The sequence below is a fragment of the Lycorma delicatula genome, chromosome 1 (genome assembly GCF_047948215.1).
Source record: "Lycorma delicatula isolate Av1 chromosome 1, ASM4794821v1, whole genome shotgun sequence".
Classification (NCBI taxonomy): Eukaryota; Metazoa; Arthropoda; class Insecta; order Hemiptera; family Fulgoridae; genus Lycorma; species Lycorma delicatula.
The window spans coordinates 151,493,278-151,980,864 of NC_134455.1; the positions used below are offsets into that span (position 1 = coordinate 151,493,278).

The 487,587-nt window shown below is 30.3% G+C and overlaps 9 protein-coding genes, 1 long non-coding RNA gene and 1 pseudogene across 23 annotated transcripts; 8 read left to right on the forward strand and 3 right to left on the reverse strand.

Annotated features, from left to right (window-relative positions):
- The first annotated feature begins 4,475 nt into the window (after positions 1-4,475).
- On the forward strand, positions 4,476-8,294 carry LOC142324178 (uncharacterized). The gene is made up of 2 exons (XM_075364924.1): positions 4,476-4,670; positions 7,174-8,294. The coding sequence occupies exons 1-2, from the start codon at positions 4,481-4,483 to the stop codon at positions 8,148-8,150; spliced, it is 1,167 nt and encodes a 388-aa protein (XP_075221039.1). The 5' UTR covers positions 4,476-4,480; the 3' UTR covers positions 8,151-8,294.
- A 10,613-nt stretch (positions 8,295-18,907) lies between these two features.
- Positions 18,908-23,080, forward strand: LOC142324185 (uncharacterized). The gene is made up of 2 exons (XM_075364935.1): positions 18,908-19,452; positions 21,865-23,080. Exons 1-2 carry the CDS (start codon positions 18,921-18,923, stop codon positions 22,995-22,997), a joined length of 1,665 nt encoding a protein of 554 aa, XP_075221050.1. The 5' UTR covers positions 18,908-18,920; the 3' UTR covers positions 22,998-23,080.
- An 8,419-nt stretch (positions 23,081-31,499) lies between these two features.
- Positions 31,500-35,898, forward strand: LOC142324191 (uncharacterized). Its single transcript, XM_075364950.1, has 2 exons — positions 31,500-31,688; positions 34,817-35,898. Exons 1-2 carry the CDS (start codon positions 31,520-31,522, stop codon positions 35,758-35,760), a joined length of 1,113 nt encoding a protein of 370 aa, XP_075221065.1. The 5' UTR covers positions 31,500-31,519; the 3' UTR covers positions 35,761-35,898.
- Positions 35,899-70,881: 34,983 nt separating this feature from the next.
- Positions 70,882-75,333, forward strand: LOC142324197 (uncharacterized). Of its 2 annotated transcripts, XM_075364972.1 has the most exons (3): positions 70,882-71,474; positions 71,508-71,712; positions 74,149-75,333. In XM_075364972.1, the coding sequence occupies exons 1-3, from the start codon at positions 70,905-70,907 to the stop codon at positions 75,249-75,251; spliced, it is 1,878 nt and encodes a 625-aa protein (XP_075221087.1). In that variant the 5' UTR covers positions 70,882-70,904; the 3' UTR covers positions 75,252-75,333. The 2 variants fall into 2 exon arrangements, with proteins under 2 accessions (XP_075221087.1, XP_075221076.1); XM_075364961.1 differs by having other exon boundaries at positions 70,882-71,712.
- A 13,149-nt stretch (positions 75,334-88,482) lies between these two features.
- Positions 88,483-88,599, reverse strand: LOC142318565 (U2 spliceosomal RNA; annotated as a pseudogene).
- Positions 88,600-103,401: 14,802 nt separating this feature from the next.
- LOC142324203 (uncharacterized) lies at positions 103,402-110,235 on the forward strand. Of its 3 annotated transcripts, none has more exons than XM_075364994.1 (3): positions 103,402-103,891; positions 103,925-104,705; positions 108,265-110,235. In XM_075364994.1, exons 1-3 carry the CDS (start codon positions 103,403-103,405, stop codon positions 110,157-110,159), a joined length of 3,165 nt encoding a protein of 1,054 aa, XP_075221109.1. In that variant the 5' UTR covers position 103,402; the 3' UTR covers positions 110,160-110,235. The 3 variants fall into 3 exon arrangements, with proteins under 3 accessions (XP_075221109.1, XP_075221118.1, XP_075221099.1); XM_075365003.1 differs by having other exon boundaries at positions 103,402-103,867; XM_075364984.1 differs by having other exon boundaries at positions 103,402-104,705.
- Positions 110,236-110,374: 139 nt separating this feature from the next.
- LOC142324214 (sodium-independent sulfate anion transporter-like) lies at positions 110,375-236,534 on the reverse strand. Of its 10 annotated transcripts, XM_075365034.1 has the most exons (14): positions 236,292-236,534; positions 210,929-211,002; positions 183,146-183,263; positions 160,706-160,921; positions 152,386-152,596; positions 150,227-150,447; positions 143,718-143,886; positions 141,868-142,032; positions 138,859-139,020; positions 133,923-134,066; positions 132,325-132,470; positions 123,316-123,519; positions 120,906-121,071; positions 110,375-116,024 (listed from the first exon to the last, which is right to left on the reverse strand). In XM_075365034.1, the coding sequence occupies exons 4-14, from the start codon at positions 160,880-160,882 to the stop codon at positions 115,900-115,902; spliced, it is 1,890 nt and encodes a 629-aa protein (XP_075221149.1). In that variant the 5' UTR covers positions 160,883-160,921; positions 183,146-183,263; positions 210,929-211,002; positions 236,292-236,534; the 3' UTR covers positions 110,375-115,899. The 10 variants fall into 10 exon arrangements, with proteins under 10 accessions (XP_075221149.1, XP_075221141.1, XP_075221157.1 ...); XM_075365026.1 differs by lacking the exon at positions 210,929-211,002; XM_075365042.1 differs by lacking the exon at positions 183,146-183,263.
- Positions 124,588-170,128, forward strand: LOC142324246 (uncharacterized). The gene is made up of 4 exons (XR_012756253.1): positions 124,588-124,643; positions 142,195-142,295; positions 148,721-148,877; positions 169,869-170,128. It is a non-coding gene; the product is annotated as an uncharacterized LOC142324246 (long non-coding RNA).
- Positions 227,462-228,022, forward strand: LOC142317690 (uncharacterized). The gene has a single exon (XM_075354240.1). It carries the CDS (start codon positions 227,462-227,464, stop codon positions 228,020-228,022), a length of 561 nt encoding a protein of 186 aa, XP_075210355.1.
- Positions 236,535-251,272: 14,738 nt separating the features above from the next.
- Positions 251,273-352,397, reverse strand: LOC142324252 (solute carrier family 35 member F3). Its single transcript, XM_075365116.1, has 12 exons — positions 352,151-352,397; positions 344,044-344,349; positions 334,664-334,773; positions 333,088-333,219; positions 330,596-330,764; positions 320,839-321,017; positions 315,832-315,960; positions 314,592-314,781; positions 310,136-310,225; positions 307,429-307,558; positions 305,674-305,703; positions 251,273-251,902 (listed from the first exon to the last, which is right to left on the reverse strand). Exons 2-12 carry the CDS (start codon positions 344,261-344,263, stop codon positions 251,788-251,790), a joined length of 1,494 nt encoding a protein of 497 aa, XP_075221231.1. The 5' UTR covers positions 344,264-344,349; positions 352,151-352,397; the 3' UTR covers positions 251,273-251,787.
- Positions 352,398-356,343: 3,946 nt separating this feature from the next.
- On the forward strand, positions 356,344-478,648 carry Prp5 (pre-mRNA processing factor 5). 2 transcript variants are annotated; one of them, XM_075365141.1, is made up of 20 exons: positions 356,344-356,469; positions 357,869-357,985; positions 369,519-369,692; positions 389,102-389,342; positions 391,441-391,564; positions 398,606-398,733; positions 408,576-408,833; positions 412,587-412,772; positions 429,074-429,233; positions 431,099-431,215; positions 434,354-434,554; positions 438,420-438,502; positions 444,779-444,898; positions 453,506-453,778; positions 462,155-462,270; positions 465,124-465,274; positions 468,929-469,172; positions 470,036-470,199; positions 471,987-472,160; positions 478,314-478,648. In XM_075365141.1, exons 2-20 carry the CDS (start codon positions 357,978-357,980, stop codon positions 478,554-478,556), a joined length of 3,165 nt encoding a protein of 1,054 aa, XP_075221256.1. In that variant the 5' UTR covers positions 356,344-356,469; positions 357,869-357,977; the 3' UTR covers positions 478,557-478,648. The 2 variants fall into 2 exon arrangements, with proteins under 2 accessions (XP_075221256.1, XP_075221247.1); XM_075365132.1 differs by lacking the exon at positions 357,869-357,985.
- Positions 478,649-487,587: the final 8,939 nt, after the last annotated feature.

Below are 487,587 nucleotides of genomic sequence, written 5' to 3' on the forward strand. Positions count from 1 at the left end.
TCGTTTCATTTTTAGCTGTTTGTGGTTGTGTTTAAAAATTAATTTAAGATGAGAGCTCCTTTGTCCGATTATACTAAGCAAAATTAATGAAATGTTTTCTCATTTCAGAAGAAATGAAACCAGAAGGGATTGGTAAATTAGTTTTAACGATATGAAGAGTTGTTTGAGTGGAAAATATTAGAATTTATTTGCCTACGATGAACAACTGAAAGTTAGGTCATCAGCTTGAAAGTTAATTATGACAATATTCTGCGGTATTTCAGATCTTTCTTTTTCCTGTTTAGCCTCCGGGAATTACCGTTCAGGTATTACTTCAGAGGATGAATGAGAATGATATGTATGAGTGTATATGAAGTGTAGTATTGTAGTCTCAGTTCGACCATTCCTGAGATGTGTTGAAACCCAACCACCAAAGAATACCGGTATCCACGATCTAGTATTCAAATAAAAAATGTATGTAAGATCACTTTTTATTTACTTCACGCCTAAAGGTAAAACCATGAAAACGACTGTCACTGCTATCACCGAAGACAAAAACAAGTCTGAAAGGTGGGTAAATTTTCAAAAGGTTTGATTTTTTCATGGTAACGATTGTCCTCATACACCCAAAATCACAAATTTTTACCTTCAAGATTTCAGTTTTTAACTGCTGATTTGGCTCCAAGAAGGAGCCAAATCGATCGTACAATCCTGATTTGGCTTCAAGAAGGAAATTAAATGCTTGTTGAAAAATAGCCTGAAGTGCATAGAAGAAGAGAGGATTATATTGAAAAGTAAGCATAATTTTTTTAAAAAGAAATAAAAATAAGCGGTTTTTTTAGATTTCTCTTGCTTTTTTACCTACTCTCTTGCGTATGTATTACTTTCCTGGCGAATATAGCTGGAATAGCTATATTGAAAGGAAAAGTATGATGATCGTATCAAAAAAAAGGTATCAATATCTGGTATTTCAAATCTTACGTTTTAGGGTCCATCTAGGTCATCTACACAAAAAAGAAATATATTTATGTAAGGGTGTATATACGTACGTATGTAGGAATTTGTGTCGCACGCTTTAAGCCTTATATCTCAGATTGACTGAACCGATTTTCTCCAACTTTTGGCTCAAGAAATTCTAAATGTGGGGTATTGATCATGTTAATTTCTTCTCAAAATTCTTTTGGGGGATTGGGAATATTGCAAAAAAACCAATTTCGATTTTCTTCAGAGACACTTTAGAAAAACGTTTTCTTTGACAGATGCTTTACATAAATTGTATAAATAGATCAAAAAACCTTTTTTCAAAATAATCAACCTCCATCTCATAATATTGAATTATAAATGTATGTATTTTTTGCTCTATCTCCCTTCGTTTTTAATATATCTTTTTTAATTTTTTTGGTATTTTGTACATCATATTGTATAGGCTTATCAAAAAATATTTACAATTTTCCAAAATTATAAATCCCGAACCTTAAACAAAGAAAAACTTTTTGAAAATTTTTTACGTTCTTGCTTACCTTTTATTAGACGGGGTGTTAGATTTAGAAAAAAATCGAATAAACCTTAACATATGGATGAATATTTTTATAATTTTTTTTAAGTTTATTCCCCATCTTAGCAAATGTAATATTCTGTTTTTTTTTTTTTGTTTTTTTTTGCTCTAACTCATTTAATTTTTACTTCCTTGTACGAAGTAAAGGAAGTATTGTGATCGCGAAAAATTTCGGTTTTCAGATTTCAACTGAAATATTCATTTTGACCATCCCTGAATCCATTTTGACTAGTTTCAGCGTGACTTACTTACGTATGTATCCCGCATAATTCAAAAATGATTTGAAACGATGTTGAAATATTGGATTTAGGACTGTTCTAGTTGTGCACCTTCCGTTAAAGCCCATCAGGACTAGGAAGGGGGGGGGCGTGGACGACCGGAAGTGTCACAAGGCGGGTGTCTTCCCCCACGGGGTTGGGATGTGCACCTTCCCTTTTGATTGCAACCAACTATCGAAAAATAGTGTCCATAAAAGTCTTTTTCTTAACTGCAGTAATAAGCAATCATTGAGAGAATTTCAAAGATATATCATAAGTGTTACTTATTTTCATTGGTTCCAGAGTTATAGTCAAATAAAATTCTAATTAATGAAATATTTGGATCTTACGAGGGGAATGCACAACGGTTCAAATCCGAATTTATCTCCTTTTCTTTTTTTTTAATTAATTTAAATATGTCGATTTATTAATACGTAATTATTAACCTCTGATTGTAAAAAACCTTTTAAAATAAATAGAAATTTAATAATAACAATAAAAATATTTAAAAAAAGAAAAATATCAGAAGTTATTAATGAAATAAAATTTTATGTACTTTAAATTTGAAAGAAATGTGTATATGTAATTTAATAGGCATATAAGGAAGTTATGTGGTTTCCACTTGAGATTTTTTTTTGGCCCTGTTGTTACAATTAAACATACATGTAGGGAAAACATGTGGATCAAATCAAAGGTAAACAATAAAGGTCGAAATTAGAGGAAACAATAAAGGTCAAAATTAAAAGAATTTTGAATCCTATATATTCTCCTTAGCGATTTAATGATTTTGAAGCAAAATTCTCATTTGTTTTTGTGTCAAGGAAGTTTAGTTTCGTATTACGATAATTTTTTTCGTAATTTGAATGTAATATATAAATAATAAATTAATTAATCTAATTTATAATTAAGCTTCCAGCACTCGTATTGAGTGAATTTGAATATGGATCTTGATGAAAATGTTGAGAATGTGCAATCTTTAAAGATGCTTAAACCAATCTAAACAAATTTAATTGAGAGGATTTGCTGATATTTTTCACTTTTCCTTGAACACTTTTCATCATTAAAAAAAAAACATATTTAGACAAGAGGTGATCGATTTTGGACGCTAATAATAGCATTCCCAGACGCCGCCCGCCAGGGCAACCCGCCCGGAGGGCCTAACTGCGGAGGCGTGGGCGTAGGCATGCCTTGCAGCTAGTTACTGTACTAAAGAAAACAGGGACAGGTAAATATGCATAAAAAATACTCACTAATATAAATTAAAAAATGAGTAGAATATATGGTAGAAAGTTTACTAGATGATGAACTATTGGAAAAAGAACAGAGGTACGAAGGAGGCCATTATGATCCAAAAATGATATTTGCAGAAATGCTTAAAAAGAATAAAACAATATGTAGGATTTTTTTAAGAAATCATTTGATAATGTAGAATTGGGTAAAATATTTAGAATTGTTTTTACTTCATATAAGGAAAGATTATAAATAAGTCATCCTTATTTATAATCTGTACAAGAATCATCTAACAAATATCAGTAAATGATGGAGAAAAATAAGAACTAGTTCGGAAAGGAGTAAAACAAGGATATATCTGTCCACGTTAATTTTCAACTTGAATATAGAAACAGCAATACAAGAATTAAAAAAGAAGGCATGGATTCTTGCTAGGAGAAAACTACAGACCGAAAACCAAGTAGAGTTGAAGAAAATTAAAAAATGTAACAAAAAAAGGATAATGTGAAATTAAATTTAAAATACGGGAACACAGTAAAAAGAATTTGGATAATTTAGTTATTTAAGTAGTAAAAATTTAGAGGGGAGAGAGTAATGAAAGAAGACACAAAAAAGGAGAGATTTCATGAAAAAAAAACTGCTAGTATCAAATATAGATGAAAGCAGTAAAAATGATTTTCTTATAATTGTGTGGAGTAGGCAACAAGAAAAAAAGTATTTTGAAACATGATGTAAGAGGACAGTGTTAAAAAAACTTGACGTTTCGAAAAAATTCGCAAAGAAAAGGTCATAAGGCGAATAGGAAAGGAAAGTTTTTGTAAAGAAACGAGCTAGTTTGGCGGGCAAAGTAAAACATACAGGTTTTGGATAATTTTGCAACAGAGGAACGTGTAGAAGACAAAAAATGTAGTAGAAGGCAAACATCGAAATATATGAAACGGACAAGAAAATGTACTAACTGTGATGCGGTTAAAAAAATTAGTATAAAAAAGGAATATAAAATACCAATGATATATAGTCGACTGAAGAATCAAGAAAATGTTTTTAATTATCGAATGTACTAATTGAGCTTACAATTAGATTAGAATAAAATATATTTAAATTACTTTAATTATTTTTTAATTATTGTAATAAAAATATGTAGTCGATTTCTATGACATATCTGTACGTTTGGATTGTTTTAAGTTGAAAAATTCAGATTTCACCCAAATATTTTTAGTAAATAAAAAATATTTAAAAATAAATTTTAAATTTCGTTCAGTAAATAATAGAATTTTTTAATAACAAAGGGTGAAAAATGGAAACGTTCCAAAATTTGTTTTTGAAATGTTATTTTAATCGTACTGATAATTTTTTCCTTATTTTTGTAAATTTATTGAAAACAACCAATAAACGGTGACCTTAAACTTTATATCAAGCGAGATATGATATCGAATTAGTATATAAGACAGCAATACATATGCTACGGTCGCCTTCTATCATGATGAAGTCCTCATTGGTACTATTGGTGATCGTTAGCTTCGCTGCTGCCGCCGTCCAACCTTACGGACAGAGCAAATGGCAATGGTTTACCAAATCATTCTATGATGAGAACCCAGTAAGCTCAGCTAATCAACAACAAAACCAGAACAACAATCAAAATCAAAATGGTAAGTGCATCGCATAATTACAAATTTAATTGATTTATTTTTATTGAATAAAAAATACTTGTATCTAAAATATTCAAGTCACTTATTTAAACATAATACCTTAATAATTTACATAATAATTGATTTTACGCAGGTTTATTTTTTTTTTTTTTAGAATCTAAAAATTACTTATTTTTTCAATCAATTTGTAACACCCTGTTTCGCTAAAATTGGAAGATAGACATTCTACTCTAAAAAATTATATTTGGCAATTCTTTTTTTATATTTATCATACTTAATAGTATAAAAATAACCTTTTTTATGATTTCTTCTTGATGTGTTTTAATGTTATTTCCTTAAAAATGTGTTTGTTATTAAATTAAAAAGAAAAATTAAACCCTAACATTTTATAACAGAGAGTAACACTACAACTGGATAGGGAGTAATCGTAAAGTTCTTCCTCGCTTAGTTCTACAGTTTTACCAATCAAGACCAAAATAGCTGTAGTTAACAGCATTGCTTTTATATATCTCACTGATTACGAAATATATTACTCACTTCAAAAATTTATTAATAAATTAAAAATAGAAATTAGAAAATATATATGTAAGATAATCTTAATATATTGATACAACATACATTAAAATTATAGTAATCGCAACAAATTATGATCTATATTTTTTTAATTCATCCCAATTTAATTAGTCTAATTTATCAGGCGTAGTAATATTAATTTAAACAATAATTTTTGAATTTATTTTTATTTCTAAACTATAAAAAATATCCTGACTAGAAAATAATTACAAGAATAACTATTTAATTAAAAGAATTTATTAATAAAATGAAATTACTATTGATAATAATACTTAAAAACGTCTAATTTTAACTAATTTTTTTAGAAAATTATACAAATAAAAATTAAATAAAGCTTATATTAATTTTAAGAAATTAGATGAAATAAAAAGGAATTAGACGATTTTACTTCAAATATCTACGTCTAAACTAAAATAACGAACAAGATGTTCATGCAAGACCAGAAATATATATTAAAAAAAACTCAAGCACAGTAAATAGTGATTTGTATAAAAATATAATATTAGCAGTAATATATTACTTATTTAAGTGCAAGTACGTTAAAAGTACTAAATTTTGTTAAATAAAATTTCTGTTTATGCTAGCCTTGAATGAAAAGCATAAAAATACGCACTACACCACGAATATATGATCCTGATATCCCGATATATGGACTAATAGTAAAACGATATATATATAACACGGCTTTGTTTAAGTAAGTACATTACAGCCATTTTATTGATTATCTTCTCTCCACAACAATCTTACACATTCAGTCGTCCGTCAAATTAGAGAGAATGATAGTAAGTGGTCCGAGGTCATCGTATTAATGTTACAGTTTTAAGTAAATAATTAATTAATCCCTTGTTAACACCTTACTGTCATATACTGTGTTTATACTTTCTTTCCGCGACTTTCTATGTGACCGCGTTTGTGTAGACTAAATTAGATAATGAGTCATCCTTGTATATAGTTTATCAAAACTGTAAATTTAAAGATATGAGAAAAAGAATTTAGATATTTCTTTTAAGTCAAGAATAATACATATTTTAGGTCACTCAATTTTTATGAAGTCTGTTTTAAAATGTATTCGTAAAACCTCTCTCTTTTTCTGTTGATTTCTGAAACCAGCGTAAGGCATTGCTTCAGAGAATGAATGAGAATGATATGTATGAATGTTAATGAAGTGTAGTCTTGTACAGTCTCAGGTCGACCATTCCTGAGGTATGTGGTTAATTGAAACTCAACCACCAAAGAACACCGGTATCCACAATTTAATATTCCAATCCGTATAAAAGTAACTGCCTTTACTAGGATTTGAACCTACTATTCGTAGAACCTACATTAACATATTTTAACATTTTTATAAAATAATAAAAAATCACAGTCTCAAGAATATCAAGTCCCTGAAATCCATAGTTCCAATTTCAGATATTCTTAGATCAGCATGACGAAATCAAATCTACACTTTTATAGTACAACAAAAACCACGACTCACTTTCTGAATTTCTTGAAATTTATTAATTGAAGCTCTTGTATATGATACATTGAAGAACATTCCTCAACATAGTTCGACTTATTTAGCAACTGAATGTTGTTTTCTATTATAATATAAATCGGTAAACTTCTTTTTTTTACTTGCCGATTTATAAATGTTAATTAGTAAATATGTGTAAATACTAGGATAGTAGAAGAAAAGAACCTTGTACATGTCATTCAACCACAAAGGTAAACTATTGCAATTCATAAAAAGGGTCTATATTTAGACCCTTTTTATGCTTTACCCTTTTTACAGCGACATTAAATGATACGGTAAATGGCAATTCGACTTGGAAAAAATTTCCAGTAAAGAAAAAACCGTAATGTCGACAAATGAATATTAGACGATAAAATCTATCTTATTGACTGAAATCTCAAAGAAATTCTAAATTTGTTCTTACCTCTTTTTCAGGAAACAACCAGGCTGGATTTTCAAGTAATGTGAACGAATACCAGAACTACAACAACAATAATCAAAACCAGTATAATAACAACCAGAATAGCTACAACAACAACAACAACAACAACAACCAGAACAATTACAATAATAACAACAATCAAAATCAAAACTATGACAATAACTACAATAACCAAAATCAAAATAACAACAACCAAAACCAGTTTGGCCAAAATGTAAATAACAATCAGAATAACAACTTCAATAACAATAACAACCAGAACCAGAACCAATACAACAACAACCAGAACCAGAACCAGTACAACAATAACAACAACAACCAGAACCAGTACAACAATAACAACAACAACCAGAACCAGTACAACAATAATAACAACCAGAACAACTGCAACAACAATAACAACTACAACAATCAGAACAATTGCAACAACAACCAGAATTGTTGTAATAATTACAATAATAACGAAAACTGTAACTGTAACAATTACTATAACCAGGGCGCTTGCAACAATAACAACCAAAACCAATGCAATAACTGTAACTGCTTCAACAGCAACAACCAATGCAATAATAATAATAATTTTAACCAGAATAATAACCAGTACAACAATAACAACCAGAATCAATGCAACAGCAATTACAATAATAACAACCAAAATAATAACCAATGCAATGACAATAATTATAACAATAACAATTACAACAACCAAAATCAGAACAATAATCAATACAATAACAATTACAACAACCAAAACCAGTTTGGACAGAATGTAAACAACAATAACCAAAACAACTACAATAACAACAACCAAAACCAAAATAACTTCAACAACAACCAGAACCAAAATAATAACAACCAAAATCAAAACAATAACCAATACAATAATAATAATAATAATAATAATAATAGCCAGAATAATAATAATAATAATAATAATAATAACCAAAACAACCAGGATAACAATAACTAAAACAACAAAAGCAATAGCAATACTGCAGTCAGTAGGAACTGTTTTATGTCATTTCGATTGGCCATTTAAGCATAATTAGACATTTTGCATGCGCATTGATATTGTATCTAATTCTATCAGAAATAAATGAATATTTTCATTAAATTTCTACTGTTTCTTTTTTATATTACAATTATTTTTAATCCTTAAAACCTATTGCCTTTCATAACGTTTAATTCATATTTTATTATCTTTAAATAAGTAATCTTATAGTAACCCAGTTTTATGTTGTGTCCTAATTGTATTATATTGTTTGTGTGTGAAGAGATTTAATTATTACTGAGTTCACAGCTGAAATAAAACTGATTAACTTTTTTAATTAATTTATCATTTCACTTATAAATTAGTGATATACAATACAATATTGAATAATATTTTTAATATTATCACTGATATAAGGCAGAATTTTTAGACAATTGCATTAAACTTACTGAACATACGTACAAACTCATACTAAGATGTAAGTAATAAATAGAAATGTCATTCAAGCTACATACAGAGCTACATAAAGAAGTCAGTTAAACAACCTAATACAAAATATTAAAAAATATCAATAATGTAAAGATAAATAACAGGAAGAACAGTACTAAATCTTATGGCTTTCTATGGAATATTGTATTTCATAATTGATCACTATGAAACAAATTTTTATAAAATTGATAAATATTATTTTTCATGTAACTAAAAGGAATTTGAGAATATTCAAAAGAGATATATTCAAGAACATTAAGGTGAAAAAATCTCCTTATTCTCTTCTGTAGCTTATGCAGATCCTATTGTTATTATATAGACAAATAAATTAATAAACTATGACATCGAATAAGAAAATGCTTTGTAGTAAATGCTTACATTGAAATATCAATTTAATTTTTTTTAAGGATGTAAAGTAGTATCGTAAAATCAGTATTTGTACATTCTTTTTAACGGTAGAGTATAAAAAAGACAATAATATATCGATTTTGAGTTACTTAAAAATAATATCCTATATTAATTACAGTCACTTATAGCTTCTCTGTTTTTGTGTCCTGTACTTTGATTTTGGATGTACATAAGCCAAAGAAGCCATGAGTCACATGAGCCATTCTATTAACAGGAAATTAGAGGATCAAGGTATCAAGGCTCCAAAGGTATACAACATTACTTGCTTTCCTAATATCTTTCTCCTACCCCCCACCCAAAACATTCCCAGTTGTTTGTAATTTTTCCATCCAAACATTCCTTATATTAACCATCAAATAGATATGATAATGGTAAAAAATGCTTTCCAGTTTGTTGCTGTGACAGATAAATCATAAAAAAGCAGTGTAAACTGAAAGGTTGCCTTTGAATTAAAATTGAAATTCCATTTTGCATTAAATTAAGAAGTGAGCTCAATTAAGGTTTATTTTTATTTATTGATGCAGGGGAAATGAAGAAATGCTAATTTTCCATAGCATGATGGTGAAACAGAAATTTCCTTTGATATGTAGCTTTAATATCTAAACATTGTAATAACAAACTATATTAGTAATTTTAAATTATCTCTGATTTATAGATATCTTCCTTCAAAAGCTGAATTGGGAAAGAGGAAGAGGAAAAGAAATAAGCTATTCTAAAAATCAATCCTTTTACACGTTCTCCAGCTGAAGGTTCAAATTACTTACCATTTGGGGTCTAACTATGGATGAGTGAACAAATCCCATACCACATCTTTCCTGATCTCAAATTGTTATTTTTAACTACAATATTTATTTTTCCGCATGATATATAGCTAGATACATAGATATAGCTAGACACACAAATATAGCTAGACTACCTAGATGAAATTATGCCTCGTCACTAAAGCAGTTGTTATCCAAGATCCAAGTATTGCAGTGAACAAAACACATAATCGACTCATTATTAACACTTATAGTATACTGAATAATATGTAGTGCGTTAGATATTAAAGGTGTAGATCATCCTGTGAATTTAAAAACAGTTTGATAAACAGTTTTGTAAAAATAGTTTTGAATGCCAGGACCGATCATATTTTATTGGAGAATAAGAAAGAAAACCAAGAGGAAAAATTGCAAGAAGGGAAGAAAATAAAAAATAAAAAGGTAGAAAAGGATATTTATTTTTTGTGGTATTGGCACCTACTTATCAAATTATCAACATACTAATATATAAATCGTAAATTTTAATTTTATTTTGGTATTGAATTTCAATATTCAGATTCGGTATGAAATTTTTCCTATTGTCTATCCAACGTCTATATCCATTCAGTCTAAATGTTATATATACTTTTTATATTAAATGGCATTTTAATATTCTAATTTTATGCTAATATTTACATAGAAATTTCAGCTCGAAATTTCTGTACTATCCTTCTTTATGGAAATTTGTTTCATACTATTTCATTCATAAAGTTTATATTTAATCAGTGAATTTACTTCATTAAAAACGTTACTGTATTAAAATGAAAAAAAAAAAAACATAATGCTATAAATTTTTGAAGTTTAAATTTTAATAAATATATTTGAATTTTTATTGAACAATGACCGTTTCACTTAAAAAAATTAATGAATAAATACGCGCGCGCGCACACACAAACACACACTACCCAAAGATATACATAAATTTTAATTTATATTTAAATTGGGTCGACGCCAAATTAATTTCTTATAAAGAGTAATAAATACAGAATTTAAAATGAATAAAATTCAATTGTGATAAGAATTTTAAATTAGTTTTCAAATAGAACAAAGTAGTTATTTATAAAGATGATTTATGCTGTAATTATGTACATTCTAACTGATTAACTGAATTTTTGGATTCGATTCCTATATATGTTTTTTTATATATGTTCATGTCAAGGACAATCACATATTTTTTTTAATTAATTAATTTACTTTTTAATATTTCTTGTCTTGCTTATATTTTATTTTTATTTTGTTAATATCGAAATTTTGAATAAATTAGATAATTTGACTAATTACATTATAAGTAAATTATTGATTAGAAATGTATTGAACGGAATAATTTCCTTTCAAATAAAATTTGAAAGAAAAATATAACCGGTAGCAACTAACGATGTTAAAACTGATAAATAATATGACAAGATCAGTCATCGAGTAATTCATCAACATAAGGATATGGTAAATTAGAGGGCTTGGATCATCCAAAAATCTGTGGATAGAGGGCTTGGATCATACGTGTTTTGCACTGAATTAAGACTTAACATCCGGCAAATCAAGACAAGAAAAATATTCTTGAAATTTATTTTTAAATTGGCACAAAAAACTTCCACTGGTGACAATAAAAAAATACAAAATCAAAATTTTATTTCACATTACAACAACCTTTGTTAAAAATCACGTCACTTGCATGCGATCGAGATACTGTGAACGACATTCGTACACACACGTGAAGAAAATAACAAGTACAGTATACTATATAGTACAAGGTTGATAAGTGCACGTAACGTTTCCGAGGTTTCATTTCTGAAAACGTGCAGAAAAAACAGAAACGGAGACTGAAACGTTCAACTGCATCAGAATCTGAATCCGATCAGAATCAAAATTTAAAACGTAATCCGAATGATTAATTCAATTGATCAATCTTACAATCAATCAATCAGTCAATAAACCGGTTAATCAATCAGGCAATTAATAAGTCAATCAAATAATCAACCAATCAATCATCATTACCGCCAATGCAGCTACATGAAATTTATGAAAGGTACCTAACTACGAAAATTCCGACTATTGTACTATTTAGGCGATACGCACTCTCATATTTATTTGAGGTTTATGGGAAAAAATTATACACAAAATGTTTTTATATTTTTTTTAAAATTTTATAATTGCGTTATCGCGATTTTGGTCAACGACTGAAAAACCTCATTTTATAAACCCAAATAGAAGCTTCCTTTCATTAATTTACTAATCTATCTACTGCAGGCGGAATAGTTTTGTTACACTGAGCGCATGGCGTTTGGCGTTATACTACTAGGTTTTAAGATCCATTTTCCAGGATATGGAAAATAAATATACATAAGTTTAATTTATTTAACTTTTGTCGCACGCCTCAGAATCCGTCTCTGATCAGTCGCTCGTTTCAGATTACGACTCTGAACCATTCGCACGTTTCTTACAGCGTCTGTGATCCCTCGCACGTTTTAGACATTTTAGACGTTTCAGATTCAGGCGTTTCATCTTTTCAAAACTGATACCCTGTTACTCGAATACGTTGTATGCACTGGTCCTCTTTGAACTGTATAGTATACTATCTTGTTCCTTTCCTGACGTATAAGAAAAACTTCAAGATAATTTTTTGTAACATGAATAAATTTTAGATGTGTGTACATAATTTACTCTCACTGTGAAGGTCCCTCTTGCACTCATAAAAAATTATTTGAACAAAATTTGTTCTGCTGGATATTAATGCACCTGTCATGGGTACATTTTTTTAATTTCGAAACATCTACTGTCCTGCATAGGACTATCCCCATAAGGTTCTTTTTAGGACAAGGTGATGAGTATTGGCTATGTGAGGGGGCTTCGGGTATACACCGGCTTAAAATGAAAAACGTAGTGAGTCATGGGATCATCTACCGATCAAGAAGACACTGTATATCCAGTGAATCATCACCTGTTACAGTAAACTCAATATGATCCTATGTAAATTTTGTGAAGTTTACACACGATTGATTTTTATGGTTGCATTTTCCACACCGCCCAAAAGGTATGTAGGACGGTGCGCTGAGATTTTGTTTTAACTAATTAATCTCTCCCCGGGAGGTATACTATAAAACACTTATGCCCTTGTAAATTTTATGAAAATAATTCCTTATCCATAGGAACAAATTAATGAGAATGAAAAATTAACTCTTTCTCCATCAATCATATTGATTTTCTTAATTATTAAATATTTTAAGTTAATATAAAATTATTTTATCTAATAAACTGTTTTTCGCTGATTTTGAAAGTGAAGAATTTAAATATTAAATAATACCTCATGTTGGTATTTCTCATTTTTTTTTTTTTTTTTTTTTTTTTTTTTTTGGTTAGTTCAATCAAGTTTTATGTTTGTAAAAAAAAATTATACTTTTGTTTTCTTTCCGTCATTTCACTTATGGTTACCTATTATTTTCTACTTTTAGCCAATATAATTACCTTATTCTTTATAATGATAAACTCATTTATAGATCATGTTGGTTTCTTTAAAGTAAATTCGAAACGCAAAAGTAATAAAATAGTTACTCCAAAAAATGTTTTTTAAAGAATTAGAATCCATTTTTTTTCTTAATACCAGACTAATATTAGAACTTATTTTTGCAGTAACTGTAGATATGTTTTTTTTTCTATAAATTACAGTTCAATAGAGGTTAACAAGTAATTATCGATTACTTTAATTATAAAAATACACATAGATTGTTATAAAAACATGTTATTCAATCAGCAAGCAGTCAAATGTACTGACCTTAGCCTCATGGAAAGAAGTTTGAATCTTTTTATTTAGACTCAAGTGTTAAATGTTCTTTGTAAAGTTTGTGTATACGCAAAAAATTAGTTCATTATTGAAATATGTAATATACTTTTAAATTTAATTTATTAAATATTTTTACACAATTTAAATAAAAGCTAAATATATGCCAATATTATATTTCCTCAAAATCTAATTATAACAAAATTTAACTTAAACAGAAGAAAATTTAGTTTTTTCTTATTTAAGATTTCTTTTAATAAAAACACAAATTTTTACTCAAAAATATAAGCATTTATTAATTATATTATTGCCATGAAAATGATGTCAAAAAGTAAACAACTCTATTTAAAGATAAATATGTGTGAAAAAAAGGAATTACTGAAATGTGAATTTATATTTCTTTTTTTTTTAATAAACAAAAAAAAAGAAATATAATCAGATGTATATTATACAGAAAATAATTTACAAAATGATACGTGAACATAATTCTTCCACGTTGCTTTACAATAATAGTAACAATTAAAACAATAATATTTTCTATTGCGTACGTTGCAATTTGTTCAACTAGTGTAAAATAAGACTTCAAAAGAAGTCTTAAGACTTCGACTTCAAAAATCAGCTGTTAAACAACTACTTTATTGTTTAATGAAGTTAAAGAATGTTGTCAACGATGGGTTTACCGCTAGACCATCCCGGTGGGCTAAAACAGTATTAAGAGGATTCTAAAACAGTTATTTTACATTCACTCTTAATTTCAAGACTAATCAGTAAATTAATTAATTAAACTACAAACATCGTAAAATTGGATGACTTTTACTAATAATTTTTTTCTTTATAACTGAGATTAATAAATTTTTTAATTTTTTAAACTGTACTTATACAATGCATCTTTAATGATACTTTTTATCAGAACTTCATATTTTGTAAGTCTCAAAAATTTGCAAGAAACTTTCCCGAAATATGTTTTGCGCATGATAGCATGAAAACTAAAACTTTAGTTTTCAGTGATAACACAAAATTTGGAAAGAACTAATGAAATTTTTCACCAGAAAATCCGCTAATACTAAACAATAGACAAAATCTATCTTTCGATATAAGCATAATTTACAAAAGAAGTGAAAATATGATAGGAAATTGTTTGTTTACTAAAAGGAGGTGCCACCTCCAAGTACTTTCCAGAAATACTTACAGCATAACACTCCTGATAATAACACTGGTGTACAAATTGGGAAAACGTTTTCAGTACAGAAACACCAACAAGCGAATTTTATTAATTTTTATTCGCTGTATCTGAGAATGAGGTCAGTTTTTCTCCATCTTCCATACACTTTTCAGAAATTACTAAATAACACGAAATTTTGAAAGTAATCAAGTTGTTTAGGTATAATTAATTTGTAATGTGTTATTCATATTTTCAATACTAGTATTTAATTTTGCTTGTACAATATAAATAACAAATAAAACGTACCTGAACGTTTTAATGACTGGAATCAGTGAACTAGAGAATACTTCGTGCTTTTGGGTATGGTAGGGTCCTTTCTTTGTAGAAACTAGCAGTAATCACTAATCATCGATTCGTCCCATTTTCCTTGGCAATGTTGCTCCATTTGAAATATATCCTGGTGAAAGCGTTCTTCCTCCTTTATCACTCACAGTACCAAAATTTGGTGGGAAAAAGTCAAGATGGGAATGCAAAAAGATAGAATTTTATTGATATCCAGCAGCCTAAATTAAATATCCTTCTTAATATTCTTTGGTCTAAGAGTGAAAATGCCTCTTTTTGACCATTCTTTAACCACATAATGTTCGCTTGTTGCAGGACTGTCCCACAAACCTAAGAAAACGGTGTACTTTGTAAAGCAATGTTACAGACTGGTAGAAGACCAATAACTTTGAGGTTGCCACAGTTTTCTAACAGCATGTGCTAATGGTATCTAATGATTGTTGTTTGAATTATGCAGTAGCATTGCTTTTTTGATAGATCAATGAATAACCCCTAATCAATAGCATTATAAGCAATACCCAGATCAGACATCAAATCTTCTATACACAACAGGAACACACCAGATCTCTCATAGTGAAATATTTCATCAAGTATTTATTCTTGTTTCTAGAATATGAAATTTTGGTCAATAAATTCCACCACTTTAATCGTGAACCTAGAAGTTCTGCTAGCTGTTTTGAACAAACCAAATCTTGCAGTTCCACGAACGAAATGAAGTTCAGATGTGGCTCACTATTTGATTTTTCTGGTTTGAAATCATCATCTTTTGAAGCTACGGACAAATTATTTTCAGAAAAATCTTATTCAGACTCTAAAATCTCCTACCAGGAGAAAATCTCCTACCATTAATTTGTCTTCGTGAGCAATCGATCTCATAGCCAATTGAACAATTGGGTACACAATTTCACTTTTATTTATTGAAGAAGAACCAGTGACATTGGTTAAACATAAGTAGTAGTCGTCAAACGATTTGCTGGTTTACGACCCACCATACTTAGAGTGAAAGGCAAATGGTGCTTTTTAACTTATACCATTGCGTGAGTTAAACATAAAATGTAATTCAAATTATATTTTAGGAAGTCTCGTTAGTTAGGATGATATCATTTATTTGATGCAGGTTTTATTTATTCTGCAATTAGTCACTCTTAATTGTATCAGCCACTGATATCAGCCACCAAGATCGATTTAAATAAAAAAATCATTTTATAAAAACAAACAAGTATACAGATTAGATTAAAAAAAAAAATAATTAAAATCGTCTTTACGCAATAAAAAAAGTGTTTAAATCTTCAAAATTTCAATCTACAAATATTATATTTATAATCTATAATTTAATTATATTGACAAAATTAATATGGTTACATAAATTGCATCACTTGTAGAGAAAGATTAATCTTGAATAAATACAACTATGAGTTTTTGTACATCTTAGATGCCCCATCGAACTCTCACCCAAATTAAAGATGTGTATACGTACAATGCTGATACACCTTCTGAAAATAAAGCATTTTAAAAGGTGTTTTTTATTTTGCAATTTATTACTATCAAACGCTATGAATATTAAAATTGGATGGATTTTTTTGGGGTTTTTTTTTACGAAAGAATCAAAATTACTAGTAACATTTCAAGAATCTTACAGACTCATGTTTATAAAGATCGTTTTTATACAATCACAATTATCAACTAACCTAAATTTTCTCATATCTGTGCCGTACATTTTGATGAAATTGATATAACTAAAACTTTTAAGCCGTTATTTATAGATTAAAAATATTGAACACTTAATTTGATCAATTAATTGAGCTTTAACGTGGGATTGAGCATATTAACTTTACCTTCAGGTGTTGCTCACGACATCTTTCAAAAAACCTTTCTTTTTCCTGTTTAGTCTCCGGTAATTACCATTCAGATAATACTTCAAAGGATGAAATAGGATGATATGTATGAGTGTAAATGAAGTGTAGTCTTGTACAGTCTCAGTTCGACCATTTCTGAGATGTATGGTTAATTGAAACCCAACCACCAAAGAACACCGTTATCCACGATCTAGTATTCAAATCCGTGTAAAGATAACTGACTTTACTAGGACTTGAACGCTGAAACTCTCGACTTCCAAATCAGCTGGTTTGGGAAGACGCGTTCACCAATAGACCAACCCGGTGGGTTTGCTCACGACATCTAGCATTAATAAAGTGTACTAATTAGTTTGCCTTATTTTCATGAATAGATTATTCGGACAAAAATACTAATGAAAATTGAAAAAAACAATGAAAGCAGTAAATTTTAACTTTTGCAGTTACAGTAAACTTTAATTCTTGCATCCATTATTATACATAGATAGTAAAGGAAAAATTCAAAAGATGCAGAGCTTAAAAAGTTTTAAAATTAGATAATGGATCAAGTTAGAATGAAAAAGTAATAACTGAGCAATTATTGAAAAGAATAGTCTTTTTTCGAGAATAATAAAAAAAAAAAAAAGTTAACTGTTTTAGGTGACAAACTAAAGTACAATTGGTTTAAAACGATTAAAAAAGTAAGGAAAAGCCAAGAAAAAGGAAAGTCAAATATACTAGAAGACTTATAAAAGTAAAAGGTATAACTTGAAAATAAAGCAAGAGATACAGTAAATTAACTTGAGATAAAAGATTTTACGGGTAAAATAACTAGAGACATAACTAGAACATGAAACAAGAGAACAGGGGACAAGGCGAATACAGAATTCTTTGATTCATATCGGTAGACGGATGCACTGAAAAGGACATTATAACACTGTTATCCTAAGCTAAAATAACATCTGTAAATATTTTTTATTAATCAACTATCATAAATATTAAGTTTATCATTCTAATTTCTGATAGTAACAAAATAATATTCCGTTCGCTAGCGCATTATAAAAAACTGACATTTATGAATACATAGAATATGGGAGTAAACAGTGGAAATCTAAAGAGGAGCAACAGAAATTTACATAAATTTTAGCAGACAGTAAAGTGTGTAACGCATCGGGTGGTCTAGTGGTGAACTCGTCATCGCAAATCAGCTGATTTCAAGGTCTAGAGTTCTAAGGTTGAAATCCTAATAAAGGTAGTTACTTTTTTACGGATTTGAACTCTAGATCGTAGATACCGTTGTTCTTTGGTGATTGGTTTCAATTAACCACACACCTCAGGAATGGTCGAACTGAAGCTGTACAAGACTACACTTCATTTACGTTCATAATACCATCCTCATTCATCCTCTGAAGTAATACCTTACGATGGTTCCGGAGGCTAAACAGAAAGAGAGCGATAGTAAAGAGTGGCGTATGTCAGGTTTGTAAAATATTGTAAAATGTATGTATTTTATATATATATATATATGAATATAGAGAACAATATTTTTAAATATTAACTTCCGTAAATCTGACTAAAAGTTAGAAGTTTCGACCGATATATAAATGCATTTATTTTCAAGATGTTACATTGATAAAAGTAAAAAAATATATAGGTCTTTTTTTAGCCGAATTTCTTAATGAAATAAAGATAATTGCAAGGGTATTTTAGGCATAATTTTTAAAATATATACTTCAATAAAAAAAAAGATTGTAAACAAAAAAAGGTTAAAAATCGCAATAAATTTTACTATATTTTTACTAAAACAAATCAATTTATACGATAATTTTTTTAAAATTTATTTCCAACAGCGAGATAACTTTGACCCAACCGCTGACATTCAGTAGTTAATGATAATAAATAAGTATATAAGGTTGCTGTTAGTAGGCTAACACCGCTTTCAACATGAAGTCTTCATTGGTACTATTGGTGCTCGTTGGTTTCGCTGCTGCTGCTGTCCAACCTTACGGACAAAGCAAACGACAGTGGTTTGCTAATTCATACAATAACCAAAACGCCGTAACTCCAGTTCATCAGCAACACAACCAGAACAACAACGTTCCTGCATACTTCAACGACAACAACAATAACAACAACCAGAACAGTAATAATTTTAATAACAATAACAACCAAAATGGACAGAATGTAAATAACAACAACAATCAAAACAACAACAACCAGTTCCAGAACAACAATTTCAATAACAATCAATTCCAGAGCAACAACCAAAATAACAACAACCAGTTCCAGAACAACAACAATCAAAATAATAACCAGTTCAATAACAACAACCAAAATGGAAACAATCAGAACGCACAAAATCAAAACAACAACCAGTTCCAGAACCAGAACAACAATAACAATCAGTATGTACAAAACGTGAATAATCAGAATAACAGTAACCAAAACAACAACCAGAACAACCAAAACGAAAATGGTGAGTACGATACCTGGTTAAATATATTTATTATGTAATTATCATTTGATTTATAATATTTTCTTTTTCCTTTTTTTAGAGCTATTTCTTTTAGTAACTATAATTTTGAAGTAAAAGTTTTTAATTTACCAATAAAATATTCAACGGAGTCTCACAATAGTCGAATAATTTACTGCATAAATTTACTTTTCCCATTAAGATCGAATTTTATTTAAAGATCACGTCATACTTAGATGAATAGATACGCATTTTAATTCTTCAGATCATTTTCTTTGAAAGAATACAAAATTAGTCTTTAAAAATTTGCATTAAATATTAGTCTAGTGTAAAAAAAAAATTGTTATTTTTACACTTTTATTCAATCTTACGAGTATTATCAATATTCTTTTAAAGAGTTTCATATTGAAAAATGTTACGGAAAAGTATTTCATTTCACACTACATCAAGTAAACTTCGCTTGAGATGCTTATTATTTTGATAAACTATGCCATTTTTGACAGTAATCTGTTTTGTATCACATTTCCTGCAATCGTTTGTTTACATAATATTGAAAGTGTCTCTTTCACGTTCACTAATTAAGTTTCACTTTCCTTAATAAGTCTGGTATGGATGCTTATTAACCTTATTAAGGCCATTCCATTTTCTTGAACGACTTTTGGGATATGACAGATCACCTAGAAAAATTAGATCATTATGATTATAACTTTATTTCTCTTATTATCAACAAAAATGCCAAAATTATCAGTCAAAACTGAGTTTTTTTAACTATTTTTCTTAAATTTATAATTTAGTGTTTAAAATATTAATTTAAAAAATTGTACTAAATTATAACTGATAAAATAGCTGATTGCTGGTACATTTTTTAGTACCCTTACTCCAAAAGAAATCTTAGGTAACTTTTCCACTTATAATTATTTTTCCTCCACACAAGAAAAATAACCAATGGCACGAAAGCAATAGAACTTTGTCGTCAGATTTTTTAGTTATAATTAAAATTTTATGGTTCCTCAGATTAATCAGCATAAAATCTTTAGTTTTGAATTAAATATAAACATATTTTAGAAATATGTATTTAATTTCGGTATATTTTTATTTAACAATTTAAAAAAAAATATTTTTTAATACTTATTTTTAAATTATGTGAAAAAAGTTAACAGATAAAAAGAAACTCAACTAGTATTATTCATAATTTCTTTCTTCCAAAACCATGCAAAAAATAATTTAAAAAAAATAATTAAACCAATTTGCACTAAATTTAAATTTAACTATCAAGCTCAGGTTTTATTCGTTACTGTTGAATATATTAGATATTTTGTTTCAAAGAATATTGCGAATAGTTCTTTTCCAGATTGACATAAAACAAAAATTTGATATATTTTAAAAACAAATACTAATAACTCATAAAATATAGAAATTATTTTCCTTAAAAAAAAAATCTGATGCGGACAATACAAGACTTCCTTGTACGCCTATTAAATTACATTTACACTTTTTTTTTTTTTAATGAAAAGTACATATAATTTTATTTCATTAAAAACTTCTGATATTTTTTCTTTTTTTTGTATTGTTGAACTATTATTCATCGTAAATTTTTTTACAATGAGAGGTTAATAATTATTAATAAATCAATATATTTAAATTAAAAAAGAAAAAATTAAAAAAAGGAGATGAACTCTGATTTGAACAGATGTGCCGTCCCCTAAGATCCATATATTTCATTAAATAAAACTTTTATTTGGCTATAACTCTGGAACCAATGAAAATAAGTACCACTTATGATAAATCATTGAAAAGCTCTCAATGAGGGCTTATTACTGTAGTTAAGATAAATGTATGGACACTTTTGGTTCAGTAGACTCCAATCAAAAGTGGAGATGCACATCTAGATGTTACAACAGTCCTAAATCCAAAATTTCAACATACTACGGCTAATCGTTTTTGAGTTATGCGAGTTACATAAGTACGTACAGACGATACGCCGAAACTAGTCAAAATGGATTCAAAAGAATTCACAATAATCAAAAGAATGGATATTTCGTTGAAATCTGGAAACCGAATTTTTCGCGATCTACGAAGTACTTCCTTTACTTCGTAGAAGGAAGTAATAAGAACAAATAAAACACTGAAATATCAATCCATTATAACAATCTACTGATACTATATATATTTCTTAATATATGTATTGATTTTATTTCTGTTACTGATTTTAGATTTTCTAGAATTTATTTTTTAAATTCTACAGTTGCTTACAATTTACAACTAATGCATGCATAATATTTTTTTGAAATATACATTTATTTGTTGGATAAAAATGTAGTATCAACAAATTCTACACTCCAGAGTTATAAAAATATTTATGAAAAAATAAAAATGAAACAATTTCTAAACCAAAATTGTTTTTTTTTTTTTTAGAAAACATCAGTGAAAACAACCAAAACTCAGTCTCAAATAACGTGAACGAGTATCAGAACAACAACAATCAGAACCAGTACCAGAACAACAACTACCAGAATAACAACAACAACCAGAACCAGAACAACAACCAAAATAGCTATAACAACAATAACCAGAACAGCAATCAAGATAGCTACAACAACAATCAGAATCAGTATGGCCAGAATGTAAACAATAATAACAACTACAACAACCACAACCAGAACCAATATAACAATAACAATTACCAAAACAATAATCAAAATAGCTACAACAACAATAACCAGAATCAGAACAACTATAATAACAACAACCAGAACCAATATAACAATAACAACCAGAACAACTTCAATAACAACAACAACAACCAAAATAACTACAATAACAACAACCAGAACCAGAACAACAACCAAAATAGCTACAACAATAACCAGAACAACAATCAGAATCAGTATGGCCAGAATGTAAACAATAATAACTACAACAACCAGAACCAGAACCAATACAACAATAACAACCAGAACTATAATAACAACAATCAGAACCAATACAACAACAACAATAACCAGAACCAGAATCAATACAACAACTACAATAACAACAACCAATATAACAACAATAATAACAACCAGAACAACTGCAATAATAACAATCAGTACAATAACCAGAACAACTGCAACAACTACCAGAACAACTGTGGTAATAATTTCAACCAATGCAACAATAACAACAATTTTAACAACCAGAATAATTGCAATTACAACAACCAGAACAACAATTACAATAACCAAAACCAAAACGAAAACAGCAACTACAATAACCAAAACCAAAACAACGACTACAATAACCAAAACCAAAACAGCAACTACAATAGCCAAAACCAAAACAGCAACTACAATAACCAAAACCAAAACAACGACTACAATAACCAAAACCAAAACAACAACTACAATAACCAAAACCAAAATAATAACAACAACCAAGATAATAATCAAAAGAATCAGAATGCCAAGAACAATCAATCCAACAACAATAACCAAAATGCCATCAGTAAAATTAATCGAAACGTTGTCAGCAAAAACTGGATCCAGTCATTGAAATTGGCAATCTAAATGTAGACTGAATACCAAAACCAAAATACAACATTTGAAATGTATTAGAATTTATTATTTAAATAAATAATCTAAATGATAAATCTTGTTTTTGTTTTCATTATTAATCATATATGTCATATTCTCCTCCACCGCTCTCTAATTATCTGCTCAAAGTACTTTTCTTGGTAAAAAGGTCAGAACTATTATTATATAAAGCTGGATTTAACCAGTAGTGTTTGTTTTTATATCAGAGTAAATTCCTTTATCTACATGCCCTACTTTCAACTTCAGAAACTGCATTACTATACGAACAAATATTATGTAATTTATATATGCATTAATTTGTATTAATGAACTGAATAATATTTGTGATGTTTTCGAGTGAATTAAGTGAAAGATGTGAAATTTTCTTGCAATTTCAAAAAGTTTATTGAGTGTAAGTGCATTCTTACATTAGAATGCTTATATCTATACAATCTTGATAATTGTTACAATTACTTGATGTACTTATTACTTGATGAATGTGTCAAAATGTTTTGAAAATGTTACATCGTTCTATTCTCTAAGTAATTCAATTCACATATCATAAAGTAATATGAGCATTGACAATGCGTATAAACACTAATGCAATGTATATACGTATATAAGTTTAAATTGTTAATTAAAATCATATTGATTGATAAAGCAATGTAAATAAGTTTGATTGCATACTTAGGAACTGCTTACACAGGCTTTAAAGTTATAATAATAATGATATACAAATCCTACCAAGTTGCAAAAAAAAAGATTTCTTTTATAAAAACACTTCCTAATAACATTTTTTATCACTGGTGAAACCAATGATCGTGTCAGTAAGTTTAGTTTTGATATTTCAAAACTATATTCTTATAGTTATTATTACACATTATGAGTTATATTTTATAAAGAAAATATATGTAAAGTAGCATATGATAGGCATAAAAACGATGCCACTCAAATACAGCATTGAAAATTACTCCCCAAAAAATGAAACACTTTTCCATAAAACTCCCTAGAAATTATTTATGGTTTCATTTTCATCTATATCTAACAATTAAATTTTTAAACTTGATGTGATACCTAGATAGTTAATAAAAAGGATTCTTTGATCCATAAAAATCAATAATTATTATTAATGTACAGTATTATAAATAATAATTTTTATTAATTAGTTATGAAAAAGAAAGAAGTATCCTTTAAACTCTATTTTTTTATGAAAAACATGAACAAGCTTTGTTAACCGTGATTTATCTATTTTACATTCGATTTGTAAGAATAAATAAATCTCTCATGTAGAGTTACAAATAATCTCATTTTCACTAAATACATTTTTTTTAAACTAATAAGCGTTCCTATTCTTCTAGATTTTATAATTATAAATCAAATTTTTGTTGATAACAGTATTTTTCTTTACCATACCTTCAAAACTGACAAAATTACAGAAAAAATGAATATTTAAAAGAAAAGAGACAATTTTAACTTTCCTAATAATGAATTTCAAGTTAATAGAGCATATTGTTTTATTTTGATATATTATACAGTTTTATTCTAATAGTGGATAAGCCAATCTTCAGAAATTTTAAACTACATTAATTAGAAGAACCTACATGAAATTAAATTTGGACACTTTTTGAAATAAATTTTAAGAATTATATAAAAAAAAAGAAAAGACTAAAGGATTACTGTAATAACAAAATCTATAAAAGACGTAATTCACTCTTCATCATAATTTTTTTTCTTTAAACTGCACCATAAGACCATTAGATTAAGTCAAAAGTTTTATGGAAAAGTGTTTCATTTTTTGGGGCGTAATGTTCAATGCTGTATTTGAGTAGCATCGTTTTATGCCTATCATATGCTACTTTACTTATATTTCCTTTATAAAATCATTGGAGGATATAAAGTGATATTGGGACATAAGATCATTTATTATATAAGATCATTTTACATTATTAGAGTTATTGGTAACAAATAAATTCAAGTAGGTGTATTCTAACCATCATATAACACAATTTACAAGAAAACTAAATAAATAAAAGAATATCCAATTTTATGGTTTCAGAATGGAAATACTGACAAAGCAGTATACAAGTATGAGGTATCATTACCAGGTTTTTTAGCAACTATTTGAAAAAATGAATCTTTGAAAAATATTTATGATAGAAATCTCTGCTTGCTATTTAAGAATGAAACCAATTTTCTTTTTAGTTTCAAAGTAGTATGAAATTTTTTTTAAAAAACCAATCTGTTCTAACGTATTATTACTATTAAATTCACACCTGAATTTTATCTCAACTTTTTTATTTATTTTTTTTGAATACATTTTATTCTGGATAAGTTTCTGCAAAACAAACAAATTCCATAAAACTTAATATTTAGATAAGAATAAATATAGTGTAATGTATAAACATAATTCTAATGATTTTATCATAGGCGATTTCTAATTTCCTATTACAGTGCATATTAAATGGATATTACAGTGCATATTAGAATGAAAGTCCTTTCCCAAAATATTGAGATCTGAAAAAATTCTGCAACCTTTTGCTGGATTTTCATCAATTTCTAATGATTTTCAACAATTTATAACTTTATCGCTTGTGAAAATGTGTGTTACAGAATCTTTTTTTTTACATATCAGTTAATTTTGTTTTTAAACATTTACATAATAAAACTGCAAAATAAAGAATCTTTGGATCCGTCTAATGTGGATATTTTGACTTCAGTACTTTGCTACGTGAAGAGTTTACTTGATGACAGTTGACGAAGTAAACTGTCTTCCATTCACGTTTTTTTAATATTTCCTCCTTAAATAAGAGTGAGTATTTTCTTAGAATAGTAGTTAAGAGAGTTCAGTGACTGTTCATTTATTGTTCAATGACATTTCAATAAATAAGTGTGATTCGTTTATCTCAAATTGCATATCATCCATGAATAACCTAACTGATCCCAAAAAAATTTGGAAGATGGATTTGTCATAATCTGATTGAAATTGTATCAATACCTTAATTTTCAAATATTGTCCTAGAAACCTATCCTTCTCTTATTGAAAGATATAGAAAGATATATATTAAATATTTTCATAAGGGATCACTTAAGAAAAAAGTAATAGTATACAAAATGCATTTCTTCTGTATACCAGATGAAGGAATATGTGATAGTTATTCAATAATTAAAGATACAAATGACTCTGGAGTTCAAACAGTATATTTAAACAATGTGACAGTTTTTCACTTTTCATCATGATCTCCAGCAATATTAATACACTTGTATCATCTTTGAATCAGCTTATTTAGCAACTTTCTTTGCAAGCAATCCTTTATCTTTATGTCAGAGCCAGTTTGGCACATTTTCTTTGACATCATCATTGTCTTTAAACTTCTTACCATGTAGCGGACATAATACATAATAATGGTATACAATTATGCTATATGGGTACAGAATTTGAAAGTTCCTGGTTGGAATGTGTTGTTTTCATCTAATAACCTTTTTTTTACTAGAAGTTCAATAATCCTCGTTTGATTAAAGTTTGTAAGTGGTGAAATGTCTTCTTACAAATTTTATTTGAAAAATACGCCTCTCCCAGTTTTATCATATAAAAAAATAAATCAAATATTTGCATTGCAAACTTAAGAAATTGTAATTTATGTTTAAAAACATTGTAGATATATTTTGTATAAAATTTAAAAATAAAAAAGAAATCAACCGTATTAGAGAACAGACAATATTTCATGATGTGGGTGTTAGAATTTTATTAAGTTGTGAAAGTTTTGGATAAAGGGTTTGGATATTGTTAGCTGTAAATCAACATTCTTTGACAGGATAAGTTTATTCCATTTTTGTTCACGTTCACGTTCCTTTTTTGACAGTATGTCGTTTAAAAAACTTATTTAAAAAAGATATTAAAAAAATCTACAAAAAATGTATCGAAGAGAAACTGAGTTGTTTCTATGTGTTGCAAAAAATATAATTTCTTAAAAATTACAAAATTGAAAAAATTACAATACGTTTATTGGAATAAAATTTAGTGGCAATAATTAATCAAAACGCACCCTTTAAAGCACTACTTCTTTCTTAAAAGATCTGTAGAATTGGATCCTTTTCATCACTTTAATGAATATTATTAGTACTACAGTCTAATTATTTAGCTATACAGAACTCTTAAAATCACTGATTTCCTACGGTCATAATGGGCTTTACCAGAGATCGTCTTGTTGACCCTTTATACCGATTACATATTACAGTCATCAGTTAATTCTCAGTAAGAATGCAGTGAATATAGAGGTTTAATTGATCGCTTAAAATATCACAGTGAGTAAAACTGTGATTTCATCATGATATCATTATAATTACACAGCCTCCTCTGCATGAAGTAATGAAACTTGCAAAAGCCAAAGAATATAATAATAATTTTTTTGATCTATTGTACATACTCAGCAGAATAAAAACAAATATCATTGCATTATTGTTCATGCTTGATCAATTTGTAATTTGTCAATCTTGAATGAATCAGTGAAGTTTCCATCAATCTGCAATCTTTCCAGCATTTAATTTTATAATCAGTTTAATTTAGCACACACTTAAATTTATGTTTGCTTTGTGCTATATAAATTGCTAAAAGGTCAATTATAAAACTCAGAGGACTAACAAAGACAAAGCTAGGAGCTATAGGAAATCTTTATTCACGAAAGATTTCCTGTAGCTTGTTACTAGGAGTTATGTTTAGACTGTTGTGGTGGGTGAATGTAGAATTCATATGCAAATATTCTCTGTAACAATGGATCACAGATACATTTCACATGTGTACTCGCATTGTCGTGCAACATGTACCATTTGTCAACCGTTTTTAGCACAAAATTGGGATAATGCTGCGAAATTTCCAACAGCGGCCCTTAGCTAATTACACCATGCACTGACGGTGCTCAATTTTTATTTACAACTTCATACAATATGGAAATGAACTATGATTAAATAAATAATTCAAAAATGGTTCTTAAAAAAATAACACTAAGCCACAACCATTAGTTTAACGATTAACAAGCGGCAAGAAGAAATATTATACTTTGACATGTTCTCAGAATTAACTTTCAGCCGTTGAAGACTACCTTTCGATATTTCAAATAAATGAATGGTAAGAAATTTCATCAGTCTACTAAGGTAATAAATAAGAATGACATTTATATTATCATTTTTAGATAATCCTTTCTATTAATACAATATAAATATTAGAAGGTTGGTTTGAATTAACCTGTTATTGGAAAGTACAAAAAGTATTTCAACCACAATGCGATATTTAATATGAATTAGATATATTTGTATTTTCAAATACATTGTAGATTGACAAATACATAGTAGCACTAAGCAAAGCCAATATACCCAAAAAGCTTGACAGTTTTCCAACAATAAATACACGTACCACATATTCATTAAGTCAGAAAAAACTCCTGATACAATCATCCCAACTTAGAAACGACTGAAAAAAATTGGCTTAACTTAAATAAACTGAAGAAATTAATGTAAATAAATGAAATCTTATTTTTAATTCCGTGTTCTCATCACTAGAATTTTTCAGTAGATTTCTAATAACTACATTAAATTACTTCTTTTTTTTTTAACTCAGAACACTCCTTGATTATTATCCTATCAATTTTTATGGAACAGTCGGGTAAATTTATCGAAATTATATTAAAAGTGGTTTAATTTGAAAAAAATTGCAAATTGTAGTTTTTAAATAAACAAGATAACAGTAGTCAATAGAGGTCAGTTACAGAAGATACCAAATGTATTAGCTAAATATAAGTAAATTGTGTAACACATAAGACCATACACCCTGCTATTTATAGAAACCTATTATATTATCTTTTCCTGTCTAAAAACTACCGTACCTATCTTCATATATTTTCATATTTCCAAAATCAAAGTTTAATCATCTTGGAATCCTAAATAAGTTAAGAATTTTTGGGCGTGAAGCAAAAGTAATCGAAATACAAAAGATAAAATGAAAATAGGAAAGTATAAACGGGTTTTTAATCCATAAAAATGAAATTACTACACAAATTTAAACGTGAATTTTTTGTCTTATCAATACTTTGATGAAATCCGATGATGAGACCACACAAATTGTTCGTTCTTCGACGATTTTTTTACAAATCTCTTAAAACACCTTCATCAGTGTTTTTTTAAAAAATAAATATTTAGCACTTCCATCCACCAACCAACCGACATACAGTTACACACACACGTTACGTAATTTTATAAGAAATAACGACGTAAAACGAGATAATATGCAATTGTAATTAAGTCTCGCGGCTTTAAGCTTATAGGTACATCGATGATTAGGATGATTGTAGTTTTTGGAAAACAATTCTACAACAGACAGGCCCCTTCCAGATCATAACAAGAATTTTCAGAATCATCAATCCCAGACAGCCTCACCTGGACCATTTCACTATCTCCCAACAAATTTATACTCTCAGAAGGTAAAATGGAAAATAAAGAATCAAGAAATAAGTGACACAGTACGATCTAACACAGGACGAATTACATCAACCCATTAAGCTCGAATCCTTTCGAGGCAACGATGAACCTCTCATCGATAGATAATTTATCATCACGAATGCATCCAGAAGGGAGCAGCATGTTACTAATATTTTGCGTTGATTACTTTAATTGCATTCTGCAATAAAAATTGCTTTACGTATAGAAATTGTAACCACGCAAAAACGGTTAGTGGATCTAAATGAGGTTTCGTGAGGAAGTATCCAAATGGATCATTAACAGGACTTTAAATTATTTCAGTAAAATTAAGAATGAAATAAATAAGCGATGAAATTTGAAATTAATTTCACTTTTAATTTAACTTCCAGAATAAATGCCTTCACAACACAATCGATTGATATGGCATTTTTAGGTAAGCGGAATCCGATAACTTTCTCATCTTTTTATTTCAGATTTATAAAAAATAACGGTTTTCTCCACACAAAAAAAATAGAAAAGAGTTATACTTTTTTTAAGCTTATAAAATTTTAATTAATTTTATTTGTGTGGTCGCTGTAAAAACCAGTGAGATTCAAAATTTTGATATAAATTTTTTTTACCCCGTTTTGAAAACGTAATTGTACTGCTGATACTATCTATTAATATTATCTATATTTAAATAATATTTAAAGTTTTAAAAATAGATTTAAAAAAGAAAGAAGATTTATTTGCAACCTGTTTAAGAATATCGCAATATGCAAAAGTGTAGAAAATTAATAAAGACGACCCCTAATTCAGAAAGAAGTGAGACAAGAATATAATCCGTCCCCGCTATTTTTCAACTTGAATGTAGAAGAAGTAGAGCAGGATTTGAAAAAAAAATTGATAGGAAACCCAAGGAGAAGAAATAAAGATTTAAAAATTTGCTGACGATATGGTTTCTTTTGGCAGAAACTAAAGATGAGTTGCAATAAATAATGAATAGTATGGATACATTGCTAGGAAAGAAGTACTCTGAAAATCAATAAAAAAAGATAAAGGTTATTACATGTAGCAGAAAGGAAGAAAATGAAGAATTAAATATTAAGATAAGTGAACACAATATATAAGATGTAGGAAAATTTTATTGTTAAGATACTATAACTACAAAGGACTGATGAAGTAATGCACACAAAAAAGTAAACTAACATAAGCATAGGAAAATTTTTCGTCCAGAAAATAGATCTGCTAATATCAAATGCACGTATGATTTTAAAGAATAATCTTTTAAAAAATAATTCTTAAAATTATTTGTTGGAGTGTACTTTATGGTAGTAAAATGTGGACAACAGGACAGATAGGAAAATAAAAAAAAAATATTGAAAAGTGGTGTTAGAGGAGAATGTTAAAAATAGGTGCGCTGATAAATTCGATGAAGCTGGATAGGAGAGAAAAGGACTTAAGCAAGAATAAACTAAAGAAAAGAACTAAGTTGGTCGATTACGTATCAAGACATGGTTAGTTTGGTAATGTAATCGAATGTAAAAAGTAAAAACTGTAGAGGAAGGTAAAACCTGAAATATATGAAACAAACAAGAAGAATATACTAAATGTAATGAGGTTAAAAGATTAGAACAGAACAAAATGGAATATAGAACGCTGTTAAAACACTCGACTGAAGACCCAAAAATTATTTTAATTAACAAATTTACTAATATCTTAAAACGCTATAAGAAAAATATTTAATTGGGTGATTACAATTTATAATCTCGTTTGAGTTTTGAAAAACTCAGATTTCACCAATTGCTTTAGTAAGCAAAAAAATAAATTAGTTTTTAAATGTCATTCTATTATAATATAAATTTAAACAACAAATATTGAAAAAAAGAAAATTTTTCAAAATTTAATTTATAAAATGTTTTTCTAATCATATTGATAATTTTTTCTTTTGTTTTCTAAATTTATTGAAAACAACCAATAAACGGTGACCTTAAACTTTATATCAGGCGAGAGATGATATTGAATTAGTATATAAGACAGCAATACACATACTATGGTCACCTTCAAACATGATGAAGTCCTCATTGGTACTATTGGTGATCGTTAGCTTCGCTGCTGCCGCCGTCCAACCTTACGGACAGAGCAAATGGCAATGGTTTACCAGATCATTCTATGATCAGAACCCAGTAAGTCCAGCTAATCAACAACAAAACCAGAACAACAACCAAAATCAAAATGGTGAGTGCATCGGATAATTACAAATTTAATTGATTTACATTTATTTAACGAAAATATTTATATTTCTTAAATATTCAAGTCGCTTAGCGAAATATAGAAACTCCATAATTTACTTAATAATTGGTTACGTAGACTGTTTTTTTTTTTCAATTATTATAATTTTCTTTATTTCTTTTCATTCAATTCATAACCCTGTGAAATGGCAAAAATTGTGTACACATAAGCGTATACATGCATTCTACTCAAAAAACATATTTACTTAGTAATCACTCTTTTATATCTATCATACTTAATAGATGAAAAAGTAACAGTAGTTGATATAATAAAAAATAAAAATACTATCACAAATGAGGTAAATATTGCTTTGTTTTTTTTTAATACTAAATCGCTGATTTTAACCTCAAAATGTTAAAAAATTGTAATTTAAAAATCAACAATTACTTTAAAAAACATAGTATTGTACTTTATATAGAAAAATAATATTTCAAAGGAAGCTTTATGATTGATAATTTTAAAATGTTAATAACATTATAGAAAATAAGAATTCTTGGGATTGTAAATCCGTATTATAATCATCGCGAACACATGTATTATTATTATTTGTAACCCTTGATTATCGTATGGCTGATACTGCCATGGATTTGAGGTAAACGTTAACGTCTTCCACTCTTAATTCTAAATGTTATAAAAACACTTTCAACATAGCTGTAACCAACATATATATCCCGTTAAAGCCCAACAGAGCAATGAACGGGGGGGGGGCGACCGGAACGTCACTAGGCGGGTGTCTTCCCCTACGGGGTTGGGATGTAACCAACATATAACTTAGTCATATTGCATTATATGTACCTAATCATTTCAAAGAATTGATAAAAAAATATATAAATGAATAATTAATTGTTATTCTTAGTACAAATTTGTATTTGTACGTCATATTGATAAATCATACATGAAATATTAATGACATCCAATCAAATAATTATGATGTATATTTTTCTCAATTCTTTTTTATTTAATTAACATTGGCAACAGTAATAATGTGAACAACAGTCATACAGTAATTCGTTTTAGACGCATTCGGTATTTAATAGTAACGGATACGTTTGGATGTGCTGTTATTTTATTACTGTACATAATACAATTATTCAGCTTACATAATCTGGCCCACTCATATTCAAACACAGAATCCTATAAAAGAATGAAATATATGCAATTATTTTACTATTGAAATACTCATACTTTTCCATACATTTGTTCATAGAAATGATACCCAAAAAATTATTTAACTATAATTAAAATTGAGCAAAATAAGTCTAACTGTAATTCAGATTTCAAGAAAATAAATCAATAAGGCATTTAAAAAATTAAAGAAGGCTTACGTTTAAGCCTTATTTAATTTTTTAAAGCTTGGTTTAAGGAGTTGTAGGAAATAAAAAAAATCAGACGACTGTACTTCAAATATCTACGTCTAAATTAAGATAAGACAAGGTGTTTGCAAAAGCAGAAATATTTCAAACAGTGTTGAAATACGTAAGAATAAATAATTTCATAAAAATGTCTTATCAGCAAAGTTAATTAAGTACGAGTTTGTCAACAATATTAAATTTTGTTACATAAATTTCAGTTTATGCGAGCCTTGAATTAAAAATCATAAAAATACGCATTAATTAAAACCCCGAATGATCTCTATACCCCAATATTCAGACAAATAATTAAGCAATATATATAAAACTATCTGAGAAGAAAAGAATAGAAGCTTTTGAAATGTGGTGCTATAGGAGAATGTTAAAAATCAGATGGGTGGATAAAGTGACAAATGAAGAGGTATTGCGGCAAATAGATGAAGAAAGAAGCATTTGGAAAAATATAGTTAAAAGAAGAGACAGACTTATAGGCCACATACTAAGGAATAGTCGCTTTAATATTGGAAGGACAGGTAGAAGGGAAAAATTGTGTAGGCAGGCCACGTTTGGAGTATGTAAAACAAATTGTTGGGGATGTAGGATGTAGAGGGTATACTGAAATGAAACGACTAGCACTAGATAGGGAATCTTGGAGAGCTGCATCAAACCAGTCAAATGACTGAAGACAAAAAAAAAAAAAATATATATAAAACATGGCTGTGTTTAAAGTAATTATCTTGCAGCTATTTCAATGTTTAATCCCAATAATCTTACCCACCTACACTTCCGTCACATTAGAGAACGCTTAAACTTCTCAGCTACTAAGTGGTCCGAGGTCAACATGTTCATGTTAAAGCTTTAAGTAAATAATTAATTACTAACATGTATTTATATTTCTTCTGTTATGTATTGTGTTAGTATTTTGCCTTCCAGCATAATTCTATGTGACAATAGTCAGGTAAACTAAATTAGATGAGAGAAGCAATTTTTACATAAAGTTTATTAGATGTGTAAGTTTAGCAATGTGACAATAAATACTTAATTTTTCTTTTATGCCAAATGTAGATTATATACATTTTAGGTAGCTAAATTTTCTTTAAGTTTGTTTTAAAATGTAAAGACATATACACATATAAACTACACAGATATATCTTATAATTTTTGAAGATAATAAAAATCACAATCCCAAGAATATTACTAAATTCCTAGAATTCATAATTCCAGAGTCTCAGTACCTTTAGATCAACATGACAAAATCAGATCTACATTTTTATGATGAAACAAAAATCACTACCTCTTTCGGAGCTCTGGAAATGTATTAACAGAAGCTCATTTAAAGACTACAATCAAGAACATTCCTCAACACATTTCCATTTATTTAGAAAGTACATACTAACAATCTGGTAAATCTTGTTTTTTGTTTCTTTGCAATTTATAGATGTCCATTAGTAAATGTCTTTAGATTTTGGAATAGTAGAAGAAAAGAATCTTCTAAGTATAATTAGTTCACAAAGATAAACTATTACAGTACATAAAGCAGAATTAGATAGCATACGAGTATATAAATTGTACTGTATTGATTGTGGTAAACTGTAGTTCTGTTCAGAAAAAATTTCAAGCAAAGAAAAAACTGTAATTTCGACAAATTAATATTCAATGATAAAAAAAATTTAATGAATGAAATCTCAAATAAAATCTGACTATACTTATTTTTTTTTTTTTCAGGAATCGCTGTTGGAAACAACCAGGTTTCAAGCAATGTGAACGAATACCAGAACTACAACAACCAGAACCAAAACCAGTACAACAACAACAATCAGAATAGCTACCATAACAACAACCAGTTCAGTAACAACAACAATAATCAGTATCAGTACAACAATAACAATCAAAACAACTACAATAATAACAACAATCAAAATCAGAATTATGACAATAACTACAATAACCAAAATCAAAATAACAACAACCAAAACCAGTATGGTCAAAATGTGAACAACAACCAGAACAACAATTATAATAACAACAACCAAAATCAGAACCAATACAACAATAACAACTACAACAACCAGAACCAATACAACAATAACAACTACAACAACCAGAACCAATACAACAATAACAACAACTACAACAATAACAACCAGAACAACAATAACCAGAATTACTGTAACAACAACAACAATCAGAACAACTGCAACAACCAGAACTGTTGTAATAACTATAATAATAACCAAAACTGTAATTGCAACAACAACTGTAACAATTACAACAACCAGTACAACTGCAATAATAACAACAACCAGAACCAATGCAACAATTGTAACTACTTCAACAACCAAAATAACGACCAATGCAGTAATAATAATTTTAACGAAAACAATAACCAGTACAATAATAATAATAATCAGAATTACAACAATAATAACTATAACAACCAGAACCAGTATGGCCAAAATATAAACAACAACCAGAACCAGAACAACTACAACAATAACCAGAACCAGAATAACAATCAGTATAGTAATAACAACAACCAAAATCAAAACAACCAATACAATAATAATAATAATAATCAAAACCAAAACAACCAGAATAACAATAACCAAAACAATCAGAATAACAATAACCAAAATAATAACCAAAACAATCAGAATAACAATAATTAAAAACACAAAAGCAATAGCCTTACTGTAGTCAGTAGCAACGGTTTGAAAAACATTCCAATGAGACATTTAAGCATAATTTTGCAAGCATAATAATATTGTACATAATTCTATCAGAAATAAATGGATATTTTCATTAGATTTCTACGGATTTTTTCTTGCATTACAATTATTTTTAATTCCTTAAAACCTGCTTTTTGTGATAACATTTAATTCATATTGGCATAAATATATTAAATGAGTAATTGCATAATATCCTTATTAAATTATATTGTTTGTGTGTAAAGAAAGGTTTAGCTACTAGCAAGTTCACAGCTGAAATAAAACTGGTTTACTTCTTATAATTAATTTATTTTTTCACGTATAAATTAGTGATTTTATTCGATTAAACATTGAATAATATTTTTAGAATTATCATTAACATAAGAGAGCAGGTTTTTCACATAATTGCGTTTAAGTGACTGAATTTGAAGATATTAAGGTATAAGTAAGAAATAAATTACTAAATTTCAGCCATTTAAAACACAAAATTAAGCAATGATATACAAAATTAAAATCTAACTTATAGTATATTCAAAATACTGAAAAATATTGTAGTGTTTTTACTAAGTTACATAAGAAAGAACAATTTGAAAACATTTACCAGAATTGTAACTGTTTTTAAAATGTACCTAAGTACTTTATAATAATCACAGCAAAAATGGTTACTCAGCTACCCCACAGTTCCATTCACTTAATGTCTATTTACGCATACGGTAAGTGATATAACCATAATGTTGTTTTGGGTGACCAAACGATAGTCACTCACAATAACTATTTAACTATTCTCTAGAATAACAAACATTCCATACCTTATTTAGGAAAGTGACCCGTTAAATGTAATCTGACGACTTCTTCACCGACCCAAATATATTACGACATACCAGTATGGTAATCTCACCAAACCCAACTCTGATTCACACTATTTGTGCTTGATTGCCTTTATATGGATCACAGCAAAAAGAATGAATGTGGCAGATAGTGTTGAGCAACTAATCAATCAACAGTTAATGTAAATGCAAGACAAACCCCATAGACTTTCAAAAACATAAGGCTCCAAAAACTGTTACTAAGTCTTTGAAGAGTAAAAATATTTTTAGGTAGGTGTAAGCGTAGAAACCCACCGGGTTGGTCTAGTGGTGAACGCGTCTTCCCAAATCAGCTGATTTGGAAGACTAGAGTTCCAGCCCTCAAGACCTAGTAAAGCCAGCTATTTTTGCACGGATTTGAATACTAGATCGTGGATACCGGTGTTCTTTGGTGGTTGGGTTTTAATTAACCACACATCTCAGGAATGGTCGAACTGAGAATGTACAAGACTACACTTCATTTACACTCATACATATCATTCTCATTCATCCTCTGAAGTATTATCTAAACGGTAGTTACCAGAGGCTAAACAGGAAAAAGAAAGAAAGAAAAAAGGTGTAAACGTAGAGTTTTGGTAACATGTAAACCATATCTTAATATATTGTCTAATGTTGAATCTGAAACCACATCTGAATAACCATATTTGATTATAAACATTATGAAGTACCAATTATGTTAAAATTAATCTTTTTTACTTCCTTGTACGAAATAAAGGAAATATTGTGATCGCGAAAAATTTCGGTTTTTAGATTTCAGCGGAAATATCCATTTTCACTATCTCTGAATTCATTTTGACTAGTTTCGGCGTGATGTCTATACGTAAGTACGTGTGTGCATTCGTATGTGCCTCGCATAACTCAAAAACGATTGCCGTAGGATGTTGAAATTTTGGATTTAGGACTGTTGTGCACCTTCCCTTTTGAATGCATTCGACTTGACCAAAAATGTTCAAAAAAGCCCAAATCCCGAAAATTTGGATTTTGGACTTTTTCTTAACTGCAGTAATAAGCCCTCATTAGGACCTTTTCAACGATATATCTTAAGTATTACTTATTTTTATTGGTTTCAGAGGTAAAGCCAAATACAATTTAATTAATGAAATATTTGGACCTTACAAGGGAAGGCACATTGGTTCGAATCAGACTTCAATTCCTTTTTTTTTTAACTTTTTTTTATTTAAATATATTAGTTCATTAATAATTTTTAACCGTGATTGTAAAAAGATTTTTACAATAAATATAATTCAATAATAGCAATAAAAATAAAAATATTACAAAATATCAAAGTTATTACGAAAAAATTTTATTTTATTTTCATTTTAAAAAGAACGTGTATACGTAATTTAATAGGCGTACAAGGAAGTAATGTGGTATCCACATCAGATTTTTTATAGAGCATACATGTGTATGTTGTAAAATAACATAATTCATATGTTGTTTTATTATTAAAATATTGAAAGCACTGATCAATATCTTAAAAACTTCATATAAAATCGATGACGCATACGTATATCACTATCTATTTGCAGAACAGATTGGAGCATTACATTTTACTAACTACATCTGAAAAAAATCTGAAATCTTCATTTATCAATAAATGAATCGGGGAATAAAATAATTAGTGGTTACCAATAGTATTCACTAAAAGTTAAACAGATATTTAAATTCTATTTCACGTACCTCTACTTCTTATTTTTATAAAATAAATAAATCTTCTATTCTAATAGGAACGCAATGCATAATATAGATACATCTTTATAAGAGAAATTATTAGTAAGTATAAAAACAAATTATAAGATAAAAAATAAGTTTATTAAAGTCGACATAATTATTTATACACGACTCATGAAATAACATTAAGGTAAATGTATTAAACATAAAAATTATGACGAAATATTCACTATTCAGATAGCGCTATTGAAAATTATTTTGAGCACATGCTGAACAGGATGCACAAAAATCAAGGTTTTTACTTCCGTGTACGAAGTAAAGGAAGTATTGTGATCCCGAAAAATTTCCGTTTTCAAATTTCAATGGAAATATCCAATTTGACTAGTTTCGACGTGACGTCTGAACGTATGTATCTCGCATAACTCAAAAATGATTAGCCGTAGAATGTTGAAATTATGGATTTAGGACTGTTGTAACATCTAGTTGTGCACCTCCCCTTCTGATAGCAACGACTGAACCAAAAGTATTCAAAAACGTCCAAAATCAATTTTTTTTTGGATTTTGGACTTTTTCTTAACTGCAGTAATAAGCCCTCATTGAGAGATTTTCAACGATATGTGATACTTATTTTCATTGATTCCAGAGTTAAAGCCAAATAAAAGTTTAATTAATGAAATGTTTAGACCCTCTACATGGGAAGGCACATCGGTTTGAATCAGACTTCAATTCCTTTTTTTTAATTTAAATATATTAATTTATTAATAATTATTAACCGTGATTGTAAAAATACTTTTACAATAAATAATTATTCAATAATAACAATAAAGAAAAAAATATGAAAAAAATTCAGAAGTTATTAGTGAAATAAAATTTTAAGTACTTTTAAAAATCTGAATATGTAATTTAATTGGCATTATTACATATGTGTATATGTAATAAATTTGGTGAATCATCTGATTATTTAATATTAATTGAAAATTATAATTAGAATCGTATTATTTTTGGACTTTCTACTTTAATTTCTGTTTAATTTTATTTAATTATTCTGGAATTTCTGTTTAATTTTATTTAATTATTCTGGAATTTCTGTTTAATTTTATTTACATTAAAGTTAACTACAGTGACTGAAAAGTAGACCTCACAAGAACAATGTATACATTGAGACATACATGCCTGATCTTTAATAAATTACAAAAAATTCTTATTTTCAGTTCATTACTCCTCAATTGTCGGACAATAATCTCCCTAAGGCGGAGTTCACCATCATTCGTTTATTTGTTTTTTGTTGCCAATCATTTAACCGCGCTTTGGTTTGATATAATTCTGATCTTAATTTGTGTACACATTCTCGAGTTTTCAAATTTTCTCTCTCTTTAAATGTATCATCCTCTCTTAATCTTTTTATTTTTCTTTGGTTTTAACATTTTCCTTTTCTTTATATTTATCATCTTCTCTTAAGTTTTTTATTCTTCCCTCGCTCTTAACATTTTCTTCATCTTCATATTCATTATCTTGTCGTTTTTTTTGAGATATATTTCTTCACGTTATCTTTCTTTTTCTTGTATGATTGTTTCTTTTCCATTTTTTGTTATTTACCAAATAATCCAATAATATAAACTGAATATTTTACACCGTAAGGTCGAAATTAACATTTGTAACCAATACACAGGAGTTCAATAAACGGAATAGTTTAATTATTATTAACTTTTATTTATACGACACACCAGAAATATCCAACTTTTGTTAATCAGAAACATAAGATGATACGAATAATACTGATCTAATAAAACGAGTAATAAAGGGAGATTTACTCTATCCTAATATTTCATGTAAGATTGTTGAATTAATAATTGTATAAATATTTGATAATAAAAACTAATATTTCAGCAATTGTGTAAATGTCCACTTTATTAAAGAACTGAAGGAAAGTATCTCACTTTCAACAAATGAAATAAGTTTAAATGAAGTGCAGCAAAAGTGTGTATATGTAATTTAATAGGCCTACAAGGAAGTCATGAGATGTCCACATCAGATTTTTTGTAATTATTCTTTTATCAAAACTATCTAAAAATTTATTGTAAGGACAATATTATTTCCATAAAAGAGACTTTTTTAATTGTATTTTAAATAAATTGGAAGGAAGATTTTCAAATGCTTTGGTAATTTATCAAAAACGGCAATGTAAGATCAATTTTTTCGTAAGTGAATATTTTGTTCAGTTATATCAAAACAATTCCATTGTCTGGTTTGATAGAGGTAGATATTGTTATTTTTAAGAACAACTGATCATTCCTTTTTAGAAAATTCTTTTAATTATATATTTCAGACCACAATCAAATTAATGTTTTTATACAATCTCCTCTCAACCCATCAGTTTCCTTCCTCACAACGAGTTTTTCTGCAAGAGGAGCCCCATGGCAACATTGAATCTTTAATCTGTCGGAGTTTATTATCGACGGTAGTAGCCCAGCCACTTTGCCACCTCGCTCTTAGTGATTGCTTTACACGATTAATAAAATCAAAGGTAGTAACCCGGGTAGTGAAAGGAGGTTGAATACACGCTTCTTTGGCAGCATAATCTGCTTTTTCGTTACCTGGAATCCCTACGTGGCTAGGGACCCAGCAAAAACTTACCTCTCTCTTGCGTTTATCTAACTCAGCGATTTTATCATAAATGTCAATGACGACAGGATGTTTGGAATAAAAGTTTTCTAACGCCTGGAGAGCACTGTACGAGTCACTGCAAAATTAGAATGCTCCTATATTTAGGGCTAATGATACTTAGAGCCCTATTCATAGCGAGTAGTTCTGCGGTGAACACACTCGTAATACCGGGTAGGCCAAACATATAAGTCTTTTCATTGATAACAAAAGCACAACCAACGATACTGTCATGTTTCGACCCATCAGTGTATATCACCGCGTCTGGGTTCGACTTGGTGAAAATAAACTTAAACATCTGCCGGAAAACAGTAGGTGGTGTTTTCTAGTACAAGTAAGCTTGCGATAGAGCTTGATCTAAACGCACCTGTGGCAAGCTGAAGAAAAGGATGATGTACACCGCCCAGAATTGTAAGCACGGTTTGTCGAGCTGAAGAGTAGGCAACACAACCATAATCTAAACGGAAACGAACAAGGGAATAGTAAAAACGTAACATACATGACCGATCGGCTCCCCAATTGGTATTACTAAGAACCCGCAACATATCCAAAAGTTTGGAACATTTTGTCCTCAATTCCTTTATATGTTTGACCCAAGTAAGACGACTATCAAAAAGCAAACCTAGAAACTTTACGTAAGGAGAGATAACAATAAGCTCTATGTTCAGAAAAACCCGCGGAATAAAACGGTTCCGAAGCCGAGAAAAAACTACACATTTAGTTTTGTGGGAAGAAAATGTGAAACCAGTAGTTCTGGACCAAGCCTCAAGGCGAAATATAGTGTTCTGTAGCAGTCACTCTGCAGTAGGCGTTGAACGGCTCGAAATGTAAATAACAAAATCGTCAACGAATAGAGAACATGAGACAGGAGCCTTGGTAATGCTGTTTATGGCTACAAAAAACAAGGTGGCACTTAATACACTACCCTGAGGTACTCCATTTTCCGAGATGACACTGTCTGAAAGTGAATCGTCCACACGAACACGAAATGTTCGGTGATTTAAGAATCCCCGGATAAAAGCAAGCATATTGGCCTTGATTCCCCATCTCTTGAGGGTGTTAAGAATACCACATTGCCAAGCTGTGTTGTACGCCTTTTTTATATCGAAGAAGATAGTAACGAGGTGTTGGCAGTTCAGAAAGGCGTTTTGTATGGCTGTTTCCATTGACACTAAATGGTCAATAGAAGATCGTCCTTGTTGGAAACCACATTGTTCCAAAGAAAGAAAGCCATGTTTCTCCAAGTACCATGTAAGCCTGCGGTTTACCATTCTCTAAATTATTTTACACAACACGCTTGTTAAAGAAATAGGGCGGTAGCTTGAGGGATCGGTTTTGTCTTTACCAGGCTTTAGTACCGGAATAATAAATGCCTCTGACCAGCTGGGCGGAAAGACTTGTTCGGAGAATAAACCATTGTAAATATTCAAAAGAGGTTGTAGTGCTGAGTTAGGAAGATGTGAAACCATACAATGGTGAACGTTGTCTGGTCCAGGGGAAGTCTTACTTGAGTTCTGAAGTGCGTGCAACAATTCTTTAAATAAGAATGGAGTGTTCAATTCACCAACCGAATCACCAATGTTTAACGCCAATATTTCTATCTGTACTTTGAACCTCTGAAAGTTGTTACTATATGATGAAGTGAGAGATACCGAGCGGAAAGATTTTGCTAAAGTATTTGCTACAGCCGAAGATGATGTAAGGAGTTCTCCTTCATCGATGAGACCGAGAATAGATTGCCTTGGCGATCTGAAAATTGCATGGATTTTTTTCCACACAGGAGACGTGGGAGTAATACGTAAGATGGTGTTCACATATTTCGTCCATGAATTCCTCTTAGCGTCAAGAAGACCCGACGGCATACCGCTCTAGCCCTGCGGTACAAATTTAGATGTTCAGTTGTAGGTCTATTATTGAATTTGCGTAGTGCCCGCCGTCGATTCTTAATAGCACATTTGCAATCATCATTCCACCATGGAACGGAAGGACTTTAGGATTACCCGACGTTTGTGGGATATATCTGCTGGCAGTTCCAAGTATCATGGACGTAAAAGAGGAACATTGCTCAAGGATGTTCGCACCGTCGTCATACATCATTATTCAGCAAACAAAGGTCTAAGTCTTGTCTCACACTGTGTACTATATTTCCTCGAGTAGAGCAGAAGGTCGAGCTCCAGAAAACATAGTGGGCATTGAAGTCTCCTACTATTAACGATGGAGATGGTATTTGTGTGAGGAGGTTTGAGATATCCAGAGCACTGAACTCAGTGTTCGGTGAGAGATACAGATTGCAGTTATGTAACTTGAAGGGGACAGAGATCTTCACTGCAACAGCAGGAACGAGAGCGGTCAGTTGAATCCTTGTAGCCGATACCTCATCCTTCATGAAAATAGCCACTCCACCACTCTCTCTACCGTCTACTATACAGTCGTATCTCTCACAGAAGTATCCTCGGAGTGCTATTGGGTCATGTTGTAGAAGATGAGTTTCCTGGAAACACGTGATTATCGGATCATGTACATGCCCCAGTACTCCAATATCTTCAATGCGGGACCGTAGACCTCTAACATTCCACTGAATAATGTTCATTAAAAAAAAAAAATAAATAAATAAAATAATAATAAATATACTTAGGAAACCATATAAAATTTAGTTGTATGTGATTCTGTTTTTCTTTTTCGTGTTCTTTAATTTAGATAACTCTGACACCTTTGGGTCGGGAGGTTCTTCAACCATATCCTTCAGTATATGGGGTGATGGCGGAGGAGACTTATGAGAACGGGATGTCGCTATTGACATCGCAGAGGGGGTGGTTATGTGGGTTCCCTTCGTGGGGACCTTGTTAGTTGGCTTACTGCCAGCTGTGGTAGCCTCTGACCGTACCGGTAGTACTTTGGGAGCAGGAACTTTCGTATGGACCACACTGTTGGATTCAGTTATTGCGACGTAGAACTTTTTACTCACCTTTGTCAGCCCTGAAATAGTGGCTGTATGCGAAATAACTTGATCAGAAAGCATCTGAACGAGTTTCTTAAGTTCAGTCCAGGATCCGCAATGCGAATTATGAACAGTTGAAGGAGTTTGCTTTGACGCAATCGGCATGACCCATTGGCATGATAGTTCCTACCTTGGGTTACGGTTGCGCTTCGTAAGATGTCGCAACACCACCGAGTGTAAATGAAATAGAAAATAGTGTTGGATGTTGTTGTGTAGTCGAGTAAATGTATATATTGTAATTCGTGTAGTGTTCTTGGTGTAGTATACGTGTATAGTGAGAAGAATTCTGCAGCTAAGTGTGTAGTGGGAAGAAAAGCTGCAGAGGCTAGGCCCGTGGGGACGCCAACCCCCAAAGTCTTAAAGAATAAGACTCCCCGGCGGGGGAGTTTTTTTTTTTCAGAGGACCTGGCGGTTACGGATAGGACATACGAGGATCACACACGAATACCTAATGTCAGGAGGAGTCCCACCTCTATGCACACATGCAACTGCCGCATGACTGTGCACCACATTCTCGTGGACTGCATATGTTATGCGGCGTTGCGTCGTAAGTTTAATCTACCTAGAAAAATCCTTGATATCTTGTACAATAATAACGAAATTTTGAACCAGATGTTTCTGTTATTGCATAGTACCAGGATACTGCAAAGTATTTAATATTATATATATTTTAATGCTGGAAGAGTTTTTGATAACTTTTAACCTTTACTTAATATTTTGATTTTTTTGGTTCTGTCTTTAATTTTATTATCCGGGAAGGGAGCCTTTTGCACAACCCATCGGAATTAGGTAAGTTTTATATAGTTTCTTCATTCTATTATTTTGACTTTTATATTTTAAAAGCTTCGTCTGCGATATTAGTTTTGAGTTTTATTTTACTTTCTTGACTTTTGTTTTAATAAATTTTTATTATATGTTTAATATTACTTTTACACCTTATAAGTTTTATTATTTTGGAGTTACTTTACCCTTTTATTAATAAAATTCCAGGTGATGATATCGCCCAGGCGTTTTTCGCCCATAAACAAAAAAAAAAATCAGTTTCCTTCTAATCCATCTATTTCCTTTTAATACACTGTCAGTTTATGTCAATCCTTCAGCTCTATCAGTCCAAAGTTTTATACCAAAGTCAAATCACAATTTTCTTTTAAGTAATTTGTTTGTATAGAATCTGTAATACAAAATAACATTTATGGGTAAGTGGGATTTCATTTTTCAAAGTCGGTAAAAAAATTAGTCACTATTATATTCCTTCGATTCATTTTTTAAGAATATCTGTGACATTATTCTCATCAAAATAAAATAAATATTTGATTCTTTTAGCCTTCCCGTCAAAGTAATACAAGATTAATATTTGCATTTGCACAGAACAGCAAATATGAACTAGGTCATATTTTAATATTATAACTAACTTTAATATACTTCCTTTTGGGTTTTAATAAACAACTCTTCCTGATCAGGTTATCCGTGTATAGCAAACTACAGATTCCATACTCCAGGAACGTGAATATTGTAATTGTTGAAGTTTGTCTTCAAAACACTTGAAGAGTGTTCAAAATACACTAAGTTTCTTTAACACTAATATTAGTGTTAATATATTAACACTATTTATAGTGTTATTATTTATTATAACTAATATTATAACTATTATTTATAATATATTATAAATATTAGTGTTAATACGTTCTGATAAGCAATAGGTTGTATGCATTATGCAATTAAGTACGATTATTTTCATTCGAATAAACTGGCAATTTTTTTAAGTACAGTTAATTATTTTTACAATTTATCAATAATGTTGAACAATTTTTTTTAAATTTATAATTTTTATCAATAAAACTTATTTATTTATATAAATTGTTTTATCAAACAGAAATGTATAGGCAAGAGTGATAATTTTTTATTACCTCTTCAACTACATTTCTAAACTCAATTTTACGGAATAAATAAATTAATCTTTTTAAAAGGGAAAGTTTTTCACAAAGAATCCAAAAATATAAAAAGCCAAACGAGAGATTCATCAATAAAAAAAATTATTAAAATTTTTCAGAAAAAAAAATAATAAACTTTTTAACTTCTACATCAATTTGATTGTGAAATTATGTTATAAATCAATTTTTTGTATTATTGATGAAAAAACAAAGCATTCACTAGTGATTCAATTATCAATCCCTTTTCTGGAGATATAAAATTCTTGGCACATTTCTGTGAAACTTATTATGCCATTGAAGATAATCATTATGACATTATGAAAATAACCACTACAAGAAATAATTATTGCCACATTGAATATAGTAATTACATAATTAATTATCTTCATACTACAGACAAATTTAACAAACAAGAAAAAATTGAAAAAACAGTATTTTTACATTTAATTTTTTTAATATAATTTTTGTTTTGTTCTTTTAGATTCTTTTAAGAAAAAACAATTCCAAAAGATAATTATATATAATACATTTCTTTTATTGTAATATTAATACTTATTTCAAAAAAAAATTGTAAAACAATAAATGTGAACTAAAAAGAATGAAAAGCACTATTTTATATTCTTTTGCGGTTATTTTTTAAGTTAATGAGTTCTTTAAGATATATTAATTTTTTTTTTTTTAATATGTTTAATTTTCTATAATTTTCCAGTGAAAATTCTACAAATATCAGTGCGATGGAAGACTAGATATCATTAACCAAAAGCAAATCAATATTAAGTAACATAACAGTAAAAAGAAATTTAATATTTTAGGAAACATGATTATTGTTTGAAAATTTTCTAGGTTGTAGAGGTTGCTTGGGAAAAAATCTCTTACAGAAGATACATCTCTTACAGAATACAACATGGATCATCGAAATCAGATTATTAGTTGGGAGTAAGTAAAGTAAATTATTAAGAGTAAGAAAAACACATACGGGTCGAATTAGAACTCACTTAAGAGAACCTCATACTTCGAAAAAATCGAAGAAAGGTAACCGACTAAATTAACAAACACTTAATATTGAAGTACAGTAAAAACAGATAAATTAATGCCGTAAGATAAATAGTTATATCGTTTTGGTCTTCAAGTAAAGTTGTTGGTCTTTTATCAAAGCATGTTACGGTCTTTTGAAAACTTAAAAATTAATTTTAATTCAGTGTTAATCTTCATGTAGGTTTTTATTCTATGATGAAAATTTGTTCAAGTTTTGACATTATTTTGGCTTTTTTCAGGGCTTTTTCTGGCAATCGTATATTAAAAATTTGGGTAATGCTCAGTTAACAGAGGCCACTCGAGTTTCGCTGTTTTCTGTTGGTATTTTGTGTATTAACTAAATATTTATTTAAATTTTAATTTTGTTATTAATAAGTTGTATATTTAATGTTAATTAGACAAGGCTAAGGTAGGAGGCTAAGTAAAGTTTTTCAGCGAGCGTTAGGTTACTTTGGTTGGGTTACCGGTTTGATCCGTTGAGGACTCCTTGGGGTGTGCTGTAGGGACAAGAGAGTATTATGAAAGATCCGGGGGTCACATCACGAATTGTAGGTATGATGTGGTTCCATAGAGGACATAATAGAGAATAAAAAATCTAAAAAGAGCCACTGGTAGGCCTGACCTGCCATGCCGGTATATAGCCGGTAGGCGGGGAAGGCCTATTAGAGTAACGGACACTCCCCTGGGTGGCGTAATACCATCAAGTCGGTCCGGCCCAGGGGAGTAGAGAAAAAAAAATGGGTTACCGGTTTGCCTCAGTGAACCAGGAGGGTCCCGCAGGGACGTCCAGAGGTTGGACAAACCGGGTGGCTGGTTAGTCACCGCCGCTCACTTGGGGGTCAGTCGAGGTAACGTCTTTAGGCGGTTACCGGCTGCCCTCGAGTGGTTTAAAAATGATAGTAAACAAAAAAAATTTACCGGTTGATAACCCACCGGGTTGGTCTAGTGGTTTGTTTCATGTAGTAGTGATCTTGTTTGTTATATGTCTAGATTGACAGGCCGGGATTTGTAAATTAAAACATTACACAATGGTCTTTTGTTTTTTTAATATAAGGACTCAGATGTCAATATGTTTCAAATCATCATTGCTCCATTAGATATCTGGAGATTTCCAGAATACCATATAAGTGAATCAACTAGAAAAGTTACTCATTTATTTTTTTGGAATGAAAGGAAATGATTTAAACAAAACCAGGTTATAAATAGTTTATTAATATTTATAATATTTTAAACATTTATTAATCGTATTGTATGAATTTTTAAACAATATAATTTATAGATGCAAAATGCAGCTCAAGAAAGAAGAAACAAAATCGCTATGAAATTATCCAATGACGAAGCAGATAGAAATGCTAAAGAAGATGCAATATTACAAAAAGCAATTGAAGAAAAGGAAGCTTTGTGAGTTAAGTTATTGGCTTTTAGTACTCATTATATTAACCCATCGGGTTGGTCTAGTGGTTAACGCGTCTTCCTAAATCAGCTGATTTGGAAGCCGAGAGTTTCAGCGTTCAAGTCCTTGTAAAGGCAGTTACTTTTATAGGGATTTGAATACTAGATCGTGGATACCGGTGTTCTTTAGACGTTGGGTTTCAATTAACCACACATCTCAGGATTGGCCGAACTGAGACTGTACAAGACTACACTTCATTTACACTCATATATATCATCCTCATTCATCTTCTGAAGTAATACCTAACGGTGATTCCCTGATGCTAAACAAGGGAAAAAAAGATTGCCGGTTCACAAACAGGAAAAAACGTTACCGGTTCACATCTCAGGTACGGTCGATCTGAGACTGTACAAGATTACACTTCATTTACATTCATACATATCATCCTCATGCATCCTCTGAAGTAATATCTTATGGTGGTTCCGGGGGCTAAACAGAAAAGAAAGAAAGAAACGTTACAGTTTGGTTAGGTTGCCGGCCTCTATGGCACGAGTAGTGGTAGCGTTTAGGCCTTTCATCCGCAGGTCCCAGGTTCTAATCCCAGTCAGGTATGGCATTTTCACACGCTACAAGAATTGCCATTCATCTCATCTTCAAAAGTAATACCTAATGGTGGTCTCGGAGGTAAAAAATAAAAATAAAAAAGTTACCGGTTATGCTTTGTTCAGGGCCAAATTATACAGGGTCCGGCCTTGGGAGGGGGGGTTGACTGGAAGAAAAAATCAAAAAGGTTCTTTAGTAGTTCGGTTTCAATTAACCACACATCTCAGGAATGCTCGACCTCGAAACTGTAAAAGACTACACTTCATTTACATTCATACATATCCTCCACTGAAGTAATACCTTAAGGCGGTTCCAGAGGCTAAGAGAAAAAGAAAAGTTATGTTGATAAAGTACGAAGTTCAGTACACTAAATCGTTTTAATGCGTTCAGCGTAAAGTTACCCTAGCTGTTGTTTGTAGTGTGAGATTTTAGTGCAGCATGAGCGATTGTGTTTGCGCAGTAATGTACCGGGTGACTCAATTTGTTAGTCCTCATAAGTATTTGTAATATTTTATCATGTTTTTGTTAACAGTAATATAACTTAAATATAGCTGCCAAGTAATTAATTCGTAAATTATTAGATTAAGTATGCGCCAAATGAATATTATTAGGCTATTAATATTCAGTAACCACCCCCCGTTTTTTTACGGCCTTTTTTCGGGGGCGATCAATAATCGTACCTAGCATTAGTTGAATCGGTATCAGATATAGTATCAAAATGATGGTATACTCTAGTCGTGTAGACATTACACATCTTCTAATACACTACACTCACATGCCAGTAAACTTAAAAAAAGAACATTACATTAACTTTAAATAACATCAGAGTAAATAAATAAGTTACAGAAACACAAAAATTGAACACGAGAACAAAAGAATGATCATATGAAGAGATCAAGGGTTTTAATAGAACTGAGAAGACATTATATAAATTTTGATTACATGACTTCTGCATGACTATAGTGTTGATTATAGTACAGTAATGATTATAATGTTAATTATGACTATAATAATGATTATAGTGTAGTATATAGATATGGTCGCGTTGTGAATTTGTGAATCGGCACTGATACACAGGACTCAGCAGAATCATGATGAACTCACTAACACAAACGCAACGTTTGTTTATTCTTTACTCTATAAGCTAACAATATAGTTACTAACGAAAAAGTTTTATAATTTGTACGCAAAACTTTTGTGACAATTTATTATGCTAGGCTCAGTCACTGTACGAGCTTGTGACGCCACGAGCAGACTGCGTATTACTACTCGAGCTGAAAACATCAATTCCGCTCGCGTATCAAATCGAAGTATTAGTTATTATCATTTTTATTCGGTAATAACTATCATATTTACATTTACTAATTATAAATAATACGTAATTAATTCTTTTATAACCTTTATTTGAACTAAATTATTAATGTTTAATAATAAACAAAAGCTTACTTGAATTTTCTTCATGCATCTAATTCAAACTTCTACCAAGTTCACCATCCTCGCTAAACGAATCACTATCACTGTCACATTTATTTTCTCTTTCACTATCAGAGTTTATACGTATAATATAACGTTTTCTCATTTCATTTATCACTGGTTCCAGTTTTTCATACTCTTTTTCAATATGTTTTTACTTTTTCACAATAGAATTTCCAGTCATCTTCATTTGTGGAATTAATTTTCTCCGTAGTAAATTTTTCAGCATTTGTGAAAGAAAATGTTGTGTTACCACTCGCCACATGTCTTTTTACGGCTGACCATACCATCTTGATCGGATTCAAATCAGGACGGTACGGTGGGTGTCTAAGAACACGATGCCCATGTCCTTTCAAAAGTTCATCCAAGTGATATTTCTGTACTTTAGTGTTATATAACTTTATTAGTTTATGGAATGGAATGCAAAGTTGGCAGGAGTCTATTACTCCCTACTTTATCGCAGAACCTGGACAGAGTCCCTTGCTGCTGGATCTTTCTAATCGGGCTTGTTTTTAAAAGGGTTATTTTTTTAATCTCGGATCTAATTTTTCAAGTTTTGTCTATTATTATTTTAGTGAATTTAAGACGGATTTAATTGCATTCCAATCCGTTGTTAAACCAGCGTTATCGAACCCATTTCATGGGCCGACCGCGGAAGGCTAGGCTTATAGAGCCTGTCCTCCCGACGTAATTCCCCTTCAGACCGTCCACTGAAGTCCTTTCGGTGCTAACTCTTTAATAGGCTAGCAGGAATACGCCACAACGGGGCACTAGCTATAAGGAGGGAGCAATGCGTCCCCTTTTCCGGAGGAGTCGCAATTGCTGGGTTATTTTATCTTACTGTAAGTTTAACTTACAGATGGTGATACCTATTCGCGATCGCGGTTTTGGGGCGGCGATTTTCTGGAAAGAAGTAAACAGTAATTATTCTCTCCACGTAATTATTAACCTTCAGACACGCGTGTGTCTGAGAAGGGGTTGGGGGGACCGCGTGGCCGCAGTGAAGAAACCATTTGTTTTTGTGGTGGCTGTTGGCATCTGCAACAAAAGAAGCAGAACACACACACGAGAAAAAAAAAAAAAAAAAAAAAAAAAAAAAAAAAAAAAAAAAAATTTAATTTTTACTTTCCTTTCGACTGGCAGGATGAGACGGCACGACGCGTCGTTCCACATCCACGTTTCTCCCGTTTCTGAAACAAGAGAAACAGAACAAAACACACGCGAGAAAAAAAAAAAAAAAAAAAAATTTTTCTTTTTCCTTTTTAGACCGCGTTTTTGTTTTGTGCGCGACTTACCGTATTTGAAGTCTTCAAACTATATAACTCGCGAAAAAACTATTCACTCGCGACCCCGGAAACGCGTCTGACGCACTATTCCGTTTATGGCTCATGCGATATGGAGGCCCCTAAGCCTGGTTTGTCGATTTTCGGCTACCGCACCGCACCATCACGGTGGTTCGTCCAGTACGGCGTGAGGCCGCTTCCTTACAACTGTCGGAGTTGGGTCCTCTCTGCAGATGTCCCGAAGATGACTGTGTTCGGACACAGCCGCTCTCCCGAACAGTCTGCGCGCCTGCGCCACCCCCACCTCGGACACGGATTGAAATCTCGCATCAGATCGGAGAGTGGCGTTCCTGACGAACCACGGAGCTCCAAAGATCGTCCGCAACGCGATGTTTTGGACGGCCTCGATCTTCTTTTGGAGCGAGGAGCTCAACATTGCCCCCCATGCCGGGTAAGCATATGTTAGAATCGGCAGTACGTACAGCCGAAAAATGAGAAGCTTAGTTGCCAGTGGGTATGGGCTGGCACTGTTCAGCACTGGGTATAGTGAAGCTCTGGCGGCCTTAGCCCTCCGGGTCGCATAATTTACATGTTCGCCGAAGGTAAGCCGCCTGTCCAACACCACCCCCAGGTACTTAACTGTTTTCTCAAAAGGGATTTTCTCCCCTGAGATTTCCAGCTCTCTGGTCGGTTTTCGTGTCTTGCATGTGAACATCACGGCCACCGATTTTTCACCGTTGACCCTGATTCTCCACATGTCGAGCCACGGTTCCACTAAGTCCAGCTGCCTTTGGAGCCTCCGGACCGCGTAATCCACATTTGCGGATTCGTAGAAATATGCCGTGTCGTCTGCGTAAAGGGCCGTTTTGACCCCTTCCGACAGCGGCATATCGTTCACGTACAAAGTGTACAAGAACGGGGAAAGTACTGCTCCTTGGGGAACCCCAGCGGCTATTTCTCTGGTGGAGGAAATCGTTTCCCCTACGCGCACGACAAAATGTCGGTCTAGCAGGTATGACCGCATCAGTCTGACATAGCGGTAGGGGATCGCCGATCGCGCTAGCTTATAAAGCAGCCCGCTATGCCAAACTTTGTCAAAGGCCTTGGCCACATCCAGAAAAACGGCTGCAGTCACCCGTTTCCTGTTCAGGCCTCCGACAAGGTCGTCTATTATTTTTACCAGTTGGAGGGTGGTTGAGTGACCCTCCCTGAACCCAAATTGCTCGGGCCGCACTTCTCCCTCCATGTATCGCCTCAGTTTTTCGAGAAAAATCCTCTCGAACAACTTAGACAATACCGGTAACAGGGAGATTGGCCTATAATTCCGTGGGAAAAGTAAACTTTTCCCCGGTTTGGGTAAACATACGACTTTGGCCGTTTTCCAACAATTCGGGAAATATCCAACGTACAAAATGGACGTGAATATCACCGAAATTGCTGTAATCACGGAGGCCGGTATGTTCCGGAATGCACGGGCGCTGATCCCGTCGACACCCGGGGCCTTGTCGGGGCTTGTGGCCTTAATGGCTGCGGAAACTTCCGCTTCAGTGACTTGGTCAATCTCTAGAGGGGCGTCCTCCACCTGTGAGAAATAATCTACAAGAAAGGATTCCACCTCGGTTGTGTGCTCGTCGTTCGGGGAGGGAGGGGGGTTTGGAGTGAACTGCTCCTCCAAGGTATCGGCGAATACCTCGGCCCTCTCCGCCTCCGAGTATGCAAGAAAACCTCGCTGCCCCACAACCGGATGGCGAGGCTTCTTCCCTTCTCGCAGTCTCCTGTTCAACCTGAACACCGAGGAGATGTCGTCAGAGACCGAGGCGAGGTATTCGTTCCACGAATCCTCTCGATGGCTTGTCAGCAGTTGTTTTACCCTGTCCGTTTGATTATAAAAGGCCCGCTTATCAGCGGGGGACAGGGTGATTCGATATCTCCTCCTCAGTCGTCGTTTCTCCGTTATGGCTTCGGAGATATGAGGAGGGAGGTCGTTTCGAACAACTGCTCGAGTTTTGGCCGATGAACTGCCTGCCAGGGCCTCGGTCATGACGACGTGACGCGCCCGACAGTGTCGTCGATTTCCTCCGGGGTGTTCAGGAGCTCAGGATTTACCGGCCTGTACTCCCGCTGGAGGGTCTCGTAGAACCTTTTCCAGTTGACTGACCTTCGGGGTATAGGCGGGGGATCTCGGCCACCCCCTGCCTGACCTAGTTCCAACAGGACAGGGGAATGGTCCGAGCTGAGGTCTTCTATCGTTTCAATCATGAATGGGAGGGTACCCCCCTTCATGACTGCGATATCCAGCACGTCAGGCCTAGATCTGCCTGAGCGATGCATGAACGTGGGCACCTCAGGGCCTACGACGACCAAGCGGCGGGCTCTCGCCCTTTCGTACAGCAATCTGCCATTCGGATTTGTCAGAATGCTGTTCCATGACACGTGTTTGGCATTGAGGTCGCCCATGAGTATCATGGGCCCCTCCCAATTTTCCAGCACGGCATCCAGATCTGCGCCGGTTACCGCGTCGTTCGGCTTGCTATAAGCCGAAACCAGCCGATACACCGTGCCCAGATGCTCCACATGCACACACGTTTGCTCCATCACGTTTGTATGAAGAACAACGCGCGTATGCATGTGGCGTCTGTGGACTAAAACCGCAGTTCCACCAGAGGTGCGAGATCCGGGTCGAACTGGCCTATCCGTCCTATATGTAAAATAGTTCCGAAGGGTCAGTTGCTTGTTTGGGTCTCAGACAACAGTATCATGTCTATCAGTAGATCCTCGGCCAGACGGCATAGTTCCTCCGTCCGGCCTACTACTGAGTTGGCGTTCCACTGCAAGAGTCTGAGGGTGGGCCTAACCATACCTGGACAGTACAGCCATGAGGCACTCTATTAAGGACTGAATACAGTCCTTGAGAGATTTTGCCTGGAGCAGGCGTGGCAAAACCATCATGATATGTGGCAGGATATCCTTCACTGTCATCTGCGACAGGAACTCCATGCCAGTGGTCTCCAACGGGGTAGCCGGTTTCGGATTGCCGCTGGAGGTGCCTTTCGGCGCGGCCGCCCTTTTGGTGGGGCGCGGGGCCACAGGGACCGCGGTGTTTTTAACCACCTGCTTGGCCTTCCCAGTCGGAGCAGGCTTTGCCTTTCCCGTCGAGGAAGGCTTGGCCTTCTTCGCCGGGGCCGGCTTTGTCGCCGCCTTTTGTTTCACCACCTTCTTGGTGGTCGCCGCCGGTTTTGGCTTGGCGGGTGTTGGGGAGGGTACCTCCCCTTTTTTCACTACCGCCTTGGCCACAGGTGCCGGCACCTCCGGTTTGGGGGCTGATTTTCCCCCACCGGCAACACGGGCCCAGCTGCGGCCGTCAACAGTCGCGGGCTTTTTAATGCCCTTGACCTTATTGACTTGCTCCTTATAATAGGGGCAACCCCGGTAATTAGCCGGATGAGACCCCTTGCAGTTAACGCATGAGGCTGGTTCCTCACGCGGCTTAACGCATGTGGCAGTGTCGTGGTCCCCACCACACTTGACACATTGCTGGGCCCTCTGGCAGTAATTGGACGAGTGTCCAAATTTCTGGCATCTGTGGCACTGGGGTGGCCCCCCTCGTGACACAAACGCAGTCACTGCGACCTTGCAGTAAAAAATACTGCCAAGGTCATAAATGGTCCGGGCCGAAGGGGTCCTCTTAAGGGCCACTAGGCAGGTCGGGGTTTCCCGACCGTCCCTTGTGAGGAGCTTCTTAACCGAAACCACCTCATAGCCAAGGGAGGTCAGTTCCTCCCTTACTTCCTCCGGGGCAGCCCCATAGGGGATTCCCCGTATAACCACCTTCAGCTCCCTGTCCTTCGGGAGCTGAAAGGAGTGAAAGGCGATTCCCTTCGAGTGCAGAAAACTCTGCACCGCCCGGTAATCCGCCTCGCTGCCCAGCTGCAGCCTTATCGAGAGCCCGGTGCTTTTAGCCACCAGGCGCCCCCCGATCCGCGACTTAATGTCGCGCGCTAATGCTGGCCACTCCTTCGGGCAGTCCAGCATTATTGGCGGGATTTTCTCCCGCCTGACGGTAGCAGGCTGTGATGGGGCCCCATCATCAGCCTGCGGGTTGGCGGCTGCTGCAGCCTTGCTGCAGCCCGCTACGGGCTCCGTCTCCATAGGAGGCGCGGAGTCCCGGCGTTTCTGGCGCTTCCTAGCGCCAGACCCGCTTTCCTCTCCACCGACGGACAGTTCCGGGGTGGGAGAACGGGGTGGGGCAGGCCTTACTTTTCCTTCCATTGAGGAAAAATAAAGAATAAAATTTAAAAATTAAAATTAAACTTAATTAAACACTTCTTAATGTACACTTGCTGCAAAATAAAATCACTGACAAGAAAAATCAAAACAAGATATAACCTGTAGACCTAAATAGGTACAGATTATATCAAACAATTTAAAATAAAATTATTTTTAAATCAGCACAATAGTCCTATAATAATAGGCTATTAACTTAATGTGTTCGTAATGACTACAAGAGTTCACTTTACATTATTATAGAAATTTGAATAGAATAGAAATAAAATTAAGAAAAGGATTATCCTTTTCTTAATGTAACTGGCCTGTAATCCAGGTAGCTGGCCGCCCGGCTGATGTCCTAGCAGACCCTTCTCACATTGTCTGGCGACGCAGGTAGAAGAACTGTTGAACACCTGGCAGGACTGGTTACAACTCACAATCACAGAGCACAACAAGACACAACCTTTCACTACAAGAGCCAAGGATGGAATCCATTAGTTTATATAACTGTGGTTTTAGCATTTTTGAACTATATGGATTATGGGTTTTCTCCAGCTAATCGGTCATATCTTTTCTTCTGGAGTTAGAACTTGGTGCTTTATCAACACCTGTATTGTGATAAGGGGCGTTATCAACAACTATTACTGACATTAGTGGAAGATTTGGAATCAATTTTTCACGCGCCCATTTCATGAAATTATCTGTATTCATGCTGCACCACTTTTCGAATTGGCTTTCCAAGTTAGTAATGCGTTTGGAATAAAATCGATTCTCCTCCAGCATGAATTGCTATTAAACGGTCACCTTTATTAATCGGCACATGAAATCCCTCAACCAAATGTTTGCCGAATTGCATGAAATAGTTAATATTCAACTCCGACAAGTAACATTTTCATTTTGTTCTCCACAGGAACTGGTTGTGTAGAATATCATTATTCTCAGATAAAACAATTCTTATTAAGGCAGTAGCAAGCAGTTCATATACTTTACATGCAACATAATCATAAAATAAATTGTGGGATATAGTGTAAAAACACAAACTGATGTAGCATTTCCTGTAAGAAAGAATGCATTATCACACTGTTTCGTATAATAATTACCAGAAAAATATTATTATTCTGTAATTGTATTAATTACATTCAGGGAAAGAAATCGATAAATCGAAATAAATAATAAGAAAAGATTACTCTGTTTTAGGTGTTACATTTTACAAAGACATTTTAATATATGAATGGTTGTCAGAATAAAAGTAGTGTCTTATTTAGAACCAATCACATCGAATTTAATTTTATCGTCATTCTTACAATATTAAGATTATCTAAACTTTCTTACTCGGGTGCAAGTTTTGCTGTGTTTGAATCAACGCATTCTTCTGCTTTTCTTAAAAATCATACCACAATTTAATAACCAGATATTAAGTACTATTGAGAGTTGTCAATAATTTTCCACTTAAATTGTTAAGAAATTTCGTGATTTTTCAGTCAATTTTCTATTTGAAGGTACACTAAATAATTAGGCATAAAAAAATTTTATTTAAATAAACAATCTGCTTTTATTAAAACCTAAGAGATGACCTTGAACGAGTAATAAGACCAAGTGAATCCGTAACATTTCACGCGTTTGAGAGGTCCATTTTATTTTCATTCATTTTTTGTCAACTACGGAGGCAAAACAATTCCAATTGTTGATTAGATCAACTGGACATATATTTAGCAAATAAGTAAATTTTATCAGAAAATCTGGAAAAAACATGAAGAAGATTCTTCTTTAATGACAGAAAAAAATTATTTGATTTTTCATTAATTTTTAAATATTTTTTGTTATTTTTTAAAATTTCGCCATTTTTATTCAACGTTTGTAATATTTAGATGCAATTTTATGTCACTGTTTAATAATTTTGTTATATCATTTTGTTTTTGTCCTCTGTAGTTCAGGTGAAAATAAAGGTAAATATTTTCTTAAATAAAGAAATTTTCTCAAGTTAAAAACTGAAATTAAAATGTTAAAAATGAAAAATTATATTAACTAGCCGGTCACGGCTCGCTTCGCTCACCCGACCATCTAGCCAGGTGGCTGTGCCCCTTGGATCCTCAACGCGTTCGTACCTCATTTTTGGGAACATATTAACTATTTTACAGAAATATTTTAAGAGAAGAAAAAATAATGTGTAGAGAAATTTTTCCTGAACATTTTGATGTTTTTATATTTAAAATAGGCTTAAGGATTGAGTAGATATAGAATTTAATAGTTTTTAATAAAGTATAATGTTTAAAGCTAGCCATATTGATAACAGGAAATTGGCATGGGGACGTCGTCTTCGTTTAGTTTTGAATGTGTTCGTGAGAGATTGCTTAGTTGCCAGTCCAGCTGCTGCTATTGGCGCAGAGCGGACCATGAAATGGCCGGCCGGATGCATGCCAACGACTCTCTCCCCCTAAATAAAGAATTCTTTTTTTAGTGCAAAAAATGAACTAATAATCCTTTTTTTTATTAATAAAGTTAAATAATTAAAATTAATAATGATAAAATACCACCCGGCGCGCGGGTCAGTTGTTGACGAAGAGCAAAAGGAGGAAGACGAGTGAGAAGGTGACTCAAAGGCAGCAAAGGGCTGTCGGTCTGATTGCGTCGACGAGCAAGGAAGTCAAGGAGGACTTTCCGGCTCTTCCGGTCCGGTCGGACGACGTCATGGATGGCGGAAAGCGTCCTTTGAAACCTTCGAGGAAGCGAAGGCTCCGTAGTTTCCTACCAGCAGGCGAGAAGAAGAAAAAGTAAAAAGCAAGTTCCTGGAGTTCCTTATATTTTCCGGAGGCGATCTAGACAGGGCTGCATCTCTTATGGATGCCTCATGTGTAGGAGAAGAAGTGCCAGAAGGAGGGAAGCGTACTGGCCGCATAAAAAGAGCCTTCAAACACGGAAGAAATGTTTTTTGTACATAATATGACACTTTTGCTGCATAAAGTTAGGAAGTTGAGCTCACTGGTCTATATACGACCACTAAAGTTGAGATCAAAGAGTGCTCCGAGCGTATGAACAGTCATGTTCGTCTGTTGGAGGAGTTCACAGATGTTTTCGATGAAATACCTATGGAACCTCAGGAGAGGTCCATCTACTCGGCTGAGCATTGCGGATGAGGCTACACAAACATATTTTATCATCACTGATATGGCGTCGCAGACTCCGGATGGGTGTCTACAACGGGCTTCAACTTGGTCGTCGATTGACGAGCACCGGCGAGCGATTGACTGATCGAACACCCGCAACTTGCACCGTTGTTCGGGACCTGGCCCGAGCGGGCAGATTCAAGGCGGGCCACGTTCTTGTGGAACAGTTCATACACGTGATCTGTCTGGAAAGGACAATGGATGTAAAATTGATGTGGGCCGGACCGACTATGCTTTAGTTTAGTTGTTGATTCGGCACTTGTGGACTGCGAGGTGACCTCGGTCATTTGCAGATCCGTACCGCAAGTGATGCAGAATAGACAGGATCGACTAGTCTGCTTCTGTGGGCTCTCGAGTCGGCTTGGGCAGATTTTACGGCGTTCCGTAGAGTACATGTGTAGGCGGGTGGAGAAGAAACATTATGTATGTCTTTCACGAGTACCATCGGCATCGTCGTTAAAGAGCAGCAGATCACCCATGGGTCCACCGACAACAACGGTGGTGGTTAGGGCAGAAGGTAAGACCTATGCTGACCTCCTTCGATCCGTCAACGGGGTAGTGTCGCCGGGGAAGGTCGGGGTCCTCTCCGCACGAAAGGCGCAGGGGAAGGAACTACAACTCCGGGTGCGAGCTGATAGTGGTGAAGCTGAACAATTGAGCAAGCGTGTCGCCGAAAAGGTAGTGGGTGCCCCTACGGCTCTGACGGGAAGAAGCGGCCGGAGGGTTCACGTTATTGTTAAGGACGTGGACGTACTCACTAAGAAGGACGAGTTCCTAAAGGAACTTCATCAGGTTACAGGGGAGTCGGTCTCACTAGATATGCTATCCATGCGGCCGGCATTTGGGGCGACGCAAGTGGTTACCTTGGCAGTGCTGCCCATCTTGGCGGACGAGCTTCTGTCCTATGGATGAATTCGAATCGGGTGGATAGCCTGCCGGGTGATGAGGTGCATCTTTGATGACTTATGTTTTCGGTGCTGTAAGCCAGGCCACAGGGCCAAATTGTGTCTTGGACCAGATCTCAGCGGCTACTACTTTACCTGTGAAGAGCCTAGCTACTTGCGAAAGGACTGTGTGCAGGAGCCTCGGTGTCTTACATGTAAATTGTATGGACATGCGCCTGGAGGCCGTGGATGTAAGGTGAATTCGCCCACGTCATGAATCCGCTGGAGTTTGCATAACTAAGCTGTGGGGACAACCCCATCCGGGAGTGGTGGGAAGCTCCAGCGTTCCACTACCAGTAATCGGATGGGACTCCCTTCAGACACCATTGAGGGGGAATGTAAGACCGTAGTCTCGGGTGGAGGATCTCTCCGGGGGTTCTCCATTAGAGGCAGGGCGTTAAGACCGGAGTCCCGGCGGGGCAATCCCTTCGGGTTCCCCACTAGAGGCATGGCATGCATCACAAGACCGAGTCCTGGCTATCTGGGTGGGGCCTAGCGCCCTACCGAGGTAGTTTGAGCTGAAGGCACCTCTCGGAGCTCAGTTTATGCGTAGTTGCGGATCCGGCTCCGAGGGACGGGGAGATTACAGATGAAAAAATAACAAGTAAATAAAAACACAAATGTAAAATATAAAGATAAATAATCTACGTTTAGAAATTAAATTAAATAATCTGTAAATTAATTGACAACGGACTGCTTCTTGCGGGGAAGAATCGCTGTGCGCAGCCGCCCGGAGCACCACCATTGGTCCGCTCTGTGCCAATAGCAGTTAAAATAAAAATGTGAGCACATACATCAAACAAAAAATCTCACACAACATCATTTTTTATTGAGTGATAATATTAATTAAATTTTCAGTCAATCTGATTTCTATATAATACATATTAACGAGTCTGAAATAAATCTGAAGAGAATGAAGTTTTTTTAATTCTGTGATTTTTAATGATTTTTGACTACACGTGCATGATTTTTGTGTTGAAACTACTTTCAGTACGACAAAAACACTTGTTAAATATTTGAAAAATAATAAATAATGCGAAACTAAATACTTCTGTCTCAGATAATCATTATCTATTAGAAATGAAAAAGCTTAACAAAAGGTAATTTTCCTGGCTTAAAATAGATTTGTTGGCTATTTTTTATAACAATATAAAATAAATGTATAAATACATATATATATGTATATATAGTCCCCGCTTGTTTAGCGGGGACTAAGAGGTTGATTTTTCCATGCTCCTTTAAGAATAATTTACTCTTCCTTTTTTTCATTCTACCACCTACTTTTATTGCTCAAGGAATTTTTTCTTCTGGTGAATCAAGTTTGCTGACAAATTATTTCAATTTATTATAACTCAATTTAAAAAAAATTGAACAGCTTATAAGTATTCAAATTGACCGCTAAAAATTAATATATTAACCGTAATAGAATTGATTTGAAATAAATTTACTAAACCATGGAACAAAACGTTAAGAATTATTTTCATACTTTTATCTTTTAAAATAGGAGTAATTAAATTAAGTCAATGGAAAATAATTTATCTAAAATACTTTTTTGCGCTGACTTCAAAAATACATAACCAGCTATTGAATAATGTATCTTTTTTTTTTTTTTTTGTTAATTTTAATCTAGTTCTAGGTTTTTTTAGTGCTGTAAAAAAAAAATTAATTTTTATAATTTTTTTTGTTTGGTAATTTATTCAGTTATATGCATTCCTATCTGTGCATAGTTTATCCCATTACCTTATTCTCTAAAATGAAAAAAAACTCACTTGTTGATCATAAAATATTGTTTTACTGAATTTCGAAAGTCGAAGGTAATAAACAATTACTTCAGAATACTGTTTTTTCTTTTTTCTTTTTTTTTTAAGAATCAATATAATTTTTTTTTATTAACAGGTCAATATTAAGACTTGTTTTTACAATAATTGTAGATACTTTTTTTCTATAAATTATATTAATAAGGTCAACAGGGGTTTAAAAATAAATAATTATCATTTACTTTAAATATAAAAATACACAATCACACTGTTAAACAAACATGTAATCAGAACAAGCAGTTAAATATACTGACCTTAGCCTCGTGGGAAATAGTACTGAAGTTTTTTATTTATTTTTAAATAAGAATTTTTTGACAAAGTTTGTGTAAATGCGAAAAAAATTAAGAAAGTACATGTTATATATTATTAAATATTTCTGTGTCATTTAAATAATAGCGAAATATATGTCAACGTTTATTTCCTCAAAATTTAATTATAAAAACTACTGAACTACAATGCAAAAGCAAATTTAATAAGTCTTTTTTTCTTTTTTTTTAGGATTTGTTTTAGTAAAAACATAAATTTTTACTCAAAAAAATAACGATTTATTAATTTTACATTGCCAAGAAAATGATATAGAAAAACAAGACTATTAAAGGTAAATGTTGTCTGTGACAGAAAGGGGTTACTGAAACGTAAATTTTAACTACATAAAACATAATTAAAAATTTACTACACAGATAATAATTTACAAAATTATGCATGAATGTAATTCAGCCACGTTAACTTAATGAAATAGGAATAAGACAATTAGATGATTGTAAAACAACTTTCTTTATACTTTCTCTTAAGTTCTAAACGAATTTGATTTGTTATTGTTATTATTCTTTTTTTTTTCAAACTGCAAACAGCTAGAAATACCGTAAAGGAATGAATTTTACACCAGAAATCTTCTTCTTTATAACTGATAACAAATATTCGAATATTTCAAAAACAGTTTTTAGACAATCGCTAATGATGCGTTTTATTAAAACCTGTACTTGGAAAGGTTGAAAATTTTTCAAAAACTTTTCATGAAATAATTTGTGGATGAAAGCACCATGGGTTTCAGTTTTTAGATTTATAAGACTCTGAGAACATAAAATGTGGATAACCTAATAACATTTTTCACCGCAAAAACCGTTATAAATAATTAATAGACAAAATTCGTTAAAAAATGAACTGTGTTTAATAGGTAAAAATTTTTAAATGGTTTGGTAAATTTACTAAAAATAGCCCAGTGGAAGCATAGTAATAACCCTTCTTTGGACATTAGATTATTATTTTTTCTAATCCTTTTCTTCTTTTTTTTTGATAAAAATTTAAATACACAAAAGGAATTTTAGATAATTTTGGTCTTCACCTATCTGCTCTCCACCTAAAATTATCGTTTACATAATCTTTTTTTAACTTAAAGTTTGTTCTACGGTTTATTTTAACTCATTAGTTAAAATAAACATCATTTCTTTAAGGGGTATATTACGAGACATTGCTGTGAAATTACAAAATCAGACCGCACGAAAATTATCCTTGCTTTTGGATATCCGTAGACAAACAACGACAAAATAAGACGCTAGGAATTTAATTCACGAAAAATATTTAAACATTTGACATTAAAAAGAGAAGTTTTTGTTCTTATCAATATAAAATCGAAATGAATGTCGTCCATTTTTTATAACTTTGTCATATTTTATGACATTGTTACAGCCATCTTTGGCTGTGGATCGTATTCTTGTGGTCTGCTGTGATACAAAATCAAACGTTCCGCTTCTGGAAAATTTACGAGTGCACCTCTGCTAATTGCTCCTTCCGTTTTTGATTAAATTTCTCCTTTAGGTCTATTACCGCTTTCCAAGTTTCTAATATTTAATTTCATTAAGACTTATAATCTAAGTATTTTCTTTATCTTTTATAATTTCCGCCTTCGTGAGACTGACATAGAAGCCATGAAACAAAGCTCCATCTACGGGAAATGGTAGAGAAACTATCGAAAGACAGGAAATTATGAAATCATATACGAGTTGTACAGAAAACCCTTTAGTTAGTAACTAAATAGGATTATATGCGAAAAAAGATTATTTTGGGTAGTTTTAATTAAATGTTTCTCTCATTTTGCAAAATCTGAAGGAGAATAATTTTACAGTAACAAATTACAGCTACGATTTTATAAAATGGTTGATAATTTATTAAAAATGGTGCAACGAAAGCGTAATAAAACCCTACTTCTAGCCGAAGCACCGGTTGAGTTATTGTGTTGCACAGATTGAGTTATAAATAATCAATAATTTTTCACGTTTTGACTTGTCATTACTAAACTATAGAAAACACCGTTTTTACTAAAATGATGTTATGTACGGTAATTTTTAAAACTAAATTTAATATTTATTTTAAAATTAAATAAATTTAATAATAAATAAAAAACTCTATACGCTATAAACTCTATCATTTAAAAAACTTCCTTCAACATAAGTTAATTAAAGTATGGAAACGGCTTCATATGTCTAAACGGAGGTATACTAGGAGGAAAAAACAAGTACGTATCTACATAGCGCTACAAAATTATAACTTTATGGTGTGCTTAAACATTTATTTCGCCATCTTAGATTTGCAATACCGAGTCAAACTTTTCTGAATAGGAAGCTTCCTATTCAGAAAAGTGATTCTGAATAGCTTCCTATTCATGACTCAATCATGTGATACATGATTTTAATGTAAAATTTCACATAAAAACAATGGCAAAACCGTTTCTCAATAAATGCGTTCGTTTTCTAGTTATAAGCAAAGTTGCAAAAACAGAAAAATCGCGGTAGTTATAAAGCGAGGTTAAACACCCCATAGTAACTTTTTTATTTGGTACTACTTTCAGAACTACAAACTTTAAACAGTTAATGTTGAAATTAAAGACCCAAAAACTAATAATAACAACTTCCACAATAATAAATAACAATAATATTTCACAACAATGCAAATTAATTAATTCTCATTTTAGCTTCTTATTCAGCATAAAATTACAGTACTTAATTGTCTCTGAACTAATTACATTCTGGAGAATTAAGTTGTAGTCATTCAAATCTTTGCTTTCTAGTGAAACATTTATTATTATCCACGTTCATTTGTTTAGTTTTATCAAATAATAATTCATCCTTTAAGTGAAACCAAAAGAATAACTCTGTTGATTATGTTCCGGTAGAGGTCCTTTACAAGAGGTATGTAATTTATTTAATAATATATTTCAGAACGTAGAACCAATAAGTAAATCGACTGTGACCAAGATAGTATAACGATTTTAAAAAACCGGTACTGTGAGAAATCTTCTTCGCACCGGAAGACCGAAAACTGTCACTAATGATGCAAAATTATTAGATGTTTTGCAGACGTTTGTTGAGTAACCTTTATTAAAAGATTTATAAAACTGTTAACCGACATTACATAGTTATTTTTCAATTGACAAAATTTTTAAAAAACAATATTTTTCACCCTTATAAGCTACATCTTGTGCATGAACTTTCAGAAAAAGATTTTGATCGTCGAGTCGAGTTTTGTGATACGTAAAAAAGAGACTTGGACGCAGATTTTCTCCAGTTCAATAATATTTACAGATGATGTCCATGTTAAATCTCCATGTAAACAGGAGTAACTGTCGACACTGGAGCAATGATAGATGTTAGATAATCCTAGATAGACGTTAGAGGATCATACACAGTACCCTGAGAAAGTAAACGTTTAGGCAGTAATCGTACTGTAGGGTCTTTTAGTTTACATGGAAATCTTACAGTAGGAGGTTTTTGCAACTTGTTAGCCGTTAGGATTTTTCCAAATATCTAGGAAAACTTTGGACAACAGTTAGATAACTTATGGTTTCAGCAAATGGGGAGGCCCACCTAACTATTATCTAAGAGCACGACAAATTTTTAATGAAATATTTGCAGATCAATAGATAGAGTATAGAGTGCCGCAGAATTGCTTGTTAGGTGTCTCCAGACCTGTCTCGTCTAGATTATAATTTTTGAGGTTATATAAAACATAATGTACACAAAACAAAACCTGAAAATATTGACTTGAAAAAGCGTATAATTGACGAGTTTGTATATATACCGCCAAACCATGATACAAGTTATAAACAAACAGTAATTAATGTTAGCGCATTGCCAATCTGTAGATGTAGTTTGAACATTTTTTATAGAATAGTATGCTTTCAAAATGTATTGTATTAATTAATTTAAGACCGGAAACATTTAATTAAAAATGTCGATTTTTTTCCTGGGCCCACAACGAGGTATCGTTATCAGCACGCGAACACAAAATGACCATATGAAAAGATAAAAAATTGATAATTAAAATTTACCTTAAAAATTACAACGATGTAAGACGCCTATGTAGAATGCTAGGTTTGAAATAAAACCAAAGTAAAAATAATATCAAAAATCTAGCACAAAACAATAAAATTGCCGAACATTAAAAGTTAGAAACACGAATCTTTTAATCAAATATTTCAATCCAGATACACGGCCTTGCCGGCCTCCGTGACGCCAGTGGTTGCATCACGGTCTTTCATCCGGGGATCCTGATCGAGTTCGAATCCCGGTCAGACATAGCATTTTCATACACGCTACAAATCATTCATGTCATCCTCCGAAGCAATTCCTAACAGTGGTCCCGGAAAATAAACGTAAAAATGTATAAAAATTAAATATGTCAGCCTCAGCCTGGCAAAAGCCAGCCGGAAATTACGCATATAGTTAGAAAGGGGAGGTTGCGGGTCACGCACAGGTAACCCAATGTCCGGTGTTGAGCGAGCGAAACTGTTTCGGGAACGTCGCAAATCTGGCACGGCGAGATCAGTAAACAATGCCGACGGCGCAAGCACCTCTACCGCTGCTGTACTCGAACTAATGGACATAACGAGTGAAGATGTAGACCGGCCAATTTATCTGTAGAGTTGGCCAAATGAAGGAATTAAAATTTTCCATCGGAGATTTTCAGTTTCGTTCAGAAAATACGATGATGGCTCTCCCAATTAACTCTACTGATAAGTTGGTCGGTCTCTGCAGCTCGGAGGAACTTCATCCAAGGTCTGTAACGTTTCACGTTAAACCAACGGCCGTGCGCCCTGACATAGCCCCATCCGATTTTTTTTGTCAGTTATTGCTTTCGTTGACATCTTTAGAATGCATCAATCGATTTTTTTTTAAATCGTGTTGATGCCATTTAATTTTGGTTCAATTGGTCAAGAGGGTGGGAAGATACAGCCACCTTGATTACAGTATTTCAAAATTATACTCAGAGTAGAATCATTTCCTTACATAATTATAAGAAGAAATAATATTTTACTAGCACACTTGCATAATTCAATTTTGTACTTAATTTTCTTCCTACGTAGTAGTCCATTGTCGCATAACTTTTGGAAGCAACACTTTGTCATCTTTTTTCGTCTTATGACACATAAAAGAAATGAGAGATAGGATTTAAGGTATTAATACTGCTTTTAATATAAATATTACAAGACTTACATTTTCATATGAATGTACAATTTTATATCTATCTCCAAACCCGTTTGCAATTCCGTTTTCCTATCAATTTTTTCCACCTCATCATCCATAAAATATTCCATAACAGTTATTTCTATTCTTAAAAAATTTTAAATAAAAATTAATGATAAAAATAGAGATGTAATTGGTACAATTAATTATTTTCTTCAAAACACGAAGAACTATGCTATTTCAACAATTAGTTGTCAACGTTAACTCGATATAAAAAAAATATTAAACAAGCACAAAATTAAACACATAGTAGATAAATAAGAATAACAAAAACCATATCTACCAAAAAGTAGATCATGGATAGCTTTGTTTAGCTGTTTTATTTTACTTTTTCATAAAAGTAACAGTTTTATTATTAAATGTCAACAACTACATTATTCATTGTTACACTACAGAAATTTACTTATTAAATGCAGTTGTAACATTGGCATTTCATCCTTTCTAGGGAATGCTTTTGTTTTAAAAACTTTTAACGTTTATAAAAACCCCCACACAATTTCTGAAAGAAAATATCGATTAAAAAATCTAATAATCTTATAAATATTATCAAACTAATGTTTCGTAGCTGTGTTCCTTACTTAACCTGAACCTCTCTTACAAGTTCCTTACATTCGTTAGTTTCCTGAAATATTTGCCGATAACCTTTCTCCATTTAAAAAAAATCTCCCCATCGCAGTTACATCATTTAAACTCTACGGTCGGCAATATTACAGTAATAGCATTAAAGTTAGCTATTAAATAAAAATACTAGAGCGGAAAAAATGTCTTTGGAATTATTTGAAAGTTCCTGCAAGTTTTGTGTTACAACGCGTTTGAATATCAAAATTATCTCGGTAAGATTAGTTTTTCATGCTGCTAGAAGAATATCGGTAGGACAAAGGACAAAAACTACAGTTTGGTTAAAAATTAAATAAAGTGATAGCTAATGAAGAAAGGCCATATGAATATAAAGTTTAGGCCTTCGATTTCCAAAAAAATTATTTAGTAGGAAAACCTCCACTGATTACGTTGTTATTAAAATCGATAGATGCGTATTTTTTAGTAGTAATAATGGGTTTTTATACTTTCAAAAAAATTCCTCTTAAAAACAACACAAGTGCACTCGAACCACTGTACATGTTATTAAATAATTTTAATAATGTTTTGAATTATACCGAATGAACAGATAAAATATTGGGGTTTTAATTTGTTACGCCTCTTGGATGACGAGTACAGTACTGATTTAAGGTTAGAATCAACGAAAAAGAGGACAGTGTTAGTTTTGCGTATGGCCGTAAATCGATTCCCGCTTGACAGCACCTCTTACAAAGATGGCGACTACCGAACAAAAACCCTTTCGTGTTTTACAGTATGCTAAATGTGATTCTATAGTTACACTTGCATGTTTACAACATGCGTTCCATAAAATGGTTGATTTTGATCCTCTTAACGGAAATAACATTCGTCGATGGCATAATCAGTTTGAAACGATCGAATGTCTGTGTAAAAGAAAACGTAAGGAACGATCAAAAGTGACTGAAGAAACTCTTGGAAGTTTCAGGAAATCTTTCTTTCGTAGTTCTAAAAACATTTGCGATGAAGGCCGGCCGCGAACTAGTAATGGCGGTAATGAGAGTGTGGAATATTTTAAGAAAACAACTGTTTAGGCTTTGAAGCCTACCGATTACTTTGTACTTGCCAAATTCGCGATCGAAATGTTGCAGCATGGTGATGACGACTATCTTGATCGTATTGTGTTTAATGAATAAGTCAACATTTCATCTTAGTAAAAAGTTAAAATGCTTAATATCCGTATATGGAGGTCAGAGAATTCACATGAACTCTTGCAGTGTGAAAGGGACTCCTCAAAACTAAATTGTTTTGTACGAAATCCGGAGTGCAAGTTTACGAACTATTCTTTTTCACCGAAGCAAATGTAACAGGAGTTACTTATTTTTCCTGATTAAAGTAAGGAACAAACTCTTCTATTGGTTATATACGTGCCACGTGACGAAAGATGTTCACATTGAACAGTTTTAAGGAAAAACTGTAACAGTTATTCTTTGATTTTATTTGCCATTCCATTACCGAAAGTCAAAATTAAAAGAAATTAAATACCTTTAAAACTCTGTTTTTCTTTTTTTGTAGACCCTGCATTAAAGACCGAATCCTGTAACTTAAACTTAGCTGTTATACATATAAGTCGGTGTCTTTTATTCTCCATATTTTTTATCCCTCTTTTGCTTTCTGTTTCGTGTTGAATTTACCATTCCGTATATATTTTCCTAATCTTTTCGAAGTGTTGTGCATGGAGTGTATTACTGTATGTTGACTCCATTATTATAATGGATAGTAAAGGATTGATAAGATATAGAACGTAAAAAGTTTTAAAATTAATTAACTGAGAAAAATACTAAAAATTAGAATGAAAAAGTAACAAATGAGAGATTATTCAAACGAATACTTAATTTTCAAGTATAATAAAGACGCTAAAGAAAAAAAAAATTTTATTGGTTTTGGTCACACACTGAGGTAAAATTGGTTTAAAACAATTATAAACGAAAAGAAAACCAAAGGAAGGAGAAAGATAGGTATTTAGACGATTTAAAAAAAGATAAATGATGTAAGAAATTTGAAAACAGAACTAAAGACCGACGAACACGGCAAATACAGTGTTTTTTTATACATATCAGTAGACAGGTACAAGGAAAAGGAAGTTATAGCACCGTTACCCTAAGCTAAAATAATATCTGTAATTATCTTTTACTGATCAATTGTATAAAATTTAAGTCTATTATTCTAATTTCTGACAGTACTGAAATATTATTTAACGGGCTTGCATCTTTTAGAAAGCTTTGATTTATGAATACATAAGATAAGGAAATAAAACTTTCTAGTTTTATTTCCTTATCTATCTAGAGTTTTTTTCCTTAGATTTCTAAATCTAAAGACGAAGTACAGTAAAACGGTATTTTTTAGTTAAGCAGTAGCAGACAGTAACGTCTATCCTAAGCCTACGTAGTTTTTTAATATATTATAGTATATATGTTATGTTATATATATATATATATAAATATATACCTAAATAATAACTTCTGTGAGTCTGATATTAAAGAAGTTTAAATACATTAACAGCTTTGATTGAGATTTGAATGTATTTACTCATACTTTCAAGACATAGTCACAGCAGTGTAAGATTTTAGAAAGCAGGTCTTTTTAGCCGGCCTTTTTTATTACATAAAGATAATAGCAAATATATTTAGACCTGATTTCTAAAATATATACTTCATTAAAAAAACGAGTGTAGATAACAAAGGTTAAAATTCGCAATAAATTTTACTATATTTTTACTAGAACAATCTACTTATCCGATAAAGTTTTTTTTTTAATTAACTTTATTTTCAATAGCGAGATAACTATGACCTTATCACTGATATTCAGTAGTGAATAACAGCAAATAAGTATATAAGGCTACTGTTAGTAGGCTAACACCGCTTTCAACATGAAGTCTTCATTGGTACTGTTAGTGCTCGTCGGTTTCGCTGCTGCCGCTGTCCAACCTTATGGACAAAGCAAGTGGCAATGGTTTACTAATTCATACAATAACCAAAATGCCGTAACTCCAATTTATCAGCAACAAAATCAGAACAACAACAACCAGTTCCAGAACCAGAACAGTAACCAGTTTAATAACAATAACAACCAGAACGGACAGGATGTAAATAACAACAACAACAATAATCAGAATAACAACAACCAGTTCCAAAACTACAACCAGAACCAGAACAGTAACCAGTTTAATAACAATAACAACCAGAACGGACAAGATGTAAATAACAACAACAATAATCAGAATAACAACAACCAGTTCCAGAACAACAACAATAACAACAACGAGTTCCAAAACTACAACCAGAACAGTAACCAGTTTAATAACAATAACAACCAGAATGGACAAAATGTAAACAACAACAACAACCAATTCCAGTACAACAATCAAAATAACAACCAGTTCCAGAACAACTACAATCAGAACAACAACAATCAAAATAACAACCAGTTCCAGAACAACAACAATCAAAATAACAACCAGTTCAGCAACAATAACAACGATTTCAATAACAACAACAACAACAACAGCGAAAATAATAACAATCAGAACTCTCAGAATCAAAACAACAACCAGTTCCAGAATCAGAAAAACAATAACCAGTATGTACAGAGCGTGAATAACAATCAGAATAACAATAATCAAAACCAACAAAACAACAACAACAACAATAACTACCAGGACAACCAAAACGAAAATGGTAAGTACAGTACTTGGTTTAATATATGTATTGTGTAATTTTCATTTGATTGTGTAATACCATTTTTTTCGTTTAGAGTTATAATTATTATTAATAACAATAATACAACAATAATCCTGTAGTAGGACTTTCTTCAAATTATTAACTGCTTAAGTTTAACTTTCCCTAAATTTTTTAATATGTCCATATTTTTTAATATGTAGTGAAATTTATTACAATTAGGCAATGCAAATGTTACAATGCTTACCCATCAAAACGATAACGGCAAATACGTCGCTCTATTTTAGATATCAACGTAGGTAAAAAATGGTTCTAACCGATAAAAGCGTATTTATTTGAATCACATACAACACTTCTCAGGCAATGGTACAAAAAATAGAGGAATGTTATCACAATTAAGTTCCTTCCTCTTCGCTAAACTCGAGTAACTGACACAGCTACGAAGGTGTGATTCATTAAGATCTTAATCCAGTGGATATCCTAATACAAAATATGTTAAAATAGGCTATTTAATACTGTAAAAATCAGAATTCAATATGACAGTCGTTAGTTTAAAACAAACCGTATTTAACTGTTGAGACTGACTATTTTTTATAGTTTTAATTAAAACTTTTCAGTCTGTCAGATTAATCATCTAAAATTATTAATTAATTAATTATTAAATTTACTTGTATAAAAAATCTTTTTAATTTATTTATATTTTTGTAGAACATACTTACATTCTATAATATTAAAAAAATATTATTTTATTTTTAAATAATATCGTTTTAGCTTATGTAGAAATAATTAATAGATATTAAGTAATTAAACTAGTAAAATTGATACAAGTAACTGTTCCAAAATTTTTCAAAAATTAATTTAAAAAAAGTAAAAATCTAATTAAAACAATTAACAGCGAAAACATTAACTACCCTGCACAGATTCTATTTTTACAGGTCAAATTATGCATTTACATCGGAGTCCTATTTGAACCCGCTTTATTTGATAACCACTCACTGGTATAAAATACTTTAAATTTACTATTTTTACCAATTTATGAACGTGGTCTGTCATTTCAAATCTCATTTCCGAGATATTTGCAAGACGGAAACAAAGGGATTGTTATGCACGAAAAATCAGTAGAAGATAAGTTAATTTATATATATAATAGAAATGTTCCTCTCAAAGAATAGTGTAATCAGTTTATCTTCTGCAGATTTAATAAAAGGAACATCTACAACAATATTAAGTAATTTTAATAAAACGACTTAATATGCTATAAATTTTAATTCAGACATACCAATAAATAATAAAATATATATATAAATACGTTTGCTTAAAAAAAATGAACAAATAAAACATTAAAAAATTGATCCATTACAACAATTTCTTCTGATCTAGGGCCAGACCTTTACATAATAATTCTTCATATTTTAACGTACTGTTAAATTTATATAAACTTGAAAGAAAAATCAGTCTGTAATTTGTTATTCTTTAGTAGAACCTAACCCAACTGAATTTGTGTGTAGAACTTATTACCTAATAAACTTCCTTTAAATTAAGTTTGTGCAAACTATTTATTTCTTTTAACCAAAATTATAGAGTAGTGTAACATTTTAAAAACAAGCTAGATAATATAAAACAAATTGAGGTTACAATTATTTTTATTATTAAAATAATAATAATAATTATATGCTTTTGCATACGTTCAGGATTTTTGATTATGTATTATAAAAATTCTACTAGTGGCCCCTTGCTGCTTCACAACGTTATTGTTACAAAGTAATGTTATATATTTTAAAAATTCAACTAAAAACTTATTCCATTTACAACACTTCTCACCCCCAACCACCTTGTTTTCTCTTTTTTTTCCTGCCACAGATAAGATGGGTGCTCAAACCCTATTCCAGTCTATTCAGACGTTCCACTGGACGGATCGAGCTGATTATTTTTTTTATTCTACTCGAAATGGCTCGCAGATATGTCATGAAGTATCGACAGACCTTCGCACTGATTTTCCTGTAAATAATTATCTCGGAAAGTTCCTAAATTAAGTAATAAATGAGGACTTTTTGAGGAATTTTCAGAGGAGACTCACGTTTGAGGTCCGATGACGCTTGATGACATATATGTGTGTCATTTCGAGCAGAATAAAAAAAAAATCAGCTCGATCCGTCAAGTAGAATGCCCTCACGGACTGTAAATATTAGACTCATTTTTTAATATATAATATACTTATAAATGACAACAATAGTTTTTTGAGATATGCACAATAGTTTTTTGAGATATGCATTTATTGGTACGATGAAAATACTTCTTAAAAAACGTTACACTCTGGGATTATAAAAATATCATGAGAAAATAAAACAGAATTAATTCGTCGTACTACAAAATATATAGTTTTATTATTGTGTATTACGTAAATTTAAAATATATATGTCTATACTTTTTTTTTAGGAAACGTCAATGAAAACAACCAAAATTCAGTGTCAAATAACGTAAACGAATATCAGAATAACAACAACCAGAACCAAAACAACTACTACAACAACAACCAGAACCAGAATAGCAATCAGAATCAATACCAGAATAATAACAACAACCAGAACCAAAATAACTACTACAACAATAATAACCAGAACCAAAATAACAATCAATACAACAACAATCAGAATCAGTATGGCCAGAATGTAAACAATAATAATAACTTCAATAACCAGAACCAAAACCAACACAACAACAACAACCAGAACCAATACAACAACAACAACCAGAACCAGAACAACAATCAAATCAGCTACAACAACAACCAGAACCAGAATAACAATCAGAATCAGTACCAAAATAATAACAACAACCAGAACCAGAACAACAACAATAACAACAACCAGAACAATTACAATAACTACAACAATAACCAGAACAACAATCAAAACAGCTACAATAACAACAACCAGAATCAGTATGGCCAGAATGTAAACAATAATAACAACTTCAACAACCAGAACCAGAACCAATACAACAACAACCAGAACCAGAATCAATACAACAATAACCAGAACAACTGCAACAATAACAATCAGTACAATAACCAGAACAACTGCAACAACTACCAGAACAGCTGTGGCAATAATTACAACCAATGCAACAATAACAACAATTTTAACAACCAGAATAACTGCAATTACAACTACCAGAACAACAATAATAACCAAAATCAGAATAACAACCAAAACCAGAATAACAATAATTACAATAACAACAACCAAAACCAGAATAACAACTATAACCAGAATAACAACTATAATAACCAAAACCAGAAGAACAATAACAACAACCAAAATCAGAACAACAATTTCGATTACAATAACAACAACCAAAATCAAAACAACAATTTCAGTTACAATAACAACAACCAAAATAATAATCAAAACAATCAGAATGGCCAGAACAATCAATCTAACAACAACCAGAACAACAATAACCAAAATTCCATCAGTAAAATTAATCAAAACGCTGTCAGCAAAAACTGGTTCCAGTCACTGAAGTGGGCAATCTAAATATAAACAGATTGAATACAAAAATCACCATACAACATTGAAAATGTATTATTAGAACTAAATAAATAATTTAAGAAATAAATCTTGTTTTTATTTCCATTATTAATCATGTATTTCTTATTCATTTCAAATACTCCTAATTACCTAGTCAATTGTGAATATAGAATTATTATGCAAAGGTAGATTTAACCAGTAGGTGTTTAGTTTCATGTCTGATTAAATTCTACCACACAATACCCGACTTTCAACTTCAATAATCACAGCAATGTACGTGAAAATTATTATGTAATTTATACATGCGTTAATCTGCATTAATGAACTGAACGATACTTGAGACATTTCAGAATAAAGTGACAAATGTGGTAGTTTCATAAAATGTCGATTACCTTATAGAATATTGCATTCTTAGTCTGCATCACCAACACTTTTACAATTTTGACAATTGCTACAAAGAAAATGTCCAAATGTTAATTTTATCAATTGTTTAAATTAAACTTTTCATTGAAAATGTTATATTTTACCTTGTATTCCCAAATGAATTTGATTCACATTTATAAAGTAATATGAGCACGATAATAAAATGTAATCAGTTTTATTACTTATTTAAAATATTGTTATATTGTTTTATTAATAGATGCATTTTTATGAATTGCACACTTTACACTTTTTGTTATGATGAATTGTGGTACTTACCTGAATATAGACAAAGAAGTATTAAGAACCAAACAACAATATTATTATTATTTAAATAGTACTTTTATAATTCTTTTTAGATTAAACTACCCCATATCAAATTAGTATCGATTCCGAAGTATTAAAGCAAATTAAACCAATATTTTTTTACGCCTAGAAACTAGTTACACAAGCCTACAAGTTATAATAACGATAGACTTAATTAACCCTAAGTTACAAAAAAATTGTTTTTTTTTTAATGAAAATACTTCTTAACCACTTTTTTTTTAAATTGGCTGAACCAGTGATCCAGTCAGAATCATTTACTTGACATATCAAAATTACAGTTATTTTATATTATGAATTGAAGTATATTCTATAAAGACAATATATTATGTAAAATAGCAAGCCATAAGCAGTAAAGCTAGCTATTTAAATACAATATTGAACATCACTCCAAAAAATATAAATAATTTTTATGCAAAAATTCCTTGGAGATACTTAAATATTTCATTTCCACTAATACTCAACTAATAAATTCCTTTAAACTTGATCTGATATTTTGAAAGTTAATAAAAAAAACTGTTTGATCCATAAAAATCAATAAAAAACGAGTGATTATTGAAATTTAATGCACAGTCGTTTATAATTTGCAAATGAAATGAGATGTGGTATAACGAATATAAATGTAGTATAAAAATCCAATTTATTTACTACAAAAATCTACATTTATTTATCCTCGTAGTCACCATTTGCAGCTACGCATTTGTCCAACAGTAAAACACTTTTCTCATTTCGTTAGTAAATAATCCTGGCTCTCTTTCCTTGATCTATGACTTCATTGTGCCTCTTCAGCTGATCATCCGTGGTGAAATGAATAACCTTAATTACCCTTTTTAATTGCGGAAAGAAGTGAAAATCGCAGGATCCCAATTGCAGGAGAGCCTCGGTAGTTGCGAGGCTCTTTTGAAGTTGAATTTGTTAGAATATTATCGTTAATGATAATATTGTTGCAGAATTATCGGCTCCGTGGGTTGTTGAATAGGGCACACACATTTCCGAAGGTATTTTAATATCACTATATATTGCACTATGGAACCCGGTTTTCAGGCGGAGAACTCGCTTTTCTTTTATAAATAACAATCGATTAAGAGAAGAAATTATCGTAACCAAACTTTTTTTAGCATGAGCTATCTAAATTGCATTCGTAATAATAAATAAATTTCCTATGTTCATTACAAATAATCTCATTTTCATTAAATACATTTTAAAAAGCTACTAATAGTTTCTGTTCTATTCGATATTTTAATATTGCAAATAACACTTCTGTTATTTTTCTTTACCACGCCATAAAAAGTGATAAAATCTCGTAAAAAACTGAAAGAAATTAATCGTTTCTTAAAAACATATTTTCGAGAAAAATGTATTTGAATTTTGTATTTTTACGGGGGTGCAAGTTTTAATTTTGTTTTATATTTCATAGTAAATTTTAAAGAAGTATTATTTAAACGTTAGCATACACTGCAATCAAGCAACCTTTTTCGAAAAATTAATTTTAAAATGAAAACAGAAAATGTTAACCCCAAAACAAAGGATTTCAAGTTAATAGATAATATTATCATATTTTTATAGATATCTTTTTACCCTAATTGTTCATAAGGCAATCTTCTGAATTTTAAGCTATATTAATTAGAAGTACGCACATCAAAGTAAACTTGGATGCTTTTTCAATTCAATTTTAAGATTTAAATTAAAAAAAGACTGACCACCAAGTTGTTGCACTTTCCTGGCATTATTTATTTATTTTTATATAATGGAAAAATAATCGTACATTGAAAAAATTTTAAAATTCAAAAAATCTATAACTTTTTACTTTTTTCTGCTCCTCTACTCCCAAAATCACTTCCTAAGAAAGTCTTTGATTTGTCTCCATTTGCTATGTTAAATGAAAGAAGGAGAAAAACTAAAAAAAAATTCACTAAAGAATGTACAACCAAAAAAAAGTTACTAAGATATCTTTTTGTGGGAGGTGGGTGAATTTATGACAAAATCTTATTATAATATCATTATTAAAAGTTTAAATAAACCAAAAGATATTTTTACAAATCCAGAAATCGATATTTTAAAAATTTTATTGGGTACCCTACCCCCCAATATTGGCCTCAAAGCATTTTCTGTGGGTTGATTGTACAACTACTGTGCATAAGACATAACATTTTTTTTTCGATTTTTGACGAAGGGGAGAATTGGGAGGAATTTCTTTTTTAAATAGTAAGGTAAGCATGTACCCAATTACTAAGCTATAATAGCTAGATATTATAAAGCTGGGCTGTAATATAAAGTAAGGTTATGTTCGCAAAATTTTGAGAAAATTGATTCCAAAAAAAATATCTACCCCACCCACTGGAGATATTGACCGTTCACTTTTACCAACAAATTACCTCATGTTTTTTGTGTCAAATTTGATCAAAATCGGTTTTTCCAGTAAAAGTTTATTAGGTTTTGGCTTACACGCCAACACACATACAAACATTATCCCCATTTGTTTTGTTTCACGATAATTTAAAAGATAACATCGTTTGGAATTAGGTAACTATGAAACGTCGAAATTTGTAAAAAGAAAAACAATCCAAAAATAATGTCAGTGTTAGTGGTGTTCTGTTACACATCTGGCTGTTAAGGGGAAAATAATTTTCCAGAATAGTGAGATCTGAAAAAAAATCTGCAACAGAGGGTTTTGCTGGACTTCACAATTTTTAGCATTTTTAATGATTTTTCAACAATTTAAAACTTTATCACGTGTCAAAATGTATGTCGCAGTTTCGTTTTAGACACCAGCTAGTTTTGTTTCTAAAAATTCACTCGATAGATTTACAAAATAAAGCGGCTTTGGATCTATCTAATAAAGGTCTTGGACTTCAATAATACAATACACTGCTATTTGCATAGTTTAGTTGACAACGATGCAGATTGTCTTTCAATACCCTTAAACGAGAGTTCGTATTTTCGTAGAATAACAGTTAAGAGAGTTCAATGAATATCCTTTTATGTTCAATGACCTTTCGATAATATTCGTTTATCTCAAATTTTGCATCACCCATGAATGACCAAACCGTTCCAAGAAATCTTGCAAAATGGACTTATCATAACCTGATTGAAACTGTACTTTATCTTAATTTGTAAATTTCTCCAAACAATCCGCCCTTCTAATGAAAAGATATAATGATAGCTTTTTTGTTAGGATTCACTTAAGAAAAAGATAACAGTATAAGAATTAAAGTTCATAATTTTTTTATAACACATTCATTTTTTTTATAAAACTCGTTAAACTAATAATAACAAATTTTTTTAAGTTTTGAATGGAAATCCATTATTTTCTATCTTTTCTAGTACAAAACTCTTTTCAGATAAAAAAGTGCAGAAGTAATTATTACAAAAAAATTATTTTTAGCCATTTAAAACTGAGAAACTGTCCCTTTTATTGTTGTGAAAAATATGTTTTATGTTCAGCGGTCGATACTTTTGTAAAAGATTTAAGGAAACACAAATTAAACGAATAAAATTTGAATTTTTTTCTGGATTTTGTATATAGAAATATTTTAAAAGTTGATTTGGTGGAGTCAAAATCGGCTTTAACTCTTTTTAATTCCACCTGTATTTTATCTATAAACATCAGAAGATATTTGATGTTCGATAGGTATAATAAATTACCCTAAAATTTTTTACTTTAATTATGAAGCGAGGTAACCTTTAAACTTATCAGCAGTCAATTAATGCGATTAACATAAAGCGACTGATTTATTAATATATATAAAAAGGGAACCGTTAAAATATTTTAGATTCTAAATTAACTTCTATTGTCTTTTGTTATTAAATAATAACGCAGACAACATAGTAACAAGAAGCTGTTAAGTTTTAAAACGATATACAATCAAATCTCATTAATCCAAAAACGTAGTAGTGCGATTTTTCTCTTTTTTTAATATTTTATTTCATTACTAGTTGCAGGGCGTGCCTACGGCACGCCTCCGCAGCTAGGCCCTCCGGGTGGGTTGCCCTGGCGGGCGGCGTCTCGGAATGTTATTATTAGGTAGAAAATGGCAGAAAAGAAGAGAACGAAGGAGAAATTGCCATTTATCCTAGGGATATTTTTTGTTTGTTGAATCCAAAAAAATTATAGCCAGCGCACCATTTTATAAACATTCTGTATATGAGAATATAACGACAAGTATACACCTTACGACCACGAGAAACGTACTAACGAATCGGAATTTTCCTCTAGTGATAAGTAAATTCCGCTGCTAAGCTAATGGAGACGCACACACAGACAGAGAGAGACACATACACAAATGCCGTTTAGTAGGGTAGGATTTTGGACGTAGTCAATCAATTTTCAATACTTATTTTTCTTATTTCATTAGTCGTTGATTTGTGAACAAAAAATGGGCTTTATATTGAAACTAATATTACATTATTCTGATAGCAAGGGTGACAGGAAGTGTATAGCAATATATATATATATATATATGTATAGCAATGCATTTATCCTATGTCTTCTAATTATCAAAATACATGTATGTAAATATATGCACAGAGTGACCCATGTAGAAACGTAGAAACCTTCAGGACATGTTCTGCTGGTTAAAATAATGAAAAATTTATATAAACATAGGTCTGGAAACGCTTTGTTTTCAAGTTACGACTAGCGAAAGATTTCGCCCAAATTTCAGCTCTTCTAATAAAAAGAAGCCCTACTGTAATTTTTAGGACCCAAATTAAGGATTAAGTAGTTTCTTATGTAATTTGAGTTGGAAAATAGGATAAAGCAGGTCCCAGAACTGTAACTTCAGTAGTGTTTAAGATATCCGTCGTAAAACACAAAATTCGGTGTCGAAAACAATATTTTTTTTTTTTAGATTTGTAGTACAAAAAGCATTGTTAAATGACTAATAAATGTGGAAGATTTAGTAACAAAACTTGTAAAAAATTTAATTTTGAGAAAATTAATGTAAATACGCCAATAAAAAATTAATTTAAGATTTTTAAAAATCTATTTTTTATTGAAATAAAACAGGCGAAAAATAGACAGAAAATCGTAGTATTCTGTACCTAATAAACATTATTTTTAATACAGCAAATCAGAGAAATAAAATACATGAAAAAATATATGGTAACAGAATAACTAACAAACCTCAGTTACAGTTTTATATATATATATATAAAACATTTATGAAAATTGGAATAATACTCTATTAGAGGCTTTTACGCTATTGAATATTTCAGAAAATTAGACCAGCAGTTTAAGAGAAACAGACCCAGTGGGGCTCAATATCGAACATAACTCGATTCAACTAAAATTGTACTCGTATATATTTTTTTAACGTAATTACATTCTTTCTTCTCTGTGAAACATGAACAGAATGTAAATAGTTTAGATAAGCAAAAAATTACCGTGTCAGGTTTTGTTAAATAATTACAAATACAGTTTTTATAATAACCTAGTACCTGAGCATATGATTAAATATTTGCTAATTTTTATTTAATAAACAGATTTTTTTTGAGTCTAAATGAAATAAATGATTTTCAATTATATCAGTGAAAAGAGTAGAATTTTTAAGACAATACAAATATCAATATGTTAAATACATAATTTTTTACCATAATTTTATTAACAATGAAGTACTTGAAAAAAACTTGTCAAAGTTCTTATAAATTTTCAATTTATGTTTATTTGCTTGCAAACTGATATGATCGTAAATTTACGTAATCCAGGTTACTCAACCCAACTTTGAGGGTATTGAACCAGACATTTTTTAATTAAATAAATTAAAATGAATTTCGATAATGGAGAAAACTTCGTTATCAAATAAATGAATTAAAAAATTAATTAATTATGATAAAATTAAATAGAAGAAGAAAAAACTAGTAATCAATAAATTTTATAATTGAGAGCTGCCTAAATAAATGATAATCGTAATAAAAAATTTAAAAAATCTGTTAATCTTCTTAATTATTGAATCTATTATTTTATAATTTGTCCATGAAAATGTATCGAATAGTAAATAAAAGTAGAACAAATAATTTATCTCTATAACTTCAATAAAACAAAATGTATATTATAAAATGATCATTAAATATTATTAATAATTATAATTAAATCAATGAATACTTAATGACATAATTAAAAGTATATGAAATATTATCATACTGTTTTTACATATTTGGTAATTTTGTAATTCGGTTGCGAAAACTGACTACACAAGTTAATTAGCTTGCTAAAATATATTATAACCCATAAGCTAAGATAAATCTGAAAAGTTGGGGGTCATGAGACCGAAAATTCTATTTTGCTGTCGCCTTACACTAGGCGATTATTTACCACTTCGCTCAATTAATATTAGATATTAATATATCTACACGTTTTTTTAACCAATAAGTTATCATAAATGTACTCAATAGTATGTGTAACAGTGTAATAGTAACAGTGTCCCTGAAAAAATACGTAGGTCTTTTACAGATTACACTGTAATTCACGGCTAATAACGTAGATATTAATTATTATACCATGTAGTAGAGTAAATAGGCCTTCCTTTTAAATGTTCTAATCGTAGTTTACCTCTGTGGCTGAGTGTTACCATTTTCGTCGATCGTCCTGAAGGTCCGTGGATTGTAATCAAAGTTGAGCAAGAAAAATATTTTTTAAGCAATATAAAATTCATTACTTATAAGCGGCTAAAACTGGATGTTATACTCGTTAAGAAAATTAATAAAATAAAAAATTATAATTTATACTTTCTAACTTTAATAGGAAAAATTTTATTTTTTTAGCTGATTTTAACAAAAGAAAAATGTTCTCAGGTTTAATCCGTATATAACGATTTTTTTTTTATATATTCAATCACCCGAGATAGATCGATTACAGTGCCTTAACTGTTTTTTTTACTAAGAAAGTTTCTTCGGTGTTCCAGTAAAGTTTTTTCCCAATGCATTTAGTGGGAAAAGTTTTTTAACGAATATTTTGCCTATACAGATAGTATGAAGAGCGTTTTAAATTTGCTTCTATCTCTACATTCTTTTTTTCTCCTTCTTCGTCTTATTATTATTATTGTTTTATTTTTTTTTTTAGTTTTAGGGGCATTGACTGCTATGATCATTAGCCCCTTCCACATCAACAGAGAAAAAAAGAAGAATAATCATACTTTTCCCCTCCCGATAAAAAAACACGAGCGACACAGCTATTACACTAGTCTTGTCAGTAGAGATCATCTAAAAAAAAAAGACTTGTCATGGGATTAAAAACTCAATAGAAACACAATATGGCAAGGATGTAAATGAAACAAAACCATTTCTTACGAAACTTTGTCAACAATCAAGTTTCAATAGTATGTTACACACCTAATGACAAGGGTGTAAAGGGGCCTTACAACTTACAAACACATAGACAACTTCAATCTAACATTAAAGAATTCTCCATGTCATTCAAAAATTAAAATATTTATCCATTCGTTAAAATTTATCAAGGCATATAAAACGAGCTTCATCTTAATACCAATCATCTAGGTTTTCGCTTAGGCCATCCTTTTTTGTTCCTCTTCTCCATTTTTCTGAAGGCCTTGATGTCAAATTCTGCAGTATCTGATGCATCATCCTTCAGTCAGCCGAGGATCTCCTATTGCCGGCATCAGACGACACCGGTTCCTGTGGTCCAGTTAGTAGTACATCGCAGTCCAAACTGGATGCACTCACTGATAAAACGTGTGGGACGTCCAAAGTCCTCACCCTCTCTACTAAAGGCCTCCGTAGGGGCTCCATTTTTGTTTTTTTGTAGATCTTCTTTTTGTAGAATTTTCACCTCTATCTAATCACTTCGATGATTTCTACTTTTGGTTCAGGCTTCTTCTCTTGCCTGCATTCACTATCCTTCTTCTTCAAAGCGTCATTCCTCAAAGGAAATGAACTCTTTTTCTTAACAGCTGGTGTTCTCTCGTTTTAAACTATCTTCTCTAGCTGGACGATTTCTAAGTTTGTTTTCGATGATACGTTCAACCATACTTGCTAATGCTGGAATCCGCAATCGCATCCTTTGCATTGTAAGAAGATGCAAGAGATGACACAACTTGCGCATATGATATAGTCTTCGACGATTTATCTTTAATAATTTTCTTCGCTTCAACGTAGCTGACATTTTGAGTGGTCTTAATCTCTTAGATTGCTACCTCTTCTATATATACTGGGCAATTTCTAGACCTCGCTGAATGATTCCCCTGAAAATTGATGCCCACAGGTGGATCCTGCATGGGTCATCAGGATGGAGTGGTTCACCACAAACACAGATCTGTTTCCTAGTGCAACGTACCTGTGTGTCATACCGCTGACATCCAAAGCATTGCAATGGCGTCGGGACAAATGGACGGACGTCTAGTCTGTGAAAGCCGGCCTGTATCTTATCTGGGCACTTTGGCCTGTTGAAAGTCAAAACGTGCAACGCGAAGGGTTTTACTTCTCCACCGCTCCGGGTATTCAATCGACGACAAGTTATAACTCCCTGTGCACTGATTTCCTCGACGATCTCCACTTCGGTGCAGTTCAACAAGCCCCTGCACACATCGACGTATTTAAGGTTCCGTGTGGTAATGCTTCAACGTCTAATAGTCCAATCTCCTTCGCCTTTAACAACCGCGAAGATTGTAGATCGTTGACCGTTTCAACGAACAGTCCTACTGCAATCTTCCTTACATCCTTTACTGGTCCGCCAGCAGCTTCCGTGATGCCTCGGGCTATCACCAAAGGACGCCTTCTTTTCTCTTTATTACCAAATATTTCGGTATTACCACGTTACACTTCAGTTGAAATTTGGTTCGATCCGTCTTCTCAATCTCCAGAAACTCTTGTTTATCGTTAAACTCCTCGACACTCTTCCTCTTCGCCTACGAAGAGAGAGAGGTTCTCCAGAACGAGTGTTTTTACGTGGACCCTCTGTCACCGATGATGTGGAAGTTAAAAAATCCATAGCCTGTATTTTCGACATATCACAAGGTGCGAGCGGAGAGACAAATGCCCCGGATCATAGATCCTGCCCGGGTTCCCCCAATCCACCGCCTTTCACAAATTTAACCCAGGCCGGGGAGTCAGTTACTACCTGAATCACGATACCGACATCGTAGGGCTCGCAAGTAGCAGTAAGGGCTCGATACCCTTACCCATGGGACAATCCCCGTCAAGGGCCGAAGCGATTAACTCACACTGTACGGCGCAAGACTTCGGCAGAGCAAGCTCACAGCAGCCCACCCTCAACCTGGCTCCACAACCGAGAATAGGGATAGGAACTCCCCTTCTCCATTCCGCCCACCGTCGGAAAACAGATCACAGTCATGCCTCCCATCTCCGCTGCATAGCGCGAAACCTAGAAACACAACCGCAACCAGCTCAGACAGCTCGGGACCGCCATTCCCGTACTTCACAGGGAGCTTCTGAGCAAGACCATTTCCCTGTTAGCCGACTTAAGTGAGGGTACGGAAGTACCATGTCCGGCCCGGACGTCTGCGTAGATGTTGTTGCACGGACGTGGAGTTGGATTTATACGGGGCATGTTTTTTTAATTTTTTTTGGGGGGGAGGAATATATGAGTATCGACTTCTACGGTCATTAGCTCTCGTCACATTCTTTTTTTAATAAAAATTCGAATCATCTGGTTCATCATGTATAAGGGTGTAAAGGGCCATTACATTTTATTTAAAAACACCAAAATTATCAACACACAACATTTAAGCACAAACACTGAGAACGCTTACAGGGTGTAAAGGTCCCTGATATTAACAATAAATAAAACACAAAACAAAAATAAAAAAGAATGTTTTGACAATACCCACATTATTTATTTCCATAGAATCCATATCCAAAGAGTTCATATCCATAGAACTCTTTTCCTTCTCTTCTTTTTTAAGCAACCCGGGGCAACTGAAACCGCCGTTAAGCAGTACATCAGCCGCCCTAGGATACCGTGACAGTTGACTGCCACTCCAAAAAATTTTCACGCAGGAATTAACCCACCGGGGTCCCCCCAGCGTCATACGACCTGTTGCCTGTTGACGGACAAAGAACTCCTCGGAGGGGAGACTGGCCTTCCCGAATTGGAACATATAAGCATTCTTTCTTCTCAGAAATGTTCAGAGTAGCATTGCTGTATGGCAATAAGTTCTACCGTATAAACACTTGCCATATTTGGCAGTTTCCAAAAATGGCTTCTCGATTTACATATATGGAACATTCAACACCGTGTGCGGTTTTAGAACCGTCAGTATAAATTTTTATATATTTTTCATAGCTACTGATGGATGATAGAAATTCCTATTGGATGATTATTACTGGTTTCTCTTTTATTTTTCCACGGGGGAGATCCAATATTGTGTTTACAGTGGTAAGAGCCATGGCGGTATTTCTCTTGTATTAATTGCTAATGTCTATGATAAAGCAATTTCATATTTTCTTGTTAATTTGTGATACCGTATTCCGGCTGGTCTAGAATAGGAAGCACGATGTTTGTATAATGCAGGCAAAGGATGTTCTTTAAAATTTTTATTATTTATATGGGTAGGTAGGAAAGGTCCGTATATTAGCCGCGTATCTTAGCAATAGAACCTCTCTTCTATAATGTCACTACATTATAATGTAATAATGCCACTGCATTATTACAGCATCCGACATTAAACTAGTCGCCGGACTTGAACGGAAAGCGCCTGTGGCATATCTTATTCCGCTGTTATGTATTACATCTAACTTTCGTAAATGCGACTTTTCAGCGGATGAATACACAATACATCCGTAGTCGAGTTTCGATTGAACCAATGCTTTATACAGTGTCAGTAGTATTTCTTTATCTGAGCCCCAATTGATGTTGGATAAATATTTAATAATGTTTAGAGCCTTTTTTCATCTATCATTCAAGTCCTGTATATGTAATCCCCATGTAAGGTATTTATCTAACAATAGATCTAAAAATCGCACATTATCCTTGTATTCTACTAGATGGTCGTCGATGGTCAAAACAGGACTTCGGTGAGGAATTCTCTTCCTACAGAAGTGTAAACAGCACGTTTTCTCGGATGAAAATTTGAAACCATTATTGCAAGTTGCATTTTGCAACGTTTATCGCGCGTTGCAATTTGTACTTCACCGTAGCTGTCGTGTTGCTGGCATACACATTTGCCAGATCATCGACATAGACACTTTTGCTGATTTCTGCCGGAATAGCTAATATCAGTTTATTAATGGCGATCGTGAACCAGATACCGCTCAACGGCGAGCCTTGTGGTATGCCATTTTCCAATCTTTTTGTGTTGAATATTCGTTGTTGACACATACTTGAAAAGTACGTTTACTCATATAGTTGCTGAGTAATACTGGCAGATTGCCGCGAATGCCCCATTCATGTAATTGAAGCATTATTCCATGACGCCAGGTCATATCGAATGCCTTCTGCAGGGCAAAGAAGGCACCGACACAATATTTTCTTGTGATGAAGCTATTATATATTATGTTCAGTTAATCATAAATGTTCAGTTATATAAATGTTTAGTTAATCATTTGATTAGTAGTTGAGTGATATTGCCTGAAACCTGCTTGATATGAGGATAAGAGATTTTCTTTTTCTAAAATCCAAACGAGTTTATTATTTATCATTTTTTCAAATACTTTTCACATAGAGCACGTCAAAGAAATATGACGGTAGGTATTGCGAGCTGTTAGATTTTTATCTTTCTTTGGAACTAGAACAATATGTGCTTTTCTCCACTGCTGCAGGTATATTCCATCCCGCCATATCTGATTATATATTTCTAACAATCTACATTTTGCAGTAGTATTCAGCTGCCTGATCATGTCATAATGAATTTCATCCGGACCAGCAGCTGCGTTGTTGCCTACTTTCTCCGATACTTTCATAAGTTCTTCTATTTGAAAGGTACATTATATGAAAAATTTATTTTAGTTTTGAAATTTAGTAGACCCTCAAGTTCTGTTTTTTCTGTTCGAAAAAACAACATCGTAGTTAGCCGTTTTTCTGGCTTTTCCGAAATGATTGGCTAGTAACTCTGCAATTTCGTTTGGGGTATCTCTTTAATTTCATCTTCATATTGAAAGATAGTAGTTATGGGAGTAAAGTTTGTACTTCCACAAATCATCCTCACTTTCTTCCAAAGGTCTGATGCAGTCGTAATTCTGTTAATGGATGCAGGATCGTTTTTTGGCATCTATCATAAGTCTTTTTGCTTAAGCTCTGTATTTTTTAAAGGAAATTAGATTTTCTAATGTTGGACGTTTCTTAAAAACATTATATGCTGTTTTCTTTCTCCTAATAGCTTCACTTATTTCATCTTTCCACCACGAAACGGGTTGCTTCTTGAGTTTCCCGGATGTTTTGGGAATATAGCTTGATTCCGAGTCAAATATGGCGTTAGTTATAGCATCGACATCGGCTTCGATAACTCCAGTCGTTTCAGGGAGTTTCGCACTAGCTGTGAAGCTCGTCCAATCTGCCTAATCGAACATCCATCTTTTAGAGATGGGATTTATTTTCCTTGTAACGTTAGTCTGGCCCAGTGATGCTGAGCATATCAGATATTAAGATGATAAGAACAGACACTACACTTTGATCTTAGCCAAGAGGCCGAGAATCAATAATAATAATAATAATATTATTATTATTTTTTTTTTTTTTTATGGAATTTTACGGGCATCGACTGCTAAGGTCATTAGCCCTCGTCACAATCTTTAAAAGAAATTACTATCACCATCTGGATCGTCATATGTAAGGGTGTAAAGGGCCCTTACATTTTATTTAAAAGCACAAACTACACAAAACATTTAAGACATAAAAGACAAGGACAATCACAAACACTTACGGGGTGTAAAGGCCCCGATATTAAAATTTGAGATACATAATGTATAATGCATTAGTTGTTCAGTTTCCATGAACAATTAATCCCTTCTGTAGTAAGGCTAGCTGCCGGGGTACACCGCCACTCCAGGGCTACCAACCCTGGAGATCCGTTCCAGTACTCCGGTGGAACCGGCATATGACCTGGTAGAGAGCGGATGCGCAGTTTCTGCACTGACTCCAGGCCCCTACACACCGAAGCTTTCAGGGCTCCCATGCTCCGAACATGGGCACCTTAACTACATGCTTGCCATCGCGGGGGGCATGTGGACGACGAAAGGTCTCCGTTACACCTGCAAATAACTTTGACCGTGGCCGCTACATCGCCAGCTCTAAAGGCGGTATTAATCCATTTCCATAATCGTTAAGAATTTCGTATCTGCAGGTGGCCGCAAAGTCCAGTCCTGTAATTCGGCCTATAGATGAAAATCGGCCGAAAAAAGCATATCCGAGAAACAACACTCGGAACCCCGTTAGCCAGCTATATGTAATGTACTTGAGTACAGCTGTTGCCGCCCTGGACATGGAACGTAGATGTTGTGTTCCGGACGTGGGGAATATCTACCTCAGGGCATTATTTTTTATTTTTTTTTTTTTATGGAATTTTACGGGCATCGACTGCTAAGGTCATTAGCCCTCGTCACAATCTTTAAAAGAAATTACTATCACCATCTGGATCGTCATATGTAAGGGTGTAAAGGGCCCTTACATTTTATTTAAAAGCACAAACTACACAAAACATTTAAGACATAAAAGACAAGGACAATCACAAACACTTACGGGGTGTAAAGGGCCCCGATATTAAAATTTGAGATAAGGTTCTCAAAAGACCATAAAATTAAAATTAAAATTAAACTTATCAATACCATTTCTTTCTTTCTTTATATATATATATATATATATATATATATATATATATAAACTACCGCTTAGAGTATCTTTTACCACAGCTTTAAACTTTCATTTTATAGTATTTTAAGAAGTCCCCTGGCGTATAGAAATGAAACTATATTTTCTTCATTTCCATTATCCAGATCAGCACTAATATTATTTGTAAATCGGAACCTCTTTCTGAGGTCCTCATATATGGTAAACTCTTCTATTAGATGCTTGATTGTCAGTGTTTTATTACAAACACCGCACATTGGTCTCACTTCGCCGGTTAACAAATATAAATTTGTTAATCGCGTGTGACCGATTCTAAGTCTGGTCACCGCTACTTGCTCACGGCGAGTCAACTTAAAGTCGCTTTTCCATTTATAAGGAGAAGTTTTTACTGAGTTTAATTTTGTATTTAAACTCCTCCATTCAGCGTTCCACTTGTTTCTTACTATGTTTGTTAGACGGTTTTTAACATCTGCCACTGTTACAGGAAATGCATCCAAATCATCGCAGACTGTTGCTTTTCTGGCAGCTTCGTCTGCGATTTCATTACCTGTAATACCAGCATGCCCCGGAGTCCATACAAATACGCATCGCTGTTCTCGTTGTTTTAGTACGTATAAAATGGACAAGATGTTTGCAATTAGGACATCCTTAATGTTCTTGTTCCGAATTGCGGCAAGTGCAGTTAATGAATCGGAACATATTAGCACTCTCTCTTCGCAATAGTGTTCAGTGTAGCGAAGAGCCTGCTGAATTGCAGTGAGTTCTGCCGTGTAGACACTGGCCACATCTGGCAGTTTCAAAAAGTGGGCTTCTTCACTTACATATATTGAGCATCCAACACCATGTTCGGTTTTAGAACCGTCAGTATAAATTCTAATATGTTCTTCGTAGCTACTGACGATTGCCAAAAATTCCTGCTGGATGATCACTGCTGGTTTCTTTTTTATTTCTCCTTGAGAGAGATCCAAGCTTGTATTTACCGCTGGCAAGAGCCATGGCGGTATTTCTCTAGTAGAAATACCGCCAGAGCATTATTATTATTATTATTATTATTATTGAGAATCACGTGTTTTGCAATTGCGTTTATTAAAGACCGAGTTTTCTTCATACTGGTGACTTTTTTTGTAGGATTTTTCAAACTTAGATGAAATTAAAACCTATCATGTCAAACAAACCCATTCTTTCATAATACTTTACCTTAAATAGATAATAAACTTTAATGTCAAACCTTTAAATCATATCTTTTTGTTTTTTTTTTTTTTAATAAACTGCCAAAAACTGAAGTAAATGGTAATAAAGTTTGAAAATTCTCGGATGGTTCAAAGTAAGTTTAACGTTACTGTTTTCTATGGATTATTATTAGCGACAAAACTTATTGCACCTTTCAGTTTTGATTAACACCTTACAAGAAACGTGTAAAAAAATGTTTTTCAATGTAATAGGACATCTACAGATTTTTTAAAATAAATTAGGTATTACGTAAATTTAAAATTTAATCATTTAGTTTGCCGGATCAATTAATTAGTCTTCAAGATTGCCTGATTTAAAGTCACCGGAGTAAACCTGTGGATCATATTAAAATTTTAGTATATGACATTAATAAAGAAGAGTCATTGATGAAAATTTATAACGCCGCTGAAGTTATATGAACAATCTTATATAGCACAAAGAGCCAACTGAAGATCGAACAGAGCGTTGTGTCAAAAGTGACAAAAGACATTTTGTAATAATTTGACGGAAGATTATGTATTTAATGTTATTTATTTTAATCTGTTCTATTTTAAATAAAAGTTGAATTTTTAAATCTTAATTTATTTTCAGTTCTTAATTAATTTAATTCTTAAATATTTTTATATTAGTTTATCAAATTTACGTCAAACCTACAAGTGTATTTTATAAATTCCAATTCTTTAGGCTTTATAACAATTTTCTCAAAAGCAATTAAAGATACAGTTTGGGTTCCACTTTTTTTAGGATCAAAAAATATATAAAAATTTATCCCACCATTTGTATCCTAAAGAATTTTAATACAGTCTCATTTTGCCGTTACAGCAAAGAAATCAAATGTGTGCAAATTTTTTGCATAATTAAAAAACAAAGAGTTTCTGTATTTACATTTATATAAAATTGAATCTTTATTTTCATCAGTATAATACAGTACATTCAGGATCCTACTCTGAAATTATTTTCATTTCTTTGTCATTCTATATAAAACATTAATTCTTAACATATATAAATTAACATTTATTTACTTAACATATATAAATGTTAAGTAAATAAATTAGTTTTATGGTGGGACCTTAACTGAGCGGGACTAATACAGCGTCTTATTCAGATAATTTCAAAAATATTCGATAATTTACAGTTTTGAATTTCCGAAAAATATTGAATAAATGAATTTTTTAGATCCTTACCATCAGGCATTGACAGGATAAATATATAGCAGTTTCATTGTAAATGAAATACTCAGATCGGGTAACAATTTCAACTAGTTTTCATTACCTTAAATTTATCTCAAGACAAAAAAAACACAAAAAACTCTCTCTCTCTCTCTCTCTCTCTCTCTCTCTCTCTCTCTCTCTCTCTCTCTCTCTCTCTCTCTCTCTCTCTCTCTCTCTCTCTCTCTCTCTCTGTATATATATATATATGTTTGTGTGTGTGTGTGTGTGTGTGTGTGTGTGTGTGTGTGTGTGTGTGTGTGTGTGTGTGTGTGTGTGTGTGTGTGTGTGTGTGTGTGTGTGTGATAACCAAGATGATTGCAAACTTGTTTGTTCGTATTTGGCATTAAATTTAGTGACCATAAATGAGGGGTTCAGTTTATCATAAGCCGGGCTCAGACATCAATTTCCATGACCGTGATCTTTGCCTAATTATTCTTACTATTAATATTTTACTGATTACAGTAATCTACATTTCAAAATGAGTCCAAAACCTGTTTGACTGACCCTGAAAAATTATAGACGTTTAGAGATCATAGTAGTTAATTTGTACAAACATGTTTGCACTCTATTTTTTTATAATCTTTTATTCTTTTCAATGAACAGATTCAGTTTTATTTTTTAAATAGCTAAAGTACACATCAGAATGACATTAGAGATAACTGTATCGACAGTAATTAAAATTATATTCATATAAAGAAAAAACATTCAAAAAACAAGATAACGATAAAAGTTAAAAGGTGGATATTCTTTAATTTTTTAAATTATTTAACCGTTTTTTATTTTTATTAGGCAAATAAAATAAATTACGAGTTAAAGAAGAGCGACACTATATCTGGTTTTAATCTATTTAAAAAGTTATTGTCTGCTTGGTCACATTTACTATAAAATAAATTCTGAAAATAAATCATTTTCATCCCAATATTTTATTCTCAACTATTTTTCAATGTAATGTATTGGAAATCTTGTTATTAATCTACTTATTGCAGTAAGTTTTGTTGTAAAACGACTAAAAACTAAATTAAATATCACAAAATGTAACCATTCTAAACTCAGGATAGGAAATTAAAAAGAAACTGAGAAAAACAATTATTTGCGATAGAAATATAAAAAACAGACATAATTATGAAATCTTCCGCAAAACCTAAAACACATTTACTCACACGGTTTTTGCGAATATTTTCATTCAGATGATCTGAATTATATTATTTTAAATATAAATTATTTCTGTAATTTTACCTTAAATTTCTCTTATACTTAATATTTCACCTTTTTTTTTTTTTTAAGATTGGATGGTACATCTTCGCGTCTCATAGCTTATATTAACAGGAATAATTTATTTGTTGCTGTCCCGCAGAGAATTCATTCCTATGCTCATAAATGAAAGAAATCAAATGGTGGAAAAAACGGGATTTAATTAATGTAAAATAGTACATTATGCAAATAGCTTATATGATAGTCATTAATGCATGAACGCACAACACGAACCTTGGCGAGTAAAGAGAGTTTTATACCGTATTTTCTCTACGGCTGAGAAAATATTGGGATTATTGATTTAAATCAATGATAGAATGCATTGTTTACGGAATATTTTTTTTTTTTTTAATTTTTTGAACTACACATAAACAATACAGTTCTGTGGCGATAGGTTATTAATCATAATTTCTGCCTTTTCTTTAATATCGATCGGTGTTAAAAGACATTCCTGCTCAGAATCGGTTATAATTAAGAATGTAACCTAGAAACTTAGTTGGTGTACTTTCAAATCAATCCCTCTTTACTAACAACTAAATCGGATTAAAATCAAAGTAAAAAAACAGCTGATACATTAATCAATACCTGCGTTTGATTGATCGGTGAAAATAACAGGCTTTTAATTGGTTGAACACCTGTATCATAATGAAAATTTGTTTCATAATGACCATCATTACGATACAGATTCCATTCGCGTAATTCAAAAGTTATAAAACAGCCGTAGAAAAATATTATAACAAAACATAACATCTATAATTTAAAATATCACACCTGAATTACGGCGACTTCTTTTATAAAATAACAACAAAATGTTTTAGCATCGTCGAAAAAAAAATATTTTTAATTTTTCCAAACTTTTAAGCGGAAATAGTGTAGTAGTGTAAAATAATTAGAAAAATAATTATTGCATACTACAGAAATTAATAGAAGATTATATTCAAAGTTCATTATTAGACTTCATTATTTTATATCACGAAAAATATCAATTTGTGAAAAAGTGGTCTCTAACAAAAGCAGTCTCAGGAATGGTCAACCTGAGACTGTACAGGACTCACCTCATTTACATTCATACATATCATGCTCATTCATCCTCTGAAGCACGGTGTTCCAGAGGCTAAATAGAAAAAAAATAAAAGAAGGAAAGATCAATAATCAGCTGATTTCCAAGTCGGGAGTTCTAAGGTTCAAATCCTAGTAAAGGCAGTTACTTTTACACAGATTTGAATACTAAATCGTGGATCGCGCCAGCCTCCGTGGCACGAGTAGTAGCGTCTCCACCTTTCATCCGGAAGGGCTGGGTTCGAATCCCGGTCAGGCATGGCATTTTCACTCAGGCTACAAATCATTCATCTCTTCCTCTGAAGCAATACCTAACGGTGGTCCCGGAGTTTAAACAAAAAAAAAAGATCGTGGATACCGGTTTTCTTTGGAGGTTGGGTTTCAATTAACCACAAATCTCAGGAACGGTTGACATGAAACTGTTCAAGATTACACTACATTTGCACTCATACATATCATCCTCATTCATCCTCTGAAGTAATACCTTACGATGGTTCCGGAATTTAAACAGAAAAAGATAGAGAGAGGTTACACCTAAACAATTTTCATAAAAATTACCGAAGCAGGAATTTAAATATAGCATTTCAAAAAATGATCTTCAGAAGCAAAAGAAACACAACTTTAAAGAGGAAGGGTTTTGTAATCAATTCGCATACCATATCTATTTTTATTCTTTTATGTGATGAAAAAAGGTTTAATTTGTGTTTAACCCATCATTTCTTGTAAACACAAGAAAGGATTTCAATGAAAAATCCTTCAGCCATAATGATCTCGAGATCATTTTCTAACACAGGAAATAATTCATAAATTTCAGATTTTTATAAAATCGCACTTAAAAATTTAAATTTTTCTCTCATTTTCCGTTTATAATGTTTAATCTTAAAGTACAACAACAACTTTAATAATTATTTAAGAGAATTTAAAAAAATGATTTATATGTAAACTTAATATTTTGTGAAATGCCAAGGTTATAATTACGGAAAAAACTCACTTTTTCGGATAAAAATAGAAGAATAAAAAACATTTCCTAAGTGTATTTTTTAAACAGATTGCATTTATCATATATATTTGGACTAAAAGGTGAATTCTCACAACACCAAATTCTTTATAACCAGAATACTTAAGAAGTTCTACCAGAATACTTAAGAATTTAAAAATCAGGTAGTTTGAACGACAAAACAAAATTCTAAAGAATCCAACCATTTTTATCCTGTTCACCAACACTGGTTTAGTCCAAGCTCTGAGTTGTTGAAACGAATGTAAAGTTATTACTTTATCGCCAGAGAGCGTATCGATAATGTTTCGGCAGAAGTCTTTAGATGGTAACTACTGCCATCTAGATTAAAAACAATATTTGCAAATGTCATTGGCAAATTTATGTAATAACATTACAAAACTTTTATGTACCGCACGTAAATGCCGCCTCGCGCTTCACGTTTTTCCTTTGATACCGTAACTAAAAAAATCAGATTTAAGTAGTAGCATGCCTCCTCATACTTATATGTATGCTTAAGTGTACATCTCTCGCAATCTTTATCCGAATGAAGTTTTATATTCAAACAATGTTAATTTAAACAAAATTAATTCTTTATTATAAAAATAATGTCACAATTTAGATAATAAACCGGTTTAAAAATATGTTTGATTGTATTTGATGGTTATTGTAAGTCAGTCACATCTAACGTAATCTATTTCAGGAGTAATGATAAATAGAAATTATTTACGTTCCAGAACTTTCACTTGAGAGTTTAGTGAAATGCAAGAATTTTATAAAATACTTAATTTTAACCAAAAAATATAAACATACATTTTTTAATTTCTTGTTTTTCAAGTTATCTAAAACATTACACAGTAAATATTATTTGTGAGTTTACGTTTCAAACTCACCATAAAAATGTTACTTGTCACTTACACATAACTACAACGAATTTGAATTTCTATTTTCCCTTCCATAACTCTATAGCTGCTGCAACAGCATACATACAAAAAGAAAGTAAGCGTTCACCGTTGTTTGTTGGAGATTCTGGAAATGTAGTCGTTTCAAGACCCTCTTAGTCCAAGAAAACACAAAAATGTTGTAGAAATTTCCAGCAGATGCATTTATGTACGTACATGATTGTGTTAGTCGGTATTTTATCAATATCTCCAAATTAGCTCGCAATAAAGTCTTCGAAATGGCTCAAATGATTTCTGCATATGGGGTATTTATGGCATTAAATTTTGAACAAAATGTAAAAAGGGGATAGACTAGTTTTCTCCATTTTGAATTGTTTACTTTTTGAGTGTGGCCGTAGAAAATTAAAATTAAATTAAGTACGATGTTAGTACATAAAGTTTTAAGCCAATCGGATTAAGGGTGACGTTATTAAACATTATTTCTAAACACCTTTTGCCTTAATCCTGTTGCCGAATCCTGTTGACCAAAAAAGTTGAAATATATATATATATCCAACGTTTATTTTAGCCTTGTTGAATAACATTAAACTAAACTGGGCCAAATTATTTAAATAAATAGTTACTATAATAAATAAACTTTTAACACAAAAAAAAGGTTAATGAGACCCATACTTAAAATTTAGATTTTTTTTAAAGTTTAATTTTCATTATTGAAGATTTAACTGTATCAAATCAAGTATTAATATAAAAAACATGGGAACTTTAAAAAAAAAATGTACGGAGCCCGAATTAAGAATTAACATTTTTTTAATAATTTTTGGTACTTTATCTGTTTTTCAAGTTGCTCTTCTTTAAAATGTTACATGAGGTAGCTGTATACCAAGGGGGTCAAATGGGTTCCGAAATATTTTAAAAGAATTTATTTTATTTTTCAGTTATACTTTTAGTATTGTATATAGTGCAATTTTAAAAGATAAAAATATAATTTGTTCAAGAGGTGTCAAAAGGATCCAAATTTTTTTACTTAAAATTTTGTTTTTTTCGCAATTGTGCTCTAAATATTGCTAATTAAGTCTAGTTTTTAAAAATCCTACAGCATAATTGAAATAAAAATGTATAAAGGATAAGTTATTCAACTTTTACCGCCTTTTTTTTTAATATCGCATTTATATTTTTCTTCACGTTTTGCAAAACTACTTTTATGTTAAGAAAGTATTTGAAAAAAGGATTACTGAAATATGCATTATTACATTAGACTGATTAAATTAATTTTTTATATAGAATATGAAAAAGGTAGACAGTTAAGAATAGATGTTTGTTGTTAAAAGTAAGGTAGATTTTACATACTTACTGCATTTTTGTTTAGCATACTAAGGCTTTTATTTAATTCTACATAATTTTTTATTTTCGGTGAGTTTTTCACAATGTTATAAAAAAAAATCTGATGTATTTTTCACATGACTTTATTGTACGCCTATTAAATTACACATACTTTTTATATCTTTATATTTTTTATTACTTTTTTCATATCTTTTTTGTAAAAAATTAATTATTGTAAAATATAAAATAAATTATTTAATTTATTGTAAAAGTTCTTTTTTACAATCGGAGGTTAATTATTAATAAATCAATATATTTAAATTAAAAAAAAAGTTAAAAAAATATATGCCTATGAAATCGGATTCAAACCGATGTTGCCTTCCCCTTGTAAGAACCAAATATTTCATTAATTAAATTTTATTGGGCTATAACTCTGGAACCAATGGAAATAATTACTACTTATGATATATTGTTGAAAATCTCACAACGAGCGCTTATTACTACAGTTAAGTAAAAGTCCAAAATCCAAATTTTTGGGATTTTAGGCTTTTTGGACACTTTTGGTGCAATCGATTGCAATCAAAAGGGGAGGTGCACAACTAGATGTTACAGCAATCTAAATTCAAAATTTCAACATTCTAAGGCTAATCGTTTTTGAGTTATGCGAGTACATACGAACGTACGTACTGACCTCACGCCCAAACTACTCAAAATAGATTCAGGGATGGTCAAAATGGATATTTCCGTTGAAATCTGAAAACCGAAATTTTTCGCGATTACAATACTTCCTTATACTTCTACAAGGAATTAACAAAATATAATGTAAATAAAATTGAAATGAGCGGCAAACAAACTCTGTTCATCCCGCTTTTAATTTTTGTGGAATTTTGTATATTTGTACATCATTGTACTATAGAAATTTTATAAAGTCTATCTCTTCGTGGTCTGTTCTGTCCGAATCTGTTTTAATATCTATTGTTTCCTCAAATTTGTTTGAATTACACCGAAAAAGAAAACAGTCCCTTTGTCTTTCTATCCGGTTTTTCCACATTTTTAAAAACGTTATTTTATTTAATAATTTGTCCTTTCATGTACGATTGGCTTCGTTTTCCGTTACATGAAGCAATTTTTTTGCATATTTTCTTTTTTTTCGGGTTTGCCAACACTGGCCTTGAAAGTAGTCCTAAACTAATCGTTAATTTTGTATAGCAGGCTTCTAAGTCGTTATAATTGGTATGGAATTACAAGGGTTCAATTAAACGATATAAAATTATTTTTTGAGTTTAGTGCCAAGATTCTTAAGCTGTAAATTGATTTGATTTTGTGTTAATCGATTTTTTCCCTGCCTCCCAGGGCCGGACCCGCATTTACGCATAAACACAGTCCTGAGAGGTTCTATCGCCTCTAACTACTGGGAAGGAGCAGCGCCAGGCCCGGCTATGCCGTTCCCAGACGCTCCAACCCAGTAGCCGGGACCCGGTCCTTTGATGCCTGGCCTCTAACGGGGGCACCCCCACCCGGGACTCGATCTTTTCAGCTTGGGGGGGGGGGGGTCAGGAATCCCCTCAAGCTGACTCGTCGATGACATGTCAGTCGATTATGCAGCATTTATATTAACGTTTTTTCTTGGCAAATAACTTCAGTTACTCTTATTTTTTCTATTTTTATGAATCCCTCTTAAATGTAAATTTACCAGTTGAATTAAAAAACAGATAAAAATTTCATCTAAATCTTTGCAACGCTTTTAATTAGTCCTGTTCATTTTTTTAGATGAGATCTTTATTTTACACATTTGGCTGATTAAAAATCTTTACTTCCATGTTTTCATACAACTTCAATGTTAGAAAGACTGGACCAATTTATACGCTAAGTTCACTTTTCCCCAAAATATTTTCTTCAGGGCCTGGTTCTTACTAAAAATGTTTAAAGTTTTTATTTCATTATTCAGACTTCCATATTGAGAAATTTTTTACCCGATACAGTAACGCAATACATAAAAACAGAGCATATAGTGGTTTTATCACCACTCCGTTTCATACAAGGCTACCGTATTTGCTATTGATTAACATAGTACAAAGTTATTTTATTTATTATCACATTGCAGTAAAATAAACAAAAAATGCTTGATAAGATCAGCTGCGCCTGAAGAATCTAATTCAGTCTTTATTAAAACCCACATTTTTTCTCATTTACAGCTAAATTTGAAAAAAAATGAATATAAACAAAACACAATTTTTTCTAGTTTCTGGGAATACCTTCCCAGTTCAATTATCCTACTAAGAGAGGTGCGAGTAGAAAAAATTCCCGAATGGCTTACGATATTATTTTGAAGCATTTTTTATTAGATAAAAGTTAAAGTACCGGAAGTTAAACCGAATTTATCGCCTGATTTTTGTTTTCAATATGAATTTAAATCGGTTTGAATGAAGAATATCCTTTAAACAGATAATATTTTTTAAACTATGTGCTATTTTGAGAAATTACAGTGCTTTCCTAGTTTTATTCAGATTCAAATCTGAGTTGTAGATGATACATTAATTGATCGGTTAAAATAAAAATAATAAAACTACAAACATGTCTTAAATATTTTTATAAAATGCGTTTGTCTTCGTAATAATCATTAAATTCGGTTGAAAGCAAGGTAAATGGGTTACAAACAGATAAGACTGGTAAAGTCAAAGCGTATTATTTCGTATTCATAAATTAATTACTAATTGTTTAATTAATTGTTAGACAAAAAATAAAAAGTGGGTCACTTTTGATTAATAAATATTTTGTGCACAATTATATAAAAAATATTAGAAAATCTATTTTTAAAACTCTAATGTTAACCATCGACGTGCGAATGGAATAATCCTAGCAACTCCGGATGCACGTTAGTTACAGATATATTGCGATGAGCCTTTTAGCCTTTTAAGATCTCAGATTTTCATGGTTTGATTTTATTAATTAAAATATTAAATATAAAAATAAAAGACTGATGATAGTTGTAATTGTAAAAACATTTAAAGTTATTTTAACATACTTCACACTTTTTAACCGTCTATAAGAAAAGGAATTGATTCTCAGTGACCCGATTTTTTTTTCTTTCTTTTGTTCAAGCTTATTTACAACAAAATGGACTGATTTTGATGATTCGTTTTTCTACTGCATTTCTAGTCAAATAAGTTTTCCAGATAACTTAAGAGATTTTTTTTTTTAATTTGCATCGTCTATATGAAATATTTGAAAACAGTTTTTTTTAATCGTTGTTTAGTACTGGACTGTAGTAGTGTAATGATACGCAGCCTGATGTCATTCTGATAATCCAAGTTCTTACGTTAAAAAGAAATAATAGTAATTAATAGATTGAGGGTAAAATATACACATTACAGCAAAAGGATATACATTTCTGGGTAGTCGACATAGTCCAGCAATTCGAAAACCCCGTAGCCGAATAGTTAGCAGCAATCTGCTTATTGTTTCACTAAGCTCTTTTATTATTTTTCATCGAGATTCCAATCACTCTCTTTTTCATTCTTTGCTAAAGAAATTTTTATACGGATAGCGTTTTCTAGAAGTGACGTTATCCACATTTTAAACGTAAATAAAAAATTAAAATAAAATGAAATTTCATTTTTAAAAAAAAAGCCCTTAAAGTAAAAAGTTATTTTTTCGCAAAATTTATTTTTTTAACGCCGCACTAAATTTAGTGTTAGGATTTTTGTAGATATTTTTAACTTGAACCCAATTTTAAATATCAAAGTTTAAAGAAAAATTTTAAAAACCCGTTTTTAAGGTTTCCAAAATTACGGAAGTAATTCAGACAATATTTTCAATAATAAATTTTAATTTATTATAAAATCATCCTGGAATCGGTTATTCCTTTACATTAGTATAACAAGAGATAGCTTCTATGTTTTCCACGCTTAAAGAAATGAATATCTCATTCAGATCGTTGCATAATTACACATTAAAGGACAGTCAGGAAAGGTAGGTATGCTGCTCTACGGATTACAAAAGTCAACTGCTCTTCTGAATTTGAGTGGAGGAATTAAGGCGCAATCAGTGCAAGACCACAAAATATAAAATAGTTATAAATAAAAGCGAGAAGTACTTTTAGTCCGTATTAACTCATTAATATAATAACTGTATGATATAATAGCTTTTTTTTATAGTTAGTTACTATTGCTAAATACTTTAATTTCGTTTTAAATAAATTGATCGAATGATTGGGAATATTTTTTGAATTTTATTAGTTTATTAAATACTAATATCAATTTAATTTAGGTAAATATATGATTTACGCGTATTCAAAAAGGCAACGGAACCACAATAAAATCCATTTTCTTAGCACTAACCCTATATCAAATTTTTTTTTGTCTGGTTTGATATAAGTGAAAACTGTCCCTTTTTTTAAGAAAAGAAAAAACCCAATTTCATAAAAGAGAGGTTCTAGATTCTATTCTTATGTAATTTACATATATTTATTTTTCTATATTAAATTTTCCGAACATAACTTTTTATCAAGGGCGCCAATTTTTATGAACTTTTTCTTTAAAAATACAGTACAATACATTAACAATACAGTCCCATTTGAAAGGCGCTTCCAGATCAAATCATGGTGTTCCCTTTCAGACTGCGTTTCTTTTCAAAAATGTACATTTCCAGCACTCCTGCATATTAGGCAGGCTCTCCTCTTGCACGATATCAGCCCCGACTCCAAGTCCAACGCATCTTTTTCGTCAAATCTTTAAGCAATTTTGTTTCAAGAGAACGTTCCTTTTTACGAGTAGTCTCTTCTGTAACCCTGCCCATAGTTCTGCTTCAAAGAAATCACAATGCTAAAAAGAATAAAATAAACAATGTTTGAAAAAAAATTGAACCGACTCCAAAAAGAAAAAGAAATATCGCAAAGAAAAGGAAAAAATAATTTTTCCTGTTCGCCCTAATATAATTTTTAATACTTGTTTTTTTGCGTTTCTTTTTTTTAAATCGGAGTTAAATTTTCAATGAATTACGAGTGCACGAGATACTGATTTCGAAATATATTTTAAATTTGGCACCGATTTCGAAAAATAGGTTTCAAAGATTGTATTGAGAGCTTAGAAGAAAATTATTTATTAATTTTTGATGGTATTTTTTTTCTTTTTGGAGTCTGTTCAATTTTTTTTCAAACATTTTTTATTCGTTTAGTAAAGGTAGCAAAATCGTCAATAATAATGAATAAGAATTTTTCGTCAGTTAAATCAGTTAACATGACTCTCTTATAACTCTCTTTCACGAAGCGCAGTTGTAAAAGTCGCGCTTACTTTTTACCAAAAAAAAATTCTACAAATGTAGATAATTTATTATTTTTGCAAGGAGGATTTTTATAAACACAAATTTCTACCCAGAAAACCATTTCAACGCTTTAAATAATTTCACTATAGCAAATAATACACATCTCATTTTTTTATAATATATAGTTAAGTTCTAATCAATGGTAAGTATAATTATTATAAACTTTTTTTCAGTAATTAATTAATGATAAATAATTATCATTAAAAAAACAAGATTATTTTAAAAAATTATCAATTTAATATAATGTAAAGGTTTAGTAAAGATTATTTTTAAAAGCGGGAACTATGACCTAGCTACTGATATCAAATGAGGGATGATATCAAAATAGTATATAAGGCGAGTGAAGTAACTGAACTGTTGCCTTCAACATGAAGTCCTCATTGGTATTGTTAGTGCTCGTTGGCTTCGCTGCTGCCGCTGTTCAGCCTCACGGACAGAATAAATGGCAATGGTTCACTAGTTTCTACAGTAACCAGAACTCAGATGCTTCAGTAAATCAACAACAACAAAACCAGAACAACAACCTGAATGGACAAAATGTAAATAACAATAACCAATACAACAACCAGTTCCAGAACCAGAACAACAACAACCAGTTCCAGAACAACAACAAAAACAACCAGTTCCAGAATAACAACAACCAGTTCCAGAACAACAACAACCAGTTCCAGAACAACAACAGCAAGAACAATTATAATGGACAAAATGTAAACAATAACAACCAGTTCCAGAACCAGAATAACAACAACAACCAGTTCCAGAACCAGAATAACAACAACAACCAGTTCCAGAACCAGAACAACAACAACCAGTTCCATAACAACAACAACAACCAGTTCCATAACAACAACAACAACCAGTTCCATAACAACAATTACAAAAATAATAATCAGTTCCAGAACCAAAATAACAATCAAAACAACAACCAGTATCAGAACCAAAATAACAATCAAAACAACAACCAGTTCCAGAACCAGAACAGCAATCAGAACAACAATCAGTTTCAGAATAACAACCAGTTCCAGAACCAATATAATAACAACAACAATTATAATGGACAAAATATGAACAACAACAACCAGTTCCAGAATCAAAACAATAACAACCAGCATGGTAATTTTCTCAGCAGCCTGAACCAATACAATTCCAATAGCAATGATAATCAAAACAACAACAGTAATCAGAACCAACAGCAGAATCAGCACAGCAACAGCCAGAACCAGTCCAATAAAGATGTGAATGACAATAATGATGATGTCCAAAACAACCAGAATAATAATGACAACCAGGATCAACAACAGAACCAACAAAACAACAACAATGATAACAATCAAAACAACAGTGATAGCCAAAACAATAACAACAACCAAAACAACAGTGATAACCAAAACAATAATAACAACCAAAACAACAGTGATAACCAAAACAATAATAACAACCAAAACAACAGTGACAACCAAAACGATGATAATAACAATCAAAACAACAATGACAATCAAAACAATGATGATAACCAAAACAATGATGATGACCCAAACAATGATGAAAACCAAAACAATGATGACAATCAAGAAAATGATAACAGCCAAAACAATAATAATGAAATCCAACAAAATCAGCACAAAAACCAGAATGAGAATAACAATAACCAGGACATCCAGAATGAAGATGGTGAGTACAAACATAATATTTCCTCCTATTTCTAACAAAAATCACATATCTATTATGTTACTGCTGAGTATTTATGCTGAATTAACATTTTTCTAGTGATTTTAGTATATTTTATAACTTTAAAGCTATTTGTTTTATAAAAATATCAAAATTTGTTAGTTCTTCACATGTTTTGTTAGTTCTCCACACACACACAAGTAGTACGGTTAATGTATGCGTGTTTTAAAATTTTGAATGAAATGAATTGTTGCACACATAATTTTTGTATTAATGAACTCATCTATTAAAATCTATTTATTTATTATTGCTGAATCAGTAAAAGTTTACAGGTGCATTTTCTACTACACCCTTAAATGAAACTATTACAGTGATTTACAGTAACATTATCATGGTTTACAATAATTCAAAAACTTTTTTTTACTTGATTAATTCTGTACATAAAATCAATGCTTGAGCACGGGAATATGATATGAAATATCTGTAGTGTTGAAAATCCCCTTCATGAACTGGATTCAAACCAAGAATTAGATGGAAAAAAAGACAATGAATATTAAAAAACCCTTTGTTTTTTTCTTTATAAAAATTTGACACGGTTGAATGTATTAAAGAAAAACAATTATAAAAATAATTCACTACTTTTTTATTTAGTCTTCTAAGTTAAAATTTATCACTTGAATATAATTTTGTTTTCCATCAAATTTTCAATTAAAATTGCAAATTTCATTTGACGAAAATCTTCATGTGTAAATCTAATATTTTCAGTATAAAAAATGTTTTAGTTTACTTTAACAGTGTAACATCATATTTGATGGCCCTGAACTAATCAGTTGGTTAGGTAGCTTTGTTTTGTTTTTTTTTATAACAGTATTAATTTTAATCTCTTCCATATATATTGAAATTTGACAATTTTTTTTTTATATAATAAGAATAAAGATGTATAGGTTGATATTCTTTTGAAAAATTATTTATATAAACTTAGTTCATTCATTTGGTTGTTTTATGTATATTAATTATATAGTAAATTCCATAACTGAATGTTCCTATGAAACTATAAGTTGAAGGCTCCCAAAAAACTGGACCGTTTTAACAGTTTTAACTATTAACTTCTAACTTCAATAATAGAAAGAAAAACATAATATTTGCTAAAATAAAAGAAAAATATTCTCTAATCTTTATATCCACACTGGAACTGTAAATATAAATAATTAATACAATAAATATTACTTAGGTGATGATTCTTCTTAAGAGAACATAGTGCTAAAACACTTTACGTTTCATCAGTTTACTTTTTTAAAGCAAAATAATTTATAGTCTTCATTTTTTTAAATTATTATACCTATTCAACTAATTTAACCTGTAAATCATATTGTTCAAGATACTTTCTTTTAGATCAGAATGACTGATATAAAATAATCAACAAATAATATGCCCTTACAGAAATATTCATAATAACTACGATATACAAAATCTTTAAATATTTAAAAAAAATTTAATATATATTTTTAGTAAATTTACGTACAAATATTTAAATATTGTGATAATGTTTAATATATACTTTTAGTAAATCTATTTAAATCTCACTGAAAGATTAAATGCTGAAAGTTTAAATTTTTAAATTAAATTAATATAACACAAGAGCATTTCAATCACCGTAACTTTTAACTATTTTGAAATTAAATTCTTACCGTAATAGAAAATATAAAATGTAGCTCATATTCCACAAGTTCATACTTTAATAGACGATATTTATTTATAGAGGAATGGATAATATTTATTCATCAGATCTCACAGCTATAACCTAAGTCTAATTTGTCTTGTTGCTAAAATAAAAAAAATTAACAACAGTTCTAAAACTTGTTTTGATTAGTAGTATAGAATTCTAATTGATTGTTTATGATGATATTTCTACCTCTGCTTTAATAATTTCATTATTGAAAAGCTCATTTCTTGACTTAACCATTTTCTTAATAGGCATACACAGTGCAAAGCACATATGTGATAGTATTAAAATATTAAAACTTCATTTTTTCAAGATAATCTGTTGACTCATTCTCAACTAAACTAAAATAAACAGAATGCACTTAAGCCTAACTGTTTTCATTAAAACAGCAGTAATGACATGTAATATTGAAATACTGATTCAGAAAAAATGGAATTAGTATTGAAATTTACATTAGTATAGCATTATTACTTATCAGTATTGTAGTTACATTCGCATGTATACTCTTTAATTATCTGTAAATTATAAACAAAAAAGTGCACCAAAAACTATTTTTAAAAAAAAATAATTTAAAACCTAAAACAAGGAGACCGTTTAAACTGTTACATAATCATCATGAGTAATTTTTTTTATAGTTTATTTTACATAAAAATAATTCTTCATAAAATATGAAATGAAAGCTGGTGAGATGTAGATTTAACTTACACACTCCTCAGTAAGGAAAATGTAATAAATGTAATTTATAAACTGAATAGAAGAAGCATGTTTATTATGCACCGTCTCTGGGAAAAGTTACATAAATGTTGACTTACATTATCTGTTCACTTATGGCCTTATAGCTTTTTCATATTTAAGACATTTTTTACACAAGAATCATCAGTAAGAGATGCTTTTCGAAGATTAATGTCTAAAAATAGTAACATTCTCTACACATATAGTCCCTATATTTCCATAGTGAACAGCTACATAGCTTCACTTTTTCAGAGTGATCAAAACAGAAAGAAAGGATCACTTGTGGGCTGAATATCACCTACACTTCTGTAGGCTGGCCTGTTGATTTGAAATAATTTATTAAGACTAGTAAAAACAAAACCAATTTACTCCTCTTTCCCAACTAAACTTGACTCAAGCATTCTTAAAAATTGGTGTACATTTTGGTAACTGACTTGTGACTAATCTCAGATTCCCATTAACAATTTGGTTAAAAAAAATACATAACGGTTAAAGAAAACTTTAATGTACGTATAGTAGGTGTTTTTGGCTTCGAGACCAATTTTGACTCTTGTCATGTCCAATACTTATAATCACAATTATAAAATTTTATTGACATGTTACTCATCTGAAATAGTCATTTATGAGTATTATGGATTAAATTCAAAAGCTTCACATTCTTCCTCAGTTAAATAATTAAAATATCAGAATCAGCATTAATTAGAGATACATTTCAATTAAAATTAAAAAAATATTTTTTAAGATCATGCGTAAAGTTAGTTATAACCAGTACACTCAGGATATCAAGGGGTATGAGATAATGATAAAAATTTGTCTTAATGACAAATTTAATAATCAAGTACCCACAGATAACCATAAATAAATAACACTGGATAGTTTCACTCTTCATGCTGTTGGCATTTATATTTGGCTTATCACCATAGCAGCTGATGCCACTTATAATGTCAGCTGGTCAAAAATAAACAATAAAATTTATTTATTTGTTTATTTATTTTATTCTATAAAACAAACAAACTTATTTTAATAAACATGTAATCATATTTTAAAATAACTCACCGTGTCAAACCTGAATATAAACAATAAAATTAAAACTGCTATTTCTTTCAGGAAATGTTGAAAGCAATCAGAAATCTGTGTTAAACCAAAATATCAACAACCAAAACCAGAACAACAACCAGCAGAATCACAATGTACAGAATGTGAACAAGAATAATCAGAACTGTGACAACCAGTACTACTTCAACAACAATCAAGACTCTAATAGTAATAACCAGAATAATCAATACAATAACAACCAATACAACAATAATAACCAGAATCAGAACCAGTACAATAACAATCAGAATAACAACTGCAATTGCTACAACAATCAAAACCAGTACAACAATCACAACCAGAATTGTAACAATAACAATAACCAATACCAGAATGTAAACAACAACAACCAGAACAACCAGTACTACAATAATAACCAGAATCAAAACAACAACAACAACAACAATCAGAACAACCAATGCTCTAATAATAACAACCAAAACAATAATCAGAATCAGAACAACAACCAGAACCAATACTACAATAACAACAACCAAAACAATCAGAATCAGAACAACAATAACCAGAACAACAATAATCAAAACAATGTAAACAATAATCAGTACTATAACAACAACCAGAACAACAGTAATCAGAATCAGAATAACAACAACCAGAACAATCAGAACCAAAACCAGAATAACAATAATCAGAACAGTGTAAACCAGAACCAATACTACAATAACAACAACCAAAACAGTAATCAGAATAACAACCAAAACAGTAATCAGAATCAGAACAACAACAACCAAAACAATAATCAGAATCAGAACAACAACAACCAAAACAATAATCAGAATCAGAACAACAACAACCAAAACAATAATCAGAATCAGAACAACAATAATCAAAACAATGTAAACAATAATCAGTACTATAACAACCAGAACAATAGTAATCAGAATCAAAACAACAACAACCAGAACAATCAGAACCAAAACCAGAATAACAATAATCAGAACAGTGTAAACCAGAACCAATACTACAATAACAACAACCAAAACAGTAATCAGAATAACAACCAAAACAATAATCAGAATCAGAACAACAACAACCAGAACAATCAGAATCAGAACAACAACCAGAGCAATCAGAATCAGAACAACAATAATCAAAACAATGTAAACAAGAATCAGTACTATAACAACAATCAGAACAATAATAATCAGAATCAGAACAACAACAACCAGAACAATAATCAAAATCAGAACAATCAGAACCAGAACCAGAATAACAATCAGAACAGTGTGAACCAGAACCAATACTACAATAACAACAACCAAAACAGTAATCAGAATAACAACCAAAACAATAATCAGAATCAGAACAACAACAACCAGAACAATCAAAATCAGAACAACAACCACCAGAACAACAGTAATCAGAATCAGAACAACAACCAGAACAATCAGAACCAAAACCAGAATAACAATAATCAGAACAGTGTAAACCAGAACCAATACTACAATAACAATAACAACAACCAAAACAATCAGAATCAGAACAACAACCAGAACCAATACTACAATAACAATCAAAACAATAATCAGAATCAGAACAACAACCACAACAATCAGAATCAGAACAACAACAACCAGAACAACAGCCATCAGAACCAGAATAACAAATATCAGAACAATTTAAACCAAAACCAATACTACAATAACAACAACCAAAACAATCAGAATCAGAACAACAACAACAACAATCAAAACCAGAATCAGAATAACAACCAGAACAATCAGAATCAAAACAACATGAGCCCTAACCAATACAATAATAACAACAACCAAAACAATGGCAATCAACAGAACAACAACCAGAATCAAAATAATAATAATAATCAGAACAAAAACCAAAACACTGCCAGCAGTAGCTGGTTCCAGTCATTGAGATGGGCTCTCTAAACACAATATAAAGGTTTTTATATAAATAATGATGTATCTCAATATTCTAAATGAATAAACTGTTTTATTGAATTTATTTTCTTGAATTTGTTTTTTAAAATTATTTATACATCCACAATTAGTTACATTTACCCCCAATTGTTATATTTTGCTTTTAAAAATATAACTTTTTAATTTTTTTAAATTAAAAAAAAAAATATTTTGGGTGAAGGTAGTTTAATTTTAAAGTAGGGTATGTTAAATAATTTTCTGTCTTCTAACTTTCAACTTGTTGTTTCTAAATCTTATTTTAAAACGGAAGTCACAATTTTAATTGTATGATAAAGAATAAAATGTATACATGATTTAGAAAATAAAACAAAGTTGTATTGAAAATATTACTTTGGTTTTGTTGGTTATATTATTTTCTACTATAATAATTATATAAGCAATTAAGAAAAATTAAGCAATTAAGACAATATGATTATTGTTTTATGCTATATGGTGCAAAATTAAATCGGCTGAAACCAAAAGTCTAGGGATCAATTAAATGAAGTAATTTTCAAAGTGCAAACAGATTTATCAATAATAATCTTTCAAAATATTTACGAATACAAATTTCTTTATTTCAATAAATTATGGAAAATTTTACATGTTAATAAAGTAGGCTTCGCTTGTTTTAAATTGGACTACTATTAAAATAACAGCACACAACCAAATACAAGTGGTACCAACTCCAGTCTTTTAACTACAAAAGCCAATGTCTACGATTATAAACAACTCATTGTAGGTTATGTGACATCTTTGACTTGATAATAACAGTAATCGTTCAATTACTTATTTCAATATCTAAAGTTTTAAAAAATGAAAAATTCAAAATATTCATCTTACAAGTTACTAAAGAATAACACTTGCGGCTATGACAGAAAAAAGTGTGTGTACTATAGTAAACAACTGCTAAACTCTCCTATAAGTTTACATTATATATTGCAATACCTTTAGGGTTAATAATTTATTCATTCAACCAGACTTACAAAAACAAAAAAGCCATAGACAAAATAGCTAGTACAATACTTTATACATTATTATATTATAACATATTTACAATATATATTATATTAATATATTTACAAGTTAAAATATTAAGGTTGATGTATGCATATGAATGACGACATTACAGACAATATTGTAGCCATAAATAGCAAAAATCTACACAGCAATTTATTGTAATTAAATTATTTTCTTCATGCTATTTACCAATTTTTTTTTACTGATTTGATAAAAAATTATTTTTTAAAAATAAATAGTAAATATTCAGTTATAAAGTCCTGTAAAAAGAGTATTTCTATTGTGTAATAAATATAATATTTGTATTTATGTATTTAAATTCAATAACTGTTTAGCATTGCTCTTTTTCCCAGCAATTTAAAATATTTAAGTAAATATGAACTCTATTAAGTAATGCTTTTGCTTTTTAAATATACAAAACTACTGTAACATCAAAATTTTTGTGAAATTATTTTGATATATTTACTATTAATAGCAACTGAGAACAATGCTAAACAGTTATTTAATTTAAAAATATTAACACAAATATAACAATAATTTTTTTATGCAAACACAGAGAGCATTCTTTTTTGCAATGCTTTAATTACTGGTTATTTATTATCTATTTTTTGTTAGCCTTTTAAAAATTGTGTTGTAATTATAAGTTATTTTTGTTATCTGGAAATTCTATCAGAAAGATAACTCATATCTTGAGCATCGAAGGAGATTAGAGAGTAATTAAAGCTGAAGAAAATCAATTGATAAAAAAAATGATATGTTTGCAAAGAAATTTTATATAACTGTTTTCGTTACAAAGAAGATCATGAAGGTCATGAAGATTTTCAAGTAAAATCACAATGAGAACAAGTGATAGAAATATTCATGTCCTCCTTCGTACCTTTATATCTCTCATTCTCGTTGTGATTTCACTGGAAAATCTTCATGACCTTCATGATCTTTTCTTTTTATGCCCTTTTACTAATACCCAAAAGTATTCTGTGAAAAAACTGACAAATCCATCAGTGTTGGCAGTAATACCTAAAATAAAAGTATTTAATTACACTTTCTAAATTATACTCACAAAATTTAAGTATATAAGTATTGATAGCACAAAAAAAATATTGAGCGAAATGCTAATAACATTAAAAAATGGACTAATGTGTAATTCTTACATGTATGTTAATTTTTTACTGAATTTTAGGTGTTTGTAAAATAACTACAAAATAAAAAACAATAACATAAAAATGAATTATCTGGAGAAAACTGTGTATACAAATACAATAAAAAAATTTTCATTACTGATTCTACTGCTACCAAAAACATTTTACAGATTTTACTGTTCACAGTTTAAATAAAGAAGCCACTCTTATTGCACTATGATGAGGCTATGAAATAATAGTGCAAAGCACATGTACATTTTTTTGGTTAGCTGACCAAATCTCCTAGATATAAATGTGATTTGAGAACTCCAGTATGTTACGAGGCAAGGAATATATTGATATATATTTTGCTCAGGAAAAGAGCAGAAATTATTCCAAACAATGACAATTTACTGATGCCAAAAATAAATAATATTTAAAAGGATATTTTTTTCATTTAGTTAAAAATTTACATTTTTCTTTATAATGAATGACAATATACTAATTATATTTGAATGAATAGACTAAAGTCTATTCATTTCTTTATCAACGAAATGTACTCTAATATAGTAAAACAATACACTATAGTCTTTGGTGTATATAAAGTGTCTTTAGTGTATAAAGGGACTGCAAGAGAAAAACACAAAATTTTGTCACAGGCTGTGTGTATTGCAGGTGATCCTCACTCACAATGCTATTAAAATATCAATAATTTTTGAAATTTTTAAATTAAATTAAATGCCATTTTGACTTACTTCTGGTCATGCTGATAACCAAGAGCAGTTGACACTTCTTAAAAGCATAATATACGTATTGTTATTTGTTGGTTACAACACATGTTCTAGAATTCTATAATCTTTTTTGATAGTAAAATTTTTTAATAAAGTAAAATTTATTGTAGATATCTACAATGGTATATCATGGGTGGTATGATAGCAGCATTTGAACTTTTAATGTTGTGTAAAAATTCAAATACCACTATCATGCTACTTTCATACCACCTTATTGTTTGACTCAATGATGACAAGTAGCTTACCGTTTGGTCTGAAAAATTAATGCCTTGTTTCCAAGAAAGGAAACCTCACATTTATCTTTCCATTTACTACAAATTTTGAGCATTTCCTATTGAGTATTTGTGAGTTGTTTGGAAGAGTTGTCTGAAAAACAAATCATATCTTTGTTGCAACTTATTCAGAAAAAAGTAATTTCTGACCATTACAGATGGTACAAGAGCATTTTTATACATTACAGTAGTGTACCCCAATAATTGATATTTTAGGATATTGTATTTACAACTGCCGCATTACAGATTATTACAGGCCTATAATAATTACATGCATTCTCAGAATGCCTACAAAAGTAATGAATGAATTTCAGTAGTGTTTGAGGAATCAGCATTAAAGCTGCTCTTTGTCCTAATTATAGCAAGTTCCCTATGTATGAAAGCTGCTGGTCAGACATTGGGTAAATAACCTACATGTACCCTGCAAGTGACAAAATATTCGAAGAAGTGAACACATCTATTCCTGGAGTGTAATTAAACTGTAAATCTTTGTAAACTTTTGTAAAAAAGTGTTGATAAAGATGAAAATTCAGAAGAGCCCCATGTTGAATGAATGATGATTCTGACTTGCTTGCAAACATGAATGATAGTAACTTTTCAAGGACTTTAATATTTAGGAAAGGATAGCAATACAGAACACACTTGCAGAAAACACTATCATGAAGAAGTGGATTGTGGGGCTTTATTTTACAGATATTAATAACACCAACATCAAAATTTGTTTCATTTGCAACATTTCAGCAATGTGGTAAATAAGTTTTGATTTTACTGCCATTTTAGATTATGGAGATGCAGAATTTGAACTTATTTAAGATTTAATACATGTAATTATTTTTATAACAGTGGATGAAACAGATTCCTTTTAAACAAATATGCAATTTCAATCTTTATATGCCAATGAACCTCAAAATTTTGCATAAACATTTGGAACTGTCTAGGTATCAAAATATTTATGAAAGTCTTTATTATGAAACAAAATTAAGTAGAATACTCCTAAATAATGTACTTGAAACAATTATTTTAAATGTATAACATTGTTATACATTTCCTAATTATGGTTCTTAATTTGGTTCAAATTCTTACATTTCCTAATTCATGCAAGATGACAAAATTGATTTAGGACAATTTAACTCAATAAAAGATTTCATTTCACTATCAAATAATTGGCAAGTTACACTTTCTAAAGGAAATCTTCTACGTTAAGATTTCTTTGTGTCACTGGATTAAACATTTTAGGAGATTTTCTTCAGCGAGATTTCACTGAAGAAATTTAATTAACTTAATTTCATTAAATGAAATTAAACATTTATTTTATTTGTTAACTATTTTATTTATTTAAAATAGGCCTTTAACGAATCTTCTATTCTGTTTAAGATAATTTTTTAATCAACATTGTTCTAAGTTTTTATATCTGATTCTTGAGAACTAATCTTGTAAAATAGTAATAAATTTAGTAAAGAATGTAATGAATTTTCTACAACAAATTAACCACAGCTATTTTTATTTTTTTTAATTTTTCTTCAACTAATCAATCTGCCAAAGATAACTGCCAATATAACATATGTCTAGTTAATGTGAAAAAATGCCTTTGTATTCAGGCTTGGACTTTTTCAAAGGTTGGCTATCATAATTAAAAACTTCATTAACTTTATAACCAATTTATAAATCCTTAAACACTGAATTGTTTATTTATATTATTTTGAAATTTTCAAGAGTATTGTAGCTGAATGTATTTTTGCACACTTCTCATTATCATACATTTTGGGGGATGCTCTTTATTACATGGGTTTATGATATACAAATGGTTAATGGGGGACACATCACAAAACTATTCTGTAAACAATATTTAATCAACTTGAGGATTTTAACATTCCTGTTCCCAGATATTTATAAAGCAATATTACATATCAAACTAAAAAAATATATCTTTTAATGAGTCACTTGATAAATACAAAACACCAAACATGAACAGATCAATTTCAACAGAAAAGATTAGAATACTGAAGGTACATAATGACTAAGTTAAAAATTCTAACAATCTTCCAGATTAACCTAGAGATGCTATTTCACAATAAAAGATTTTTTTTTTATAAATTTGTTTTGATTATTTGATTATTTAGATTTTAATATAAATATGAATATTAAATTTTTAATCCATTTTAATTAATGCATGTAGTAAATACTAATGCATGTAGTAATTATTTACTACATGTATAATTAACATACTACTATATGTATTTATTAGTAATTTTTATTATATAATATTGTACAGTTTTTTATTAAATTTCACAGTATAACTGTTGCTACAGAAGTTTGTTTAGCTTTATCAATTAGTTCATGATTTGCACATTACCTTAACTATTAAATTATAATAATCCTATTATCATAAATATTAATAATTAAAATTATCACTTTACTGTTTTCTTATAAATTATAAATTATCACATGTAGTTTTATTTAACACATCAAGGGATCCAGTCTACACAAATTACAATTAAATAAAAGTTATTCATCAGCATTTTGTATCTTCAGTTATCATATTTACAGATACCTGGTTTTTGTCAAATAACTTTTTATGGTTTGATTTTGTTTTGCTATTTCCAATACCTTCTGAAGATTTACTTATATTGTTCAACTCTGAAAAAGAAAAATGTAATAAAATAATTTTTCATGTTTGAATTAAAAAATAATACTTGTTTTCTCTTTAAAACAAGTATACTTGTTTTACTGTTTTCCATTTAAAACATTTACAACTGTAATAAACATGTTGATGTTAGCAATATGTGGAGAGGTCAGGTCACAACACACAGAGGCTTCCTCCTTTAGGTCAGCTACAATTATATAAAATATATCTTTTGGTTATTTTTTCTTCAATACTTGACTCTTTAGGTAGCCATATTTGAGGATAAGATGGGATGATCTGTAGTGAAGTTTTTCTCAAGGAAAATACATAATCCTGTGATAATTTGATAACATTGAAGTATGTACTTCAATGTACTACTAGCAAAGAAAGTCTTTTCATCATCAATTCAGAAATCCGCAGCTGTTTTTGTCAGCCACTTATGATAGTTACTATTTTACTTTTTAGCTTAGAAAATGTTATCAAATAAGACAAAATATATTGTCTTATTTGCTCAAATTTGTCTTAAGTGCTCAAATTTTTCAGAGAACTTCTGTGAAATAAATTAATACTGATTGCGATAGGTCATTTTACTGGTTTTATATTACATGTTAAATGTAGATACATTTAAGCATCTTAACAATAAAATCTGTAAATATATATTGTTAATCTACTTGATGTGAAATTAATAAATAGAGACCTATTCCAGTCCCAAAAATATCACTCACCATCATGAACTACTACAAAAGAAAAATTTCAACAATAAGCATACATCATATGATTTCCCATCAAAGAGATTGTTCATATTACATTATTGCATAAATTAAATTATAACATCTGACAATAAATTCATGAACTTATGAATATACAGTTATGAATGTACATGCTTATCATGGAGGGCTGTATATCTATCATATCATTATGATGATATCACAATGACTCCCAGCTGGATTAATCTTCTTAAGTATTCTAAGTGGCATCTGCGCTATTTCCTCTATATTTGGAATTTTAGTAGGCTCCTGCCAAAAAGTCAAAGCTCCATAACAAAAACTTATCTTATTGATCTCAGAAAAAGTGAAGTTTAAATCTGAGAAATATTAATTAAAAGATTTCTTTTAATCTTAGAAAACTTCTTAGAAAAGAAGTTCTCAAAGTAGGTAAACATATTTCACAAGGGTCAATGATGATCAGGGACTAGCGTAGCTATTAATGAGTAAAACCAATAAGAACATTACAAAATAGTCAAAAATGTTTGAATGGCTTTGAAAATGATGGAAAGCAGATATGTATATATCTGAGGATCACGACTTAATTCATGATCAATTGAATAGATTCAAATTTGTTCTAGTCTTTTCAAAATGAAAATACAATATTTTTATGAGATATGAAACTCTGAAGCAAAATAGAAAATTGCCACTTCATGCTTCAAGGAAATTTCATTATCCAAATCTATGGTCAGAAAAAATATTGCGATATTTTTGATAATAAATGAAAGTTTTTCAATATTAATTCATTATCAGTTAGGCAAACATTCAAGCAAGCTAAAAAATTAAAAATGTTATTAAAAAAGTGATAAAGTTACATGAAAGTGAACCAAACAGTTTTATCAAGAAAAACACTACATTTACCTTCTTCATTCATGAGATAAAACAATGTACATGGTGTAACTAACATGTATGACATAAATGTTAGTGAGGTACGTAACTTAACAAGAGCTGATAAGTCAAACCATGAAGTTAACACAATGTACATTGTTCTGTACTACATATACAAGATGTGAATTTATAAGAATAACTGTCATACAAGGAGTTCTACACAAACTGGAGTCAGTTGCAGTTACCCAAATGCATTAAAATATGTAGTGAACAAGAATGTAATTGCTCAAATTGTTTAAAATACAGTGTGCAAAAAATGAATTGCAGTTTTAAAGCTATTATGCAGCATTTCTCAACATTTCAGTATTTGCAACGCAATTTTCAATCATAATTTCCATCACCCCTCCCTCATACAATAACAATGTACACAATAATGTATTTTGAATATTTTGATGCTAAAGGTATACTACAACCTTAATTACAAAGCATAAGTAAATTTATTGATATTTGGCAACACAGATCCATTACATTAATAAACTCTATTAAATTGATGCCTCTATTGCTCTGTCTTATGTCCATCATATCAGACATTCTCATGGCTTTGCAAGAAGTTCCAATTTGTCTAACATTCTGGAACATCTGCACAAATTTGTACAAATGCTGCACCTCGTTTAATCTCAGCTACTCTCAGTTGAGTTGATCCTTCTACCACTATTGGAATCTATTGTGAATGTGTATGTTATAATTTGTGTGTTAAATGCAATTCAAAGTATTAAATATTCATCAGTAGATTTATACAGAATCATGAATAATTTTTAAGTGAGCGAGCATTAAGACAATAGTGAAGCATCAACTAGTGCACAGACTAGCGTGGTTCTGAAAATAAAACCAAGAAAATATTCTCAAAAATACTATTTTGGGTTTACAAATACTGAAGTAAATGAAGAAGAGAAGAAAGGCCCATGTGTGTCATTTGCTCAAAAATTTTGGAACGACATTTGGAAACACTTTAGAGAGTGTTATACTCTCGTCAAATTAAATTAAAATTCAAATTTTAACTGAAATTCAAATTCAACTTTTTAAAAGAACTGCATGAAAAAGCTTTACTTGCCTCTTACAAAGATTCATATAAAATAGCCAGATGTAAAAAGTCTCACACCATTAGTGAAGAGACCAGCTGCAATAAAGAGTTATAGTTTGGAGATGATTTTATCAAACAACAACTGTCCATACTGTAATAAGTTGACTTACAGCATCAGCTTTTCAGGAAGCAATAAAGACACTCGTTTCATTGCCTATGCTTGATATTGTGATTGTATGTCAGCAGTAGAAGAACTACTTTTCTGCAAACCAATATAACTCAAAGCAACAGCACTCACATTATTTGCTTTCTTAAATGATTTTATAAATGAGGCAAAGAGTAAATATTGTGTCTGAATATGCACAAATGGTGCTCATTCAATGTGTAGATTCCGAAGTATATGAAGCACTTGTGAAACAAAACTCTCCACAGTGTGTAGACACATTGCATGATCCACAGAGACGCCTCTGGCTTCCAGAGAAATGAGTCCTGGGTCTGAATATTGTGCTCACAACAGTTGTAACCATAGAAAATTATATAAAAATGAGACCCCTAAAATCACAAATCTTTTCTGCACTTTGGTAAGACATAGGTGTAGTACCATTCAGCATTACTATCACGTGGAAAATTTTTGCAATGTGTTTATAAATTAAGAGATGAAATTTCCATTTTTCTATTAGAGGTAAACGCTAACCAGAAGCAGAGAACTTTGAGATGGTTTATATGTGATTATATGTGATTATTCACTTTGGTCTAAATATTTGAGAAATTAAATAAAGGCTTAAATTAAATTAAAGGCTGAAGAACAACATGTGAAAGTTATTTTTGTAACCGTCAAAAATAATTTAGCCATGATGGCAAAGAATTTAAAGTATTTTCTTGCTGATAACTTTGTAGCAAGTAATGAGTAGGTTAGGAATCCATTTCAAGGTATCACGAAGGGCTCTCAACTGCTTGAAAAAAAAAAAACAAGAGCATTTCATATATTGTTACTACCATTTTCAACGTCCTACACCTTTGTGAAACTGGATTTTCTGCAGTGGCTGCTTTGAAAATATACAGATCTCAGCTAAATAATGAAAAAGAACTCAAAGAGTATCTATTTCTAATATTAAATACTTCCTTCAAAAAACTTGCAAGACAGGCTCAAGGGAGTCACTAACATTTATAAGCATATTTTATCAGTGTAAATGAGTATTTTATTTTTTATTATGTCAGAATGTATTATGTCAGTTTCTTTTCGATATGCTCACCCCCCCTCCCCATTTGGTGTTATCACACCCCCCCTGGGGGGTGCATCCCACAAGTTGAAATTAATGTTTCTTAATTCTGATCTACAGTAATGAATCGCAAATAAAACGAAAGAATGGCTTACAATTTTTCCCTGCAAGTGTTCATCTTATGGCACACATCCAACCCATAAGAGAGTTCCACCCATGTCTGGAATGAAGAGTGACAGCAGCTTCAATCCTGCGTGCCTCAAATTGGATAGATAGTAGGTAGTAATGGAGGCACATTCACTATATCTTTTTATTACTCACCAAAGGAAAAAACCATATTGGGTCCAGATTATGCAACCTCCTGTTACGCTTGATTCAGTGAAAAAGAACAGCCTGTAAACTTGCTGTGGAATATAGCACAGAAAACATTTAATTTTGGAGATTCCCTCTCATATTTTAAGAGATTAATGGGCGTTTTTTGACAACCAGATATGGAGATTTTTATGTCAACTTTTCCATTTTGATGAAATGTTTACTTCACAATATGCACAGTTTAGTCTGCATGCAAGCTTCAAAACCTGTAACAGCTTCAACACATTTAAGTGTTTGCTAAACAAATTCCACAGTGTCATCATCACTGTCCTTAGTAGTTCGCAGCTGGCCTTCCTAACAAAATTTTTAAGACTATACAGTAAGAACCCTGACACCAACATTTTCTTCAGACATCTGTACTCCTCCCTTTACATAGGGTCATTTCAGACTGATTAACAAATGCAGGACATACTACTGTACATAAAGAAGCTAACCACAGCTTAATTAAAAAGCTAAACCATAGAAACATAAGCATATCTGTAACATATGAAAAAAAGCATTAATGTTAAAAAAATATTTAAAAGTCTAATAAACCAGTAAACATTATCCATGCAAATCTTAAATTAAAAAGCTTTTACTCCAAGGACACTGAAAAATTAGATGCAGTAAATAGACAATTACTCCACAAACCTTTTGATTTTTTAATAAAGATTTCCAGCTCTTCAATGGTTGACACACTTTTCAAATCTGGACATAATCGTGATAATGATAACACCAAATCCTGACAATGACTGCTTATTAGCATAACTAATTGTAGGTTATACATTTGAAAATCAACTAATAATGAATTCATTCCCTGAAATAAATATAAAAATACTGTAATTCAGATCATAAAATATATTGTATTTTTAGGTTACCATTAAGAAAACCTAATACTGAACATCGTACAATAATAAACAATATTATGGGAACACAAAGAAAGCAACGTTAAAGAACATTTAATCCTACAGAAAATTTTAAAATAAAACATGCCAATGAACAAACTTCAGCAAAATGTAACTGGAATAATCTATTTTATATTAAAATCCGAATAAGCTTTTTTATCATCCATCAATAAATTTAAATATAATTTTTCTCTCTTTACACCCTTTTTCCCCCCATTTCTTTTCTAGTGTTAGGCAATAGTGATTTGATAATTTTTTACTTGCTTTAAGGTAGGTTGCCTTTCTTCCACACAAAATTCAGTTTAATCAGCCTTTTATAAAATGTTATAAAAAATTCTATAAATAAGTAGGGCAGAGTTTGAATGACTGCCCTATTCATTTACATTTTACTAGAATGGACTTGTCCAATATCTTGATTATCTTATATGTAGCAGTCTAGGTAGCCGGACAAAAAACAAGGTAAAGGTCTAGTCTGGGTAACAACATTCATAAAGTGGGAACAAAGTGCACAACTGGATAACAAATTGAGAACATTTAGTTCATTAACGAGATGTTTTCACAATTGGTATTGAGGTAAATTGACTAAATTATAATTATTGGTATTGACTAAATTCAGAGACATTTCTTAATAAAAAAAAACAAAAGATTGAGGACTATTGAATGTAGATGATAGTTAAAATCAATATTGTAGACAATAGTTAACTGCAATTAAACTGCAGATTAATTGACACTTGTTAGCTGAATTTGCCAAAATCAGCCATTCATCAGGCAATAAAACAGTTAAACCATAATCATATCAAATTCAAAAAGTTCATCAGCTTTATGATACAGACTAAGAAAAACAGCTAAAATATTGTCATTGGTTTTATCAGTTTGGGGGCAAGAGGATTGATGACAAATTGATAATTTTTCTCAGTCAAGGCATGATTCCATTTGTACAGTGAAGTTAGCAGTGTAAACAGCAACTGCAGAGGTAGGCATCCGGTTGTCCTATTTTCTTTGAGTATACCAGTATACAATATCTAAGTTATATGATATCAGAATATTCTACTGCAATTTGATGCTCTCTTGGAAGAGGACAGTCTATTAAGGATTGTTTCAACATGATTGCACATCATACTATGCAAATCTAATAACTGCTTTCATTAATGAAGTCTTTGATGATCACATCATTGGTAATTTTTGCTTATGGCCATCAAACTATCCTCATCATTTGATACCTACAGATTTTTTACTTTGTGGTTACCGCAAAACAAAAAATTCATTAATTTTTTAAAAACTAAACTTTTTCATATTCTAAACTAAACTTTCATTCTAATCTAAATTTTCAGTCATTTCTCATAATTGCACTACTTACATCGCTGACAATAACAGTCGCTCAAGTATCTACATCAGCCAAAATAACTTCAAATTATACTTTACTGTCTGAATGAGATTCATTTAATATAAAATCCTTGCCTATTTCCTCATCATTTTCTTCAAGATTTAAGTACATCATCTACTCACTACGGATAAAATACTCCAAAATTCACCCACTCTTGAAACAGATTTCTTCTCAGCTGAGCAGGATCAATACATTCATTAAGAAATGTAAGTTGTTAAGTGGACAATGTTTTCATAAATTGTTTTCATAAATTGTTTTCATGTCAAGCATCTACTTCAAAAAGATGGCAAAATTTATTTAAATTACAGATTTTTTTACTTTCAACAGTTTTTGAACATTAGTATCATTGTCAGACAATTTTTCAAGATAAGTTAAATCAAAAACATTTCTACCTTCATTTCTATCCCATAAAATTGATAATTGAAAAAGACGTACTAAAAGAAAATAATATAACTACAGGAACTACTCTTCATATATGTAGAGCAACATAAATCTGTTTTATGTTCACAAACATGTTCAAAAGCATATTCCAATTATGTAAATCAATAGATCTAAGTCAATAGATCTAAATTTTAAGTCACAGCTTTGTTTTCTATTTGATTGCAATTGAAATTGGTCTAAATTGAAGACGATTACTCTTATTTTAATAAAAAGTTTTCTTTGCCATTTCAAAGGAAAAATTATTTTTTAAACTATTGCAAGAATACTAGTATTAAAGATAAAACCGAAGTTTATCACTAAACTAAAACTTAGGAACCTGTGAACAAATTACCTGAGCAGTAGTAACATCAATTTTCTTGATATGTAAAGCATCAAGAACAACAAATTTTGTATTGCCTTCATTCTCACTACCTTCTTTATTTTTTCTAATTACTTCATCAAATATAATATTTCTTATGTGATCAACAGAAGGGAAAATAAGTCTATCGTGCTTTATCAATATAGACCAATATGATATAATAACAGAAGAAGGATACTGTAAAATAAATATAAATAAATGCATCTGCAATTGTGTAAGACAAATTAGCAAGTATAATTAATAAAACAAAATTTTAAAATTAGCACAGCAGATATTAATGATATCAGTAATATTTAAAAATATGATAAAAATGATGAAATATGGAATAGTTAATGAATTGACAGACTTTTACAGTAATAGATATGTCATAATAATAGTGAACGACTATTAAAATACAAAGACTACTGAAATGTATTATCTAACTGTAAATGTGCATTGTACAATTTGCTATTATGATCAAAGAAAGAATTTTTCTAACATATTTGTCTAACCACTGTGCTAATAAAATGTAATACATGAAATATAAACCACCAAAACACAGTAGTAATTAGATTAAGTTAAATTTACCTTATTAATCTCTAATAACTGCTTTTCGCAGTATCCTGCATCTTTACTTGTTATTAAATTCTATATTTATTACTTAAAACCAATTCCTTTTAATGAATTGTCATTTTTTCCTGAAATTATAATATTTTCTATTGTCAAATTTTAAATGATATAAATGATTATAAATACTTATGCTCTCCAGTATGGTAATAATTTAATTATTAGAATATAGTATTTTCCTTAGTTCTATTGTTGTTATTGCCAACTGTTGGATTATATTTTTATTATGTACTATCTGGTGCTTATAATTATATATTTTTGTTTATAACAATTTTCGAATTTATTCATTTTTTAACATTATCACAAATCTCCAAAATCTCTTATAAAAAAAAAGCTTGAAAATGTTTTTTTTTTTCAAAAAACCTTTTGAGCTTGTTTTGAAGATTAAAACCTCAATCTCCCGAATAAAAGGATGTATTTATTTTAATTCTACGTTACTTAAAAATAAAGTTATGGGTATTTTCGAAAGTACATGTCCTTACAGTATAACTTGTATTCTTGTAGACTACATAATCTGTAAATTCCTGCAGAAACAAGATAAAATTATGTGTTTTTGTTCGTTTTATAAGTTGAATTTTGTAATTCCTGATTTTTAGTTTTGTATTTAGACGTACAAGCAGCACTCGACTGTTTACTTTTGTAAATGTGTTCGCTCGTTTGTGTTGTGACTTGAATTTTGTTATAAAATAAATTGGGTAATTTTGGTTTTAGCATGTTAATTTAGTATATAATAAACTACAATTAGTAAAACTGTTAGGAATATTATATTATACGTGAAGTATAATTTTAAGAATATGCTATAGTGATTGTGTTTGTAAATGTATATTTTGCAAATTGGGGTAGGTTATGTTGACATTCATATTTTTATAGCGAATTGAAATTTTTTTTTGTAAAATAAAGCATTATTTTTTTAAATGTCCCCCAGAAAGGCAGCTGTTAAAAAAGTGCCACCAGTGCTAGCGAAAAAAATTAAAGTAAGGTTAGCTGCACCCAAACATTGGCATACACCATCAGTATTTGTAACCCAGTTAGTTCTGAAAATGTTCAGCCAGGTCCGTCTTGTTCTAATGAATGTAGTAAGTACCTGGAGAATACTGAGAAGGGTAATTTTAGAAAACACTATTATTAAGACCGATATACAACCTATCGGTGATGATTTTTGTTCCCGGTATTTGTTGATATGAACCCACCAGGTTGGTCTAGTGGTTAACGGGTCTTCCCAAATCAGCTGATTTGGAAGTCAAGAGTTACAGCATTCAAGTCCTAGTAAAGCCAGTTATTTTTATACGGAATACTAGATCGTGGATACCGGTGTTCTTTGGTGGTTGGGTTTCAATTAACCACACATCTCAGGAATGGTTGAACTGAGAATGTACAAGACTACACTTCATTTACACTCATACATATCATCCTCATTCATCCTCTGAAGAATTATCTAAACAGTAGTTACCGGAGGCTAAACAGGAAATAGAAAAGAAAGGTATTTGTTGATATATAATTTAAAAATTACACTGGAGCTCTAGTTTGTCCTAAATTTGGTAATCGTGATTTACATATGGAAGTGCATGTTAATGTAGGTTTGTATGGAATCAGCATTGTTGGTTATTTCATCACAAAAAAATTTGGAAACAAAAGGTTTTGACATAAACAGGAAGGTAACAAAAGCTTTTTTGAATATTGGTAAGGAGTATGCTAGTGTAGAGCAATTTAGCCTTATCATGAATATACAATGTTTGAGCAAAAATCTCTTTAGTGGACTGTCAAAGATTAGTATAAAACATTACAGATTACTGGCCAAAATTACATGGAAAAAGACTGTCGGAAAGTATGTGAGTCTCATAAAGAGCTGACTCCCTCAATTACTGATGATAGCTTATATTATTATTTATGATTATTGATTTATTATTAATAAATAAGTGTTAGCTTTATGTGTTATTGAGTTTAGTGTTAGCTTTGAAGGGACTTGGCATAAGAGAGGATATTCCTCCAATTTTGGTGCTGGTAAATACAGGTTTTTATAATTTACTACTGTCAAAATATTTTGGAGATTGCTTGATAACCAAGATGCAGTTTGGGAAAGATAGTCCAGAGGTTTTCTTTTGGTTTGAAGACCACAAGAGAAATTGTGAAAAAAATTGTGCCAGCTCTTTACCTGGTATGAATGTTTTTGCTGCTGAGATGCCATGGAAGCATTCTGAAAATTATCAATTTTGTTACACTTCATTTGTAAGTGACAGTTAAGCAAAATTTTTTCAGTCATTTAGAGAGTTTAAATATTTATGATGACATGCAGATAGCAAAATAAGAGCGCATGAACAATGTCTCAAAATGATTATTAGGGGAGAGAGCTGATGGAAATTTAAAAGGGAGCACAATTTTGAAGCTAACCAAGTACAATGCTAATGCTGTGGTAGCTAATTCAAGTAAAGATACCAAATGTATGAAGCAATATTAGCTGTGCTGTATCATTGTATTTCAACTGCCAATGAGCCAAAACACACAAAATACCCAACAGGACAATACAAGATAGTTGGTATTTTTCAGTCGAGCATTGGCTAAAAATGAAAAACCAGTTAGAACCCCAAAACATAAAATGTTAGAACCCCATCAGTGTATTTGTATTAAGATCCGTAGCACCAATTTATTGGAGGCTGACAGATGAAAATGTATTAAACCTGTGTCTGAAAGAAAGAACTCAAAATGCCAATGAGAGTTTCTACAGTCTTTTATGGAAAAAATGCGAGAAAACTAAGTTTTTTGTAATTGATAGTTGAAGAAACACACTGGCAGAGGCAACGAGTGAGTTTAATTTTGGTAACACAGCAGTAACAGATAGTATTGAAAGAGCTTCTGTATCCCCAGGGAAAATCAGTAGAATCTTAGCAAGAAGATGCGATCACTGAAGAAAAAAGAAAATTATCATGATCAGAGTTAACGGAAAGAAGGAGTGGACAGCGAATGGAACAGAAAAAGAAAGAAGCAGAAGGGATCACATATGCAGCTGGGGAATTCTAAATTAGATAATGTACCAAATGAGAAAATTATCTGTATGTGGTTTTGTAACTTTGAAAATCATTTCCTGTAAGTTTGTGTTTTTTTTTCATCTTTTTGGAAATGAAAAAACTCAAAAATGAAAAAGTTTGAAAAAAAATTTCAAATTTTCCATTCATGAGAAATTTTTAAAATGCATAAAAAATAAACAGCGAGTATTTAAAAAATAAAAGTAAAAATAGCATTAAAATTAAATATACATAAATTAAATAGCATTAAATTAGTTATGATTTTTTTCATAAATTCCTGATTTTCACCCCCACCTGAATATTAGGGGGTGGGAGAATTATTTTTGACTAAATATTTAATAAAAATGATGGAAAAGCAATAGTGAAATTAATTAGGACCTGGAACTTGTAACATATAGAGCTTAAAATTTTTTTTTTTGTAGGACTTCCCCCTTAAGTTGTTTTTACAACCTGTAATAGTTGTTTGCATGCTAACAGGTAGTCAGCTACATTAGATATACCTGTTTTTCTATTTTTGTATAATGTATAAATCTTACATGACTGCCCAAAAAGGAGTATAATGTATTTAGAATGTATATATTTATTTCACTGTAGCAGCTCAATGGCTGAACTGATTTATTTCATTATTTATGTTTATTTTGATTTCAATATCCAAAAAAATGTATTTTTCTGTTATTTTACATGTAAATTTTAGGTTCTTATTGTAATTAAATGGCATATGTAAACCAATTATAAATAAAGAAAATTTGATCATTTTAAATAAACTTAATTACAGTAAGAGCCTAAAATGTATATATGAATAGAGAATAACAGAGAAATACATTTTTAGATATTGAAATTTATAATAACCAGAAAAAAATACCAAGATAAGTTAATTACACCAAAATATTACAAAAAAATTAAAATGGTTTATACTAAAATACAATTACATAAAAATAAAATCATAAAAAAATTATTAAAGTATATGATAAAAATAAATATAAAAAAGCATATAAACCAAATAATCACATTATAAAATATTTCAAAAATAACAATTAGAATAATAAACTGAAATTAAGAGGATGTATAAACTAAAATTAAGAGGATGATTAAAAGAGATGTATAAAATCAAATACAATTAATGAAGTAATATTTTTGTAGGTAAAACCAAAAGATTATTTAAAAGAAGATTTACAGAGCATTCAAAAATAAAAAAACAGTATATCTTATGTAGCTGACCATCTGTTAACGTGCAAACTTAGTATTAAAGGTTGCAAAAACAGCTTAGAGATTTTGGATATTTATGATAATAATAAAAAATTAATATACTTGATAAATATTGTATTTATAAATATAAAAAAAAATATATGAATCACCAGATTAAAGTAGTATATTTTAAAGATTAAATTATTCCAGCACTTTTTAGCATAAGTACATATACATTTACAATATCATTTAAAATTTGACAATAGAAAATATTATAATTTCAGGAAAAAATGACAAATCATTTAATATAGAAATTGATAAAAAATATAAAATTTAATACTAACTGAAGATGCAGGATACCACGAAAACTGCGTTTTGGTGTTTTATATTTCGTATAAATATACCTATAATTTGTTTATTTATTAAAGTCAGTACAATATGTTTATAATTAAATTAGTGTGGATATTGTGTAATTAATAAACAGAGTTAAGTTAATCATAGTATCAATAAAGCAAGTTTCCAGTAATCTTAGCACAATTAGAATTTAAACAAATTGTTGCACATAAAATAAACATCCATATTATAGTATGATTTTAATCACACTTACTCATCTATGATAACAAAAACATTATTGCTCAGTATTTATATTAAAAACATAATACATAATTAACAGAATAAGAAAAAAATAAATAAATATGGACATGAATGGCTCGTATACTTTAGACTGACACTTCCCTTGCAATATGCAATTAGTAGTAGATATGGTAACAAATATTTGGCCCATAAAGTGTAAACCTCTACATTCATAAAAATATTTTTTCTTATAGCAGCTGAATTGTGTTCAGCTGCTAGTCTTCAGTGTCGCTGTGTTTTCTTTTGTTATTTGACATGAAAACCTGCTTTCATGAAGTCAACATAGTCTCATAAGCCATTTATTTATTCTTAACTAATTGAGTCAGTAATTTGCAATCAGAAGTCTACATAGCAGTGAATTAATTTATTATATTATTTTTTATTCTGTGCTGTGTTTATCTTAAAATATTTTATATCAAGATATCATGGATAGAGTATTTTTTCTATTGAAGGAAGATTCTTTGTAAAATAGTATATTTATCATAAAATCCTACTCAAGAGCTGGCAAAGCTTTAGTGTAAATTGTCAAAATATAAAAATCCCATTAATCTTTGATGTTTACTTATTAAATATCACAGTCTTGATGTTTAGTAAGTAAACATCATAATTTTTAATATATTTCTAATAATAAATTAACGAAGTGATTCATTTTTTTTGGTTTTGATTCCTTGAGTAAAGATGTTTCATTTTTAACAGACTTCAAAAAGGAGAAGGTTTACAATTGATGCATAAGTTTTTCAAAAGCTTTTTGTCTGTTTATTGATTACTCAAAAGTGACTGAAATAATTTTTATGATTTTGGTTTTAATAGAAAGAGCGTGATCCCATAACTTTTTGGGAAGATACCAGGCCAGTATGAGACAGTATTTACAAAAAAAATTAAAAAGAAATCTTTACATTTCACGCTTAATGACTGTAATAATATGCCGGACTTGAGTCAGTATTGGGTCAATACTACCCATACTTTTCCAAAAAATTTCTAATTAAAAAAATTGACATAGTTGTTTGCTAATTCTGAAAAATATGTATGTAAATACATTTTCTGTGTAAATACATATGAAAAATACATTGTAAATGCACTGTATATTGGCACCAATAATATTCTATTTAATAATTTATCTGAGTTAAATAAGATATGCCTAAGCCATATTAAGTTTTAACAAAACTAAGAGCTATATAAAACTGGCCTTTTGTGAAATTGTTTTTGGAAAAATTAATAACAGCTTTATTTATTGTGATATTTTGCAGTTTGCACACTGACTCAAAAGTTAAGACAATATTTTTTTGTTCAACATCCTTATCCTTAGGTCCTTTTATCACTAGAAATATTGCATCACCAAAGCTACTAGCCATCACTGTCTTTTAATCCATTGCTGATAGTATCATTTTCGAATTTCATACAAACGCTTGGTAATTTTCCCATCTGGTACTGATCTTTTTGAAAACTAGGTCATTTGAATTTCTGAACAATCCCCATGACACCACTTACCAAATCATCAGAAATCAATACCAAGGTTATGTTAAAATTTTTTTCCATACTGGCCGTTTCTCAAGATTCATCAATGAAATTGATTCTGTAAACTTGATTCAATTTTGGAATGTTATTAATCATTATGTTGTATTCTTCAACCAATTTTAGTGTCGAGTATATTCTAGCAGTAACACCCTCTGCAAATGCTCCAATTAATGATAGCCTTCTTCTTTCACTTAAAAGTTCTAATTGAGCAGTTGTCAATTCTCAAAAACAAAAGCGATTGAATAGATAAAAAAATTCAGTATAATTTTGCTGCATCATACTGACTGTTTATTTCTTGTTCATTTCTGCAACACATCAAGGTGTGGTTGCTTAAAACACCATTGATCCTTCACTGTAAATAATTATATAATATCAACAAATAATTTAGATTTTTTAATTATGAACCTCTACCTAAATTAACACTTTCAGTGCAAATAATGATAAGTACTGTCAAAAAATGTTTACAGTATCAGCCAGTACTGATATTGTCTGTCACACCCTACCAAGTAGGGTATGACAGTACTATCAAGTTAATTGGGGCATTATTTCTCTAATACAATCTTTTATTTGGTAGGGGAAGCTGCCTAATGGACCAGAACTTAAGGACTCTGTTCTGTCTCTGGTGATTGCACAACATTAATGGCTGAAATGCCTGTCGGGTAATGCCAAGCTTCCTAAGGCTTGGCATTACCTTTCTTCTGCTGTAGGTTCTAAAACTACGATAATTTTTTTGTTCCAGGTTAATTCTTAATACAAACATTTCTGTTTGAAGCACAGCCTAAATTTTATTGAAGGAAGATTGTAGTACCAACATGTATTATTATGTAAGGTGATCAATATTTACATTGCCAAGTCTAAAGGGGATTTGAGCCCAGAATCATTAAGATGAAACATGAATATCTAAGATATATTTAGAAGTAAACAATGCCAAATTTCACCACTAGTGTGTTTCAGCTCCCTCACATATTTATTATGTTGATACCAATGTCATTACAGAAAAAGTAGTTTTTATTCATGGTATGTTTTGTACATTTAGTGGTTTATATTACATTTTAAATCCTTTAGAATAGAAGGACCTGAAACAACTAAAAAATTTGTGAGGACAGACAGTTCTTGTGATTTTGTCACCTTCTCTTAACTTCCTATAAATTGGAAGATTTCTTTCATATTAAACTGTAACAGATTATTAAAAATATCAGAAGTTATGCTCATGCAAGATACCAAAACTACATCTAAGGAACGCAAAAATAAGTGTCTTAGCAGAGCTTTGAATTTTCTCATGCAATAAAGAGAATGTGACTTTTTTTAAATCACATTATCATTGGTGATGACACTAGTATTTCAGATTATACTGAGATCAAAACAGCACTCCACCGAATGAGGGTAGATCACATCTCCAAAAAAAAGCTGAAATTCAAGCAAGTAATTTACCCAGAAGATCATGCATATAGTGTTCTGGGAAACAAAGTTTTACTTGTTTTTCTTGCCAAACAGTATAACAATAAATATTTCACAGTGCTGCAAACTCTTAAAGAAATTGTGAATTGCAATCCAACAAAAGATGAAGCATATTCATTATGTTGTTTTACTTCACAGTAATGGCTGATTGCAGCCATTACTGTTTACAAACAGTCTGAAGCAGTGTTAAATATATATAAACATTATTGTACAGCACTTTGATGCCATAAAAAATGTCTTAATAATGGGGGAAATTATATTGAAGGGCAGTTAAAGGTATACTTTTTCTTTTAATAATAAAATTGTTTAAAAGTAAATAGTAGTTTTTTTTTAAAGTTTAACAGTACATATAGTCTGAACATGCCTTATATCAGTAGAAAACATTTATACTACAAGATGTAATTACTAAATAGAATTTGTATCAATCTTATAGCTATGATTATTTGTTAAATAATCAATTTATGAAAATCTTGATTTTTCATAATATTTAAACTTGATTTGCATTGTATTAGTTACAGAATAGCACCTTAGAAATTAATCATTCTTCTCAGGAAGGCAAACTTACAGTAATTTTTTCAACTGATACAGTAGGTGTAGCTGTATGATACAGTATAAATACTAAATCAATAGTTACACCAATAAGTAATCCAAATTCAACACCAATTAAAAGGCAAAAAACAAATGTAATTAAACCAGGCAGTACATCAAACTCTGAAAAAAAAAAATAGTTCAAATTATTAAATGCTAAAGTAACCAAATCAGAAATAAATTTAACTTTGTACTTTTCATACAGCCATCCAAGATAAGTAAAAATGTTATCATTTACAGAATAATCTTTGCTAAAAGAATGGTCACTTATACTTAAACTAACAAACCATTTGAAGAATCTTTCCACCAATCGAAAAAATATAATTAAAAGATTCTTCTTTTAATTCTACTTAAAAAAATATTCTGTTGATAATTTTTAAATAATACTAATTAGAAAAAAAAATTAAACACAATTTATCTCATCCTATTCAGTGTGTACATTATGTTCATAAGATAATTTTCAACACCAGCATCTGAATTGTAAATTTTTTTATTTTTATTTAATGTGTTCACATAAAAGTTCTAATCGAGCGGTTGTCAATTCTCTGTTTATTCGCAAAATGAGGATGAAGTCATTAGTTCATTTCTGCAACACACCAAGGTGATTGCTTAAAACATCAGTGACCCTTCACTGGAAATAATTATATATCACCAAATAATTTATCATTATTTTTATATAAGAATGAAAAAAATTGTGTTTAATATACTAATTTCCACAGATTGCCAAAGTTAAACAAAGCGGGTGCTGTTCCACAGCAGTGGTTAGCATTGTTATTGGATTTTGGCCAAACAGATGATAACCAATTTTTTTTAAATAAATACAAAAACTAACCAAACAATGAAAAAGTAATTCCAGAGAGAGTAAAACCATATAAGTTAGGTTTTTGTATAAGAAACACATCTTTTTTTTCAAAGTCCTAATCAGTTGAAATATTCTTAAAATAGCATCTTAAATAGTGTCCAAAATAATTAGACATGATATTACAAGTATGTATTGTTTAATTTATATTCCAAGATATAAATGTGTGCAGGCTAAGACATAGTAGATGTGCACTAGGTGAAGGACATAAATCAACAATAGGAGAATCACTCTGTAACATAATACTCTTTGGGGTTGTTGGTAGTTTTGTAGTGAGGATATAGCCCATCATATTTATTATTTTCCAACATGCAATATTATATGTATCATATGTATAAATTTATAGGCAAGTTCTGGCCAATCTTATTAATTAAAATGAACTTAATGTATAATACCTGATGCTATCTGACATATATTACATGTTTGAAGATTTTAATGTAATAAAATGTTTCTACAAACTGGAAAAAAATAATGTAACATTATTATTAATCATTAGTAGTGAATCTTATCAGCCTAATTTGCACAATGTTCATATATAGAAAACTCACTACCAAATCCTAAATAAGGTAAAACTTATTGCAAATACAAAATAACAACAATCATCAGTAACAGGTTGAAAAAATAATATTTAATGATATAATGCTCTAAAACTAATTAAAAAACTTCAAAAAATTCTCAAAAACAATATCTATATCTAAATTGACACTATTACTTACTATGTAATGACCATATTGGTTTGGTGATTATATTAAAATCAATCATCAATAATACAGCTGTTATAATTACTGCAGCTAAGCTAGCTCGAGGTATATAATAAAAATATGGAGTGAGAAAACCCAAAGCTAATAACACTAGAATGCCTGCAAATAAACAGAAAAAATAAGTTTGTATTTATCAACTAACAAAGAATAACAAAATTAATCAACACTGATAAAAGAAGATATGTACACCTTAGCTATCATACAACTTATTTCAATGAAACTTTATTTTAAGTTAAGCTGTCATGGTAGATGTTTACAGTAAGTTTTCTTATCTTCCCTGCCATAGAGAATAATATACCCTACTATAAAATCTTAATTTCTACAATAAACTATTTTACAAAAATAAAATATGTATTGTATTTTTAATATATTATTTATTCCTTAGTGGAAACATATATTTTGATTTACTTGTAAAAAATTTAAGAATTTTCATTGCATGTAGAATGCTACAAACATATGAAAAAATAAGAGTCAATATAACAACAAATAATACTAATTTTCTGTTATAAAAAATCAGCAAATTATGAATTTAAAAATCATTTACATCATACAATAAGCTCATTTAATTAGATACTGCTTCATTTTCTCTTTAAATACCAGCTAAGTAATGCTTTGATCCTACCTAATAATGCATGGTAGAATTTAACAGCATAACAACTTGAGCCAAAACTTACATCTAGTTGACCGATTATTTAAAATTTTATGTTGTTTTGTGAAGTTATGATCACTATCTCAACTCAAGTATTTCAAATATCTTAATACAGATTAAACAGTTAAAATGTTAACATCAGTAAAAGAATATTTAGACATTTCCATAATTCAGACAAAATGGTATTAGAAAACATTCTAAGTCAAACAATTTTTTACATTAGCAAAATGACTACAAATAATATCATAAGTGAAGAAAGTAATATACTAACTGAAATAACTTATTTTTAAAATATTATAGTTACAGAATCTTGCAAATTTTTATGAAAAAAATTTCACTACGGTCTTTTAAAAACAAAATCAACATTCAGAAGCTATCAACATAAAAACCCCAAAATGTAAATTTTTGTGGTAAACTAATGTTTTATTAGGATCAGGATTCTGTTAAATAAAAAACCATTCTCTTCTAAAGGAAGATGGTATTAATTCTAATCTGTTCTTATTGAACCAACTTTCCAACATACTGTATTTATTCGAGTACCCCCCGCCCCGAATAAGCCCCGCACCTCGATTTAAAAAAAAATAATATAACTATCCATTACTAGCATACCGGTATTTTTTGTATAAAAACACTTTTTTTACCTTTTTTGTTTTACGGTTTTGTCAAATGGCATTTCAAAATATACGGGGGTTTGATCAGCGTTTCTTATTTGAGAAGGCAATTAGCCTTTATCTTTTCTAAGATTTATTATGTATTTGTGATAATGTAATATTTTTTGTTCATAACCGTCTGGAAGTCGTTGAGAAATAGTGGTTTTTCGTCTATTGACAAAACATTCGTGCAAAAAATCGTGTTATCCATCCACTGCTTGCTTTAAAATCAACCTTATTCGATGATTTAGCGATCTCATGAGCATATGATTGACATATTTCTGTCGTGACAGCATAACCGCATTTCCTTTTTTCCATAACAAAGTCATATAATTTTGTTTCTATGTCTGTGTATTTTGGTTTCAAGCCACGAAAAGCCCTTTTATTACCAGTGCCTTTCACCAAAATGGCGCTGGTGAAAGGCGACATTTCTTACGCCAGTCTCGAATGCAGCTTTCATAAATTTTCTTCCTGCCGCCCGATTTCTAATTTTTCAGCCTCTTCTATAACGCGCAGTTTTTCATTTACTGTAAAAGATCGTAGACGCTGTCCTTTTATACTCACTTTAATGCCGTAATTAAAATAAATCACCGTATAGATAAACTAAACAGATAATACACATAACCGTCCACATATACAAACAGTTCATATGGCGAATAGACAAGACGACGATGGGTAACTATAACTGTAATGTCATTAGAACCGGATGCAGCCTATACAGATGAATCAGTTTTATAAAAATATAACTTCGTTCCTATCGATAATATGAACAGGATGTTAATAATTAAGGATGTATTCTGTATAAGCTGCATACAGTATTGATAAATGAAAGCCTAATGCAACTATATGTATGTGAGTGAATTTTCTAAGAAAACGTTTACTTTGCATAAATAATCCTGGCTAAAGGCTATGTTTCAAGTAAGCCCCGCACCCTTATTTTTTATCTCCAATTACAAGAAATAATGTGTGGGGGGTACTCGAATAAATACTGTAATCTTTAGATCTACTCTGCACAAATTTTAAACTTTCTTTACTTGTAGCAATACAAAAATATTTCTCACTACATAACAAACAATAAATTTTTCTAAATGCCTTGGAAGGTCATTTACACAAATCAGTAAAGTAACAGTTTATTTTTCATTTATTATGTTTGTAATGTTAAAGTGGATGTGAATAATAATATATACAGCCTTTTATTCCCTACATAATTTATCAAAATATTGAGCCATTATTTAGATACTGAATTACATTTTAAAAAGCTAAAATAATTAAATTATCATTAGAAGAAATTATGTTAAATAAAAAAAAATAAATCAAACAGAAACACAGAATTCTATTAAAAACTAAACATTTTAAATTACATATTGAATCAAATTGAATAAATATAACATTTCCATAATTTGCCATAATGTTCCCATTTTCTTTTGTAGCGTTCTATAACAGCTAATTTTACCCTAACACCAACTGATGGTGGTTTATTTGAGTTAGGCAGAATTATATTTAAAATAAGCCAAAAAAATGTTGTTTGAATCTTTCTTCTCATTTAGTATTTTTGTTTTTTTTTAAGTTAGATTATTAAAATATCAAAGCTGTTGTTATTTTAAGTCTGTGATTTGCAACTATATGATGACTGGTTAATGGTGATTCTATTTTGTATGGAGGGCTGATCCATAATATCACTGTTTCAATCTGTATAGTTTGAGCAACCAAGTTTGTATATAGTTTATTACATAGGCAACTGCTCATGGAATGCATCTTAATATATCCTACATCTCTATACCTCTGGAATATACCTCTGACTGCACACTGATCCACATTGGTCGGGACAAATTCAAATAAAAATACAACATAACACTTACAAGCTCTTTGTAACAGCATAAAATTAGCCAACAATCACTTTCAAATCATAAAAATCCATCAACATTGAAAAGAACTTTGATATTCTACATAAAAAAAAAAGAATACACCATAACCCACTGTAATGTTATAAAATATTTTAAATCACCCACCAAAAATATGCAAAACAAGTAGAACTAGTTTAAACCTAGCATAATTTTCAATAACCTTTTAAATATGTATATAACTCAAAAAGATCACCAGTAATAACATTGGCTGATGTTGATTTGAAAACAGCAACATCAGTTATTGAATGAATACCTCTACAAGTGACTGAAAGAGTTGTAAGTTTTAATTTTTGAAAGCATTTTATTTATTCAATTTGCTTTAGTTTGTCATTTAAAGAGTTTATCAATTTAAATAAATTTCAGCATCAACTCTGACAGACAAAAACAGAGCAAAAATTATTATTTTTTTTTTATTCTAATAAGTACTCAAAAAACCATGAAAGTTTTAAAATTAAACTAATTATTTTTTTTATATCTACTATGGAAAACAAAAAAGGTAATTCTCAAACTTCTATAGACAAATTTCATGACTCTGATGATGATATCAGAACTTTGATTTTGATATTATACACAAACATAACTGGAACATAGTGGGTCAGAAGGGAGCTATTTAAAAGTTTGAAATATTAAAACCAACTGTATCGTAAAATCATATCTAAAATATGTCTATCGTAAAATCATATCTAAAATATGTCTATGATCCAAGAGCTATGATGTAATAGTCTTTATTAAATGAAAAAAATTAAGTCGCTGCACAGATTTACAGAATCTGTACAAATATCACAATTTATTTTTTAAGATAATGCTCACTCACGAGAAATCCTATCGTCAAAGTTCCCCCATGATTTTTATGAAGAAAACATGAACTAAATATTAATTTCATAATAGACTTATATCACTAGGCCTGTTTTTTATCAAAAAATAAATATAAACACTTTAGGAATAATATGGGGCTTACTTTTTTAATTTATTTTTTGATTGATGAATTAATTCACCACAGGAGCTTGATGTGGGAATTTGAAAATATTTTCATATACTTTCTTTTCACCTACAATATATTTACAATTTGAATAAAAACAGTTTAAACAAACATTTGAGTTTAATGATTTTTTGTCATTCATTTCAGCAACACATATCTGTTTGAATATATAAATAAATAAACAAATGTTCTAAAAGAAAATCAAAAGTGATAAAACAAAACCAATAATCTAGTAAATGGAACAATGTAGTATAATTAAGAGTCCTGTGATTGCTCAAAATGTGGTTTGGTTTTTATCAGCCAACAGTGGTGTATTTCTTTAATTTATATTCTTTCAATACAAGTATTATCTCATTTTGGTTTTAATTTGTCAGTTGCAACTGTGTAGATTAAGGTTGTCTATAAGAAGAAATTCATTTGATAGTACTTTATTTATTTTTGATATTTATTTTATTTTATTCTTAATTTACATTTTTGTTTTTTTAAGATATTATTCCTCGCTTAAGTATCACAAGGTAAAAAAGATTATTTATTGTATCACAACAAACACATAAATACACGATTCAAATTTTCCTTACACATTTACCATACAGTGAAGGGTGAAAAATATATCTCTTTTATAATCTTAAAAAATTCTTGATATGATGTTTCGTTAACATCATAAAACAATACCTATAGAATAAAAAGTAAAATAAAACAAATAACATACTTGTATAAACACAACCTAACGTTGTCCGTACACCACTGGAATTATTGACAGCTGAACGTGAGAATGCACCAGCAACTGGCATAGACTGAACAAATGAACCCACAATATTGCACATACCCAATGCAATCATTTCTTGTGTTGCATCTACCTGACCACCATTAGCTACATATGTATTAAAAAAAAAACACCAAACAAATTAGATGAATAAACTATTTTGATATTTAAACAAGAAACAAATGAAAGAAGAAAAACTAAAATCCAGCAGAAAAAACTTCAGCACTAACTATAGATAGATAATAAATAAATCAATTAAAATATTATGACAGAATTGTTGGGATTACAATCTATTCTACATTTTGACCAATAGATATCTTAAATATGATTTTTTTTTTGTCTTCTTTTTTTAAGATCAATAAAATTATATCATAATCTTCAAGATTTGAGGACTAACATCGTTTATATACTGCAAAACACATCAAACAGTTTATTTTACATCAGATTTTTTTGCAATGTAATCTGTAACAGCAAATGCCTTTTCTGATTTGTTAAATATTTCAGCTCCTTCACGCATGGTTAATGTCAAAACTACCTTATCTTTAACTCTACCTTGTTATAAAATGCACACATCCATGAGCTGGTTTTACAATTTTTTTCCCCATTATCTTGACTGATATTTTTTTTCATTTTTTCAGCATTCTCAAAGTTATTAAACTAAATGGAAGTTGTAGACATTCATTAGTTAGCAGGAACAAGTTAAATCAAGTCACACTCTTATAATCATAAATGGGAAAAGGAAAAGGATTTTTACAGATTAGTTCAACAGTGTTCAACTTTTGACTTTATCTTCTTTCAAGCGTACGAAATTCTGTGAATTTCATTCTGCGTATGAAATTCTGTGATTGCTTAACTTATGACCTATGTTCGTATAAATTACAGAAATTCTTCATAAGATTACCCCATTTTTCTATTAGACGGGTAAATTTATCTACACATTTTCTTTCAGATAATTTTTTTGTCATTAATTCCCAATACTTAAATAAAGAAATCCAATCTGCCAGAGTTCATTGTTGCTCTATAACTAACACCACTCAATTCTTGATGAAGTTTTAGTTTCTTGCAACTAGATAATTAATTTTCATTACGCCTGCAAAACAAATCAAAGACCAATTAAATTGAAATTTCTAGAGTTGTGAATTCTTTTGTCAGTAACTAATAACATTTTTGATATTTCCACAGTGGTGAGCTTATAAATCTTATTTTAACATAAATTCATCAAAATATAAAATATAATATTGCAACAGGTATGTTACATATTTTGCTGCATCTGATCGGCCTTGATAGAATTGCATTATACTTTAAATTGACATTCTTTGACACAATGATGTAAGAACAATTCATCTCCTATCAGTTTCTCGTATAACAGTACTTTGTATGATTCCTGAGGAGAATAATTATATTATTTGATGTGGAGAAATAGATTGTTGACAATTTTTATTTTTATCGTACCATTCTGCGTTTTCCCTACTAAAGAGACATAACATTGGATAACATATATTTTTTTTTACAAGGAAGTTCAACATACAAATCTTTTACTAAGCAAGGAGAGTTTAGCCATCATCAGAACAATTATTAGAGACATTGTTTTGAGTTTTGTCTAGATCAAACTCCTATCTTTTTAAATGCTGATGAATTTTTGAATCAAAGTGAGAATTCAAAACCCATGTTTGTCAGAATTCTAAAAGCACAACTTGAAATAACTGGACTTATAAAAAAAACACTACCAGCATATACAATGTAAATAATGAAAAACTTATTTTTTTTATTAAAGTTATTGCAAAAAGTATAAGTATTACAGTGATGTAAAAAATATTAGAATAAAATAAGAAAATTTTAAGTACAATAATACCAATAGGACATTTAATTTAGTTGTTAGAAACATACAAAGCTACTACATCTTATTACTAACCTTTTGTAAAAATGATGACCTCAGAAAAAGGAAATAAAACAGGAAAAAATTACAGCACATACACAGTCGAACACTTTTCACAATAACATAAATCTAAATGAAATCACTGTGACAAGTGTTGTTTGTTAATGCAGGAAATAGAATGGCCAAATTAGATGTCATAAAACTAATAATAGGTTAGTAAACCAGTTTTAATTTAACTGTGATGTGACCATTGACATAACGTGAGATTGATTAACTATCTGATTATTTTACACAACTTTTGGCTTCTCTTAAGTTTTTCTTCTCTCATTTTATTTGATTATTATGAAATTAACTAACACTAAGTATCTTAAGATCAGCTCATTAAACTAATTCTACTAAAAACATTTCTTTCTTATTAGGCTTTAATTTTTTAAAAAGTACATTAACTTTTCAACATCCTTTTGAAAAACATGTTTAAAGATTATATTCTTTTCCTTGCTGATAAATTATTACTGTTATTATACTTACATATAACATTAATATTAAAGAGATTATGTTTACAAGAGCCTGTCTAAAAATAGATCAGTTTGAGTAACTCACAAAGTCACTAGATATTCTACTCTTATGTTGGAAATATATTCTTAATACTATTACAATTTCAAATTCAATGCATTTTTGAAGAAAAAATTATTAAAAATGTAGCAATAATTTCAAGTAAACTTCAAAAGTGTAAATATTATTTTTAAATGATTTATTAAATTCATTAAGCACATAATGAAAGAGATTTTACACACAATAAAAGAATAATTAATATAGCTTACTTATTTTTGATATTCCAAAAAAAAAAATAGTGAAAGCGGTGAAAGAAAAATTCTGGATTTATTGCACCACATATTAGTTATGCACCGTATTACAACTGGTTTGTATCTTGGTTATAAACATTTAAAGTCTGAGCCTCATAGGTCTAAATATTTTTTAAATAAAAATGTGCATAATCATGCTTGTAGTTTACAAAAGTTTTTCATTGTCCACAATGAAAAAAAAAATAGGTAAATACCAATAATAAATAAAATACTCACAAAAGGCTTTGGCAAGTGCTAAGTTGCTTATAAGAGCTATGAGTGGGACAACTATCAGTCCAGATCCAAGGTACGATACCATATCAACAAAATCCATTTTCTCTCCAGTAACAACAGTTGTCGTTGGTGGTAACTTTACTTTTGGTAACCCGGAGACAATATTACCTAAAAAGGATGAAAAACAAATTATTTATTGAAATCATGAATATTCAGATACACATGAAAAAATTTTATTTTTGTAACAATTTTCCTACATTAATGAATTAAAAATATGAAATATCATTATCTTTCGACTTATATTTCTTTGTTTCTGGCTTTACTTAACAGAAATTGACGAATGGAACCTGAGTTTTATATTTTCTGCACTTTTATTTATAACTATTCACAAAAAATAAGATAAAGAATGCATCATCATCAAATACTCTGAGGTATGTGCAAATTAAGTGAAGAAACAATAATTAAAATTGAAATAAAAATTGTAACCAAGACCAAAATTATAGTTGTAATACCAATTTATCATAAGTCCATTAATCATTTAAAATAATTAGTATTAATAAACTGTGAAAGAGATCATAAAATTTTACAACATTAAAATGAAAAAAACTTTTCATGTTCTTTTTTACATACTTCACAGATATTCATTCAATATCTATCTTTGCAGATAAGGGAAATAATTATACAGTACTTTTTGCCCTGTACAAATATGATAATGTCAACTTCAATGAGTGTTACAGCATTAGTGATTTAGTTTTGAAGTTCCATAAGATCAGGAGGAAGTAGGGGCACAAAAACAGTATTCTTCATTAATCCCCTGTAAGTAAAATCATGATATGAGATCCAGTGATCGGGGCAGCACTATATTAATAATTCTTAGTCATTAGTTGTACATCATATCCAGCATTATCGTAAGGTTTCATTGAGATACCATCATACTTGGTTTTGGTGATGGAGCAGATCTTGATAGATCTAATTGCCCATGTATTCATTAAGTTGAAACATCAGACAGTTTTCCCAGATGTCCAAGTATATATTTCCTGGGACATTAGCCTCTACAACAGTATGCAGCACATACATGTTGACCTTTGAAACAATACTAAACACATTCGTGCATATGTTAATTAGCCAAATGGGAATCTTTTGTCTTCCTTAATACACTCCAGTGGTTCAGTCCCAAACAAATATAAAGCTGCTTCAGTATTATAGTTTAGCAATTTTATGAAACCAATAACTTCACATTTCTCCAGCATTTTTTTTACATAAATGAAGACAAGTGAAAGCCTCCAGTTGCTCTCTTACATAGAGTTCACCAAATTGTTAGTTGTAAGACACCAAACTTTAGGCTGGCATACGTAGTGCACATGCAGGGAAGTTAGGTATGTAGACTTGTCTAATATGATTCATTTGAATTCACATGGAGTATTTTACTTAAATCTGGATGTTTCAACCAAGGAGTCTTCGTTGCAAAAGTTTTCATATCACATCATGATACTGTTGTACATCAGTGTGTCATTCTAAAATTCTTCTCAAAATCATTGCTCCACTGAAAAAATGTCATTGTTTTGAATATTCTAACACATATAATGCTACCTCATGTGGTTATTTTTATTGCTATATCCACCTATATAGCTAAAAGCAGAGCAATTATGTGTATACAATTTTCTTACAAGTAAATTGAAGATCTAATCTTTATTTTATTATAATAAAGTTTTGTTTAAAATATTTGTTTTATAATTTGTGATTGGTAACAACGTAATTGTTACACAGACATATATATCCTGGTTATGTCATTTTATTTGCAGTTTCATAACAAAAGCATAAATTATAATAAACAAGTAAATTAAATTTCATACCTGTCAGTGTAAATGGAGTAATGTTTAAATTATGTTTAAAATAATATGATAGTGATGAGCAAATCACCACAACGAGAGCATTACGTCCAGTAGAGATGAACCAACACAATCGTTTCAGCTGCTGTGACCTGGTCGAATTTTTTAAATTAAAATTTATACTGTTCAATTTCTGTTAACAAATTATTAATAAGACATATAAAAATAATGTTAAAACTAATTTTTTACATTTATAAAAATAGTGAAACTCATGATATAATACAAACAGAAATCAAAAATTGATAGAATTTTCAGAATCACTTTTTTCTAGCTCTAATAAATTTTATGATAAGGGTTATCACATTTGAATAAGAATAAAAGAATGCCTCTCATATTCAAACTCTAAATTATTTATTAAAAATAAAGAGAAGAAAAAAGTAATTTTCTTCAACCTTTAACACCGAGTTCATAACTATTGAACTTGACAGTACAACGATGACGTACCTCAGAAACAATCAAGACAAATAGAGCTGAATCAAATGTAATGATTAGGTACCATGCAACATTTCATACCTACCTCCTCCAAGACCATTTCATCTTTAGGATTCACAATTTATATCAAATAAAAGAAATCCTTTACCAAGCATTCAAGGAACAGCCTAATTCTTATCAATTTTTTAAATTTAATAGTATTGTATTGATACTTGCTTAATTAAATATAATTATTTATAGTAGTAACGCATAGATTTATTTTTATTTACCGTATTGTAAAGTGTCAATTTTTATCATGCAAGAGAATATTTTTCATGGAAAATATGAAGGTCATACAGAAAGTAAAGAATTAGCTATATAATTAATCAGTAATTTTAAAATATTAAATTGGTTCTTTTAACAAAATCTCCCTTTTTTCTACATGGACACCAATTATTTTTACATACTGTGACCCCCATCATCAGTTCCAGAATGGTACCCCAAAAATTCTTTTAATTTTTGAAGTAAATGAAAATCAGGGATGGTCGGATCAGAACTGTATGACAGTTGTTCAAATATTACTCAGTCAAGTTTTTGCAACCGTATTTGAGATGTAGCCAAATGTTGGTACATATTACTGTACCTCTCTTTCTTTCCTGTTTAGCCTCCGGTAACTACCGTTTAGATAATTCTTCAGAGGATGATATGTATGAGTGTAAATGAAGTGTAATCTTGTACATTCTCAGTTCGACCATTCCTGAGATGTGTGGTTAATTGAAACCCAACCACCAAAGAACACCGGTATCCACGATCTTGTATTCAAATCCGTGTAAAAATAACTGGCTTTACTAGGACTTGAACGCTGGAACTCTTTGCGATCTTTTCCGTTCTCACTATCAATGTTCAAAAGTTTTTCTTTATGTTTTAAATAAGTTAATATCATGTTAGGAAGGATTCTGAAGTCCTTAGTGATCTTCGATTTCTTCCTTAGTCCCTTTTCCACTTCCTTAATCACGGCTACTTTTTCAGCCAATTCATTCATTCATTGTGTTCTGCCAGTGGCGCAGGTCTTGCCATGGCTGCTCTCCACTTGTTCCTGTTCTGTGCAAGTGATTTTGTTTCCATATATTTTCCTCTTTCCACAACCCTATCAATTAACTGAAATCTTCTTCCCCTTCCTTTCTTTCCATTTACCAATCATTCAACTGCATCTATTAGTAAGCATTTTCTTTGCATACAGTGTCCTAGCAGTTCCTTTTCCTGCTCAAAATGGCATTTAACATATTCCTTTCCTCTTCTACTCTTTTCAACACTTCCTCATTTGTTACTCTATCTTGCCAACAGATGTTTACCATTTTACACCACACCCACATCTCACTCCCAACGCCTCAATTCGTCGTTGGTCTTCCTTTCTTAAAGTCCACGATTCTACACCATAAAGCATAACATTCCAAATAAAACATCTTGCCAATCTCTTCCTCAAATCTATTCCTCTTGGCTTGGAAGACGACATTGTACCACAATTCAATCTCAAAAAAAGAACCTTCAAAGAATAAACAAAATACAGTACATACTGTATTGTAGATTGCCACGTAACAAGGAAATCACTACATGCACTACAATACAGGAGGTTTCTCTAATGTGACTAGACAGGAATTGCAAAACAAATGCGGGGTATAGATGGGTTGTAAAGAAGTGTAGGTGGAGAGGATACTGACCTCAGAAGTGGCCTGGCAGGGTAAGTTGACAGGGCCGTAACAGCATTCCAATGGTGTTATAGACAGAAAAAGTTCAAAGTAACCAAATCTGTATTTGAATTACCCACAATATTTTAACATAGTTTAGATACAAAATGCTAGGGAGCAAGCAAAAAATTTGAACTAAAGACAATTTTGAATTATATAAGTTTGAATTAGGTTCCACTGAAACAGCTTTCTGATAATTATTTTGATCAAGCAATTGAAGTACTTTAAAATAGTTATCCTTCAGAGTTATTCAGTTGAAAACTGAAGTAAAATTTTGTTGGAGGAAAATGTTCATTTAGATTAATAAATTTTAATCCCTTCCCAAAACAGTACTCAATGTAGCAAAATACAGGAACCAAGGTTATATTTATCATAATTTATACTTTCAAAATCTGTTTTAAATGAAATCATAACTATTCTGGTTTTCAAGAAATCACTATTTAAATTTTATTGTTAGGTCTGGCAAAGAGCATGCCCATAACTTAGTATAATGGTTACTTCTCTATCAAAACTTGAATATAAAGATGCACTATAAATAATATTCATGTATATAATGTTGATCTCTGTGGTGGAGTGGTAACATCTTGACCTTTCATCCAGAGGTCCCATGTTCAAATCCTGATCAGACATGGCATTTTTTCATACACTGAAAAATTCTATTTCCATATCCCACACACAAGCATCAAGCATATATGGCAATATCATCATTCATGCATAGTGATCTACCATTAGGGCAAGTCCTGCACGGCTGTTGCTCTCCACCATGTTCTACTTTTTGCTAACCTCTTTGTTTCAGCATATTTTCCATAATCCCACCATCATTTGAAATTTCTTCCCTCTTCTTCCTTTCATTTCATTTATCAAGCCTTCTATTGCATCCACTAATAAATACCTTCTTCTCATATAATGTCCTAACCAGTTCCTTTTCCTGCATTCAATCACATTTACCATCTTCCTGTTCTCTCCAATTTTCCTTAATACTTCTTCATTTGTTACATAGTCTTACTATCTGACATTTATCATTCTGCACCACATCCACATCTCAGAAGCCTCAATTTGTTTTCTATCTGCCTTTCTCATCGTCCACATTTCAGCTACATAGAGCATCACACTCCAAATAAAGCATTCCATTAATCTCTTCCGTAACCTAAGTTTAACTCTATATAGCAGTCTTCCCTTCTTTAAATGCCTGTTTTATTCTTGTTTTAATTTCTACTCCACAAGTAAGGACATCATTTATGAAGCTCCCTAAGTACTGAAAGTTCTTCACCTGCTCTAAAACTTCATTTCCTATCTTAATCTCAATCCTTTCCTCTTTTCCAGCTAATACCATACATTTTGTTTTCATTTTGTTAATCCTCATATCCTGACTTTTGCAAGCTTCATTTAAGTCATTAAGATTTCATTTAATTTACTTGGGCTCTCCACTAGTACTGCCGTATGATCAGCAAAATGTATACATTCTATTCTTCTTCCCCTGACCTTTATTCCTCTTTCCCATTCAGACAGCATTTAAGACACCATTCAGACAGCATATATACTAAATAGCGTTGATGACATGCAGCATTCCTGCCTTACCCCCCTTCCAATCACTATTCTTCCTGTCATTTTATCAACTACCTTCACTTTTATTCTCAGGTTATAGTACAGCTCTTTTATCAGATGTCTCTCTTTCCAGTCAATTTCTTCTTTTCCAAAATTAGCAGTAATTTATTCCATCTAACTCATCAAATTCCTTTTCTATGTATCCCTCTTAGCAGCTCTATAGCGTCCCTTAATCCAACACCTCTTCCAAACCCATACTGTTCTTCCTCAATAATGCCATTCAATTTATTGTATATCCTCTTATTTAGAATCCTTAAGTATACTCTTAGTTACATATGATATTAGTCTAATAGTTACATGTTCTTCAAAGTTTGTATTTTTTTTTCTTTTCTATTGGTACCATTATGTTGTATCCTAAAAGTCTTCCGACCGCTATTCTTCCAAGTATTGTATTCCATTGCCCAGATCTAGCAATAACAATTCCCGTCTCTTCTACTATTTTGAATAGTTCAATTGCTATTTCATCACATCCCTCAGCTTTTCCTTTTCTCATCATTTTAATTGCCTCATTTATTTCAGTTTTTAATATACAATACCCTTTTTGATCTTCATGAACATTGTACTCTTTTTCCACTCATGTACCTATTTCTCTTGGCTTTTCTCCCAACACATATAAATCCGCCCTATATTCTTTACATCTTCTTTTAACCCCTCCTTCTCATTAAGTGTTCCCCCATCCTTTGCCTCTATCTGATATATTTTTTTCACCCATTTCTCTTTACAAACTATTTCTGAATTTTTTTTATACATTAGCTCATATTTCCCTTCTTTTTCCAAATTTTCTATCATTGTACATTTTTCCTCAAGCCACTTTTCCTTAGCTTTCTCAGTTTCCCTTCTTAGTTCATTATTCAACCTTCTATATTCCCTTCTACCTTCTTCTGTTTGTAAATTTTTCCACTTCCTCCTTTCATTCATCTTGTCTAACATTTTACTTGTAACCCACTCTCTTTGTATTCTGTTTCTGTTTTTAAACCCTGTCGTCTCTTTTGCTACTTCCTTTAAACTTGTTAATTTTCATCCATTTATCATCTGCATTACTTGGTTTATCTCCTATCTCATTTTTTTCAGCATCACTTTTCCATTTCCTGTTTACTTACTGTTTATTTACTGTTTACTGTTCTCTTAGCTTCTCCACATTATAGTAATCTCTTCTCCTGCCACTCCCAATACAATTAGTAATAATTTTATAATTTGTATATGCAGGGAGCTGTGGGGAGACTAATCAGCAGGAACAAGTTATTACTTCTACTTTGAAACAAAAAATCAGTGCTAATTCAGATGTATAAGAAGACAAAGCCACTACTCGTCCACAAAATCTGATTTGCTAGTAAGTACTGAAGGGTCACAGATGAGAATTGCGGTGAGTCCAAAGACACTAAAAGTTGAAACCACATTTTCTTTTGAAAGCTTAGCTAGTTTTCAAGCTAACACAGGATCATATAATACAATGAAAAAAATTATTAATTTCTTGAGGTGTAACATTGGTAGAATGTCCATACCTGCACATTACAAAAATCATATGACTAAAAGTTGAACACAAAGAGTATATATGAATTTGAAATTGAAAAAGCAGCTAATGTTGCTGAGACCATTAGATAATTTTGAAAGAGGTTTTAAGATGTACAGATAGGAGAGTTATATACATATTTTCATCAGACCTCTTCTCTTTTTTATAACTTTTTGTAGGACTTTTGTAACATCTAGTTGTGCACCTCTCCCTTTGATTGCAATCAACTGGACCAAAAGTATCCAGGAAAAGCCCAAAATCCAAACAATTTGGATTTTGGACTTTTTCATAAATACCGTAATAAGCTCTCATTGAGAGCTTTTCAACAATATATCATAAGTGGTTCTTATTTTCATTGATTCCAGAGTTATAGCCAAATAAAATTCTAATTAATGAAATATCTGGTCTTATGAGGGGAAGGCACATTCGTTCAAATCTAACTTCACTTCCTTTTCTTATTTTAACTTTTTTTTTAATTTAAATATATTGATTATGATTATATTGATTATTGAATATATTGAGGTTAATAATTATTAACCTCCGATTGTAAAAAAAATTACAATAAATAATAACAATATAATTAAATAATAACAATAACAATTCAATAATAACAATAAAAAAATTTGAAAAAATATCATTAGTTATTAATGAAATAAAATTTTATGTACTTCTCATTTTAAAAAAAATGTGTATATGTAATTTAATAGGTGTACAAGGAAATCATTTGGTGTCCACATCAGATTTTTTTGTATTAATTCTGTTACATTAGAAAGCTGAACTGAAAAAAAATTGCCAATAGAAGAATTACTCAATCTTCTTCTTAGAAATAACATATGAATTTAAAATAATACCATATTTATTGAAGTTTTATATTCTGATTATATCTCAGTAATCTGTTACATGATTTAACAAAGTTGAGTGAACTTGTTCCTGTATAATAAAAAACAACTTCATCATGATTCAAAAAATTGCAAGGAACCTAAATTCATAATACACAGTCAAAATAAAAATATCTCTCTTATAAATCATAATATTTTTTTGTAATTGTTAGTTCTACAAACATTCCATATTCTCTGATGGAAAATTATGTTGATAACAACATAACTATGAAATTAAGTTAATAATGCAATTTATTAATCACTAAAATGTTAAGCAAAGACATTAAATAAAAATAATAATAAAGCAAATAAACTGCATTTCACCTTCAATGAAGCAAGTGTTACTATACACATAAAGCCAAGCAAGACATCATATAGTTTAGTTTCAGAATGGTGATTGAAAAAATTAATCCAAATGTCAATAAATGAATCAGCATTAAAATGCAGTCCACATAAATTTTTTAGTTGAGCAGAAGCTATTATAAGGGCTGCAGCAGATGTGAATCCAGAAATAACTGGTGTAGAAACAAAATTTACGACAAAACCTAAAACATATTAAATTTATTTTGTTAAAAGATATTGCACAATTACATTAACATATAACTAGCAACATTCATCCATCAATCTTTTCTAGCAATTCATCAGTAAACAGTAGGACAATTCTTCAAGAATTTATTTCAGAATACAGTAATAGAATTAACCCTTTGATGATGAATATTAATACCAGTATGTGATTTAGTACTACAACAAGGAAAGCATTAGAACATTAGATCATTTTTAATCTTTTGTTCAAGATGACATGATCGTACATTTATTATCTTTTTTATTATATCTAAATTGTAACATTTAGTATTCTTATTTAAAAACTACAAAACTAAGTAGCAACATGGGAAAATATTTTTTTTCTTTTGCACATTCATACAGATTTATGATGAATGGTGAATTTATGATGAACCTGTGACATGATGGTATATCCATATTGTATTAATATTGTGTACAAAATAAATGCGTGATTTTAAGTATATTACAAAATTCTTTAATAAATTAGAATAATGAATTTCTACATGATAAAAGAAATTAATGAAAAATTAACTGAAGCTGATTAAAAATCTGAGGTTTATTTAAATAGCAAAGAAATTAAAACTGACAAAATTTATGAACATTTACAAAATAATGTTAGGTGATATAAGCATGGCCTTGTACAGCTGATAATTTTAATCTTGTTTATGTTTTATGATATTTGTAATAATTATTGATATTTATGATATTGTAATAATTTGGATACTTTTGAAAATATTAACTCAACACAAGAACCTAAAAAATTATTATTTTTTTAAAAAATTAAACACAGATTTAGTAAAAAAAATCTTGTTCAAAAACTATCACTTGATAAATGTTTCTTCAAGGGATCAATTTTTACTGATGCATTTATTTATTTAGTCTACTATAACTAGAGCTGCAAAATGGAATAGTAAGAGTAATGCTGAATATATGTTACCTTGTTCTGACCTCCAGCATGGATGCTGAACTCTTGGCTCTCAATGTTGCACTTCCACATTGAGCTAAAATTTCTTCACAAAACATATGTGTTTCAAGTGATCCAAAATCTGCTTCAATAATGATACTTAAGAATTATCAGCTAAACAAGTCACAGACATCAGACTTATCAGCTAAACAAGAAATTTACAGACTCTTGGAGAGGAATGGTGTAAATAATTCAAGTTCCAACAGACATCAGGTCAGTATGATGTAGTGACTAACAAGAATGAAGTAGAACAATGGAATTGGCTATGGTATATTCCATTATAAAAATTAACTATCTTAATGAGTCTCAATGAATCAACTCATTGGTTTCAAAGTCTAATCATCCACTGTATGATATTATGATTGACATCAATTCAGTTGTAGAATTGTTAAATGCAGTGACCATACAATACTATACTTTAATATAATTTTGAAATGAAAACATCATTATCTGCTAAGTTACATATCATGTATGCCACAGTTGTGTGTATATATATATATATATATATATATATGCATGTATATGTATATACATATACAGGTCATGTATGATCTGTACAATTTTTTAACAATCTGGTTCTGTAGCTGAAATTGGATTGTTTATTTAAAATTATATTATCAGTAGCAAACAATGAACTAAATTGTTATTTCAGATTTACTATTACTTAAAACCTATTTTTAGATTCTATCAAAAACAGGCCACTCTATAAAGCATACAATATTGATTACTTATCTTTTAAGAAATTCTGACCAAAAACCAAACCTTCCAGACAACCGTTTCATTTGTTAGAATCAATTGATCTTTAGATCTAGTGAGTGATTTATGATAGTCATCCAACTAGATATTTTGGAAAGGAATAGATTTGCAAACATTGGTGAAATCAATAATTTTTTAAATCATTTTTCTGTCAAAAAGGTGATTAAAAAATTCAGTAAAAAAAAAAAGTTAATTTACTTACCTAGATGAAATATTCCACACAAAAGTTCAACAACTCCGACAAGAAATGTAAATAAAACAACTAAATCTACATTATTTCCACCATCACTTATTCCATGGGTATAGTTATAAGTAAGAAGAGATAAAAGTGCAGTTGGTCCTATAGTAATCTGTCTGGTACTGCCAAAAATAATGTACATCAATATTCCAGCACATCCAGAATACAAGCCATACTGTAATATGTAAATACATAACTAATATTAAAACAATACTAAATAAAGTGTACAATAATTAATGCATAAACAATATAAAATATACAGTAAATATTGTAATAATAAATAATTGTAACAGCTTAATATATAATGCAACTGATTGTACAAAATGAGTATTATTAAGCCAAGTTATACTCAAGACAAATAACAAAAATATATAACTCAGCATTTCACCATAGGTTTTAATGTTTTTGGTACCACAAGGAGGTAATGTATCTAATCCCTCATACTTGTATCTTTATCCCTTGTACTTGTTTTGGATCTGAAACTAAGACTTTTTTTAGAATTAATTTAGTAAGTGTTTACTAAATTTTTAATTTTTTTTTTGGCTAAGCCTAAATATTAAAGAGCTACTCATAATTTTGTTACTGAAATTTTTTTTAATTTTTCTTATTATAAATATTAAAAAAATAATTAAAAACTATAAATTACTCATTTCAGATTACTTGGAAACTGTTCTTCCACAGACACTTTAGAAACTAATTATTTATTTATTGGAGTTTTCACTGACATTGTTGTTAAATGCCTTTTTTTTATTTTCTCTACAGTGTTTAATCAAAAGAAAATTTATCTTAGAGACTGCAGTTTTGTTATATATTCATATAGAATAAAACATTAAAACAAAAAATCTATAAGTGCAGGTACCAAAACACCAGCTTAAATTTGCCTTCAGTCACTTTAGTTTTTGTATGCTGAGAGTATTTTAGAAGATAAATAAAATATGTGCATCAAAAAATAATTGTAACATAAAAAAATATTAACTTTATGTGAAGACTTGACAATTTAATTATCTTCTGATTAATAATATTTTTAAATTAAACAAACAGATTTTTTATGGAAATAATAATATACTAATGAGTTTTTAAATAATACATTATTACATAAATCCAAATTTTCTGCATACTCTTTCAGGGTGAACAAATGTATTTGTGTATTCATATATTTATTATATATTGATATGTACCAATATGTATTCCTATATTTAGCAGATAACAGTTGTACTGATTTATTCTGCATGAATTTTATTCATTTATTATTGTCAAAAAATTCAACACTATTATTCCCCAAAATAATTATTTCTATGTATTAATTTTGACTAAAATCACTTATCATTATCAACAACTAACTTTATACTCTATATTGCCACACTGATAAAACATTTTTCACTGTTTCTTTTGACTCTTCCAAACATGTTTGTTATCCATAAAATATCTTACGTATAATGTTATATGTGTTCTACATAATGTTTAAGTAAAATATTTTTTTATTATTTTTTTTTCACTACATATTACTACAGTTTGCTGTACAATAGGCCTATACACATGAGTTCCTGATTGTGTGGCTGAAGAATTTTATTAAACAATAATAAAACTAAGAAAAAAAATTCTTTTTCAATTTTTTTTAAACAATGATTATTTTCTTTTGGAAGTTAGTGGCAAATCCAAAACAACTCCCAACAACTTAAAAACCCCTAATTTCATGTCATCTTCAAAAATGTGATATTTAAAGAAGAATTGAAATTAATTTTTCTATTACAGTATTTTAAATTTTTTAGTTTTACTATTATTTAAAATATAGAGACCTAAAAAACGGCACTCTTATGGCAAATATGAATGCCACTCATAAAAATGCAGCATGAAATGAGAAAAGCTCTGCTACCTATGCAAAGAGCTAAAAGTAAAGATAGTAATAATTTCTATTGAACTTCTTTATACACAAAACTTAATTACCTGGTGGTTTATTTATACACTTAACTTTCTAAAATATATGTGCCTACGAAAAGGTTTATACAAATTTCTGCATGACTAAGTATGGATTATGGTAATTGCAGAACGACTTTGTTTTGGGTTATGAAAGCTTTATTTAAGTTACACCAAGGGTATTAAATCTATGCTTAGATTTAATATGTAGACAGCATAAAACACAGTACACTCCTGGTACTTCTCTGTACAGCTGTTTCTCTATAAGAACTGTGAAATGACTACGAAATTCAGTTTTAACAGACAGATAAAACTGTCAACAGTTTTAATAGAAATCTCTCTTTTCTTCATACCCTATTGTGTACTGAAATGATGAAACTATATGCACACTGATTGCAGCATCAAATAACCTAATTAAAGTATTAAATCTATTCTGATTAGATCATTATTAGGTAATGTTACCATTCATACTTAGGGGAAATATACTCAGGACCAAAACAGAACTTTTATGACCATCATGTAACTTTAAAAAAATAATAAAAATAAATAATTTTTTTTTTAAATTAACAAAAATTTAAATAATGAGAAATCACTGTTTGTATAAAACACAAAAGTGAGGATACTACATTTTAATTTTAAAAAAAAGAATGAAGAAAAGCAATGTAAAGAGATTATTACTGAGGTAAGGTTCTCTGAAATGCGGTAATATTTAACATTTATTTTACATAGGATTTCCAAACAATCATTTTGCGAAATATTATGAATATGAAGAAGAGACCTAAAATAAAATGTCATTAGATTATAAATTCCAGTACAAATGATGGACTAATCCAAAAAAAAACTTCAAATCGTCTATGTAATTTTTCATTAAAAAAAACTTATCTACATAAAAAATCTGAAAAATGTCAATGAAATCAATACAAAAGTTTTCTTCAAAATCTTAAATAATAATCAAAATTGATCCATTTGGTGCAGATTTGGTCTTAAACAACTACCTAAATCAATGCATAATATGAACATATATATCTACGAGGGATATCTCTTAAGTAAAGACCGATGGGAAATTTCTCTCCTTAAGGTTGGCGAACCTGTGTCGTTCGGGCTACGCTAGTAATGAACTGTTGCTAGTAATGCATTGTTGTCTGTAAGTTGTCGCGTTGTAGTATCTTTGATTACGCGTGAGTTATTACGTTATGAAATGAATAGGAAAATCGATGTTGCCGCCGACTGGGAAATATGTGGAGTCCTACGTTTTTTAAACCATCAAAACCTTTTGCCGGCTAATATTCATAGGCACTTGGTTGCTGGGTACGGTGATAATATAATGAAAGAAAGAAACGTCCGAAAATGGTGTGAAAGGTTTAGAAATAACAGAATTAATGTACATGATGAAGAACGTTCGGAGAGGCCCTCGATAATCACCGAGGACTTGATGAAACGCGTCGATTATGAAATCAGAAAAGATCGTCGCTCAATTTCCGACCTGTCCCTTCTTTTTCCTGATGTTTCAAGAGCTGATATCGGTCGCATTGTTCATGATCATTTAGGCTTCAGAAACGTTTGTGCACTTTGGGTGCGGAACGTCACAAATAAGTCCGAATAGGATCTGCTTTGGAATTTTTGATACGCTACACAGAAAAGGTTGATGAGTTCCTTAATTCAATTGTTACTGGAGATAAAAATATGAATTTCGTATTTCACGCCAGAGAGAAAACGCCAGACAAGTGAATGTTGTCATCCTCAATCACCAACCAGAACAACAAAGGTCAAGCCGCAGCCATTTGGACGCAAACTGATGGCCACAGTCTTTTCTGATTGGTTTGGCATACTGCTGATCGATTTTATGCCACATGGAACAACTATAAATCCAGAAGCCTACTGTGAAACTCTACGTAAGTTACGGTGCGCCATTCAAAATCGGCGACGTGGGCGCCTGACCGACAGCGTCGGCCTGCTGCACAATAATGCACGTCCACATGTTGCGGGTCTGATATATGATTTACTGAGAACATTTGGATGGGAAATTTACGATCACTCACCATATAGACCGAACTTAGCTCCTTCTGATTATCATTTATTTGGGAAATTGGGAAAAATTTTGAGTGGTAAGCAATTCGCGGGTGACGATGAACTTAAAAACGCTATTAATCAGTGGCTAAATGGACTGGCGGCAGAAAACGACGAGGGTATATTGAAGCTGGTGTGTCGCAACGATAAATGATTTAATTCGTGTTGCGATCATAAAGAGAAGCAGTATGAGATAAGTAGTTTAAGAGAAATAAAAATATTTATAGTCTTCAGAATATTTTTTTTTTACAATGAAACGGTCTTTACTTTACCTCTCGTAATAAGTTTGTTAAGTCTCGTAAACATGTGTGGTTTTACATATTAAGTGTATTTATGTTGCGGCTTTAAATACTTTACTATTTTATTATACTTTTAAATAATTGGTTCAATTTCGTAAATTCACAAACTAAAAGAAGTTCATCAATTTTTTGTCAGTTAGTCGCTGTAGTTAGTTGTTAGATGCCGCCACTGAAAGGAGAAAATGAAATTACTATCTAACTTTATAAAATAAATAAATCTAAAAGTGTAAATATAAACTAACCTAACTTAACCTACGCTAACCTTGACTAACGAGCGAAGCGGCGTAGGTTAACTTTGGTTGGATTATATTTTTACTTATAGATTTATTTATTATATATATTTATTTAGTTACTTATATAAATTTATTTATTATATAAAGTTAGATTATAATTTTAATTTATTTTATCCTTTTTCTTGAAAAGTTACTTTCTTTGTTACTTAAGAGGACAGATTATTTTCATAATTGATAAAGTATCAATTATGAAACACATTCAAGAAAAGATTGTAATTTAAATTTTACAAAAAAAGCTGGCAACATATTGCCTAACTTTCCCAGCTATTAATAATAAAAATTAAAAGCAAAAAAAAAAATACATATTTTTTTAGAGGTGGGAAATAGATTTTAAGAAAAACTTTCCTAAAAATATTCATATATAGGTTAAACTTAACAAAATATATTATAATAGGCTAGTTGACTGTTTTTGAGAAACAGGTTTATATTATGCCTCACGGTCTATTTGATTAAAATATAAACATTATTACACATAAACGATCATTTACACGACGTGTTTTGCATTTTTATAAATCAATTAAATTTTTCCCGCTAACATGCTCCAAACTGTCATGGCCTCTCGTTTGACATACCGCCTTACAAAACAATCAGATACTGAGTGGAGTTTTTCAGGTATTTCAAAATTTACTAAGTCTAAAATTAATTCGAAGTTTTACAAGTACTGTGTAGTCCCTCAGTCTGAAACTACTACCATTAAAACTCCAAACAAATTGATTATTTAACTGTATACATGTTTATTTAACAAACTGTATACAATTTCGTACGAACATGTTCCGGGCATATTTTGCAATTACGCTTTAGCTGCACATAGCTTACAGCATATTGCACATATCTCCATACGATGCTCTTGAGTACCTAAAATCAAATTTAACCATTATTATAAGTATTTAATTACGTTTTACTTCTGACAACTAACCTTAAAAACAATACGGCCAGAATCCGTTATACGCAACGTTAATAGCCAGTCGACCAATAATTAGTTAGTTAGTTCTTAGATGGCGCCACTAAAACGCTATATTGAAATAAGAAAATAAACAATCTTTTTCCTTTTTCTGTTTAGCCTCCGGAAGCACCGTCAGGTATTATAAATAAATATAATATAACCAAACTTAACCTAGATTTTATTTATTTCACTACAGTGTTTCAGTGACGCCGTCTACGAACTAACTACATGATCGATGGGCAGTTAAGCGTTGTGGACATATAACGGATTTTCACCTATTTGTTGTTGTGTACTTACGTTGAAGTTTTGATATTTCGGAATTCCGCTGAGCAGAAATCACTATTTAATGCGAAAAACATTCTCAGTATAGCTACATCAATTTTGGGCAAGTTACCGCTGTTGGCTTTTGCGAACCTTGCTTCCATTGCAAAGACTTGTTGTAGTAGTCATTACAGAAACTCTTATAACACGCAAAAAAAAAGTGTTTTAGAGCACAATATCAACAAACCAACATAGACCGCCGTAAACAACAATCTGGCGTTTTCAAGACACACGTCATGCGCTCTGATTGGTGTTTTATGTCACGTGACCAACGGGCTTTATTTTTACATATTTATTTCTTAAAAATATTAATAATCTTAAATAAATTAACAAATTAGATTCATTTTCAATATTTTTAGATTAAGATCAATTGTAGAAAACAAAATTCTATCAGGTTTTCCCTTATTGTCATCTAGTCTATTGGATTTTATATAATAAAACAAGTAATTACTTTTATTTCAATCATCAGTATAATAAAATAGTAAAGGTATTAAGAAATAAAGTGAAAAGTGTAAAAATAATTAAATCTTTAAATAATCGCCTAATAGTCCTGTACATATATCTGAGACTGCTTTTTCTTGGCATAGTAAGTTCACTCTAGACATAAAAGTTCAGATCTACAAAATTTCCTCAAGTAGTAATCGAGAACTCTATAATTAAAAAAATAAAAACAAATGCATAATATGCAATAAATTATTATTAATGGTTTAGTGTGAATTATATTCCACAATACATGAATATAAAATAGCTTGCAAAATATTGTATGACTAAAGCAGTTACGGGGTTAAGTTATCCGTGATTACCATAATAAGAATTAAGCAGCAACATTACAAGATTTCGGCTAAAAAAATATTGGATTTTAGGGGCTTCCGTACTCTCTGGAGGAAATTATTGAAAACTTTATCTATAACGAAGAGATCCCTAAAAAAAAATTAAATTATCAGAGAATTGTTTAAAAAAAATTGATGTGGACACCACATGAATTCCTTGCACGCCTATTAAATTACATTTACACATTTTTTTTTTAAATTAAAAGTACAAAAAATTTTATTTCATTAATAACTGCTGCTATTTTTTCATTTTTTTTATTGTTATTATTGAATTATTATTTATTATAAAGATTTTTTTTACAATCAGAGGTTAATAATTATTAATAAACCAATGTATTTAAATTTAAAAAAAAGTTAAAAAAAGGGAGGTGAAGTTGGATTCAAACCGATGTGCCTTCCCCTTGTAAGATCCAAATATTTCATTAATTAATATTTTATTTGGCTCTAACTCTGGAACCGGTATAGTTGAAAAGCTCTTAATGAGGGCTTATTACTGCTGTTAAGAAAACGTCCAAAATCCATTTTTTTTGGTCCAGTCGATTGCATTTAAAAGGAGAGGTGCACAACTAGATGTTACATATGACAATCCTAAATCCAAAATTTCAACATCCTACGGCTAATCGTTTTTGAGTTATGCGAGATACATACGTAAGTTCGTACGTACAGACATCACGCCGAAACTAGTTAAAATAGATTCAATGATGGTCAAAATGGATATTTCCGTTAAAACGGAAAATCTGAAAACCGAAATGGAAATCTGAAAAAGGAAATTCTGAAAGGGAAATGGAAATCCGAAAACCGAAATTTTCCGCGATCACAATACTTCGTACAAGGAAGTAAAAGCTTTGCATTATTATATGCGTTGTAGGTATTGGTTATAAAAAATGTTTCTCTAAAATGCCTCTGAAGAAAATCGAAATTGTTTTTTACGTGACATCACCTACCCCATTAACAAATTTTACAGTATAGAAATATTTGAGCCAAATTTGAGGAAAATCGGTTTGGTCAATCCTGGATAGGTTCCTCCAGTCAGTACTGAGACACCAGTGAGACACACTTACATATACATACAAATATATATATATTTTTGGTCTAGATGAACTAGTTGGACCCTAGAACGTAAAAATTTGCAAAAGAAACCCGATACTCCACTTCTGACATCTTTCTTTAATATAGTTATTGTAGCTAAAGAATACTCGGGAAAGTAAAGCAGACACACAATGTTCTCTTAATATTTCCATCATAACTTGGTGAATTGAATTCGTTATCATTTTGTATATAATATTTAAAAATGTATACGAAAATCATTTAGAAACTTTAAAATGAAGTCAGAATAAATATTTTTTTATGTATTCTGAAAAGAATGAAAATCAGTTTTTTTAACTTAAAACTGATAAAGGAAGTCTCTAAATAGATTTATAAAAAAACAAGTATGGTAACAAAACATACACAATAAAAAATCTCTAGCTATTTCTTTATTTATAAAAATTTTCTCGAAATACAAAAAATAGTTTTTTTTAGGGCTATATTATAATTTAAAATATGGGGAATTTCTTACAAAATACATAAATCAATTGTTAAATTAATATTTCTTAAATATGAATATAATGAGTTTACCTGAGGCTCTAATCCAGCCAGCGCTGCGTAAGCTATAGCTTGCGGCATTAGCGTAAGCCCAACGGTGATACCAGCGATTAAATCCGAAAAAGCATCCTGCTTTGTATATTTTGGCAACCACGCAATGATAGGCACACGTTTTAATAATAAAAATCCTATTTTATTTTTTGTTAACATATTTTATTTCCATATAAATCTGCAAGGTGAAAAGTATTGCTGAAAAAAAACATCAAAAGAATTTATTTGAAAAGAATGTAAGTCGAAAATATATTTAGATTTAATTTTTTCAGGGCTTTTGAAAAAAATAAAGGAACCGGTTATAAAATGCAATTGAAAAGATACTTCGTTCACATCGAGTATTCGTTTCTAAAATATTAATAGCCGGTAATAAGTAAATGATAGCAATAAGAATTGTCTTATTGTTTTATCCGGCGATATTTCTTTACCCGTGAGATTGAAGCTTAATACAGTTCAATAATAACGGAATAACTTGATGCTGATTTTAATCTTGAATAATCAATTACTTTTCATACATAGTAAATTAAAGTTAATCTACACAATTTAATCATTGCTGAAAAATTTCTTCAATAATAATAAACTTTTTTTCATGTATTACTTCGCCACCGCCATAATAATGGTTACTACTATGATTACTTTATGCATTTTATTATTCACCTTATCAATACGAACAGGAATATTTAAAAATATTTTTAAACAATCTTCTCTTATTCCATTATTTAGCTGTTGTTAAAAAATAAGATTAATGGATGGTTATTAATTCAAATATGCCAAACTTGGACAACTATTATTTTTTTAAATTATTTATTAAGCTAGTAATGGGTCATATTTTTATAATCTCTTGCTTAATATTCGCGAAAAAAAAAATTTAAGGAATGACAGCATTAGTACGTGCTGGGCCAAAACCAATACTGATTTAACTCTTCTATACCTAATCTACTAGATTAAATAATTAAATATTTTTAATTTGATTATTTGGTTTTTTTTCAAATAAATTTGTATTTGAATTAGATTTCCGGTCAATAGTCTGGAATGTTTATTTAATATTGTTTGTTGTTTTTGTTCTTTCATCTAATTTTCCTTGTGCAGCATGCCCGAGATTGTAATACCTAAGTAATAAATATTGTTTTTAATTATATTTTAGATACTGGGGTCGCTGAAAAGTAACAATTATTTTATAAATGTTTACAAAAATTTTACTTAATGTTTAATGTTGAAATTCCTACTGACTTCAGCAAAGTTATAGCATCTTTTTTTTCATTGTATTTGGAAGTTCTGGTTTCGAACCCAAGCCAGGCTCGGCCTTTTTCACATCCTGGAAAAATTAGTATCTAATAAAAAAATGTGCGTAATTATAATTGGGAAGCAGTCCGTATTTTCCGGAATAAAGAAAAATTACTTAATGAGATTTTCAATTAAAATAACCTAAAACGGTTTGAAATGAACAACCGTCATTGTAAAACAATTAGAAGTGGAGAAAAATTGCTTTCAAAACTTAATAAAAAATTCGGAAAATAATAATTTGAAAATTTGAAACAACAAATTAAATAGATTAGCATTAAATATTGTTGTTCATAAAACATTCGGATGAATTTTTTTTATTATAAGTGATGAAATTAGCGGTGCGCGCCAAAATAACCAAAACAGGGAACTTTTTCGTTCTTACCCCAAAAAATATTCTGGAAATGTAAAAAAAATTTAAAATTACAAAAGAAAACGGAAAAATAAACGACTGAAAATTTTGAGGCATATTAAAACCCGTCAATTAGTTTGTTTTAACATAAACTTTTAAATTCAAATACTATACGAGTATAGTATTTTCTTTCTGAATGGACAACATACACAGACCGATGCAGTTCTGCAATAACTTTCCTTCCCAGAAAAGGTTTTCATGTGTTTTTTTTAATTTTTTTATTTATTTAAACAATTACTTTTAAACTGGTTTTTCCAGATTTACATAACGTTTTTTTTAATCTGCGTCTTCAAGATAAATCGGCCAAGAATATAGGGGACAAAGGCGTGTCGAAAGGAAATAAAAATTGAAATAAAATTAACAGATAGTAGCTTTATTTAAATAAATGTAATGGATAAGATAATCGACGCCGCATATACATTTTCATGCGTTGGGATTAATAAACAGATAATTGAAAATTTCGTTGTACATTTCATTTTTTCTTTCTTTTAGCTTACTACTTGCTCCGACCATTAAAATTAATTAATTTCTTCGTGTGGTATCCAGCTCGAAGGTATACTTTATTATAGTTATAGGCAAAGGGAAGGGAAGAAGACTGTATTATTATACTTTAGAATTGAGGACGAAGTAAGAAACCCATTATTTTAAATCATCGGAGAGAGCGACGCAAACGGATTCCCAATAAAAAAAAAAAAATGGTGCCGTTACAGAGTAACCAATGTAATGAGCGGCTATAATAATAAACATTGTGTTCGAACAAACACAATTAATACAATAAAATAATCACTGTATTAACATCAATTGAAGCAATTATTTTTCATTAAATGCATTATTTACTCACTCATTAAAAGTACAGAGAAAGAGAAGTTCTTTTAGTTTTGGGTGGTGTTATCTACAACGAAGCATTTAGAAACATCTTTGCTCAGGATAAGAAATTGTAACTGTAGAGCTTAAATGTAACATTAACATTAATAAAATTAATATTAAAAAACAAAAAATTCTACTACTAACTGTACACATCTACCTAGAATAATTATGAAAAACGAACAAAAAATAGTTAAACAAGTTTTTCTCTCTTTTCATATAGGTATTTTTTCAGGATACAGTTAGTTAGTCAGCGATGTGAAATTTAATATTACTTCTACATTTTATGTTGTATTCGGGTGCTTGCTTGTAGTTTAACAAAATGGACGCCATTAAAGTCACCATCTCATATAGCCTACATAGCCATCCGAGTACTTAATCGTTGTATGTATTGTTAAATCTAAAGCATAATAAATTACATTTAAAACTCCTGAATTTATGTTTGGCAATCGCAATTAGGGCCCCATTTGGACCTTCTGCATCGGGGCCTTCGAGAACCTAGCTACGCTTCTGGTTGGATCTGTAAAGCTACAAAGGGAACAAACAAACATACATTACAGTCAGTGATGTATGTACCCCTACAAGAAGTAGGGATATCACATAAGTTCCATCCTGTCGTTTAATGATAATAGGTACTGATATCGCGCGTAGGTTCTGATCTATCATACTCCATCATTAACAGAAATGCAATGCAACGCATACCGAAAACATACACGCGTAGGCGGGCGCTAACCGCTATGTATTCCTGTTTTCTTTTGCTGACTATAATTTTCGCTTTTATCTCGAGAAAGATGAATTTTTTGAAAGAATTACCAAGAGGCAAAAGGTATTTCTTTTTTGTCGTTTTATAAAACACCACCACTGAAATTTGAAAATTTTAATTTGTTAGTTTTATCCCCCAGTGTAGACCAAAAACGTGTTATTATCCAAACATTGGTTGTAATCGGTTGGATCTGTGAACCTACAGAGAGGAACAAAAATACATAACAGTTAAATACATTATCATTCCTCCTATGAACGTAGTCGGGTAAAATGAAATATAATCAAAAAAGAAAAGCATGTGTTTTGGGTACTGATCAAAACATAGGACATCGAGCCATGCGCATGAATACATGAATGACATAAGAAGATGGTTAATGTATAAATTTATATTAAATTTTATCAATTTATTCTCTTACCTTTAATAATGGTTTGTTTCTAATTTTGATTGTTTACTTTTTCACCATATTTTTTTTATTTATTTACATTTTCATGTATGACATACATGCATTTCATACGATGAAAACATACAGATATAAAGTCGAAACTTGCTTTCTTAACACAATCAATTACCGATATTTTTACAATAAATAAATATTTTTATAAAAATTAAATCTTATACATAAAAGAGAAAGTTTGTGGCTCTGCCTGTTTGTTTGTCAAGAACAACCAACGGATTGTTTTAAAATTTTCAAGATATATTCTTGTTATCTCAGGGAAGGTTTTAAGTCATAGATCGAGGCCCTAGCCCCCTTGGAAGTTAAGATGTTAAAGATATTTTACTTCATTTTATTTCTGTCACCATGGCAACAGAAATATAATGAAGTAAAACGATTCTTTTTTTTTGTAAAATCTGTAAATTATTTAATATTCTTCTCACAACTATGAGGATAACGAACGGGGTCGGAGGTCAAAGGGACTCCACCCCTCCTGACTTGTAACAAAATAAAACAAAGAGAAAGAGAAAAGTTAATAATAATAAATGACCATTAATGATTCAATTAAACATATAACAAATAATTGAAAAAAGAATAAAAATAAGAAAAAACTAAAAATAATTAATGAAAGAATAGAACTGAAACGACTTGCAATAAAAATTTTAAAATAGCAACTTAAATAACAAAAATCGGATGTGGACACCACATGACTTCCTTGTACGCATATTAAATTACATATGCACATTTTTTTACAATCAGAGGTTAATAATTATTAATAAACCAATGTATTTAAATTATAAAAAAAAAGTTAAAAGAAAGGGAGGTGAAGTCGGATTCAAACCGATGTGCCTTCCCCTTGTACGATACAATTATTTCATTAATTAAATCTTTATTTGGCTATAACTCTGGAACCAATGAAAATAAGTACCACTCATGATATCGTTGAAAAGCTCTCAATGACGGCTTATCCTGCAGTTAAGAAAATGTTTTTGGATTTTGGGCTTTTTTGGACACTTTTGGTGCAGTCGATTGCATTCAAAAGGAGAGGTGCACAACTAGATGTTACAACAGTCCTAAATCCAAAATTTCAACATCCGTTTCTGAGTTATGCGAGATACATACGTACGCATATACTTACGTACATACTTACAAACTTCACGCCAAAACTATTCAAAATGGATTCAGGAATGGTCAAAGTGGATATTTCCGGTGAAATTTGAAAACCGAAATTTTTCGCGGTCACAATACTGCCTTTACTTCGTACAAGGAAGTAAAAATTGAGAATTACAAATCAAGTAAACACAATAACCACAAATCAACTTTTTAATAGACAGATGCACTTATTTTTAAATTTTGCAAATTGATTATTAAAATTGTTAACAATCTTATAACATTTTTTAATGGTGGCTAAATATTACTTCGTAGTGCTGGATCGCGGTAAATAGAATAAAGGCTGCCATCTTACTGCTACCCTAGGAATACAAAAACAGAATGCCCAAGTGAGTTAAATCGAATCTTGCGAATTGTTAATCATACAGTATAAATACGATAAATAAATTTCATCGATGAATAAATAAACATTTAAAAAAAATGGATCCATTATTATTCTGATTGTTATTAAAAATATAATAAAAAAATAAATAAATTAGTGTTTAAAAAAAAGAAAAAATAATAATTATGAACATTACGGAAAATAAATAATATTGTGGTTGTGATTATGTGGTCTGCGTGAACACTTAATATAAAACAATCCCAGGTGACACTAAGTTTGCGCACACTATTCTTTGTATATGGCTTGGTTTATCTAATTTGCAAATTGCTATGAGAAATGTGTTTGTAATGTAAATAAATGTGAAAATTTGTTCAACTTTTTTTGTTGGTTGCTGCTATAAATGGTAGCTGTAATTTGTTCTTTTTATAAGATATTATGTACGCAATTTAACTAAGGGAATACATAACAATTTCCAAATTTTAAACAAAATAATATAATAAGGACAATATATTAAACACCTAACAAGAGCATATGTAAACACAAGTTTAATGAAGTGTAAAATTTAACATAAAGAAAAATAAAAAAATGCTGTCAGACAAAGTCAAGGTCATTAGTCACGGTCGTGTAAAATTATTCATTTAATCTTCGTATTTAAACTGAACGAATAATTTAAAAGGTACTGCAAATTACAGAAACAATAGAATTTTTTTCTTAAAGAATGTATATAATGAACGGTTTTTATGATATCGGATGACTTTAATTGCAACTAATTATTCAAAATATAATCAAGTACATATTAAAGAATAACTACTACTAACTTATTACACATCTTGCTACAGGATTAAAATGATTTTGTCCTTTATACTGTAAAATATTAAACCTTCATATCAGTTTTAAAAAAAATCACTACTCAAGGTTAAAAAAGAATATTTTTTTTTTCTTAGTTATGAAATATTAATAAATACTAAAAGAAAAACCTTCTCCTACTTACCGTTGGATTATGATAATCTAGTAACTTCCATTCGTAAATGCTGCTAGAAAAGTTTGATCATTTTTCCGATTTTGAGTGGATATCTTCCCGACAATTTTTTTTTAAATCCAAAAAATTATTTTAACGTTAAAAATTTATTGTCATCAACGTCTCATACAAAGAAATCACGTTAACAAACTCAAGTATTTATGTTAACAAAATTTAGAGATATGAGCAATAATTGAAACTAATTACCCTCTCCACTACGTCCTAAACATTTATGAAATTAAAGTTTAGCATTCATAAATCATATTTTACACCGACAATTAATTTTATTAAAATATAATAGAATAAGCGAAAACCAGTTCTGATTGACGTTCGAGTATCTGAAATATTTAGAGGAACGGGTGGCTTGATTAAAACATTTTTCACAAATTTTATTTATATTGAAGAGGCAATAAATAACTAAGGGAAAATTTTTCTTCTCTGACATTTTTATTCAGATAAGATACTCTACACCTTTGTATCTCCGCATTACTAAGTGAACTTAAACAAAAAATTAATAACATCAATATTCCATGTACAAACACACACACACACTATATATTTCGCTGTAAAAATGTGAAGATCCTTTTAAAATGTTTCCATTTCGAGCTTTTTCCAACAGTTGGAGGTAAATGTCAAGATTTACCGCTGCATTGTGGCAAAACCTGCACTCGGAGATTTCGTTGGCTTACCAACCTCTTCAGACATGTTCCAACATGTTGGTTAGTCACATTCATACTCAATGTATTTTACATCATAAAGGTTCAGCTTCTATCTGTCCTTCTGCGGGTACATATGTCTTTGTATCTTTCATTTATTAATATTAATTTTGTGTTTGGTCGATTTTTAGTCTAAAGAAATGAGTGACGTAATGAGTAAAAGATTTTATGAACTTTTAAGGAGATTGGTGCGTAATAAAAAGTACAACTTTTATTTATTCGAAGAAAAAAATAATACTTTGTTAGTTAAAATAAAAACCTCAGAAAATGTGACTTATAAACAATCTGTGTACTACAGAAGTTTGAAACATTATGATTCTTTCGGTGGGAGGATAAACTCAATAGCATCTGTTTCTGCAGGGAGAGAGATCCTTACTACATTTGTTTTGATGAACTATTTAATATAACACTCGATCATGGTCAGGAAGAACGCAAATACACTGCAACTACATTGTAAATATTAAATGTTACTCTAGAGTCAATTTCTGCTTACTTATCGTTGTATGAACCGCGTCAAAGAAACAAAAGTGTTCAGTTTTTGGTCAAGGCTTTATTCGATCTATCGGTGGACCCGTTGAATCCATGCCACTCGGTATTTATTGTAACTCATCTTTACCTTCTGTCAAAAAAAACTATGCATCAGTCAAGATTACAATTTTAACTGTTCTCTTTGAATTATTTTACTATAAAATCTTTCCTTGAATCCCTATAATGCTTTTCTAAACAACGAGGAACAGCTTACACACTTATCTTACTCCTTTCTGAATCTATGCTCGTCTTTTTTCATCATCTACTCTATTACCTATTAGATGATTGTTGTAGAGATTGCAAATTATTTTTCATTCTCTTTTTCTTCATTCTGTACTTTTTTAAATGTTAAAAAGCATTATTCCATTCTACATTATCAAAGATGCTATGTATAATTTTATTTTTCTTAAACCTTCCTTCTAAAATAATCTGAAGATCATACTGGCCTCCTTTTTACCATGTGTTTTTTTTAAACCATCATCCAGCACACTTTCTACCATACATTCTATTCATTTTTTAAATGATCCTGCTGAGTTTTTTTATACACATTTATCTGTTCTGTTTTCTTTGGAATAGTAATAATTTTAATTTTTTTTTTTAAATTTGAGGATATGTCTAGTCTCATAAATTTTTCATATCCTAAAGCTTATTCCATCCTACATACCTCAAACAGCATAGTAAATCAAATATATCATTGATTATTACTCTTCTGTATTTGTTAAATCTATCAGTCATTTATCGAATTCCGATTGTAGTATCAATCTAAAGGGTCTCTTCTGTATCTTCATCAATTTCTTTCTCCTTCATTACTACCTAGTAGATAATTTTCTCAAGAAAATATAACAATAATAAATAATATATAAGATACAAGAAATATAACTTAAAGAATAGTCACCGTTTGGTGACTATTCCGGTTTGGTTTGGTTTTTGAATTTCTAATTCGAAAGAAAAAAATTCCTCTGAATAAAATAGAATCAATCGTCTTAGAATTTAAAAAAAATCATACTCTCAAGTAATAAGCAGTTTAATAATTTATATATGTTGTATATTAAAAATTATCCATACTTATGAAGCTTATTGCATTTAATAAACCTTAATAATTTTTCATCTGGTAATCGTTTAATTTCATGTTTTTCAATTTAATTTGGTAGGAGTAAAATCAAAAAAGAATGATTCATAACCTAAACTTAATTACTTTTACAATTTTTATACATAAATCACACTTAATTAGCTTTCATAATAAGATTTAATAGCCATATATATTTATCGATAAATATTTTTATGAATTTTATAAGAAAATGGTTCATTATTACTTTACAGACGCCACTAAAAAATTCAAATTATTTATTTATGTTTTTAAAATGATATTTATTAATTAATTATTAAATTAAATCTTTTAAATAACTGATTTGGTTAATAAAGAATTAATATTTTCATTAATTAATATAATTAAATATTTTAAATAATTGATATTAAAAAAATTTTCATAAAGATATCTTTAAAAAAATATATAAATGTAAAATAAATTTAAATTATTCGATTACTGTTTAGTAAATAAAAAACATTTTTATTATTTTATAAATCAACACTTATTTTTGAATTTTGAAATCTGATTGAATTTTATTTTATTTCTTTCAGAAAAGCTTGTTGGATTTTACTTGACCGAAATTTAAAATTTGACGTTACAGACATATTTAGTTGCAGTATACCTATCTACCTTCCAATGGACTACATAATAAATATATGTAAAAAATAATGCTCCTGCCTAAAAACAATCCAATTTTTATGTAGATCTATTTTATTTAATGTAAACAGATCGTCTGCATTTCAAAAACTGTATGTTATTTGTACCTATGTGAGATGCTAATTTAATTTGTTAGAACCTTGTGAAGTGTTGAAAGTAATGGTTTGAATAAACTTGTTAAGATTAACAAATGTTGAATTATTTATACAGCGAAATAAAATTTAAAAAGTTCTAGTATAGTAGTTAACTTTTATTAAAGTTAACTACTATTAGTATTAAAGTAACTTTTAACGTGAAAATACTGAAAAATATTACTTCGGTAGGAAAGCAATTGACGAGTTAAACCTCATTTTATTGAACCTTTTATTTAAGACTTAGGTTTAGAAGCGTGATAATAAGGGTTGGAAACAGAGACACTACTCAAGAAACAACTAAAAGGTTAGCGGGAAATAAAATTAATTTTAAAGAAGGTCCATGAACAAAGCTCAAGTAGAAAGGAGAAGGAGCTTAAAACTAAGAAGGCTTATGGAAGAAGAAGAAACTACTATAGAAACTTTGGAATGTAATCGATTGTTCATTTAATTAGAATGTGCGATAAAGGTTTTTCCATAGTTTTTCATGGAATGGCACGTAGAGTTGTAGAAAGCGACGGCCGGACCGTTAACATCTCTGTACACTCAGTAGTAGATTTTAGTGAGCAATTAGTGGACAATAAGTGCTATATTTATGTTCCGATTTGCTATGTTATTCTTTCCAACGGTTGGTTATGGTAATTTGAAATTTAAACTTTTTCACTACCTATCGAAACCCAATTTATAATAAAATGTTTTGAATAAGGGTTTTAAAAGTATTTTACTAAACAATTTGGTATAATAATGTTCAAAGAAAATTAAGCTTATAATTTATTTTCTCCGTTTTTTTAATAAATTTTGTTATTAAAGCAAAACACCAACTAGCAGTTGGCTAGTAAACTTGTTTATATCAATCTGACGAAAATACATCGCGTACCAGTAAACTATGCAACAGATGTAAACAGACGTAGTACTAGCGAGTAAGTAGTATTCGCTATTTTTTTTTTTATTTTAATATAAAAAACGTAATTTTTTATTTTAATATAAAATGTTTAATTTTTTTTTATAAAAAACGTTCTCAGACGTAGTACTAGCAGTTATGGATAAATTAACAGATGCCGAATCACATTTCGCAATATTCCCTCACTGCCTTATTAAATTTAAAAAAAAGAATAATATGACCAATGTCCCGTTATGTATTTCTGTATTTACAGAAATATTTGAGCCAAATTTGAAGAAAATCGGATTGGTCAATCGTGAGACGTTAAGACCAAAAGCAACGCAACATATGATTTTTTGCTTTAAATTAGTTGGACCCTAAAGCGTAAAGATTTGCAAAAATAAGATACCCCATTTTTGAACATCGCACTACGCAGATTCAACTTCTGATTTCGTAGAGGAATTCTTTGGTAATCGTGTTATCGGTCGAGGCTTGTGGCCACCAAGATCTCCAGATTTGAGTGCGGCAGATTTTTTTCTACGGGTTACCGCAAAGAAAAAGCCTACAGTAACAAACCACGAACACTTGAACAATTGAAAGTCATTATTGAACAAGCTGTATTAAATATCCAGCCACAAACTTTGAAAAAAGTTGCAAGAAACGTTGTAAAAAGAATTGAAGCTTGTATTCAAGAAGATACACTTCCAACATTTACTGTAAATGTAAGGTAATGGATGGTAATAATAAAAATTACATTTGCATTTACACATGCCTTTTTATTATTTCATTACCTACCAATATAAGGTTGGGTTTCATTTTATATGGGACACTCTGTATATGTGTGTGTGTGTGTGTGTGTGTGTGTGTGTGTGTGTGTGTGTGTGTGTGTGTCCACTAAATTCTATGGAAGAATGGAAACGTCTGTCTTTCATGAAAGATCTATGTTCGAATACCCCTGTCAGAACTTTCATTTTCCGTATGTTACCAAATTTTATTTATCATTAAGAAACTGTAATTGTACATCACACTAACTGTAGAGCAATGAAGAAATGTTGAAACTGGTTTAGAGAATCTTGTCGTTGGAGATTATTATGTGGTTTTCTATTTTATTTTATTTTGTAATACTATTTTATTTACTTTTACGATGTATGTGTCATAATTCTGACACATTGGTTTGATGAGATGTATACTTTATTTTATGTATTTTCTTTTTATTTTATTTTTAAGTTAAATAACTTAATTGTTGAAGAGGGACGATAAAAAACAGCGTTGTAGATGTTGATGCACCTTTTCAGTAAATAGGATATCTACAGAAAGGCATAATGTATCGACACAATCTTTTAGACAAATTTATTCAGAATTATAACATCACATGTAATTACGTATTTAGCAGTTAATCTATGCTTCAGCTTTTATTAAAATACAAGTAATGTACAAAAGAGAAAATATCAAAAAAAAAAAAAAAAAAACGGTTTTTGACGAAGACGAATGCAGCGGTCTACATATTTTTGAAATGCTGAAAAGCCTAAGTAGAAAAACTTGACCGGTTTAATCAGATAATTGGTTTAATTCATTTCTTCTACCTGTTTCATTTGAAATAGCTAGTCACAGAAGTGGTGCCTGAACAAGGAACAGACTGAAGTTTATCTGTTTTTAAGTATGTAGATTCGAGAAGACACAGACATCTCTGATGTAGAAGATCCTTATTTTATTATTTTTTTTTATTATCACATTAATTTTGCGCACTCTATGACGAAAGTTCCGGAATCAGAGTTCATATGATTTCCTATTTCCTATGATTTTAAAAAGAATATTATTTTAACTTTATTTTTTTTTATATGAAAGAGCGGGCATCAAGAGATATGGTCATTAGCTCGGTAGAAATTTGTAGTGTATGAAAAGATACCATGCTTGACCGGGATTCGAACCCGGGACCTCTGCACGAAATTCCACGTCGCTTTAACCTTTTTGTAGTTCGATTGAAGTACAAAGTAAAAAATCGACTGTAACGTGGGATAGTTTCCTATTAGAATTTGTTACTTTTAATATATTATTTTTTAGAATGTTTATTTATAAAAAAAAAAATAATAATTACCAAATCCGGACAATCTCGTTCTTTAAATACGCCACATTTATACGCACGATTACGTGTCAAAATTCACGTGGGCCAAGCGCATAGTGTACATAACGTATGTTTCGTAGCTGCAGAGCGCAATATTTATACTTTCATGTTATAAAAAAATTCAGCTTTCCTAGCAATATTATATATTAAACAGTTATAAACTACTTTGAGAAACTTCTATTAGATTTTCGATTCTTGTTTCTTTAGGTAATAATTTTTAGCTGACCTTCATCAGTTTGCTTGCTCAAGCAATTAAAGCTAATTTACTTCTTTTAGCGGTTCTAATTCAAAACTATGATGATCCAACACACCCGCATTTCAATGTAACAATCGATGTGAAATACGATAATAAATCATTTTATATATATGAAAAACTCCTTAATGGAATACCCAATTTAATCCAAAGTCATTAAGATTTACATTCCTACATGAATACCTTATCGTAATATTTAATAAAACTATAATTAAAGTCAAACAGAAATAAAAAAGATGTAAAAAATTCACTAATATAAAAATATTTTTACGTTTAAAAAATAAACACATTTTCCAAACAGTGGCCCTATTACTATCTACGATCAACTACTGCCGGCGCAGAAATTATTTACATTCGAGTTTGAAGCTTTATAAAATGAAATTATTTATTTTTTTTTTTAAATGGAGTTATTTAATTTTTTTTAAATTATTTAAATAAAATTACTATTATTATTTAGCGAATTTACATACTTAAAAACAGATAAACTTCAGTCTGTTCCTTGTTCAGGCACCACTTCTGTGACTAGCTATTTCAAATGAAACAGGTAGAAGAAATGAATTAAACCAATTATCTGATTAAACCGGTCAAGTTTTTCTACTTAGGCTTTTCAGCATTTCAAAAATATGTAGACCGCTGCATTCGTCTTCGTCAAAAACCGTTTTTTTTTTTTTTTTTTTATTTTTTCTTTTGTATATTACTTGTATTTTAATAAAAGCTGAAGCATAGATTAACTGCTAAAAAAAAAGAAAAAAATTACATCAACTTTTAGATAATTTGGTTCTGTGTTTAATAATATTAGTCGATAATTTTTACTACTTTTTAAAAGTATATTATTCTGGTGAGAACAAAAAAGGCATAATTTTTTTAGCCTTCTGTCACCTAGCTTGACTTTGATCGCCTGCAGTTAAAAATTGACCGTAACAATCGCAATGAAATTCCTAGACAAGAATTTTAGAGATTCCATTCTATTAAATTATAACCATTTAACAGTTTTTAAATTATACCTTTAAACTTTAGTATTTTTCCATTTGTAAAACTATTTTATTTCGTTGATATTCGATACAGAAATACGGGTCTAAAGCTCTTTAACTTCGTCGTAATTTTAAATTGAATATGACATTTTATTAACGTTATCGCTAATATGAATTTCTTTTAAAGATTTTATTAATAGAGAAATAGATTGTTTTAAGTGAACTTCTAAAAAAGGGAAAAATTGGGTTGACAAAGTCAGTTCTTTCCCTCAGCTGTCTACCTATGGATACAACGTTGTAGTACTTTTTCTATTATAAGTTTCAGATAGTAAATATTGGCTTGGATTTTTCACTCTAATTCCCTTCTTTTAGTGATTCATTATTTGCATATTCTACTTTTCTCGGATGGTAATTAATTAAAGGGCTAATTTTTTTTTCAAAACTTTTTCCATCAGCTTTTCTTGTGAGGGCTGAATTTAAAAAATGTTGTAGATTTTTTAGGGTTTCTTTTATATATTTTTTTATTCTTATTTATTAATTGTCGATTTTTTTTATTTTATTAAAGCTGCTATTGAAGGCCCAAACTAATTGTACATCCAAGCAGGGTTCTCCACGTGGACCTCCATTATGACACGATACACAAACGCAGTTTAAATCTGGACGCAAACACACAATCCTAAGTTAATTTATATATATATAAAATGATGCAGGGGCAAAGCCATCCTTCGTCGCGGCTTTGCCCCTGCTATATGCTTTTAGAACTTCAAAAACTTAAAGTAGTTTTTTAGTAATTATGTGCTGGTGTTGCTCTCAGAGTTATCGCTACTCACAACTTATCGGATAAAATAAAATGTTTAAATAAAAGATGTTTTCCCAAAATCAAATTTTTAATGAAATCAGGACGATATTGAAATTTTTCATGTTCTATTTTATCCCAGCACAGCAAAGTCTAGGAATTTCGTCATTCCATTTTCTGCATTGCAATGGTAACATATTTTAATTACGATACCAATTTTAATATCTTTCAAACTTAGATAGTCAGTTTGAGGGTGATAATTAAAAGCTGATTTGAGACCTAACATATTTCTCGATTGTGAGCCGATTATATACGCTGCTCTGTAGATCTTCAAGAACGCTCTGACGTAGCTTTACATTGCGATCATAAATTTTTTTAGCCCTAGAAGTTCTTTTCCCTGTCTGTATCTTCTCTAACTGGGCGTTACGAACACATCAAATTAAAAGGTAAATTGAAAAAGCAAACTGAAAATTGAATCTGTGCCAATTATGAGTATGATTTACCCTGATGGAACGTCTTAGTTCAATATACAAAAATCTACAGTGCTAATTTGTTCACGTGAGTATGAGTTCTCGCTGGTCACCGTATATTGATAACAAAATTAATTATTCCTGAAACCACCAAAACTTTGTTAAATATGTCATCATTTCTTTAATTTTATTATCAAATTATTTGATTTTAAGTATATTACTTTAATACAAATTGATTATTTATAGACAAAAGAACACAATCTAATATTCAAATCTGTACAAAAGAAACTAACTTTTACTAGGGTTTGAACCTCAGAATCTTCGACTTCGAAAATTAACTGTTAAACAATTGATTTGCGACGAGTTAACCACTAGACCAGCCGAGGGTCGTTTTTTTTCAGACAATGACATAAAATATATTAAATACCATAATAACTTTCTGAAGAAGTTAACATTGACCTAAACAAATATCAATATAGACAACGAAATTAAATTTAGTAAAAGTTCTAAATTATTTATTTATACGTTTTTTTATTTATGATTCATACAGTGGCGAGATTGAAAAGATTTCAACTGTGGTAAATATGTCCAGTCTTAAGAAAGCTACATTTAAGATTTCGTAAAGATTTGTTCAGTAGTTTTCGCGGTTATCAAGAACAAACAAAAAAGACGTCTCTTTATATAGTGGTGGGAAGCTAACAAGAAGCAATTATTTACACAAAACACAAATGTTTACTTTTCTATCTATCTTCAGTAATTAATTGTTTAAAATGCCTAATTTCTTTTCATTAATAAATAATTTTTATAGCACTTCTCTAAAGAGTAGGCCTTTCTCAAACAAATATTTTAGGAAAAAACTATTAAAAAAAATGTTACCAATGATTGATCTATTTTTTACTTTATTTATACTTTTTGGATGTATTTGTAAAAATACATTTAAATAATAAAGTAAAAATTATAAAATAAAGCACTTAGCGAAAATAATAATTTATTCGATAAAAGCCCGTACATAGAAAAATAACGACTTCCTACTTTTAGTTGTAAAATGTTACCTGCCATAGTAGTAGCAATTTAATGGTATTCTAGTACTGCAGTTGATTGGTTTTTTGAACATTTTTAGATCAGACACCTGTAAATTAGTAAGATCTGTAAGGTAGTTCCTGAAAGTAATAGCCTTTGCAAGCTAAAACCTTTTCAAAACAAAAATTAAAAAGATTATACTAAAATGTACTATCTTAAAATAATTAAGGAAGAATAGAAAACTGGAAATCTGAATAAAAAGCTCCCAGATAAATAAAATGTTAAAAAAAAAAAAACATTCATATAAGCCAAAATTCCAGTAGAAAAGCTGTAATTAATATAATGCAATAAGACTTTACGTTATTTAGCAGATTATATGATTATATAATCATATAATTGCGTTGAAATCGCAAGGTCATTTTAGAACACACATTTGTTATATCTTTAGGTTACACATATATTAATAATTTCTCAGAAAATACTTGTAAATTTATAATTTAGCAAAGTTTTTTCCGTTCTAATGAACAACTTTTTATATAAAAACAAACGAATGTGTTGATCGGTAGATGTTTCATCGATAAAATACCCGTTAGTACCTTTATTATTACGTAGCAATAAATGTATTATAATACAGAGTGATCATAAATTATTCAGCGTATTTTAGATGTTAATAAAAAAGACAAAAAATGTATTTACAAGCATGTTATTTTGCTTCCAGAGTATTTCACAGGGTACGCCACACATTACGAAAAATATCTGGAATTATTCCATTAATTACACCTTTGATTCTTCTTTTTAGTTCAGTGATGTTGACAACTTTCGTTGCGTACACCCTGGCTTTGACAAAGCCCCAAAGCAAGAAATCGAGTGGCGTAACGTCAGGAGACAGGTGCCCAGGGAAATGGTCAATCATGGCCAATCCAACGTTGAGGAAATTGTTCATGAAAGTAGTCCCTAACATATAAACCACAGTATGGTGTGCGGCATCTTGTTGGAAGTAAGTTTTGGTTTGCCGATGTCCAGTTTGTGATACTGCATACTCCTGTAACAAGTCTGAATAACTAGTGCTAATAACTGTTGGCTCGGCGAGTAAAAATTGTCGTATCACTTCATAAGCAATCAACGCACACATTAATTTTCGTTTTATCACATTGTGTTTGTCAAACGGCATGATCTTGCTATCCCAAATCCATCAATTATGTGGTTGACGTGACCAGAAACGTGAAAGGTAGCTTCGTCAAAGATAATGCGTTTTTTTCTAAAAACCTATTATTTTCATTCACTTTATCAAGAATGTCAACGGCAAAATTGTAGCGGCGTGGTCTACCGTAATCTCCAATTTCATGCACCAACTGAATTTTGTATGCATGAAGTTTTAGACGCTTGTTAGAACTGTCGGTTGCGGTATTCCTAGTTCTAAACTCGCACGACGAGTCGAATTACCCGGGCTTCTCTGAAAATGAAAAGTCTCTCTTACTTGACCCACAACTTCTTTGGAAATGGGAAATCTGCCAGCACCTTTTTTGTGTACTACTTTTCCTGTATCCTTAAACTGCCAATGTTTAAAAGAGTCTTTATTAGTAGAATCATGGCCGTATTCTGAACGAAAACGTCTACGAACAGTAATAACAAATCCGGCTTTCATGAAGTCACAGTACGCACATTGCTTCCTCCTGCACAGTATCCATTGCTCAACTGACAATCTCCTGTCGTTAAATCGTGCAGGCGTGTACATTCAAGGTTATCAGTAATATTCAAGGTCATTAGTATATACAGTAATATTTAAAAAAATCAACATTGCTTTCTTCATTTTTTTATTAACCCCTAAAATGCGCTGAATAATCTATGTTCACTCTGTATATTAGTTACTAAAGCCAAGTAGCAACCTGACAATTCGGTGAACTACGAATTGACTAGTTTATTTGGATTTGATTACTCAAGTATAAAAAATTTTGTGATTTTTTTTTCGTGACCTCTTTCAGTACTATTCTGTTATTTTTAATTAAATAATTTGTAGATTAATTTTTAATGTTTTATTCATAAATATGTTTTATAGAAAGATTTAAACAATAGAATAATAGTAACAATTAATATTAATAACACCGATTCACAACTAATACTAACTGCATTGCTATCATTTGATTTATTCTTTTTATATTAACATCTTGTTACTGTTTTTGTATTATATTACAATAATTTATTACATAAAATGTGTATTACTGTAATTAATATAATAATGTTGTTATTATGACATAATAAAAGCAAGTTAAAGTTTATTAACCGTAAATCAACTAAATATAAAATAGCACATCATTAATATGTAAAGTAACATTGCAATTTACTTTAGCTGACTGTGGTATACTTATAGATATTGTCATAATCTAAACATTTGCGTGTGGTAAAAGCAAAAACACCATTCTTTATAATATTATTATCTCGCTATAGTTGAGTAAACAAGAAAACTACTCTAAATAAATGCTACTGTTTAATACATTATGACTGTTAAAATGAGTCAGTGGAGTTACACCGTTTCACTCTCCAAGATGCTTCTCTGTTATCAGTTAAATTCAGTACTTAAAGATTTTCATAGTAAACTTTTAAATATATGATATGCTCTGTCATTTCTGCATGTAGTACGGTAGTGTTCAGATCTGTGTTTAATCCGATATAAGTTAGTACCACAAAAGGTTATGAGTTACGAGTGATGATTCAAAGTACCTTTGGTTAAAGTCATATATTCTATGTTTTGTTGTATTTTCTATGTATAGATGAGTTTTTTATATTAAGGACTGTTTTGTATATTAGTAATTCGCTATTTAATGATAATCTTAATTTTTTGTTGAATTTGTGTTTTAACTTTTTTGATGTTTGTGGATTTAACTTTTTCTTTTTCCCATATTTACATTTTAAAGCATAAATCATCGGTCTAATACGAGGTCAATATATTTAGCAGCAGACAATAATAAAATAATAAAAAGAATCAGTTAAGAAAAGTTGTTATATTATGATCAATACCTACTTGTTTTTGTTAGTTCTATTGAAAGAGTACATAATTTTTTTTTTATTGTGAAAGAAGGATACAAAGAAATAGTTATGCTACACGGTTAATAAAATAAACTTTTAAACAAAAAAAAAACTAATATAAACTGTATAAATAACAAAAATAAAATGCGGAACGCACATTTCAACCGATAAACAACCATCATTAGTATAATAAATTAGGGTAGGGGAAGAGGAATTAGTGTAGGTGAGTGTAAAACAAGCCTTAAAATATATAAAAAAATATAAATTAAAAATTAATAACCAAAAAGTAAATAAATATTACCAGTTTTCTTCTTTTTTTTTATACCCTAGGCTCATTTCCCTCTGTATTTACTGATGAAGATTGTTTAACTGTCAAAATGAGCGTTGAGTTTGCGAAAGGGTTTTTGAACGAGTTCTATTTATAAATGAAAATGAAAACAAAACCCATACGATTTTTGACAGCAGGATTGTTCAGTTCAGAAATAGTAAAACGGATAACAAAAAAATGTTATATCTAAAGTTAAAAAATCCTTTTTATAATTGTACACAGCTTTACTTCACCTGCAGGGACCAAATAATGTATTTCATATATTATTAGTGAAGATGTAGAACTTTTAAAAGTATTTTAAAATCTGGGATTCAAATGATATTTATTTTATTTAATTTAAGAGATATGGTTTTGGTTTTTCTTTAGCTTCATAACTCGGTAACTTAATTTCTTTACTATATTTTTAAAGTTATAATCATTAATTTTTTGTTCCTTTTCAGCTTTGTTTGGGCAATATTAAACATCCTTCTTAACATTAAACATATACTTAACTTTATATGATTGTAAAACAAATTCATTTAATTGCTGTGTTAATGGCTTAGTTGTAATATTTTTCTTCTCAGGATATAGCGCCAGACCTATGATGCAGGTTTTTAGCTCCAGCCCAACTGTATGTTTATGGTTCTCTCTGCCGAACCATGTGTATCAATTTCATACATTCCTAAAGTTCCATATAGACCATGTGTATCAATTAGATACACAGGTTTTGTTAAAGTTGGAATTGATTTGTATCAATATTATACACTGTAGCATTGATTTAAATGGTGTTATTTGTTGTTCTGGCAAGCAGTAAAAGTTATACACCATTGGGTTAATCTTGTAGTTCTAGCAATCAGCTGGTTTTTAGAGGCAAACATTTTAATGGAACAAGGTTATGTGAATTGCTGTTTATTAGTGAGTTTACATTTAGTGAATTTGTTTATTTTTTAAATTTGTTTTAAAATGAATTGTCAAGAGATTAGAGACTATTTTCATGATCACCCTGACACTGTAAGTGACTTAAATAAATTATGTGATATGACTGATTTGTATGATCCTACGTTTAATGTTAATAATTCTGAAACTGAATCAAGTGATTCTGACAATGATTTTGAAATTTTTGAATATTTTGATTTACCTTAAGAATAATTTAAATAAATTTCAATAAGAAAAAATATTAATCAGTTACTAGAAGAAAATAATAATATTAATTTATTACCTGATAATTATAATAGAACTAATTTTAAACTTGATAATGACTATATATATAACCTTAACTCAATAATATTGAGGTGGATGTACAAGATAATAACACTGATGATGAAGTACCCGAAGAAAATATCATTCATCAAATACCATAAGAAGAAAATAAAATGCTCAAATTGCATGTCAGATACCTGATAAATTGCACTAGGGTCCAGTAACTGGTGATATGCTTTCATTTTATTTCAATCTGACAAATCCACCAGGTATTAATACAGTTGTTATTGAAAAACTGCAGCTAGGTAGGTCCACTGTTTTTGATTATTTTTCTATTTTTGTTGATGATGAAATATTAACTCTTCTTGAAAGAGAAATGAATCGCAGTCTATCATAAAAGCTGTGTTGAATAAAACTAATCTTCCACATTCCCAGTTTGTTCAATGGAAAGATACCAATAAAAATAAATTCTTCAGTTTTTGGGGCTTAATGATATGGATTGGGTTAGATAGTAAACCCAAATTACATGATTACTGATCAGACTTACCTCTCTATGCTAATACTGTGAGTAAAATAATGCGTCATAAGAGGTTTTAAAATTTATTGAGCATGATCCATGTGTCTGATAATGAAAAAATCCCCTATAAATGATAGATCTTTTAAAATATCTCCTATAATTGCCAAATTTGAATCAGCAGTCAGTCTGAATGCTTGTGAATTGATGAAAGCATGGAGCCTTTCCACGGTAAAATTTATTTCTGACAACATGTTCCAGATAAAATACACAAGTATGGTGTAAAGATTTTTGAATTATGTTTAAAGGGGGGTGTATATAGATACTAAAGTTACATTGTAGTAAAGAAAGAAGCCCTTCCAGACTGCCAGTTTCCCAAAAAATTGTGACTGATTTGATGGCACTGTTACTCTGGGAAGGTTAAATTGTCTATACCGACAATTATTACACAAGTGTTTCCCTGAGACCCATGCCTTGAATGAAAAATAGACTGATCTCATAGGCACTCTCCGACGTAAAAGGAAATTAAATCCTTCTACTGTTGTAGCAGCTGGGTTGAAGAGAAGTGAGATGATCTGTAAGAAGAGCACAAGTAATGTTATCATTGAAAAGCGGCAAAACAAGTGTGAAGTAGTCTTACTCACCACAAAAAGCCCCCCATTAATGAAAGAAGTCCAAGTAAATAAGGTATGATGAACAAGCCACCAGTAGTACTTGAATATAATGAAGCCAAATCATTTATTTATGTTTCTGATCATTTAACTTCATATGCTAATCCGATTAGACACAGAATAAAGTGGCATCATAAAGAACTATTTGTGTTACTGTTTAATATACCAATGCTCTGGCACTTTGTAAAATAAAAAAAGATAAATCCATGGACTTTCTGCAGTTTTGAGAGAGTTTAGTTGTTTATCTTATTTTCGATTTGGATAATAAAAACCAAGATATGCAGCTATGCGTAGCTGCATCAGTTGACTATAAATTGATCTAACTAGAAAAAAGAGGAAGATGTGTGACATATTATGCTGTATTAACCAAAAGGTTTGAAAAAAGCTTGCTGTCCAAAAGACAACTCAAGTTCGACTTAAATGTTCAGTACGTGAAGAAAAGTTTATTTGCATGAAGTGTTTTTAAATCCTATAAATCAACCAAAAAGTAACTATACCAGTTAGCAACCAATGAACGGTTTGTTAGATAATTCATATTACTGTAAGAATATACTACTCATTTCAAAAACATTGCTATCAAAAATACTTCATATTATTATAAAGAATATTTCAGTGGTTTTAGATGAATTCATTAGTGTATATAAAATAAAAATGAATTTATTATTTTGCTTGTTGCAAATGTAACAGCTAGTTTTACAATGCTATTTCAACTAGATGTTTTCCAAACCTTTTCCCATGGCCCATGTGTATATAACTGATACACACAATACGACTTGACTGAAATGAGTTTTATGTGAATTAAAAGTACTAACCTTAAATAAAAATGTTGATTTTTTCCAGAAAAATCATCTGAGCCAAGGTGAAAATTATGTCAAATTACAGCTGGTCCAGAAGGGTCATTCATGTATTTATCAATTTTATACACATGATCTGTACAGAAATACCACTATATGTCAAAATCATACACACGGCACTGAAAGTGTTACTATAGATAAGCTTAGATAATATCATTTTAACATCTCTTTATAGTATAGTACACTAATGTTGGTTCGCGGTTGGTACCTTCCTATTCCATTGGGAATGGACAGGCAAATTTCCTACCTAAATTTCCAGTATTTCATAATGGTATCTAATACATTACATCCGGTGTTATATGACATTTGTAAAAATGGAATCTAATCTAATTGCGTAATTATTATAAAATAATGCATTATATTGTATTTAATATATTAGCTTATGTTTATCTTTTATTTTATTATTATTATTAAAAATTTGTTCGGAGTTTTATTTGCGTTTTAAAACTTGTCAGGTTTTGGCAGTGGACACAACAGTATAGGCAAATCAATATTATCAGGATGAGTAATATACTGCTCCTTGCAAGGAAGGCAGCAATCATCAGGTTTTACCAAATAGTAGTAGTACTAATCCGCCCTACCATCTTTAAAGAAAAACTTCTCATGTACCTACCCTGTCTTTAAATATAAATCAACCGTAATGCCATTCATGCCATAAACTAATGACTGTATTTTATTTGTTAGATTAATTAAATTCTATTTCAATTTGTATCTAATTCTGCCTAAATCTATGTTTAATGTTACTGCTGTTAAAATTATTCAAATGGAACCTATTATTAATTAATACAAATAGCAACCTACAATGAAACATACTTTTTCATTATCCTAAATTTTTCGAAATATCTTTTGTCATACAAGAATGATATTAATTATATAATTAAAATGGCCTAATGGTAAAATGTGTTATTACTTTTTTTCAAGCTTCTTTTTAAACAATCAACATTATTTATATTTGCTTTCATCCTTTTTAAAATTTAAATTCTTACCGAATATAAAACTAGTTTCAGATCAACTCCTTTTTCTTCATCCTTTTTATTCAAACAAATTTAGTTGAGAAAAATGTATTACATTACCTTAGATTTTTTCAAACTTTATTGAAAATCAGCGATACTTTAATATGCTTTTTAGATTCTTATTCACGTTTCATAATTGCCAGAAACTACTATTAAAAATATTAATAATATTTAAAATAAATTATTATTTCTCTTCAGTGACTAAATTGGCAATTTTTTTATTACAAGCATTTATACAATTTATTAAAATTTATTCTTGCAATAAAACAGTAAATAAAGCTTGATTGTTAAAAAAAATTATAGAAAAAATTAGGGCCCTCAATGACAATAAGCACTGTTACCTTTAAAGGAAGCACAATAATGGGAAAAAATAAATATATTGGTCAAATTATTGTAAATTTATTATAGAAGATCCCAAACAGAATATCGCTAAAAATGTTTAGTATATCTCTAAAATTGATAGTGTTTTGAAATATATTTTACTATCTGTTGGCTGTTTTTAGAAATAAATCGATTAAATCCTTGGTTTTAATAGACGCATTATATTTTTACCGATAAATTTGATGCTCAGTAACTCGTTTCATAATAATGATAAAAAATCAAAGGAGAAAATTATATTTACAGCGCGACTAATTCAGTTTTACTTCAGTGCAGAAATTTATCTTCAACAAAATTAATAAAAAAAAACAAGATTATCTTTTTTTACTGCTGTTTAACGCAACATGTCTTTAGCGCGTTGGAGTGCGTTTACTAGGTAATCGGAGTCGGTTCCACGGGCTAAGGATATCGAGGAGCGAAGAGGCGCGAAGAGGGCTTTTAGCTGTAGAGGCTCTAGTGAGAGTTTATTATATGGTGAGGATCAAGACATAGGCTGAAAAGATGAGAACTGGCGAAGACAGAGAAGATAAGGACGTGTGACGGAGGGGGTGAAGGATAGCCTCCTGCAGAGTCGTCGCGCGTCAACGTTTGCGAGGATGGACGCGGTGATGATGCACGGGGACTCTGGATTCCCCGAGCTCGGGACACCTCCCGGGACTGATAATGCTTAGTTGCGGGTCCGGCCCAGGGAGGGGAGTCCGGTGAGATAGGAGGTTTAGTCGGTAGCGTGCAGGCATAGAAATACACTCTTAGCAACATCTTACGCAATCTGTTAGCGAAGACACTCTGCCCGTAAATGGGATTCCTCCGACTCACCAAGAAAAAAACCATCAGTGTTTCAGATGTAAGTTTTTTTTCAAGTTATAGTTATTTTAGCCAAAAACTATTACGTTTAAAATTGAAAAAGATTACTTTTTCTTTTGACATATGAATAATAAAAAGTGAGAAGAGATTAGAAGTTCAGCATGATTACGAAAATGGTGAATTGTTAGTAAAAAAAAAGGTGCTTTTAAAATAACTGCTAAATTAACTACGTCAGATAGGAAAGCGCTACAAAGGTCACATAATTAAAAAACTACGCTATTGTATATGCTGCTTACAAGGCAAGGCGCCGGCTTTTTTTCTTACAAAAGTATTAAAAAGAAATATTTAATCGACGCATTAATGATTGTTTTACGTATTTATTAGGATTCTCACATTAAATTTATCAAAATTAGTAAACCGGTTTTTTTTAGACTTGGAAGTTTTAAAAGCAACCGTTTTTGTGTAATTGAACTGCTTGCTTCTTTTTACAAAATATCTGAATCGGGAAAACATTGGATCAAAAACACGAAATAGATGTGGTACTGGAACAATATTAGTTGTTAGACAATAAAGAATATATTAGAAGCTAAAATATAAATAAAGTTATAATATAAAGCTTTAAAAAGGTACTTTTTAAACACATTTTTGATAAGTTTTTTCTTAATATAAAATTTGAGTAAAAAAATTAAATTGCATAATTAAAAAACTAACCAACCGATTAGGATAAAATAAGTCATCCTTGATTTTTTTTAAGGTTATTATGAAGTTATTTATGTTTCAAGCCCATCGGTACAGACATAACGCGACAAATGTATATTTCACGGCTTAAGAGTTCTCAGGGAAGGCTGATGAGAAAATCAACCCGCAGTTCAGCCTTGTCTTAGAGTTGAACTTCGTTGGATACAAAATGACATATTTACGTTTGAATTGTCTAATTCTTAAAATTACCTTTTAAACCTGCTCGTCTGTTTCTTATTTTATTCACACCAGCATTAATAAGAACAAATAAATTTAATTTTTTTATCTAGAACAGATAAACGTAATAAATTAAAAGTCGTATTTTTTTAAATATTTACTCTATTACATGAATACAACAAAGCAGAAGTAATTATAATGTATGGTAATTACAAAAATGAAAAGCTCCCCAAAGTTCATATGTGAGAACATCAGAATACTCACTACAAGAAGAGTTATTTGATAACCCTTTGTTTCCCCTTGGAATTTTTTATCCTTTTTTTAAAGGCATTTAATTCACGGTATTTAAATTTCTATGAATTATTTTTTTATCTTATCATCGAATATTGTTAGAATAGCTAAATGTTTATCTATATATATATATATATATATATATATATATATATATAGATAAAGCTATTAGAAAATGTCTTCAATTTTTTATTATAGACCCTGGACCTAAAATGTTTTTTGAAATTTTCGTTTTCTTATTTTAGCTTTTATTGAGGAGGATGTTAGATTTAGAGAAAACGTTATTTAGGCAAATTTGTTAGTTTAATCTATATATGAATATTTTTAGAAAAGTTTTTTTTTATTTATTCAGCACCACTAAAATATATACGAATATTCCGTGGTTTTTGTTCTCTTAATTTTTATTATAATAGCCGGGAAGTTCATATAATACTTTGCCGGCTTTTGTAATTAAATATGGATTTTAGGCTGTTTTCCCTTTACTACCAAAATACTCACTGATGTAACAAAAAGGAAGATTTTATTGAATTATTACTCAAAAAATTAGTAAATAAAACAACAATTAATTTTAAAAGTAATAATTTTTAGTAAATTAAATTGCAATGTTAAAGTACTTGTTAAGTACTTGTAAAGCCAACCAATGGGAAATTAACAATGGTATATTACAAATAATTAAAAGTATAGTATTTAAAAAATGTTAGCTGTAGTTTAGATTGTTTATCAACCTAGTAAACATAATTTAAAATAATGACCGCAATTCTCTTATTCTAATAAAATTATTTCATATGACGGATAAAGGTTTAATTATTTTATAAATCCCTCATTCCATAATGTTTCGCAATTCTGTATTAGGTATCAATACACTACTTGTTAAATGACTAAAATAACGACAAATATGATTACTGCATAGTAATACTTCACGTATAATGTTTTATATACATATACATATATATATATATATATATATATACATTTGCGAGAGTAATCTTAATACAATTAACACCTTACATCCATGCCAAATCATTCAAATATCTTTAAGTTCTGTTACTGAACATAACTTTCCAATTTAAACAAATAACTTTATTCAGGCGCAACTACATTGAGGTATAACAGGGAGGGAAAAAATTCTGACAACACGCACGATTTGGGAACCGACTGGACAGTAAGTTCCGCTCCCACAGCTCACAGACCCTAAATTGTATACTAGTATGTACAATTACAACTTTATTTCAGGAATTTTTATTCTACCCTACAAAAGAGGTGTTTTGTATGTGGGTCTGTGTGTTGTGTCCGTCCCCCTACCTTAGCATCGGACTGCACCGATCACTAGCGGAAAATCCCGATTCGTTGGTATACATGTCTCGTAGCGATCAGTTGTGTACTTGTTATATTATTATAACATTGTTATATTATACATCGATATATCGATCGATGTATATACGATATTTATATTAATAATATGTTGTTTTTTTTATTTATGTAATTGTTTTTCTTCATAAAATACTGAACTATAACCAAAAAGTAGGACCGGAATGTACCGATCACTAGTTGAAAATTCCGATTCATTAATACCGCTTTCTAGAGTTAAATTTCTAATTTAACTTTCGTTATATCAATTTTCATCTTTCAAAAAAAAATTATTTTTACACAAGAGGTAATCAATTTTGGACACCTAATAATCCCATTCCGAGACGCCGCCCGCCAGAGCAACCCGCCCGGAGGGCGTGCCTAAGTCACGCCTCTGTTGCTAGTTACTGCACTAATATAAATATTTAATTTTAAAAAAGTTTTATTATTTTTTTTTTTAAATAATTGCAATTCTTTTTTCTTTTGTAAACAGGAGATAACGATATATCTATAAATAATAAATACGGTTTTATCAAAAAAATAAATATCAGAAAAGAAAAACGCGCAAAATAAACAAACTTATAATTAAATAAGGGTAATAATTAATAAAGCGACAGTAAATAAATTTATCGCTGTAAATAATGGTCCATAATTAAATATTAATTTTATTACTCATTTCTGTTTTGTATCATTTTATAAAAAAATTATTATTATCTTAATCAACAGAAAATATTATCATTAGCCCAATAAAGAGTTCACCGAGTGATTTATTACTCGGTCCACATTTGCATTAACATTAGTAATTTACATCAAAAATTTTTTACTTTCTACATTTTTAGTAAATTTCGATTCTTTTTTGTAAATACAAACAGAAAATTAATTATCAAAATGCAGTACGGAAACAGAGAAAATGATGTATTACTAAAGGATTAATATTTTATCATGACTTAAAAAAGAGGTAGTTTAATACGCGGTTTACAGCTTACATAAAATAATATATTACATCTTTTCTAAAACTTCAGAAATTAAATTCTTCTAGAATTTCTAGCATAAAACGACCATCGATCATCATATTGATGTTCAGATTTTTCTTAGTTAAATCATTTTTTATTTTTTTTAAATTCGATCAGTTTTCTAGAAAATCGAGAAAATTTCTATCCATGTCATTTCGGAATATGAAATTAAAACCAAATTTCTACTCTTACCATTTACAATAAGAAAATATATATATAATTTTTTTTTTTAAACAGGAAACTGTCAAATCTTGCATCTAAAATTATAAAACAAACATTAAACATTTTTTTGATATTTATATTTTTCTCAAAACGTTCCGTTCTTCTTGTAATTCTGAGCACTATCTGTGGGTTGGTATCCGCAACCTTCAAGCGGTCATTCCACTGCACCAGATGCTGACATTGTTTTTGTACACATGCAGTACATTATTAACGTACTTCTCAAAACAAAAGTTACAAAAATTAAACAAAATTGTACTATACTGTGATTGATATATTTGCAGTAGAGTATATGAAACATACATATACCTAAAATATTTTGATTTTATTCTTTAAACTCTGTAGATATGTCTATACTATGTATCTGTATTACGTATGTTTCATATCGTCTTACAAGCGGTTATATAGATTGATATACAGATTGTAAAATCCTTTCTTATAATTACTGTTTTATGAATATAAATGAAAGAAATTAATAAAAAGTCCAGTGTTCGTTTTACATTTCACGTTAAAACGAAAATGTGGCATGAATCACAGCTTTGGGAAGTAGGTAAATATGAGTTATATAGATATAAAAGATAGTTAATAAAACCGATTTTCTTGTTCCTTTATAAATAATCTAGATGCAAAAGTATAATATTGCTCCAGTTTAAAAAAAAAAAAAAACGCTTTCTTTTACTAAAAGAAAAATTCTGGTAAGCTTCAATAATATTCCTAGTAAACAGCACAACTCATTACGTTGCCAGAACGCCGTAATCAGACAAACTATATTGGCAAAGCTTAAAATGATAAGTAAACTTGATCCATTTAATATATTTCAATGCATCTGATATAGAATCGTATTGAAGTATTCCGGCGGTTACAATAGAATGACCGCTTCAAGGTGTTACCCTTGAACGTGCTGTTCAAGGTCCCAACGCTACAATCTTTGCAAAAGATAAAATATACGTATAATTTCTAAAATTTAAATGTCTTCATGGATTGATTACATGAGGAATATATGCCGACATGATTAAATGTATTTTTAACTTATACACATAAAGATTAAAAAAAAATTATACATTTACTCAAGTTTCAACAAATGGATTATTAATTTCAGAGTTTATTTTTGGATGGACAACGGATTCAGTTCGTCAATACAAGGTAAGGCTCGTCTTGATAAAGTTATGAAATCCGTTTAGTATGTTGTTAAATACAGCATTGAATTTGTGTCGTATCAATCGGTTTAGTAGAGTATTTTGTTTTTGTCAAATTTAGTGTGTTAATATTTTTCAAGAGTGTTAAGTGAGTAACTTTACGAGTTAATATCTTGTGTGCGCATGCAGTGTGAATGAGGTAATCTTCAAAGGTTGAACTATTCTATTTAGTATGTATGTTTTCTTCGTAGATGTGGATGAACGTGCATCCGGTTTGAACAATAAAATATTTAGTACAGTCACTGTTATTTAATCTGTGGACTTCTGGGTTTTGTTTACCAAAATATGTTTCGTTAGTATGTCGACTACTAAATTTGTATTTTGAAGTCGCCACAAAGAACACATGAATCCACGATTATTACCAAAGCATAGTGAAACCTAAATAAACAATTACAATTCTAGCATACATCGTATTAACGAAGCTGGATACAAATATAAAGATAATACGGCAACATTTAAATTTTACACGCGGCTCGTAAAAACCACGGACTCAGCGTACTTCAACAATATGAAATTTAAAAATGCAATGGACTTAAAAAAGAAAGTATATCACGTGTACTATATGACCAGAACTACAAACATTTCCTGATCGCTTCAAGTAAAGCTATTTTAAACTAAAAATAGCGTCATCTGCAATAGCAGTGATAAAGGAGCTGCATCATTCCTAAAACACTTTCTGAAAGTCTATTTTCATGTATTTAAAAACTGAATTGCATTCGACAAGCCCGGGAAAGTGATAAAACTCTACAACTTTGACTAAGAAGAAAATTAAAAATAACAAAACTAACAGTTTTGTTACTTAATGTAAGAATGCAAACGAAGAATTACGTAAAAAATTTATTCTAGTCTGAATAAAATTTTGAAATATTAGACCCATGTTGACCGTATCTCCCCACTCCCTTGATCAATTGTAATTACATTTAAATGGCACCCGTAATCAGTAACCACCCAAGTCGATATAATTTCATAAAAATCGGCTAAACAAGTTTGAAGATATTAGGCGTAACGACAACTATTTTGTTGTCAACAACGAATAACACAAAAAATATTAGGCTTATGTCCAAATCCTAAATGAAATTGTCCAAACACAAAGTCAAAGCGATATATTAATCTAATACAATCATCTAATTGGTACAAGAATGTGACTTTTGAGTACACAAACGAAAAAAAAGAAAGTGTTTTGCCCATTATTCGGTATCTCCCTGAAGCCTTGACCAGAATAAATACTTGCCAGTCAGGGCTCGCTTCGTTCGCCCGGCCGTCTAGCCAGGGGATAAATATTTCTTTCGTTTTTTTGCTTTGTGTGTGTGTGTGTGTGTGTGTGTGTGTGTGTGTGTGTGTATGTATGTATGTATGTATGTATGTATGTATGTGTGTGTATATATATATATATATATATATATATATGTATGTGTGTGCGTGTGCGTGTGCGTGTGTGTGAGTGGTGTGTTGTAAATTATTTATTTTCTTTTATACGTACATTCTTTGTTTCATTGATTACTGACATAATTGGAGAGAAGAAAGAAGAACTTGCAGATAAAACTATTAAAAACATATTCCTGGAACCGGTTTCTACTTCAACGGAAAAATATAATAATAATAAGTATGAGGAAAAAATATGTATATATTGCACGGGATCATATGTCCTTGAAATATATTTAATTATGCATTCGTTGGTCAGAAACAAATGTGAGATGGATTGTTTCCATTCTATAAGCATTCAAAATATGTTTTATATAACAAATGAAATTTCACAAAAGCTCTAAAACCGAGATAGAAATTTCATACCTGGATTGAAATAACGTGGTCCATGGGATTCGAAAAAAATTGATATATACACACACACAATATATATATATATATATATATATAATTTTTCAATAATTAAAATAAATCAAAAATATTACCGAAATAAATGTTGTAAATAATGCTATATTCAACGTAGTGAATATAACTGCAACTAAAAAGTTTCTATCTCAAATCAAGAGCTTTTCCAAGTTAGATTTATGCTCAACAAAAATTTACTTTCTATAAGTACATTTTTCAATACTTTTTGCTTAATGTAGTACACATATGTTACCCATAAGCAAAACAAATCAGTTCACCTTTATTATTTAACAGTGACGTAATTTAAAAACCGCTTTTTGCAAAATGAATTTTATTTTTTAACTTTTTTATTTCTTTGTACTTGTTTGGTGTCATCCAATTAAGCTAGCGGCCATCCTAAAACAACTGGTCCGTTTGTTTCTATAAGTTTCTGCTAGATGTGCCTTCACTTAAAATTATATATTAAAATAACGTATTTTTTTAACTCAAAGCTCGTGTGTGAGAAAGTTCAAAGACATGTTCACATCCTGACACCGTAGGGGAAGAAACCCCCTCCGTTTCGAGCCTTATGGACTTTACCGGAGCTCATCGAAAGTTTTTACGGAATTTTTTTTTGCATAGATGACAAATATGACCGGGATTCAAAAGTCAGATTTTTAATTTTAAAAGTTTACAGGCCATCAAGTAGGTGAAGACTTTTTCAATTTTATGACTTACTCGATTCGTAAAATTAAACTTAATTATTATCAGTTTCTAAGGTGTTTTCTTAAGTTGTTAACAATCAGGAATTATAAAAAGAAAATATCCGCTTGAGATAAATAGCTTGCTTTTGGCTTTCACATACGGATTTTTTTTTTTAGATTTTCGAAAAATATTTTTAAAAAACAGGTAGTTAGTTGTAAAGCATTTTAGAAAAATATAAAAGTTCGTATTTACATAGGAAGCCTAAAGTGACTTTTGGCAAAAAAAAAAGTTAACGTAGTACTTAAATTTTAACAAAAAAAATTTGATGTGGACACCATAGTGACTTTCTTGTACGCCTATTAAATTACATATACACTTTTTTTTTTTTTTTGAAGTGAAAAGTATATAAAATTTTATTTCATTATTAACTTCTGATATTTTTTCATATATATATTTTTTATTGTTATTATTGAATTATTATTCATCGTAAAACTTTTTTTACAATCAGAGGTTAATAACTACTATTAAATCCATATATTAAAATTTAAAAAAAGGAGGCGATGAAGTGTGATTCGAACCTATGTTTCTCCCCTTGAAAGATCCAAATATTTCATTAATTAAATTTTATTTGGCTGTAACTCTGAAACCAATTAAAATAAGTACCGCTTATGATATACCGTTGAAAAGCTCTCAATAAGGGCTTATTACTGCATTTTAGAAAAAGTATAAAATCAAAATTTTTTATTTATTTTGGGTTTTCTTGGACACTTTTGGTTCAGTCGATTGCAATCAAAAGGGGAGGTGCACAACTAGATGTTACAACAGTCCTAAATCCAAAATATCAACATCCTACGGCTAATCGTTTTTGAGTTATGCGAGATACATATGCTCATATGTACGACACGCCGAAACTAGTCAAAGTGTATTCAGGGATGGTCACATCAAATCTAATATTTCCGTTGAAATCTACAAAACCGAAATTTTTCACGAACACAATACTTTTTACTTCGTACAAGAAAGTAATTAGTGAAATAAAAAGTGCATTTATACATTTATATAAAATAGGAAACATCTACTGATAGGTAACCATTTTTTTTTTTTACTAATCTTGAATAAATACACCCTCATTGTTTAGTTTTTCTTTTGCTGTTAATGGGTATAAGGATTGTGTAGTATAATAATTGTTTCACAACAAAAAAGTACATCGGTTTATTAATGGGGTATAATAATTTGTTTCGTTATTTATTAATGATATAACTACTGGCTGTCATTCAATTACAATTATCATGCTTTATTTAGGATGAAAGATTAATTTTTAACAATATTTGCCAAAAAAAACTTTTGAAAAATCGCACCCCCCCAACCCAAAAAATTGTCTAAACTACTGCTATGTTGTGACGTCACAGGTGAGCGGTAGAATTAAATCAATTAAGAGTATTTAAAGTGTAAAAAATAATTCGCTCCGGCTGGATCCCGAACTCGATCGCTCGGTTGACTCGACATCTGGTGCTTTAAGCCTCGCGACTACAGCAGTTTTCCGACCGTAAAAGCAAAACTTTTTCATTAAGTTATGAAATTACATTAGTTTAGTTAGTGCCGACCGTTGCCATTAGTACCGCCACACCCGCGCGAATTAAATACGGTATCCAAGTCCACTTTAGTTAGAATCATTGAATTAAATTAATGAAAAAAATTATATTTAAATAAAATTATAAATTTAGTTGTGTGGGTATATGTGTGTAAGTCTAGCATCAGATAAACCCACAGTTGTTATTGATCAGAAAAACCACAGGACTTTTGTTATTTGTCGATATCCATCAACTTTCGTACCATAATAATGATTTTAAACGGATTTCTCCCAGAATTAAAAAAAGGAAAACAAACTGGAAATCAGAATGTTTTAACTCTCAATTCCGAATGCCTGAAGTCTGGGTAGCGTAATCACATGTTACGTAAAAATTATGAACCATAGCACCATAAAATTCTACTGTTCCTTTGAATGTTATTCCAGCTAATCACTTTCTTTTTATATTGTTATAATTTTTTATTTTCTAAAATCGATCTAAAAACAACCTACACATAGCAGAAGATTGGTGACATAATTTTCAGCCGGACCATTTTCATCTTCACCACTATTAAATTAATTCCTTCGAATAAACTTAAAATTTTGTTGATTCTTTCGACGCAAAAAAATGACTAATTAAACTTACTGCAAATAGACTAACTTTCTAAACATTTTTTAAATTAAAAATTGGCGGCCTTTTCATTTATTAAAAAATAATTAAATAAATGAAAATATAATTTAGTGAAAATATAAAGTCTTCCATCATTTTGCACAATCCACTCTTAACAATGACCGAGTGAAAATTATTTATAATTATAGGAAAAATAATAAGACTTGATGAATAATATGTAATTACTCGTACATTATTCAGAAGATTAATTTATATTTGAATAAATTTAAATAACATAAACTTTAAACAGACAATAAATAATAGCATACCGGTTTTACTTTCAATTTCCTTAGAGCAAACGTTCAAACTGATCCCTAATGATGACAATACAGTGTAGTATTGACAATTTAACAACGGTCTCAATATTTCGGAGTTACTGGTGTAATTCTGTTTTGTCAAAAACCTTCTTCAATTCACCACTGTTTAATTTGATTCACCGTTTCAATTCATCTTCAACATTGAGCATTTGTGTACTGTAAAACATACATTTTAGGTATAAATCTATTGGATATAAATCAGATGATTTTGCAGGCAAGCTATTGATTCTGCATGACTAATTCACGTTCAGGGAAGTAATCGCCCAAATGCTGGCAAACATTGATACTCTTTCTTTTTCCTGTTTAGCCTCCGGTAACTACCTTTTAGATTTGTATTAGATGCTGTATATTATAAAGTACAACTCCAGAATGAAAAACTAGTAATCATTAATATTTAAAAACACTATGGCGTCCTTGAAATAAAAATTTGTCATGGACAACACCACGTAAGTTTATGTACCCCTTGGCCGGGTTTTAATATGGATATGGAACAATACTTAATTAAGATACTAAGTGATGAATCAAACAATTTTTGTGACATCTCAAGGATATTTTATAACCTGGGTTCATCGTAATTCATTCTTCAAAACGTAATAAAGAAAAAATTTTTTTTTTTTAATTAGTCCAAAATTTATTTTATGTTGGTTGCACAAATGTATTTCCTTTTTATACTGCAGATTACTGATATCAATTAAAACATTGTTAAATAAATAATGTAAACGGGATATTTAAGACTATTAGACTATTACTGTTACATAAAAATTTATAATCACATTTTTCCAGTCTAATGTTCACCGCGATTGGTTATTCTTACTTCAAATTGATCTACCCACAACAGTAACATAAAATTACTACATTTATACGGTTACAGCAATTAAAATTTCATTCCAGAATATAGTGAAATATTATTAGTAGATCCAAATAATTTTTTACAGTGTATAAAAAGTTTTAAACAATGATTTATTTTTATTTATTTATTCATTTTATTAATAAAATAAATTTACATAAAATAATCTCATATTGCTGTGGATGAAATTTCCTGACATTTGCTTAGAGCTTAGAAATTGAACTAATCCCCAGTGATTGTTGCTTCCCTTTCAGTATTACTTGCAAAGGTGATGATTAATTAAAATAGCTGTTATAAAATCTTTATGTAATCTGCTATAAAGTCAATAAAAATTGCTTTATTTTAAGATGTTATTTACTACTGTTATTAATATTCTACAAGACATTGTAAAATTATAATTAATTTCATACTACAGTAGATTACAATTTAAGTGAATATATTACTAATACCTCATTAGCTTCTTAAATACTATTTCGCAACATTACACGAGACATGTGTACTTTATTAAAATTATAAATTAACCAGTATTTGTAGCAAATACATATAATTATAATAGTTCATTTAAAAAAGAATAAATAAATAAATAATATATGTATATACACATAAACTATGAACAAGAAGAAATGTAATTTAAAAAAATGTATTATTTTATAATTAAATTTTAATAAATCCGCATATATTAGGTGATTAATACTGTAGATATCGAAATTTGTAAGCGACATGTGTCTCACACGAGACACATGTCGCTTACAAATAAATTTCGAACCACTCAAAAATAACGAAGAAAAAATAATATTCATCCAATGTCAAACGTACAAGGAAAATGGTGATGAAGTGGTTGTTCATTTCTTTCCCTGACCTCATTATATTATCACATATCAGTATACCGAACACACAGAATACAGGTGAAATTCAGTTCTACAATTGACGTTTAAATTTTGAGATGAACATCATTACACTCAAAGAAACCAATCCTTACGATTTCAACTTGTACGTCGTTTTAATGCGTTACAATCATAATAAAATATTATAAATAAGTATCCATTTTTATTTGGGAAACTAGTCATTACATACAGGGTCGGTAATCAGTAGAGGAAATTAAATCAATATAGACACAAGAACCAAAGTCCCTCTGTCTGCTCAAGCAGTACTTCTTAACATCTTTCCGTTTTCAGTTAAACTCACAGGTAGATCTAGCCTGGATTTTGATTCAACTTCGGCCGTGTAGCGTTTAAAAAGTATATCCCCCTCACTCTCCCTTTCACTCTCTCACTGTCTCTATTTCACTCCACTCTGTATCTCTTGATCAGAGACGTGTTTTTGCGATTTATAGGTCTGATTTTATTTTGATAAAAAATATTCTTTTTAAATATAATTATAATTATTTATCTTTAAAAAATTATAAATAAAATATTATCTGCAAACATTTGGCATTTTTTTATAATTATTCGTATTCTTTTACTACTACGAATACACATAGGCAAAAGCCTCACTGGTTGTCATCATAATTATTTCATTATTTTTATCAAAAATTTAAATAAGAGATAAATATTAAAAATTAAAAAACACGACTGCCAAAAACTCAAAAAAATTCCAACGCGAGGTCATGATGTAAATCGGTTCAGCCGTTGATCTGCTACGGTGAAACAAACACATAACACCCTAAATACATGAACTCCTTTTTGTGAAGTCGTATAATAAAATAATTATTATGAAATGGAAAAATAAGAAAGACGACTATTCTTAATAGTTGGAAGATTTTTACGAATAATGAATATTGTTTTGGGAGTTTTATTTATATCTCGTTGTACACAAAGGCGCTGGATTCTGAAAAGATGATATTTCTATGATTAATTCAACTATATGTTGCACTTTTATTTTTATTTTAGAAGTATTATGCATACATACTATCTTTATTCATTCCTTAAATGCTGCTTTACTTTGCGAGATTCAAACAAATATGATTTAAGGTTCTTTATGTACACTATTTTCTTATTTTATGTTTACTAAATTATATTTAACGAGAGAATTGTTTTTAAAGGTGACAGTAATCACACTAGTTGTAGTAACGCTAACCTACTATGAACCAATTTTTTTCTGTGTTGTAAATTTTTACAACTCATAATTAGATTACTGTTTTTTTACCTGTCAATAAGAAATAAATGTGTTCCTATATATAGGATCACTATGACCAATAAACATTATAAAGAATCCGAGGAATCTTTACATTCCAACGGTATCCCACATGCTGCGTGCTGTGTTTGACGGTAGCCAATTCACTGACTGAGGAAGAGTTAAAATGAGAAATTCACTTTGTTAAAAATTAAGTAAACAGATAATTTGCTAGATAATATTAGACATATCACAAGACCGTCATAGTTTTAAAATCGTAAAGAAGAAATTAAAGAGACAACAGCATATTTAAAAAAGTGTTCTGAGTGACGTGCCCAAACCATTAATCTTAACTAAATGTATTATTTGATACAGAAAGGATATAGATTAAAAAAATAAGTATTATTGATACAAATTCGTTTTTATACAATAGTAAGCTATGGAATGCTCCATAACCGTAAAATGGAATGCTCTTAATCGTAAAATCCATTAGTCAAAATTAGAAAATTCATACATTTATTGAAAGTTCATTTAACATCAGAATTATTCATAAATATTTGAGGTTAGTAATCTAACTCACAAGTGGTGGAAGTATTCATTTAGTTTAAATAACTTTCAGGCATACGAACTACAGAATTTAAAAAATCAGAATTGAATGACTAGAGATGTTGTTGATCTTTCATTTAATAAAACAGAAGTATTTTATCGTTAATTGTTTCCTACCTAGAATCCAGAGTGAAGAATATTAATAAAACAAACGAAGATTCCTGGATTATTTGTTGAAAATAATCATGATGAGACTCAGATATTTAGACTTCACTAACCTCCGTACACTAAAAATTTGGAAATATGTGTTTAATCTTTTTTTTTGTCTTCAGTAATTTGATTGGTTTGATGCAGCTCTCCAAGATTCCCTATCTAATGCTAGTCGTTTCATTTCGGTATACCTCCTACTTACTGCATCCCTAACAATTTGTTTACATATTCCAAACGTTTCCTGCCTGCACAATTTTTTCCTTTTACCTGTCCCTCCATTATTAAAGCGACGATTCCCGGATGCCTTAATATGTGGTCTATAAGTCGGTCTCTTCTTTTAACTATATTTTTCCAAATTCTTCCTTCTTCATCGATTTGCCGCAACACCTCTTCATTTGTCACTTTATCACCCAATTGATTTTTAACATTCTCCTATAGCACCACATTTCAAAAGCTTCTTCTCAGGTACTCCAATCGTCCAAGTTTCATTTCCATGTAAAGCTACGCTTCAAACATATACTTTCAAAAATCTTTTCCTGACGTTTAAATTAATTTTTGATGTAAACAAATTATATTTCTGAATGAAGGCTCGTTTCGCCTGTTCTATTCGGCATTTTATATGGCTCCTGCTTCGTCCATCTTTAGTAATTCTACTTCCCAAATAACAAAATTCTTCTACCTCCGTAATCTTTTCTCTTCCTATTTTTACATTCAGTGGTCCATCTTCGTTACTTCTACTACATTTCATTACTTTCGTTTTGTTCTTGTTTATTTTCATGCGGTAGTTCTTGCGTAGCACTTCACCCATGACGTTCATTGTTTCTTCAAAATCTTCTTTACTCTCATCTAGAATTACTATATCATCAGCAAATCGTAGCATCTTTACGTTTTTACCTTGTACTGTTACTCCGGATCTAAATTGTTCTTGAACATCATTAACTGTTAGTTATATGTAAAGATTAAAAAGTAACAGGGATAGGGAACATCCTTGTCAGACTCCCTTTCTTATTACGGCTTCTTTCTTATGTTCTTCAATTATTACTGTTCCTGTAAATGTTAGCAGTCATTCTTCTATCTCTGTATTTGAACCCTAATTTTTTTAAAATGCTGAACATTTTATTCCAGTCTACGTTATTGAATGCCTTTTCTAGGTCTATAAACGCCAAGTATGTTGGTTTGTTTTTCTTTAATTTTCCTTCTACTATTAATCTGATCACTAAAATTGCTTCCCTTGTTCCTATTCTTTGCCCGAAACCAAATTGGTCTTCTAACAGTTCTTCCACTCTCCTCTCAATTATTCTGTACAGAATTCTAGTTAAGATTTTTGATGCATGGCTAGTTAAGCTAATTGTTCTGTATTCTTCACATTTATCTGCTCCTGATTTCTTTGGTATCATGACTATAACACTGTTTTTGAAGTCTGACACAACTTCCCCTTTTTCGTAAATATTGCACACCAGTTTGTAAAATCTATCAATAGGTTCCTCATCTGCACTGCGCAGTAATTCTACAGGTATTCCGTCTATTTCAGGAGCCTTTCTGCCATTCAAATCTTTTAATGCTCTCTTGAATTCAGATCTCAGTATTGTTTCTCTCCTTTCATCATCTTCGACTTTTTCTTCTTCCTCTATAACACCATTTTCTAATTCATTTCCTCTGTAAAACTCTTCAATATATTCCACCCACCTACCCATTTTTCCTTTCGTATTATAAATCGGTGTACATTAGATAAATTTAACACATTAGATTTTAATTTATGTACGCCAAAATTTTCCTTAACTTTCCTATATGCTCCGTCTATTTTACCGATGTTCATTTCTCTTTCCACTTCTAAACAATTTTCTTTAATCCACTCTTCTTTCGCTAGTTTGCACTTCCTGTTTAGAGTATTTCTTAATTGTCGATAGTTCCTTTTACTTTCTTCATCACTAGCATTCTTATATTTTCTGCGTTCATCCATCAGCTGCAATAAATCGTCTGAAATCCAAGGTTTTCTACCATTTCTCTTTGTTCCGCCTAAGTTTGCTTCTGCTGATTTAAGAATCTCCTTTTTAACATTCTCCCATTTTTCTTTTATATTTTCTACCATATCTTTTTTACTCAGACCTCTTGCGATGGCCTCCTTAAAAATCTTCTTTACCTCCTCTTCCTCAAGCTTCTCTAAATTCCGCCGATTCATCTGACACCTTTTCTTCAGGTTTTTAAACCCCAATCTACATTTCATTATCACTAAACTACGATCGCTATCAATGTCTGCTCCAGAGTAAGCTTGCAGTCAACGAGTTGATTTCTAAATCTTTGCTTAACCATGATGTAATCTATCTGATACCTTGCAGTATCACCTGGCTTTTTCCACGTGTATATTCTTCTAGTATGATTTTTATAGTGGGTGTTGCCAATTACTAAATTATATTTCGTGTAAAACACTATAAAGCGGTTCCCCTCTTTCATTCCTTTTACCCAGCCCGTATTCGCCCGCTACATTTCCTTCCTTGCCTTTTCCAATGCTTGCATTCCAATCTCCAACAATTATTAAATTTTCATCCCCTTTTATGTGTTAAATTGCTTCATCAATTTCGTCGTATACACATTCTACCTCATCATCATCATGGACGCTTGTAGGCATATAGACGTTAACAATCGTTGTTGGTTTAGGTTTTGATTTTATCCTCATTACAATGATTCTATCGCTATGCATTTTGTAATACTCTACTCTTTCCCTATCTTCTTGTTCATTACGAAACCTGCTCCTGCCTGCCCATTATTTGAAGTTGAGTTAATTATTTTAAAATCACCTGACCAAAAATCGTTTTCCTCTTCCCACCGAACCTCGCTAATTCCTTTTTTAACCAACCTTTTTAGACTTCTAATATTCCATTCTACGACTTGTAGAATGTTATTTTTTAATTTCTGGTGACCCCTTCCTTAGTAGTCCTCACCCGGAGATCCGAACGGGAGAGTAGTTTACCTCCGGAATATTTTGCCAAGTAAGGAGTCTCCATCTTTGTTATATGAAAATGCAGAGAGCTACATTTTCTTGAAAAACAAGCAGCTGTAGTTTTCCATTGCTTTCAGCTGCGCAGTACTCAGAGGACTGAGTGATGTTGATATGGCGGTTTAAGTCGTCCTCAACTACGCCCTTAACAACTACTGAAAGAGCTGCTGCCCTCTATCAGGAATCATTCCTTAGTCTGGTTCTCAACAGATATCTGTCCGATATGGTTGCACCTTCGGTCCAGCTACTCTGTATCAATGAGCACTGAAGCCCCCTCACCATCGGCAAGGTCTCATGATTCATAGAGGGATTTTAATCTTATTTTACTTTAAATTTTAACTAACTCCTTTGATATTTTTATTCACTTTAGACCGATTTAATTTTTTCCCCATTATCTTTAAGTATTTGTTTTACTATTACTTTTTGTGCTTATTTATTTATGTATCAATATGAATTATAGCAACCTCTCTTTCCTTTTTATTGTTAAGCTGTTGTGATTAAGGTTTCCCTTGTTTTGCATTAATGTTTGTGGCAGAAGTTTTCATAATTACGGTTAGGTGAACTATCTAATTAGAAAGAAGTACTTTTTCTCGTCGGAGGGGAAACTTTTTATAGGCACCATGTGGTCTTGAACCCCACGGTAGTGTGGGATTTTTCCTTCTGGGCCTAAACACTAAAACCACTCCACCTCTACAACATGGTACGCCAGGCCGACCTTACGGTATTATCACAACACCATCTGTCTTATTTCCATACCCACCTCCATCTTAATCATCATCGTGAACACCGCGTGCCACGATCGTTCAATCTGCAGCATAATCGCAACGATGTTCTTTTGGGTAAGCACGCCGAATTCTCTCCAGGATGCTTCCTTATGCTGCAGGAACCGATCGCACATGACCACGGTGTGTTCTGCGGTATCCTCCTCCCGCAATAATCGCATTTCGCCGAGGGTCTCAGCGTCCGCGTGCACAAGTACGCCTTAAAACACCCGTGACATTTAAATAACCGGGTCAACTCGTACCCCAGTTCTCCATTTTTTAGGCTCAGCCACCTCTGAAGGTCCGAGGTCATCCGTAGTTCCATCTACCTTTCGTCGACTGATCCTATCTCTCCTACAACCTGCGAACCACCGATGCCTCAGCATCCGCCTTACCCACTCCCCTTACATCTCTTCTCTCCTCCGAACAAGGAGATCCTGGGATACGCAAGTCCGGCCACTACTCCGACCACATTACCTGAGATGGTCCAATACCCGTAGCATACCGGAAGTGAAACAGCCCTGAGCACCCGAGTAAGAACTACACGGGTTCTCCTCCTCTCCAGCGTGATGAACCAACTGGAGCTCCGTATTCGGTATTCGAGAGCACCACCTGCAAAAAGATTCTCCCCTTCGATGTGATTGAAGGAGTACTGGACGAATATTAACTGTCAGACTAGTAGATTAATTGTTTTTCTTTTATTACAAACAGGTATCAATTAATAATCTCGTCGATGCTCTTACTGGATTCCTATTTTTCTTGCGTTACAGCAATGAATTTCAGTGGCGTATCTGATTACAGGAGTGATCTCTCTCCAACCATCATATATGAAAAATTGCAAGGAAAAAAGATTTTCCATGGAAGAAAGACGGTTATTGTTAAGACTACATGTTATAACAACCAGGGTGATTAAGGTGCGGCTGGAGTTATACGCCTGAAGCTCCCTTTGATGGACTCTTTGAATTCAGTCCTTACAAAAAATTGCTCTACTCGTATTTGATACTATCTGGGATTTTAGACACAAACTTAAATTATTCTGCAAATTAGTTATTTTTTTAAAACAATAATGAAACGAGTTATAAATAAAAATAAAAATCTGGGCAATCGTTATAGCGGTCAATTTACTGCCGTCTAATTAAACTAGTCTAAGTTTTATTCCCACCAGTTTTATCACGTATTTAATCATTTTCTCATGTTCGAACATAAAAATACCGGTCAATATATCTGATGTGTCGATAATTTAAATACATAAGTTAATAATGGAAATATTTGGAACAATATCAGAATAGCGAGTGATTTTTATTTTCCTGTATACGTTTCTGTATAAATGAAAAACATTTTATCTTAATTGGGTCGACGTTTTCTGAATTGTTGAATAAAATGACTGCATACATTACAGAAAACAAAATCAAAAATCATAAAAAAATAAATATATTAGAAAAATTAATTTAAATGAATATTTAATTTACACGTGTTTTTTTTATTAAAGGGAAAAAAGTATGGTGACCACATGGAAAATGGGGTATAGGGATTTTTTTTGCAAATTTTTACGTTGTACAGTCCAACTAGTTTATCTACACCAAAAAATTTTATTTGGACACCACATGACTTCCTTGTACGCCTATTAAATTACATATACTTTTTATATGTTTTCAATGAATTCATTGAAAATTTTTTTTACACTCACAGGTTAATAACTATTAATAAATCAATATAATTAAATGAAAAAAGGGCATGAAATCGGATTTTAGCCGATGTGTTTTCCCCTTGCAAGATCAAAATATTTCATTAATTAAAATTTTATTGGGCTATACCTGTAAAACCAATGAAAATAAGTACCACTTATGATACATCGTTGAAAAGCTTTCAATGAGGACTTATTACTAAAGTCCAAAATCCAAAGTTTTTGGATTTTTGATACTTTTGGTCCAGTCGATTGCAATCAAAAGGGAAGGTGTACAATTAGATATTACAACAGTCCTAAATACAAAATGTCAACATTCTACGGCTAATCGTTTTTTAGTTATGCGAGATACATACGTACGTACGGACATACATACGTACAGACTCCACGCGAAACTAGTCAAAATGGATTCAGGGATGGTCAAAATGGATAGTTCCGTTGAAATCTCTGAAAACTGGAATTTTTCGCGATTACAATACTTCCTTGTACGAAGTAAAAATTATACATATGTACAATGATAAAAGATATGTGTCGGATTGCTTTTGGCAACATCTTATGACTGACTAAACCGATTTTCTTAAATTTGACTCAAATATTTCTATGTATGGGGCATTAATCATATTACTGTTTCAAAATTCCCTAACCTGGTGGGGGATTTCGTGAAAAAATCAATTTCGATTTTCTTCAGGACTATTTAGAAAAAAAATAAGGCAAATTTTTTACCTACAATGCATACATAAAAAAAAGGAATTTCAAAAAATCAAACCCACTACTTAAAGTTAAATATATTTTTTGTTATTTTGCTCTATCCGATTTAAATGTTTTTCAAACATTATTGGAAAAGTTTATACTAATTTCATAAATAGAGCTATCAAAAAATATCTACAAATTTTTAAATTTATAGACCCCGGTCCTAAAAGTAGAAACGTTTTTTGTGAATATTATTTTTCCCCTATCTTAGCCTTTATTGAAGAGGTATTAGATTTAGAGATAACTTTACCAACAAATTTGTTAAGTTTAATCTACAGAGGAATATTTTTGGAAACATTTTCTTAAAATCTGCTCCCCATCTCTAAACAATATATACTCTGTTTTTGTTTTTTGGTTCTAACTCTTTTAATTTTTATTATAAATAGCTGGGAAAGTCATGCAGTACTTATACCAGCTTTTTTTATTTCATAAATTTTGAATTAAAGTTGAAAATTTATAAACCGTTTGACTCTTTAGCGAATGTGATTATCTAGATATGTTCTTAAAGCATATTAATAATAGATAATGTTTGAATCAAAGAATTTACGAATATAGGCTTACACGTGCTAATAAAAGTTACATATTCGCAGTACTTGAATATTAAATAATTTGCACAAACGGAAGATATTTTAATGAGCTAAATTTAAATTAGTAATTTGCAACATTGAATCGTTATCAAACATATATATATATATATATATATATATATATATATATATATATATATATATATATATATATATATTATACATATACATATTGAATATATATATATATATTCAAAATCACATTGAGAGGTATTTATGGTTTAATAAATTCTCAGTGTATTGTGGCTCCTACGTATTTGTTACCGATTGTAACTGCATAAAACGATGACAAATTTAACGAATTTTACGTTATTATATATTATTACACCAGACACATAATTTTTTAACTCATTCAAATTCTAACCAGTTGATTTACATAGATTTTTATGACCACTGATAAGTAAAAGAAAAAAATCAAAAGATTTTTTATTGAGGTCACTGCATTAAATTAGTAAACTTTTATCAAATTTTTGTTTTTTTATGTTAAAGTATTCTCTAGAATTTCCTTTTCAAAATTACATTTTTATTCTTGTACGTATTCTTATACGTATTTATTATTACAATTCACTAGTTATACAGAATTCTAACTTGCATTATAATTTACAAATTATATATATATTTTTCTTCATGTGAAGAAAGGGTTGTGAAGGGAAGAAGAAATTACATTAAAACTTTTAAGAATCTCTGTCGTGCGATACTCGCTTCATGTTATCGTATGTGTACATACGATAATGTTCATATTACTGCACATATATCGTATGTGTACAAAATTATTTTGTTGTGCAGCACTGAAAAGTGACTGTACACTTTTTATACGTTCAAATCTCATTAAAGGGAACATGTGAAAAACAGGGTAAATTTATACATAATTTTCTGTTATCGCTGCTGTTTTCAGTAAATAAATCCAATTCACTGTAATAATGCAGTAAAGAACAAATTTTAAATCGATAAAAAATATTCAGTATTTTCCCTCAATTGTTTGTAAGACATATTCTTCAACGGATAGCTTTTTCTTCTGTGACGCATAGTTTCAGTAATTATTTCTTTGATTAGTCAAAGAAAAATATTTTTATGATTTCCAGCGCAGATAATTTAAAACAATAAGTCATTTAACCAGCGTCGATAACAATTTTATATTTAATTTCAAATCAGTTTGTATTTTGTGTTCTTTTATTCATAAATTAATTAATTTACAAAAAAAAAATTGAAATATGAGATTAATTAACTTTTACGTATTTATTATTATAATTCACTAGTTATACAGAATTCTAACTTGCAGTATAATTTACAAATTATATAAAATTTCAATTTTTTTTTTATTTTAATCTATTTAATATACACAATTTTTTTGTGCCGTTCAATAGAAATTAACTGAAACTTTAAAAGGACTTCAGGCTGAATTGTTATTTTTACTTTTTACAAACGTCGAAATTAATGTTGTAAAAAAAACTTGTCCAATGGCCTTATAAACTATCTAATAAAATTTCATTTTATCTTTTAAAATTTCATTTCATTTCACGGAAAAAAAATCGCACCCACAAACCGAGCCAAAACTGTAAAAACTCATAAGTTATTTAATAAAAACATCATTAGGAAAATAACCGTCAATAACTTTCTGCCATTATTTGTCACATTCTTGGACAGATTTTTAATCGTATTTAGAAATAACATAAATTGTACCTTTTTTTATATCAGTGACCTCTTCCATTGTTTATAAAATCGAAGTACTTAATAAAAATTATTCTAATATAGATAAAGGAAATTAGTATCTATTCTAGCTACAAAAATTAAAATATATATTAAAACAAATTCCAATATGTTAAAGTTATCTTACTACAATAAATGGATGCGCAGTAGTCCACTTGGAATGTGTTGATCAAACATCGAAAAAGACTACCCTGACAGTAGCAGGTTGGGCGGGATATTATAGTAGTAGGAGAAGAGCGAATTAAACTTTTGCATGGATCCCCAACATCTCCAATTCTAAGCTAACACCACCCTTCCCCACTACCTGTAACCAACTGGAACTAGTCGCATTTACTTCCTCTCTGCAATAATTGTTGTATATGTAATCTGTTGTACATTAGAATGGAAATAGAAGAAAATAAAACAAGATAACAAATAAATCATTATTGTACGGTGCATCTTAAACGTTTACTCTACCATATGTACATCTAAAATTAGTTTACTCATTGTGAAGGTGTTAAAATGAAACAAACATTTTTTTTAAACCTGGTTGTGGTAAATTAAGTGAAATTTCGTATTAAATGCATATTTGGAGCATAATACGGCACATACATATTCATATATAGTAATCCTATATTGCATAATGAAACGTAAAGAGATCATAATTTGTTTGTATGCTGATGAAACATTAAATAAGTAGGAAGAAAATAATTAGAAAAATTCTTTTCTGTTCTGTCCTCAGAAAATCGCAATGTACAAAACCGCGAATGATAAAACATTAGGCATATTCCGAATACATAATATTTTCTAAAATTAGAAGTAAGCATCAAATTTAATAGAGTAAAATACGAAAAAATAAAATTATACAAAAAAAAATCACCTTCGTTTGATAAATATGTGTTGTACAGAAATTAAAAAATAAAATAAAATAAGAGTAAAATAATTAAAGCAAGAATAAGAAAACCCATTAGTGTAAAGAATACTGATGAAGCCAATTATGTTTTTATTTTAATTTATTTAAATAAACAGAATAATTTTTAATAATGCCATGATGAAGTTAGAATAAATTATCTAACTACGCTACAATTTTTACAAATTATTATTAAAGGAATATTTTAAATGTAAATAAAGTAAATAGATATAGATAAACACCAAATAATACTGCGTTTTTTTATTTTAGTTTCTTGTTTTTTCTTATGTTAGCGTTTTAACTAGTTTTCGTTTTTGGGAGTGTCTGAAAAATCAAAAATTAAAATTTAATTTTTTTATATTAAAATTTGTTTTTTATTTGTTACTATTGTGGATTCGAGTTAACATTTAATTTTCAAAAAATTACAAATTGTAAGGTACAACTTTATAGCTAAATATACTCGTTTAGATAACTGCAATTTATATGGTTTGTTGGAGCTTACAATGCAGACAAAAAAAATGTTAGTAATGTTAGTAAATTATAGTAAAAAACGATTAGTAATTACAAAGTATTGAAATTTTATATCAGAAAACGAATGTCTAGTTATTCTAGAACCTTGCATGTAGGCAACTGATATTTTTCCCCTCGCAATAATTTTTGTGTTACTACGTATAAAAATTAGAATGATTTTGCCAACTCTAATAAAATCAGAATAATGTTGCCTACAGCATAGTCTTTGAGCACGTATCTTCAAACTACATGTATTTAATATTTAAAAACTTAATGAATTATTCATTAATCTCCTCTATTACTTTGCGTTCGAAAAGAAACAGCTTACTCTTGTAAAGTGTAGAGTGTGTAAAGTGTGAAGTGTGTCTGTGTAAAGTGTATTATACATCAGTCATGCATTAGTATAAAAATACTAGCGTCGACTTGTCGTAGCTGTTGGAAATGGTCCAAACCTATCAGAACGTGTTTCGTTTTGTTCTCGAAGACTCGCACAAGTTCATGCAGAATGCTGTTAGTGAAATCACAAATAGCAGTTTGAAGTTCCTGAAGGCTATGGGGGTAGCTTTATTCTGCATAACCCCAGAATTAAAATCCGGTAGGCTTAAGTCCGGAAAACGAGGTGACTACAAGCTCTTAGAAATGATTCGAAATCTCTGAATCTATTGGTGTAAATTTATTGACTGTCTGGCTGTATGCGCGGTTGCGCCATCTATTTGAATCCAAACATTGTAAATTCCGTCCTCGGTTATCTCTACCGTGAATTGGTGAAAGGTTTCACAATAACGAGCTGAATCTATTGTTTCTGCGAAGAGTATCGGGCTGACTATTATTATTTTAAATACTGCAATCCACACTCCACCAATCTTCTGGTCGTGCACAGGAATTTCATGTACGGCGTGTACAAGTGGCAGACCGTAAACGTGAGTTCTGCTGCGCGAACATACTATGATAAATGGAACCGTACCTCATCGGTATCGAAAATATAGTCCAAAATATCGTCAGAATTGTCCACTAAGAGGAACTGTTGAAACAATTCATAATATTGAATTCGGTTACTAAAATCAATAACGTTTGAACCGCTTTCACTTTGTACGGCATGAAACCGAGTTTCTTACGAACTGCTTTGTGTGTAGTTGCAACACTGGTGTTTTTTGTCGGATGTTTTTTTGTATTGACTTGCTACATTACATAGCAGCAGATATATTTAGCAGTTTTTCTTCAATAGTACTGATGATGTCCATCACTTATTTACCGATCCAGCCTCCCTAAATCTCTCGATTAGCTCTTACACTATGTCGATTAGGAACCGCTGTAAAACTGGCCTTTCACGTCTGTGTGTGCTTGCTATGCTCATCGAAGACGAATTCAACGTGAACTATTTTTGCTGTTTTAAAGTTAACACCATTCTGAGGGCGCACTGGAAGATACGGTCTCAATCCTTCAAAGGCGACGAACACGCAATGAACAACAAAGAACCAGACAAACCTTCTCGTCTCAAGGTCACCCAGCTTAATTGGCTAGAAGAAGCGCAAACTACATACAACGCGGTTTTACCAACCTTTGAGGGAAACATTACTCGAAGCGCACAAAATAAAATCCCTCAACGTATAATTGTGTTTATGCAAGTGTATAATTAGTTTTCATACACACTGTAATATCAGTAATTTTTTTTTTTAATTCTAAGGAATCTGCAGCGGAAAGAAACTACTTGTATTCTTCGAGAAGAAAAAACTTAACGAAAATAAATAAAAAGTTAGTAACATCAACCGAACCTGAATAAAAATTAACAAAATTTAATGATAATAACCGAAACAAAATAATGATGTTGTAACCGACATTACGAAAAGATACACAGATAGATTTGTGTGATATCATAAAGATAATTAATTAATTTTGCACATTTACCTTTCTTCGCAAATCACTTCTTTAACAGCTGATTTTCGAAGTTGAAGATATTGAAAACGTAGTCCAAAGGTGGCCTATGGACCAATAAAAAAAAAAAGAGGGTTAGGCTTCAATAAAATAAAAGGGTGATAGGAGGAGGTTCAAATACTAGTACGTATAAGTTAGTTGCTTTTATACGGATTTGAATGCTGGACGTGGATACCGGTGTACTTTGGTGGTTGGTGTTCAATCAACCATAAGTCTTAGGATTGGTCGGCCTGAGTCTGTACAAGGCTACACCTCATTTACATGCCATACATATCATCCTCATCTCATTGGACTGCGAGTGGGTTCTTATTGTTCACTATTTGAACAGATTTCAACGTACGCATTAGAAAAAACTTTTAAAATGTAACTTACGTATTAACATACACATTACATTATTTGATCCGTTTTTTTAAATTTATTTTATGATTGTTTTCAATCGATGTTTGCGTTTTATCACAGCTCTAGAGCTATACTGCAAGAAGGAAAATATGGAAATTATTAAAATCCGTATAAAAGCAGCTGACTATTACTAGAATTTGAAATTCAGAACCTTTGACTTCGAAAATCAGCTGTTAATCAACCGATTTTCGGTGACGAGTCAACCACTAGACCAGACCGGTGGACTCATACGTTTCATTTAAATTTAAATTATATTTAACGTACCTGTTTTTAAGTTCTGTTGTTTTTATTAATGTCTTTAATTATTACTGAATATTTCTTTCAAGCTTATGCTGATGATGATGACTTCACAATTAAAGGTCTAAGCAATTAAATATGATATTATTTGACCAGTATAAATAATTCATTAATATCTTAATAATTTCATTTACTTATACGTAAAATAGTCCATAAATAAATGCACTAAAGTCATGTACAAAATAGTGTCAAATAAAATGTACTCCTCTTACAAACAAAATTACTAACAATGATCGTACTACCTTTAACCTTTACTCTACACACGCGCACATGCACGTAAACACACATAATGGATATTGTCTTAATTTTATCAACAAACCTTTTTTAAGAAGCTTAAAAAACAAAGTACCGATGAATCTTTCCTAAGAAATGCCTCACTATATCACAAGTTAAAAACATAAGATTATACAAACTTCTACTTTAAATATAGTATTTGGACTATTTTATTTTTTTATTACATAATTCAAGCTATATTAATAAAAAAATATTCAGGAAATATAATATTAATATTTTTAATACTTTTAAAGTTTGTTAAACCTTAAAAGGTTTGTTACTTTTAAGGTTTGTATCTACTTTAGTTATAAAATAGAAATAGTAAAGCAAAGAAATTTTAATCTGACTATCTCTGCAATAAACCATAAACTATTTAATTAAATACTTAATTATATTCGGAATTTAATTAACTTCTTATGAGGAACAGTAAAGTATCAACGGTTAAATATGAATTCTACTTATCTGTTACAACTTACTGGACATCTTCAAACCTTCAAGTTTAATTCTTATAGTCAAATATACTTTTACTAGCACCGATATTAATTTTTTTTTGTTCTTAAAAATGAATAATATCCTTAATGTCGAAATGGTTTATTGGTACATTCAAGCGCTTTATTCAAGGAAGTTTAATAGTGATATATTTTCCTGCTTCTTTGTAGAAAGTTGGTTAAATTCCTGGTATTTTTATCAGCCATTTAATTCAACTTTTTATGTTGTAGAATATTAGAATAAATTCTTCGAAACGAGTAAGGGAAGCTCCGAGTAATAAAATAATATTACAACTTATCTACGTAAAACATTTTATTCGAATCTAAACAATTAAAACGTGTTGTACTTGATTGAGATAAATTTTAATAGATTTCTCTTTTATAAAGAGAGATTATTATTATTACGGTTCTTTTATACATAAGTAACATATATTTATTTACAACATACAGCCTATAATTTGCGTACATATCTCAATCAAAAAATATTCTTTGCGAACTCTTTAGTTAAGCATCCTATTAAACTATGAAATTAACATTGAAGGTGCCAATCAAATCATATTTAAACCACTGAAATTATAAATAACTTCTGCCATAGGTGTTAACAATTGCCAATTACCGTTAGAATGTAGTTAATAGTGTTACCTTAGAAAGTGGTTGGTCTAACAAGCAACAAGTGTAGTAAATTCATTTATAATAAACTATACTTTATCTATATTTTACTTATACATTGTTAATAACCTTGACTAACCTTGTTCAGAAGTAAGTAAAATCGGTATGGGAAAACCCACGAATTTAAAAAAAGAAAAAAAACAATAGCGAAACTTTCATTCCGTATGAAGGCACTTTTTACTTAAAAATAATTTTTAAAAAATATAACATTTATCTTTGCAAGATTTAAAAAATATTTTTGATTATTTATCTTTTTCTATACATCAACTTAATACAAGTTGGGCAACCACATCATGACAAATCATCATCCCGTCACTGATTAATCAAAATTATTTTGAGTTTTATCGAGAATTTAATTGTTCAAAGAAATTATTTGCTTAACCCTCCGCACCACCAGCTTGTTTTATTATAACTAAAGTTAGATTTATTAATGATATACCCTGAGGAAATAACTTTATCTTAAGTAAGAGGCTTGGTAAAGCCTTGCACTTGGACATAGGACTGAAATTATCAACAGAATTAGCTTTACCTTAGAACGATTTATATTCAATAAATAGGAATACTTATTTCGTACTAAAATTTACACGGTGAATAAAATGAGGCTATTTAATAAATGTATCGTATCGGTGATGATCTGTGGTTATGAAATATGTACGCTAAGGAGGAAAGCAATAAGGAAATTAGGACTAATTTAAGAGAGATTTAAAGGATCGTGTTAATAGTGACGAGGAAGAATAGAAGTCTAAACTATCGATCGCGGATGAAATTAAAATAGAAGAAATAAGAAAATCACTATTGAAAAAGAAATGGAACCTAATGGTTCTGGCTAACCCCGATTAGCCAGAACCTACGATGAGAGATGTATCAAAAACGCAGAAGATCGGTATCCGTGGACTCTGAAGACAATCAAAGGGAGATAAGAGAACGACTGGGACCAAGGATTTAGGAGGATATACAGAGCGACAACGTTGAAAAGTGCAGCGAGAGAAATAATGGAGGGGAAAGAATTAAAAAGTTGCACGGGAATGTACGATTGTACAGGAACTAATTGTATTGACTTCTGATTCACGACTTATGATTTACCCTTTAGGACTGACATTAATTTGTCTATATGATTTGGTTCTTCGGTTCCACTACTGCACATAGTCATTTTACAGTTTGCTACTTTTATAGAACACCAATGTCACCACTTCCTTCCTTCAAATCAGTGACTTTATCGTACGAATTTCTTTATTCATTGCTAATTTACGAGCTACTGCATTATTTCAACTTAAAGATCATGGAACATTTACTAACTGACTGCTACATGACAACTTCCGGTATTGTCTTATCGCATCGAATATTTTCGTCTCCTAACATGCGACACAACATGAATTCGGCGATGTAGAATTCCACGTGGTGCCTGGTAATTTCTTTATGCTTCTTATTCCGCCTTTCAGCGATCTCCACAAACGTTCAACGGTTTGAGTATGATCACCGCTGTATCAACGGTGATTCTCAGGATAATAGTGAAACCCTTCCATTTCCAGTTCATCGGTTTGGTGCGCGCGCCAGGAATCTGAGAACAATATGTTCCAGACATTAAGTTGTCTTTGATTGTAGGGTTTGAATCGATCTGTCAGCAATATTCACAACGAAACACTCGCCGTTTTTACGACAAATGCCGCCAAAAACCGATTGTTGTGGGTAGGCGCGATCAGCATAATTTTGATACCTCGAGAACAGCTTATCGCTTTCGATGACTCATTTACCCCGATTTTACCTTGCCTGTGTTGTTCAATATAGTCGATACACATTTCTTTAATGAAATTATTCCAGTCGACTACTGTATTCGGACCCAACCCCAATTCACGGTGACACCGAACGGCGCTTGATAGTTCAAACGCCCAACTTTATAGAAATCGTTTGACGGCCATAAAACTAGGATTCGAATTTTTCATCCGCGTACCTACAGTCAAAATTGAATTTTGACTGCGAAATACATTTGTTGCAACGTCATACAACACCGTCAGTTCAATAAAGACGCATAGCGTATCTGTTCGGACGTCTCCTGATTCCCGGTAGAATGACTCGCCGCAGTTACAGAAGCCTAACGTCATTGTATTCGTTAGTCGGAAAATTCCAAACATTCATGTTAAACTTCGGTAGAAAAATTAAACTGCTTGCAAGACAAACACACAGAATCAACTTTAGGTAATCGGCTCCAATACTTTAGATACAAATACATGACGAACTTTCGTCATGCGATAATGAAACTTACTCTTATGTTATCCGTTCAAGGCATTTAAATAGATAGCATTCCTATATTGTTAAAAATAAATAAATCGCGTATTTAAACAAAATTTACAATCAGTTGCGCCGATTTCGATAAAAGCGTTTTTCCTTTATTCTTACTTAATTTAAAATTATACTAAGTATCGATATTCGTAATAATTCCAAAGATGCCACAACAGAAGCTGATAGTCTAAACAGATTTTATTTTTTCAAAACTATAATAATTCAAAGATATTTATAAGAAAAAAGAAGTAATAAATGGTTTATTTGTATCCATAAATAAAAACATTAAAAATATTGGACTTTTGTCTGAACAATTTTATAAATTAAGTCTTTTATTCAGGAAAGAATATTAAATTGAATAATTTAATTTAATAATATGAATAGATTATTATCTTATTGTTCTTATTATTACATGATTTTTAATTATGAAATTAGAGATGAATTTTGTAACGTGTGAAAAATATCTAGCAAATGATTTTGTGTAATAATAGGAACACAACGACGTACCACTTGGCACCATCAAACTTATTGTTTTACTTTATAAACCAAAAAAAGTAGTACGCGAACATAAAACACTATTTATATTTTATTATCACTCTGAAAACATGTTTATACTTATATTTTAACGAGGAAGGAGAGATGGTTGAAACGATACGTTAAAAATTATTTGTTTTTCGTCGTTTGCTTTTCCCAGTCATTACAAAATAAAAATGCATTTAAAAAATATGCAATACTCTACGCGCATTGCACCAAGTCTAAGTGCGAATTTTCGTGAATTTATTTTGATATTGACAAGACATAAAGATTCTTCTTTAAAAGCGGTGATTGTAAATAGTTATATTCTTCATATATCACAAATAATCATCGCTTCTCAGCCTCTGGCCCCGTACTGTAAAGCTTGTGTTTTGCAACCGGTGCAGCTAGATTTTGCAAGCGACAGTGTCCTACGTTCACGTCGTCGGGGTTGACAACGAATAGCGGCGGTTAGTCAACCTGCGTTGCTGTAAAGTTATGACCGAGCGGCAGCCTCGGTCAGCCTCGGTGTTGCAGTAGTGCTGCTGTCGGCTAAATAAGGACGTTTCCTTTGAAACAACGTGTCCCCTTATTCGTAGTTGGTGAGGCCAGTAAATTTTTAGATCCTCTGGCAGGTTCGAGAAGCGGTTTTCCGCTCCAACCTAGCCGGTGGTAGGAGTGTTTTATATTTCGACTCCTCGATTGGGCTGCCGAACAGACGGTCCGTCGGGGTATAAGAGGTATAGACGCTCACCTTAGTTTTGTGGTAGGTGATAGGTTCGAACAAGCTGTGGTTGTAGTGCCTGGCAACACAGCTGGTGTAGTGTTAAGTAATCTAGCGATGGAGCAACCCGGAGGAGGTTGTCTGGAGGACTTGGTCGGTCTGGCCAAGGACCTGGTAGCCGGTGACCCTTTCATGCCGAGGAGGTCAATCGGTAGGTCACCGACGCGGCCCCGGTCTTCCGATAAGGAGGTCTCGGAAGCCCCTCGGGTAGTGGAGCGCCCGAGCGTAGCGGTTTGCACAAAAACCCTACGGGATACCTCTGCTTCGAGCTGTGCGGAGAAGGCTAAGGCTGGAACCATGCAGCGAGAGCACGGCGTAGAGGGGGGCGCCAAATCTGAAGGACGCCGACTTGCGAAGCAAGGGAAGGCGGAAAGCAGCAGGGCGGATTCTGTCCCTGAGCGGGAAGTCACCGGGAGAAAGCCTGTGTTAAAGCAGGTGACCTCCGGGGCGGAAGGCTTAGGGAGGATTGAGGAAATGAGGGCCGAATGGGCCAAGATTTCCTCCAAGAAATTTCACTCACAGACCCCACAGGCGCTGGTCTCGAACAGTTCGCAGAAGCCAGGAACCTCTACCTCATTAATGATGCGGAGCAGCCACCAACTTTCTCCAGCGAACTGGGAGAGAGTTATATAGACGTCACTTTGGTGACGGGTGACTTGCTTCGGAGGGTAGGTAGTTGGACTGTCTGGCCAGTGTGAGCGATCATAGGCTTATAACCTATGATATTGCTTACGGAGGCGGTCTAAGGGCACCAAATCCAGGTCGCTACAACCTAAGGGGCCTGGATCAGCGCAGGCTGAGGCGGGTATGCGATGTTGCATTGCAGGGATTGCAGTGGAGCATGGAGTCTAGGGAGGAGGTGGAATTGATGGCGGAGCTAATCGGCCGGGCCATCAAGACTGGCTGCGACGAGGTCCTACGGCGGCCTAGGCCAATGGACGGACCCGTCACAAGCAGCCAGTCCGCTGATCTGAGCGTGCCTGGAGCCGTCATGACCTCATTTTCCGGGGGGTCGTCTGTGGAAGGCAGACGGAGGCCCGGCAAGAAATGGTGGTCCTCTGACCTTATTGTGCTGCGCGCAAGAGTGAGGTCCGCTCGGGCAAGATACCAGCGCTGCCCCCTAACGGGGACTATCGTCAACGACGTGCGCGCTGAGCGTCTGCGGATCTTCCGGCGTGCCCGTAATAAATATGTTCACGCCATCAAGGAAGCCAAACTCAAGTTTTGGAAAGACTCCATGCGGGAATTGCAACGCGATCCCTGGCAGCTCGCAAAGTCTTGTTACAAGCCAAAGCTATTGCACGTGTTGTCCAGTGTTCGATGCGGGTTAGGTGGTCGTGACCACACTTTAACATACGTGGCGACCTACCGGGCGTTCCTGGATACTCTGTTTCCAGATGCTCCGGAGGGTGAAGCGGAAATCGGCGTTAGGGCGGGTGAAACACCATTCCCTGGCGTTCGGACCGTGGAACCCGATGATATAGACCGAGTGGTTTCTCGAATGGCATTAAAGAAGGCACCGGGGATTGACCAACTTGACCCGGATATTTTCCATCATTTATTGCCTGTCATAAGGGAGCCTCTCGGCAGGCTGTTCACGGGATGCCTAAGCTGGGGCTGCTTTCCGGGTTGCTGGAAGGTGGCTTTGGTAAGGGTACTCCTGAAACCTGGAAAGGATCCTGGTGAGGTCGGCAGTTATCGACCCATCAGCCTCTTGCCGGTCTTCGGCAAGTTGCTGGAAAGGCTGGTTGTGGAACGGCTCGAGGAAAGCATCGATATGAGCCGTATTCTAAATCGAGGCCAGTATGGCTTCATGAAAGGGGTTGGCACCGAGGATTGCATCTTAAATGCTCTTGCCGAGGTGGAAAGCGCCGACTGCAAATATGTTTTGGCTATTTTTATTGATATAGAGGCAGCATTTCCTTCCTTGTGCTGGAGTTCTGTCCTCTATGCTTTGGAACGCCGCAATGTTCCCGAAGCCACACAGGCCGTGGTAAGAGACTATTTGTCTATCCGAACGGCTCTGTTTAAAGATGCGCATCTAGTTGTGGAAAAATCCGTCACCAGGGGAAGCCCGCAGGGTTCCGTTCTCGGTCCCCTGCCGTGGAACCTGGTGTTTGACGGATTTCTGGGATTGACTTTCCCAGAAGGAGTCACGGCCCAGGCTTTCGCCGATGACTGTCTCCTTTTAGTTCGTGGAGATTCACGACCACAGCTAGAAAGCAGAGCGCAGGCGGCCTTGTCAACCGCCGAAGGCTGGATGGACATTCAAAATTTAAAAATTTCTGTGCCCAAAACGAAGTTTATGCTTCTAAAGGGCGCAGACAAATTATCATGCAGTCGAAACCCCCACATTAAATATAAAGGCTGTGTAATCAGCCGAGTAAGGGTTCATAAGTACCTAGGTGTTTTGTTTGATGATAAGTTGCTGTTTAGTAACCATATTAAGCAAGTTGCGGCGGACGCTGTCTCTGTGATGCACAAGCTTAGAAGGATTGCTCGGAAAGACTACGGGCTGTCGGGCCGCCAAATGTACTTGGTGTACCGAGGCGTCTTCGAAAGTATGATCGCATACGCGGCGCCGGTTTGGGCGCATAGGTTGGAAAGGAATAGAGCACTACTTCTAAATTTAAGGAGTGCCCAGCGCAGAGCCATGATAGTATGCACTGGTGTATTTAAAACAACCTCCTACGAGGCTACTACTGTATTGGGAAAGGCTCTCCCAATCGATTTAGTGGTGAAAATTCGGGCAGTCATGTGGAAGTTGCGAAGAGGTCGGGAGGCCGAGGCATTTGGGGTGCGGTTTCGAGCCGGGCCAGAACCGGATCGGAACGGTGATCACAATGCACCGGAGCTAAATTTCGTCCAGTTGCCCATCTCCCGTCTGCGGAAAAGGCTACAAAGCCTCGCGATGGAGGCATGGCAGCTTGAATGGCACACCACGACTAAGGGTAGATCCTTGTATAATTTTATACAGGATTTGGGGGGATGGTATGCCTCGAGTTCCTTTTTAAGGGCGTCGGGTGCCCAGGTGCTCACCAACCATGTCAATCTAAACCAGTATCGAAACAGATACAGGTTTCGCCTGGTGGCTGATGAGTTGTGTGTCTGCGAGGAGGTCCAGTCTAATGTACATATGATGTACGACTGCCCGGCCCTTGGGGGGGCCAGAGACCGTGCCACCCTGGAACTTAGAGGTCAGGGGGAAACCTGGCCGCTCACAAGCGGCGAGGCAGTGTGGCGAGAGCCGCACTGTCGGACCGTGTGGGAGTTCCTCGATGAGGTTGCTATGTTCAACCGTCATCGGTAAATTTAAGGGATTCTTAAATGTAATTGCATTTGGACTCCTAAAGCTTTGCTGCTGGAAACCAACCTTGGTAATAGGGCTGGCCATCAGCCAAATCAGCTCCAAGCGCTGTTAAATGGTGGACAGGTACTAGCTGGCATACAGCGACCGAGGCGTGGCAGCCAAAATTGCTGTCTTTAAATTTTTGACGTATAGTTTTAATTTGTACAAGGGGTGCGCCTCCCCGATTTAGTTTTATGTTTGACAAGTGAGCGATTGGGACACTTCAGCGGGTGCTGTATGGCGCCCTGCTTGATTCGCTCACGCACGTTAGGTAGCTCACTGGGAGCTTTTAGGATTTGGGTCGCTAAACCGTTTTGAGGCTCAGTAGCCGTTCTTGGCACGGAACATTTGGTCTATGCTCTAGGGCGACCGAATGGGGTGGTGGTGGGAGAAATGCCAGTTAACTAAATATCACAAATAAAATAAAGATAAGAGATACATTATGTAATGCCAGCGATACCTCCTTCGCAAATAGTTCATCAATTGTGCAGTATAATTAATTGAACAATATTTTTTGGGATAAAAGTGTTGTTAGAGTTTGAAGTAAGCATTTTTTGAAATACTATTTATAAATACCACGGGCATAGATATTTCTTATACTCTAATTTGATTAACAAAACGTTCGGTTTCAAAGATTCAGATTTATATTTAAAAAATCTAAAAGAATTGATGAAATTTTAAAAGAGGTTTTCAATTCTGTTTTTTGAATCTTAATATGGCGGAATGTTAGGCCTACTTTTTTCATATACACTAGTTTTAGCCGGCTGCAACGGGGTGAAGATGAACTTTCATGACAGCATACGTACGCGTGGAGCGCTTACACACACGCCACGCCGTGTTCAACTACCAGAGAAAAGTCGGCTAATTTTAATTTCCTTCAGTCACCACAACAGAAGCTGACATTCTAATCTATATTTGTAAAATTAAAATTCAAAAGAAATATAAGAGAAAAAAGTAATAAGTGGTTTATTATAATCATAAATAAACGTATTAAAAAGGTTATTTTTTTTTTCTAAACAGTGTTAGGAATCAAGTCTTATTCAGAAAAGAGTATTAAATTGGATAATAATTGTAAAAAAGAAAATTTGTTTAGTATAAAATTATATTTTTCATATTAATCATGGCAGAAAACTTGAAATGTATTCATAAAAAAAATAATTATAAGTGCCAATTCAAGAAAGATAAATATTAAATAATTATATATAAATAAATTAAATTAAAGTGTTTTGCAGCCTCTTGAAGAATTTCACTTTTTTAGATACTCTAATTTGGTGGAAATTTATCGTTAAATTGTTGTACTAATTTCATATTTTTCTCCATGTAACAGCTATTATCTCCACTGGTTGCATGCAGTGACTCATCTTCACGTTCTGGCATTGTAAGTAGTATTTCATTTGAGCATCTAACTTTTCAAACTGCGATACAGACAAAGAAAAAGAGGCTGAAGAATTTAGGTGAACCTAAATTCTTCGGCTGCACAAATATGAAGAGTTTACACAATATGAATGAATATTCGAGAAGTACGCAAAAATAAATATTCCTTTTGTTTTATGTGATAATAGATAAACCCAAAGAGTTCTGCTACGTCTCCGTTTACGTCTACTATGTACGGTAACAATCAAGTAATCATTTTCTGCCGCTCCATATCTCCAACAATCGACTGTAGCGCACTTCACCGACACTAGAATTACGATTTTTATTTCTCCTTTGCTACGATTAACTGACCCCTGCTGCAGGCTGTCTGGTGTATAGTTTTAATCCGTCAGTTTCCACACCGATATTAATCGGCGGTTTGGGACTGGTGTATGTGAAAGCAGCTTTACAAAAGTGACTAAAAACCTGCGTTGCATTATGTCCCTAATCATCACTTTGAATAACGAGTTCACAACCCTTCTGCGAAAATAACAAATGCTGCACAAGTGTAAAGATATGTTTCGTCAAATAATTCAATATAATAAAACAAAATTTATTAAAAAAAAGTATATAAGTTTAGGAAACTTTACACTACAGTAAAACATAATATTTTTTTCAATTGATCTTTCTACTTTTTGATGCCTGCGTCAAATTAAAATTAAATTGCTATGAGTAATTGGGTTGCCAACACCCAATTTAAAAATCATAATAGAAGAATATACACTTGGAAAAAGCCAGGCGATACTGCAAGGTATCAGATAGATTATATCATGGTTAAGCAAAGATTTAGAAATCAACTCGTTGACTGCAAAACTTACCCTGGAGCAGACATTGATAGCGACCATAATTTGGTGATAATGAAATGTAGATTGGGGTTTAAAAACCTGAAGAAAAGTTGTCAGATGAATCGGTGGAATTTAGAGAAGCTTGAGGAAGAGGAGGTAAAGAAGATTTTTGAGGAGGACATCGCAAGAGGTCTGAGTAAAAAAGATAAGGTAGAAAATGTAGAAGAAGAATGGGAGAATGTTAAAAAGGAAATTCTTAAATCAGCAGAAGCAAACTTAGGCGGAATAAAGAGAACTGGTAGAAAACCTTGGGTTTCAGACGATATATTGCAGCTGATGGATGAACGTAGAAAATATAAGAATGCTAATGATGAAGAAAGTAAAAGGAACTATCGGCAATTAAGAAATGCTATAAATAGGAAGTGCAAACTGGCGAAAGAAGAGTGGATTAAAGAAAAGTGTTCAGAAGTGGAAAGAGAAATAAACATTGGTAAAATAGACGGAGCATACAGGAAAGTTAAGGAAAATTTTGGGGTACATAAATTAAAATCTAATAATGTTTTAAACAAAGATGGTACACCAATATATAATACGAAAGGTAAAGTCAATAGATGGGTGGAATATATTGAAGAGTTATACGGAGGAAATGAATTAGAAAATGGTGTTATAGAGGAAGAAGAGGAAGTTGAGGAGGATGAAATGGGAGAAACAATACTGACATCTGAATTTAAGAGAGCATTAAAAGATTTAAATGGCAGAAAGGCTCCTGGAATAGACGGAATACCTGTAGAATTACTGCGCAGTGCAGGTAAGGAAGCGATTGATAGATTATACAAACTGGTGTGTAATATTTATGAAAAAGGGGAATTTCCGTCAGACTTCAAAAAAAGTGTTATAGTTATGATACCAAAGAAAGCAGGAGCAGATAAATGTGAAGAATATAGAACAATTAGTTTAACTAGTCATGCATCAAAAATCTTAACTAGAATTTTATACAGAAGAATTGAGAGGAGAGTGGAAGAAGTGTTAGGAGAAGACCAATTTGGTTTCAGGAAAAGTATAGGGACAAGGGAAGCAATTTTAGGCCTCAGATTAATAGTAGAAGGAAGATTAAAGAAAAACAAACCAACATACTTGGCGTTTATAGACCTAGAAAAGGCTTTCGATAACGTAGATTGGAATAAAATGTTCAGCATTAATATAATTAATGAACCAACTGAACTTGGTCACTAAACCTATAAACTTATATAATTTTTTTTTTATTGTTATTATTGAATTGAACGCAAAAAGTTTGTTTACAATCAGGTTAATAATTATTATTAAATCAATATATTTAAATTAAAAATAAAAAAGTTAAAAAAATAGATGAGGTCTGATTCGAACCGATGTGCTTTCCCCTTGTAACATACAGATGTTTCATTAATTAAAATTTTATTGGGCTACAACTCTGGAACCAATGAAAATAAGTACCACTTATGATATATCGTTGAAAATCTCTCAATGAGGGCGTATTACTACAGTTAAAAAAAAAGTCCAAAATCCAGATTTTTTTGGATTTTGGGCTTTTTTGGATACTTTTAGTCCAGTCGATTGCAATCAAAAGGGTAGGTGCGCAACTAGATGTTACAACAGTCTTAAATCCAAAATTTTATCATCCTACGGCTAATCGTTTTTGAGTTATGCGAGATATATACGTACGTACGTACAGACGTCACGCTGAAACTAGTCAAAATGGATTCAGGGATGGTCAAAATTGACATTTCCGTTGAAATCTGAAAACCGAAATTTTTCGCGATCACAATACTTCCTTTTACTTCGTACAATGAAGTAAAAAGGATCAAATAGAGTAAAAAATAAATATTAACGTAAAAATAACTATCACAAAGACAAACAATTGCCGGAGATGTTTGTGCTTTTTGCCGGAAAAGATTACATAACTTTATTTGGTGAAGCTGGAAAAATACATACTTAAATTAAAGAATGTAAGTATACAAATAAAGAATTATGTAAAAAAAAAAACAACATTCATTAAAAATATTATAAAATAAGGGGATCTTGGTGACTGTATTTCTCGACCCCCAAGACCGATTGTAACCAACATTAATTAGCATTAACGACCCATATTCAGAGATCATTGTACAAAATCGGTTAATCCAGTCTGAACATATCAAGAAAATCGTTAACCAAAGAAAAAAAACAAAAAATTAGATTCATTATCTTCCACCTCTGGAGGAAGTTGCCTGAATACATAACCAAAATGGCATACAAATGAAATGGAATTATTTATTTAGTACAAGTATGTGATTTTGAATATAAACGACAAAAAAAGGGTTTTTGTTGCCTCATCCCTTTCTGGAGGTTTGAATAAGACCAAACAGCAAGCATAGAGTATCTTAGCTATCAAAAGAACATTAAATTATGTGTGAAAAAATGTACCTATCCTTTAAGATGCGAGACCCGTAAGAAAAACGAAGTAGAAACCGTTCCTGAATGTAAGATAAGGCTTTTTAGTAAGACATTTCTAATGAATTTTGAAATAGTTATTGGTTTTTAAGTTTAAATTTCCAACTAATTTTATTGAATGTTTGTATGAAAATTCTAAATGTTAAAATTAAATCAAGTTAGTAATTTATAAGCGATGATGAAGACAAACAGGGTTAGAATGGAGTTCCATGGCGATTAGGCGTGTTTCTTTTAACTCCGTGCTAGTGTTCGTTTTTACGTTCTTTCGGTATACTGTGCTTGTTTTTGTTTGTTATTGTTTTTTGCTGGATTGATTTGAGTTCAGTTTTCTGCTTTTGTTCCCGTTTTTTATTGTTTTAATAATTTAATTAAACTTTGTTTACATCTGAGTTGTTTACCATAGCAACGTAGGTTAACAGTGACTATTTCTGCTTCTGATCTTTATATTTTGTTGTGTTGGGTGTTATTTATTATTTACTTATATTTATAATAGATTATATTATACGTATATATGCATTTTCTGGCGTTTTACGCCAACTTTAGTTGGTAAAACTATATATTTGCATAGTTTGTCTACAACAACTGTTTGTTATTTCTTTATTGTTGGCGTTGGAGGATTATCCTGTTCGTTTCTTCTGATGTCCGATTTTGAGGATCCGAAAAGTGAAGAGGACTGCCGTCCGGTTTCGAGGGGGAGCGGGAAGGCCGTTGCGGGGTTGTAGACCTCGCAAATGTTCGTCTGGTGACTCTGAGTCTGGTCTCTCAGTGAGAGGCACTGGTTTACCTTATAGGAAGGGTCACCGCTCGAGCCTGTTGAAGGTGGTATCGGGGGAAACCAGTCGGAAGACGCGTTGTAAGCGGAAGGAAAATAGGGTTCCTCAGTTGGAAACCCGCCGGATTGCTGTAGCAGAGTACGCTGGTTCAGACTCTCCTTCGGGGGATGACAGTCCCGATCTCACGAACCGTTGTGTAGTTGAAATGGAGGAGTGTTTTGTGGAGGGAGGCAAATCTAGCCTTAAGCAACAGAAATCGCTGTCTCCGCCGGCACCGTCCTCGCCTGCCATCAAGCGGAGATCGTGTCCAGATGATGGTAGTTCTATGACTTTGACTGCTGAGTCCGGTGGTGATTCTGGTCCTGATCTCCAGAACTGTGGGGCCCAGGAGGTGTGTCCGGAGCTGCTAACCACGGGATTTGCTACTGTCCTGGAAGATCTGTGTTCCCGAGCTGACCTGTTGGATTCTCTGGTCAATCCGTGTTCTGAAGTTAAGCAGGATGTTAAGTCGACGTCTGCGGCACTGGTTGTCTGGTGCAGCGGGTTAGGCTGATTATTTCAACTGGTTGGCTGAATGAACTACCTCGAAAGACCGAAGCGACCGCGCAGGCAGAGGGGTCTGAGAATCAGAGGTTATGTAGCGGTTGTAAAGCGAGAATAAGGTCAGGGTCTGATAAGGCCACCCAGACACTCAAAAGAATAGGATCTGACGATATCATCAGGAAACTGGAGGAGGGCATTGATGACGACGAGGTTCCTCTACTTGTTGCCCAACACTGGGGTGAGGAAGTTTTCCAGATGGTAAAAATGGCTGATACATCATTCACAAGGAAGGACGAGACGTTGTATTAATACATGATTTGCGACCAATTTCAGCTAAGCGGACGAGTAGCGTTGTATTAATACATGATTTGCGACCAATTTCAGCTAAGCGGACGAGTAGGGCTTATCGGATGGCGCCAAGTGTCAAAAGATTGGAGGACAAGTCGAAAATTAAGAATAGACTATTATTGGTTGACAGTCGAGGGGCCAAGGATGTATTCGGTGGTGAGGAAATAGATGTGGGAGGTACTATCTATAAGATAGTAGTGAGCTCAGAGGATGTAGATGGAATGATAGCCGACTGCTTCAGGAGCATCAGGGAACTAAGAGATATGGGAGTGGAAGCTCCTTTTGTGTCCCCGACTGGTAGAGCTGGAGCCGTCTTGAAACGATTGCTGGAGTGCGATGGTAGACAGGCTGGTAAGGAGCGGATGTTATACATCGATGAGTCTACTGGAGAGCGGAAGGCTACTCGACAGGGTGAGCCGTCACGTACAATGTCGATCAGAGCTGAGGGGCGGAGCTTCGCTGAACTGTTCAAATGTGTAAAGGAAGGAGTGGACAATAGCGTAACTTTAGTGCTGTCGGTTAGGAAAGGGAACGCCGATGAAGTACACATACGTGTCAAGGCGAAACAGGCGGGTCTGTTAGAGCAGTCCATCAGGCAACATGTTGATGGGGTTGCGGTCAGAGAGGTCGGTCGACGAGCTCGCCCTGCATACTATTATATAAAAGATTTAGAGCATGACGCGACAGCTGCTGAGGTGGTCAAGTCGGTGGCGGCTTATGCTGGCTGCATGGAGGCGGATTTCAGAGTTACATCCTTGCGGCCGGCTTACGGAGGATCGCAGAATGCCACGATAATGTTGCCTGGGTTTGTGGCGCGTAGGTTATTCGATGTTCACAGGATACAGATAGGCTGGATTAATTGCAGAGTGTGCCAGAAGGAGGAAACATTGAGGTGTTTCAGGTGTGGAGAGAGTGGCCATATGGCTGCGATGTGCGGAGGGCCAGACCGGTCTAGACTATGTTTTAGATGTAATGGAGAGGGCCATAAGAGTGGTGGATGTCGGCAGCGGCCAGTTAATACAGAGGTCAAAGGGAAACCACGTGTCGGAGGGGGAGTTGAGGGCTGCAGTGGTGGGAAATCCGCATGTTAATGCGAGTTTTTCAATTTAATGCGAACAGGAGTAGCAGGGCTATGAATGCCTGCTGGGAAATAGCTGTCCGCCGGGGTTGTGAGATTATATTACTGAGTGAGCCAGATCGAAGAACAATCGTCGATGACAGATGGGTGGTGTCGGCTGATTCCGGTGCAGCTATACTGGTCTCCTGTGCAGCAGTACATAATAAGGGCGCAGGACCCGGCAATGTACGGGTGGAACTGGCAAGGGTGGTGTTGTTTAGTGTATATTTGTCGCCTAACTCTGACTTTTTAGTTTATGCGAGAATGATTGTTGATTTGGTGGAGGAAATTGCCAGATGGATGTCGAAAATCGTCGTGGTGGGCGGAGATTTTAATGTTAAGGTTCGGAGTTGGGAATCTGCCATCGATGATCGAAGAGGTAGACTTCTTGAGGATGCTATGGCTTCAGTGGACCTTCAGCGCGTCAATCGAAGAGGCGAAATGACGTTCGAGAGAGAAGGAGTGGGGATTTCTATCCCAGATCTGACATTTGTGAACATGAGAGGCTTGCAGAGGTTGTTGGGATGGGAAGTCTTGGGAGAGGAGACCCTCAGTGACCACAGTAATAACTTTTGAAATTGGCGATATTATCCAGGAAGAACGGGCAGGCACCAGGAGCGTGAGGTTTCATTCAGGCAGTGTCGCGCAGTTCTAAAGCCAGATATTTTTAGATTTGAATACTAGATCGTGGATACCGGTGTTCTTTGGTGGTTGGGTTTCAATTAACCACACATCTCAGGTATGGTCGAACTGAGAATGTACAAGACTACACTTCATTCACACTCATACATATCATCCTCTGAAGTATTATCTAAAACGGTAGTTACCGGAGGCTAAACAGGAAAAAAAAAGAAAGAAAGTGTCGCGCAGTTCACCCACCGGGTTGGTCTAGTGGTGAACGCGTCTTCACAAATCAGCTGAGTTGGAAGTCGAGAGTTCCAGCGTTCAAGTCCTAGTAAAGTCATTTATTTTTACACGGATTTGAATACTTGATCGTGGATACTAGTGTTCTTTGGTGGTTGGGTTTCAATTAACCACACATCTCAGGAATGGTCGAACTGAGAATGTACAAGACTACACTTCGTTTACACTCATACATATCATCCTGATTCATCCTCTGAAGAATTATCTAAACGGTAGTTACCGGAGGCTAAACAGGAAAGAAAGAATGTGTCGCGCAGTTCAGGGCTGCTATTGATTTTGAACTTGGCTGTAGCGAAGACGGATTTGAATGAGCTGACAGACACAGTTTTCAGGGTGGGAGTGGAAACTCCCACCCTAATTAAGGAACTAACTGTAGGGTGTGCCGGGGTATATTGGTGGACTCCCGAACTCGCCGAATTGAGAAGAAGATGTCTGGTGAGTAGGCGCTGCCTCAAGCGAACGCAGAAGCGGGGTGAGAACATCGAAGAGGTGCTCGGAAGGTTACGGCTTGCTAAACGGAACTTTCGTGGAGCAATTGCTGCGTCCAAAAAATGCAAGTGGCAGCAACTGTGTGATGCTGTGGAAATTGATCCGTGGGTGATACCTATCGTATCGTCACAAAAAAGTTCCTTCGCCGGTATAAGTAGGTAAACACAGATGAACTGGGGTTTTTGTCGAGAATACCGCAAAGGCTTTAACAAGATTGTTGGCTGGACATGAAGCTCCACGTGCATCTAGGCGGGGGGTCATTGTCTCAACCTTAACCTCTGTATTATTGTATGCTGCACCTATATGGGAAAAAGCACTTTGTGTTGCAAGAAATGTCGCAAGACTTAGAACTCTGCATAGGCAAGCTCTTATAAACATTACTTCTGCATACCGCACCATCTCTTACGATGCGGCTTGTGTATTATCATCGGTTCCCCCTATCGACCTCTTAGTTAAAGAGCGATCACTTAGGTATCGTGGCATGCCAAAACAAGAAGCCCAAGCCAACATCTCATCATGCTGACAATATCCGGGGGTCCCGGTTTCGAATCCCGGTCAGACATGACATTTTCACGCGATGCAAAATTGCCATTTCATCTCATCCTCTGAAGCAATACCTGACGGTTAAACCGAAGGCTTAAAAAGGAGGTTTAAAGATTTTGTGCGCGTGCGTGAGTGTAATAATAATAGAAAACAGATAAATAAATAAACTTAGCGAACACTTTTAAAACAAATTAATTTTTCCTGAAATTGTAACAAATTAAATTTTTACGATTAAAATTAAATAAATAAAATTAAAATTAAAAAAAACAGTTACGATAAATATTTAAATAACCAGTAAATAATCTGATCGGAAAGTTTACGTAGTGCAAATAATATTATAAGATAACACTTACGGCTTGGGTCTAAAGAGATTAATAATTATTTTTTTAATTGATCTTTTTTTTTATTATTATTTATTTATTATGGTTTTACAAATACAGATAACATTTTCTTAGTGCTTCGTAAATATTGATTTTTTTTTTATTTATTTATATTTTTTTTAATATTGTTTTTGTGTTTATATTTATAAATTCCTACCCATTATTCGCAACGATTGTCAAAATCGAAAAGCGCATCTAGTTTAAAATTGTTATTTATTTCATTTGGTTATTTTTCTTTTTTTTAATTCTATTTCAATAATATTTTTAAATAACTCATTATTTGCATTTATTATATTAATAAAAGTTAGTTAATAACATCTAACGGTTTTTTATCTTCTATCTGAACGTCAAACAAAACATTCCGACCAAGGTAAATGATATAGATAGATTACCTTCGACGTATTTAAAAGTAGCAACTAAAAAACTCTGAAATTATTTATCGGGGATCCAAGAAAGAACCAATAGTATTAAAACCAATTGAATAAAATACTCAAAATAAAAAAATCCTTTAAAATTCTACATATTTCAAAATGTTAAATTTTGTTTATAAATATATTTTCTACTCGTTAAAATTTGTAGGTCTATCTACTAACTCATAAAAGTCAAAATCAATGAAACTGGACCTAAATTTTATTTTAAAATTTTATTTTTAAAGGATATTTTATTTTAAATCCTCTAAAGAGATTTTTCATTTTGCCTGAACGACCAAATTTCTGAAATTACAATGTTGCTAATGAAAGAAGGTATTTTATTTGCTATATTTTTTTAAGGAACAGTTACGAAAAAAACATTAAGTAAAACGTATTAAGTCGGCTCTATTGTTCAATTTTACATAGTTTTATTAAGAACTGTTTAAAGAGAAGAAACCGCGTTATTTAAATTTGCAGAAAACTGGAAGAAACTAAACTTTTTCGCCTTTTTTTGAATGTGTATTTCCCGAGCTTAATAATTTGACAAATATGAAGTTAACATATATTATTTTAACTTTACCCTCGTCAAATTTCCGGTCGTTTTGACAATTATTTCGATCTTTTTTTTAAGTACTGAAGTTTTTTAACTGAATTGCAAAATTTTCACCACTTATTCCCTAGGACTGATAATTTAAAAGAAATAGTGAAATTAAATAAAGATTCATTCAATAACTTGTGTTAAAGCTGTACCGGTTCAGCAGACACTTAACTAGTGAAAAAAATTATCACTTCACAATATATAAATATTAATAACTGCTTTAATAAATAACCACAATCTATTTTTAATTATTTCATTTATTTATTTATTTTTTTTCGTTAATATAATTTAACTTCCATTATGATTAACAATTTATAATTCATTTAGTTTTAGTATAAAACTACACTTAATATGACTAGACAATTTACATCGACATTAAACATGTATAATACACATTAAACATTCGTATAATTATTTTGATTTATTTTATTATTTCATTACGTAAGCTTAATATTCAATTGAATTTTAAATGAAAATTTAAATACTATCGGTAATCAAATTTGTTGTTAAATTTGGTTCAAAACGGAGAAAAAATTCCTTTTTAATGTAAGCCATCCCTTCCACAAATGTGTTTTACTGTCCCTGTGAATGTAGCTAGAATAACTATAATTCGGCAAAGTACGGTGGTCATGTCAGAAATAGGGAATTGGTTTTTTGCAAATTTTTACGTTTTAGGATCCAACTAGACAAAAAAAAACATATGTATGTACGTACGCGTACGTATGTACGTACATGTCGCACTGTTTTTAACCTTATATCCATAAGGTAAAAAAAACACATTTTCTTTAAATTCGGCTCACATATTTTTATATTTATGGGAGCGTTATTATATTTTTTTCAAAATTCGTTAAAGGGGTGGGAACATTGATTTCACATAAATTCTTCGAAAATGACTCAACAATTTTTTTTGTATATTTGGGACATTAAAATCCTCATAATACGTATATAATCCCCTTTTTTAATTTTTATAAAATTAAAAAAGGGGAGGATAGTTCACGAAATTTTTAATTTTAAAGTCAATCGGATTTAGGGGTAAGGGGATACTTAAGATTATAACATAAATTGGGCCGTTTTACTGAGGTAAATTATCACAACAATAAGTAAACTTTTAAGCCCTCCCAAAAAGGGAGGGCTAAAATATTAATTTTTTAAGACTGAAAATACAACTGTATCTAGTATTAATTTAGGTGACATGAGACTTTTTTAAAAAAGGGTTCCATGGTAAGTTTACCCAATTTAAGAATTTAAAAAACTCTTCAATAATTTTTGTTATTACTGATGCTTTATTATATATTTTTTTTTAAGTTGTGACTGTTATTAAAAATTTTATATGAGGTAGCTCTTGAGCAAGAGAATCAAATAGTCCCAGATTTGTTTATTTATTTTAATTTTATCAATTATACTATAAACACAGTAAAATCTTGACGATAAAAACTCTTTTGTTCAAGGAGGTTAACTAAGATCTAACAATATTGATTTTTTTTCTGAATTATACTTTTAATATGGTATAATTTTAAAATAAAAATGTCATTTGATCAAGAGGGTGAGTCAAATTTGACCCAAATTTATTCACTGAGCATTTTGATCTTTTCGGCAATTTTGGGTCTTATCTTTTTCCTGAAACCGCTCAACCAAACACATAAAAATACTATTTTCACTATCATTAATAATAATAATCCCCATATCCGGAACATACCATCTACGTTCCACATCCAAGGTGGTAACAGCTGTTCCTAAGTAGAATACATGTAGTTGGCTAACGGGGCTCCGAATATTTTCCTCGGAAATGTGATTTTTTTCGACCTGACTTCCATCTTTAGTTTATTTTCTGAGTCTGGTGGGATGCAATTCCAACTTAAAATAGAGAAAGTCCTAGAAAGAAACTTATAAAACCTCCAAAAACATATAAGACTTCAAAAGAAAGGACGAGCATTTCAGCCGCTCGAAAAGTCTCAGCGGAGAGTGAATCCAGTCTAGAATTGGATGCAATTTTCTCTGCACACTTGAGCTGCGGTCTTCTGGTACCGGCATCAAAGCGTTCTCTCTACCACCCTCTGCGGTATCAGAAGAAGATTCCATCTCCGAGATCTTAGATACACTGTTCTCGGAATTGGAAGCCGTAAGAAGAATGGAAAAAAGAGTAAAAAAAGGATGATCTAAGGGCAAACCTAGGCGACAAATAAGCGAGAAGTTAGAAATCAAGACGACTGTTTTTTTATTTGCAATTTTTAAGTTTTCTTACGTATTTATTTTTTAGAAGATATTTTAAATAATCACTGGTGGGAAAGTTTTTGTCCTCCTTTTTTTCTTTTTTTTTGGGGAAATGGGCTAATTACAAAGTAATCGATGCCCGAAGAATAAAATAACAATAATTATGTTCGTAATCGTTAATCACTTATATTTAATAACAATATTCACAATTTTTATTTAATTTATTTTATTGAATAAAATTATTAAATTCATTACACTAAAATTGTTTGATTTTTCCATTGACAAGAGCCGAATAATAATAATAATATTTACAATTTTTATTTAAAACTAAAAAAATTCTACTTGAGAATTTAACTTTATTGTATTATTTCTATTTTTAAATTTTGTTGAACGTAAAGGAATTTTTTCCGATAGTTACTTTACCAAGTTACTCAAACTCGGATGCCTTTTTTCCTTAGCTAGACTACAAAAGAAAGTCCTCAAAAATCTGCTTATTTTAATTTTAAGCTAAATATTATGTTGTAAAGATTAAATTGTACAATGTAATTTAATTAATAAATTTACTTATATATTTACCTTCGACAGTATTATTTTTTTTTAAATACATAAGAAGTTTTAGGCCTTTTTTAATTCAAAAACAACCTCGTTTATTAATCCAAAGTATAATTTTCGAAACAAGAAAATATTTGTCCAGCTGTCTGACTATACCGAAAGTATATCGTCTGCTGTAGATTTACACTTTCGACTGAATTTTAGGGAAAATCTTCAGATTAAAATCTGGATTAAATAGAATTAGGCTGGTTTACGTCACATACTGAGATCGAATGCAAAAATGCCTCAAATTAAGAATTCGAAAGTGAATATTATGAAGTAAACAAGAAATGCCAAAAGACTACTCTGACCCCATTTTTCCTTTTTTAATTCATATAAACGACCAAGCATTAGTTAAGGAAACTGTATGTAAGCTGTATGCTGACGTACTTATCTTGACTATTTCTCAGAAATGTTAAGAAAACCTGTCAATAATTTTACAATCATGTTAAAAGTAGTACAAACGATTTCTTTTGCGCAACGACTAAAATTAAACAAAAGCAAGTCCTAGTTGGTTAATTTCACATCGATAACAAAACTCTCTAATCACAAAAGTAATTTTCCTGGTTGGAATAAGTCTTACTAGGCAAAATTATATTTAATAACATCTACATCAATTAAATAAAGCTCGTAATTAGTGATTTTTAATTCTCTCAGGTTGAACTCATTTGGCGTACGTACAGTTACATCTATCAACTAGTGCACTGTACAAAATAATTTCTCTAAGTGGAAATTCAAGCAAAAGTACGATAATCAAGTGACTTTATAAGAAATTCATGACGAATAATGAGGTTACTTCTTGACTAATTTTCAAAGAAGTATAATACATTAAAAATTAACTGGTATTAAATTTTTCTTTTATTTTCCTTTTTATTTGTTGTTACCATAATTTTTTTAATAAATTTCCAAAATCGGTAATAAATGAAGTTCTAAATTTTTATTTATTTATTATTTTTTTATTTTTTAATGAAAAAACAGTATTAAATTACCGATTGATAAACATTTTTGTATTATGACAGTACATATTTTATGATTTCTCTAAAATTCCCCTTAATCTTGAGGTACAGAATACTTACTAACATTATATGATACATAATATTTGGATATTTGCACAATATTTCTGAAATATTTCACAATATCTCTACACCTGTGGTTTTCATGTATTATAGATTTTTTATAACAACTAAATGAAAATTCAACGTTCTAATTGTAGATAGATTTATAATTTGTTGTAAAATTATAAAAAATAAAATTGATTTATATTATTTTGTCTTCGTTCCGTAATACTCAAATTTTAACTAGGAAGATGAGTGGGATAAAGGTGAACAGAAGTGAAGTCCTGGCCAGGAATCAAAGCCGATACCAGCTGATATAGAAACCAATATGCCAGCCAACCACTTCACTCACTAACCGGCCATTAGTAGTAATGTAAAGAGGTACAAAGAGCCGTTGATTAAATGTATTATGAAACTTAATAAATTAAACATTAAAATTTATTGTATTGTAAATGTTTGTAATAAATTATTGTGATAAATTGAAGTAAAACCCTAGAAACTTAAAGACAGTGAATAAAATGTAAAACAATTAGTAATATTGACATTTTCTGACGCGTTTTTTTTTTTATCAAGTAATTATGGTAATTACACCTCATATAGATTAATTACACCTTATGTTGATTGAAAATAAGTTCGACATTTTGTAAAAAAAAGGAAAAGATTTTATTTTACTGCAAATAAATATTCATACTTTTTGTATAAAGGCCGTTTTTCTGTATGCCATAAATTCTACCGATACTCCTATTTTCTAATTTTATATATATATATATATATATATATATATATATATATATATATATATATATAAAATTTATATATATATATATATATATATAAAATTAGAATTATTATACTTAAATAATATATTTATTCAAAGTAATTTAATTTCTATAATTTAGTTTTAACTATTTTGTTGAAAATATTTTAACAAAATAATCAAAAAGATACGTCAAACCGCTTACCTCTTTGAAGAGATTTCGCAATTTCCAACTGCAATTTTAAAATTGACCTTTGTGTGTATATTTTAATTATTTATTTACCTGATATTACGATTGAAGACAAAGAATCCGGTAATCCTAAATAATAATAATCCTAAATAAGAGTTTTTACATTCCTTTCCTAACTGTATTTTTGATTATTTCAAAAATAAATTATCATAATTATTCTGAAAAGTATATAGATAAAATATATTAAAATTTTGAAAAATTAAAAAAGATATAAACAACGCAAATAAATTTCAATGATCTTGTTGTTTCAAGGAATATTCAACCGATAAAAATCCAGACTGCTCATAAAGGATCTTAATTAGAAAACATAATTTACAAAATCAGGGAAAATTGATTTTTGTTTTTTTTTTGTTAGTATTAATTCAGCAAAGGAAGTCCGCATAAGATTTTACGCAAGTATGAAACGTAAAATGTCTAGTGTGTGAAAACTACCGAGCCGCACGAGAAATCGAACCCAGAACCTTACGGGTGAAAGACGACGAGACGCTACCAATCCCCACAGAAGTCGGTAGCCAAAAAATAATTTTAAAATACAAAAAAATTACACGAAATCTTAAAGAAAGATTACGATTTAAAAATAAAAGATTATTGTAAAAAAAAGTTAAAAAAGTAATTAAAAATAAAATATTTTACTTACTGCGAGTTCCAGAAAAGATATAGTTTTTTTTAAATATTAATACGCTAGACGATTAACTTCAAGATTAAACTAACCGCTGATGTTTAAATTTAAACACAACAGTTACGAGCATGACGAGTTCTTTTATCAAACACCGCATAAGATAAACAGTATCTTGATGATGAAAACAAATAGTTATACAACACATAACACATCGACGGACAGCCACTTCATCGTTGCCCCACTACATGCATCGTATCATCCATCACCTGCACTACCCACACCTTCGTTGCCGCCAATCCACCATCAGATAGCGTTCGCTATTTTACTATGAAAAAGACAATTAAACAGTATCTAAAAAAAATTCGTTAATAACAAAACTATTTAATTGTATTTTTCTGTCGCATCACAATAAGATTAATTTTATTATAAAATAATAGGAATAATTTTTATGCTGTATTACAATAAAATGTATAAAACAAATAAATCAGTCTATGAACTCTTCAAAATCCAAATTATAACTTACATAAAAAAAAGCCGAAGACAAAGTCCTAATTCTTTCCTAGCAATAGTTATTTATTTTTATACAGTGGAAAAATGATGTTCATGAAAAAAGTTACCTAAAATCTCTTTTTTGGGGTGGAGTAAGTGATGATGAAGTTTTATTACAAAATTATCATTATAGGATTAAATAAAATAAAAGTCTAACAAATTCAAAAAATCGGTATTTTTATTTGTTCTGCTTCCCCGCCTTTAAAATCACCTTTCAAGAATTTTTTTTTAATTTTTCAGAATTTTTAAATTTAAAAAATTTTTTTTTGGTAAAAAAGTTTCTTTGAAAAATGTACAACCAATAAAAAGTTACTAATTTTTTTGCGGGTGGGGGTGATTATGATGAAATTTTATTTTTTTATTATTATTATTGTTATTATTATTATTATATGTTCAAACATTTTAATAACATTTTAAGTTCCAAAAAATTCAAAAAATCAGTATTTTTAATATTCGATCGGTTCCCCGACCCCCAATATTGCTTAAGTTTTTTTTGGGTCATTTGTACTATTTTTATGCCTAGAAAGACATAAATTCTGCTGAAAAATATGAAATATGTTAAAACATAGTTTTTTTTTATTTTTGTGGAAGGGGGATTTCGGGGCAAACTTATTTTTAAAAGGTAAGATAAGCATGCGCGAATGTACTGAATTTAAAGTAAAGTTCGCAAAATTTTTAAAAAATTGACTCCGAAAAACTTTCTACCACACCCCCTTGAAATATTGGCCGTCAAAATTTTGCTAACAAATTGTCCTACACACACGAGTCTGTACAAAATTTCATCAAAATCGGTTTATTCAGTCAAAAATTTTATTAAGCTTCAAACACGCCGACACACGTACGTGTGTTACCCTGATATTTAAATTTAGGGGTGTTTAATTAAAGATAAAGTTTCGCAAAAATTCCCATTAGAAGAAACTGGAAATTTTGTTCATCTGTTTATGGGAACTTCCCTTTTCTACGTTTGTACTGAATTTCCTAATACTAAAAAAGAAGTAATTTATACACATTAATCTCTAAATCTTATTATTGTTTTTTTTTTTTTTTTTTAGTTTCAAAAATTGTACCTCGACAGATTTAAATATTTATTAATCGATTGTTGATCAAATTCATTTTTCTTATAAAAGATTGATTTACAGAAAAATTTTTTTATAATGAACACTAATGTAAAAATTATAACATTACAATATGTTTCACTACAAATAATCAAAATTTCAAAATGCCGGTTATGTATAAGTCAAAACTTGTTTTATCAGCAGGAGGAAAAGATCTTATATTAAATAATATAAGAATTACTAAGAATTTTAATTTTTATTAAAGATTTTACGTGATTTTAAAAAAACCGGCAGAGTTGTTGAATAACTTTACCAATTTCGATCTTTACAGCAGATTATTATTTCAAATATGCCAATTTTAAACATTTACTTTTTTGTTAATACATAAAAATCAATCAACTAAAAATAGTAAATGGTAAACGAGTTTAGATAATAATTTTAAATAACAAATTTAGTAAAAGATTTTAGAAACCGATTTCTATACCGTTTCTAAAGATTGACGATAATTCAATATGTGATAAGAGATCTCGATTGTAGCAACCTTTACTTCATGTAATTCTTGTTTGGCGTTTAATCCTAAATACATGCAAAATATTTTTTTATTAAACACTATGATACTAGAGGAACGAAGAAATGAATTTGAAAAAATGAATTGAATTTTTTGCCGTTATAGTATAAAACAATGTAACTGCTCTTTAATTGTAATAGTCATTTGTAAAAAAAAAAATGTCCAAGTCATAACTTGGACATTTTTTTAAAAAAATGATTGTGGAACCTCAGCCAAAATTATTAGATAAAATGGCATAATCATTTAAAATCTATTTAAGCCCGATAAGTAATTTTTAATTATGAAAACAAGTTCAAAATTTTGCAATTTTTTCAACAAAAAAAAGCGAATTTTATACGTAAACTTTAATACGTCAAGTATCTCAAATTTAGTAAATTTTTCATTTTTGACCTTCAGAGATTTTCGCGTATGTAAACTTTTTATTAAAAAATCTAAAGTAGTATTGAGATAGAAAAAAAACTAATGTGAGAATATTTTCAAACAATTGTGTTTTCAAAATTTCTAATAAAAAAAATTTATTCTGCTGATTTTAATCTTTTTTTTTGCAAACAAACTTTTTTTTATTTTCCAAAAATAAATTTAAATATATGAAGTAAACCAAATATATATATATATATATATATATACCAAATTTCAATTTTTCAACATTAACTAAAATTTGATAGTATTTAATTAAGCACTTAATTTCCATTTATATCTAAAATTAAATCAGTGCTTAAATTAAAAGTAAAAGTAATTGAAGATTTAACAATTAATACAAAGAAATAAGGTTTATATTCCCATATTTATTTAAGAAAATTACTATTACCTGTCAGTTACAAAGATTAATAAACAATAATTATTAAAATTAAGTTATTTACTACAATGAACAAGTGGGAATCAATAAATATTTTATTTATCTCAGATTTCTGGTTTTAATCTTACTTATAAATTAACTTATAACTAAACTGGGCACCTATAATTCATAAAAAATGAATTCCTAACTTTAAGTATATGAAATTAGAAAAAAAATTAATGTCTGGTTTCCCTTTTAGACCCTTTGCTTGATGGGAATCCAGAATCCTTAAAATTAAAATCCCATTGTATGATTCCCTTACAAGGAAACATTTTAATTAAATGTCATGCTTTAATATGAAATCTGCTTAATGATATTAAAAGGAACCTTGTAAAATGTAAAACTGGATTCCTACCACTTTACCCACCTATAGGAACCTTAAAGTTTAATGCAATAGATCTCATCCATAGAATTGTTTTTTTGTAATTTGGTTCTGAATAGTTTAGTTGGTTTAGAAATATTCAGCAAAATCTAAGAAACAATTATTTTAAATAGATGCTAGATCAAAAGTATATCTGTGATATCCCTTTGTCAGACTACCAAAATTTAACAGAATTTAGAATGTATGTAGATGAATATTTGTTCCAAGTTTCATGAGTTTTTAGTAACTTATTTTGTTAAAATATATATAATTCTAAAACAATTAAGCTAATTATATTCCCACCTCTAAGTCCGATTAACTTAAAATTTGAGTACTATAAACAACTCATTAGCAGTGAATCTAATTTTAAGTTCCTACGATGCCCCACAAAAAATTTTAATTTTTAAATGGTTCTAAATACCCAACTCTATAATCTGATTAGTTCAAAATTTAATGGCATATATATAAAAATTTCCGAGTCAAATTTCAATTTTAATGTTCAGACACTTCAAAGATATTTATCAAAATATAGGCCAACATACACACATCCTTCTGGAATTTTCCATGTGTTTTTTGTTTTTCAGTTAAGTGGTTTCATGGAACATAGTGAGGTCACGGAACATGTTTTGCAAAACCCTTACATACAAATCTTTTAACAATCATTATACTTTCCCTTACAGTTATTGCTGAAAAATGAAAGCTCTTTATATTCATCAAATTTCAAAAAATAATATTATATTTAACTAAGAGTTTGGTTCTAGTAATAAATAGACAGTATTTTCTAAAACTGTTGTTGGTGTGATTCTCAGAATGGTAAAATCATTTGAGTTCTTCTGGTTGTATAATATAGCCAGCAATTTTATTTAATTATTAATTTTGAACGTAATTTATTACTATTTTTTTTTCTAAATTGTAGGGGAAAAATCCTCTGGTAGGTCAGTTGTAAGTTTTCCTATGTAACTTAAGTAAATATTGTTTTTAACGCAAAATATATTGTCTTCACAAATGAATTGAAGTTTCTTTCAATTATTATCATCAGTGTTTATTATATCAGTTTATTATGGCATAAAGATTTCGTGCTTGATCTCATTTTTATATTCAAAACATTTTCTTGCATATAAAATAACAATTATTCCTGTATTCAAAATAAATGTTCTTACACTCGGTGGCAGCCTATGTCAATTTTTTGCATACTTTCACGTATTTTTATTGAGGCATAGGGTTTTAACCTTTCCATTTCTTGCCAGTCCCTTTTTTCATAATTACAGGCAATTTTTTTTTTTATAAACCTAAAAGAAATTTTAAATAAACTTAAAAACTAAAAAATGAAAACAAATTTAGAAAAAAATGAAACTGAATTTAAAGAACTACTAAACATTAACAAATAGAGATTACAAATTAACCCACCGGGTTGGTCTAGTGGTAAACTTGTCATTGTAAATCAGATGGTTCAAAGTCGAAGTTCTCAGGTTCAAATCCTAATAAAGATAATTACTTTTAATCGAATTTGAATACTAGATTGTAGATGCCAGTGTTCTTCGGTGGTTGGGTTTCAATTAACCACATGTCTCAGGAGTAGTCGACCTGAGTTTGTTCAAGACTACAAATTTACCAGTACAGTTACATTACACTGATAAGTAGCTAATGACTTTAATTGTTGATGCAACTATAAATAAAAGTTTAAAAAAAAGATTACAAATTGAAAACTTGTTAGTTACTTTTTCAATTATTTAAAAAATTATTTTTTTTGAAGTCAACCTAAACTTATTAATTATAAGTTTTATTGTTACTATTTGGTGCCGACTTGTAAAAATTTAAATTAAGATTAAACCTGAAAAAGTACTAGTTGGTATGTGAAGTTTTTTAAAATCGATTTCATTTTTTACACTTATTTATTTACATTATTTTAATATCCAAGTAGACTATATATTTTGGATAGTTAATGAGAGCCTTCCAGGAGTTGATGATCATTCCAAAAGTTGATAATTTGAGGCCCAACAAATCTAACTTAAAACTAAAATCTCCTTGATACTAATTCTGGTCACCATTCTATGGTTGGGTTCTGATTAACCCTTACCTTACTAATCATGAGTGTAACAAACTTCACACATGCATTCATTGAACGGCTGCCAATAGCTGAGTAAAGAAAATTTCATTAGATATTAATAGGTTTCAGGAATACCATACAAATCAATTTATTAAAACATAGATAAACAAAGCCGATGAAGGAAGTCGATTTTATCTTCTTCATGCAAAGTTATGAATAATAAACTACTTTTCTGATTTGACTTTTAATATTTTTTCTGAATATATTTCTTCATCTAATTCAAAAATCATCTTTTAAAAAATTCATAATTTTACCAAAAATCGGTACTACTTTATTTTATAATAAAGTTTATACTTTATTATATAATAAAATATTTAAAATAGCATATAGAAAATATCTCTTATTGGCAGATGTTTTAATTTCTTTTTGTTAAAAAAAAAGTAAAAAAAAAACAAGTCACCTCCAAAAATGGTTTTTTACAATATGTTATTACATTATATTATTATTTTAGAATATATTCTTTTAGATTATTAATTTCTATTCTATTTCTGTAATATTTATATTATTTGTATTATCTGATTCTTTTAAAAATGAAACAATTGGTTTGTGATATCTAAAATATGAAATTAATACTCTTGAATGAAATCTATCTAAATATCTTGTAAACACTGCATCTATTGTTGTTCCATACCTTGTTGTACTTATATTTTTATCATTAGAGATTATTAAGTTTAATTTTTCTTTTAAAAAGTCTACGAGTGGCTTTGATGATTCTTCAGTAAAATTTATGTTGAAATCTCCACTCAAAATTATGGGTATTTCATGAAAATTTTCGTTCAGTAATTTTGATCCTTCTTCAGTATATATAAGCAAATTTGTATATAAAAATTGTATAATTTGTTGAACAGTATTTCTTGGTGAAATATATATGGCTATTATCAAAATTATTTTCATTGCAATCTTTGCAATGCGCTGAGCATATTTCTCCAGTTTCAGATACATTGAAGCCAAAATTTGATGTTTATCTTAGATGAATGTCCATATGAGAACTCATTATATGTGTAGTGTCTTGTACATTATGATAAATAGCCACTCTGGGAGCTGAAACTTGTGGTCTTTTGAACTTGACAATGCAATTAAAATTAGGAATATCTATAGGTTATCGTTAATATCTATAGGTGTGCTCGTAAACTTTGACAGTTAATTAATTGACACCGTAAGTAAACCTCTTCTTTGCGTAATGAAATCACTCAATGTTTTACTGATTGTTATTAGTGGATTCAATGCAAGCCTTTTGAATTCCTCTTGCAATGATTTTACTGATGTTGAATTTCTTCTTCCATGATAAAATATTGAGTTATTATCTTTCATTACAATATATAACATGTGAAAATATGTTTATGAGTTTGCAGTTTAATATAACCAGATGATTCTGATTCTGAAATGGATATTAGAGAATCTATAAGTTCTATAGCCTTTTTGTAGTTTTCATTAATTGCATCTTTAGGAGTGTTATGAAGTCATGCTAAAATGTGAGCACGAGGGCTTCCTCTATGTTGGAATTCAATTCTTTTAAAATAGTGAATTACTCTGTATTTTTTGAAAGGACTTGACCGTTTTTGATTGCAATATTTTGAGAATTACATTAACTAATTTATTAAAATAAATTGCACATGTAACTGCATCATTAATTAATGTACTTTTTACCATATAGTATAAATTTGCAACAGCTTCAAGAGATATTTCTTCTTTATTTTTGTTTATACAAAAATTGAAGTAAATTATTTCATTAGCACTTATTGTGAAAAAAACTGTGGCCTTTCCCAGTTATCTGATCATAGCAAAAAAGGCATTTACCTTTCAGACCAATACCAAGTTGAATTTGGAATAGAACGCAAAAAAGCCAAATTACTTTCAATGCATCCTTGAATGTAATTTTCATTTTCAATCTGTTCTTTTGTAATGTTTGCATCTTTACCAACATGCTTAAATGCAATTGTCAGTGAATCACATACTCTGATTATTATTTTCCTAGCCATATATAAAAGGTGATGAGGGCTAACTCCCCTTCTATCTGAGCATCTTAATTCGCTAGTTGCAATCATAAATGGCATAACATTAACGCCATCTCTAAAAGTGCGGAATTGTCCGTAGTATGTTTGTGGAAATGATAATTCCTCTGCATGTTTGTCAAATAAAATACTAATTGGAACGTTATTTTCTCCAGGAGCTATTCATAAATACATCTCATCATTCCACATTAATGTCTGTTGTTGTGACAACTTTTTTCAATTGGAATATCTTCAATAATCTCATGATCATTAACTGCTGGATAATTTTCTTCAAAAAATTTGTCATTAATACTAAAATTGTAGACTTCATAAAGTGGAGTTGTTATCAAATATTTTAACCATTCTTTAATTTCTCTTTTGTTAACCAATCCATATACATAACTTGACTTATGAATTTTTTTCTTTTTATATGAACAGTAATAGAATGGTCATCATCAACATTTCTTGGTAATTGATTAACCATTGTATTAACTTCTATAGGAACATTAATAACTTGTCCATACATCCAAAATTGTCCCTAAACGTGCCTTAATCTTCTAATCTGCATGAATGGTATTCTTGGTGAAATAAGTCTTTCTGATACTAAATTTAATGGTAATTTTTCAAAATTTTCTGAAATAGGAGGGTATTTGAATCCATTGTAAACAGATAAAGGTGGTATTTTGTTGTTTATTACTTGTAGATAGACAAGTTGAGCATATCTTAATTTGTGGTATCTTATCATTAGTGAGTAGCGTTCTTATAAAGTGAATATTGTTATTTGATGTAACTTCATTTTTGAATATGTTAAAATCATTTTTAAACCATAATCTATCACAAATATCACAAACATGACCAAAATCGTTTTGAAGAAATTGCTTATGGAACTCAAGATGTGCACTGATATGATTAGAATAGAAATTTTTATTATTTTTTGTAACAAAATTGTTAATATTTTGCGTCAATTAGTCGGAATCACTATCTGAATAGAATGTTGAAGATTCTGGAATGCGTGAATGCTTAATTTTTTTTGTATTTTCAGAAATAAATCGAACATTAACATATGATGGACCTGCTATCTGTGATGTATGAATTGTTTCAATTTTATAATTTATGAAATAACTGGAACATCAACATTTGATAGACCAGCAATCTGTGAAGTATGAATTGTTTGTAATTTTTTATTTCTGGTTTTATGTCAAAATCGTTGAGAATTTTTTTTTTTAATCATTCTTCTCTGTCAATATTTTCTTTTTAATCAAGAGATTTTTTTTTTTTGACTGTTTGTTTCAAACAAACATGTCTTTTTCTGAAAATTTTCTCTTTTGACTTTTCCTATATCACTGATTGCATAATCTTCGTAATTATTTTGAACGTTCATCTTTTTTATTCATTTTATAAGTATCATCATTACTTTCTTCATCTGTATTTCGTTTCTAACTGTTAATTGAATTCTGACTACTAATTTCATTATCCTCCATAACTGAATTATCCTAATAAAAATAGACAATAGAATTTAATGAATTAACTATTAGTAAATTATTAGGAATTGTAAATGTAAAAAAATAAATTTTGTTCTTTTCAATATCCCGAATGGCATATAAACTATATGCTTTATCTACCGCGTTGTGTGTACTATGCCTATATATATATATATATATATATATATATATATATATATATATATATATTTATAGATGTATAATTTATTGCATTCTTTTTAGAATGTACTAATGTACTGTATTGCATGTACTTAGAATTTTAAAATGTACAATATACATAGTGCTAGTCTTGGTTAGTTCTCTTAAAATGCAAGAGATGGTGTTGATTGATGTGAGATTATTTGAATAGAGTTAAAAATTATTAAGTAGGTATTTATTTAATTAAAATAAATTATTACTGCTAAAAATAAATATTTTATCAATTCAAACTAATTTTTAATTGTTAAAAATTATTTCATCTCTAAATTAGCTAAAATCAACAATTTTTAAAAAACCTATATTAAACTATTTTAAAATACGCAGTCGCACATCAGTGCCATCTGTTGTATTTTGTGAGAACTAACCCATTTATAATATATATAGCTCTAGCATCTCATGATGATTTTTGATTACGAGTCAGCTCTTTTTATTTTTCTCATGCAAAAGTCTATCGCAAAATCACCGCACAACGCGCCTGAAGAAGTTTTCACTTCAAAAAGGTTAAAAAAGAGTTTTTCAAATAGTAAAACATCATGCTTACCAAGAAGGATTTACCTGGGCCAAATGGATCATTTTTGCAAATGATTCATATTAACAATTAATAGACTGGATTTGAGATATGAGTTATAAATATTAAGGTTACATGGATAGTTGCTTTGTTTTAATAGTGAAAGATCTCCTCTATTAACTTCTGAAAAATTGTTTTCATCATGAGAATAACAAGATGTACTGCAAAAGAATTTTTATATCATTACATGGTGTTTTTGGAAAATCTGTGTATCAGAAGAGGAGCTTCTGATGAAGAATTCTCTCAAGGAAGAAAAAAGTCTAGTTAAGAAAAATAGAAAAAAAAAATTTAAAAAAACTTACTTTTCTTTAAATGTCACATTATTTAAAAGGTGAAAGTCATGTTAATACTAAAGGAAATATTATACCAGATAGAAAGATTAGGACTGTTACTCCTGTTCTGTCCTAAGTACAAAAGTTCTACAAAAATACCTAAACTGAAAAATGTAATGTAACACTTTTAACATTTTTATTTTGTAAAGTTGCAAAAGAGTTTTTGTAGCATCATATAGCGTTTCTAGATTAGTGTTCAGTGACTTAGTATTTTATTAAGTTTTATTTTATTAAGGACATTCTCTATTAGATATGGATACTAGTAAAAAAAGGAAGAAAATTTTTTATTTCTCCCAAAAAGCATAACTGGAATGGCATTCCGGTACCAATGAATCCCTGAATACATGATGTGTTAATACACTACAACAGGATTCCAAATGCTTAAAAAATGGTGAGTCATTTTCAATTGAGATCATAGGAGAATACATTATGCAGTTACGAGAAAACTTTATCTACACTCTCAAAGATTTCAAGTGACATCTGAGAGAAGAGTTCAATTTCTTAAGAAATTTATAACTGTCAGACATTTATCACAACAGAAGGTAAGACTATATATGTGCATTTATGTGCGCATGTGTGTATATAATATTGTAATATAATAAAATATTTTAATAACTGTCAGACATCCTCCACAGCAGAAGGTAAGGCTATATACGTGTATGTATGTATATAATATTATAATATAATAAAATATTTTTTATTTCTGCATATGTTATTTGATTACACTAATATCTGTTTATTCTTAATTTTGGGCATACCTACAAAGTATAATCATGGATAAGAGCAGAAGTTTGATTAGTAAAAAAATTTTATGGTTGAAAATATATTTTACAATTCTTATATTCCACATACTAAAAATTATTGGCTAGCTTATAATTTAATTAAACACTGTTTATAATTTAGAAATAAATTTAGTTTATTTTCTTTCATTTCATCACATAACAGGTGTACTATCTTTATAAATACAATAATCATAATAATAACAAGTATAATAATACACACAAAATTAATGAAATAATTTATCACTAACATTTCTTTTTTTTAATTTTTTTCCACTTAACTAATATTATATCATATTTTTTAACACTTAAAAAAAATCAAACACATAGTTACATTCATATAACACAATTAAAATTTTAATAACATATAAATAATCAAAATGGTCACTGCTATGGACTTATGATAGCTCATTTTCACTATACTGTACTTCAAATCATACACAGACTGTTTTATTACAATTTTTTTATGTTATCGTTAAGTTTCTTACTAGGGTGCAGTTTTTAGGAATTATAAGTATTTTAAATATTATTCAATACATATTATTTATGCCTTAATATATAGTGGTTCCACAAAGAAGTAAATGCTTTTGATTTAGTATCACTCGTCCATTCCCCCACCAATTTCTACTGAAATTTTACAGACCTTTTAAAAATGTTCTGTGAAAATTTCAACCTTCTAGAATTTATATAAACAAAATGGGGGATTTCAAATAAAAATATCAATTTCAAATAAACCACATTTTATTTATTACAAAGTAGCTGGTAAAAATGATTAAAAACAGATGATGTATTCTATCATTAAACAGCTGTTAAAATTGAATAAAACAAGTTAATAATTAATTAGTCATAATCATGAATAATTAATGATCTAATTGTTTTTAATTATTTTAGTTCTAATTACCAACTATTTTAATCATTTTTGGCAGTTATTTTGTAATGAATAAAAAATGTGGTTTATCTAAAATTGATGTTTTTATTTGAAAGTCGCCATTTTTTTTATATAAATCCTAGAAGGTTGAAATTTTCACAGAACATTTTTAGAGAACCTTCACTAAAAGGTTTGTAAAGTTTCAATAGAACTGGTGCAGAATGAGCGAGTAATACTAAATCAAAGCCAATACCTCTTCACGGGATGCACTGTATTTTTTTAATTAACTTCTTAAGATGACTGTACACAAATGGTTTACTATCTATGATGGTAGTTAGTAAATTAAATTCATTTGTTATTCAGGGCTAATAAAATAAATCAACAGATTTTTTTTCAGAGATAAATGATAGAAAATTATTACAAACAAAAACCACATTTCATTCTAAAGAAAAAAAAAAATTAATTGCAGTTGATTAATCAGATTGCCAGTATGTTTAAAATAAGTAATTTTTATGTAATTCTGGTGAACATTTAAAACTATAATTTAATATTTATAGAATGAATACGTAAATCGTAAATCACTACAAAGCATATTTAGTTAGAGGGGCTTTTTTGCCATTATGCAAAAACATTTCTCCCAAGTATTTTAGGGTTTAGTTTAGAAGGTACTAGAAAGGTTTATATAGTTAAATGGTCTTTCTAAATAACTATTACCTTTGCCATCTGACCTGATAAATCATACCACTTGAATGAAAGATCATGAAATAATTATAAAGTCTAAAATTAATTTATAAAAAAACATAATTTGCACACACATTTTATGTTTCCTTATTCAATATATCTAAACATGCTAATTCATAAAACAAAAGTTCTGTTACTTAAAAGTCTAGAAATTTCTAAATTTAAAAATTCTTTTCCATGCAATTTTAATTGTTCATTATTAATAAAACACATTACAAAAGGCTGCTGACAAGGTAACAACATGAGAGGATAATTTTATATTTACTGAACATAGTACAAAAAAGGTTATTTAAATATAAAACGATGCTGTAAATGAGGTTTTAACAAAAAAAAAATTAAACATGCAAATAACAAATTGTTTGAGAATTCACATTTCTAACAATAGTTCATTTCATTAATGACTAGAATAGAGATAATTTCAATTAAATGAGTAACTCAGGTGGAATCAATTGAATAACAGCCAGAGAAAATGTTGCATACTGCTGTCAACTAGAACATCTACATAACAACATTACAGCAACAACCCTCTTAACAAAATGGCAGTAATAGTAGGTTAGTAGAGGTTGATGAAGCATGTTTTTACAAAAGGGAAAAATATAACCAGACATGTGCTTTCACTGTAGTAAACTGATGGAATTTACAAACACAAAAAAATAGTTGTTGCTGCAAATTAGAATGGCACACACATATCAAATGATCGTGGGGTTAGTGTAGAATAGCAGAGCAAACTACATTGAGATTAAGACACAACATTGATACTGTTAGAACTCACATTTAGTGGAGTTCAACTGGTGACAGCAGGCCGTAGATAATTCTTTGATAGACACCCCCTATGCCACTAAGAACTTCTGGCCACCATCAATCAACCAGTAACTTTTATATCAGAATAAAAATCAATTACACACATAACTTTAAAAGCAAATAAATAAACAAATAAAAAACAAATTTAATTGATTGTTGAGTATGAAAAATGCACAACTTTAGCTGTTAAATATACAATTAGAATACACAAGTTGAGTACACTGTTGAGTAGATGTCCTAACTCTTCATGGCTCAGTAGAAAAATCATCGTTCATGTATAAAAATGAATAAACAATTTCTACCTCTTACCCATTATTTCACACATGATTGTAGAAAGACTGAATTTTTTGCCTATAAATAGCTCTTGGAAACAGAAATAACTCCTTTTTTTAAATCAGCTACAATGACTATGTAACTTCTTTCCCTACTTTTACTAGAATGCTGACATCAGAACATTTGTGGATATATTTTCCATAAATGATAACTTTTTAAGTTGATGTTAGTCCATCTCAAAGATGACCTATTTGAAAAATGTATTAAAAATCGGATTCTTTTGCTTTAAAAAAAAAAATCAAGTTATTAATTTAATTTTTATTACAAACACAACAAACTCAGAAAATATTGAACTAAGAAAAAAAGAATAAAATTTTTAAGAATTTACCCTGGGTTATTAGATTCTGAGGTTTTAAACCTAGGTTCCATCTTTCATCGTTTGATGTCAGTAGATATGATGTATGGAGAACAATTTTTATAAATTAATAATTCTAATATTTCCACGCAGCAACATTTCCTACAAAACATAATAATCTGTTCCCCCAAAAAACAATATATTTCACTTGTATCAAATTAGACAACATGACTATTACTGCATTACAGACCATATTACTTTGGCCTATGAGAAATTATGTTATTAAACTTAATTTCTATTTTTTTTTAAGTAGAATTTTTATTTATCTAGTAGATTTCCAACCAATTTTATAAAAATATTATCTTTTTAAAGAAACAACTTAATTTAGTGTTGAATCTTTTAATAATAGCGATTAGAAAAACATGAATTTTTAAATATTCATTTAACTTGTACATAAATATAAACTCAAATATTTAACAGTTAATGAATCAATTTTTTTTTTTACTGTGTACTGATTTTATTAATTTTTTATCTCATAAAGTTATTATATATCAACATGGATTATAAACAATCCCTTTTTTTATAATTTGGTACTTTGTTATGCTGCTATGAACAAATTTTACATGTTGTTTACTATAAAATTAAATTATATTAATTATTTACATATTGTAATCATAAAATGTGTAATTACCATGATTTGAATAAAAAATTTACTTACTGTACATAGTACAATTAAACATACACCGAAGAGCCAGTTTATAACATTTGACCACTAAAGCATAGTAACTAAATGGTACCTCCAAGAAATTGAACATTTATTTTATAATGATTGTCCATTCTTTTCAATGAAAAGCAACTTCACCAGTCAGAAAAATAGTTTTAAGTATAAAATTTTACCACAGTAGGTGACTTTCTAACATATTTATATAGAATGACTGAGATTACTTTGTTTAATTTTATTGTCCAATAACTTCAGTGTTCTTTTTCCTTCCTTAAAATTTTTATAGGTTTCATTATCTTTTCTTTTTTTTAAATATCATGTTCTGGGATAATCTTAACAGTCTACATGTTAGAGGCAAGCACGTTTAAAAGTAAATAATAACAAAAATAACTATATGGTAGACAAATTTTAATAAATAGTTCATATGAATTTTTACAATAAATAGATTAAGATCATACATGTTTGATAAGATTAAAGCCTTCTGGAGTAACTTCATAACTGCATAACATAAGACAAGGAAAAAGAAACTGCTAACTTTACGTAAAGCAAGATAGGAGTTAAGATAATGCAAATAAAAAATAGCATGAGAAATCAGCAGTGACCATGTTTAAGAAACTACAACTTTATAAAATTACAAATACAAAATAAAAATAAGCTAAAGTCCATTCGTAACACTCAATCTATAATAAAATCTTGTATAATGCTGGTTTATTATTAATAATGGTAATTTGGTTGAACAGCTTAGAACCAATTAATTAATATTGGTTCTAAATGAATATTATAATAAAAATATTAAATACCAGCATCAATAGAGTAAAGAAGGGGCAGAGCATCCTTTAAATACAATATAAGATGCGATAGATCGCTAAAATTTTCACAGAACTAGACCAGAATCAGGTCCTGGATCGGGTCATCTTACTCGCCCTGATGGTGATCTTAGGTGCGATCTAATATATCCAGTTCTATAATCTATTACAGTTCTCTGCTGGTTTGCTTGTGCTGCTCGACGATGCCTTCTACTCCACCTAAGTCAAATTAAGTAATTAATTCAAAAATATTATGATAGTTAATTTAAGTGTTATTGTACTATCACAAACATACTCAAGAATTTTACATATTTACACAATTCTAATTGTCTCATATAAATTAAATATGTACATACATATGATTAATTTAAAAATAAATAAATAATAAGTAACTTAAACCTAAGAACAAATAATTGGAAGAAAAATGAACCGTATATTTTCAAGAAATTGATTATTAAATATGAACAAAACAGATTATATCTTCAAATCTACATACAATTGGACTAGTGACAAGGATAGTATTACAGAAGGATGTTACAACAATGTGTATGGTAACCTTACTTTTTACAACTTCGTAAAACACCAGGATAAATAAGCATCAAATCAAATATGTTATTGGATAATTTTAAGGGCAACTGATCCAGTTAATCACTTCTGCTGATATCAGGAATTAATAACATTTAAAAGTAACTACTGAAGCCAGTAAATAAATAATTGCAGTACAGTGCCAGGCCATTATCTGTAAAACAACTGTCAGAATTTTGTTCTTATATATTTTGAACAAAGTTAAATTAGTGAATTCGCTTTCATAAAAAAGGAAATGGTCTTCTAAGGAATAAAACTGAATTAATAAAATATTGAAATCAGACAAAAAGTAAATAATAAAAAAGCACCAACTTTTAAAGTTACATTTATAAAGATCATTTTCACTGCCAAGTTGATATTAAGAGGGAATTATGTATTGATTAGAAGAGCAATTTTTTGTTTACATTAAACATTCTAATGTCAAAAATTACATTAAAATTAATTGTGAATTAAAACGCTATAATATTAATATGTTACAGAAAATAAAGTATCAAATATTACTAAAAAACTATTTACAAAAATTAAAATTTATAATTAGACTCACATTTCGACTGTTAAACAATTATCGAAAATGGATATATTTCAAAATAAATACAAATTTTAAAAATAATGACAAATCAAATTAAAAAAAAATAATAATAAAAAAGCTAACATTAATATAACAAAGTAATTTGAAATATTTTCTACTTATATTTATAAAACACAACAAATAAATAAAAACCAAGAAAATAATATAGCTTAGTTACGGACAATCAAAGATGAAAGAAAATGGTCAGTTGATAATATAGTGTACCACTTAAGCTCTCCATATGGGTTGGCCACTTTTTATATTTAATGGGAAAAAGATTATTGTTTTTTGCAACATACTTGTATATTATGCATTTTCATTAAAAGTTAGATAAAGATAACACAGTAAAACCACTTCCTGATTAATAAATGGTTACTGGTAAGCATATTTTACATCTGCAATTTGTCAAATACATAAAAATTAAATGTGACTGAACAACACAAATTATTTTGCTACTATATAGTTTCTTTAATTTTATCAAGCACTTTACAGATATTACCATTAATTTATTTTTCCATTAACTAATGTAAAAAAAAATATAAAAAAGCATGCTGTGTCTGAATAAACAGTAATTTTCTTAGCATACATGACTACATATTGAATACTGATAAATATTTTTTCAAAATTTTGTATTGTTTCCAAGTAAGAGATGACATAAGTATTAAAAAAAATTATTTAAATTAAAAAAAATTCAGAAAAAACAAAGGTTATATGACTAGGCTTATCATACGCCCAGGATTAGCCCGGACAGTCCTGGTTTTGAGTGCTGTCCAGGATTTCAGAATTTTATGACTGGCAAGGATTTTTTTAATTTTAGACCTATATATTCAACATCATGTTTTTAAACAGTCTCTTATGGCCGGGCATCTCTCAGCCGACCTTGGAGCAAGCAGTGATGTCGAATTTGATGAACCAGTCTCACAACTACCAGTCTCACCACAACCTTTTACTTAGTCACTTGGCAACACAACACAGGCAATGTGTTTATGTTGTTTTTGTGTATGAAGTAACTAGTCTACATGTTTCTGATCATTTTATCTCTATTTGTTTTTAGTCTCATCGATTAGGAACGGACAAAAGAAAATGTGTTTAATATTAACCTGCAACAGTAATACAAATTTTTGAAATTCTATAATGACAGTAACAATGAACATGTTCATTGTTTATGTCATAAACAATATGTTTATGTCATAAACATTATTTATGTCATTGTTTATGTATGTGTTTATTACACATTGTTACGTGTAATAAACACACTATGTACTGAGAATTTTCTGTTGCACATAAAGGAAAGGGTGATATTGAAGACCACATGAAAACAGCTAAACATAGGAGTACTATTAATACTACTGCTTTAGCAAACATAAGAGATTTTTTTAAGTCAAAGACAGGAATAACAATAACACTGATCTGGAGTGTGCTGCTAAAGAAGTTACATTTTCATACCAAACTGCTAGACACAAATCAGTTTCAAAACATCAGACTGCAAATCTAAACTGGTTAAAAAGTTATATGACCCAAAATTTTCATCTGCTAGAACCAAAATCGAGGCAATCATTGTTAACGGTATTTTGCCATTTATATTTGATAATATATTGCGTTCTTTGGAAAACATTAATCATGTAATAGTAACGATGGATAGCTCAAACAGAAGTGAAGTAAAACTAGTTCCGATTGTTTTAAAATATTTCAGTCTGGAGGAGGGAATTCAAGTTAAACTTTTAAATTTCAATGAAGTGTCAGGTGAAACTTCTCAAATTTTGCCTCAGTATCTTTTGCAGTGTGTGAAAAAATACAAACTTGAAGAAAGGTTGGTTTGTTATACTGCTGTTAACACTAACAGTAATTTTGGTGGTGTGAAGAGAAAGAAGAGGAATGAAAATGTGTTCAGAAAAGTTCAAAATGATTCAGATAGACCTATTTAGTAATTGATTGTTCGGCCCACATTGTAAACAATTCAGTACAAACAGTACGTGATTCTCTAACCCTGGACATATATGTTATTGTTATAAAAATTTACAAATATTTTCACATATATACAGTAACAGTAACAAAACTTAAAGAATTCTACAGTAACACAGATTACAGTATACAGTAGAAACAGATTACAAAAAAAGTATTATCTCATAGCAGCACTAGATTCCTTAGTTTGTTACCTATAATAGAAATAATTCTTTCCACTTTTGATGGCCTAAAATCATACTTCTTATCTTGTGACAAATGCCCAAAATTATTATTTGATTTTTTTGAAAATCTAGAAGTGAACTGTGTTTGAAATTTTTATGTGGTACTCTACATTTATTTAATTACGTAGTTCTGAAATTGGAAGCTAATTCTATCACATATAGAAGCATTTCAGACATATTCTGAATTAATTTGTCAACTTCAGGAAAGAAAAACTCACAAATTTATACCATCTTCTGCCAAAGAATTGCTAAGCACTCTAAAAGAAAATAATGATGTTCAGGATCAAAAATTCTTCTCAAGCATAGACAATTTTTATAATTCTAGTATCCAATACTTGAAGAAAGGTTGGTTTGTTATGCTGCTGTTAACACTAACAGTAATTTTGGTGGTGTGAAGAGAAAGAAGAGGAATGAAAATGTGTTCAGAAAAGTTGTGGAGAACCTCTTTTGATAAATTTAGTAAGTTACAGTGGATAAATTTACGAACTGAAATTGCCCAGTATGATTTAGAAGAGAGTGCACAAGTTATTAATGAAATTATAAAAGATTCCATAAATACTGATGAAGAAACATTGTTGAACCAGGTAATTCAAAACCAAAGGGTACATTGTGGTTCAAGTTCTGATAAAGTACCAGATACTACTGAAGAGAAGTGAAAAGCAATTTTTAAGGTGTTTCAAAAGATTGATATTTCATGTAGCAATATTTCTAAAATGGTTAAATCTGCAGTGTCTTTGCTTGGGATATCTGCTCCAGTTGAGAGTTTTTTCAATTACGGGGAACATTTGGTCTGCAGAAAGGGGTAGACTTTCAGTATCTACTGTTAAACATCTGCTAAATGTTAAAATTAATTTAGAACTTTCTTGTTGTAAATTTTATGATGTAATTAAAACAAACCATTTCTGAAAAAAGTCATGTCTAGTGAAAAATACAACTGAATAAATAAAGTTTAATGTTCCAGTAAACTGTTAAAACATTTAAGTAATTTCAAAAATATGTCCTGGATTGGATCCAAAAACATATGGTAAGCCTAGTTATGACTGAAGACCCGTAATGGTAAAATATGTGTTTATATATTATCTTAATTAGTAATAAATTACTTGTATTTACATTCTAATATCTAATAGTTTAATATCCACCCCATGATTATATTTTTATCCCTTTAGATACTATCATAGAAGTACTGCTGCACAAGCATTATAACTTTTTTTCTTTTCTTTTCCTGTTTAGCCTCCGGTAACTACCGTTTAGATAATTCTTCAGAGGATGAATGAGGATGATATGTATGAGTGTAAATGAAGTGTAGTCTTGTACATTCTCAGTTCAACCATTCCTGAGATGTGTGGTTAATTGAAACCCAACCACCAAAGAACACCGGTATCCACGATCTAGTATTCAAATCCATGTAAAAATAACTGACTTTACTAGGACTTGAACGCTGTAACTCTCAACTTTCAAATCAGCTGATTTGGGAAGACGCGTTAACCACTAGACCAACCCGGTGGGTTACAAGCATTATAACTGCATGATACAAACTTCACTATCTACTGTCATATTCAGGAATTTGAATCAAATTCAGTCTGTAATTTAAATAAAATTTCTATTCATCACATTTAATTAGGTTCAGAGAGAAAAAATATAAATTATCAAGTTATTGAAAATATAAATTGTCAAACTATAAAAACTATAAACTAAAAATTGATAATTTTCATTAAATTGTTGAGTTATGAAAATGGATAAATCAATAAACATAACAAAATAGTTAGATTAGTTAATTCTATTAATATCTAATATCTTTATAGCATTAAAAAGAGAAAAATCAACCTTATAGGTTGATTTTTTCAACCTTTATAGGTTGAATTTGTGAGGTCATAAAAATAATGTTAAGGTCTTCAAAAATATTGACTAAATAGTCTAGCAAACTGTATCCTAGCAGTAGAATATAATTATTTTCAAAAATTAATTTTTCCACTTAATGCTTTATTTTTTCTTCCTACACATTTAATATTTTTACAGAGAATTCTCTTCATCATACTTTTTTCTGGAAATTAGATTAAAAACATAATAAAATTTGTAGAAGTATTCTTATTCAGTCACTGATATAAAATGAAATAATATGCTCCTATTATTGTCTATGAAAGATAATGTTTTTGATATCTTCCATCCAAAAGGTTCTGGGTTTGAACATCGGTTGGACTTGACATTTTTCATATGCTACAAAACTCATCGATCATAAATTAATTATAATTGAATATTAGACTGTTACTATTTATGAGTAAATAAACAATACGATTATATGTTTTAAATATAAGTTAAATAATTTAAATTAAATCTATTATTTGCTGAATCAGATAATCATGTTCAAATTTTTCTTTTTCATTAACTATACTTTTATGGTTTTTTTTATGATCCATGTATTTACGAGGGTAAAGAATTTAAATCTGTTTTAATTCATTTTAAATATTTGTATGTTTCATATACTTGAAAATTAATGTTTATTATCTCGAACATGACCAACATAATTATGTAGATTTCTGTGTATTATATTTATACGCATGTGAATATTCCTGAAAGTGATTTTTTTTATTTGTTTATCACTTCTTGGTAAAAATATTTTACAATTCTCCTCAATATACCTGTTTCTTAAACTTCTACTTGAACATCTATTATACTGTATTTATAGAAACCTAATGGTTTCTAAGAGTCTATTAGTCTTTCATGCAAAAATTGCTCAACTGATTGAGCTGAAATTTTTTATGAACACAGGTTTTATATGTTGAAGGAACACAGGACTACTTCCGTTACAAAATGTGTCACCATTTCAAGATGGTGACCTTTCTAGTGGCTTGCAATAATAACCAGATTATATTCCTTGCCAATATTCAACTTTCAATGACCAAAGCAATGGTCAAATAGAATTTAGAAACAACTTGCAGTATTTGAAATAAAACTTTTTTTAGGGAAGGTTTCTTTAAAGAAACATTAAAAGGAAAAGTAGTTTTAAAGATGCAATGATGTACAGAGTATATTCCTTTAGATTTGCCATTCACTTTCAAGCACCTCCAGTTTCCACTTAAAGTTGCTTTTTCGATGACAGTAAATAAGTCAAAAGGCAGATGCTTCAAGTGGCTGGTCTCCACCTGGAAAGTCAATACTTCTCGATGAACTGTAATGGCTTGCTTCAGAGTTTCCTGTGGGAACAATCTGTATATAAACACTCCAGAGGGAAAAGTTGTAAATATTGTATACAATACCATTCTTTAAATTGCATTGTTCACAAACAATATAATCAACAGGATAAAAAAAATAAAGAAACAAAAATGAGAAATAAAGTACAGTCACCTCCTTATGGTGTTTGTCAGGTAATATTACGAACTATGGAAAATGTTTTTTTACCTGTATGAAAGACAGGTAACTGGCTATAACTCCTATTTTTAAGATGGGGACCAACTATTCTGAAACTTGCATACTTCCGATCAATCAAAGTTTCAATTCCTGTGCTGACCAAACTATTTTTTTTATATTTTTAACAGGCTATAATTCTTATTTATCAGTATTATTTTCAGAAGCATGAGGATAATGAACAAAGGGGTCCAGACAGGACCCCCACTGACTAGACATGAATGGCGAGCAAAGCAAGCCCTGACTTTCTAGTAAATGTTATATTATTAGATTTTTTTAATACTTACTGCATCTATATTTTTATTGTAAGTTTTAAAGAGAGTTTTAAAATCACTTAAACATTTTTTTTGAAAATATTTGTTTAAGTTATTCTAATAACTTTAAGATAAATAGAATATATGGAAAATAATACTTGCAATTTCAGTTATTCAATTTATATTTCAAATATAAATTGTTATAAATTTATATTATATATATCTAAATATGTAAATTATAGTACCAAAAATCCTAGTCTCTGTGGGAAATTAGTATTAGTAGAATCTCAGTCATTCATCCAGAAGACTGAGAGTTCAAATCCTTGTCAGTTATTGGATTTTTCATTTTACAAAACTTTCTATGCATAAACTGGAACTTATGGAGTGAGTTAATCGTAAAAAAAGAATGACAATTGTTTAATTTTCTACTACAGAATGTAATAGTAGCCGAACAGTTCATTTCATATAAATAACTGAGATCCTAAACATAACGCTCAACTCAATAAAATGTATTACAATGAAATTATATTTTGCACAGCAAAGATAGTTGCTAAACTATTTATAAACATACCTCTCTGTACTTTTAATATGTTAATTACATTTCTAACTTAATTTCCACAAAATGTTCTGATGAAGCAGACAGCTCTGTGAAAGTATTAAAAATTTAGGAAAAATAAAGCAGTAAGTGGAAAAATTAATTTTTGTAAATAAAATTCCTGTATTTATTTCCAAATGTTACATTATATTTCATTTATCATAAGGGGGTTGTCCAAGAGAAAGAGAGAGTGAAGATACAGATGTTAAAGTGGATATAGGTTTAAAGAGTACTAATAAAAAATCACTTTATTCAGAAAAGTTTCCTGGTTGTTAGGATGATCATATTTTGAAGTTATATACTACTACTTTACAGCTTTAAAACAATCATTATTTTTTAGTGCAGTTCTTTTCAGTAAAGCAATTTATAAAAAGATTGTTTGTTTATTTTACATAAGCATTCACTACTATTACATTTTTAAAGACTCTTATGATCTCTTTGTGTTTAAGTGAAGAAAACTGCACAAGAAATTGTAAATGTTATAAAATTATTAAAAAAAAAAAAAAATAATAATTAAGTAAAATTAGTTTGTTTTTCACTAAAAATTAATAGATTTCTGTACATTTCACTGTTGAGCTTCACATTTAACAACATATGCATAGTAAATAAATAATACACTACCAGGCTATTGGCTAAACTCAGGTTAATAATATTTTTTTTGCAAAATTTAAATTTAGTATCATGTGACTCAATGATATTGTTTTAAACTCACAAAATTTTTTATTACAAACTAATATTAGAACCATGGAGATTTTTAATATTGGATTACATGAGGGACTATTCAGTCATCAACTTCTAATGTATTAAAAATTTATTTTAAATATCCAAATGACTAAAAACTTCTTATATTTTACTAATAAAATTACTCTTAAAAATCTATACCATTAAATATGCAAACAGCATTTATTTTTAAATTAGCATCATGATAAAGTTATGTAAGCCAAAAAGTGATTGCTGTAGATGAAGTATGTTTATTCATAGTATTTCCTAACTAAGGAGGAGCTATGAATCAAACTTAAATTTTTAAATTTAAGAAAATAATCAAAAGAAATTTACGCACCAAAAAAAATAAAACTATAAATTTATCGTGAGACAATATTACATTAATCTGTCTATAACTGTGTAATGTAATTCTACTTAAAGTCAAACACAACAACATAGTATTAATATCTTTCACAAAACTTCATTTTAATGTATTTCTTCATAAAATATTGAAGATATGCTTAATGTTACAGTAATTACAATGGAGAAGCTTTGATTCATTTGATAAATCTAAATACACTACTCCCAGAATAATTTTCAAGAATTCTGTTGTCAATTTAACTGAGCACCTCATAAAAATGGAATATCAATTTATTCTTGATTCCAATGAAATAGTTGCATATCATATGACACAACATAAAACATAAAAACAAAAAACATTCTTGTATGATGTCATTATCAAAGGTTGTAATTACACAACATACATGACATGGTGGTGCCATTATGATAAACTTGTTACACTGGATAGTTTCAGGTTTCTAACTTCCTCAACACCAGATTGAGCTTGCTACATTACTTTCTTTAGGAATCAAAAATAAAGGATTTTGTAACTGACAGAGAAGACTTAAATTAATGAATCTGACAACTGCATTTACATAAAGCTTTCCATGAATTCAACTGATTGAAGTGTTTTGAAAAAATTAAACAATGTCTAATAGTAAACATTCATTTGAGATTACTTCCATTATCTTATAAATTTTTGATTTATAATAAATATAATTAAACTATAAACATTTATTGATCTATAAAATCAAGTATACATGAGTCTCCAAGCATATGTATGTCTTGATTACTAGAATTCTAAAGCAATGAATGTTTCTTTGACCTTTTATTGATTACTTACTTTTTTGCTGATATCACATCAGAATTTTTTTTTTCCATGTAGGATGGACTTTCTGAACTAAAATTTGTTTTTACTGTACGTTTTCTACTTGTTTTATATTAGATGATATGTATGAATAAATTGTCATTTTCCAGAATTACGATGATTTTCATTATTGTATTATTTTTCCATAAAATAAGAAAAATTAAACTTCATTTACATTAAAAAAATGCACTAAGATGTTCTCTTTACTGATACATAAATTTATTTTATTTTTTTTTTTAAATGTACATCTCAAAATTAAGTTATTTTATTTCTAAAGCTCTAATAATATTTTTGAACTTTTTTCTAAAAATTCATTGTTGGACAAAATAGTTAATTAATCATCTGAGTTTTTGCATAAATCATTACCAAATGTACTTTACTTGCAATAAAATTAAGATACAACAAAAAATGACTTATCCAGTTATTTGGGTTTTTATCTGTCACTGAATATGCTAACCAGTTTTAAGAAATAAATAATGGAGCACCATTAAAGTAGTAAGTACTAAATTAAGGTAGTATCTAGGATACTACTGCTTCTAATTTTCTGAAATAACAGAAATTTTTGAAGGATTATAAAGATTTTATAGCTATTATTCAATTTTAAATTAAATTATTTACTATGTCAGTTTTGAGTGTGCTAGCATTGCAGTCTATTTTGTGATACTCATCCGTTACTAAAATTGTACAATTAATCATTCAACACTATTGTTACTATTCTACATAACAAAAAATCTAAACAAAAACGAGTGGTGTTTAACCAGCAAGTATAACTCATGAATTAATAAGTTATACACCTTTTTACATTCTGAAACAGATAATTTAAGATTTTAGTTTCATGGGAATTTTAAAGTGTTGCATAAAGGTGTGCTATAGATTTTTTCTTTAGTGAATGGTTTAAGTGAGTTAGTATGAATAAATTACTTTTGGAGTAAATTTTTTGTATTCTTATAATTATTATTCAAATTTTTATAATTATATTTTTTATTGAAAGTTAAAATGAGTATTAAATATAAACAAGGTAAAATAAAGTTATTTTGCACAAAGTTAAAATGACCTGTCCAAACAATGACAGTAGTCCTCCTTAACTAATAAATTAACCAGCTTCTATATGGTATACCAAAGTGATAAAAATGGCAAAAACATTGTTTAAAGTGCCTATGGTACATGACACTTGAAAAAACCTTTTTAAACTTAGATAATTTCCTTCATTTATCTGCGTTAATAATCCTTATTTTCCGAACATCCCTTACAGCCTTTTACCTAAATGATATTCTACCACAATAAAGCAAAATTTCATGTAAGTACCCATGATAGTTTTCATCATGACCTATTAATCGTGTAATATTTTATACTTCAATTCTGATTTATGTTAAAATAGGTTGATATCACTCACACAATATAATAATTCAAAAATTTCAGTTACTTTAATTTACTCTGTTATTTCAATATATTTACTCTAATATATTTTTCTAATATTTAAAATTTCTAAAGTAAAATAAAACAAAAATTAATGAGGAAAACGGTACGCTTAACGTCAAATTGCTTCCTCAAAATACACACAAAATAAACAAGAACAAAATTTTTTAGAGAACTTAATTGTGAACTACGTAATTTTACATACTAGTAAATAACTTAAAAACTCAAGGTAAGAAATAAACATATAAATTCACATATTTTCTTTTAAATAGTGGGAAATGAATTAAGGATACTTATTTACTAATGTAGTTAAATAAAAAACAAATGTTGACTTTTAATTATTATAGTTAAAAATATTTAAGCAGAAAAACTTGAAACAAAAAACATACTTTACAAAACAATAAGATTAAAGTAATTATTTTATAGTTTTTAAAAACAAATTTTAAAAAACTCACTTTCTAAATGCATGAATTTCTGTTTACAAATAAGCTGATTTTTAATCTGCTTTAAAATTTTTGATAACATTTTGTCATGCTGATCAATGAATTTAGTCGATATTATTTCCAAATTTAAATACAAAAGATTAAACTGATATAATCTATTTATGATATTTATATTATAACAGAATTTTAGAAAGAAGATTAATTAGTTACATAAACAATCCAGTCAGTCATAAATATATATATAATTAATACATAAAATGGAAAAACTATTGTTACTAACTATATTTATTATTTTAAAAGAATAAATACCAACAAGCAATAAAACTATCACTATACTATGTTAAATTTCAAAACAAAGTAATCTCATTCATATTGGAATTTATAGGAATATATTATTACATTAATGAATGCTCAAACACAAGACAGAACAAATTAACAAATACAAGTATGAAAGGTGTTTTAATACAGATATTAAAAGAAATTAAATTCTGAACAAAAAATAAAATGATTACCTCATCTGTAAATTAATGGCTTAGAAAGCCGGGGATGCATTCCAGACATTAAACTAAATATTTTAATCAAAATTGTACATAGTTTTTCTTTATATTAAAGAGGAGCACTTTAACTAATTAGGAAAATATTTAGGACACTACTTAAAATATTTAAGAAAAAAAATATTTAGGAAACTATTTAGGAAAATATCACAATGAATTTCAGCCATCATTTAGTTCTCTTGTTCTAAAGTAGCTAACTTGTGGTTTCACAGATATAAATCCCCCCCCAAGTAAATATCGAAAGATCATCTACATATAACAGGTACATCTTAATAGGTAATATTTTATATTTCAACACAAATTTGAACTCCTAAAATCAGAAGATAGTAGAAAATTAGTAAGAAATTATAAATACTATTTAGAATATGAAAAACTACATGATTAATTTTTTGTGGAAGAAGTGAAATATGGTGAGGTAGAACAGATGAATACACATTAGCTTTATACTGTGTTTCTGTATGTGTATCATTATATTGGCTTGATTTTTGTTTGTTATATTTTTTACTGATTATTAACAAATCAGATTTTGAGACTTTGTTTATTTAATAACTTTGATAACATAGTGTTTGTTAATTTAATAAGTCATTTTAGTCAAATTTAGTGTTTTATAAAGATATTACATTTTATTAATTTAATGTTGTTTAAGTTGAGATCATAGCTATTACTTGATATGGCAAAATTTTCTTATTTGTGTGCATTTGCATCTCTCTCTCAATTTGATTCTGGTGTATATAATACATGTATGTACCTTTATATCAGTGGTTATATGACCTTTCAGTCTCCATTGTAGCAATTAATGCAATCATTGCATATTTATATACACTTGGACTATTGTACTTATCAGTGCGCATTTGTTACTTCATGGTATAATCTTGAATGCTACGGTTGATTACGATTGCTACGAGTTGATTGCATTGATTATGCGATCCTTTAGCTCAGCGATATCGTGCGGCATTGGTGGGATAAACACCTTATCTTTCACGTAACCCCAGAGAAAGAAATCACATGGCGTGAGGTCTGATGATCTTGGTGGCCACAGCATAATGTGTTGGTCTTCTTCAGACGCACGTCCTAATCCAGCGCCAAGGTAATGTTGTGTTAAGGTACTGTCGAACCTCATTATGAAAATGGGCAGGACAATCATCTTGCTGGAAAATGAAGTCGTAGAGTAGCTGAGGCATAAGCCATAATCCAGGTATATCATGCCGGTTACTGTCGTTTCCATAAAAAAAGAACGGCCCATACACTGCTTCACGAGAGATTGTACAAAAAACATTTACTTTCGGAGAATCCCGAATGTGTTCCACATAAGCGTGTGGATTTTCAGTTCCCCAAACTCGCACGTTATGATGGTTTACTTTGCCGCTAATATGGAAAGTAGCTTCATCGCTGAAAATTATCTTGTTTAGAAAACCTTCATTTAACAACATATTTTCCTGTAACTGTAAACAAAAATCGAGCCTATGTGTTTTATCTCCATCAAAAAGACACTGGATTAACTGAAGATGGTACGGTTTGCATAATAAATGTTTACAGAGAACTCTCCACACTGTAGTTTTCAGAATTCCTAATTCTCTGCCTGCAGCCGCAGTCGATTTTGACGGGCTGCGAATGAAACTTGCACGCAGACGTTCGACATTGACTTCTGAGGTTAATGGATGACCAGTTGATTTTCGCTTGCACAAGCAACCGGTTTCACTGAATTGATTATACCATTCATGAATTGAATTGTCACTTGGTGGCTCCTTATGAAATTTCAATCGAAACGCAGTTGCACAGAAATTACTGACTTTGACAAGTGAAATTCTAACACACAAAACGACTTCTCGCTTCCCGTGGCAGCCATTTTCTCAACTGTCGATGCCTAGCAAGCAAATGGTTTACTAACTGCCTAGTATATGTGGAAAAAACTATTTGAAGTACTCTTTCATACAGTACTTGTTTTATTCTTATGAGTGAAATAGTTTTTGTTAATGAATTTTCGAAACTCCGAAGAACATTATGAAACGCTCTGTATAATATAATACTTTTTCAGCCTTCGCAAAGTGCAGAATTAGAGAATACTCTTACCTTTGATTTTTTATGTTCATCAAAATGTTTTCAGCCCTAAGCCCATCGTCAGTGATTTTTTTTTTTTAAATTCTTGATTTGTTTACATTTACACATTAATTTATTAGCTCTTTACATTTTAATTTGTGAAAATTGCTTGTTAATAAAATTTAAAAACATTTAAAAAATTCAGAACAAATATTTGTTCAGCCAAGAGAATGAAAAAGTATTGCAATGCAATACCTTGATGCAATGCAAGTATTGATTTGCAGTGAAGATATGCAATGCAAGTATTGATTTGCAGTGAAGATATGCAATGCAAATATTGATAATAAATGTGCCACATAAGTAAAAATAACAGCACTGGCAAAACGAGCTTTCCAGGATAAAAAGAATATACTAACTGATAATCATATGAGTATGCAAATAAGGAAACAGTTTCCTAAAAATTATTTCTGGAGTGTTCTAACTTATGGTTGTGAAACATGGATGCTTGGGAAAGCAGAAAGAAGAAGACTGGAAGCAATGGAATTGTGGATTTGGAGGAGAATAACAAGAACAAGCTGGATGGATAGGAAAAGAAATGATCAAGTGTTAGCAGAAGTGAGTGAGAGAAGGTCCTTGCTAAATGTTATACAAAGAAGAAGAACGAAATTGATAGGACATGTAATACAACATGACAAGGTTTTATGTAAAAAAAAACCTAGAGCAACCATCATCAATAATGTTAAAGAAGAGCCTTGGTTCATATAATGACTTGAAGAGAGAAGCAAAGATGAAGAGAGAAGCAAAGATGAAAGTGACGTGGCTAAATCGACAAGGCGTAGCTTTTAGTGAATGATGGTAATTGAACAAATATTTGTTCTGAATTTTTAAAATTTTATTAACAAACAATTTTTACAAAATAAAATGTAAAAAGGTAATAAAATTAATGTGTATATGTAAACAAATCAAGAATTTATACAAAAAAAAAGTCACTAAAGATGGGCTTAGGGCCGAAAATGTTTTGATGAACATAAAAAAGTAAAGGAAGAGTGTTTTCTAATTCTGTACTTTATGGAGGATCAAAAAAATATTTTATTATGTATTTTATGAGGTCTGTAAATAAAGTAATGAGACTAGTTTTTTTGGCAGCCAAAGTGGCAACACTGTAAAGTTACTAGTAAACATATGGTTATATGAACAACTGATTTCTATTGGATATTAATATTTTTGGTCTATTGTTGAACATGAGATGTAAACAAACTTTTCATGAAACGAATTTTTGTTGTGTTACAAAAATGAGTGTTACTAATTATGAGCAATGTTGTGAATCAAGTTTTGTGTTAAACACAGTGAGAATGCTACTGAAACTTTTTCAAAATTGAAAAGGGCATATGGAGATGACACTCTGTCACAAGCTCAGGTTTTTAGATGGTTTAAAGCATTTTCAAATGGCTGGGATCAGTTGCAAACGATCCGCACTCTGGAAGACCATTATCATCAAAACGTGACGACAATGTTGAGTGAATCAGAGACTTGATACCGTATGACCAGTGATTAACTGTCAGAATGATTGCAGAACAATTGAATTTGAACCATGCCACAGTCCATCAAATTTTGACAAATGAATTGGACATGAAAAAAGTTGGTGCAAAATTGGTCCCAAAAAACCTCACTGTTGAATAGAAAAACAACAGGGTAGAAGTATGCCGCAATCTTCTAGGGCAAATTGAAATCCGTCCTCATTTTCTAAAAAATGTTATTACTGGTGATGAATCTTGGATATTTGAGTACAACCCAGAAACAAAACACCAGAGCAAGGAGTGGCACCCTTCAAACTCACCACATCCCAAAAAAGTAAAAATCAGCAAATCAAAACCATGCTAATTTGTTTCTTCAATAGTAATGGCATTGTCCATAAGGAGTTTTTGCCTTCAGGACAGACTATAAATCAATATGTTTACTGAGAAATTCTTGAAAGACTGCAGAAAAAAGTTGCCCAAGTGAAACCAGCCATCAAAGACAACTGGATGCTGCATCATGACAATGCACCTTGTCATACTGTACTCTCAATTAATGAATTTTTGGCAAAGAAAAGCATTCCTAGTTCTTCAACCACCTTACTCACTGGACTAGAGTCCCTTCTTTTTCCTGTTTAGCCTCCGGAAACTACCGTTTAGATAATTCTTCAGAGGAGGAATGAGGATGATATGTATGAGTGTAAATGAAGTGTAGTCTTGTACATTCTCAGAGTCCCTGCAACGTTTTCCTGTTCCCAACTTTAAAAAACACCTCACCTATTTTGGAGCAGTAGAAAACATAAAAAAAATTAACTGATCATCTAAAGGATATTCTGGTTTCTGAGTTCCAACAATGCTACGAAGAGTGGGAAGACTGTAAGAAGCATTGTGTGGCTTTCCAAGGGAACTATTTCAAAGGTGATAGAGTCCATATATAAGTGGATTGTAAGTAAAAAATTTTTCTGAACCGGTCTCATTACTTTATTTACAGACATCGTATATAGTTAAGTTATTTAACGTACAGAGGAAAAAGAAAAAATTTAATCTAAATAAATTAATAAAATATATATATTTATACGTATAAGTTATCTGTGTTTCAGCTTTGCAGTTCTTACTTGTGTGCTGTTCAATAAAGATCTTTTTTTTTATTAATATATATTGTTTTTTTAATTTCAAGTTTTACTTTTGACTTTCCATTGATCCAGTCTAAATGCAGTTTAAATAATTACATCTTTATTAGATTAATAAACAAACTTTAAAAAATTGTTAATAATTTTTTTATTAATTAAAAAAAAAGATTTTATAATTTTGGTAAACTAGTGGTTATGAATGCACTATTAGCTTTGTGTTTTGTTTCTATTCATCTTACCCTCATCATATGGAAATAGTATAATAATGAATTATTTCCATGAAAAGAGAGTAGCAAATTTGTTCTTTGCATAAACTTGTCGTTCTCAAGGCTACAATACATCCAAGTCAGCTGAGATATAATGTCATTACAGGATAAATCGCAAAAGCTTATCTTTTAGTTATATCATAAATACCTCGATGGGAAAGAATTAGTTTTATACCATTTTAAACCTTGTTGTTTTCTGTCATATTCTTGAAAGTTAACAACTATTTGGAGAAAGCCTGTTATAGTTTTGGGCAAAGTACATAATAAAGAACCCAGTTCTCAATTGTTAGTGCACTAACAATAAAAAATTGTTAATTTTTAACTGTTTTCCCTTTCAGTGTTTCATAATTTTATTAATAGGTAATAAAAATTAAAAAATCAGTTTTTAAGTATGTTTAACAACACTTTTATTTGTCATTTATTTACTATTTTTTTTCCCATGTCAATTTTAGCATGGAAGCCATTTAAGAATATGTTTTTGTTATGAATCATGTGTTTTAATATTATATAATATGAACAACGTTTCATAATTTTAATAACAAATGGGATGAAAAACCACTTGTGTATGAAAGAAGAACTTCCATTAAAACTGCAGGCAATAACGATATAGAAGAATACGGTTGTTTCACAACAAACCAAGCAAAACAGCTCTAGAAAAATGTAATTCCTGCACCGTATTCCATTTTGATTTGAAGCAACTAAACAATTCCCTGACAGACGGCAGAGGTCCCTGCCTCCTTCTTAAAATTATTTTATGAATTCTTAAAGTGAAAATTTTTATACACTTAGTTCTTTATTCAAGGGACTAAAATAAAATAATAGTGTATTAATAGAAACAGTAATGAAAATAAGAGAGCACAATTTAAACATCAATAAGCAGCAACATTTACAGGTTGATACATAAAGAACTAAATGACTGCTGATAATTAATAAATTTTTTGATTAAATACAATTTTAATGCGTCAAAATGGCTCAGAATGAAAATAACAATTACTGAAGCACATATACTGTTTTTTCAAACCCTCACATATAATCCCTTTATACTCATACAAATGACCCCTTAAAATTATTTTAGACACATTTTTTTTATTACAGTTCCAAGGTAGTTATCTATTTCTGTAAAGTCTTTTATTTAAAAACAGTTTCTATGCACGGCAATCTTAGTTATTAATTCATTGGGTAAATCCATCTGAGCACTGAGGAAAATAGAGATTACATCTGCTGGAGGCATCAACATAGAAGGACTAAAAAATGACTGAAGATAAAATTAAAAAAAAAACACAATAAAGTTTTTTTACAAAAGCATTATCCACCAACTGCATCAATTTTATGTACGTTTGTATCTGTTAATTTATGTTGCTGTTGGTCCAGAGCACAAAATTATGTTTCATTTATGAATAAACAGGATTGAATAACTAGATACCTTGGAGCTGTAATGACACATCCGTAAAATGATTTTAATGGATGCAATTATGTGCGTATTATTAAGGAATATTAAAATATTGAAGAAGGTTTCATGTGTCCTTCAACAGTTTTTGTTTTCATTTTGGGTGAAATCACCCCCACCTAAATATAATGTTTAATCAATTTTTCTAAGTTTTAAAATTTCTCATTTCACTCAATAATATACCTCTAATGAATTTTTAAATCAGCAATAATTATAAAATAAAACAACTGATTAAACAACAATAATGATGAGGTAAAAGTTTTATTTTTCAATATTTGTACATATGTTTGTGTGTATATATATATATATATATATATATATACACACACACATCTGTAAACACAAATAGATTATGAATTCCATACAAACAGATAAAGAAAATGCAAGGAATATTAAAGTGTTTTAATTAACTAATTAGAAAAAATGAATTGATTATTATTAGTTTTCTTACCTTATGATACTCTAATGAAATAGATGTAAATAATGGTACCGTGAATGCAATTAATATACATGTTGTATCATCGTAAGTTGTATGAGATGAGTCATAAGTCACATATCATCACATTTGAATCAATCATCAGAGATCAAAGTGATTCAGCTAATGCATCATTTTCATCATAATAATCTTGCCTGTAGATAGTAGTCGTACTTTTCCGGTACCCGTACGCATAATACAAAACACGGACAAATACAAAATACAAACAACACATTCAATACAATACAAACAAACTACATTTCACTACAGTACATAGAACAGCATTTCTAACAAACATAAAAAGTCAGCTATATGCAATGCAAATCATATACGTACATATTACCATGAAACAAATCTACAAAAAAAAAAAAAAATACAAAATGAAACACAATAATACAAGAATATTAATTATTGCATTATATGTACAACAAATTTAAAAAAAATGTTAATAACAAAGTATATGATTTATATGTATGTGTGAGTTTTAAATGTATGGACACAATTTTTGCCAGTGTAAATCTATCAGTATTTATCCACATAAATATGAAAAATGTTTTCATAAGATTGTAAGCATACATCATATTATTTGTAAAATAACAATTTGTAATATAATAAAAATAATTTCTATGGCATACATTCATAAATTTATTTTTTTAATACCATCTTCCTATCACTTAAAAACAGTCAATAGCCACCTCATACTTTTGATTCAGTTAATTATAAGTAACCATGTATTTATGATATATAAAAAGAGATTAACATTCAAAACCAAAATATTTATTTCCCATAATAAAAAAAATGTCTGACTTAATAGATGTAAGTAATCCTGCAAATGATTCTTTAGCAGTAAATTAGAAGTATAAAGCAGTAATTAATGGCTGAAAAATGAAGAAATAAGTAGTGGCGGCTCACATATAGGCACTGTGGAACTGCAGCACCTCCTGTTTCCACTTGATACTATTGATAACATTTAATATAATGAATCCTTTTTCTTTAATTCTTTCTTTATACTTGTATGATATATAATCCTTAAGCTTAATGTCTTTAGCCATCCCCCAGTTTATGAAAAAGGTACAATAATCTTTGTTTGAAACTGTGCCCTTCACAGTTCCAGCAGCGTGGTGTTTGGCTGTTGTGCGCATGCGCACATAGGAGGCTGTGAGGAAGAGGGAGCATTGTCATTCCTGCAGTGCCAACCTTGGTGTGCTGGTGGAAGGTAGATTTTTTTTTTACTCTGCGTGTGTATGGAACGTTCCTTATTCATTCCCTTTTCTAATTTACTCGGTAGAAGGAATATGAAAGTGGTTTAGTTCTTTTTTTCAGTAGTGATTAGAAGATGGTGAAAAGCAAGGGCTCTTTGATTGCCAAATCTGTCCAAAAACACACTGGAAGGGCAAAAGAGAAGGTAATTAGTAAAAACGAATTATGTATTTGTTTCTGTGTATATAGAAATTTAAATTAAGCACCACTGAACTATAGTGTTGTTAAGCAGACATTTTATTAAGTTATTATCTAATAATACTAAAAAATATTATCTTTATTGACATTTTATTATTTATTCGGTTAATTGAATACAGTTTTTAAGCACAATGTGCTTAAAAACCATGATTATTATCCTGCTTCCAGCTATTCTATTTGATTCATTTTTTCGTTACTTTTATTTTACAGAAAGCTGAAACCATGACCTTGAAAAGGCCCAGAGAAAAATTCTCTGGAGCAGCACCCCCTGCAATTTTAGCTATGAGCTGCCACTGAATATAAGGCTAAGATGAATTAGAAATGAATTGGCTGAAAAATGAAATATACTTTCCCAGACTTTTAATATAATTATAGTTTTCTTTTCTCTTTTTATAAGAGTAGTTTGTTACTACCCTTCAAAAAGTAAATAGTAGATTGATTAATACAAATCAAATGTAATATTTAAGCTGCAGACTAATCACCTGAATTGATTAAACATTTAAAAAGAAAAAAATAATCAATTTGGTAGAAACATGAATGTAGTAAATGTATAAAGATAAAAAATGAAAATATATTATTTATATATATATATTTTTTTTATTTTTATTTTTTTCATTTTTTATATAAATATAAAGCCTATACGATATGACTTGCTGAGTGGCCTATAAGAATTTATAATATTACACTTCTTTGAGAAACTTATTACTAACTTACTATTTTAAAAATTTCAATGAAATTCAATAATAAAAAAATATGCATGTGTTGTCAATGAGAAAATGAACATACTTCAAGAATATATTCTTCAGATTTAAAAAGAAAAAGTTCATTAAAACCTAAGTCCACAAATATTTTGTTTTCCATTAATGACCATAGGAGTTTTTCCCAACTTTATGTTCTAATTGAAAAGGAAGATCACATTCATTTTTCTGGACATAAATATCATAAAATATGAATCTGGATACATAGCTATTGAGGGGAGAGCAGTTACAATTGGAAAGACCTTTAAACAAGATGGTCCATCTATACATTTCTACAAGTAGTTAGTGTTTAGACCTTTTCTTTTCTTTTTTTGTTTAACTTCCGGGACCACCGTTAGGTATTGCTTCAGAGGATGAGATGAATGATGTGTAGCGTGTGTGAAAATGCCATGCCTAACCAGGATTTGAAGCCAGAACCTCCAGATGAAAGGCTGAGACACTACCACTCACACCACGGAGGCCGGATAGTGTTTAGACTTAACTTATCTGAACAGAACTACATGGTGAGGGTCAGATAGTTGGCATCCGAAGTCTCCTAATTACTACTTCTGCTGATATGTAAACAAATATTTTTTTGTAAAAAGAATTAAATTGAAGAGAAAGACTAATTAACTGAATTTTGAAAGCATTGATGGGCTTTTTATATTTTTTAATTCATATAAACTGTCATGGTTATCTACCAATTGCCTACAGCACTCGATGAAACTCCAACCAACATTATTTAACTTTAGTAATCAATGGAAACTGGTTTATTAAGCATACCTTCAGCTGTTGGCATTTTACTTAATGTTCACTTTCAATCTCCAGGATATTACCCTTAAGATGTCATGACTTGGCATATCAGGTTGTAGGAATCCAATTTACGTTTACCCAGGACTCTTTGAGCATACCAAAAATAGCTGATAGTATCAGTAGCATTATCTTCGTACCTGTATGTTTCACCAGGGGTTAAGTAAACAATTAGGGATGTCCTTACAAGAAAAATCAAATAATTTTCAGCAATTGAAAAGTGTTAGTAAGGATACAATTTTCTTAAGTTAAAAATAATGATTTTTGACTTTATTATTTTGTTTATTTTTCAAATTTTTATTCGTTATGTACACTAATTTATTCAGTTAAAATTTGTACAGATTTTATTACTTAACTTGCTTTGTTGTCAATTAAAAGTATATTTACACCAAAACTAAAAAAAAAAACATTTTCTGAGTGTGATTTGTTGAATTTTATAAGAAAAAATTATTGAACTGTTATAAAAATCTATAGTTGTGCAACCTTTTTTTTAAATGTTGAAGTGAAAATTAGACTTAAAGTTACTTTTTTCTAAATTTTTTTAAATCATTATAAATAAACTATCACCTTACTTTACATCTCTTTTTTTCTGTTTAGCCTCTGGAACCACCATACGGTATTACTTCAGAGGGTGAATGGGGATGATATGTATGAATGTGAATGAAGTGTAGTAATCTTGTACAGTCTCAGGTCGACCACTCCTGAGAAGTGTGGTTAATTGAAACCCAACCACCAAAGAACACTAGTATACACGATCTAGTACTCAAATCTGTATAAAAGTAACTGCCTTTACTAGGATTTGAACTTTACATCTGCAACATAGTTTTAGGAAAACATTTTCTAAAACTGCAACTAAAAAAACACCTTTTCTACCTAAATCAGTTAGCTTACAGAGTTAACAGACTGCACATATGAGTGTTCAGGTAGCCAATTCACAACCATCTCCTGTAAAGCCTGATGAGTATAAAAGAAACTATGCAACGTTAATACTCAATAATCATCAGCTATTATATTTTACAAAAATTATAATATATTTTAAATTTAAATAAATTAAGACATGTTAAATGATCAATAAATATTTCTTACCTTGTTCGGCACATCTGATACTGCATGAGTATTTTATTCATTAAAATTGTTTATTGTTATGTAGTTTCCTTGAGTTTTTAACAATTATGAAATTGTCAATTGTTCACTAACAGTAAAATTTCACTAATATTTTAGATTAAATTTTTATGATAATAAACAAATAATAAATTCAATTCAGTTTCGTCATCTGATTGCGAGAAATGCATAGTGCTGTTAGCATTAAGAGCTACAATGAAAAACTCAATTTTGTTTTCTATTATATTATCCAATTCCCAATAATTTGGTTTAACAGTACCAAACTGTACTTTTGAACCAAATGGTCCATTTTACCAATGGCTTTTAAACATAAATTTTTAATATCAGATATTTTAAAAGTAGTATTTTCTGACCCACCAGGTTGGTCTAGTGGTGAACTCGTCATCCCAAATCAGCTGATTTCAAAGTTGAGAGTTCTAAGGTTCAAATCCTAATAAAGGCAGTTACGTTTATATGGATTTGAATACTAGATCATGTTCTTTGGTGGTTGGGTTTCAATTAACCACACATCTCGAAACGGTCAACCTGGGACTGTACAAGACTACACTTACATTCATACATATCATCTTCATTCATCCTCTGAAGTAATACCTTACAGTGGTTCCAGAAGCTAGACAGAAAAGAAAGAAAATTAACACAATTAGTTTGAGTTCACAATAATAGGGAGGTAACCAAAGCACAGTTTTACCACTGGATCTTGTTAACTCATTAATTTTATATACATTAAAATTACTTTTAATATCCGAAACTCTTTGTTAAGTTCATCCTCTTCAATAATCACTCCTTTTGAACTAAGCCACATTTTGATATTCTTTTTCCAAGACATCTGGAATTTTTTTCCTTTTTATACGAATAAGGGGCGTTGTCTAAGACAATAACCAAACCAGAAGAGGTAACACATCACTAAACCATTTCTCAAAAGACGTCCATCTCATTATGATAGTCTGTAGATTTAGATTCAAAAATCCAGAGACCACCAATGACAAACCCAGTATCGCTGCCAATATGTGTAATTATGAGATGTCTACCTTTACCCAATGAACCCTTATTACCAGCTGATAAGCCACACAGAAAGACTTCTTTTGACAAATCTATCATTTTATCTTTCCAAATGAAACTTTTCATGTACCCTTCGCTGACCCACATTTAATCCACATAATATATTCTACAGCCTTCTTGCCTATTCTCTTTATTTCAGTGAGGTAATGTCTTTGCCATATAATGATTAATCCCTGTCAATTAAAGCTTTCTCAGCCCCATTCTTTAGAAATCTGGTATCGTTATTGTATTTACAACGTGTAACACTTTGTCTATTGAATGCAGTCCATTTCAAAAATAAAATCATGTACTTTTTTACGAATGGCGTTTTTATCAAAATTGTCAACTATTTCTTAAATTTACCTGCAAGGTTTTGTTTTTCTTAGGAGACTGTAATTCATGAGTAGATTTATACTTGTGAATCACATTGTACAATGAAGCGGCACAACTTCCACTTATGTTAGCAGTTTTATCAACAACATCTGAAATCAACTCTCTTGGATTACTCTGTTATTTGCTTTTGTAAGCATTAAAATGATGAGTTTTTCCGCACAACTTAACCCAATGATGTCATATTTAAATGTCTACATAGCTGACTTAGAAATCCTATTTAAATCCCCTGGTAGTATGTTGGGGAACAGAGTAATACATAAAAAATCATATAAAACAACCAATAAAGATTTTTCACTGAAAATTTGCATGCATATTACTGAAACAATAAACTCACCACCAATGACCCCTTAGTATGTTTGTTGAGTGCGGTACACCTCAAAACATTCTTCTACATGAAGAGCAACACCACACTTTTTGCACTGCCATACAGTTTCACTTCTTTTTCCCCTAGCATAGCATATAAAACACCATTTTGTCACTTTTTTCTTTTCTGTAATGGGAATATGAACTGGAAAGTGAGCCCATATTTTTGTCTGCAGTCTCATGAGGGTGGTACTGGTTGAAGGTCACTCTCATATGCATTAATTTCATCACATATTTTATCAAACTAGGTTCCATATATTCCGAAAAAATTTGATGTTCTGAAGGTGGATCTGACTCAAACTTATTCAATATATCTTCACAAATGCCATTATTTTCGGTAAAAGAATATATAATGGAGTTACTTTGAGTTTTTGTCCAGTTCCAATCACTTTGTTTTTTCTGCATCACAGTATGTACGCGCTTAGAAGGGCATGTTGTGTCATTATTATCATCGCTTTCCTCACTAATTTCATCACCAGATTCACTAGAACTACCACTACAACTTTCTACAGACTTTGATTCGTGATTAGAAAATTCACTGTTTAGAACATTTTCTAAACACTTTGTCAATTGTTCCTCATCATCACCACAAAACCTTTTCTCTGCCATGATGGCTACTGAAGTCATCAACACAATATGAACAAAGAGATAATTTTGATAAGAAGCAGTGAGTGAGGCTAGAAAGGGAGACTTACAAAAATCACATGTCAGTACTTCACTTCACAATATATATAATGCCATCTGGGAGGTACAAACTGAAATAAATGCATATATATGGAGCACTGCAGCATTACGACCTGAAGTCATTATATGACTTATGTGCTAAAAAATCACATGATTCGAAAGGATTAAGGGCTTTTATGTGGCCTTTTTTTCAGAGGCCACATCAATAACCATACACTCTTATCAGCTGAATTGGTATCAGACACGGTGTTAAAATAATAGAATAACTCAAGTCATATAGACACATATCTTAGGAATACACTATACTCACTTCTAGTAAAATTAAAAAATTGCATTGTATTAACTTTAACAACATTAGAGTAAATATATAACAGAAACACAAAAATTGAACACAAGAACAAATGAGTAACCATAAGAAAAAATCAAGGTTTTTAACAGATCTGAGAACACATAACATCACATAAACTTTTGATTACATGACTACTATATGACTAATTATATAGCTTCTAATATACGAGTTATGATTATAATGTTGTATATACATATGGCCGTGTTATGAATCGGCACTGACACATGGATGTGAATCAGCAGAATCATGACTAACTCACACAAATGCAACATTTGTTTATTCTTCACTATGTAAACTAACTGAATACAGTATAGACCCATGTCATAAGAACTTTTTATTATTATTTTTTATCTGCAGAATATATTCTAGACTATGTCTATTAATTTATATTATACAAAATAATAAAATGTTATTTGATATTTGGTTTTTCAGCATCACATCTGATCAGCTTCTCTGTTTTTAATAAAATAGAAATGATGGTTCCATCTTGGCCTTAATTTAAACATATAGAATACAACACAAAAATATCCTTTGGCAGTCAACCGCTACTAGTTCAGAAACAGCTTTTTTTAAATTTGTTTATTTTAATGTTGTTTATCAAAAAATTAATCTAATTTCAGTAAATATTTTCAACAGATTTTGTAAAAAATATTTTTTGACATTTTTCTGTTTCTAACAGTTTATTTCTGGCAAAGGGATAAATAGTAATGTTCATTCCACCAAGATTCTCAGTATCTGTTGGCATGTCATTTATCTTCAATTCTGTTTCAGTTCTTCTAATATCTATAGGGTAATAAATTTGGCAACATAAACATTTTTTTTTTTTTACTTTAGTAAGTTTATTATTTCATTTATTCACTAGTAAGTTTATTTTATTATTCATATTTATAATCATGATTTCATACATAAATGTTTTTTTTTACTGCTACTTTGATATAAATCAATATAACACCCAAGGCAGTACATGATGTTCACATGTACTGCCTTAATTGGCTATTTACACCAGAGATAGTATTTTGTACTATCTGTCTGTCATATACTATCAATCAACGTTTATTTTACACTTCCTTGAATTCATATCACATATGAACAGACTATACAACTTAATGAAATTTGATAATGGGATTAATAAATCATGATTTAAACTTCGTATTTTACAATAAAGTACTGTGCCTTTTAAAAGATTATGATCTGTGTGAAGCCATGTTCATGTGTATTAGTAACTAAAAACAAGTGAAATGTTAGATATTAACATAAACAAGTAGTTAAATTAGAAGTACGTGAAATCAAATGTTTATTTGTGAACATTAATGACTTATTCTAAAAGTAAGAAATGTTTTGGTTGACAAAAAAATAAATATGTAGCTTTCAGTCAGGTAAGTAATCTGAAAGGTAATGAATGATTCATTGCTAAGTAAATAAAAATTGATAAAGAATGAAGTGGGATTACTGATCCATTAATAATAATTTTTTTTCATTACAAATTTTCAATTTGAATTAGGATTGATGGTTAAAGAGTCAAACCATACAAAACAGATTTCGATCTTGTTTCAGTAAAGATTTGACTAACTAAATCCCAAGCTATGATTAGAATTACTATTTACATACAATATACTATACTATCACTAAGTTGTATATAATTTATTAAATAGCAGAGCTTAAAAACTACAGATATTAAATTGTGAAATGCAGGAACTGCCATTAAATTAGTTAAACAATGTTCACTACACACTACATCCAAACATTTGAAAATGAGAACTGTTCCCAAAATTCACTAAATTATATTTAAAGATCAGTTAATTGACATGAGTATTTACACAGACAGCCATAAACTGTTACATATAAATAAAAGTAATATGATTCTAATTGACTTTATAATGAATTCTTTAAAGAAGTTTTGTAAAATGACTGAATGTTTTCCAAAATAGCTGCAGAAGAAATCTACAAGAGACTGAACATCTATAGTTTGACTTAAAATACTGTCAAATTACTGGCTTTCCATAGTAAAGTTCTTGATACATATTTATAAGCAAAAAAATAATTATAATAAAAAATAAATAAGTTAAGCTGTCAAAAATATCAAAGTAAGCATCTAAAAGTTTTATAAAATATCTGAAAAAAGTATTAGAATATTGTTTTAAACAATGAATATTTTAATAGTTTATAGAAGGAAAAACTCATAACAGAAAAAGGAAATTTTAAGATATATTCACACCTGTAGTAACATTTACTAACAGAGCATAATAGTGAAAGGTAATAACAGTATGCATGATTCCAGAGAGAATAATAATACATATGCACCTATTTAATAAATTACTTTGAACCTATTAAACTCAGTGAAATGTTTATCTTGTAAAGAAACATACATTTGATAAAGTTATTATTAAAGACTGCAATCCTAATGTCAGATATATTTCCTGAGATCCAGGTGTAACATAAAGAAACATTTCAGAATAAATTATACATGCAACTCTATTCAAAATGTATCATAGCCCATCAATTATTTAAACGTTTAATTTTTTTATGTCATATCATAATTTCATAAAATTTGCAGGTTTTTATGGAATAATCTGTAATTTTACAGAGAAAAGTATTACAACATTTAAATAACCTCACGAGAAAAAATAGTTTAGATTTATTTAAATAATGGTTTGAAGAACGCTATAAGAAAAACATTTTAGATCAGGTTATGAAGATAATTTTCATTATTTTTCCTTTTGTTAAAAAAAAGCAAAATTTATAATACAGGAAAGTATCTTAAAAAATGTGAAAAAATCCTGGTCTGCAACTGTTTTATATTGTTTCTACCTTAATACACTTCTAAAAAAAAAAAAAATAAATTAACTTTCCTATTTTTAGCTAAATTAGAAAAACAGATCAAGAGAATTTTACAAAAGATCTCTTGACTTTTGCTGTCGATTAAACCAATTTTTTTTTTTTTACATATTTGTAAAAAAGCCGTATTTTTATCTCTACATTGTTTATTTTCAAGAAGATGAGATCATAGTCGGCAAACTCTTTAAAAGTGCTTTGAACATGTGTTTAAAAAAAAAATCACCTACCACAATTTTTTATATTCTCAACAACTTTTCATCTACTTTTCCTATATTATGATCTTATAACCTAAAATTAAGATCATAAAATATAACATTTTTATACATACAGTATTTATTTCAATAAGCTGCAGAGTATGGTAAGTTTGTATGTATACAAATATGCATGTAATTTTTAATCTATTTCCCTATTTAATTTTATTGTCTATTTGTGGTGTTTTTATTGTATTCATTAACTGGCATTACAAAAAATATTTACTATACTAAATGCTAATCAATACTATTGATAATTAAATAAAATGAATAATTAATATGATTAATTAATCATTGGTTGGCTAATCATCATAACCAAAATGTTATATGATGGACAGTGCGCAATTTATAAAGTAATCATATATTTGAATATATATAAATTATAACTTAACATAATAGAGACATGAAAGTAATACGATGAGTTACTGTGAACCAGATAAAACAATTAGCTTGTTTAACTGCATTTATATGACGCTGTATAATTCAATATGGGAGGAACTGGAAAATCCAAAACAAATTTTTAAATTTTCATTACACATGTACAGTAAAACTCCTCTTATGCAACAACCTGATTGTGCGGAATAAACCATTGGAGTAAGTAAACAATATCCAATAGTAAATTTAAGAAAAAAATAAACATGAAAAAAATTAAAAGCCAATTATGTTCAAGATATCTTTAAAAAAATGTTTTGTAAATTACACTAACATAAAAATTCATCCATTACACTACATTTAAAAAGAGAAACTAATCTTAACTGAATATCAGTGTGTAGTTACAAATGTAAATAAATATAAAATAACCACACTATTGTTATATGAAGGTAAATTCAAAGTAGCTTATTACATTAAACAGAAGAATAAATAAGCTAATAAATATAAATGCAATAAGAAGTGATAATATTTATTTCTTTTGCTAAGTAACAAAAAGTTCTTTCTTTCTGTTTAGCCTCCAGAACCACCATAAGGTATTACTTCAGAGGATGAATGAGGATGACATATATGAATCTAAATGAAGTGTAGTCTTGTACAGTCTCAGGTCGACCATTCCTGAGATGTGTGGTTAAATGAAACCCAACCATCAAAGAACACCGGCATCCATGATCTAGTATTCAAATCCATAAAGTAACAAAAAGTTGTCATCCTGTTATAGTTACGAGAAATGAAACTTGTGACATATGAAAAATACCAAACCTGACTGCAATTCAAACCCAGAACACTTACATGAAAGGCTAAGATTCAATCACTTCACCAAAGAGATTATCAGAATAATAATAAAAAAATCCTAGAAACGAAGTATTTAATCTTACTGGCAGTAATAATATAATAAAATATATGCATAACTCAAACAACATTAAAAATTAAACACAGCATATTAATTTTAGTAATAAAAATAAAGACAATAGCAATACTGGGGTAAATAGTGAAACAAAATAGTAAAACTCTAAGGTCCTAGATACAAATCCTAGTTCCACATTTTTCATATGCTACAAATTTCCATTTTCATATTCCCATGTACTAGCTTCTGTATAAGTTTCTGTGATGAATTATTAATTCATCAGTTAAAAAAAAATTTTGTTCAGATAAAAACCAATCAAAAACATAACATCCTAACACTTGATTGATTAAATAATAAAAGAGGACAGAAGATAAAATTTAAATTAAAAAAAATTACTCTTCTGAACACAAACCCTACTACACTGTTCAGAATAAGCACCAGCATTTCTTTTTCAAAGAAGCTGAATTTTTAGGCAAGGATTTTTAGATTTTGTCTTTCTATAGTTTTAGCAATGTAGTTTTATAAATAACAATTTTCACAAAATTATTCAAATAAATGTAAATACATTTTTTAAGTACAATGTTTGTTTAAACAAAAAAAAAACAAACATTTGCTTACTGTTTTGCAATAAAAAAGATACACTATGTTTATTGAAAAACAATGCAAGGGCAGTTTCTTATTACAAACCATTAAAAGAAAGGAATTATCAAAAAGGAACATAAATTAAAAAATTTGTTGTCGAGGTAAACCAGTTGTTCTTGTTGAACAGAAGCATTTCACTATGGAGTTGATCATTTTCATTGTTCTACTTTGTGATTAGAATTTGGTTAATCAATTAAGACGTAAGGTAATGGGAAAGGGTTAGCATAGGTGACAGGGATTACGAAGGTCATTCTGAAAGAAGTTCTTGAGCTAACAAAGAAAATAGAAGGTTTTGCAGAAAATGTTTTTTTTTAATTTTTCAACATAGTCACCATGGAATTTAATACCAACAACTTTCCAACTTTTTAATATTCAACTTCTAAACTTGTTAATATCCTAACCTCGTTTAGGTAAGTATCTACTGCTTAATACCACCAGTATTTTTAACCAACATATCAGGGACTATGCTTAAAGCAGTAATTAAACCTTAAAACATTTAAAGCTTATTATCATCTGATATGTAAAGCCTTTTACATCAAGGTTGTTTTAAAATAGGTAGTATACTCATTACCATTTATATTGGCAGTTTCCCCCCCCCCCGCCTATCCCCTATGATCCAACTCTCCTAGTCCACACGATCGTGTACAAGTTGCCACGAAAACAGTGCCATGCTTTCATTGTCCTCCATACTATTGTCAATTTAATCCAATTGAACTTCTGTCGGTCCAGATTAAAATTTATATATTGCTGACAGAAACAATACTTTTAAAATAAAAGATGTTGTGTTGCTGAATGATGTCATTGAACCAATGAAGACTGGGTTAGGTGTGTTAGTCATGCTGAAAAACTTCAGGAAGACAATTTTGTCAAAGAAGGGCTGTGAGAAGAAACAATGAACCATTTTATTATAAATCTCTGGCAATGAAAACAGTGAACATGACAATTTGTCAGAGTAACTTAATTTTTTTATTTTAAGGTTGTAAATTAAACCAAATTTATATATATTTCAGAAATTTTGTGGTCAAGTTAGAAAGTATGTTTAATTTTTTTCTCTTTTTAATACATAGTACTGTTTGTATATCAGTAACATTCAGATTATTCAAGCAATAATTTATTTAACCCCCTTTCAGTGAATAAGTGGGAGGGAGTGATCTTTGAAGTTTCAAAGATTTACATTGAAATTTCCTGATATAAGAGAAAACTGTTTTGGCAAGGTCAGTAATTTACTAAATTTATAACAGTTATTTAGACTCTTTATTTTATTTGAATTATTTTTAGAGTAAGACTATAAGAAATAATGGTTGATTAATGTTCTCTTATCGCACTGCTTTCCAAGATGTTAATTGATTGTTAATACTATAAAAAAATTATTTATGTACATATTTTGTAATCCTACAGTAGTATTTATCGATAACTTACTTACATAGAATAATATTATAGTATATCCAAAATTATATAAAAAAAGTTCTTAATTCTACAATTATTTTAGTCAGTATTATTGCAAAGATGATATTATGTTATTTAGATTGATTATTTTATTTTAAGATATGCTTCAATTATTTCACTATGAACTGCACAGAAATTATGTAGTGAGCAAAACATTGTTTAGTGTTTTAAACAGCCTGTGTGTGAGACAACATATGTCTGTATGAACTGAGATCATATGATGGGGTCTGTATGCTGCGCGCACAACCCACCGATATTAATGGTAATGAGTATAGTTGTTTTAGATTAGGAATGACATCAGTAATAGATAAAATCACTTTATAAAAGTAAACTCTTATCTTAACAACTACAAAGACTAGGTGATAAATAATAATAATCGTTTGATAAATTAATTATTTAAGCGTACAGTGAGTTGATTATTTAAAAAATAATAATATTACTAATACTGTACTGTATTTTATTATTAAAATTTATTATTTTGTTCTACCTTATAAAATTTTTAATACAATATTGAAGAAATGCATTTCTTGTAAAGCAAGGTATACTGTAATATTTGACTCTATATTAAAAAGGGTTACTTAATTTTTTTACGATAGGTGTCATTAAAAACTATGCCTCCAGACACTTCACTCAAGAAGGAAATGGGTAATTAGCTCAAAATGTCCTCCAGAATAACAATTTCCTTGTGAATTTGAAATTCAGTTCATAACTTTTAATAATTTTACTAGATCTGTTTCTATATAGTCATTACATACAACCTTTAATATAAAAACATTATTTTTTAAATAGTTGTTTTAAAAATATTACAGAAATAGTTTTTCTTTAAAATACTATTGTTTTTAATTTTGAAAAGTATTATAACATGTATAGTTATAATGTATAGTTAAAATTTATATATTGCTGACAGAAACAATACTTTTAAAATAAAAGATGTTGAATGATGCCATTGAACCAATGACATATATACTTGAATGACATATATACAATGAATCATATATACTTCATTTGTCACTGTTTATATGCAATAAAATCAATTTAACACATTTCAGACAGAGAAAGTTTCCTACATTTATGCAGAAAATAAGTAAAATCACATTTACTATACATATTATGCAAAAGATATACACATACTTTATTTTTTATATCAGTTAGGATAATATAGTTAACATAATTAAAAGATTCTTTAAAAATTTTGTTTTTTAAATAAGTAACAGTTTGGCAATAAAAATAACAATGTATGTTTTAAATAAACATATTTTTTTCTTTTTAACTATATCATGTTGACATGATATAGTTTTTCTTTTTAACATATATCATGTTCATGTTGACAAAATTTCAAGAATTTTAACAAAAGGACTAAACATTTAAAAATATACCAAATATTACATTACACTTAATTTAGCTAGAAACCATAAATTCTGCTTACACATTGAACTTGCGATCATACAGTATAGTTTAGGAGGAAGTTAACGCACATACAAACTGAAGTGCAGAATGGGTAGATATCATCTTAAGATAGCCTCTATTAAAACATTCATTCTAAGGGAATATTAATTTCTTTTCGCGTGTTGTTAAAAGGAGTTTTACTGCATCTTAAAAAACTAATTTGAAGTTAAATACAACATAAAGATAACATTGATTTTAGAGAAAAAATTACATTTACAGCATACTTAAAATAATTATTATAATAGTTAATTTTTACATTATGCAAGCAATTTTTGATTTTAGTAATCAGCCAATCAAGCATGAAGTACGACAAAAATGCATTTATCAACAAAAAAGTACTGCAACAGAACATCAATTTTTCTTATCTCAAATAAGAAGTCCTTGGAGAATGTTTTCATTTCCAAAGAACTTCAGCCTCAGTTTATTATTGCCATACTTTATAACTTCTGCTTTCTTATAAGAAATTAGCTTAAGTTTACAAAAAAAGTTTTTTAATGAAATGAAAACACTCTTAAATTACATGCACTCTATTACAAATTTGCATTTCAAAGCCTTCACAAAAAAATCAAGAGAACCATGATGACTGAAAAACAAAAATAATGACAGACATGAGTTTTATGTTATTAATGTGATTTGTTTAATGCTTTCACAAAATATTCACTATATTTAAATAATAAATTATTTTAATCACCTCAAGAATAATGCCTCATTTGATAACTAAATTTTTTCATTACAGCATCATCTAGAAAGTAAAGAACATTTGTCCATAACAAATGAATCCTCCTACTAATGATACTAAATCAGTTCATTCCTTGTTGCAATAAATCAATCTAAGCCACGTCCTGTGGCAATAAATACATTACTACTGTTTTTCTGAAGATTAAAAGTGTTTTAAAAAAAATGATGCAATCTTACCAAATGTGTAGCGTAAATATGTGATTCAATTTTAAATGAAAAAACTAAAATAGAAATTTATAAGAAAATAATGGAGGTGAAAAGGTTTTGAATAAACCAAGTGGGAGAAAATGTATATCTTTATCACTAAGCAGGATTGAATATTCACCACAAAAATTGTTCTGGACAACCTTCTCTAAAGCAAAAATTGACAATGGAATTCATAAGAATGGACAATTCATTCATTACTGATGGGATACAGCTCATATCCTCAGATTTTGAGATACCTCCTGTGCAAAACTGTTGGTAAATATTTTGAGAACAAAATAATTAATGCTTTGACGACTGTTTGAAAAAGACAATAAAAAGCAAACAGGAGTACCATTAAATTTCTTAAACCACTCAATATTAACACTGATTTCTAGCAACTTATTCAAACCTCAAGAAATTACCAGACTCTGAGAACACTGAAAAAGATGTTAAGTATCTTCTGGGATTGGAAGGATCTAAGAAATAATTATCAGTTAGAATAAAATTAAATTCATAGGCTTTCCAGAGTATAAAAAGACAAATTATAGCCTTTATTGTCCAAGACAGTAAGTGTTTAAATATAAATTGTGAATACATAGCAAAATAAAAAAAAATTTGTCATAAGTACCAAATAAATATATTCTAATTTTTACTTACATTAAATTTGTTATAACCAAATGTCCTTCACTTTCTGGATGACTTTATATTAAGTTAGGTTCGTGTTTACAAATGTATAGATGATTATGATGACAATAATAAACATAACAACATCAACAATCACAATCATGTCTTATTTCAGTAGCCAAATTTATAGCAACAACAAACTTACGTGTACTGAAAGATAAATTGAATTCAATGAATAAAAAAACATATTTTTAAGACAAAAAAAGTATATGTGTTTTTCTGCAATGATTGTTATATATAAATATTTTAATTTAACAAAGTAAATATACAATTAACTTCAAAATAACAAAGCTCTTAATAACAAGACATCTACATAATAAATTCTCTCCATGACATGCATGTGAAAAGGTGGTACAGATGTTTGGTGCCTGTTTTCCCATAGACAGTTTGAGGCCTGGCCAAGTCAGTTATTTTAACATTACATGCTCCTTGATACTGTCCCCCAGCCATCATCCTAATTAATGTAATATAATGAATGTTGTTATCTGGGTTCTAATTATATTTCTGAATGGGTGATCTGGAGATTGTAAAAAATTACAGGTACACTGATGACACAAACATAGGACTCATCTGCTTGTAACCTAAGTGGCAAGAGTTAATTGCAGATTTTTACATATGATAAATTTTTCAGTCCGTGACCCACAAAATTCCAAATAGGCTTTATTAAATTAAAATAATATAAATTACCGATTCATTCTTTTTTTTAACCGTTTAATATTTATCAAAAAAAACATTATAACTACTACAGCCTCTACCCTTGTAAAATTTATATGTGGGTTGTACAGAGTGTTCAAAAAGTGACGGGATCTTATGGGAAAATGAGTAAATTACAATAGTTATTGAAAGTCTATCGGCTATTTACGAAGCCACTGCAATTGTTGTTTTGATTCAGAATTCGTTTGCCTGCCGATGATTGCTAATCCTAATGTTTGCGACAATCGTTTCTCCTGCCAGTTGTGAAGTGCGCACTGTTATTCGAAAAAGGTGTGATTTGTACAAAAGGAACTTCAGCTGCTGAAATTCATCAGGAGTTGTGCCTAGTGTATGGACCTATAGTAATGAGTGAAGGAAAGGTTAGACAATGGTGTCGAGACTAAAAATGGCTGCACAAATGTGCATGACGAAGTGCAGAGTGGCAGGGCCAATATTCAGACCGACAAAATCATTGAACAAGTGAACTGAAAACTGTGATGTGATCGGCGATTGATGATTAATGCTCTGGCTGATGAATTTTCGCATGTTGGACGCACCTCTATCTACACAATTGTCACAGAAAAGCTCAGATAACACAAATTGTGTACAAGGTGGACCGAAAATGCTCACCGACCAACACAAAGAGCAAAGAATGCAGTGAACAAGTGTTTTTGTACCACTGTCGATAAGATGGAGATGATTTGTTTTCCCACATTGTTACGAGCGACGAGATGTGGATACCGTACAACAACACAGAATCAAAGCAATAGTCAATGCAGTAGCGCCATTCAAGTTACCCAAAACAAAAAAGTTTAAGTAATCTCCATACTTGAGTCAAAAAATGTTGGCTACCATTTTTTGGGATGAAAAGCGCATCATTATGATTGATTTTATGGAATGTGGATCAACAATTACGGCTGATGTGTACTGCACAATACTCACCAAACTGAAATGTGCAATCCAAAATCGATGATATGAGAAACTGTCGTCCGGCGTAATCCTACTTCACGACAGTGCGCATCCTCACACTACTCCCTTAACCAAAAAGAAGATACAAGATTTTCTTTTGGAACTTATTGACCACCCTCCATATAGTCCCAATCTTACACCTAGAAATTACTTCCTCTTCTTGCATTTGAAAAAGTGGCTTACTGGACAATGGTTTGAAAACAACGAGGAACTCAAGACTACCACTGTCAATTGGTTCAATTCCCAGGAGGCAAACTTCTATGCAGAGGGGTTAAAGAAACTGGTGCAGTGTTATGAAAAGTGCTTAGAACTGAATGGCGATTATGTAGAAAAGTGAAGTAGATTTGTAGTAACCTAAAACTGTATGTAAAAACCTTTTCTCACAATTTAATTTTTTTTAATGACCAAAAGGTCCCAATGAGTTTACTGGCAATGAGTTTTGCAGCTGCCTAAAAGAAAACATACTTCCATTATGAGTTAATTGTATTTTGTATTTAAAAGGATATTGATAGTTCCAAAGACTATTATTCTTTCTTGAGTCCTCAAACTTTACATCTGGGACATAATCTGTTCCATGCTAGGTGTCTGAATGTGTATTATTAGGTTTTTAGGGTCAGTTCACATTAAAGATATGTTCCTGTCATTAAAATTTTTCTCCATACTACTTTGTTATCACTCACATTCATCCAGCTAACACAGATTTTAAAAGTACTTCAAAAGTTTAATTTCAGTACTGCAGAGAAATTTAAGTTTTCAATAAAATATTGAGCAACATATTATTTCTATTTTTTTTCTATGAAATTCATTATGATTAATAAAATAAATTAGTTCAAAACATTTTTGTTGTTATTCATAAGTTAAAAATGTTTGATCTCAACATAAGCAAATACAGAATAACGTATCAAGCAGCTGGAAAAAATACTAAATATTTAGAATGCTGATATCAAGTAAAGAATCAATTTGAAATGTTAAGAATTCAAGTAACGAAACATTTAAGTCTAAAATAACTATAATAAATTTACCAAAACTTTTATTTATTCTATATCATACTATTTAATAATCTGTAAATATGAGCTTGTATGTATAATTTTATATAAATACACATAGCATAACAACACTATTTAAAATAATATTTTTAATTTAATTATCAAAAGCAATTAACAAGCCAGTTGTAATATAGAATATAATGTAATGAAAAACTCACCAATGTAATGAAGAATATTAATACAATTTTTTGTTACTAAATAAATAATTTTTTTTTCTTTTTTTTTTGATAATGGCATCAACTGCTTTGATCATTTTCCTCTATGAGAATGGAAATTTGTAACATGAAAATGCCATGTCTGACCAGGATTCGAACCCAGGACCTCCAGATTAAAGGCTAAGACACTATCTCTCCGTCACGGAGATTGGCAAAATAAAATATTTAAAAAAAATATTTTATGTATTTAACATACATAATTTTACACTGTAAAATCAGAATATTTATTTGTTCAACCATCCATCTGGCTGTTTACACAATACAAAAAGGTGTGGGAATTGAGCTCTAGACCTTGACATGCAGCAACAGTTGTAGCCTTATCGGAAGTTGGTAGGGATATACTTAACGTATCGCTCATACACATTTTCATAAGACTCTTCAATTCAAAAATAACTCATTTATAGCAATAATTTTTGCAAATCCACTCACTTTTCTCACTAGTCAAAATCATACCTCTTTCAAAAATTGAACAAGATATCAATCTCAATTTTCTAACTTAACTTAAACAATTGCCAATAGAATGAAATGTTGAAAAAGGTTTATGAAATCACTGTCTTTTAAAGTAGTTGTTTGTGAGGGCACAAAAAATTTTGCAAGAACTGAGAAGAGGTTGTCAAAAACAAATGAAGACATCCAAAAAAATCAATAAAACTATTCAAAGCAGCAATGCTAGACTACTAGACTGATAGCAGGCATAGTAAAGATAGGCAAGAAGATAATGAAGGAATATGTTATCTGACAATTTGAAAGCAATAAAAGTTTGCACAAAGGTGGTGCAACAAATTCTCACAGCAGAATAGAAGAAAATGCAAAAGAACATTCACCTGACATCCTGAAACAAATAGTTCTGCAACTACGCTTAACCAGAAACATAACAGCAATCAATGAATAGGACCTTAGGTAAAAAAAGGTATGAATAAATAACCCAAAATTCAAATCCATGCTCATAGGTTTCTTTGATGCCAAAAACATCATCATGACTAATCAGCCACCTCAAGATCAAACCGTTAATCAGCAATATTACATCAAGGTCCAGGTCAAGCTTCATGAAAGTGAAACAAGAAAATGACTGAATTTGTTCAATAAAAAATTCATAAATTGATTTTCAATGAATTATTTTTCATACATACCATGTAGATCAATGAATTACATGTTTGTAAAATAGTAATTACTACAACAGTTATTAAATTTTATGAATCCAAAATTAATAGAAATATGTAACCAAAAAAAGTAACTGCACTGAACAATATTTGATTGAAATTAAATAAATAGTGATTAAAATTACAATAAATAAAGAAATGTTATTCAATACCTAAACTGCAATAACTAGCAATAATCATATGAGTATAGTTAAAAAAACTCATTTTTGGATGCATTTACTATCAATTAAACATGCCTTCAATGTTTTTTTTTTTTTTTTTAATTTACTTCCTACTGATATTATAAATTGGGGCAGTCTTATTTAAATAAGAACCTCCTATAAGGTTCATTTCTGGAATATACAGTTTAATTAAATCAGTATGATAAAGCTCTTCTTTCATGTTTGATAATGATGAACTTCAGAATCATTTTAATATTACTGGCCTTGTTTCTAAAGTGGTATGTTTGTTTAAAAATGTGTCATGCATTCAAGATAAATAATTTACAATTAAAAAAAATAAATTTACATGACAGTTCATCTTTCATATGGAAAATAATTCTAAGTACTTTGTTTAAATGATGGAAATTCATTCAGTTTGGAACTTTGAGTTGATCTCTGGAATTCTACTTTAAGGAAAAAATGGGAAAGATTGGAGAATGATAATATTCAGTAAGTGAATTAGAGATAAATAAATAGATAACAATATAAGAATATACAAATTTGAGCTCATTTTATTTCAAAGATATGAATGTGATTGGACTAGTTTAAATGAAAATTAAGGTACATATTGAGAAATTTTACCAATAAATATCATCAGTAATAAGATTATTGCTTATAATTTGAAATGACTGGCTGTATCTGAACTACATATATAAGAAACAGCATTAAATCAAATGTAGGAAGATTTAAGTTATGACTATTCAGGTGAAAATATTTTTACAACTGGGATAAAGAAAATGAGTCTGACAAGTAAGAATAATTATTTGTAATTACTTCATGATAGTTACAAATAATTACTGTAGTCAGATCAAAATGAATCATCTTTCCAGAGTAATTTACAGAAAATCAGGAAAGATTTTGATCTTAATTTTATAAATTTTTAATAATACTGAGTAGTTGAGTTTCAGTACTAGGTTTTATTTACTTTTATTATAGTTTTAAATAAAAGTATAAATTATTTCATTTAAGTTTTATGATTGCTAATAATATGATTATATATTTAAAAATAAAATACACATGCTGCAGGACATTATAACTCAAGTATGCTGTCAATGCTCAATGCAACAACTATACAATGTGTATTATCTTAGTAATTTCTTAAGGTAAACTGAAAGCTTTACAAAATATCTTAATACAGAAGTCCCTGCAGGGTTGAAATCTCTGACCTATACTCTCACAAACTCTAATGTGATAGAAAAATCTTGTTATGAACATGATTTTTTTTTTTAGTGATTACCTCGTACAGTACAGCACAATTGAATCAGTTAATTGTGTCTACAACTTAAAATTATTGTTATATTTTAAATATATTTAATGTTTGTGCTACCTAATTTAAATGTGGATTTATTAAAATTAAGTTCTCAAAATTAAATATTTTTCTCTACTTCTTAATTTCATATTAAGTTATATCAATTTAAATTTATTAAAATGTCCTAAATAATTTTATAAGTACATACTTACATTAATTACCTACAAATCTACCTTTGACTATGTCAATTATCTTTTAATTACCATTTGGGTATTAATCAAGTAATAGTAAACTGTGTTTTCAGTTAACTTTTTGTGTGGAGTTCGGTGGAGTGGAGTAATAAAGAGAAAGGGCTATACAAAACAGTTATATAAATAAATATGGAAACAAGAAACTCTCAAAGATCTTTTACAAATTTTAATTACAATTTATCATTAGCAGACCTTAAGAAAATAAAATACATAGAGAAATAAATTATAATAGCAACAAACACTAATTAAAAAACAGCTTTATATAATAAATGATTTAGTATTTTTAAATATTTATTGACAAAACATTATGTTTTGTTAATTATATTATACATTTTTTTACGAATCTACTAAAAGTATTTTCAATGGCAATAATTACACTCATAATTTGTAGCTAGCTGGTGTTGTAATTTCAGCATTTGAACCAATTAAAATTAACTCTTAACTAATCCTTTGTATTAACAGTTAAATCTCTTATCAGGTGCCAACTTCAAAAAGTCAAGACAAAGAATTTTTAAAAAAATATATTTTTTTTTTCTTCACGAGGGCTGTGCAGAAAGTAACTTACATTTTGAAATGAAAAAACAACCAAATAAAAAAAAAGAAATTTTATTATATACATTTGAAAGGGAAAATTTTAAAACAATTTTTCTACTTATTCGCCATTTAAATTGAGGCACTTATCATAACGATGCACAAGCTTTTCAATTCCTTCTCTGTAGAAATCTGCTGCCTTAGATTTTTGGCACCCATCTTGCACAAAACTTGATAACCAAGCTTCCCCGATATGAAATAAATATGGAAAATTTCATGCAGTAAACTTCATGAAATTTGGGAGAAATGAAGCAGGAGTTCCATAATCGTAATGCAATGATTTTTAAAAATGTTATCATTGATTTTCATTGTCAGTTCATCAGTCACTAGGCCAACCACTGAGGTCCTCATCATGAATATTGATGCAGCCATTTTTCATGGTGGAGTGAGGCAGTGGTGAATGCACCACTGCCTCACTCCACCTTCACTCGTTATTCCATCTCCATACACCTTACAAAGTTACCGATGAATTTCAATTGGTTTGAGGTTTGTTTCCAGTAAAAACCTAATCACTGAACGCACCTCACAACTTGTGAGATTTTCTATTGAAGAACACATTTCAATAATTCACAATGAACAAAGTAAAAAAATCACAGTTCATACGCTATGACAGCTTGATGCGTACTGAGTGTAAAAACATTTTGACCCCAAGATGGCGGCTCTATCCCCACCCATCTCCATGTTAGGCACAAACATAAGTTACTTTCTAGACCGCCCTCATATATATATATATATATATTTTTTTTTTCTTTAGAATCATTTTGAAGTCAGTTTTATGTTAAAAAAAATCATTTTATATTACATTATTAGTTTTCATTTTTGTTAAAAAAACATTCAAACATAAAAAATACTGCCCATGTGAAAAAAAGACATTCATATAAAACACAAAGGAGAGAAACAACCTACATCTTGATAAAACTGAGAAAAGATAGGAGAGAAATGACGTAAATGCTAGTTACTAACCAAGAGTTAAGACTATCTGAAATGCAAGAAAATGTATTTTTGTTATAATTTTCTGTGTAATATTTAACCTAAGTTTCCTTCCTAATTGTCTTGAATTTTTTCATTAAGATACTTTGAATATTATAATCAGATGGTGCTACATGTATATTATACTATAAAATCAATATTATGGCATGATGAGGGCAAAAATATCTGAAAAAAAAAATTGTTTTCCAGACAATTTAATATTTTCTTAAAGTAAGATTTTACACAAGTTATGTGGAAATTCTTTTAAAATAACCACCACAGGAACTTCCTCTACATATTGGAAATGAATTATCCTAATTTCTCCTTGCCATTTTTTTCAAGTGACCTGAACATATGTAAAAGGTAAAAAAAAATGTATGATTGAAAAAAAATTTTCTTTTATTGAAATTGTTTAATGAAAAATATATTCTAGTATAAATGATGTATTAACTTTTTATGAATATATTAATATAACTTGATTAAAAAATGTGAAATAAATTGGAATAATTTATACTCAAGACACAATTATATAAAAAATAATTACAATAGTTTCAGAACCAAAAATTATCTGCTCATGCAAGTGTTTTAATTAGAGGAGGCTACAAGCAACGAACTGACAGCATCACACCAGTTTATGATCAGCCAGATAGTTTGAAGGAAAGTGATTGTTTCTACTATAATTTTGCATATATAAGATTTTTGTTTACTTGGATTTCATACCACTACCATCTCTTTGGATAGTTTATCGCTCTGGTTTGGATGGAGTTCTCATTCAGAACAGAGTAGAGTGCTGTAGAACTCTATAATGTATACTAATAATGAAGCTGCAACTTTAAATGAAACTTAGAAAGAGATCCAAGGATATTCACAAAAATAGATTATATAACAACATATTTTGTAATTATAATAAATTAATTTGTATCTAATCAAGCTTAACTTAAGGCAAAAATCCTTTGATATTTATGTAAACTACATTACTTAATCTAATATGTTAAAATAGTTTGTTTTTTTTGTTCTACATGCACAAAATATTCAGCCTTTGATAGGTAAGTGACTGAACAAAATATAATTAATTTGAATACTTTCATTAGCTATAAAATGGTAAGTGATGAATAACAGTTTTGCTTCACGGAAGTTTGAGCCTATTTTCAATGGCCCTTTAGAATTTTGAGGAAAGGGAAATTACTATAGTATATACATTTGGGTTGGACAATAAAGATTCCCTGATCAGTGACCAAGCTGTTCCCATTCTGGGTAAGATGATGATGGTATTGGTTAATTGAAACTAGAGCTATTTTATTAGCCGTTATGTAGTATAATCCTTGAGATTAAAAAAAATAATTAAATGGAATAACCTACAGAAAAACTTATTTAATTTATTTTTTTAATATTTTTATTCTTTAATGAAAGATTGTATGTTTTTAAAATAATAAAACAATTACAAAATTAACTCTATTATAAGGAAGCAAAACTGCTGCATTGCATTTGTACTGTGCTCATTTTGCAACGTAAGATATCAAGCAATCTGTTGAACTATTTCTTTTACAACCTTTTAATATAAAAATACAGACTTCTATTCATTTTTTCATGTAGAGCACAAATTGAGCACTCCAAGTGTATTCCTCCAAGTGTTCTTCATCAAATTAAGAACAAATTAAAAAACTAAATTAAAACAAATTAAATAGATTATATATTTTGCAATCAGAAACATTTTATTTTTAACACATATTTTTGTAGTCAATATTGTTATATGCTGAATAAAATGTTTCAAGATCCATTTTTTGTTATTATAACTTCTGAGAAGCAAACCTTAAGCTGAATGTAATCCATGTACAAGTGCTTATGCTTTTCTATACATCTTTTTAGATGTGAAAAATGTTTCTCCTGCCTAAAATGGTGCTTTTCAACAATATTTTTTCAAAAGGTCAAATAATCAACAAAGAATTTTATTTGTTGGTATGCGACAGCTTTAGAAAAATAATGAGAATAAAGCAGCTGAGATGTAAGCAAGAAATTCATGGATATCTTACAATGACAGTGAAAACCTACCCCCTTAACAATTTTTTGATAAAACAGTAAAATATTGTCTCTCATCACCCTATTCTTCCAACTTGTATAATATAAATTTTTTGTTTAAAAAAAAGAAAATTGGCCTTGAAAGGCCACCATTTTCAAGTAATATAAAAGTTTAAGGAAAGTTTACTAAGAAATCTACACAAACAGAATTCCAAGAATCATTTTAATAGTGAAAAAAACATTGAAGTACTGTTATCAAACAATTTTTTTAATCTTTCTTGTTTCTTTATGTATAGCCCTAAAATATAAAATACTAGAAAGACTTTAGAAGACAGTAAATAAAATTTTCAAGTTAGAATAACACATGATTTCAAATTATTTTATGAAGAGATTTAATATAATAGCATAGCAGTGTAAATACTCTTTGTCAATAATAACAATAGTTGTAACAGTTATATAATACTACCCAAATATTTAAAATATATCATACTGAGTGTTAAAAATACATTATTTGTGAATAAATAAATAAACTCTGATCTAAGCAAATAATTTATTTACATTTAAAAATAAAAAAAAATTTTAAAGTGATTTTAAATTAGCAAAAGCTATGTGAATTAACGCAAAGCGTGTAATGTTGTTCACAACACATTAATGTATAATTTTACAAAAGCAAATAAAAGAAAACTAGATAAGTTGATTTATAAAATCTAATCTCTATAATGCAATATTACATAAATTAATAAAATTTTAACACGTTATCCCACTGGCACACATTAGAAAGAAAACCCTTCCTTATCTCCAAAAATCCTTTAATTACATAAAAACAATAATTTAATTAGTATTAAACAGAAATTTTTTGTAATGATTAAAAAATAACCTATATTTTTTAATCATTACAAAAAATTTGTAAAATTTCAACCACTAAAGTACACAATTTGCAATTTTAAGGTTCAGTGTTTTGTTGTTTTCCCCACAGAATTATCCAAATATTTTTATTTTTGGATGTTCTCTTCATTCAGATATTTACAGATGCAAAATCATTTTATCATATCGATAGGAAAGAAAATGAAACAGCTAGTTAGAAATTACATATTCATTTTATTTTTTTTAATTTTTTGTGTGAATTACACAGAAGTTTTGAAGCTTGTATGTGGAATATGGAAATGGAATTTTGTAGCATATGAAAAACACCGTGGCTGACTGGGATTCAAAACCAGGATCTCTGGATGAAAGGCCAAGATGCTAAAGATGCTACCCCTCTACCATGGAAATCAGTGGAGTAGCAATGCAACTTTTAGTTTTTAGATAAAAATCACTTAGCCAAATAATTTCTGAAATTAAGTGAAAACAGATATTTCATAGGCAGACATAATTTCTTATACAGTTGGTGTTTCTATGCACCTGGTTCAAACACAGAATAAATGTATTGCTATATTTATTTTTATCCAAGTTGTATAAATTAAATTGAATAAACATTCAATTCTTTTCCATTGAAATCTGAAAATCTTTACCAATAAATGCCTTTTTCAATTCCCCTCTTTGATTTTTCCATGAATACGTATTTTAAATTAATAAAACAACTACATCATATATTTTCTTAAAGTTTATAATCCCAACTTATTAGAAACAGATTTCTGAACACTAAAATTATATTGAGTTAGAAAGCCAATGAAAGTTAAAATGGAGCAAAAATGAAATTTAGTACTTCTTTAATTACTCGGTAATAAATGAAAGTATCAACCTGACTTTTGTTATGTGTAATCTTCATTTGAATATCTAACGACCAATTTCTAGATTTTTGAAATTCCAAGTTTAATAGGTTAAATGGATTTTGATTTTTTTTTAAACCTGGCTATTTTTTTTTTTTTTTTTTTTTTTTTGATAACAAAATGAGGATATCAACTTGATTTTTGGAGTGTGTAATTTTCATGTAAATATCTAAAGACCAATTTCTAGATTTCTCAAAATTTAAGGGATGAAGAAAGGTAAAAAATATTTAAACAATGCTTGCAAATTTTACCCATTACTGACTATGCTACACGAGATATTCACTAAAATGGGGCTGCAAATACTCTTCAGTTAAATACCTAAAAACCATTTTCAGGATTTTTTTCCATTTTGATTTTTTTAAGTGGTGCGACAGTGTACAGCACGACAGCTCAACCAAGCCACTGTTACTGTATGTACGGTACAACTGGCTGCATCTGTCTTCCGTTACAATGACTACAAAACATAAAATAAAGGTAATTAAAAAAAAAGAAGAGAAATGAAATACAGTCACTTCCTAGGAGTGTTTGATGAGTATGATAAGAACCGAGAAAAAAATATTTTTACCCATAGAAGTATGGGTAACCAATTATAACTAATATTTTTAAGTTGGTGGCAACTGTTTTGAGACCCACATTCTTAGATCACTCAAAGTTAAGGTCTGTGCGAACCAAACTGTTTTTATTTATTATTGTTATTCTCACAAGCATGAGTTTAATGAATCCTCTGACTAAGGCTAAGCATCACTAATGAAGAACATGCTAAGACATTAGCATGACTAATGAATCAATCCCCAGAGCTCTCTGGCTAGGCAGGAAGAGCGAGTGATGCAACCCCAAATTTACTGTTTTGATTTATAAACTTAAATTTTGTAAAAACTGTACATTTATGATCTTTTTAAGTGCCATAGTTAAATAATCTTTCATAATGACAGTTTTTAATAACCTTTTAATTTATAGTGGTCTATATTCATTCCTCTCTGAAGTATTATATCATCTCTTGGTGCTCCCTTAAAAAGTCAGGATGAGTTTCAAGACACAAATGCGCTGTCAGATCACAGATTGGGATCACAGATCCCATAAATATGAAAAATCTAGACCATATTTAGAAAATTAAGAATATTAACTTACACTTGTGTTAATTTCTATGAATGTTCAATCTTTGCTAAAAACAATAGTCAACTATTCTTTAAAAAAATACAATATCCATTTTTATCAAACATAAAAAAGAATTGTTTTTATACACTCAATACAATACTTTGGCTTACAAGAAAAGTCCTTATTTTAGTTCTATTGTGACTTTTAATAAACTACTGAACCTTGTGGAAGCGTTCCGACCATTTTTTTTTCAAATACAATTAAAAGATTTTCTTTTACAAAAACAATAGTATTTTATTAATGAATAATTAAATAATTTTTAAATAAGCCCTGAATTTTATGCATGCATGTATACAAATACGTGATCAAATAATTTTCATTGTCTTCTGAATTGTGATTTATTTTGTAGTTATTTTTATACTAATAATCTTCATATATTTACTTTAATACTATTTCTTTTTTTTTTATTTGCTTAAATTTTAAATAATTAACATGGACTTTAATCAGATCTAGTTTTAATTTTATAATTAATTTGTATTATCTCAACATATACAATGCTCTGAAAAAGGTTTTACTGCAGTTTCCCTTGACCATCCAGGTGAATATTGGGCCAGTTGTTTTTTTTATTCAGGAGTAGCATATCTATCTATTCCTAAATAAGTTAAAATAATAATATATTACTGAACATGTTATGTAGACCAAAATATATACAAGGCATGATGTATATAATTGATTTCTTGGATTGGGAATATTTAACTACAAAAACTTGATAAAGACCAAACCTTATATTTGGAAAAGGAGGGGAAAACCTAATGACTGTTTCTTATATAAACAAACATTTCTCTTCTCCTTTTGACTTGCATATATACAAGCATGCATGTACATATATACTCACTCTCTCTCTCTCTTTCTCACACACATGCGTGCACAAAATACCCTTAAAATCTGACTCACACTCTTTTAATTAATCTGTTTCTCAAGACATAAAATCAAAAAATCATGGAATGAATTCACAGTTCATGAAAGATATTCTTTTTTATGTATTTTAAAATGGAAAAAAAATACTCAATTTAGTAACATTACTTACAAATCCTCAACTCTTTTGAAAATATTCCATCTTCTTTACCGACATATATAAGGCAGATGATATCAATATAGGTGAAGTAGTTATAGTTGTGACATTTTCAAACAACACAAAAGCATCTGAACAACTATCAATTGCTGCAATGATATCTAAAATCTAAAACCATTTTTTAATCCATCTCCATCTGATTAAAAAATCTGAAGAATTTTAATAAATAAAGTTTCATCATAAAAATAAACTAACAAGTGACATGAATACAATCCAGTCAAATATCTAATAAAAATATGCAAATAGAAAAACAAACAAAACATTTTTTTTTTACTTTTCAGTTATCATGAAGCCTCTTCCTCATTAATATTAACTTGTTATGTTAGAGGATAAATGCATTTCAGATTATAATAATAGAAAAAATGATTTCTTCTACATTCTTGTCATAATAATTTATGAACAAAAACGTCAAGAAGTGAATAAATGATTATATATAAATATCACTGTCAGGTGAAAAGGTAATAAATGAGTTAATGAATCATCATGGTAGTATTTTCTTTTATTATCTTAACATTATAGCACTTCTTCAGCTTCACTGAGTGACAAGTAGCAAGTTGGTGATAAAATTAAATTACAAAGAAATATTATAAGAAAAAAAAATTATTTCTCTAAACTCTGAAAAGCAAATATTTAGAACAAAGTACACACTTAAATATTTTTCCCCAAATTTAGTTCTAGTCATTCAAACAAATTAAAAAATATCCCTCCCAAAATGTATAATGTACTTTGAACCACAAAAGATGCATCTGGAATCTTCTGTACTAAAAAGCAGTATGTATACCAAAAGGGAAATAAGAAATCTTTTTCTTATCTAAAAAAAACATTTGTTTAGATATTATTTTCAGATATTAAACATCATAATATTACGTAAAGAAAAGTGAATATAAGTATGTTTAAATAATAGTATTGTTCAATTTTTGAACAATCATAATTTAGATAAAATATTATTTAAATAAATGTATGTTTTCAGTGTGAATAAATTTAATGCGAGTTAAATGTGTGAATAAGAAAAATGATTAAAAAAAATTAATAAATTAACAGAAAAATTAACAAATACATGCTCTATATTTCACATGCAAGTAAGCCGTAAAATTACAAAACAATAAAACTAAAATTTATAAAATGTTTACAAATAAAACGTGCAGTGTTCATCATTCATAAAATCTAAGTAAGATATTATCTTTTTTTTTTATATAAACCAAAAAGAGTTGTTTTCAATTAAGTACAGTATTACTAGTTGAATTCTTATATTACTAGGTACTGGTAATTTAAACATTATATCCCACTGGAACATTGTTAATCTAACAACAGGTAGGTATTTCATATTTTCAATTGTTGCAAAACAAGGCTGTACTTAATTAACAGTTGTATGGAAAGACTTTTAGGGTAGCAATTAAACCACCATAGTTGATTCCATCATCCCAGTAACAGCATAAAGCACAAAATTAATCTTTCTGCGAAACAATTTGAATGAAACATCAGCATTATATTTTAACTACACAATACTAGTTAGTTTTAATTTGCTGCTACTGGTAATCCATTAATATAAAAGAACTTGGAACACATTTCATGGCACTGCTTTTACAAAAGAATAAATAAATTTTCTCTTTTCAAAAAATTCTATCAATACTAATTTTTAATAAATATACAGCACATTAAAATATAAATATGTATTTTAATGAGTAAATATAAATATTTTAATAAAATAATATATTTTACTGGCAAGAACATCAATTTTATTTGATTGTGGGAGCCAATATTTCACCTCTCTTTCTAACTCATGTTTTTATTTATGTCTTAATACATATTGATTTATATTACCAATATATACACAATTTTCAAATACTTACATTTATATGCTTTAGTTTAGTTTGTTACACAAATGATATATATACATTATGTTTGCAAAATCAGGTAGCAAATGTGCCACATTATTTGAATGGTTGTTTGCAGTTTACATAAATACTTCTCATGATTTTCATCCAGTCACAGTACACACATATATATATATATATATGTGTGTGTGTGTGTGTGTGTGTATAGGAAAGACAGATTGAGTACTGAGTTTGTGAACCAGGACATTTTAGAGTATGGGAGTGACTTTTATTCAATAAATTGTGTACATAAATTTCAACACAAATCAAAGAACGTTCAACGTTACTAACTTTAAATCAAATGAAGATTAATTAAAATTGGCCTAGCAACAACTGGAAACTATTTTTCATCTATTGAAGTGATCTTCATTTGGTTTTATGAGAAACTAAAAAGAGACAGATGGGCTACTAAATTAATTCATTTTTATTGGATAGATTTTTTGTAGTTATACAATTTTCTTTCAGTGGTTGATTGGTCTGTGCTGTACTTGCATGATGATGTAAATGAAGCCAATATGTTATTATGAGATTTTTTATACAGTTACAGAAACCTTATAAGTCATATACACTCATAGTTAAAACAACTCTTATGAAATTTTTAAAAAAGATGTAGTTGTGTAGTGAATATTATTTCATCGCAACTGAATATTATGGTGACTATGTTAAAAATTTATTATTACATAACTTTAATTGTTGTTAATGCTGAAAATTTAACTGAAACATAGAATCAGTTCTAGACTATTTGTAAATTATGATATAAGTTACGGATGGGGCCTGGTAAGTATGCCTCGGCAGGGGGTGATGTGAGAGAAGAAAAAACGTGGTTGTGTCATATTGTTAGCTATAGCTAGTGCTTATCCTGTCATAGTAAAGCTTACTAGTACTACCCTAGCCGAAAAATTCTGCACTAGTCATCTGTGTAATATAGGAAGTACGATTGTTCATAAACCGGCTTCTTGAAGTTTTCCTTTCTGCAATCAAAACTGTTTTTATTTCTTTGTCACAAATTATTAATAATCCTACTGTTTTTCATTTTTAGTTTCTTCATTTTTGGTTGTGTCTGTGAATTAATCATGAAATAATACATGTTATTTTTGCAGATTAAATTACGTTTTGTTATATGTAGTTAAGCACATTTTAGTACTGTTAGATCAAGTCAAAAATGGCTTAAAACAAAGTAAATAATTTACAGTGAAGGATGGTAATTAATTAAGACACGTTATTGAAAAGTATGACTTTAAGGCAAAATCAAACGCTTATGCATATCCTGTGTCACGAGCGACTAAACACGCTGCTTACTACACTGGAAAATCAGAGATGTTTATTGTGAAAATTGAACAAGAAGTGGAGAATAAGAAACAGCTAGAAAAAATTTGGAGACTTCACAATACAGATTATCTACATCAGGGAAAAACTTAAAGCGAAAAGTGGAGATAAAAATATAATAAGGATTGATGATTTTGATAAAAACATAATATTACAGATAATCTAAGATTTTATGTTGATAAACAAATTGTTCCGACTATTCCAAAGTTACTGCTGGTAATGAAACAAAGAATACACTTTCCTTAGGCTCGAAAATTGCTGTTGAGACTAATAAAAGGAATGGGACTTAAAGAGAGGAAATGCCAAAATAAAAGAAAGATATTAATGGAAAGGCCAGATAATATTTTCTTGCATTACATGTATTTGGTAAATATGAAAGCCTTGAGAAAAATTGGGAAAAAGATATTTTACTTGGACATGATGCGAACTAATAGCAATTTAACATTTCAAAAATGTTGACAGTCTGACAATTTTTTTGGAGTTGCAGACAACTGGAGCGCGGCTAATTGTTTAATATATTACATACAGGAAGTGGGATTTGTTGTTAGTGCCAAATTGGTATATAAATTTGGAAAAACTAGTGGAGATAATCATAGGATATGAATTATAATAACTTTGAGAAATGGTTGAGAGAAAAATTGTTATCAAATTTTTCTGATTAATCGATCATTGTAATGGGTAATGTCTATGATGGAATTGTATCATTCCGTCTTGGCAGAAAAAGTACCATCAAAAAACTCAGTTAAATTAGAAATAGTAAACTAGTTGCTGGGAAAAGAAGTAGAGTGTGATTTATCAGTGAGAAAGGAACAGCTTATTCAGTTACTACAGTAACCAAAGGAAAAAGTTTACAAAATCGATGTCTATCTATCTAGTTCAGGTTATGAAGTTGTAAGACTACCTCCATATTTACGTGAACTTAATCCAATCGAACTAGCTTAAGCTAATGTAAAACGCTTTCTGAGAGAAAATAATTGTGGTAACTTAAATCCAGATAATTTAAAGAAAAACAACATAGGCATCAAAACAGTAATTCCAAGTAACTGGAAAAGTTGCTGTTTAAAAGTAACAAAACTGGAGGAAGAATACTGGGCTAAAGTCAGAATTGTTTCGGATGTCATTGATAAGTTTATTATATCCACCGGTGTGGTAGATGATTCTTCAACAGACTCTGAATCTGATACTGACAATAGACACTTGTGAAGAACTGGTCATACAACTCTTATAAGAGTAAGTACTATTAAAAATATTTGTTCTCTTTTTAGTAAATGTAAAGTAGGATAATTTAAATCTAACATGTTAATCTATAATCATTCAAAAAATATTATTATTAGAGAAAATTTATTATTGTCATTACATTCAGTAAGTAGTGCAATAAAATACAAATAATTAATTTTGTTAGAAGAACAAATTTTGCACTTAAGATAGTAGTGGGCAGTTTGCATTTTAGTAGTAAGAATATCTTATTGAACAACATTTTAGAACCACCCATTTCTCTCTCCCTCTCGCACAACAGATTTCTTGCAGAGGCACATGAACAATTCCAGTACAGATATTCAAGAATACAAAAATTTTATGGCTCCATCATTTTATGTGGTTTTTTCCTATGTTGTTTATGTAGACAACAAAAACATCAATTTTTCCTGTTAAAATGCCATGTAAAGTCTTCAAAACCCTTAACCATGTGCATTCACATAAAATTAAATCCATCAACAAAACCATGAACAGTAAGGTACAACTGTATTTATATATTACAATCAAAAATTATTTTTATGTTTTTTTGCTAGAGTACCTACATTTTAGACAATTTATTATAGAAATTTCAATTTTTGTAGATAAAACATAAGGTACAAATCTATAATAACTCTGAATATCATAAAAATTATTATTATTAATTAATATTATTAGAGAAACGTAACAAATGAAACCATTTTAAAATGAAATTAATATAAAGATAATAATATTAGTGTTACTAAAAAGAATTCATTTAATCCTTCTTGTATAAACAAGAAACTTTTAAATTAACTATTAATGTACAAGTTACTGAAATAAATCGGTGAACGCATTAATTCATTCATTCAATAAAAAAATCATGCTTTGAAGTTATACTTGCACAAGCAGTGATAATTCATTAAATTAGAATAAATAACTTTCGTTCATGCAAAAAAATCTTACTTATAGTCATATTAAACTTACCTAGCACTATGGCTCAATAAGATTATGTTTCTGCAATAACAATAATGATTATTATTATAACATGAACAATGATTAATTGTATGTATTATATTTATCCATGTATATTCATAGAAAATTTATAAAAATACAACACAAAATTCTTTATAATAATTATTAATTTGGCTGACCAAAAGGAATTCTTTGTGATATAACTCCTACCTTGGTAATTCTCACTGATATGTTTTTCTAAGAATAAAATACAAACAGAACAAATTAAAAATTGTAAAAAACTCTTAAGAATTTATTGAAGGGAAGATTGGCATTGATCTGTCATGTTAGAAAATAATAAAACAATTCTTTACTGGTATAATCTTTTTTATTTTTACCTTACTTTCATGATCACTTGCTGTAAAAAATTTCATGTTAACGTCTATAGAAAAAGTTTTAAACGATGAATTATTTAGAACTGATAACAATTGGGAACTATTATTTTTGTTTTGTATTAATATCCAGCAAAACAGATGTGGAGAAAGCACATAATAGGATACTAAAAACCAGCATTGCCACTTTGTTTGCTAGTTATCCCAAAGTATTCACGAGTGACTTGTAGAACAAATTACTAGACCTGTAAGTCAACTGCAACTAGCTTTTCATCACTACAACCATTTCATCCCAAGAACAGGAAAATATTTTACTGATATCTGATGCCATGATGATAAATAATGCCAGTTATCCCTAACAGTCTTTGTAATCGTCAGACTTGTAATTCTGATTAGTCTAAAACTGAATCTGAAGGTAAAGACCAAATATAAATAACATAAAAATAGCACTATTGAATCCAGAAAAACTTTATCATTTTACATAACATTCATAACGGTAAAGAGCTTAAATAAAATTTAAATCAGGTGTGTAATGTTTATTTTCTTCACACTCTGTACAAATAAAATTAAATCAACATAATACTAAAATAAAACATGATAAATATAATTAAATATTTTATAATAGCAAGTTAATAAATCATAAAACTTAACAATAAATAGAATCTCACTTACAGCAACTCATTCTTATAAAGAAGCCCCAAACTCAACATTATAAATTATAAATATTAGATAATTAAATAATATAACAATTATTCATTAACAATAATTAAATACGTTTAAATACCAGTTATTGGATTAAATTAATTCAATAACAATTTATTTGTAATGCATGTAGAAAACACTAATTCAAACTCAAAATTACTTCCTGTAATCTCTTTATGTACACTATAACTATTTATTTATCTACTATTTATTTTACAATTTGTTTGTAACTATTTACTTTTTTTAATTTAATTATTTTTAAATTAGGTTGGTTATTTAACATGTATCAATGTTAAGTTTTCTTCGGGATAGTGATTTAAGTTTAGTAATAATACCCCAGCGATATTTACAATCTAGGCTTCAGTGCTTAGATATACTGTTATAGGTACAGTTACAGGAAGGTTTTCCCCCTTAAAAGAAAGCAACACAATATAAAAACTAGTCCTAACAGAAGTCAATACAAAACTTGATTATAACTATAAAACTTTGATCGTAAATTATTAATAAATGAACATGGAACATGGCCCAACAAAAATGATTAACATATATGTACAATAAATTTACTAAAAAGTAAACCAGATAGGCAAAACTAATTTTATTCTACAAAAATATAATTTTTAAAACATAGAATCAAACTTAACAAAGGAACTAATATTATAAAAAAAAATCAACATCTCCTACAACACATACATACCTGAGCAATCGTGTTATATAGTCTGGCCAATTATTAGGAAACATAACTAAAAAGAATCCAACAGATATTAATATAATTCCAGCCAATTTCATTCCAGCAAAATGAGCACCATATAAAACAACATCTAATGCTGGAAAAAAGAGATATGTTATGTTACCTATTACATCTTAAGAGTTTAATAACTTGAGTTAACAGGCACTTTTTTTTGAGTGAGCATTAAAAATTATGACAATAAAATAGTCGTTTTCTAAGATGAAATAGGTTTTAATTAAAATTACATATAGATTTATTTTCTTCACAGCATATAAAGTAGTATAAATTTCCATAATGGTATTAGTAAACTTACAGAGACTCGAAGTAAAGCTCCGACATTTGAGTTTCTAGATCTTTTCCAAGTTTTATTGAGAGATCAACTCCTAACCTCTTCCTTCCTTGTCACTATTGGACAGTCATCCCCATCCACCTATTAGATCATTAACCACTTGCTCTTTACAGAGCTTACTTATTAATAGCATTTGCTATGATAAATAAAATGAAATCTAATTAAAAATTTAACTGAATTATAAATAAGTGGTTGGACTATCCTAGAAATATCAGGATCATTTACGACAAATATTATTTTCATAGAAAAAAAACCTGCACTCGTTAATGATGAGAAATAGATTAAGATTTTAGGAGAAATAACTAACCTGAATTTACTGATAAACACATTAGCTATTTATGTAGATTTTTAAGTAAATGTTAGATAGGAAACAGAGAGTCGCTGGACAATCCTGCACTACTTCACTAGGGACAAACAAAAATGCAATATCTGTCAACAACCAAAAAATGCCATCATGGAAACACAGATATAAGAACAAGGATTACAGCTAATACTGTTCCTATGTTATCTAAGAACAGAAAGGATGAAGGATACAAAATGTTATAAAGTACAGAAAGAGGTCAAGCGATCCACAGATGGACTTCTGATTAGGGAATTGTCAGGATAATTTACTGTCTTGCTCAGAACCAATTTTTTTTAATACTGCTAGTTAACCCTTACTGATTTCAGGAATGTTGCAGGTGTCTGTGAAATGAAGAATAAAAACAAAACAAATTATCTAAATAAAAATATTATATTAACATAATTACAATAATGTAGCTCACAATAGTTTATATGGCTAATGTGAAATAACATAAATTCCAATTAATTTTGGAAAATCATTCTGCTTATGACTTATCTAAATTAAGAAGGTGATGGACATTTATAACCAAATATAGTGAAGGAGGAAATAATAGGAGTCTGTTGGTTGATCAGTAAATAGTTGCCATGATGCTATACTATGGTTGCTGCTATCAAATACACACTTTAAAACTAGAAGGATAACGTTTAATGTCCTTCAAGTATACAACAAAGAACTAATGTAATTATTAACATTGTTTTTCCAGTAAAGTACCTTTTCTTTATTTTGTTACTATTCATTCCCTGTCATTATTGAGGAAGTGGTTTGTCAAATGCTTTGGGTGGAGCGTACCATCATATGGGCATGATGCAATTGGTATGAACAAAGGAAGAAAAGTACTTAGATAGTTTTGAAATACGAGCATAGAGAAATTAAAGAACATGAGATGGATGAACAAAATGAGAAATGAGGAAGAACTAAGAATAGGAGAGGATCAGAATTTGATGAAGATGCAGCTTAGAGATATTCTATATAGAAATTATATTTAGCAAAGGATCACAGAGAGAAATGTAGAAAGAAGTAAAGGAACAGGAAGGATTTGTAAGACATTTGGAAAGAAAGAGGCTATAAAGAAAAGAGGTAAGATGTTCAGAAGCAAAAAGTAGTAGAATATTTAGCTACGTGCTTAATTAGAAACTGAAAAAAAAAGAAGAAATTGGAAGTCTTCAGTTGCAAGGCTTACAAGGAATCAAAAGTTGCAAGGTTGGTCATTTTAGCTTCTGCATCCATTTTGGATTATAAATAGATTCCCAAAGGTTGCAGGGTGAAAATCTAATGACACATTTTCTAGTCAAAAACTGTTTGAGAGAAAAGTAAAGTGTGGAGGTGCATTGTCTTCATAGAGTATCCACTTCCCATTTTTGAACAAATTCAACCGTATTATTCTACTAACAAATTCTTGCAGTCTACTTGTCAATCTTTATCGTGTCTGCTACCATTTTAATGCTAAGGCATTATTTATTTCATATGATTTCATTAATTTTCTAAATTTTTCATCTGTTTCTCAAGTATCAAGTAATCAAACGTTCAGTGCATGAGCATTGGACTTCTATGCTTGTCTGCATCTTCTTCTTGATCTCAACTAAATGGTATTAAATATTTAAACACAGTCGGCAATCATTTTCACAAATGTTTTCAAGATTTTAAAACATTCCATTGGAAATCTTTTAAGTTTTTGAGGAAATTGAGATTGACATGCGTTTAATTTTTAAACAAGACATGATTTCATTCACAGCATGAAAAGAGCTATGAAACCGCTGCTGTGGATGAACAACTTAAGCTACTACCTTTTAAAACAAATCTTATGCAAACCTATGATAGTTACACAATAAGAATACCCCTCTAATGTCTGATAAGATGAATAAAACTTGCACCACACACCTAGTCATGGAACTTAAATGTCAAACCTCATGCTAACAGAAATACATAACAAATTCATTCACACACAAACATAATATAAAGTATTCAAAAACTCCTTTACTTACCTGCAGACACAGGAACAGCAGTAATTAGTCCAAGTGTAATAAATAGATCATAAGTGAGAGCAACACTAAAGTTACCCAACAGGTTTGCCACTATAATAAGATTGCAAATAATTAACTAAAAATATAATAGCTTCTAACTCAAAAGTGCAGTAAAAATTTACAGAATAGAAAGTAATTGCGGTTTTTAATACTAAGACAGAATTAGAATTAGTAATTTATACAATCATCATTCTATCAGTTTATAACGACAACCACCATAATCACGTGGATTATTATACTCTCTGGATTTCTGGGAGTTTTTCAATGATAATCATAAGTGGTACTTATTTTCACTAGTTCCAGAGTTATAGAGAAATAAAATTTTAATTAATGAAATATTTGTATCTTAGGGGAAGGCACATTGGTTCAAATCAGTCTTCAACTCATTTTCTTTTTAATTTTTTTTAAAATTCAAATATATTCATTTATTAATAATTATTAATGTCTCATTGTAAAAAAAATTTGTGATGAACAATAATTCAATAACAAAAAAAAATATCAGAAGTTTTAATGAAATAAAATTTTATGTACTTTTCATTTTAAAAAAATGTGTAAATGTAATTTAATAGGCGTACAAGGAAGTCATGTGTTGTCCACATCAGATTTTTAATATTACATATGATGATAATGATTTTCAAAACATTCACTAGACTTCTTTTTAGATTTATCAAAAGGTCTTGACGTGGTTGAGCACTCAAAACTACATATGGAATTAAAGGATATTTTTGAAACTTATCACATATCATATTTAAGAATAGGCAGCATTATACCAAAATAACTTTCAACCTTAATTTTTAAGAAAAATTATTATGGTTTAATTTTTAGAATTAGAGTTAATATAAAGGGACAAGGAATAACTATGTTAAGACACTAATTTTTTGTAAAAATTAAAGGATAGCTTTGAAAGTTAGGAAAATTAAAAGAATAACTTTGAAACTTCCACCATCATATATAAGAAAAGGCAGCATTACACTGAAATTACTTTCACCCATAATAATTTTATTTAAATAATTAGTTCAAAGTTAATATGAAAAAATATAGGATGCAGTAGTTAATTCTGGATCCACTGTTCTTTTTATTCTATGTTAATGACATTCTGGGGATCAATAGATGGCACTTAATTTAATTTCTTATGCTGTTGGTAGATCAATTTTGACGTAGATGAAATTATTGACAATCTACATTACATAAGGTATTTTTAATTATTTACTAAAATATTGTTGAAATAAATTTATTAACATCATCAATCCTTTAAGAATTAAATGCGTTGAATCTAAAAATAATAAAGTTGTAATAAAAGATTCATCTTGCCCAAATGACAACAAAAATACTGGGAACTTATGCACTTAAGTGTGTTCCTGTGATAATCACATAGAATACATATTAAAATAATTAACCTATACTATTAAATTGTTTTTTCAAATGGTCATTTAATGACATACATTTCAAACACTGCACTTGTGGTATGGAATTAAACTTTTGTGATGATTTTAATTTCTTATAGCCCAATACACAAAGTAAAGAAAAAAAGTACTAAAATTATTTTTTGACTATAGATATCAGAATTGGAAAAAATATTATTTGAACATTCCATCATGATTATATAGAAGTATTTATGTTAACAAAAAATTTTCATTTTAAAATATATGGGTCATATTGGAAAAAATCCATGAAAAAGAAAATAAAAATACTTTTTCTTCTGAATTAGAGTCAATAAAAACGGGCAAAGAATAATTTGTAAGTTAAGAGAGTAATTTTTTATAAAAATTGTCAAATATAGGAAAAGAAAGATTATAAGGTGCGAGGATAGATGTGCAACCCAAAAGTTGTAAAACATTAGTCAGTAGAACATAAGATGTAAAATAACAGCTATAAGCACAATAATTGATGATCTAAAGAAGACTACATATAACTGTATACACATATTTGATAAAAGGAGAAATATAGTAGTTCATGTAGATAGGCCCCTGAATGGATTTAAGAGAAAAAAAGATGTAGATAATCTCCCAAAGTGGTAATAGAGAGAAGGATGAAAATTATGATTCTTGTAGTTACAGAACAGAAGAGTGTGGTGTTTGGGACATGAAAGGTGGTGATCTATACAAAGGTAAAAACCCACCAAGGAAAAAATATTCAGTTTCATTTTTTTAATGGTGACTTAAAGAGAAATCCCAGAATATGTTGTCATATAATACAATATACACAGTTGCCTAATTATTACTTTGTTGATGCCCGTATGCATCTCCTCCTTTTTTTCTATACAGCTGTCTTCTACCACACATCTAGTCTTTGTAGAACACATTATACCTGTTCTTTGCATCTGTTCAAAGTTAACTTCATCCATGTTACTAATTAATTTTAAATCCATTGAATAAAATATTCTTTGTTCTTCCTCCTTTATTAATATTGCAATAGTAGCCCTATGTTTAATACATATTAATATATTAATTGTATACACATTTTTATTCATCTTTCTTTCTATTTTTGAAAGATCACAATAAAGAATTCATCTATAATGGCTAAAATTTCTGGATCTCTTCCTACTGCATAATTCTACTTCAAGTGATCAGAAGAAACTCAAACATGTTTAACATGCTACACTGGAAGACATATATCCTAGATTTCACAGTAAAATTGTGAACAAACTTATAGAAATTTCACGATCTACTTTAATCTGGAATCTACTAAAGCCTGATTGATTTTTACTATTTTGAGGGGTTTAGTACCTTAATAATTTTTTAAGGAGTATTACAGTAACCTTATGATTACTGTAATAAGCATTTGGTGTTCTTGTGTATAGATTGATAAACAATCCTCAAATGATTAAAAGGAAACTCATCCTTTTTTTCAGATATTGCTGCAATTACTTTCAGAGCTGAATTCCAGCTGCGATTGCGGCTGTATCATAATACATAAAGAAAATATGAAATTCACCCTTAATCTAACTTCAACTTTAGGGATAAAATTCTTAATAGGAAACCCACAATACATTTTTTAAGATATTTGGATTAAATTTCAATCTGTTGGTGTCATCTGGGTTATATTTCAATCTTCTATTACATTTGTAGAGAAGATACATTGATATTAAGGAATTCAACTCTAAACACATTAAACATTTATAGGTATAAAAGAAAATTCCTAAACTGATATTAGAGAGAATTATTATAATAAATATTCCTAATAAATTTCAATGTTTCTTTTCAACTGAAGCATAATGTAGTATTTTAGAGAAGTTAATTTTACACAAATCACTTTTTAAGTGACTTGACTGGAAGTTCATTGGTGCGATAATAAATACAGTGTCCAAAAAGTAACTATGTAACTACCCGGATTGCTAATTGATATACTGTAAAAGCGCTAACCGAGATATTTAAGAAATGGGATCAGTAAAGGACTGTGGGCCAAGTGGTAGACCATCAGTACTCAATGAAGAAAAACTGCAAGCCATGTCAGCTGCTGAGCAGCATGGTTCCAACACGTCCATACAAAAGTAAACCCAACAGAAAATGTTCTTCATACAAAATAACAAATTCAGCTTGTTATTATGAGATCATTCACCAGTTCGTGGAAGAGGTAAACAAGGACAAAATTAATAATGTTTGAATTCAAGAAGACAGCATGACTTTATATACAGCCAGGCACTCATGAATTTACTGCAGTAAGTTTTCAGAGATTAAATCATTTCTAAGGGTTTGTGGCCACCTCGTTCTCTGGACTTAAGCTTACCAGATTTTTACTTCTGGGATTATACAAAAAGTAATTGTCTAGGAAACCTCCCACCCTCCAGCCACTTCATGATTTCACCAAGAACATTCCACATGAACAACTTGTGAGAGTCTTTGAGAACAAGAAGAAGCACGCACAGATATGTTTGGTTGTTTATAATGACCATTTCCAACAATTACTGTACAGTAAGTTGATGTTGTTATTAGTGCATGACCGGTGTATAGCTACCTTTTGAACACACTATAGAATACTATAGAACACACTATAGAATGTTTGATGTTCATGATATGTAGAAATATGTTAAATTCACAATGTGATATATATATATATATATGTTAAATGAAGGTAAGTGATCTTTCTGCTTTGTATTTAGTAAAATGCTCTAATAAAATGGATTTAATTCATTTTGATTACCAGAAAAGAATGACACAATTAATCATGGACACTTAGCCCTTCATATAGCAATAAGATAAAAATCATCTTAAAAAATCCTAATTTTAGTGTCTGCTAATAATAATGAAATTTGTCTGTAATAATATCAAAATCATTAGCTTTCAATGAATACAGTTTTGTGTATCTCCATGATACACAAAATTGTATTAACATAGGCATACACATACACACACGCGCACATCATTATTATCATCATTTACAATAGTTCATATTACAAAAACAAAATATAATCACTGACCTAAAGAAAGTATACTAGCAGATAGCAGCGCTGGCCATGGTAATCTATCCCAGTATAATACTTCTACACCAGTGAAGTAAAGTGTCAAGCACAATGGCCATAACAATGTAGCATTCAACAGGCCTATAAGTGAAAAAAATAATGCAACCTGACCATAACTTGCATCACCAATAACTTTTTTAAACAATACCTGTAACATTAAAAACAAAATCAAATCAGTGTGAGCTAAATTTTGTTAAGAAAAAATTGCTTTTATTGTAACTAATATAAGGATCCACCCAGCTTGCCAAGAGTCAAAACCTTGGTCTTCAATTTCTCACATATGCCCAGAAGTAAGAAGGCCTTCCTTCTTAGAAATGTACCGCTTGCTACATTCCGTAGCTAGAATGTTAAGAGGGTTTAATGCCAACAATCACAGAGACTGCCTCTCTTCAGACAGTTCTGTAGCCACAGACAACAGCTAACAATAGAAGACGCTGGGCTCACAAAAGAATGTCCCTATAACATTGGATCTGCAAACGATGATCCCAGATGCATGTAGCGTACAACATTATGGTCTCAGAGACACCTTTGTAAAGAATACGCATGGTACAATAATTCAACCCCCCAATCAGGATGGATGACCTCTACAGACACCAAAGAAGGCATTGATGGGCATTGAAGGCCTTCTTTGCAACAAACTGGTGGTACTCCTTGAATTGAAACCTCTCATTAAGGATAACACCCAGATACTTCTGAACGGTAACATACCTAATCAGAAGGCCATCCATCACCACCCGCGGTTGACAGGTCACGGCTAGATGACCTTTGAGAAGCATCATAGTGGTTTTCTCCGCACTGAAAACCACCTTATGCTGACGACTCCACAACCTGAGAACCTTACATGCCTGCATCGCTCTGAGCTCTACCTCAGCACATAAGTTGCCCTCGACCAGTAGCAACCAATTGTCGGCATAAGCCAAGATGTGGCAGCCACTGGGCATCCGCATCCATGTGAGAGAGTCGAACTCAACGATCCAGACGAGTGGACCTAAAACACTGCCCTGCCGACAACCTTTTGACAGAGTCTTTCCTATTTCCAAGTCACCATCACAAAGGACAACAGTTCTGTCACTGAAGTAGCTCGAGAAAGTTGTAATCTCATTTAGCATGCACCCATGCTGCTGAATCTATACAGCAAAAAAAATTGAAAATAAAAAAAAAGAATAATGTAGATAATAGTACGAGCATTAATAATTACTTTATAAACAGCTGATCCAGCAGCTGCTGCACCAGCAAGTACAACAGCACTCAGAGTTGGACTGCCAGTGATACCATCCATGTAAGCCAACAAAGCAACACCAGTATCACAGAGAATTACTGCAACTATCTGTAACATCATACAATGTAATAATATCAATAAAAAAATTTAATATATATTATATTCATGTACACTTATAATAAGTACCATAACCATTATGGTTGTTGGCAACCTTGGTGGCTAGTAATTCTAAGGAATAACAAACATCTTATGCTAGATCTCTAGAATCAGAGAATCAATGAAGGGTTTCCTGATGCCTTTTTTACTGAGTCAAATATAATGTTGCATATAAGCATAATAACAAAATCAAAGAGCTTATTCAGATATGAAATCAAATAATGATTTCTTCTTTATTTTGTAAAGTCTTATGAACCTATAATTTCTTATTATTCTTTTTCTCATTATTAACAAACATATTTTTCTTTATTTCTTTAGTCTTAAACAATTCATCAAACAAATAGCATGTCTTGTCTTTATTAGGATCCTAAAAGTTAACCTATCTAAAATTTTAAATAATGAGTCAAATCTTTGCAAGTAATACCTTATATGGTGCGCAGACTCTAAAATATTAAAACATAAAACATATTTTCAATTTAAATAAATTACAGTATAACCTATAAATAATTTGCTTTCTTCATTACTTAGGCAACCAGCAATTCTGTATAATTCATTAGCTAAGCAGTTAAAATGTATGGCAATAATTATTCAACTCTACAAGTGATCATTCTGTTCACTAAAGAAATTGAGCAAATAAAGAACACCATTACTCTTAGAGAAATCAACTATTTGTAATGAAGTACAAGACAATGGTATCTCTTGTATCTCAAATGCTTTATGCATCACAACTATAAGAATGATTGGAACAGACAGTTCCAAAAACTTTTCATCTTAATGAGCAAACATTTTTAACATTGTAACACAATTTATATTGCAATTGAACAACTCTCATAATCGATGAAATTTGATCAACTTCTCATATTATAAACCCCTTCTCATGTTTATTCATGCAGGAAATGGTAAATTTAAAGTAATGAAAAAGTTTTTTTAATTGTGATGGTATTAATTATTGATGTGGATCAAAACCTTTTTCTTTAATATTAAATTTGACGAATAAAGAATTCTATAATTTAATTAAAATTAAAATCAGAGATTGAAAATATAATTTTATTAAACAGAAAGGGCAAGTTTTATATACCTAGTATAAAAATTGTTATATTGATACTTAAAAATAACAAATAATACTCTGCATTTAATAAACCGAATTACCAGGTCTAAGGTTTCTATATTTTTAATTAAAGTAGCTACAATGAGAAACCACTTCACCCTTGCTTCCTTAGTAAACCTTTTACGGGAACCTTTATTATTGAGAATAGCTATGTCATTCTCAGAAATGACTTGTGACTCACATCGGATCACTTATAACCAGCAGTACAGTTGTGGCACTGCACATACAAACATACGAACACACCAATTTTTATCCATTACTTAGGAGGAGAGCCTCATTCAAGATTTAAAAACGTGGTTCACAAAAAAAATTACCCAAAATTATAAAATATAACACACTTTTGAGTAAAACAAACAATTTAATCATTTACAGAATTTTCTTAAAAACCTAAATCATTCTTTAAGAAATTTGAGAAAAAAATTATTTAACATAATAATTGAAAAATATTTTCTCATTATAAAATGCATCTTCTAGATATAAAGATTTAATGTTTGTTATATTAAGTTAAACTTGTGAAAAATTACACTATTCCCTATCTAGAAAAACTGTACAATATTAAAATTTTATATTACACATCTGATATCTCTTTACCGGAATTTGATAAATGAAATACCAAAATAAAAATCATTCCATTTTCTAAATTTAACTTAAAGTACCATGTACTTTTTTCTTACAGAGTATGACTTAGTCAGTGACATATATATATGTATATATATATTTTTTTTCCCATACATCCCTGGGCCGGACATCCACTAAAGTATATGCGGCCCAGGGACATGTCCTTGTGACTCTAAGAGGGCCTTCCCACCCACCGGCAGTTCGTCCAGCACGGTAGGTCAGCCCCCCCGGTTCCGGATCTATTCATATTGCCTGTCTCTAATCCTCCACGCGCAAGGAAGACCCGGCTATGCCGTCTCCCCCCGCCCACGGAGGACCGGGTCTCGGTCTTCTCATGCCTGCCTCAAACCGATAGCACCAGCCCCAGCAACCGCCAAAGCGCCCCCAGGAACCGGCACCACCGACTGGGACTCAGTCTTTACTTGACCCCTGTTAGACTCCCCAGGAGTTCCCACCCCTTCTCTGGTACCGACATACCTAAGCATGCCGGCCCTCCAGGATGGGACTGCCCTCCCTGCCCTATCGTCACGCCTGTCCCCCACGATGCCTCTCTTCTTCTTCCTCCTTGATTCTGAGGATCGAGCTCGCAAAATTAGAGAACCAGTCCCAGTTCCTGCTATCTTGTAATAACCATTTGACAAGGTTATCCAGTGTGAGATTATTACTCCTGATTTCATATCTGAAACCCTCCCATTTTCGACAGTTGAAAATAGTGTGTTCCGCGTTGTCCTCCTCGTGGCAATTTGAACATTGTGATGTCTGCCTTTCCCCTATTCTAAAGAGATACTTGCCAAACGACCTGTGTCCTGTTAAGAGTTGGGTCATATGGAAATTTAATCCACCTTTTACTTTGTTTGTCCACTCCTTCAGATCAGGGATTAGCCTTCGTGTCCACTGTCCCACTTGAGAAGCGGACCAAACGGTTTGCCAACTGTTAATAATCATGTTTTCCACCTCAGATTTTGTCATGCCTTCCGCCCTCATTCTTCTGCCTTTTATTTGAAGCTCTATAGGAGGAATCTCAGCTAGTACACATAATGCGTCGTAAGATATAGTTCTGTAGCCTAGAACTACTCGGATTAAGGCCACTTCTCATTTTGCTTTTGTTATGTTTTACGTTCATAGCACTTTCCCAGACTGGGGCTGCATATAGTATAGTTGACATCAGTGCTGATGTAATGAGCCGCCTAACTGCCAATTTTGGTGCACCGCGATTATTAAATAATGCTCTTAGGGCTTTGGTTGTTGGGGCAACCTTTTGACATACCATGTTTATATGTTGGCCGAATTTTAGGCTTCTGTCTAAGTACACTCCTAGGTATTTTTTATATAGCAATTTCCATGTTATAAATAGTGTTTTGTGAGAGTTATTTCATTTTTTATTACAAAATCATATTTTTGTATTTTTTCCTGTTTCTTAAGATATTATAATGGACATAATTCCAAGAAAGTCATTGAAGATTGTTTCTATTTCTGAGCATACCAGTACAACCAAATCACAAATAGCTTCTGTGTATGGTGTTGGACTACGGAAAGTAAATGATGTTTTAAAACAATTTAAAGAAACTATGACTGCGTTTGTCAGGAAAGACAAACGCAACCATAAAAGAAAAAATACTCCAATACAGGATTAGTTATTAGTGAGAAAAATTAAACTTGATTCAAAGTTATGCTATGGACTTAAATCGAGAATTAGCAGCCAGTGAAACAAATTTACAATGACAACTGTTAAATGCTGACTTCTTGCAGCTGAAAGGAAAGCTTGTCAACAGCTAAAAAACAGGTTTTAACACCAGCAATTTTCAACACAAAAATACTCTTGTGGGCCAAAACACATGCTAATTGAACCAAAGAAGACTGGAAAAAAGTTATGTTTTCTGACGGGTCAGATTATTAAGTTCAGGGGCAAATTAAGTTCCTTACATTAGAAAATCATCAGATGAAAATATATCACCAGCTTATATCCAACATTCAGTTAAACAATTCCAGAAAATGTTTTAGGGTTGTTTCAAATTTGAAGGCCCTTGTTCATTACTTCCAGTAGATAATATGTTAAAAAGTGATGGATGTAACAAGAATCTGAAGGAAAGGGTTGTGACACAACTTTAAAACACATTTGATCACAGAGGACAGAAAAAACTCGATTTACACACGCTGATGGTTGAAACAGCACTGATAGTAGTTCTACGGTGCATAAGTGGCACAGTTAGCTACCAATAAACATGTTACATCTTGGACTCATAACCTCTCCCACCATATTGTCATCTTCAACCCAAACCTCCACCACCCTCCTCTTTAGATCACTCAACTGTTTAGCTTTAAGAATAAATAGTAAAAGTCAAAAAAAGTTAATATATTATATTAACTTATTATAAAAAAAAACCAATTTATGTCTCACATTTTTGCAATTTTTCAATTTTTTACAAATTGTGAAAAATCATGCATGATGGAAAAAAATTAAGGTTATTTTCAGATTTAGCACTATAAAATTCCTAGGAACTAACAAAAGTTAAAAAAAATTCCACAACCCAAATTTTGCAGACTTGTGTTATTTCTCAAAATAATCAATAAAGTAACGTTTTAACTTTTATTTTTATCATCCTTAGTTTAATAATTACTGGTAAGGAATGGGGAAAACTCATGATTTCTTAACAGTTTTTTTTTTTGGAAATGTAAACTATAAAAATCTACCTAAAAAAATTAGACAGGTAAAAATGTTAAATTGTATTTGTACATACTTATTTACTGAAGATTCTTTACAATTTGTCACAGTGTAAATTTCCAACCTCTGTTTAATAATCAACTTCACTGATACATTTTTAAGATGTCTATAAAATTATGTTTTTTATTGAAGTATTGCACTGTAAGTAAATATTTGATCCAAAAGAATGTTAAGTCATTAATCTTTATTACATGAATTACATAGGTAATTTACTTGCAGATAATTTACTTGCCAGCAAAAGCACAATCACAGAACAGTCTCAAATTTTATTTATTTATTTTATCTTACAACATAAATAATAAATTTTATTTATTTATCTTATTATATATATTATTAAGACATCACATGGACAACTACAGTAATAAATTGTAAAATAACTTACCCTAACACCAACAAATTGTTCATGAAGAATGACCCAAGACAACAGATACACACAAGAAACGTTTGTGGCAAATAACGCCATAACATCTGTAGCTAACAAAATACGCAATGAATGTACATACATGTAGTTTGTAGCAACCCATAACAAACAAAACAATGAACACCTTGTCAAAAAGCGACCTGAAACAAATAAATGTAAAAGCATCACATTAATCAATAGATCATTCAAATACTAGCAACTACTAACATTAAATTTAAATAGTATGTTATAATAAAAATGGAAATTACATTAGATAATATCTAACCTCAATAATCTGCTAGAACTAATTTATTAAATGTAATATCAACTTCTGACATTTTATTCTTACTAAATTTTACTTACACAGATTATAAAAATAGAGAAGGTTCTCAGTTCAAGTCATAAGTCAATTTTTTTACCTTTTATGTTTGATTTTTACTTTTTACCAAATAAACTGATTTGAATTACTCTTTTTTTTATTTTGCAGAGGAAGTTCTGCTGATATGAATTTTAATATAATTTTAAGTGTTTTTCTCATAACTTTAGTGAAAAAGTTTTTGAATAAAAAATTTAATTGTTTTCGTAATATTGTACTGTTATATCATAATATTTTTATGCTTCAACCTGATATTTAAATACTCAAAGTTTTTTTAATGTGAAAATTACAGAAAATATGGTAATAAATTTCATGTAAAATATAGTACATATTTCCTACACTGACAGCCTTGTCTCACATAAGTATAATCTCTTTACATCATTTCTTTGTAATCTTTTTTCATTTTATCAAGATACATATTTCTTGAATGCAGTTGATGCAAACATATTTTTTCAAACAGGCAATGGTTCCAATTTAACAGACCTATTTATATTTTAAATAAAAATAAAATTTTCTTATTACAAGACCTTTAAAAATCCACTCTAAAAGTTAAACATGGATACCTTCTATTCTTTAAATTTCAAGTCTTTGAAGTTGATCAAATTAAGAATTAATAAGTTGTAATTATTTTTAATTTGGTACCACTTGAGCATATCAAAATCACTTAAAAGAATAAAAAGACAGTTGAGAAGCATTATTTTCTAGTTCTTTGAGGTTTTTCTTTTTTTTAAGTTTATTTCTTTCCAGAATCTTGAATATCCAGAATATTTCATTCAAAAATATTCTAAGCATAAGGAAATTACAAGACTATAAAAAAATTCAGTTTATTATCTTCTTCAAAACCCCAAGTACAATTTTTAATAATAATGCTAATTCTAACGATTTTCCTGGAGTTCACTTAAGTTCTTTTTTAAACTTGATATTTTATTTGTCTGTGTAATTTCAACAAATTGTCTCTTCAGGCATTCAAAATATTTTTTTTCTAATAGTTACTGCACTTCTCCCTACATTTCTACTTAATTTTAAAAAGAAATCCTTTAATTAATAAAATTTTCATATTTCCAATTTTCCATAACCAAAGATATTAAGTAAAATATTCCATAAATTATCAATAAGTAAGTTTCAAACTGTGTAAGCTTCATTATAGAGAAGATTCCTGTATATCTGAAGTCAGGTTATCTGAATGAAGGTTACCCAAAACAACAAAAAAGTAATTAAAATGTTTTCAACATTGAAGAAAATGATTTTAAAATACATAAATTTACAAGAAAGTGAAACAAATTATAACAAAATATATCTACTATAAATAAAAAATAACAATATTGTTTCATAAAATAGAAAGGCCTAAGTCAATAGGGTATTCTATTACACTGCACTGTAGGTTACAGCACATGTCTTGCTGTATCACTACAAAATCATGTGACTAATTTTAATACACAGTGCAATAGCTTTAATTCTGTTTCTTGTCATTTGCAGGTTATTTAAATCGATGAGTCATACATCTACTTATATAGGTAACAAATACCATACCATTTTAAAACAGTTCATATCTAACAGTAGTTGAGTTGTGTTACCTGATGTTGCTGTTTATTTCTTTGTAGCGAATGCATTGTTAATGAATTATTTTATTTTCAGTACCTGGAATAGAGTGATACTGTATTTAGCAACATGTGTTGATGTATATGCATTGTTTTAGCAAATTTAAAAAATGTTGCTTTAGGAAGAGCCAATAATAGTGAATATTTGTAAAATTTTGCCACAGATTATTATATTTTATTTGTTTTTGATTGGATTAAATATTAAAAAAAACTGTGTAGTATTAAAAATTAATACTACACAGTATTAAGTAGTAGGGTAAAAGAACTTCTGGCAATCGTATTCAGGTAAATGCCCAACTTCTTGTAGAAACATTGATGAATATAAAAATGTTACAGTCAATTCAGGGTAGATAGATAGGTGGAAAACCAGACATCGATTTCAACAGCTAAATATTTGTGGAGAGAAGATGTCAACTAACAAAAATGAAACTGAACCTTCTCAAAGCCAAATTTAAAGAAATTGTAAACGATTATCAAGAGAGGAGTATTTTTAATGCAGATGAAACAGTGACAAATTTTTTAAATGTTAGACAAGAAATTTCTAGTAACAAACAGTGAAAAATCAGTCCTATGTCATAAACAAGTGAGAATAGAATAACAGTGTTAGGATGTATTGGTTTGCTTGACATTTCTCCCACCACCACCCCATTTGGTCGCCCTAAAGCATAAGACCAAATATCTGTGCCACAAATGACTACTGAGCCTCAAAAACATTTAGTGACCAGTGTCCTAACTGCTCCTAGAGCTAACCTAAAAGCGAGAGCAGAATAAGCATGGTATCAAGTGCTTTGAATAAGTGCTCAATTTCTTCCCAACCTATGTGCCTAAACGGATGCCGCATAAGAGGTCATACTTTCAAAGACACCTCGGTACACCATGTACAAATGACGGCCCAACAGCTCGTATCCTTTCAAGCAACCCTCCTAAGCTTGTGCATCACAGAGATGGCATCCGCTGCTACTTGCCTAATGTGGTTGCTAAGCAGCTACTTCTCAACAAGCAAAACACTTGTTGAGAAGTAGTAATTTGTCTGCACCCTTAAGAAGTAGAAACTTCATCTTGGGCACAGAAATCTTTAAATTATGAATGTCCATCCAGCCCTCTGCGGTTGACAAGGCCGCCTATGCTCAGTCTTCCAGGTACGGTCGTGAGTTACCATGAACTAACAGGAGTCAGTCATCAGTGAAAGCTTGGTCTGTGACCCCTTCCAGAAATGTCAGTCCCAAAAATCTGTTCCTGAATACCAGATTCCACAGGAAGGGTCCAAGAACAGACCCCTGGTGGTCGAAGCCCCTGTGGGCTTCCCCTGGTGATAGACTTTTCTACAACTAGGTGCGCATCCTTAAACAGAGCCACGCGATCAGACAAGTAGTCACATGCCACTACCTGCAGGGCTACGGGAACATTGCGGCATTCCAACTCATAGAGGACAGAACTCCAACACAAGGAAGGAAATGCTGCCTCTATGTCAATAAAAATTGCCAAAACATATTTACGTCGGCGCTTTCCACCTCGGCAAGAGCATTTAAGTGTTAGGGGTTAGGATGTAATAATGCTTCAAGAAAATGTTATTTCCCATTAATGAATTGATAAATGAAAAAGTCCTCGAGAATTAAAAAATAATTGCAGAAAATGCATTACCAGTATATTACATAATTAAGCAAGCATGTAGACATCATCAAATTTATCAGAAATGATTCTGAACCCAGTGAAAAAGATCTGAACCCAGTGTTACAAGGCTTTTGATACGTAAAATGTCTAGAAAAGCAATTTTTGTTGATAATGCACCAATAAATCCAAACAATTTAGAAAATGGGGATACTTAAAAATCAAAATTTTTTCCTGCTTTTCAAGACATTATTTTATGGGTTATTTTAGTGACAGTCACAAAGAAAATAGTCCTATAATCTTTAATGCTGGTAGGTATACAAAAAAATTATTTATTATTGTATACAAACTTAGGAGAAGATAATTATTGTGACTAAAAAAATCATGGAACAGTTTGTTTGTTGAAATTTCAACTGAAGATGCTGTTGATTCTAAAGAAAATTCCAGTATTATAGTTGGGTAAGAGAAATTCTCTGGGTGTAACAACAATAAATATAAAGTACAGCAATAGTCATAACTGTAATGATGAACTGAAATGTAGTTAACTGATTAGTTGTAGTTGATGTATTACAAACAGAAACAGAGATTGATGAAGTTGCAATTGAAAAAGAATGAAAAAGTTCCAGATGATGACAGGGTGACTTAAGAAGGCATTCAATCGACGTAAGATATTTTTTCTTTATTCTTAAACAACATGCATATTGCACTTCAGCCATGCTTTTATATTATGCATTTTAACTTTCTCTCTTTCATATTTATTCTCATCTCAGCTTCATTGTAGTTCATTGAAGAAAGTGATAAATTACTGTTCTCTAATAAACTATTAATAAAGCAGTTGATATCACTTAATCACAAGAAAATGGAGAGAAAACAAAAATTCAAAAGCAAAGTTATCTTTTTTTTGAAAAAACAAATAATTATTTTTTAACAGTTATTTAGAATAGTCTTACTTACCACTGCTTTTAAGCGTACCATGTTTTTTAACTGTATTTTAATAAACTGTTTTCCTACACAAAACAAAATTCGTTTCTAAATGAATTAACTTTTTATTATCTACAATTAGGAAAATATGGGTTATTAGTAATGCTGGATATCTGAAATGAGTTCAGCTCCATCATTCTGGAGACCAGAAATCTACTACAACTAAATCTACATTAGGTGTTACATACATAAAGTTGTCACTAAGTTGACATTTAAGAACTAATCATTCTAAAATGTACCATAAGTATCCCCAAAAACTTCATGGTGTGGTTACTATGGTTTGTGTGAAACTACGTGGTTCTCATTGAGCTAACTCATCATTGAGCCAAATATACTGTTACACATCAGCATGCCATGAGCTCTCCAAAATGTAGATTACATGCAGGTTTACAAGCAATACCTTTACCCTGTTTATCAAATTTTTATACTTTACTCCTTTAGAAAGCAACTCTAGCACCTTTTTAAAAAAAATACAGTATGCTCTTTTGTACAGAGTCAAGTATCACTTGTACCTCAGATACTTTGCATGCATCATAAATACAAAAAAGACAGAGGCAGATAGTGCAGTATAATCCTATTTTTAATCTTTATTTTAAAATAATTTAATAGAAAATCTTAAAAAAGTATCATAAAATAAAGTTCCAGAAAAACTTAATGACTGATAAATAATAAGTTAAATTTATTATTCATATTAAGAAAATTGTTACGGCAAGCTGGCATTCTACAAAAACTGTAGTCACAATAAATGCACTTTATTTCAGACACAAGTGCATGCTTAATAATGAAGGATTTAATATTTTTTTTTATTTATACATGCTATCCCTCTCTGAAAATATTAGAGAACAGGAAAAACTCTGAATAACAAACTTTACAATCACACTTTTCCTAGGCATTATAAAAAATAATACACAATACTATACTACTTATTAACACTATTAGCTGCTACCTATTACCTACTATTACCACTATTATAAAAAATACTACATTAAAAAATACCAGTAAGAAAAATGTGATAGTTGTGCTCAAAGATTATTCATAATTAACAAAGCAATAGCTACATAATTATTTCACAAGGTAGTTGCTACCATATACTTTTAGCTAATTAATTAAGTTACATCATTAAGCAGCATTAAATGTTGAGTTGCCCTAAATATGTGGGCAACTAAATATTTATATGCTGTTAAACAAATGACCATCTAACAGTTAATCTGAATAAATTAACTTGTTAAAATTTATCTTTACATCATAGCTTCCAAAAGTTTCAATGATGTTTTTATTCTACAAAGAATACAACATAATTTTTTTTAAATAACATTTATTCAGGATAAAAAAATAAAAGCTATGTGGTTCCAAGTAGGAGAATTTGGTTGATAATATAAAGATCATTCATTACATGATTTAATTATTTTTAAGTATGAAAATTTTAAATATGTTGTATTTCTATTAACAGTTTAATATGTTGGCTGCACACTGGAAACGCAGCACACTGAAACTATACAGAGCAAGTCGAAATTATGGAAACCCCTAAACAACTTTTAAACTGTTCCAGATGGGATACTGTAACTTTCAGGATAAGGTATCAGTCAACTACTTTACCTTTTGACGAGAAATAGAATTTCCTATCACCCTGCTTCTCCGGGTGGCCCAGGAGTTGTAACTGAAATATTTTAAATGGTAACACCCTTTGTGTGAGCATTATTTTATAGGTCTCTTTAAAACAAGAAAAATGGTATAAATAAAAAGTTGGTATGGTGTTTATAACCAAAATGGTGGCGAGACAAAGTCTGAATTTTGAAAATGACTAAATTTAATAAGTTCAAATAAAAAAATTAAATAAAAAGAAATTAAATTCAATTAAATTAAAACTTAATTTAAAAGTTAAATTTTAATAGATTTATTTTTTAACACAAAAAATTGTTTTTGTTCCAATTTAATGAGTAAATAACTAAAATATTTTCTCCGAATAATGGCTGATCAGCTGATCACTGATGGTCTCTTGCCACTGTTCCAAAAATTAATCTTTTCATTGTTGTATAATATTCCATTTAGAGTGTTTCATTTCACACTGTTAGTTTCTTATAAGAATTTATTGTGACTAGTTGGCTAATTGATTTTGTCTACCTTTATCGCACTTGTCAGCCACTTTTGTTATGTACATCTTTTTACCTATTTTGTAATTGTTTTTACTGAATTAGTTTATTCTGTGCTACCTATTAACACTGCTATCAACACGTCACTTAGTTAACAGGAGAGAGTCACTCTTTAATAATTAGGGGCTTTGGTGATAAGAGTTAGGTCATATAATGAAGTTTGTGAATTATAAACAAGTTTGTGTTCAATGCAACATTTAAGAATCGTAACACTATTTCAAAAGGTACAATGTCAAATGTATTTATTTGTGTTAACAGTTCCTTAAATGATCAATGTAATTTTTTTCAAAATCCAAACTTTTTTTGTATTAAAGAGACTTTTAAAATAAGTATTACATTTAAATAATTGAGATACAATCCCTGGGCCACTTCCCAAAAATTAAAATTCTATATCTCATCAAAAGGTAAAATAGCTGTCAGATACCTTATCCTGAAAGTTACAGTACTCTATCTGGAACAGTTTTAACGTTGTTGAGGGGTTTCCATACTTATGACTCATTCTACATATCATTAAAGAAAGAAAAGACTGATTTGATTTTTAAATAGATGAGAATTTCAGTTAAGTAAATGATTGAATCGGTTATATTAAATTTCTGCTAGTATCTAGTAGCTTGGCAGAAGTACAAGATTGAGGCAGTTATCGTGAAAATAACTTGATTATGTTCTCATTAATCTCTATACTACTTGTAGATCCTTTTTTTACATTTTCACAACCTTTGTTTTCTAACTCACTGCAGTCAGTTAAAAGTATTTTTATTAAATGTAAGGAATAATTCAGTTTTTAGTTTCTGTATTCATTTAAATTCTCTAAATAATCAGAATCTTTTCTCTTTTCAAAGAAAAAAAATTAATATACTCAACCACGTATTTTTGAAAATTTAATCAAATCACATGTTTAGTTTAAGAAAATAATTAAAAATTTTCAATTGTCACCAATAAAAAATAATAGCTACTTAATCTAACCAGTGTCAGAAGTCAAGTCAAGATCCTACAATGCATCATCAGTTATGTTACATCTAGCTAGCAACCAAGAAGAATCAACAAACTACCAAAAGAGACATGAAACACCTAAATGAACTGTTCACGAATAAAACTTCACTTTAAAAGTTTTACATGAACATTTAACCTTTAGAAGGCCATTTTTAAGAAAACTTTGGTATGTTTTTAAATATTTCTGATAGCCTTAATTTTCATCCTAAAATTGTAAATAAAATTTACTAACCTAAAAAGATGAAATTATATAGAAACCTTTTCCCTACTTTTACTAAATAAGTTTTAGAAAAAACTGCAAGGAATATCTAGAAAGGAAAATACAGTTTCCTTTTACCACCACCATTGTGATGAAAGCTTTGAGTATCCTTGCCACATTCTCTCATTCAATGACTTTTGACAGATGTTATTACAAGTAGAGCAACATTTGTTTACAGTTGACTAAACATCATTTAAAATGTTCAAATCAATTGAGAATCTTCTGATTGTGAAATTAGGGCAGTTATCTGATTTTTAAATGTGAGAAATGTCAAACCAGCTGATATTCATTAGAAAATTTGTGAAGTTTATGTGAAAAAGCTACGTGTGGTGGAATGGTTAGAAAGTGGATGCAGCAGTTCAGTGAGGGATGCAGTAATGTATATGACAAAGGAGTGGGTGCTTTTCCATCATGAATAACAATCTGGTTATGCGAATGGATGAAAAAATTAAGGAAAATCTACAGTTTATAATTTTGCCATGATAATTATATTGAATTCCCTAAAGTTTAACAAATTGTTTTTCATGAAATCATAACACAAAACCTAGGCAATCTCAAACTCTGCTCTCAGTGGCTGACAAAAATGTTGAAAGAGGTTCACAAAACAAAGCTATTAGACTCTACTCAGTCCTTTTTTTACCTGATAGAAAACTTAAAGTGATAATTTTGTTTCCAAGTAATTAGCACTTGCTTTTCCACAAGTGATCCCTTGCTGGTCAGTCCATGACAATGACATCAATGTGAAAAATACTATACTAATATACTAATATAAAAATACTATCTGCACTATTCTTTGAGGAAATAATGAAGCAAACAGATTACAAGATACGTAAGGTGCCTTAATAATGATGAAAATTGTGTAAAAAAACAGTTCAAGGTATGCGCTCTTCCACATAATAATAAAATTATTCTGTTGAAAGTTATGTATGTTTTTTAATAATAAACAGTATTTACTTTCTGGGTATACTCATATTATTACCAAAAAAATTTTGTAAAACAAGTTCTACCAAAATTTCATACGCACAGAAGTTTCTATATGATTTATTTTTCAACAAGTTAAAAAAAAAATCAATTACGATCACTAATCCATTCTTTATGCTTAACTAAGCATAAACTACACTAATAGTTTGAGAACCTCTTTCTATGTATCCTGTATTTATGGCATCTAAATTGCTTTTGTGTCTTTTTCCACCACTATGTAAATTATCAATTAAATTAAATCTTTGCTAAAAAATTTGTCATCAAATTCTACATCTGCCATCAACAAAATGTTCATAAAATAGATTGAAAATGTATAAATAAACTGTAATATATGTGTTATATTTTGGGTTTTATATTTTTTTAAATAAACATAAAAACTGGGAAGAGATAACAACATATATAATACAGTAGGCCAGATTATCTTAATGACACAGCATTACAGAATATCACTTTGAAATTGATCACTGCTCAGAAACAGAAAAAAAACTGTCTATACTTATCATCATTACCATGTTCCTGATTACATTCTGAAGAAAGAAACAAATGAAGAAAAATTTTAGAAACAAACAAGAAACATATTATGAAGCAGATACTCATAAAAATAATTTCATTTTAAAGAAAGATTTGCTAGACTGACCGTTTCAAATTTTAACAAGTTGTTGGATAACAATAAATTGTTATCCTGACCTCCAATGAATTAATATAAAATGTATAATTTACATCACAATTAAAATAACGTATTGAGTAAAATAAAAATAATAACAATTGAGAAACATATTCAATATAATTAACTAACCTACTGTAAATCCTTTATCTCTGAAGTTTCTGACACTTTCTCCAATTATATCAGATGGAGTTTGGCAACCTTTTGAAAGAAGTCGGCACAAGAAATAAAGTGGAAAGAAAAAGATCGTCCAGTTTGTAATGAACCATGTAGTGAAGAATGGAGCATTGTATGTAATCAGCTGAAAATGCAAATATTTTTACCCTTTTTATTTGGTTTTATTCATTCTTAAAAGGACAGTTAATAATGCTAAGATAATCCAATTTAAATCAACTTGTAAAGAAATTGAAATACACATATTAGAGAAATAATATGTCATGGCATTATACAACATATAACTAAAATAAACTTAAAACAGTATTTCATCCAGAGAAAAATCTATTATTTAAAATCCATTTAGTAGTTAATCATTAATGCTTCCTAACTTCACTAATACTAGACTTCCTTATTTACAATATAATTCAAAAAATCAGTTGTAACCAGTTCCAGATTAAATCTTTTTTTTTCTTATAAATTTAATCATTACAAAATGATATTAATTTTAATTTATAACATTAATTAAACAGATTAACAGATATCGTAGAGCAAGATTTTACCTTTTTCAAATAAATGTGAAAAGTTAGAATATTTTTATTCATGTAGTCAAATTACTCATTAATCGTTCATGTTGTCATTAAAAATTAACTTTTGTGCCAGTATGGTTAAGTCTGTGAAAACCTGGAATGTTAGTCCAGGTAAAATAAAGTAGTAGATGTTTGTCATATTTATGATAAAATTATATTGTAAGACCTAGGAGATAATTCTCTTCAACAAAAGCACAACTTAAATATATAATGAAAGTCATCCATCATAATAAAACAGTGAAGAGAACAAAAAGAAAATTGGAAAAATTTGGATGATTTATGAATGCTAGATCTTTTGAACAAGTTCTTATATTATTTATCTAACTTTACTTACTTTCATCTTAAAATATTTACTCTTTGAGATTATCACTGAATGCTTGATTATAAAATTTACAGAAACAAGCAAAATATAATAGTGGGATCAGTAAAGACTATTTCCAATAATTTATGAGTAAATTGAAAAACTGATCCTGCTTTTACATATTCAGAAGTAACAGATGTATTCTCTATAACTCGAGATTAAAAATATATCTGTTACCCTGTATCTTCTTTTTACGTATTACATTTCCATCTAGATCTGCTATATAGTATTAGAATGAGTTATCTAATTTTTATGACTAGCTCATTGAAAAATTTATATAAAAAATCTACAGAAGCCTATCAAACTGAAAAAAGTAATTGCTCTTATGCATTTAGAATAGATTTTGCAATTAGAATTTTGTAACTTGATATAGTGCATGAACAACTACTTAATTTTCAATAAATTTATATAGTACTTAGTTCAATCCTCCATATTACAATGTTCCAAAATTAGGATGACCAACAAAGACAAATTATATTTTCATAAGCAAAAAACATGAAAATCTGATGTCTATGAGTTTAGAAAGCTTTTCAAATCCTATTTACAGAGGAATCAAACCTACTTCATTCATGGGATTATTAGGAATGAAGACTATTTTTAGTATATCTTGAAGCCGATAGCTGATGTAATTTTTGGTATTTTTACCATAATTAACAGTGTATTGAACTGTTAATGATTTTTTTTTTTTATAATCAGACTTTTTTGACACTATAATAAATTCAAAAATATTATGGGATTAAAATAGTTGTACAAATCAAATAAAAATTAATTAGCATTTAGATCATTTATGATGAGCTTGGTACTAACAATTGAGTAGTGAAGCCAAAATATTAAAATGAGACTGTTCAAATCCAAACACAATGATCATTATTACATCAATTACAATGGACCATTATTATATTCATTGATTGTTTTCAAGAAATTAAAAGAAGAGTAAAATAATGGTACGATTAAGTCCTGTGGTTTACAAAGCTAAGAAACACCTGATTTATACTTTTCACACAAAATTTTCCTGCTTATTATGTTTTATCTTCACTTCTAAAAAACATAGCTTCATGTGTATTTGAACTTGGCTATACGTAAGGCCAAACTTTTTAAGCTTTTTAATAACTACTTTCTTCCTATTCATTTTATATTTCATTTAATATCAAAAATTTCAATATAACCTAAATGAAAGTTAATACACAAACACTTTTTTTTAATGCCATCAAAACATAATTCAAATAACAGTTTTTGTATAGCTCTTAACTAAACTTCAGTTAATAACAATTATAAATTTTCAGTAAAATAAAAATAGAAAAATAACTTTTCAAAAAATAAGAAAAATTTGGAATATTAAATTAACAAGTAGGTATTATAGAAAAACATTAAATGAAAAATCCAAAATAAAATATAAAATAAAAATAAAAATTTCAGTGATGTAAAATTTTATGCACATATTCAAAAAAAAAGTGCGTGCATGATGGTTCAAATGAAACTGATTGTAAGAAAGATTTGTAACATTATAATTATATCACAACCTGTTGTTGATGTATTGTAGAATTATTTGTAGTAAAATAAAAAGGTTGTCTCAGATATAGATACTTAATAGAATGCGTAGCACCAACCCATGATGCAGTTACAAATACAGTTACACATACACCATAATAAATCTGGAATAAAAAATAAAAATTCTTGTAATTTTTTAATAAATTACTAAATACATTTTTTAATAAATAAACTAAACATACTAATTTACCATTGGAATACCAATGAATTCTGCATCTTAAAATAAAGAAATCACAATTAAAATCTTGATTTTTTTATGAAAACTACCACACGCGTGCGCACACACACACACACACACACACACACACACACACATATATATATATATATATATATATATATATATATATATATATATATATACACACACAAACTAATTGGCCTTTTAAAGGGTTTAACCACATTTTACACCAACTTCAAAAAAGGAGGTGATTCTAAATTTAACTAATATAATCATGTATATTTAATAAATCTTTTTCACATCCAAATGTACTGATTTTAATGATTATTTTTTGTTTCATTCATTTGATAATTATCCTCTAATTGGACTCATAATAAGTTTCTTTCAGGTAACTGTGAAAGATTATTTAAATAGAAAATTACAAGTCACTTAATAATCTAAGAAATTTAATCGGGAAGCTTGTGTTAAAAATAATAATACAAATTACGATATTTCATTTGTAGACTTTACATCATTTCACTGAATTATTTTTCTTACTTTTACCAAGACATAGGTTTCTTGTGTTTGCATTTCTCCCAAATGTTTTTTTTTTTTTTTAACAGGCAGCATATTTTGTGGGACATCCTTATTTTAAATAAAAATAATGCCAAGATATGTATATCAACTATTAAAAAAAAAAAAAGTAGAGCTGAAAAAAGTAATTGCATTATAGTAATTAAAAAAGATAATATTTCAATTCGTTTTTAAATTTTGGCTTTTCTCTGACCAATTTGACAAATAATTTTAATGGCAATTATTTAGTTATAATTTGGTACTGTCTTCAAAAAGTCAAAATTTAAAGATCTGAAAATGCATTTTTTTTAATTCAGTTTTTTTTTTATAAAAGTTTATTTTATATGAAACCTTTAGATCAAGAGAAGGCTTATCTGAATAATTAATTTATTAACAATTTAAATATTTATACTCCATACTAAGGATTTAAAAACCGTTCCACCATTATAATCCCTCATTTAGAAAAAAACTTCAATTCTACAAGTTAAAAGATTAGAAAATTAAAAACATTTTATAACTCAATCTTTTTAGATGTGTAGCTGCATTTTATAATTTTTCAAACCTACATATTTCCAAGCAAAAATTTAATAAACGTAAGATTTTTATAAGAGACAACCCAACATACTTACTTGATTTTTCAAAAATAAAAGAATTGTGTTCTAATCATACCAATGTAGAAAAATCATAAACATGAATAATTTTTATGACTATCAGAACCAACAAATTTTGGCCAGAATTTTACTAATGGTTTACATTATAATTCAACTTGTGGCATGATAAACTTAAATGTAATACAAATCTTACTTTTAAATTACCTTTTTAGCAGATTTAGAACAGCAAGAATTTTTACACTGTCTCAATCGATACAATACACCACTGCCTCTCTGTACAGGTGGATCAGAGTCTTCTACTTGTGTACCGCACACTTTAAACAGGGAAAGCACAAATTAAATAATTCATATAAATGTTTATTAAAAAAATTTAAAACCAATACTTTATCATGTTTATAAAACACTGTTACAAGTTTATTCTTGCATGTTGATGAACATAGATATTTTTAATTCAGGCAGCCGTATTTTTTTCTGGAGGACTTAAGTATTATGAAAAGAAAGTAAATTTAACAGCATATTCTGTCTCTAGCTTGCAATCATTTATCTTTGAGTCAACACTAAGATTTGGTTGTCCAACAGCCATTTTATAACTTCATTCTATCCTGTTTACAATTATCAGTCTGCTATTTTTACAACTATACATCAATCTGCCAGTAATCTCTAAACTGGCAATGTTTGCTGCACACCAAGCACATTTATTTCTGTTCATATTAATTCAATGCATCTATTGTTTTGCCAAAAAATCCTGTTTGATGTATCTGTGCTTTTATTATTAATGGTTTAAACTACCATATTTTTAACACTATTATATTTGTATATAAGATAATATTAATTTATTATGTCATGACAAACCATGAATTTTGCTTATTAATATAAAAAAAATTTTCAACTCAAGACAACTTTTAGTCCCAATGATTTTATTTGCATGATTTTATCTTACGATCCTAATGATAATCGTATAAAGAAATGAATTTAAAATTTTTAAGTGTGTGTAAATTTTTGGACTAATAAAAAACCTGAAAAATGTATTTTCAAAAACTCAGATACACATAAGGTCGTATTGTTTTTGTCACAATGTTTGTGTTTTTTTTTTGTGGCAGTCTCACAGACAAATGACACCAGTTCCGTTACTAACTTAACTATCTATTAGAGATAAAATAAAACTACCAGATTGCTTTCCAGAATTAAACAGCAAAAATTAAATTCAGAGGTTTAACCACAATAATTAACCATAATTTAGTGGTTTAGTATGATAGTATAAAACAAAATCATCACCTGATTTTTTGGTTTTTAATTGATTTTTTTTTTGCAGACATATATTGTGAGTTATTGATTTTCAAAATGATTTCGTAGTAACAGTTCACTAAGCTCTTTAATTTTATCTAATCCAATTTTGTTGTATGATTATATTTAACTATCCTCCTATACTGAAAACAATTAATTTTTTATTAAAATACAATAATTTCCTGAATTTTAATGAAATTTGTATTGTTCATAAGGTAACTGACTCTTTTTTTCTTTAGGAACTTTAGCAGTTGGATTTAAGAGGCATAGTTTTTTTTTGTTATTAGGAAAGTTCACCAGATTCAATAATTCTAATGAACTGTAACACACAAGATGACTAACATTTTTACCAAAACTTCTCTTAACTAAGGCAAAACAGCTTTATATTGAAGTCATCCAGGATATGCTAGACTGTCCCAGCAGACTGCTGACTTTATTGAGGCAAAATATCCAGTAATAAAGTTTGGATGTGTAAGTACGAACCAGAAACCAAAATTCAGTTGTTACAGCAGAAGACTAGTCTTTAGACTATCCTAGGCCAAAGACAGATAACAAGTAGAGTCACAGTAGCTCTGCTGTTTCCTAGAAGAGTCTAAGTATTGCTAGCTTTGCTTTTTTTTGGAGTCAATAGAATTATAAATGACAGATATTCTCAAAAGATCAAACGAGTAACAACTATCAACAGGTTCTCCATAATTCTCATGATGCTGTTCACTGCAAAAGACCAAATCAAAAAAATCATAAATACTATCACGACAACCACCTGCCAGTTCCTTATACCTTCTACTGAACATTTTAGCTAGGTATGTGATATGTGATATTTCACAGGTTCACCAAGCACTTAAATCTTCAAACACCTCTTCTAGTGATTTCTAGGTCATTCCCCAAAATAAGATTGGCATTTAAAGTTTGGCATTTTGAGAACCAACAGCATATTGTGGATGATACAATGACACTACTGAAAACCATTCTTCAACCTTCAGAAATGTTCTGAACAATGGTAAAACTATGGGCTAAATATGTTATAATTGTTAGTAACAAGAATCCCTAAATCAAAAGAATTAGATCAAAATTCTATTTTGAAATTTATTTTTATTCTGATTCACAAAGACTAGTTCAAAGTTCCTAAAATATCCACAGATTAAATACATACAGGCCAAATATACAAACTTTTTAAAAGTTATTAACTCTTTAAATGTGGGCAGCACAAACAGTATTGAACTAGCTCACATGGATCATCTACAAGTTAGTCCAAAACATAGAAATTATTTTTAAAAATCACATACATTTGTAAATCCTTTCTAAAAAAAGTGAGCAGAAATTCAAAGATATATTTTTATTTTTTAATTAATTATCAAGGTAGTTTAAAAAATTAAATTCACAAAATATTGACTTTTATTCACCAAATTAATTAATTAATTTCAATTTCAATTAATTAATTTCAATCAAGAATTTCAATTTTTCCTACTTATTATTTATTTATTTTCAATAATATTGAAAATTTTCAGGGTTGTATTAAGTCTTTCTTGTTAATGAAACACAAAAGAATAGAGAAAAAAAAGTAAAGTATTGAAATTTAAAAAAAGTCCAGATAAAAAAATAAAATTTAGTTGACTGATCATGGATAAACGATTAAGTATTTTATTCTTTTATTCAAATTTACATAAATAAATATACTTAAAATCCACTATGAACTTATTATCATAAAGCAAACTAAACTATTGTAAATATTATTATAAAATGAATATATTTTATACATCTATTATTGATTGCATGTACAAAGAAGTTTTATTGCACATACCATTACATTGTTTATAACTGTATATACTTATGCTTTGTTAGTTATTATAAGAAAAAGATCAGTTACAAATTAAATTTGGTATTAGAATCTTTTATCAAACTAATAAAAATTTATTTATTTTTAATGTAACTGACAATTTATTATTTGAGGTGTTACTTAAGAGTTTGAAAAAAATTATATTGCAATACAATCTGTTGTAAGAACCAGTGCAATATAAAAAAATAAATATTAAAATGACAATGATGCCCTACATTAATATTCTTCTGTATGCATTTGACACTAACTTTATAACAGTTCCATGCACTTCTACGAAATTTTATATAACATTTTGAGGTTGCTTGAATATCAGGGGGTTCAAGGTACACTTCTGATGCAGGATGAAGAAAATGATTTCAGCCACTTTTCTAGCAACAAGATCCAGCTGTCTATCGTCCCTTTTAGGCAGACATGATAGATCTGTGGATATTTTCTGATGAGAGAACTCCTAATTGTGTTCCAGTAACAACTCATGAAATTCATTTTTCAAATTACCTTCTTTTTATATTGTCAGAAAGAATTAATACAATTAACCCCTGCTAGTCTTAATGAATCACTTTGATTAATTATAAAAGAAAGCTGCTGCATCAAAGGTTAGTAACTGTGAAGCAATAACTTTCTCAAAATTTTGCTTTCATTTATTCTATAAGGGCAACTCACTGTACGCTAACTTTATATTCCTCTCTTTCACTTGAGAATAATCGAATTACTCTTGCTAAACTCCATTGCTCACCATTCCTGTATTTACTATTGTAAGACCATAGATCTCAATAAATATTACCACTTTTGGACTTAAAATAATTATCAGAGAAAAAATAATTTTAGATATTTAAAAAAATATCTACATAAAGTATAGAAAAGTATTTAAAAAAGTTTATATTCTACATGTATAAAATGATACAGTTTAATGTAATTATTTACAGAACAAACCAGCATACACTAGTTTGAAATATTATCACAAAAAACTTATTAAACAAAAAACTGAAGTTAGTGGTTTTGCTAGAGAAACAAAGTACAAACAGCAGAACACAGAATGCACTTAACATTACAACAGGCAAGAAAGATCAGATAAAGTATGGACAGATACTCTTAACTGCCCTCTGTGTTAAAAAAAGATATTAAAGCAATAATTTTTTTTTTTGTCTTCAGTCATTTGACTGGTTTGATGCAGCTCTCCAAGATTCCCTATCTAGTGCCAGTCATTTCATTTCAGTATATCCCCTTCATCCTCCATCCCTAAAATTTGTTTTACATATTCCAAATGTTGCCTGCCTCCACAATTTTTCCCATCACATGTCTATCCAATATCAAAACGACTATCCAGGATGCCTTAATATGTGGCCTCTAAGTGTCAAATGTGGCCTACAAGTTTGTTTCTTCTTTTACTATATTTTTCCAAATGCTTCTTTCTTCATCAATTTGCCACAACACCTCTTCTTCATTTGTCACTTTATCCACCCAAATGATTTTTAACATTCTCCTATAGCACAACATTTCAAAAGCTTCTAATCTTTTCTTCTCAGGTACTCTGATCATCCAAGTTTCACTTCCATATAAAGCTATACTTCAAACATTTACTTTCAAAAATGTTTTCCTGATGTTTAAATTAATTTTTGATGTAAACAAATTATATTTCTGACTGAAAGCTCATTTCGCCTGTGCTATTCGGCATTTTATAATGCTCCTGCTTCGTCCATCTTTAGTAATTCAACTTCCCAAATAATAAAATTCTTCTATCTCCAAAAAATATTTTCTCTTCCTATTTTTATATTCAGTAGTCCATGTGCATTATTTCTACTACATTTCAGTACTTTCATTTTGTTCTTGTTTATTTTCATGCAGTAGCACTTGCGTAGGACTTCATCCATGCCATTCATTGTTTCTTCTATATCTTTTTCACTCTCAGCTAGAATTACTACATCATTAAAACATCGTAGTATCTTTATCTTTTCACCTTGCACTGTTACTCCGGATATAAATTGTTCTTTAACATCATTAACTGCTAGTTCTATGTAAAAATGAAAAAAATAACGGGGATAGGGAACATCCTTGTCAGACTCCCTTGTTTTATTACGGCTTCTTTCTTATGTTCTTCGATTATTACTGTTGCAGTTTGGTTTCTGTAAATGTTAGCAATTCTTCTTCTATCTCTATACTTGAACCCTACATTTTTTAAAATGCTAAACATTTTATTCCAGTCTACATTATCAAATACCTTTTCTAAGTTTATAAATGCTGTGTATGTTGGTTTGCCTTTCTTTAATCTTCCTTCTACTATTAATCTGAATGCTAGAATTGCTTCCCTTGTCCCTATACTTATCCTGAAACCAAATTGGTCTTCTCATAACACTTCCTCCACTTTCCTCTCAATTCTTATGTACAGAATTCTAGCTAAGATTTTATGACTAGTTAGGCTAATTGTTCTGTATTCTTCACATTTATCTGCTCCTGCTTTCTTTGGTATGATAACAGTAACACTATTTGAAGTCTGATGGAACTTCCCCTTTTTCGTAAATATTACACATCAGTTTGTATAATCTATCTATCGCTTCCTCACCTGCACTGCACAGTAATTCTGCAGGTATCCTGTCTGTCCCAGGAGCCTTTCTGCCATTCAAATCTTTTAATGCTTTATTAAATTCAGATCTCAGTATTGTATTGATCTACCTTTTCATCCTCTTCGACTTCCTCTTCTTCCTCTATAACACCAGTTTCTAAATCATTTTTTTCGTATAACTCAATATATTCCACTCACCTATCAAACTTTTCTTTAGTATTGCAAATCAGTGTACCATCTTTATTTAACACATTATTAGATTTTAATTTATGTACCACAAACTTTCCTGTATGCACCGTCTATTTTATCAATGATCAGTTCTCTTTCCACTTCCGAACATTTTTCTTTAATCCACTCTTCTTTCACTAATTTGCACTCCCCGTTTATAGTATTTGTTAATTGTCAATAGTTCTTTTTACCTTCTTCACCACTAGCATTCTTAAACTTTCTATGTTCATCCATCAACTGCAATATATCCCCTGATAACCAAGGTTTTCTATCAGTTCTCTTTGTTCCGCCTAAGTTTGCTTGTTCTGAATTAAGAATTTCCTTTTTAACATTCTCCCATTCTTCTTCTATATTTTCTACGGTTATCTTCGTTTCTACTCATCGCAAGAGGCGTGAGTAAAAACGAAGGTTTCTCCTCAAAAATCTTCTATACCTCCTCTTCCTCAAGCTTCTCTAAATTCCACCAATTCAACTGATAAGGTATCAGATAAGTATCTGATAAGGGATAAGGTAAGGTATCAGTCTTCAGGTTTTTAAATCCCAATCTATATTTCATTATCACTAAATTATGGTCGCTATCAATGTCTGCTCCAGGATATGCTTTACAGTTGACGAGTTGATTTCTAATTCTTTGTTTAACCGTGATATAATCTATCTGAGTCCTATATTATATATTATATAATTATGATGTATAATGTATATTCTTCTATTATGATTTTTAAACTGTGTTGGCAATTACTAAATTATACTTTGTGCATCTTTCATTCTTTTTGCCCAGCATGTATTCACCCAAATATTTCCTTCTTTGCCTTTTCCAATGCCTACATTCCAATCTCCAACTATTATTAAATTTTCGTCCCCTTTTATGTGTTTAATTGCTTCACCCATTTCTTCATATATACGCTTTACCTCATCATAATCATTGGCACTTGTAGGCAAATAGCCATTAAAAAACCTTATTACAATGATTCGATCACTAAGCTTTTTGAAATACTCTACTCTCTTCCCTGTCTTCTTGTTCATTACGAAACCTATTCCTGCCTGCCCTTTATTTGACATTGAGTTAATTATTCTAAAATTACCTGACCAAAAGTTCCTCTTCTCACCGAACCTTACTAATTCTTACTAAATCTACGTTTAATCTTTTCATTTCCCTCTTTAAATTTTCAAACCTTTTTTAGACTTACAATATTCCATGCTCAGATTCGTAGAATGTTATTTTTTAATTTTCTGGTGACCCCTTCCTTAGTAGTCCCCACCCAGAAATCCAAATAGGGGACTAGTTTATTTGGAATATTTTACCAAGGAAGATGCCTCCATCTTTGTCGCATGAAAATGCAGAGCTACATTTTCTTAGAAAAAAAAGGCATAGTTTTCCATTGCTTTCAGCTGCACAGTACTCTGAAGATTGAGTGATGTTGGTATGGCCCTTTAAGTACTCCTGACCTACGCCCTTAACAACTACTAAAAAAGCTGCTGTCCTCTTTCAGGAATTATTCCTTAGTCCGGCTCTCAACAGATACCTCTCCAATATGGTTAGACCTTTGGTCCAGCTACTCTGTATCACTGAGCACTCAGCCCCCTCACCATTGGCAAGCTCTCATGATTCATAGAGAGAAAATAATTATTTAAAGATCTTTAAATAATTATTGCTTTAACATTATCGTGGCTATATCAAGGAAACTTGCCTTTGAGCTAGGAGAAGCTTAAGATAAAAACAAACCTACTTAAAGAGTTATCATCTATAAATAAATTTTTTGTAGGAAAATAACAGCTTCTTTAATAGAACCAAAAAAAAAAGGAATGAAACCATAAAGAGCATTTGGCTCATTTTATATGTCAGACTAGAGAGATTAGCTAGAGTTCAGCAATGCCTGGAAATGATCATAAAATAAGTTTATTTGAAAACAAAGTATTAAAAAATTATACAATAAAAAGAAATTAGGATGGATTAAAAACAACAATTCTATTAAAAATAACAATGAAAATTCAATGTTGAATAAAGGTACGGAAGGACTAACAACTAATAATTGTAGAATTTTTAAAATAAAATGTAGAATTTTTAAATTAAAATTGTTTGAATTTTTGTTATTAAACCCCTTTTTGGTAAAAGCTAATTTTGTTACTTATAATCCTTTGCTATAACAGTAACAAAGTCATCTTGCCTAAATATTTTTAACGTAGGATATAATTCGATGATTGCTTAAGAGTTCAAACTACATGTCTTTTTCTAAGACACAGATGGTGTAAAATTGTCTTATCACATAATAGCATACACAACATGCGTGTAACTTTGTTAAGCAAAGTGAAACTGTATACGTATTCATCATACAGCTTTTGTTATCAATTTCTTGAGAAAGCTCTATTGCATTCTTAGCAATGATCTCATTTTCCCCTTTCCACTAACTAGCTGCATCAAATGTGGCAACATTGACCAGTGATTGGATGGTTAGTCATGTCCAGAAATCACCTTTAGTTTATTCTCTTTATGTGTAAGTGTAGAATCACATTAATCCAATTTGGATTCTTCAAAATGCACACCCATATAAAACCAGAGATCATATTATCATTTGACAATAGAATTCAAGACAGCTTTCTATAATAATTTAAATTGTTTCACAAGAATTAACAATATAAACTAAGTTTCCTTCCCAAAATAATGATAATTACAGTCCGATCTATGATGTAGTGCTACCAATTCAAAATTTGTTAGAACAATATAAATATTGTTTATTAGAAATTTAATGTCCTTTTCAATTATAAATTTTTTGCTGTTTTAAATTGTTTATCTTTTTCATTAATAAATGCTTCTACTTTGACAAATCAGAATAATCCTATGTATTCCATATGAAATGCCTTATTTATATAGAGATAGTTACATACTTTTTGATATGGCCTGATTTATTATCAAATTTATAACCTATGCATGCCTTATCAAGTAAGCAGTTGATTTATTCGTGTAAAGAGAGGGGATGTTTTTCTAGTTCCTTTATTATTTATTATAATTTTATAAAAAGTAGTTTTTTACAATCCATAATTTTATTTATAATAAAGTCAGGGTGTGGCAGGCAGATCAAATGGGAAATAGAGATGTAAGCTGCTTTTAAGCTGACATGCTGCTTTTGTCTATGACATCCCTAGAGAATGTTTTCAATCAACCACTGGTTATATAGTGTTTGTGGGAAATGCTTATTAATTAGTTATATTTATATTACTAAAAAACTACAACTAAACAATAGAATCATTTTGTCAAATTTCTGACCATGTCATTCTTTTCCTTCCTACAATTTTTGGACCATTTAAGTTTCCTCTGAGTTACCGACAATATAACATTATGATTTTCCCTCAATAATTATTCTAAAAGAACATAAATCCTAATAAGTATCAAACACATTAGATGAATAAGATATCAACAGTAACACTCAAGATCATAAATGCTACTCAGATTACCTATGCCTGTCAATTACGATCAATTTTAAATAACTATTTTTTTCTCATTTATCATGTCACAATGAAGATGAAGGAGTCAATAGCATCTAAATATATTGACAAACTCATATTTCTGAATAATGCAGTTAAGATTAATTATAGGCATAAGTTTTTGAATAATGAAGAATGATTTATAATAAAATATATATTGTTAAACATAATGAGACAATATATTCAATTGCATCACACCAGGTTGTAACTGCTGATTTGTAGACAATTGCCTGCTGAAACGTCTATTATTGTAGTTGTTGCCAGCAGTTGGAGCTTCACCAGTCACAACTAGATTAGGTGGTGCTCGGACATGATGGGGATTAAATATTGTAGGTATATCACCACTCCCACCTCCTGCATTGCCATCGCCACCTCCACCATCTCCTCCCCCTCCACCAGTCCCTCCATCACTACGCATCACTTACTGCCACGTATGTCGGACGGTTGAACTGCTATGAAAACAGCGATGATGCAGACAATATTTTTTGCCAATCCATTGATAACCTAGTAACAAAGAAACAATGTAATTACTTTTACAAAGATAGTCAACTCCAATTATTTAAAAAACAGGCATTTAAATCAGTTGTTTCCTTGGAAGTACTGCAAACTGTATATTATGCAAATTTTCTTTAGCTTTATACAGTTTAATTTTTTTTGTTACTTCATACCACAACACTTAAATTACAAAAATAACTGCTATATTAACACAACTATAGGAGTTCTGCTGTAGCAACTTTAAAATACCAAAAATAATGCCCCATACCTTCTTCATATATTAGTCTCAGTAAGTTACACTTTGTATAAAACCATTCATTTGTCAATCCACAATAAAGAAATTATATTCATATATATACAGCTATAGTGACTGGAAACAGTGTGTTATCAAATTATGTAATGCCATTCCACAATCACTAGAAATAATTGAAGATTTTGGTTTTCTTAAATAGATTTTATGTGTTTACATTAATTAAATGATGAATTCATATTTGCATTGAAAGTATTTTATATTTAGGTGTAGGACACATGCCACATAATTATATGGAGAGAGTATTTATATTTAATTATATATGTTCCTAAAAAAGTAGTTTCCACAGTTTTTTACTATTTTATTTTATTTTGTCATTGTTATTTATCATTATGATATTAATTACTTCTTAAGTTACAATTACAACTCACTGTAAATTTAGGCTTACCATATTTTTTTGGGTCCAACCCAGGACATATTTTTGAAATTACTTAAAAGTCTTAAAAGTTTACTAAAACATTAAAATTTATTTATTCAGTTGTATTTTTCACTAGACAACTTTTTTAGAATAGTTTGTTTGTTTAATTACATCATAAAATTCACAACAAGAAAGTTCTGAATTAATTTTAACATTTAGAGCAGATGTTTAACAGTAGATACTGAATGTCTACCTGTTCCCTATAACTGAAAAAACTCTCTCAACTGGAGCAGATGTCCTAGCAAAGACATCACAAACTCAACCATTCTAAAATGGTTGCAGTATTTCTAAAAATACTGCAACATGAAATATCAGTCTTTTGAAACACCTTAAAAATTGCTTTCCACTTCTCTTCAATAGTATCTGGTACTTTTTCAGAACTTGAACCACAACCTACCCTTTGGTTTTCAATTACCTGATTCAGCAATGTACGTACATCAATATTTATGGAATCTTTTATAATTTCATTAACAACTTATGCACTCTCTTCTAAATCAGACCAGGCAATTTCGGTTCTTAAATTTATCCACTGAAACTTACTAACTTTATCAAAACTGGTTCTCCACAACTCTAAGTAGTGGATAATAGAATTATAAAAATTGTCTACGCTTAAGAAAAAGTTTTGATCCTGAACACCATTATTTTCTTTTAGAGTGCATAGCAATTCTTTGTCAGAAGATGGTATAAATTTGTCGGTTTTTCTTTCCTGAAGTTGACAAATTAATTCAGAATAAGTCTGAAATTCTTCTGTTGCTGTGATAGAATTAGCTTCCAATTTCAGAACTACATTATTAAATAACTGTAGAGTACCACATACAAATTTCAAAAACAGTTCACTTCTAGGTTTTCAAAAAAATCAAATAATAATTTTGGGCATTTGTCATAAGATAAGAAGTATGATTTTAGGCCATCAAAAATGGAAAGAATTTTTCTATTGCAGGTAACAAACTAACGAACCTTATACTGCTATGAGATAATACTTTTTGTAATCTGTTACTACTGTATTACTGTAATCTGTGATACTGTAGAAATCTTTAAGTTTTGTTTCTCTTACTGTACATTTGTGAAAATATTTGTAATTTTTTATAACAATAACTTCTATGTCCAGGGTTAGAGAATCAATGCTGTTTGTACTGAATTGTTTATAATGTGGGCTGAACAACCAATTACTAAAATAGGTCTACATAAATCACTTTGAACTTTTTTGAACACATTTTTATTTCCCTTTCTCTTCACACCACCAAAATTACTGTTAGCGTTATCAGTATAACCAACCAACTCTTCTTCAAGTTTATATTTTTCAAACACTGCAAAAGATGCCGAGTCAATATTTCAGCAGTTTCATCTGACATTTCATCAAAATTTAAAAGTTTATCTTGAATTCCCTCCTCCAGACTGAAATATCTTACAACAATCGGAACAAGTTTTACTTCACTTCTGTTTGAGCTACCCTTCGTTACTGTTACATAATTAATGTTTCCCAAAGAACACAACATATTATCAAATATAAATGGCTAAATAACATTAACAATAATTGCCTCAGTTTTGGTTCCAGCAAATGAAAATTTTGAGTCATATAACTTTTTAACCAGTTTAGATGTTGTGTAGTCTGATGTTTTGAAACTGAGTTTATGTCTAGCAGTGTGGTATGAAAATGAGCTGACTTCAAAAAAATCTCTAATGTTTGCTGAAGCAGTAGCATTAATAGCACTCCTATGTTTACATGTTTTCATGTGGTCTTCAATATCACCCTTTTCTTTATGTGGAACAGAAAATTCTCCAGTAGATAGTGTGCAATAAACATGTTCACTGTTACTGTCATTACTCAATTTAAAAAATTTGTATTCCTGTTGGAGGTTAACATTAAAGACACATTTATTTTGCCCATTGCTAAACGATGAGACAAAAAACAAATAGAGATAAAATGATCAAAAAGGTATAGACGAATCACTTCACACATGAAAACAACATAAATACATTGCCCCTGTTTTATTGCCAAATGACTAAGTATAAAGTTGTGGCAAGAGTGGTTGCCACGTCTCTGTCAAAATCGACGTCAGCACTTGCTCCAAGGTTGGCTGAGAGATGCACGGCCATAAGAGAATGTTTAAAGACACAACATTGAACATATAGGTCTAAAATTAAAAAACCCTCACCAACCATAAAATTCGCAAACCCTGAACATTTTTGCAACCTCAGAAATTACCCTGAACAATACTAAAAAACCAGGGCAGTCCGGGCTAATCCCGAACATATGGTAAGCTTATGTAAAATACAACATTGTTATTTATTTAATTTTTACCTCATATTTTTATGACATATTTTTATTATGAAAATCTTGTATGTGAGAAAAAGATATATAATAGCAAAAAAATTTGAATGAAATAAAGTTACAGAGATTCTAGTTAAGGGCTTAATAAAAAGAAGCTTAATAAAAACTAACTACTCTAATTTAAAATAGATGGTAAAATACATTTTTCATAAAATGTATACTTGTAAAAATAAAAATAAAAAAATGCAAGTCGTTTCTTACTTCATTGAAACTCCAACTGATCAGAAACAGATTTAATCATAATTTCATTAGTTTCATACTTTCATTATAAGGATATTTGGATCTGCACATTTTTTTTTAATTCCGTTTATTTTGCACTAAGAGTAGAAATTAACACATTTATTCATAGTATCTGCTCTGATAAAATAATTGTAATCAACATCCTTATCAGGACCATCAAAATAATGGATCTGCCCTTTAAAAATGTTGTCCCAATGAAGAAGTCAAATTGAATTAGATTAATTAAAAAATTCAATTATATTAATCCTCTAAGATTTTGAAATGTTAACTTATGATCTGATATGTGCTTTCAAAGATTTTTTATATGGACATGATGTAAATGAGATAATAAGTGAAAATGCACATATTTGCCAATAATAAAACCCAAGATCAAATGAACGCCCAACTTATAAAAAATATTAATCATTACTACCTGGTGACATATCTGTACAACAATTTCAGCCGCGGAGCAATTCATTGGCTGTGTAAACTGTACACATTAAGTAATGCCAGATAACCAATTGTTAATAATCACTTCCTTTATATACTTTCAAAATTTACACTTCATTAATTAAACATTGCAATGAGTTATAATAATTTATATTTTTAGTTAAGTTTACATTTATTCACATTTTAAATATACATTAAATATGTCTAGCTAGAACAGTAAAAATTTATTGATGTTGTTGCTAATACTTCTTAAACGAAAAGTAAATTCATATAATTAATTCTAACAATAATTAAGATCTGCTGATTCATTAACAAATAAGAGAAACGAAGAAGATGACAGATGTTTACATTAAGCAAGAGGACAAAGAAAGCAAATGAATCTGAACAATATCAACTGATAAATTACATTACTAACTGTTAGAATTATCTGTTAGTCTAAACTTTTGAATCAGGGAGTCTTAAAATCAAAAAAAAAGAATATCCATATGAGAACTTCCTTTGAGTTGAAATTCAAAATTGTACTAACGCTTTTTAAATTTAAAATGTATTTTTTGAAGAATTATCACAAAAATTTTGCTTCTTTGAAAAGGAAATATACAACTATTAGAGAATTGTTATTTAAATAAAAGTCCTGCAGAGAATGGCTGAGGAGATCTGATGTTACAGATGTAAAGGTATGAACCCATGATTTCCAAATTCAGCTGATTTTACAATGATGAGTTTAACTACTAGACCAATCCAGTGGGTTCAATTTTTTTAAAAATAAAAGTATTAAAAAAATATTAATATTATTTATATTTAAATATGAAAAAAGCTGACAACAGTTGTAGGACTTTCCTGTCACGTGGCCTTTTTTCTGATGCAAAATGCGTGCGCACACACACACACACACACCTTAATTAAAAATATTTATCATTTTATTTAAATATAATAGTTTTTGTTTATTTAATTTAATGATTCTACCGAAAACGCACATGGATACCATATTTCATTCACAAGGGTGTGGCTACACTAGGGACCACTTTAAATCCTTTTTTACAGTTTAAATATTATTCATTTATTTAATTCTACTGGTCACCTATGACATCACAGCATAGCAGATGACTATAGCAACTGTGCATCAGTCCTACACTAGCGCTCCTTGTGATGGGAGGGCGTACTGATGACACAGTATACCCACTTAGCCACTAGTTCATTTAGAGCATTTTTGGGGTGAGGTGCAATTTTGCAAAAGTTTTTTTGGGGAAATATTATTTTTTAATTGTTAACAAATCTACCTAATAAAAATAAGACCTAAATTAGGTGAAATTTTTAGATGTTGAGGGTGACCTTGCTCTACAGCCCTTGACCTTTAAAGTTGAAAATTTAATGACATCAATACCCCATATATAGAAGTTATCTGACCAACTCTGGTCAAAATCAGTGGAGTAGTTCTGGAGATATAAGGTGATTTAGGGTGCAACACTGAACAAACATACATACATATGAACATCTGGAAAATGGGTTTCTTAGATGTCAAAACGTAAAGATCCGGTGAAAACTGCATAAGCCCAAACTGGAGTGATTAGAATGCGTTCCCTTCTAAAGCTATAGCTCAGCTATACTGCTAGACGGGGAAGTAATATATAAACAAATTTAATTTATTTTATGTATAAATTAAAAAGCAAACATTTTTCTTTTTTTTAGTATTGTTTTTTACGTAGAAAATTACAAGACTAAAGTCATACAAAAGAAAAATTGCAAAAGTCCTTTTATCAGATAATGATTTTACTATGAAGTGTATGATATTCAGGTTAAAAGTGGTGCTTAGGTATTCCTACTTAAAAATAGCCAACAGCAACATGAGGTTAAACTATGTTATTTTTTCTGCATGGAGATAAAATCCATATTTACTTTGTATAATATTCTGTATATTTGATATCATTCTAGCTAAGTATGAAAAATTTCAGCTTTTCACATTCTATGTATGTTAATATATATATTGTTTTTTTTTTTGAGTTATAGGATGATCAAAATGAATTCATGGTAGTAGGAGGCAAAAATAAACAGTGCAAAAAATAATTTTACAGTTCAAAGGGTGAATTAAAATTCTTGTCCATTATGACCCAAAACATTTTTTCCAATCAATAACAGGAAAATTTGGCCCTCATATTATTAAACATCACACTAGATGAAGCCAACAGTACAACATAACAATACAGATGGAAATTTTTGTTTCCATCCATAAAAAATTTGTCAACTTTTTAAAATTTATTCTAATATTTACACAAAGTATATATAATCAAATTTAAATTAATATGTTAACTTTCATACTTAATTTAAATATTTTGAAGAATGAATTCATCAAGTATAAGAGAATTTCAAAACATGTAATTTTGCTAACATATACTAAATTTGCTGGCTAACTCAAAAAATTGGAATGAGTTTTCAGGATATAAAATGGTCTGTCAAATCTTTGTTTTATTTCAGTAAATATGATTCATGTAGACCAGTTTTCGGTGAATTAAAACATTTTTCCTTACCATACATTTATATTTATAAAACTTTGCAAAAAAAAAAAGAAAAGTAGTTTATTACTAAAAACTTCAAAAACTTTCGCTTTTAACACTTTGTTCCATAGCAAAACACAGAACTGTTTTCATGTTACACAGTATAATATCTTAGTGTACAAGAAAGAGATTTTTATACTTCCACTCCCATTTTTAATAAATGACCTAATGGTTCAAGATATCAACAGTTTATTTATATTAAAAGATTTCCTTTTACTACGACAATGTCTGTTGATAAATTTTCAATAACACCAGATAAAGTGAAATTTTCTAGATTATTTTAATGTGTCCAAATTAATATTAATAAAAATATTAATACAAATATTTTTCAGTTAATGCAATACTTCAAAATTTGTCTTTTTATTCTATGCCACAGTTATTTATTATCTTCTCATAACTGCATTACTGTACTTTCATTTAAGGTAGTAATTATTTTTATACATTAATAATTATTAAAACATATTTTTATACATTAATTTTGTATATGTAATGCTGCTCTGATGTAGGTTCACTTTGAATAACCTACAGTTTAATTTTTATAAATTAAAATAAAATTGAAGAAACATAAGCAAGTAAAAGCATATGAAATATGATATACCCAACAGAATTAAAAGAAAGTAAGAAAATGTGACCACATGCCCCCAGTGCCCACCCCCCAAATTCAGTTGCTAGATCCACCCTAGTATCTTGTGATGCTGCTCTGACCCCAGTTCAACTTGATCCATCAAGGCATTTCCTGGGACAGTTCCTTTTTTTTCGTGGCATAACATACTCATTCCTGATGTGATCTATATAAATATTATTATGTACCAATCTTTTAGGTAATTTTTTCAAAATTTACTATACACTAATAATTGAAAATATGAATTATTGAAACAGAATCACTAATAAAAATATAAATTACATCTATTTGCATAGAAGTATAATTAGTGTTGGTTAAACCTTTTCAATAAAGAGCCTATTTATTTAAACTTTTTAAGGAAATAAATCATTATTAATACTGATAAAACAGAAAAGATTCACACAATTTTTTAAAAATAATCTTTCCTTGAGAAATGATTTTTTCATTTCATTAAACTTAATGCATAGATAAAATTTTTTTCATTGGCCTGACAATAAGTAAAATAAGTTTTATTTTTAAACCTAAATACTTGTTGGATGAAAATTTTTATAACTTCAATAAATATTAAAACACTTCAAAATTATTAAACAAAGCAAATTTCTTTCATTTTATAGCATGAATTCTTGAGCATTATAAACCTTCAGTAACTGAAATTCACTGAAGAAAGAGTCTAATTCCATTTTTCACTTTATGTACAAATACAAATTATGAAATTGCCCGTGTAAACAAAATACATGCGACGTTTTAACTTTTTCCACAATAATTTCAAAAATGTATTTGCATTGAGTTATCAACAACAATAATTTTCTTCACATCACACACATGTACATTGTAATAAAAGTATGCTGATAATTTGTATTTTATATACCATTATTTTATTCAGTATCCCTTATCGGAATTATGTACTTACCATCGGGAATAATCATTGTAGTCAATTTTGTGTAGTTTTGTTACAATTGTACCTTATCTAATGTACTGGTCATTTAATGTTTTAAGTGAAGATAATTAGAAATAAAATTATCAGTTAAAAAATAAATAAAATAAAAACAAAAACTGGATTTTCTGATTAGGCTCCACAATAATAGAAAATTGATTTCTTATCCCTTCCTAAACGCACTATGTCAGTACGACGACTCAAATCTTCAACCTAGGTCCATCCCTGGCCGCTTACGGAACTATGAAAACGATTTGCTTTAATGCGCATGTTCGCATTCCCACTTTCCCCCCTTCATCGACACATCCTTCCGATAGTGGTGTTGTGTAGACTCCGAGAGAGGTAGGTATGTATTACGATCACGGTACTGCAAACGGATGACAGCAGAAACAGATTTATTCATAATTAATTGAAAATCGCTCAACATAATCAATTTCTGTTAAAAAATAATATCATCGACGTAATTCTCAAAAGATACGTTATACGTTTATTGCAGTAGTAATTTATTACTTTTATAACAGATAATAAATGTTTACGTAATTAATTAAACTTACTGCATTATGTAATTTAAATTTAAATTTGATATGATTTCAGTTTTGGCTTTATCCAAAAATAAGTAGAGTTGTTTTCTTTGTAATATAAAATGTACTTTATAAGTAACAGGATGTCAATCATAAAGAGATTAAATTATTTACCAGCAGTTTAAACTGGTATTCTTTCCCTGCTAAAATGTAATTTCTGAACATACACACACACACACACACACACATACACACACACACACACACACACACACACACACACCTATGAAGATTTGTAATTAGAAATAAAACAAAATGCATCCAAGTAACACAATAAAAGTAGAATTGTGAATGCTGTTTTTGGGGTATGTTTTTGCGAAAAAATAATCATTTTTAATTTGAAAACTTTAAAAGAGCGGTACAGTTTTCGTGAAACATTTACAATAATTATAATTCTTACACTAAGAAAATTCCTCTATTGCAGAGGCTTCCAAACTTTTTTTCCGTAGACGACAAGCCAATTTTTTCTCTTTTAGTACACTCCTTCCTCGAGGTCGTTCCAAAACCAGTCAGGCAGTGTAATATTTATACTAGAGCGTCCCAAAACAGAGGGAAACCGAGGGTAGTTTTACCCAAGGCGTTTCAAAACACTCAGGTAAAAGCAAAATGCCCCGACGGGGAGTCTTATTCTTTAAAACTTTGGGGGTTGGCGTCCCCACGGACCTAGCCTCTGCAGCTTTTCTTCCCACTATACAGTGAGCTGCAAAACACTTTGCATCATACACATATACTACACCAAGAACACTACATAAATTACAACATACACACTTACACAATTACACAACAACATCCTACACTGATATTTCTTACATTAACACTCGGTGGTGTTGCGACATCTTACGAAACGCAACCGTAACCCAAGGTGGGAACAAATCGTGCCGATGGGTGAATGGATCTACGTAGTGAGTCTCGAACGAAGTCCTCTGGGCACCAGAGCCAACCCAGTTGTACTTAGCTCTAGCTCCAGTACGCGTACGCTCTGCTGGAGTGGTCCATTTTTCGCCGGTACTCGTGAGACCAAAATTTCTGTTCCTATATTAAATTCCAAGATGGTTAGTGGTCCATCGGAAAAACCACCAAATTAAGTCTTGTGAAGAGACCTCGATCAGCTTTGTCTGACGAGGATAAAAGTCCTATCGAAGAGAACTGCAAATCTTTAGACTTGAACTCTAAAAATATTCGATTCGTTGTTCTCCGAAATAGTCAGGAAGGTGGCTCCCTCCAAAAGGTTTCACCTTTTCTAATAAACAAAACTGTAACAGGTGCAAGTGGCTCCCCGAAGAACATCAGGAAATTACGCGACGGATCGATTCTGATCGAAACATTCAACGACGAACAGAGTCGATCTATCTTACGTCTCCGTAATATGGGTAGTATAAATATAAGTGCAGAAAGCCACAAAACTTTAAATACGAGCCGGGGTGTAATTTTTTGTCGAGACCTTTTAGATATAGATATCACTGAAATAGTTGACGAGCTTTGCCACCAAGATGTTGTTGAAGTGAAACGTATTATGAAACGGCAGAACGGAACAGAAGAACCGACACCGTCTCTTATACTAACTTTCAATCTCCCTGTTCCACCAGAAAAGATTAAAGTGGGTTACCTCTCGGTTCGGGTACGACCATTCATACCCAACCCACGGCGATGTTTCAGATGCCAAGGTTTTGGTCACACTACAACATCTTGTACGAAAACTGAGATCTGTGCTCGATGTGCTAAAGAAGGTCACAATGACACTAACTGCGAAGAAAGTGAAAAATGCGCAAACTGCAGTGGTCCACATACAGCCCGCTCCCGAGATTACCCAATCTTTAAAGAAGAAAAGGCAATTCTCAAAATCTGTACGGAGCAAAAGCTATCTTTCCCGGCCGCACGAAGAGAATACAAAAAGTTAAATAATTCAAGGAACCTCGTTAAACCAGATGTATCTTTTGCTACCGCTACATCGAAACAAATACTTACAAACGTTAATAATCAGCAGTGCGGATCCTGCAATGAACTTAAAAAACTTGTTCAGATGCTTTCTGATCAAGTAGCTTCACTTACAGCCACTGTCTCAGAGCTGACAAAGATGAATAAAACGTCTTTCGTCGCAGTTAGTGAATCCAACAGTGTGATACACACGAAAGTTCCTGCTCCCAAAGTCGTACCGGCACGAGTAGCGACTATCACACCTGCCAATAAGCTCCCCGTAAAGGGAACCCACATAACCACCACCTCTGGGATGTTAACTGCTGCATCCCATTCAAATAAATCTCCTCCACCATCACCTCATTTACTGGAGGATATGGTTGAAGAACCACCCGACCCTAGGGCATCGGATTTCTTTAAAATAAAAAATGCAAAAAAGAAAAACCGAATCACGTACAACTAATTTTTATATAATTTCCGAAATTTAATTATTTAATTATTTTATTTATTTTTTTTACACTTATGAACATTATTCAGTGGAATGTTAGAGGTATTCGGTCCCGGATTGAAGATATTAGAGTACTAGCGCACACACATGATCCACTAATCATGTGTTTCCAAGAGACTCACCTTCTACAACATGACCCAATTACACTCAGAGGATACTTCTGTGAGAGATACGACTGCCTAGTAGACTGTAGGGAGAGTGGTGGAGTAGCGATTTTCATGAAGAATGGGGTGTCAGGTACAAGAATTCAACTAACCACTGTCATTCCTGCTATAGCAGTAAAGGTCTCTATTCCCTTCAAATTGCATATCTGCAATCTGTATCTCTCACCGAACACTGAGTTCAGTGCTTTAGATGTCTCAAATCTCCTCACGCAAATACCATCTCCATCGTTAATAGTAGGAGACTTCAATGCCCATCATATTTCCTGGGGCTCAACCTTCTGCTCCACTCGAGGAAATATGATAAACAGATTGAGACAAGACTTTGACCTTTGCCTACTGAATAATGGATCACACACATTCATGTCCTTATCAACTGGTACTGTATCTAACCTTGATCTCTCCATATGCTCACCGAATGTGCTCCCTCATTTTAATTGGTCTGTTTGTGATGACTTTCACGACAGTGATCATAGACCAATTATTATTGGTTTCAGTGTAGACTGCGAGATTAAAAGAAGGCCACGGAGATGGATTGTTGAAAAGGCAGATTGGAACGGATACCATAAAGCATTCCAATCTCAGTATGACGATGGAGCGAACATCCTCGACCAATATTCTTCTTTTACGTCCATGATACTTGAGAATGCCAACAGATATATCCCACAAACATCGGGTAATCCTAGACGTCCTTTCGTTCCATGGTGGAACGATGATTGCAAAGTGTTCGAATCACGAAAATAGATATCACAACAGTCCTAAATCCAAAATTTCAGCATCCTGCGGCTAATCGTTTTTTAGTTATGCGAACACGCCGAAACTAGTCAAAATGGGATTAGAGATGGTTAAAATGGATATTTCTGTTGAAATCTGAAAACCGAAATTGTTCACGATCACAATACATTCTTTACTTAGTATAAGAAAGTTAAAAACACGTAAGTCGATACTTACAAAGTTAGCAACAACAATCGAATCTATATAATTTTTCGATACAATAAAAGAAAGGTCGAACGGCAACATCTCTAAAGCTTGGACTTGCGTTAATTTGTTGGCGTTAGTGATATTGTGAGGTTAATTTAACTAAATAAGCGTTATCTAGTTTTTTTTCTGCAAAATGGTCGGAAGGAGTGGGTTAGTGAATTATATGTGATTTTGTGTAGAAATTATGCTAAAATTAACTATCTCTTTTCTATTTTTGTATAATTATTAATTTCCTGAACCTTCTGCATTACTCTAACCTAGTCTATTGTAATTCCATTATTTATTTTTCTTATAGATGTTTTTTCGACGTTAATTACTTTAAGTGATATTTAATTCCCTGAAATAACCTACATATTGTTTTGTCTAACGTTGACCTTTTTTTCTAATTTCAAATCGTAATTCATATGCTGACTATTAATTTGTTTACAATATCACGCATTACCATCATCTGTCAATTTGTGTTATTAAACATTTAATTTTTTTTATAAAGGCAGATGTATATGAATGAATGATATGGTCAATTCTAATCTTTAATTTTACGTATTTGCTTTTCCTGTTAATCGTCTGTATGGTAGTTTTCAGATTTGTATTAATTTAATAAATAAAGAGTCTTATTTACATTAGTAATATATTATATCAGTTGTGGTGGTATTTATAAAAAAGTCTGTTGTATTTTTTTCTTTGCAGAATGAATTATGTTAACTATTATATTGCTAATGTTGTTTGTTTTCTATGTATATGAAACATTGCAGTTAATTCCAGTTATGATTTCTAAGAATTATGTTTAAGAAGTGTTAATAACTTGTTTCTTTTTCATATATAATAAGTTATTTGTATGGTATTTATGAAATTTCACTCCTTTTAGGACTTAGGAAATTCTTCATTTATCTATAATTAGATAAATTAGATCTATCAATTTGATTGATTAGATTATGGACCATCATTTTTAAATTAGATTCCAGTAGAGTTTTTGAACCCTTTTCCATTGAACTTCCTGGTAGATAGTATAGTTTATTTACTTTTATGACAATTTTTTTTGCATTTTGAATTTGGATGCTCCACTTTGTCAATTTTAGGAATAATGTAAAACAACTTTTAATCAATTTAAAAATAAAAAATTTAATCCGTTTGGTTTTTTATTTATGTCCAAAACTTAAATCCTCCTATTTTGAAGAATTAATTTTCTTTTGTACAGTTGAGCAGTTGTTTTGATTCAATATAGGTGTTTGACTTATCTTCAAAATAATTATTAACCTTGTAAATGAAAGTTAAGAACCCATCGCATTATTTTTATTACAACTTCTGTTATTAGAAATTATAGCAGTCTTTAAATAATGGCTGATAATAATTTTTATCTTTGTTTGCATTTATGCATATGCGCTTATCTCAGACCAAAAGGTTGCATAGACTTGAAATATAGATAATTTTTGTCTGTAAATTATATCAAGGTCTTGAATTTTATTGTACCAATTCTTAATTTCATTTATTCTTTTAAATAGTAAAACATTTAGGTTACAGCTTAATAATATTTGAAAATTTATGATTTCAGGTAGTTAACTTAGAAAAAATGAAGTTTCAGTTTTTAGGTTTTTCATGTTTCAAATCATTGAGTAGAAAAAACTACTATATTGCTAAAACTCAAACTCAGTTTTAAAAAAATGAAAAGGTAAGCCTCAGTGCCATTGAAATGTAACAGTTTATATGTGCCTTTTGATACTTTTTTTTATATGTACCAGCCTCCATAGCGCGAGTGGTAGCATCTTGGCCTTTCATCCAGAAGTCCCGGTCAGGTATGGCGTTTTCACACGCTACAAAAATTGTCATTCATCTCATCCTCTGAAGTAATATGTAATGGTGGTCTTGAGGTTAAAAAAAGAAAAAAAAAGATTTTTATATGTGATTCAGGCAGATTTTTTCAGTCTTTTTGTTAAAATCATATTCCATTCAATTTTTGGATGATTTATTCACCATATAATCTCAAAGTTTGTGCATAGGAATATGAAATTGAAATTTTGTAGCGTACTAAAAATGCCATGCTTGACTAGGATTTGAACATAGGACACTTGGATGAAAGGCCTAGGTCTACTACCACCATTTATATTACCATCAAGTAGAAGGCACTACTACTATGCTACTGTGCTACTGTATGGTACTGGCTTACCAGTGCATACAGTGATCATAAATTATTCAGCACATTTTAAGTGTTAATAAAAAATAACAAAGCAATGTACTTACATGCATGTTTTGTTGTTCAACAGAGCATTTCAAACAAGTTTTGTTTACAACACTTAGTAACAATTTCCACATGAGCACCTTTTGTGGTGTGTAAAATGTTTAGACAATATTCGGTTTCACACTACATCTCAAAAAATATCTGGACATCTTGAATGCTTCTCTTTAGTTCATTGATGTTGACAACTTTCGTTGTATAGACTTTGTCCTTGACAAAACCTCAAAGAAAGAATTCGAGTGGCATATCATTAGGGAATCAAGGTGGCTAAGGAATTGCTCCATTATGGCCATTTCAATGTTGAGGAAATTGTTCATGAAGGTAGTCCATAACATGTAAACCCCAGTATGGTGTAAGTAACTTTTAGGTTGCTGATATCCAATTTGTGATACTGCATACAACTGTAATGTGTCTAGATAACTAGCGCTATTGGCACTGCAAAGAAGAATGGTCTGATCACTTCATAAGCAGTCAATTCACACCAAACATTAAGTTTCAGGTTTTCATATTGTCAAATGGCATGAGGGTTCTTGCTACTCCAAATCCAACAATTGTGATGGTTAACATGACCAGAAACATGGAAGGTAGCTTCATCAGAGAAGATTACTTTTCAAAAAATGCATTCTTTATTAAATTTATCAAGAATGAACACAGTAAAATTGCAATGGCTTGGTTTATCATCATCTTCAATTTCATTCCCCAAATGAATTTTATGTGGCGGAAGTTTAGACACTTGTGTAGAACCTTTACAAGTGTCAATTGCGGTATTCCCTGTTCTAAACTTGCATGATAAGTCAATTTACTCAGGCTTCTCTGAAAATGAAAAGTTTCTCTTACTCGATCTACAATTTCCCATAAAGTTGTTTACTACTCTTCTGTATTTAAATTTAAATTGCTGATACAGACTTTAATGTAGAGTTATTATTAGGAGGATCGCAGCTGTACTCTTTACAAAAATGTCTGTGAACAATAACAAAAGAACACTTTCATGAAACCATAAATACACACATTGCCTCCCGCACAATAGCCATTACCCAGTTGGCAATCCCCCCACCCACCTCCACCACCGTCATTACATCCTGCCAGCATGTTCATTTAAGGTCATCAGTAACTAGTATCAAAACTAATGTTTGAATAAAAGTTAACATCTACTACATTGCTTTGTTCATTTTTTATTAACCCCCAAAATGCGCTAAATAATTTGTGTCACTTGTTTAGTAAGAATGCTTGCCATACATTTATGTGTATGGGCATAAATGTGTCTGGCTGTAACTGCAAGGCAACCAAATCTAAATATTGTCAGATTTTGAAACTCAATAAGCTTTGATTTTTGCTTGGGAAACATATAACATATTACTTTTTTGTATGTTGAACTCACCTTCAGAGTAGGGCAAGTTGCTATTTTAATTCAACCCCAATAGAATATTAATATAAAGTTACCTCTATATATAATTGGAAAATGAATGAAGTCAGTATTTGAACTAAGGTGATCACATGAATTTTTCCATCCATAGAATTAGAAACCACCCTTCAAAGGTAGAATTACTCTATTCAATTCCTTCAGGAAGTATTCTACAGAGATTAAATTAAATATGAGATGGCATTGAAAACTTTTAAGCAAAATAAATTTTAAATTATTATAAAGCCCTTTTATAAAAGACAATTTTTTAACAAAAAATTGCTAAAATTGTGGGGACCTGTTAAGTAATATGGTTTATACAAATTTTAAAATGCATAACTTTTACTATCTTTTGCCTGAGTTGAAGTTTGTGTATGTGTTCTTAGGAGTTTGTTGATTTTAATGATAAAAAAGTTTTTTTGTATTTTGCCCTACAGGGTTTTTTCCACCATGTGAAAAAGCATTTAAACATATAAGAAAACACTTATTTTCTAATACACGTAACAAACTAAAAACATTCAAATCTAAGGTTTTTACTCTTAAATTTTATTTTGTAGTAAGTTGCTGGTATCAATGTACCTGCCTTAAAAAAAAAATTGTAGGCTTACTTACCTTGAAAATTTCTCAAATATTTTCATAAAGCTAAGCTTCTATTATCTCCATTTATAAGAAGATTTTAATTAGGGGTGTAATAAAAGCTTGGAACCAACAATTTTTTGCAGTTTTTACTTTTTTGATTTGTATGATATTCTAGAAGTCTCCAACTATTGTATGTAGCTTATTTGATTTAGACTATTCAAACTTAAGTAACAAGTATACCTCCTTACATGTTTATTGCCTCCTTAGATTTCCATTTAGAATTTATTATTAATTAGAACCAAACTGCAGAATAGTGGTCAGATTATGGTATTCAGAGACTGTTAGTATGAAAATATAATTAGGCTGGTGAGATGTTAAACTCAATCTTCTGTTTAGGAAGAAAACCAATCATCTATGGCTCATTCTGAGTTATTACCTACTTACTTAGAGTACTCTTAGTTATTGCTAAGCGCAGTGCAATAGATTTTATACCAAGGTTTTAACACCTTTCATTCTTACATATTATTTGCATTTGCATAAACCCTATGAAGGCAAAAATCATCATTTACCTTGATTTAAAGATGGTCATTAACTTCTAAATGAAAGTGAGTAAAAGAAAAATAAATGGTTATTGATTGTTCAGCCAGAAAATTGAAAATTAGATGACTTGATCTGGACTTACTAGTAACTCCTTTCATTTTATATGTTTTCAGTTTAAATTACTTATTCATAATTACTCTATAGTATTAGTAAAAAATTATAATAACTCATCATCTAGAATTGCCTATCAGTACAATAATCATAATAAGTGACATATGAGACAAAAATCACATATATAGAATCTTATATCTCTGTTTTTAAAGTATACAAAAAAGAAAAGAAGGGAAAAAATAAAAAAAGTTATAGTTGTTTTAAAAGGAAATGGAAGCTATCAAAAACTCAGAAGTTTAGTTGGAAGTGTTAGAGAATGTACACAAGGGATTCTTCCTCTGGGCAGATAATTTTATGATGAATATTATTATCTAAGTATAATTATAATAAGAAATTCTATGATGAACTAGTTGTATTGTGGCATACCCTTAAAACATCTGAAGATATCACTTTCCCTTTTCTTCCCTAGAAAGAATGAGAATTTATTCCAATCAGCTTCATTTAGTGCTGTTTTTATAAGTGCTTACTTTAGGAATAATAGATTTTGAACTAAATCATCTTCCCATTAATAATAAGTCACAATTTATTATTGTAGTATCTATGGTACAGCCAGTCATCTGCTTTTCAAAAGAATTTAATAGCTGTTGCACCAACTGTAAAGGCTCATGACATCAAATGGAAGGCTATAAAAGTATTTTATTCTATTAATAATAAAAATATAAATTAAAAAATTTGCATGTAGATATTTTTGTCATTTGTGTGGTATAATATATGTACATTTTTCATTGACAGATGCATAAATTAATTAGCAAAATCTATGCAGCTATTCATTTGGAAAAAAATTATGTCACTTGGTCATATTTTTGTGTATTATCCGAATGCATTTACTTAAATATTTTTTTTCAATTAGTTACCATAACTTTGTCTTAGAAAAAAAAGTTTAAAACTACAAGTACAAGCAAGTTAAGAAATTTTATCCATTATAATTACAATTTTTATTAGTAGTTTAAAATAATTAAAAAAATGTAATGAGAGAATATCCTATCTAATTCATAAAAATAAAAATAAAAACATGGCAGTAAGTATATATAATTTAATTCTATTAATATAAACTACCTATTACAGAATATTGAGATAAGATATATGTGTAAATATGATACCAGAATTTGCCTGTAGATGGCTCTAGCTGTCAGTGTATTGTTATCAAACCACGTCATTGGCGCCATTTTCTTTCTTTGACAGTTGACAAAGATTTTCAACTCACAACAATACAAGTTTCATACAACAGCGTAGTTTTAATTAGCGTTGAACATGTTGAGTTTTGTACCTACAAACTACGATTTGTGGACAGCATTGATTTTCTGTTACCATTTAAAGAAAACTGCTGCAGAATAGCATCAAATGCTTGTTGAAGCTTACGATGAACATGCTCTTGCTAAATCACAGTGCTTTGAGTGGTTTAAAAAAAAATTCAGAAGTGGCCATTTTGACGTAAGAAACAAAGAACGTGGAAGATCAACAAAAAAGTTTGAAGACAGCGAATTGCCGATATTGTTGGATGAGGATGACACTCAAACGCAACAACAACCCATGGATCAGTTAAATGTAGCATGAGAAACCACCTCCATACGTTTGAAAGTCATGGGAAAATGGTTTCCACATGAACTGAATGAAAGACAGCAGGAGAACCAAAAAACCACTTGCAAAATGCTGCTCACCAGGTACAAAAGAAAGTCATTTCTCCATCGAATTGTGACAAGTGTTGAAAAGTGGATATATTTTGAGAATCCAAGCATAAAAGATCATGGGTAACTCCAGGTGAAACATCGACATTGATTTCAAGGTCATATCACTATGGAAAGAAGACAATGCTCTGTGTTTGGTGGGATCAGAAGGGTGTGATCTACTATGAGCTGCTAAAACTGACAAAATTGTTAATACTGAATGCTACTGACAACAAATGATTTATTTGAAACAAGTGTTGCGTGAGAAATGACCAGAATATCAAAAAAAGGCAACATAAAGTGATTTTGCTTCATGATAATACACCATCATACACACACAGCAAAACCAGTCAAGGAAATGATGAGGTGTTCAGCTGGGAAACACTTTCACATGAGGCTTACTCACCAGACTTGGCTCCATCCGAGTACTATTTATTTGCATCGATGGGACACACACTTGCTGAGCAGCGCTTCATTTCTTATGAAAATGTATGAAAATGGCTCAGTGACTGGTTTGCCTCAAAATAGCAAATTTTTTTTGGCATGGTATTCATAAATTATCAGAGAGATGGGGAAAAATGTATAGCTAGCAATGAACAATATTTTGAATAAAATATTTTTTATCATTTTCATACAATAAACGTGTATTTTCTATACAAAAATTTCGGTTTCATCATATTTACACCCCTGGTAGCTTACCTTAATGTTATCATGAAAGTACTTTCGCAGGATCTTGCAGCCTCAGTCATGGTTGAAATATTTAATTAAACTGCATATTAAAAATACTAATAGTATATTAATACACAGTATTTTTAATTTTTAACATGCAGTTTAATTAAATATTTCAATTATGACTGAGGATGCAGGATCTTGCGAAAGTACTTTCATGATAAAATTAAGGTAAGATATATCTTATTTCAATATTCTGTACTAGGTGGTTTATATTAATAGAATTTGAAATATAATCTAATAGTACAGAGGAATAATGTGAATATTAAAAATATTACTTTGTCAAATAATTTATATAATATATATATATATATATATATATATATATAAATTATATGAAATAAAGCATCATTTAAAGTAATTCTGTAAGATTTATGTAAATAAGCAAGGATACTGTGATAAATTATATAATATTCAGTAAACTGTTACTTAATTAAAGAATGAGAAGAAAAAAATATTTGATTTTAAATTGACGCAGAACTATTTATTAAATACTTTTATCTTTCCATAGACAAGAATAATTTTTTTTTTTCATTTATATATTAAATTAAAAAATGTTAATATTTCTTCCAATGATTAGTTTTCAGAGAAAAATAAATGATTAAAAGAATATTATGAGATTTGCATTGCCCTAATTATAAGTGAAATATTCTCATAAATTTTATAATTTTCAAGTATAATTCCATTTCGAAAAGGAGATTCCCTTGAAATGACAAACTACAGCTTCATTGCCTTACTTAGCTTTCTGAAAGGTATTTGAAAAAATTGCAATTATACAACTGTAAAATTGCTTTGAGGATAACATTTGCACAGATTAGCATCATGTTTTAGAGATAGTAGTACTATTAACAATTCTGTTTTTAATCTGGTTTCTTAGGTGCTGAAGCTTGGAAGGGTTCAGAGAGTGTTTGTTTTATTTTGTAATTTAGTAATGCTTTTTCATTAAGAATGATTCGCTCCATGGCAGATTGTATTTTTTTGGAGAAGAGGTTGTAGGATATTTTTATTGTTTATCAAGTTCATTTATTGTTTATCAAATTTTTAAACTTATCAAGAGTTCTGTTTGCAGATAAAATTGGTTGTAGTTGTCTGGTTTTAATTATAATGTTGTGGTGTGCCATAGAAGTCAACACTGGGTGTGTTGTTAATCTTGTTTAATGTAAATGATGTGAGTAATTTTATTTCATTAAAAATAATTCTTATTACAAGCAAGTCACAATGTTGCTGTAATAGAGTCCTAAGTTTAAAAGTTTACAAACTAGCATAAAATCTGTAAGGCCTATGAGTATGATTTAGATTTTATGGGTTGTATTCTTACCAATTATCCATTTTGAAGGATAATTACCTTTGAAAATAAATTTCCGTAGAAAAATTTAAATTGCAATAAAACTATTTTTTTTTCAGAGCACATATGGGCAGAAAAACATTAATGTAGATTCTAGCAAATGTGTTGAATCTTTTAATTCATCTAACATTTCAGGTTTAATAATTAATTATAATTTAAAACTGTAGAATCATATCTTATGTTTTCATAATTGTTTAAGGTAATGTGTTCTTTCTATCGGATTTTTAATGATACAGCATTGGTTTAAACCTCTTTGATTGTTTACTACACATAGTTAAATTGTTCTATGTACAATAGTTAAACAAAAAAAAAAAAAAAAAAAAAAAAAAAAAAAAAAAAAAAAATAAAACTTAAGAATATTTAAAGTAAACCTATCAAAAAAAAAACCTAACCATCGAAAAAATCCAACTAAACCACCTGAAACAAAATATTCCATCCAACCAGAATCAACTAATCTATAACTAAAATAACAAAAACTAAAAAAACGATTTAAAAAAAAACCTGAAGAATAAAATCTTAAAAATCATATAGAACTAAAAAAATAAAAATAAATTAAACCAAAATAAAAATATAAAAAACTTAAAACATCATAAACCAAAAAAAAAAAAAAAAAAAAAAAATAATAAAGGAATTAACTTAAAATCAAAAGACAAAACAAAAAAAAAAATCATCCTCAAATAATCAAAATATAAAAGAACCAACAAATAAACAAGAAAAATATAAAAAAAGAAGAGAAATATTTATAAAAAAACTGTAGCAAAAATTAATATAAGGAAAAAAAAAAGAATTAGAAGAAAATAAATAATAAATTAAACGCAAACTATAAATAAAAGTAACACCAACAAAAAAAAAAAAAAAAAAAAAAAAAAAAAATTCTATAATTAAACAAAAAAAAAAACTCTAAAATAAAATCCTTAGAGTAAAATCCAGAAAAAAAAGGAAACCCACATAAACAAATTAAAGAAACAAAAAATGCTGAACTTACATAAGGACATTGCTTTACCAATCCACCTATAAATCGAATATCTTGACTTCCTAAAAAACAATGAATAAAAATTCCAGAACACAAAAAAAGTAAAGACTTAAACAAAGCATGAATCAACAAATTTTTTTTTTTTTTTTTTTTTTTCTGATCTGGTATGGAACTAATTTTTGGGGTAATTTCGTGGAGATTAGTTCATATTTATTCTGCAGAAGAGGACTTTGCACTAATTAATTATAGAAAGTAGATAGTATGAATTGGTTGTTCTCATCTTTAGAAATAGAAGTATTTATAATGAGAATGATCTTCATCAGTATAATACTTGATATACTTTTCTTCTTTTTCCCAATCATAGGCTGAAACTGATTAAAGATGTGAATAAAATTTTTAACTAACCGCCTGAAAATAGTGCATTTAATAATAGTGAATCTCAATATAAATTATTATTAAAGAGTGAAGTGTGAGTGAGTGGTGAATTTGTGTTTTATAATCTATGAATTTTTCTCTCGCAAAAGAGAAGTATCGTAATTAGAAATCTGTGATTTAATTGCTTTAAAGTTTATTTTATTTGTTTGGTTTTTTTTTTACATATGTATAGCAATGTTCATGGTGAAGTGTAATGTCTTCATCTTTCATCCAGAGGTCTGGTTTGGATCGTCGGCATCATATTTTTCACTAGCTAAAAATTTTTTTATTACATTCCCTCTAGTATTCTTATCAAAAAGGGCAACCACTTGTAAAATGTCATTAAATCCTATTCACCTAACTGTAAAAATTGGAAAAAGATTAAAAAAAGTTTTTTTAAAATAGTTTTTTGTTGAAATGTTGAACATAAATAATTTTTAACAAATTTGTCTAGTTTGAATGTTTTAATAAAATTGATGTCTAAATTCTATTAATCTATTTGAAGCATACTGGTTACATGTATTTAATGTAATTCATTAACATGTTTGCTGGGGTACTGATTACTTACATCCTGAATGAGCATTTACGTTGAGTCATTTTACTCTCCCCCTCGATTTCCCTTCTATACATTACAGTTCCTAGCTAGCTGGTAAGAAAAAGATAAAATTTACTTACCAACGTAAACTGAGTAACTTAACAAAGTAACTTAAAGTTACTTTAGTCCAGTACCTGATGTATAGGTATGGTTGGAAACTAAACAAGATAGACATTTGTACACCTCATAACATTACTAACATAAATAGTTCTATCAATGACTGACAGGTAGAATTAGAAGAGGTAAAGGTTTACAAGGTATGAGTGTCCTTCACTTTGCCAGTGGAAACACAAATACTAGACAGTGCAGACTTGACACATGAAAATAACATGCATTAAAAAAATACTACAGCCAGTGGGTTAAATATTAGATTTGAGTGTAACTGTAAATTACTGCTATTAAACCACTTGAAGTAAAAACCATTTAATTAATAAAAAAAAAGTCTGATCTTAAATCCCTGCTATTCTTTTTTTATTAACTTCCACTGTAGTATAAGGAATTTAGAAGTTTGATTTGAAGCTAATAAATACAAGTTTTAAAAGCCTGCTTGGCTTTGTCAAATTACAACTCAAATCAGCAACATAATCTTCAGATGTATCTGATAACAATGTTCATTTTACTACTGTAATGTTATTTTACAAATGCAAAAATTTACTTTATTTTATTTTACAATTTTGCATGTATTTTACCTACATGTAACATTTTTTTTTTTTTTCTTTATCTCTTCATTTGAAAAAAAAAATACAACCAGGTCACTTATTTTATTGCTTGGTAATTTTAAATATATTGTGTTTTTGTCACTATAAGTACTAGTTGAAACTATAGACTAAGTTTTTATCAGATCACGGAGCCATGTCAAAAGCTTTAATTTTATTTCCTTTCTGTTAAGATGTTGAGTTAGCAGTTTTTTATCTGTTCCGTTTAGAAATAAATTAGCAAAATCTTCAGTATTAAACCTCTTCATCCAGTAGCATTTTACATCTTCTGCACAATAGATATTGCTTTAATTTAGATCAACACTTTTTCCTTTTTTTGTTAAATTATAAACTAAGGTATTTTCTTTTGTTAGCTTAGGCTGTAACTTTTTAAAAAAAGGACCATTTCTGGTCTATGAATATTAATTTACCAAAAATATCATTCATACTAATTACCTTTTTCATATAATTAATAAGTAAAGTATATTATTAAAAAAAATTTTTAATCTATTTTTAAGTTGTTTAATTTTTTTTAATTTTAGCTTAAATATATATATTTTTTCTATTTTAAGTATATCTAGTTAATATTTCAAGTATATTAGTAGCAAATATTTTATTACTTTTTAATGTATGTAATGCAAATAGGGATGTATGGGAAACATAAAAAATAAATGTTGTATGTGTTATGCATATGAGGAAACTGCATATTTTTTTCAATGAAAATAAAGTAAACTTATAACATTATGAGTAACATTACCCGTAATGTTACTAAATCTTACAAGTAACAATAAACAGTACTTATACATCACTGAGAAAATATTTTGCAGTTGATTAATCTTAATTACATAATTTCTTGTGTATTACGGTTACATTGTGTATTAAACATAAAGGTAGCCAAAGTTCAGTAATTTAATGTATGTAATCTTAAAAAAAAATTTAGCAGCACTGGTCTTAATCTATACTTTTTGATTGTTAACAATTGTTTTACTTACTAAATTACAAAAAAAAGTCAACTGCAATTTTATTATTGTAAGATTGAGTTTAACAGGTAACATAATTGTTATTAAAAAACAATGAATTTATTTCAGTGAATAAGGTATAAACCTTACAACATTATAATTAATACTTTAAACATTTCATAAAGTTGAATCCTTAAAATTAGGGTTTAAAGTAATTATAATATTCCAAAAACTTAAGTAAAATTTAATAAATTAATTTCCTTTTATCAGTGAATTAAACAAAGGTGGGTGCATTTTCACTTATGCTATTTTAATTTTTTAGTTGCTAGTAACAAGATAGCAATCAATGACACTTAAAAAGAAAATATTATTGTGTATGTAACTCTGAAATATGATATTAATGATAAAATTGTGAAGAAGTCTGTTAAATAATAATTAAAATTAAAAACATTTAAACGGTTAAAAAAATTTCTCATTCATTCATACTGTTATGAATAAAAAAAAATTATTAGTGAAGTAAATAGATTAAGAGTGTAATTGTTTGAAATTTAAAGAGCTTAAAAATAATTACTATACTTTAGTGTTCTTATTATTATTTGCAGTCATATCAATCTGTTGTGGATGTATCCTCTTCTGGGAGTAGTGAGTTATTCTGTTGAGTTGTCCCAAGTATTAACTTTTTGGTGTTTATATTCTTCAACACTTTCCAATTCATTGTCCTTAATGTAAAAATAAAATAATTAAACAGCAGTATTAGGAAACTTATACACTGTATTATATCTAAGCTACTATTAATAAAATTATTACTATTACTATTTAATAAAATTATTTAATTACTTTTAGTACCAATAGAGGTTTAATATGTTCAAAAATATAATGTCTGTGTAACTTTTCTGTTTCATGAAGGCATCATCGAAAGAGATCTAGGTCTAGGAGCCGTTCTAGATCATTGAGCCCCAGTGATTATAAAAGGAGTAAAACCCACAGAGACAAGGATCGCAAAGATCATCGACGACGCAGCCGATCACGAGATAGGTCACGAAGATCCCATAGCAGAGATAGAGATAGAAAATCCAACAAGTAAGTAGTAAAACAAATGTTAGTAACATAGGATTACATTGTTTTAAAAACTTATTGTAAGGGTTGCTATAATCCTGTAATAACTTTTAAAAAAGATTCAACTTCAGTTTCTTCATCCCCAGAGGAAAATGGAGAAATATAGTAGCATCCCTGGCCATAGAACATACAATAAAAATTTATTTGTATGTAGAGTCCTCAAAAAGTCTTATATAAAAGGTGTAATTCGTAAGAAAAAACAATTGCTTACTTATTAGTAGAGTCTTTTGACACTATGGGTTAACAATCAGTGAACAAAAATAACTAAAACATTGTAGTCTTCAAGTGCTATAAAATATTTTATGTGATATTTTATTTATAATTCACTGTATTTTGCACTTTTTACTTAGTTTTGTGTTACTTTTTTGTACATAATTTGCTGTTTTGAACCAATCTAGCAGGTCCAAAATTCTCTTTTAGATGTGCAGAATAACTTAGTGAAGAGAAATATTTTTGAATGATATAGATCTATTGTTAATATGGTTGTAGTTAATACATTTATATAGTTGGATTACATTTTATGTGGGAGTTGTGTTCCTAAGGGTCATTCATAAATTATGACTTAAATATCAGTTTTAACTCATTTATATTAGAGATTTCCATTTTTAATAAATTTGGATGTTCCATGTATTCCCAGAAGCAATTGATTTTGAGTGCTGTTTAATCCAATGCCCTAGTCCAATATTGATTTTTATGTAGATCTTCTGGATCTTTGTAAATACATAGACTGTTACAAATTTTATTTAAATTCCTAATAAACTTAATCTCATATCATGTGGAAAATTTAATGTTAATTTTTCAGCACATTTTTGTCTCATGTCAAGTGAGTGGTTAACTCAGTTTCAAAAAGTTAATTCATTTACTAATTGAAGTTGAAGATTGGTTACAGAAACAATAGCTAACTATACCTGAATAAAGTACACAAAATATAATTAAAACTCTAAATTTTAAAGTTAATATAAGTGTAATTATTAAAAAAAAAAAAAAAAAAAAAAAAACGGTTTAAAAATTACCAATACATTACTTATTGCATATTTGTAATGTGACCAGTAAATTAGTTTACATGTAATACTTTTTTCTTCTTTATTTCTCTATTTCAGCCAACTATGGACTATGTTTAATATTTTGCTTAATCTTTCTTTTTCTGTTCCTGCCAACACTTTTTAAGTCTCTTACTAGCCTTTTTCCTGAATTCTTTAATTGCTATTCATTTTTGTTTTGGAGCTTCTTTTTACATAAAAAATCCTCCTTTCCAATTTTGAAGGCCCAAAATTTTTATCCCTGCTTTGTTTAAATCTTTCTTAACTTTATCATAATAAATGCTTTCAGCTTTTCTTTTAAAATAAAAGAGGAATATTTTCTTTGTAATTCTGTTATTCATCGATCAGTTATGTACATCAGTCAAACATTAATCTGACCATTTGTACATTTGTTGTATCTGTACATCTGTACAGATTAAACATTTCATCTCTGACCATTTACCTTGTTTGTGGGCCAATAAAAATCCCTTCTTTAATCTCTGCTTTACTTGCATCTAGGAATTTCTGCCTTACATACAAGAATCCTTGACCCCTCCGTCTTCATAGCCTCGCCTTAGTTGTAACATAAGCTCATTAATATTTGTACAGTTAACCAAGTACTTTTGTCAATCAAAGTATGCTTTTAACATTATCTACAATAACATAAATGGTTCTTTGAAATTTATAAGAAAAAAAATAACTAGAAGAGATGAATTTTAAAATTATTCCCTAAGTTAAAAAATATGTCATGAGTTTTATTTGGAACATTTCAGCATTAGACAAATTTCAATGACATGGACTTATAACATAGGTGTCATAAAGGCCTATTACTTTATATGTCACTGATACTTCTACTTAATTATGCCTCTTGTTACAAGTATTTTCTCATTCTATGATTTAATTTATTTGTTACGAGCCATAATCATCTAGTTAATGAGCAACCTGAGATAAGTCTATGGTCACTGTTGAAAATGGCATAGCCGATCTCATGACTAACTAGCTTATCATTTTATGTACAAGGGTGAATCAAATTTAAACGGTAATTTTGCTATTCTACACATCAAGCAGTTCCAAACTGGATGGCAGAGTTGGGGAGTTAATGTTTGGTGTGTTAGAAAGGAGAAACCAGCTTGGATAGCTCCTCTGCTCTGTCTGTCATCAGTACAGCCATGAGTGAGCAAGAGGTTTTGTCATCTGTTGCACAGCATATAATCATAAAGGTTTTAACTAATGAAGGCGTTAAACCCACAAAAATTTTAACTTGTGTAAAGGTACAGTTTAGGGACACTACATTGACTCAGAAGCGAGTATGTATGTAGACCAGACAATTTAAGTGGAGGCAAGAAAGTGTAGGAAATGAAAGTCATGGTCAACACCTAAGGTTAAGTCTCACAGCTGACAATATCCGTGCCATTCGAGAGCTTATTGAAGGTGATTGCCAGTTCACTGTTAAAGAAATAGCTTCAGAAGTTGGTATCAGCTATGGGAGTGCTCAATCCATTATCACTGATAATCTTGGCTTTAGAAAAATTAGTGCTCTATGGGTTCTGAGGTTATTGACTGAAATTCAAAACGGGTCAGTTTAGAGATCTATGAGAGACTTTTGAATCAGTTTCAGTAAGAAGGGGACAATTTTTTGAGGCGCAAGGCGCATGGTTGCATATGATGAGACATGGGTCCATCATTACACTCCAAAGTCAAAAATGGCAAGTAAAGAGTGGTGAAGGAAGGATAAAGGCTGCACAGTGAAGACTAAAATCTGTCTGTCAGCCGGTTAAGTTCTTGTAACAATTTTTTTTGATTCGGGAGGAATTTTACTCATTGATTTTCTCCACAATCAACAAACTGTGAATGTGGCTTACTATTGTCAGTTGCTACAGTCAACAGAAGTCACCTACTAAACAAAAGACGGGGGTTATGCTCATCAGTGATGTCCTTCTCCATGACAACACCAGGCTGTACACCACAATTTTTTCAAGGGATAAATTGGAAAAATTGCACTGGGAAACCCTCGACCATCCTCCTTACAGTCCAGATTTGTTTCCTTGTAACTATTTTTGTGTGCTTCCTTGAAAGAATCGCTTGGAAGGGAACGATCCGAAAACAATGAATACATCAAGGAGCACATGTGCAGTTGGTTGATGACTCATCCTCAAACCTTTTTGAACAAGGAATATGCAAGCTTCCAAATTACTGGCAAAATTGTGTAGATCATACAGGAGACTACATAGAGAAAAATGATAAAGATATGAATTGTGTATATTGTTAATAAATTTATATAAAAAAATTACCTTTTATATTTGATTCACCCTTGTATATTAGGGAAAATGAAAACAACAGCAGTTTCTACTCGCTTTGTTCAATGAACAGATCACTGGAGTTGTACAACAGTATATCTCAACCTGGGGGTCAAGATATGAACAGAAAGGGTCACAAAATTAACCTAGAATTTACACATAAACAATAATGAAATCATTTTATGAGAAAAAAATAATCTATTATAAATATTTTACTTATATTTCTATATACACATGTAAAACAAAATCTGATGTGGACACCACAAGACTTCTTTGTACACCTATTAAATTACATATATTTTTTATTACATTTTTTTCTTATTGAATTATTATTTATTGTAATTTTATTTTTACAATCGGAGGTTAATAAATCAATAAAAAAAAAGGAAATGAAGTCTGATTCGAACCAATGTGCCTTCTCCTTGTAAAATCCAAATATTTCATTAATTAAAGTTCTGTTTGGCTTTAACTCTGGAACCAGTGAAAATAAGTGCCACTTATGATATATCGTTGAAAAGCTCCTTGGCTTATTACTGCAGTTAAGAAAAAGTCCAAAATCCAATTTTTTTGCATTTTGGGCTTTTTGTTCCAGTTGACTGCAATCAAAAGGGGAGGTGCACAACAACATGTTACTACAGTCCTAAATCAAAATTTCAACATTCTACTGCTAATTTGAGTTATGCAAGATACATACGTATAGACGTCATGCTGAAACTAGTCAAAATGTATTCAGGGTTGGTCAAAATGGATATTTCTGTTGAAATCTGAAAACCGAGGTTTTTTGTGATTACAATACTTCCTTGAACTTTGTACAAATGCATCCATCTCTAATGAGATGGATTTTCATTTAAAAGTTTCTCCTTATATGGAGAAACTGTATGCTCTGTACGTTTTTCTATAGTGGAGAAACTTTTGTATGTTAGAAACACACAAAAGCAAATGGTTTTCAAGTGATAAAAGGCGATTACTATAATTAGTTTTTAGCGCAGCCACACATGAAAGACCCTTTTTACAGTTGATTTCTTTTACAGAAAGACCCTTAATGAAATCATTTTAAGATGTGGGTGAAAGGGATTAATATTTTCAATGCTTCTGTGACTAAATTCCCATATTCACTTTGATGAGCAAGCCAAAACATAAATAAATCTTCAGATGTAATTTGTAGTTGTAACGTTTTATCATCAGACATTTCAGTGAGCTGGTTGTGAATCTCAACTGATAACTTAGCAGTATAATCTCTCAGTATAATCAGGAGTGAGTGGAAACATTCAAAATATTTACTTTGAAGGCGAGTAATCTAGTTATTAAGCTTCTTAATGAAATCATGAACTTATTTTGTCATTAATAAAATGTTTTTATTTTGTGCTTGTAAATTCACATTAAAGTCATTTATATGGGAAAATACATCAGCTAAGTAAGCCAACATATGTTCATTATTTTGTAAAAAAAAAAACATTGAGAACAGAACATTGAGAAATGTTTTGAAACATTTGTTTATCCTGGAAAAATATTATTAATTCATATTGTAACTGATATTCATATTAATAATTCTTGCAATTCCAATAACCAGGTTAACACTCCTCCATGATAACCATCTGACTTCTGTATGGAAAAGAAGAGATTCTACTTTTCATCCTTCATCTCATGGTTTAGCAACAGCCTATTCTGTAATGGTCGATGTTTAATAAGATTAAACATTTTTACAGTTTTAAACAATTTGTTTGAGATTTTTCAGCATATTTTTTATAGTAAGAGCATGTTTGTGAAGGAAGCAATGCATCCATTCCACCATGGTATAAGATAATCTTTTAATTTTTCAGAAAACCACTGTTCTTTCCCTTTCACCTTTGTACTATCATTACATACTGCAGTATACTTTATCCAATCTATGCTGTACTTTTGTAGCTTCTTAAAAAAAACATCAAAAAGACATTGTTCTGTTGCATGATTAGGTGTTGATTTGCAAAACAACATATTTTCTCTGATCTGTTTCTATCACATTCATATTTCACAAAACATAAGAACTGAGAAATGTTTGCCACATCTATTGATTCATCAAATTGAATACTAAAAAACTGACTTAAACTCACTTGCTGAACATCTAATTGCAAACATTAGCAGCCATGCCATCAATTTGCCTTGATTATCATTAGAAACCGGAATCTTTTTTCTATATTTTTTTTTTTGCTTCTTTTCATATCTACTAAAGCACTGACCATACCAATTGCAGTAGGCATTTGAGGTTTTCTACGATTGTATGGGGTTTGGACATCTGTGCTACTTTTAATGCTATGATATAAGGTGCTTCAAGTGTACTTTTATCAGTATGGCTTGATTTATAAACAGAAACTTGTTGATTTCTCAAAGTATTTAATTTTCTTTCAAAAAATTCCAAGGGTTTGCTTTTATGATCGGGATGTTTAGTTTCCTAATGTCAAATTAATTTTGATGGCTTCATACTTTCATCGGAGAGAACTTGAAAGGGAGCAGCGCATTATTGCTTTCTATCCAGTGAGATAAAAACCATAATTTAAATAATTGTCATTGTACAATCTTGTCTTTTTACCAGTTGATCAACTGGATGTATATTGCTTACTTCGTTTTTTTGTAAATCGATCCATTTTGCCTTAGAATCTAATTGAAAAAAGAAAACACAGTTACACCATTTGATTGACTGCTCTCTAAAAAACAGAATATAAAACAGATATATAATTTTCAATAAAACTATGCTTTTAAAAACTTAAATAAAGGCATCAGATGTGTGCTTTGCATTTGAAACTAAACTGATATTCTGCAATCCCTTAAGCCTTTTTTTATACTGCTTAGAGCACGACATGTTCAAATATATCATATGTATTGTTTCATTTATGTTAAGTGAACTGTAATTAAAACTAAGACCGATTCGAATTAAAAATTATAATTTAATACATCTTGCGATAATATAATAAGATTGAATCCAAAAAGCTTGGCAACTAGGCCATATCATATGGTTGCGTGTTACATTAAAAAAAAAAAAAAATGAATAAAACACATGTTTAATAAAATACAAACAAATTATGTTGAAAAGAAGAAAAAACTAATATTTAATATAACATGGTGCCAGGCAGCAGTGCTGCCTGAACTGCATGATCGAACATAACGCTCTCACCGCAAATATTATGCAGACCAAATAAACCAAACCAAGCAACTAATATTATGCAGACCAAATAAAACGCACATACACATCAAGTTGGAAGCTGTAAATTGCTCATGTTTGTACACTTAATATACGCATGTTCATACCCATCGCTATCAATGCAGCTAAATAGTTTTAATTAGGTTTCATTGGGTTGTGGTTGGGGCTTGCTTAATATTCATTTTATTTTATTTTTTTGGGGGGAATTGTGGAGCTTAAAAGGTTGAGAATCACTGATGTGGTAATATTCAGCATGAAACACATTTACACTATTTATCACAGGGATTAACTGTTTAGAGAACATCGTTACTTAATACTTTTGCGACTTTGACAGTGTTATTACCACAAGAAAGAATAGGCAGGATAGGCTTAATGAGTAAAGTTTGTTGCTTTACTTAAATGTAAAGCAACAAACATACACCTTTCCTTTACTCATTTCATTAAAAAAAAAAAGAAAAGTTAACTCTGCAGGAAAACCTATTTTCCATGCATCACCATCAAATTATCCTGGTAATTTTTCTTAGAGTGTCTGCCAAAGAAGCTATAATAATTTGGTAATTTTAATTTGTTCTATAAAAAATCTGATGTAGACAATCACTTCTTGTGTGCCTATTAGATTACATTTACCCGTTTCTTTTTTTTTTTTTAAATGAAAAGTACATCAAATTTTATTTTATTAAAAACTTCACATATTTTTTCTTTTTTTTATTATTGAATTATTATTCATCGTAAAAATGTTTTTACAATGAGAGGTTAATAATTATTAATAAAGCAATATATTTAAATTAAAAAAAAAGTTATTCAAACCGAAGTGCCTTCTCTTAAGATACAATTGTCATTAATTAAAATGTTATTTGGCTATAACTCTGGAACCAATGAAAATAAGTACCACTTATGATATATCATTGAAAATCTCTCAATGAGAGCTTATTACTGCCGTTAAGAAAAAGTCCAAAATCCAAATTGTTTGGATTTTGGGGTTTTTTGGACACTTTTAGTTCAGTCGATTCCAATCAAAAGGGGAGGTTCACTACTAGATGTTACAACAGTCCTAAATCCAAAATTTCCACATCTAAAGTGAATGTTGGGTAACAAACTTGATGTGTTTTTCTATGAAATGAGACCTTGACTGAATCTGTAAGTTATCTCAATAAATCATTATATGCTTTTAAAATAGTGAAGTCCTTTTTGAATCAGTCTGTATATTGTGCTTCATATTTATTTTTTTTTACTAACTTAAATTTTTGAGAATAATTTATAAAATCTAGTTTTATTTTTGTATATTCATGTGGAACAATTATTATAATTGTTAAATTTTTTTGTTAATTAAAAAACATTTTTTAAAACAAGCTTTCCTTCAACAAAAAAAAATTACATTAACAAAATAAAACCACTCATGCTAAAAAGTAAAGATTAATTTAGTTTTCATGAAAATTACTTTAAAAAAATTATTTTCAAGACATATACGACTTTGTAATTAAAGTGTGCCCTACGCTTTTCTTTTTAGTCATGCATAAATAGAAAATTTTTTAAAAGTAATTTTCTTGAAAGTAACTTTTTTAAATTAATCCTCTTAAGAATAAAATTACGTTTTAGTATGAATTTTTTCTTTTTCTTTTAGAAAAGCTTGTTTTAAAAGTGTTTTTTAATTTTACTTTTTTTTAGCCATAATTAAATGAAATTATCAAAAAGATATATATATATATATATATATATATATATACAGCTATATAACTACATATACGTACAACTTAATATATATATATATATATATATAAAAAATCATTTTTTTGAAAACTCAAATAATTCATTTACATATTGACCACTGGGTAATAAAATTTTATGTTATATGAATTATAAACCAATAAAACTCAGTAACTAGATAAATCAACTTACCATATTAATTTACAATAATCAATTTTGCAGGAACCTGTATCTTCAGTTGGTATTGAATTCTGTAACTACATTAAAACATATTCATTTTGTAATTTTTTAAACTGTTTTCTGTTTTAAAAATTATTACATCATTCCAGTACTGGACAGTAGAATTTGCATGTACGTTCATAATAAATTTCATAATTTTTAAAACAGAAAACAATAAATTGACAAATTATAAAATTAATACGTTTTTAATGTAGTTATTGAATTCAATACCAACTGAAGATGTTGGATCCCTTGAAAATTGGTTATTGGAAATGGTAAGTTTAACCAACTAATTACTGTCTTTTGGTGGTTTATATTTCATATTTATAATACATTATTATATTATTTGAAATCATATTTGAACAGATTAAATTCTTTTAAATTATTTTTACCACTCTGTATATATATATATATATATATATATGTGTGTGTGTGTGTATTTTTTTTTTGATTTTATAAGTTTTTAAACTGACAAGTAAGTTTTTATTTTAAAGTTATTTAAACCTTTGGTAAATGAAAAAAAAATATTTTTATGCAGTTTTATTGTACATTATAATCTGGAGAATTAGTTTCCATTACTATAAATGATACCGTCTACTTATAAATAAATCAGAAGATTAGCATACATAAATTTTAGAAGGTAAATTTACAACAGTTATATTAAAATCTGCTTCAGCAGCCACCTAATCTACTCATACAGAATCGACAGTCAAAAATCAGTTAGATCAACAGCTACATCTTATCGATTCAGCTCCCTTCAAGATCTTCCCCTTGTATCTTTGAAAACTTATATATAAATATTCTATATATATAATACAGAAATGTATATGAAATTAACAATGGAATTATTATATTGTTACCCAGCTTACGTTGCTGTGTAAAATTTCACCATTGTATGATGTCGAGAAATGAGTTTAATTAAAGTTGCAAGATTTGAGGACATGGTTGAACCATGTCCTCAGAATGTAAAGAAAAGCATGTAATAAAAATGAATTATTTTATTCTATTTACTTTTCTGAAATTAAAGAAACATTTATTTCACCTTGTAAAATTGTATTGTTTAGCATAAAATTATTTCTCTTTACACTGCATATTTTTTTATGATTATAACACATGTAAATGTGTTATAACACATTCCTCTGCACACCTGGAGTGCAGAGGACTGATCAGAGTAACTTTCTTTAATAGAAATAATTTATCTGTACAGCTATTTCACTTCCCACTTTTTCTAGTTAGTATGACAATGGATGCTTGTTATTCTTGTAAATGATCTTGCCATTATCAGGAGTGATTTGTGACAAGTGTCAGGTTGCCTGTAAGCTCTAAAATTGTAACACATAAATGTACATCTGTATTGAATTATACATGTCCCACTGATATAAATAGCTGATTTAATTATAATCTACTATGACAGATCAATTGAAAATTTATATTGGTACTAAACATTATAAAAAACAGTATATGGAAGTTTTAATCTTAAATTGTTATAGCAGTTTTGGTACATGATGAATATAATTAAATTGTTAGTAAATGCATATCATTCATTTAAATGTAATACTAGGTTACTTACAATTCGAGTGTGAACTCTGATTTAAAACAGCTTTTTTATATAAAATCATCCACTAAGAAACTTTACCATATTATAAGGTAAGTTCATTCAAAGGAAGAAGAACCCTTACTTTAGAATTGTGTAACTACTATTCAGTTCAAATTCATGAAAATTTTGTGCATAGTTTTTTACATTTAAATAATAAAAATAACTGTTCATTTTTTCTATGGAATTGTTAATTGTGATAGAATATAAATAAAAATATTGTTATTTAAATGTAATCAAAATAAAATAATCTGTTATAAATGATAATTTTTTTTTATAAATTAATTTATTTAAAAGTTAAACTAATTCTTTGCTTTTAGTCTATATAGATGTATTTTTTTTCTTATTACATTTCTCAAATTTCTTATAAATTTTTACTGATCTAAGAGGTTCAAAAGCCGAACTTCATCTATGTAAAGTATTGTTCAGCTTTTTTTTTTTTGAGGGAGATGATAAATTATTTTTATCAAAGTCACATTTTTTGTAATCAGAGTTAATGTTGTGATAAACTTCCTATCTGAACAAAATTCAAGAAATATGCATTTTTTGTATTAACCTGTTGATATTTCAACTGTTGATTACAAAAAATGTGTACAGTTATATTATTAAACATATTATAAACACATTATTAAACACTTTTTATTATTAAACAATTACATTTTAAAACATTTTATACAATTATACAGTTTTTTAATTTTATTTTATTAATTGTTATACAAAAGTAATTTTACTAGTTTTATCTAAAAAACTGTTACCAAGCAACAAATCTTTTTTTATGTATTCTATTTATTTTTTGTAAATTTCATTAAAGGAGCATATAAGTGTAAATAATTATTTTTTATGCAGGTTTTTCTTGCTAATGAACCAAAAATAATTATTTATGAAATAAATAAAATAATAATAAATATTAAATAAAATATTTAATATTTATTAAGTAAATAATGAATTAAGTAAATATCGTTGGTGCAAGTAATTTTAATCCTTAAACGAATATGAAAATATTAGGTTTATTGCATTTTTTTTTTAACTGATCAACACTGTTTTTGCAAAATGAAATATTTCAATTTAATTTTAAAGGAATTGTTGAAGACCTTTTATTGTTTAGTAGTTTATTAATTTTTTTTTCTTTTAGATTGAAAACTTCTCAGTAAGCATACACAGCACAGTACTTTTCACAGGTGTTGAGAAATATTGTGCAATGTAATGTGAATATACTTCTGTTAGCAGATTTGATACTGATGAATATTATTATCTTTTATAATAAGTGATTATCATGATTTATTAAAAATTGAAACATAGAAAGCTTGTTAGTAAGCATACACAGCACAGTACTTTTCACAGGCGTTGAGAAATGTTGTGCTGTGTAATATAAATGTAGTTTCCTATTGCTTGGTTTGATACAAATGAATATTATTATATTTAATAATAAATGACTATTTTCTTTCTTTGTTAACAAACACACATTTGAAAATATAAATATATAAAATGATCAGTATTTTTAATTTATTAAAATTCAATTGCATGACTTATTTTTTGGCACTAACAAAGATTATGTCCCTTTATTGTATCCTGAAGATTCAACATAACTTTTTCAAGCAGTTCCAAGAATTAATAGTTTAGACCACTGTTTAAATAAGCAAAATAAATATTTAAAAATGATGTCAAGTTTACTGTGAGTGATGTAATGATTTATCATGAAGTATCCTATTTAATCATGTTGCATTAACAAATTTGACATTCCATGAAACTTTTATCTTCCAACAAAACCCCCTAAGAATGTATGGTATCGACAACAAAATACTACTAATATTATAAATGGGGATACTGTTCAGCCAATTAGTAATGATACATGAGAATAATATTTATGTAAATTATGAAGGTCATCATTATGAAACATGAAATAAGAACCATGCCATATTGATTTAGTTATAGATAACATATATCATTCCAGAAATCCTTAGATCCATAGGGTTGGTCTAGTGGTGAACTCATCATCACAAATCAGCTAATTTCGAAGTCAAATTTCTAAGGTTCAAATTCTAGTAAAGACAGTTACTTTTATATGGATTTGAATACTAAATTGTGGATGCTGGTGTTGCTTTGATGGTTGGGTTTCATTTAACCATACATCTGAGGATTGGTCGACCTGAGACTGTACAAGACTACACTTCATTTACATTCATACAAATCACCCCCATTTAAGTTTAGCTTCTGGTGGTTCCAGAAGATAAACAGAAAAAGAGAGAATTGATGCATATGGGAGGTTCTCTGTATTTTAATAAACTGCCACAATTTATAAGAATATTAAGAAGAAAATAATTTAAAAGGCCCTGAAGGTATTTTTAATTGATAAGTGTATGTATTCAAAAAATGAATTGTTTAAACTATATTATTATTGTTTGTTATTTCAATACAAAATAAGTATTTATTTTAAATAGTTTTTATTTACTGTAATAATTCATTTTAATATCAGCAGTGTTCATTGTAGTTAATTTTTTTTTGGTTGTCTATTTCTCTTAATTTTGGATTTCTAACATTTAGTAATAACTACAACTAAAATTGTAGTTATTCATACAATGTGTAACACATTGATTTACATTGTATGAATGGTAAATTGTTCAACAGAAAATCAGTTTAAGAATTTATTATTGAACAGTTCAGTTGTTTTCTTCTTACTCTTTCATGGAATTTGAGGTATTATTGCTGATTAGCTATTTGATCTTGAGGTACCCAGTTAGTCATGATGTTTTTGGCATCAAAGAAAACAGTGAATATAAATTTGAATTTTGGGTCATTTATTCATACTTCTTTCGTATTTAGGGATCTTGTATTTCTCCCTGCATTGATTGCTGTTAAGTTTCCTGGTCTCATTACAAGTTGTTACCTTGCAACAAATGTAGTTGCTCTTTTATTTGTTTCAGGATGTCAGAAAAATGTCCTGCATCTCCTTTTGTTCTGCTGTGAGAATTTGTTGCACCATCTTTGTGCTCACATTTATTGTATTCAAATTATCAAGTAACATATTCCTCACCATCTCCTTGCCAATTTATACCATTTCTGCTATCAGTCTAATTGTCTAGCATTGATTGCACTGGATAATTTTATTGATTTTTTCATCTGTTTTTTGAATGATTGTACATTTATTCCACGAGTCATCTTCAACCTCTTTTCAACTTTTAAAAAAATTTTTGTGCTCCTCAAAAACAGCTATTCTAAAAGACAGTGAAAGTGTTTTATTGGAGATTGAGGTAAGTTAGAAAACTGAGAATGATACGTTGTTCAATTTTAAGCTAGGCATGATTTTGACTAGTGATAAAAGTGAGTGGGCTTATAAAAACTATTGTTGTAAGTGAGCTACATTTGAATTGAAGCAAGTCTTATGCAAATCTGTATGAGCAACATATTAAGAATATCCCTATCAACTTTCAATAATGCTACAACTATTGCTAATATTGCTACATGATTTAAAACTCAGTAGCCATACTTTTCTGTATTGTGTAAACAGCCTGATGGATGAAAAACTACACATACTGATTCTATAGTACATCTTTTTTAAAACATTTATCTTTTTAAATATTTTGTTTACATAGAAATGAAATTCTGTATTGGTATTCTAGATTACACTGGCTTGTTGTGAATTACTTTTAATAATAAAATTAAAATTTTAAATAGTTTTATTATGTGATGTACATTTACATAATGTAATACATACAAGCTCATATTTACAGAATATTAAATAATGTGTAGTATAATGTAATACATTTTTTGTAAATTTATTGTAGTTATTTTATATTTAATGTTTCATTAGTGAAATTTTTAACATTTCAAATGGTTCTTCAATTGATATCATTATTTGAACCATTTAGTACTTTTTTCCAGTTTCTTATTGCATTATTTTTTATTTGATCTGTTTAGCTCATATTTTTGCTATATGTTGAGCTCAAACTTTCTGAACTTTATGAATAACAGTAAAAATGTTAGAAATTATTTATTTTATGCAACATAATGAATTTCATTGAACCAGAATAGAAATAATATTGCTCAATATTTTAATGAAATCTTAGATTCCTCTGCAGTACTGAAATTAAACCTATGAAGCATTTTAAAAATATGTATTACATGGGTAAATGTGAGTGGTAATAATGCTATATAGAGCAAACTTTTAATGAGCATAAACATATCTTTTATGTGAATTGACCCTAAAAATCTGAAAAATAATATTCAGAACATCTAGTATGAAACAGATTAAGACCCAAATGTGAAGTTAGAGGACTCAAGAAACAATAATAATTATAGGAACTATCAGTACCTTTTAAATATAAAATACAATTAACATCTAATGGAAGTAAGATATCTTTTCATAGGTAAATCCCAGCTCATTGTCTAGTCTCTATCATGTTATTTGGTTCTCCTCTGTCTGTAAATTCTTTATGGATATTATCAATGATGTGTATTTAAGATTTCAGTATGACCATGTCATAGTATTCATAGTAATCTCAATTCCGTTTATATTAGTGTAACCCCTTCATTAATTTTACAAGCTTGAAGGCTATAGAAGTTGATAGATTTTCTTGATAAATATTAAATGATTAGAAAGAATGTATCTGTAATCTCATTATAATAAAGCTGCTTTATAAGCAGCGGAGTCCTGTGTTTGTGTTGTCACTTAACATGTAACTTGTTACAAGCCGAATCGCCCATTGAAGAATATATTTTAACAGTAAATTTTGTTTTTGCAAATTTTTCACATCACAAAAAAGAATTTGGGTTTTGTTTACATTAAATAAGTACTTTTCTGACAATTGTAGTAATGTACTGTTTCAAAAAAAAATTTTAATTTTTCCAACTTTTCCTTGATTTATTCAACTTATCTTACACCATTTTGTTCAGAATTAAATTTTTTACAAGTTTTGGTTAAAAGTTTTGTTTGTCTGTTACTCATTTAACAAAGTTATTGTATGTCAGACATAAAACGCAGGTTTTTTACCCCAATTTATTGGTTTTCACCCTAGATTTCTCAGAAACTAATACAGATGCGATTCTGGGATCTATTTTATTTGATTTTTCGGGTCAAAAACCATTATAAATCATTAATTCTGCACCTTAATTAATGTCCTAAAAATTTCAGTATGACCTCATTTCACTGGGGTAGCTGAAATCCGAGTGAAATGTTTTCACTAGCTGTAACTACAAACCAAGTATTTTAGGACTTATGTTAATGTAAAATTTTTCCATTATTTTCACTGGTAGAATAGGTTATGAAAGTTCCAGGAAAACTTCATGATACACTCTGTGTATAACAATAAACGCAGGAAAACGTGTGTTGTTATTTTTTTCCTTAAAAATATCCTTTTTTATTCATAGTGTTCAAATTCTCTTTTAATAAGTTCTGTTGTACAAATTTGTGATAAAGATGATTGTGATTGTTGAAGTTCTCTGTTTTTTATTATAAAGTAAAATATTTAAAAAATACTAAATCATTTATTAATTATCTATTATAAGCACTGTTTATTTTTCAGTTAATGTTTATTAATATTGTAATATTTTATTTAATTTTTCTATGTATTCTATTCCTCAGGATCTGCTTATGATAAATTTTAATTAAAATATATGTAAAAGATTTTTGAGAGTTTATTGTTTCCATGTTTATTTCAATAACTGTTTAGTATAGCTCTTTTTAACTCCATTCCACAAAGTTAACTGAAAACACAATTTAATATAATTTGATTAACATATAAACAACAGTAATCAAAAGATAAGTGACATAGTCAAAGGTAGGTTTATAGGTAATTGACATAATACATATAACTAGGATGTAAGTACTTATAAAATTATTTAGGTGATTTTAATGAATTTATAATGATAACAAAATATTAAATAAAGAAATGGAGAGAAATATTGAATTAATTTTAAATTGGTTTTGAATCCAAAATTTAAATTATGTAACACAAATGTTACATTTATTTAAAAAATAATATTAGACTGATTTACTCACTAAAATTTTCTTTGTCTGTGTTGGACACAAAAAAAGTAAGGTTTTTATTTCATTTGGTAGTTAAATCAGCATTCTCTGCTTGGATTTTTTTTTAATTTGCGAATTTCTTTTTCTTCTTTATATTAGGCTTACCTTAAAAAACAATAAAATAGTTAATGTAAATAATACACAATAATTTTTAATGTAAAGAAAAAAATGACTAATGAATTACCTTTGATTTGTTAAGAAATCAGTTAACAATTTTATACAGAATGTAGTATATTGAGTATGTAGTATACTATTATTCTATGAGATTACTAATTGAAAATGAATAAATAAATAAAAGGGAAAAATTATTTTCATTAGTACACGATTTTTCTATGACATTAAAGAGTCTGTGAGTATAGGTCAGAGATTTAAATTCTGCAGAATGTAGGATTCACTAAAATATTTTGTAAAGCTTTCAGTTTAGTTCAAGAAATTACTAAGATAATATTCATTGTACATTGAAACATTACAGCAAGCATTGTCAGCATACTCAAAAATTATAATGTCCTCTGGCACATGTATTTTATTTAAAAATATATAATCATATTAATAGCAATAATAAAACTAAATAAAATATTATAAGCTTTTATCAATAAAATTATAAAACTAAGAAGAGATTTAGCATATCAACTCCTCTTCTAAAGATTATTGAAACTTACAAAATCAAAGTCAACATTTTTCCTGAGCTTCCTATTAATTGTCCTGGAAAGAAAATCTTTATTTAGTAATTTGGTGTGGTTAAAATAAAAGTAATGCATAAGTACATTAATAAAGTCTTGAATTAGTGTTGCACAAAAAACTTGACTGAGTAATGTATGAATTAATCAATCTTCATTTTATGGGGTTAAAAATCTTAAAAGAAAAAAAAGGATATATTTGTTCATACAGGTTTATAAACTGTTGTTCATTTAAAAATACTGTTGTAGGTATCATTTTAAATATTTTGTTAGAAAATAAATTGTAATTTTATCTTTTGATTTAATTGAACTTACAGAAAAATATATCATACTTTGATTAGTGTTAAAGTTATATTGCTTGATACCATTATAAATTAGAGTATAAATCTTATTAAGGAGCTGTTAGTCGGTAAATTGCTTCAAATAATCTGAAATGTGGTACCAGAATATGTAAAAGTAAGACATGCTAACGTGCCTTACTGTGTGCAAAGTAATTAATCTATATGATTTGCAACATAAGAACAAGCAATGTTGTAAACAGAATTAAAAATACAACTTGTTCAGTAAATGTTGGAGTATTAAAAAACTAACAAATTAGAAGAATTCATGAGATATATTGTGGATAGACTGATTGAGAGTGTAACATACTTGCTAAGTGGAGATGTGGACATCAAAATAATTGTCGGTTAACTGATAAAGAATGAGTAGTGAAAGAAAAGGTAATTTGTAGAAATTTTTGAAATGCATACAGTACACTAAGCAGATGTGGAAGCAAAGTCATGTAGTTTAGAATATGAAACAAATATCACTTATTTGAAAAAAATCAAAATTCCACTCACTTTTTTGGGAAAAATAGGAAATTAAGCAGTCTAGCCTATATAACTCTTTAGTGATAAGATTAACACCAGTGTAAATTTTGTAATACAGATCAGGTTGAGTTGTGTTTGTAGTAAGAAATTAAAAAAGTCTATCATATTCTATATGAAATATACTTCCTTTTTACTTTTTGTTGATATGTAAGATATCTGTTGCTTCTACAGAAAATATAAGCTAAATTTACCATTTATTGTAAAGTCTGACAATTCTTCTACTTGTGGGACTTTCAGCAAGTTAGATTCTGAAAAATAAGAGTTTTTTCCAGTAAAGATGGAATTCTTTGGAAACAGATAAATCTTACATTTTATTCTAAACATCTTGTGTTCTGCTAGTACACAAGTTGGTTTTGTTGTTATATTTCAGTTTTGATACTTAAATATAAGTTTTGTTACTTTAATATAACTACAATAAATATTCTATGCAACACTACTATAATGTACTATACCTTTATTATTTAAATTTTTTATTGCTTGCAATTTGTGTAAGTCATAAAATTTTAGTTTTTCAATAGTAATAATGATTCATAGTATATGAAAATTTTAATTGTTTTTGTATTTCTTTAAATAATATTTATGTTTTAAATAATGTTCACTTAATTTTTAACGCTTTAAATTTTAAAGATGATTATTACCAACAAATGATCAAGCTATTATCATGTTTACATAAAACACTTCCTCTTTAATGTGAAAATTTTCCAAAGTAGAAATTTATTATTGTTAAAAACTCTTATTTACATAATAAACTTTTCACTACTGATAATGAAACAGTACTGATACAGTAATGAAGTACTGTACTATTTACTACAGATTAGTACATTTTTTGTTTGTGAAAATTAGAAAGTTTTGAAAATGAAAATGAGCTGATGAAAACAATGATATTAATTGAAAAATGAGAAAATTAATGAGAAAATTGAAAAACTTCCTTGGGTTTTTAGAAAACTCATCATAATACAATCATTTACAAAATAACAAATCACCCTTGGTCACACAAAATAAATACGTTGTTTGATACACAAAACATACAAGTATTAAGTATACACTCAATAATGAAGCAGAATTAGGCATAAAACAAAAATATATGCGTACAAATAAAATTTATATCAAACCAAAATGGATATAATATTTTTTATAAAGAATTTAGATTAAAGATACATTAAAAAGAATGTGACAATCTAATACTTCATTAATAACATTAAAAAAAAATAAAAAAAACAAGAAGCATCTACCCAGGAATATAATAGTTTTAACTACAATAATACAAATGCAAATAGAATAGTTAATGTCTACAATATTGAAAATTATTATATGTCATTTGAACCCATTAATTAATTTTTTTAAATTAAATATTTAAATCATAATATAAACAAGATAAATCTCATTGATGTGGTATTTAAATGTAAGTATTGTTCCTTAGATACCTTCCGTTAACTGTAAAAACTGTAAATGAAGAGTTTTACATATAGACAGAACTGAATTTTTAAGGTCTGGATTCAGTAAAAATCTTTGAACTGTTTACAATTCTTTGCATTCATTTAAACTGTATTTTTGTTTATACAACTGGCTTTTGTAAATATTTTTTTACTACAGATATTTTTTTCTATGACCATTTGATAGTGTTTGCGTGAATTGTTTTTATTGTTTCTTGTTTATTTCTCTTTTTATTACTTTATTTTGATCTGGGACCATTTTTTTTCAGCTCTTCTTTATTTACATTATGTTGATTTTATTTATTTGGTTTTATTTTTTTTCTTTATTACTGTTTTGTTGATTTTTATTGAATTTATTTAATAGAAGTGGGAGAGAGTCAAAGGATAAGAACAGCAGTTCTAGTAAAAATTTATTAAAATTGAGGCGTTCAAGGTCACGCTCAAGATCACGTTCTCATTCCAGGGAACGAACCAAAACTAAAGATCACCAACAACATTTGTCATCACAACAGCAGCATGAGTATTCATCTGGATCTGGTAAAGACAAGAATGCAGCAGCTGCAGCACATGATGATGAACCATTTGACCCTACAAATTTGGATAAGGTCAGGATCAAATTTTAATAAACTAAATTTTTAAAAATTGTAAATTTTTATATTATATACTTTTTAAATGTAAGTATTGTTCCTTAGATACCTTCCATTTCAGTTTATCCTAGATTCAAAAATAGCAACTGGATTCTGCACTATGAGTAAAACTTTGGCAGCTTCCTGGTTCTAAGAAAGCTGTAACCTACCAGCAAAAATTAATAAAGAGTATCTGTAGAATTAGTGAAATGTGAATACTTTAAATAGTGAAATTTTAAATAATCAAGGTTAAGTCCTGTGATTGATTGTATTACTGTATGATTTCAGAGAAATGATTGTTACAAAATAAAGAAAAACAGAACTAGAAATGCATAGAATGTGGGAGTTTAAAGATGAATGTTTTATATTGCTCTTTACCTGTTGTGTTTAATAGTGACATCTAAGAGGTAATATCCTAGACCGTAGAAAAAAAAAGTTGTAACAGTTATCAAAAAAATACTTCAAAAATCTTGTTGGCCATATGATTCTTTTATCATAGACTACTGAAAATTTGAAGGAAATACTACAGACTGTTTTGATTTAATATGTAGGAATAGGTTAAAAATTATTGAGGAAAAAATGAGGACAGTGATATGAAGGGTGAGAAAGAAATGGAAGAATATGTGAAGAGGTAGATTAATGATTATGTGAACAAAAATATATCTAAGAAGATTGATGAAAGAGGATTAAAGACATGAAAAATAAATAAATAATAGATTATGACTATTAAAGTACTTAAAGAAAAATCAAAAAGTAATAATGAATACTTCAATTTTTCTTATTAAGAGGTTGCAGCACAAACATTTTTGGTTGCTATCCAAAACTTGAAAGATTTTGTATTCTCAAAGTAAGATTCATTGTTTAGATCTTTGCACTATGATACAAGTTAATTTATGTTTACTGTACTTGCTGTATTGTATTTGCTACTCAAAATAAATATCACGATGATAGAATTTCTTCATTTAGATTCTGAAGATTATTCTCTGATTTAAACTGATGAACCTATGTTTCATCAAAAGTTTTTAATGTGTGTCAGAAACTTTTTTCATTTCCATAATGTTTCAAAAGCTTATTAGAAATTTTCAAATGATTCTATTGGTGTTCATGCACATAAGTTCACGTAGAACCCAGTAGTACAGACTTTTAAAAAATCTGATGACTTGCAGATGATTCAATAACTTGATTCAACAAATCATTTATAACAGATGATCCATTTGAAACTGAAACAACTGATTCATATGAATCAGTTGATTCAATAACAAATGATTCAGTAAAAGTGAATGCCTTATTCTTCTCTTTTGTATTTCATCAGAATTAATATTAAGCACTCATTCCAGTCATAAAATATTGATATTGGTCTTAAAAGTGGAAAGCCTACAATAAGCACTTATCACAGAGAGAAATATGGTTATTTTTAGAACAGTATATTGAGTTTACTTCGTCTCAGATAACAATCATCGTATTGCTATCCAACTTGCAGATTTCATTTGGTGAATGAAGAAAACATATCATAGATTTTCTTTCTTCATACAGAGAAGCAGAAGAGTACTTATTAGAAATTAGTTTGTTAAAAAGATTACAAATAATTGAAAAATGAACCTACTTTCAGCTCATATTAAATATGTGAAATTATGGATAATTATTGAAAAGTCAATATTTCCGCCTTTTTATTGGAAGAACAAAACTGTCTTGTTCTTTTTGACATTTCCTCAAAGGGAAAAAGTTATAATAAAAAACATTCTTAGGAAGAATTTGCTTGCTCTTAAATGGGAAGTCGTAAAAGAATAGATTTAATTTATGTTGGATACTAATAATTCATCAATCATAATTAAGCCAGGTAATTGTAAAAATAAAATATTGTACCCAAAGTTATTAAATTTTTATACCTTAGCATTAATTTCATGGAATAAGCTAGATAATTTTACAAATAGTTTTTTTTTTTTTTTACTTAATAATGAAAATAAATATAATGATTTCTTGAGAATTCATGGCTTTTAGAAATTCTTAAAATATACAAATCATTTTTATTTTAAGGTATTCCTTATTATGCTAATGGTTATGCTATGATTTTTTTTAGGAAGAGGAGCAGAAGCGATTAGAAGCTGAAATGCAGAAAAGAAGAGAAAGAATTGAAAGGTGGCGTGCAGAGAGAAAGAAAAAAGAACTGGAATTGGTTAAAAAAGATCTTAAAAGCTCTTTAGGTATTTGCTTTTTGCTGGATAATAAATTACACATACAGGATGCCTAATTTGACACGAAAAGCCCAGTTATAAACACTGGCTTTTTAGCCCCAAGCGCCAGTTATACAAATCCAGTTCAGATTAATTGAAATTTTTAATTTAACTGATGACTCCTTTGCCTGCTCAGTTGTAATGGGTTTCCATGATTGATGAAATTCAAAACAGTTGGGTGTGTTGCTATGCTCATACCTTGATTACCATTAACTCAAAAATATGTTATTTAGCTGGGATATTCTTGCAATGCATTATAGTTATTGAAATCTCTGATGTAATTTTTTTTCTTTTGTGAAACCTTAGAAATGTATATGCCCAATTCTTAATAAAAAGTAACTTTATTATTTCTTCCAAAACACATATAATCATTTATGTATGAAAGTTATATATATAATATCACTTACATGTATGTAAATGGTGTCTTAATTACCATTAATATAATCATCCATTTTCATCATTTTATAAAATTAATTTTTTATTTTTGCTGTGTCCATTTAATAGATGGTGTAGGCACTTTGATAGCTAACAAATATAAATGACACTAATTCTTACAAGTTTTAACTGCTATTTCCCAATCAAACCAGTGGGTAATTTCAGTACTTATCTGTGAGTTTCTTGATTGTTCCAAATTACTGGTCTGAGTGAAGTTTTTACATTGCATGTTACGTATAATCTTTTCTTCTGAGCTAAGTGCTTATATGATGTAATAAAGTTAAATCTTAGCAAAGCTATTACTACCGTAAATACACTATTGTTGTGAATCGAATTAATAATTTTTTTCTTTTATTTCTAGACATTTTTATTAACTAAAATTATATTGTAAATTATAAAAAAGAATGGTTAAATTATTTTTTTTTAAAAATGGTTAAAAAATAAATAGCTAATTTCTAAAACCTTAATAGTGTAATGTAATTTATCAAAAACCTTATAATTCAGTTAAAAACTAAAACCTTATTATGTAATTTTATTGATGAAAGTGTATGATGCCTTTGGCTATTGGTTTGAAGGGTGCTGCCCCTTGAACTGGAGATTCTGTATATGATCATGGAAATTCTTTAATCAGATACAATAGTGATCAGAGAGCGTTAGTGTTTGCAGATAATGTTAGTACTGCATTAATAATTATTATTTTTAATATTAATTAAAAAAAATCATTCATGATTTTATTTCTAATTTATCTTTTCATTTATAAAGGTCATTCAATAAGTGAACATATAAATGTGAATAGCCTTACTGTTAAGAACTTGCAGATATTAATATTTGTCATTTTTAGGAGTCTTCCTCTCTTTATATTCATTTGTCCCATACCTCTATGAGCTTTTGTATTCCATCAATGTAGAAATGTTTAATTAAACAATAGAATCATGTTTGGATGGCCGTTTTCATTTCATTACTTTCAGATTATCTTTTACATAAAATCAGATTTTAACGGACCAAAAAGATAGTAGTCTGAAAGTACCAAATCAGAACCACAGACTGGATGTGGTAATAGCTCCTAGTCTAATTCAGTGATCGTATCTTATGTCAGTTTAGTGATGTGAGGACAAACTGAAAAAGCATGCCTTTATTGCATGCCAAATCAGATTTGTTCAGTGAAGCAGCCAATTTTAGATTACTTTTTAGTAGTTTAGAATAAACTATTTGATGGCCTTTCAAATAATGTTAAAGAATAGGATCTGACTTATTCCAAAGACATTAGTTATCTCTTTGAGAATTTTTTTTTTTTTTTTGTCTTCAGTCATTTGACTGGTTTGATGCAGCTCTCCAAGATTCCCTATCTAGTGCTAGTCGTTTCATTTCAGTATACCCTCTACATCCTACATCCCCAACAATTTGTTTTACATACTCCAAACGTGGCCTGCCTACACAATTTTTCCCTTCTACCTGTCCTTCCAATATTAAAGCGACTATTCCAGGATGCCTTAGTACGTGGCCTATAAGTCTGTCTCTTCTTTTAACTATATTTTTCCAAATGCTACTTTCTTCACCTATTTGCCGCAATACCTCTTCATTTGTCACTTTATCCACCCATCTGATTTTTAACATTCTCCTATAGCACCACATTTCAAAAGCTTCTAATCTTTTCTTCTCAGATACTCCGATTGTCCAAGTTTCACTTCCATATAAAGCGACACTCCAAACATACACTTTCAAAAATCTTTTCCTGACATTTAAATTCATTTTTGATGTAAACAAATTATATTTCTTACTGAAGGCTCGTTTAGCTTGTGCTATTCGGCATTTTATATCGCTCCTGCTTCGTCCATCTTTAGTAATTTTACTTCCCAAATAACAAAATTCTTCTACCTCCATAATCTTTTCTCCTCCTATTTTCACATTCAGTGGTCCATCTTTGTTATTTCTACTACATTTCATTACTTTTGTTTTGTTCTTGTTTATTTTCATGCGATAGTTTTTGCGTAGGACTTCATCTATGCCGTTCATTGTTTCTTCTAAATCCTTTTTACTCTCGGCTAGAATTACTATATCATCAGCAAATCGTAGCATCTTTATCTTTTCACCTTGTACTGTTACTCCGAATCTAAATTGTTCTTTAACATCATTAACTGCTAGTTCCATGTAAAGATTAAAAAGTAACGGCGATAGGGAACATCCTTGTCGGACTCCCTTTCTTATTAGGGCTTCTTTCTTATGTTCTTCAATTGTTATTGTTGCTGTTTGGTTCCTGTACATGTTAGCAATTGTTCTTCTATCTCTGTATTTGAACCCTAATTTTTTTAAAATGCTGAACATTTTATTCCAGTCTACGTTATCGAAAGCCTTTTCTAGGTCTATAAACGCCAAGTATGTTGGTTTGTTTTTCTTTAATCTTCCTTCTACTATTAATCTGAGGCCTAAAATTGCTTCCCTTGTCCCTATACTTTTCCTGAAACCAAATTGGTCTTCTCCTAACACTTCTTCCACTCTCCTCTCAATTCTTCTGTATAAAATTCTAGTTAAGATTTTTGATGCATGACTAGTTAAACTAATTGTTCTGTATTCTTCACATTTATCTGCCCCTGCTTTCTTTGGTATCATAACTATAACACTTTTTTTGAAGTCTGATGGAAATTCCCCATTTTCATAAATATTACACACCAGTTTGTATAATCTATCAATCGGTTCCTCACCTGCACTGCGCAGTAATTCTACAGGTATTCCGTCTATTCCAGGAGCCTTTCTGCCATTTAAATCTTTTAATGCTCTCTTAAATTCAGATCTCAGTATTGTTTCTCCCATTTCATCCTCCTCAACTTCCTCTTCTTCCTCTATAACACCATTTTCTAATTCATTTCCTCCGTATAACTCTTCAATATATTCCACCCATCTATCGACTTTACCTTTCGTATTATATATTGGTGTTCCATCTTTGTTTAACACATTCTTTGAGAATAGCATCTTGAAATTCTTTGTTGTTTCAAGTTTCTACATCTACTATTTTTCCTAATTCTGATTTAAAATGTGTATTAGTTTCTCATCCCAGTTTCTGTTTGACTAAAAAGTGCCTTCCACAACCAAAAAAAGCTCTCAATCTTGTAACTGTAGACTTTTAAGATAGATAAACTGAATATGTCTATCATATCCTCCATTTTAACCCACTGCATAACAATTTTATGAGTGTCAAAAACTTTAGCTGCTGTGGTGTTTTTGTATTTGCAGTATTCTCATTGTCTTTGCTAGTATTCATTTCACTTTGTTTCACTAGTTTTCATTTTGCTAGTATTTCATATGAAATATGTTCATTTTAATGATATTATTTTTTAATTGGTTAGTAATTGAAGACCAGGTGCAGTTTCATCCACCTTTTACCATTCACTGATTTTATCACTTTTTTCAAGAGCGGGCATCTACTTTAAAAACTGATGGACACTTTCAGGGTTTTTAATATCTGTATCTTTTGTCCATGATCATTATCAGGCTTGAAATGTTTATGTAAAATTGGATTTAGACATTTTTTCTTATTTTATTTTCAGTTTCAGTTTTTATATTATTTGCAGGCTATGATGGTGTATACTCTTTTCAAATTTTTTATTAAGTCTTTACACTCTTCCCCATTTTCATTAAGTAATATATACCTGAGGAAAAATTAGCAATATGTTTTAAAAGGTTTTATGAAGCTCTGATACATCAGTGGTAGTATACTGGTTACATTTAGAGGATTAAACAATGTCCTCATACTTAAGTAATTAATTTTCTGAAGGGAATACATGATTATTTTTCACCAGCAGCAGCTCAGAATCACTAGTTTTATTTTCAAATCTTTTTTTTGTGATAAAGGATATCCATCCATTTTGTTGATTTTGCCATCCAAACATTTCTTTGGGACATCTAATTAATAGGAAATTATTCATATTGATGTCTTCTAATTAGTGAGGTTTCTTGAATTTCCCTATAATTAGTATGTACGTTGCACTTTTCAGAATCGTTATACACTCATTGTTTTTGCTTTGAATTCAAAGGCTAACTTTTCTTGCTTGCATCCTAATATTATTATTTTGTTCAAGCTCTTCAGTTTAGCCATCTCATCATCATTGTAATTGTTTTTAATGTTTTACACTTTTTCTTAAATTAAAAAAATGTTTTTAATAAATTAATCTTAAAATTATCAGCTATTTAAAAAAATAACAGAAAGAGTTTCATTAGTACTACCAGTATAGTTGATGTACACCAAAGTGGTCCAGGTGGACCCCCAGGGGTCCATGGGAGACTCAGTGAGGGTCTACGTTGGTGTGACAAAAAAATGGGGGTTCACAATTCGTAAGCAGGGGTCCACGAAAATTCATCTGGTTTCGATAGTGAAGAACTAAAATGTTGGCTTGACTTTGCTTATCAATCTAGGCAGATAATGTTATGAGAAGCTCAGCGACTGTTACTTGTAAAAACTTGCATATTCCATATTCAGTACAACGAACGTGTTGAGACTTGCAAAGCGCCGCCCAGTTTTCAAACTTGTCACAGGTAGAATGCCTTGATGAGGATATTCAGACATACATAAATTTAATTGCCCTGCATGATGACTTCAAAATCAGATTTGAAGATATTCTGACGATGGAAATACCACCATGGATCATAAATCCATTTGATGAAACGGAAGTGGAGAATGTGATATTACAAGAGGAGCTACTCGAGCTTAGCACTAATGAGGAGCTGAAGGTGAAATTTAAAAGAGGGTATCAAACATTTTGGCTGCAGGCAGAAATACCAGAAAAATATCCTGGACTGTGGGGAATTGCGAGAAAGCTTTTGATAGCGTTTCCCTCGTCATATCTTGTCGAAAAAAGTTTTAGTGTCATTACAAACCTTTTATAAAAAAAAAGGAGCAGATTCAATATCACAGAACGGGGAGATTTTCGCTTATTCCTAACAAAACTGAAGCCAAATATTGATAATTTGCTGTCAATCCATCAAGTACATCCCTCCCACTAAAATTGTAACTATTTTGTGATTGTCATTGTAGAAGTTACATTACGTTATTAATGTTTAATTTTAATTATATTACGACAATTTTATTATATTACATTGCAATATGATAACAATAATAATTAATAGTGTAGTGATTACATATTTGAATAAATGCAACACAAAAAAATATACTATTTTTCTTTTGCTTTTTACCACTCTGAATAGGAAGTTTTCTAAATTAAATAAGTGAGATTTGATTGCTTTCTTGTGCTGTGAGTAGATGTAAAAAATGTAAAGTTGGATGGAAGCATTTTTTTGATTGGCCAACTTTACTTTTTTGACATCCACTCACAGCACAGTCAATCAAAAATTAACCAATCAATTCTCACTTTTTTTTTTGGAAGCTGTTAGTTCGCGGAACTCAGCCGCAATGCAAATTTTCACAGTTAGATCTAATCTTCACATTTTCTGTTGACTGGAAATATGGTAGAAATTTAGCTGCAGGGGGTCCACCGGAACCAGCAAAATTTTGAAAGTGGTCTATGAGAAAAATAAGTTTGGTAACCTCTGATGTACACCATGCTGTAACTTGAATTTTTGCAACCAACTGCCATAGTTTAAAAATGTAAATTTTTTTTTTTGATTGGTATAAATTTAATATTTTTTATTCATTATAGATGCTTTCCACAAATAATAGGCTTGGTATGGATTCACATTTACTACTTTGTTGTTCAAACAAAGTATACACTACATTATCAAATTTTTCATTATCAGCTGCTCTCCTCATTTTTCTGGAACTGTCTCCTTCACAGATTCTAGTTTACCACTAAAGAAGTTAGCATAAGTTCACTTTTAATGCTGTAATCATTGATTTACAAAAGATTAAATTCAGTTTACTATTCTTTCTTCACTTCATTTTAGTTCACTTTATTTCACTTCTACCTTCTTTATTTTTTTATGAGACAACTATCTATAAAATTATTGTTAAAAGTAATGAACAGCATAGTTTGTATGATGTATGACAATAGGTAAAATGGACTTCAATTGATTATTTATTCATGGAAACCCAATTGTTACAATGTTTCCTGTTTATAGTTACTGTTTTACGTTTATAATTCAAGCCCAGTTTTTTTTCTATTATTTTCTTTATTACAATGCAGTAGGAAAGTTAAGTTCAGTTAACAGATTGTTTGGTTAATGGATACAGAGATAATTAGTATTGTTCTGTACATAAATAATTTTATAAAGTTCTGTACCATTACTTGTTGTGTATTGAAATTTATCTGTGTTATAATAACCCCAACTATCTATTCTGTATTCAAAATTCATCAGAGTTTATGGAGTTTGGGTTCTTCAACTGCTCTAGACACAAATTTTATATATAATTATGCTTATATCCACATTATTTACTTATTGGCAAACGTTTTATAAAACTTTCTGAGATGAATTCATTGATGTTTGAATCATATAAATTACTAAAAAGTGTAACATATCACTTCAAAGATTATACTGTTTCTTCCAAACGTAACTATATTTATGATTATATTTATCTTGATAATTTCAGTTTGCTTATGGATTCTGATTTTATTTTGTTATTTGTTTCAGCCAATTTACAGTTACCTACAAAGAAATGGAATCTAGAAGATGATAGTGATGAGGAGGAGGAGGGGAAATTGGACAATAAAAAGGAAGATGAAGAAGAGGAAATTGACCCTCTGGATGCATTCATGCAGGTTAAGATTTTTGTATCTTTATTTCAAAATGAATTAGAGGACTTATCTGAGAAATAGATTATCTGTTAGGCATTTCATCTATTAGATTTGTTTTACAGGAAACTAGCCATTGTAAAAGAAACAAGACTCTTCGGGTCAACTCATAGGCTGCTTTCTTTGAAAAGTAAAGCATGCATATGTCTCCAGGTCTCACCATCCTCAGCACAGATTTAACAGGTTACCCAAAGTACCATAAATGGTAAAGAGAATGTAGGAAAGAATATCTATTCTCAAAAGAATCTTAATGTAAAAGAAACAATCCTACCTCAAAGAAAAGTTCAAAATCCTTTCTGGGAGGTAGCTGCTACCCATCCTGCCTGCAATCCCTTGGGAGATTAGAATATTTTTATCCATTTGGGAGCAGCACATTATAATCAGTGATTTTGCATTGACCATATAATGATTAGATTAATAATTATACTGCTAACATTACCAATTATAATTTTGACACTGTTAGATTACAAGTTGTGGCAGAAAATTTCTTTTACTGCAGAGATAGAAGATGCTGCAAAGAATGATTTAAATATATCTAAAAGAATAATTTTACTCACACCTTAATTGCGTGATTTGTAAGAAGATTTTGTGTATGTGTGCACAGCCATGCATGTGCATAAAAAAAAGTATTTCAAAAGTGAGGAATTATTTAACTTGTTGATAGCAGATTGTCTTTATATATAATGAATGACGTCAGAGTGTTACAGTACAATTAATTAGTTATTATTTAGATGACAGTTTTGTTCATTTATAATTTAACTATTAAACTATTTTACTATTAAGCTATTTTACTCATATTTGTTTTATTTGAATTTATTTGTTTTCTACTTATGAGGGTCATTCAATAATTAATTAAACAGACATGTAGCTGCACTGCAAAAATAGTCTGTTAAATAATTGCAATTTTTTGTCTACTTTTCCATGTAATCTCCACCAACTTCTCTGCACTTGTCCCATCTTTTTACAAGTCTTCTTATCCCTTCAGTGATGAATTCTTTACCCTGAGCTCAAAGCCAGTTTTGCAATTTTTTTACCTCTTCATTGTTGTTGAACTTGATGCCATGGATAGCTTCTTTCATCGGATCAAACAAATAAAAATCCAAAGGGACTAGGTCAGGGCTGTAAGAAGGATGAGGTAGGAGCTCCCAACCCATTTTGCCAATAGTTTCCAGCACCAGTTGTACCATATGAGGTTGAGCGTTGCCTTGAAGAAGAAGAAGCATGCCTGCCTTTCTTCTGCCATCCCAGACATTTCTTCTTCAGTATGGGCTTGACTTTGTCTTCAATCATGGCTAAGTAGTAGAGGCTATTGATAGTGTATTGCTCCTCCAAAGAATCACAGAAAATCGAACCGTGGGCACTCCAAAAGATGATTAACATAACCTTACCAACCGATGGTTGCATTTTGAATTTCTTATGGACAAGTGATTCAGGTTGTTTCCACTGCACGCTTTGACACTTGGACTCCGGCTCAAAATGATGTATCCAAGTTTCATGACAGGTTAGAATCCTGTCCAAAAATGCATCACCGTCATTATTGAAACGATTTTTGAGTTCAGTGCAAATGTGAAATTTCTTGGCTTTGTGATGAATGGTGAGTTCTCTGGGAACCCACCTTCCATAAGTCTTATGGTAGTTCAGTTTGTTTTGAATAATGGAATGAGTTGTGCCATCACTTATCACTCTGGTTTCCTTAAGTGCGTCCAGAGTGCTGTAATTAGATCTGCTGTTTGGTGTTTTTGGCTGGTGGTCGAGTGTGGACCTTCCAATGGTTTCAGGCTTACTGAATTGTGGGATTGCGATCGCAGTTAGTGCTTTCTATTTTAGACTTGTCGTTTCACTTTCTTCGGAAGGTGAACGGAGTGAGCTTTGTTCGGCGCGTACTCGCCTCATCGGGGCTGAAAGGTGGCAACGACTTCTGGTTGTAAGTCCCCGTTACAAGCAAGGGAATATTTTTGGCTTTCCCTAGTCCTGCTTGCGCTCTTTTCAGAGTGAGGGCCATTATCCGTGGTTTTGTGCCGTATTATAAGTGTTCCGTATTGCACTTAATCGATCCAGAAGTGACTAAGAGGTACAAAGAGTGACAGGGGAATAAAGAAGGTCCCCAGCTGTTCGTGGCTTGCTGCAGGCAGTCATCACATACGTGGGTTCGCAGAGTTTTTAGTAGAAGGAATACAGCGAGTATGTCTCGTCCGGATAGTAGGCATGCTAGGGTAACTCTGGCCAGTTTGTATGACCAGCTAGTAGATCGACCTGGGCGCAAGAGGAGAGCGGAGGTTTCACCGTTCCCCTCTTGCTCGGAGAGTGAGCTCTCTGAGGTAGAGATGGTAAGGGCTCCCACCCGGGAGTGTAATAATGATCCTTTGGTGTAGGATTTTGTGGCTGCCCAGGGTCAACCTGGCAGCTCCGAGGCTATGCTGGCAGCGGCTCAACAGAGCCTAGACTATCTTTTCGATTTTATCGAAGGCCCCAAGAGCGTCACCGCTAGTGCGAAAGGCATAACGTTGCCGCGATTGCGGCATGTTAAGGGTGTGCTGTCTGCCTTGGCAGATGGTTACAAGAAGTTGGCCTCTAAGCCCGCAGAGGTCAAAGTAGTTACTGTCCTGACGCCTGCCCCAAGGCAGCAAAGGCGTTTTGCCGATGTTGTCAAGGGAAGGCGTGAGGCTAGTCAGGCTTCCAAGTAGCCCAAGGTTCTATTTGTAAATCAGCCTGAGGGGTCTACTAAAATTAGTAGACAACTCAAGGAGGACTTTCAGGTCGCTCTTCGTAGGGACCGAAAGAACCTCAAGATTAGGGAAACTAAAGAGACCAGCAGGGGTCTGGTTGTGGTTGCAAATGACAGTCCGAGTCATCCAGGAGTCTCAAGAGGTGAAAAAGCTCGAGTTCAGCTCGACCCAAAGTGCAAGCGTAGGCCCCGGGTCTTTATCTACGACATTGACCGGCGGCTATCCGATAAGGAGGTTCTGTCTCTCGTGAGGGACCAGAACACCGAGTTGGATGAGGCTGCATTTGCAAAAGAGTGTAGGCTACTCTTCAAGACCGGACGTTGTGAGGCTCAGCGGTATCACAGTGTTTTTGAACTCGGTGCTGGTCTCTTTCAGAAGTTTGTGTCTGAGGGTAGGTTGTATGTCGATTTTACTTCCTGTAGGGTTAAGAAGTACGTTGATGTGCAAAGGTGCTTCAAGTGCTGTCGTTTTGGTCACAGGGCCAAATTCTGTAAGTATGCGTCGGTCTGCGCGCATTGTGGCGTGGAAGGTCACAAGCGCGACGACTGTCCGCAGAAAGCCGAGGCTCCATCATGCATTAACTGTAAAAGATTGCGCAAAGAGTGCAAGCATTCGGTCAACAGTAAGGACTGCGGCTGTTACTTACGTGCAGTAGAATTGTATTTCAATTCATTGGATAGTTAGTATCCTTCTTTGGGGCATTGTGTTTGCACACAGAGTTAGGAGAGTTGTTGTTAGAGTCTCGGTGTTGTTTTTCAACACTGCTCACTGTTAGTTGGGCATTCTGCCAGGTCGTTTAGTTGTTCTTTTAACAATGATCCACCTCATTTCTGATGCAGAAGGCTGTATGTTTTTGTTACTGCAAAGCCAAATCGCTTCTTTGGCAGTTTTTATTTCTCAACCGCGGGTTTCTGGTGGTGCTAGCTCTGCTTGCAGAGTCGATTCCGCATTGGACATGGGTGGATCCGGCTTTAGGTTTTTCAGTTCCAGTCTTGACTGGGTTGCGGCATTTTCTTATGGTGTTGGCCTGGCAGAGTTTAGGTATCCTAGCAGCTTACGCTGCTGTATAATTACTGACTAGCCTGTGGCTTCTCGTACCTGTGTTGGCATTTGCGAGGCCTTGTCCCGTAGGACTCTCGGGTGGTTAGGGCACCGCCCAGGCAGTTTAACTGGCCAGAGGTAGGCGCTTTGGCACCGGCCTTGGTTAGATTAGTCTCAATGGAGGTTGTGCCCAGGGAGTTTGCTCCCCGTGCACGATTTACTAACTTTAGCATGGCAATTTGTCGAATTGGAGTGCACACTTAAGGGTGATGGGTGATGCTGGTTGCGATCGCCCTGGGTGTTTTCCGAGCGGCCTTCTAAACTTGAGCTGTAGTGGGAGATGAAAGGTTATACTCAGCTCCTGACGGACCAAACTTGAGGACCTCTGGGACTAGGTTTATTGTGTTGGCTGTGCTCCAATTGCTTAAATTCTTACGATCCGTTTGCGGTGACTGAATTTGCTGATAGATATGCTGTCGTGGCATGCTTGATGCGTCTATGCACTAGGGGCGTAGTATAGTTTAGGCTGATTGTGGTAGGTGCAGAGTCTTCTTCTCCGTGAGTAGGCTTTTGCTTAGTTCCTGAGGGCAACGTGGTAGTGTTAGGTGTCAGCTGTCTTCTTCGGAACTCCTTACTATCTCTCGTGTCGAATTACCAATGTAGATGTCCCTTGGGGCATCTGTATCGGTGGCATCTCACTGTGGCCAGGCTGAACACTGTGGAATGTGATCAGTTTGAGGGCAAGAAGATGTCCTCCATTAAAGCCATTTGCTGGCAAGGAACGGAGGGGGTGGTGTAGCGACCTGACACGCTACGAGGCGTGTCTTCTTCCCTCAGGGGGAATTGAGATGTGCCATCACTTACTTGATATTTTCCATCAATTATAAGTTGTCGTTATTCTCGGTTAAGTGAATCAATACGAGAATCTAACACCAAGGTCAACACTGTTACCAGATGCTCGGAGCGGTGCTCATTGGTCATGCTTTTGCACCCACTTTAAACTTTTCCACCCACACGTAAATTCTCACACAGTTCATGCAACTACTGCTATATTGTTTGTTCATCTGAGAAAATATTTCTGATGGTTGTACACTTGCTGAAATTAAAAATCAGATCACAGAATGCTGTTCTTCAAAAGGACTTTCTTCAAGCAGACATGCCTTCGTAACTAAGATTTTGTAAATAAGATCTTAAGATGTTTATGTAAATACTAATTGAACAACTAACACTCTTTGCAAGGTTGCTGATTAACACTTACAAAGGTTACAATTGCCTGCACTAAGTGTGTTTCCTTCACTAAAAATGTTTATTTAATTATTGAGTGACCCTCATAAATATTGAATAAGTTGTTGTTACATTGCTATCATTTCTTTCACCTTTAACCTTTTTCTTGTGACAACAAATTATTCCAATCATTACAAATTATTCTTTCTGAAGAAGTGCAATATTTTTTTCTTTCATTTTTATTTGTCTTATGAATTTTCTTTTATTTCCTTTTTCCAATAATGGATTACGTTGTATCATGTTATGTAACGTTCACGTAAGTTAATCTTTCATCCGAAGGTCCTGGTTCAAATCCCGGTCAGGCATGGCATTTTCACACACGCTACAAATAATTCAGCTCATCCTCTGAAGCATGCTTAATGGTGGACCCGGAGGTTAAAAGAAAAAGTTTATTGTTTATCTTTTTCTTAACTGTAGTTACAGTAATTTGCTCTTCTTCTTTGACAAAGTAGAAAATAAATTGTTAATACAGTAGTTTAATAGAGAATCTTTCTATTTGTGGTGTACATTGTATTAAATATGGTTTGTTATTGGTCTTTTATTATTTGCTTAACTGCATAATTTTCAGAAGCTAACATTTAAAGACAAGCATTTAACCTTAAATTTATGGTTGTCCCACATCCATTGGTTATGCTCTAAATTAACAGACTCACTGTTTTTCTGTTCATCCATATTTCTTCATCAAAACCCCACTTAAATGATATACCCTTTTGTCAATTTTCTCCAGTGTCTATCTATCCTTCTCTGACTTTGTCTTCCTTAATTTTTTAACATTTTTAAATTGTAAATTATTTGATTAATCTGTTTTTATCTCTGTGTACTCTGTTGTACTGTACACAAAATTTAGGTGAGTTACACTCTTCAGTTAAGGGTTCTTTCGTATTGTTTTGTTTATTTTATTAAGATTTTTGGTTATTCAATAGAAATATTTTCTGATTAATGTATTAAGGAGATTGTTGTTTTTTCTTAATATTAGTTGGTTATTACTTTTTTTTGCATTTGAACAAAAAACATATACTCTTTTTTCTTAAGTGTACTAAATGTAAGATGACCTTGCTTTATATTCATTTACTCTGATGATCAATCTGGCATATTTTTTATTACCAGCTATAGATGAATGGTTTGACCTTCCCAACATTGTTATACCTATTTGTATATTCAGTAGCAATAAGTATCGTGCTGCTAAAAAATGTTTTATAGTTTATTGTTTCAAGTAACAGGTGGTATTTTCAATTTTCATTAAATTCAGCTTCCTCTTTCATTGTATGTTTGTAGATATATTTAGCTAAATTGTTTTTGTTCTTGTTTTTTTTTCATTAGAATATTTTTTTAGTAAAAAAGATTATTAATTACTTAATATGAATGCATGTAATTTACATGATCATTTATTTAAATAAATAAAATACTGATATTGAATACTTTTCTGTATTGGTTATTGTTATTTTACAAATTCACTGAATATTGAATATATTAATGCTTTAGATAGTGCAAAAAACACAGTCTAGCAAGAATCACTCCTCAAAGGCTACTTGCTGCAAGTCAGTATGCACCACAGTATTACAATATCAAGATAATCAGTTTTTCTCAAAACTGATGATTGTTTCCCTCTCTTCCTATTTGATTGTAATAATAAAAAGTGGTTCCATATTTAAAAAATAATATTTTATATTTACAAAATTTCATGAAACAAGTCTTAATTTTTTAAGCTATTACACATTTCAGAAAAAAGTGTAAAATTTTAATTTCTCACTAATATTTTCAAGCATTACTTTATATTGCTTAAAAGTACCTTAATGCAATAAAAATCTGATACAAAATGTCTAAAGGAATTTTGATTTATTTCTTGTGAAAATATTTAAATGAAAGTGAAATTTATGGAATTTGTGGTTTGTTTTTTTTCTGTAAGATTAATAACACTCATTCATATTTCAACACTTGTCTTATCTATTATAATATTCACATAAAAAATATCAGATAATTACTGTATATAATGAAGTAGCTTTTTAACGTTACTGTGATGTTTCAAAACAATTTTATTTTTCACTCAAGAAGCAATATTGTATTTTAAATATGTCACAAAATTTTATAGAAAGTACGATAAGAATAAATAAAATAAAATTATTAAGAGTAAATGCTCATAAAATGTTGACAGTATATAAAAATTTGAAAGTAGATGTGCATCTCAGTTGTTAAACTCTTATCACTAGATTTAGAGCAATGAATAAAACAAAATAAATATAGAAGAAAATTCAAAATAAATCAATTTAAAAAAACGTTAACTAAAAAGAATAATGAATGATAAATAAATAAAGTAGAAAACCAGTACTTTGATTCAATGAAACACTGCAAGAAAAGTATTTTTATAGTCTAAAAAGCATAATAAAAATACTCATTTCAAAAATTATAATTTTGAACTGTACAAGTCAAAAGTGATAGATTAACTTATATGTAATCCTTGCTGTTTAAACTCAGCTTTCAAACTGGCCACCTTTCCTTGTTCCATGCCCATTTTATAGTTTATAATAATATAAAAGTTTATTTAAAGAAAAATACATAACAGGAACATAAAAATTTCTCCTGTGGTAAACAAAATTAGTCTAAATGTTTTTATGAAAAAGAACTTTCTCAAAAAATATCTTATAAATTTAAAATTATAAAATGCTTACTCTCTTATTAATCCGCTATTGTTAATCAATGATAAATTTTCCCTGTCATTGTTAATTAAGTTTTCACACTATGTATTATCTATTTTCTTTATTTCTGTTTCAGCCAACTATGGACCATATTTAACACTTTTCTCAGCATCCCCGTTCCTTCCTTTCCTGCCAGTATTTTTTAGTCTCTCACTGGCTTTTTCCTGAATTCTTCTTTTGCTACTCAAGCATTACTTGTGTTTTGGGACTCCTTTTCTTGTAAAAAAAAAATCCTCCAAGATTACTTTACATTTTTTTTGATTAATTCTCAATTTTGTTAAGTATAGAATTTCTGTTCCTGCTTTGTTTAAGTATTTCTTAAACTGGTTTAATTAATGGCATTTTAAAAAATTGTAATTTATTTATTTTTTCAGCAGTTTCCATACAATATTAGACCACAGTTGATTCCTCTGGTCTTGTACATTTATGAGTTACACTCCTTTACTCTAGTTTCATCTAATCTTACTTTAAATAAAGAAAAACAGTTGTCTTCATCTACTGACGAATGTTTTACTTAAAATTGAAATGCATATCTAGTTTTAGGGTTTTATGTTTGGTTAATGGTTCTTGAACATTTTTCTTTGCAGTATGTATATACCTTAATAATAATAGATAATAAATGTTAATTGTTACATTCTGTTTCAAATGATGAACAAATAAGAATGTTGAGGATTTTCTTTATTTACGAGGATATCTCTTAAAGTAAAGACCACTGGGAAATTTCTTCCAATAAGGTTGGCAAACGTATGCCCTTCACGGCCATGCTAGTAATGTACACACTGTATTGTTGTTTGTAAGTTGTTGTGTTGTAGTATCTCTGATACGTGTGATTTATTACGTTAAAAATGAATAGGAAAATCAGTGTTGCCGCTGACTGTTATATACATGGAGTCATACGTTTTTTAAACCATAAAAATGTTAAGAAATTCTGAAGAAAATGCTGAAATTCTAGGCAATTGCTGTATAGTGATAATGTAATGAATTAAAGAAACGTCTGAAAATGGTGTGAAAGGTTTAGAAATAAGAAATTTAATGTGCATGATGAAGAACGTTTGGGGAGGCCCTTGATAATCACCGAGGATTTGTTGAAAAATGTCAATGATGAAATCAGAAAAGATCGACATTAAATGATTTGTGACCTGGCCCTTCTTTTTCCTAATGTTTCAAGAGCTGTTATTGGTTGCATTTTTCATGATTATTTAGGCTTCAGAAAGGTTTGTGCATGTTGGGATCTTCAACCATTTTTACATACATCTTAACAGAACTTCACAAAAAAATTGAATGGGATCTGCTTTGGAATTTTTGATGTGCTATACAGATAAAGGTGATGAGTTCCTTAATTCAATTGTTACCGGCAATGAAACATGGAATTCATAAAAAACTCCAGAGAGAAAACGGCAGTCAAGTGAATGGCGTCATCCTCAATCGCCAACCAGACCAACAAAGGTCAAGTTACAGCACGCCATTCAAAATCAGCGATGTGGGCTGCTGACTGACGGTGTCGTCCTGCTGCACAAAAATGCACATCCACATTTTGCAGGTCCGACGTGTGATTTTCTGAGAACATTTTGATGGGAAATTTATGATCACTCATCGTGTAGACCAGACTTAGCTCCTTCTGATAACCATTTGTTTAGGAAATTGAAAGAATTTTTGAGCGGTAAGTGGTTCGATGTACTTAAAAATGGTGATAATCAGTAGCTAAATAGACTGGTGGCAGAAGAATACAACAAGGGTATATTGAAGCTGGTGTATCGCTACGATAAATGTCGTAATTCATGTGGCTATTATATAGAGTAGTATCAGGTATGTAGTTTAAGAGAAATAAAAAATATTTATAAAGTTTTCAGAATAAATTTTTTACAATGAAACAGTCTTTAGAGATACCTCTCATATAATGAAAAATATTATTAAATCTCTATTTTAGTTTAAAGTTATGTAAACTTATTACTGTTAATCAAATATTATTAATAAATCAAATATTATTATTAATTATATTATTATTAAGTAATCAGATATTATTTTATAGTATTATAATTCTGAAATTTTTATTATCTGTTGGCAGGAGGTCCAGGAAGAAGTACGTAAAGTTAATAAATTAGACAGTAAGAAAGGTGGAGAAAATAAATCAGGTGGACAACAACAGCCGCAGCAATCACAACAGCAGCAGCAACAACAACAGCAACAGGTACAGCAGCAGCAGTCAGGACAGCAAGGACCACCTGGATCTGGATCAGGAATTGTTATTGTTACTGGTGTTGCTAAGAAAAAAGCTGATAATAGAAAGGGAGAACTTATTGAACAGAATCAAGATGGTCTTGAGGTATGAAATATCTTCCTATTATTTATCATTTACATTTTCTTACGCTGTTGAGAAACATATACTCATATATTACATACTTTCTTGGCAGCATATTATAAACTAGTTTAAATTGACTATTTAATTATTTGTTTTAATTCCAAAGATTTATTAAATATACTAGTATGATTTATCATTTGTAAAATAAAATTTAAAAATGTATATTGATCAAAGTCAGAGGATACATAATATGAAACAAGATTATACATTTTAGACCAGGTGGACCAAAATACAGATACTGTTGAAAAGAAATACATTGTTAAATAATTTATTTAGAGCGTAATATTATACCATCAATATTACTCTAGTATTACTGCAAAAAATAAGTTTTTAACTTTTGAGTTGTGAAGTTTGACATGATTTCTGTCAACATCCTTGTTTTGCTCAAATGATGATTTGAGCAAATCCTGCTGATGAGCAGGATTTCATATAACTTCATTAAACCATATAAGGTTGCAATTCTTGGTGTTCATGGTCACAGTTACAAGTCTACAGTATAAGGGTTATGATCCTGAGTGGTTTATGAAACGCTGCAGGTGACAAATTTCCCCAAAACTTTAGGATCTGTTTCAAAATGCTGTTGAATGACATGGGCCATGCAGAGATAATGATGGTTGTCATTTGTTGAATCATAATGATTCAACAATTTTATATAAACAAATTATTTATGATTTCATTTTATTTGTTATCATAGTACCTAATTGTTGGTCCATCCGGTATGACTTATCAAGTCATAAATAATTTAAAATAAGAATAGTGTGCATGTATTAAAAAGGATTAAGAGAAGTTCTTCTCTTGGTTGCAGTATTAGACACCAAATATGAAATGTCTTCTGAGATGGGTCTATAAGCAGAGTTTCTCTCACCCAGGAGACATACAAATACCCCCAGCAACCAGAATCTGGTTACTCATGTTGTTACAACTACAGAAGTTATAGATAAGTCTTAACCAAAAGCCACAGAATATTGCATGGTTAACAGGGATCAGGATAACAAAAAGGATTGGATAATAATAAGTGATCTGCACCAATTTAAGAACCATGAAAGAAAACAAACAACCCCAAAGCTTTGAGTAACTGTTTTAACTCAAATACATTTAACACATTAGTTTTTTTTTTTTTAATAATTAAGAGCAACCTGAGAACAGGCACAAACTTCCTTCAGGAAATGTTAACGAGAAGCGGGTTCCATATGAAAGCTAAGGGGTAACATTTTTTCTTTGAAGTATAATTAAATATAGTATTATAATAAAAATAAATTATATATGTAATTGCTGAACTATTTTAAAAATTGAAACAGTTAAGACAGTTTGAGATTTATTTTTTTAAAAAATGCATGGAAATGTGAGAGTTATGATTTTTTAAAAATATTTGTTGCTAGATAATTTACTTCTCAATTTCATTATGAAGTGAAAAATCTTTTTTCTCTACAGTGAATAGTTTGTTAACATTTCGCTTGAGAAGTTTCTCCAGTTTGTCATATACTGTAGATGAATTGTTCTTGATCTTAGACTATACATGAGTTAAAGAGAGAGATAGAGAGAAATTATGGCTTGAGATTATCATGACAGGCAAATCTTTCTAAAATATTTGCTCCCTGCCAATAAAATTGACTATTGAGATACCTTAAATTTATTGACGCTTACATTTTTTGGCCTTTTTTAATGTATTATTGATGTATCTAATTTCTTTTTTGTATGTATATAAAAAGTTGCTAAAAAGGTCCTACTTTTTTTTTACTCTAATAATAGTAAATTTAAAAAAAAATTGTGTAACCAATATTCAATTCCTTTATACCAGAAAATAAAACATTCATTATTTTTATAGTTAAAAGTCCATAAACATGCTGTTTCAGATTACATGTACTAGTTTAACAAAAATTTAAATCCATTTAATTAATATGGGTGTAGGTTAACAAACGTGTGGTTTGGTAAAAAGTTTCTTTAACCTTTCTAAATCCCAAAAAGTTAAAAGGAAAGTCATGCCAGAAAATACACCTAAAAACTATGGCATAAATTGATTTATTTATGTTATGCTAAATCAAAAAAATCATTCCAAATGTATTAGATCCAACTATAATCAGTTAAAACAAATATAACATAAATTTTACCTGTATTGGCTGAACCTTAACAACAACTTTCCTCCTGACTTGGCTTGGTGAAACTATAGCAGTCGGCATATCACGTTACAGTTTAAGTTGAATATTATTCTTATTTACCTACTAGTTTACTTGAGATATAATCTTCCATTTAATATTTCTGGTATATAAGCATGATTCATCAAGTGTTTTATCATCAGTATGTTGTGTAACCTTCGTATTCATCACATTACTCTTTTAATTATTTGGAAGGTAGTTATTGCTATGGTCATTCATTAGTCACTAGTCTTAATTGCTAAATTAATCTTGTCCTAAATAAGCTACCCAGAAGATAAGAATTTGAGTAATGTAAATGCATTTTTTTTTTTTTTTTTTTTTTTTTTAATTTGTTAGTTCAAATGATTCAGAGGACAAGACATTAATTCCAACAAAACCTCAAAGCAGTCAGTAGTGACGAACCAATAATTGGCTAAAATTTGTTAATACGCAACAGAATTAGAAATTATATAGAGTATACCACTATTTAAATGAAATATGGATAATAGAAAAATCACATAACAAAAGCAGAAATTTTAGAATTATGCCGTATTATGTTGAAAATCAGAAATGGGGGAAGTATAAAATAAGAAAGTTTCAAGATGAAAATGAAAACAAAAGTATGTGATAGAATATTGTAAAAAAATGATAGTATTGCTAGATCATTTATTAAGGCTGTAGAATTGAATTTTGTTCTAGCTATGAAGGATAAAGACTACAAAAAAAAGTACAAACATTAGTTAGTATGTATGGAACAAGTAAGACAATTTATATTGTTGATTTAGTTAATAAGAATAAATTTGGCATAGAATAGAAAGGAATGGAAAAGTGCATCTCACTTTTTAACAAAAAAATTGGCAGGAAAATGTGATGCAATTTTTTTTACTTCATTTGATATCTGTAACCTCATAACTGAAAATCAAGTGTCAAATTATGAGAAGTACTTAAATTTTTATGGTAATTGTGTAGTAAAATTAAGTAGTATGATATTCAATAAATAATAACTAAGCATTAAACAAATTTTTTCACTCGTTATGCTAAAGTTTTTGTAACCAAATTACTTTACTCTATTTAAATGAACCTTTAAATTTTTATTTGTGATTTCACAGTAGCTATTTTAGGTAATTACTTTCTTTAAACAACACATTTTCTTATCTAGTAAAAAATACCCAAGATTCTAACAGATCAAATTAACTTATGTAATGAGGAAGAAGAATGGCTTTACTTTACCAAGATATTGGTTGCTGTTAGCTGAAATGTTATACTCTACCAATACTTCAGCTCTCTTTGCTGCCTTTATTATGTAATGCATCCCTTGAGCAAGTCCACAGGTAGTTGCTACTTCATAAAGCTCTATAAACAAGTTCCATTTCAATATCTAATGCCTTCCAATCTTTCAAGCAGAATAAAACTAATAGCTAATCCAGTTCCCAAGGGTGTAAGGATAAGAAAAGATGTTAATATAAAAGATAGATATACACTATTATTATATATTAATTCAAATACGCTTGTTTGTTGATTTGAGTTAATAACAAATTTCACCTCTGCTGTTTTACATTATTCACTATGATAAAATTTTTTTAAGTATTCATCTGAGGAAGAAGAAGAAGATTTATCAACAACTGCTGCCACTTTAGCCAACAAACAAAAAAAAGAACTAGCAAAAGTTGATCATGCTGGAGTTGACTACATGCCTTTCCGTAAAGCATTTTATTTGGAAGTACCTGAGATCGCTCGTATGACCCCAGAAGAAGTAGAATTGTATAGAGAGGCAAGTAAATTTTTTTGAGTGTAATATTTTATATGTATTGTTCACTATGTTATGTGTAAATGAAAGATTTTGTATGTAATATGACATAATATATATTAAACAAATCAACTTTATTTACAGGATTTTGAAATACAAATAGTACATGTTATAGACAGTATTTACCAAATAAAATTTAGTAGGTATTTTAAAAAAGAAATTTTTTTCAAAAACAATTTTATTTCACATACTGGTTAGAAGAAACCAAGGATATTAATTTTTAGGTGTTTTAATTACAAAATAATAATGAATAATTAAATATTAACATACTTAAAAAAATACTTTTCACCATCAGTAATTATTTAATATGTAGAGACAAACCAGCCTAGGAATTATAAGTTTTTTTTCAATATGATGAGAAATTGGGCACATATATTTTACTTTTCAAAGTACTGTAACAAATAAAGTTAATCAAGTAGAAATTATAGGTATAAGTAATGGTTGCAATGAAAAGTTGATACATAAATTATTTAATAGACAGTTATCCCTGAAATATTGAGTAACTTTAGTAGATTCTCATATAAAAATTAAGATAGAAAGCTCCTATAATGATATATATCCAGAAATGCTTAGTTTTCAATCTTGTCAGTCATTTTATGTTTTTGGAGTAAAGAAGGATTCTCTAAAGTAAAGACTGCTGGAAAATTTCTCTCCTTAAGGTGGGCGAACCTGTGTCATTCATTGCCTCCCTAGTAATGTACACACTACATTGCTGTCTGTAAGTTGTCACATTGTAGTATCTTTGATTACGTGTGAGTTATTACGTTATAAAATAAGTAGGGGAAAATCGATGTTGCCATTGACTGTGAAATACGTGGAGTCCTATGGTTTTAAGCCATAAAAACGTTAAGCCGGCTGAATTAATAGGAAGTTAGTTGCTGTGTACAGTGATCATGTAATGAATGAAAGAAATATACAAAAATGGTGTTAAAGGTTTAAAAATAACAAAATTAATGTGCATGGTAAAGAACATTTGGGGAGGCCCTCGATAATCACCGAGGACTTATTGAAATGCATTGGTGATGAAATCAGAAAAGATCATCTCTCAACGATTTCCGACCTGGCCCTTCTTTTTTCCTGATGTTTCAGGAGCTGTTATTGGTCGCATTGTTCATGACCATTTAGGCTTCAGAAAGGTTCGTGCACGTCGGGTGCCAGATGTCTTAGAAATTCACAGAAAAATCTGTATAGGATCTGCTTTGGAATTTTTTATGCACTATACAGAAAAAGGTGATGAGTTTCTTAATTCAATTTGTTACTGGCAATGAAACATGGATTTCATATAACACACCTCAGAGAAAATGGCAGTCAAGTGAATGGCGTCATTTTCAATCACCAATAATACCAGCAAAGATCAAGTCACAGCCTTTTGGATGCAAACTGATGGCCACAGTCTTTTGGGATTGGTTTGGTATACTGCTGATTGATTTCATGTCGTGTGGAATGGCTATAAATGCAGAAGCCTCCTGCAAAACTCTATGTAAGTTATGGTGCACCAGTCAAAATCAGCGACGTAAGTGGCTGACCGACGGTATCCTCCTGCTGCACGATAATGTACATCCACATGTTGCAGGTCTTATATGTGATTTACTTAGAACATTTGGACAGGAAATTTACAATCTCCCACCATATAGTTCAAACTTAGTTCCATCTGATTACCATTTGTTTGGGAAATGAAAGAAGTTTTGAATGGAAAGCAATTCGCAGGTGAGATGAACTTAATAATTCTGTTAATCAATGGCTAAATGGACTGGCAGCAGAAGAATATGACAAGGGTATATTGAAACTGGTGTATTGCTACAGTAAATGTCTTAATTGATTTGGTGATTATATAGAGAAGTAGTACAAGGTATGTAGTTTAAGAGAAATAAAAAATTTTATAAAGTTTTCAGAATAAATTTTTTTACAATGAAATGGTCTTTACTTTAGAGACAACCTCTCGTAAAGTAATATATGGATTGAGATATTGTAATTAAATTTGGTTTGAATGTTTAAACCGACATTCTTAATGAAAAAGAATGCATTTTTTTTATTTAAAAAAATATTGAATATTTTATGAAAAAAAACGAACATCTCCTTTGTTTAAATGCAATTAAAAATAAGCGTCAGTCTGATTTCAGAGTCAGTCTGATTTCTGAGCCAGTTTTCATATACTCCATTAAAAAACAAGTAATACAAAAAAGAAAGTTTGCAACAGCAAATTTTTTTCTCCCTAATGTATATGTTGCTGTTTGTTTAGCTAGTGAACAATAACCAACCCCTCCCCATAACCAAATGAGATGAGGTTGATGTAATGTAAATGAGGTTGGTCTTGTACAGACTCGGCCAATCATTCCTGAGATGTGTGTGCAAATTTTAAAAATATAAGTACTGTTATCTAAAGTTAGCCTCACTAAGTTCTAAATTAAAAATAATTTACCGAATAATTATAAAAATGATGACAATGTTGATGATAAATAATTTCACTGGTCAGCATAAAATTTGGAACTGAAAAGGGAGTAGGTGTTCTATATAGTATTTTATATGCTGAATCTGAATATGTATTTCAAAACAACCCATCACATAATGTTCTTAAGTTACAACTACTTAAATTTATTTTTTATTCCACTCGTGGAACAAATTATACAAATAAGTTAATATGTCTGTATGTTTGCTTATTCACATCTGATTTATATTTTCATGCATACTGTAGACCTATATTTGATACATAACAGTCGAATGATGTCATTTCATGTCAAGCCAGACATGTATAGACATGTCAGGAGTCAAGGTGATAAAATTTTCTTCAGTATAAGTTCAGCTCTTGGTATGACTTGCTGTGTTATTTAGTTGTGGTAATGTTTTTATCATACACATATTATAAAGAATGTTTCATAAGTGATGCCATAAATTTAATGAAAGATTTTTATAACAGAACAACTTTTGGCATTTTTATTGAACATCAAGATCTGTTAAGCGATGTATGTGTGTGTTTTATTGCACTCCATGGTGAAACAATTTTATGAAGTATTTAAGTAATTAAGTATTTATAAATTAAAAGTTAATTATTTTTATCATTAAGTAAGTATTTCTGTAATATTTCAGGTTACTTTCATTCATTAAAAGATTTTGAATTTTACAATGAATAAAAATTGGGCTTGTAAAAATTTCCAAATATTTTTTGTCATGTTTGCAGGAAAGTCAATGAAAACCAGTATCGAATCTGCTGAAAACTACTTACAAACATTATTATGACTGTCCCTTGGGAGGCCAAGATAGATCAGGGGTCCACGTGTAGCTTGCATCAAGTTCTATGTTAAACTAACCCAGTGGTTAAAAGGGAAAAAAGAGCATTTGCCTTTTGGCGTACCTATGATTTGGCAAGAGCCTACTAACTGTTATGATGACTGCTATTTTTGCTGGTTTCAATTCAAACAATAAAAGCAGTATTGCATAACCTAATGTTTGTTCCGCTATGAGACCAGTACTTCATGGTTCACATCTTAAAGAATGGAATTTATTTATTTATTAAAACAAACGGGATAAATCCCATGATACAAAATAAAGTTATAAAATAAATGGTCAACATTACACTGTAACATACAATTATTTCATTCATATTTTTATAAACATGTAAATTTGAATTTAATTTGATACAAACTAAAATTATACAAATCAAACCTGTTAATGCTATTATTACAATTTAATGACAATCGAAGAATAATTGATCGAAAGTCGTTATTAACATCTACATGAAAGTAATAGTTATTGTTTCTAAATTTCTGACCAGGAACAAAAACATCAAATTTTGAAAGCAATTCTGGACAATCAGTATGATTATTAATATTTTATAGGCAAAAATTAAAACACATCTTATAAGTGATGCTTGTATCGACGGTCTACCTAATGCAGACGCAATTCGATTATAATCGTGGTTCAAATAATTTATTGTGTTCAAATAAATCATGTTTTCTGTTATACTGATAAATTAAAAAGAACAGCAGCTCCTTCCCTAAATCACTTTCACGTAATATTATTGTGTATGAATAGTATCAAATAAATATTATCAATTCATAAAAATAGCCAATTAATATTCACAAAAAGCCAAAAATGAAAGAGAGTATACAAATTCTACTGTACAAAATTGTCACCTTGAATTTATTAAACAAGGATACTAAAATTTAAGTTTATAGTAATTGAAGCAAAAATTTTCTAAAATACTTTAAAAGAGATGGTTTAATTTGTTCCTGCTTTGATGTTAGGGGGCTAATGTCTGAACTGGAAATTGAATATAGTATTCATGATTGGCATTTATTTATAGACTCTTCAGAAAAAAGCTTAAAGGTAGTGTTGTTACATAATTTGAATAAGTTTTTTTATATATTGGTAGCATGTGCTGTAGGAATGAAAGAAACATGTCAAAAATAAAATAAAATAAGTATGTCAATAATTTTAAAAGCTATTAAGTATGATGAACACTCATGGTGAGCCATTGCTGACCTGAAAGTGGTAGGTTTCTTGGTCCCCAGAGTGGCTTTACAAAATATATGTGTTTCTTGTGTTCGTGGGATAGTCGGGATACAGATAACCACTACACAGTTAAAGATTGGCTAAAAAGAGATCAGTTTACCCAGGAAAGGAAAATGTTGTCAATATTCCCCTTATTGAAGCAGATCTTATTAGTTTACCACCTCTATACATAAAACTAAGTTTTATTTAGGTAAGTTCTGAATATTTTAAAGGATCATAACTAAAAATCTGAGGGTGATGAAGAAAAACTGATTTCATTTTAAGATTCAGCATAAAAAATACATTCTATTTCATCTACTTTTATCTCAGTTTCAAATTATTTTTTTTTTAGACCTGTGTTTTTAGGCAGATTTCATAAGAAAACTTCCTATTGTAATGGGTACTATGATTCAAATTATTCTTTAAAAATAATTCATCCCAAAATCTTGGTCAAGTTTGTTAGCCAAAATCAGACCATGTGATAATGGGGGGACTTTTTAAAAAAAATCAAAATATTGCTATAATTTTCTTATTAAGTAAAATATCAAATTCGTTTAAAGTTCCTGTTATTCTTTGGATAAATAAGAACCTAAAACTTTTGTCTGAAACAATTTTTTATATGACCACCTGTTACGGCAAGGGATGACCAAAATGTTGCTGGAATTGTAAGATGGGGCTTGTCATATGTTAAACATGTGAAACTTTTCACATGTAACCATTATCATATTGAGTAAATTTGAAGTTTTTCTTAACTTTAAGGTAGAAATTTTTTTTATCCCCCTAATTAACGCCGGTGAAATCTACCTCCGCCTCCGGCATGCTGAAAGGGATTTTTTATTGGTTGTGATCAAAACCATAATATTTTAATTTTACTTCTTAATAGTAATATTATTTGTAAATATTTAGTTATGTTTTTCTCAAAGACTAATCACTTTACCAGCTGAAGTTGTTATATCAAATTATTCAATTTCTGAGCAGACAGCATGATTTTTATGTATGGCAGAGCTGTGAAACTGCATCACTCTCAGGATTCATTTCCAGATAGCAGTCAAATATAAAACCTTTGCTGCACTATTTCTTCAGTTCAGATGAACTGAAACATTAAAATGATTTGCTGATGACAAAGGAAGACAGTTAGCAGTCTAAACACAAATAGAGGAAAATATCTTAGAATGAGTCAGTCAAGATACTAGTGTACGTTTAAGGCAGTTAGCATCATTGTTACAATTTTCAAGTATGATCATTTAAAGAGAATTCCATAGACAGTTGCTCTACTCTTACCATTTGCAGCATGTGCAAGGTCTACACTTAATGACTTACCATTACAAATTGTGCTGCTATTGGTTTCTTTTATAAACTGGAGTTGGAATTTCAGTCTTGAATTTGAAACATCGTATAAGTACACTGATATCAGAGAAATAATAATATTAAGTAATTTCCACAACCATCATCAGTTCACAGATAAAAATCCTCGCAGAACTCTACAAAATAGAAAGCTGAAATTTAATTTGTGGACTGGAGTTGTAGGTGATTGTCTCATAAGTTTTCATATTCTACCTTAACTTAATAATTATGTATATATTGATTTCCTTTAACAACAAAGTATCATGTATAATATGCAGAGGTACCTCTGAGTATTGTAGCTCTGCATATTAGATAGCAGTTATTCATGTCCAGTACAGCTCCTGTAGACTTAACTTACACGTAAGTGAATGTTGAACAATACTTACAGTGAAGGATAGATATGCTGGAATCATGGCCAGCTTGTTTCTCTAATCTTAATTCCTTACATTTTTATTTACGGGCTCAAATGAGAATATTGGTGTGTTACCAATGAGCTGTTACTAATGAAAAAACTATATGAGAGTATATTTTTTGTCTGTGAAATCATTCAAAATTGACGAAGAATGTTTGAAAGACTGCTACGTTTTATGAACTGACATATTACCTTCAGTGGTAAATACTTCTATTGTAAATTTATTATAATCTGTTGTAAAATCATGTTCATTGTCAATTGTTAGTTTTCAAAGAAATCAGACGTTTATAAACACTGTAATTAAGTTTAGTATCTCTACTGGTATTTAGAAATTTTGTCTTTAAATAATAAAATATAATTTTTTCTTTGCTAGCATTCAGTATTTGTAACTCACTTTTGTAATGTTATTATATTTCTTAAGCATACTGGTTAAATGAAAACTGGCTCCTAATTCAAACTGACTCATTCCAATTATTTCTGCCATAATTCAGTTGTTTTTTAAATGTAGTTAAACGAAAGAGGTGTCATCTTTTTATAAAATACTCAAGATTTTCTTGTAATAAAATAAAACTCAAAAAGCATAAGTTACAGAAATATTAATCATTTAGATTAAACTGGGCATCATTTTGGTTTTGCTAACAAAAAATTCATTTTTTTCACTGAGAATGTCAATTTAAACATGTATCCCAAATTCTATTAAAAGATCTCAGCCCATCTTCTATGAATCTAAATTACAAAAACATAAATTACTGACATACTGAAAACTAAGCATTTCTGGATATATGATTGTAGGTGCTTTTTATTTCTACTTTGTTAAGAGGAATCTACTTCCAAAGTTTTTCATGGAGATAAATATTGAAACAAATTTTTTTGAGCTTCATTTAAATTAAAGTTTTTTTTCATGCATTCAGGAAATACTTTGTTTAATTTTACTTACCTTATGTATACTTTTGTACAAAAGATTTCCAGAAGTTTGATCTGCAGCATTGCCAATACTACCAGCATTGTAATTTCTTGTCTTCATCATATATTTAGAAATGCTGCTACATTTAATCTGTTAATCAGGGGTGGCTCATAAATTTTCCAGTATCAGAACATTTGATTCTGTATTCAACAAACTACAGCCACAGGTGCCTGGCTGTAAGATAGTGTTATGAAAAATGCAATTTCATTTTAATGTTTATATTGATAAGAAGCAAAACTTATCTTTTTCATGTTAGCTGTTTAACTTTTTTTGTGAATTAGCTTTTTATCAACTTATTCTGTTGTCATTTCCCTACGGATACCCAAAAACAAGGACAAGGATTTTAAAACACAAAGTTAAAACAAATTTTATGTGAAAAGGGAATTTTTTATTTCTCCCAGAAAGCAGTGCGAGATGGTGTCCCAGCAGCAGTACATTCCTACTGCCATACACCAACAAGTATCTTATTATAAGCTGTCCATATATTAGAAGTGACTAGAATCCTGTTACTATACTAGTACACTTCTTTTACATACTGCAAGCCAATTTTTATGGACTAGATTATTTTTAAATGTGGAGTGCCCATTGCCTCATTGCGCAGAGGTGACCCCCACATGCTTGGGGCGCGCCCTAAGCGCTCAGCCGCAGACCTGTCTGCCCCGGCACCCTCCAACATTTCATTTCCTGGCGGGACTCTTCATAAATATGTAGCTTATCCATTACCTTCTGTGTAGCTCTTTACTCCTTTTAGCATTATGCTTTGTGTGCCTTCTGGACAGAACATATCTTCCAAGCCTAATGTATTTAATGTCTCCCTGTGTTCTTCATCAAAGTACAGGCAAGAGAAATGCACATGGTCAGGAGTCTCTTCCTCATCGCAGTCAGGGCACCAATCCATGTGGTCCAGGCCATATTTATACAGATACACCCTGAAACCACCATGACCTGCCAGGAAATGTGTTAAACTGTATTCCAGTAAGCCATGGGTCCTCCTACACTAACTCCCGATGTCGCTTATAAGGCACTTGAAAATCGCCACTGTAATTCAGATTCCAGAGAGTTGGTCCAAGTACCGGCTCCTGAGGCACTCCTCTATGAAGGTTCCACAGAACTGTTTCTCCTGATACCAGGCACTCAAGCCTGTGCCCCGATAAATAGGAACAAACTATTCGTCGCAAATACAAAGGCACCATGTTCCTCCAAGGCCTGCATTATGGCAACGTGAGAAATGCATTTAACTTCACTTCTCACTTCTAGAGTGACAAGGGCAGAAATTCCTCGCTGTTTCCCTCTTACAGCTTTTCCCCTGCGAAAGCCGTACTGACTAGCAGAGAATCCATCCCTCCTCGACTGCCTGAGATATTCTGTTCTGGAGCATTCGCTTCTGTATCTTGCGCAGCACATTTTTCATCGCCAGCAGCTGGTAAGAAGAAGGGAGCACCAGATCTCTCCCAGGTTTCACAACAAACACCAGCTATTGGCGCTTCCATATCTTGTGGAATACCCTTCCATGAGGAACCTGTTGTAAACTTCAAGTAAAACTTCCAGTCTAGCCCAAACTACCACCTTGACTACCAAATTTAGCAGCCAGTCCGGACCCAGCACCTTAGCCGGAGGCAATCATGTTGCTGCCTCCAAAAGTTCAGTTAAAGTGAAAGGAAGAGGGCTCTCTGTTCACTCCTGTCATCAATTATAATCTCTCCTTCAGAAAAGAGCCCATCTGTTATGTTGCAAATCTCATGGACATCCTGAGTAAGTGATTCTAGGCCTTAAGGCCCTCCTTACCACTATGTTGTAAGGCCTTCCCCATGGATCCACTTCTACTTCAGAAATTAGTTTCTTCTAAGACCTCTTCTTAGCTTCTCGGATGCATCTAACAAGTTCCTTCTTGCATTCACGATATCTGTCTAAGGATGTCTCTAAGGGCAGGGAGGTACGTCCATGTTATGCGTCTTCTAGCCAGTTAACTTAGGGGCAGTCGGTTCAAAAGGATATAATATAGAATGGTATTTTAAATTAAGATTTAAAAATTGGTCTGAATATTTTTATTAAACTTTTTGTTACTTCTAGAAATTTGTTAGTCATTAATTTCCTTAAATTTATTATTAACAAAATATTGTTTCATTAAGTTATTATATCTTTCAACTGTCATGATTTTTTTTTTTTTTTGTCTTCAGTCATTTGACTGGTTTGATGCAGCTCTCCAAGATTCCCTATCTAGTGCTAGTCGTTTCATTTCAGTATACCCTCTACATCCTACATCCCTAACAATTTGTTTTACATACTCCAAACGTGGCCTGCCTACACAGTTTTTCCCTTCTACCTGTCCTTCCAATATTAAAGCGACTATTCCAGGATGCCTTAGTATGTGGCCTATAAATCTGTCTCTTCTTTTAACTATATTTTTCCAAATGCTTCTTTCTTCATCTATTTGTCGCAATACCTCTTCATTTGTCACTTTATCCACCCATCTGATTTTTAACATTCTCCTATAGCACCACATTTCAAAAGCTTCTAATCTTTTCTTCTCAGATACTCCGATTGTCCAAGTTTCACTTCCATATAAAGCGACACTCCAAACATACACTTTCAAAAATCTTTTCCTGAGATTTAAATTAATTTTTGATGTAAACAAATTATATTTCTTACTGAAGGCTCGTTTAGCTTGTGCTATTCGGCATTTTATATCGCTCCTGCTTCGTCCATCTTTAGTAATTTTACTTCCCAAATAACAAAATTCTTCTACCTCCATAATCTTTTCTCCTCCTATTTTCACATTCAGTGGTCCATCTTTGTTATTTCTACTACATTTCATTACTTTTGTTTTGTTCTTGTTTATTTTCATGCGATAGTTCTTGCGTAGGACTTCATCTATGCCGTTCATTGTTTCTTCTAAATCCTTTTTACTCTCGGCTAGAATTACTATATCATCAGCAAATCGTAGCATCTTTATCTTTTCACCTTGTACTGTTACTCCGAATCTAAATTGTTCTTTAACATCATTAACTGCTAGTTCCATGTAAAGATTAAAAAGTAACGGAGATAGGGAACATCCTTGTCAGACTCCCTTTCTTATTAGGGCTTCTTTCTTATGTTCTTCAATTGTTATTGTTGCTGTTTGGTTCCTGTACATGTTAGCAATTGTTCTTCTATCTCTGTATTTGAACCCTAATTTTTTTAAAATGCTGAACATTTTATTCCAATCTACGTTATCGAAAGCCTTTTCTAGGTCTATAAACGCCAAGTATGTTGGTTTGTTTTTCTTTAATCTTCCTTCTACTATTAATCTGAGGCCTAAAATTGCTTCCCTTGTCCCTATACTTTTCCTGAAACCAAATTGGTCTTCTCCTAACACTTCTTCTACTCTCCTCTCAATTCTTCTGTATAACATTCTAGTTAAGATTTTTGATGCATGACTAGTTAAACTAATTGTTCTATATTCTTCACATTTATCTACCCCTGCTTTCTTTGGTATCATAACTATAACACTTTTTTTGAAGTCTGACGGAAATTCCCCTTTTTCATAAATATTACACACCAGTTTGTATAATCTATCAATCGCTTCCTCACCTGCACTGCGCAGTAATTCTACAGGTATTCCGTCTATTCCAGGAGCCTTTCTGCCATTTAAATCTTTTAATGCTCTCTTAAATTCAGATCTCAGTATTGTTTCTCCCATTTCATCCTCCTCAACTTCCTCTTCTTCCTCTATAAAACCATTTTCTAATTCATTTTCTCCGTATAACTCTTCAATATATTCCACCCATCTATCGACTTTACCTTTCGTATTATATATTGGTGTACCATCTTTGTTTAACACATTATTAGATTTTAATTTATGTACCCCAAAATTTTCCTTAACTTTCCTGTATGCTCCGTCTATTTTACCAATGTTCATTTCTCTTTCCACTTCTGAACACTTTTCTTTAATCCACTCTTCTTTCGCCAGTTTGCACTTCCTATTTATAGCATTTCTTAATTGCCGATAGTTCCTTTTACTTTCTTCATCATTAGCATTCTTATATTTTCTACGTTCATCCATCAGCTGCAATATATCGTCTGAAACCCAAGGTTTTCTACCAGTTCTCTTTATTCCGCCTAAGTTTGCTTCTGCTGATTTAAGAATTTCCTTTTTAACATTCTCCCATTCTTCTTCTACATTTTCTACCTTATCTTTTTTACTCAGACCTCTTGCGATGTCCTCCTCAAAAATCTTCTTTACCTCCTCTTCCTCAAGCTTCTCTAAATTCCACCGATTCATCTGACAACTTTTCTTCAGGTTTTTAAACCCCAATCTACATTTCATTATCACCAAATTATGGTCGCTATCAATGTCTGCTCCAGGGTAAGTTTTGCAGTCAACGAGTTGATTTCTAAATCTTTGCTTAACCATGATATAATCTATCTGATACCTTGCAGTATCGCCTGGCTTTTTCCAAGTGTATATTCTTCTATTATGATTTTTAAATTGGGTGTTGGCAATTACTAAATTATACTTCGTGCAAAACTCTATAAGTCGGTCCCCTCTTTCATTTCTTCTGCCCAGCCCGTATTCACCCACTATATTTCCTTCCTTGCCTTTTCCAATGCTTGCATTCCAATCTCCAACTATTATTAAATTTTCATCTCCTTTTACGTGTTTAATTGCTTCATCAATCTCTTCGTATACACACTCTACCTCATCATCATCATGGGCGCTTGTAGGCATATAAACGTTAACAATCGTTGTCGGTTTAGGTTTTGATTTTATCCTTATTACAATGATTCTATCGCTATGCGTTTTGAAATACTCCACTCTCCTCCCTATCTTCTTGTTCATCACGAAACCTACTCCTGCCTGCCCATTATTTGACGCTGAGTTAATTACTCTAAAATCACCTGACCAAAAGTCGCCTTCCTCTTCCCACCGAACCTCACTAATTCCTACTATATCCACATTTGTCCTACCCATTTCCCTTTTTAAATTTTCTAGCCTACCTACCTTTTTTAAGCTTCTAACATTCCACGCTCCGACTCGTAGAATGTTATTTTTTAATTTTCTGGTGACCCCTTCCTTAGTAGTCCCCACCCGGAGATCCGAACGGGGGACTATTTTACCTCCGGAATATTTTACCAAGGAAGGCGCCTCCATTATTGCTATGTGAAAATGCAGAGAGCCACATTTTCTTGGAAAAAAAAGCAGCTGTAGTTTTCCATTGCTTTCAGCTGCGCAGTACTCAGAGGACTGAGTGATGTTGATACGGCCGTTTAAGTCATTGTGACTCACGCCCCTAACAACTACTGAAAGAGCTGCTGCCCTCTTTCAGGAATCATTCCTTAGTCTGGCTCTCAACAGATACCTCTCCGATATGGTTGCACCTTCGGTCCAGCTACTCTGTATCCCTAAGCACTCAAGCCCCCTCACCAACGGCAAGGTCTCATGATTCATAGAGGAGGTCATGAGGACTGTCATGATAACTGATGTATTTGTTTTATCCGATTTTACTATTAAAAGATTGTATTTAATTTTTCTCTTAATTGGTAAATTATTTATTTATTGATAAATTGTTTATTAGTAAATTTTTATTTTTTTTTTATATTGTAGCTAATAATATTATGCAACTATAATATTATCTGTAGGATTCATTCTGTTGGAAGTTATTTCAAAATCCACTAACAATAATATTAATTTTATTATTATCATTTAAATTGATATTTAAGTTTAAAATTTTATTACTTAGGTAAAACTGATAAACATAATTTTTGTTTCCTAACATGCGATAAATGATTTTAATCTGTTTTTTGATGCTGAATACGAATATGAACTCAGAATCTTTCTATCGCCCACTATTTTTGAATAATTTTTAATTTTAATTAAAGGAATTTTTTCAACATATAGTTAGCATTTTAAGCTCCTATATTGTATTTAGTTAGCTCATGTTTTATTGTTTAACTTTGTTAATATAATTTGTGAGCTATAAATAAACAATACTAGACAGAGAATTACATCATATCTAATACTGAAGAATGAGCCTTCATTGACAAGATTAATTATGTCTGTGCAGGTCAAAACATGAAGCTGAAAACATAGCTGTGTTGTTTGTTGTGTTTACTGTAAAATCAAATAGAAAAAACATTACACCTTTAATTAAAAAAGAAGGCATCCACATTTGTCTGAAAGTACAAAGTATCATTTGTACTTTCAGTGTAAAATTGGTGATCAGGATAAGATGTGGCTCCTCATTTAATATGCACTAACTGTTCTGTTTATTTAAGAGGATGGCTGAAAGGTGCACAGAAGGCTTTGCCATTTGGTGTATCTATGGTTTGGCATGAACCAAACGATCATGTAACAACCAATTGTTACTTTTGTTTAATAAGTGTGTCTGGAATTTCTAAAAAATCTAAACATACTGTAAAATATCCTTCATTGTAATCTGCAATCAGGCCTTTACCTCACAGTGAAATTATTCCAGTTCCTGAGCCGTCTGTGAATATGTTTCGAAAGCAGCAATGAAGCATCAGGCAGTATTGAAGAAGACAACAATGATTTTTATTTTCTATTATCTTCCAATAAGTCACATCTTATATCACAAGGTGAATTAAATGACTTGGTTAGGATTTAAATTTATCAAAAAATCAAGCTGAACTGTTAGGACCAAGACTGCAAGGTTGGAATTTACTTCAAAATAATACAAAAATTTTGAGCTTTTGAAGCTGACAAAAAGAATTTTCTCAATACTTTATTGATGAAAATAATTTGGTTTATTGCACAAATATTGATGAGCTTATGTTGTACATAGGACAAGTTCATAAACCTGAGGACTGGCACCTTTTCGTAGATTTGTCCAAGTATATTTTAAAAGTGGTTCTATTTCACAACAGTAAAAAATATCCTTCAAAACCAATCACTTGTGGCATTAATTTGAAAGAGACATACGATGTGATGAAAGACATTCTTGAAAAAATAAATCATAAAAACATAGCTGGAACATATGTGGTGATTTGAAAGTTATAGCTATTTTGTTTAGACATGCAGTTAGGCTATACTAGTACACAGTTAGGGTATTCTAAGTACTAAGTGGGACAGCCGAGCTAGGGATAAACATTATGTTACCAAAGAGTGGAAGAAACAAGACAACTTAACTCCAAATGGGAAAAATATTATTCATGAGTTAGTTAGTTGAGTTTTGGGTTAGTTGAACCCAAAAAAATATTTTTACTCCCTCTCTATATCAAGCAAGGGGCTAATGAAAAATATTGTAAAAGCAGTGAAGAGGATAGTCACAGGTTTTTGTACATCAGGCAGAAATTTCCGAATGTAAGTGAAGAAAAAATTAAAGAAGGAATATTTGTTGGTCCTCAGATAAGAGAGTTGGTCAAAGATGATGTATGTAACTCAGTGTTAAGTAATATAGAAAGTGCAGCTTGGGCTTCATTTAAAGAGGTTTGCAAACATTTTCTCAGTAAACAAAAATCCGACAATTACCAAAATATTGTTAATCAACTTCTTAATTCATAAAGAGCTATGGGATGTAATATGTCTTTGAAAATACATTTCCTCCACTCACATCTAGATTTTTTCCTGGACAACTTTGGAGACGTAAATGATGAAAATGGTGAACATTTCCACCAAGGCATTTTGGTGATGGCAAGCCACTATAAAGGGAAATGGTATACTAACATGCTAGCCGATTACTGTTGGACATTAATTTGGGATGTGCCTGAGGCTATTTATAAAAGAAAAGCATCAGCAAAATCATTCTAACACAGGTATATGGCCATGCAAAATTATAAATTTGACAGATTTTAGCTAAATTTTCCCTTAATTTTTTTTTGAAACGTAATTTTTTAAAAGTAAGGGTGATAGAAAACCTGTATTTACTGATCTGTAATGTAGGCAAAAAAGCAATTCAAGAAATGGTATCACACTTAGAGAAAGATTAATTTTTTTTTGTCTATCAGTGTAATTATCCAGATTTTCTTGAAAATGTGTAAAATTAGGTTTTCAAGTAATTATGATGCAAAATTTATTAATCAGAAACAGTATGGTAATAATTATAATAATAGTTCAATAAAAATAAATGTAAACCTAATTTTATACATTTTCAAGAAAATTTGGTTAATAACATATGTAATACATTTTTAAATTTAACAAATTTCAATTTTAATGATAAGACTAAATCATTTCAATGATTTGAAAACTTTGGAAAACAGTTAAGTAGATATTATAATTTTGTAAATCTGCGGATTGAATAAATTGGTTTTTACAATCTAACATAATACTTAATTTTTTTCTCAACAAAGCTAATGCTAAAGTGCAGTAACATGGAGCATTGATATTCTTTTTCTTTTATTCATTTTTATTTTACTTTGAGAATCAGAACCTCTAGCCATCAGATATTTTAAATATTTTGTGATATAAGGTTGATATGTATATGAGGGTGAGTCTATATAGACTTAGGCTGACCAATTCTTAGAGGTTGTTGTTAACATTAAATCCCAGTGACTCTCTAAACTACTTGGCATATTTACAGAAATTTTTAAAATTCATCAAGTTTGTAAACAAAGAAAATTACTGCACATAACTACCTGTAACCATTAAAAATAATTATTGAGAGTTTGACAGAATTTTAGATGCAAGGAACTTCAGTCAAAATATCAAAATAGTTTCTGTATTATAAACACATTTAATATAAATTTTGGATGTCTGCTTTACTCTGAAGAATAACACAGCTTTACTTATTTCAAAAACCTTACTTATTTCAAAACATTTTGTAAAAATATAGATAAAGACTTTTAACTATCTAAAATATTTATTTTAATAGCTTTGGCTAAGTAATACCTTTGGCCAATAATTTTTGGTGGGTGGGTGGCTGGGTATGTGGGTTTGTGTATATGTGTTAGTTACTCTGGGATTATTAAACTAAGGAGAACAGGATTTATTGTGTTTATTTCATAAATTATGTCTGAATTCTTAAAATTAATATAAATGGCTTTGACCGAGTGAGTAAAGAGAGTGAATGAGTATATGATTTGAGATGAAGTTTTTCTCACAGTTTAATTTATTTTTTATAGGAATTGGAAGGTATCAGAGTTAAAGGTAAAGGCTGTCCAAAACCAATCAAAAGTTGGGCACAGTGTGGTGTTAGCAAAAAAATGTTAGATGCTCTGAAAAAGCAGGATTATGAGAAACCAACTCCAATACAGGCACAAGCCATACCAGCCATCATGTCAGGTTAGAAAAAGTTATTTTGCTGTATTTGATGCAGTTTTTATTTTTGGTTTGCTGATGTTAATCTACATTTGATAAATCTTAAAATTAATTTAAAATACAAATAAATTTAAAGTACAAGGAAGTCATGTGCTGTCCACATTAGATTTTTTGCATTCATTTTAGCATTCAAAAGTTAAGTTTTATATATAAATCTTTTTTAAATAACAAAAATAATTTACATCTTATCATTACATTCATTACATTTATCATTATTACATTTTAATGTACTTCGGCCTCAGTATATTGCAACTGTGTTGCAGTATATTGCAAAACTTATATTTTATTTTGTGACTGAATGAGGGCTTTGTAAATATTTACATTATTGAGGTACAATAAATAATCATTCATGTTCAGAAATAGATAAATATATAAAAGAGTAATACTAATTAATAGATAAACGAAAATTAAACTCAGATCGTATGCAGAAAACATGTTTGTAGAAACACTATCTTTACGTGTGTTTTTCTGATCTAGACTATAAGCCCAGAGGGGTCCGAGGTTACTTGTCAGATTGGCTGAGCCCATCATCAATTTGTATGACCTTTCAGATTCTTTACGAGTATATCTAATAATTGATTAAGTGAATAATTAAGACTATAAGCCCAACTATAGTTTCCTAAATCAGGCTTACCGTTTCTGAGACAGCAAAAATATCATTTGAATGTTTAGAAATAATTGTTTAGTAATTTTTTGAAAATTTTTAGTAGTAGCCAATAAAATAAAAGTTAAAAAATAACTAACTTCAGATCGGTGCACTAAAAATTAATTCTTTTTAAATTATTAAAATGTTGACTTTTTAATTCAACATACAACTACAACCAGCTTACCTAGTACCTACTACTGAAGAAAATTTGTACCTACTACAAACCAGTTTACCCCGTAAACTGATGACAACTTCAAAAAATCAAAATGTAAAGAATTAATAAAGCATTAATTTTTTTTATTATTTTAGTGCAATTTTTTGAAACTGGGATTTTTGTTTTGTATTTATTTAAAATTTTAATAGTTAAAATGTATTTTTCAAATTTCATTTTTCTAAAACTGAAAGGGCGATCTTGAGTTTTACAATTTTTAATTCAGGAAATTGTATTATATTTTGTGCATCAATCTGTGAATTGGGAATGATTTACCAATACACTAGTAAAATATTACTGTGGGAGATAAATTATTTAAAGGCTTAAACTTTTTTAAACAATTTGGTATATTAACCATATAGTTGTTATATGGTTATATTCAAAACTGCCAATTCATATATTTTTAATTGCATTGCTAACATAACAAAAATAAACTAGCCAGTACCAAAGTTATCATTGTAGATTTTTTTTAACAATAAAAAATAAAAAGCAAAATCTGTGGGTGAAATATGGATACAAATTTAGACAGAAAATTATTTCACAAATAGTAATCTGGTGGTACATAAACCAGTTATAACATTTATAAAAACAGTTACTGTGATCCAGTCACAGGACCTGGCAGTTTAGTATTAACTGTTACATCTAATTCCAACAAATCTTATATTCAAAGGCTTAATCCCACCCTTATCATTGTTACTTGAATATATTATAAAACCTAATTGCAAAAAAACAGTTCTTATAATTTTTTAAAAGCAAATTAGATTAAGAAAAACAAATACTACTACCCTATGTAATTTAAAATATTAAAACCAGTGTAGAAATCACTGTAAATGTATTGAAACATTGGTTTATCATGTTTGAAAAATGATTATACTATTTAATTTTAGTTTTCATTCCCTCTCACCACTAGTTTATGTTATTTATTTTTATTACAGTATAGTAAATGATTTTTGATTGTTTTTTTTTTTTCAGGCAGAGATTTAATTGGTATTGCTAAAACTGGCAGTGGTAAAACTCTAGCATTTGTATTACCTATGCTAAGACATATAATGGATCAGCCACCATTGGAAGCAAATGATGGACCAATTGGTAAGCTGTTTTTTATTTAGCCTCCCAATAAAGACAACTATATGATTTTAATCTCTAATGTTTCTTTGTGTGATATCAATTTTTAATAATGAATTTATATAGTTTAAAGTGATTCAAACTTCTTTTTTTGTTTTTTGTTCTATTTAAAATGATTCAAACTTTTATTTTTTTGTTCTGGTAAAGATTCATATTGTATTACTAATCTGTTCTGTATGTTTGTAATAATCCAATCGCATAGGCTCTATTTCTTTTACAGAATCTGTAAAATGTGAACAATTATGAAATACTATACAATTGTTACATTATGTAATTATATACCGGGTGATATTTAAGGATGGAAACACCTTTATACTGCATATCTGAGAGGTATTTAGAGGCAGAAAAAAATGGGGTTCTACATAGTTTAAAAAAATTTGCAATATGGTGGGTTTTTAATCTTTATTCGCCATCCTGGATCCACCATATTGAATTAAACTTAATTCCTTTAAATAGAAAGGTGGACATATTACATATGATTCGAATTTTTAATTTTAAAAGAAAAACCATGGTGAAACCTATTTTTCTGTCAATGCCTTTAAATTATAAGCATTAAAATTTGCAATGACGGAGAAATCATGTTAACAATAAAACGAGGTGAAACACACTGCATGAACAATTTTATTACATATTAAATTCATAATGCATACATTAACAAAATTTAAACAGCACTGTAATATTGATAATAATAAACAATAATTAATAATTAACAACACAACAACAAATTAAACAGTTATATAAACTGATATTTACTTTAAACATTACAAAATTTATTTTAAAATTTTAAATAGATGTTTTTGATCATAAATTACTAATGAAATAAATGTTGAAAGCATACCATTCTACAACTAATGTTCAAAATGCTTCCTCTCTACAGCTTGGCAGTGTGCTAACCTCAAGTAATATCCGTTTGTAACTAGTTGTATCATGTCTGGTGGTACACGAGCAGATTCGTCAAGTATTCTTTTCAATTCGTCAATGTCTGCAGGTTTTGTTTTGTAAACATCACGCTTCAGGTGCCATAAAAAAAAGGTAATCCCGAGGAGACAGGTCTGGGGACCTGCAGGCCATTCTACAGCCCTCTATGACCTATCCAGTGATTTGTAAATTGTTCATTTAAAATTTACCTTGCCCTTAGATAATAACGAGATGGTACCCCATTTTGCTGAAACCATACATTATTGTTTAATTCTTGTTCAACATTTTCCTGGATATTTGGTAAAATCCTATTGGCTAACAAGTTGCAGTAAGCATCTCCTGTAAGATTGTCATCTAAAATGAAAGGCCCTACAGTACAGTGACAAATGATCCCGCCCCAAACGTTCACTTTCTGAGAGTGCTGTGTATGAGCTTCCAACATCCATCTAGGATTATTTTAGCTCCAGTGTCAACAGTTTTGCTTATTCACATGGCCATTTAACATAAAAGTCGCTTCATCAGTAAATATTATTGAATTAGAATTTGCATCTAATTTTTGCATTATAGTATCACAATACCCAACTCGGAAAAATCATTTTTTGAAAGTTTTTGCACCAACTGTAGCTTATAAGGGTGAAATTTATTTGTTTTAAGAATTTTTTGAACTGAAAAATAACTGATGTCATGTAGGATAACAGCTCTCCGAATCGATGAATGAGAGGGTCTTCAATAAAGATCTGCAATACATCAATCATTAGCATCAGTTGTAACAGTTCTTGGTCTACCAGTGTGTGGACAATTCTTTACAGTACCAGTTTCTTCAAATCACTCTACTGTCTTGATCATAGTCAATTTACTTAGGTTCTCTGTTTTGAAGTCTATTATTAAATAAATCACATACCTCTTGTAAAGGCTGAACTCCCACATACCTCTACATTATCAACAGAGTTATTCTTTCAGTTTCACTTAAAAATTTTCTTGTAAAATTTTAAATCTAAATCATGTGTCATATTATACTTTCCTATTTAAAAAAATTAACTTTGATTTAACATGGCAGATCCATGATGGTGGACAAAAATTTAAAACCCACCATAATGCAGATATTTTTTTAACATATAAAACCCCATTTTTTTTCTCCCTACAAATAATTCAGATATGTAGTATAAAGCTGTTTCCTTACTGAAATATCATTCTGCATATACATAATTGTAAATATACTTCTAACTACAGTTTGAATAATTGTAATAGTTCAGCTGCAATAGTTCATTTAAAATCAGTAGAAATTAAATTTAGAACAACATTCAAAAATAGAACTAAATGTCTGTTGGGCATTTTTTTCTCTTTTTGCACTTTCTGTTTAATTATATATTTTAAATATGCACGCAGTTTAGAATTTTTGGCTTCTTGAATGTTACCATTTGAAAATTATTTGTAATTATAAAACTATGTAGTTGTTTTTAATTTAAAAAAACTGGGTAAGTCATGTTAAAAAAATGTTTAATTCAATTAAAAGTAATAGCCTCTAGATTAAGTTTTTTAAAGTAAGTTTTTTTTTATGAATGTGAATTATGATTTCATTGATTTATGATAAAGCATATTACTTTGGAAAGACTGTATGAACATGCAAAAATGTAAAAAAGATAAAAATAAACATCCTATTCCATATTCAAAATAACGGTTTTTTTTGTTTTTGTGATCACATTGTAGGAAGATATGATATATATTTTATTTATATATTGTTAATAAATTTATATTTACTTGATTTTTAAATAATTTTTTTAATTAATTTGTATATCCTGTGATCATGCTCAAAGTTTAATAAATTTTTATTATTGTTTTCTGATAAATTATTAGGGATTTATAACATAAAATATTATAAATCCATTTGTTGTTAGATTTAATTATGAGATAAGTATTAGATGTAATGTTTTAGTACAATTAACTCTTACTGTTAAAGTGTAGTACAGTTAAAACTGATACCAAACATTATGAACAAATTATAAAAACTAATTAGCTACTGTATTCTGAACACGTAATTTACACTGTTATACAAATATGACCTGAAACTTAATAAAAATTTCCCTTGAGATTGTTTTCTAAAAGTGTATGTGTTGTTGCTATAATGATTTGCCTACCTATTTATTTCTGATTTTCTACACACTTTTTATACATTATAATTTTCAGCTCTTATAATGGCACCTACTAGAGAGTTATGCATGCAAATCGGTAAAGAGACTCGTAAGTTTACTAAATCACTTAACTTAAGAGTTGTTTGTGTTTATGGTGGTACTGGTATATCTGAGCAAATAGCTGAATTAAAACGTGGAGCTGAAATAATTGTATGTACACCTGGAAGAATGATTGACATGCTGGCTGCCAACAGTGGTAAGTGGATACGTTTTTAGTATATAATAGATAAAATTGTAAATGCTACACTTAATAAGATTTAAGAACAAATGACCTCTACGGGTTTACTAACCAATATCAGATCATTTATGCAACTTTTACAATACTTCTTACATTTCTTTGTCTCTTACCTTTACGTCCATTTACACTTATTTCGTTTAAAACTGAGTTTTCAAACAGAGTTTCCTTTTTGTAATTTCTGTCATTAATAAATTTTACTGACCACACTCAAGGAAAAATGTGATTCAAGTTGACTGATTATGGCAACATTACTTTTTAAAATTAACTGACTGAATGTACATTCGAATGATTATCATTTGGGGAAGTAGGCTATTAGCTATAAATTAAATCACTTGTAAATTATCAGCCCACCAGGCTGATCTAGTGGTTAACTCATCATCGCAAATCAGCTAATTTTGAAGTTGAGAGTTCTAAGGTTCAAATCCTAATAAAGGCAGTTACTTTTATACGAATTTGAATATTAGATCATAGATACCAGTGTTCTTTAGTGGTTGGATTTCCATTAACCATACTTCTCAGAAGTGGTCAACCTTAGACTGTACAAAACTGCACTTCATTCACATTCATACATATTATCCACATTCATCCTCTGAAGTAAAACCTTACGGTGGTCCCACCGACTAAACAGAAAAAGAAAGAGGGCTCACTTCGCTTGCCCTTCCTGTCTAGCCAGGTAGCTTTGCTCCTGGACCCCCACTGTTTTCATTATCCTCTTGGTTGTGAGAATAATACTGATGAGTAGCAATTAAAGCCTGAAAAGCTCTTTCCTCTGTTTTTCTTCATTCTTGACATAGAAGCTCTGATAACCCCTCACATCCACTCAAGGAGGCTAGGCCTCGATCTATGGTTTAAAACCATCCCAAGGATAAAATGAATGAATGAATGTATCCTGAAAATTTGAAAGTGGTTGGTTGGTTTTCATGTGATGCTCTATACCCCCCTCGATTATTTCAAAAACTATCAAGTTTGGTGCAAAATGCCATTGATATCTTCAGGTCATTTTTTTCCTCTATTAGAATATAACAAACATTTGCTTTGCTCGATTTGATATTAGCATTAAACGCACACACACACACTCAATTTTTTTAATAGTATAGATTTCAGAAGTATAAGAATTAGTACGTTTTATGAAATTATTATTTCATTGTGATGTAAATTTTTCAAATTAATTACCATTATTTTTAATTATACCTTCTAGAATGTTAAAAACTTAGTTAACTTTTTTTTAAATTATTTAATTATTTATACTATATAGTTTATTATTTATTTCAGTGCATAGTCACAGTGATATCATAGTGTTTAAATTTTAAAAAATGAGGTTAAATATTTTAAAGTATAATATCATTGTTAATTTTATATGAGTAATCTTTATAAACCCGGTAATTAATTGTTATGATTTTTTTTGTTTAAAAGAATATTTTTTAGACAAAACAACTTCTTTGGGAAAAAAAGTTAGAATTTGGTTATATTTAATCATAAAAATATTGTAAAATAAATACTGTTTAAAAAAGCTGTAGAAAACAAAATTTTTTACATTATATTTTTATACTTGTTTTGAAATTTTTAATGTTCATTATAGATTACTAAGGAGTTATGTATTCATTATAAATTACTAAGGAGGTAGGTATTCTTTGAGTTACTGCTTTGTAACGCATGATATTTTATCATGTAAATAATTTTTACTTATTTCCTGTTTGTTCATTTTTTATGTAAAACATAAATCTCTATTTTTTACTAGGAGTTAATACTAGCAGAACAATAAATAAAGGGGACATTTTGAAGAGATAGCATAGCGGTAAGGCATCTTGCAAAATATAAACATTGTTTTATGTATTGGGTATAACAATATACTTCTGCTGCGAAAGTTTCTCATTGATTAACTTTCTGCAGAGCATAACAGCCCTGTAGTAGGCAGTAATAACAGCGTATTTACAAGATTATGAAAATCCAAGTCACAAAAAAAGTATTTTAAGCAAACAATGATTTTAAACAAATAATCTAGACCCATAAATAAAAAAGTCTTTGGTTATTTAGTAGTGGTAGTTTGAAAAATGCTCATTAGTAATTAGAAAAAAAAGAACTTAAGCAAGCAATATATGATGTTTTAACTTTTATGACATACCAGATTGAACCATTATTCGTAACTTGTTGGATGTGAATGGTTTCTATGAATTATGCTCACATCTTGCCAGATCACATGAGGGAAAAAAAAATAGTAGGAAGCAGCGTAATTAAACATTGAAAGTTATAGATTGAGAAAGAATATGGCATCATAATTTGCTAGAATTCAGTGATTATTCTGTGTTCATAACTAGGACTACTAGTAGCAAGCTGATGTGATGATGTATGAGTTTAGTAGAGCAGTTTGCTGTTCCCTGTAGCATGTCAACATCTCATGTATAGGGTTTGTTTTTTTAGAATATGCATTAGTTTAGTAAAACAAGTATATAGGTTTTTCTTTTTAAATTTTTTATATAGTGTAGAAAATTTTAACTGGAGTTATGGTTACATCCAGTTGAAAAAGCCAAGTTTTCTACATTGAGTGTTTTGTGCTATAATGATTTTGATTTTAGGACATAACAGTTAATGGAAAAAGTAGACAAAGAAGACGATTAGTTATTACAGCTGTTGGATAATGTAAATAAAGTTTTTAGTAAGGATATTGAGGTGGAAAACATGCATTAAAGTTAATGATATATATGAAGTTGTGACATAACAAAAATTCAATCTGTTAAAAGTGGAAGAGTAAAATGGATGATGACAGTCTGAAAAATGAATACCAAATTTTTTACAATGTGAAAAAATTCTGTAACTCTCAAGGATAATAAAAAAATAAAAAATTGCCTCTCTAGATTTCCAAAGCCATAGAAAAATGAATGGTCTGTAATCATATATTTTCTTTGACCAATTTTTTAAGCCTTAAAAAATAAATTTATATCACTATCACATTATATTCACAATTTTCAGGTCTTTGAAGTACTGTGATTCCACTTATATTGGTTGGTAATTGTCCAAAAGTAGTCACAAGATTATCTTTTGATATATGTATTAACATCCTGAATAATTAATTTGTTTTATGAACTTCTGTATATTAAATTAAGAGACTCCACAATACTATGATCTACATAGCATCCAGGAGGCATCATGTATTGTTTGCTCTAAGTTCTTTTTATTTATTATTAATGAACATTTTTCAAACTATCACTAAATAACCAAAGACTTTTATTTATGGCCTTAGATTATTATTTGTTTAAAATAATTGTTGTGATCATTTAAATTACTTTTTTCATCACCTCGCTTTTTATTCTTATACCTACCTGCTTTATTGAATGTTTTATTTTAAATGTCAGCTGCTGACTTTGGCATTCAAGAAGCTGTGCTGTGTAAGGCGATTCAGCATCTAATTATATGAATAAGAACCCATTAAAAATATCATGGCTATTATTTACTTTCCTCAATATAACTATCTAAAATAAGAAAAATATGATAAATATAATTTTAATTGCTAACATTTTATTTTTGTACTGTGACAACTCTGAAACTGCAAATTGTAAATTCATGAATAATGTAGAATTACTGAGTATTATAATTTCTAGTTTAATAAATTAACTTAAAAAAATTAAAAAATTTAAATATTTTAGTTTAAGTTCTGGCATATCATTTATATCCTTTAAAAAAAAAAATAGTTATAATGCCATTGATTTCAAATAGTTCAGATTTTGGAATCTAAATGATTTTCCTGTCAATTCTTCATTAACAAATGTAAAAAGCTGTTGATTCATGCATTGTTATTTGATGATTGTTTTTAAAAAATTATTTTCAGGAAGAGTAACAAATCTGAGGAGAGTCACATACATTGTGCTGGATGAAGCAGACAGAATGTTTGATATGGGATTTGAACCACAAGTAATGATTAATAAATTTAATTATTAATGTGTAAAAGATTCTAGTTTTTATGCATGGATAGTGTGTTTATGTATTAGTTTAAAAAGTAAAAGCGTGTTCATTAACTCTGGTTAACTGGAACAATAAGGAAATATGGTATCCCAATTAACTTATATGACACTTTTTCTACTTGAAAAATGCCGTAGTATAGCCTCTGTTCTACTAGTAAATTTTAAAATCTGCTTAATGACAGAGATATGGTAAAATCATTTTGAATACTGTTCGAAATTTATATTTCATATAGGTCGGTATCATTTTTTTTATTAAAGGGAAGGGGATTATATTATATTACCCAAATAATACTATGAATCACCCTTTTGTTTACCAGTTCCATTTAACATCTCTAAAATAGATTTATTGCTTTCTAAGATTTTTCATGACTTCATAGACAAAATAAAATCCTTAAATTACATCATTATAAAATTATTCATTCATGTTTTTTCTGATGTTAGTTGATTTCACAACGCATTATGAATTCATAATTCTGTATCACAAACACTTTAAATTTATTCAAGGAGAATGGAAAGGTTAACAATCACCTCCACTAATAATATGTTTCAGTTTACTCATTGCTGCTTACCTGCCTGTGCATCTGATAATTAGCCTATGTGAGATAACATTACAGTTTATAAATAAATGTTTTATTCTGATCACAGATTGTGTAGATCATGTCATTATAAGATACATTATAAAATAAAAAATTGTGATTATGTTAATGGTTTTTAATATATGCAAATTAAATAATGTTAAGGTTAATCTATTAAACAAAAAATTACAAAAACATAATTCACAATTCAGAAGGCATTGTTGAAAATAATAGTATTATTAAAATATTCATTATACAGTAATACTGTTTACGTAAAAGTAAATCATTTAATTGTATTTTAAATAATTATGTGGGAACATTTTTCAAATGGTTTGATAGTTTATTAAAAATGGCAACGAAAGCGTAATAAGCCTGTTTGTTGTCAGCCAAAGTAATATATTGAAAGGAGTTCCATTTTCCAGTTTGGTGATGTAAATATTATTATTTTTAAGCATAAAAACAAAATTGCACATTTATAAGGAAGATGTCTCAATTACAGATTTTTTAGCTTAATATTTACAATATTGCAATGTGTATTTTAATCATATTCATTAAATCATAGACACAGATTAGTGCATATGATCATATTCAGTCATAGGAAGATATTAATATTAGTCATAGGCAAATTAAATGGGGTTTTTATTTTTTTAATAGAACTGTTTTTTTTTTTAATATTAAGCCTTTCATAGTTAGATAATAGTGTGATTATTATGTCATTGTTCATGTACATATATATATATATATATATATATATATAAATTTTGTACTAATGTATTAAATGAGTGCTGCTACCTACGCAATTTTAATAAGACTGTGGTCTCCCTCAAACACTGTCTGATGGTTTTTCAAATTGAAATTTTGTTTGTATATATGTATGTAATATTTTTCTAATATATTTAATTTTATATCATCTTTATTAATTTCTAAAATTTCTAAATTTATGTTAATATCAAAACTAAAATATTTACTGTTTATTAGATGGTCTGCCATATTAGATAAATCCAATTTATTATTTTTGTAATTTCTATAATGTTTAAGAAATCTAGTTTTAAAGGATTTATTTGTTTTTCCCATATAAATACCATTACAATCATTACATATAATATTACAAATTTCACACAGATAGTTTATTGTATTATTATATTTTATTTTTTATTTTTAAATATTTTATTAAGTGGTTATTAGGTTCATATGCTGGTTTAAATATGTCTTTACTGTAAGTTTTTGAAATGTTTTCAGTGATATTATATATGTTTTCACTTTTTTGTGTCTTATTATGTATTGGTTGAAAGGTAGTTATATTATTGTCGTGTCTTGATAGTTGTACTTTTATAAATATTATTAATTAAAGTAGTATCGTATATGTTGAATATGATACCACTTTTTTAACCACTATATGTTTTATGATGTTAATTTCATTATTTCACTTATCTTTGTTATTAAATGTAAATTTTATTGCTCTATTAATTATACTTGTATTAGTGTTAATTTTATGAGATTTGGGAGATTTGATTTTTTTATGTACTGTTGTATTATTAGATGTAGGTTTTCTATATACTGATGTTTCGGTTTGGTTTTCCTTGTTTATCTTAATAATGACATCTAAATAATTTAACATTCTATCATTATCTATTTCAAATGTGAATTTTAAATCTTCACAAGTATAATATATTTAGACCCGTTTTGAGTTGTAATAATAATAATTTAAAATACCATTCTAGATTATATTCTATTGAACCAATTGGCCTTAAGTTAGCTGAACTACCAAAAATTCATTAATTAAACATCACAATGCAATCTTTCATCAGTTATAATAATTTTATCAAACATGGCCCATTGGTATGATTATACAATATTAATAATTTACCAACACACTTACCAACAACTTTCTTATATGTGTTCAAGTTTATCAGTTTTAAACTTGTCCCCTGTTAGATTATATCCAAAGTAATAGATAAAATTCTTAGGAAAAAATGAGTTTTTTATTTTGAATTTAATAAATGAACTTTTTTTAATTAAATAACAAATATACACAAAAAATTTCTACCTAAAGGATTTTCACTGTCAGCAATTATATCACAAATATATTTACAGGGTTTTGAGTGTAAATTAGTACATGTAATCACTCATACACATAAAGTTTTAATATGGACATGGTAAGTTGATGATGATATTCCCATTATATAACCCAGTAATAAACAATGAACATCTAAAATATTAAATTAAATTCTTATAATGAAAATTTAAAATCTACATTTGAAATAGATAATGATAGAATGATTGTTAAATTATTTAAATGGCATTATTGAAATAAACAAGGGCAACCAAACTGAAACGTCAGTATACAGAAAACCTACATCTAATAATATAACAATTCATAAAAAATTAAATCACCTAAGTCTTCCAAAATTAACAGTGGTTGAAAATGGATATGATACTATTGTAATTAATAATATTTATAAAAAAAATAATTATCAGAACATGATAAATAACTATCTTACAACAAATACATAATAAGACAAAAAAGTGAAAACATATACAGAGTGGGTGGGAATTAACTCCCTATTGAAAATGTTTATAAAGTTTTTCATACTTAACTAATTTTCACAAAACAAAAAAACATTTTGTTGCTTACAATGGTAGAATTGTTATGTTATGCATTGCTAAAATTCCAAATTAGCACCATCATTTTCCACCAGTTTTCGTAGACAGATGGGGATGTTTGCGACAGACTTCAGCAGATAATCCATCTGAACTTGGCAAATTCGCTCCTCCAATTCATCAAGAGGTTTTGGTTTTCTGCAATAAACTTCCTCTTTCACCCACCCTCAGTGGAAGAAGTTGCGGGGTGTTAGGTCAGGACTACTTACTGGCCACTCAAGGGGGCCACGACATCCCAACCAGCATCCTGGAAAATGGGTGTCGAGCCATGCATAGACAGGACTTGCGAAGTGAGGCAGGGCCTCATCTTGCATAAAGATTAGGTCATTCTAATTGTCCCATGAGGATACAATAACGTGAACATGATCTTCAAGCATATCAAGATTCCGTTCTACATTCATTATGTTCCAAATGAGATATCGACTTAAAACTTTCATGGATGTCATGCTGCAACACACTCGACCTTTGGGCGATGTTGGCCTTTTTCAACATCTACCTTCAGATCCTCTGTTGCCCAATAATAACAATTGTGCCAGTTAACAAACCTCCCAACATGAAGCACGGCTTCATCTGACCACAGGATATTGCCGAATATATCGGACCATCTTCATACCAAGCAAGCATCATCTCCCCATATTCCAACTGATGATCACAGTCTTTGGGCGATAATTACTGGCAGTAATGTGGTTTTCATGAAAAAAAAATTCAATTATTTCTTCAGAACAGTTCGGATTGTGTGTCAGGTTAAACCACTTTTGGGCGAGATGCCTGTCTGTGATTTCTGAGGCCTTTGAGTGAACATTTCCTAAACCACTTGCACATTTTCCTTCGTTATGGATGTTAAGGGGCGACCGCGTCTCCTAACTTGTGATACAGAACCTGTGTCCATTAACTTTGAGTGGCAATTCCTTATGGTCTTTACATCTACCAAGGCAAGAGGTCCTTTCACACTTTCCTTATGGTCTTTACATCTACCAAGGCAAGCGGTCCTTTCACACTTTGCCACCATCTCTGTACTTGTACCACAGACCGCTATACTTCATACCAGGATAACAGCTGAGCCAGCTCACACAAGGTTAGATGTTGCGCCATGGTCCACCACTGATACTTGCAGTGACATAAATGAGATATCATGTAGTAATTTCTACCATTGTAAGGAACAAGATGCTTTTTTGTTTCATGAAAATTGGTTAAGTATTAAAAAAGTTATAAACAATTTTCAATAGGGAGTTAATTCCCACCCACTCGGTACATTAAGTATCTATACACTGATAATGTCATGGAAAACATTACTAAAATGTACAGTAAAGAAATATTTAAACCAGCATATAAACCTAATAACCACTCAATAAAATATTTAAAAAACAAAAATAAATAATAAATAAGATCTGTGGAATTTATAACATATGTAATTATTGTAATAGTTTTTATATTGGAAAAACAAATTAATCCTTTAAAACTAGATTTCTTGAACATTATAGAAATTATAAAAATAATAAATTGCATTTATCTAATTTGGCAGGCCATCTAATAAACAGTAATCATTCTAGTTTTGATATTAATGTAAATTTAGAGATATTAGAAAATATTAAAAATTATATAAAATTTAAATATATCAGAAAAATATTACATATATAAAATACAAACAAAATTTCAATTTGATAAACTGTCATACTGTGTTTGAAGGAGACAACAGTCTTATAAAAACTCCAATAGATATCATTACTTGTAATAAATCAGTACAGAATTTTCATTATTTTATTATTTTTACATTTTAGTATGCAGTTTAATTTAAATCCTGACCAAGTATGCAGGATCCTGCAAAACTATTTTCTTTGTAAAATTAAGGTAAGATGTGTCTTATCTCAATATTCTACGCTAGATGGTTTATATTAATAGAATTAAAAATATAATCTAATAGTATAGAGTTATAATATGAGTCTTAACAAGATTAATTTCTGTAAAATAATGCATATGTTTGAAATTTTATTACTATAAACCACCTAGTACAGAATATTTGTGATATCAGTATTCTGTGCTAGGTGGTTTATATTAATAGAATTTAAAATATATGTATATTATTTTATGAACTTAATCTTATCCTTATGTACTATTAAATTATATTTTACATTTATTAATGTAAACCAACTAGTACAGAATGTTGAATAATCACCTAGTACAGAGGAATAATATGAATCTTAAAAAGATTAATTTCACTAAAATATATGTATTGTACTGGAAGAGATTGATGGTGAATTTTAAAGAATGAATTTTGAGAGGATTCAGAAAATGATGGATTTTTGTATTTCATCATTGAATTCTGAGGAGAAGATGAATATATCATCATCAGTAACGAATAAACAACAGATGCTCAATAATATTATGTCACCAACAGAAGTTCACTAAAATAACTTTCTGATATCAGGTAATCATAGAATTCAGTTTGATATTACTATTTGTGTTATGCTATACTCATGTTATTGGTTTAATTCTTACATCAACTATTTATTTGAATTAATAGTATTCAATAACATTTATAGTTTATTTTAATAGTATTGGTATAATACTTATACCAAATATTTCAATTAACAGTTCTTTGAAAAATTAGTTGATTGTGAATTTGTAAGTGAATAGATTATAAAATATGCTGAATCATTTTTTCAATCTTTGACTTTGAAACTGCAGCCTCGTCTAAAATATTGCATTTAAAATATTATTATTAAAATAACAATAATATTATTTTACTTTCCTTATTCTGCAGCTATCAATATTGTGTTTAAACACCACTTGGCTGTCATATTTGTCAAAATGGGAACCAAAATTAAAATACTAGTTTTTTCTTTTTCTAAATTTTGACAGAGCATCAGTTTCATTTAAGATATTTTTTACCTCCCAAGCCAAAATAGAATAAAGCACATGTGTGTATTTTTAAGTAATATAAATATCTAATTTCATAATTAATTAAATTCAAAATGAATTTTCTCCTACAGGTAATGAGAATAATAGAAAATGTACGACCTGACCGACAAACAGTTATGTTTAGTGCAACATTCCCAAGGCAGATGGAAGCGCTAGCCCGTAGAATATTAACTAAACCAATTGAAGTTCAGGTATATTTATTTAATTGTTTAATAGTAAATTAATGTATTTGTCACATTATATAAATATGACTAATACTATAATCTTTTTCAAACCATTTTTTTTTTTTTATGTAATGGAAGCAAGCTTATTGTTAATAATGTTAGACATATTGTATGATATTTTCTTGTACTTCAGTATTTTCTCATCTTCTGTTTCACCTTAATTAAAAGTCTTTATAAAATAAAAAATAGTTATTTACTCAAAAATTAGAATTTGTTGATTGCAATGACAAAGTACAGCAGACAACAAATTTGTGGACAAAATTTTATATATACATATATACTGCATAACAAAATGAGTAAATAAAATGTAATTGAATGAAAAATTAGATAAAAATAAAACTGGTATTAATTAACACAAACACCATCCTAAATAAATAGTCCATGATACCACGTTTTGCTACTCAATCCAGGCAAGCACAAACACATACATCTGTTACATATATCATTGATTATCGTCATACTCACACAGAATAGTTAATAGAAATATGATTAAAAATCATCAGATCATATGAAACAAAATTAAGAATATGCACACACAGTATGTGCCACCAGTTTCCAAGCTTAGATTGATAATGGTTACTACCAAACATAAAAGGATTTACTCTTTGCTTGATAACCTCCTGTTACTTAATAATTTTTTAATTTTTACGAATTAATGCAGTAATTTTGAAACTATTAAATTGTGTGTTTTAAACTGAAATAACAAATGATGAAATATTATTTATTAATTTTTAAAAACATTGTAAATATAGAAAATCGATTTAATTAAAAACAATTCATTGAAAATTATTACTAATTTATTCATTTTTGTATTTTTTAAATAAAAACATACAATATAATATAATAAAAATCAAAACAACCTGTAAAGATTTTGCAAATATAATACAAAGAAATAATAAATAGAAATGGATATAAAAACATAAAATATAAATAGATTATAAATAAATTGGATATTTAAACATCATATATTGGTAATGTGGATAACACTAGTAAGAAATTTCTGTTACATGCATAATTAATCAAGATATGTCTTTTTTGCACTGATTTCAAATCTACAAACCAAAATTGAATGGAAAGCAAATTTTTTTTTAGTAATAAGGATTTAGAAATACTTTTTTAAGGAATTAAATTTTAAAATATACATAATAGATATTAACTTTTATACATTTACTTTTCTTTAGTTTCTTCCATATTCAGCCTCTGGAATGTCCCTTTTCAGTCTCTAGCAGTAATTGGCAAGCACTATCAGGCTCCATTTTCTCTGGCAGCATGTTTCCATCATTGATATATCCTGGTAAAAGCATTTATCGTGCTGATCGCTTACATCACCAAGGTTAGATGGAAAAAAATCCAAATTTGAATACTTTTTTTTTTGACACATATTACCTTGGTCATTACAATCCATTGCTTTGACAAAATTGTTCATCGGATCAAATTTGACGTGTAGTAGTGGAAGATGCACATTCTTTGGATTCACAAATGCTTGCCAAATAACATTTATCTGCTCAGCCATGAGTGCTTCTCACTTCCGCTATTCTTTTTAATGTAGTGGTTTTCTTGTCTCTATTGCCCTACTCAAAGCCTGCCTAAGAAACAGCAGTACTCAATATAACCAAACTGCAGTCCTAATAAAATGGCTCACCTTTAGGTCTCTATATTTGTGTCAAGAATACTTTTCATACTATATCATTGTCAGTAAAAATTTCATATTGTCATATGTCTCTTTCATTTACTGCATATATGAGAATTGTTGGTTTCTCATTTCAATTGTGAAGGAGGATGCTTTCAAACTCTTTTTGGAGGAATCTGTAAATAATTTCCATTCCGTAGGATTTTGTGATCCTAGTAAATCCAGTAAAGAATTTACATTGATGCAGTACACTATTATCTTGCAAGGAGAACAGGTGCTGAAATTCTTGCTGCTTAACTTAGAAAATACATATTTTAGTAGCACTTTAGAGGAGATTCCTGCCTTTTACTATTGACCTTGCATTTTAGAGCAATTAGAATCATGAACCAGATCATTAAATTTTGTTTAAGTAATTTTGTGAAATTCAGTGCTATAATCTTGAAATTTGTATCTTCTTATTTATCACTTCCTAAATCACCATAGACTTCTTCTTTATCATTTTCTTTTAAACTTCATGTTTTGGTGAAACTAGAATAGGTAACTTTTATCTATGTGAAATAGGTCTTATGGCTTAAGAAAGACTAGAATATACAACACATTTCTCGAATTTACTTATGGTCCCTTTAATTTTTGTGATACAAAAATAACAGTCTCTTAAGTAGTTGTTAAGTTCTCAATACCATAGAAACAGCAAAAAGCATATGTCGTAGATTCCGACTAAAGCCAGTTGCTTTGTAAAATTATGCAAGAATTACAACAATTATGAGATGTCCAAGACTTATCCTGACCTGACACCAAAGAGAACCTCCATGTGGCAGATTTGGTCGCTACACCATCCACTCCATACCACCATCCACCATACATATGAGCTTTCCAGAGGTCATCTTCAGAACCTCGGCAAAAAGCATCTCTCACCCTTGTTTTTGCCTCAGTCAGGAAGCCACTGATGTGAATACTACATGTGATTTTTCCATATCTAAATAAACATAATACTACAAAACCTTTTAACACAAGAACAACAAAACCAAAACACAGGAAAGACCAGGTGGAACCCCAAATTCCCTAGGCAATCCGTTCTCTTGCCAGGTACGTGAAGGATTTTCAACAATTACACGTTCAGCCCGGTATTTCCAATTCTCACGGAGATCTAATGTCTGTCTTGATGATGTGATAATTATTTTAAATTTTAGCCTATTTGCCCAAACAGGCGAAAGGACTGACACCAAAACATGAACCTCCCAAACAGTCTTTAAGAAGAAGCATCATTGTGGTCTTCTCCAGACTGAATGTCATCTTATTTTGATGACCTTACTACTCAAGAATTCTGCATACCAGGGTAGCTTGGAGCTCAGCTTCCCTCCACGAGCTTCCTTCAACCAGCAGGAGCCCATCATCAGCATAAGCCACGATGAGACACCAGCCATGCAATCTCAGCCACAGAAGGGAATCAAACTCCACCAGCCACAACAATAGACCCAAGACGTTGCCTTGAGGACAGCCCTTGGACAGCATCTTGCCTACCCTCACAGAGCAGACTTATCCTGACTTCCTATTTTACATCTGATATAGAGTTCATATTATTCTTTTAAGCTAAATGAGTAATATTTCTTCTTTGAGATTTAAAAGTTAATTCACCACACGTAGCAAAACTTATTAAGACGATTTATTCAACTACGAATCAAATATAAATTACTAGCAATATATAAAAATGTATTAAGCACTACAAAAACAATACACTTTATATTAGAAAAAGTAGAAAAACAAAAGAACTCACAATGGTATTCACAAAAAAGCCAAAATGAAACTGATTCTCTGGTCTGAGTTATTCCATAGTAGAAATAGTGATTGAAATAACTGTTTAAATTTTGATGTCATTACTAAAAGCTATTAATTAAACCGTATTTCTTTTAAAAAAATTTTTTTTCTAGAAGGATGAGTCATAGTAAATAGTTAATATCAACCTCATTCTATGACGTAGACATTAATCCCAATGGTCACTCCTCAGATTATTTCACTCTGAGCCATTTATAAGTATCTTCAGACATTCATTTTCATTATTAATATAAAAATTTACTCACAAATGGTTAGCCTTAGTAGAGAAAATAAACTGTTTTAACAATTTTTATTTTTTTCAAGTGGCAGTTTGCCCCTTAGGAAAATTTTGAGGGGAGCTTGGATTCAGCATCATAAAAAATACATAAGAAAAAAAAAAGTCAAAATTATCTGTGTAACATAACTTTATAGACCAGTGATTTAATAATTATTAATACTTAACTGCACATTGTACTGAATGTTCCAAGATTACTAGCGTAAGATTGATACATAGATTAATTTTCAAAGTTCATGAATTACTGGAACATGCTGTATCCATATATGTAACTTGCATCTAGTTATATAACCAATCTGCTTACTAACATACCTATATAAAAAAATATGTAAATACAGTAATATAAAATTATCTGAAATATGATCACTCACCAGTAGTACCATATGTTTCTGAAATCCCTACGAATTTAAAGTTGATACAAAATTTCTGTGGTAAAGGGTACATTAATTTCTAGCTGTTCTAGTCTTTATGTGGTTATAATGCATACATTAATGTATTCATTATAACCACATAATGGACTTGGACTTGGCATGTTATGTGCAATAATAAATTTGATTCTGTGGGGAAAAAACATGGGAACAGCTTCGCACTTTTAAGTTCAATTTTTTATTATATTTTTTTTTTTTACAGATTGGCTTTCCCATTTTTATAAATGGTTTGAATTTCATGGCAGGTTACCCACAACTTTTCAATATGATTCCTAATAGACAAATTACATGATAATCATAACCCTGAGTCACAACAAATAAAAACTGTTTCATTTACAACAATAAATATTACTTTCAACCAGTCTCGCTAATGGATTCATCTACTTTTAGCCGTACTAAAACATGTAGACAGTATATAATACAAGTATATAATATACAAGTAGACACAGACACTGTTATTAAGTTAGAAATAAGTTTTATGTATTCTGTTTTAGTATACCAAAATATATAAACCGTATTTTTCAGTTTATATAAGGTTCTCATGTAAACCAGATCAGTAGATGAGATTATTGTGATCAAATATTAAGTTGGAAACTCATTAAAAATAAACATCACTGGTGGGTTCATGTGTGAAATAGATATTACGAGAGCTTATCTCTAAAGTAAAGACTATTGCATTGTAAAAAAAAATCTATTCTGAAAACTTTATAAATATTTTTTATTTTTCTTACATATCTTATAATATTTCTCTACATAATCGCCACATGAATTAAGACATTTACCATAGCGATACACCTGTATAAATATACCCTCATTGTATTCTTCTGCTGCCAGTCTATTTAGCCACTGATTAACAACATTTTTAAATTCATTGTCACTCGCGAATTGCTTACCACTCAAAATTTCTTTCGATTTCCCAAACAAATGGTAATCAGAAGGAATCAGAAGGTAATCAGAAGTTTGGGTTGTATGGTGGATGATCGTAAATTTACCAACCAAATGTTCTCAATAAATCATGTGTTGGACCTGCAACATGTGGACATCATTTTGCAACAGGACAACACCGTTGATCAGCCGCTCACGTTACCAATTTTGGATGGCACACCATAAATTACATAGAGTTTTGCTGTAAGCTTCTGCATTTATAGTCGTTCCATATGGCATGAAATCAATCAGCAGTATTGTAAACCAATCACAAAAGACTGTGGCCATCAGTTTGTGTCCAAATGGCTGTGGCTTAACCTTTGTTGGTCTGGTTGGTGATTGAGGATGATACCATTCACTTGACTGTTTTTTCTCTTTGGCGTGTAAAACGAAATCCATGTTTCATCACCAATAACAATTGAATTAAGGATCTCATTGCCTTTTTCTATATAGCACATCAAAAATTCCAAAATAGATCACATTTGGATTTTTTGTGATGTTCCGTTAAGACGTGCGGCACCCAACGTGCACAAACCTTACTGAAGCCTAAATGGTCGTAAACAATGAGACCAATAAGAGCTCATTCTTTCTTTCATTCATTACATTATTGCTGTACACAGCAACCAACTACCTATAAATTTCAGCCAGTTTAACGTTTTGATGGTTTAAAAAAAACCGTAAGACTCCATGTATTTCACAGTCGGTGGCAACATTGATTTTCCTATTCATTTTGTAACATAATAAATCGCATGTAATCAAACATATTACAACATGACAACTTACAGACAACAATGTAGTGTGTACATTACTAGCGTGGCCATGAATGACACAAGTTCACCAACCTTAAGGAGAGAAATTTCCCAGCAGTCTTTACTTTAGATATCCTTCTTATTATTTTTTTTTTTTTTTTTTTAGATTTTTAGGGGCATCGACTAGTTTGGTCATTAGCCCCATCCCACTTCAAAAAAAAAGGTTCAAAATTTCATATTTTGATACAACTTTTGAATACAATGTTTACCGTCTTGGCTTTCCTTTCGGCCATCCTTTCTTGCACCGTTTTTCCATTCTTCGAACGGCCTCAACTTCTGATGACAGTGTGTCTGAGGCCTCGGACATGGCATCTTCTTCTTTTTCTGATGTCAATGACGTTCGCTGGCTTACATTAGGTGATGAAAGCTTTCGTTGGTGCTGTTAGCATCGTTGCTATGGAATCTAAACTAGCAAGCGATGCACTTTCCGTGGCTGATGAGCTGGATTATATCTAAGGGAGTACTGGGTCCAGCTGAAATAGACGCTCTCACCAAAGCTGTTCTTTGAGCTTTTGGAGGCTCCATTGTTGCAGTTTTTATATCATTGTGTCTGGTGCTTTCCCAATAATGACTTGCACCTCCATTTCGGTAGACTCACGACTAGACGACGGAGTGATCTTTTCCTCTTTTCCAGACAAATCAAGATTTTTATTTATTACTTCAAGTGGTGGTGTTATGATCGCAGGTTTTGCTAGTTTTTTATGCTGCGCTGGTACGTTTCATTTATCAACGATGTCAGTCCGGGAATGAGCCTTCTCATGTTTAGTTTGTTCTGACCGATGAGTCGACTCAATCTTTGCATCAATGATTTTTTCTATCATTGTTGCAAGACTTGGTGCCATTGTATTAAGCAACTGCTCCATGTTAATTTTTGAAGAGGAAGGGGCAGCAGCTGCTTTTACATAAGTGGTTGATGGTCGAGGTGTTCTTTGACTAACAATTTTCTTCACTTCAGGATAACTAACCTTTTGAAGCGTTTTAACTTCCTGAATGGCCGTTTCCGTTTTATATACTGGGCAGTTCCTTGATTGGCAATTATGGTGCCCTTTACAATTAATACAGATTGGAGGGTCTTTACATGGATCACCTCATATATCTTCATTCCACATATGCAAATTTCCTGCGCTTCACATCTAGCTGCAGTGTGTCTGAAACGTTGACACTTGAAACATTGCATAGACTGCGGAATAAATGCACGTACATCGAACCGATGTATGCCAGCACGTACCTTTTCAGGAAGGTTAGGCCTATTAAATGTCAATACATGCAAGGCCGAAGGAAGAACCTCACCATTTCTTCTCATTGTTAGTCTGCAAATGTTGAGTCAAGGAGGAAATGTCGAGTCAAGGAGTTATTCACATTCCTTGACTCGACATTTCCTGTACTATTTCTTCTTCTGTACAGTTTAGAATATCACGGCAAACAACAGCTTCTCTGGATGTGTTAAGGGTGCTATGCGGTTGCACAGATACCGCAAATTCACCGATCTTCTTCAATGCCTGGACTTTCTGGCTTTGACTGTCGTTGATAGTTTTGACATGCAATCCATTAAAAGTCTTCCGGATTTCTTTAACAGGACCACCTTTTTTGCATTTAGCAAAATTTAGCGCAATTAACAATCTCTCTAGCGATTAAGAATGGACTAACCTTTTGAAAGTTTCCATTCTCCTTCGTAATAATTCAAAATCTTGGCTTAGGTACATTATAGCCAAATAAACTTTTCCATAAGTCTTTACTGATTCTATCAGCAACTTTCTTAATTTTATCACACTTTACTCTTTTTCCTCTTCGCTTGTGGCGAATCAGAGGTTTCTAAACGAGGGTGTTTACGTGCACCCTCTGCCACGTTTGTTTGTTCAAGTATGTTCATGAAAGATTATCCCTTCTGTAGCAAGGCTAGCCGGCGGGGATACACCCCCACTCCAGAGCTACTAACTTTAGAGGTCCACTCCGGTACTCCGGTGGAACCACCATATGTCCTGGCAGAGAGCAGATGCGCAATCTCTGCAGGCTCCTACTCACCAAAGCTTTCAGAGTTCCCATGCACCGACATACATGGGCATCATTGCTACATGCTTGCCATCGCAGGGGGCATGTGGACAACGGAAGGGTCTCCGTTACACCTGCAATAACATTGACCCTGGCCGCCACATCGCCAGCTCTAAATATGGTATGTGTTCACTTCCTAATTGATTAATTGTTCGTATCCTGCAGGTAGCCAAAAAATCCAATCCGTCTTGTGACCTGAAGATGAAAGCAGGTCAAAAAAGGAATATATCCGAGGAATTTACTCGGAGCCCCGTTAGCCAGCTATAAGTATTGTACGTAAGTACAGCTGTTTCCGCCCTGGACGTGGAACGTAGATGTTGTGTTCCGGACGTGGGGATTACCTACCTCAGGAAATTTTTTTTTCTTTTTTTTTATCATCATCATCATTATTATTATTACTTTTTAAATTTTGTTTTAAATAATCATTGACGTGGAATGTTTTTTTTAATGTTTGATGTGATTTTAATTCTTAGATTTTCAAAATAAGTTTATTTAATGATTATAAAGTATACCTCATTGTACAGCAGTCTCTATTTAGCAATATCATTTTGGTAAATCTTGTTGTTTCTTGTTGAATGACAGAGCAATATTTTATTTATAAAAAATGTTTTCTATTTCCTTTTTAAGGTTGGTGGTAGAAGTATTGTGTGCAAGGATGTTGAACAGCATGTAATTGTGCTAGAGGAAGATCAGAAGTTCTTAAAGCTGTTAGAATTGTTGGGACATTACCAAGATCAAGGAAGTGTTATAGTTTTTGTTGATAAACAGGAGAATGCTGATTTATTGTTAAAAGATTTAATGAAAGCTTCTTATCCATGTATGTCATTACATGGTGGCATTGACCAATATGACAGGGACAGCACCATTGTTGATTTTAAAGCAGGCAAAGTTAGGTTACTGGTAAGTTAATTTATTGTGTAAATTATTGACTCAGTATCGTATCCTTTACATATCCTCCATCATAAAAGATCACAGTTTTAAAACTGCTGATTGGAGCAACTCCACATTGTCATCTCATCATGATGATCATAGGTTGTGTAAGTCTTGCCCAATGTTGGAGGTAGTTTTCATTAAGGTACTGTTGTATTTTTTTTTTTTTTTTTTATAATGAGACAAACAGCTGTCTTGGTAAGTTTAATCATTTATATTTTCATTAACCTGCTCTAAGTGTCAGTTTTCCAACACATCAAAGTACATTAACTGTGTGATTGTAAATTCTGCTAAGAAAAATGCACCATATACCTTTATTTTTGAAACAGCACAAAGCATTCATCTTTTCCATTTCTCATACAAATTCAATAGTCATTTAGGAATTTTTGACTCCCTAAGTTCACATATTGCCTTGATTCATAAATTCACTTGTGTATGATGCTGAGAGTCTGCTCTAACTGAAACCTTTAGGATATAACTTTTAGTTTCTTGCAAATAACTCACTGAACTGTTGGTTGCAGAATATCAGATTGTAACTGTATATATAGTAGATTTTCAGGGACTACATACATAGATCTTAGTAAGAATGATCCACCTGGTTTGTTCACTTGGACCTGGATATTCCAGCCAAGAAGTATACTGAGGCAAGTCTTCATCAAAATTTGTTGTATTACTTCATGATACTGTTTTACCTCTGAGAGAGTTCATTAAAAATCATTGCTGTACTGTTAACAGATGTCAGTAAAGATTTTAATTGTTGGTTTTAGTAAAGCCTTAAAAATTCTGGTTCATAATGTGACACAGCAGCCTTTAGACATTCACTTAGGCTAGAACCATTAAAGCAAGATATGTACTTATTTTTGATAAAGTTGATTATAGAATGACTGACTCAAATACAACTGAAAATAAGGTTTCACATTTAATGTGGCATTCTTAATATTTGAATGTCTATTTTACCAATAATAGGCTTTTTATTTTCATTACTCCATTCTCTGCAGCGATAATCTTTTCACAGTAATAAACTGTTTTTAAAACAGAAATCCAAAAATGTAGTCATTTATAAATATGGATTGATAGTTGAAAAGAAAAGTTATTGAAAGAAAAGATAAATTAACTGTCCAATATACCAAAGCAGCATTGGTTACTTTTAAAAGTGTTAAAGAATTTTTCATTACAAAGTTACACAACCTTTTTTAAGCATTTACTTCGATGTAATATACTTCACATACTGTGATATTAAGTTTATGTTAAACTTTATATCCAATATCAGTTATTGTTAGTGTGCTTGTTTTCTTAATTAGCTGATCCATGTTCAATGGTCTGACATATTTTTTCACCTACCATACCATCTCATCATCATCATCATATCTATCTCATCACTTTCCTCATTAAAATATGTTGTAAAGTATGTCCAAGGTTGCAAAATTTAAAATTAACAAAAATAATGCAATTTTATCCAATGCCTAAAGCTTTACACTTTTTTTTTTCAAAAGTCAAAAATATTTCTAAGAGAAGAAATCAAATGTTTTTTTTATCTTTCCTACAGTTTGGCATCTGACATCAGAACCATTAAAGATTATGAAATACAGGATTAATTTATTAAACACAAAAGTTTTAAAAAATATACAAAGTTTGATCAAAAAATACATAGAATTTTAATTTTTTCAAAAAACCTTTTTTCATTAATCAGTATTAATTTTATCACCTTCAAAATACTCCCCTTCAGATATAACACATTTGTGCCAGAGTTATTCCAATTTTCGAAGCACCTCTGGAATAAAATTTTTGGTATGGTGTTTAGCTCTTTCAGCGATTCTGTCTTTATCTCTTCAATGTTGGCAAAACCTTGTTCTTTTGTGGTTCCTTTCAGCTTGATGAATAGGAAGAAGTCAGGTGGGAGCCATGTCCGACAAATGTGGAGACTAAAACATCATAATGGTGCTGTTTTTGGTCAAAAATTCACGAACAAGCAGTAAAGTGTGAGCAGGTGTATTATCGTGGTGTAATTGCCATGAATTGTTTCTCCATAAATCCAGGAATTTCCTTCAGATTGCTTCACGCAAACAGCATAGAACTTCCAGGTAGTTCTCCTTATTGGCCATGCAACCTGGTGGCAAGAACTCGTGATACACTAAGTTGTCTGAAATGGAAGAACACAGTGATCAGAACTTTCACATTCAATCAAACTTGACAAACTTTTTTCAGTCTTGGCCCTTTAGGAAGCTTCCATTAGGACAATTGGAATTTGGTTTTGACATCATGCCTGTACACCCATTCTTCATCACCAATTATGACTCATTTGAGGAGTTGTGGATCATTGTTCACTTCATTTAGTGATTCAACAAATTACACTGCTAAATATTTAATGCTCAAAACATCTCAGAAAAATTGCTTGGCATTATCCAAATGAATGCCAACATCATCAGCAACCTCTCTGATAGTAACTCAGCGATTGTCCATATTAATTTTCTTCACTTTTTCAAAGTTATCATCGGTTGATTGATGTGCTGGTACATTCAGGGCACTTGTCATCTTTACAGCACTCTTGGAAGCATTTTTGCCACTTGTAAATGCTTTTTTTATTCATAGAAGAATTTCCAAAAGCAACATTCAACATTTCCAATATGTTGCTGCACTTTTTCCATTCTTAAAGCAAAATTTCTTGCATTTTTATATGTTCTATTGTATGTATGCATTGTATGTACTATTCTATTACTTATATATATATATATATATATATATATATATACAAACGGTACCGGAAAAATACAAACTTATGTCCTTTGATGTGGTATCGCTTTACATCAGCATACCTATTGAATTAGCCAAACAAACAATCAAAAATAAATGGGAAGAAATTCAAGAGTTCACCAACATAAATAAAGAGGATTATTAGTATTGCATTTTGTATTTCAAATTTGAAGATAAATTTTACAAACAGTATCATAGATTAGCTATGGGATCACCTATGTCTACCTGTTTAGCAAATTTGGTTATGAATCAATCCATTTGAAGTTTCCCATAAAAAGCTGGTTGCTTGATTAATTTTAAAAAAATTGAACCTACTTACCTACTTGTTTCCTACAAGTCTCAGAACCTTAAAACTATTTTTTTAAATCTTTTATTTAAGTAGTTTACTTGTGGCCATTTTTGTTATGGTGCACATACCTATTTTTGTGATTGTAAGGGTTACGGAAAAAATCATAACTAAAAAACTATTGTTCCTGAAAGGACGAGACAAAAAGCAGTTTATTCATATTTTCTCAAGGTAAATTTTTTGTTTAGTTGTTTATTTACCTATCTCTCTTCTTTCTATGAGAAAATTACCAATAAAATTGAAAATGAAAAACAGTGAAATTTCACTTTTGGTCATTTTTTTCAAGAGGGATGGCATACACAGTTTGAATTATTTTTTTTATATGTAGGTATATGTTAGTAGTTTAACCGTAAACAATATTAAAGGTGGTATACTTACCCCAAAATTTTTATGAATTTTTGAAAACTAATTTTTTTTTTTTAATTCATATTTTGGCTTCAAATAACTCTGATGGGGCTTGTGAAAAAAATCTCAAATTTGGACAACTTGCAGTGTGTTTGTAGATGTTTATGACAAATAAAAAAGCTTTGTATGTATTGTACTAAGAAAATGTTATAACCTCTCAAAAATCATGAAAAACTGTTAAAAGTGATACCATTTTGACTTACTAAATAAGTGCTCCAAGGGGGTTTCTTGTCTTCTTTTCACTGTATTTTTTTTATATTTAGCCCCTTTGTTGTTGAAGTTGACGTTTTTAATATTTTTTTAAAATAGATTTTTTTTAAAATTATTATTGATAGGTCATAATTTAATGATAACTTAACCAATGCCAGCAATCTAATACTATTTTGATTCAAAAATGTTTCTAGAACTTATCCAAACTGAGATTTCAATGAATAGCCTACATCTTTTTTCAAGAATTCATTTTTATTTTTATATTGGTTTATTTTTGTAAACACTGTTGAAAAAAAAAATAAATTGTAGAAAAATTTTAATTATTCTTCACTGAAATAGCCTGTTTTTGTGCTATGAAAGTTTATTGGTTAACCAACAGCTGTGTTATCTCTTATGATAATTCTCTTGAAATTGTGTGAGAACAACCCATCACTGTAGTTAGTTCAAGTGATGTCAACTTCCTCAGGACTTTGCAGATCGGTACCCATACTTTGTCTTGTTGAGACTTTACCCTTGAAGTACATGGTCCAGCAGGGTGGAAAAAATGAACCTCCACATCGTCACTCTTTTTTATGACTGCACAATTTAGCAAATTTCTTTTAATTTTTATACTGACTTGAAGCACCATCAATAAAATAGATGAGTTTTTTAATGTTCTAATGTACTTCCTTGATATGGTCTGTTAAAAGTTTTTGAAAGTAATAAAATGTTGCTGTATCGTGCTTCAAGTGATCACTTAAAATACAGATACTTTTCGGTTGTAATACTTTATTTTCCTTGAAATAGAACACAAAAGGGTAAACTGTGGCTTAGCTGTTGACCCAATGGAAGATTTGTATCTCATCTTGAACAAGAAATGAAAAATTTTCTGCAAAGTCTGCCAACACCAAATATTCTTAATTCTGATTTTTTCTTCTTGGAAACTGAGCTTGAGATTTTTTATACGAAATGGTGAGTCTTCACCTTTTCCAATTTTTCTACTAATGGTTCAAAAACTAATCTTTGGTGTGAAGAACAGTAATCATCTCTGCCGTGTCAGCTTACCTATTGTTTGTACATTATTGTATCTGGCAATACATCACACTATTTGGAAAAGTTGAGCATGTCAGACACTACCTGCTTACCTAGACATTTGGTGCACACATTCATCATGCAGTTGTAGTTATCCTTGTCACAAACAAAGATGTCTACTAAGTCCTTATAATCAGCATTAAGTTTGGGACTATCAATCTTGAGTTTGATGTTCTGGTGGTGGGAGCAGACACAAACTGTATGAGTCCTGGATGCATCAGCCAAGATACACCATTTTGGACAGAGTTCGCAGAACTTTGATCTTCCAATTTTTTCCTCAGGGAAAAATGTTTTTTAATGAGTTCTCAAAGGGTCATAACAGAACTGTCCATACAGGTATTGAATTTTGACAAAAACTTTTTTCATGATATTTACAAACACTGGTGAAATCTGAATTAACATGTTAAAAAAATAAGTTGTTTGTTTTCATCATTAAATTCACAAATTTTAATGTGTTCTTTTGGCACTGTTTTATTCACATAAATTTAAATTATTGGCACTCTTCATTCATATAAATTCCTATGAACATTGTTCTTTCATTGTTTTATGTGAAATTATTTGAAAATAATCTAAAAATTTAAATGATTTTAAAATTTACTATTAAATATTATTACCTAAAACTTATTTATTTAATAAACACTTCCAAACTCAGAATGAAATTTGAGATACTTGGTAAAGATATAAACAGGTCACTGACTAATATCAGACTGACCCGTCTGTAACTGCAAAGCTAAATGATGCAACAAGCATGAATTATCATGTTGTAACATGAAATTTTCCTGACGACTGGAAATAACTTCAAGTGCCTGTTTTAACATGAACACTCCAGTTAAATGTTTCAAACAAGTCTACTTCAACTGTAGTAATATGTATAAAAATAATATTAAAGTGCCAAGAAGATAAGAAATCCCCTTGGAGCATCCCGTAGAGTGAAAATGATATCACCTAACAGGTTTTTCATGATTTTTGAGAGGTTATAACTTTTTTATTAGAACAATACATAAGAGACTTATTTGCCATAAACATCTACAAAAATACTACAAGTTGTGCAAATTTGAGATTTTTGTCCCTAGCCCCATCAGAGTTATTTGAAGACAAAATTTGAAATTTTTTTTAAAAATTTGTTTTCAAAAGTTCATAAAAATTTAGAATTAATTATATCTACATTAATATTATTTATGGTAAATAAATAAATTATTTACAGTAATAATTTACCACATATACTTATATATAAAAAAATAATTCAAACTATGTATGCCATCCCTGCCTCTTCAAAAAAAATTACCAAAAGTGAAATTTCACAGTTTTACATTTTCAACTTTATGGGTAATTTTCTCATAGAAAGAAGAGAGGTAGATAAATAAATAACTGAACCAATCTTTTACCTTGAGAAAATATGAATAAATTGCTTTTTGTTTCATCCTTCCAGGACCAATTGTTTTTTAGTTTTTTCCGTAACCCTTACAATCACAAAATAGGTGTGAGCACCATAACAAAAATGGTCACCACTGTTAAACTGCTTAAATCAAAATTAAAAAAAGTAGTTTTAAAGTCCTGAGACATGCAGGAAACAAGTAGGTAAGTTTTAATTTTTCTTTAATTGGTCAAGCAACTACTCTAAGGGTCACTTCAAATGGATTGACTCTCATCAAACTTTTTTAAACCCAAATATTGGCCAAATTGAGCTATAAAGTGGCTTTCTATAAAAGATTAGTTGATGATATTTTATTATGTTTGCCTGTAAACCAAATCAGAAAAATTTTAAATGAATTCAACAAATTTCATAAAAACATTAAATTTACCAGTGAAATGTAATTTAGTTTAGAATTTTTAGATATGACCATATCCCATCAGAATTGAAAAATATACACCAAATGGTTCACAAAAAAGACTTCTTCAGGTAGATATTTAAATTCTCTATCTATCAGTATCTATGTATCAAATAAAAAAATGTAATAAAGTTTGGCTAAGAGAGTTTTAACATTTACTGACCCAGTTAATAGAAAGGAAATAATTGGTGAAACAAAAAATCTTTTAATAAAAAGTAATTACCCTACCAAATTAACAGTATTTACTGTGATAGCTTTTATGAATTTTGCAATTTTAAAGATAATGGCAACAGCAAGGGAGTTACAGGATGCAATGAAAACTAATATCAACTGTGTATAATCATTCCATATATTCATATTTATCTAAAGAACTTAAAAAATGTTTGAAATAAGAATTCAAAATTCTATTTAGAAACTTTAACCACCTTTTTCCAAATTAAAATCATCAATCGACAAACTTAAACAATCCAATTTAGTTTATGGTATTCAGTGTAATGTTTGCCAGGGAAGTATATTTGACAAACTTCCCAACATTAAAAAAGCATTTTGAAGGCTCATAACTACCAAAAATATGTGATTACTACCTGTCCAAACATTAAAAAGAATATAAACACAGCTTTAATTTTGAGCAAGTGAAAATTTTAGATTATGATACTAACAATACAAGGAGGTTAATACTCGATTTATATTTTCCAATGTAAAAATTCCATCAATAACAGAACTGATATTAGTGGATTAGTAGTATATATTCTAGTGTAATTTAATATATTTAACTAGAATTTATTATGTTAAGGAATTTTGTTTTAGGTTTATTTATATAATTTACTTTTCAAAATTTGGGCTGAATAATAAGAACAATCTAATAATGTTTTAACATATGATTTAATAATGGTTTTTATATGGTTAATAATAGTTCAGTTACACTTGAAAAAGCTTCAGATATGAAGCAAAACATTGTTTAATTATGTTTTTTGTGTTAATTTTGTATTAGAATTTTATTAAATGATAATGACCTAGAGAGTTTTAAAATAAATATCTATTGTCTAATATATGTAAAACAACAAAATAACCACCCAACACAGTAACAGAACATAAAAAACTTAATACCTAAAGTCAAGTTTCACAGGATCCCGCATCATCAGTCAGTAAAAAATTTCAAAATTGCATCAAACAAAAAATAAATTAAAAATTAAAAATTTAGAAAACATAAACCCCAATAACCACAACACTTGAACAATATAATTCAATGCCAACTGGAATCTACATTTGGTATTAGTTTTTTAAGGTTATGTTACTGTTTGGTGGTTGTTTTGTTGTTATTTTAGGTTATTTGTCACAGTGGTCAGTATGTTGATTTTTTGAATTTTCATAAGGTTATATATATATATATATATATATAAGCATAATTTTTTTTAAAATAATAATTTAAGATAATTTTTCTTACAAAATTTCTAAATATCTTTTTTAAGAAAATAATGAAGAAAAAGAATAGGTTCCTTATTTGAAAAATAAAATGATTTTACAATATTATAACGGCTCAGATGTACACTTTTATTAACCAAACTACAAGCATTATTACTGGGACCTTACAATTATTCATCTGTTAACAAAATATTTGTTAGAATTTAATTATATATTTTTACTTTGATATTCATTTGAAAAATAATCTACATTTGTTATGATGTAATTAAATGTATTTTTAATTTGTAACACTTAGATTTATTTATTTTTTAGGTGGCAACATCAGTAGCTGCTAGAGGTCTAGATGTGAAACACCTAATATTGGTTGTTAATTATGATTGTCCTAACCATTATGAAGATTATGTTCATAGATGTGGCCGAACTGGAAGGTAAGACTTCAATAGTTAGGTAATTTACTGAATGTTATATGTTTAAGTTTATTTTTAAATACAGAATTGTAAAACATAATCTTTTGTACACGGTCTGTTCAAAAAGTAACTGACATTAAAAAATTAGCGTATCTTCCATATTAGTCTCCTTCGAAGTAATTCATTTATGACAATGCATCAACCCTTTGGTCTTTCCATTAATGAAGATGTTTTTCATATTCCTTTTTTGAAATGTTACTAGTTAAGATGCCATGTTTGTCTTTATGTTCTTACAGCTATCAAATTAGCTCGCTCTTGATGGCATCTTCAATGTAGGAAACAACCATAAAGATGAGTAAGGAATCTGATGTGCTGAGGAATTCTGTGCTTTACCAAGAAATCCCGAATTAGACATAATTAGGCAGGTACATTATCATCATGTAACTGTCACTTGCCTAATTCTCACAGGTCTGGTCTCTTGCACCAAATTACATCACTAAATTGACAGAATCGGTAGATAGTACTGTTTGTTAACCCCTTTGAACTTCTGGGGCATATTCATGATGCTCTACTCCACAGTAGTTAAAAAAAGTCAGCATCACTTTCACTTTGCTTCTCATTTATCTTGCTTTCTTCTACTTTTGTGACTTTGGTGACTCTAACCCTGGTTTCTGGGTCATACTCATATTGCCAACATTTGTCATTCGTCATTATAGTTTTAAAGAAATTATGATCACCTTTGGCACACTCAATAGTCCTGGCAAATTCAAAACAAATCTTTTTTCTATTCAAGCAAAAGCAGCTTTAACACAAATTTCACAACCTGTATACCCAAATTATCCGTTAAAAATGTGTGCATGGAACTGTCATTGATCCCAATGTCATTTACAATCTCATGAAAGCCATTCAACAATTTTCCATTATGAAACTGCAAATATTGTTAAAGGCATTTGAATTTTGGCTTGTTGGCAACCTATTGGTGTATGGTTACTCTCCGTTGAATTTCAGCCACTTTGAAAATGGTTATATCACGTTTTAATTTGTGTAACCCATAGCTTCCATCAGAAAAACCTGCTTTATCGTATTAATAATTTCAGTTTCGTTATCTCCAAGGTTTTGGCAAAACTTGATGCAGTAATGTTGTTCAACATGTTACATCATTAGGCACAAACTAAAAATGTGTCATCTGTCATTAATACAATAACATACATAATGGCTGCTGGACAACAACTAACACTCTTTGAAAAAAAAAAAATTATATATTTTTAGCATAGTTATTAGTGCTGCATTTTAGTAAGTTTTATCATTCGCATACAAATACCTTTTGAGAAAAAATTTGATTAGATGCCATTTAAGCAAATCAAATAAATTCAAAAATCATTGATGAAAATTATTTATTTTTTTTTTTACAGACAAAAGTCCAGTTCTTACATTTGTTACTGCAATTAAGTTTGTGATCACACAAACTTTGTTTGTGTGATCACTTTAGTGTAGTAAGTTAACTATAATTCAGCTGGGTTTAATTTGTTATATATTTCTTGAACGTGCATGAACTACAGTTGATTTTGGTCTATAATTTAATCAACCAACTGTGATTAATTTCAGTGTTTAGCATCATTCTCTTCAGTTTTTAGTTATGATATTTTAATAGCTTTTTTTAATCTTTGCTCTTCATTCCAACATATTATTTCCTTTCTTTTCTAATTCCTTGAGTACTTTTTTCGACTTTATAAACACATTTTCTACATTGCAATACTTTATCAGCGTGATCATGTATTAAATGAAGTACTCTTTTGATATTTTTGTCTCTGAAGATAAGCAATGAAAATTATATATTACTTTTTAATGTAAACCACGCCAAATTTTTTAATTTAATATTTTAAAAATGCTTGGTGGTTTGTTAGGAAATTAATACTTTTGCATTAAACAATTTTATGAATTGTTTTGTCATTTGTTGTTGATGCTCCTGAATATTCATTTATATTCTCTGGTAACCTTTTTAATTCAAAATATCTGCCTTAGATATTGTATAATTTTTTTCAACATTTACACATATCTACCTTATAGTTTTGTCAGAGACACATTTTTTTTCATTTCCAAATCAACTAATCCCAATTGTCTTATATCACTTAATAAATTAATTATTATCTAAATTCTGATAAGAATTTGCTACAACCTTCTTTTACCCTATTATTCTTGCAGCCTTTTCATTCTGTTATCTTTAGTATTACACTATTAATGATGCATTCTTTCCAGGATTTTTCTGTAATATAACATTTCAAAGCCTTCCATACTTATTTGAACATAAATGTTGTAACTAGCTATTTTCAGACTCCCTTATAACAGCTGGTATTGTTCAGACTCATATCTACAGTTTTGAGGCATGCCACTAATTGACCCCTTAGAATTAAATATACCAGTATAATGAGTTTCTATTACTTTTTGCTTTATGAATTTATTATCTCACAGGTTTAGAGAGAGACTGGTTGATGATACTGATTTGACTTTTTATAGTTCAGCTATAAAAAGTCAAGTCTGGGGGGAATTTTTTTTTTATTTTGATCATTTACTATCTCAAATCATTTGTTCTTAAAACAGTGTTGTTAATTGAATTCATGTAGTTCAATGAGCCCATTCACAATTAAATCAAATGAGAATAAAACACTGATTTAACATTGTTCTAATATAAAACATTACATGTTTATTTTCTTTGTTGTAATACAAAAATCTAAAATCTTACAATATAGAATCTTTATTGTTAGATTTTAAAGTTTGTCTGGAGTAAAACTTTGTTGTATATTTTAATGACATTTAATTATTATGTTAAAGATTTTTATTTTATTAGAAATTGTTTTATGTTGAAATTTGTCTCAGGGCTGGTAATAAAGGTTTCTCTTATACATTTATAACACCTGAGCAAGAACGTTACTCTGGTGATATTGTAAGAGCTCTGGAATTGTCATTAGTGCCTGTCCCAGACCCATTAAGGATATTGTGGGAAGTTTATAAAGCAAAACAAGCAGCTGTAAGTCATCCATTATTTATCTTATTTATTTTCTGTATGTTTAATTTATTTTATTACTGCTATCTGCATTAATGAGGTTCATATAGCTAGAAGCTCTTTGCATGCTTCAATTTTTAATAACAAAAAAAAATTCACTTTTACAGAAACATTGACACTAGAACTAGTGATCTGAAATAGATATTTTGCATAACCCAGACATGGCTGCTTTTTACCATGTAGTAGTGTATATTTTGTAACTCCAAAGTGAAAGGAGTCAACACCAAAGTTTTGAATTAATAGTAACTTAAATTATTAAAATTTGAATACTAACTATATAATCATCTTAGTACAATTAAAAAGAAATAACTTATTAATATTATCATGCTCAGACAGCATGTGGCACCTTATGAATGACCTGGCATCCCTGAACTGGCATCCCTGAAAAGGGCTGTTTGGGATTCTGTAACATTGGCTTTGAAAAGTCATTTGACAGGTTGTAGTAGGGGAGTTGCACCTAATCCATTGGATGCTGACCAAGCTTCTCTTAAACGGCAGTTGGGTCCCCATTACAGCATGGCAGTGGTGGCTCCCAGATCCTCACAGTGTTGGGTCGGTGTCAACACTACGCATCCTGGCACTAGCAGCTTGTGCTAGGCCGGCCAGGCCTTCTCCTCTGGCAGGAATGTGGCCCTACACTGGGCAATCCCACATTGGTAGGTCCATTGGTTTGGCCACCAGCCAAGGCACTTGAAATCTGGTTGGCTGGGGCAGAAATGTGGTGTCTGCACCCAGCAGTTCCCTCAACTGGCCAGCCAATCCTGCTGCTCCGGTGGGGATATTGGCATCCCCCAGGAGGTCCAACATTGGGCCAGCCAGAGGACTCAGGTTCCTCCTTCCTTTTTCTTCTTATTCTTCTCATGATGATAATCCAAAAACGGTTGCTTTTGCCTTCCAGTATTGCTGCTTATATTGCCGCCGGCACATGGTGAGGTGCTGCACACGCAACAGCTGAATGCTGCCTTATTGGGGAGAGCGCATGTATATGTGTGTATGTGAACCGCAGCTCCCAATGACATTTTACTGGCTAGTGTCGCACCCGCCATTATGAAGCAAAGCACGTGGCAACAATGAAAAAATGATTATGAACCCAAAATTTAAAATTTAAATCTTAATAAGAAAAATTTATGAAATATATAACGAATCTTAAAAATGTTTAGTTGTCAGTAAAATTTTCATAGATGTATAAAAATATTGGTGCTTTTGATAAAAGCACAAGAAACCTGCCAATAAATAAAAATAATAAATTGATTCTACAGACACAAAATGGAAGCAATTAATAGTAACAGTAAGTTACACTTTCTGGAACAGAAATATGTATTTATACCCTAAGTTTTCCATTAAGATAGTTTGACTATCAAAATGACAGCAAAGAATATCTTTAAATCAACCATTAGAAAACTTAAATTGGAACCATCAAAGGAAAACAGAACTTCCTTCTTTTTTTATTGCTGTGAGTTAAAAATGAATATATCTGTTCATCTTTATTAAATAAACAATAATAAAAGTAAAGCTAAAAGTTTGCCACATTCAACTTGCACTATCTAAAACAATAATTTACAAATCTTTATTTATATTATTTTAATCACTTTGTAAGGATTGGCTTTATATATAAATCATTTATATTATTTTAAGAATTTTTTTTTATTACATATTTACTCACTTGAATCTACACATGATGGCTGTTTCAAAATGCACATGCATCTTAAGCGAAATAAAAGAATCTCCACGATTAGTCAGCCATCGTTTCTTTCATCACTTTCTCATTTCATCAAAATTGTAAAACAGCTTGGAAAAATACAGGCATAAGAATGTCAGTCTTACCATATACAAAAGAGACCATAAATACACCTTCAAAATCTATAGAAAACACACTACATTTGACATATTTACCTACAACATATCTAACTACCCCATACAACATTGTCTCATACATCAGCTGTCTCATTGTTTTCCCATCAACAAAAAAAATCAAAGATTACGTAGCAGGCAGATCACTTGTGTTACTGGTTATGCTTACAATCAAAAAATGTTATGTCATTCAAAAAAACTAATTTATTTCTCCAGGGTTATTAGTATATGTAACTCTCCTTTGCTGAAATTGTTTCTCCTTTTGGAATTTCTAGTTCAGATGACTGTATAATATGTATTTATATTTATGAAAAAAAAAATTATAACAGAAAACACATGCTTTTGCAATAATTGCCATGCACATGGTCTGTTCTAGAGATTACTTTTTTATACATGTAAAAAAAAATATTTATGTAATTATATAACTTCATCATACATATATATTTAAGAAAATATAAAATCTTGTTTTAAATATATGCTGTTCTGTATTATTACTTCATTAAATATTCGGTAAAAAATTATATGGAATGATTTTTATTTCTTTAGTATAATTATACAGTTTAGACCAGATCAGTTCCTCCACTGCAGTGAAAGAAGAAAAGACAAGATCTTGCTTCAATCAAGTGTGCCCTACAAAAAAGTATGTAGATATTTTCTGATCGAATATCAGAAAAAAATGCAATAGCATAAAAAATTTCCAATAGTCAGAAAAGGTACATGGTAACAAAAGACCCTGTTTTTCAAAATATCAAATGCATAATTATGACTGTAACATTTTGGTGAAAATTTGTCATGAATACCCTAAAATAACTAAATTTCCACTTACCAGAACCAATTTTAAAAACTTAAATTATTGAGTAAATCAAAAGTTTCAGCCAGTGTTTCATTACTGCCATATATATTTCATTAGTAGCTGATGTTGACAATACAAAGAAAGTTTTGAGAAATATGCATTCAAAATTAATAAATAAACATCACATTAAATTAAATTTTAAAAATAATTTAAAAATTAACAAAGAAAAGCACACATAATTTCCCAGATTTCTTCAAAAGGTTTTCAAAATATTATAGAAAAAACACTTTTATATAATAAAAAATGGATCTTTTTAGTCATATTATAACAACAAAACTTTTTTAACTCATTTTACTTCTTCATAGTTAATGAAACAAGAAATATCAAAGATTGTAAATTCCAGCTTAGTAGCAAGTATGATAAGTGCAAAATTGACTTTTGAAAAGCTGATGAATTTTTTTAGTTTTTATTTTACATAGCCAGATAGTCTGGTAGAACCAAATAATTTAATTAATCATATTATAATCTAATAAATCTTAGTTTGATTGAACTGATTAATTACAAAGATATTATGATTTAGAATTAATATGTCTGTAATTTTGATGTTTATATTTTTTAAATATAAAAACATTTATTATTTATTTACTTAGAATATTACCTTTAAAATATTTGTTAATAATTATTATTATTAGGATATGTAAATCTGTTACTGAAATATTAATTTATATTTTAAAATACAAAAAAGCAGACATTGTAACTTAATTGTTGACTTGCATATCCTAAATTGATTCCAGAAGTTTATGTACTGTTTCCTAATACATTCAGTTTATAATTATTTTAATTTGGATTTATATTATGTTTTAATTGCACAGTTGTTGTGTTCATAGAATCCTTCGTGGACCGATAAGAAAAGCATATATATTTCCATTTACATAATTCAAGATTTATACATGTACATTTTTTATACATTTCAGGAAGGTAAAAAAGTGCACACTGGTGGTGGTTTCAGCGGTAAAGGTTTCAAGTTTGATGAGACTGAAGCAATGATGGTTAATGAGAAGAAGAAATTCCAAAAAGCAGCATTAGGTCTGCAAGATTCAGATGATGAAGATCTTGAACATGATATTGATCAACATATAGAAAGCATTTTGGCACCAAAGAGAATTGTCAAAGAAATTAGAGCTCCTCTTGGATCCATAAATCCTACTAACACTCAGAGTATGATAATTTTTTTTAAAATACTACTTTCTTTTATGTAGGTATTAGCTTTAGCTTTTCTTTTTGGGTGTTATTTTGAGTTAGGTAAGTGTACTTAAATTATGTCTTTAACTTATATTAATTTTCAGCCTTCCATTGTTTTTGTAGATGTATCTGCCATCACGTTAATTTTTTTTAACACAGATAATCAGAAGCATTCATAAATTAAAACAGTATTCCTGTACTTTTTTTATTGGTAAATATGTACCCAAATAATTTCATTGTACTTTTCAAATTATTTTTTTTATTTTTATCTATTATGTTCACATATTTATTGTACTATTATTATTTCATAATTTGATTCTTGTATCTTTTGATGCTGTTATAACAAATGTTTCCAGTTTCCCTTGACCTTACCAGACAAATGCTGAACCAGTGTTTGTTATCCATGAAATAACACCTACCCATTTTTGATATACCTGCTGGTCTGAATAAAATACTTATTTATTTAATGCTGAGTAATATACCTTATTAATCCTCTGTATAACGGCTTAAGGCAACATTTTCATCCAACTTTTTTATGGATAAGACCACAAGAAATTACATCTCCAATTGTTGTATATCCTTTAAATATAATTGTCAGTGGTTGTAAATATAATTGTCAGTGGCCTAAACAACACTAGAGTTATCAGCCAGAACCTTTCTATTTCACAAATTATGTAATCAACTAATGTTGTTGCATTACCCTCAATCTTGGTCTGACTTATCAATATTTAATTACAATTAAACATCCTGAAAGCCTACAGCTGCATCTGTACAACTGTAGTAGTAAATTTATATAACGGCAAAAACAATATTATTGGTTTTATAATTTTTTTTCATAGCTGGAGTTACAAGCAATACAGCATCAACTGATAAGTTAGAGTTGGCCAAGAGGCTTGCTTCACGGATTAATATGGCTAAAAATCTGGGTGCAGAAGCTAAGGGAGCCACGCAGCAGGCAGCTGAAGCTATTCTGAAAGGAGGAGGTTCACAACCAATAATAACAGTAAGTTCATATTAAGTTATTTAATGTCATTGTCATCAACTGTATTTCACACAGTCATTCTTTGTAATATTCTTCTGTTAGTAATTAACACCATAGTTTTTTCTTTTGTCTTGTTGTATCCTTGTGCTTACTTAACCCTTTCATTGTGTTTTATGTGACAAAAGACATGGTATTTTAAATAATTATATTTATTTTTTTCTTTTTCAAATTAAATTTATTTTTATTTTTAGTCATATTATTATAAATGTTATAAGAAACATTAATAGTAATGAAGTCTATTTCCATAGAATGTTCTCGTAATAAAAATACAGTAAATATTAAAAATACATTAAGAATAAATATTTATATAAAACTATCATAATAAGAAAGCATTAAAAAGTAGGCTTGTGATTTGAAAGAATTCAATTCTCAGAATGTTTATAATTTTTAATGTCATTAAATTTTTTCCCAGTTATTTATTTAATATCATTTAGAAATATTTTTATAAAATTACATCTCATAATTGAGAAATCTGAACAGTTCTTGTTTACCTTTGATCTAAAAAAAATTCTTTTGTGTCCTATTTCCATTTCCAGATGTAATAGCTAAGTATTCTATCACTGCTAACTTAAAAATTTCTAGCACTTTCAGAATATAAGCTGAAGATTGAAACTTCTTTATCGTAAAGAAATTCTTTAATCGTGTATTTTTTTTAGAATTTGGTAATTAATAAATTGGAACTTCTATTCAGTATGTCAGAAATATCCACAGGAATTATGGTATCCATGTTCATCTAGTTTACCTTTCCAGAAGTAATTGAAAGGAATCGCCAGTTATTGTTTAGATATGTTGTAGTTACTCAGATATCTTATAATAAGATTTAAATTGTAGCTTCTACCACCATATGAAGATTAGCCTTCCTTTCCTCAAGCCTAAATCTCTACCTAAATTAATATAAAATGTTGTCATAATTAGACCATAATATTTTAACATATGTTGTACGTTTATGGACAGGAAATAACTAAATTGCATAAAAGAGTTTTGGGCCCAATTGGCTCAGTTCTGTTCAACTTTCAAGGACACATACAAAATTCAGTGATCAAACATTAAGCCCAATAACTTCTTTCAGTTAACCAAAATGAAAGTATTGCAATAATTATTTAACCTTTCTTATATTTTCAAATAAAAAACATGATGGTGATCTGGACAGTCCTTGGCCTTCCCAGGCAGGCAGACCCTTTAATTTTTTAAGGCCTTGTAATTATCATAAAATTAGCATTTTATAAAAATTAATCTTTATTGAAATATAGATATATTTATGATTTATAAAGTAAATTGTTAAATAATTGCTTATGTAAATATGCAATTATTTACATAATTGCATAAATTATAATGCATTAATTACATAATATGTAATTATTTACATAATTAATTTCAATTATGGTGATTAAATGTACTCAATAAAATCAAACCTTTGTCTTTGTATTGTTTATTTCTAGTTCATTATTTAATTTTCTGCATTTGTTTATCCTTCTTATTCTGGTATTTTATGTCTTCTTTTTTCTCAATATTTTCTGATAACCTGTGGTTTCTTCATTCACCTTCCCATAAGGAAAGTCAGTTGTTTGTTCTACTGCTATTTTCAGACTTCTTTCATATTCAGTCAACATTTATTTGTACTACTGTTCCGTTCCGCATTTCATCTCTTCTAACTCTCTTCAGCATTTCATTATATTATTTAAGAGCAGTGGTTTTTTAGCATTCATGTTTTTTAATTTTTAATATTTATTTCTTATTTTCTTTGTCAGGCTAAGACTGTTGCTGAACAGCTAGCAGCAAAATTGAATACAAGGTTGAATTATCAACCTCGTGAAGAGGAAGATAAGCCTGAAGAAGAAGCTGTTGAAACATTCCGTAAATATGAAGAGGAACTTGAAATTAATGATTTCCCACAACAGACAAGATGGAGAGTTACTTCAAAGGTATTGTATATATTAACTTTTAGGTATATATTAATGACTATTTGTAGTCAATAATAAATGAAAATTAAAAAAAAAATTAATTTAATTAAAAAATAATCTCTTAATCTATAAATTACTCATTTTAATCCAATTTTACAAAAAGGATGTTTATACAGTGTCCTACGAAGAAACTGAAAAACTTTTAAGACATGTTCTACTAGTGAAAATAATGAAAAAAGTTCATATAAATAAAAATCTGTAATCACTTTGTTTTCAAGTTACAGCTAGCAAATGATTTCGCCTGGATTTCAGCTCTTATAAAAAGTAGCCCTACTGTAATTTTTTTGATCCAAATTAAGGAGTTAAGTTTTTATTTATATTTAACATGGCATTATTTATGACAAAATTCTGGAACAATTTGTTTTCAATGAAAACTTTATGGAGATACATACATTCATTTCTTGAAAAATAATTGCTGGCTTTATTTGAGGCTGTACAATATCTTGAACAAAAATAAATTTGAACAAAAGTAAATTTATTCTAATTTATTGATAGCAAATTTCTTCTTAATTAGTAATTTTCCCGCACAATGGTACGTCACGTTTTTCTTGAGTAGCTGATGCTAATTTCTTAAACTGGATTGGACATAGTGGACCAGTCAATTGGCCACCATGATCACATAACATCACTATATTATTTTATTTGGGGTCATATGAAAACAATAGTATATCAACAAAAAGTTATTACTAAAGAAGTGCTTATTAAAATACAAAATGTTATTGAATTTATATGAAATGATCCTGAGATGATACAGAAAGCCACCGGAAATATTTTACTTTGGGCAGAGTGAATAACAAACTGAAGTTTGTTATTCTGTTACCATTTATCATTTCATGAAATGAAATTAATCGATCAAATGAAATGAATAATTTTTTTGACTTGCTATATTAAGAATAATGTTTATTAGACATAGAAAGAATAATATAATTTTCTCTCTATCTTTCATCTGTTTTGCTGCAATAAAAAACAGATTTTTAAAAGTTTTTATTTACTTTTTATTGGCTGTATTTACATTAGATCTTACGTATTTTAGTCATTAAACAAAGCTATTGTATACTACAAACCAAAAAAAAAGACTTGTTTTATCAACACCAAATTTTGTGTTCATTGAATATTTTTAAAACTACTAGAGTTACAGTTGTGGAACCTATTTTATCCTATTTCCCAGCTCAAATTACATAAGAAACCACAAAGAGCTGAAATTCAGACAAAATCTACATAAGAAACCACAAAGAGCTGAAATTCAGACAAAATCTACATAAGAAACCACAAAGAGCTGAAATTCAGACAAAATCTTAGTCATAACTTGAAAACAAAGCGACACCAGGCCGGCACTTTTTTCATTATTTTCACCAGTAGAACATGTCTAGAAAGTTTTTTCATGGATATTTTGTATATGAGATTACCTGCAAATGTGTCAAATAAAAGCAAGACAGATTTTTTTTATATTATCAGTAGTAGTTAAGATCTCTGATTTATAGTTTAATTTTTGAGAAAATGTCATTTTATTGTTACTTAGAAAGTTCTCAGTAGTGTAATAATTTTGTTAATATTATTAATACAAATTAGGTTGTAATTTTAGGTTTCCCAAAAGCAGTGGTAAACTTAAAATTTTAAGGGCCTTTTTTTTACTATGCCTATGGATAAAATTGCTCAAAATAGTAGTAATACTTTCATTGATTGTAAATAAATCATGGCGGAAAGCAGTGTGGAGCATTGGAAACTGTTGTAGCGGGTGAAAGTTGAAAAATGTTCGAACGTTTGGTAAAACGCTCTGTATAAAGTTGAAAATTTAATGTAAGTAGAGGATATAGGATATTGTTACTACACTCCATGCGTAATGATGGAAAACTGAGTGGAAGATAAGTTGCTGGTGGAAAGCCTCAATGTTTAGAAAATTTTAAGGAAATTAAATCATAAGGTCTATGTCTGCCAACTCATATGTACAATGTTTATAAGCATTAAGCTCATACACAAAAAGGCAGAAATAAATCTCGATTGAAAGTGAATGCAGCACAGTTTTCTATCAACCTCAATGATATCTTGGAAATTTTTTATTGAAAATCATTAGGGTATGTCCGTCACTGTAGATACAACTTTTTTGTTTATGTCTTAAGCCAATTTTCCAAAGGACAGACACCAAAATGGAAGATAATAGTTGTTATATTAAGATAATATGTATAATACTGATTAAAATGTAAGCAACAACATTATCCATCATTAGCTGAAGATTTTAAAAGGATTTTTCATTGTAAAAAGAACAGAAAAATCTTTTTCGAAAATTTCTGTAGATCTTACTTTAGTACTGACCATAAATGCTGATGCTGCTAGAAGACTCACCGGTGGTACTCATTTTACAAATTCAATATCTGCTCACCAGCAATGGTCTGGAAGTCATGCAATCAAATCAAAAATAATTTCACACGTTCTCAATGAAACGGAGTTAAAAAAAGTGAAGAAATTTATATCTATTTCATATTTGTTATTATATGTTTTATATTTGTTGTACAAAATAACATAAATTCTCTCGAGTGCATTGAGATGGACTTTACTGGATAATATTGCAACAGGACGATCTGCCAGATGAAGTAGCTGATTTTCTTTTGAGTGCAGAAAAGAAAGGCAATGAGCTGAAGGAAAAATTTATTTCAGAATGTAGTGAATCTTGATTTTGGTTTGAAGAGAGTATCTCATAAGAAAATGCTTAATTTTGTCTCGTGTAACCAGAAGAAATAATGAAATCTAAATTGATGAAATGTTTAGAGGTTGAAAGTAGCCAGATTTTAATACCTATACCTTATAATAGTAGTAGATGAGTTTTATATGTTACATTCTATATTCCTCAAACATTTGGAAATATTTTTAAAAAAGATATTGCAAACCATCACTAATAATCGTTCACTTAATTTTTTACAATACTTTCAACCTTCTGTTAAAGATTACAGTTCACAAAGAGGAAGCTCTTATTGTTACTTCGTCATTTTTGGGTCAACTGACACCCACTGACTTTTCCAAGCAATTACATTAATTAATTTTTAATAAATCATTGGAGTAACTAGTAACTAACTATTTTTGTGAATTTTGATAAATGTTATTCATGGAAAGTTTTTAATTGCCAACTCACACAGTCAATCAGTGAAGAGTTTTCTTGTACTAATCATGAATAAGCATACATGAAAATAGTTTTTCATATTTGTAAATTTGATCATGATGCTAATAATTCAATAAAGTGTTCTGATATATAGATATTTCTGTTATACTATTAGGAAATTTTCATAACATTAAATCTAATTGCATATTTCAATTGAATATGGAGTTAATAGGTGTTAATCTCTCTGCAAAGCACTTCTTGGATTTCATACCTTTACAGGATGTGAGTGATATAATCCAAACTTTATAGAAAGGGAAATTTGCATCCATTTAAATTTCTTTAGGAATTCGAAGAAATGCAAATAACCTTTATAGAGCTTAAAACTTTTATAGGTAATTTGTCATGGTCTGAAAATAATAAAGCTCAATTTAAATTATTTTTGAAAACTTATTACATTAACTGTTTAAAAAGAAATATTTAAAAAATTTTGATCACAAGTTCTTAAAGTTTTGATTCATCTTGCTATTCTGAATAGCACATTTTAAGAGCTCACTATGTTTGTAATACCTGGCAAAGATTTTACAAGTGTTTTCCATCGCAATTGATACTAGAAGAGCACGGATGGCTTTTAAATAATTATGATAAATTGAATTTTTATGGTTTAGTGGTGATCAACTACCTTTAGTATTAGTGAAATTATATTTCATAATGATGATGATGATACTGTTTTGGAGAATGTCAGATAACAATCAATAATGATGAGGAAAGTTTGCATGGAGTGAGCAATGATGTATAATATTGTATTGTATAAAATATGTGAGATGTTTTCATCTAACAGTAATTATATTTTGTAAAATTTGTCTGCCCATTTTCCAAAGGGCAGACACCAGAAGATAATAGTTGAAAAAAGATGTGTAAAAAATAAATAAATATGAATAACACGTACAATACCAATTACAATGTAAGTAATAACATTACGTCTATTTTTCAGGGTTAATCAAATTGTAGTTTTCAATGAGATTATAAAAATTAAAAATTAATTTGTTGTTTACTTACATTGTAATCGGCATTGTATATTATTCATATTTATTTATTTTTTACACATCTTTTTTCAGCTATTATCTTCTGGTGTCCACCCTTTGTAAATTGGGCTTAGACAAACAAAAAAGGTGTATCTATACTGGCAGACATAGTCTAATGATTTTCATTAAGAAATTTACAAGATATAACTGCGCTGCGTTCCGGTCACTATCAGTCGAGATTTTTAAAGGGAAATTGATTTTTTTTCTGCCTTTTTGCATATGAGCTTATACACATTGCACATATGAGTTGGCGAACATAGACGTAATGGTTTAAATTTCCTCAAAATTTTCTGCAGCTTTCTCTATTAATAATGTACTATTTTGTTACTTACATTTAAATTTTCAACTTTAACCCCCCGAGTAATTTACCAACCTTGAAAATTTTGCAACTTTCGTGTATATCAATACTTTTTTAAACAGCAGTGAGTGTTAAAACCACATGAATAATAAAAAAAGTTCATAAACAAACCATCATTGTCAAGCCTTTCTGTATTTTAATGCGTATTTTACTGCTTAAGATTAAGTACAGTTACCAAAATTTTATAATGCATTGTCTCCCTCAACCAAATAAATTTGAAATCCACCAAAGTAATTCCCATGTAGTTTATTATTTAAAAACACTGTTGATTTGATTTCATCAGAGTAGCACAAAAGTGAGTTGAGCAAAGAACAAAATAATTTAACTAGAAATTCTGTAAATGATACTTTTACAGTTTTTCCTTAAACTCTGAAAAAAAAACAAAGCTGATGAGAACAAAGTAGCAGAAATAACATTTTCTTCATAGAAGTTTAAAAACAATATTATTTCTTTCTTGATTGAGATAAACTATCTTGATCATCTCATCAGGGAATCATTCTTTTTCACCACCCACCGCTTTATTATCCTTGATCCCTTATTCTCTATTGTTGGTTCTGTAAGTTTAGTTCTGATTTCACCAGATTCTCCATGCTTAGGACCCCAGAACCTAAAGAGCCAGGGAGTGCATAGTTGATAACAAATACAGCGGCACTTAAGGACAGATTCACAGACTTATCATGTCACAAAACAATAAACATCATTTGTTGCTTTTGATTTAAATTTTATACATTATATATACATATATATATTTTACAGTTTTCTTAGAAATTTTAGATACCACAAAAAGACAGATTGAAATAACTTTGTGGATGATGACTAATGAATTTTAAACTGACCTGTAACTACGATAATGCTAAATTGAACTTTTACATTAAACTTCTGCATAAGAGCCCTCTTGCTTTAGTGGGACTTTTTTTACTTACTTTACAAATTTTAACTTTTTAACTGGTAAAGTTTGTAACTTTTTTATGCTTATGCTTTCTCCATCTCAATTAACTATCCTGGGGTGTCATAATATATATGATCTATAACTATTTTCTTTCTTCAGAATCCTTATTTCTATAATTCATCTTTTTAATTTTAATAATTTACCTTTATATCTTATTTCAAATGTATTGGACCTATTTTTCATTAAATAAAAAAGAAAATAGATTTTTAAGAGGAGTGTTAATAAGAATCTTAATAGCTGCTACACTTTTTCTCCTAACAATTTCAATCACTTTTCTTCTTTTTTGCTTTATTTTTGTAAACTATGATTTATAATTACAAACTGCAGTCATCTAGCCAAAGTAATGGCTGAAATACTTGCCTTGTTTTGTAGCAAAGTGCTTAAGATGAATTTAAAAATACCAACTTTTGTAACAATAAAATGAATATTTCTATAATAAAATTTTCTTAACTTACTTCAAAAGTTTAATAAATTACAAAGACAAACTGGAAAATTTTGCAGAAGTTTATAATTATGAAAAAAACCATAGCTTAAAAAAATAAAATTCATTCAGTTATATTGTCTACATTCGTTATTGTACTACTTTTATGTTATTTTAATCATAATATAAATCTATTTTAATTATTTTTTTCAGGAGGCACTTGCTCAAATATCAGAATATTCAGAAGCTGGTATAACAGTACGTGGTACTTATTATCCTCCTGGAAAATCTCCACCTGAGGGTGAACGCAAACTATTCCTTGCTATAGAAAGTACAAATGAATTAGCAGTCTCCAAAGCAAAAATTGAAATCACACGACTAATTAAGGAAGAATTACTTAAATTACAGACTTATGCCCATCATAGTATAAATAAAGCGCGTTACAAAGTTGTATAAATATGATATGTGCATATATATGCATATTTATGTTTTTTTATCTTCTTTATCGTGTAAAATTTATTACATTAATAAAATATGTTATTAGAGAATACCTACAATATTATTTACCTGTTTAATCTCTTTGTTTTAAGCATACAAATAAGGTGTACCTGTGGTTAATGAAAAAATGAAATAAAGTTAAAAGAAAGAAGTGTCAGTCTACATAGTCCAAATGGCGCACCATATTTTTATACTATTTTGTTATCTCTGCCCACCTTCGTCTATCATTCATCCAAAAATTAATTTTTTTTTTTGGTAGGTGTTTACAAAATTTCAAAGCTTTATTGTATATCATTTTTTACGTTTATAAAAGCTTTATTGTATATCATTTTTTACGTTTATAAAATATATATATATTTCAGTTTAATAATTTATATAGCTCTTAAAATTACAACAAATTTGCTACAAAACTATACTTGGAAATTTCAACGTATTGCTTCTAAAATCTATTATATGCATATCATTTTTCCTATATATTGTTTATTTTTAATAGAAAACTGAATGAAAATCTATTATATGCATATCATTTTTCCTATATATTGTTTATTTTTAATAGAAAACTGAATGAATGTTCAAAGAGATAATTAAATTGCACTTCTTAACTATGATTGGAAAAAATTGTTTAAAAAATTCTGCTCCTTATCTGATACTTTCCTACAACCTTTTAAGGTTGAGGTGGCATTTCATTATTACTGCACTGTGGTCACTTCAACATCTACCCCAAGATAACTTCTGTAACCCTGAACTTTATTTTTGAATCCCTCTTTGCCAATATGAAATCGATTTGAAAACAGCCGTGTCCCCTGGCATCTTCCATATATACTGACTTCTCTTGTGGTGATTCAACCTTGTATTTGCTATTGTCAATTTGTGTTCTGTACAAAATTCAATCAATCAGTCACCTCTGACATTTCTGACTCCCAAGCCGTAATTTCCGACCACTCCATCACCTACTGTACCCTCTCCCACTACCACATTCCAATCTCCTGTAATGTCAGGTTTTTGTCACCTTTCACCCATTTTATAATCTATGTAGTATCCTCATAAACTTTCTTTACCTCTTCTCAGACTGGCTTGAAGTTGGCATATAAACTTGCACTAGAATTGTGCTGACTGGTACAGTATCCACTTTCACTACAACCAGTCTTTTGTTATATTGCACATATCTTTCACGTTTCATCCTACATTCTTCATTAGTATTAATCCTACTCCACCTTGGCCCTCTTTACTTTCCAAATAATACTATTGTCTCCACTAGAGAAATTTCCAGGATTGGGCCATCTCATCTCTGCTACACATGCATCAATTCCCATTCTCTCCATCTCCAGCTTAACATTTACAAGTTTCCGATCTGGAACAGTGTTTGGACATTCCGCATTGCTACCTTCATCTCTTCCCTCAGCCTTTTTTTATTGCATTCCTTTTTAGCTCTCCCCCTTTGGAGATCCGATTGAAGGAGTATGGGATTATTTTACCTGTGGGACATTTAACTGAAGAAAACTCCATTATATTTGCTGATGAATGGGATATCCTAAGATTTTTAATATGCTGGTTTCTCGTTACCTTGCATGTTCTTTGTTATTGATCACTAAGCTCGTCTGCCTCTAGGCATCATTTCTAGCACCAAGGGCAAAGGAGTGCCCTGTTTTCACCCAATCATCCACCCCTGAGGCTGTTGGCGCTTGGTGAAAGGGATCTCCTTATCCCAGCAGGTGTTGATCCCTCCATTCATCAGCTAATTGTCTTTGCTAATCATTAGCCCATACAACCATTGCCCATCTCTACAACAGAGAAGTAAACATAAGAGTTTTCCCTTCATTGAATTCTGGACTTTGGTACTTTCAGAAAAATCTATAATTGACTTGGAAGAGAGAGAACCCACCAACAATCTAACTCCATAGTATTCAGTTTTATTCTGGCTAGCCACCTATAACAGCTGCCAATGTATTACAATGAATTAATTTGTTTTTTCTGCAGTGCAGTGCATGTGAAAATTCCATGCCTGAGCAGGACAAACCCAATTGGTGAAAAAAGAGATTCTACTACTCAGTCATGGAGACCAGAGCTCATAATTTAATGCATAAACATCTTATTTTCAAATGCATATACCAGGTCATATTAAATTGTGGAAATGGCTTCTTATTTCAAAACTGATTTATAGTAGGAGGTTGAAACAAGTGAGAATCTACATAGTTAAAAATTATTAACTTATGGTTCATGTGAAAATTTTGTCTGCCATTTTAGATCTACCAGATTGAATCAGATTTTTTTTTAAACAGGAAGGTAAACATCTGATACTTGATTTTAATGTAAAATTTTTGAAGAAAACTGTTTCTCAATAAATTCCTTCCTCGTCAAATCATAAGCAATCAAAGTTGCAAAAATGAAAGTCACAGTAGTAATAAAATAAGGCAAAATGCCTTGTAAAATAAATTAAAAAAATTGATTTTGTATTAAAAATACTAAATATTTATTTTTTTACGAAATAAAAATATTTTATTTTATATTACCTTCACAATTAATCCAGTTAATGTTGTTATTAATGGGCCAAGCACTAATAATAACAACCTTCACAGTAATAAATAATACTAGTAATAATAAAACAATTACTAATAATTTGCAACACTACTATAAATTAAATGGCTAGGTTAACTGATACTATTTACTTTTATTAAACACAGTATTTAATTTTAAAACTTAATTGAATGTTTTAATCCTAAAATACAATATTTTTTTTTTTTTAATTAAAAAAATATCAAATTATAAATTTAAAGAAGTAAATTAGCTTAACTTTACAATGCAATTTGTATTACACTTAACAATGCAAGTTACTAACTTCTCATTTTACGGCCTTTACAAGAGGTATCTAATTTATTTAATAATAAATTTCAAAACAAAAAACCCATAAGTAAATCAACTGTGACAGAGACAGTACAACTGTTTGGAGAAACTAGTAAACTACTTCTTGTTTATCATATGCCAGTAGATTAGATTACACAACATTCTTTCTGCCACTCTGTCATCTAAACTGGTAGCTTGTTATATTACAGGAATACACACAAATCTTCTCCCCCTTATCAATCAAAATTACCAAACATACACTGTTCGGCCATATTCTTTGTGAGGTTGGTGTTTGGTTTTGGGGTAGCAGTGTCCATCGAAAAGTCTGCGTACACAACAGAGAGAACGTGGAATGTGGATGAGTAGTCCATTAATCTCATCACGCATTCTCTCTGCTTATTGAGGCCATACGCTCTGCGTGCTGTAATATTGACACTTGAAAAGTTGGTTTTCTATATTTTGTTATTAGCAAGTAGATCTGATAAGCTGAAACAGTGGATGCAGGTACAGTAATTGCGAATACTTTTGTGATTGATGAGACTGAACAAAAGATGGGAAAGCCTGTTCATCCCACATTTCATGTTTATCAAACAATAGTGGAACTGTTCTCTCATCTCACCTGTCAGCAGATGTAGGTGAATTGTAAGCACACAGTTACAGTAATCTGATAAATCTAATCAGTTTCTTCCTGATGCCATTACAGATATCCACATTCTGCCATTCAAACTGACAGATATTACTCACCCGCACGGGATATTCAATATCTGCCATATTCACTGACCTTTCATGGATTACATAAGCAGATAGATTAAAATTTTAATCAGTGGATCACAATTTATAAACAGTATACTATTCAGTAATAAATTATTGTAATAAGAATTTTTTTTTCAAATAACACCTATTTGAAGGACAAGACCTAACCACTAAAGAACATTGGTATCCACAATCTAGTATTCAGATCTGTACAAAAGTAACTGCCTTAACCTTAGAACTCTCAATTTTGAAATCAAGAGACCAGAATGTTGAAACAGCACTGGTTACCCGGTTATACAGTATATGAAAAGAAATTTCTATAATAACATCCCAGCAGGTGTTGATCCCTCCATTCATCAGCTATTTGTCTTTGCTAATCCTTAATCCTTAACAGGATGAAGTTTATTGTTGATGGTAGCATTCCATTCATCCTGCCACCTCATCATGAACTACACTTTCAGAAAACATACAACATCATTCGAAACAACCCGATTAGTGAAAGAAGGCTGCGAAGAAAGTATTTTTGCCACAGGATTAGCACGCTCATTGCCTGAAATTCAATATGACTGGGGATCCAGCAGAAGCTCACCCTTTTATTACGTTGAGTCATTTCAAAGATGATAGACTATGTGAAACAGACAACAGGGTGTCTAGAGTACATTTCATTAATGGCTTGCAAGGCACTCGTGGAATCTGAACAGACTAGTACATGTCGGAATGTTGGGCTAAGTATATTTAAGGCCTTGTTAATTGCAAACAGCTCCGCGACAAAAACAATGGCGATACTGGGAAGAACCAAGCATGTATGTCCTATTGCCAACCACAAAAAACAACAAAATTATCGTGTCTGGAACTGTATGTATAAACTACAACATCTAGATTTTTGCTATTTACAATATTAAAAAACTTGTTTCGTAAGATAACCGGATTTGGTCTTTTTTATATTGACCAAAACTAAAGCAATAATTCATGAGAGAAGGCCACACCAAAGGGGTAATAATGTTGAGTTAAAGGTTAAAGAAGGTACTGGTGATAATTGTATATTTACAGTTAAGAGAAGGCGCTGAGCTCTTTTCTCGGATGTTCCTGATGTAGATTAACATATGGGTTGGAGAACACCACATCAAAAGAAGGATGATTTGGTTGCGCTTTAATGTGAGCTATATTGAAACAGATAATTTGGCTTTGTCTCTCCAAAGGGATGACCACCACTGTTCAATAGTAGACTTACCACAGGGCTTAAACGAAACTCACCACTAGCCAGACTGATTAATTAATGGTGGACTGCATCGAGAATCTTTGGAGCGGAAATCCATGCCGATGAATAAGTCATGCAGCCATACTCTAACCGCGAACGGACCAGAGCTCAGTAGAAGCGCAATGTGCATACACGATCATCTCCCTAACAAGTATTGGATAGAACTCAAGAACGTCAAGTATTTTTAGACATTTTACCTTCAGCTTCTTTAAATGTGTTACCATGTTAGTCGTTGATCAAACCACAATCCAAGAAATCTAACCCGCATGCTTGTTATTGGTTTACCATCAATATATATAAATAAATAAATTTTAAAAAATATATGTATATGAAGTCGGATTCGAACCGATATGCCTTCCTTTTGTAAGATCCAAATATTTCATTAATTAAAATTATATTTGTCTATAACTCTGGAACCAATGAAAATAAGTACCACTTATTGTTGAAAAGCTCTCAACGAAGCTTATTACTTCAGTTAAGAAAAAGTCCAAAATTCAAATGTTTCAAAATTGAGATCCCACTTTATTTAGAGGTCTGATTGTATAGACATTTTTGGCCCAGTCGATTGCAATCAAATGGGGAGGTGCACAACTAGATGTTACAACAAGTCTAAATACAAAATATCAATATTCTACGGCTAATCGTTTTGAATTATGCGAGATACATATTATGTACGTACGTACAGACGTCACGCCGAAACTAGTCAAAATGGATTAAGGGGTGGTCGAAATGAATATTTCCGTTGAAATCTGAAAACCGAAATTTTTCGCGATTAATACTTCCTTAACTTCGTACAAGGAAGTAAAAATACAAATTAGTTATATATTGAAAAATCATCCACAAATAATAAACCCATAATGGGTTTTCGAACGCAGTTTGTTAAAATATTTATGGCTACGGCAGTTTATTAAAATTAGGACATTCCCTATGGTATTCCATTTTCTAGTATAAAATTATCGGATACTGCGTTCCAGTTCTAACACAAAATGACCGACTACTGAGGAAATCCCTGATAAATGCAAGAAATTCCTTTATATACCCTATTCATGCAGTTTATTTAGGATTCATCTCCTCCAATCCGTGATTTACGCCTTTTGCGTATCGAAAAATAAGGCAACGAGGCGTTGGCGAAGTAAGAAAGCGTTTTGAATAACAGATTCAAGAGCAACCACATGATCGAAGAACATGTGGTTCGAAGAACCTTGGCGGAAACCGCATTGTACGGGGATAACCAGAGAATTTCTCTCGAGGTATAATTCGTTCCAGAACCTTGCATAGGGTACTGTGCAAAGTTCAAAGTCAAGGAGGTAGGATGATAACTTGTAGGACATTATTTATCTTTACCAGCCATTTCAGTATGGGGATTACCAATGCTTCTGACCAAGAATCTGGAAACATCTGGTCAGAGAATATTCTCTTATAGATACACAAAAGATGTCGTAATGCTGTATCTGGGAGGTGTGATACATACTGAATTTGATATCATTTCCGGAGAAATGATATCAAATTCAGTACTTTCAAATTGATGAAATGATATCAAATTCGTAACACTTTCCGGAGAACGTGTCATGAGAATTATTCAAGGCATAGTATGTTCACTTTGCGAGTCTCCAGTCATGAACGGGATATTTTCTACCTGCAACTTATATCTCAAACTCAAGACAGTATAATGATGCAAGTGAAACTGCCCTAAACGACCTTCCAAATATGTTTATAACATCAACTGGCGCGGTAACGTGAATTCCACTATTTTCCAGTCCAATCAGCTTCGGTGACTATACCAATCCACACATGCCCAATCGTTTTTCTCCAAACAACCGATGATGGAATTGTCCAAGAAGTGGTATCGGCGTAATTCAGTCATGATTTCCGTTTAGCACACCAAAACACTCTACGGAAAACAGCCCTCGCTTTGTGGAATGCGCAGAGCAATTCAGTAGTAGGTCTTTGATTGAAATTACATAAAGCCCTGCGCCGATCCCTTAGTGCTTGCCTGCAGTCTTCATCCATCAAGGACAGCAGGCCTCCTTGGCGATGTTAAAGTGTTAAATTCATTTGCGCTCTCGAGTGTCAGGTGTATAAAGTTGGTGGTACGACAATCACTATTGTCGAACTGGCCAAAGGAATCCTTGTGTCCATCCAGTCTGCTTTCCAAATCACCCATCTGCATAGCTGACTGAGCCACATCAATATTACCGACGGAGATGACAACCAGTCTGTGATCGCTTCCGTGAGGTAAGACGTGGGGAGGGTTGCTGAACATAAGGACAGATCGATGCACGAAAATGTACCTGATGAAGATGGCAAACGTATACGACCAATCGTTCAATAAGTTCTACCTCAGTCGATCTATAAGTATAGTGCCTCGGGAAGAACGTGATGATGAGCCCTATGAGTAGTGATGGACATTGAAATCAGCTATTACTAAGCAGGACAAAGGAATTTGTGAAAACAGACTGGGCAGATCATTCTCACGGATATCGGAATCTGGAGGAAGGTATAAGTTGCAGATATTAATTTTAAATGGCACCAATATCTTTTCTGAGACTGCAGAAATCTTTGTCACTTGCGGAATACATGCAGCTAATACGATTTTCTTCAAGAAAACAGCCATACCTTCATGCCCTCTGCCCTTAGTTTGATGGTCGTATCTTTTGCAGACGTAACCGCGAAAGGATACATTCTCCTGTGGACGGAGGTGAGTCTCCTGCAGACACAGTATTAAAAATCTTCTTCCTTTTATTAGGATTTCAATATCCTCACGGCGAGAACGAAGACCGCACATTCTATTGAATAATATTTGTAGCCATAGGAATAATTTTTTCCTTTTATAAATAAAAACTCTGCGTGCAGATTAATTATCAAATACTGTCCGGTTTCCTTTTTGGATTTTATGACCTTTAAGAAGAAGTGCTTTGCTTTTTCGGGCACTTCATCCATCATTATATCCTCGTAAAAACCTCGAGATTGTGGAGGGGACTTGGAAGCCTGCGAGGACGGAGAAGCCTTATCAGGCGATAATGTTTTAGTAGATCCGTTCACATGGATCTTGATTGTTGGAACTCGATGTGGTGGTGTAATGACTGAAGTAGATTTAGATAAACTATCATCAGTTTTTCTAGCAGAAGTCACCTTCTTGCCAGTACTCAATGCTGTAATACCAGCCGTGAGGAATTTTACTTGTTCTAACAAGGCTTCTACCAATTTGGTTAGTTCTTTACCCGATACGCGTTCCTTCTCTTTTTGAACATAGTTTGAGACAGCCTGTACATAACTAAAATACCAAGCTGTACAAGATTCCTCACTCTGAATGATTTCCTGTTTTCTCGACGTGCCAAAGGAAAGGACACATCTGCTCAGTACAAGTTTGATCAATGAATCACAAATAATTATTTGAAAAAAATGCATTTTTCTCAAATCCATTCATTAGAAGGAATTGGGGATTAGGGTGTGTTATCTTATAATTATTATCAGAAGGTTAATTATCATCTAAACACTCAAGACGTAGCAATCTCATATAAATCAAGAACAAGTATGATAAACAGCTCACGACTCGCAGTTACTCCGTTATAAATCGAGGAAATAACTGGTTTCATTCGGTTCAATAAGTATATACCAGAAGCTGGTCGGGTGATGCAACCCCACGCAGATGTGGGAAAAGACCTCTCATTGCACGACTCTTGTTTTCTTGACAATCAAACATCTGATGACAGAGTGCCAATAGTATGGGCATGTCGCATGTAAGCCCGAGCATACACAAAACGTTTTAAGTACATATTTTTTACATTTAATATAATTTATTTTTTTATTTAATATATGATTGAAGCGGATATAAGACATCCTGTGTTGATTATAATAAATTTTTATGAGTCATACGGTGTGTACTAGCAATTTTTTTCTGTATTTAATTAATTTTTTTTATTTATTTTTTGTGGTACAATAAGAAAAATACCTTACGCTGGTCAGTTCATGCAAACCCGCTCTGAAGATGTTGAGGAGAGGTTTCTTATTACACAACTCTTGTCATTCTTTCTCAGTCGATCTTTGACATTATTATTATGGCGTCAGTGTGTGCATGTGCACTGATGTAAAGTGTGCATGTGATTTTTTTAAAATCTATTTCATGTTTTTTCTAAT

Excerpts from the sequence above, each read along its gene's own strand:
- LOC142324203 (XM_075364984.1), top strand. The coding sequence starts at position 103,403 with ATGAAGTCCTCATTGGTATTGTTAGTGCTCGTTGGCTTCGCTGCTGCC. Across the intron at positions 104,706-108,264 it reads GGACATCCAGAATGAAGATG|GAAATGTTGAAAGCAATCAG; the intron begins GTGAGTACAAAC and ends TATTTCTTTCAG.
- LOC142324178 (XM_075364924.1), top strand. The coding sequence starts at position 4,481 with ATGCTACGGTCGCCTTCTATCATGATGAAGTCCTCATTGGTACTATTG. Across the intron at positions 4,671-7,173 it reads CAACAATCAAAATCAAAATG|GAAACAACCAGGCTGGATTT; the intron begins GTAAGTGCATCG and ends CCTCTTTTTCAG.
- LOC142324191 (XM_075364950.1), top strand. The coding sequence starts at position 31,520 with ATGATGAAGTCCTCATTGGTACTATTGGTGATCGTTAGCTTCGCTGCT. Across the intron at positions 31,689-34,816 it reads CAACAACCAAAATCAAAATG|GAATCGCTGTTGGAAACAAC; the intron begins GTGAGTGCATCG and ends TTTTTTTTTCAG.
- LOC142317690 (XM_075354240.1), top strand. The coding sequence starts at position 227,462 with ATGAATGCCTGCTGGGAAATAGCTGTCCGCCGGGGTTGTGAGATTATA.
- LOC142324197 (XM_075364961.1), top strand. The coding sequence starts at position 70,905 with ATGAAGTCTTCATTGGTACTGTTAGTGCTCGTCGGTTTCGCTGCTGCC. Across the intron at positions 71,713-74,148 it reads GGACAACCAAAACGAAAATG|GAAACGTCAATGAAAACAAC; the intron begins GTAAGTACAGTA and ends CTTTTTTTTTAG.
- LOC142324185 (XM_075364935.1), top strand. The coding sequence starts at position 18,921 with ATGAAGTCTTCATTGGTACTATTGGTGCTCGTTGGTTTCGCTGCTGCT. Across the intron at positions 19,453-21,864 it reads GAACAACCAAAACGAAAATG|AAAACATCAGTGAAAACAAC; the intron begins GTGAGTACGATA and ends TTTTTTTTTTAG.
- Prp5 (XM_075365132.1), top strand. Across the intron at positions 438,503-444,778 it reads ATATGGGATTTGAACCACAA|GTAATGAGAATAATAGAAAA; the intron begins GTAATGATTAAT and ends TTTCTCCTACAG. Across the intron at positions 470,200-471,986 it reads GTTCACAACCAATAATAACA|GCTAAGACTGTTGCTGAACA; the intron begins GTAAGTTCATAT and ends TTTCTTTGTCAG.
- LOC142324214 (XM_075365017.1), bottom strand. The coding sequence starts at position 160,882 with ATGTTAACAAAAAATAAAATAGGATTTTTATTATTAAAACGTGTGCCT. Across the intron at positions 143,887-150,226 it reads TAACACTTGCTTCATTGAAG|AAATTGAACAGTATAAATTT; the intron begins GTGAAATGCAGT and ends ATTTGTTAACAG. Across the intron at positions 134,067-138,858 it reads GTTAGGTTGTGTTTATACAA|GCATTCTAGTGTTATTAGCT; the intron begins GTATGTTATTTG and ends GTTTATTTGCAG.
- LOC142324252 (XM_075365116.1), bottom strand. The coding sequence starts at position 344,263 with ATGCGTAGTGATGGAGGGACTGGTGGAGGGGGAGGAGATGGTGGAGGT. Across the intron at positions 334,774-344,043 it reads AAATCAGCAGTTACAACCTG|TGTGCGGTACACAAGTAGAA; the intron begins GTGTGATGCAAT and ends CCCTGTTTAAAG. Across the intron at positions 310,226-314,591 it reads TGCTAGTATACTTTCTTTAG|TGGCAAACCTGTTGGGTAAC; the intron begins GTCAGTGATTAT and ends ATCTTATTATAG.